The sequence below is a fragment of the Sarcophilus harrisii genome, chromosome 1, assembly GCF_902635505.1.
Source record: "Sarcophilus harrisii chromosome 1, mSarHar1.11, whole genome shotgun sequence".
Taxonomy (NCBI): domain Eukaryota; kingdom Metazoa; phylum Chordata; class Mammalia; order Dasyuromorphia; family Dasyuridae; genus Sarcophilus; species Sarcophilus harrisii.
The window spans coordinates 287,766,282-288,262,610 of record NC_045426.1 but is presented as its reverse complement, the minus strand read 5'-3'; the positions used below and the strand labels follow the sequence as shown (position 1 = coordinate 288,262,610).

Sequence of the window (496,329 nt, the reverse complement as noted above, 5' to 3'; positions counted from 1 at the left end):
ACTTGACCAATGAGTACATAGTTGCCCATATTTGACCGAAATAGGGAGGATAACAAGAAGGTTAGGGTTAGGATTAAGTATGCCCTTAGGGGATAGCAGGGAGGGGATTTAAGTATGCCCTTGACTTAATGCTTAAAATCCTTCAGGTCTATTCAAACTTTGAAATAGATGAAGCCTTACTCGATTTTCACAACTGTCTTGAGAGATCTCACTTTATCTTGTTCACCATTAACACTATTCTACCTGCATATGGGATCTTCATAAATTGTTAAAAAAGAAATTAAGAAATATTTCTTGAAACCTACCGACTAAATATACTGTGGGACATAAAAAAGGTATAACAGCTCACCAAAACAACAACTCAGCATTTATGACACTATATACAATGCTGATTTTGTATATTTAGCCAATGATCGTGTAGTATACAAAGGAATACCATAAACTATTAAAGGTAAATGTATAAATCTTAAAGCACTATCTATGTGTGAGTTATTGGTGATAGTGTTATTAAAACCAAATAAGAAGCAGAAATCTAGTACTAGAATCATGTACATACAATGAAACAGATCTTAAAGGCCATTCCTATACCACCAGAATTTTAGAGATTGTATTCTCTCAAAAATTCTCCATGCTGCAGTCTACTCTACAGAAATTTTCTAGTTCATCTTTAATAAGATTTCTTCAGAGCACCGTAGCAGAGCCAACAACCCAAGTCTCAACATTCTTGCACTGATATTTTCTTGCTCTAATTCCCAATGGAAGCTCCTGACCCAGCTGCCTCTGTAAGATAAAAGTGGATAATATATAGGCTACTACATCAATAGTCACATTTGTTATCCAAGATATCTAGAGAGCTGTCCACATGAAAAAAATTAATTACTATGTGGTAAATATACAGAATAGACATACAAAAACATATGTACATATGTATGTATGTATGTCTGTGTGTGTATATATATATATATTCATTTTTTTAAAGAAGCAATAAAATACAACTTTTTAAACCATTCTAGAGTTTCCTCTGAGATTTCTATAAAATTTCTATTTTCCCCCCAATTAAAAAGTATCCTTCTCTACAAAGAAAAATTTCCTGGACTTTTCATCAAGCATCACTGAATAGCTCATTTAAGGTTTTAAAAATATAAACATTTTAAATAAAAGATATGTTTATATAGTGATCAACAATGGAAAGGAATAAATGGAGATATTTAGAGAAAAGTTAAGAAGATGGTTTATAATTAAGTCAATAATCATTTATTAAACATTTTTATACTATTACTATGGTATTAAGCACTAAAGATATGAAGAAAAGGGCAGAAAAACACCTCAAAACACTATATCCTCAGATATTAGTGAATTATTAGAACCTTTAGTAAAAATATATTAAAAATACATTTAAATTACATTAACAGGATAGGAAAGGCAACATAGCATAATGATTACAGAACAGGCTTTACAGATAGGAAGATTTGGGTTCAAGACCTGATATACAGAAAGATGACAGATACATACATACTAGCTGTGTGGCCACAGATAAATCACTTCATTTCTAAAGGTTTAATTCACAATTTCTTAACTTCTCTGAGATTCAGTTTCTTTATATGTAATAAGAAGTTAAATAAAAAGATCTCTCAGGTCCCTTCTATCTAAATATATGATCCTATGATTTCCCAGACAACTCTGAAAAAAATCTTTTAAGTTACAAGTATATTGCATATCTGCTTTAGAGAAAGGAATTCCTAGACTAAGTTAGGAAAAATCTTGTCACAGAGAAAAAAGTAGTTTTAACAGAAAAATTTATTTACTTGTATCTCAATAAATATCCTTGTTCCTGTCTTCATTTCCCCTCCTCTCCTGAGAAACTCCCAAGATTAGATTTCCCCTATAAAAAATTTATTTATTTATATTTCCCCTATAAAAAATTCATAATCAAAATCTTTGCTAAATCCTGTTCATAACTAAGTCTGTTATGAAGTACTCTCTTTCTCTCTTTCCCTCTCTTTGGGGAATGTCTTCCCTTTAATGGCATCTTTCTTCTTACTATAGCTAATTCTGGTAACTTTGGTAAACTTCTACGAAGTTTTAACCTTCCAGTCAATGACATACTCAGGTCTCATGGCATATTTCTTTAATGGAATCTTTCAAACTCCTTTCTTTTGTAACCCTATTGCTCTTCCAAATTTATTTTATATTTAGCACTCCTGATGCCTATTTTACCTCTTCACTTTGTCTGTAACCTCTTCTCATAAATAAATGTGCCTTTTGAAAAAAAAAAATATATATATATATAGTTGCATACAGTTAAACTTTTCTTGAGAAAAGGAGGTTGATGCGCTTTGTGAAACTGCCTCATTTAAATCCAATTCATTTATAAGTCAAGTCAATCATATACATACATATGCTAATTGGGGTAATAATTCCCCAATTAGTCCTTGTTCTCAAGTCTGTCTCAATTTTTCTAATTATATTCCTCATACTTGGCACATAGTGTTCAATATATGCTTTTTTCATTCACAAAAGTTTTTGCTGTAATTGTTGCTATAATTTTGATTTTAAAGCCTGAAAATTAACAAATATCTAGGTCATAAATATCTTTTAATTAAATTTCTCCAAGATGCAAGTGTCTCAACTCAGCTGACAGATTTAGCTATTAAGGAATTTCTTTAGAGACTATACCTTAAGTCTCATCACTTGATTCTAATTCCAAATAGCTACATCTAATAATTCAATTGCACTTTATTAACTGCATTATAGACATCACTACTTTCTATATATTTCAATCTACTGCCAAGAAATATTCACTAGATATCCATATTCAGCCATCATTATGATAGCTACCCATTTATGCTTTGCCTATTGTGCTTACCCTGGGCGCTGCCACAGATTCACATGTCTGCGGCTCTCAGGAAGGAGTTCTCTCTTGTTAAGTGGGGTGATGCCAACCGCAGCTTCCAATAGTGTGATATATTTCTTATATCTCATGTCTTCTCTCTGTGTTGCTCTCTCAGTACATCAGCACAAGGATATATAAATTAAAAGTAGAGTTCACTGACAGAAATTTTAATATTTTTCTGTACTGTGAACTGCTGGATTTTTTGGAGTGTACTACATATTATAAGCTATAGTTATAAAAATAACTTTGCAAGGGGAAAATAGCCAAAAAAACCCAACAACAACAACAAAAGAAGCCCTGCTGGATTCTCCTGAAATGTCAAGTGTTATATAATTCTCTGGATCTTTGAATAAAGCACTAATGAAAATGATTTTCAGAACCATCAGTCTGTCTTAAGCCTAGTTATCTAATGCACACACTCCAATTTGTTAATCCTCAGATAAATCTTTGAGGCTGATAATCTTTCAAGTACTAATGGCACAGGAGGTGATTTATTTCTAAATAAGGGCTAGTAATAATTGAGTCAGAGAGTCTCCATGCTTCAAGAAGGAATATTTTCTCATTTAAAATCTCTTCTTTTCTCAAAGGCTATCTTTTGCTAAAAAGTGGCAGACAGTGTTTCAGATAGTTGGAATATAAATTTTTCTTAGTGGATTAAACACCTTACTTTAGCCAAAGATGTGACAAAGAAATAAGAGAAAATTTGACAATTCCTTCACTATCTTTTCAGAGTCCAATACATGCCCTGTTAACCAAATGCTACAAAGACCCACCACACATCTCAGTTTTATTTCTTTTATAGAAACTACATTGCCTGGTTGTCTGAATACCAGTAAGACTATAAATTAAACTATACATACATAGGTAAAATGAACTGAAGAAAGGAACTTTTAGTCATAAACCATTAGGTATCCAAATCAAAAGTTATCCAGTCTTCCTCCCCAATACTTTTCTAATTAAATAAGTTTAAAAAAAAATAAAAACAAAAGTAAACATACCAAAAAAAAAAAAAAATCCTTATTGAAGAAATCTACTCTTTCCTCAGTAACAAGTCTTCATTTTGTGCCTGAATTACTTATTAACAGTTTTGATAATCTTTCTGAGCATTCTTTTGCATATTCCTGATCAGTTAGTCAATCACACCATACTTAAGCAAGGGTTAAGATTCTATGTCTGCTACATTAACACGTCTTAATCAATCAAACATTCTAGTTTAAATCTTAAAGGAAAGTCATTGAAAGCCACTGTATTAATTGGATTATCTGGAGTGACAATATTTTGTATAGATTGAGAAAACTTAGTTGTGCAGTATGGGTCATTCTATAAAATAGCCAGTTCGGGACCTAAGAGAGTTAAGCAATCGGCAATTCGGGGTAAGGGAACTTCTAGTCAAGCCCTTGACGAATAATGACTAAGGGCAAGGGAAAAAAAGAATCTTGGCCTTCTTCTTCCCACTTTATCTGAAGAAAACCCTGAAGCTTAAGCTTTTAAGGGTCCAGAGAAATTTTGTACTTCCTATTAGAATCCTGCAATAGGATTCTACTGGGACAGCAGTAGTTGATGGCAGCATCTACATCAGAAACTAAGGACAGACTGGATGAAGAAAGATAAATTTAAGACTATCAGGAGTTCAGAAGAACAGCTACACTACATCCAAGGGGAAACACCCTGAGGACAAGCAAAAGTGATGTAATAAGGACTCTGTATATAGTTTATGTATATAGTTTATAGTTTACCTCATATATAATTTAAATAAATTAGGGGGAATGTTTATCCTAATTCTTACTCACACTGTCAAACTAGATCCCTAGAGTGCAGCTACAATCTCCCACTTGAAAAACTAGAGACATTCCTAAATTGTTGGAATATTTTTCTAATGCTGTTGGCTGGAGATCCTTTTTAGTGATTTTCCCCAATATTGTCAGTTATATTTAGGATCTCCCTATAGCATTGATTCAATTAATTTCTGGTTCAATAACATTTAACCAGTTAACAATTTGATTTTACCAAGGGATATTTACTGAGAAGACATAGAAAGAATATGTTAAAAAGCATTTTTTCCTGCTGGTGACACTTTTTTCCCTCTACCAATCTGTTTCCATAGGGCACAGCATCTTTTTAATTTGTTTTAAACTTAAAGCAATTGCTACAGTACCTTTGTCATCACCAACTCCACTTCCAAATGCAACATAGCCATTAAATAATCATTCTTCTTGAAGCAAGATACTTCATCCCAGCTACCAAGTTCCTTAAACCACACATGGACTTGGCTATAAGCTCTAGTAAAGACTCTAGTTCCTAAATCTATGGTGACTAGCCCCTTTCAAACTTTCAAAGATCACAAGACTACAATCCTTTCCAAAACTCCTTTATTTCTAGAATAGATACAACAGGGATAGAAAAACAGCTAAGCCATATGTTCATAGGTTACTATTAGTCCCTGTGGTGAAAAGATTTCTCTCCCCATCCAGAGGCCTACAGCATATAAACTTGAATTGCCCCCAGAAAAGAGGCAGCATGATGTGGCAGTCATTATTGTCTTATGTATACTTAGGTCCAACTCAAAAACTCTTCTTGATCATATAGAAAGTAACAAGAACCAGTTATAGTGCATATGAAGACCCAGGCTCTTCTATTAGTCATCATTATCATGAATTTTCAGGTCCAGCCTCACCAAATGTCCAGATTGGTACCATCAGGCAGAACATACTGTACATGCTTTGAAGAATGGAGCCCTTATTGGCCAGATCTCTGTTGGGTATATACCTATAATATAGAATATTAAACTAAAAGTTCTCCCAACTTTTAAATTGTACAATTTTATGAATTATTTCTCAATTAATATTTGTCAAAGACAGGACTATAGCTTCCTTGGCTTCCTGTAAGTCCCATCTAAAATCCCAACTTTTACAGAGTGCCTTTCCTAACCCGTCTTAATTCTAGCATCTTCCTTCTGTTAATTATTTCCTATTTATTCTATTAAAATACAATTATCTGCATGTTATTCCTCTTATTAGACTGTGATTTCCTCAAGAACAGGAATAGTCTTTTGCATTTCTTTGTATTCTTACAGAAGCCTTAAAAAAATGTATATGCCCATTGAGTAATGGAATAGTTAAACAAATTGATATATAAACATCATGAATTATTTCTCCTTAAGGAATAAATTATAGGGAGAATTCACAGAAATATAGTAAGATTTAGAACAAAAAAGAAGCAGAATTAGAATACGTCCACAAAGAATGTAATACTTTGAATGGAAACAAGACTTAAAAGACCAGGAGACAGCAGCATGATGGCTTGGCTTCAGACCCTACTACTTCTGTCATTACCAATGTAACATTGGAGAAATCACTTAAATTCTCTAAGTCTCAGTTTCCTCTGTAACACAAGGCAGGTGGATAAGGTCCTCTAAAAGCCCATTTTTGCTTTAAATCTATGATTTTATTAATTCAGATTAAGGACAATGACCAATGCTGATTCCAGTTTTGTGGAAAGATCATGAACTATGGCTGTAAAATGCTTTGCTGTATATTAGTCACATATTGAACAGTTAAAATTCATCAACAAAATATTTTAAGAGGTCATTAGAGACCATCAACAGTTTCAGTTCAGTGATAGAGGCCATTAAATACTCTTTGTTTTTTTTCTAGTTAATAATCTAATCTTGGCTCTGTTAACAAGAGCAACAACAACAACATATATTTACAAAGCAATTACTATGTGCCAGGGACTATGCTAAGTACTTTATAATTATTATCTCAATTGTCCTCACAAGAACTGTGGAGAAAGGTACTATCATTATTCCCACTTTACAGACAAGAAAATAGAGGCAAACAGTGGTTAAGTGACTTGTCCAATGTCAGAAAGAGAACAAGTGTCTATCTACTGCATTACCTAGCTGTCCCTAACAACAGTCATAATAGTGAAAGAGTCTTTTAATCCTGTGATAGTTCTGGTTACTGATAATATCTTGGAAAATTTCCTAATATTTGCCCTAGACAGTCTGTATTGCGTAATATTAATTGCTCCCATGGGCTCACCTATGTCAAATATAGCTATGCTTAAAAAATAATGTCCTTTGGTCTAACATATATAGTTTCCAAGGTTACACTATAAAGAACTACAATTAAATTTCCTCAAATTATGAAGTTATATAACACAACAAAAAATCTTTTTTGCTACTATTATAAGCAATTTGAGGGAATGTTTCAGATTTGTCTATATATGCCCAGCACCTAACATATTTAGGGACTTCATTTCCTTCTTCAGCTCATTTTACAGATGAAGGAACTAAGGCAATGAGAGTTAAGTGACTTTCCAGGATCCCACACAGTTATTAAGTGTCTGAGGCCAGATTTAAATTCAGAAAAAGGAGTCTGGACTTCAGGCCCTGTACTTTTATCCACTGCACTATCTAAAGTGCCATTTTATAACACCTACTAACATCAATTTAGGACTGTTCATTTTACAGATGAGGAAACTGAGAGCCAAAAAGGTTAAGTGATTTCCTCAAGTTCATACAAGTTATAGTGTTTTTGAACAAGGTCCTTGGAATGAAACAAGGATCCTTTCCACTTTATCATAATATGTCTCTCATTTTAAGTTGTTTTCATTTATGTGAAGATCAGACAATATTAAGGGACTTCTTTCTCAAAGATTCCAAATTTCAAAGATTTCCTATTCCAAATATTTTAAAGTAAAAAAATTGTCTTACAACAATCTATCTATTCTGTTGATGAGTTTGGTGGCAGTGCACAGAATAATGGGAATCCCTTTTTGGTCGGCGCAACATGAAAGAATTCACCAACCCGAAATATTAGACTGACAAAAGGAAGTTTATTGTTGGCACTACAGAAGCCTGCTTTTGCAGGTCAATCTTCCTAGATTGACTTCCAAATGACAAAGTCCTAGCAGAGAGATAAACAGGTGTTAACACTGAGAAGAGAATGTCTTCTCAGCCGGCAGGAGTCCTGACAGGCAGCTATGCTAAGGAGAGAGGTTCCTTGACAAGACATGGTCCTGCTTTTGGGCCTCTGAAAAGAAATGAATCTCAAGTTGCCCTTTAATAGGAAATCTGAGACTGAAGTTTCAATTGAATGAAATTCCTTCAATGTTGTCACTGCCCCTAGGCCTAGACTTCCAGATGAATAAGACCATTTAAGTTCAAACTAAGTAGGAGTAGTCCTGGACTACTTTTCAACTCAATAGAGTGTGCAGTTACTCAATAGAAATATCAGGTACAGATCTCCAGCTAAATAAGACTATTTAAGTATGAGCTAAATAGAGAGTGGTCCTGGGCTAATCTTTAATGAAACCACTTACTTGCTTGGAAGGGAGAGTTTCAGGGCTCATCCCAAAGAACAAGTTTAAGGGCTCTCCCCCATCAAAGTCAATGGCCCAATATTTGTAAACTAAGACTTCCATTAAGAATACTTTATTATTAAATATTGGAAAGAATTCACATAAGTAGAACTGTTCAGTTTATAAATTTATTTATTCTATTTTCTAAAGGTGTGCTCAATGTAAAAATTCCCTTATAAAAACATGTAAAGATAATAACACATTGAATAAAATAAATCTAGTCAAAATAACATTCAAGCTTATTTTTATTATGGCATTTTCTTCAGAGATTTAAGTTTGGGATATTTTTGTATAACTTCTTAGCTGCTAAAGATGTTTAAAAGATTGAATGTATACATTCATAGGTTACACTGAGTACTTAATTTATACTCCTCCCCCAACTATGTTAAGTCCTCCTAATTTTAAAAAAAACTTATTAACCATCTAGAAAATTAAAAATGGAAATAAATATCCCACAAAATTGGATTGAAAGGTAAAGTTCCTGATGCTAAAGGAAGAGAACATTATACACAGTAACAGCAAGATTATGTGATGAGCAACTGTGATAGATTTGGCTCTTCTCATCAATGTGGTGATTCAAGACAATTCCAATAGACTTGGGGTGAAAAATGTCATGTACATTCAGAAAGAGAATGTTGGAGACTGAATGTGGATCAAAGCATTGTAATGCTGGAGAAACTGAGCAACATAGAGATTAGAGAGCATTTAATAATTTATTATATGGTCAAGATTTACTGGGACCAGATGGATCCATGGTTTGGTCCCAGGGTTGAATGAGACTATAGTCTCAAAGAATCCAGAAGTGAATGTCAGATGCAAGATTTTTTTATAGGGTTATAAGAACGATGACAATAATGGGGGAGGTAGTTGGATGGGGATGACCTAATGGGGGGGAGGAACCTAGGATGAGGATAACATAATGAATAAAGACCTTTATCCCATCAAACATTAAGAGGGAATGATTATAGCCTAAGGTCTAAGATATAAGACCTTTATCCTAACATTAAGAGGGAATGGTTATAACCTGAGGCAGAGTAACTGAATAGGACAATTAGGGAAACTGGGTCAGTCATTAAAAGGGAACTGTGGCACAACAGCATAGTATTTTTACTTTTGTTTGCTTTTTCTTTGTCAAGGTTTTTTCCTTTCTGGTCTAATTTTTCTTGTACAACATGACAAATATGTAAATATACTTTAAAAGATTGCACATTTTAAACTTATATCAGATTGCCTGCACTCTTGGGGAGGGAAGAGGTAAAGGACAAAGAGAGAAAAATTTGGAACATAAAAATCTTACAAAAATGAATGTTGGAAAATATCTATGTATATTTGGAAAAATACAGTACTACTGAGAAAAAAAATAAAAATAAAAGTAAACTTCATCCTTGAGGGGGCTACCTGGTTTACAAATTCTAAATAATTTCAAATCTGACGCTGGTTCATGGGACATCTTGGCTGTCATAAAGGTAAGAAGAGACCAAGATTCTTAAGAGTCAGATGGCATCTGAACATAACCTGGCTAACACTGAAGTATTAACCAAGTCCTAGTCTGAAACATGATCCCTATTGCTCAATTTAAAGCACAGAAAAAAAATCAATGGAATTAGAAGAAATTATATTAAATTTTCTTCTCTCTGATACTAAAAGCTGTATGTCTTTGAGCAAATCACTTCATTTTTCTCATACTTAATTTTCTTACCAACAAAATATACAGATGGAGAAGATGGTAGAATGAGAGGTTACAAAGAATCTTAGGTCCCCATGTGCTGCCCTAAAAAATTAACAAAAGAAATGTCAAAAAGAAACAAAAAATTGCTAGTAGTCGTCACAGGAAAATCAGAATCATCAGAAAATGAATGAACAAGTCAAACAAATCCAAAGCGATACAATTTTTTGAGTAAAAGATTTAGTCAAGAGATCTGGGCTCAAATTCTGACTTTACTATTTACTTATTACCTTTGATAAGTCACTTTTCTTATCTATAAAATAAAGAGTATTGGCCTATCAGTCCTTTAAGGTCCCTCCTAATTCTAAATCTTATCTCAAGATTTTATGAGCTGGTTGATAAAAAAGCAGAAACTTAAAGTACCACATTTACAAATCATTTTGATGTAAACAATCAAATCTTCATCTTCAATTCAAAACTTCTTGCATGGAAATTCTATCTACTAAAACAGGCTATTGTTTGTAATTTATGTTTTTTTTTTTTTTTTTTTAATAGCCTTTTATTTACAGGATATATACATGGGTAACTTTACAGCATTAACAATTGCCAAACCTCTTGTTCCAATTTTTCACCTTTTACCCCACCCCCACCCCCTCCCCTAGATGGCAGGATGACCAGTAGATGTTAAATATATTAAAATATAACTTAGATACACAATAAGTATACATGACCAAACCTAAGGACACTAAAGGATTAAGTCAATCATTAAGTTTACCACTAAATAAATAGTGGTAAGTACAAGATAAGACAAATAAGAAATTAAATTAGCTAGATGTGGACTTCTATGTCCATAATCCCTGATACTAGGAATGCTAAAATTGGTAGATTATTTGAGCTAAGGAATTATGAGCTAAATCTGGCACCAATATGGTAAGCTTCAAGGCACCAGGTTGGAGAGGTGAATTAGACTGGTTGGTTGATCGGGTGATTGATTATTGTCTTTTGTCCTTAAAAAGGACCAAAATGATATCACTATGTTAAAGTAAAGTTACAGAGTGTCCAATTGTGGCTGATCAGAACAATACAAACTTGGAATACTCTACCACAGATTAAGCACAAATTGTTCATATGAACATTTGAGGTAGATTCTCTAAATCCACATCTTTTGAGCTGTTCAATTCTGCTTTGCTCACAGAGCACAGCACTTTCTCAGGTGAGAACATGTCATGCTGGGCAATCAATTAATTCCAAAGTTTTTCAGAGAGACCTTGAAAATGTCAGTGTATCACTTCTGACCACCACATGAGCACTTGTCATGTGTGAGTTCTCCATAAAATAGTCTTTTAGGCAAGTATACATCTGGCATTCAAACAATATGGCCAAGCCATCAGCGTTGTGCTCTCTGCAACAGAGTTTGAATGCTTGGAATCTTAGTTCAAAAAAGGACCTCAGTGTCCAGTACCTTATCCTGCCAGGTAATCTTCAAAATCTTCTTAAGATAATTCAAATGATATCAAGGTCAGCTACTGCACTGATTATTTCACACTTGAAAAGGCCACAAGCCAAGACTAAGTGGAAGGAGAGTTGATACATGATTTTTTGTTGTTGTTGTTCTCAAATTATGTACTCAAATACAGCCTCTGAAGGAGAGATCAATTCTCTCCTGCTTGGGCTAATTTTGGCCCAACAATTAGTATCAAGAAAACACAGGGGCTCCATCAGGCAGCATAACACCATTCATACATGAAACGATCTACTACAGCAAATAGTGAAGTTGTGAATACTATGGAGATGTTTAATTGCCTTGACTATATATCTTCCAGGGATATACACATAGAGAAGTTTGGCACACACATTACCAGAGCCAGCTCAGTATTAGAAGGCTTTAAAGGAAAATGGGAGAGAAGATATTAGACTGACTACCAAACTAAAGATTTGTAACCATTGTGCTGACCTCTTTATTGTAAGCCTGTGAAACCTGGACAGTATACCAGTGCCATGCCAGGCAAACTACATTGGAAACAGAGCAGAACAAAGCTTCAATGTCAATAAATAGTAGGATCAACCTATGAGTGGGCACTTCCATCCTTTATTCCTGGGCAAATTGAGGATATCCAGCATCAAAAAGAGAAGAGGAGGGGAACAATATTAAAGGAGTAGGGGAAGAGAAGAGATTCAGTTATTTCACAGGGAAGTAATAAGGCTCATTATAGATAAAATAAAGATGAAGATATGGGGAGTTAGAGATTACCTAAAACAATCAGAAGAGCTCAAGAAGGAAGGAAGGAAGACCATTTATTAAAGTTACTATATAATAAGGTGAATAGAATGTGGACTTGGAGTCAAGAAGAACAAAGTTTAAAATCAGAATCTGACACTTGTTAAATTGCGTGACTCTGGCCAAGTTACTTAACTTGTCACAGTTACCTCATCAAAAAAATGGAGGTAATGATAGTAACCACCTCCCAAGGTTGTTGTGAGGATAAAATGAGGTAACATTTTTAAAAAGTGGTTTTTAAACTTTAAAATGCTATATAAATTCTGCTGCTGAAAATGCTGCTGCTGCTGTTTCAAGCCATGTACTAAGCATTTGATATACAAAGAGAAAAACCAAAGCAGGCTCTGCTGTCAAGGAGCTTACAATCCTAATTGGGGAAGAAAACACATAGAAGAAAGTTCAGTTGGAGGGGAAATGGGAAAGCCTAAAAGTTCCATTAGGGGATGAGTAAATGGATGGTGAGATCCAGGTCTCCTTTGGTTGCAATAATAAATACAACAGTCAGATGACAGTGGGTCAAAGTAGCAAAGAAGATGGTAAGGCCTGGAATAATTGGTGAATCCCATTTTATCTAAGTAGTTTGAAAAACCAAGCAGTTTAGACAGGTCCTGGAATTGGAGACCATGAAGGAGAAAGGTAAAGGGAAACGAAAAAAAGCAAAGTAAGAGGAAGGGTATCTGCTCCACTGGGGTGATGAATGATAGACAAAAAGCTTCTCCTCTCTTTCCTAAGAGCATTCTGGACACTACTGGCTAAAGAAGAGGGCAAAGGGAAAGCAACAATTAAGAAGAAATGTATCTGATGTATCTGTCAAATGTATCTGATAAAAATGTGACATTCAGAAAGACACAAATAAATTTTTAAAAGTAACTAACATTCCCCAAAGAGAAAAAGACCAACAGATTAAATAATTTTTGAAAGAGAGTAATGTAAACATGAGAGTAAATATGAAAAGAGAGTAAACATGAGGATGACCATACCACTCCCCAGACAATACTACCTTGGAAGACCCAAAAACTTATAGAACTCCAGAACTAGCTCTGTAAATAGCAGCATGAAAAAACCTGAACCTTGGGACAATGCCTACCTGCCCCTAAATGAGCAGAGCCCAACTTTAACATAACATTTAAAGTCAAGAAATAGGCTGGAAAAATAAGCAAGCAACAATAATAACATCTAAAAAAAAGAATTGGACCATAAAAAGCTATATAGTGGCAGGGAAGACTCAGAAGATAATAATGTGAAAGCATCTGCAACCAAAGCCTCAAAGAACTGGACTCAAACTCAAAGTCTTTTAAAAGTTAAAGAAAGAGATAAAAGTGGTAGGGGAAAAATGATAGTGATACAAAATATTATGAAAAGAGAATTAGGGGCAGCTAGGTGGTACAGTAGATAGAGCACCAGCCCTGAAGTCAGGAGGACCTGAATTCAAATATGGCCTCTGACACTTAACACTAACTAGCTGTGTGACCCTGGGTAAGTCACTTAACCCTAGTTGCCTCAGCAAAAAGAGAGAGAGAGAGAGAGAGAATGAAAGCTCAGTTACTGAATATACCAAAAAAAAAAGAAGAAAAAAATACCTTAAAAAAACAAATTGACCCAATAAAAAAAGAGGCCCAAAATTTCACTGAAAAGAACTCCTTAAAAAGATTTGACCAAATTTTTTAAAAAGAATAACAAAAATTCACTGAAGAAAACAATTCCTTAAAAAGTAGAACTGGGGGGAGATTTCTGAGAAGGTGTTGGAGTAGGTTGGTAAATTTCAATTTCCCTCGATTTCCCCCACAAATGGAACAAATCTTCACCTCAGGGCAAAAAAGAGACAGGTGAAAAATCAAGACTTGGGGTAGAACAGGGATCCTCCAGATAGAATCCTGAGATGATCTGAAGAAAGACACCAGGCTGGGAATGAACCTATGTAAACTACAAACACCTCCCAAATTTCAAAACTAGCAGGTTAAAGAGAAAATTTTGCAAGAAAGAAGGAAAAAAGTATTCAAATACCCCAGAGCTACAATTAGAATTGTACAAGACTTATCAACAGCTACAATAAAGGACTGCAGATCTTGTAATCATATCTCCTGGCAATCAAAAGTAGGTCTGACACCAAAAATATCATATCTAGCAAAATTACCTATAATTTTGAATGAGAAAAAATAGATATTCAAAGAAATTATAGAGTTTTGGGACTTTCTATCAACCAAACCTAAACTTAAAAGAAAATTTAACATATAAGAACCAGTATCAAAGATTTTAAGGAACTCAGCATGGACAAACCATTTAAACAGGGACAAACTGTATGTTTATTTATTTTTTTAACAAGGAAATGTATACTGTAAGTTTAAGACTCACATCAACAGTAGCTCAAAAGAAAGATCGGCAGAGCTAAGGTAAAAATAGTAATCATGTTATACAAATGAGGTGCAGAGGAAGAATAGACAATAGAAGCACTAGAGGGGGAGGAGGGCTCAATAGTTCTGAAAATCTACTCATCTCAGGAATGGGTTTGATGGAGGCACCCCTGAAACTGTCCTCTGACTTTGGGGGGAAGCCATGGGTGAACTCTTGAAACTCTCCTTGAACTCTTGAGAAACACTCCTCTGGGAGAGGCTCCCCTCAGGGAATCAAGATAAAGTGGCTTCATTCTGTTATCTTGGTGGAGAGCTATACTCTCTATTGACTAGCTGCACCCTCTATTGAGTTGAAAATTAGTCCAGGGCCACCCCTGCTTAGCTGGAACTTAGGTGATCTTATTCAACTGTAAATCTAGGACTGGGGGCAGTGACAACATTGAAGGAATTTCGTTCAATTGATCTCATAAAAAAAGCACAATTTTAAACTCATAGTTTACAGAGACCCAAAGCAGGGCCATGCCTTGTCAAGGAACCTCTCTCTCTCTCCTTGGCATAGCTGCCTGTCAGGACCCTTGCCTGTCATGAAAACATTCTCTTCTCAGTGTTAACACCTCTGTTTATCTCTCTGCCAGGATTTTTCTGCTAGGATTTTTCCAGGACTTTGTCACTCAGAAGTCAGTCTTCCTAGCAAAAGCTGATTTCTGCAGTGCCAACAATAAACTTCCTTTTGCTAGTCTAATATTTCTGGTTCATGAATTCTTTCAAGTTGGACCTGAGCTGACCAGAAGGGGATTCTCACACCTCAACTCTCTGCACTGCCACTAGTGGTATTATTTTGGTTCCTTAACCACATCAGGTTCAATAGTCATCTTCCAAAATCTATACAATGGGAAGAGGGGAGGGAAGGGAAAACAAGGGAAAGATCCTAGAGTGGAGGGGAGTGTGTATGTATGTGTATATCTACATGAATGGGACTGATTGGATGAAGTTTTCTCAGTTTAAGACTAAGTCATATGATCCCCATTCCCAGGTCTTGGACCTTAGTCAGACCCTCAAGAAGTGACATGCCCACAGACAACACTGGTCAAAAAGCTATGATCAAAAAATAGTCTAAACATCATACTTCAAAAAATTACTAGCCATTCTGGTGTTTTTTCCCCCCTTTTTTGCAAGTTAATTGGAATTAAGTGACTTGCCCTCAAGAAATTATTGAGAAAACGGGACCTGTTATCTTAGATTCAGAGGACAAAACAGAAATTGAAAGAATTTACAAATCACCTCCTGAAAGATATTCCAAAATAAAAACTCCCAAGAATATTACAGCCAAATTTCAAAGCTCCCAGATCAAAGAGAAAGTACTCCAAGCAGCACAGAAAGAAACAATTCAAATATCAAGAAGCTACAGTTAGGATCACACAAGATTCAGCTACCTCCCCATTAAAGAACCTGAGGATATAAGATATATGAGAATATAATATTCAGGAAGGCAAAGGAACTAGGATTACAACCAAGAATAATCTACCCAGCAAAAATGATATAATAACTGAGGGGGAGATGTATAGATATTGAATGAAATAGAGGATTTTGAAATATTTCTGATGAAAAGACCAGAGCTAAAGAGAAAATGTGACATTCAAACAGAAGACTTAAACATAAAAAAGGCAAACATGAAATAACAATTACAAAGGACTAAATAACAAAACTGGATGGGAAGAGAATACATATTTCTCCTAAGAACTTTACCATTATTAGGGCAGTCAGAAGTACACATAGACACAGGATACAAAAAAGAATTTTTACAATGGAAGGGGAAATTGCAGGTGGGGGGGGGGGGGGGGGGGGCTGTGTGGAGATGAGCAGGCAATGCTTGAACCTCACTTGAATTGAAATTGACTACCAATACCAAACATTCAACCTTTTGTTATTTTGGCTTACCTCTCTCCAGCCTGGACATCTACAGTACTTTCTTGATTCTAATCTCTGTCGAACCTATTCTATCCAGTGACAGCCTAAGCACAAGTATAATGAACCGCATCCAATGTGTAAAATATCTACAGACACCCTCGTGAACAGAAAATAAAAGAAATCACCAGGCCACCCCAGCTGAACTGCTCCAAGTTTTTCAGAGCCTAACCTTTAATTTATACCAACTATTGTAGGCTGACTCATTGCTATGATACATTAGTCACAGAAAGAAAGAGCTAAAAGGGACCTAGTCAAAACCATTTTGTTTTAGAGAAGAAAAAACTGAGGTGAAGTATTTGGCCAAAATTGGTTAAATGGCACAGCCAGGACTCTGACCACTCCTACACCATACTATGAACAAAAGCTGAACCTATTGAACAACTGCTCACAAGTGATGCATGGAAAAAACAAACTGAGCTTACAGATTTCCCCATTTTCCTTTACCCAAGTACTGGGTCACTTAGCACAGTACCTAACACATAATAAGCATTGTATAAATGTTAGTTACTATTACTTAAGCATGAACTATTATTACTCTTTTTGACTCACGTAGCAATTTAAGTGAGAAGTGCCAGCATTCTTATCTTTGTCCTCCTTACTCTGCCTTCTACAATATCTAAAGAAAAATCTCTACTTCTAAAGGAAACTGATATGATGGTGAAAAGTATAAAGCCACAATGCCTCCACTCTCATCCATAGTCAAAAGAGGTTTAAAGGTCTAAGAGATGATGAAAAGAACCCATTAAATAATTAGCATTAAACTCTCTACAAGACAAGACATTACAAATAACTATTCCGAATGCACGGTCAGAGTGGCTAAAAAAGGTAATATGATATATATATTTTTTCCTTATCTTAGCAGAAATACAATGCAATTTTTTCCTTTAAAAAAAAATCAAGGGATATTGATTTTGATCTGTTGAGATTAAAAAGAAAGGAGAAAATATAACATCAGATTTAATTCCAAGGATCTTGTCTCTTTGACTTTCATCCAAAGATTTTCAAAATCTTCCATATGTGTCCACAGATTCTCAGAATCAACTTATATCACATTAACTTAAATAGAATCAGAGAAACAGTAATAGTCCAATTAATTGAATCTCTAAAGTTATTAGCACAGGAAACTACAGGTAAATAAAGAAAAAAAAAAAGATAACCTGAAAATTTGACAAAGAACCTCTCCTCTGATTTAAATGTTTGTGGCTTTTAAATAAATGGATGGAGATGGAAAAAGAACAGAAGGAGTCTAAGGTTGAGTCTGGTGATTTGGGGATAGTATTTGAACTATTAGAAATTTTAAGTATGAGCTTAGATACTTATCTTTCTTTGTAAATCTTTTTAAGTTTTAAAAAGTAAATACTTTAGTATTGATTGTTTATGCTTATTTTTATCTATTTATTTTAAATTATGGAATAAAACAAGCATTTACAATACCATAATAAAAATGACTTCACATGAAACTGCAAATCTATTATGTACAACTTACATTAATATGTTACCTAAATTTTGTTTTTCCTTTCCTTTCTGCATCTTACAGATGGCTTCCATTAGAACAAATAGGTATGTATGTGTGTACATATACATATATATATATAAAATATGTATATACATACATATGTAAAATAAAACTACACATTTTCCTATTTATCACTTCTCTCTCTGGATTCAGATAGAATCTTCCTTCACAGAACCTTTGTAGTTATTTTGGATATATATAATAGTCAAAATTACTTGTTCTCTCAAAGTTGTTCTGAAAACAATGATTATGTAAAATGTTCACTTCATTCTGTTCATTTCATGCAAGTTTAACCATGTTTTTCTAAGATCATCAAACATTCTTTCTTATAGCAAAGTATTAATTCCATCTCAACCATGTACAACAACTTGGTCAGCCACTTCCCAAGTGATAGCATCCATTCATTTTCCAGTTTTTGCCATTATCAGGAGAGCTGCTATGAATACTTTAGAATATATAGTTAACTTTGCTTTTTTCTCTAATCATCTTGGAAAAGAGATCAATTAATGGTTTTGTGATTCAAAAGATATAGGCAGTTTAATGACACTTTGGGTATAATTTCAGATTTCTCTCCAAAATGGTTAGATCAGTTCCCAGTTCTACCAACTGTGAATGTATCTCAATTTTCCCACATCCCCTCCAACATTTTCACTTGCCTCTTCAATCATATTGGCCACACTAAAAGGTGTAAAATATCTCAAGGTTGTTTTAATTTGCATCCCTCTCATCATTAATGATTTAAACATTTCTATATGACTAGAAACTATTTTGATTTCTTCAAGAAAACTTCTTATGGAGAATCACATTCTTGTCGATTTGACAATTCTTTATATATTTAAAATATGAGACCTTTGTCTGAGAAATTGTCTATAAAATACTTTCCCTATACTTTTTTGCTTTTCTTCCAACTTTGGTTAGTTTTGTTTTATTTGTATAAACTCCTTTTAATTTAATGTAACTGAATTATCGATTTTATACCTAATACTTTCATTCATAATTCGTATAATTCATAAATTGCCTTTCCCTAAGGCACATAGGCAATAAGTCCCATGTTCTTCAAAACTTCTTGTAATACCTTTTTAATAGATATTTTTATAGATATAAAAAGTAAATAGTTTGTGTTTCCCTATGTCTGATAGGCAATAAATTGCATGTTCTTCAAATATTCTTGTAATATATTTTTCTTTTTTTTAAGAGTGAAAATGCTATGATGTATGCTATTCATTTTTTTAAATGTTGACTTCCCAATACTCTCCCCTTCAGTCTTTTTCCCACTGATTAAGAAGGCAATCAATTATACATGAAATCATAGAAAGCATATTTACACATTAGCCATGGACAAGTTATTTTTAACTTGTTTGCCTCAATTTCTTTATCTTATAAAAATAGTGCTAATAATAGCATCAATATTCTAGAGTTTTTTGGTGTATAAAATGATATTTGTAAGACACTATGCAAAACTGAATAGATTACTGTTGTTGCTAATAATAATTATACGAGAATTCAGAGCCACATGAGAAACCTTCCATGAAATGGAGAACTAAGAAAATAGAACTAGAAAATATGCACAACAAAGTGAGAAAGCATTTATTAAGCACTCATGTGCCAAATAGTATATTAAGGACTGGGGATACAAATAAAAAGACAAGACAGTGGCTGACATTTTAATTAGGGGAAGCTACATATATGATGGCCAAGTAGATAAGCGTGTGCCAGATCTGGAATCAGGAAAACTCAGGTTTGTGAGTTCAAATCTCACAAACATGAGTCTAAATCTAGCCTCAGACATTTACTAGCTGTGTGACCCTGAGCAAGTCACTTAACCCTGTTTGCCTCAACTTCTTCATTGGTAAAATGAGCTGGATAGGGAAATGGCTAAATACTACCATATCTCTACCAACCCCCCCCAAAAAAAAAAACAAAAAAAACCAAAACAAATAGGATCATCAAAAGTGGGACACTACAAAAAACGAATGAACAACACACATATAAGGAGAATTCATCTGTAAGGTAGATGAAAAGGCCTTAGTAACCCTTATAGTTCAGATCACAAACTACCAGAGTCTTTAGAGGACAACAGCAAAACATAGATGGCAAAACCAGAGGATGTAGCAGCAAAGCACATGATAAAACTCGGGGAATATTTTTCTCTTGGTTCTCATTTTGCTATGGTCTAACATTCTCAACATTTGTCATATTTTTGCTAACAGGGTAACTAAGCAGCAGTAAGAGAAGGAAAAGTATCATGGTGCAAACAATAATCCTAAGGACAGCATCAGTTTCTATCCCACTAGGGTTTCCATGAGTTTTCATGTAGAAGATATGAAGTAACCCAGAGAACAAAATGAAGTTCCCAAAGGGGAGCACTGTCCTTTATGATGATGTAAATGAAAATGACATTACATAGAAGCCAAATTTTTATTAACTTCAATGGCATCTTTGTTTCATAGATGAAACCCTTGTCTCCTCTTGAGAAAGTAAAGTATCAATAGCACATACTGTCTCACATAGATCAGTTTGTCAGTTTTGTCTTTGTTTTTCTCTATCAAAAGTGAAATTTAAATGGTAGGAAGAGGAATAGGGAAAAATAAAAGGCATCTTTTATTTATTAAACTTAAAAATAAAAAAACTTCAATTCTGATTCTACTGTCTCTCCTACTTATCATCCCACCCTCTCTCCTTTTCACTGTCAAATTTTGGTTATAAAACTCACTGAATTTGTAGAGTTCTTGCTAATTGCAGTTTCTCAACTTCAAAACTTGGGCACATGAAATTTACTAAACTTTGGAATGCTAATATTTGGGTGTCTGTATTAAGAATGTATGAACTAATAATTATCCTTTATGTTTAACACAAAGGAATTCTTCCCTTGATCTTTTGTATATTCTGATTATTATGCATTTTAGACAGATGATTCATAGTATTTGTAGCCTGAAGCCTAATAAGTATTTTTTTTTCACAAGGAGACTGCTTGAATTAATACTATTATTCTGTTTCTTTAAACTGGGATGTTAAATTCTATGGCCATAATATTCAAGCAAAGCCAAAGAATGCATGATGTGGGGGAAGGGGGAAGGGAGGAAAGAAAGTGGGGAGACTGGAAACCTGCAGTATTAGTAGAGGAAACTTTTTTCCTTCAGACTATTCAAACTGAGAAAGGAATTCAGGAGATGGCCTTTAGAGAGCCTTTTTAAAAAGGCATTTTTAGTGATCCCTCTTCCATTGGAATTACTTCTTTGTACATGTCAAAATGTATTTCAAACAAAAAGAAGCCAGAAGTTCTTAGATATAAGATGAATAGCTCCAATCCAGGGGCAAGCAGTCACCAAAAGTCAGGTATCTCAGTGATATCTGGCAGAATATATCTCATTAACTGCTTAGTGAATTTTTGCATTATCCATGACTTTTTAATGTATTTTATTATTCAGTTGTTTCAGTCACGCCTGACTTTTTTTGACCCCATTTAGGCTTTTATTGGCAAAGATACCGGAGTGATTTGTTATTTCTTTCTCCAACTAAAATGAAATCATTTTAGTATGTTTGCTATTAGATAACTCGTTCATTCATGACTTAGCATGACTAAAGAACAAAATTAGTTTAGATGAGGAAACTGAGGCAAATAGGACCTTGCCCAGGGTCGCAAAGCTAGTAAATGTCTGAGGTCACATTTGAACTCAGGTCTCCTAACTCCAGGGCCAGTGCTATAAACACTGTGCTATCTATCTGCACCCTTTTTGTATATGGAATCATTTATATGACCTTGCTGAAAAGAGTATCACCAAAAATCAGAAACTTGACAAAACTGCAGTTAAATCAAATTTCATTGCTATGGGAGAGTTTCTAAAACATAAAAATGTTTATGTGCCTATGGATGCATAAAGGCTTAAAATATGTCCTTTGTGCTCTAGAAAAAACAAAAAATAAAAGGGTAGTGTCATGTTCTCATGCATCTGGAATGGGGGAATTTAAAACCTGCCTTAGAGACTTACATAGTGATAGGGCCTTGGACAAATCACTTTAACAATAAAATGAGGTATACCTATATATTGATGCTACCTTAATTTTTAAACTCAAAAAGTAGGTATTGCCCATTTCATCAGACACACTTATCCTTGGATATCATGCAGTTTTTATTCTCAAAGAATTTCTTACTATGGACAGCTAAGTAGTATAATGGGTAGAATTTGGGTCTGAAGTCAGGAAGATCTGAGTTCAAATGTTTCAAAAGGAAACATTTATTAACTGTGTTATCCTGGCAAAATCACTCAATGCATTTCCTCATCTGTAAAATGGAGCTAATAATAGCACTTATTAAGATCAAATGAAAAAATATTTGTAAAGTGTCTGGCACATAGTAGGTGCTATATAAATGTTAGTTATTATTTTTATGGGATAAGTTAGTAAAAACCACCCCTCCCCCCCCCAAAAAAAAAATAACTACAGACCAGAGGAAGAATCCAAATGTTAAATGATTAAAAAAAACCTTCCACTTTAAAATAGAGTGGTGAACTCTTGCAGCAGAATTTCTTTAAATGATTTCCAAACATTTAATGGTAGTGGTATGAAATAAGACTATTTTAAAAAATAATTATACATTTCCAGACCAATTCATTACAAATCTTTATTACATTTCAATATTATGAACAATAACTATAAAGTATAACTATTTAAATAACTATAAATATATAACAATAACTATAAATAGTTTGAGCTTCTCCCTTTTATTATTATAAGCTAAAATGAATAATAATAGTAAAGTGATCTGAAATCCTTGAATGATTGGAGTTCCCAAAGCACTACAGTTAATAGGCAGGATGTAGGGAAATAGCAAGGACTCAGTCATTCAACTAAGACCTAGTTCCAAATAGAGAACCCAGCTAGGACTTAAAACAATTCTGAAATTCCCTTCTCGGGTTAAAAAAAATCACCTGAAATTCAGCGGCCTTTAGCCAACAAAAAAAGAGAGGCAGCTCCTTACAGTGGATAGAACTTTGGATTTGTAGTCGAGGATTTAGGTCCATACGCCACCTCTGCTACTTGTGAGCTAGGGCAAATCAGCCCTCAGTTCCCTTAAAACTTAACCTAGTCAGCCTCTTAAGGTCTCTTCCATTCTATGTCTAAGATCCCATACTGTCTGACTCAAATGTGTCACAATTCTGAAAACTAACCAGCTTATTGCATTTTTTAAAACAAGTTCATTCCACTGTCTCCTTCACCCTCTCAAATGGGTTTATTTAAACTCTGGATTTCTCCAATGAGCTATGCACACACTAGGGGCTTAATAAATGTGGACATGGGGCTGGTTAAATGACATAGAAAGGAAGTTCGAAACTTCACTCAGCTCTCGTGGTGAGTACGAGACAGGCAACTACAATTTATTTCTATGTGTTCTTTATTAGCTAGTTCTTTCTCATTTTCCTCAAAATAATGCCCTTCCTTCCCGTCTTTCCCTGTAGGGTCTGCGCACACGTTAATTAAGAAGTAATTAAGAAGTCTGACCCCCGCCGTCACACGAAAACACTAGCTGGGCAAACAAAAAGAAACATTCCAAAGGGCCCTTCTAATCTCGCTAAAATGACTCTCAGGCAAAAGTGAAACAGTTTCAATCCAGGATGTCTGCAGCGCGATTCCAGGCCGGGGCTGGACGGGGTAACGGGAGCACCTGCACTAAGAAACGAAGGGGCTTCGAACGGAGACCTGGTCCAATTTGGATAGGAGAAGTGTGAAGCCCCCCACGCTCCCCGATCCAAGCAAGGAGTTTCCTCCCTCTAAGAGCAAAAAGCAAGAGCCAAGAAAAAAGCCCCGGCGACGCCCAGCCCCGGCGCCTCTGGCTCAGCTCGGCTCGGGCAGCCCTGCAGCCTCTCAGGGGAAGCCTACGCGTCACCAGGGACAGCCCAGGCTCCGGGCTCTCACCGGAGAGCGGGGAAGGCTAGCTCGGGGAGATTCTGTAAGGTACTTGCCTGGAGCCGTTGGCCTAGCCCGCGGGTGCGGCGCCACCACCGCCCGAGGTGGAGAAAGCGGAGAGATGGCTTTAGCTGCAGAGTCCCGATGCCCCTGCTATCGGTGCCCGGCTTGACTAGTTCGCTCTGCAACTTATGCGCTAGGTTCTGGGCTGCCTTCACTGCTGGCTGCCGACTCGCTGGAGCCAGATCGCGGGGCTCTTGACCCGGGATTGGGCGTGTGAGTCGCCGCAGCTCCTGTGTGTGTATTATTGTGACTCAGGCTATTTCCTGTTTGGAGGTTTGGGAGAAAGGAAAAAAAAAAAAAAAAAAAAAAGGAGCGGCAAGCCACCCAGAGTGGGGGAAGGGACAGTTGTTACGCCTCCTCTCGGTGCGTCTTCCCTGGTGGCAAGGTGAGCACCTTGGGGTACCGTCCCTAAAGTCCTAAGGGGGAAAAGGGAATGGGCGAGAGAGGAAGCAAGCGCCAGTGGTAGCAACTGCCTCCTCGACACCTGTTTCCCAGGGGAAGCAAGACTCGGGACCAGCCCGGCTCCTACTTTGGGGAATGGGGTAGGAAAAAGGTTGGCACTTGCCTAGTCACCGGGCCTGCGGCCTCTCCTGCCAGAGGGCTCTAGCATTGGCTTTATTAGGTCAGATAGGCGCTGAGAATCCCGACTGGGACCAAGGTTTACGCCGTGACTCCCAATAGCTCTGCATCCCCTTCTTCCCTCCCTCTTTTTTTCATGCCCTGGGTTCTTTCCTAACAAACTTCTCAGTGCTTCAGGACTGAAAGACTGCCCAGTCCTGGGGATTTCAGGAGCCACAGATGTACGCTCCTACATCAGAATGGCAAGGTGGCGCTTTGGGGGCGGCCCGCCCACGCTGACCTAGGCTGTGAATGAGCTGGGAAAAGTTATCGCTGCTCCCCACCCCCACCCCCACCCCCATCCTCGTCCGGACATCCCCAGATCCTGCTCTGCCGGAAATACCGGTTCCTTGCTCTGGGACAATAGGTGTAGCATGAGATTAAACTCTGCGCACGGTTTTTAGTCACAGTCACAGGAGCCAGAAACTGCATTAAGAAGATAAAAAGCATTACCTCCCAACCAGGTGTTTCTTCTTTTTTGCCCACGTGAGTACGTATGAAAAACCTCGAATCTTGAATAATAAAAATAATAACTATTTTTACAGGATAGCTCTTTAAAATTGCAAAGGGCTTTATACAATCTTATTTGAGCTTAGAGCGCTGTGCAATGGGTCCTACAGGTTTTATTGCCCCAATTTTAAAGTAGTGAAAACCGAGGCTCAGAGAGGTTAAATGATTTATTTACCAAGGATCATGCAGGATAACTGTATGATCGGACTGTGGACACAGGAGTGTGTTTAGGGCAGAGATTCAAAAAGTCGAAGAGTTTTTGAGTTATTCATATTTACAAATAATCAACCATATTTTATTTGCTTAACACATTAATAAAATACTGTTTATTTTAATTCATTTTCATAAGGCTATTTACCCTTTCCCATCCCACCCGCCCACCCACAGTAATAAATTGGCAGGTAACCAATAGGATTTTCGGCTTTCTCCCCTACCCCCAAGTTTTCAACTGACAAAAATAGTTTGAAAATCATTGCTAGAAGAGTAGTGATTTATTATTGTTTTTAATACTAATATTTCAATAAATCAAGCATTCATGATATCAGTGTGGGAACTCCTTGAGTGCAGATTCGAAATTCTTTAGCCTTTTAAAGTTTTTGTAAACTTAAAAAAAAAAAAAAAGCATAATCAATGGCTAATCTAGAGTAATTTAGCTACTGTGGTCCTCTAATAATTTGTAAGCTGTTTTTGGAAGTATCTGAAGCCTTTCTCTTTGGTAGGACTTTCACTAGGTGAAATAGTGTCACCTCTTCACTGTAATGAATCGCTGGAATAAGATTTTTATTGTCTGATTATTATAATTTTCATAAAAATAGGATTAATCCATATAATCTCTTGAATGTTTTTCTTCCAAATAAATATGTATATGTTATTTCCCTCCAGAATATTATCTTCTTGAAGGCAGGGGCTATTTTATTCTATCTTTGTATCCCCCTAAGATCAACTGTATTTGCCTCATGATAGTCACTTGATAAATGCCTGCTGATTCATTGATTGAACAATTCTGCAGGGTAGTTGTTTTTTGTTTTTTTAATATATAAAGTTTTTTTAACTTCACAGAAGAGAATAAGGGCTTAAAATCTCTCCTCAAAGTATTTTTTTATATTAAAATCACTCAAGATTTTGTCTGTAATTGATGCGATTATTTTGAGATGTATCTCAAGGACCTCTTTTCTGAGCCCAATTTTCTTCTGCCTGTATTCTGTATTACTTGGTGATCTCAACAGCTGCCATTAATCTTGTCCAACTAATCTTTGTATGTAGATGATTCTCAGGATCTATTTCTCTAGCTAGGTAGTGAATAGAGTGCTGAGCTTGGAGTTAGGAAGACGAATTCAAATATGGCCTCAGATAGCTGTGTGACTGCAAGCAACCTATTTAATCCAGTTCCTCATTTGTTAAATATTTTTGCCAAGAAAAATCTCAAATAAAGTCACATAGAGTCAGGCAGGACTAAAGAACAAACAATCTATTTTCTGATTTCCAGTCACAAACCGGATGTCCTGGTAGATTTCTTAATCTCAACATGCCCCCTTTTTTTCATTTACTGCTATCATCTTGGTGTAAATCCTCATCTTGCACCTGGACTTGAAATAGGCTTCTTTCAATTTCCCTGTCTCTTCCTCCTCCAGTCCAATTTCTTCTACTTATCCATCAAAATTCTCCTAATGAGCAGATCTGTCCATGTCCACATTCCCCTTAATAAATTCCAGTGTGTCCCTGACTCATAGTTAGACATGATTGAAAACTGAACAAAAAGCTCTTTCCAGGGACAGTTAGTACAGAAGCTAGAGTATCTGGCCTGCTATCAGGAAGACTCATATCCCTGAATTCAAACCTGTCCTCAAATTCTTACTAGCTGTATGACCCTGGACAAATCACTTAATGATGTTTGCCTCAGTTTCCTCATCTGTAAAATGAGCTACAGAAATGGCAAACCACTCCACTACCTCTGCCAAAAAAGGCCCCCAGTGGGGGGTTACCAAAAGTCAAGCATGGTTGAAAAATGGCAGAAAGCATCTACTCATATTGGAATGGCTGAGTAGAGCACTGAAGTCAGAAAGATCTGAGTTCAAATGAGGACACACTAAAGAAGAAAATAGCAAACTGCTCTACCTCCTGCCAGGAAAATCCGATAAATGAGTTCAGACAGAATTTAACAACAGACAAATGTGACAGGCACAATCCTGTGTAAAGGCAAAAAGAGGCAAAAATGATAGTCCCTGTGTGAAAGGAAGTTACAATCTAATGAGAAAAGCCACATACAAAAAAGAAGCTGAAAAGGGGGTGGAGGTAGAAAGCAGAATGGCTGATTGAAATGAGAGAGGAGAGGCTACAGAGAGGTTAAGAAAATATCAAAAACTGAGTCTAGTTGCATGGTGATGGAGATTTCTGAAGATCAGCTTATTCTGGGCAGGCAGTAATCCAAACCTTGGAGAACTATTGATGGAAGATAGAGTTCACCTGAATCCTGACCTGATTAAGAACCATCTCCAATTATCCTGACCTATAACTTGCCACTGGACCCAGACGGCTCTGGAGGAGAAAGCGAGGCTAGTCCTCTCCTTCACTTACATCCAATTCACTTGAATGTCATGTTATCACTTTCCTGATATCATAGTCCTCTTCAAGAAGAAAGAACAAACAATAACCTGACCTGACTTCCTTGAAGACCATGAGCAAATTATTTCACCTTTTTTAGATCTCAGTTTCTTAAAATAGGAATAATAACATCTAGCATCTACCTCACAGAATGTACTTGAAATACTAGGTAAGCTTAATCTTCTATGTATTCCTATTGCTATTTTCCCACTTCAAGGAACTTTTGCCAGGACTTTAATATAGTAATTTTTTTGTACTAACAGAATTAATAAGTTGGTTGGAGATGGTCACTTCTATCTGGGGCTTTGACCAGCACCAACACTTGGGGATTTATGATTTTCATATTAATCGATAACTATTTAGATTTATTGGAGCTTCCCTTATTTCACAGGGACCTGAAAGCCAGAACAGGCGGTGGTCTACAGCCTAAAGCCATCCACCACATCTCCTGACATGCTAATAATTGCTGAATAGCTCTGCTGCACTCTTATCCCTGACACACTGATTCTCTACCCCTCCTGAATAATTATAAGTCTCAACAACCCTAAAGACTTGAGACGATCAACCTGGAAACAACAAGATGATAGCATTTCGTAAATGAAAAAAAGGGGGCATGGTGAGATTAAGAAATCTACCAGGAAACCAGACAAAGGAATGTCTATCTTGCTCATGCTTGTGCCTGCTCTGAGAAGGACTACTCAAGACCTAAGAACGATTGTATTATGGTCCAGTCCTTATTTATATATAAAACACTGGCTTAATCCCAGAATGTTAAGTCCATCTTCAAGGTGCAAAGAGGGGAAGGACAAGGGACAAGGAGGAGGTTCAGTTTGCAAGTGTTTTCTTCACTTTGAAATTAATTAAATCGATACTTGATTCCTGACACACCTGCCTTGGTTCTGTTTTGTTCACCTCTGGTCATTCCCAAGTCAGAGACCAGTTCCATTGTGGTTGATACCCTCAAAATACCCCAGTTATGTTTACAGTCTTGTTTGCAAACTCTTTAGTAATTGTGTTTCTTTCAAGATTCAGTGCTCTAATATCACCTCTCATTGATGTTCTTGCTTTTTGAACTACCATTTTGACTCTTATTGGTAAAGAAAACAACTTTCTTATCATTCAGAGTTCCTATTTTAGAGTGTGATTTGACCCCTCCTACATGCTGTTATTCTAGGGTACAGGTGAATGGGACTGGCAAATATCAGTGTCAGCACCTCAGAAAACAGGAGCTGCCTTTCATCAGGAAGGCAATGAAATGGGACTTTGTCTCTCTGTGAGGGATAAATAGGGAAGGATGGTGGCTTCTCCTGGTGTCCTAGTTGCAATGGGAGTGTATGAAAACTGATCATTTTGTCTACAGTCATGGACTTGGCATCCTTTGCTATATGTGTGTCACAATAACACCTCTGTGACCAACTCTTCTTTCAATTCCTCTGGGTTTTCCATTGTTTGGTTTTAAAAATGGAAATGTCTCATAAAATGTTGCTTTACTGATTACATTAAAATTCTGGCCAATGAATATAGCATGTAACCAGAATTTTAAAAAGAGAGAGAGAGAGAGAGAGAGAGAGAGAGAGAGAGAGAGAGAGAGAGAAAGAGAGAGAGTGAGTGAGTGAGTTATTTGGGACAAACAGAAGAATACCAATTATACCCATATAATTAGTCCCTTTCTTTGAAATGATTTGTTAAAAAATGATTCAACTTTTGAGATTCAATTTCTATTTATGTCTTTTCAAATGTAATAGGAAAGAAAGGCATTTTTATATGCAAAATGAGATTGGTTGGGTACAGAGTAAACCAGAAAAAAAATATACAAAATTATTCCAATAAGATAAACAGAGAATTAAATCACTTAATTGAAATAACCTAAGTAATTTAAAATTTTTTTAAATTTTATTTTAAATTTATAGAATAAAACAAACATTTCTCTAACATTTTTTAAAAAGCTGATGGACATGAAATTGAAAATCTATTTTGTATGACCTGCTGTTTCTTTTAAATATATAATTTCCTCCTTTTTTTCCCTCCCCTTCTCTGCCCCAGAGATGGCTACCATTAGACACAAAGATGTACATATGTAAAATCAAATCATCATATATATATACTTCTGTTGCTCAGTTCTTTCTATGGGTGCAGATTTTCTTTCATATATCCTTTGTAGTTAATTTGGGCATTTATAAGTCAAAATGACTTATTTCTAAAAGTTGTTCTTAAGATAATATTGCTTTGTAGTTAATTTGGGGGCATGTTAACCATGTAGAACAATCTCTTGATTCTGTTTATTTTGTTCTTCATTTCATGCAAGTCTATCCGTGTTTTTCTAAGATCATGGAGCTCATCTTAAAACACAGTAGAATTCCATCACAACCATATACTACAATTTATTTTGCCATTCACCCAATTGACAAGCATCCCCAAAACTTCTAGTACACTACAATTACTGCTTTAAAAAAGGTAAGAACCTACATAATTTTATTAATGAATTTGGATGTAGGTTGAAATCTTGCCTCAGACACATAACTAGTTGTGGATCTTTGGAAAGCTACCAGACTTCTCAATACCCCAGGAAGCCCTCTAAGACTGCCTAATCTGTAGAAATAGAATAAAGGGGTGGGGTGGGGAGTGGGGAGGTCATGACCATAACATTTGGTTCTGTCATAAGTGTTCCCACTCTTACCCAGTCCATGAGAAGCAAAATTGCTTATGTGTAAATAATAATTTTTAAACTATAATTCCATTATTCAGTAGTTGTTGGACACACACAATCAATCAATAATTTTTGTATAGTATAGTACTGTGCCCTTATTTTTCACAATAACCTTTCTCATTCAGGCCTCTGAGCTAACTGGAAATGATGAGACAATTTTAGTTCTAGAGGAAATTGTGCCTTTTAATACCTGTGTATCTTTTATTAACTAAAGTAGAAGTTACAGGGTTCTTCAGTCCTAGCTTTAACTGTATGTGCATCCTGAGCCACTGAGAAGCATCTTGACTTTTGTCTTGCCACTGGACTTTGAAGATTACAGAAGAGAAAGTGAGGCTGACAACTCTGCCTCACTTAAATCCAATTAACTTGCAAGTAAAGGTATTACCCACATATATTGCATATCATGGAGCTTCTTCATGATATCACTGGGCTTCTTCAAAAATGAAAGTTGGAAAAAAAAAAAAAAGAAGAAGGCTGAACAGCCACTGTCTGATTCACATACACTGGGAATATTTGAACTGTGCAAATTATTATATTTTCTTACATGTTTTCTGCTGGGCAAAGTCTAAAATGTGAACTTGGTACCTCTCAGAAGTTGGGAAGGATGTCATGCAATTAGGTAGAGGTTTTCTAATCTATTTTTTGCAAAGCTTTGGTTAAAGACAAGATCTCGAAATGCCAACTATTAAAAATTTAAGAGCTCAGCACCTAACAATTGCTTGGTACATAGCAGGACATATAAATATTTGATCATTAGACAGTTGTAAAGAACTGATGACAAAAAATTCCATCTATCTTTAGAGAAAACTGTTGGAGTCTGAATGTAAATAAAAGTATACTTTTTAAACTTTATTTTTCTTGGTCTGGTTTTTTGTTTTTGTTTTTGATCTGTTTTCTTTCACAATATGACTAAGGTTTTGCTTGAGTGTGCCCTGTCTTTTCAATGAAGGGGGGAGGAAAAGATTTGGAACTCAAAATTTTTTTTTAATTGATGTTACATTATTTTTATATGTAATTTTAAAAACAACTGTTTAAAATATTTTTTAAAAGTTTGTTGATTAACTGATTAGATACCAAAGTTAAATGTTCTTTAAGATTACTTGAGAGTGTAATAAGTAAATTCCAATGCATCTCCCAAAAAGACATCAATATAATTTTTCTGAAAGTTTTCTTCTGCTATCCAGCAGAATAAAATATAAATACTGGCTTTTAAAGTTCTTCACAACTTTGGCTCTCTTTCTAGGTATATTTCACATTATTATCCTCCATAAACACTATAAATATAAATAGGTCAAGCTGACCTATTTACTTATCTCACATGTGATATTCTCATTCATCATTTTTAGAACTTCATTAATTAATTAATTAATGAGATATTACTAAAATGCCCTGAATTGAGTGGAAAATTATTAAATAAATAATAATTATAAGAATAGCTAACATTTCTATAGCACTTTAATGTTTATAAAGTATTCTATACATTTTAAAAGCATTTTATTTTCACAGCAACTCTGAGAGGTAGATCTTATTTTCCACTTTTTCTACAAATAAGGAAATTAAAGCAGAGATTAAGTGACTTTATATAGACTAAATCTATTTAATTTCTAATGTTCATAAGCATAGAATTTATTTCTTTTTGTATTGAATAAGGAAGATTTGCTGAAAACTAGGAAATATAGGGTCTGAAAAAGGTTGGGAACCCTTATTTCAAATTGTCACACATCTTTCCATATTTGTCTGTGTCTCTCCAGGGCCAAATACAGTGCCCAGCATATCATAGGAGCCTGATAAAGGCTTGTTTCTTAATCTGAATTTCTACAACATTTGCATCTATCGTGCATAATTTAGCCCTTAAATATACACTAATCTATGATTTTGTGTACAGTAATTTTCTCTCCCACTGAAATGGAAATTTCACAGAGACCAAAGAGATCTCTGGATTTTTTCTCCTTTCTAACAGTTACTCCTGATGAGAAAGAAATTTTTAAAAAATCATCCAAAATGCCAGGTTGGATGAATCAAAATCCAGGAGAAATATCAACAATCTCAGATATGTAGGTGATACCACTCCCATGGCAAAAAGTGAAGAGAAATTGAAAAGTCTCTTAGTGAAGTGTGAAAGCTGGCTTGAAAACTTAACATTAAAAAAAAAAAAAAAAACCACCAAGAAATATAGTGGCCAAATGCCAGAACCCTCAAACAAAGGAAAAAATACTCCAAGCGGCTAGAAAAACCCAATTCAAATATAAAAGAGCCACAATAAGGATCACCCAAGATCTAGCAGCATCCACATTAAAAGATCGAAGGGCCTGGAATATGATATTCCGAAAGGCTAAGGAACTAGGTATGCAACCAAAAATAACTTACCCAGCCAGAATGAGCATCTTTTTCCAGGGAAGAAGATGGTCATTCAACGAAATAAGTGAATTTCACCTATTTTTGGTGAAAAAACCAGAACTTAACAAGAAGTTTGATCTGCAAATATAGAACTCAAGAAAAACCTAAAAAGGTAAAAAGAAATCTTGGGAACTATATTTCTATTGTAAAGATGTATAAAAAAAATACATGTATACTTTGTTCTAGAAATTAGAGGTGGAAAGGACATTGTGTCAGAAAAAGGGTAAAGTGGGGGTACTATATCTCACAAAGAGGCAAAGGAAACCTATTATATCTGAGAGAAAGAATGGAGGGGGATGAATATAGTGGGTATTTTACTGCCATAAGAATTGACTTTAAGAGAAAAATTTTATTGTGTATCTAATTTATATTTTAATGTACTTAACATCTACTGGTCATCCTGCCATCTGGGGGAGGGGGTGGGGGGTAAGAGGTGAAAAATTGGAACAAGAGGTTTGGCAATTGTTAATGCTGTAAAGTTACCCATGCATATATCCTGTAAATAAAAGGCTATTAAATAAAATTTTAAAAAAAGAGAAAAATTTTAGACATATTCAATATATGGTGAAACTTCTCCCATCTCATTGAAAAGAGAGAAGGGAAAAGTGAAAAGGGAAGGAATAAGCTAAGCAGAAGGGAATACAGAAACCGAGAGGGAAAGGAGTAAGATAGGGGGAGGAACTCTAAGGTGGGGAGGAGGGATACTAAAAAGGGTGGGCTGTGAGAAGCAAGGGGCACTATATCTTGCTAAAGGGCAGCATAAATAATGAAGCAATATCAATATTAAACATATATGCACCAAGTGGTGTAGCAGCTAAATTCTTAAAAGAGAAATTAAGAGAGCTGCAAGAAGAAATAGATAGCAAAACTATAATAGTGGGAGATCTCAACCTTGCACTCTCAGAATTAGATAAATCAAATCACAAAATAAATAAGAAAGAAGTCAAAGAGGTAAATAGAATACTAGAAAAGTTAGATATGATAGAGCTCTGGAGAAAATGAAATGGAGACAGAAAGGAGTACACTTTCTTTTCAGCAGTTCATGGAACCTATACAAAAATAGACCATATATTAGGACATAAAAACCTCAAACTCAAATGCAGTAAGGCAGAAATAGTGAATGCATCCTTTTCAGACCACGATGCAATAAAAATTACACTCAACAAAAAGCCAGGGGAAAGTAGACCAAAAAATAATTGGAAACTTTAAAAAAAAAAAAAAGAAAAGAAAAAAGAAAATCTTGACAGCTGGTCCACCACTTCCTAGTAAATAGAGGGAAAAGAAATGGAGGCAGTATCAGATTTATATTCTTAGATTCAAAGATCACTGCACATGGTGACCCCAATCATAAAATTATTCTTGGAAGGAAACCTATGGCAAATCTGGACAGCATACACAAAAGCAGAGACATCATCTTGTCAACAAAAGTCTATATTTCTCAAAGGCATGTTTTGATGCTTTCAAATTATGGTGCTAGAGTAGACTTGAAATAGCTTGCTTGGACAGAAAGGAGATCATATCAGTCAATAGTTAAAGAAATTAATTCCGACTATTCATTGGAAGGTCAAATATTGGGCCTGAAGCTTATATTATTTGGACAAAAGAAGATGGTACTCAGAAAAGATCTTGATATTGGGAAAGATTAAAGGCAAAAGGGAAAGAAAATGAGATCAATAAATATTGTCAAGGAAACAATGAAGCTGAACTTGGACAGACTTCAAGAAATGGTGGAGCATAGAAAGGCCTTGAGTGAGCTGATGGAAGACTCCATGAAGTCATGAAGAGTTGGACACAACTGAGAAACAACAATATATGTACATATAGCGATATGATATATATATATATACATTGGTTAAGACTTATGATTTCTTTGCCTTCTCCCATGGCAAATCTACAGTTGTTCTGCAACTGTCTTCAAGTTGCCTGGGTGGAATGCAGAGCTGGTTCAATATTAGGAAAACTATTAGCATAATTTGAGTATGTCAATAACCACATTAACAAAAACCATATGATTATCTCAATAGATGCAGAAAAAGCATTTGATAAAGTCCAATACCAATTCCTATTAAAAACACTAGAGAGCATAGGAATAAATGGACTTTTCCTTAAAATAGTCAGTAGCATCTATTTAAAACCATGAGCAAGCCTCATATGTAATGAGGATAAACTAGTACCATTTCCAATAAGATCAGGGGTGAAATAAGGTTGCCCACTATCACCATTGCTATTCAGTATTGTATTAGAAATGCTAGCCTTGGGATATTTGAAAAGAAAAAGAGAGTAAAGGAATTAGAGTACATAATGAGGAAACCAAATTATCACTCTTTGCAGATGATATGATGGTACACTTAGAGAACCCCAGAGAATCAACTAAAAATCTATTAGAAATAATTCACAACTTTTGCAAAGTTGCAAAATGCAAAAGAAATCCACATAAATCATCAGCATTCTTATACATCACTAAAATTCAACAGCAAGAGCTACAAAGAGAAATTCTATTTAAAATAACTATTGATAATATAAAATATCTGGGAATTTTATCTGCCAAGGGAAAGCCAGGAACTATATAAGCAAAACTACAAAACACTTTCCACACAAAGTCAGAGCTAAACATTTGGAAAATTTTCACAAAATATTTGTGGATAAATCGAGCAAATATAATAAAGATGACAATATTCCCTAAACTAATCTATTTATTTAGTGCTATACCAATCAAACTCCCAAAAAACTATGTTACTGAACCAGAAAAAATAACAATTCATCTAGAAGAACAAAAGGTCAAGAATTTCAAAGGAATTAATGGAGAAAAGCAAATGAAGGTGGCCTAGATGTACCAAATCTAAATATGTGGTATATCATTATATTATAAAACAGCAATCACCAAAACCATTTGGTACTGGCTAAGAAAAAGAGAAGTAGATCAGTGGAATAGGTTAGGTTCGCTGAACAAAATAAGCCAATGACTATAGCAATCTAGTGTTTGACAAACCCGAAGATGCCAGCTTCTGAGATAAGAATTCACTATATGACAAAAACTGCTGGGAAAATTGGAAACTAGTATGGCAGAAAATAGGCATAGACCCACACCTAAACACCGTTTATCAAGATAAGATCAAAACAGGTTCATGATCTAGACATAAAGAATGATATTATAAACAAATTAGAAGAACATAGGATAGTTTACCTCTCAGATTTGTGGAGGAGGAAGGAATTTGTGACCAAAGAAGAACTAGAAACCATTATTGATCCCAAAATAGATAATTTTGATTATATTAAGTTAAAAAGTTTTTGTACAAACACAACTAATGCAGACAAGATTAGAAGGGAAACAATAAACTGGGAAAACATTGTTATATCCAAAGGATCTGATAAAGGCCTCATTTCTAAAACATAGAGAATTGACTCATTTATAATAGTTCAAAGCTATTCTTCAATTGACAAATGGTCAAAGGATATGAACAGATAATTTTCAGATGAAGAAATTGAAACTATTTGTAGCCACATGAAAAGGTGCTCCAAATCACTATTGATCAGAGAAATATAAATTAAAACAATTCTGAGATACCAGTATACACCTGTCAGATTGACTAAGATGACAGGAAAAGATAATGAGGGATGTTGGAGGGGATGTGGGAAAACTGGGACACTGATACATTGTTGGTGGAACTGTGAATGGATCTGACCATTCTGGAGAGCAATTTGGAACTATGCTCAAAAAGTTAACAAATTGTGCATATCCTCTGATCCAGCAGTGTTTCTACGGGAATTATATTTCAAAGAAATCTTAAAGAAGGGAAAGGGATCCACATGTGCAAAAATGTTTGTGGCAGCCCTCTTTGTAGTGGCAAGAAACTGGAAACTGAGTGGATGCCCATCAATTGGAGAATGGATTAATAAATTATGGTATATGAATGCTAATGGAATACTATTGTTCTGTAAGAAAGGACCAGAGGATGATTTTAGGGATGCTTGGAGAGACCTACATGAACTGATGCTAAGTGAAATGAGCAGAACTAGGAGATCATTATATATGGCAACAACAAGACTAAAGGATGATCAATTCTGATAAAAGTGGCTCTCTTCAATATTGAGATGATTCAAACCAGTTCTACTTTTGCAGTGATGAAAAGAGCCATCTACAGCCAGAGAAAGAACTGTGGGAAGAGAGTGTGGAACATAACATAGCATTCTCACTCTCTCTGTTATTATTTGCTTGCATTGTGTTTTCTTTCTCAGTTTTTCTTTTTCTTCTTGATCTGATTTTTCTTGTGCAACAAGACAATTGTACAAATATGTTTATATATATTGGATCTATTCAACATATTTAACATGTATTGGACTACCTGTCAGCTAGGGTCAGGAGGGGGGAAAGGAGGGGAAAATTTGCAACAAAAAGTTTTTCAAGGGTCAATGTTGAAAAAATTGCATGCTTTTGCTTTGTAAATAAAAAGCTTTAATTTAAAAAAAAAAAAGAGTTGCCTGGGGACACTGAGACATTAAGCAACTTGTCTAGGGTCAGGCAGCCATTATGGCCTGAACTTGAACTTGTGTATGGACTTGTACCCAAAATAACTTTACTGGAGTCAACAACATGCTCATTCTTATTTTTACTTAGATTTTTTATTTGATTTGGATTATTGTAATGTTGTAGTTGGTTTTCTGGATGTCATTGATCCAGACTTCATTTCAGCGGAGTAATCACCATGAGAATAGCGGAATAAAGTCCAAATTCTTTATTATCTCCTTTACTGTCTGTTCTCCTTGCCTGGGGCTCGGGCTAGTTTGTCTTTCAGAATGGACTTAGTTTCTTTGCAGAAATGAAGGAGGACAGGCCAGCAATCACAAAGGTGGGAGTGAACGGATGGATGACCGAGGGCTTGTTCTTCAGCCTCCAGCCACCAGAAAGGTGGACAATGGAATGAATCTGTCTTTCCTTGCCTCTGAGAGCTTGAGCTCCCATTTCAAGTCCACTTGTCTTCTCTGGCTCTAACTCTGGCTGAGTTTGTCCCAGCTTATATGCTCTCTTACGTTATCATTACATTATCATAGATGTGAATCTTGTAGAACTGTATTAAGTACTAAGTACATGTACTAGACTAGAGAACTATTAATCACCATGCTAAACTAGATAACCATTATCTTTATCAATTCCATTGAGTTAGCACCTTGTTAAGAATCCTTGTTTTAAGTACAGAATTCTGGTCCATAACAGATGATTATCTGAATATTCAGCATTTCAAATTGCTGGTGCCCAAATGTAGTTATAGATTCACTGATCTCACTTTTCACTGATGTGTTCAGATAAATCTATAAGTGATATATTATATTCTTCTACATTGACTTTCCTGAAAATAAATGTTCTAGCCAAAATTTACATTGGTTCTGCCTACATTTAATAAGGGTTGTGCCTAACTTTCACAAACTATCCTTTCTTCTCCTTCTCCTGTTTGGCATGTCATTGAAAATATTGCTAAAAGACAGCCAACAAGTTTATATGAAAACTAACTGATAGGAAAAACAATTTTTAAAATAGAAAAGCAGAATATATTCCCGTTCAGTTAGTGCTTGATTTGGCAATTGCTGCTACTTTAATGTATTAGTTTCCTATATATCAAAAGTCCATATGAACTTTAAGAATTGGATTTAGATCAGATTTAAAAAAAATTTTTTTTAATTAGGCAATTAATAAAGAAGCATTTATTAAATAAATTTTATACTTATGCTGGGGATAAGGCTAGGCATCGGGGATAGAAATAATAATAATAATAATAAACAGTTTCCACTCTTAAAGAGCTCAATTCTCTCAGAGAAAACAAAGTGAAAAGTACAGAGAGCAGAGGTGATAAAATGTGCAGATTACATAACTAAAGATTGCTTTGATATTGGGTTTAGGTCTCCCTTGTGACACATCTTAGCTTTGTAGACATATATTTAACTCTCTGAAAATGTTTTCTCAACTGCAAATGGAGATGATAATATTTTTACTGTCTATTTCACAAATCCATTGTGAGGATGTGCTTTGTAAACTTTGAAGAACTACTTACTTGTGAATTTTTAACATTAATTGCGTGAACCTAATAGGAAAAATACGGTCTTTCTCTCGTTCTCTCTATTTAGGAAAAATAAATGGATATTTACTTGAGGCACTTTTGAAGCATACTTATTCTGATAAATTGAGGGATTCAAAAAAAGCCCATGATTTTCTTATTGGAGGAAAACAGAGTTAAGTGATTTATACAAGGTCACACACCTAGTAAGTGTAGGCCAGATTTAAATTCAGATCCTCCCAAGTCCAGAGCCAGTGTTTTATCTACCATGGCACCTAACTGTCCCAAGCTTATGAGACTTGTTAAATTTTTTTATTTGATTTTACTTTTTTTAAATGTTATTTTATTAAAATATATATTATTTTTCCAATTACATTTAAAGATGGTTTTCAACATTCATTTTTGTAACGTTTTGAGTTCCAGATTTCTTTTTCTCCTTATCTTTTTAACCTTTCCCCTCCCCTAGAGAGCAAGCAACATGGTATAGGTTGTACATGTACAATAATTTTTAACGTTTTCATATAAGTTTTGTTGGGAAAGAAAAATCATAACAAAAGGGGAAAACCATGAGAAAGAAAAAACAAAACAAAAAAGTGAAAATAGTGTGCTTTGATCTGATTCAATCTCCATAGTTCTTTCTCTGGATGTGGAAGGCATTTTGCATTACAAGGCTATTGGACTTCTGGCCAAGATGGTAGAAAGGACATACACACCTACTTAAGCTCCATCTTTTCTCTCAGAATAAGTTATTTCATGACAACCCTCAGAATTACTGCCTGACTGAAAAAACCACAAATAATGACAAGGAGAAGATATCCTTGAAAATTCCCAGAAAAGGTCTGTTTTTGCTCGTGGGTGAGGATGGCTAGATTGAGCACAAACTGAAGGCAGGCAGTGGCAGCAGCACAGCAGACAGAGTAAGGCACGCAGCTCACAGTTGAGCAGACCGGAATGAGGTGAGGTGTGATCTCAGCCATTTCTGTGGGTAGAGCTTTACTAAAGTATTGGCTACGTTGCTCTGGCAGCATGCCAGGAGATAAGCAGAGAAGCTAAAAACACAGGGGGTAAAGACTATAACCCAGAAAAACTAGGGTCTCTTGGGACCTGGCCACACCTACCCAGAGTGTCTCAGCATACTCTCAGAGCGCAGACTCAGTGCAGCCATTGCTGTCCTGCTAGTGCCTCACTGCTGCCCCCTGCAGTCAGTAGAGGAAGCTTGGTAATACCATCCAGCACTCCCCCCCCCCCAAAAAAAAAAACGCAGATTGCATTGTTTATTCTTGTTAGTTTGTTTTCTTTTATTCTTCTTTGACAACATAAGCAAAAAATTAAAACAAACTCTTAACAATTGATATATTCTATATGGATAGAGAGCAGACTTTAAATCCTGAAGAGACTACAAACAGACTGTCTCCAGATGAATCCCCAAAGGAGGATATGATCTGGTCCTTAACACACAAGACTCATAGAAGAAATTAAAAAGGCTCTCACAAGAGAGTTAGAAGAGAAATGGGAAAAGGAAAGGGAAGCTTGGCAAGAGAGTCTGGAGAAGTCATCCCACTCATTTAAAGGTAGAGGGGATAAAGAAATCAAATCCTTGAAAAGCAGAATTAGTGAACTGGAAAAAGAAAATGGCTCTTTAAAAAATAAAATTGGCAAAATGGGAAAAAACTCCATAGAACAAAACAACTCACTTAAAAACTCAATTGGACAATTAGAAAAAGATATAAAAAAGTGAGTGAAGAAAATAATTCATTAAAAATCAGAATAGAACAAATTGAAATAAATGACTCAAGGAGACACCAAGAATCAGTCAAGCAAAACCAAAAAAATGAACCAATGGAAAAAATGTCAAATACCTTCTTAGGAAAACAAAAGAAAAATAGATCTAGGAGAGACAATCTGGGAATTATTGGACTTCCTGAAAAATATGAAAAAAAGAGCCTGGAGACTATTTTCCAGGAAATTATCGAAGAGAACTGCCCAGATGTTATAGAAACAGAGGATAAAATAGACATTGAAAGAATTCATCGATCACCTACTGAAAGGGACCCTAAAATCAAAACTCCAAGAAAAATAATGACCAAATTCCAGAACTATCAGATGAAGGAAAAAGTACTGCAAGCTGCTAGAAAAAAAATCAATTAAAATATGGAGCCACGATAAGGATCTAGAAGTGTAGGCCTGGGAATCTGATATTCCGAAAGGCTAAGGAATTTGGAATGCAGCCAAAAATAACTTACCCAGCCAAAATGAGCATCTTTTTCCAGGGAAGATGGACATTTAGTGAAATAAGTGAATTTTATCTATTTTTGATGAAAAAACTGGAACTAAACAAAAAGTTTCATCTCCAAATATAAAACTCAAGAGAAACCTAAAAATGTAAAAAGAAATCTTGAGAACTATATTTCTGCTATAAAGATGTATAAAGAACACATGTATACTCTGTTCTAGAAACTAGAGGTGGAAAGGAAATTGTACTGGGAAAAGGGTAAAGTGGGGATACTACATCTCACGAAGAGGCAAAGAAAACCTATTATATCTGAGAGAAAGAATGGAGGGGGATGAACATAGTGTGTAGCTTTACTGCCATCAGAATTGGCTTAAAGAGAAAAATATTAGACATATTCGATTTATAGTGAAACTTCTCCCACTTCATTGAAAAGTGGGAGGGGAAAAGTGAAAAGGGAAGGAGTAAGCTAATCGGAAGGGAATACAGAAATTGTGAGGAAAACGGGGAAGATAGGGGGAGGAATTCTAAGAGGGATACTAGGAAGGAGGGCTGTGAGAAGTAGGTGGTGCTCACAAGTTTAATGCTGGGGAGTGGGGCAAGGGGAAAGGAAAGGAGAAAAGCATAAGCAGGGGTTAACAAGATGGCAAGTAATACACAATTGGTAATTTTAACCATAAATGTGAATGGGGTATAAACTCCCCCATAAAGAGGAAGCAGTTAGCAGACTGGATTAAAAGCCAGAATCCTACAATATATTGTTTACAGGAAACACACTTGAAGCAGGGCAATATATACAGAGTAAAAGTAAAAGCTTGGAGCAGAATCTACTATGCTTCAGGTGAAGTCAAAAAAGCAGGGGTAGCCATCCTGATCTGAGATCAAGCACAAATAAAAACTGATCTAATTAAAAGAGATAAGGAAGGGCACTATATCTTGCTAAAGGGTAGCATAGATAATGAAGCAATATCAATATTAAACATATATGCACCAAGTGTTATAGCATCTAAATTCTTTATTATTATTATTATTATAACTTTTTATTGACAGAGCCCATGCCTGGGTACTTCTTTACAACATTATCCCTTGTACTCACTTCTGTTCCAACTTCTCCCCTCCCTCCTTTCACCCCCTCCCCCAGATGGCAAACAGTCCTATACGAGTTAAAAATGTCACAGTGTCTCCTAGATACAATATATGTGTGCAAAACCGAATAGTTCTCTTGTTGCACAGGAAGAATTGGACTCAGAAGGTAAAAATAACCTGAGAAGAAAGAAAAAAATGCAAGTAGTTTACATTCATTTCCCAGTGTTCTTTCTTTGGGTGTAATTGCTTCTGTCCATCCTTGATCAATTGAAACTGAGTTAGATCTCATTGTCAAAGATATCCACTTCCATCAGAATACATCCTCATACAGTATCGTTGTTGAGGTATATAATGATCTCCTGGTTCTGCTCATTTCACTTAGCATCAGTTCATGTAAGTCTCATCAATCTTCTCTGTTTTCATCCTACTGGTCATTTCTTACAGCACAATAATATTCCATAAAATTCATACACCACAGTTTATTCAACCATTCTCTAACTGATGGGCATCCATTCATTTTCCAGTTTCTAGCCACTACAAAGAGGGCTGCCACAAACATTTTGGCACATACAGGTCCCTTATCCTTCTTTAGTATCTCTTTGGGATATAAGCCCAGTAGAAACACTGCTGAATCAAAGGGTATGCACAGTTTGGTAACTTTTTGAGCATAGTTCCAAATTGCTCTCCAGAATGGCTGGATGTTTTCACAATTCCACCAACAATGTATCAGTGTCCCTGTTTTTCCAAATCCCCTCCAACATTCCACATTATCTTTCCCTGTCATTCTAGCCAATATGACAGATGTGTAGTGGTATCTCAGAGTTGTCTTAATTTTCATTTCTCTGATCAATAATGATTTGGAGCATATTTTCATATGCCTAAAATAGTTTCAATTTCTTTGTCTGAGAACTGTCTGTTCATATCCTTTGACCATTTATCAATTGGAGAATGGCTTGATTACTTATAAATTAGAGTTAATTCTCTATATATTTTGGAAATGAGGCCTTTATCAGAAACTTTGACTGTAAAAATGTTTTCCCAGTTTATTGTTTGCCTTCTAATCTTGCCTGCATTAGTTTTGTTTGTACAAAAACTTTTCAATTTGATATAATCAAAATTTTCTATTTTGTAGTCAATAGTTATCTCTAGTTCTTCTTTGGTCATAAATTCCTTCCTCTTCCACAGGTCTGAGAGGTAAACTATCCTATGCTCTTCCAATTTATTTATAATCTCATATTTTATGCCTAGGTCATGAACCCATTTTGCCATTATCTTGGTGTACGGTGTTAAGTGTGGTCCAATGCCTAGTTTCTGCCATACTAATTTCCAATTTTCCCAGCAATTTTTGTCAAATAATGTGTTCTTATCCCAAAAACTGGAGTCTTTGGGTTTGTCAAACACTAGATTATTAAAGTTATTTGCTATTTTGTCCTTTGAACCTAACCTATTCCACTGATCAACTAACCTATTTCTTAGCCAATACCAAATGGTTTTGGTGACTGCTGCTTTATAATATAATTTTAGATTTGGTACAGCTAGGCCACCTTCATTTGATTTTTTTTTTTTCATTAATTCCCTTGAAATTCTTGACCTTTTGTTTTTCCATATGAACTTTGTTGTTATTTTTTTCTAGGTCATTAAAATAGTTTTTTGGGAGTCTGATTGGTGGCATCTAAATTCTTAAAAGAGAAATTAAGAGAGCTGCAAGAAGAAATAGATAGCAAAATTATAATAGTGGGAGATCTCAACCGTGCACTCTCAGAATTAGATAAATCAAGCCACAAAATAAATAAGAAAGAAGTCAAAGAGGTAAATAGAATACTAGAAAAGTTAGATATGATAGCTCTTTGGAGAAAACTAAATGGAGACAGAAAGGAGTACACTTTCTTCTCAGCAGTTCATGGAAGCTATACAAAAATAGACCATATATTAGGACATAAAAATCTCAAACTCAAGTGCAGTAAGGCAGAAATAGTACATGCATCCTTTTCAGGCCACGATGCAATGAAAATTGCATTCAATCAAAAGCCAGGGGAAAATAGAACAAAAAATAATTGGAAACTAAATAATCTCATACTAAAGAATGATTGGATGAAACAGCAAATCATAGACATAATTAATAACTTTACCCAAGAAAATGACAATAATGAGACATCATACCAAAATGTGTGGGATGTAGCCAAAGTGGTAATAAGGGGAAATTTTATATCTCTATAGGCCTACTTGCATAAAATAGAGAAAGAGAAGGTCAATGAATTGGGCTTGCAACTAAAATACTAGAAAAGGAAAACCCCCAGTCAAACACTAAATTTGAAATTCTAAAAATAAAAGGAGAAATTAATAAAATTAAAAGTAAAAAAAAATTATTGAATTAAAAAAAATTATTTCTATTTATTATAATAACTTTTTTTATTGACAGAACCCATGCCAGGGTAATTTTTTACATTATCCCTTGCACTCACTTCTGTTCCGATTTTTCCCCTCCCTCCTTCCATCTCTTCCCCTAGATGGCAAGCAGTCCTGTATATGTTGAATATATCGTAGTATATCCTAGATACAATATATGTGTGCAGAACCAAACAGTTCTCTTGTTGCACAGGGAGACTTAGATTCAGAAGGTAAAAATAACCCGGGAAGAAAAACAAAAATGCAGACAGTTTACATTCATTTCCCAGTGTTGTTTTCTTTGGGTGTAGCTGCTTCTGTCCATCATTGATCAATTGAAACTGAATTAGATCTTCTCTTTGTAGAAGATAGCCACTTCCATCAGAATACATCCTCATATAATATTGTTGTTGAAGTTTATAATGATCTCCTGGTTCTGCTCATTTCACTTAGCATCAGTTCATGTAAGTCTCTCCAAGCCTCTCTGTATTCATCCTGCTGGTCATTTCTTACAGAACAATAGTATTCCATAACATTTATATACCACAATTTACCCAACCATTCTCCAATTGATGGGCATCCATTCATTTTCCAGTTTCTAGCCACTACAAACAGGGCTGCCACAAACATTTTGGCACATACAGGTCCCTTTCCCTTCTTTAGTATCTCCTTGGGGTATAAGCCCAGTAGTAGCACTGCTGGGTCAAAGGTATATGCACAGTTTGATGACTTTTTGGGCATAATTCCAGATTGCTCTCCAGAATGGCTGGATGTGTTCACAATTCCACCAACAATGTATCAGTGTCCCAGTTTTCCCGCATCCCCTCCAACAATCATCATTATTTTTTCCTGTCATCTTAGCCAATCTGACAGGTGTGTAGTGGTATCTCAGAGTTGTCTTAATTTGCATTTCTCTGATTAATAATGATTTGGAACACTCTTTCATATGAGTGGTAATAGTTTCAATTTCATTGTCTGAAAATTGTCTATTCATATCCTTTGACCATTTGTCAATTGGAGGATGGCTTGGTTTCTTATAAAGTAGAGTCAATTCTCTATATATTTTGGAAATGTGGCTTTTATCAGAACCTTTAACTGTGAAGATGAAAAACTATTGAATTAATAAAACTAAGATTTAGTTCTATAAAAAAACCAACAAAATACATAAACCCTTAGTAAATCTGATTAAAAAAAGAAAAGAGGAAAATCAAATTGTTAGTCTTAAAAATGAAAAAGGAGAACTGGCCACTCATGAAGAGGAAATTAGAGCAATAATTAGGAATTACTTTGCCCAGCTTTATACCAATAAATTCGATAACTTAAATCAAATGGAAGTATACCTTCAAAAATATAGCTTGCCCAGATTAACAGAGGAAGAAGTAAATTGGCTAAACAGTCCCATCTTAGAAAAAGAAATAGAACAAGCTATTAATCAACTCCCTAAGAAAAAATCCCCAGCACCAAATGGATTTACATGTGAATTCTACCAAACATTTAAAGAACAATTAACTCCAATAATAAACTATTTGAAAAAATGGGGATTGAAGGAGTCCTACCAAATTCTTTTTATGACACAGACATGGTACTGATACCTAAATCAGGTAGATTGAAAACAGAGAAAGGATATTATAGACCAATCTCCCTAATGAATATTGATGCTAAAATCTTAAATAAAATATTAGCAAAAAGATTACAGAAAATTATTCCCAGGATAATACACTATGACCAAGTAGGATTTATACCAGGAATGCAGGGCTGGTTTAACATTAGGAAAACTATTAGCATAAATGACTATATCAGTAACCAAATTGGCAAAAACCATATGATCATCTCAATAGATACAGAAAAAGCATTTGATAAAATACAACATCCATTACTAATAAAAACACTTGGCAGTATAGGAATAAATGGACTTTTCTTTAAAATAGTCAAGAGCAAAAAAAAAAAAAAAAAAAAAAAGTCAGGAGCACATATTTAAAACTGCCAGTAAGCATCATATGTAATGGGGATAAACTGGAACCAATCTCAGTAAGATGAGGAGTGAAACAAGGTTGCCCACTATCACCATTATTATTCAATATTTATTAGAAACAGTAGCCTCAGCAATAAGAGTTGAGAAAGAGATTAAATGAATTAGAGTAGGTAATGATTATCACTCTTTGCAGATGATATGATGGTATAATTAGAGAATCCCAGAGATTCTACTAAAAAGCTATTAGAAATAATTCACAACTTTAGCAAAGTTGCAGGATACAAAATAAATCCACATAAATTCTCAGTATTTTTATACATCACCAACAAAATCTAACAGAAACAGATACAAAAAGAAATTCCATTCAAAATAACTGTCAATAGCATAAAATATTTGGGAATCTATCTACCAAAGAAAAGTCAGGAATTAGATGAGCAAAATTACAAATCCACAGAAATGAAGTCATATTTAAATAATTTGGAAAATATTAAATGCTCTTGGATAGGCCACGTGAATGTAATAAAGACAATACTCGCTAAACTAATTTATTTATTTAGTGCTATACCAATCAGACTCCCAAGAAACTATTTTAATGACCTAGAAAAAATAACAAAATTCATATGGAAGAACAAAAGGTCGAGAATTTCAAGGGAATTAATGAAAAAAAAAATCAAATTAAGGTGGCCTAGCTATACCTGATCTAAAACTATATTATAAAGCAGCAGTCACCAAAACCATTTGGTATTGGCTAAGAAATAGATTAGTTGATCAGTGGAATAAGTTAGGTTCATAGGACAAAATAGTCAATAACTATAGCAGTCTACTGTTTGACAAACCCAAAGATCCCAACTTTTGGGATAAGAATTCATTATTTGACAAAAACTGCTGGGAAACCTGGAAATTAGTATGGTAAAAATTAGGCATGGACCCATACTTAATACTGTACACCAAGATAAGATCAAAATGGGTCCATGATTTAGGTATAAAAAATGAGATTATAAATAAATTAGAGGAACATAGGATAGTTCACCTCTCAGACTTGTGGAGGAAGAAGGAATTTGTGACCAAAGATGAACTAGAGATCATTATTAATCATAAAATATCAAATTTTGATTATATCAAATTAAAAAGCCTTTGTACAAACAAGTCTATTGGAATTGTCTTGGATTACCACATTACTAAGAAGAACTAAGTCTATCATAGTTGATTATCACATACTGTTGCTATGTGTTGCTGTGTACAATGTTCTCTTGTTCTTCCCCATTTAATTTGGTATTACTTCATGTTTTTCCATGCTTTTCTGTAATTAATCTGTTCATTATTTCTTATAGAACAATAGTATTCCATCACATTCATATACCATAAATTATTCAGCCATTCCCCATTTAATGAAACCCATGCGCAAACCCTATTTAAGGGTTTTGAGACAGCAAGGAAACACAGAAGGGTCCCTATCTGCATGCTTGTGAAGTCACAAGTAATTTCCCCCTCTTCCCCTTTTAAAAGGAAAGATAATGTGAAAAGCCCAGTTAGACTCTAACATGATTTAAAAAAAAAAAAACCAACTTATTGATACCTATAGAGGGCCAGCACTGAAGTGTTATTAACCTCTAAAACTATGCAGGGCTTAATAACACTCTGAGAGCTGAGCTTTGCTCTAAAATGCAAAGCATCACTTTTCCTTAAGCAAGGTAGAGAACAGGATGTCCTGACCTATTATTGAATCTGGAAAGATCAAAGAAGTGCCGTAAAGAACAAGAAAGCAATAAACAAGAAACTCATGCGTGAAAACACAGAGGCATCAGGAAATTACACAGTCCTATAGAAAAACAGCTCTTTCTTGTGTATATAGCTCGAACCCTCAGATTAATAAATAGACTTCTTTGCTGAAGCATCCACCTATCCTGCATCATACTTTCTTCTTTTTTTCTCTTGAGCAGGTCTCAGAGTCCTTTCATTCTTTATAGCTCCTTCATTTGTGAACATATCCTTACCTCTGCTCCCTCTCATTTCCAGGAAAACGTTCTTAGTGAAAAAGAATTTTTTAAAAGAGGAGGTTAGCAAAACTAACCAACGCAATCCTGGAATTTAACAGTATGTTTTTTACCTCCTTTCTTTTCTTTTCTCACTTTTTTCTTTATTTTTTTCTTTTCTTTCTTTCTTTCTTTTTTTTTTTTTTGAGAGAATTAGGGTTAAATGACTTGTCATTGGTCACAGAACTAGTAAGTGTTTGAGGACAGATTTGAACTCATTTCTTCCTCATTCCAGAACTAGTACTATATTTATTGTGCCACCTAGCTGCCCTGAGAGTGTAAGCATGGCTTTTCATGTTATTACTCTTCTCCTTTTATTATCATACATCTACACATAGATCATGGCATGGCTGGCCATATTTACTTAACTTCAAGTCAATTCAGTTTGATTCAAGTATTTCACAGAATCATGGAATGCGAGTTTGAAGAGATTTGGGACCATTTAATGCAGACCATACATGAAAAGAATCTTTAATTAACATATGATAGTCATCTAGTTTCTGCTTTTAGATTTCCAACAAGAATAATCCAGAATGGATAAATTATTAGACAGTTTTTCCTGAAGTTAAGCTTAAATTTGTCTCTTTTAAAAAATTTATCCCTTGTTTTTTTTTTTTTTTTTTTTTTCCCTTCTGGAGCCAAAGAGAAAGAAAAAATCTTAATACTCTTCTGAAATTTAACAGTCGTTCACATAGTTTGAGGCAGCTAGGTGGCACAGTGGTTAGAGAGGTAAGTTTGGAGTTAAGAAGACTTGAATTCAAATCTTAGTTATCTACTGGCTATGTGATTTTAGGCAAATCACTTAATCCTCAGTTTCCTCATGTCTAAAATGATCTGGAGAAGAAAATGGCAAACCACTTTAGTATTCTTGCCAAGAAAACCCCAGATGAAGTCACAAAGAGTTGGATGGGACTGAAATAACTGAACAACAATAAATACTTGAAAACAACTATCATGTTATCCCTCTGAGTTTTCTCTTTTCTAGTTCATACATCCCCAGTTACTTCAATCAATCCTCATAAAACTTGAATTCAGGACATTTTACCATTATGCTTTCCTTCCTCTGGACACCTCCAGCTCATCAATATCCTTCTTAATCTGTGATTTTCAAAACTGATCACAATGCTCCAAATGAGATTTGACCTGGATAGAGTACAATCCAATTGTATAGAGTGCTGAACTAGGTAGCTAAAAGATATGAATTCAAATCCCACTTGAGATATTACTAGTAAGCTGTGTGACTCTGGGCTAGTTGATCTCTGGAAATCTGGATCCTCACCTGCAAAATGAAGATATCAGATTATTGACATCTAAGATCCCTTCCTGCTTTAAATTTCTGATCCAATAATGTCTATTATCAAAGCTATGCCTCTTTTAATAAAGTCCAAGTATTCCAGTCATTTATTAAGTGTCTACCATAATACTAGGCACTGTAGTATATCAGGGAAAAAAAAATGGTCTTAGATGATCACATCACAACTCAGACACATACTAGTTGTATGACTCTGGGAAAACAAATTTAACTTCTTAGGATCCAGCAACCTTTTAAAATGATGATTGGAGGAAATTTTGTTGTTCTGCTTTGATAGAAGGACTATCTAATGAAATCACAAGTGTGGGCAAGAAAAAAAAATGTGCTAGATACAAGGACATCTCATTTTATTGTGCTTTGCTTTATTTTGCTTAAGAGATGTTACATTATTATGATTATTTTACATATTGAAGTTTTGTAGCAAGCAAAGTCTATCAGTACCAAATTTTTTCCAATTGTGTGTGTTCAAATCATGTCTCTGTATCACATTTTGGTAATTTTTGCAATATTTCAATTTTTTTCATTATTATATCTGTTAGGGTGATCTATGATCAGTGATCTTTGATGTTACTATTTTAATTGTTTGGGAGCACCATGAATGATGGCCATATAAGACCATGAACTTAATGGATAGATATTCTGACTGCTCCACAGACCAGCTATTCCCCCATCTCTCTCCCTCTCCTCAGGTTTTTTTGGCCTGATGTTGAAATCCTAGTGTTAACTCAACTTGAAACAAGGTACCAAGTGGAACTGAGAAACAATGCTTGTGTTCACACCTCTACTCACTGCAGTTCACACGTTTCGGAGATTTCAGGGTTTAGTATGAGATATCTGAATTCACACCTCCCTTGAAACTCTCAGGGCCAGAGAGCACTCTGGGAGAAACCCATAATCTCTCTCTCTCAGAAGAGATCCTATATAAGAAACAGACAGAGACTCTTTTGGGGAGTTGAGCTGAAAACACTGAGAAGAGTTCAGCTGAATTAGATTGGAGAAGAGAACATCAGTTCAGTTGAGGAGAAGCACTCTCTTGGAGGCACAACCAGATTCAGCACTCTGGGAGATTGAGAGCCAGAAGCCCTCTCTCGTAGGCAAGAGAGATTCATTCCATCTGGAGGCTGAAGAAAGCAAAGACAAAGGACAAAACTGCAAGAGTTCTTAGAACCAAGGAGAGAGAGCAGAGGTAGAAGCAAGGGACAATTTGCAAGAGCTCTTGGAACCAAGCAGAGAGATAGGCCTCTGAGCTAACCGGACCCAAGGAAAGAGACAAGACTTGGAAGGAGAAAATAAATGTTTGCATTTTATCAGCTGGTTGCATTTTGGGTAATTATTTACTTGTAACTAAAACTAAGGCCCCCTCCAGAAAACCTCCCCAAGAAACCCTCTCTCAGAGAGAACCTTCATATTATATTTTAAAGAAAGAAAAACCCCACAGCCTGAGATATTTGACTATTGACTATCTCAATTGACTATTGAGATACAATAATATTGAAATTACACCAATTAATAATCCTCCATTTCGGTGTCCAAATGAAAGGAAGAGTTACTCAAATGTCACAAATTTCATTGTTGTCTTATTTTAAGAAATTACCAGGGGCAGCTAGGTGGGTACATCAGGTTCACATCTGGTCTCAGACACTTAACCATCTTAGCTGGATGACCCTGGGCAAGTCAATTAACCCCAATTGCCTGAGCAAAAAAAAGAAATTGCCACAGCCACCCCATCCTTCAGCAACTACCGCACTGATCAGTCAGTAGCCACCAACATTGAGGAAATACCCTCTACCACCAAACAAGACTACAACTCACCAAAGGCTCAGATAATGGTTAGCAATTTTTTGATAACAATAAAGTTATTTTATACTATTTTGCACTTAATAAAGTATAGTTTAGTGTAAGCATAACTTTTTTATATACTGGGAAACCAAAAAATTAATGTAACCCACTTTATTGCAATAAAGTTTTCATCTTTCAAAAAAAAAATTTTTTTTTTTTACAGTGGTCTGGAATTGAACCCACAATATCTCTAAGGCATGGCAATACAACAAAACAGTACCTTCCCAGTAGGAGCTGACATTCTTGTAAGATAAGTCACCAGAGAATATTTATAAAATGAATACCAGAGATTCCAAATCTAATCCTTTTGGTAGGTGTATACTAGCTATATTTGAAGAGTAGATGGAAAGCAGTTTCAGAGAGAAGGCACTAAAAGTCTGAGTAGGGGTTCTCAATTTCAGATCTGTGCATGTGTGTGCTGGTAATTACAGTTAGATTGAGAAGAAGGGGGATTCCGAGATGTACTTTTAAGTTTAATCTATATTATTGAAATTTTATCCTTTTCTTGAAGTCTAGATAATCTTATAAAGCCAAACTGGCTTCAGCACACCACTGGATCCATAAATCTCAAGGAAGCTCATAAACTGAGATGGAGGAAAAAAATTTCCCTATTAATCTTGGTTTCTTTTGTAATTCTATGTATTTTATTTTATGCATTTAAAACCTTTATTCTGAAAAGTGTTCCATAGGCCTTACTAGGTTGCCAAAGGAATCCATGACAGAATTGGGAACTCCTGCATGGGAGGAACTGGGAAAGACTTCTACAAAAGGGAGGATTCTAGTTGAATTTTGAAGGAAATCAGGAAAGCTAAGTGCAGGTGAAAGAGAACATTTCAGGCATACTTGGGCACAAGAGTACTAGGGCTTTGATGTTGATTGTGCTGTCTTTCTTGTCCTGTGTTCCAAAGGGACATTACTCAATATGTATCTAGTCACTCCCAAGTCATATTACATCTTAATATTAGATGTGGGTCCTCATGGCTAAATCTTGGTACAGTTTAGCAAAACATGAAATACGCTGAAGAAGATGAAATTAAAGTCTGAGTAGATCAGGTGATATGCTAGAGATCATATTGTATAGTAAGAAAAATGGCAAGATAGGACATTCAGTTCCTTTGCCTCCAAACCCAGGAGTCAACATTGTAGAATGGTGCATCTACATTAAGTACATTAAGGCAATGTTTCCCCTTATGCAAGGATGTACCAGAGACAATTCATGCACAATTGTTAAAAATTTCACTGTGGATGACAACACTCCCTAAACTAATCTATTTAGAGCTATACCAATTAAACTCCCAAGAAACTATTTTACTGACCTAGAAAAAATGGCAAAATTCATGTGGAAGAACAAAAGGTCAAGAATTTCAAAGGAATTAATGAAGGTGGCCTAGCTGTACCAGATCTAAAACTATACTATAAAGAAGCAATCATCAAAACCATTTGGTACTGGCTAAGAAATAGATTAGTTGATCAGTAGAATAGGTTAGGTTCAAGAACAAAATAGTCAATGACTTATAGCAATCTAGTGTTTGACAAACCCGAAGATGCCAGCTTCTGGCTTAAGAATTCACTATATGACAAAAACTGCTGGGAAAATTGGAAACTAGTATGGCAGAAAACAGGCAGAGACCCACACCTAACACCGTTTATCAAGATAATGTCAAAACAGGTTCATGATCTAGACATAGAGAATGATATTATAAACAAATTAGAAGAACATAGGATAGTTTACCTCTCAGATTTGTGGAGGAGGAAGGAATTTGTGACCAAAGAAGAACTAGAGACCATTATTGATCCCAAAATAGATAATTTTGATTATATTAAGTTAAAAAGTTTTTGTACAAACACAACTAATGCAGACAAGATTAGAAGGGAAGCAATAAACTGGGAAAACATTGTTATATCCAAAGGATCTGATAAAGGTCTCATTTCTAAAATATATAGATAATGGACTCAAATTTATAATAGTTCAAGCCATTCTCCAATTGACAAATGGTCAAAGAATATGAACAGATAATTGTCAGATGAAGAAATTGAAACTATTTGTAGCCACATGAAAAGGTGCTCCAAATCACTATTGATCAGAGAAATGCAAATTAAGACAATTCTGAGATACCAGTACACACCTGTCAGATTGGCTAAGATGACAGGAAAAGATAATGAGGGATGTTGGAGGGGAAAACTGGGACACTGATACATTGTTGGTGGAACTGTGAATGGATCTGACCATTCTGGAGAGCAATTTGGAACTATGCTCAAAAAGTTATCAAACTGTGCATACCCTTTGATCCAGTAGGAATTTCTACTGGAAATTTAGCCCAAAGAGATCTTAAAGGAGGGAAAGAGACTCACGTGTGCAAAAATATTTGTGGTGGCAAGAAACTGGAAATTGAGTGGATGCCCATCAATTGGAGAATGGCTTAATAAATTATGGTATATGATTGCTATGGAATCTATTGTTCTATAAGAAACGACTAACAGGATGATTTCAGAGAGGCTTGCTAAGTGAAATGAGCAGAACCAGGAGATAATTATACATGCCAACAACAAGACTATATGATGATCAATTCTGATGGACATGGCTCTCTTCAACAATGAGAGGATTCAAACCAGTTCCACTTGTTCAGTGATTAATGAGCCATACCCAGAGAGAGAACTGTGGGAACAGAGTGTGAAACACAACATAAAACTCTCATTCTCCCTGATGTTATTTGCTTTCATTTTGTTTTCTTTCTCAATTTTTCTTTTCCCTCCTTCTTGATCTAATTTTTCTTGTGCAGCAAGATAATTTTATAAATATGTATACATATATTGGATTTAACATGTATTACAACATATTTAACATGTATTAGAGTCCTAATGCATGATATTGTATCAGGAATAGGAGAGAAAGGAGGGGAAAATTTGGAACAAAAGGTTTTTCAAGGGTCAATGTTGGAAAAATTATCCTTGCACATACTTTGTAAAAATAAATAAATAAAATTTTTTGAAAAGCTACCAAAAAAGTTGCAGTGTGAATATTTACATTGTGACTCACTATTTGACAAAAACTGCTGGGAAAATTAGAAATTAATATGGCAGAAACTAGTCATTGGTTGATACCTAACACTTTATACCAAGATAAGGTTGAAATGAGTTCATGATTTAGACATAAAGAGTGATATTATAAGCAAATTAGAAGAGCAAAGGATAATTTACCTCTCAGATCTGTGGAGAATGAAGGGCTTTGTGGCTAAAGAAGAATTGGCATAATTATTGAATATAAAAATAGATAATTTTGATTATATTAAATTAAAAAATTTTCTATACAAACAAAACCAATGCAGACAAGAAGCAATAAACTGGGGAAAAATTTTTAAATTCAGTGGTTCAGGAAAAGATCTCATTTCTAAAATATATATAGAATTGATTCAAATTTATAAGAATTCAAGCCATTGTTCAATGGTCAAGGTATATGGACAGATAATTTTCAGATGAAGAAACTGAAACCATTTCTAGACATATGAAAAGGTGTTCTAAATCACTATTGACCAGAGAAATGCAAATTAAGACAACTCTGAGGTACCACTACACACTTTTCAGGTTGGCTAAGATGACAGGAAAAGACAACAACAAATGTTGGAGGCGAAGTGGGAAAACTGGAACATGCATTGTTGGTGGAGTTGTGAATAAATTCAACCATTCTGGAGAGCAATTTGGAAGTATGCCTAAAGGACTATCAAACTGTGCATACCTTTTGATACAGCAGTGTTTTTAACTGGGCTTGTATCCCAAGGACATGATAAAGAAAGGAAAGGGGTCCACATGTGCAAAAATATTTGTGGCAGTCCTTTTTGTAGTGGCTAGAAACTGGAAACTGAATAGATGTCCGTTAATTGGAGAATAGCTGAATAAATTATGGTATATGAATGTTACAGGATATTATTGTTCTATAAGAAATGATCATCAGGATGATTTCAGAGAGGTTTGGAGAGACTTACATGAATTGATCCTAAACAAGATTATATGACTGTAACGTTCGGCCAACTTTCTGGAGGTCCTCCGGAAGGACCTTGGTCTCAGTAGGATAAACACCAAGAGAATGAATAAGAATGGAGTCTTTATTGTTTCTTACACAGTCTGTGTCTGTCATAGTCTAACCCAGTCTCTTCCAGCAGTCTGACAGTCTGACAGTCTGACTTTGTGCAGGAGGCCGGAGAGCCACCAGGAGGATGATCAAAGAGACTGTGGCTGACTTTTGTCCTCAGTTTAAATACCCTATTAGAATTTCATCAACTGTAGAACTTTTATATTACCTTGCTAAGTACTGATTATATGTAAATTAGATAATCATTGTCTCATCAATTCCACTGAGTTAACACCTTGTTTCAAGTATACTTCTTTCAAGTACACTTCTCCAAAGTTCTGGCTCTACATATGACGATCAATTCTTGTTCTGTAAGAAATGACCAGAAGAATGATTTCAGAGAGGCCTGAAGAGACTTATATGAACTGATGATAAGTGAAATGAGCAGAATCAGAAGATTATTATACATGGCAACAAGACTATATGATGATTAATTTTGATAGACTGGGCCCTCTTCAACAATGAGATGATTCAAATCAGTTCCAATTGTTCAATGATGAAGAGAGCCATATACACTTAGAGAGAGGACTGTGGAAACTGAATGGGGACCACAATATATCATCTTCACTTTTTCTGTTGTTTCCTTACATTTTGTTTTCTTTATAAGGTTTTTTTTTTCCTTCTTTACCCGATTTTTCTTGTGCAGCAAGATAACTGTATAAATATGTAGATGTAGATATTGGATTTAACATATGTTTTAACATATTTAACATGTATGAGACTACCTGTCATCTAGGGGAGGGAGTGGGGGGAAGGAAGGAAAAATTTGGAACAGAAAGTTTTGCAAGGATAAATGCTAAAAAATTACCCATGCATATGTTTTGTACGTAAAAAGCTTTAATAAAATAAAAAAAAGAAAGAAAGAATGTAAGACCCAGCCAATGAGGATGAGATTCAGAGGTGGAAGGGGTTTTTGCATTGGGGATTATTTAAACTGTTGATCAGTCTCTAAGATGCCTCCTCCCTTTGATTGCTTGCTTGACTGGAGTGAAGCTGACTTCTCATGAGAATGTATAATAAATCTTTGTTTTGCTTCTAGAAATAGCTCCAGTTTTTTTGTTTTTGTTTTTGTTTTTTGCTGAGACAATTGGGGTTAAGTGATCTGCCTAGGGTTACACACCTAAAAAGTGCTGTGTCTGAATCCAGATTTAAACTCAGGTCCTCCTGACTTCAGGGCTGGTGCTCTATGCACTGCACCACCTAGCTGCTCCATGAGCCACACATTCTTAACTATTAAGATAGAATAATTTGATTCAACAATAAGTTATTATAAGGACAATTGCCAAATCACATGGAGGCTCCATTATGAGTCAAGCTCTATACTCATGTGAAAAGAGCTGATCTTAGGTAGTCATTGTACTGATTTGTTTTATTTCTTATTTTATTTCTTATTCCCTATAAGGAGGGGATATATATGGGGGATGAGTGTAAGTAAATGTGTAGCAAAAGAGATAAAGAAAGAAAGGAAGTAAGGAAGGGAGAGACAAAGAGGGGAGGAGAGGAGGAGGGAAGGAGTGAGGAAAAGAGGAAGGAAAGAAAGAAGTTAGAAAGAAAGGGAGGAAGGAAGAAAGGAGAAAAAAGGAAAGGATTAACAATAAAATAGAAGAAAAATTTAGAAACAGTTCACAAAGGGACATGGATGGTATCATTTTGTTATTCAGTCATTTTCAGTTATGTCCATTTGGGGTTTTCTTGGTGGAGATACAGGAATGGTTTGCTGGTTCCTTCTCCAGCTCATTTTACAGATGAGGAAAATGAGGCAAACAGGGTTAAATGACTTTCCCAGGGTCTCACAGCTAATAAGTATCTGAAGCCAAATTTGAATTCAGGTCTTCCTCACCTTAGGTCCAGTATTTTATCTATTATACAATCTAGCTGTAATTTTGTTACTTTTAAAAATATGCATTTAAGTGAAACAACCCATGTGACAGAAGTTCCCAAATTCATTTCTCTCTTCTTTGTTCTTTCTATATTGAAATATATGTAGCAAGATATTATAATCCATGAATAAAAACTATAACTGGGAACAATTTTAAAAACCATACAGCTCAAATATTTCATTTTTACAGATAAGGAAACTGAGACATACAGTTAAGCAATTTTCCCAAAGTCACATAGCTAGTAAACATCTAAAACAGGATTTAAGTCCAGGATTTTCTCACTTAATGGTCTGGAAGCCTATCTATTCTGCATCAATAATAATGATTATTGCGTTCAAATTTCTATAAAGGTAAGTTTAAATAAAAAATATTTAAACTAAAAAGTTAAATTAAATAAAAAAGAATTTTTATGAAGAACTAAGGTGACTTATCACATGTTCTTTTGTGTAAAACTCAGAGGTTAACTAGAATGACCTGGAATGGATAATTTCAATTCCAGGGCAACCCTGAAAGCATGACTTGAAGATTCCCCATATACAATGTACAGAATATCTATATATACAAAGGTCATACTGTCTACTACATTATGCAGAATTGCTTTGGTAGTCTTCCGAGCAACTCTTCTTTGACCACATTATGAAATGATCTGCATATCCAGAAGAGGAACAAAAGGCAAAAGCTGAAGATTTTGGGGTGGATGGGAGGAAACTGTAAAAGAATGATCTGGAAGGACTTCATCATGTTAGGAATGACCAGGCAGTGGTGTAACCTTGCAGTCTGAATCTGAGCAACAAAGAATATTGAGATAATAAAGCCAGCATTCAATCTTCCCCAGTCCTCCTTGAAATTGGTAGAGGGAAGTCATAATTGGTATTTGAGTTCAAGAATCTTAGTAGGCATTGTACCTTGATTAAGTCACTGCCTCTATATACTCTTTTCTTTTCATCTGTAAAATGGGGTTAATAGCACTGTTTCACATCTTTCAGACTGACTAAGATGATAGGGAAAAATAAAGATAAATGTTGGAGGGGATGTGGGAAAACTGAGACTGATGGAGTGGTGAAAGGATCCAACCATTCTGGAGAGCAATTTGGAACTGTACCCAAAGAGCTACAAAACTATATATACCCTTTTGACATTACTGGTTCTGTACCCCCAAAGAAATCATATAAAAGGGAAAAGGACTCACATGTACAAAAATGTTTGTGGCAGTCCTTTTTCTAGTGACAATGAACTAGAAATTGAGTGGATGCCCATGTTGGGGAATGACTGAATAAGTTACGCTACATGAATGTAATGAATGTTATTGTTCTATAAGAAATAAGTAGGCTGATTTCAGAAAAGCTTAGAAAGACTTATATGAAATGATGCTAAGTGAAGTGAGCAGAACCAAGAGAATATTGTAACAGTAACAAAGTATGTGATGATCAACTGTGATGGACTTGGCTCTGAAAAGAATTGATTCAAAACACTTCCAGATTTGTGATGGAAAGTACTATCCACATTCAGAAAAAAGAACTATGGAGGCTGAATATAGATCAAAGCATAGTATGTTCACATTTTGTTGTTTTTGTTTGTTAATTTGCTTGAGTTTTTTCTCATTTTTTCCCTTTTTATATGATTTTTCTTATGCAGCATGATGAATATGGAAATATGTTTAGAAGACTTGCACATTTAACCTATATCAGATTGCTTACTGTCTAGGGGGAAGGAGGAAAAGGGAGTAGGGAGGGAAAGAATGAGAAAAATTTGGAACACAAACTATTCACCTTTGCAAAACTTGTGTTCCAAATTTTTCTCATTCTTTCCCTCCCTACTACATGTAAATTCTACTATAATTTAAAAAGAAAAAGAAAAGAAATGATGCTGCAGAAGCAGAATGCTCTCAAAAAACCTGGAAAGACTTCCACAAGCTAATACAAAGTAACAGCAAAGATGATCAGCTATGAATGATTTTGCTATTTTCAGCAATACAATGATCCAAGATCTCTGAAGGATTTATGATGAAAAAACCCCAAAAGCTCTCTCTTGAATCTCTCTGAATTTGTCCTCTCTGTTTCTGTCTCTGTCTCTTTTGTTGTCTTTGGGAAAGTCAATTTTCTTTTTTTCTTTCTTTTTTATTGTAACTTTTTATTGACAGAACATATGCCTGGATAATTTTTTATAACATTATCCCTTGCACTCACTTCTGTTCCTACTTTTCCCTTCCCTCCCTCCACCCCCTTCCCTAGATGGCAAGCAGTTTTATACATGTTAAATATGTTCTACAATATCCTAGATACAATACAACCCTAGACACAATTTTGTGTGCAGAAACAAAAAGTTCTCTTATTGCACAAGAAGAAATGGATTCAGAAGGTAAAAATAACCTGGGAAGAAAAACAAAAATGAAAACAGTTTACACTAATTTCCCAGTGTTCTTTCTTTGGGTGTAGTTGCTTCTGTCCATCATTGATCAACTGGAACTGAATTAGATCTTCTCTTTGTCAAAGAAATCCACTTCCATCAGAATACATCCTCATACAGTATTGTTGTTGAAGTATATAATGATCTCCTGGTTCTGCTCATTTCACTCAGCATCAGTTCATGTAAGTCTCTCCAAACCTCTCTGTATTCATCCTGCTGGTCATTTCTTACAGAACAATAATATTCCATAACATTCATATACCACAATTTACCTAACCATTCTCCAATTGATGGGCATCCATTCCTTTTCCAGTTTCTAGCCACTACAAACAGGGCCACCACAAACATTTTGGCACATACAGGTCCCTTTCCCTTCTTTAGTATTTCTTTGGGATATAAGCCCAGTAGTAACACTGCTGGATCAAAGGGTATGCACAGTTTGATAATTTTGGGGGCATAATTCCAGATTGCTTCCCAGAATGGTTGGATTCATTCACAATTCCTCTCACAATGCATCAATGTTCCAGTTTTCCCTCATCCCCTCCAACATTCATCATTATTTTTTCCTGTCATCTTAGCCAATCTGACAGGTGTATAGTGGCATCTCAGAGTTGTCTTAATTTGCATTTCTCTGATTAATAGTGATTTGGAACACTTTTTCATATGAATGGTAATAGTTTCAATTTCATCATCTGAAAATTGTCTGTTCATATCCTTTGACCATTTAGTCCTGATTCAATTTCTAAGGAAACATTCTATATATACAACATAATACAATTGGCCTTAAGGAATCTCACAAGTTTAAAAAAAAAAAAAAAAGTTTTAAGGAGAACAGCCAAACAAGAAAGCTTGAAGAGAAAGAGAAAGAGAAGGGAGATGGTAATAACAAGATCACTGAAAGGCATGGAGAGTTGAGTGAATTTAAAAAATGTAGTGATTCTCATTCTCACAGCTCAGCTTCACCTACACTCAAGCAGGTTCTTGACCCTCCCCGTCAATTTCACTTTCTTGGGTAGAGGGAAGAGGAGGAGTGGGAAGGGCAGTGACACACCAGCACCTCTTCCCCAGCAACTACCCCCCCTACCTCACGACTCCATTGCAAAAGGCATTACTTAAAGCCAAGGAGGAAGGACAGTATATAGCTGATTTGAGAATGAAACTTATCCCATGATTGAACAGCTTAACTCTTCAGGTCAAGACAAAAGAAGATACACTCCTTTTAATCTAGAAATTATCAAATATCTGAAAAAGGATTGCACTCTTTATGGGTCTACATCATCTTATGTTAAGATGTCATTAGAGAATTTGGCTTATGAAATTTTAACCCCTAGTGATTGGAAATCGATATCAAGGACATCTTTAGAAGTTGGAAAAAACTTATTGTGGCTTTCTGAGTGTAGTAAACTCTAAAGAATACAAGCCCAACAAAACAGGCAAACTGGAATTAATATACCAATCACCTGTGATCAACTAACAGGTGTAGGTCCTTATGCAGACATTTCAATGTCGGAATCTTTACAAACTGTTAAGCCATTGGAGTTGATAGAGACAATACTTATCTAATTTGGCATGGTTCAATATGATTGATTTTTTTTTTGAGCAAAATCAGTTTATTAATAGGGATGATGTTAGTGTTGTTTTTTTTTAAAATAACTTTTTATTGACAGAAACCATGCTAGGGTAATTTTTTACAACATTATCCCTTGCACTCACTTCTGTTCCGATTTTTCCCCTCCCTCCCTCCACCCCCTCCCCCAGATGGCAAGCAGTCCTATACATGTTAAATAGGTTACAGTAGATCTTGGATACAATATATGTGTGCAGAACCGAACAGTTCTCTTATTGCTCAGGGAGAGTTGGATTTAGAAGGTATAAATCACCAGGGAAGAAGAACAAAAATGTAAGCAGTTTACATTCATTTCCTAGTGTTCTTTCTTTGGGTGTAGCTGCTTCTGTCCATCCTTGATCAATTGAAACTAAGTTAGATCTTCTCTTTGTTGAAGAAATCCACTTCCATCAGAATACAAATATGATTGATTTGATCTTAGAAGGAGATATTTTGGGCCAGAACTTGAAACAAGGTACTAAGTACAACTGATAGAAACGATGCTTGTGTTCACACCTTGAGATATCCGAATTCACACCTCCCTTGAAGTTCTTAGGGCCAGAGAGCACTCTGGGAGATGACACAGAATCCCTCTCTCTCCAGAAGGAGGAGTTAACCTTTGGGAGATCATATATATATACAGGAAGCTCTTGGAGCTGGAGAGAGTTATTTTGGGAATATTCCCAGGGGTCAGAGAGGAGCACTCTGAGAGGAAGCCCAGAAGCCCTATCTTCATTGTATCGAAGATACAATGCCAAGAGAGATTCATTGTATCTTCTACCTTGGTGCTGGCTGGAGTCAGAAGGACAAACCTTTGGATTTGGAGACATTTGGGCAGAGCTCTTGGAACCAAGCAGAGAGATAGGCCTCTGAGCTAACCGGGCTATATTGAAGGACACAATAAAAGATCTGAACTTTTATCACCTGGCTGTGTTTTGGAAAAAGAACACCACACTTCAGCATAGATTAATTACCCTAGAGCAGCATATGAGCAAATTCTTCCGTTGCTATCAAAGCATGGGGCACCCTCCCAGAAAGGCAAAATATAGGGGAAGCCTTCATGAAAATAGAGCAAGATCCAAATGTACCCTTTGCTGATTTTGTGGGACTTCTCCAGAGAGCTGTCATATGAATTATTGGTGAAAATTCAGCAACAGAAATTATGATAAGACAACTTGCTAAAGAAAATACTAAAGAGGTTTATAGAACGATTATACTAGGACTACGCAAGGATGCTCCTTTAGAGGAGATCATAAGATGCTGTGCTTCAGTGGGCACAAATACCTTTTATAGCCAGGCTATGATGCAGACTTCCCAAGATCCAAACATGGGAAGACAGGGTCCCTTTTGGCAAAGGACTTCCAGAGAGACTCGTCAATGCTTTCAATGTGGTAAAGTAAAATATCTGAAAGCTCAATGTTGGCATAAAGACAGAGTGAGAAAACAGGATGGGAGAACAAGACCCAAAACCCCATGTCCAAAATGCAACAGAGGCTTCCATTGGGCATCAAAATGTAAATTGATTCAGGGATTATATAACCAATCAGCCAGGAAGCAACTTGATGGGAGAAAGGGATTACAATTGGGGAGAATAGAGTTGTATGCATCTGGGACTACTGAGATATCCCCTGGAGAGGTGAAATCTGTTCCTCTCCAGCCTATGGATCCCTTGCCTCCAGTCACAGTAAGACTGACCATTTCACCTCCTGAGAGTGCTTACAAAACAGTGTCCATACATACACTGATGTGGGAAACTGGGGAAACTACAGACCCCAGTCACTAACACAGGTAAACAATGTGTGACTTATCAACCAGGAGAAGTAGTAGCATCAAGTTTACTGATACAGATTCCTAATAGGCAATCTGGTTATAGTTGCTCAGATTCTAAGTCCCAACAGTAGAATCCAGGAATATTCTGGAGTGCATCTGTTACAGCTGACCAACCTAGCTCACTATCTATATAAATGGCATACAATTAGAAGGGTTGGTAGGCACAAGTGCAGATAATACAGTCATTATGATGAGGTTTAGATGTGGTGTTCTTTTTTAAAATATGATTGTTCTCTTTGGGAGCAGGTTTCTTGGGGAGGTTCTCTGGAGGCAGCCTTAGTTTCAGTTCAGATCAATAATCACCTCAAATGCAGCCAGGGATTAAAGTACAGTCTTTTATTGTCTCTTCCAAAATAGCCCAGTAAGCTTTCCTTGGTTCTGACAGATCTTGTTGTTAGTCTGCCAGCTTCTGCCTCCAGCTCTCTCTGAATCTTGGTTCTACTCCTCCGAATCCTTCGTTCTGCCCATCTGCAGTCTCTAGCTTGTCAATCTCCCAAACTGAACTCACTTCACCAACTCAGCTCTTTTTATGGTCTTTTAGAAATGTAAACTCAAAGGTTGACTCCTCCTCTGAGAGTGGGATTATGGGAGGTGTGAATTCACAAAGTTACAAAGTTAACTTTGTGTATCTCCTGTATTTGTGAACGCCAATGTGTGAGCTCTAATGTGTAAACTCTCTTAAAGGTGTGAGCTCTAATGTGTGACCGGTAATGTGTAAACTCTTAAAGATGTAAACACAAGCATTGTTTCTATCAACTCTAATGATTTAACACTTGGTAAGGATTCTAACATTTAGATTTAGGGAATCCAAATGAAATTAGGGTTTCTGTTGTTCAGGGAGTTAAATGATAAGGTCTAATGGCAGGTTCAGGGTTCAGGGACCCAAATGGAGAGGTTTGGCTCCCCTGCACCCCCTTTGGGTTTGGCACAAGGGTAGGGAGTTTTGGGGACTCCCTTCTGGCGATGCAGAGGTTCTCTGTAAGGGAATTTACAGACCCCAAACCCTAGATTGATAAAAGAGGTTTATTATGGGAATTGGAAGTAAGGTTAAAATCTGGTTAGGGAAATAGGTGAGGGTAAAGAGAGGATGGCACTGGAAAGAGTATTCCAGTGGACAGAGGCTCCTTAGGATGCCAAGCATGGTATAGCTGGCATGTTTGGAACCTCTGCCAAGAGAGGATTTTAGTTTGGCTCTTTTATAATAGGGGATTTTGGCTACAAGCTGAAGGGGGCTTGTGGATGAAGTTCCAAGTTGGCTCCTAGTTGGATTTCAACTTCAAGCTGGAATTTGAATTGAATTCAATGAGTTTAAGGACTGAGCCAATCCCACCCAAATGACAAGGAAATTGTTTGTCCCTGGGGCAAAGTCCCTCACTTTGAGTGGGGCAGAGTTGAAGGAGATTTTCTCCTTCAAGGATTTTCAGAATTGTGAGGTCCCCTCTTCAATTAGAAGTGCCAGCTGGCCCAGTCACTGGTCAAAACTAAGGCAAACACCTATATGTCTGGTATTGAAAGATCAATAGCAGCTGAAGTTAGTGCTACCCCTTTGAGATGGACATCTGAAAGTGAAACAGGAGTTTTTACTCCTTTTATAGTTGAAAAAATCCCCATCAATCTGTGGGAAAAAGACATCTTACAACAGTTAGGATTACAAATGAATACTTCGGTTTTTTAAGGCAGGGCTGCTATTGAAGGCCTGCCAGTGTGGATAGAACAATGACCCTTAACCAGTGATAGAATTCAGGCCTTATTAGATATAGTACAGGAGCAAGTTGACCAGGGACACTTAACAACCTTCTCTAAGTCCTTGGAATTCCCCTGTATTTGTTGTAAGAAAGAAATCTGGAAAATGGAGATGTTGACTGATTTTAAAAAAGTAAATGAACAAATGGAAACTATGGGAACTCTTAAGCCTGGGCTTCCATCTTCTACTAAATTACCTAGAGAATGGCCTCTCTGAGTTATAGATATAAGGAACTGTTTCTATTCTATCTCTCCTGATAAGGAGGATATTAAAAGATTTGCCTTTTCAGTGCCCAGCATTAATTTAGCTGAGCCTTATAAAAGATATGAATGAACAGTTTTGCCACAGGGAATGAAAAATACAAAAAATACAAAACAGGCACCCACAGCAGTTCTTCATCAAGGAGACAGTGTGATCGAGGGGGTGAACCTCCCAGCACAACCAGAACAAAGGCTTACTGGGTAAGCCCAGTGCTTGTGGCTAGAATTTTATGAAAGGCCATTAAGTAAGTAGTACAATTATCTGGGATAAGACTTGACAAGATATACACATTTTTATACCAATGCACAAATTAATTTTAGCTGTGAAACCATCCCAGAGTGGCAAATTTTATTGGCCACGACTCCAAATTTTACACATGGGTCTCCATTGCTGATAATCCAACTATTACATAATTGGTAATGGATTCTTGAAGAAAAGTTTTCTAAGATTCCTGTTAAAGGACCAATTATCTTTACAGATGCAGCCAAACATAACATTTGTGCTGTATACTCTCATGACTTAACTATAAAGAGAGTAGTCAGAACTCCTTTTCATTCCACTCAGCAGAATGAATTGTATGGGATCATTCTAGCTCTTACTTATTATCCAGGAGATATAAATATAATATTTGATTCAGCCTACTTAGTAGGTGTGGTAAAAATAATTGCCACAGCCCAAATAAAATTTGTAGCTTCCAATATATATCAGCTCTTTAAGGAACTTCAAGAGCAAGTGAGAAAGCACCCAGGTAAGATTTATATCTTGCATGTCCACTCATATAGTGGACTTCCAGGTCCTATTTTTGATGGAAATTCAAAAGCAGATAGCCTTCTAATCATGTTTCAGGCAGCTCAAGATTCAGAGCTTCAAGCTCTAAATATTATCAGGTGCTCAAGCTTTATGTTTGCAATTTGGGACAAAAGAAGAACAACAAAAGAAGAAGCTAGGAGCATAAAAAGCCTGTACAGCTTGCCTTTCTTTCCACGCTCCAACGCTCCCTCCAGGGTAGAACTCTCATGGTTTGAGACCCAGTGAAATTTTGCAAATGGATGTGATCCATTATAAATCTTTTGGTCATCTGTCTTTTATCCATGTTGTAGTAGACACCTTTTCAGGATTTATTTTTGCAATACCAGTAGCAAAATAGACAGCCCAAGTGGTCATTGAATTCCTTATACAAGCATTTGCAATTATGGGTGTGCCACAAGCAATAAAAACAGATAATGGACCTGCATATACTTCTAAACACTTTATACACTTTTGTGCACAGTATAAGATTTTATATACCACTGGCATTCCTTTTAATCCTCAAGGACAGGCAATAGTAGAAAGGAGAAACAGAAATATCAAGATGCTTCTCCAAAAACAAAAGAAAGGGGGAGCCACAGATAACTCTAGAGAACTTGTAAATTTAGCTCTTGATACAATTAACTTTTTGATTTTTGTTAAAGATGCACTGGGTCCAGCAGACAGGTTTTATAACTCCACTCTTTAGATAATCTCCAGGTGATGTGGAGAGATCCAGAAAGTGGTGAATGGAAGGTTAACTGCTTGGGGGAGAGGGTTTGCTTGTATCTCTACAGATGGAGAAGGAATCAGATGAGTGCCAATGAGCCGTATTCTCCTTGTCCATTGGAGAAAGACGGAGAAGACCCTTTAAATGATGGAGAAGAGCTAAGAAACATCGGGTATTTCCATCACTGACCGTGCCTACCACTGAAAGAGCATGGCAGTTATGTCAATTGACTCATGGACATCAAAAATTGTTAATGAGACTGATGAAGAACTTTAAAACACTCAAGAATCATTAGATTCCCTGAGACATGATAAGATTGTTGTAGGACTTCAAAATCTTCAGGAATCATTGAATTCCTTGACACATGATGCTATGGGCCAGAACTCTAAACTTGAAACAAGGATGCTTACAAGGTGCTAAATCAGTGGAATTGATAAAGACAATGGTTATCTAGTTTACCATGGTTCAGTATGATTGATTTAATCTTAGAACAAATAATGGTTTCCTAGTGATATAATGATTGGTTTATACTCAGTGTGGAGCATATAAGCAGGAACTGAGAACCACACAGGAGAAGCTTTCAGTGGGCAGAGAAGGTAGGCGGGAGCTCAAGCTCTTGGAACCAAGGACAAACATTCATTCGATCTTCAGTCAGGCCACTGGTGGCAGGCTTTCCTCCTGCATTTCTCCACTGAGACCAAAGCTGGTCTGAAAGGCTCTCCAGAAAGCTAATCGGGCCTCAGGAAAGGAGACAAGACTTTGAAAGAGATAATAAAGGATTTGGACTTTAACCCCTGGTTGTTCTTGTGGTGATTACTCTGAACTGAAAAGAATGCTGCTCCCAGAGACCCCAAGAAAACTGAACCAGAGAACATTACAACATGAAGTAATGGACAATAGATTGGTTTTGGATTATCTCTTGACGGCTGAAGGAGGCATATGTGTGATTGTTATTAGCATACCCTCCTTCTAGGACTTCTGGAAATCTTTTACAATACCATGTTGATTCTTATTGTTTGTTATATCACTACTTGAATGTACAATTCATGTTTGTTACACTACATTGAGCCTGCACTGGCTATGGGGAGAGTCATCACTAATAGCCTGTGCTTTATTGCTATATGCTGGTGTAATATCTCCCATGCTGATCGATTTATGTATACTTGTTTCTAGTAAGACCCTTCTGCCCAGAAACCTGCTAACAATATCTGGTTTGATTCCCCACTTCCTTTTGGTGTTTTTCATCTCTCTTCCTGAGAAGTCAGGGAGGATGTGATTATCTCCTTTTTAGTGTTTTCACCTCCCTTCCTGAGAAGTTGGGGGGGCAGTGAGCACCTCCTTTTTGGTGTTTTCACCCCCTTTCCCGAGAAGTCAGGGAGGGCTTGATCACCTCCTTTTTGGAGTTCTCACCTCCCTGAGAAGTCAGGGAGTGTGTAACCACCTATGTTCTGAAACAAAAGAAAGTCGGAGATATAGAGAGAAGAAACTCTGAAAAGGTGTACTTGAATCAGACAGCAGAGCACTTAAGGCTAATTACCTATTCAATGTGAGATAATGATTCTATATACATATTTTAGATGAGATGGTGATGTCTTGGCTCTCCTCACCATTGGTGCTTGCTGAATGTGTGGTGGTGAGGTAATCATAGACTGAGGGAGAAAGGTCAGAGTCACTCTGCCCCAGGACAAGGAGGAGAGAGATTTAAGGCTCTGGACTCCAGAGACCAGGAATTATTTTTGTCAATCAGCATGGCAGCTGCCTGTCTCCTTCACTTACAGACCTAAAGACCAATGACTTTGATTGATCCTGACTCTGACTGATCCTGAGGCCTTTGAGGGAGCTAGCCTGGACATTATAGGGCAATGGAAGGATATGGAAGAGAAGAGAATGAGAATAAAGAGAATAGAACAGTCAAGTTTCATTGGAAAATGGAATGTTTGGAGAAGATTAGTATTAGGTAAACATGGACAGTCAGGCAGGTGAGACTGTAAGGGGCTTTGAAAGCCAGGGACAGAAATTTATTTATTATTCAGTAGGTGACAGACACAGAAGTTTTACGTTAAGAAATAATATAATCAAAGTGGAATATTATAAAGATTACTGGAATCAAGTGGTGTAAGGGATAGATTAGAGATAGGATAAACTAGAGACCAATTTTTAAATTGCTATTCCAATAACCTAGATGAGGAGGGATGAACATTTGAATTAGATCAGTTGAAATTTAAATAGCTATTTGCATTGTTCTAAATAGTATTATTTTATTTTTCTGGACATTAGGTAATACAGAAAAAGAATCTAAAGGCATTTCAATCATCCTGCCATGCTTTTATTTGTTTGTTTTAAAATAGACCCATCTCTAAGCTTCTTAAAGAATACATATACAGCTATCATGAAAAGTGTTCCAATCACTCTGCTCGAAAAGTTATCAAAAAGTCCAACAGTGTTTCTATTGGGTTTATATCCCAAAGAGATCTTAAAGGAGGGAAAGGGATCCACATGTGCAAAAATGTTTGTGGCACCTCTTTCTGTAGTGGCAAGAAACTGGAAACTGAATGGATGCCCATCAATTGGAGAATGGCTTTATAAATTATGGTATATATGAATGTTATGGAATATTATTGTTCTGTAAAAAAACGACCAACAGGATGATTTCAGAAAGGCTTGGAGAGACTTATTTGAACTGATGCTATGTGAAATGAGCAGAACCAAGAGATCATTGTACATGGCAACAATAAGGTTATATGATGATCGATTCTGATGGATATGGCTCTCTTCAATAATGAGATAATTCAAACCAGTTCCAATTGTTCAGTGAAAAAGAGAGCCATCTACACCTAGAGAGAGGACTATGGGAACTGAGTGTGGTTCACAACACAGCATTTTCACTCTTTTTGTTGTTTGCTTGCGTTTTATTTTGCTTCACTTTTTCTCTTGTGCAGCACACAAATTGTATAAATATGTATGCATATATTTCTACCATGTTTAACATATATTGGACTGCTTGCCATCTAGGGGAGGGCATGGGGGAAGGAGGGGAGGAAATTCGAACACAGGGTTTTGCAAGGGCTAATGTTGAAAAATTGTCCATATGTATGTTTTGAAATAATAATTAAAAAACTATTTATCTAATAAAAAAATGAAAAAAAAAGTTCCAATCCAAAGATACATATATTACTATAATGTAATGCAATACACACAGGAAGGATAAAAGGAATTAGAGATAAAAGAAATGAAATAAACTCTTTTCACACGTAGGAAACTGAGATTTTAAGAAGTTGAAGGTAGAGTTTCTCTCGAAAACCACATGAAACCAAGTCTCTGAACACAGTCTGCCAGAATGAAACCATTCTAGTATCATTGGGATGAAAAGGTTGTTAAGCCCAGCTCAGACAGATTCTGGGAAAGCTGGTGAGAGATCTTAATCACAGCAAATCAGCAACTAAGACTCTCAGAACTGGCTCAATAGAGGAGCAGATCAGTGGAGCACCCCCCAGGACCTGCTCAGAAAACAAATTTTGGGAAACCAGGCTGTTTTCTGAAAAGAGCAGCAAAGCTACCCCCGATAAACCCAAGGGGCCTCTGTGCTTAAAGCCAAGAGTCAGAGCTTCACAGGAAGTTAGGGACAGCCCCATCTCTACCCCAGGTGCAGAGCTCAACCATAAAAGTAAAAAATTAGGAAATATCAAAAGAAAAGGAAAGAAAATGAGCAAATAACAGAAGAAAATCTTGGCCATAGAAAGCTACTATGGTGAGAGGGAAGATCAAAACACCAATCAAGGATAAAATGTCCACAGAAGAAATTTCAAAGAGTGATATGATTTGGTCTTAAGCCCAAAGAAACTTCTTAGAAGTGCTCATAAAAGACTTTAAAAAGGCAAATAAGAGAGGCAGAAGAAAAAATGAGAAAAGAAATGAGAAGTATGCAAGAAAGAACCAACAGCTTGGAAAAGGGGAAAAATTGACTGAAGAAAATAACTCCTTAAAAAATATAATAGGCCAAATGCAAAAAAAAAAAAAAAAAAAAAAAAAAAAAAAATCCATTGAAGATAATGCCTTCAAAAGTAGGATAAGCCAAATGGAAAAAGAGATACAAAAGCTAACTGAAGAAAATCACACATTAAACACTATACCGAGGCAAATGAAAGCTAATGATTTATGAGACAACAAGAATCAGTCAAACAAACTAAATAGAATGAAAAAATGGAAGAAAATGTGAAATAACTCATTGGAAAAACAACCCACCTGGAAAATAGATTCAAAAGAGACAATTTAAAAATTATTGGTCTACCTGAAGGTTATTACCAAAAAAAAGAGCCTGGGATATCATTCTTCAAGAGATCATTTAGGAAAACTGCCTTGATATTTCTAGAATATCAGAAGGGGAAATACTCATTGAAACAATCTATTGATCACCCCAGAAAGAGATCCCACAAGGAAAACCCCAAGAAACATTGTTGGAAAACTCCAGAAGTACAATCTCAAGGAAAAAATACTGCAAGCTGCCAGACAAAAACAATTCAAATATCAAGGAGCAACAGTCAGGATTATCTAATCCCTGGCAACTTCTACAATAATGCTTTAGAGGGTCTGGAATACTATATTCTGTAAGACAAGGCAAGGACCTAGGGTTACAACCAAGAATTAACTACCCTGCATCATCTATCAGGATCAAAGATGGATCTTCAATGAAGTAAGAGACTTTCAATCATTCCTATTAAAAAAACCAGAACTAAACAGAAAATTTCACCTGTAAACACAGGATTCAAGAGAACCAGAAAAAGATAAACGGGAAAATATATATATTACTTATAGGTTAAACTGTTTATATCCCTAAATGGGAAAACAATATCTGTAACTCTTGAGAACTGTATCTGTCACTGACAGAAAGGGGCATCACATCAACAGAGTGTGGTTGTGCATGGACTCTGATGTGTTGATATCAAAGAAAAAGACATTAAGGAGTGGGAAAAAAATCTGCACTGGAAAAAGAGGAAAAGGGAGGTTTAATGCAACAAATTAGATCACATAAAGAGGCACAGAAGAACTATTACAATGGAGGAAAAGAAGGGAGGGGAATGAACACTGTCTGAAGCTTGATGTCATCAGTTTTGGCTCTTAGAGGGAATAACTCAATTCATTTGGGTATAGAAATTTATCTAACCCTATAAAAAAATAGGAGGATAAAGAAGAAAGAAAAGAGAGATAGAAAAGAAAGCAGAAACACTAGAAAAAAAAAAGGCAAAAGAAAGGGGAAAGGAATAATAGAAGACAAGATAGTGGATGGAGTGGGTTAAAAAAACACTACTAAGAGAAAGGGAGGATGATTGATAGGAGATAAGGTAATGGGTGGGGTGGGTAAAAAAATCAACATTTCTAAGAATAGGGTGGAAAGAGAGAACAAAAGTTTATACAGGGAAGAAAATAATCTTAACTATGAACATGAATGGAATGAACTGTCTCATAAAACAGAAGTGAATAGCAGAGGGGATTAAGTAACAGAGTTCTATAATATGTTGCTTACAAGAAACATATTTGATATAGAGAAACACATACAGAGTAAGGTAAAACACTGGAACAGAATTTATTATGCTTCAGCTAAAGTTAAAAAAGCAAGGGTAGCAATTTTGATCTTAAATAGAACAAAAGTAAAAATAGATCTTACTAAAAAAGATAAAGAAGGAAAATACATCTTGAGGAAGGGTACCATAAACAATGAAGCAGTGAGGATATTAAATGTATATGCACCAAGTAGTAGAGCAGCCAAATTCCTAGAGAAGATTTAAAGGCAGTTACAGGAATAAATAAATAGCAAAATTACACTACTGGGGGACCTCAACCTTCCCCTATCAGAATCAGACAAATCTAACCACAAAATAAAAAAGAAACTAGGGAGGTTATTAGAATTCTAGAAAGCCTAGATATGATAGACTTCTGGAAAAAATTGAATAGAGACAGAAAAGAAGTTCAAGGTAATGAGTACTTAGAGCTAGAATATGAATATAGATTCCCCAATCCAGTACAATGTACATCATACCATGATAATGTACATTAGATATACTTGGGGATTTATGGATTAGATTTCTTTCTTGGGCCCTGATTGGGTCAGAGTGAATGTAATATAAACGGTTTCTCTTTTGGTCAGAAACTCTGAGGATCTTCCCTTCCTAGACTTACATAATTTCACACACACACACACACACACACACACAATCTATATAATATACATACATATATACATTTTTTTTTAATTGAGTAAAAGAGGCCATTCTTGTCTCATTTCTTACTTAGCCTTAATCACCTTAAGGCAATTGCCTGAATTAAACTGAAAACTATTATCCAGGACGGATGCAAGACCTCTTTTCCCAAATTAACTAATCAGAGACATCTTCAGGTACAAAGAGAAAGCATTTATTTAATCCCTACAGGGAGAGGCTTGGACATACTGAGGTGTTAGAATTCTTACAAGATGTTAGCATCAGTTACTAATTTAGCATGGTACTTAACAGTTCTCTAGTTCACTAATGTACTTAGTACTTATTAGAGTTCCACAAGATTCACACCTTTAAGAAAGAATATATAAGGAGGGGTCCACTAAAGGACAAGCTCACTAAAGGACAAGCCCACTCTCAGAGGAGGAGACAGATTCATTCCATTTTCCACCCCTGTGCTAGCTGGAGGCATTAGGAGGGAGCTAGAGGCAGAATCTGGAAGAGACAAAGAACTAGCAGCAAGAGCTCTTAGAACCAAGGAGAGAGATAGGCCTCTAAGAAAGCTAATGGGGCTATTTTGAAGGAAACAATAAAGGATCTGGACTTTAACTCCTGGCTGCATTTGAGGTGATTATTTTACTGAACTGAAATGAAGGCTGCCTCCAGAAGCCCCCTAAGAAACCTGCTTCCAGAGAACATTATATTTTAGAGAAGAACACTACACCTAGGAGCCATCCTAACTCTGCCTTGTGCTCCTGGAACCTAGTCAGCTTCCATCTTGTCCTTTTGAAAGAAAAAGACCTGAGCTTTCTCATTGGATCTTGAACAATTGGTCACCAATGTTGGCTACCTCCCACAGGTCACGGCACTTCCTGCAATTTCACTAACTTCCTGTATCCCAGGGTTCAAATTCAGAGATCATATACCCCTCCCACCCCTTCAGGGTTCCAGTTCTGGGAACAGGGATCATGTGACTCAATACTGAGAAATACTTAATTCACCATTCACTGGTCTATATCTAGCCACTGGGCCCAGATGGCTCTGGAAGAGAAAGTGTGGCTAGTGACTTTGCACAGCCTTCTCTCACTTAAATTCAGTTTCTTGCATATTATATAGCATCACTTCTATGATGTCATGGTCCTCTTTGAAAATGAAGGACAAACAACAACATTAGATATATAAATTTAGCAATAGACCTTCAAATATTTCTGACCTGATGTATTTTTCATTAATGGCTACTCAATCTATATGTCTACAGGAACTTTCTCTCTCTTATGCTTCATATGGGATTTCTCTCACTTCCTCTTGATATGATTAGATATGGGATTTTCCCTACTCATTCTTCTCTTTTTGATTTTTGATTTGAACAAATACATTCTTTTCACTTTCATCATTTCAACTCTAAACCATCCCTCTTTCTTCCATATTTCTTTCTACCTTTCAGGCAAGGTTTTCTCACTCCAAAGGCCCTCTCACTCTATATTTCTATGATGACATGCTCAGTATATCTCTTTGTAAAAAAAAAGTTAAAAAAAGTAACTTTTTGAAATACAGATGAATCTTACTTTTTTCCTTTGCATAGTCAATTCCCAACATTTACTCATTTAATCAATAAGTAGTTATTGAGTTGAGTTATTGAATTATTAAGATGAACATTGTACAATGTTCAGGTATTACATATTATCACATATAAAATTTTGCTTCTCCTTTCAAGATTTACATAAAAATGAAATTGAATTTAGTCTCTTTTAGGATTATTGAAATAAACAACCTTCTCTTATACTTAACAGAGTGCTCCATGCGTGATAGATATATAATAAAAGTTTGACTGATTTCAATTAGCTTCATTTTGCTAGTGAGAAAGCTGAAATCCTCAGAGAAGTGATGTGTTTTGGGTTACATTCCAAAAAAAATTTACTTTTTCCTCAATAGTATTTTATTTTTTCAAATAAATGTAAAGATAGTTTTCAGCATTCATTTCTGTAAAACTTTGTTACAAATTTATCTTCCTTCCTCCTTCCCTCCCTTTCCTCCCCCTTCCCCAAGATAGCAAGCAATCTTAAATAGTTCAAATATGTGCAATTCTTTTAAAATATTTCCATATTTGTCATGCTGTACAAGAAAAATCAGACTAAAAGGTAAAAAGTCACAAGAAAGAAAGAAAAAACAAATAAACAAAAAAGATGAAAATACTATGCTTCAATCCACATTCAATCTCCATAGTTGTCTTTCTGAATGCAGATGGTATTTTCCATCCCAAATCTATTGGAATTGCCTTGAATCACTGCATTTGCTTAGAAGAGCTGAGTCCTTCACAGCTGATCATCACAGCTGAAACCAGCCTGCTCATCATACTTTAAAGAATAATTTAATTCCAATTTAATTCCATTATATTCATATATCATAACTTATTCAGTTATTCTACAACTGAGGGGCATCCACTCAATTTCCAGTTTCTTGCCACTATAAAAAGAGTTTCTACAAATATTTTTGCAGATGTTCACCCTACATTTCTATTGTTAATGAGTAGTTGAAAACTTCAAAAAGACAACATGCTTGCTTCAGTAAAGTTGTCCTGGGAGTAAAGCAGAGAAAACTTGAGCAGAAGCAAGGAGTGATGATATGATCTCAGATAAGTCATAATTTCTCCAGTTTTCTGTTTCCTTTTCTTTAAAATGAAAGGAGTTGGACTCGATTATTTCCAAATTCCATTCCAACTCTAATCTGAGAGCCTATAGAATCATACTAAAAAAGGGATGAGAACCAGGTGGTTGTATCTCTTATTTTCTTCTGGGTGATGGAAACTGACCTAGGACCAAAGAGCAAACCTGAGGAAATATTATTCACTTCCCTTCCTGATGCTGATTCAACCATCTCGTCAAACAGCAAAGCATTTAAAAGCTACTACATTTTAGCACTTTGCTATAAACTTTGGGAATACAGACAAAAATGAAATAATTCTTGCCCTAAAGGAGTTTACACGCTAATAGAAGGGAGAAACATACATATATAATACATGTTTGTCCTTTGTTTTAGTTATGTGCTGATTCCCGAGTGAATTGTATTTAAATGAAGCAGAGTTGAACAGAGTCCTCAGCCTCACTCTTTCTTTCATCATCAAAGTCTAGTGACAAGACAAAAGCCAAGAAAACCTGTGATGACCTGAGATGCAGTGGGTGACCTTGGCTTCTTTTTTGTCTGACCAAGTTCTAAGTACTTTGCAACACCTGCTTCAGTTACCTTCATGGCCATTGGAACAGACTTTCCATCTGTCCATTCTGAGAGGAAAACCTTCCCATTCTTGAGATAGCACCCTTCTATCCTCCACACCAACAACTAACTGATGAGTTTGAACCAGTCAGTTACTTTTAAACTGGCTGAGTCTGTCTGCTGAGACTATTTACCAGGTTGTAGTCACTGTGCATGCTACAGCTTTCCCAGGTGAGAGCTGAGTGCTAGGTAAATAACAAAGGTGGATGAGCAGCCCTGAATGGGATAAATTGAATGAAGACTTCTCATAAGAATGTGCCCTTGACTAGGCCATAATGGTAACTTGAAACTTTGCAATAACAAGTTGAGCTATAGGGATATGTGCAAAATAAATTATATCTGAAAGATGTGTAATATGTCTAAGGATAAGGTATTGAAGAGATGTCCCTTACTCCAAAATATTCAAGTTAGGTTTTACTGAAATGACACCAATGGGAAAAATGAGATTTACTCATTATAGTGGACCATTTGATAGGATGGGTGGAAGTTTTCCCCTAAGCTCTGCTGCCTTAAGAGGGGTTAGTGGAATAGCATTGGAACAAATTGTACCTAAGTGTGGATTGGTAGGAGATGAATGATTCTGATAATGGAACATACTTTACTTCTAAGGTTTTATAAGAAATAATGGGGAGGGATTGAAAATTGAGTGGCAATATACATCTGAGCATTTGTCCTCATCAGGGAAAGAATCAATCAGGATCTTACAAATGGATTACTAAATTGGAGACTAGTTAGAGATTAGATTGCCTTAGGCCAAAGGTTTGCCTATTGCTTTGTTAAAGAATTAGAACTATCCCCAGAAGTGATCTGGGACTTTCTGTGAAGAGCGTGTATTTTTAAATCAGCAGGAGTCAGGAATTCAGGTTAGGGGAAAATCGTCAGTCTTTATTCTCAGTGAAGAAGGATCGGAGGTGGAAGAGAATCGGCGATAGCAATGTGTGTAGCTGAGTCAAGAAGCTAGCTAGACCAGCAGCCACACAATCAGCAGCTAGGAGTATGGAACCCAGGCCCAATCTCTCCCAGCTTCTCTTCCTGTCTCCCTCTCTGCCTCCACCCACCAAAATCGTAATTTCCTATACAACACATCAGGATTTGTAAGGAGAGTGGGCGGGGGGCCATTCTTTATCCAATCATGTATATTAATAGAGTATAGCCCAATTACTATTTAGCCTCACAGACTTGGGACCTCAGTGCATCAACTCAAACCTCAACCCATTACATCTCCCGCTTTCTTTTATTTTAGAACACAGGTGGTCATGACCCACTCCTCAATCAGCCCTCCAAGGAGGTGATCACAGCCTCCCTGACCTCAGGAAAGAAGGTAAACATCGAAAAGGAGGTGATCACAGCCCCCTGACTTCTCAGGAAAAGCGGTGAAAGCACTAAAGGAGATGATCGCCCTCCTGACATCTCAGGAAGGGAGATGAAAAGCACCAAAGGGAATGGGGGTTGCTGGGGTTTCTGGGCTGAAGGGTCTTTTATGCACAAACCCATCAGCATGGGAGGTATTACACAAGCACATAGCAATAACGCCGAGGCTATTAGGGATGACTCTTCCACAGTCAGTCAGGCTCAAGTGGTGTAACAAACATGTTTTACGCAAAATAGCGGAATAACAAACAATATAAATCAACATGGTGTTGGAAAAAATCCCAAGAAGTCCTAGAAGGATATGTAAAGAACAGTCACACATACACCTTCTTCAGCGAAAGATAGTCAAAACAATCTATTGTCCATTGCTTACATGTCAGGAATCAAGATCCCCCTGAGTTTTGGTCCTGCAAAAAGTCTTTTTATGTGTTAGGGGGAATCCAATATTCCAGCAGATTTTGAAGTCCTGTAACAGTCTTATCATTTCTCAAAAGAATCCAAGTTCCTGAGAGTTTTCAAGTCCTATGTCTCCAGAGAATCCAATGATTCCTGAGGGTTTTTCAATCCTAGCCTCAAAGGGAATCCAATGATTCCGAGGGTTTTCAAATCCTATGTCTCAGAGAATCAATGATTCCGGGGTTTTCAAGTCCTACAAAATCTTATCATGTCTCAAAATCCAATGATTCCTGAGGGTTTTGAGAATAACAATCTTTGATGTCCATGAGTCAAATGCCAAACTGCCGCTCTTTCAATGGTGAGCACAATAGCAACAGAACCACCCAATTTTTCTTGGGTCTTCTCCTTTCTTTCAAGGGTCTGCTCTTCCCTCGATGGACAATGCGAATATGGCCGTTACCTATCTGATTCCTTCTCCACCTGGAGAGATACAAGCAAACCCTCTCCCCAAAGCAGTTAGCCTATCGGTCCTTTCCATTCACCACTTTCTGGGTCTCTCCACATCACCTGGCGTTATCTAAAGATAGTGGGGCGCGCACTGGTGACCTTCTTGGGTTATAAAACCTGTCTGCGAACCAGTGCATCTTTGTCAAAATTTAGATTTAAAAGTTCTCTGGGTTACCTGTGGCTCCCCTTTCTTTTTGTTTTGGAGGCGTCTTAATATTCTGTTCTCCTCTCCACTATTGCCTGTCCGGGATTAAAAAGGTATGCCCGTTGTGTAAAATCTTTATTGCACAAAAGTGGCAAAAATGTTTGTATAAGCAGGACCATTATCTTTTTTTTTGCTTGTGGCACCCTTAAAAACTGAATACTCATTTTTAACCCTAATTGCTGTAAAATTTCCTTCCCCACAGATTGATGGGGATTTTTTCAACTATAAAAGGAGTAAAACTCTTGTTTGCCTTCAAAAGTCTAGCTCATAGGGGAGCACTCTTCAGCTCTTTAGTCCTCCGCCAGACATGTAGGTGTCTTCATTAATCTTTGGGGCTGGGCCAATTGGCACCCAAGCCGTCCAATTGCAAGTGTCGACCAATCCTTCCAATGGAAGGCCATTTATATAGATTGTGACATGGTGGTCAGTTTTACAGCTGCTTCCAATATATTGCTGGATTTTGTGATCTGAAATCAAATCTGGGTGACTATCACCAGGCTGCTTATTAGGATTCTGTATGAGTAAACCTGATGCTACTATTTCTCCTGGGTGATAAGTCACACATTGTCTGCCTGTATTGGTGACTGGGACACTGTTTTGTACATGCTCTCAGGAGGTAAAATGGTCAAGCCTACTGTGCCTGGAGGCAAGGGATCTATAGGCTGGAGAGGAACAGATTTCACCTCTCCAGGGGTTCTCAGGTTTTCCAGCTGCATAAACTCTATTCTCCCTAATTGTAATCCCCTCCCATCAGGTTGCTTCCTGGTTTGATTGATTGTGTAATCCCTTTTTCCCATCATATGGCTTCCTCGATTTCATTGGGGTATTGGCCATCTAGGACTCTCTGGGTGCACCATTGGCTGCCATCATGCCCCAATGTTTTTGCCTGGGGCCCTGGGGCTGGAGCCCCTCATCGTTTCCCTGAACCTGTCACATTCGAGGCCCAATGGAAGCCTCTGTTGCATTTTGGACATGGGGCACTGGGTCTTGTTCTCCCACCCTGCTTTCTCACTCTGCCTCTATATCAACATTGAGCTTTCAGATGCCCTACTTTACCACACTGAAAGCATTGACGAGTCTCTCTGGAAGTCCCTTGCCAGAAGGGACCCTGTCTTCCCATGTTGGGATCTTGGGAAGTCTGCATCATAGTCTGGCTATAAAAGGCATTTTTACCCACTGTGGCACAGCGTCTTATGAACTCCTCTAAAGGAGCATCCTTGCATGATCCTAGTATAATCCTTCTGCACACCTCATTAGCATTTTCCTTAGCAAGTTGCCTTATTAAAACATCTGTTGATGAATTTTCCCCATTAGTTCTTGTGATAGCAGTCTGCAAACATCCCACAAAGTCAGCAAAGGGTTCATCTGGCCCTTGTGTTATTTTTGTGAAGGCCTCACCTTTGTCATTTTTATTGTGAATCGAAGCCCACGCTTTGATAGCATTAGCAGCAAATTGCTCATATGCTGCTACTGAATAATTAATCTGTGCTGTGATGTCTACATAGGGACCTATACCTGTTAATAGGTCATAGGTGATCGCAGCATGAACAGCATTTTGACTATTTTGTTGGGCTTGTATCCTACAGAACTCACTATATTCAGAAAGCCACATGTAATTTTGTCCAGGTTCTAGGCATACCCTTGCTATAGATTTCCAGTCATTAGGAGTCAAGATTTCAAAAGCCAAATTCTGTAATAGCATCTTAACATAAGCTGATGTAGCCCCATAAAGAGTGCAAGCCTTTTTCAGGTCTTTGATGATTTCTATGTTAAAAGGGGCATATCTTCGACTTTCTTGACCAGAGGCATTAAACTGGGAAATTACAGGAAAGATATGTGGCTGGAGCTCCCTGATGTCCACACCCTTTTCTTTGGCCTTCATTAAGCCCTCTTGTAATCTACTCATAATTGGATACTGGGGGGGAGGTGCTGGTGCTGTCACTGCCCCCACTGCCCTCCTCCCTCCATCCTGGAAGGTGGAGTTGATGGAGGAGAGTCAATCACTTGCTCCTGAGGTGGGGCTGAAGCTGCCTCCTGAGGGGGAAGGTCACCACACCCTTACTCAGTTAAGTCTCCATGCCCTGTGGGGATATGGTCATTAATCTCTTCATTGCCTTCCTCCTTAATATCAGGCCTCCCTCTTTGGCTACTCCAAGTAGTTTCTTTCTTTCTTCTAGGGATAGGGTTTCTTAGTGCTAACTGAATTATATTGTATAAATAAAATCCCTCGATGGAAATTGAATGAGGACCATTTTCACTGTAATAAGTGGACATCTATTGTCCAACCAGGGACCAGTTATCTCGAGAGATCTGCTCCTGCTCTACGAACCAAGGGGAGATGCGGTTTAATGTACCCACAAGTCTAGCTACCTGTTCCCAAGTTATAAGTAGCCCTTGTCCTTCTATCAGCTTAAGCATGCTTTCTATAGCACCACTAGTGGGTGGGGGCGGGGATGGAGAGTCTTTAGCTAGCATTTGTCCCATTTTAGCCAAAAAAAAACGATTACTGGTTTCGTTTTTAAGAAAATAAGTTCCCACCAAAGGACTTCTTCAGTCCTTGGTTCCCACCGTTGGGCGCCAAATGTAAAGACCGTGTATTTTTAAATCAGCAGGAGTCAGGAATTCAGGTTAAGGGAAAATCGTCAGTCTTTATTCTCAGTGAAGAAGGATCGGAGGTGGAAGAGTATCAGTGATAGCAATGTGTGCAGCTGAATCAAGAAGCTAGCTAGACCAGCAGCCACACAATCAGCAGCTAGGAGTATGGAACCCAGGCCCACTCTCTCCCAGCTTCTCTTTCTGTCTCCCTCTCTGCCTCCACCCACTAAAATCGTAATTTCCTATACAACACATCAGGACTTGTACTGAGAGTGGGCGGGGGGCCATTCTTTATCCAATCATGTATATTAATAGAGTATAGCCCAATTACTATTTAGCCTCACAGACTTGGGACCTCAGTGCATCAACTCAAACCTCAGCCCATTACAACTTTCATTGTAAGAGATTGGTTTATTTTATTTGGGAGGAGAAAAGGAAAGACCCTCTTTTGAAACAAAGGGATAAGTTTTTAAAGAATTATATATTGTACTTCAACAACAATACTATATGATGACCAGTTCTGATGGATCAGGCCATCCTCAGCAATGAGATCAACCAAATCATTTCCAATGGAGCAGTAATGAACTGAACCAGCTACGCCCAGAGAAAGAACTCTGGGAGATGACTAAGAACCATTACATTGAATTCCCAATCCCTATATTTATGCACACCTGCATTTTTGATTTCCTTCACAAGCTAATTGTACAATATTTCAGTCTGATTCTTTTGTACAGCAAAATAACAGTTTGGTCATGTATACTTATTGTGTATCTAATTTATATTTTAATATATTTAACATCTACTGCGATCTGGGGGAGAGGGTGGGGAGGGGGTAAGAGGTGAAAAATTGGAACAAGAGGTTTGGCAATTGTTAATGCTGTAAAGTTACCCGTGCATATAACCTGTAAATAAAAGGCTATTAAATAAAAAAAAAAAAAAAAAAAAGAAAAAAAGAAAAAAAAAAAGAATTATATATTGGCAATATTCTTATCCCTTTCAGTCCTTAGGAAGCAAGGATTTCTGGCCCAGACAAAACCTTTGGAGTTTGCAGTTCCAGGAGAGTGGATGCTTACTAAGCCCTGGAAGAAGCAGAGTGGGAAGAATCTTACCAGACTTTACAGATGACTGAAACTGTAGTCTGGAAGTTGAGAACACTAGGATTAAAGGACTTGGGGAGGAGCCTCAGGAATGGACTGTGAAGGACAATTTATAAGCTCTAAAATTGACTTTGCAGCAGGGCAATTAGGAATGTTTTGGTGATGGAGCAGTAATGAACTGAACCAGCTACGCCCAGAGAAAGAACTCTGGGAGATGACTAAAAACCATTACATTGAATTCCCAATCCCTATATTTATGCCCACCTGCATTTTTGTTTTCCTTCACAAGGTAATTGTACAATATTTCAGAGTCTGATTCTTTTTATACAGCAAAATAATGTTTTGGTCATGTATACTTATTGTGTATCTAATTTATATTTTAATGTATTTAACATCTACCTGTCATCCTGCCATCTAGGGGAGGGGGTGGGGGGTAAGAGGTGAAAAATTGGAACAAGAGGTTTGGCAATTGTTAATGCTGTAAAGTTACCCATGCATATAACCTGTAAATAAAGGCTATTAAATAAAAAAAAAAAATTAAAAAAAAAAAAAAGGAATGTTTTGGTGGAAGGGGAGATTGTGTTTAGAGGAATTTTAACAATATCGGTGTTAACATATTATTTATATTTCCAGAAAAATCCATGGAGACTTTTTGATTGGAGGAAATTGAATTAACATTTTTTAGGATGAAGAAATTATAAATGTCAATTCTGATTTTTTTTATGTGAAATGAGAACAGTATATTCTGTATTTTATGTGAGTTTTAATTGGTTGTATTGAGCCATTTTAAAGCTATTCTATTGTTTAGGGAGATTCTGAGAATAGTGGTCCCTTTGAACATGGTTAATACCTAAACATGTTTTGATATAGATTGGTTATTGAGCATCTTAAAATAAAATGATTTGTGTGACACTGAACTTAAAACCATCTTCTTAGATATAAAAATAAGCAATGAACTTTCGAGAATTAATCTCTTACTGTTATCAATGTAAGATTATAGTCAATACTTATTTAGGACATGTGATCCTTGAGAACTAGATTCATCTGAAGCTTGATTGATGAGGCATGCTATTTGAGATAAAATCTCTTAGAACTGTAGCTGATATTATTTGGAGTTTTGAATTCAGGTATGATTTTCTGATGGATCATCAAATCAGTAACCAACCATCTGAAAGGAATATGCCACAAGTTATTCAGATTCTGAATTGTTACAGGTGGACAACCTTGGCCTCCATTTAAGGTGGGATCCTTCAGTTCAGTTTCCCAGTGGTGTTTCTTTGAATAAGAACCCACCTGATTATTTCTTAATCTGGCTATAAGGTGGAATGATTGGTTAAAAGCTGTAACAATTACCTAAAGTCAAACTGAGCTAAGGATGCTTTATCCAGTCATGTATGTGCTCTCAGGCTGAGATCTGAAGGGATGGTTTTTGATTATAATCATGTCTCTGCTTTTTCCTTATAGCAAATTTCTATAATAAGAGCAAGTGGTCAATAGAAGCTATGAGCACAATTTAAGTATGTAAGATCTTTCAGTTTCCTATCTGAAAATATGTAGTCATTATATCCCAAATAAGTAGTAGGTAAGTGAATATTTGGCCTGTCTGTTTCTTTTATTGCTGCTGCTGACCTTTGTGATAGGAAGCATTACTTACTCTAATTATTGGGGATGCAAATGGTTGGTGTGATAGCCCCAGAGTGGAATTGAGGGTTCAGAACCCCAATTTGTATGCTGATTAGGTTCATTAGACTCCAGGCCATGGTTGAAATACTTACTATAACAAAGTACTGGATTTGTTAGCAGATCAGGCCACTCAAACTAGAAAAGTAGTATTCAAGCACAGATTAGTATTAGACTACTTGGAGTTTGTGGGAAATTAAATCTACACATCTGCTCTGTGAAAATTGATAATGAACAGGTGGTGAAGGAAATTGCCAAAAACATCAGAAAATTGGTTCATATCCCATTACAGACCTGGTCCTCACTGTTTAATACCTCTTGGTGGTTTTGTTCTGGAGGCAGCTGGTAGAAACAGATTCTTTGATTCCTGCTAATAGCTTTAAGTGGAGTCATACTAAAGGCTGTGATACAGCTTTTCATCAGGGTAGTACAGACATCACTGATTAGGATGGTAAAAACTGACCAACCTGGAGGGGGAGGTCCAGTTAGACTTGGAGTATTAAAAAGATGAGGATGGACCTCAATGGAGAAAAAGGACAAACCTAGGCCCAGAGGGATTGGAGCCTGAGAAGATGGTTGAGGAATAGTGTGTGCTGACTTCAAAGGTTAATAACTACGAGGAGGGATTGAATGTTATAAACTGAGTGAAGATCTCTCATGAGGATGTGCCTTGACTGCCCTAATTGTGATTTGAGATCGTAATAACAAGTTGAGCTATACCTAAAAACTGAGGGTGTTCAATTATCTTTAGATAAACATTTCCCTCCTGTTGTCCCCTACACCCTCTTTTCACTTATTGACTAGTATTCTTTGTTTCTGGGATACATATTTAGTCTCTGGGTAAATTAGAACTTCCCAGCCAGTGGGGGAAAAAAGTCAGAAGATAGGGTGGAGGCTTCTGCATTAGGGTCTATATAATTCTGTGTTTACAGCATGTGCTTTGCAATCCTCTACTGATATCTTGTCCATTGGGAGTTGCCCTTTACTAAATCAGTAAAGTCTTTGCTATAAAAGTGTTTGTATAAATAACTCTTCAATTAATTAACATCTTAATCCTTCATGGCAGCTATGTGGCACAGTAGATAGAGTGCTAAGTCTGGTGTCAGGAACACTCATTGTCTTGAGTTCAAATACAGCCTCAGACTCTTACTAGCTGTGTGACTCCAGGTAAATTACTTAGTTCTTAGTTTCCTCAAATGTAAAAGAGAAGAAAATGTCAAAACTCCAGTATTTTTGCTAAGAAAGCCTTAAATGAAGTCAGAAATGCAAAAATAATACTTCTCAGTCATCTTGGAACTTCTGAACTGTGATTCTGAATGTTTATTAGACATTATGATCTAAAGAACTTGAGTCTCACATACACCAAAGGACCTATTTAATCAGGCCAAATAATAAAGAATGATGGTTTTTAGGATACAATCAATTATGTTAAATTAAGGATTCTATTCTTAGTCTGGTTGACTAAGAAAGTATCAATCTATACAGATGAGGTAATTATTATTATTATTTTTATGAACAGAATATACATTTTCTCTTTTTTAGTAGTATTTTATTTTTCCAAACACACATATAGTTTTCAACTTTTTTTATCATTAAAGCTTTATATTTTCAAAACATGCACAATTTTCAACGTTAATCCTTGCAAAACATTGTATTCCAAATTTTTTCCCTCCCTTTACCCACCTCCTCCCCTAGATGGCAAGTAATCCAATATATGTTAAACATTTTTCCATACATTTTTCCACAATTATTATGCTGCACAAGAAAAATCAGATCAAAAAGGAAAAAAATGAGAAAGAAAACAAAATGCAAGCAAACAATAACAAAAAGTGAAAATACTATGTGGTTCACAACTATGTTGTGAACCCCATTTAGTCCCTCTGGGTGCAGATGGCTCTTCAACATTTATTTCTGTAAGATTTTGTGTTTCAAAATTTTCTCCCTACCTCCCTTATTGCCTCTGACTCCAATATAGAAAGCAATATGATATAGGTTAAATACGTACAGTCCTTTTAAACATATTTCCATGTTTGTCATGTTATGCAAGAAAAATCAGATTGAAAGGGAAAAACCATGAGAAAAAAAAAAAACCAACCAACAAAAAAAGGAAAAAAGGTGTTGGTCTACACCCATAGTTCAGTCTCCATAGTTCTCTCTCTGGATGCAGATGGCATTTTCCATCCCAAGTCTATTGGAACCAACTCGAATTGCTGCACTGCTGAGAAGAGCCAAGTCAAAGAGGTAGTTATTAAATTACAATATATGGAGATCAAGGGAGCAGAGATCTGCACTAAAGAAAAGCTTTGTTTATTTAAGAAGTAAGGATAGCAGCATCAAATAGCTTCAGTTTCTTAATAAAAGGGACTGAAGGAACTGAGCATGGTTTGTCCAGAAGAGGAGGAGAGAGATGGGATCTGGAGGTGTGTGCTATTTTCAAGTATTTGAAGGGGCAATTATATAGAGGAGCCATTGTACTTTTTTATAGTTTTATTAGATTCTTAATGGGGGGGGGGGGATTTCTTTCAGATATGAGTCAGTGAGGTCTCAAGAATTAGGTAATTTTGTAAATTTGTACTTTTACTTCCTTCCTGACCATGCATTTTTTTTTTAAATCAATGAAAAATGTTTTTTGCCACTAAAAAAAAAAAATTAAAACCATTGTCTAAATTTCTTCTTGTCCTAATTTATCTCTAGTCTTGTAACCTGGAATTTCTCTCTTTTCTATCATGCACATTGACCATTCCTATTAGCACAAATGAACTTCTTTGTACATTTGTTGATTTAATAATAATAGCACTTAATTTTTGAAATGTGCTTTTGCATGTGGTCTCTCTCATTTGATCCTTGAACAACTCTGGGAAGGAGCTATAATCGTTTTACAGATAAGAAGATTGAGGCAGTGTTAGTGACTTGACCACCCATGAGTAGTCATGTAGTCTGTAACAGAGTTAACTGGGTTTTTTTTTTTTTTTTTTTTTTTGGACTCCAAGCCAAATACTCTATCTGCTGCACCACCTAGCTGCTCTTAATAATGATAATTAACAATTTTCTAGTGCTTACTATGTACCAGGCACTTTTGTGTCCTGCTTTCTAGAGCCCCCAAGTTGGGACGATTAAAACATTGTGTCCTCCTTTCGAAAGCCCCCTAGTTAGGGTGACAAAATGTACCGTGCTTTCTAAAGCCCTCATGCTGGGATGATTAAAATATACTGTCTTAGTGGAGAAGTGATAAGATGGGACTCCTGAGGATGGGGGAAATATGGATTCCATTTATTCCCAGTTCTTTCCTCTTTTTATACCCTCATATCCTTATGTAATCAAAACAACACTGGACATGCATTATATGCCATCCACGTGGGACCACATAAACAACTTGCTATTGTATGTACTTTATCCCCTAATATCACTCTGCCTCAATCACAACACAGGTTGTCACTGCTCCCTGACTTCTCAGGAAGGCCAAGAGCTCTTAGGGGAGATGGGAAGCTGAACCAGACATTGTTATCAGGTTCCTGTAAAGTTCCTGTTAGCTTTCTGGAGGTCTTTGGACCAGCTTTTATTTCAGCTGAGTAATCACCACGAGAATAGCCAGAGATAAAGTCCAAATTCTTTATTGTCTCTTTCACAGTCTATTTCCTTGCCTGGGGCCCAGGCTAGCTTTTTGGAGGCCCTTCAGATGGGCCTTGGTCTCAGTGGGGTTAGCAGGACAGGCCAGCCACCACGGGTGTTGGGAGATGTAGTAAATGTCTCTCATCCAGTCCTTGTTGGCTCTTATATACTCTATTATAATGACATCATCGTAGTTATGAATCTTGTAACTATATTAAATACTAAGTACATATACTGAACTAGAGAACTATTAATCACCATGCTAAACTAGATAACCATTGTATTAGCAATTCTTGAGTTAACATCTTGTTTCAAGTATGCTTCTCCAGAGTTCTGGCTCATTTCCTCTGGGCTGAAGGGTCTTATACCTCACCCAGAGTTCCCCCACTGTTTATGAACCTCTACAAGGCACTGTGTCTTAGTGCTTTAAAATTATCTCAATTCATCCTCAAACCTGGGAAGTAGCTTCTATAATTACCTCCATTTTACAAATGAGGAAATAGAAAAATAGAAGTGACCTATCCAAGGTCACTCAGCTGGTATCTGAATCCAGATAACTCAACTCTCCATCACTCCAAAACTTGTGCTCTATCCCCTAGCTTCTTAAAACTATGGATAGTGACCCTATATAGGTCTCACAATTGAGTGTGAGGGGATCACAAAATTGTTTTATAAACAGTAATTATTTGCTTGATATACCTATATAACCCTGATATACCCACATAACATATATATTCTTTATATACCTATATAGCCAGCTAACAGTTTTTCTGGTGAAAAGGAGTCATGAATGGAAAAAGTTTAAGAAACCCTGTCTGAATCCACTGTACAACCTAGCACTGTAGCAACATATAACTTGGGCTGCTGTTTCACATGTTTTCTTTGCCATATTTTAGATCAGAGGAATGGCATCTCCCAATCAAGATAATCATGCTGTGAAGCTGAGCAGGGATGGAAAGGTATTCCATGTTACTGGAATTATTGGAGACAAAGAAAAAGTTTGAGAATGGAATGAAATTGAGGATGGAGTTTTATATATGGAACACATTCGTGAAATAGTTTCATATTTAAAGAAACAGGATAAATAAGTGGATTTACTGGATGTAAAAAGATCTTTATTATATTCTTGCCCCTTTTGTGTTCCTATTCTTTCATAGCACATATTAAATCACATAATACTCAAAAAAGAACAAGTGCAAAAGTTATGTTATACACACACATACAAAGAAAAAATATTTTAGTCATGCCTAATTTCTTCATAACTCCATTTAGGGTTTTCTTGGTAGAGATACTGAAGAGGTTTGCCATTTTCTTCTTCAGCTTAAATGCACCAAAGATGAGGAAACAGAGGCAAACATGGCTTGCCTAGAGTCACACAGCTAGTAAATGTCAGTAGATTTGAATTCAGGAAGATTAGTCTTTCTGACTTTAGACTTGGCACTCTATCTACCATGTCACCTAGCTGTCCCAAACTGTTCTTTACAGACCAAAATGCTTATTTCAAGAAATTTAGATAAAGCATTTATTTTTTTAAAATGCATTGTCTACTTTACCTACTTTCTTAATCAGAATCTGTTTTAACTTTTTTCTTGATGATGGAGGTCAGGTCAACACTATGAAAATCCATAATCATTCTGTGCTATAAGAGAGTGATGACTGAAGGCTTATTGATGCGTACAAGGTTGCTTGTCCCTACTAAGTGACTCCACATTATTGACTTTTTAAAAAGTTGTGTCTGCTTTTTATTGATTTGTTGTCTTATTTTTTGCCATCAAGCTTTCACTGCTTGAAAAGTCTATGTGTAAAATAAGAATAAAGGTCAGAAAGAGGGCTTGAGAGATAGTCTATTCTATTTCTGTAGAGGTTATTTTTTGTTCTCTGTAGGTGAGATTGCTGGACAGCTGACTTCAAACTAAATAAGCTGTTATTAAATAGAACAGAAGGAAAAAAAACACCCAATTTTTATTAATTAATTCATTGGCACTGACTTAAGATGTTCAACCACAACCAATAAAAATAAAAGAAAATTACCTGAGGAACAACTTCGACAAAATTTCCAACCCAGTTAAAGTACTATTTCTTTTGTTTTAAGATTTTCCTTCTAAGAAACTGGAAACTGAATGGATGCCCATCAATTGGAGAATGGCTGAATAAATTATGTTATATGAATATTATGGAATATTATTGTTCTGTAAGAAACAACCAGCATTTCAGAGAGGCCTAGAGAGACTTACATGAACTGATGCTAAGTGAAATGAGCAGAACCAGATCATTATACATGACAACAAGAAGACTATATGACGATTAGTTCTGATGGACGTGGCTCTCTTCAACAATGAGATGATTCAAACCAGTTCCACTTGCTCATGATGAAGAGAATCATCTAAACACAGAGAGAGGACCATGGGAACTGAGTGTGGACCACAATATAGCATTCTCATTCTCTCTGTTGTTGTTTGCTTGCATTTTGTTTTCTTTTGCAGTTTTTTTTCTTCCTTGTTGATCCGATTTTTCTTGTGCAGCAAGATAATTGTATAAATATGTATACATATATTGGATTTAACATATATTTTAACATATTTAATGTATTGGACTTCCTGCCATCTAGGGAAGGGAATGGGTGGAGAAGGGGAAAATTTGGAACAGAAGGTTTTGCAAGGGTCAATGTTGAAAAATTACCCGTCATATATTTTATAAATAAAAAGCTTTAATTAAAAAAAATTTTTCCTTCTATAATGGAACATCTATTTAGTGCAAACAACACTTAAAAACATTTTATTTGCCCCAAACCTAAGCATCGTACCAGCAAAGATAGGGACTCTTCTCTTACCAATTTAGTATAAAAAGGGACTCTGTGCATTTTTAAGAATAAATAATTTCTGTAAAGATCAGGACTTAAACACATCAAATTCAGCAACAGGAATTCAATTAAAATTCCCAATATGTGGGCAACATAACATACCAAAATAACAATATCTTTATTATACAATTGCCCCTGAAGTCATTACTGACATTTTTTGATCTCCTTACTAGGGGCAAAGAATAATAGGCTGTCTAGCTATCTCTCCTCTAACCTCCAGAGCACATGGCCTTCACTGGAATCAAAAGAGTTATCGTTTGTTGGGAAATTCCCCTCTGCCTTTGATGGTGAAACACTAAAGAATTTCACAAGTACTGTTTTATTACTTTTTTGAGTGTGGGAACCTTTATGTTCTATTCAGTAAGGAGTCTCATTATGATAAAGTTTGGTGGGGCTGACAATCTGTTTATTACTTTGTTATTTTTATAGGGCATCCTTCATAGTAACTAGAGTGAAACCAATTCATCTTTTCTTGGGGTTTTTACTTTTAAAAAACAAACAAAGGTGCAGCTAGGTGGCTCAGTGGATAGAGCACCAGCTCTGAAGGCAGGAGGACCTGAGTTCAAATCTGTCCTCAGACACTTAAATAACACTTGCTAGCTGTGTGATCCTGGGCAAGTCACTTAACCACAATTCCTCAGCAAAAACAAACAAAAAAACCCAACCAAACAAAAAAACATTCATAGTTCTTCTTTGCTATAAGTTTATAAAAATGAGATACAATACAGAAATAGAACAAACAATTTCAAGAAATCCACAGCCAGAGTGGAAGTCAAAATATATGTTCTTATCACATAATCATGTAAAATGAAGCTAAATTGTTGGGGGGGGGGGGGGGGGAGGAGGTGGGACATAAGAGGACAAAAAAATTCATTTGTGGAGGAGAGGTACTTTTTGTTAACAGCTTTCAACATCTTTAAAAATTAGATTTTTGTCAAGTGTCTTTTCCAGAATAGACCAGGGAAGACATGTCTAATTGAGTTTTCAAGGCTTTAGAAAACTCCATTTCCAGCAGTTCGTGGAGGGACATTCCATCATGAGCATACACCCAATTCTTCCCTGTCCAGTCATAGCGTTTGGGACCACTAGAAGACAAAACAATTATATGATACATTTCATGTAGAAAGTAAGAAGCAAGAATTACCATTTAGAGAGATGCCCAGAAATGCTTCCCAAAGTAATCAGAAATATGATGATGCTTTGTTATAAGGTAACTGTCCCTACAGATATCTAGAAATACATGGGACCTTTTGTCCCATGTCAAGCAATCAATGAACATTTATTAAGAACTTAGTATGTTCCAGGAACTGTGCTAAACACTGGGGATACAGAGAAAAGCAAAAATACCATTTTTCTCCTCAAAAAGCTTATATTCTAGTGGGCGGATGGAGCATGACAAGAACTAGCTACATAAAAGAGAAAGCTAGGTAATCTAAGATTATTTTGTGGAGAGGCTTTCAAGGAAACTAGAGAAAGGCTTCTTTCAAGAAGGTATGGTTTTCATTGAAAGTTGGAAGCCAAAAGTTAAATACAAGGAGTGAAAGCATTTCAGATGTTGGGGAGAGCCAGTGAAAATGCTTGGAATTGGAAGATATATACAATGTCCAGACACAGTAGGTGTTTAGTAAATTTTGGTTATAATTTGGAACTGTAATTTCAGCAGTGTTGAAAGTAGGTAGAGTGAATCCCTTTAATCAATGAAGACTAGCAGATTCTTTGTAAATTGTTTTAATTTTATATAGTAATTTGCCTAGGGTTATACCAGCAATATATTTTAATATCAGGCAACTAGATGATAGAGTGGAGAGAGTGCTGGACCTGGAGTTAGGAAAACCTGAGTTCAAATATAACCTAAGATACTTACTAGGTAAGTGACCCTGGTCTAGTGATTTAACTTCTGTTTGCCCCAGTTTCTTCAATTTTAAAAAGGGGATAAAACTAGCAACTACTTTCCAAAGTTGTTGTGAGGCAAAGCGTCAGAAGTATGACTTGAACTCAGGTCTTTCTGACAGAGGCTGGCCCTTTGGAAGGCAAATTAAAAATGGTCCTTTTCCTAAATTAAATGGAAATATTAACTTGTGATGTATGAATTATGCTGAGATACCTGGGTGAGAGTTTCTCTTTAGATCAGAAAAGAAAAGAAGGGAGAATAAAGATATTACTCACTTAACTTTCCAAACAGAAGTGGGGGAAGAAAGAAAATAAAACACTGTATTTGTTCAGCTTTAGAGCTGAGATCTCAGAAGCCATATAGTTGAAACTCCTCTACTCCTAACCCTGATAGTTTATAAATGAAGAAACTAAGGTCTAAAGTGATGATGTGAGATGTCAAAGTCACAAAGACAGTAAAAGGGAAAAATCTGGATTTGAACCATGATCTTCCAGTTGTCTCTTTATTACACCAGAGAGCCTCTTGCTTTACTTTAATATTATCATACACAGTGAGTAAGATTAGCCCATATCCTACAGAAAGTTCATATAATAAGTAAAACTGCTACCAGAATGAGTGTTTCTGGCTTTTTCCCTTGAAAGAAAAAAAAGAAAGAAGATTAAAACAGTCAGAGGCTAGAGGCAGCTAGGTTGTGCAATGGATACAACACCAGCTCTGAAATCAAGAGAAAATGAGTTCAAATTTGGCCTCAGACACTTAACACTTCCTAGCTGTGTGATCCTGGGCAAGTCACTTAACCCCAATTGCCTCAGCCAAAAAGAAAAGTGATAATTTAAAAAAAAAAAAAAAAAAAAAACAGTCAAAGGCAGTCAACCTCTCATTTACTATCTTGCTCTGGGAACTGGATAGTATATGAGACATAGCAACTGAGGAGTTTCCTGAGTGTGAGAAGAGAACCTGTAAGGTCAGTAAGGGAAAAAAAAGAGAGAATTCAACTTAACATCCCAATGAATATTCTTCACAGTAAGAACAATATATGTAGGCACTTGTAAATAAGGATAAACCAAACTAATTATAAACTGTGGGGACATTGCCTTTTCTGCAGCTCTGAGCTGATGACTGGAGTTAGGATTATTTGCTCCAATTACTTTATGTATCTTCTTTTGTCACAAACAAAAAATCTGCAGCAAAAGATGACATTTAGATTCACTTATGAGGACTACTATTTTAGGGATGATATTTCATTAGTTGTTGCCATGAATATTGGGCATGAACAAAATGATTTAAGACTTAAAGGAAAAGAATCCTTACAAGCTGTGCTGAATTTTCTTCTTAATGATAGTAATTCATTGTACCCTAGTTTGCTGAGAAATTCTAGCAAGATGGTGGAGTAAATGGACTTTACTAAGGCCTCAAAAACAGCTACACATACATCAAATAAAAGAAAAAAGAAGAGATGGAAAATAACCCTTCCTATTGCCACAGTGACCACTATTAAATATCAACATACACAGGAAATTACTTGGCTCTCTCACCCAGAGCCAAATTTCCAATTCATCTCCCTTCCATTAGAATATGGCTCCTTAGCTTGTGGGTAGTGATACTGTAGTGTTTAATCATCTTCACTTATTTATGGCACTGGGTCCCACATGATTTTTTTTGGAGGGTAAGGTGAAATAAAATCAGTAGTTCCTTGCCCCCTTTGACTGAAGAATGGTTAAACAAATATAACATGATTATTATGCTGTAAAAAACAATGAAATCAGAGAAGCAGCAGAAAGCTATTGTGAACTGAGCAGCAGAATAAAGTAAGAAGAGCCATGAAATCAGTATATGTAATGACTACAAAATCAAATGGAAAGAACAGCCACCACAAAACCGTTAAAAATGGATGCTGTAAAATTACAACCCCTTAAAAAACTTATTTTGTCCCAAAGAAGAAATAATAAGGAACAATTCTCTCCTCATTGCTCTGTAAAAGAGGTGGTGGTGATAAGAGGGTAGTGGTCCATGGTTATGGAACCATTAAATATAGATTTTTTTTTAAATGGCTGATTGATTTTGCTTAATTTTTTCTCTTTTTCTTAAAAAATTTTTTTCTCTCTGGAAGAAGATAATGTAGAAAGAAATTTAGGCAATATAAAAACAAAAGATAAGAATTAAAAAATCGTCTAGTGAATGAAAACTCTCCCAGTTTAGAACAAAGGGGATTTTTTCTTTTAAAAAGAAATGGGGGGGGGGGGGGGGGACTGACACATGCTATATTGATTTTTTTTTTTTTTAAATCTCTCCAATGGTTTTTCCCTTTTGCTCTGATTTTTCTCTCCCAACATGATTCATAAAGCAACTTGTATTAAAAATAAATTTACTACAATTAAAAAAAAAGAAATTTGGGGGACACTAGATGACATAGTAGATATAGCATCAGTCTGTAAGTCAGGAGGACCTGATTAAATCTGACTTCAGACACTTAACTTCCTAACTGTGTGACCCTGGGCAAATCACTTAACTCCAACTGCCACACATACCTTACACTACACTACACTACACACACACACACACACACACACACACACACACAAACAATTAATTTTTTAAAAAGTGGGAAGCCCTGAGAAGGAATATTACTTTCCTCATCTTCAAAAAGAGGAAACTGAATTAAATGACTTCTAAGGTCTCTTTTCACTTTTAAAGTCATGAATCTATGACCAAGAGGATCCTATTTTGTTTACTTGTGATCTGTGAGTACTTTTTAATTAGGCTCCTCTCCTTTGTCCTCAGTTAAGGTTATCTCTGAACGCAGGAATTTGGTTCTCTGATGAATTAAGTCAATGAATCAGCCTCATTTTGTCCACATAAGCCATTTAGAATTCTCAGTGAAACTTCTCTTTATTGTCTATTTAAAACAATGATTCTATGGACATTATTAATCCTTAAGTGATCATTGGGAAAGAAGAATATGGCTCCATGAAATACTACCCAAACTTTCTTATGCAATATAATTAATAATAACAATAATAGTTAGCTTTCATATAGTACTTTAGGTACTTACTTAGTACTTAGTACCAGTACTTACTTATTTAGGTATTTACTCAGTACTTAGGTCCTTTACAAATATCTTAATTATCATCACAAGAATCCTGGGATGAAGGTGCTAGTATTAGCAACATTTTACTTATGAAGAAACTGAGGCAAGCAGTGGTTAAGTGGGAAGGGAACAAACATTTATTAAGCACCTACTATGTGCTAGGCATAATACTTAATATATTAAGCATTTTACAAATATTATCTCACTCTGTACAACAACCCTGGGAGATGTATGTAGTGCCATACTCTTCTTCATCCCCAGTGATCATCAAAAATTATGAAATTCTCTATCCATTGAGCTATACTTGTCTCTGCCTTAAGGGTTGTGGCATGCGTATTTTAAAAGAACAAAGGAACTAACTATTCTGGAGGATCAGGTTGGAATTATGCTGAGAAAGTAACTAAGATGATTTTACTTTTTTGGCCCAGAGATCCTTCTGCATATACCTCAAGGAAATGAATAAGAAAGTCACAAAAGATATTTACAGTAGTCCTTTTTGTAATAGCAAATAATTAGAAACAAAATAAAAGCCCAGCAATTAGAGAATGTTAACAAACTGTGATACATGAATATAATAAAATATGAATGTACTATAAGAAATGGATGAGTATGATGAACATGGAAAAACTTAGGACAATATATACAAAGCAAACAAGAAGAAAATATAGATGACTACAACATAAATGAAAACAGGTCTCGGATATACTTGCTGTTCAACAGTCTTTGGGTATTGTTACGGCCACAAAAACTAATCACCCTTTGGCCAACTTGGTAATGTGCTTCTCCAAAGTTAGTTAGGCTAGTCTTCAAACTAGCAGACCCATGTTAGTAAAGTCAAAGCATGTCACTTAAAAAACAACTCCATATAAAGTCTGCTGTTCATACTCTCATCCTATAATATAAATATTTCCCTTCTCCCTAACAAATGGAATTGTAAAGGAGTTCTATTGTATTTCTATCCCCTTTTCTGTTACACAGTTCCATTAATTCTCAAGGATCTGTCCCCCACTCTCTTTAGGAATAATTTAAGGAATAAGTTATTTTGGAATAAGAGATAATTTATGAGGCAAATATCTTCTTTTGAGGAGTTGTTTTCCTAATTTAGAAACTTCTTTTCTTCTTCATGCTATCTTATTCTGCTGCCCCTTTTTGGAAAACAAGTTGTTATTACCTTAACTTCCTATCTGGCTTGGGTAACAGTGTCAGTAACAATTAGGTTCAAGTACTGCCTCTTATTCATGCCAGCTGAAGGACCACAGGCAAGTTTCTTAACTTCTTAGTGGCCTGGGTAACTTTCAATCTGTAAGTCAAAACTGAATTTTTCGTCTATGTTGGTGAAGATAAATCCCAGGTCCCATGTAAATTTTTTTTTGGTTTGCTTTTTTGTTTGTTGCCTCTATGCCTTTAGGTCCTCATCTGTTTATAACAATAAGTTATGTGCACTATTTCTTGAATTTGAATTCTTCTTTTAGGTTAGCCATAATTGTTCATGCTTTTGGAAAATCTTTAGGTATCTTCTTATGTATCCCAATTAGTTTCCAGATCATAATGCTATCCTTTCTTTGTTTCTTATAGCTTTTTCATAAAGAATATAGATGGCAAACCTTCCTTCATGTTTGCATGAAAAATGATAATAATTCATTTATGGGTATAACTTGTTCAACAAGACAGTTTTTAGACATTTTTCTTTCTTTTTAAAAATACTATCAGTACTACATAAAGACTAAGCAAATGGTAATTAATATTCAACCATTTTCACTTTGATTGGAATATTTCCAAAGGCAATGCCTTTCAAACATTGATGTTTGCACAACTTTTTCCTTTCTTTCTTTCTGTTCATTCTCTAGCATATCACATAGAGGACCTGGTCAGCAGAGATAATGTGGCTACAAAAGATTATTGTGTTTCCATAGGTAAATCAGCCAATATCAGAGGAAGCACCTGGAAAGGTTTTTAACCAAATCAAATACTCTGAGAGATATATTTTGACTAAAGAGGGAAAAATAGAAAAACATATTTTTAAAAGAAAAGAAATAGTATTTGTAACTTCCCTTGTGTGGACTATCGGAAGTTTCTTTAAAAATGTTTTGGCATATATTGCAGATGAAAAATGCTACTTGGGCTTTCCACAAATTTATTACTCACTGAAATATACTTCTGAGCAAGACTGATATAGCATCATGTTATTGTCATGTGCATCCAAATAAAACATGAGCTTGCTTGGCCTTTTTCAGTTTTTACACATAGCTGTATTTTTTTTGGTAGTTGCTATGACTACTACTATTATCTTCTACAAATGGAGATTAAGCCACAGACACATACATTTTTGCTAGTCCAAGTGGGCAGTGAGGATGAATTTGCAGTGATCCAATCATATTTTTCTCCCTCAGTTCTTACTGTAAACAACAGCATGAATTTGTAGGACAGCTGGTCATGGGTAAGGAATGAGAGTCATAGCCATGGACTGAGATGAAACTATTTGATTCGCCTGAGAATCAAACTTCCATCCCCTGCTTCACTAGAACCGTGAGAACATATTTCTGAGGTGATATCCGTTAATTCTGTTCTCTTTAAAGGTTCCTTATTGACTACAAACAGGGAGTTGGGTGGTTAGTGAAAGGAGCCAGTATGGAGCCAGGGTGATGAGTTTGAATCTTGCCTCAGTCACTTACTAGTTGTGTGGCCTTCAGCAAGATATCTCTTAGTGCTTCATTTTACTCATCTGTGAAACAGAGATAATATTAGCACCTACAAAATAGGGTTACTGTGAAGCTCAAATGAGATAACAAAGGTAAAGTACTTTGCATACTTCAAGGTGCTAGAAAAATGCTAGTTGTCTGGATAACTCCCATATAGGGTATATCTCAAAGTCTTTTGAAAAAGTCAGAAGAATACTGGAATTAAAAAAGATGGATTTTAGTTTTTAGGAGAAGTCTGGAAATATTAAAGGAGCTAAGTAATTTTATTACCCTGTTTGTTCTGCTCCTCTTTAAGGCTAAGACCAGCTTGTTATCTATTTATATTGTCAGTCAGAAAAAATACAGATAAACAGATTCTACAGATTTTTCATCCAAATGCAATGTTAAAATCTAGGCAATCACCAGGGATAATATGAATATGAGACATCATTTATGGGCCTGAAGGAAGTGGGAGTACTAATATCTGACTGCTATTTAATTCACTTATAATCAAAAGTGATGAAGAGATCATTCATAAATTACCCCCCTGCTAAATATCTAAAAATTAATGTAAACACTAGAACAGTAAAAATATAGCACCACTGAAACATATACTTTCCTCCTATTTTATTTTTCCCCACTAAATGTGCATCTATAGATAATCTAGGCATGTACTCAGTAATCTGGAAAATTTGTGCCTAGCCTTTTAAAACTCTTGTGCATTTTAGTCAAACTCACTGCCCTATACTACAAATAGAAATCTGCTAACTTTTGGTTTCTAGATTTGAAGCAGCCAAAAGAGAATTGCAAAACAAATCCAATGGTCAAAGTATAACTTGTTTTGGTACCAAAATTGTATTATGTATAGGGAAAAACCCTGAAATTAAAAGCTATGTAATTTTAATGATTAACCTTGCCCTTGACAGAGAGAAAAAAAATACTCCTTTCTACTTTGCAGAAACTGGAAGGTATGTGTGATCAGGGAATCCTTTACCAATATCTTCAGACTGCTGATGTGATAGTGGTTGGTTTGGATGTACTGCTTTTTTCTCCTTCTCTTCTCTAATGTTCATTACAAGGACTGATTTGATGGATAGGAAAGAAGGATAAACTTGGACATAAAGATAATGTGGAAATAAAAGATATAAAAATAAAAAAATTATACAGTGTGAATGAAACAAGACTTTGACATAGACATGCCATTAATTTAGAGATGATGAAGACTGCCTATCTTAGTTCTTAAAAGGCACCATTTTTTTTTTTTTTTAGTTAAGTACCCCCATGTCTATTTACAAAAACCAAATTATCAGCAAGGAAAATGTGATTGTATGATCAGGGTAAATTTTCCTGCTTAGTACAAGAGATAAAGTATATAAACATACAAGAAAATTCACTTTTACAGCTGGTTACTAATATGGGACAGCGAAGGGAAGAAAAGGGAATCCGAAAGGACAACACAGGAAAATATTAAGGCCTATCGCAGTTCAATTTGTCCCTATGTAAATTTTTCCAGAACAAGATAATTTACATACCTGGATGGAGAAGACAACCAGATCTGCCTGTTGGGGGTCTGTTTGTTGATCACATAGGTTCCCAGGTCTCCACCCAGCTTTACTGTTAGAACACCACTCTAATGTTTGGGGAAGGGAGGAATTGAAAATTGGCATCATGTCATAATTGTTTTGAATTTCCCATATTCTCAATACTCTGCAATCATATTTGAAAACAAAAGATATCACAACAATCTTGATTTAGGATTTAGAAATAATATCTCACAAATTTCAAAGCACTTTTATCTTAATCTCATTTGATCCTTGCTAAGAACTCTGTATAAAGGCAAGTTAGGGTAGCTATGATGATCCTTACTTTTACAGATGTGGAAAATTTACCTAGTATTATACTCATACTAGTGTTCTTAAATCTCAATATCCACAGAGACTCAAAATGCATAATATAAACAAACAATAAAATGAGACATATAAAATTCATCATATAAATCTACTCACAAATTTCCTTTGTGAAAAACAGACCAGACTCACTTAACCATTTACTTTGTTTGGTGTGGGAGGATGACGGTAAAGACTTCTGAAGCTCCAGGGACCCCCTTGAATTTGCTCCAATCTCAGATCTTTTCACGTTACCAGAAAACTTTTTTTTTTTTTTAATGGTTAGATGACATTTCTTTCATGCTTCAAGTCACATGTGGAAACGGACTTGTTCACTCACCTTTGCACTCCAAATAAATTAAAATTAATCCAAATAACTGTAAAATGTAAAACACCCTTTCAATAATAGGATCTTTTATTTCCACATCTTTTGTGCCTCTTTAAATTTTTTTTTTTTTTTTTTTGCACAAATCAATTAGGGTTGGGTTTAAGTGACTTGGCCAGAGTCACACAGCTAAATGTTAAGTGTCTGAGGCTAGATTTGAACTCAGATCCTCCTGACTCATGGGCCAGTGCTCAGGAGGTACAGGATATGGGAGAAATAGATTAGAAAAATAAAATTCTTCTTAGATTGGCAATGAAAGATTTTTCTGGGTCTCCTTCACTATACATCAATTATGGCCTAAAGAAAGCATTTTTATAATATTGATGTGGATATAACCTATTCTTTTAGGTCAATTCCCAAATCCATAGTAACTTAACTGGTTATTAATAGTTCTTATAAAAATTTTTGCAAGTATGAAAACAAACTATCTAAATAACAATAATGATAGTAGCAATAATAGTACAATTATTAGATATGGAAAAGCAACACAAGCAGCTTGTTTTTCAGATGCAACTAATAATTTGATAATAACTATATAGTCACAATTAAAACTGAACACAATTATAATTCTAATATGTTATTAAATGGGTGTGTATGAGGTAAGCCATCATTAAATTTAGAACAGGAAACATGAGGATGCTTTACTATTTTGAAGGACTATATTGAAGGGGAAAAATATTGTTAAAAAATAATTTCTTGCCCTTGCACTAGAGATCCCACTGCTAGGCATATAACATAAAGAGGTTGAAGATAGAAAAAAGGTCCCAAATTCCACCAAAATATTTATAGCAACACTTTTTTTGTGGTGGCAAAGAACTAGAAACAAAGTAGATGCTAAAACAAATTGTAGTATTGTTATGCTGTTTGTAGTATATAGAATATAATGGAATATTATTATGCTGTAAGAACTAAGGAACATGAAAAAGATGAACTAATGCAGAATAAAAATAATCAGAACCAAGCAAATAAACAAAATTCTATAATATGATAAATTGAAAAAACCAAAAATCAAACTGAACATTACTATTATAATGATCAAAGGAGTTAAATAGTCTTAACTAAGGGTACTTAACTGGTTCAAGAGAATAGATGAGAAAAGTACTTCTTTGTAGAAGTGCGTGATGGACATGGAACATTGCATAAACTCTGAAACTTGGTTGATGTGTGTGTTGGTTAGTTTTGCTATGCTATGTTAAGAAATGAAAGTCATGTATAATAAAAAGTCAATTTTTTTTTTTTTTTTGGGAAAAGGATGTTCAATTAGTTTCCCACTAGTCCTCTGAAAAAAAGTATTTTAATAGATCACAGGTTAAAATCTTTCCATATCCATGGATTTCAGGTCTGGACATCTGGGGAAAAGGTAATAATTTGTGACAGTGACTGTATCAGGAAAACAAATCACCAGAACTGTGGTTTCTACCTTATGGGCCATGATTAATAAAAATTCACTTAAAGACATAATTGATTTTATGGTAACTGTCTTATAATTTTGTGTTTCATCAATCAACAGATATTACTATCATGTTGGAGGAGTCAGGGAAATTTTTTGACACTTGATATTAGAAAAGCTCAGGTAATCCAAGTAATGGATACATGCTCCTTGCTTCCAACTCTCTCAATTACAGTTCACACACTTCTTGCTGTTTGTGGTGAATGAATACAATTCTTCCCATTATATGTCTGTCTGTAATTTGAAGCTCTTCTAAAAGAAGCAGCAAAAAGGAGGGAAATGAAGAACATTCTTAGTCCACCAAAGCATTCTGATGTTTGAACTGCTTGCAAGGCAGAGTAACCAACATGAGGGCCAACTGGAAGAACTGTTTATGTGGGCACAGAAATAAAAACTATTGTTATAAATAAGTAATTTGTAGAAGTAGTCACACATGAGCCAGCATAGTCCACATGTAATTGCCTGGGACAAAACAAAAACAAAAACAACTACAAACATCCTCTAGACTCCAAAGAATACATCAATAATATTTAGACAATAGATAGACAATCTATTTAGTTAGATTTCTAACTTAGCGAACAGAGGATCATACCAACAGGCATATGTTCGTTCACTACCCCAATCTTATAGGAGTCTAGGTCATCTTTCAAAAAAAAAAAATCAAAAGAAAAATAGAGGTCCAATGGTCTAGTGATATTCTTTATGGATATGTCAGTGTTATTTGGCAAAATCTCTCATGGACAATTTAGTTAAGCAAAGCACAAAAAAGGGTTTTCAGTACATGGATTTTTGGCTCTATAGTGCCACAGCCAAGACTCAATTATTCACATCAATTAAAGAAAAAGCACTAGCATAGATAAATGGCCTCCTTTGATCAAAAGACCCAGTGTGAGGACAGGAAACAACTCAAATCAAATAATCTAGTACAAAACTGGAAGCTGCCTATAATCATTTTTAACCTGCTCAAGGATTTTTGCCTGATCTAACTGGATAACTGCCTCAATTTTAATTTCAGCCTAAGTTATTCTAGATAATTCTCTGCTTGATCAAGGGCAACCTGGCTAAGACATCAATAAAAATAGTTATTTTAAATATTTATAATATTTACAATGTTCAATTTATTATTAGCCCATTTATTTAAATACTTAAAAGATGAATCTCATAGGTCCTCAATAAGGCAAACCATAATTCCTACATAACTTAGTAAAAACTTACTAATGAGTCATCATGAATACTTCACACTACAATCAACTCATATTGTTTTCATATTCTTTATCCAGAGATTTGGCCATGTCATTTCTTCGCTCGAAAATGTTCAAGGGTTCTCAACTACCTAGCAAGTAAATTTAAAACTTCTTTTCTTGGCATTTAAGGCCTCTATAACCTGGTCCTATCTTTTTATCTTTATCTCATTCATTTTCCTCAATGTATTTTATCAACCAAACAGAACTATTCTATCTTATCTTCTACACATCACTACATGTAAAGGCTTTGCAGATAGATGCAAGTTACTCATACCTTCATAGGTATTCTTCATTTTTCTGTTCATTTGTCTATTAAAACTCTACTAAAAGATCATCCCTACTAAGCTTCCCCTCTGACTTCATGTAGCATTGTTTTTTTCATTTTTTCAATGTATTTACTGTGTATAAGAATTACCTGTTTTGGCACATTCTACTCCAGTGCTGTAAGCTTCAACAGGGAAGGAAGTATATTTTATCTAAACTTCTGAGTAAAGTAAGAGTTGCATAAATGGGCGGTGAAGCTAAATCTAATTAGGTTGGTTGTTAGATGATCTGTCCCTAGGCCCAGTTCTAAAGCTTTTTAAGCTTAGGTAAGAACTTCCAAATCTTCTAATTTGTTGTTTTAACTTTAAGAAATCATAATGAAGTTCTGAAGGTGAGCTTCAGGGAAAGATTATTATTATTAAGGCTCTACATACAGAGTGGTCATCATCATCACTGCCACCATTATCATTATCATCATCATCATCATCACAGCTAGCATTTCATAATGTCTACTCTGTGCCAGGGATTGTTTTAAACACTATACAAATATTATCCCATTTGATCCCCACATCTTATTAATATGTGTTATATATTATATAATATGTATTATATATATAATGTGTTAATAATGTCTTATTAATAGACAGCTGAGAAAATTGAGGCAAATGCAGGTTAAGTGACTTGGTTAAAGTCATAGAATTTGTAAGTATCTGAGGTCAAACTGAAACTCAGGTTTTCTTCACCATATCATTCTTTCTGATAGCTACTTAGTTGTCTTTAAGTGCAGTCTTAGAAACTAAAAGGGAGAAGGAGGCATGGCTAAACAAATTATGGTATGTGAATGTAATAGAATACTACTGTATAATAATCAATGGTCAAAGAGATGGTTTCAGAGAAACCAAGATTTTTATGAATTGATGCAGAGGTAAGTAAAGACAGGAAAACAAGTTATATAAATTAACAACAAAATTGTAAAGGCAAAAAACTTAGAATTCTGAAAAGTGAAGTGACCAACCAAGATTCTAGAGGATCAATGATAAAGCCTTCTACACATCTCTTGATGAGAATGGGATAGACTCGGGGTGCAGAATGAGACATATATTTTTGGATCCGACCAATAGAGAAATTAATTTTGCTTGACTATTCATATTTGTTACAATGGAAAAATAAAAAGATGATAAATAAACAAACAAATAAGTAAAGGCTTCCAGTGTGAGTCCACTAGTGGAAGAATACCTTACATAAAGGATTTGTGTTCCTTGACTATGCCTATTTGTTACTAGGATTCTGCTTTCTCCCTTCCACTGGAAAGGAGAACTAGGGATAGTGTTGTTTCAAAAAGGGGGACGAGGGGAGGCAGTTAGGTGGCACAGCTGATAGAGCATCAGCCCTGGAATTAGCAAGATCTGAATTAAAATCTGGCCTCCGACACTTAGAGCTGTGACCCTAGGCAAGTTACTTTACCCTGATTGCCTACAAAGAAAAAAGAAAAAGAAAAAAAAGCAGGTCATTGAAGCATTTTTTTTAAATGCACAAAAGAGAACAGAAAGAAATTCAGAAGATAACAGATAGGCAGGATTGCTTTGAAAGTAACAAATTAAATTTATTATATACTTTTGAAAAAAAGCAAGCTATAACAAAGAATTGTGGTTTATAAAACCACAAAATAAGTAATATTTCCTGTTCTACCTTGTATGTGGAAGCGTTCTTTTTTTGGGGGGAAGGGGGAGGAGGATGTTCATGGAGTTCAGAAAAAAAATTTTTAAAGGCCACAATAGATGCAATGTGGTACAATGAAAAGATCATTGAATTTAGAATCAGTGGACACACATTTATATACCAGCTCTGTCACTTACTACCTTTGTAACTTTAAGCAAGACTCTCCATGAGCCCTGATTTCCTTATCTGTAAAATGTAATTAGAGGAGCTGATCCCTTAATTCCCTTTCAGTTTTATATTTCTAATTCTATCAATCAAAAAATGAACATTTCTTAATGGCTTATTGTGTGCCAGGCACCATCTAAGTGCTGGGTTCACAAAGAAAAAGCAAAGATAATCCCTGCCCTCAAGAAGCTTACCTTAATGGGGAGATCTCATATATATTTATGTTATAGATAGAATATATAAATATAGAATATAATATAGAATGGTCCTCCAGCTTTATTTTATTAAGTCAGTTTCCTCTATGTTGATAAAATCTATTTCCTAAGCCTCTTCTTCAAAGATGCCTGACAAAAGATATATGCATTCTATTTCTATTTCTTTAATACTTAATGTGTTCCTGTGAAGTCATCATATAAATATTTGGATGCCGGTCAGTCTTCCTAGTTAGGCTGTGAAGCCTGGGGGCAGAGTTAACCATGTCTGACATTTTACAGTTATTCATTCTGTCCCCACAGATCCTAGATAGTTCCTGTGGGTAGGGATGGAGGAAGAGACACAATAGTGGAAGGTACTCTTTAAATGTTTTTTATGTACCTGAGATGATCTTCAAAAAGAACCTTATAAATAATTCCAGAGCTTAAACCAAACTGTCTGCTTCGTGATATTAATTAACTGGTCTCAAAAAAAATTAATCTTAACAGGGGATTTTCTCTTGCTCAATGGGGAGTTAGTACTAAACAATAATTAAAAAGATCAGAAGCCAGAAAATATCCCTTTCTAAGTATGACACCTACTGGTTATAACTATTAACTAAACATTCAAACACAAGGGGCTAACTTCATCCAATTTGAGGAATCTTAATTTAGTGCAAAGTACCTGCTTTATGCAGAGAACTATGAAAAGTGATGGCTAAAATAGGAATTTTAGATAAGGGACAGTTTGTGATCTCAAGGGCTTTATTGTCTAAGACAATGTTATTAAATGAGGTAAGGCAGTGAGAACTGAGTAGTTAGGAGATAAAGAGAAGTTGAGATAGAAGGTTTCCATGTCATTCAACAAGGATTCCCCTTTTTAGATTCAGAACTGTGATTTCATCAGTGTAGGAAATCCCAGAGAGAAAACACATTCTACAAATATGCATCTTGTAGTCTTGGAATAGAATTTTTTTTCTTAGTATTTGATAACTATTCTAATATACTGTATTTTTTTTTGCAATTCTACATATTTTATTTTCTGCATTAAAAATATCATTTTGAGAAATGGTCTACACGATTCACTAAACTACCAAGGGAATCCATGACATAAAAAAGGTTAGACATTCCTCTATTAGAGAATTCCTTGGAAGGCCCAAGGGTTTAAGTGATTTGCCAGGGTCACATAGTTAGATGTGTATGAGGTGTGCCTTGAATCCAGGTACTACCAGTTCTAAAGCTGACTCCTTATCCATGAAGAAGCAGATGCTGCCACACCAAATAGAGCCTAGATCTACAATTAATTCAGAAATAATTTCTATACTAGGTGGAGTGTGAAAGTGCAATTATTGTCAGTGTTAAGTCACATCTGACTTTTGATACTGTCTGTGGGGTTTTCTTAGAAAAGATACTGGAATGGATTGCCATTTCCTTCTCCAGTTTTATATAGGTAGGGGTTAAGTGACTTGCCTAGGGTCACATAATAAGTGTGTAGAATCAGATTTGATTTCTGGTCTTTCTGACTGTAGGCTCAGGGCTCTATCCACTACATCACCTAACTGCCTCACGTATAATAGAAAGGTAGAAAGTAATAGGGTAGTCCAAGAGGGAGAGATCACTTACATCTAGAAGTAGGAAATCAGGAAAGGCTTCTTAGAGGAGAGGACATCTGAATTATGACACAAGGAACCAGGAAGTTGTATAGGGTCAAGAGTGTAACATCAAAGTTTTTGAAAATCAATTTTAGTTTTTTAAGTGATTTGTTGGCTGCCTTTCTCCAAAGCTCCTAAGGGTGTTGGCCAAACTGTATTTGATTTAATTCACTTTTTTAGTCCTTCTCTAATGTTTCAATGTAGCATAAAGGTGATCTTGTATTCTTAAAGGTAATGCCAGTAAACACTTGCTGTCGGGTCCTATCAAGTTCCAAAGACTTTGCTTAGGGCTCTGGCCACACTTGGATATATTATTCAAGAATTAGCTTAGCTAATTAAAAAACAAAACAAAACAACCCAACAACTCATCGTCAAGTTGGTTCCTTGGTGTTTTCTGCCATTGCTCTAGACTAAGATGCTATATTAAGGTATAGAGGGATTGGGGAATGTATTGGCAGAAGTTCACATCAGGGGTCAGGAAATTAAGGTTTTAGGCCAGATGTAAACTGCCTCCTGTTTTTGCTTTGTTTTATTTTGTTTTTTGTTTTTTGAGGTAACTGGAGTTAAGTGACTTGCCCAAGTTCACACAGCTAATGTTATGTGTCTCAGGCCCGGCCTCCTGTTTTTGTATTGCCTATGAGCTAAGAATAGTTTTAGTATTAACTTTATACTAATGAAAAAAATCCTTCATGAATTTTTTTTTTTTAAAGTTCACCCTCTTTCATAGAAAGAGACTGATACACAAATACATAAGATTAATATTCTTTTCCACTCATCTAGTCCAGTTCTTATTTCTAAGGTTAGTTTAGTATTAAAGTTTACAAATTGGGCAAGATTGAAAACAAGCAAGAGAATTCAAACCATTAATCTGGGAAGCACTCCCAAAGGCTGCTTAATCAATCATAAGTTGAGAAAGTATTTCTAGACTCATTTAAAATTATTTCCCTTCAGGTACTCTGCCCATATTCTGACCAAATATTCTGTGCACAACGCTGAGTTAGTTCTAAACAACCATTTTAAAAGTCAATAGGTATCAAGAACACTTTCCCAAATTTTCCAAATTCCATCTCTTGCCTTTGGAAGAGGCTGTCCTACATACCTGGAATACTTTTTGCTTTCTTCTCTGTCTCTTAGAAGCCTGAGCAGCCTCTGAGGTCATTTCCTCCAGGAATTCTTTCCTGGGCTCTCTAGTTTTTTTGGCTCATTCTCTCCTCGAATAATTATGAATTCATTTATCTGTATCTATGTCGAAAACCGTACTAAAATATAAGCTTCTATGGAGCACACTGTTGTTGTTTTAGATTCCTTTGTACACAAAAGGCACTTAATGTTTGTTAGATTGGCTCACACGTACAAACTTAATTTTTAACAGGCAGACTTCTTTGAGTCTTATTTCTTGGATGTAGCAAAAAATAAAGGCTTGTTGACTTTGGTACTATTGCTTAGTAGGATTGTTATCTTATTGACAATTCCCTAGTTATAACATGAGAAGAACACCATCAAATTCTACCATGCAGAGAAGGCCTCTGATACCTTCTTAGAAGACCTCTCATTCTTTTTTTTCCGGGAGATGATTGTCTCTTTACAACCGTGGGCTAGTTTTATAAAAGGATTCCTGAGCTACTTTCCTTAAAGTGATTTACAAGTGGGAAGTTGGTGGAAAGAGTTGTGGATCAGTAGTCAGAGGGCTTGGGTTCAAAATTTGGTTCCGTACTTACTTCCTGTGTGACCTGGGTAAGTCATCTGATCTTTCTCTAACTCATCTGTAAAATGGGAAGGTAGGACTAGGATGACCTCTCAGAACATGTTGCAGCTCAAAATCTATGATCTTATGTCTTATTTACTGAAGAGGGAGATTTCTTTCCTTCAATGTACTGTTGTTTCAATGGATCAGAAAAATTAAAAGAAGAAGAGAAATACCCCGAATGAAACATCATATTCCTTGGATGTGTAAGGCTTGTCTCCAAGATCTTCAAAGAAATATGCTAAGGAGTCCAGTGTTTCTTCAGCAAGTTTTTCATACGTGGTTTCATCTAGTGAGCTGGAGATGTTAGAAAACAGAGTAGCATACAGTTAGCAAAAATCATTTTACTCAGTATCAAATTAATATAATTTTTTAAAACAATAAGAAAATGTTAAAAAACAAAAACAAAAACAACTTTCTTCTTCTCCCCAATAACAGGACCAGACTAGATAATCTCTGAAATTTCTTCCCATTCAGAAATTCTGTGATTTTAGAAACAGTTTTGAAGACCAAGAAGATTATGACAAAATTATTACTCTTTAAGATGGAATGTGCTTGAGGGGATTCATGCAAGAGATGGATAAGACATCCTCTGAGGTTTCTTCAAACTCTTAAGATTATGACTTTATGTTGGCACAATATTTTTCATTCTCAAAATAACTAGAAGCTGGAGAAGGAGGAGAGATTTTAGAAATTCTATAAATCTTCCTATTTCTTAAGAGGAACTAAAAATCACAAGTTCCAAATGGACAACTAAATATTAAAAGAATGGATTTGCACAGCTCAACTTAAAACTAACAGTCCAAAAGAGGCTATTGGAAGTAAACTGGCAAACATATGATATGGTCAGATCACTTAATTCACAAGTGTTTATTGAATGTATATAAAAGCATTTTCTTTTTTAAAATTTTTTCAAAGAAATAGGCATTTATTAAGTATTGGGATAAAAAGACAAAAATAAGACAATCCTTGTTCTCAAGAGTTTATAATCTGCTGAGGGATGGGGCAACAACTTGTACGTGGAAAAATACATAGACATGTAATTTTTAATTTTTTTAAAAGTATAGACCTGTAAAGGATTTCTAATGAGTAAACAAATTTCCTCTACTAGTACTAATCCACGTTACTTCTTTTTTTTAAATAAATAATATATAGATGTCAATTAAAAAAAAAAAGACTACCCAATGAAGGGAGGAGATGCCCAGGGAGTTGTTCACAGATCGTTACACATTGATCTTCCTTCTTAGCTTTATTTTACCAACCAGTAAAGAGGTGGGGACTTGATTCCCCCCAGAAAATCACTGACAAGCTGTTGAGAAACCATTTAATTAAGTGACACTCACACTGTGATCTTGCCAAATGCCTTCAGATAATTATTTTCTTTTGAACAAAGGTGCTAAGTTATCCTGACTTATAACACATAAGGCTTCTCAGAAATGGAAAAACCCTCCAGGGCCAGGTAGTCCAACCTAATGACTTTTGTTCTGTGAAATCTCTTTCAATAACAGCAACCCTGAAAATGCATTATGGACTCCCAGGGTAATTCAATATACCATTCAGAATATTATTTTAGATTTGCTCATTAAGTGCTTACCATAACTATAAGAATAACGTTTATTCCCATAAGCTCCAAATTATAATTACATATATGAATATAATTGCAAAATATTAAATTTTATTCTTCTGATACTTATGTAAATGCTAAATACTATTATGGAACATGTTTTGTGTGGAACATTCTGTAAGAATTGAAAAAAATCAATCTACAAAGACCTTGTATACTTACTATTTTCTGCAAGACTTCACATTTTACTTTTTTATTTTAAAATTTTTATAATTTAATTAACATTTTGTTGAAATAATGTTTAATGTAATGTGATAATCATATATAAACTTAACTCTGTTAGACTTTTATTTAAACAAAGATTTTTAATATTTAGCTCAACTCAAGACAGTCTTCAATTTAATCTTACATTGAGTTCATTTCTTTATTTTGATTTAAAACAAGAATAAACTGACGTTTGCCCCCAAAACACCCCCCCCCAATATATAGATGAAAACATTTTCTTATAGAAAACCTTTGAAAATAAAATACACATATGCTCCAAAGTTTGTACTTCAAGATGAGAAAATGAACCTTCCTCACTGCTTAGCTGGGAGGCAAAAGAGAATCTATTGGTGTCTGACATCATTGTATTCGTTACTTTGAATTCTTTTTTTTCTTTCTCTCTTTATTGTGAGAGATGGCTTTCTAGGGAGAGGGCAGGCCAGGATTATATTTTAAATATACCAATAAAATTTTAGTTCATTATAAATAAACTTTTTTGGGGACTATGTACTGATTTAGAAATTAATTCTTATTGATAGACAGTCTTTATATTACCTACCTACATCATCTCCCTGAGAATCATCCCTTATTACAAAGAGCCAATGATTCTTAAATTATCTTTCCTTATAGGGTCAGCTGTTTTTGATAGTAGATACCTCATATAGTCTTCTAATTTTTCAGTCTTTAGACTTCGTTTTTATATTTCATGTTGTCTCATTGAATCATTGAGCTTTAATTGTTCCATTTTATTTTTTCTGAGTGTCTACTACTTGGATCATTTTTCCACCTTTCTTTGTTCTATGTACTTTACTCTCCTTCCAATTTTTTTCCATAGGTGTTCTAATTTTATTAAAACAATAATAATAAAAACAAAAACTTCTTGCTTCATTTTTTCCATTCCTCTTTTTCTTTGAGGTTCTACATGTACTTATTTTGGGATTATTTCTTAGGCTTTACTTAATCCCCAAAGTACTGCTCTTCTGTGTCTGAAGTTCAATTTTTTTTTCACTCATGATTTCAGTCTTGGAATCCCAGGGGATTTGTGAAGAATCTTATTCTTAATGATAGTGGTGCTACCACAATGATGCCTGTGTAATGATATGTGACCAGTGAGTAATGACAAATGATAAACACTGGTAATGCAACTTACTTTTTGTCACCCAATGTTCCTGTTTTCCTCAAATTCATCAGATGAACACTCTGCTTTTTGATCTTTGGAATCTGGCCTTTGAAACCTTGGAACTGAGAACTCTGAATAACATAAATAATTATTACCTTTTTTTGTTATATATTTGAGTCAAACCAAACACCATTATAAAACTACTGTCATTCTACTTATGAAGATGATAGTGTTACAATGTATGAAAAATTTATTCTTATTTTTATCACCAAGTATTACTAAGAGGAAAGAGACAGCCTGGCATCGTGGATAAAGATGTAACTTCAGATCTGGGAAGACTTAGGGGAAAGTCCCAATTCTGACTCATAATACATGACTCTGAGCAAACCATTTAATCCTCTGCAATCCTCTAAGATAAGAAGTTGTACAGAAACTGACAACATGCATCGAAAGAAGGAATTTCCTTATTCGGAGTTTTCTATACTATTGAAATCACAGCTCCAGTCCCTATTACTTTAATAATGTTGAAAAAAAAATCCCTCTATAATTTAAGATGCAATGTGAAACAGTCATCAAGCAGTTAACAATTTAAGAAGATGAAGAGATTAGTTCCAGTTGGGGGAGAATCAGAGAATGCTTCATGGAGACGGAACTTCCTGTTCTAAAGCATGACATTTTGAGGAAGATATAACAAGTTAGACTGGATCTAGAAGAAGAGGATCACAATGTTGAGGGGATGGACCGAAGAATTAGGGATGTTTAGCCTGGAAAACAAGAGAGAATTTAGCATTTTCTCAAATATTTAAAGAGTTAGCTCATGTGGAAAATGAATTAGATTTGGCCTCCTTGGTCCCAAAGGGCAGAAAAAGGACCAATGGGTAAAACTCAAAGAGAGCTCAACAGAAGGGAAAACTTATTATTAGTGATGAGAGCTATAGGTTCTTTCAAGTATCCTGTCAGTCTTTAAGAAAAGATTAAATGACTAGTCAATGAAAAACAACGATAAACAAAAATAAAAAACAAAGCAAGAAATATGGTTATCTTGGGCAAGTCACTTAATTGGAAATGTTTCCTCATTTGGAAATATAGATATTATTAATAAATAGTATTTACATAGTGCTGTAAGGTTTGCAAATGTCTTTATATGAATTATCTCACTTGATCCTCACAAGAACTCTATGTTGTGCATACTATTATCATCTCCAATTTTACAGATGAAGAAACTGAAGTTGAGATTAGGTCACATAACTAAGTGTCTTGAAGCAGGATTTCTATTTGGGGTCTTCCTCACACCAAAGTCCATGGCTCTATGAATGTATTACTTACCTCTCTCTTAGCACTATCTTCCTCTAAAGACTTTCTGAAAAGCATGTTTTATAAACTACAAAACACTACATAGAACAATAAGCCATCTTTAATGTCATTCTGTGAGTATTAGAGACTTCTCTACTAAGATCCTAAGATTTTGTCTCTCTCAAGTCCCTAGCCTTAGATCTGTGACCTTGTTTAAAATTTTTTTTGATACCTACATTTCAATATAAATTGTTTCTTTTGTAATCCTATATATTTTATTTTGTGCATTTAAACATTATTCTGTGAAGGGCTTCATAGTGTTTGCCACATTGTCAGAGTAGTTCATGACTCAAAAGAGGGACCTTCCTTCCTTCCTTCCTTCCTTCCTTCCTTCCTTCCTTCCTTCCTTCCTTCCTTCCTTCCTTCCTTCCTTCCTTCCTTCCTTCTTTCCTTTCTCCTAAAAGATAGATTGAGGATGGGAAGGAAAGATACAGAATATGGGGAAGACAGCAGTGCAAATACATAACAGTCTCCAGTAGAGAAGTTATTTTGTTGCTGCTGCTACTGCTGTTGTGTAGTCATTCAGTCTTGTCCAACTCTTCATTAGCCCATTTGAGGTTTTCTTGGCAAATATACTGAAGTGGTTTGCCATTTCCCTCTTCAGTGGATTAAGACAAACAGGTTAAGTGACTTGCATACAGTCAGACAACTGATAAGTATCTGAGGTTAAATTTGAAGTCAGGTTTTCCTGATTTCAAGAACTGAGCCACCAAGCTGCCTCATGGAAGTTGTTTACCAACCCCATAATAATATTAAATAAAGAAGACAGTTCACTGGTTAGTTTTAGAAAGACAAGAATTTAAATCCTAACTTAAGCACATATTAATTGTGTGTCTGTATTCAAATCATTTATCTGCTAAGTTCACTATAATGTTCTAGGGCTCTAAATTTCCCAAAAGCTCCTACTCTGTATCAATGGAGGGAATATCTTCAAAAGTAAGTTATACAAATAAAATGGCAAGTTCCTACCACAAAAAAACCCAACAACCAAACAAAAAACCAACTTTTATTTGTGGGAAGTCCCTTTACAGAAAAAATCAGGATTCCTACCATGGCTCATTGGACTCCCAAAAGTTGTGTAGTGAGTATTCAAAGTTGTAATGATTAAAGATTTGTGAAATAAGACCTAGGAGGAAATGATCACAGAATTGTGATTAATTCAGCCAGAAGTAAAAAAGCTGAATTAATGATTTCATAACCACCCAATGAAGAATTTTATACTCATGAAATATTAGAGCTAAAAAGGGACTGGCTTTACAGATGATCTATTTTAATCTTCTGTACAGAAGAGGAAGCTAAATCCCAACCAATCAATTATCCAGAATTTATTAAAGATAGAACATGTAACAGGTTTTTTGAAGCAAAAAAAATATGCCCCTGCCCTCAAGGAGCTTACATTCCAGAGAAACCCAGAAGATAAGCATGCAAGATCTTAAGTCCAAAAGACTAGCCTCACTTAATTTGTAAAATGTGGATTACAATAGGATCTTACCATCCCTGTCCCCGTCCCCCCATCCCTTGTGAGGATCAAAGGACGTAATATAAAACGCTTAGAACAGTATCTGGCACACAGTAAGCACAATGTAAATTAATAATAATTTAATAAAATAATTTAATAAAATAATAATAATTAATATAAATTTGTAAGAGCTTTCGCAAACTTTAAAACGCCATATAAATATTGACTACATCACAAGATTAATTCAACAAACATAAACACATAAAAAAAAGTCAATTCTACACAATTCAAGCCTCACCAAGAGGCAAAAGGGAGGAAAACAGAGAACTCCAGAAATGGGGGTACAAGTACTGCAAAGTTACAGAGATACATGGAGGGAAGCGTTAGAAGTTATCGGAAAGACAGGGGTCGTAGGACACTAAGTGTCAGAGAGAGAGTATTCAGACTACTCTACTCAGGGCAGCTTAGAGCTAAATAATGCTCCAGACACTTTCTGGATCTCGCCGCCATTCAAGAAACTCCGCCCCTCCTGTTCCACAGTTTCTCCCCCCCCCCCCCCCCCCCCCCCCCCCCCCCCCCCCCCCCCCCCCCCCAACCTCTCTATGCTCAAGCCCCACCCTTCTCATTCGACCAGGCCCTCCCATTCCCCAGGTTTTCCCCTCCAACTCCCTAGATCCCACCCCTTCCATTTCCCCAGGCCCCGCCCCCGCCCTTCCCGTCACCTGATCCTGCAGACAGGGCCGCAGTCGCGGTGCACTCTGTTGTGCATACTCACCAACTGTCCCGGAGACCAAGAAGTCACAGTTCCAGCCCCTGCTTCCAGAACCAGGGGACCCAAGCGGGCCGGGAGGCTGCAGAGCCCAGCCTTCCTAGGCCTGAGCGCCAGTAGCTGCAGGGTACGCAGTTCGGCGCGACAGGCCCTCCGCGCTACTACTGCCTGCGCCAGCTCTCCCAGCCTGGGCCTCCACATGCTTCTGGCGCGCCGCCCAGCGCCGCAAGGGTGTGTGTGGGTAGGGGATGGGTGATCTGCGCCCGCCTCCTTTGTCTGCGCTCTATAAACCACGTAAACTCCGGCCTTCACGCGGCTGCCCCCTGGTGCTGCAAGTGCCACAAGTTACAAATTATTTCCCTTCTGTCCCCCCTTGCTAAGACAGCGAGCAATCTGATGATATACGTTATACAACTACAGTCATTTAAAAAATAGTTCCATATCAGAACAAAAGGGAAAAAAAGTTAGAAAGAAAAAGTACGCTCCCCAAAGTAAAAATAGGATGCTTCAATCTGTGTTTAGTCTCCTTAGTTCTCTCTCCAGATACAGATGGGCATTTTCCATCCTAACTTTATTGGAACTGTCTTGGATCACCACATTGCTGAGAAGATCTAAATCTGTCTTAGTTGATTATCTGTGGGAAACTTTCACTCTGGACCTTTTCCTCATTGATGACTCCCCTTTCATCTTTATTCCATCTCACTTAACTAGAACTTTCTCTGGACTCAACCTTTTTTCCCCCTTGACTGCCATGTTTCTTTGACTCCTCTATTCTCCCACCTCTCACTATGTTTCTCTGAGGGTAAAGACTATTTTGTTTGATTATGGTTGCATACCTATACTCTCAGCACAGTACTTGACTCATGTTAAGCCCTTAAAAATCCTCTATATTATTGATAAATGATTGTTGGGACAATGAATAAATTAAATCTCTAGTCAAACAAAGGAACTAGATGAAGGGAGCTAGAATGACTTATGCTGCATAATGAGCACATAATGAATGTTTGTTATCAACGTAAGGCAATTATAAGGTCTAGTATATAGAGAGATTTCTTGGAATCTTAAATGGTCAAAGTCAAGTGGGGGCAGCTAGGCAATAAGACCTCCTTATCCAGGAAATTTCTTGCTTCAGTGATTTGCATCCCCTCATAGCCTGGCAAAAACATGAAGCTCTGAGATGACTTAGTGTTTCTTTCTGTTTCTTATCTGACTCTTTCTCATCATTGCTGACTTTAATAGATAAGTTAGCCCCTCCCAGTCTAAGGGTTATGGAGGGAAGGCTGAGAGAAGTCCCAGGGAACAAAAGAAGAGCAAACAAGCTCAGAAAGAGGAGAAAGCTAAAGAGCAGAAGTCTCTAAGAAATTGATTTCAAGAGGAGGAGCATCATGAATTCAGGAGACAGACTGAAAGGCTGAATTCTGTGTCACTGAACTTCTTCCTTCCCCCCACTTAAACATTCCCACAAGACATTTCTCAAACGCTTTTATGTCCTCTCAACTTCAGCAGCAGCTCTGAGGGAGTAAAAAGGAATCATTCTGGGGTGATTTCTCCCTAGCTAGTCTCATCTCCTGCCTTTCTGACTTCTTCTTTAGGGCTAAGGCAGGGTTTCATAACAAAGATCTATTATATGTGGAGACCGCTTCTAAAGTAGTGGGGGAAGAGCCTTAGGGAACTTATTCATCTAGAGGATATATATGAAACAAATACACAATTGTAATACATAGTATGACATGGGAAGTATAGAAAGGTACAGCATGACTGTTATATCACTGATATCTGAGGAAAATCTGTTACTTATAAATCATATCAGGGAAGGCTTCACAGAGGAGAGGGATTTTTAAGAATAAGTAGTAATTTGGTCAGTAAAGAAAAGAGCATTCCAGGGTTGGGAATTGGAAAAAAAAAACAACACTGAAAGGAAGGGTTTTTTATTTTTTCTGTGTCATGGACTATTTTGGCAGCCTTAGTGAAGCTTGTGGACCCCTTCTCAGAAGAATTTTTTAAAAAACATAAAATGAAATACAAAAAATTACAAAGGAAATTAATTATATTAACTTACAATTATCAAAATATAAAAACAAAACCAAGTTCTCAAGCTCCAGGTTAAGAAATGCTGCTCTAGTTCTTTGTACTCTTTTCCTTTTGAAATGAATTTTTGAGTTATTTATATTTCTGACATGTACTCATCAGATGGCAGCTAAGTGGCCCAAAGACTTATCTTCCTGAATTCAAATCTGGCCTCAGACATTTACTTGTGTGATACTGGGCAACTCTTGTTTGTCTCAATTTCCTCATTTGTAAAATGAGCTAGAAAAAAAAATGGCAAGCTACTCCAGTGTCTTTGCCAAGAAAACCTCAAATGGGATCATGAAGAGTTGGGCAAACTGAACAAGTGCTCATTAGTAGGATATAAGGTTGTTGACAGCTTCTTGAAGGTAAAGAACCTATTGGTTTTTGACTTGTATCCTTCAGGATCTAGCATAGTACCTTGCCTTGCTTAATAAATGTTGGGTGGAGTTGAATTCAATATTTCCTCCCCAAACATAAATATATAGTTTAAACTTCATAGATGTTGGCTAATTTTTTGATTAGATAGGGTAGTGGGTCTGTCCCACAGAACTTGGCTCTCAGCCTAATGTTATCCACTTTGCAATGTGTTTCCTAAAATTGTCTGTGAAACCTGGATCCCAGCTATTAAGATGGGCAGATTGAATCCTGCTCATACCTAAGAGAGAGTTCTCTTTGTATGACACAAGTTCTGGCAGTTCGCCTCAATGCCTCACTGCAAGAATTCCATTGCCAGAGCTAGAGGGACAGATGGCTAGACAGATTGTCAGAGGTAAGTTGCTAGCAGGAGGTTTTGAAGGTGGAGTCATGCAGGGTGAAGTGGGGTGTGGAAGAAATAAAGCTGATAGCACCATTACATTGGATTCTGACTTGTGTGGAATTTAGGCTGGGTATAGAGTAGGTGAAGGTCCGGTGGAGTTTGGCAGGGATTCTACTGAAATAGGATTGACTGTTTGAGCAGGCCTGATATTATAGCCAGGGGTAAGGGAAAATAGTCTCACAGCCTTGGAGATGTAATGGACTGAAGCTCTTGAGTCGTTGCACTGAGGTCCCAAGCACTTGAGGCTAATTAGCAATTGGACAATACTCTATTAATATATGCTTGGAGAAAGAATGGCTCCGCCCACTCTCTGTGCAAGTTTGATGTGCTATAATAATAGATTACCTAGAGGATTTGGTGGGTGGAGTGTGAGAGCCAGAGGCACTGCTGGCCAGATTCCTGTCTCCATTGCTCTCACTTCTATCACCATTCCCCTTCACCTCCACAAAGAATAAAGATCAAGCATTTTCCCTTATTCTGACTCTGGCTGATTTTAATATACTCTGGGTGCTAAATGCAGTCATCACATTTGGCGCCCATCTTGGAACCAAGGACCTACTTTCAACTGAAGAAGTCTCCGGTGACCAGGAAATTAGGTGAGTATTTTAATAGACAAACAGGGAACTTACTTTGTTAAGGGCTAAACTAGTAACCATTTCTGGCTGAAATGGGGCAGATGTTAGGAAAAGATTCTCCTCCATCCCCACCCCTACCCCCGTCCTGAAGGGGCGCTAGAGAACATGCTTAAATTGGACGAGGGACAAGGCTTAATTATAACTTGGGAACAGATCGCTAGACTTCTGGGTACATTAAAACGCACCTCCCCTTGGTTCTTAGAGGAAGAGCAAATCTCTCCAGACAATTGGAGATTAATAGGACAACAACTCTGTGCATATTACAACAAAAAAGGTCCTCATTCAATTTCCATTGAAGCATTCTATGTATACAACATAATATAGTTGGCCTTAAAGAATTCTGTAAGTTATAGAAAAAAGAAAAGTTCTAGGAATAGCCAGATGAGGAAGTGTGAGGAAAATGAGGAAGACAATGAACAGATTAATGACCATATCCCCACAGGGCATGGAGATTTAAGTGAGGCTCAAGGGTGTGGTGACTTTCCATCCCAAGAGGCAGCTTCAACACAGCCTATGGAGCAGATAATTGACTCTCCTCCATCAATTCCACCTTCTGGGATGGAGAGAGGAGGAGTAGTGGAAGGGGCAGTGACACCACCAGCACCTCCCCCCACCCCCACCCCCCCCAGTATCCAACTGCTCCTATGAGTAGATTGCAAAAGGCACTACTCAAGCCACTGAGGAAGGGAAAGATGTAAATGAGTTATGACCACATGTTTTTCCTGTGATTCAACAGTTTAACTCTTCAGGTCAAGCAAGTAGAAAATACGCTCCTTTTGATATAGAAATCCTCAAAGACCTGAAAAAGGCTTGCATTCTTTATGGAGCTATATCGGCTTATGTTAAGATGTTATTACAGAATTTGGCTTATGAAATCTTAACCCCTAGGTACTGGAAATCTATAGCAAGGGTATGCTTAGAACCTGGACAAAACTTGTTGTGGCTTTCTGAATATAGTGAGCTCTGTAGGATACAAGCCCAATAGTCAAAGTGGAGTTCATACTCCAATCACCTATGACCAACTAACAGGTGAAGGTTCTTATGCAGACATCGCAGTACAGATTAATTACTCCATAGCAGCATATGAACAAATTGCTGCTGCTGCTATCAAAGCATGGCCTTTGTCCCCAATAAAAATGACAAGAGTGAGGCCTTCACAAAAATAACACAAGGGCCAAATGAATCCTTTGATGATTTTGTGGGATGTTTGCAGACAGCTGTCACACGAACTAATGGTGAAAATGCAGTAACAGACATTTTGATAAGGCAACTTGCTAAGGAAAATGCTAATGAGATTTGTAGAAGAATTATACTAGTATTGTGCAAGGATGCTCCTTTAAAGGAGATCATAATACATTGTGCCACAGTGGGCACAAATGCCTTTTATAGCCAGGCTGTCATGCAGACTTCTCAAGATCCCAAAATGGGAAGACAGGGTCCCTTTTGGCAAGGGACTTCCACAGATACTCATCAATGCTTTCAGTGTGGTAAAATAGGGCATCTGAAAGCTCAATGTTGGTATAGAGACAGAATGAGAAAACAGGGTGGGAGAACAGGACCCAATATACCATGTCCAAAATGCAACAGAGGCTTCTATTGGGCCTCAGAATGTAGACTGATTCAGGGAAATGGGATAAGGGGTCCAGCCCCAGGGCCCAAGGCAAAAAAATACTTGGGGCATGATGGCAGCCGATGGTGCACCCAGAGAGTGCCTAGAAGTCCAGTACCCAGACATGACCAATCAGCCAGGAAGCCATCTGATGGGAGAAAGGGATTACACAATCAGCCAGGAAGCAACCTGATGGGAGAAAGGGATTACAATTGGGGAGAATAGAGTTGTATGCAGCTGGGACAACTGAGATACTCCCTGGAGAAGTGAAATCTGTTCCTCTCCAGCCTATAGATCCCTTGCCTCCAGGCACAGTAGGCTTGACCATTTCACCTCCTGAGAGCACGTACAAAACAGTGTTCATCCACACACTGATGTGGGAAACTAGGGAATGTGTAGATAATATCCCAGTCACTAATACAGGTAGACAATGTGTGACTTATCACCCAGGAGAAGTAGTAGCATCAGGTTTACTGATACAGACTCCCTATAAGCAATCTGGTGATAGTCGCCCAGATTCTGACTCCAAGCCACAAAATCCAGGAATACACTGGACAGCAGCTGTGACAGCTGACCAACCTATGCTTATGATCTATATAAATGGCATACCATTGGGAGGATTGGTAGACACTGGTGCAGATCATACAGTCATTAGAGGTGCCAACTGGCCCAGTCACTGGCCAAAGATTAAAGCAAACACCTATATGTCTGGTGTAGGAGGATCAATAGCAGCTGAAGTTAGTGCTGCCCCTATGAGATGGACTTTTGAAGGCAAAACAGGAGTTTTTACTCCTTTTATAGTTGAAAATATCCCCATTAATCTGTGGGGAAGAGACGTTTTACAACAATCAGGGTTAAAAATGAGTACTTCCGTTTTTTAGGCAGGGCTGCTGTTGAAGGCCTGCCAACACTTTCACCTGTTCCTAGACAATGGAAAATTGAAATACCAGTGTGGATAGAACAGTGGCCCTTAGGTAGCAATAAAATTCAGGCCTTATTAGATATAATACAGGAGCAACTTGACCAAGGACACTTACAACCTTCTCTAAGTCCTTGGAATTCCCCAGTATTTGTTGTAAAAAAAAAGAAATCTGGAAAATGGAGGATGTTGACTGATTTAAGAAAGGTAAATAAACAGATGGAAACTATGGGAACTCTTCAGCCTGGACTTTAATCTCCTACTCAATTGCCTAGAAAATGGCCTCTTTGGGTTATAGACATTAAGGATTGTTTCTATTCTATCCCTCTGGATATGGAGGTTACAAAAAGATTTGCCTTTTCAGTGCGCAGCGTTAACTTAGCTGAGCCTTATAAAAGATATGGACAGTTTTGCCACAGGGAATGAAAAACAGCTCTACTATGTGTCAAATGTATGTTGCTGCTGCTTTTATTCCAGTAAGAAAAGCATTTCCAAAAGTAATGTTATTATTTCATTACATGGATGTTATTGGGATGTGCACGTGAGGAACAAATTTTAGAAGCATGTCTACAAAAGACCATAAAAACACTAAGGAACTACAAATTGTACACAGCTCCAGAAAAAATTCAAAGACATGCTCCTTTTCAATATTTAGGATATGAAGTATACCCTAAAGTGCTTACAGTACAAAAACTGTCCTTAAGAATAGAGAAGCTAAACACCTTAAATGATTTTCAGAAATTGATAGGAGATATCCAATGGGTGCGACCAGTATTAGCCTTGACTACCTATCAATTGCAACTGTTATACGATATTTTAAGGGGAGACAGTGCTTTAAACTCACCACTCCAGCTTATAAAAGAAACTCAAGAGGCTTTCAGAGAAGTTGAACTGGCTTTATCCAATGTGGTTGAAAGAGTCACTCAAAAACCCTTGGAAATATCAGTTTTTACTACACAAGAAGACCCCACAGCAGTCCTTCATCAAGGAGACAGTGTGATAGAGTGGGTGAACCTCCTGGCACAACCAGAACAAAGCCTTACTCATTACCCAGTGCTTGTGGCTAGAATTTTATTAAAGGCCATTAAGTGAGCAATACAATTATCTGGGACAAGACCTGACAAGATATATACCTTTTATATTAATACACAAATTAGTGTGTGCTGGGAGACCATCCCAGAGTGGCAAATTTTATTAGCCATGGCTTCCAAATTTTACACACGGGTCTCCATTAAAGATAACCAGACTGTTACATAATTGGCAATGGATTTTTGAAGAAAAGGTTTCTAAAGTTCCTCTTAAAGGACCAATTATCTTTACAGATGCATTCAAACATAATATTTGCACTGTATACTCTCGTGACTTAACTATAAAGAGAGTAGTCAGAACTCCTTTTCAGTCCACTCAGCAGAATGAATTGTATGGGATCATTCTAGCTCTTACTTATTATCCAGGAGATATAAATATAATATCTGATTCAGCCTATTCAGTAGGTGTGGAACAAAGAATTGCCACAGCCCAAATAAAATTTGTAGCCTCTAATATATATCAGCTCTTTAAAAAACTTCAAGAGCAAGTGAGAAAGCATCCAGGTAAGATTTATATTTTGCATGTCCATTCTCATAGTGGACTTCCAGGTCCTATTTTTGATGGTAATTCAAAGGCAGATAGCCTTTTAACTATGTTGGTCAATACTCCTTTATTTCAAGAAGCCCAGGAATCTCATTCTAAATATCATCAGGCTGCTTGAGCTTTACATTTACAATTTGGAATAACAAGAGAGGAAACATGGAGCATAGTAAAAGCCTGTATAGCTTGTCTTCCTTTCCATGCTCCTACACTGCCTCCAGGGAAGAATCCTCATGGTTTGAGACCCAACGAAATTTGGCAAATGGATGTGACCCATTATAAATCTTTTGGTCATCTGTCTTTTATCCATGTTGTGGTAGACACCTTTTCAGGATTCACTTTTGCAACACCAGCAGCAAAAGAGACAGCCCAAGTGGTCAATGAGTTCCTTATTCAAGCATTTGCAATTATGGGTATGCCACAAGCCATAAAAACAGATAATGGACCTGCATATACTTCTAAACATTTTGCACACTTTTGTGCACAGTATAAGATTTTACATACCACTGGCATATCTTTTAATCCTCAAGGTCAGGCAATAGTAGAGAGGAGAAACAGAGACATTAAGATGCTCCTCCAAAAACAAAAAGAAAAGGGGAGCCACAGGTAACCCTAGAGAACTTCTAAATCTAGCCCTTTATACTATTAACTTCTTGATTTTTGACAAAGATACACTGGCTCCAGCAGACAAGTTTTATAACCCACCGGAAGGGCAGTGTCCAGTGCGAGTGGCTCCACTATCTAAAGATAGATTATCTAAAGATAATCGCCAGGTGATGTGGAGAGATCCAGAAAGTGGTGAACGAAAGGGACCAGATAGGTTAACTGCTTGGGGGAGAGGGTTTGCTTGTATCTCTACAGGTGGAGAAGGGATCAGATGGGTGCTGAGCCGTATTCGCCTTGTCCATCACAGAGAGGTGGAGCAGACCCTTGAAACGAAGAAGCCAAGAAACATCGGTGGTTCCGTTGCTGATTGTGCCCACCACTGAAAGAGCATGGCAGTTATGGTGTTTGACTCATGGACATCAAAGATTGTTAGACTTCAAAACCCTCAGGAATCATTGGATTCTCTGAGACATAATAAGATTGTTGTAGGACTTGAAAACCCTCAGGAATCATTGGATTCTCTGAGACATAAGACTGTTGTAGCACTTGAAAGCCCTCAGGAATCACTGGATTTTCTGAGAAATGATAAGACTGTTGCAGGACTTCAAAATCTGCTGGAATCATTGGATTCCCTAACTCATAAAAAGACTGTTGCAGGATTTCAAAAACTTGGGGGGATCATTAGATTCCCTGACATGTGAAGCAATGGACAACAGATTGGTTTTGGATTATCTCATGGCTGCTGAAGAAAGCGTATGTGTGACTGTTGTTTACATACTCTTCTTCTAGGACTTCTGGAAATCTTTTACAACACTATGTTGATTTATATTGTTTGTTATACCACTACTTGTGTGTACAATTCATGTTTATTACACCACATCGAGCCTGCACTGACTGTGGGGAGGGTCATCACTAATAGCCTCTGTGTTATTACTATGTGCTTGTGTAATACCTCCCATGCTGATGGGTTTGTACATACCTGTTTCTAATAAGACACTTCAGCCCAAAAACTTGCTAGCAATCCCCACTTCCCTTTGGTGCTTTTAATCTCCCTTCCTGAGATGTCAGGGAGGGCATGATCATCTCCTTTTTAGTGCTTTCACTTCCCCTCTGGGTGCTAAACACGATCATCACATGGAAAACTGAAGATGGAGAGAATATAATAATAATTGGTAAGTAAGGCTTTTGAGGAGTTTTAATTTTGGCAAAACTAAATAGGGAAATAAGCAAACATTTATTTGAGCTGAAAAGAGTTTAGAGATTATAATGGAATAGGACTGTCCCTGGCCCAAGGAGGGAAGAAGGTGGAAAGCATTGGCTTTTTTCTGGCCTTTAGACTTTCTTTTTCTCACTCCCTCAGGGTTTCCTCTCTCCCTCTCTTTATTTTAGTATGCCTTCTTTTCATCTCTTTTTCTTGGATGTCCTTTCCTTGTTCTACATGGTGTTTTTTTTTTTTGGTCCTCCTGGCCTTGGCCTTAGATGGCCATTTCCTGCTTGGAATCAGAGAAATTTATTTCATCTAAAATAGTATATTATTCATTATTAATCTAACAAAATTTTCAAATCTTTGGAGGGAGGAGAGATAGATAAGGCCTAGAGTGGTCATTCAGTAATAACATAAGTATAAGAACATGAAGTGTATGCAATTTTATTTGTTGGACACAGTTGAATGGCTCCTGCTCTTTAAATTGAAAAAAACTTTAGATTTAATAACTATCAACAAAAACCATGGAAAAAGGGGTAAAGAAATAAAATCTTACATAAAATTCTTCGCATCCTCCAAAGTAGAACCAAATGAATCAACTGATAAGCTTCTTTCCATTTAAAATCCTTCCTAACTAAATTAATTTACTTTATTCCTCCCTTACCCCTTCTCAAGTCATCCCTTGGCTTGAGTCACATTCATTTTTTTTTTTTTTTCTACAGCAATAGAATTCTATTATAACAACAACATAAGTCATAGTGAGGGAACTTAACTCAATTCTAAGGAAGAACAGACTGGGGCAAGAGGGAGCTATTTTACTTATTGATAAGTGAAATACAATGGAACTTGCAATTTCTTTAGGATATTTTGATAGGGTTATACGATGGAGATTTTCTACAATGAGTCACAGCCTATTAGTAGTAACACTTTTCAGTATACTATCTGTGGAACTATGAATTCATTGTCACATATTCATAGTCAGAATCTCTGCTATGGAATGGAATTTGATGTGTGACTTTGAGGGAGATACTTTCTGAATCAGTTAACATAGAAATCAGAATGTTCATTATTATTGATGATAGGTGAATTAAATTTAACTAGTGTTTCCCGAGTTCTTTAGATGAAGATTAATAATGAGTAAAAGCTCTTTTGAAGAAGAAAAAAAAGGAACAAATATTGGTTGAAATATTAATCTCTAGCTTAATCAACATTGCCACACAGCTACTGGATAGGGCATGACTATCTGTTGCTCTATAAGTACACTCAGAACCCCAGTGACACAGAGTAGTGTTCTTTCTACTTTCAGGAAGGGAAGTGGAATTTTAGTTATTTGTAGGTTACTCAGTGGATAGATTTGGAGTAAGGAAGACCCATGTTCAAATCTTGTTTCTGATTCTTAGTTAATGTGTGACACTGGTCAAAGTAACTTTTCTTGACTTCCACCTCCTTATCGATAATAATGGCACCTGTCTCCCAGTATTATAGTGAAGCTCAAATGATACAATGTATGTGAAGTGCTTTGCAAACCTGAACTTCTTTCTAAATTCTAACTATTAGTACTGTTTCTATGACAACATAAGTTCTTTGTGGGCCCTTTCAAAGCTTATCAAGACTCCACATTATTTTTTTTTTAAATTATTAAAACTTTTTAATTTTCAAAAGATATGCATGGATAATTTTCAACATTAACCCTTGCAAAACCCTGTGTTCCAATTTCCCCCTCCCTTCTTCCCACCCTTCTCTTAGCTAGCAAGTAATCCAATATATATTAAACATGGTAAAAATATATGTTAAATCCAATATATATATATACATATTTATACAATTATCTTGCTTCACAAGAAAAATCAAATCAACAAGGAAAAAAAATGAGAAAGAAAATAAAATGCAAGCAACCAACAATAAAAAGAGTGATAATGTTATGTTGTAATCCACACTTAGTTCCCACAGTCATCTCTCTGGGTACAGATGGCTCTCTTACTACAAGGTAATTGGAGCTGGTCTGAATCGTCTTATTGTTGAGAAGTGCTATGTCCATTAGAATTGATCATTGTATAATCTTGCTGTTGACGAGTACCATGATCTCCTGGTTCTGCTAATTTCATTTACCATCAGTTCATGTAAGTCTCTCCAGGCCTCTCTGAAATCATCCTGCTGATTGTTTCTTATAGAACAATAATATTCTATAATATTCATATATCATAACTTATTCAGCCATTTTCCAGCTGATGGGCAGCCACTCAGTTTCCTCCACATTCTTAATACTGTCAGTTACAATAGCAACAAATTGGGAAGGCACTGATATATAATTGTTAAGGTCTTTGAAACTCAGACAAAGAAATTTATAGGTCTTAGGAACTTTAGAGGTCATTGAGCCAATACCCCTCATTTTAGAGATGAGGAAATTGAAGGTCAGTGATTTGCTAGAAATTTGTCGTACTTGCCACTCATATCGGCCTTGTAAAAACAACTTGAGCAAAATCAATCACAAATTTCAGCAGAAACACCATTAAATGTGCATCTTTCAAGGGAAGAGGATTCCATGTTTTTCCCGTGGGACTCATTTTGTCTCTGGGTCTCTAGCACCTAATACAGTTCCTTGTGTACAATAGGTGTTAATAAATTTGGATTGAATTCAACTGGGATTCAAGTTCTTTCCACTTCTTACTTCCACTTCTTACTCCAAATTTAGTGTTCAGTTTTGACCTCTATAATACACTATTTTATCTCACTTATGATTAAGGATGAAAATCAATATTTTAATCAATACTTGATAATGAAAATAATTTACGTATAGTATTTTATGCTTTGCAGAGTAATTTCACTCATATTTTTCACTTGATCCTTATAAGTACTTATAAGAAGATATGATATCTTCTGTATAAAGAAGGAAACTAATACTCATAGAGGTTAAATTAGAAGTTCAAATTCATTTATCTAGAAAGTGACAAATGTGGGACTCAAACACAAGTCTTCTGGCTAATTTGGCACAGAGTACTGGTATTCCCAGAAATTCTGCCCAACTCTTTAGTTAATCAAAAGAAATCAGATCAAAGTCTGGTTGTAAAACAAAACAAAACAAACAAAAACTGAATATTACCAAACCAGGTAAATTCAGTTTTGAACCAAATTCAGTTTTGAAAAAAAGTCATTGCAAACTAAAAGATGCCTTTATGTACGGGTATCTTAAATGAGATAAAGTTCAGATAATTACTCTTTCTGAAAGATAAGTCATTTATGCTATATTTGCATGAGATTTTTCTCACATTTTTGTCAAATATGTAATATTTGTAGGGACAAAGCTATGTTGGGAATTAGTAAAAAAGTACTCCTAAAAGATAATGATGTTTGAAAATAATCAGTTTCCCATTTTTTTCTGTTGTTCCCATTTCATGGAAAGAAGTTTAAGCTACTTGATAAGAACAGAAATAATTACTTCTAATTGGATCCATGCACCCATCTAGTTCAGGGCCAATGACTCCTTTTTAACGACTGACACCTAGTGGATAGAGAAGAGAGATGAATTTGACTTTTGGTCTGCATCAGAGTGAAATTCAAATTTTGGAAAAACAGCAAGAAAATCTCAGATCATAATTTTAGAGATGAAAGAGATCTTAGAAGTCATAAAGTACAATTCCTTTGTTTTTCAAATGAGGAAACTGATGCTCAGGTATGAAGTGACTTGTTCAGAGTCACACAGCTCATAAGAGTTTGAAACAGGTCTCAGATCCAGCTCTCTCTGCCATTTTACCTCTAAGTTTGAGTACCTAGATTGCTTTTGTGACACTCAGTGTTCCTCAAGTGATGTTATGGCTTTCTCTTTTTTTGAAATATTGTTTCATGACTATGCTCAAAAAGTTATCAAACTGTGCATACTCTTTGATCCAGCAGTGTTACTACTGGGATTATATCCCAAAGAGATTATAAAGAAGGGAAAAGGACCTGTATGTGCACGAATGTTTGTGGCAGCCCTTTTTGTAGTGGCTAAAAACTGGAAACTGAATGGATGTCCATCAGTTGGAGAATGGCTGAATAAATTGTGGTATATGAATATTATGGAATATTACTGTTCTGTAAGAAATGACCAACAGGATAATTTCAGAAAGGCCTGGAGAGACTTACACGAACTGATGCTGAGTGAAATGAGCAGGACCAGGAGATCATTATATACATCAACAACAATACTATATGATGACCAGTTCTGATGAACCAGGCCATCCTCAGCAACAAGATCAACCAAATCATTTCCAATGGAGCAGTAATGAACTGAACCAGCTATGCCCAGAAAAAGAACTCTGGGAGATGACTAAAAACCATTACATTGAATTCCCAATCCCTATATTTATGCACACCTGCATTTTTGATTTCCTTCACAAGCTAATTGTACAATATTTCAGAGTCTGATTCTTTTTGTACAGCAAAATAACGTTTTAGTCATGTATACTTATTGTGTATCTAATTTATATTTTAATATATTTAACATCTACTGGTCATCCTGCCATCTAGGGGAGGGGGTGGAGGGGTAAGAGGTGAAAAATTGGAACAAGAGGTTTGGCAATTGTTAATGCTGTAAAGTTACCCATGTATATATCCTGTAAATAAAAGGCTATTAAATAAAAAAAATTAAAAAAAAAAAAAGAAATATTGTTTCATGACAACATGACAATTATGGAGAAATGTTTAAAATGATTGTATATGTATAACCTATATCAGATTGCTTGTTGTCTTTGGGAGTGAGGAGGTAGGGAAGAGAGGAAAAAAATTGAATACAAAGTCTTACAAAAATGAATATTGAAAACTCTCTTTACATATATATGGAAAACCAAAATACTATTGATAAAAAAAAAAAGGAAATATAGTACAAGAAGTATCAAACATGCAGTTATCAGCCTACATGTAGACCATAATAATCCTGGGAATAGCCTGAATAAGATTAAAATGTAATTGGGGGATATTTAAAGAAGTAAATAAAAATACAACATAAATGATATTACATTTTAAAACTAAGTAAGTATGAGGTCTGCAACCCTATGGTTTAGTAAGTTTGATACCATTGATACAGTATGAAGCTTTTTAAACAGAGTCAGATAACTGAATGTTGAGGGAGTGTGTGTGTAAAAAAAAGTGGTAGTAGTAAAATGTTAAGGAACAGGTCAATTCTCTGAGGGCCTTTACAGCTGTGAATCATAACATCTGAAGGAGTTGAAAGGCAGCCTTTGCTGACACAGGTGTTGTAGACTGGGACTGAGATAAATTTGGGGAAGAGGGAAGAGGGAAGAGGAGAGAGGTCAGACAATGGAATGGCCTCTCAGTCAGAAAAGTCAGAGAACAGCAATTGCCTCTCAGCTGAGTTGGATCTCCAGCAGCCACTGTCAGGAGGTTCCCGTGTATTCCAACACCTCCTGTGCATTTCAACATATGGTGCCTGAACATGAGGTCTAAGAAGCATAAGAATTACCAGAGCTGTTTGTGAGAAGGTTTCTTCCAGAGTTCCTTTGGTAACCTGTGGGGAAGGAAAGGAAGAAGAGCCCCAGTAAGACTTTTTTAGTTGAGATAATTAAATGGACCAACACATCAAAGGGCAGAGCCAGGAGACGGATGAGAGACTTAAATGCCTGTTCTGACTACAATCCTCTTCTTTGAAAGTTTGCCTACATGATAAGATCAACACCTGCTACAGCCATCTAGAGGAGATAGTGTTGCTTGCATTCCTCAGTGTGCGGACTATGCTGTGGGGGGAAAATAATAGCAAAAACGAAAAACGGGGAATTGTTAAGGGACAGGTCACTTCTCTGAGAGCCTCCACAGCTGTGAATCATAACATCTGAAGGAGTTGCAAGGCAGCCTTTGCTGACACAAGTGTTGCAGACTGTAAATGAGATAAATTGGAGGCAGAGGGAAGAGGAGAGAGGTCAGACAATGCAACGGCCTCTGTCAGAGAAGTCAGAGAACAGCAACTGCCTCTCATTCTCCTTGTATCATCCTCTCACAAGGGGAGATTCATTCTGCAGGTCTGGGTTGGATCTTCAGCAGCCACTGTAAGGTGGCTCCTGTGTGTTCCAACAGTAAAAGATATCAAATGTTCCACCAAGATTTATGTAAAAATAAAAAAAGCACAGCAATTTCATTAGTATGCAAATTTGTTTTCATCTTTGATAAATGGTAAAATTGTATGTATACCAAAGAATTATTTTAAAATATATTTCTTTATGATTTATTATTAACAAATGTTTGATTTGTATCTCTATTATCTATCTACCCTGAGTCATATAAAAATTTCTTGAGTGAAAAGGGGTTGGGAGTAGAAAAAGTTTAAGAAGACCTGGTAGAGGACACTAATCTTGGAGTGAGAAAGATATGGCTTCATATACTATCTCACATATTTACTAATTGTGTGATCCTGGACAAGTCACTTAACTTCTTTTGGCCTTACTCACCTTAAAATAATCTCTTTCTCTCTGAAATAAAGAGGATATACATATATGTGTGTACACATATGTGGATATATTTATATATATGTACATATACATAATAGCTGAGGTGGAAGGGGTGTTCAGGGAGGACTAGCACCTCTGGTATGAGGGCTTGCAACCCTTTTCAGGGTTGCTCATCCACCTTTGGTGTCTACCTCTCATTCAACACTTACCCTTGCCTCCAAAAGCTGAAGCAAGCACAATGGCCACACTTTGGCAAACCATTTTGGGAGATGGGCTAAACAAGGTTGAGGATAAGACTTTCCCTTTCAAAATGGGCAGATGAAAACAATTTGTTTCAATGGCCATGAAGGTGCTGGAAGCAGATGCTGTGGAGTACTTAGAACTTAGTCAGACATGAAGTTAGACATCAAAGACACCAAGGTCACCTACTTCATCCTAGACTATCATCAGTTGGTCAAACTTTTGTCTTGCCACTGGACTTCAATAATTGGAAGAGAGAGTGAGGCTGATGACTTTGTGCAACTCTGCCTTACATAAATTCAATTCACACAGGAATCAAGACATTATCACTTCATGATGTCATTGGTCCTCTTTGAAAAAGAAGGCTGAACAATAATATGCTGGCTATTGGCATTATCTTTGTAATTCTGCTCTAGCTTTTTTGATGCATATGAGTATTATCATTTCTTTTGTGATTTTTCAACTTATGAAAATTTATTTTCTCTTCCCCCCCCCATTTTCTTCTTCCCCATCAGAGAAAAAAATTAAGAAAGAAAAGTCCTTATAACAAATAAGCAAAACAAATTCCTTCATTGGCCACAACCAAAAGTGTATATGTGAGTGCTATCCCTGCAATGCCATATGAAGGGTCTTTGGCTTTTCTGTTGCAATATTATTCCTTTGCAAGTCCCTAATCAATGTTCAGGACATTTGAATGCTGATCTGTTCTTTACTTCTGAAATTAAAAAAAAAAAAACAAAAAAACCAACATCCTAAAACTGCATTAGCAAACCAAAATGAAGACTTACAAAATGTTTCCTTCACAATAATTTCATTACTATCATGACTATTTTAGAAGTAAGGAAACTGAAGTCAGAGAAGTTAGCCATTAGTGTCACATTAGGCTATTTACTAAGAAAGGCTATATTCAAATTTAACTTCTAATTCCAACTCCAATTTTTTTTTTTTTAATGAGTCCACACTGAAACATGGAAGCTTGAGAAAATCTCCACTTCTTTTAGGAATTTTCATTCAGGAGAATGCCTCATTTGATGTATAAAGGTTTCTTTATCCATCTTTGACTCTGAGGCATTTTTTTCTCTCCCAGAAGCTGTAGACATACAGACTAGAAAGCTGCTTAGGAAGTACAAAATATTCCATGTTGGCTCAATTAGCAAGCAGATGCTTCATGTTGCATTGCCTAAAACACTCTTGGTATGTAGACATTATGTTATTCATTTTTTCTTAACATTTGTAATTTTTATTAAAATGTTTTCATGTTACTTAAAGCTGTAACATTGCTATAATAATTGGTTCTTGTCCAGTCCTTTTCTGTTATGTCCAACTCAATAATCCTTCTGGGGATTTTCTTAGCAAAGATACAGGAATAGTTTTCAATTTCTTTCTCTAGGTCAATTTACAGATAAGGAATTGAAGTAAGCAAGGTTAGGTGACTTTGTCCAGGGTCACATGGTTAATAAATATCTAAAGCTGGATTTGAACTTGGGAAGAGTTCCTGATTCCAAGACCAGTGCTTTATCCACTATGCCACCTAGATGCTCCAGTAATTTATTCTAGCCCAGTAGAAATATGATTCTCTAATTAATGACGATCTGTTTTGTTTACTTCTTTACTACTACACAAAAGTGTTGCTGTAAATATTTTGGTATTATCTAGAAGCCCATCTTATAAAATAGCACCATTCTCTGGGTGCTGCTAAGTGGTTACAAATCATGGAACATTGGTATATCAGAACTAAAATTGTAGATGACTTAAGGGGCATTGTAAAGATGCTTATTGGATAAGTAGATTGCATCATACAGAATTATCACAATGCTCTCACATAATATGAAGGGCCTAGTTACACTTAGGGAAATTTCCCCTCTGACTTTTTGGCCCTACCTAGAAAAGCTTGGAACCTTATCCTATGATACAATCCTTTATATTGTTACATTCTCATACTTGTAAGTACCCTAACTTTTGAATGTAAAGAAAACAAAGCAGTCTCATCATATCTTGTGAAAAATACTGACAGTCGTCACTGTATATAACTGTATATAACACGTCACATATAATCATGCTTTAGATATGGTTCTAACAAGTGTCCCCTCCCACAAATTGTCCTCTAGCACTCTGAGTCTCCCAGAAGGTGGTGATAGGCCTTTTTCCAAAGGAAAAGCTATTTCTCTGGTATAACTCTTAGTCCCCAAAGGGCATATGGGAAGTACTTCTGAGTTATTATGAGGCTTAATACAGGACCAAGCTTGTGCCCCTACTTTAAAGATAATTTTGAATTACTCCTCATAGTATGGTTGTGAATGATCCTTAGCCATATATGTTTCCCCAGCTATCAGGAATCCAACCCACCAATCCACTAAGTTGGATCAGGTAAAAATTCAGTCTGATGGCCTATTTTCCAGTTTCCAACAGATATGTTTTTGCTTGAACCTATATATATACTGTATACTTTACAATAACACATCAAATTCTGCTCTTTTCCCCACTCTTGGGGCTAGCTGGGTGGAGTTATTTAAATTGCTGGACTTCCTTCCTTGATAATTGTGTTGGAATGGGAGAAGCATAGATGGCCTAGCTATAATTAGGGTAGAATGATTAGAGTTTTGCCCCATATACTAAATTCAAAGGGTACTGACAGCATCTTCACTGCTTCAGCAAGGAAACAGTAGAGTTTTGTACCTAGATAATGAGAGTAAATGGTTGAAATGGGAACTAGGAGGAGGCTGGAGGAATTTCTTTTCTGCCTTGTCCCAGCAATAGCATGAAACTCCTTTTTATTATTATTATTATTATTTTTGGTGAGGAAATTGGAGTTAAATGACTTGCCTAGGGTCATAACTACTGTTAAGTGACTGAAGCAGGATTTGAATTCAGGTCCTCCTGACTTCAAGACTGGTGCTCTATCTACTATGCTATCTAGCTGCCCCCAAATTTATTATTATTATTATTATTTTGTGGAAGCGCACTTTGGAAGCGCACTTTTCCATGAGGGTAAATCGTATCTCTCTTGTCTTAGGCGTGGATACATGAGGTTATACAATCATAGACTAAGAACCTTAGAGACATTGTGTTTAATCCCCTTATTTTCTAGATGAAGAAAGTGTTCAATTACTTTCCAGGGTCACACAGCTAAGTAAGTGTCTGAGGTTGGATTTGAATTTTAGGTTTATTATATTGAGTGCCACTTCATTTTGGGGAGTTGCTCCAGATGTAAAAGTTCTTACTTATGATGGGGAGGGGAAGTGATTTTTCCCTTAGTCTTTCTGTGAACCAGCAAGAGAAAAATTTATAGCCCTCAGATGTTTAACTTAATCAGTTAATTTTAAAAATGTTTAAGACAACTATCTATGTCTGCTGGATTTTCTATCAAATATTTGCTGGGGGAGGAATAAAAACTCCTTCATACTCTCCATTTTGTCATGCCCCCTTCAATTATGCTGAATTGGGCTTCTTGCTATTCTTCACACAACAGTCTATTTAACATTTTTATATCCTTCTACAGACAATAAACCCCATGTCTGGAATACCCTTTGCAAGGGCTTTGCCTTGTATCATCTCTAGTTCTTCTACTTAACTCAAGTTCTCTTGTTATTCAGTTGTTTCAATCATGTCTAATTCTTTGTAATGCCAGTTTTTTGTTTTTGGCAAAGATATTGGAATAGTTTGTCATTTTTCTCTTTAGCTCATTTTACAAAATGAGAAAACTGAGACAAACAAAGTTGAATGATTTGCCCAGGGTCACATAGGGAATAAATATCTGAGGCCACATTTGAACTCAGGAAGATAAGCACTCCTGAGTTAAGGCCAGGAGCTTTATCCACTGTGCCACCTAGCTACCTTCCTAAGTGATCCAATCTAGTTTTTACTTCACTCTCCATCAGAGGTAATTTTGCTATGTGTTGCTAGTGTATACCTCAGAAATTACTTTGTTATAAATTCCTTTGTTGTATATCCTCCCCCTCTCTCCCAAAGCCATTTTGTAAATATTTTTTTCTGCTTACTTTGCATTTGTTTTGTATTTATCTATCTTCCCACATTTCTCTTGAGTAAACTATTTGCTTGAGTGCAGGTGCTATTTTTGCTGTTTTCTTTTTATACTTAATTTCTAGCACAATCCTCAACACATAACAATCACCTAATGCTTATTGGGTGAATGAATGACTCTAAATATGATAGCTAATTTTTTATATTCAGGACAAAGAGCTTGGCTTATTCTTTTTGTCCTCAATACTCCATGGTGTTTATACCTGGTTAAAATATTTGTTTTGTAAGTCTATTGCCATGGAGTTGCCTTTATGATATGTATGTGTAGTGTGCTCCCTCCTATAAACTTGGTCAAGAGGGAAGGAAATGTGTTACATTATTCTATGCCCAGCATAGGGTATGCAACTCATCCATTGCAATGCAATTTGGGTATAATATTACATTTAAAGTTCATTGGAAAGAGGCCATTCAAGATAGGCCATGTTTATGTGAGTCTAGAAATAACATCATGGAGCTCCCATGGGCACATCATGTTCTCCAGTGAAGATAGAAAATGATATGGTATGAAGGATTATTTTAGACTCAGATTCGTAGACTTCAAGTTCACAGTCTAACCTCCTATCTTTAGCAGGGATTAAAGGAGAGGTAGCTTGGTACTATGGAAAGATTACTAGAATCTAGGGACTAGGGTAAAATTCTGACTCTCCTAATTATTGTCTGAATGACATTGGGCAAGATTTTTAGCCTCCTGGTACTCAGTTGTAAAATGAAGAAATTGGACTAATGGAGGAGGCAGGGAGAGGGAAAGAGGGGGAACTTCTAAGGTCCCTTCTTGTTTCATTCTAAGATCCTGTGATCTCTTTGCATGTGATCTTGTTAGATAGTGTTATCACCAATTGTCAAATGAAATAATATTTGTGTGCATTATTCTTAATATTTTATATTTTCCCAATTACTTGTAAAAACAATTTTTCACATTTTTAGAAAAAAATTGAAATGCAACTCTCTCTTCTCCCTCCGTTTTGCTCTCCCTTGAAGGTAAACAGTTTGATATAGATTATACATGTACAGCTATGCAAAACATATATCCATATTAGTTAAGTTGTGAAAGAAACAGACAAAAAACAAATAAAAAAAACTCCAAACACTGAAGAAAAAATCAAGTAAAATAAAAGTGTGCTTTGATCTGCATTCTGACTTCATCAGTTCTTTAGATGTGGGGAGTATTTTTAACCATAAGTACTTCAAAATTATCTTGGACAAGTATATTGCCGAGAATAATTAACTCATTTACATTTGATCATTATACAATATTGTTATACAATGTTTTTCTGGTTCTTCTTACTTTAGTTTGCATCAATTCATGTAAGTCTTTCCAGGTTTTTCTGAAATCATCTTGCTCATCATTTTGTACAGCACAATAGTGTTCCAAGGGGATAATATTTTAAAAATATGTAGCACAATGCCTGACACATAATAGGTGCTTTATGTCCTATGATGTGGTTCAAAGGCTGGTAGAAGAATTTCTGGGTTCAAGTTATGATAGTCTGTGGACAAATCTTATCACCTCTTTCTTCCCTGATTTTCTCATCTGGAAAATAAAGAACTTACACTAGGTACAGCATGAGACAGTGGGGAGGATACTGAGTTTGTTACATCAGTATCTGGATTCAGTTTAACAATGGAATTTATTTCGTGCTATTTACATAGTGAAAAGGCAAATGTTGAAGTTAGTAAATTCTTGACATAATATTTTAACAAGCTATGTTATATAACACACTGAAAATTGAGGATAAAATCATGACTTCTGTTCAGAATTATATTTTGTTTTACTAACAAAATTCTCCCAACTTTCTGAATTTTCTAAAATTTGCTAAAACCATAATTATGTAGTATGATATTAATGACAAATTTCTTGGCATTATCTGTGTTGAGAATAATAGAATCTGAATTTCATCTGATTTTCTCATGTAGTTTAATGAAGTGGATTTTTTTGAACTCCTTCTTTTTGTTAAAACCAAAGAAATTTTTATACATCTTTCTTAGCTGGGAAACATTTTAAATTTATAGTATTCTTGGATATGAAGTATAGTGGTTAGGGTTAGGGTTGATTTTGAAAGTGTTGATTTTGCATGGTAGGGTTCATGTGCTAAATTATTTTATAATTTTCCTTGATCACTCACTAAGTACACTGGTAACATTGTGGGTCATATTGGAGATAAAATCACAGAGATAAAAAAAAATGATGCATTGTTATAGGGTTTATTTTTCTGTTTAAGAAATCTAGGTCAAATTTTATTTTTTCAATATTCAACAAACAATAGAAAAATTGAAAAGGACAACGTTGTTGAATACTTTGTTCTACTTAAAAAAAAAGTAATGTGAAAATTATAAAGTATTACTAGTACCACCACCATCACCATTATCATTGCTACGACTACTATGCTACTAATACTTCTATTCCTCCTCTTTCTACTACTACTACTACTATTACAATTTTATCTGCAAATGAAGGATTTCTTTTTAAAAAAGAAAAAGAGAAAGATTTTAAAAAATTTAACAAAATCAATGCATTAAAAAACTAACATTATCTAAAATATTCTACATCTATGGACACCCTTCATATTTTCGTATTTTCTTTCTCTTCTCATGAGCCGTTTGCTCTTTGTAACTGCAACATTGATTCTGATAGTTTTGTGGTTATTATTCTTTCCAGTTAACATTAATGTGGTCAGTGGGTATATTGTTTTCCTCATTCTCTGTGAATTAGTTCATGTAAGTCTTTCCATATTTCTATTTTTTATTGTGTTTGTTTCTTAAAACACAGCAATCTTTATTATTATTTCTCTATACTACAATTTCTATATACTATTCCCCAAACAATGGGCATCCACTTGATTTCCAGAACTAGATTTCTTCTTCTCCTTCTCCTTCCTTTTTTTGCTGAGGCAGTTGGGGTTAAGTGACTTGCCCAGGGTCACATAGCTAGGAAGCATTAAGTGTCTGAGGCCATATTTGAACTCGGGTCCTCCTGACTTCAGGGCTGGTGCTCTATCTATTGCTCCACCTAGCTGCCCCAGACTAGAAAACTTCTAAAGAATCGGTTAGCTTAAACATCCATGAATGTATGATGGGTCAAGCAGCAAGAAAGAAAATTGCCTAGAGCAGTGTTTCCCAAAGTGTGGTACGCATACCCCTAGGGGTACAGGAAGAGTTTGGTGGGGTATGGGTTGCACCAGAGTTTGGTGGAGATATGCACTGCACCATGCTTAGCTGCGCCTAATTCTACGTTTCTCATGAGTCAAGACAATCTTGTGAGACGTGAGATGATCCAGTGTGATACGGCATGAATATACCACACTTCATTAGAGGCAACTTACTTCATTAATAGTTAGTGGCTTCTCCAGGCACTTGTGTATTTTTAGCTTTTGTGTGATTTTTCTTATAGGAAAGGTTTGTTATGAGCTTTAGTAAGTCCCACTGATTTTGATTATTTTTATATTGAAGGATGAAATTGTTTGTGCTGAGATAACAGATCATCATAATTTGGTTCCCTGGTTGTTAATTTTAATCTAAGATGTGGCTCCATGTCCAATAGTCTGTTCCCTCTTTTCGACTTAATGTCTACAAATGCTGAAAAAGCAACTTCACATAAATATGAAGTTGGAAAAGGCAAGATGTATTTCAGAACTTTTTCCTTTAAAACAGGATACACATGTTGCATTTGTAACCAGAATGATGTTAAAGTACACTCCTTATGTTTATTTTTCAAGAATCTGTCTGAAGCCAATTCCAACAGTTCTTCTTCCGCATGTGATAAACCTTCTGGCATGGATTTATATTTTATTATAAATAATTTTATTTTTCATTTATTATTATTTTGTGTATGTACCATAAAAAGAAAAAATAAATATATTTTGATTGTTATTAAAATACATTTTATTTTTTGACGAGGGATACTCAGTAATATGAAAATTATAGAAGAGGTATACATATGTCAAAAGTTTGGGAAGCACTGGCCTAGAGGAATATTATAGTAGTTTGAAGCTAATGGGAAATAGATGGAGGATCAGTGAGGGGGCAAAACTGGCAGATTATAGAAATATTTATAAAAATAGTGCAAGGTAACAATTTAATTTAGGCCAGGTAGGTGGCATAGTGGATAGAATGCTGGATCTAGAATGAGAAAGACTTAGCTTTGTGATTTGAAATCTAACCTTATACACTAACTAACTAGCTGTCAAGTCTAGATGGGCAAGTCATTTAATACTATATCTCTCAGTTCCCTCAACTGTAAAATGGACTAGAAAAGGAAATGGTAAACCACTACAGGATCTTTGCCAAGAAACCCCAAAAAGATTTGGACATGTCTGAAACAAATGAACAGTAATAATAATTTAATGGTACAAAGGAAAGGACATTTTGATAAGAACATACAGGAAGTACAAGAGTGTGAGAGTGAATTTTAAATGTGGGTCACTATAGGGCAGAACAAACTTGGATATTGTGATAAAGTGAGGGTGGGAAAGGCAAGGGTGTATAGTCATTGAACTTCTGGGGAGGAAGGAAAAAGTGTAGAAGTGGGAGAATGTCCTAGAAAAGACTAATCCTATTCTTGCTTCCCTCTCACAGGTCAAAGTCATATGATTTTAGTTATTTACTCTGTCCCACATTGCCTTGCATACAACTTAATTCAATATTAATGATCCATCTATTGCATACTGAGCACTTCATATATAGAGATAAGATACCATACCTTCTCCCAAAGAGTTTTCAATGTATTTGGAAATATAAGGCACAAGAAACTGAAGTATATACATCAGAACCTAACTGCATAGGAATGTACAAAATTCTATCAAAGAGTTGAGGGAAAAAAGATTACTTTTAGCTGCGAAGTTAGGGAAGAATTCATCTAGTTGTTGATGTATGAACTGAGTTTTGACAGTAGGGGAATATTTTAACAGAAATGGGGCAATGCATTCCATGTTGGGGGGCCGGTTATGTAATAGGTATCTTGATATCTCTCATATATGACATATCAGTGCTTCCTTTGATCTGTGAGGTCCCAGCGGGTTATAATCTCACCTACCAATTTCTATAACCAGGACATCAATCATTGTTCCCTTTGCCCCCCACCCCCCTTACACACACACACACACACGCACACACACACACACACACACAAACACATCCCTCCATTTGGTAGATCCAGAATATTAATATCCACTTAGACCCCAAGTTCAGAGTTAAAAAGTTTAATTAGGATAGTGAAATTATGGTCAAAGCAGCATTTGATACACGTATCAGAATTTAACATTGCTGAACCTCTAGGATAAGAATCCTTTTCAGACTGGAGTCTGTTTTCTTGCTCTTTAGCTTCTTGAACTCCGGGAGAGTCAAGTTGTTAGGTTGTCTAGTTCATTCAAAACCTCTTGGTGCTACTCAGGGCCTGAGAAGGGTGGCATGAATTTCTGGTGGTTTTCTTGGCTGCAGCTATAATAGTGAAGAGAAAGTCAGGATTGTTGCCTTCAGGATGCCAGAAATTCTTCTCTTCATTGGTCACTTTTGTGCATCTGCCTATGCCTCAAATTTCAGTACTGAAAACAGATAGCCCCTGAGCATTCAGGGGCTGATGCTCATACTCTATAAGTATAGCACTGCCTGTCACAAATCTAAGGTTAACACAAAGCAGGGGATAGACATGACTGTTTTGTAAAATTCATCACAATTACATTCTTTTCCTGTGTGCCACTTGTCTCCAAATCAAACTAATATGAGCAGTACTGGCACCAAAGCAAATTGGGAAATGTTCCAATCATGGCATTTCTCAAGGAATATGGGGACACAGATATCCTTTACACATGGAAATTGGAAAGAATGGGACAGACCTAACTCCTCCAATTTGGCTGTAATGCATTATATATGTAGAGTAACAAAAACAGCTAATGGTAGAAACGCTTAGGTTGGCCTTAGATTATAGAGGAACTTTAAGGTATTAAAGTTAGGCTAAGGGATTTGAACTGTATAATGTGGGCAATAGGGGATAGAAGGTTTTCAAGTAGGGGAATGACATGAACAGATTTGTGCATTAGAAAGATTATCCTGGCAGCTGTATATAAAATGAATTATAGTTGGAGAAGAGATTGTAGTCAGGGAAACCATTTGGGAAGCTATGACAATAGTCCTGGTAACAGGTAATGAGGGCCTGAACTAGAGTGCTTGCAGGGGAAAAGGAAAGGAAGGGACCAATTTACTACATATTGCAGAGATAGCTTTAATAGACCATAGGATTAAACCTGAAACAGATCTGAGAACTATTATGTTAAATTAATTATATTAAGCAGAATGTTATATTAATTAGATCATTTTTCATATTTGGTATTTTCAAGTACTATCAAGTACTATTTTTGCCCTAAGGAAATTACTTTCTTAACATTTTCTTCCTATGAATGTACTTCCTGAAGCTGACTTAATTCTCTTGCTTCTTACTGTTTCAGCTCTAACATCCACTGGCAATGTGACTATGAACATACTATTTAACCTCTTTGAGCCCCAACCTCTTCATTTATAGGATGGGGATGGTACTTAACACTACCAGAGTTGTTTTGAGGAAAGTATTCTGTAATACTTAAAGCACTACAAAAATGGAAATTATTATTATCATTAAAGCAATGTCTTGCCTGTACCATTTATTCCATAGCTAGCTACTTATAATTATGCTACCAAAACTACTCATCATGGCATTTTGGGAAATAGCAAATTATCTGCCCATCATTTATTGAGACACTCCTTTTGGGAACTAATTTTTTTATTTCATTCTTTTATGCCTGCTGTATTTTCAATTTATTTTCAAGCAATATGTTATCATTTGTGGCCACCAAAATCATAAAAGAGGGAGGAGTTAAAGAATTGCAACGAAAAGATCACACAAAATCAATATATTGACAATTTTGAGAACAAAATATTTTTATTTCTGTCAACAAAACTATAGTTTACAGTAGTATTTACTAAATAAATTATATATTTTTCTTTTAACAAGCAATAAACTGAATCAAATATTTCAAAGACAACATATGTACACAACATAAGGCCTTCTTATAAACAGCTTTCTCTCATTTCACTAGTCAACAGTGAAAATATCTTTGATAGAAGTAAGTGTCCATAAAGTCGGTCCAGATAGGTTACACTAATCCATGTATGAAATCAGTTTAGACTTCTAACAATATGGAATTACGTGATTATAACTTTGAAAAAAGGAGCAGAATTTACATATTATTCATCATTTCATATTGATGAGTTTTTAAATAAATATTCAGATTACATGTTTGACTTGTGTATTATCACTGAATACATGCAAATGAAATAAATACAAGAGTCAATAGGAAAATATGACTTCCAAGTCCCAATAGTATAGAAAGTAGCTTAAATATAGTCTATGCAAGTTCTTCACAGTTCAACAAGCAACAGCAAATGAAAGGAACATGTGGCTTTTTTCACATAATTTCTGCAAAGTAAGCAGAGCTATCATTTCTATGGTTCAAGGCTCCCTTGACATCTTTCATGGATAAAGACAAGTTCAGTTGATTTCTTTGTGTGGCAAGGTTGAGCCAAGTTGTGCCCAACAATTCTGGAGTGGAGAACAGGATTTTCAGAAACTGTGGTCATTTCTACTTGTATACATAGATTTTCACTTTCTCTTACTGAAAAGAAAAAAAGAATACAGGTATGAATCTCACTTCTTTATTGTAAATGCAAATTCATCATTTGCCCAGGGATTCACAGCCAGATATATTCAAGCAATTTTCTTTCTCTATGTAAGAATTAGATTTCACAAATAAAAAGTATTATGAGCTCTTGTGGTTAATAACAAGTCCAAATATGTCAGTTTCCTGCCTGATAAAACTGGTGGGCTCCTATTTCCTCTAGGATCAAATACAAACTGTTCTCTTTGGTACTTAAAGTCCATTCTACACATATATTTTAGTAAAACCGATCTTCTTTTTGTTCTTTAGACATAATGTTCCATCTCTGACCCCCAGTTCCAGTTGGCCAATATTCCCTCCTTTCCCTTCCTTTTTTTCCATTCCCTCCCTCCTTCTTTCCTCCCTCCTTCCCTTCCTTTCTTTCCTTCCTCTTTCCCTCCTTCTATTCACATGGGTAATCATGTCTGTGCTCTGCCCAAAGGAATACAAGTTTTGATTGCTTAAACTTCATAAGATATTTTGGGGTTTGAAGGCTAGATTTCCCCCCCTCCCTACTTGTTTATTCTATCAATGGGAAAAACAAAAACAAAACCCTGGGACAATTAACTCTTTTGTTCCATGTAGTTTCATTTATGACTTCTTGAAATAGAGCTCTGGAAACCAGGCTTTGATAAAACCTATTGGGATTCAAATGGGGCTACTTCTCTAAGCCTTAAACCCAAATCACTGGTTTTCACAGCTTGGCAATAATAGTTTCCACTTCAAGCCTCACTTGATCTTTGGGGTTTGATGTCTCAGAATGAAAATAAATAGCAATTGTTTCTGTTCTAATCAGAAGCTTTGAGAATCCTTCCCTTCCAGATTGATACACACACACACACACACACACACACACACACACACACACTTATTTATTTTTTGAGTGGGCAAACTAGGCTATCTTTTGTCTCATTTCTTACCTAACCTTAAATCATTGAATAGGCATGGCTTCAGACAAATTGAGACCTGGAAGAAACCTTAGTCCCAAAAGGCCAAGCTATCAAGGCCACTGTATCTGGGACTATTTGCAGTTGTTCTAACCTACTTCTTGCCGTTCCAGAGTTACTTCCATGACTGGAGGAGAGAATAAAATTTATGACTTTCCACACCTTGTCTGCTTAAATGCAATTCACTTGCAAATCAAGTGATGTCAGGAGGGTTTGAGACCCTGAATCACCCTTCCCCCAATAGTTCCTTTCTGACCTTACCCCCACAGATTAAAGGGGACACTATTTATATCACAAAGAGAAGGTTGCTGTTCATCCTTCCTTCTCAAAGAGGACCAATTGATTTTAACCCTCCTTATATCTTTGGTGAGGAGATCTTCAAAATTAGGTGTGCTTAGCAATGGAATTGATAAAAATTAATTCCTTAGGCTAGCGGGAAGAAGGCTCTGATATTGGCGATCAGTTTGGTTCCAGGGTCCCACTGTCTAAAGATAATCCAGTCAGAAATCCAAGTTATGTCAAGACCCTGAGGCTAAATTTTTCTCTACAAAACAATTTACAGCCCATGGCTTTGCTGATGTCTTCCTTTGGGTCAGCCGGCCACAGCACTCTGCCTTGTGGTGTCTTTGACTTCCTTCCCCCATGCCACATGGTAACTTTCTGAACTCCACCATGCTTCTCAACCCCACTTCTTCTTCTTAACTCTTTTAGGTACTAAGTCCCTTTCAGGATTTAGCCTGACAGTTAAAGGCATGCTCCAACCTTATGGGGTGTTCTCTTTCTACTGAATAATTGTGAGTTCCAATGAGGAACTTGTCTTTCATATGCTCTCCCAATTCTTTTATATTTACCATTCCCCATTTCTACTGTATCCCTTCATTTTGTCTGTAACCTATTCCCCTAAATAAAGAGAATGGCCATTGTGAATTCTTCACACGACTGAACCCCAACTTTTAGTGTCTGCCATCGTTTGGTGACAAACCCCACATCATAGATCACATCAATTGGTCCTCTTTGAGAAGGATGAACAAGCAACCTTCTCTTTGTGATGTAAATGGTATCCCATTTAATCTCTGGGGGGAAGGTCAGAAAAGAACCATTGTGGGAAGGGTGATTCAGGATCTCAAAGCTCCTTACATCTAGGAGGGGCAGACCCTCCCTTCTATAAGGGAAACTCCCAAGATAAGTAATTTCATTCAGTTTTAAATTGAATTGAAAAATCAGTCTCTCAGATTCATCAGGAGATTGGCCCCTGGCTCAGGGCCAAAGATCAAGATCAAAGAAGCCCCAGACCTCAGAAGGCTAATAAAAGATGACTCTGAACCCCAAAGCTTTGCTAAATGCCCTACTGGACATAGCCCACTGATAAAGATATTTTCTTCTTAGTGTAAACCTATCTCTGCTAAATTTCTAATCAGGAATTTGTCTGCTAAGAAAGCTGTCTTCTTAGTGTACTGTTTTCTTACTGTAAATAAACCCATTCTTTGCCACAAACCTTGTGCCTATATTTATTGGGGTTTGCAAATTCTTTTGCAAAACCTGCTACCAGCCAAAGGGGATCCCATTGCTGTTAGGGGGCATCTTATCCTCAATTCTCACACCTCATCATTTGGTGGCTGGCTACAGGAATCCCTGAGAGTCCAGTTGAGATAAGCCTTTTCTTGCTGATTGTCTATTTTATAGCTAAGACACTCAAATACCCAGAAGATTTGAGTCGTTGGGAGCTTCAGGCTCCATCAGAATTCTTTGGCTGAGGACACTCAGATTGGGAATTCCTGTGCTCTAACAGAAGTCAGAGAACTTCTATCATTTCCCTTTCTAGGGATGCCTAAGAGAGGACGAGGCACTACAGAATCAGAGAAATCTAAGACTTGTGGCAAAATGGGACAATCTACCTCTGTCCCTAAGGATTCCTCCTTAAACAGTCTCTTAAACAACAGAGAGAAATTCAGCTTAAAAGATCTCAAAACTAAAAAAGCTTAGATTAAAACAGTACTGCAGGATGCTGCTTAAATTTGCTGGAGGGAAATTAAACTCCCTCCTTCCTGTTCCTGTAGTGACATATCTATTTTTGAAGATTTCCTTACCAAAAACCTCCAGATGGTCTTTTTGTGCTGGTCTCAAAACCTTGTCATATTCCCTCTGAAATATGGGAGAAAATACATTCCTCTGTTTGGCCCACTCCAGCCTTAGTCAGGATTGAGAAATTTCTTACGCATAAACTTTCAGCCAAAGAGTTAAGAGATTTGGAGCCACTTAACTGCAGTCTTATCTTGATCTACAGTCTTGAAAGGCAGGGCCAGGCCCTGGGAGATCCCAGACTGGCTGCCTATTTCTCAAAGGAATTGGACTCAGTTTCCCTAGAATGGCTCTTGTGCCTTAGAGAAGAAGCCACAAAATTTACCCTAGGGCACCAGAGCATTTTAGAAGCCAAAGGACATCAATGGCTTGCTAGTGGGAGGCTTTATCAGGCTCTCCTACTAGATACCCCGAACCTGTAGGGTTGCAACATCCTTAATCCTGCCACTTTGCTTCCTGATATTACTCAGTCAGGAGACATTATTCATAATTGTGAAGAAGCTTTAGATTCTGTCTACTCCAGCTAACTGACTTAAGGGACATTCCTTTTGATAACCCAGATGGTCAATGGTTTACAGATGAGTCCAGCTTTCTTGAAAATGGGGAAAGAAAGGTAGGTCATTTTGTGGTGACCCTCAAGGGCATCCTAGAGGCTAAAGCCACTGCCCCTGGGACTTCTGCCCAGAAAATTGAACTTATTGCCCTGATCACAGCTTTGGAACTGAGGAAGGGAATGAGAGTGAACATCTATACTGACACTAAATATGCTTTTCATATTTTGCATGCTCACAGACCTATATGGAAAGAAAGGGGTCTTTTGACAGTGAAGAATTCTCCTCTTAAATATGCAGGAGAAATTCTACAGCAACTACAAGATATGCACAAACCCAGAGAGGTTTCAATCATATTTTATAAAGAACACCAGAAGGAGATTCACTTCAAACCAAGGGAAATAAGGTTGCAGATTTAGCAACTAAACCTGCTGCCCATTCAACCCTGACTATGGCATTTTATATACTTTTATGTGTATATGTTATTTCTTTTGCTCCTTGGTGGCATGCATTTATATATGTATGTGTGAATAAAGTACCTACTACATATATAACCTGTGCTCAATGGTACTTGAAGGCTTAGAATCTACCTATGATAAACAGTGCTTCAATCAGAAATCTAGACATCAATGCTGGGAATATGCTAGGTAGTATATTTTATACATAGCATAAAATGGGATATATTGTTAAATTTATAGCCCCACAGAATATCAAATTAATCTGCAATAAATTAACCCAGTATTATTTATATATAGTAGCAAGAAGATTGGTGCTTATGCCTCTTAATCCTTCTATCTGTGTGACCTTGAGCAAGTAATTTCACTTTTCTGGGGCTTAATTTTCCCCATCTGAAAAGTTATGTGAGTTAGAATGGAAGGAGAGCTAGATTTTAGTGCTAGATCTGCCATCAAAATAGGGCACATTTATGTAATACTTTAAGGCTTATGAATTATTATTTCTGTTTTATGTGTAAGGAAACTGAGGTCATACACCTTGCTTTTAATCACATAGCTAGTCAGTGTCAAAATTGGAACGCAAATCCTGGTTTGCCATTTCTGAACCCAGTTTATTCTTAACTACTAGGCTATATCCCTTCTGTCTATCCATGTGATCTGAACAAATTAATTTAACTTCTCCGGGGCTTCAGTTTCTTTGTTTGTTAATTAAAGTCTCTTCCAACATCAGCATTCTATAATTCTATGAAGCTTTAAGATATTTTGTTCCTTCTAAGAGCCTTGATAGGCAAAAGAGTTTTAAAGTTTTATTTTGCCTATTTTTGTGTCAGGAAAATGGAATTCTCTTCCATGTTGAAGAACTGGATGGACTTTTATATTTACTGTCTTCTTGGATGTGAACATGATATGTTACCTTTCTTTTCTTTTAAAAAAAAATCTTTTTTTTTCCATTATACACAAAACAATTTTAAACATTCTTTTAAAAAAATTGAGTTGCAAATTCTCTTCTTTTCTCCTTTCCCCTTTTCTCCTCACTGAGAAGATAAGCAATTTGATATAGGTTATACATGTGCAGTAATGCAAAACATATTTACCTTTATTTTCAAAGTAAAGTTGAATTTCCAAATCTCAATTCAAGAAAGAATTATCTATGTAATGGTGATAATCTGGGACCATTCCCAATAAGATCAGGGGTAAAACAAGGTTGCCCACTTTCACCATTACTATTCAATATTGTATTAGAAATGCTAGCTTTAGCAATAAGAGAAGAAAAAGAGATTAAAGGAATTAGAGTAGATAATGAGGAAACCAAATTATCACTCTTTGCAAATGATATGATGGTATACTTACAGAACCCTAGAGAATCAACTAAAAAACTATTAGAAATAATCAAGAAAGAATGATCTAATTAAGCACAGTACCCTGAGTACTATAGCAGGTATTTAATAATAATTTGCTGAAGTAACTTGAAATTGCTATCTTGACCCCTACATATACTATAATTAATCTCCTTGTTTTTTCTTTATAATTATTTTGTGTGTATACACATACACACACACACATACACACACACACATTATATATACACATACATATAGATATACACAACTTTCTATTTCTCTTTCTCTCCACACACCTATCTATTTATTCATCTATTTATCATAGTCTTTTTATTAGTATAAAGGAACAGCCTATGAAGAAAAACCTTCTGCCAATGTAGCCATTGGTTCTTCCAGGATTACATAAGTCTTCCTAAATTCAAGACTTGCTCTCCACTGACTACATCTATCTCTTACAATCTAATTTCTCTCCTCGTGTCTAGTTTATTTATTTCAAGTTTCAGCTTAAATATAAATTTCCTACATAGAGTCTTTTAAAATATTTTCATTCATTTATTAAAGATGTCCAAATTATAAGTAAATTTAAACATCCATTCAAAAAAATTTTTGAGTTCTAAATGTTCTCTCTCTTCTCCTTGAGAAGGCAAGCAATTTGGGATTGATTATACATGTGAAGTTATATTTCCATATTAGTCATATTACAAAAGAAAAGACAGAAAACTCTTGCTCTGTCCCCAACCAAAGTTAAAAAAAAAAAAAAGGGGGACATCTCAATCTGCACTCAAGAGTTTTTTGTCTGAAGGGGGAAATAAGCATTTTTCATCATAGGTACTTAGGGTACTTTGGAATTGTCTGGACTAGAATAGCTGTCTTTCACTGTTGATAATTATACAATATTGTTGTTACAATACAGTGTTCTCCTGGTTCTGCTCATTTTAATTTGCATCAGTTCATATAAATCTGTAGAGGGCCAGAACTCTGAAAAGGTGTACAGCACTGATGAACTTAAGGGGTGTGGTGCTTCTTACTTTTACAGCTCAGTTACACCCGAGCAGGTGCTCTTAGGGCATTCCCCATCTCCTGACAGTCCTCACTCAATTTTGCCTTCATGGGTGGAGGAAGGAGGAGGAATGGGAAGGGCAGTGACACCATCAGTACCACCAGAGAAGCAGCTTTGTCCGTCCCTTATGACACAATTACAAAAGGCACTAATTAAAGCTAAAGAGTAAGGACAGGATACATCTGATTTGAGAATAGAAATGTACCCTGTAATGGAAGAATTTGATTCTTTAGATCAAGAAAAAAGAAGATATACTCCTTTTAATCTGGAAATTATCAAAGATCTGAAAAAGGCTGTACTCCTTATGGGTCTACATCATCTTATGTTAAGATGTTATTAGAGAATTTGGCTTTTGAAATTTTAACCCCGAATGATTGGAAATCTATAGCAAGGATATGTTTAGAACCCAGACAAAACTTGTGGCTTTCTGAGTATAGTGAACTCTGTAGAATACAAGCCCAATGAAATATGCAACCTGGAGTTAATATACCAGTCACTCTGACCAACTAACAGGTGTAGGTCCTTATGCAGATACTTTAGTGCAGATTAATTACCCTTTGACAGCATATGAACAAATTGTTCTTCTGCTATAAAAGCATGGGGCACCCTTCCAGGAAGACAAGATAGAGGGGAAGCCTTCACAAAAATAGTACAAGGTCCAAATGAACCCAATGTTAGAAGCATGTCTACAAAAAACTACAGAAACACTAAGGTACTACAAATTGCATATAGCTCCAGAAAAAATTCAAAGACACACTCCTTTTCAATATTTAGGATATGAAATATATCCTAAGATGCTTACAGTACAAAAATTTTCTTTAAGAACAGAAAAGTTGAACACCTTAAATGACTTTCAGAAACTGATAGGAGATATCCAATGGATGTGTCCAGTGTTAGACTTACCTACCATTATATGATATTTTAATGGGAGACACAGCTTTCAACTCACCACACCAGCTTACAAAAGAAGCTCAAGAGGCTTTGAGAGAAACTGACTGGCTTTATCCAAAGTGGTTGAAAGAGGCTACAAAAGAGGCAACCACAGCAGTCCTTCATCAAGGATACAGTGTGATCGAGTGGGTGAATCTTCCAGCACAATCAGAACAAAGCCTTACTCCTTATCCAGTGTTTCTGACTAGAATTTTATTAAAGGCTATTAAGTGAGCAGTACAATTATCTGGGATAAAATCTGAGAAGATATACACTTTTTATACCAATGCACAAATTAATGTATGCTGTGAAACCATCCCAGAACGGCAAATTTTATTGGCCACAGCTCCAAATTTTACACACGGGTCTTCATTAAAGATAACCTGGCTATTAAATAATTGGCAATGGATTTTTGAAGAAAAAGTTTCTAAGGTTCCTCTTAAAGGACCAACTATCTTTACAGTTGCATCCAAACATAACATTTGTGCTGTATACTCTCATGACTTAACTATAGAGTAGTCAGAACTTCTTTTCAGTCCACTCAGCAGAATGAATTGTATGCAATCATGCTAGCTCTTACTTATTATCCAGGAGATGTAAATACAATATCTGATTCAGCTTATTCAGTGGGTATAGTACAAACAATCGCCACAGTCCAAATAAAATTTGTAGCTTTTAATATATGTCAGCTCTTTAAGGAACTTCAAGAGCAAGTGAGAAAGCATCCAGGTAAGATTTATGTCTTTCATGTCCACTCTCATAGTGGACTTTCAGGTCCTATTTTTGATGGAAATTCAAAGGTAGATAGCCTTCTAACCACGTTAGCCAATACTCCTTTATTTCAGGCAGCCCAAGAATCTCATTTTAAATATCATCAGGCTGCTCAAGCTTTATGTTTGCAATTTGGGATAACAAAAGAGGAAGCTAGGAGCATAGTAAAAGCCTGTACAGCTTGTCTTCCTTTCCATGCTCCTATGCTTCCTCAGGGAAGAACTCTCATGGTTTGAGACCCAATGAAATTTGGCAAATGGATGTTTGCCCATTATAAATCTTTTGACCATCTGTCTTTTATCCATGTTGTAGTAGACACTTTTTCAGGATTTACTTTTGCAATACCAGCAGTAAAAGAGACAGCCTGAGTGGTCACTTCATTCCTTATACAAGCTTTTGCAAACATGGATGTGCCACAAGCAATAAAAACAGACAATGTACCTGCATTTACTTTTAAACATTTTGTACACTTTTGTGCACAGTATCAGATTTTACACACCACTGGCATAACTTTTAATCCTCAAGGACAAGCAATAGTAGAGAGGAGAAACAGAGACATTAAGGCGCACGGGTCTGCGAAAACAAAAGAAAGGCAGAGCCACAGGAAACCCTAGAGAACTTCTAAATTTATCTCTTTATACTATTAATTTTTTGATTTTTGATAAAGATGTACTGGCTCCTGCAGACACATTTTATAATCCACTGGAAGGACAGTGTCCAGTGTGAACAGCTCTACTATCTTTAGATAACTGCTAGGTGATGTGGAGAGATCCAGAAAATAGTGAATGGAAGGGACCAGATAGGTTAACTGCTTGGGGGAGAGAGTTTGCTTGTATCTCTACAGATGGAGAAGGAATAAAATGGGTGCTAATGAGCCGTATTTGTCTTGTCCATCAGAGAAAGAGGGAAAAGACCCTTGAAACAAAAGAAAAGACCCAAGAAACATCAGATGGTTTCATCTCTGATAATGTGTGCCATTGAAAGAGACTGTCAGTTAGCCCTATGTGTATGGTAATTGACTTATGAACATCAAAAATTGTTAATGAGACTGATGCAGTGCTTAAACTCCCTGGAATCATTGGATTCCCTGAGACATAATAAGAATCTTGCATAACACATAATAATACTGCTGCAGGACTTCAAAACTTGCAGGAATCATTGGATTCCCTGACACGTGAAATAATGGACAATAGATTGGTTTTGGTGTTGTCACCTCCCTTCCTGAGATGTCAGGGAGGGCATGATTACCTCCTTTTTGGAGTTTTCGCCTCCCTTCCTGAGAAATTAGGGAGGATGTGACCACCTGTGTTCTGAAAAGGTGTACTTGAATCAAGGGCAACAGGGTGCTTATAGTTAATCACCTACTCAGTGTGAGATAATGGTTCTTTAAACATATACTTAATGTAATATGGTGATGTAAAGGCTCTTCTAACAGTTGGTACATGCTCAGTGTGCAGTAATGATGTAATCATACTAATGTATTTAAGGGAGACACAGACACAGAAGAAGAATCACAGTCATAGACCCAGAGAAGACTTGAGACTCCAGATTCCAGATTTTAGACTCCATCTTTGACCAGCCTTGTGGTAGCCCTTGTGCCTTCATCATTTCTTCACCTAAAAACCAAGGCCCATCCAGAGATCCCCCAGAAAGCTAACCTGGACATCACATAAGTTTTCTCAGGTTTTTCTGTAAACATTTTGCTCATTCTTTTTTATAACATAGTAATATTATTCATGGAACCTTTTTTTTTTTTTTTTTTTTTTTTTTTTTTTTTTTAAGTAATAGCCTTTTATTTTCAAAATACATGCAAAGATAGTTTTCAACATTTACCCTTGCAAAACCTTGTGTTCCACATTTTTCTCCCTCCCTTCCTCCTATCCCTTGCCTTAGACAACAAGTAATCCAATGTATGTTAAATATGTGCAGTTCTTCTGTACATATTTCCACATTTATCATGCTGCACAAGAAAAAAATCAAATCAAAAAGAGAAAAAATGAGAATGAAAGCAAGCAAACAATAACCTAAAAGATGAAAACACTATATTGTGATCAACATTCCGTCCCCACAGTCCTCTTTCTGTATGCAGATATCTCTCTCCATCACAAGTCTATTGGAATTGGCCTGATTCTCATCATAGAAAAGAGTCACATCCCATCAGAGTTGATCATCACATAGTCAAAATATAGAACAATAATATTCCATAAAATTCATATACTATAACTTATTCAGTCATTCCCAACTGATTGGCAGCCACTCAGTTTCCAGTCCCTGGCGACTACAAAAAGATCTGCTGCAAACATTTTTGCACATATGGGTCCTTTTCCCTTTTTTATGATATTTTTGGTATATAGACTTAGTAGAGACATTGCTGGATCAAAGGGTACACACAGCTTGAAAGTCCTTTGGGCATAGTTCATGAAGCCTTTCTTAACACCTTACTGCTGGTGCTCTTCTTTCCTAAACCACTTTGTATTCATTTTGAATTTATTCTGTATGTACTTATATAACAGTATTTATATAGTGCTTTTAATTTTGCAAAGCATTTTATATATTATATTTTATTATACTAATTATGCTAATCAGATAAGTGCTATTCCCATTTTACAGGAAAAAGGTTACATGTTAAATGACTTTTCATGAGCTACAAAACTACTAATAGTCTGGGACAGGATTTGAATCCAGATGTTCTTGAGTTTTCTCATCATGGTACATGATGTCTCCTACAGTGATAGAAGTGCCCCTTGAGAGCAGGATTGCTTTGCTTTTGTTTTTCTATCTCTGGGATCTAGTGCAGTTTCTGTCCCATATTAGGTGTTTAATAAATACTTGACAAAATTTTTTTACATATGGAAAACAATGAAAGAATGATGAAATATTTATATGGTTCAAATTCAGCAGAATCAGAGCTATTGAATTTTTGAGGTAAATGGATTTCACAAATGTAGTTTAATTCCTTTTAATAAATGACGAAATAACCATAAGGCACTAAGTGATTCAAGAGTGCTAGGTAACACAGTAGGTAAAGTGCTGAGATGGGAGTGGAAGACATCTTCTTGAGTAAAGATCTGGCCTCAGATACTTACTAGCTGTGTGACCCTGGACAAATCACTTAATCCAGTATGCTGTCAGTTTCCTTGTCTGTAAAATGAGCTGGAGAAGGAAATGGCAAACCCCTGCAGTATCTTTGCCAAGAAAACTCCAAATGGAGTTATGAAAAGTCAGACATGATTGAAAAATGACTTAAAAACAACAAAATTAAGTGATTTGTCTCAAGTTCACACAGTCAATTAGTTGTAGAGTTCATGGAACTCATTCATTCATCAAATATTTATTAGTGCCTACTACATGCAAGATAGTGTATTGTTCATTTTTGAAAAGAAACAAAATGACATCACAATGTTAGAGGCAAGTTACTGTGTCCAACTGTGGCTGATCAGACCAAGATGAGTTCAGAATGTTGTGCTTCAGGTCAGACACAAATGGTCCCTATGAATATTTGGGGTGGATTCTTTAACTTTTTTCAACTCAAGTTTCTTCTAAGCTAATTCATTTCTGCTTTGTTCATCGATCACAGCACTTTCTCTGATGAAAGCACACCATTCTGGGCAGTACTGGGCCAGTGTTTCTATGTCATACAATCAATTCTAAAATTCTTAAGAGAGACGTTGAGAGTGTCTTTATATTACTTTTTCTGATCACTTTGTTGAGTGCTAATCCTGTGTGAATTCTCCATAAAATAATCTCTTTGGCAAACATACTTCTGGCATTTAAACAACATTGCAGTCAGCAGAGTTGCACTCTTTGCAATATGGAACTACTATAAATAATTCATGGAGGAAATGAGACTTGAGTTAGATCTGACAGGATAGGTAAAAATCTGGATTTTAATTAGCATACTATCTTACCCACTTAATAGTTTACTGTAGGCATGGCAGTAACTCATGAGAGACCAGATTTTCTGTCTATAGTTAAATATCCACAATAAATAACTGATATTCCTCAATGCATACGCTGGGGTCAATCTAGACCCAAGTGTCAAGTTTATTCTTCTCTAGACCCTCTTACATGATGGATTCAAGAGTTGATTCTATGCCCATCAATTGGAGAATGGCTAAGTAAATTGTGGTATATGAATGTTATGGAATATTATTGTTCTGTAAGAAATGACCAGCAGGATGAATATAGAGAGGTTTGGAGAAACTTACATGAATTGATGCTAAGTGAAATGAGCAGAACCAGGAGATCATTATACACTTTAACAACAATACTATATGAGGTTCAATTCTGATGGAAGTGGCTATCTTCAACAATGAGAGGATCCAAATCAGTTCCAATTGATCAGTAATGAACAGAACCAGCTAGACTCAGCGAAAGAACACTGGGAAACGAGTGTGGACCACAACATAGCATTTATACTCTTTCTGTTATTGTTTGCCTGCATTTTTGTTTTTCTTCTCAGGTTATTTTTATCTTCTTTCTAAATCCGATTTTTCTTGTGCAGCAAGATAACTGTATAAATATGTATACATATATTGTATTTAACATATACTTTAACATATTTAACATGTATAGGACTATCTGCCATCTAGGGGAGGGGATGGAGGGAAGAAGGGGAAAAGTTGTAATAGAAGTTTTTGCAAGAGTCAATGTTGAAAAATTGCCCATGCATATATTTTGTCAATAAAAAGCTATATTAAAAAAAAGAGTTGATCCTATTTAAAAACTGTTAGTGTGAAAGAAATTGTTTAATGCCATTTCCATCTTGGTGATTTGTTCCTTGAGAATGTCACATGATGCTTTGGTCACCAGAAATTTATCACTTCCTGACAGTTCTACAACAGGATTTTCAGAATCCAAGTTACTTTTGCTAATTATATAGTTAATTTGTTATCTTATTATCTAATTTATCACAGTTATCAAGATAAGAGACAAGCAAATTAATCTTTCCCCCAGCTGCTTCTTCTGGAAAACATGAAGAGGAAGAAAATCTATTATTGTTTTCATTTGAAAAGGAACACTGTCATCTGATAAGTACATTGGCTCATCTCTCATTGCTACAGAAGAGACTAATCAGACACTAATCAAATGTCCAGGATGGGTATGAGCATGAGATGTAGCCTTGGATTGTGTCTGAGGAAGACTGGAAATAGTATCCTCCTATCAGCCTCTCTCTGCTTAGAATCCCAAATTTAGAGTCAGGGGGATCTCAGTCTTCCTTACTTTACGGATGAGAAACTGAGGTCCAGGAAGTGTTTACTGACTGTGACCATAAGTAGTATAAGAAATGTTGACTATAAAGCCAAGGTTTTTCTCCATTATACCTTACTTATATCTTACTGGTATTTGATTGGGAAGACAGAAGAATAGTTCCAAGAGACCATTTAAAAATATTTATTGAGAAAAAAATAAAATATGTTCAATTGTTTAGTCATGTCCAACTTTTTGTGATTCCATTTGGGGTTTTCTTGGCAGAGATACTTGGAGTGTTTGCCATTTCCTTTCCAATTCAATTATCAGATGAGGAAACTGAGATAAACAGGGTTAAGTGACTTGTTTAGTGTCACACAACTATTAAGTGTCTCGGGCCAAATTTGAACTCAAGTCTTCAGGATTCCAGGCCCCAAACTCTATACGTTGAGCAATCTAATTGCCCCAATTACACACAATACATACTTCTATATTAATTTGTTGTTTTTGTTCAGTGATGTTGGGAAATAAGGGGAGGGTTTATATTTGAGACAAATCCCACATTAGGAATGGGATGTGATCCATCTTCTCATCTTTTAATTGTTTGATCACATAGTCTTTGGAGTCAGTCCATGGCCTTCATTTTGGAGACCACATTAAGAAACTATAGATGAAACCAAATGGAACTCTTCTCAGTTTTCCATTTGTGAATTTGATCTAGACTAAGCATTATCCTGGTTGGGTCTTTTTCAAAAAAATTTTTTTAAAAATATTTTCCAAACATTCCCCCTGGTCTTTCTTTGGAATCACGGAGCAAAGTCACAAACAGAAAGGGAGCTGGCCTACAAATCAAGAGATTGAGGTTCTGACAAGACTTGTGTGTATATGTCCTTGGACATATATAAAGTGATTTCACTTTACTTCCATCTTCAATTTCCTTAACTCTAAAATGAAGTCCACTTGTACACAGACTAGATGATTTCTGAGTTCCCTTCCAGTTCTGACATTTTCTTTGCAATTAAATGTCACCTAAGCATCTCTTAACTTGATAGGTCAAAATTCTATTCATTATTTTACCCTCCAGACCTTCCTGTTTTTGTCAAGTACTATCATCTTTCCAGTCATCTAGACTCAGAAACTTGGAGTTATCCTTGACTCCTCAAACTCCTTCCTTCTCTGTCTCTCCCTCCCTCACTTCTAATCCACTTAATTTCCAAGTCTTATCATTTCTATTTCTCCAACATTTCTGGCATTTATCTTGTTCTATCTAAGACACCTTCATTTCACTCTACTCACACAGAAACACAATCCCAGTTCAATTGCTTATCATCTCTGTTGGTTTTTTGCATAAGTTTGCATTATTATTCCTCAAGCTTGGAATGTGCTTGTTCATTTTTGGCTCTTAGGATGCCTACTTTTTTCTAAGGCTTCAACTCAAATGCTAGCTCCTCAAGAGGTTATTTTCTGATTTCTCTCCTTGTTAGGATCCTCCCCCCCCCCCCCCCCCCCCCATACTCTATTTACTCTGTGTATATATGTATGTAATTGACTTAGCTCTTTATACATGTTGTTTCCCTCCATTAGAATGTAAGGTCTTTGAAGATAAGAATCATTTCCTTTTTGTCTTTTTATTGCCATTATTTACTAAACTTCTAGGCATTCAAACTCTACTGCAAAGAGTGCAACTCTGCTGAATAGCCATGTTGTTTGAATGCCAGAAGTATGTTTGCCAAAGAGATTATTTTATGGAAAACCCACACAGGATTAGCACTCAACAAAGTGATCAGAAAAAGTGATACAAGGATACTCTCAAGGTCTCTCTTAAGAATTTTAGAATTGATTGTATGACATGGGAGACACTAGCATAGGACTGCCTAGAATGGTGTGCCTTCATCAGAGAAAGTACTGTGCTCTATGAACAAAGCAGAATTGAATTAGCTTAGAAGAAACTTGAGTTGAAAAAAGTTAAAGAATCCACCCCAAATATTCATAGGGACCATTTGTGTCTGACCTGAAGCACAGCATTCTGAGCTCATCTTGGTCTGATCAGCCACAGTTGGACACAGTAACTTGCCTCTAACATTGTGATGTCATTTTGTTCCTCTTCAAAAATAAAGGACAACAATACACTATCTTGCCTATAGTAGGCACTAATAAATAAATATCTGATGAATGAATGGGTTCCATAAACAAGCATGATTCTATCTTATGTACATGCATTCCTCTTATTGTATCATTTTCTATGTTAAATTAAATTAAAAAATTTTTTAAAAATGTTTTTGAGGACAAATAAAATAATATGCATTAAAGTACTTTTTAACATATTAAGTGCTATGGATATGTAAGTTGTTATTTTTCCAGTGAGAGTCAACATTAACCAATTCTTTTTTTTTTTTTTTTTCTGAGTTAATTGAGGTTAAGTGACTTGCCCAGGATTACACAGTTAGGAAGTGTTAAGTTTCTGAGACCAGATTTAACTCAGATCCTCCTGACTTCAGGGCTGGTGCTCTATCGACTATACCACCTAGCCGCCTCTATTGATCAATTCTTAAAGTAAAGAATCAAACTGTCCTGTGAGGGAAAAGGGAACCTTTTAGGGAACCTGTTTTGTATGTTGGAAATACACTTGTTACCATTCTTTAAATATTGTTTGCATTATGCAATTTGCAAAAAAATCAAAGAACCTTAGTGGATGTACTAGAGTTCTGTGTTCTTCAGATGCAGAAGGGAAGAACTTTGCTATTTGGTCCTTTTATTGGACACATTGCAATATAACTGTGGAAATAAAAAAAAATTGCACAAAATAAAGAATCAGAAGAAATTAGAATTTAAAAAGCTTTAGGAAGGAATTGGAAGATCTGGGGAATCACTGGCAATCTAGGAAGTTAAGAACTAAGAGCAAAAACTGGAGGATCAACTACACTCAGGTCTATGGGATAATTGGAAATGACTGCTGCAATGAAGTGGAAATCAGTATTGCCTGTGAAGATACAATGGAACTAGGGTTTTTATTTTAACTGTACAATTGGATTACTACAAAGAAAATACTCTGGTTCAACAAAGGTCTGACCAAGATGAGAACCTTTGCATTAATTTTATTTGAAATCCAATGTTCCTTTGCTGCTCCAATCATAACCATGCCAATGGGCTCAATATTACTATAGTTGACTCTCATGTATAGCAACATAATGAGATCAATATCTTGATTTCATTGATTTTAGAACCTAGGAATCAGGTGATTTGGTTTCTATTACAGTGAATGAGCTATGAGCCATAGGTGAGCTGTTTCCCCTCCTTGGTCATAAATACTTATGTTAAAAAAAATAAACTAGATGACTTATAAGGTCCTTTCCAACTCTGAAATTAAGTGATTCAGTGGGATCACTTTTTTGATCACAATAACATGCGCCATGTGGGAGATGTTACTAGCTGGTAAAGAAATAAAAATAAAAAAGGATTAATTTCAGCATTGATAGAAATCCATTACAAACCATTCTCCAAACAACCTATAGTTTCTTGTGCTATGGCACAGATTATTGAAAAGGTCTGGAAACTCCTATAGACAGAAATTTGAAAGTTATCTGTAACTTTTTACCATCTGCAGAGTTGTCTGGGGAACTGAGTGATTAAGTGATAGCTAGTTTGATTAAGTGATAGCTAGTATGTTTTGGGGGCAGGTCTGGAACTTAGAGCATCCTGACTCCATCAATGAGTATTCATCTTCCCAACAATTTTCAGAGTGGGAACCAAAGGACCACAGGGGTCCTTACAATCTTTTTGGGTAGGGGATCTGTGAATTAGAATTAGCAATTATTTTCACAGCAATACCAAGGTACTATTTACTTCTTTCTTTTCCAACTACATAATTGTAGAAAGCCAGATTTTTTCATATAGTTCAATCAAGATGACGTATTGCACCAGATTGAACATAGAAGCAGATATGAGAATCCAACTGTTTTCTATTAATCCAGACGTTAAGGGGATTTGCAAAATAAACAAAATTAAAAATTAAATGTAAAAAATATTTTGCATGACTGTACATTTATGATCTATGTCAAATTGCTTATCTTCTCAAGGAAGGAAAGGAAAGTGAGAAAATTTGAAGCTCAAAAATTTTAAAAAACAAATATTAAAATCATTTTCATGTAATTGAGAAAAAATTAAATGTAAAATGTAATTGGAAAGTGTTTAACAAAAGTGTTTAACAAAATAAGTAAAAATATAATAGAACCTAAATAATGTTAATGAATATTTTTCTAAGTCAAAGTACAGAGGCAGAGATTCCTTTAGAGTTTAAAACCATTAGACTAAATGACTTCTAAAGTCTCTTCCAATTCTAAATCTATGATCCATGATTTTAAATCTGTGTTTCTGTAATCCTAAATATCAATGGGAGCTTGAATTTCTGGATCCTCAACCCAGTGCACTTTTCTTTCTATCATGGCATTTCTGCCTTTACAGAACTCTCTCATATACAAAAATACCTCTCACCCTGCTCCACATGTAATCCCTTTTATCCAGCCTTCTTACCACAATTCTTCTCATCCTCCAACTCTACCCAGATCATTCTCTTTTCCCTTCTGCCCCTCATTTCCACGATTCATTGGGAAGAAATTCCTCTATTAATGTAGTTTTGCAATTTTTTAATCCTGGAAAATTGTCTCTTTACACTGAGACATTAAAAGATTTGCCTGCCTCTAAGGATCCCACTACCTTTCTATATTAGAGGCAGGATCTAACCAGACTTTAATAATAGATGGCTACATTACTTTTGGGGTAGGGATATAGTACACCAATTAGGGATGAAAATCATAGACTTTTAGGAAGAGCCGCTGCTGCGGCTTTCACTGCTCCAAAAATGACTTGGACTACCTACACACCAGTATGGGTGGAACAATAGCCCCTGACCAAAGAAAAAACAGCTGCTTTACATCAATTAGTACAAGAACAATTAGAATTAAGACACATTGAGGAAACAAACAGCCCATGGAACTCTCCTGTATTTGTTACAAAGAAAAAATCTGGTAAATGGAGAATGTTAATAGAGTTGAGACAAGTAAATTCAGTCCTGAAAGACATGGGTTCTTTACAGGCAGGTTTGCGATCCCCAAACATGATCCCTGGGAATGCCTTATGGATAATAGCTATTTAATCTATCCCTCTTCACCCCAAGGACAGGGATAAATTTGCTTTCTTAGTACCAACATATAATTTTCAAGGACGTGTGAGATTTCAGTGGAAAGTATTGCCACTAGCTATGAAAAACAGCCCTACCATATGCCAATGTTTTGTTGATAAAGCTATTAGCAAGATAAGGGAACATTGTCCCAAGCAGTCATTCTCCATTACATGGATATTTTGACTGGTCATCCACAATTTGGGATTTGTTTGGAGAATTTGGAAATGTTACAGATGAGAAAGAGAATTAAAATACTGAGGTTTGATGATATCAGAAAAATTCAAAGATACCCCCCTTTTAGTTATTTGGGTTTCACTGTTCAGCCAGACGGTGTATATCAAAAGCCACCTGAATTCTGGACTGATCGGGTATACACATTAAATCACGTCCAAAAATTGATTGGGGACATTCAGTGGCTTAGGACCTGAACTTGTATACCTAACACTCTGATGTTTCCTTTGTATAATTCGTATACACTAGCTAGCCATCCTTGGTTAGATTCCAGCAGGACATGGACTCCTGAAGCTCTTGACAGCATAAAGCAGATAATACAAATAATATAGCAAAAGCAAGCACTCAGAGAGTACTTCTATAAAAAAGGTTATATGGCTCTGTTATTTTAGCTCCTGTACAACCCATAGGAGTTATACATCAAAACAATGATATTTATGAATGGCTATATATTTCAAAGACAAAAAAAGTCATTAGAACCATACTTAGATATGACAGCTGAAATAGCAAGAAAAACATTGCTCAGAATTATCCAGTTAATAGGAGAAACAGGAATTGCATGGATTAACATAGACAAGGAGAGGTTATATTGCTTAATAGTTCCTTAGGAAACCTGGACCATTTTGTTAGGATTAAGAGAAGCAAGAGCAGGAAAAATCCTGCTATTCTATGAACAGTGGTAATAGATATTTCCCACAAAAATAAAAACACAACCACTTAAAGGCCCTAATGTGTTCACTGATGCCACCGAGTAAAATAAAGTGGCCATATATTCCCCACAATTGGGCATCTCTAATATATTTATTACACCTTACACCTCTACACAGCAAAATGAGTTGTATGTCATTATATAAGCATTGAAAACAGACAAACCCATCAATAGTCATTTCAGATAGTCATTATGCAGTTGATCCAGAGAATAGAGACAGCATATATAAAGGCTCAAACAGGACCTATCTTCTCATTGTTTCAGGAGGTGCAAGAGGTGATTTTAATCATTTTTAATATAACACACATAGCTCTTATATGGATGGGTTAGGACCTATATTTGAAAGAATAAAATAGTGGATGGTCTGCTTACACAATGTATTCTTCTCTGCCCTCTAGAACAAGCAATAAAGGCTCATGAACATTTGCAACTATCTGTCAGATCTCTTTGGAGATTGTATGGGGTGTCCCAGCAAGAAGCAGCAAGTATAGTAAAAAGATGTGTAGCTTTTGTACCATATTCTTAAAGACCTGTAGGGCTGGGGACTAACCTCAGAGGTGAGAGGCCAAATAATATATAGCAAATGGATGTCACACATATGGGAAGAACATGCATCCATGTTACAGTTGACACTTATTCAGATTTTGTATCTGCATCCTCTCAATAAGGGGAAGCTGCTTTACATGTAATAAATCACTTATTTCACTGTTTTGCCTCTATGGGTATCCCACACATCATCAAGACTGATAATGGACCCTCATATACCTCAAAAATATTAAAACAGTTCTTACAGGAATTCTCCATGCATATTTTTGGGATTCCTTACAACCCTACAGGACAGTAGAAGGGACTAATCAGACCCTCAAGAAATTTATCAAAAAACAAAAAGAGGGAGATCTGAGTGATCCTACTCAGAAAGATATAAAGTAGTATACACAATAAATTACTTAAAATTTGATTCAAATGATTTAAGAAATATTCTTTGGTGAACATAGAGAAATTAAATATAATGAAAAAGGGTGGGAAGGATCTTATAAGGTTCTAATGTGGGGGCTGGGATAGGCTTCCCTTCAGCAGTGGATTCCCACCAGACATCTCAAAGTTGTCCATAGAACTGAAGAAAAAAAGAAGGAAGAGGCAACTATCCAAAAGGAGGAAAAGACATGCTCCCAAGACCACTAGCAAGATGCTTTCCATAGATATGGGTTTGCGTTACACACAATGGGCTACCATGGAACCCATGGCCTAGGATTGCCTCGAGGTGGGGGGGGGGAAACACATACCTAATGTAGTGCTAACAGGAAATGCATCCCGAATAATTGAGGACAAATTTCACCTTAAGAAATACAATGGAACTATGGCAAAAGTAAAATACAACTTTGCTGGACTTGCGAATTGCCTTCCTTTGAGCTGGTCAGGAAGGAATAGTACCTATTGTTGTGCACAGGTAAAGAACATGACTTTACAAATGCCAATCTCAGGTATGGGGTATCATATTACACACATGCCAGGCATGCAGGGGATGCCCTATATAGTGACACCCTCATCCACATGGGAGGGTTACAGCGATATGTTTACATAAAGGGGCCATCAGGTTGGCCCCTCATATCTGTGTGTCATGCCCATACTCATACTTGTTATACGATTGCAAATTGGACATTATAATCATGGCATAAGGCTAAAAAGATGACTTATGACAATACCTGTTTGGGTACCTTACAAAGGCAATAACTGGAAAGGCACAAGCCTCCATGGGACATATTCTTGTCACTCAAGAATTGGATTGGCAGTTTGGCACATGGAAAAACATCTTAGGCCCTGGTTCTTGGACAAATTGCCAGAGAACTGAATACCAGTTCTATACTGAAGCCTATCTGGAACAGAAATATGCATTTATGTAGGGAGACTCTGTAATTGTTACCAAAGAAACATTAGATTTTTACAATGTTACTTGTTGGAATTGTAGTCGGTGATTACTTGGCTACTGAAATTGAAACTCAGAGTGTGTTTGTGATCACTAGAACTCATATATCAATGCTTCCTTTCAAAAGTGAGAAATGGTATCGTACTAAGACTGATCATATGTTCAATAATAGAAAAGAAGGAAACAGACCTTAGTCCTATTAGAAAAAAGAGATGTATCAGTTGTGTAATATTAGGTATTACTATGTTGGTTTCTGTTGGAATCTTTACAAATTGTTAAGCCATTAGAGTTGATAGAGACAATAATTATCTAATTTGGCATGGTTCAATATGAACGATTTGATCTTAGAATGAGATATTTTGGGCCAGAACTTGAAACAAGGTACTAAGTACAACTGATAGAAACAATGCTTGTGTTTACACCTTTAGAGAGCTCATAAGTATCTAAGTACTCAATGGAGTTCACATGTTTGGGAGATTTCAGGGCTTAGTATGAGATATCTGAATTCACACTTCCCTTGAAGTTCTTAGGGCCAGAGAGCACTCTGGGAGATAACCCAGAATCCCATTCTCTCCAGAAGGAGGAGTTAACCTTTGGGAGATCATAGCTTGAGGAACTTCTCCGGAACATTGACTGGGGTCGGAGAGGAGCACTCTGGGAGGAAAGCCACAAGCCCTATCTTTGAGGCAAGAGAGATTCATTGCATCTTCCAAGTTGGTGCTGGCTGGAAAGCTGAAGAAAGAAGAGGCAGAAGCCAAGGACAAAGCTGGAATCAAGCAGAGAGATAGGCCTGAGCTAACCGGGCTATATTGAAGGACACAATAAAAGATCTGAACTTTTATCAGCTGGTTGCGATTTGGGGTGATTATTTACTTGTAACTGAAACTAAAGCTGCCTCCAGAAAACCTCCCCAAGAAACCTGCTTTCTCCCAGAGAGAATCCTATTATTATATTTTAAAGAAGGAAAAAAAACACCAACAAGTTTCACTTATAGTTTCATCAGTCTCTTTTGCAATGTCCATATCTAATGTACAAAATAGTGCGATATATAAGCTAGATATATAGAACTTGTTAAGAATGTCTCAGTGGGTTTTGCCCGACAAGCTAAGATAGGTGAACAATAGTATGCAGATGATAAAAGATTTAAGAGAAGTATCATTGGAAATAGGAACAGAAATAATTATTGAAACTCCAGGCTCAATTACAATGTGATTACAGATATACAAAGGTTTGTGCAACCTTTTTGCTGTATAATCATACAAGTCAAGATTACAACTGGAACAGTATCAAGAGGCATTTGAATGGTTTATTTTTCAATAAGACAATTGAAGGTGACAGAAAGTTTATGTAAATTAGTATCTGACATAGAGAAAGCTTCTTATCAAGATTTGAATCCAGATAAAACTGCTGAAAAAAATCATACATTGGTTTGATAACACCTCTTCATGGTGGTTAAAATTAGAATCATGAATTGCCCTGTGTATTGTTATGTTGTTATTGCTTTGTTGTTGCCCTGTAACATTAGGATGCTTTTATAGATCTTTCTCCACCATCCTTTCAGAGGTTGCAGCTCAAGAAAGGACTTTTTATCTAAAAGATAAAAAAGAGGAATTGCTAAGCTATGGGATTCTACTGAGAGGGAGTACTAAGACCACCTCAACCTTTGGTGCATAATAAGCTTTCTGCCAGAAACGCTCTTGTTGAGCAAGGAACACTGATGCACAACATGGAAACAGGTGAGCCTGAGGGTCACAGCCAGTGGCTTGTGAACTGGGATGTCTTAACAGGGACTTTTGCCTGTGAGAGTTGCTGAATTGCTGGATTTACTTTCCTCCCATTAGCAGATACCATGCATATGAAAAGCTCACAAGCTGCTTCTCTGGAATGGTGACTGGGGATTCCTAATGTTCATGTGTTGATCATGCTTGCAAAAATGTATATCAACAAGGCTGTATGGCATAATAAATTGGAACTCCTTTCACACTCTCCTATCTCATTCACCTTGTCTCTGAGATCAAAGGGTTCACATACTTTGAGCTCCTAAGACAGCCACAACAGGAAACTTGTAACTTGTCAATAGTGATTTGCTCAGGGTCACACAGTTACTAAATGTCATAGGCCAGATTTGAACTCAGGTACATCAGTCTTCCTAACTCCAGGCTCAGCCCTCTATATACTGTGCCCCCTAGTTACCCCTGAATCAAAATGATTTAGATCATCTTAAATACTAGCAACTTTGAAGATCAAGTTCTCTTTTATGCAACAAACTTAAGATTCTGAGTTCACATGCTGACTATACTGTTTATTACCTGTGTTACTCTGTAAAAGTCACTTGGTTTACCTCTTGGAACATCAATTTCTTTGTCTTTAAAATAAGGAGTTCTGCAGGGCAGGTGCAAAAAGTTCTGGATTTGGAGGCAAATCCAGAACCGGAAGGCAATCTGAGGATCCTATCAGCTCTATTCTCCTTGGGGAAATCACTTAAGTCCTAAAAGACTCACTTTTCTCATCTAGTAAATGAGAGGGTTAGATTCAGTTACTTTTATTGTGTGAAGTAATTGGGTTTAAAGTGACTTGTACAGAGTATCCGAGACTGGATTTGAATTTAGAGCCTCCTGACTTCAGGGTCAGTGCTCTATTTATCCATTGTGCCATCTAGCTGCCCCAATTCAGGGACTTTTAAAAAATTCTTTGAGATCTAAATCTACAAATCCTAATTGGATTCTTTGAAACCTGGACCAAATGCTTTAGTAAGCATATTAGAACTCAGACCAACTTTCACTGGGTGCTGCAGTGGATAGATTGTAGGACTAGGAATCAGTAAGACCCGAGTTCAAATCCAGCCACAGACACTTACTATATGACTTTGGGTAAGTTATTCAACTCTTTGTCTCAGTTTCCTCATCTATAAAATGATAATAATAATACCTACTTCATAGGATTGTTATGAGAATCAAATGAATTTTAAAGTATCTTACATATATAAAGTATTTTAGAGACAAAAGTACTACATAATTATCATTATTATTCTATTTATTGTTGTTTTAAGTACGCTGGGGGAAAATATTCTAATTTAACACACAATTTGGCCACATAAAGGAGATTCCATTTATTATCATTTATATTTAAATCAACACTTTAAAAATGGTTTATTTGTTTATAATATTGCCCATGAACTTCAAAATAATGCCCATTCCCACTGTCACTGCTAATCTGCTGTAAATTTTTTAGTCACTAGAGAATAGATAGCTGATTTTCCACTATGATCTCCTGCTCAAGATCTCACTCAGCTCAAGAGAGACCACCCTGGAGTTTCTTTTCTTCTCCCTCTTTCTGATTCTAGGTACGTTCACTTCGTAAACCATGGGTTTCTTAGACTACCATACTTTAATCTGCTGTACTCACATATAATCTGAGAGGAGGAGCCAATATTTCCAAAATAAGTCCTCTTTTTCTGGCTCTTTCATAAACAAATATAAATACACGTATACTTATTATTCATAAGATCAATCCTCAGATTGTATACTTATATGCATGTATATTTATGTGTCTACACCTACTATGAATTATTTATTTAAAATTGATTAATAATGTTTGAATCTAACTTTATGTGATTAGAGGTTTCTTCCACCCAGATTGTTGTCTGACTTCAGTTGCTCTCTAGGTGTGGCAAAGATGATTATTAGGTACTGTGGGTTCCCCCAGGTCCTGGAACCAAAACATTCTTCTTTTATTTCTACACACCTATGACTTGCTTTGGGTTTTGGGTTTCTTTCCTCCCTCCTTCCTTCTTTCCTTTCCTCCTTCCTTCCCTCCCTTCCTCCCTTTCTTCCGTCTGTGAATCTATTCACATACATGAATTACATCCATGAATATAGATCAACAAAGCTACTTCCTCTAGCAGATCATCACCTTTAGGAATACCTTTATCCTCCACTCAACGAGAGATCAGCAACCCACCATCTGAAGATACATGATCCTTCAGAGCATCAAAACGAGAAGTTTCTTCCATAGAATTAACTACCATTAATATTGAATGACTCTACGGTTTTCTTCCCCCATATCATACATTTGAGCAACCCGTATTCATTAAATCTTAAAACAAGAAAGGAAGGAATCGAACCCCCAAAAAGTTGATTTCATCCTTCCTTCCTTCCTTACTTTTTATACCCCTTCTCTTTTTTCTCTCTTCTTCCTTTCTTTTTTTTCTCTCTCCTCCTCTCTTCCCTCTTCCTCTCTTTTCCTTTCCCCATCTAAGGAATAAGAAAACATTTAGCTTCTTCTTTTCCTTCATCAATTGGGAAGCTTTCTGGACACCATGCAGAATTCACTTAGTGAATGGTACCTTGAGATTACATAGGGTAAAATCAAATGAAATATGGGGAGAATGAATTTCAAGGAAGGTCCTTACTCAATTTTAGGAAAAAATTGGATAATCACAGAAGTCCGCTGCAGTTAGGATCAGATTATCTTGCTAATGTTCTTTAGCAAATTAATGTTCCATCTGTATTTTTTGATTGACCATTTTATGCTCTGAGTGAACACACTATGGGGAGAATGACTGTGAAGACTAATGTTGGACTCAAAATGATTTCACTTATTTAAGGCCAGCCTTGATATGTTATCATGTTCATTTAAAATTTTAACAACAAATAACAACAAACAAATGAGATCTGGACCTACTAAGTGATAAGACTGGAGTTAAAAAAAAAGAAAAAGAAAAAAAGAAAGACAAAAGGTAAATGAGCTTACTAAATAGACATCCAATACAGAGGCATTATCATCCTGTGTTTCCAATGTGCTCTGCTCAGAAGTCAAATAGATGGCACTGTCTTCTAATGTGAAAGTAGAACTTGAAGGTAATCCTTTACTGAAAACATAAGGAGAAAATACAGTTAGCATAACTCACCCCAAACAAGAAGAAAAAAAAGAAAGTTGTAATGAGGTTACTTCTCTAAAAGACAAAGAATCTGCACCCAATTAAGTGCAGAATCAAATATTAAAATCTGTTTGGTTTTTAAAACTTATTACCTGGACCAATTTCTACTTTTCTGGTATTCTTGTACATTACTCCCTTGTAATTCATCTAATTCATGATTCAGTGACTGGCTCCCTTGTTCTTCCTTGCATACAACACTCAATCTCCTGATTGCATTTTCATTGGCTGTCTCTTGTTTCTTCCACCAGGATTTGAAGTAATATAGCTTCTAGGGGAGACAGCAATAATTTTAAGGTCCCCTGACCATAGGGAACTTCTAACAGTCTGTCAGTGATTCTAAAGTCCTCTGGCTTTGGAATCTATGACCCTAAAAGTCCCCACTCCCAATCTAAGAATACTATTGGTCTAACAATCAGACCATCAACAAACATTACAGTCTGCTGGTCAGTGATAACCAAATTCTTGAGACTACTTGTTCTACCTCTAGTCATAAAATTAGCATATCAATGACATGAACAACTGGATAAAGGTGTCTCCTTCCTCCAGGTTCCTAGCTAAATTATCTTGGCATGTAGATGGGTTCAATTGGCATTACAATTACAATAAATTTTGCCCCTTGGATATGGGTTCAAGCCTGCAAATTCTTTTGAGATATCTCACCTCTGCACAACCTCAACAGATTCTTTGGCTTACTTCAAACTTAAATATCTTCTGCAAGTAGTCTTTCTTCCATTTCTTTAATTCTAGTATTTTCCTTTTGAGATTATCTCCAATTTATCTTATTCATAGTTGTTTCCATATTGTCTCCTGCAATTAGACTGTGGCCTTCTTGAAAGCAAAGACTTCAGCTGTTGCCCTTCTTTGTATTCTTATTGTAAAGCACAGTGTCTGCTTATGGACTTGACTTTACACACCCATCCATACATATTTTGCTTCACACATCTCAACCAGAAAAATTATACTAACTATCCAGTCTGTGAAATGGATAGACCCTCAAAAACATACTTTGCTCCTCCAAAGAACTTTCATGTAAAAGATATATTTTTATAACATTATCTTTTTCATACCAGGTCTTGCTTTTGGCTCCTGATTATATACTTTCACTTATTTTTCTTTGAGACTGCAATTGGAGAAGATTCATGGATAATTGGGAATGAATACTTTGGAAGTAATATATCTGTGTCTTTTGGGCTGTGATATAGGAAAACAAATTCCTTAAGGACAAAGGAATCATCTTTCAATTCAACAAACATTTCTTAGGCTCCCTACTGCCTGATACATATTTGCTGAATTGGATAGTTAACTCCTTTTCTTATTATAAATCTGTCACCAAGTCCTATCAATTCTTTTAGAATCTCTTTCAGATTCATCCTTTTTTTTCCCCACTGCTGTCAGCTTGGTCAACCTAATTGCTTTATATGTGATGTCATCCTTTTGCTTTCTATTTTTAGATACATACTGGAAATTTGTATCAAATTAGGCTTTCTGAGATAATTCTCCTCTCAAAAACCTTTGAGTTCCTTTGAAACAGAAGGATCTGTGTAATATAAATAGTACTACCATCATGTCATATATTTCTCTTTATTAGCTTAGCTTCAAGGTCCTTTGTTCCCCCAACCTTTTCAAATTTCTCTTTCACTAGTCCCCTTTGCAAAACTCTGCACTCCAGTTAATCTTTATAGCATATGCTCTAGAGAAATCTGGTATATTTGTATATCTTTTTTTCTCCCTGAGGCAATTGGGGTTAAGTGACTTGCTCAGGGTCACACAGTTAGGAAGTGTTAAGTGTCTGAGATCAAATTTGAACTCAGGTCCTCCTGACTTCAAGACTGGTGCTCTATCCACTGAGTCACCTAGCTGCCTTGATATCTTCTTTCTAATTAGGAAAAAAGGAAGCTCTTTCTCAATATTTAATCAGTTCAAACATCCATTCAAGTTCCTCAATTATTATTTAATAAATTTGTTTGAATTATTTCTTTAACAAAAAGTTGACTCCTTCCTCAGTAGAAATTACTTATACTTCTCTACATAATAAAATGTCTAACTTCTTGTTTAAATATTGAAATGATTGAAAAATTTATTAATAAATTAATTTGGTGATAATTGAGACTAAATAATTACATTTTGATGACAAATGTCACAGAGTTCTCATAAACTCTCACCATAACGGTGATTTCTCTTCACTTGTGAAAACATAGTTCCACACCATTCAATTTCTCAAGTTGTCAAAAATCCCCTTTATAAGATATAATTGTTAATAGCCTCATCAGAAAAAAACACGTCATCTCCTTTCTTTCTTTCTTTGGTTTTTCTCCAGTCATGACAGAAAAAACAGTTTCTTCAAAAGACACACTTTTCATAGATTTCTCTTTATGTTTTTTTTTTTTCTATTATATAACAGATTTCTACCATCTAATAGTAAATCTTCACAGTTCAAAAGTTAAAAATATATATTCTCATCTTGACTTCATATGGACAACCACCTCATAATAAGGCATTTTTAACCTGTAACTTCCAAATATCAGCTCAATCTCCCTTTTCCACTGGCTCTTAAAGATACTGGAAAAGTAGCTATAGTCTTGGTAATAGTACACATATTCCCCTCCTCCCTTACCCCCCAGTTAGGCCTTGTTTCAGGGCAGTTAGATGGCTCAGTAGATAAAACATCAGCCCTGGCATCAGGAGAACCAAAGTCAAAATTTAACTCTAGATACTTATTAGCTGTGTAATCCATGGCATGCCACTTAACCCTTTTTGCCTCAATTTCCTTATCTACAAAATGAACTGAAGAAGAAATTCTAGTATTTTTGTTAAAAAAAAATCCCAAACAGGGTCACAAAGAATCAGATGTGACATTTTCCAGTCATATCTGATTCTTTGTGATCTCTTTTGGTATTTTTTTTTGGACAAAAAATTGAAAAATGATTGAACAACAATGGTTTCTTGTTTATCTAAATTCTACACCCCAAGTGAGCCTATTATCAATTGTCTCCGATGAAAAACTAGCTTTAGCAATCTTCCTGTCTTATTTTTAAAAGCATCAGTTGGTTCAGATGAGAAATCTTTTGTTATAAGACTTCATAACTATCTTTTTTCCTGGATTTAGGTTATTCATGAATTTGCAGTGGACATTACTTTGTAAACTATTGTGCAATAGTCAGTATTGTTGAATTACCTATTGGATCAGAATTAAGACAATGCAGAAAATAAAGACTTATGCCTTTAAATTTGTGAGTCATCTTTTGTCTAAATCAAAATCTTATTCATACTTCCTCTCCTCCCATTTCTCTTTTATGTGATGTTCTCTTCCATTAGATATCAGTTTCCTGATGGCAGGGAGTGTCTTATATCTCTAGGATAGTGCCTAGCAAATAGTAAATTAATAAATGTTTTGTCATCCATGATACATTTGCCCATGTCTCATAGCTGTCTTAAATTCAACATATCCTAAACAGAAGCTCTTATCTTTCTTCCTAACCCTTCCTCTCTCCAAACTATGTGCAGGATACCACTTTCTATGTAGTTACCTAGGTTTGCAATCCTGGAATCAGTTTTGACTTGTTGTGCCATAGTTCCCTTTTAATGTCCTAACCTAGTTTCCCCATTGTCCTATTTAGTTACTCTGCCTCAGGTTATAACCTTTCTCTCTTAATGTTTGATGAGATAAAGGTCTACCTCAGTTGCTCTGCCCCAAAACCTCAGGCTATAATCATTCCCTCTTAAATGTTTGATGAGATAAAGGTTTTATATCTTTAGGCTATAATCATTCCTTCTTAATGTTTGACAGGATAAAAGTCTATCCATTTTAGACATCATTAGAATATCAGTAACCTCTCCAGTACCTCCTTCCATTGTGTCATCCTAGGTGCCTCCCCCCATGGGTTATCCCCCAGATTCCTCCCCCATTATGTCATTATTCTTGTTATCCTATAAAAAATCTTTCTGTCCTGATACTCAGTGCTGGATTCTTTGAGACAATAGTCTCATTCAGCCCTGGGACCAACCATGGATCCATTTGGTCCCAGTAAATCTTTCCATTTAATAAACTATTAAATTGTTCTCTAATATCTGTCTTGCTCGGTTTCTCTGGCATTACGGACTCTTTTCCTCATTTTTTTGAACCAATTGGTTGAAAAGTCTTGTCAATTCTGCTCTGATAGTATTTCTCACATCTATTTCTTTGCTGTAGTTCTGGCTCTTGCCTAAGATTATTTTAACATCCTCCCTTTTGGTCTCCCTTATTTAATCCTTTCTCTACATAGTTGCCCAAATAATTTTCCTGATTTTACCAAGTCATTCCCCTGTTCAAAATGGTTATAATGGCTATTTGTCTTCTAGGATAAATTATCAACTCTTCAGTTTAATATCTAAATCCTCCCACAATCTGGCTCCCAACTACCTTTCTGGGTTTGTCAAATTATTTCCTTTACTTTCAGTTAACATGGCCCAATAGAGATAATACTCAAATTTATCATCTCATCTCCTGCCTCCCACCTTTGTCTTTGCATAGGTCTCTCTCTAATACTGCATAGACTGCCACCTCCCCTCAGACTCTTAAAATCTTTATCTTCCTTCAAGGCTCAAGTCTACGCCATCCCTCCGTGAAATCTTTCTAGTTTTTCCTAATAATTCTATTCTAGCTCTCTCCCTCCTTTTATTGACTTATCTATATAAATGCTATATCCTTATTAGAGAATATAAGCTCCTTGAAGGTAAAGAATTTCTGTTGTCTTTGTATTGCTGTACTTACTGAAGTGCAGGCATTTAATTATAAAGAGAGCCAACATTTATATACTGTTTTAGGTTTGCAAAGTGGTTTTTTTTACAAGTATTTTCTAACTTGATGGCCATAAAACTCTGGGGTGGGTATTATTATAAGCGGGAATACTGAGGCTAAGAGAGATTATATGATTTGCCCAGGATTATACACCTCATAGGGGCAGCTAGGTAGTGCAGTGGATAGAGCATTGGGAATGAAATGAAGAAGATCCAAGTCTAAATCAGGCCTCAGACACTAGTTGTGTAGAACTTAGATTGATCTTAGATGAATCACTTAACCCCTATTTGCCTCAATTACTCATTTATAAAATAGGGACATACTAGAGAGAGAGATGGCAACTACTCCAGTTCTTTGTCAAGAAAACCTCATGGATAAATGGGGTCATGTAGAGTTGGGCAAATGAAGGACTGAATAACACAATAATAGCTAGTAAGCAAGATTCAAACTACAGCATTCCAGAAACAATTCTACTGTTTTATCTACAATAGCACCTGTTTATCTTTCAAAAAATATATGTTGAATCAAGAAAGAATTTCACTTTGGAGGTGCATGAAACTAAATTTATGAAATCCAGCTCTAATGTGAATGGATGGACTTACATATGTTCATTTCCTCTAAAATATTCTTATAAAATAGAAATAATTAAAATAAAAAAAGATCAAGGAAAAAATTATTAAATCTGACTAGGAATACATAGGAAACCAATTGCAAATTCTTTCTCTCTTATAACTATCCCCAGAAATGAGATGTAAACTGTTCTATAATGGGTTTCCATTTGTGTATCAATTTAGACTCCTTTTTCTCATTGGCTTTAGCATTTGGGAATCTTCTGGCTGCTACTCTGTTTTTTTCTTTAAGTGTTCAGCTTATTTCATGAGCACTGTGCCCATTTGGATTTAATATCTTTTTTTTTTGCCTAGTAATTCCAAGGTTTTCTTTTGGGGTAGTCATTTATAAGCCACCAAACCATCTCTCTCAAAGAAAGATTTTATCCTGAAAAATCAGTAACTCCACTGACAGTACTATGACATTTACTATTAAATTAAACATTTATAATAGCAAGATTACTTTTTAGAAATAATGCAATTGAATGCTGGATATTTCTAATTTTTTCTTTTATTGGTACTCTTTAAAAATTAGTATTTGTTAGTATTTAATATTACATTTAGCATTATTAGTGATTCTTTTACTTCATTTATCCTTCATTATACTAAATGCAGACAAGAAAAACAAATCAACATAATAATTTGTGTCATTGATTAGGCTATGTCCAAAAATGTATGCCCCATTATGCATCTATAATCAAATAATGCTTCTCTGCTGAGGAGAGGGAAATGTGCTTCTGTCTGAAAGTTGACTGCACTGGTTAGAGTTCTGAAATCTCTTGAGGTTACTTTTCTTTATGGTAGACATCATAATAAATGTTTCTCCTGGTTCTGTTCACTTTATTCTCCATCAGCACATATGGTTCTTCCCAAGTTTTTCTGAATTTTCTATATTCTTTATAATGTAATAATTTCCCAATATTTCCCAATATTTTCATGTACTTTTGATTTGTTCAGTCACTTTTCTTCTTCTTCTTCTTCTTTTTTTTTGTGCTACTTTTAGGAGGGTCACTATACTTTTTTTGTATATATGGAATTTTTCTCTCTATCTTTGAATTCCTTAGGTATAAACTTAGGATTGGTATATTTCAAAGTTTGTTGATTAAAAATCCAAATTCTTCCCTCCCACCCCAGAATGACTCAACCATTTACAGCTTCATCAGTAGTGCCTTAGAGTATCTGTCTTCCCAAAGACTCTCAAACATTTCCGTTTCCATCTTTTGTCAGTTTTGTGGATGTGATGTGAAATCTCAGAATTATTTTAATGTATATTTCTTTCTATTATTAGCGATTTGGAGTGCTTTTTTGTGGTTTTATTTTTTGAAAGCCGTCTATATCCTCTAACCATATATTCATTGAAGAAAGTCTTATTATTAAAAATTTTTTTATTGATGCCCTATGTTTTTACATTGCCAAAATTTCTCATTATCTTTCTCCCTCTCCCTTCCAAAAAAAATTACCTCAAATATTTTCTAAAGAAAAAGAGTGAGGAGAGGAAAAAAATAAGCAAACTGATCAATATATTGGGAAGGTCTAAAAATTTATGCAACCTTCTACCCTGTACCTCTCCAAAAGAATGGAGTGGGAATGTCTTTTCAGATTTTTTACTTGGGGACTTGTTGGTTCTTCACAATTTTGCAAAATTTTTGATTGTTTCATGGCTTAATATCTGTTTTCCATTTACATTGTTGTACTTTCTCTCCATATACATATATATGTTTATATATACATATATATATATATATATACATATATATATATACATATATATGTTTATATATATGTATATGTATGCATAAATACACACATGTGTGTGTGTGTTGTGTTTTCCCCTTTGGTTCTGCTTATTTTACTCTGTATCAGTTCATATAAGGAATGGCTTTTATTTTTATATTTTTCAAACCAATTTTCTATATAACTTGGACATCAGATTTTTAAGGGCTATAGTAAGTGCTTCCAATCTGCAGAGTTCAGTTTCCTCATGCCCATTAGCCCCATACTTCAGATTTAGTTTATCTAAAGCAAAAACAAATACAATTTGTTTCTGACTATTCCAGGTCCAGGTTATGATTCTCAGTCTTGAGGCTTGTGGATTTCACAGGCTCATCATTATAAGATTAGATATTCAGATCTAGAATGGATTTCAGAGATCAATTCATCTAGCACTCCTCACTTTACAGATGGTATGGTCCAGAGAACTGAAATGACTTGTCCAAGATCATTCTGGTTTTCAAGAAACAAAGACAGAACTCAAACCCGGGTCCTCTTATTCCATATCCAGCATGTTTTTCACCATTCCACACTGTCTCCCCTCCCAATAAGTAAAGAAATTACTGAAATTCTATCTACCCCCCCAATCTGCAGAAATCAGAAAAGTCTCTAGTTACACTGCTCCTTTGAAGGGCAGAATAAAATAATGTAAACTGTGGTGGTTATCAAGTTTTTTGTTTTTAAAATCCATCTGAATCAAAGCTCTCCCAGAAGCAGATATTAACGACTCTCTGATGTCACACCGGCTTTTCTGTCATTTATAAAAATGCTTATTTCTCTTACCAGCAACATTAGTCTAGTCTCATCAACTAACATAAGCCTTGTAGGAATGCTGAGAAGAATCATCAATAATCTTCCTAGGTTGGAACACTCAGATTTCCCCTTATAATCCATTAATTAATGGATGCTTTATGGCCTGTCTTATGCTGCATATGTTCAGGGAACATGCAATACTAAACTCAGTTCTTTTCTTCCCAATCATCCTGTTCTTTTCATCTCGTTAGAGTGGTTTTCTTTCCTTAAGTAAAATAGGATACATGTCCTGTTTCTTTGATCATCAGATGGTTAGTTGCTTGTTCCTGTTTGGGATTATGATTAGATCTGCTTGCACAGACACATTCATTAGAATATTACTTGATATTATCTAAGAAAATATTGAAGATTTTTTTACTTCTATAGGAAAAAAAGGACTCATAAATGTAGGCTAATTTCATCTTACATGCCTGTGGATGCTTTTTTATTCCTAAATCATCAAATTATAGTTGTAAGAGTGGGAGGAGCTCCACAGGTCATTTCCTGGAATCTTGTTTTTACAGACAGGAAGGTGAGGGGAAGTTCTTATTTGTACAAAGTCACAAGAATAGTTAAATGTTAGGACTGAAATCCTGTCCTCTGATTTTAGGCTCTGTGTTTCTCTGCTCTGCATTTCTCTACCATGCTGACTCTCAAGAGGAGGGAGGTTTAGAACCTTTACTGTGGATGCTGTGGTAAAGCCCCTTATCAGGAGAAAATAAAAGGATTCCTTCACTGCTCTTTGATTCAATTTCTCCTTTCAAATATAATATAGCAAACATTTTTAAAGCAGTTCAAGGGGCCAGAAAAGATATTTGCTTTTAAACCACAAAAAAGTGTGGGTTTTTCCTTACTCTCTTAATTCTGCTTAGGGATGGAATGTTATTTTTAAAACAGTGAAATCTGAAACTTCTAATAAGGAAAAAAAAATAGTGGCAGTCTCTTTTTAGTATTATTTGAGGAGTAGCATTTTGGTCCAAAGCATGGGTTTAATTTTCTTTCCATTCTTCTAGATAGCATAATCTAATATTTGAAAAGCTAAATCATCTACAACAGATTCTTATGAGACAAATGGCACTTTGAAGATATATATTGAGTAAAACAAACTATTGATTACCAACACTGTTATTTCCAAGGAAATGAAATTAAAGTTGATAATGGAATCAGCAGGGACTTGGGAAGAACCAGTGGTGGTCTCTGCACTAAATAAAGTAAACATTTTCCAAGAGCCTTTGTGTTAATTTTAGTCCTTGACACTATGCCCTAAGGAATAAGAGACCTTTCCATCTGATTTGCAACTAAGCCTTCCATATATGTAATGATTCTTAAATATATTTTTTTTCTTTTTCTTCCTTCCTTCCTTTCTTTCTTCCTTCCTTTCTTTCCCCCTCACTTCCTCCCTCCTTTCTTTCCTTCCTTTCTTCCTTTCTTTTTGAGACTTGCTTAGAATTATAAAACTAGTAAGTGTCTGAGGCCACATTTGAACTCAAGTCCTCTTGATTCCTAAGTGTCATTTCCAGTGATAAAATCATTAGTTTCTCATGTTGAACCACTGGACAGATATCAAGAATTTTTTTTCTGTAGCTGTGGCTATAGAACCTAAAGATTCAAGGTTGCATCTCTATAGGGACTGGAAATATCTTTATTCCAAAGGCCCTTTTTGGCTGTTTCCAGCTAAAGTTGAAATCAAAGCAGAGGCAGAGATTTCACTTATGTGGCATACACTGCCTTCTGTCTCTCTATCAGAGTGTCCTGGTGTTTGAGTCCAAATAATTATCCTTCCATATAACATCTCAATAATAGAATTTTTAGGCAAAAGCATCTGAATCAGGCATTTTCTTAACTGCAGTGGGACACATGTATTTGGTAGTTTCATACATTTAAATGGATCTCATCTACATGGGCAATCCTTCTAAAGAAACAGATTCTTTATCCTACCATTCTTATCCATCATTTGTTATTCTTGTCCAGATTTTCCTGAAGAGCCATCAGAGAATGACTACGTTTTTACCTCTTCTCAGCAATTCCTCATTAGAGACTTGCCCACCCAAAGTCACACATGTAGTGAGCATCAGATGTGCGATTTGAATCTAGGTCCTCTGACCTAACCCAATAGCCAATGCTATTGTTACACTTTTACTAATTTGGGAAAAACCACCATATCATTTTTTCATCTCTAATAATGAACTTATGAACAAGAAAACATTCATCCTTCAGATAGTGGCATAAATTTATATCCTGGACTCTAAAACAAAAATGTCAGAAATATCTGCAAGAATAATATTTTAGAAGACAGGTCCTGTTTTGCTAAGTACAAATATATTGAACTCTGTAGCAAAGTTCCTCCATTCTAAAGTAGGGCTATTTATTTAGAATTTGTGGCTTTGTCTTTAGGACACATCAGTTCAGCACTGATTTGACAAACTAGTGCAAAGTTGAAGGGACCATACTTAAAGATTTGCCACATACCAAATAAATTTTCAATCTCAAAAACCACCAGAGAAAATATTCAACTAGATTACAAGATTCCTGCTTTCATTATCATTTTGTATGTTTTTCAATTACTACCAAATAGCAAGCAAAACCATGGTTATTAGAAAACTTTAAGAATGATTGATTTTTTTTGTGGGTTTGCTACCTTTAAAATGGAATGGATTGACAAAAGGCTCTTCTAGCAGGACTAGAATGCTATCATTCTAGTGAGTGATCAGCAAATGTTATGTTAACTGGCTGTCTCTGCTAAAGAGACTAACAGTTCATTGACCAGTATCTTCAGTCATTAATAGCAGGATAATATGCAGTTGGGAAATAGGTAGCTGGAGTTCCCCCAATACCAACAGAGGCAGAGAAGCATACAAGTAAAAATCAATATACATTTTCAAGACTGTTTGAATGAATTGGGAAATTTAATAGTTTTACTATTTGCCTAGCTAACCAGATGAATCAGATTTCATTTCTATTCTCCCATCATGTTCATAGGATTCTAGATAAAAACACAAATCTAGAGCTAAATGGGGTAAAAAAAATCATCTAATAATCTAGCCATCTCATCTTACAGATGAAAAAACAGAGGCCCATAAAGTTCAAAAGATTTGATTAAGGTAGTATAGGTAGGAGAGGCAGAGTTGGGATTTGTACATCATCTTAATGCCAGGATAACTTCCACTCTCCTAGAGTTAGCTAGATAGTAAGTGGATAGGATGCTGGATGTGGAATCAGTAACAACTGAGTTCAAATACAACCAGAGACCCTCAATACCTGTGTGACCCTGGGTAACTAACTTAATCACTGCCTGTCTCAGTTTCCTTATCTGTAAAATAGAAATAACTATGGTGCCTATTTCCCAGCGTGTTGTGAGGATAAAAATAATATCTTTAAAGCATTATGTAAATTTATATTATTCCTTCTCCTATCATCACCACCTATACACATTCTGAATTAAGGATTAATATGGAATAGGTATGCATTTATTCCCCCTACCATAACCCTTCTTATAAGGAATAGAAACATTTTAAAAGTCAAAGATTATATTGCCCTGAAGGCAATTAGGTATGACCTGGGATTCTTTGATTATGGTAAGTTTAGCTTAATAGATGGCAAACAGGGCTCACTAGCATGTTTTTGATAGGAACAAGAAGCAAAGCATCACTATATTCAAAGTAGTAGGCAGAGAGACCCATAAATTTTATATGTATATAAATATACTGTAAAATCTTGTCAAGACTTTGGAGTGTACATTTAAATTGCCTTTAAGTGTTATCATTCTGTTGATTGAGCCCTTGTCTGGTATATAAGAACTATCTGAAGACTGAAGAAGTGACTTTGTGCAGACATGTGTATGTGTCAGATTATAGAATTCCAACTTTAAAGGAACATCAAAACGGACTTAATGATTAAACACTTTGGAAAATAGAATGCAATGTCACACAGAATGGTCAAATTCTACTATTGTTTCATCTGTTTTATTATTTATTTCACATGCATAAAAGGAGCTGTAAAAACTAGCATGGAATGGTGGATTAAGAGCTGGTCTTGAAGTCAGTAAGTTTGGGATTCAAATCCTGCCTTAAACATATATTGGCTGTGTGACTGCACAAATCACCTAATCTCAAGGTATTTGGCTACTTTTTTAATTGGCTGTGCAATTGCATCCCTGCATTTTTTTCCCTGAGGCAATTGAGGTTAAGTGACTTGCCCAGGATCACACAGCTAGGAATCATCCCTGCATTTTTTAAGGAAATTTCTTCACCAAGAGTTCCCTGAGCCAATGAAATCTCAAGTCTAGTAAAGAAAACAAGAAGAGATGGGTCCTAGACCAATGCCTCAGTGTAACATAGAAATGAATCTGTAGTCTTATTATAGGAATTATAGGAATATTATAGGAATGCAAGCACTAGTAATTCTTACTAAGCTAAAAAGCCAGAATGCCTTTAGGGAGCAATGTAGCTAAGGACAGAGATGTTCATCTTTCAAATATTGTTGGACTTGGATATGATAAGAAAAAAAATAACCAGTAGTTTATGAAGATTATCTCTCTAGGCATCAATGTAAACATTATAGGATATTAGGGCTGAAAAGGACATTGGGGGCCATTCAGCCCAATCCTGTAATCATTTAGATTATGGAATTGAACCCATGGAGGTTAAATTACTTAATGCCGTCACAGAGGCATGTGGCAAGTGAAAGCTGAAATGACTGAGGAGACAAAGGTTTGAGCTTCTGGATGGCATAATGGATAGCGTACTGGCCTGAGCCTGGAAAATTATTTCCTGAGTTCAAATCTGGTCACAGATACTTACTAGGCAAGTCACTTATTCCTATTTGCCTTAGTTCCTCATCTGTAAAAGAGCTACACTAGTTTGCTATACGATGTCATATTGACCCTGAAGTTTGGATTACAGTGAACTACTCATTCACTTTTAAGTAGAGTTGGTTTTGGGTATTTTTAGTCTTTGTTCCTTAAGCCTCCTTCCCATCCCAGTTAACTATCTAAGAACATTAAAGCTGGTTATGTTTAACATCACCACTAACTCCTGTGTTCACCTCTCTTCCCAATCTTCTACCCTCCAACTTTTACTCAAGGTTGATACAACACTGCAGAACTACAAAATTTGAGAGTTGGAATGGGGATCTTTTGATCGAGCATTTGGCACGTCCTCCATATAGTCCTGATTATTTATTAGCATAGATCTTTAAGCAGCGATAAGCATTTTGATAGATGGTTTGTGAAAAGAAAAAAATTTGTTTTTGTTTTTGTTTTGCTGAATCATCTTCCACATCATATACTCTCTTCTAATTGAAGGTGTCCCTATGGACACCTGTCCTGGGCCTCTTCTCTTCTTTTCTATCTCTTCCTCCCATTTCACTTGATGATCTCATCAGTTCCCATGGATTTAATTACTGTCTTTGTGTTGATGATAAGCAAATCTATTTTTCTTGCCCAAATTTCTTTTCCAATCTCCAGGCTCACATTTCCCCCTAATAGGACACCAAAAGAGGACAAGGAACTATAAGGAGTTAAATCTTGGTACAATTTTAGCACAATCTATTTAAAGTGCTGCTTCTGCCAGAATCATTCCTGTTATCAGCTTCACTCTATACAGATAGCTGAAAAAAGGTACATGCTTCCCCCATGAAGCATGCAAAGATCAGGAAATAGAAAATGAAATTTAGTTCCTAAGAGATAAAAAAATCCTGATAAATTTGAGTTAATTATGCATTAGCAAGAGGGTCTTTTTCCCTTAAGACATTAGATTTTACCTAGGATGTGATTCTTTTTCTTTTTTTTTTTTTTTTTGTTGTGTTATTATTATTAAAATTTTTTATTTACAAAGCATATGCATGGGTAATTTTTCTAATATTGACCCTTGCAAAACCTTTTTTTCCAAATTTTTCCTCTCCTTCCCTCACTTAGCTGTTAAGTAGTCCAATATATGTTAAATATGTTGAAATATATATTAAATCCAATATATGTATATGTATTTATACAGTTATACAGTTATTTTGCTGCACAAGAAAAATCAGATCAAGAAAGAAGAAAAAGAAAAATTGAGAAAGAATACAAAATGCGAGCAAACAACAACAGAAAGAATGAAAATGCTATGTTGTATTCCACACTCAGTTCCTATGGTCCTCTCTCTGGGTGTAGATGGCTCTCTTTGTCACTGAACAAGTAGAACTGGTTTGAATCATCTCATTGTTGAAGAGAGCCACATCCATAGGATGTGATTCTTAAAGAAAACCTTCAAACAGAGGGATAAAAGGATGCTTATGTTCCTGATAAACTCCAGAAAAGTGAGAAGCAATAGAAATAAAAAAGAAGAGAAACACACACACATACACACACACACACAAGGTGGCTCTTACAAAGGTAAAGATGTCCTGACTGCTTTTATTTATTCATTACAAATAAGCATCATCATCAGATGCCTCAATAAATCACAGAACTCTCATAACATTTTCAGTATTCTGTTTATGACTCAGAATTTGTTTGCATATACTTTTTCTTTGTGGTTCATGTTTCTTTCTCTTCTAGAACTTCCTTCTCCAAGCTGTTTACTGTTTCTCAATTGATTCCCCTGCCCTGTACATATGAAATGCTCTACAAATACATTCCAATTTGACAAAATTAGTTCTAGAAGAAGTCATTAGATTGAATTAGGTTTTGATTTTTGGCTATGGTAACATAGTGATGGTACCAATATAATTGGAGAGGTGTGGGTGGCTTTTTCATGCATGTCCATCCCTACTGCCGTCCCTCTCTTCTTCCCTTCTTCTCTTCCTTCTTTCCTCCTATCCCCTCTCCCTTCTTCCCTCCCTCTTTTCCTTTCCTTTTCTCCCCTTTGCTTTTTTTTACCCCTCTTTCTCCCTTGCTCCCTCCCTCTTTGTCAAACCTGTTGACTATTTCTTGATAAAGAGTTAAAATACTGCAATAGAGAATGTCAGAGACAAGAAGCTTCCTCTTAGGTAAAAACACATCGCCCTTCCCCTAACCCCAGTCCCAATACCCTTAAAGAAATTCAGACCATAGGTTGCAAATGAAAGTCTTGTGAGAGTGGTGATGATAATAAACTCAAATTTAGTAGAAATTAAAGCCTCACTTGCAATGCAGAACTCCTCCCTTTATGGAGGACTTTACTGCTTCTTTTTTTTTGTTTTTTAGGTTTTAAAAATTACATGATATTTTTTGTCATTAATAGGGATCTATTTTCTCCCCCTTTTATTTTTTGCCACATTGGAAAAAAAAAGAAAAAACAAATTTTTGGAAAAAATACACACAGTTAAACATATATTTAAAACAAATTCCTTCTAAATCTATAATCCTATAATCCTTAAAAAAATCTTAATTTTTTCTCCTTTGTAAAATGAAAGGGGTGGACTTGTTGATTACTGGTCCCTTTCTGTTCTAAATCCTAAGAGCTTAATTACAGTTGTGTTATATAGTTTTAGTTGCAGACTGATTTAATAAATTCGGGCCCTTACCAATTAACAACTCCAGAAGAAAGTTCTGAAAGTGGGGCTAGAGGAGCTTGATTAACAAATACTTTTCTTCTTTTAATGTATTGTTCACTTTTCCAGAACATTCTCAGTAGGAATACTCTCAGCACCTCAGAAACCATGATGCTAGAACTGCTTTGGCCCCCAGGGTTTGTAACATAGTGTAAGACAATGTCCTATGATTTGGCAGGAAAAAAGCCACCACCTATGGCTAACATCAAAGCTTAGGCAAATTTTGTTACCAGAAGATATTGATTAAGGGCCTAAAAGACTTGGCATGTTTCCCAGATTTGGAAACCTGTAATTAGCTATATCTGTAATTCTGGACAGTTCAATGAAAAATTTCATTAAAAACTCCAGAAAGGAAATGAAATGCCATGATGGAAAAGCCTTAAATTTTCTAAGCCATGGATTTTTATTAGTTTTCTAAAAACAAAGTAAGAAAGAGATGAATTAGAAACTTTTATATCTTGGAGGAGGGGGGAGATTTTTATTCTCTATGAATTTAAGGGGAAAATGTAGGATAGAGGAATGAAGATGCTAATTGTAATACTAATGCTCCTAGTCCTGGCTTTGGTACTACTTAGCTTTGTTACTCTGGAGAAATCCTTGAACCTTTGATTTCAGTTTCATTGCCTCTGAAACAAAGTGGTTGGATATAGGAGTAAAAATTACTTTCAATCTAATACTCTAAATCTTGGAATCTAAAGCTGAAAGTTAAGTTTAAACTGGCCACTATATGCCATAGAATTCCCAATTTCTTTTTTTTTTTTTTTGGGGGGGGGGAAGGGAGGTTGTGAGGAAGGGATGAAACTGGACTTGTGATTTCACTGGTATAGGGAATCCCAAAGGAAACTCTATCAATGCAGGCTGCCACATTTTCAGTAACTTATAGTTTCAAAATTGCCTAGCTATTAAGTGACATGTGCCCCAGAATCACATATAGGACAAAAGCGGGCCTTGAACCCAGCTCACATCTTTATTTTGAGATTAAATCCTCTATCTATTATACCAAACTGCCTTTGGAATGAATAAATTCAGCAGTATGCCCTTGACTTAGAAGGTTGAAGGAATGGTGGGAGCTGAGAGGGAAAGGAGAGAAAGATTCAGTACTCATTTGCCTTACTTACATGAAAAGCAGGAGAACACTGGGCTAAGTAATGGATTCTGTACAGCATTAATGAACTGTGCGATTTTACTGAATAGTGCCTGTCAGTACTTGTGAAATATGGATAACTGTTTCCCAGTAGGGCCAGATAGTATTATTGTAATGCCAAAGTACACTTTTAATGGGGTGATCAGTTCCTCCATTTGTCCTATTTCATAATTCTGCCTTAAGGTTATGACCGTCCCCTCTTAATGGTTGAGATAAAGGTGTTATAGACATTCCTTAATGTCATTAGAATATCGGTAACCTCCATCTATGAGGCTATCCCCCCCTAGGTCTCTGCATTATGTCATTGTTCTTGTTATTCCATAAAAGGCTTGCTGTCCCGATACTCGGGGCTAGACTCTTTGAGATGATTGTCTCGTCTAGCCCTGGGATCCATTGGTCCCAGTATTTCTCTCCATTTAATAAACTACTGAATTGGTCTCTAATCTCTGTCTTGCTCAGTTTCTTTTGGCATTACAAGGCCCCCCAGCGAGATAATTAGAAAATGAGCAGGATAAGAGATGAGACTTTGGGGTCTCTGCCTTGGGCGGGGTGACTGTGAATCTGAATTCTTGGCCTGGAGAGGTCGTGCCCTCCTGGATTTCTTTCCAGAGCCTCTGGGAAAGAGAGCAGTTTCCAGCCACAGTAGCCTGATGGTAGACAACCCCATTTCGGCCACAGGAGAGTAAGTTTGTCTGGGTACCTTTTGGGGTACCATGTGGTTTTGTTTGTTTGGTTTGGTTGATGGTTGTCACTTTTGGGGTGCCCTTTTCTTGGGGTACCGGTTGGTTTGGTTGATTAGTGAATAATCGGATGCGGGGTCACTTGGGGTGCTCTTTTTGGGGGTGCCATTTGCTTGGTTGATGAGTGGCCTACTGGACGCAGGGGGTCACTACTGGAGTGTGATGGAATTTTGGACAAGGTAAAAGGCTTTTTCTTTCCTTATCTTGTGGTGGACAGACTGCAGTTGTTTGGAGCTCTTGGGAGCTCTGGCACAATTCTTTAGGAATTGCTGCAGCTCTATCTCTAAAAAAAGGCTGCAAAGGTTGGGAAAACTAAGTTTTTACTTGTCTGCAATCTAGATACTTGGCCGCCTCAAAACTCTTTTCCTGGAGCAGATGCTTTGCTTGAGGAAACTCTTTCTGTCCAACTCTTTTCCAGAGACAAAGGCCCGTCCTTTGCATTTCTAAGAGAGGTCCTCCCACTTCTTCCATCAAGTGGGAAGTATATACATTTGAAAATGGGACTCAGTTTCCCTGTTTGGGTCATCCTGTGTTAGAGTAATGCCGGCCCCTCCTGCTTTTGCATGCTCAGGGGGATTATCTACAAAGACTGGGGGTTTTAAAAACGCCATTTGGTTTGGCTTTAATGTTAGTGTCCTACTGAATGGTGTAATTGTGCAGTCTAAGTGTGATCAGTGTTCTGTATGTCTTGTATGTTATTGGACAGTCTAGTTGTGCTCTGTGTTCTATGTGATTTTTGTGAACTTGTTTGTAATTTGTTTGTCTGTTTTGGTAACTTAAGAGCTCTGTTAAATTTAAGAACAATGATCAAATTTTGGAATTGGTTATTTCAGTACTGAACTCCAGCTGGTGAAAACATTTGATTAGGAATTTAAAGATGATTCTAAATTTGGGAAATGAATTGGTTTTCCTTAAGTATAAGATCTTAAAGGAACAATAACTTGTTAAAGAAGTTCTGTTAACTTGCCTCAAAGAAGTCATGTGCCTCTAATTTTACCTAAAGTATGTAACAAGGACTTTTCTGAAAGCTTCATCCCTGGCCAGGCTGGGCTTAGGAGAAGTCCATTGGGAATAATGGCCACATGGGGCCAGAAGGAGAGAAAGAAACTATGTTGTTTTATTATTTGAAATGAGATAGAAATGGATTATATGCTTTAAATCCAGCTCTGCTGGACATGTAGGTTTTATGGGATTCCCCCACCCACCCACTGATTTCTGCTACTTTAAATGTTGGGTGGGGTAGGGATCTTTTGTAAAGATTTAAACTCGCCCCCCTTTCCACTGCTGCTACTTCAGTTATAGGAGCCATTTAGTTAGCCTGGAGTGATTTCGCTCCCCACCCTTGTGGAGTTGGGGGAAAGGTAGTCACATGGAATTCTATTCTCCCCCCTTACTCTTAACTGTTCCAGACATTTTAAAAGCAGCAGACCGATAAGGTTATGGTAACTATTTGTTTAGGATTGTTACTAGAGGCAAAATATCTTGGGTTTGTAGTTAATATGCATTGCATTTTTTTCCCTCCTGTAACTGATTTCTATAATGGTCAATAAGAAATTGTTAATTCAATTATGTCATACCTTGCTGTTTCCAATCTGGTTATGTGTAATCACTATATCCTAAATACTTGAGCAAATAAGTATTTAGTCTGGTCATCTATTGGTTACCAGATATTGTGTCAGGATATTCAAGTTTTTTTTAAGGTTTTTAACTAATGAGAGGCCACATCTTGTAGCAGTCCTTGTGGACCGATCTTTCTATCTCAGACTGTTCTAACTTTTCTTTGTTAGATTTGTTTTTATTTCTAGATTTGGTCAAATTGCAGATATATTGACTTGCTTCTGGGACCCAGATCAAACCTTTGTTAGTCAGCTCGCCACACTACAGACCCATCCCCCTCATGGACTGAGCATCATCCCTGTTCAGCTTGAAGAAGAAAATGACAGCCATCGTCCACTTTTCCTGATGTAATTTGGACTGATGGGGGGAAGTGGGAAAGTGGTTGACTTGTTAAAATTTTCACTGTATTACTGTGTGTTTAAGATTTGGAATGGAAATTGTTAAACTTGTGTAACTATTGCTATTATGTTTGAGGGACTTTTAGTCTGTTATGTATATGCATATGGGTATGATTTGTATGTGGGATGGTCATTTGATAATTCCTTTCAAAAAAAAAAAAAAAGGGAGGAGAAGAAATAGGAAATTGGGAAAACTGTTACCTTGCTAGTTCAGATTTAATTGGAAGTCCTTTACTCCTTGCTTAAATTTACTAGACTACAATTTGCTGGTTGTGCTTTAACTTGGAAATCCCTTATTCTGTTGGAATTGCCCTGGCAGACTCAGTTTTGGGGATTATTTTTTAGAAACAACCAGAAATTGGATACCTGTCTTGGAACTGGCAGTCTCTCTGAGCTGTTTCTCCACTCCTGTTACCCCAGGTCCTTAATTAGTATTTCAGCGTACTTAAAAGGACCTTGTTGATATCGAGGCCTCTAAAAAGTTTGGGGTTTGCCTGCCTTGGTCTAACTGCATAATCTGCTCAGAAATCTGTATTCTAGTGGCAGCCCTGTTTGTTCCTCTGGGTGGGACAGGTGGGGCTACTCCAAGCCTCACCCTTCTCTCCTGGAGCCGGCTGCCCCTCTGAATGGGCAACACAACTGCCTTGAGCCTGCTGCTCTCTGTAAGCAGAGGCCGAGTCATGCACAAATGACCACAGCTGTCCATATGCTCCCCAACTGCAGAGGATCTGACAATTGATTGTCAGAAATAATTGAAATAAGGAACTTTGTGTATTGCTGATTAATTCTGGGGTTATCAGGGAGAGACTTGACCTTGCATTGGTCTAGCTTTATTTTGATTTTTATTTACTTCACATAGGGTTGTTCAAATTATAGTACTAAGGCCTTCTAGAGGAAGGTAATTCAAAGATTTGAATAGTTCCAAGAGAAAAAGGAGGGAATGTAATGCCTAAGTACACTTTTAATGGGGTGACCAGTTCCTCCATTTGTCCTGTTTCATAATTCTGCCTTAAGGTTATGACCGTCCCCTCTTAATGGTTGAGATAAAGGTGTTATAGACATTCCTTAATATCATTAGAATATCGGTAACCTCCATCTATGAGGCTATCCCCACCTAGGTCTCTGCATTATGTCATTGTTCTTGTTATTCCATAAAAGGCTTGCTGTCCCGATACTCGGGGCTAGACTCTTTGAGATGATTGTCTCGTCTAGCCCTGGGATCCATTGGTCCCAGTATTTCTCTCCATTTAATAAACTATTGAATTGGTCTCTAATCTCTGTCTTGCTTAGTTTCTTTTGGCATTACATTATGATGAAAAAATCTAAGTCATTTGGAAGAAGGCATGAAGAAAACATACATATACATGTCATGACTATAGATTATATAAACCTTATGCTGAAAAAACATTATTTTATCACTAGCAGTGAATTTTATCCATTTAAGAACAACCTCTGATAGAAGCTCATTCAAAACACTATTTGGTTTCCTGTAGAAGATAATTTCTCATATGCTACCTAAAAGGTCCTAAAAAGTCATGACTAGAGTAAATTGCTTACTCTTACAAAGTCCTAGTCAGGATCAGACTAATTTCTAAATATTTATCTAACTCTAAGATATGCAAATTAAATGAATGCCACAGTTATCTATATATAAGTATGTATATAGGTAACTATAATACAAGTATGTATATAGATAACTGCTATATTTTGGACAGAAAATCAGGGCTAAACATGCAAATTTTAGAGTAATTTCCATAAGAATAATTGAAACTCCTGGAGTAGATGAGATCATCACTGGAATGGGAGACAAGACAAGAAGACCAATGATTCAAGGACAAATCTATGAGGAATTATGTTTAGGAGGTGGGAAGAATATAGGGAGCTAAAAAGTTTGAGATGGAGTGGGCAGAGAAACAGGAGCAGGAACAGAAGAAAGCTGTCAGAAGTCAAATGAAGATAATCAGAGGATTAAGAAGAAAGTCCAAAGAAGTGGAGAGAGACCAAAGAATGAAATCCTACCCAAGATAGCAAAAATTAAACCTGAAAGAAAGCTACTAGATAGGGCATTAGAAGGCTAGTGTGATCTTGGAGAGAATATCAGCAAATAATCTTCATGTCATGATTTTAAAATATTGAAAGCATTAAAAAAAAACATATCTTTTTCTATGACCAAGATGCCTAATAGAATCAGTGGGCAGGTAATTTTTCTTTACCTGTAGCATATCATAATATGTAAAACTGTGTTATCTTTGTGAATAAGCTAGAGATATAGATTAAATGACATTAAAGTTAACTAGATTTGGAAATGGATGGATGAGTATATGCAAAATATTCTCTCTATATATATTTTATTAACCTTAGAGAGAAATCTGTAATGAAAGGCTTTAGGACTCTGTCTTTGGTCCTATGCTATTTTCAGAAGAAAGCAATCAGGATGATGAAGGGAGAGGAAATTAGTACATGAAGCCTGTTTAAAGGAATTTAGGGAAGTTAGTCTGGAAAGGAGAAGCCTTGGACTGGGGAGTGATGACAGCTATATTCTTTAAAGGGTTTTCAAATAAAAGTATTAGACCTGATCCATTTGGCCCCAGAAGAAAAGAACAATGGGCAGAAGTTGCAAAGGGATAAATTTAGGTTCAATGTGCCTGGTGAAATGATCTAAAAATGGAATGGTCTGCTTTCAGGAGTAGTCATTTCCCCATGGCTGGAGGTCTTCATGTGGTAGTTGGGTGATCACTTAATAGAGGTGTCCTAGCAAAGGTTCCTGCTCTGGTTTGGGTTAGATCAGATCACCTCCAAGGCATCTTTCAAACACTGGGAGTCTGTGATTTGCAAAATTTTCTTTGTTGCAACCCAAAATTTTGTGGGGAAATGAAATCCCAAATAATATGTTTTTGGTTTTGTGAGAATCAGGCAAAAATCATTTCACATTACAGTTTCCAAAAAGCAATAAGCTTAGTTAATAAGCTGTAACAGCCTGGTATAGGGCAAACCATACCCTTGTGTATATAGCATATTTCTGTCATGGTGACATAGCCTTATAATATGGATGTTATTCAGCATCACCATGGCTTTTGCTATTTTGTGATTATTGAGCTGTGGGTATTTTATGGCTATTTCTTTTCAGTTTTATTTTAAAGGAAGAGAAATGTGAATTTTTCTCCCACATGACAGCTTCACTTTTTTGTGATTGTACTATAGGAAATTATCAACTGAAATTGTGGATTTTCTTCTGAACTTTTGTAGAAAATAGAGAGAGCTGGTCATTGTGTGGCTTAAATGTATTTTTATTAGGAAAAGGTAAGCAGGAGTAGGAATAGAAGTGTCTAGTCTTCAGGAAATTAGGAACTGTTCCATTCTTCTAAAAAACACAAACCAGAACTTTAGGACCTTCTGAAATTGAAACCCAAATTTGGAATCAGTTTCTGAGTTGAATCTACTTTTTTGTAGTTTTCTGTACTAGAGATAGTAGAAGACTAGTTCAGGTCAGAAGTCTGATAGAGAAACAGATTGTTAAAGGCAGGATAGAGGCAGAAGTTATAAAACAAACTTTTCTATACCTCCCCCCCCCCCCCTTCCTGTTGACATCCTTTAGTCCAAATTTCCTCTTAGTCTTTGATTAGCACCAGAAATTAACTAGTCTCTGTTTCTGAAGGAGGAAGGAGATATTGTCATTGAGCTCAAGATATCCAGTGGTACCTCAAGTATTCAAGATATGTTTTTGTTCAACAACAATTTGTTTGGCATTTGCCAAAGGGCTGAGTGGCTCATTAAAGGCAATGCCTACTTCTTTATAGAGGTAAAACACCAGCTACCTACTTCTTCACTTTATAGAGGAGGAAATTAAGGCTAAGAGAAAGTAAATGATTGGCAAGAGGTCATAAAGGCAGTTAATTCACAGTTAAGATTGGAACCCGAGTCTTCTGTCATACATCAAATCCAATTTCCTATTACAGATTGCAATTACAGCTTCCTAAGAGAGATTATGTTTTATATTGGGAGAGGGGCAGGTCAAGGCCTTTCATTAGCATAAATCCATACACTTTCAATATTGATTTGGATCACTACCCAAGTGTCAGATGAAAACAGATATATATAAAAGGATACTGAAGACTATTTTTTCCCCTATAAAATTATTTTCCTTCTCCTGCTCAAATAACCACTTCTTGATAGCAAGACATTTTTCTAATCAGATATTGGACAGTGTTTTAAGTGAGAATAGTTTCTGAATCAGATACTGGTACTTTTGTGGGAAAGTAATTTTGTGGGAAAATAATTCATATTTTTACTTTGAGAGTTGTCAGGATATTTATCTTCTATGAATTAATATTTTTCCCTTAGACTTCTTCCCTATTTTAATGGTTCCATAATTAGTCCTATGTAAACACTTAAAATTGCAGTTAGCTGACTTAAAATGCCAAGCCCTCCTTTGATTCAAGGTATAATCAAACACACATAGTATAAGTAGCTACATTGTACAAAGTTTAAAATAAACAAGCCTTAGTGAAATCTTGACAATGTTTGAATATGAAAACCACCTCAAAACAAACTGAAGACTTACTGACAAAAGAGAAAGAAGTGTCTAAAGATTTCTGTTGGAAAGGAGGCATGCTATTGATTTCATTTCTTTTGAAAAGAATGTTGTGTTAGTCCCTCAGAATTTCTGAACTGAAAAAAGTGGGAAAGGAACAGAATAAGTATATAAATGGTCAAGAATTTGATAATAGAAGATTCATTTTCATCTATTTTCCCCCCTACCCCCTTTATGGATTAGGTCTCCAGTATTCATTTAATTTGGCTTGAAGAAACTAGACTCAAAGGAGGCCATTTTCAAGGAATAAGAATGAGAAGCACCTGAAAAATGACCATCAACAAATACTGAAGGCATGGCCGTAAAGAGAGGTCACTGTCAGCCATGGGATAGTTGGGCAATTTAACCCCAAGATGTACCCATTGAAAAGGGAAGCAAGTTCAGCAGAATGACTCTAGGCTGAGTATCTTAGATATATTTATATGAAAGATCATATAGTAAAGAAACAATCACACATGCATACAAATATAAGTTCCAGAATGATAAACTATATTATAACTGCAAGAGACTATAATTTTTCATCTTTGTACTCCCAATGTTCAGCACAATTCCGTGTGCATGTCAATATTTTATCTTGCAAATTATACAAATATATAAATATATTATATTATATAAATATATAAATATATCTCTAAGATATAGACAATGTCTACCAACGCACCACAGGCTCAATGTATATGCTACTTGGGTCTTCAATATGGTAGGGCAAATAATTTTTTCCTCTCACTCACCACAGAGGCTGTTTCAAATCAAATCACTATGCATTTATTATCTACTATGTGCCAAGCACTGTGCTTCCAAATTTTCTCATCTCTTTTCAGGTCTTCCATAATCCTGCTACCTCCTTTCCTTAACTGTTGATCCTGTCCCAAACTTCACTTAAAAAAGGAGGTAATTCACTGAGAGCTTCCCCATTTTCCCTCTTCTTCCTTAATAATATCTTTATTGCTGTTTTTTTTTTTTTTGCACATAAGTCATCTTTGGGAGAGAGCATGGGATAGTGAAGAGCTGAAATTAATTAATATATGAAGGACTTGAGTTTGAATCATGTGTCTTGAACAAGATAGAGTGAGATCTGTAAAAGATAGTTGTGAAAACTGAGTAAGGCTTCATCCACCCCAGGGTTGGAGTAGACCTAAAGGTCCTTGGGCATTGACCAAGAACATACCTACTTTCCCTTCCTGCTATTCTTCCATGACATCATTTTCTTCCTACATCAATCAAACATGGGCAGTTATGTACTTATTGGCCAAAGTTCAATTTCCTGGGTAGTTCCCGCTTTTAGAATGTAAAACTCTCGGCCAATGAGGATGAGGGTCAGTGGTGGGAGGGGTATTTGTGATAGGGACTATTTAAACTGTTAAATTTGTCTCTATTTGTGCGCACACAGTTTTGGAGGCTAGTCTGGATCACATGACAAGTAAGGAAGCAAACTCTTCGGTGCTAGCAGAATGGCACCCTACCCTATTTTAGGCAGCTCATGAGAGTCCAGGGGCTTCTCCTTGCTCTCCAAGGCACAGTGGCCCAAAATGGAAAGACTCAGGGCAAAAGTGAGAAACTCCATTGCAAAATTCCAACTGGTGAGGTATGAGGACAGATCAGTCAAGCAATTTGCTGTGCATGCATCCCAGAGGTAAGCCCCCTTGTGAGCTCCTTGAATAGTTATAGACTCTGGAGGGGTGCTCTGAACAGGATAGGACTTTTTGGATAACTGACATCAGGACAGCAATGCCCGACATGTTTGGGTATTTGGAATTTAAATTCCAGCCAATTAAATGGGATTGACTGCTTCCTCTCAGCTTTTCCTCTCAGAGAAAAATGATTAAAAAATACCAGTAGGTAGTCCTTTGGGAAATAAGAAATTGGAATAAGCTGCCAAAATATAAAGGGAAAAGCAAGAAAAAGATGATAAGGTATTATTTTGTCTGGAGCAACAAAGACATTGGTGGAGGCAGAAAAGCCGACAGGACAAAGCCCCTGGGAGAGGAGACAGGAATATTCAGGAAGGAATAGGAGCTTTTCAGATGTTGGGGATATAAAAAAGTAAGGCATATACAAAAAGACTGCCCCTAGGAGAGGATGGAACAGCAGATATGTTGAGCTTGATGAAGATTAGGGAAGTCAAGGTTCTTGAAAGACTCCCAGCTGGAATCCTTGATAAATTCAAGGGTGAGGCCCCACCAGAAAGCTATTGTGTTCTTAGTAGACTCAGGGGCATCAAGATCCTCAATGACCTTTTTGGCTGAGGGGGTGAAGTTGTGGAAAGAGACCCTGCTGACTTCTGGAGCTAAAGGAGAAAATTTCCTTGTACCTATGACCATGCCCTGTAAAATTTATAAGGGAAAAAGGGAAACATTGGGCAGATTTCTGCTCATCTCAGAAACAGGAATAAATTTGTTGGGGAGAGATTTAATAACTAAACTAGAAACTGTGTTGATTCCACATGGACCCAGAACATACCCCAGTAGAATGGCACTAATAAATGAGGAAGAGCAGAATAGGATAAACTCTGAGATTTGGGCAGAACCTGACAATCCAGGCAGGGCAGACATAGTTCAGATTAAGATCACATTGAAAGATCCTAAGAAGGTAGTAAGAGCCAGACAATACCCAATTTTCCTAGAAGAAAACAGGGGTTTGCAACCTGTGATACAAGGCTTACTGAAAAATGGATTAATAGAACCTTGTATTTCACCCTTTAATACACCCAATATATCCCATGTCAAGAAGAAGGATGTTCAGGTTAGTTCAGGATTTGAGGGAGATTAACAAGATTGTATTACCGTCCCACCAGAAGTTTCCAGACTGTATATCATTCTGAGCTGCATTCCCAGCTCTGTTAAATGGTTTAGTGTATTGGACCTGAATGATGAATAGTAGAAATCTTTTTGCTTTTGAATGGGAAGATCCAGAGACTGGAAGAAAGAAGCAATTGAGGTGGTGCATTTTACCCCAAGGCTATACTGAGTCCCTGAATTTGGTCAAATTCTTGAAAATTGCACTTGGGAAATGTTGCAGTAGGTAGATGGTCTGTTAGTAGTGGGAATACAAGAGAACATACCAGTAGTTGTACCATTGAGCTATTAAACTTGGGAGAATTGGGGCTTAGAATATCAAAAGAGAAATTGCAGTTTGTGGAGAGGGAATGAAATATTTAGGGCATTTGATTAGTGTAGGCAGCAAGAGATTAGATCCTGCCAGAATCAAGGGAATATTACACACACCCAAACCTAAAACAAAGAATGAACTACACAAATTCCTGGGGTTAGTAGGGTATTGCCAGACCTGGATGGATTCTTACACGGCTATCACTAAATCCTTGTATAAACATTTGCTTGAAGAAAGTCCAAGTTTTATTATGTGGGATCAAGAAAGTGATCAGAAGTTTGAGGACTTAGGATATTTGTTCATTTTACCACCTATATTGGCTCTCCCCACCTTGGAAAAACCTATCCACCTGTTTGTCAATGTTGAGGGAGGAGTGGCTCTGGGAATTCTTGTTCAAATAAGAGGGGAGCAGAAAAGACCAGTGGCTTTTCTTTTCAAAGTATTAGATTCTGTAGCCAAAGGATGGCCAAACTGTGTACAAGCAGTTGCTGCTACTGCCCTATTGGTAGAAGAGAGTAGGAAGCTTACTTTTGGAGGCAGTCTTATAGTAAGTGTCCCACATCAAGTAAGAACAATACTAAATCAGAAGGCTGGAGGATGGCTCACAGATTCCAGGATTTTAAAATATGAGGCAATATTATTAGAAAAGAATGATCACTCAAGATCATAATCTTAACTCTGCCTCCTTTTTGTCCCCTAGACCATTCCTCAGACAGGAATATTGTTGCTTAGAGTTAATTGATTATCAAATAGAATTAAGAGAGTATTTATAAGAATTCCCAATACCGGGGGGAGTAAATTTATTTATAAATGGCTCTTCTATAATGGTAGATGAGAAAAGGAAAAATGAATTTGCTATTGTTGATGGAGATAAAATTTCTATTGTTACTAAGAGCTTTCTACATGTCCATTGGTCAGGTCAAACTTGTGAACTGTATGCCTTAAATCAAGCGCTGAATTTATTGAGGGACCAGGATAGGAATACCAATTCTAACTATGCCTGGGGTGTGGCGCATGAATTTAGAAAAATTTGGGAAGAAAGTTTTTAAACAGTAAAGGTAAAAAGCTGATCCACCATATACTAGTCAGAGAAGTACTGGAAAATATTCTGGCTCCTAGGAATGTAGCAGTAATACATGTAAAGGGACAAAAGATAGGAAATTCTTTTGAGGCAAGGGGAAATAAATTAGCAGATGAGGAGGCCAAGGGAACTGGAGACCAGGAGCTTACTCATATAATGGCCTTTGATACCTGTACTTCTCCCTAGTTTTTCCTCTTCCAGTTTTAACAAGAAGGAAAAAAAGAAGGCCTCAACTCTCGGAACAGTTGAGGATCCAGAAGGATGATGGTTCCTACCTGATGGCAGAGAGGTACTACCCAAAGCAAGTATGAGGCAGGTCCTTCAGCAACTGCACCAAGGCAGTCATTGGGATGTCTAAAACCTGTGTGATGCTGTACTGATAAGGTATGTTTCCCCTGGCCTATACCACCTATGGCTTGACAACTGGTGGACCGCTGCCTCATTTGTTGAAGAACTAACAAAGTTGCTCAACACCAGGTCCCAAAAGGGGGACGACCTCTAAGAATCAGACTATTCTAAAGCATCCAGATGGACTTCACTGAGCTGCCACCAGTAGGTCGCCTCAAATATTTGCTGCTCATAATGGTCCATCTGACCTCATGGGTGGAGGCATTTCCCTCAACTTAAGCAACTGCCTTGACAGTAAGATCTTATTAAAACAAATTATTCCCAGATATGGAGTAGTGGAAAGGATAGATTCAGATCAGGGAACACATTTTTCCTGCCCAAGTATTGCAGAATCTGATTAGGGCCTTAGAAAATACTTAGGATCTCCACAAGAGAGCATCCTCTTCTGGAAAAGTAGAAAGAAATAAAACAGCAACTGACTAAATTATCTTTAGAGACCCAACTACCTTGGTCTAAGTGCCTTCCTCTTGCTCTGGTCAGAATCAGAACCAAACTATGTAGAGATATAGGACTTTCACCTTATGAATTATTACACAGTCATCCTTTCCAGGCTTATCATATGGGAAATTGGGACCCTATTTTAGAAACAAAGGATTTATTTCTTAAGCATTATATTAAATCATTGTTATAACATTTACAAGAACTAAAACAAAAAGGCTTGATAGCTCAGACTTCTCCTCTAGGTTTCCCTGTTCATAGAATTCAGATTGGAGATTGGGTCTTGATCCGATCCTGGAAGGAAAGAGAAGCTGATTCCATTCTGGGATGGACCCTACAAGGTGACACTGCAATTCAGACCCAGGAATGAGGCTGGACACTCTATACCAGAACTAAAGGAGCTGTGGCACCACCTTTATTGGATTGGACAACTGAAGATAAATTTGAAGAGGGGGTCCTCACTGAATGGGAGCACAATCTCTGAATCCAATGCATTGTAATTGTCTATGTATTCTTCTTCTTTCTTTCTTTTCTTATATTAACCTCGTTAGGCCTCTTTGGGAGCTGATATATTTTCTTCCAAGAATTCCACCTTAATCAATGGGGTTGGTACAGTGTCACTCCAGGGACACCTGGAGGACATGGAACTGTATTCCCCACACTTTGGAGTACCTCTAATTTAACAGATCAATGAACACTTGCCAATTGCAGTTGGAAGAAGGAGCAAGGATTATGAAAATATCAATATGCCACCTTTGTGGGGGAGGAGGTCCCCTAGAGATGAGAGATCAACAATATTACCCCTTTACAAGAAATAGCTCAAACATATTCTCAGGGGAACAACCTGGTCTAAATGACCACTACTGGATTTGTGGCTTTACCACCTATATTCACCTTCTTCTTAAGTCTTAAGTTAAGACTTAACCCTGTCTTAACAGACAGGGATCTGTTATATTGGATTAATAAGGCCAATTTTTTTCTTTCTTCCTGAACAGGCAGACAAATATTTAGGGATTCAGCTGTATGATGATCTGGAAAGAGGGAAATGGAGTTTAGATTCTTCCATTATCCAGACTAGAGATGCAAATGATTGGGGTGACACCTGGCCCCTCAGAAAGAATAGTTAAAGAATATGGGCCACAAAGAGATCTTAAAGGAAGGAAAGGGACCCACAAGTGAAAAAAGGTTTGTGGCTGCCCTTTTTGTAGTGGCAAGAAACTGCAAACTGAGTAGATGCCCATGAGTTGGAGCATGGCTGAATAAGTTAATATATGAATGTTATGGAATATTATTGTTCTATAAGAAATGATCAGGAGAATGACTTTAGAGAGGCCTGGAGAGACTTACATGAACTGATGCTAAGTGAGCAGGAGTAGATCATTGTACACAGCAACATCAATATTATATGACGATCAATTCTAATAAACATGTTCCAATGATCTTGTGATGAAGAGAGCCATCTACACCCAAAGAGAGGACTGTGGGAACTGAATCTGGATCACAACATAACTGTTTGGGCGCCAAAATGCGGAGGTTTTCTTGGAGGCAGCCTTAGTCTCAGTTGAAATAAATAATTACTCCAAAATCGCAGCCAGCTGGTAAAAATGCAAACGTTTATTTCTCCTTCCAAATTAGCTCGGTTAGTTGAGGCCTATCTCTCTGCCTGGCTCCAAGAGATCTTGCAGCTTTGTCCTTGGCTTCTGCCTCTGCTTTCTTCAGCCTCCAGCCAGCACCAAGTTGGAAGATGCAATGAATCTCTCTGTACCTCCAGTCAGTTCCACCAGAAGAAGCAACTTCAAGCTTCAAAAGCTCCCTACATTTATGTGATCTCCCAAAGGTTAACTCCACCTTCTGGAGGGAGAGGGATTCTGGGTTATCTCCCAGAGTGCACTCTGGTCCTAAGGAAGGTGTGAATTCAGACATCTCTTTCTAGACCCTGAATCTCCCAAACTGTGAACTCCATTGAGTTCTTAGAGCTCTCTAAAGGTGTAAACACAAGTATTGTTCAATCAGTTCCACTTAGTACTTTGTTTCAAGTTCTGGCCCAAAATATCTTTTTCTAAGATCAAATCAACTGCAATGGCTTAACACTTTGTAAAGATTCCAACACATAACATTCTCACTCTTTTTGTTGTTCGCTTGCATTTTGTTTTCTTACTCATTTACTTTTTTTTATCTTATTTTTCTTGTGCAGCAAGAGAATTGTATAAGTATGTATAAATATACATATTGGATTTAACATATATTTTAACATGTTTAACATATATTTCTTGCCATCTAGAGGAAGAAGTGGAGGGAAGAAGGAGAAAATCTGAAACACAAGGCTATGCAAAGGTCAGTGTTGTCAAATTATCCATGCATATGTTTTGAAAATAAAAAAAATTAAAATTGGAAAAAAAAGGATATAGACCAGCCACCTGGGCTCAAGATGGAAGTTGGATATAGAACCTCAAAATACATGTTGAACAGAATAATTAGACTTAAAGCAGTTGTAGAGATTATCACCAATCAGACATTTACTTAAGGCACTAGATCTTTTGGCTGACAAAGCTACTCAAACCAGAGAAGCTGTTTTATAGCATAGATCTGTGCTGGACTATTTGTTGGCTGAAGAAGGTGGGCTTTGTGTGAAACTAAATTTATCAACCTGTTATATAAGGATCAATGACAATGAAAATCTAGTGAAAGAAATTACTAAGAAAATTAGGAAACTTGCTCATATTCCTGTACAGACCTGATCCTCACAGTTTAATACTTCCTGGTGGTCCTGGTTTGGGGAAAGCTGGTGGAAGCAACTTCATTGATTTGGCCTTATAGTGTTTAGTGGTGTTATATACTCCCTACCTGCATACCTTGTTTAATCCAATTGGTAACTAGAATAGTCCAAAACTCATTATCTAGAATGATTAGGTTGGAAGGGAATGCTAAAGGGTTTATAAGACTGATGGTGTTAAAAGGACAAGGGTGGGAGCCAGTGGCCCAAGAAGACTGACAAGAGCCAAAAGGAGATGAGGAATTAGATACGGAGTGCAAAATTATGTTACAAAAATTTGAAGAGATGTCAGTGGACAAATAAGAGGGGGGACTGAAGGAGATGAAGAAGGGACTAAAATGCAGTTGTGAAAAATCGAGTAAAGCTTCATCTCCCTCAGAGTTGGAATAGACCTGAAGGTAGTCCTTGGGCATTGATCCTAGGGCATATTACTTCCCCTTCCTGCTATTCTTCTATGACATCATTTTCTTCCTACCTCAATCAAATATGGGCAGCTATGTACTTATTGGCCAATGGGTAGTTCTGGTTTTTAGAATGTAAAATCCTCAGCCAATAAGTGTGAGGGTCAGTGGTGTATTTGTATTAGGGACTATTTAAATTGTTAAACCAGTCTCTAAGATGTCTCCTCCTTTTAATTGCTTTTTCCACTTGAAGAATGCCTGCTTCTCGTGAGAACATATAAATAAACCTTCGTTTTGCTCCTAGAGATATCTCCAGCATTTTTTTTTTTAATTTTTTTTTTTTTATGCGGTGGTCACTCACCATTTCTGAGCCACACACTCTGATACCTATGAACTTATATCACCTCAAGCAAGTCACTTGACTTTGCTGAGTATCACTTTTTTCATTTGCAAGATAGGAAAAATAACAGAACCTACCTCAAAATGTTATTATGAACCTTAAGAGACAATACAAATAATAAGTACTTTGTAAACCTCAAAATACTATGTAAATGTTAATTATTATTATTGGTAATAAATTATTATTTCTTATAGACATCAAATGTGATTTAGATGCCTTTTAGTATTGCAATTTTAATTCTTCCGGTGCTGTACTATTTCATGATTTGTGTTTATTCAGAATTTCTGGGAAAATATTGGCATTTAAGACATGAGGTTTCATAATAATAAGCAGTCTAGGACAATTGTTAAGTACTTCTGAATTTCTCAAATGGTATTTGTTCTCTCTCTCTCTCTTTGTCCCTATATCTATATAGTGTCCCAAAAATCAAGGTGCAGGTTTAAGCTATTAAAGTTTAATTAACTATTTAAATAGTTTTAAGCTATTAAAATTGTTACATATGACTGAATAGATTCCTAAAGTATTTTGCTTTTATTAAAAAAAATAAAAGGTTGTATATCTATTTTCTTAAAGTAGTAGTTTAGAAGAAATTTCTGGATACTACATATTGAAATGTTTCTGACTAATATAAGAAAGTATATATGTGTTTGTGTGTGTGTGTATGTGTGTGTGTGTGTGTGTATTTATTTATTTATTTCATACTTAGGTTGACAATTAGAATTGTAAACTTATTTCACTTGTGAAGGTTATAATTTTCAAATAATCAAGAATAAAGATTATACATGATTTGTTGTTACATTTAAGTCAATATTGAGAATAATATGAATTTAGCTCTATCAAAAGCTTTGATTAGTCATTTTATTGCTCTAATAACTGTGCCAGAAATTTCTGAGTTAATGTTTTCACATCAATAACAATGATATGGTGTAGCAAGATCAGTAACAATTTTGACGTGGTGAGTTACAATAAAAGGAAAAAGCTAGAAATTCAGAAGGAAGCAAAGATCTCTTCCCCCATGGTGTCACTTCTTTATTTATTAAAATCAAGTAATAAAATGAAAATTTTGTAATACAAATGAAAATTTGTAAAAATCTAATGAAATCTTAATGGGATTTGTAAAGAGCCAAGGAATCCTGAAATTAGTTTGGATGGTGCTTAGATCTGTATAAAGGCTTGGTGAGACCATTTTTGGACAGGCTTAGCACAATAAAATAAGGGTTATCTGTTCTTTAGGTAGGTCCAATTGTTTCAGTAATGTTTGACGTTTAGTGATCTCATTTTCAATTTTCTTGGCAGAGATACTGGAGTTTGCCATTTCCTTCACTACCTTCATTTTACTGATGAGGAAATTGAGGCAAATAAGGTTAAATGACTTGACCAGACTCATACAGTTGGTGAATGTCTGAGCACAGATTTGAACTCAGGAAGGAGTCTTTTTAATTCCAGAGGCTGCACTCTATAATATCACCAAGCTGCTCAGACATATGCCTTTATTTTTTAGTTATCATACCCATGCTCCTATACTTGGTTTCCTGTTTTAAGTTCCCTTTTGGTTTCAAAATGATGGGGGTTAACCCCGAAACTGTCCCCCTTGATTTTTTCAGGGAAGCAATGGGGGTGAACTCTGAAACTCTCCTCTGACAGAGACTCACCCTTCAGGGCAGTTAAGTAGTTTCATTCTGTTGGAAATCTTGGCAGGGACTAGTTGCATCCTCTATTGAGTTGAAGATTAGCCCAGGATCACTCCCGGTAGCTAGAATTTAAATTCAGCTGGAGATTTGGGCCTGATATTCCTATTGAGTGGCTTGAAACTCTAACATAAGTACTCTCTTTTCAACTGGAAATCTAGGCCTGGGGGCAGTAAATAGAAGCACCAGCTTTAGACTTTTTATAAAAAGACAATTTTGAACTCCAAATCTCTGCAAAAGACTGAAGTAGGATTATGCTTTGCCAAGAAGCTTTCTTCTTGCCACAGCTGCCTGCCAGAACTCTTGCCTGCTCTGAAGATACTCTCTTCTCAGTGTTAACCTTTGCCATTTTCCCTGACAGGATCTTTTGCCACTAAGAAGTCTGTCTTTCTAGCAAAGCTGACTTCTCAGTGTCAATAAAAATCCCTTTTCTTGCCAATTCAGATTTTGGGTTTGTGAATTCTTTTACATGGGACCTGCACCCAGAGTGGATTCTCACACCCCAATTCTCTACCACTGGAATCACATCACTAACTCTTATCTTGCGGTAGAAAAATACCTGCTGAAGGGTATTATAGCAGAATCAGTATTATTGAAAGTTTAAAGAATTGAAATCTTTCATTCAGAAATCAGCCTGTTCTCTTTAATCTCCCCTTTTATTGGATAAGACAGAATAATTAGATTTCCCTAGGCAATAAAGAATTGCATGCCCTTGTCTAATCTTCTGATTTTAGTGTGGTTACAAAGTTAAGGTGGATTCTGATTTAATACTAAATATAGAATTGCTGGATGACTTAAAGTGTGAGGCTATGGAGGGCATTTACTATATTCCACATTTGATGAATCATGTTGACAATTCTTGACTGGAAAAGAATACATTGACATTTTATTCACAAATAGGAGTGCTTCCAAATGAAGCATTTTTAGAGCATCTTTGTGATTCTAGAATATTCATAAATTTCACAGGGGAAAGAAAGGTATCTTATTTGATACCTATAGTTCAATTTAGAGACTAAATTTTATGCCATATTTTGCATAGTTGATGTACTCTTATGTTTGTGTGCACAAATATCACCTGTAATTGATGTGGATGTGGTCCCTTTAAGATTCCTTTCTTTCTGATTCCCAACCCCCCTAGTTATGTAAATTACCTTTTGATTCACAAATCCTGGTCCCTTTGAATTCCAATAGAAAGAAGATCCGGACATGACCCAGCCACACCCCCACCCGGATCTGAGCCAATTCGGGCTACACCCAAAAGCCCCTCTAGCTAAATCTCCCATTATAAAAGGGCCATGCTGGGACCCCCTCTTTGCAGAGGTTCCAAACATGCCAGCCTTATGCCTGGCATGTCAGGACTTTCTGTCCACTGGACCCTCTGTCCAGTGCCTCCTTATCTCTGCCTTAACCTATTTCCTTAACTATGCTTTAACCTTGCTTCCAAACCCAATAATAAATCTCTTTTATCAATCTAGGTTTTTGGGCTGATAAATGCTTTTATTGGGGACTTGCACAGCTACTAGACCTCATTTAACGCCATATCCTTGCACCAATCCAAGGGGGTTGTAGGGGAACTCTATTTGACTCCCTGTACCCCAAACCTGCCACTAGACCTTAACTAAATCCTAATTTCATTTAGGTACCCCATATCTAGACTTCATCATAATCATTTACTTTTTATGATTCTAAAATATCTATGTATACTCAAGCAACAAATATGAAAATTTTTGCATATTTAGTAGTAATCATGAATTATATATGTAATATATATATATATAAAATAATATCATATTACTTAATCATTTAACAATACCTATTAAAAAGGAATTTTAAAGTAAAACATAAACATTATCATAAAATGAATATCATTAAAATCTAAAGATTCCACCAGGCAACAGTATAAATAAACCTCACAGATTTGCATATACTTCATAAAACTGTTTATTCCTCAGAGTAGCCAGATAAGGTAACTGTTGTATAAATATTGCTATAACATTTTACATATAAGGAAAATGAGGATCAAAATACATTTTTCAAATTGTTCAAAGTTAGATAGCTAGTATTTGAATTGGGATTCAAACCCAAATCTACTGGGTCCACATCTAGTGCTCTTTCCACCATATTAATCTGCTTTTCAATAACAGTTTCACTTTCAGTCAGCAACACAAGTGAAAAAAACAACTTCCCTTGTTATCTGCAGGTTTGATGATACAATGATTAGAGAGTTAGATGTCCTTCATCAAAAATGGCCTGGGTCTGTGATATAATTAATGCTTAATAGTGAATAAGTAGGAGCTTCATCCAATAAAGATTTATCATTTGGGACTTAAATGTTCCTAAGAGTTCAATTTTGTTGTCTCTAATTTATGGTGATTAATTTAATGCACAAATGTAGCTACATCTGGAAAAGCAAAAGAGATGAATTTTTGAGACAGTTGTTGACCAGATCTTTTTTTCCTTTATAGATCCACATCTCACATCAAATTATAATCCAGAGAAATTCAGAAGAATCTGCAACTCCTATACATAACAATAGCTTGTATTTATACAGTGCTCTAAAGTTTACAAAATATTTTATAAATATTATCCTCACAACCATGGGAGGTAAATACTATTATCAACCCCACTTTATGGATGAGGAAACTAAGGCAGACAGAGGTTAAGTAATTTGAATAGGATCTCGGAGTCAGTTAATGTCTGAACTATATCTGAATTTAGGATTTGAGGTCCAGGTCTCTCTGTCTATTGAACCATCTAAAATTTTTTTTAATGTGGATCATAACTGAGTGCTGGAAAAATGAGAGGTTCTGATGAAATAATATTGAATATAATATGAAATAATATGAACAAGATGAGAAAGGAGAAGCAACAAATAGATATCTTTCATTTTTTATACCTGTTTCTTCAATTAGTCTTTTGTTATTGTTTCATTATCACTTCTGAAAGTGACAACTGCTGTATTTAGTTGATTAATAAGCATTTAAGGGACACTTATTATGTATAAGGGGGCAATATATGGGCAAGAAATGACAATTTCTTGAGCAATATGACAAGAAAAACAGAGAAATAGCTTTTTAATAGAAATTTATATTTTATAGAAATTTAATTTTATTTATTAAATTTTATAGAAATTTAAGGCTAGTATCAGATCTGGATAAGACAAACATTTGTGATAGATGCTACTTCAATGTGTCTGTGATCTCATCCAAAGGTGTTTATTGTATATTTCTTGATCTGTGCCATCATTTTTTCTGTTTAAAAAACCTCGAGGTAGTATACATAGTTTACACAGATAGGGAGCTTCCTCTAGATCTCTTAGTCCGTAGAACATGAAAGCTGTCTAACAATTTATCTCTTTGTCTTGTTGCATGGCTATTCTATTGTGTTTTCTCATCATACAGCTTTCTGTATGATTTCCTTTAGGCTACTTCTCTTGTGCACAGTTCTATATTGCATCTTACTCACTTCTACTGTGTATCATTTCCATTGGCTTTTCGGTGACCTGAAATTTTAACTATATTAGAATGTAACTAGAAAAATACTGATATTAAAAATGTGGGCCTTTTTTCAGGGAGATGGTGGGGATCATTAAAAGAACTGTGGGGGCAACTAGGTTGTGCAGTGGATAGAGCACCAGCACTAAAATCAGGAGGACTTGGCTTCAAACCTGACCTCAGACACTTAACACTTCTTAGCTGTGTGACTCTGGGCAAGTCACTTAACCCCAATTGCCTCAGCAAAAAAAGAACTGTGCAATGCCCTTAACACAATCCAACCCACATTTCTCCATCCATTCAATTCTGAATGCAGGTCACTGTTCAATCTCGGTGTCTGTTTTACAAATGTGTTCTGATATATCAGCTCTATGAATTGGATAGTCAATATTAGACAGTGGTATAAACTATACATCACAGTCAGATAATATAATTTTTTCATCCACTTGGTTTTTAAATGTGTTTAGTTAGACCAGACTTTTATGAATGATTAATGGTCTCAGTAGATGGCAATATTTCAGCAGTTTTAATGGAAGCAACAAAATGTTTTTTCTATACAGAAACATCTGAAGAACTTAACTGTCTATGTGGAATATGACCTACAGTCCTCCAGGATAATGGCAAATGTCTTTGGTGAGCACATTATTTTGTTTCAGACTTTGCTTTGATATTAGTTATCAGAGGATCACTGAACAAAATTATCTCTGTATTTACAATTCGTATTCAATCTTAAAAGATTCTGATATATCCTTGGGAGACATCTTGTTAGAAAAGAGACTTTAAAAGAGTTTTTTTGTTTACTAAATCAAAACATTTTTCTTTAATAGTTAACAGGGTGAGATCTTATATTCTCTATATTTTTCAATCAACTGTGTGACTGTAAAATCTATTGTATAATATTATTTGTGAGAGTCTATCTGTTTCCTTCTTATATTTCAATCAAAGATGCTCTTAATAGTTGTATAATTATTCTCAAACATTTTGTAGGGATAGCAGTAGTTATTGATATTCTCTTAGGGATGCTTTCCATGAAAAAATGTTGACATAAAACCACAAAACAAAATATATGTCAAAGAATAAGACTGACAGGTTGGGAAGGAAAAATCAGAAAGAAAAATGCTTAGTCAAATTTTGAGACATATTTTTAAAAAAATTTAACCACTTTCTAAAACTTCTCACTAATTTTTGGCTTATCATAGTAAATTTTCTATGCAGAGCTGAAATGTGTGCAGAATAAATAACAGCATTTGTGCTGTAATTTTAGAGGCCCCAAATAATTAGCTAATGCCTGAAATTCTATCTTTAGAGCCTAATCATTTTTGTTCAAGGTTTTGTTTCTTGTTAAAATGAAAAAGTTACTGTGAAAAGTCTCTCTCTTTTTTTTTTTTCCTAAGGCAATTGGAGTTAAGTGATTTGCCCAGGATCACACAGCTAATTAAGCATCTGAGGTCAGATTTGAACTCAGGTTCTCCTAACTTCAGGGCTGATACTCTATCCACTGTGACACCTAGCTGCTCCAAGTCCCTCTTTTAAATCACTAAGTTACTCTTGGTGTCATCTTTAAGGAATCCTGTTGTCAATCTTAAGACAAGAATCTCTCCAAATTAGTTTCTAGATTTGCTATTGTAAGAGAGAGAGCTTGTCTTTTGCTTATTTCTACTCAGACCTGTTCCTTACCACTTAACAGAACTAGGTCCTCATTAGCAGAATAGAATACCATTGAGAAAGCAGAATTATTTCCACAACAGAATGTGTCACTGCAACAGAATTCTGGTAGAGTAAGCTTTTATTAAGTATTTATTATCTATGTAAAAGACAATGTATTGTAGGGAAGGATTGTTTTTCTTTCCTAGAAGCTTATTTATTTATTTAAAAAATCTCTGTATTTGCATTGGACCCTTCAAACATTTGAGCTAAAGCCAACTTATTTTGTAATTTTATTTTTCATTATGAATCTAATAAAACACAGAATTTTAAAGTACAAAGAACAAAAAAAGAATTACATATGAACTGGTGAACTTTTGTTACATACAATTTTTAAAGTGTTTTTTAAATTGAAAAAGATGGTAACAAAATTGCCTTATAAGACATCTTGTCAGATTAAGAAATATAGACATCCATGTTCCCACTCAGAAAATATCATGGTTTTTAGTTCTAAATTTTCCAACACTTTGTTCAGTTCTATATTTTTCCTTTTATGCTTCTACTAGATTTATCCAGGTCTGAAAGAAGAATATTAAGCTCTTCCACTATTGTAATATTATTTTATATATCTTTTAACAATTTGGTCAACTTTTTAATTTACAAATTTATCTACCATGCCAATTTATACATGTATGTTTTGCATTGCTATTGCTTTATCCTCTATGGTTCCTTAAAACAGTTTCCCTGTTTATCTCTATTAATCTTTATTCTCACATTCAAACTTAGTTTTTGTTTGACCTTTTAAGTTTATTTTCAAAATTTCATTATGTTTATTTCTTATTCTTTTTAAAAAAATATCTTTCATAAAAAACAATTTGTATTGCTTAATTTTAGTAAGACAAGTGATATTTGACTACCTAAAAATTTAGAGAAAATTTTTGTTAGATATTTTATTTTGTGATTCAGAGAATTCTTTCCTTTCTGTTTCTCTACTTAAGTCTAGCAAGTGTTTTTCTTACTATCTGACTGTTGCAAAAGGAAACATGAATAATCAGGATATCTGTGAAACTTTATTCTCTTAACTCTATCTCAACTAGGATATTAATATATTAATGGCAGCTTTATTTGTAATAACAAAGCATTAAAACAAAAATGTGTCCAGTGATTTAGGAATAAACAAATGTTGGTCAACGACTGAAATGGAATATTATTGTACAATAAGGAATAACAAATGTGGAGAATTCAGAAAAACAAGGAAGTAATAATAACAGAGACTGCAATAGTGTTTCAAGGTCTCCAGGGTGCTTTACGTATGCTATTGCATTTATTCCTCAAAAATAACACTGAGGGAAGTGTTGAGAAGCTTTTATTATTTTCAGTTTTACAGATAAAGACATTGAGGCCAAGAGAGTTTAACTAATTTGCTTTGGGTCACACAGCTATTGTCAGAGGTGAGCTTTGAATCTAAGTGTTCCTGATTCCATGTTTTTATGACATTCCACAGTTCCTAAGAATATGGAATTATATGGGATGATTTACAATGAAAAAAAAGCAGAATTGAAAAATAAAAAATGTACAATTGAAACATCGTCTAGACTTATGATATGTCTGTAATTCCTAGGCTACCTTTCAAACTACATTAAAAGTATCACTTAAATCATACTTTGCTCTAGAAGAAACAAATATATGACAAGATACATCAAGATAGTTTCTGGAGAAGATAATATGGAAATATCACATTTCTCAAGTCAAAAATTTTATTGTAGGTATGATGTGTCAACTGCCCTAAGGTCATAAGACTTAGTAAATGCTAGAGCTAAACTTGAAACTTGGAACTCCTAACTTCAGCTTTCATTTTTTTTTTTTTAATACTATGCTATGCTACCTTCCCAGGGAATCATACTTTATTCTCCTCTTACCTTCTCATTCTCAGTATTTTAAAAATAGTTTTTATTTCTACATGAAAAAACAAATGAATGGACCAATAATCAACTCTGCAAAGGTTATTCTATTGATCTCACTACTGACAGTATACCATCCAATACTTCCAAATTCCTTTTATGACACAAATGTGGTTTTAATACATAAAGCAGGGAAAGCAAAAACAGAAAGAAAATTATAGACCAATTTCTCTAATGATTATTAATGTTAAAATTTCAATTAAAATTCTAGCATGATTATAGCAACATATCACAAAGATCATATACCATGACTAGGTGTGATTTCTACCAGGAATGCATGTTTGATAGTAGTTTGATATTAGAAAAATTATAAGCATAGTCAATCATATCAATAATTAAAACCTTCAAAAATCATAAATAGAAAAAGCTTTTGACAAAATGCAATTCTTATTCCTATGAAAAATTCTAGAAAGCATAGTTATAAATGATTCTTTTCTTAAAATGATTAGTAGTATTTATCTAAAAACAAGAGTAAACATTATGTGTAATAGATATAAACTAGCCTTCCCAATAAGATCAGGGGTGAATTAAAAATGTCTAGTGTCACCATTATTATTCAATATTGTATTAGAAATGCTAGCTTTGGCAATAAGATAAGAAAAAAAAATTGAAGAGATAAGAATAGACAATGAGAAAAAAATGAATTTTTCAGATGATATGCTATGCTTAAAAAATCAGCTAAAAACTAGTTGAAACAATTAAAAATTTTAACAAAATTTCAGGATATAAAATAAACCCAAACAAATCATTGGAATTTTTTTATATTACCCACAAAACTCAACAGGAAGTGATAGAGAAATTCCATTTAACTGCAGACAGTATAAAATATTTTAGAGTCTACCTTTTAAATTACAAATTGGAAGTATCTGAATACAATTACAAAACACTTTTTATAGACGTAAAGAAAATAAACAATTTAAGAAATTAATTCCATAAATAGACTAGGTAAGTATAATAAAAATGACAATGCTAACTCAATTAATTTACTTATTCAGTGTACTTATTCAATACCATATATTAAGATAAGCTCAAAATGAGGATATGATTTAGACACAAAAAGCTATATAAGCACATTAGATGAGCATGGGAAAATTACCTCTTAGGTTTTTATATAAGGGAAGAGTTCATGACTAAATATGAGATATCGAGTATTATGACAAGATCATAGATCTACTCTGGAAGCCATTTAGTCTAGCTGCTTTCATTTTTCCAATGAGGAAACTGAGGGAAGTTAATTAACTGCCCAAAGTTATAGAGAAATAAGCATAAAAGTGGAAATGGAACTCAGGTCTTCCTGTTCCAAGGACAGTTTTCTTTCTGCTATACTACCTTGTCTTAAAAATTTCCTAACAGAAATATTTAACTTAGCTATCTAACCATTGCCTTATAGTATATTAATAAACATTCTGGAAAAGTTCAAAGTTATAAAAAGGTTCTGAGCACAACCACTGATTGTTTTGTTAGCTGGAGACCATTTAAGGATATGTACATATAACATGAAAGTGCCATGATAAAAATACTTCTTTTCAATAGAAAAGTGACTCATAACAAATAAAAAGCAGAATAATCTCTTATATGAAAGATAAAATTTGCATTTGATCCTTTCTTATTTCAAAGTATAATTAAGGTTAGTTTCCAGGCAGCAATGAACTGAACCAGCTACGCCCAGAGAAAGAATTCTGGGTGATGACTAAAAACCTTTACATTGAACTCCCAATCCCTATATTTATGCCCACCTGCATTTTTGATTTCCTTCATAAGCTAATTGTACAATATTTCAGAGTCTGATTCTTTTTGTACAGCAAAATAACGGTTTGGTCATGTATACTTATTGTGTATCTAATTTATATTTTAATATATTTAACATCTACTGGTCATCCTGCCATCTGGGGGAGGGGGTGGGGGGTAAGAGGTGAAAAATTGGAACAAGAGGTTTGGCAATTGTTAATGCTGTAAAGTTACCCATGCATATAACCGGTAAATAAAAGGCTATTAAATAAATAAAAAAAATGATAGAAATATATGTTAAATCCAATATATGTATACACATTTATACAATTATCATGTCACACAAGAAAAAAAAAAAGAGAAGCAAAATAAAATGCAAATAAACAACAACAACAACAACAACAAAAAAGATTAGTTTCCAGAACTCAATGTCAGAACACATGATGTCCGAAGATCTCACTCTCCAGCAGGGTTCAGGAGGCAAAAATGATGGCAATAAAAATGGTGACAATCCTTTCTAATTTTTTTAGTTTATTGATGATAATTCTTTGACATTACTTGAACTAGGACTAGGGGGTTGGAAGTACATGGATGGAGTGCTACTTGCCTTCCAGTTATAATTCATTTGCTGTTTCTTGCTTTTCCCATGTTAACTAAAGGGAATAATGGCAAAGATCAGAGTCTTCACATATTTCTCCAAATTTTGGTGGCCTTTTATAGTCTGTATCCACAAAGTTTGTACTTAATTTGAGAGCAATAGAAGAGAATGCAAAATAGTTCACAAATATTTCTCATAGTTTACATTGTTTCACATGTCTCATCTTCCCAGATTAATCCCTAGCTCCTACAAGGCAGGGATCACATATCCTCCCCTCACTTTCCTCCTTGCTCCAATTTTACTACTTCTTTTCTTTTCTACTTTTTAAAAAACCCTAATCATTTTATAATACAGGAAATCCAACTGCAGTTGTACTTTACAGAAGAATCCAAATTATAAGCTCAAGCAGACTGGAATTCTAATAGAAAATAAGCACCATTAATAACTTGGAAACATTCATTTTTAAATAAGGAGCTTTGGAGACATATTTTTAGCAATGTGACATTTTAAATAATGATGTGATTTTAAAATTCAGTCTATAAAAAATTTAAAATCATTTTAATTGTGGGTAATTGATAAAAAAAAAACATTAGCTATAGGAAAAATACCATTATAGCAAATACCATCACTGTAGAGATTCCTAAATAACAAAAGATTCATACATCTTAACCAAATTATTTTCATCAAAATTTGATTTAATTCAATTCAATAAGATACTTTTAAAATTCTTGCCATGTGCAAGGTAGTCTTGCAAGTGATTATGAAGGGAAGAGAAGTTACAAAGATGAAGAAGATAGCATTCCTACCTCTCAGGAAGCTGAAAAGAATCCCTTATAACAAAAGATCTGAAGTTCTGGGAATTTTGCTTCCATAAAATTAGCCCTTCATATGTATATTTTCCATATAGCAAGATTTTTAAAATATTTAAAAACTCTGGGTCCTAGAGGTCATTTACCCCTATCTTACAAGCAAGATCAGAATAGTTATATTGTCACTTTGAAAAACACAGAGGATGAAGAAAAGAACATGGTGTCCACAAAGTTCTGAATGTTTATGAAGTAACATGTGGGTACTGACATTAGACCTTGAGCTCCTTGAGAACACAGGATGTCTTTTACCTTTCTTTGTATCTTCACGGCTTACCACGGTGTCTAGCATATAGCAAGTACTTAATAAATGTTTATTGATTGACCCAGTCACAAGAAAATCACAATAACTGGAGACCCTAGATGACAGGGTACTTTTATTTTTGATATTTTAGCGGTACTTGTATAGCACTTAGGGCACCTAGATGGAGCAGTGGATAAAATACCAGGCCTTCAGTCGGAAGACTCAATTTCCTGAGCTCAAATCAGATTTTAGACACTTACTAGTGTATCAAGTCCTGGCCAAGTCATATAACTCTGTCTCGGAATGAGAGAAGAAAATGGCAAACCATTCTAGTATCTTTGCCAAGAAAACTCCAAGTGGGGTCATGAAGGGTTGGACATGACTGAAAAAAGACCAAATAACAACAAAAGTATAACCTTTAAGCCTTTAAGTTTCCCTTCTATTAATCCTCACTTATATATTTGCCTTTAACTTGAAAAGTACCATTATATAGAGGGATTATGATTTCATTGATATAAGGATACACCATTTTTTGAAATGCAAATGCATTTCTGTGTAAACCAATTTTTCTCCATTTAGAATATATTAAGGAAATTTCAATTTAGCTAGGGGTGAGGGGGGGGGTAGGAATAAACATTTTTTAGCAGCTGCTTTGTGCCAATGTTCTAAGTGATTTACAAATATCTCATTTGATAATCACAACAATGAATCTGATCTTGGGCCTTCCTGATTCTTGGTCTAGAATGCCACTTAGCTGCTTCTAATTTTGCCTACTAAATTAAGAGAGTTGAAGCACAACTGAATATCATGTATATCATTTCAAATTTCTCTAATCTTGAGAGACTAACCTAAGCAAATACCTTTTGTAGTTCTAAATAAGTAAATTATTTAAGATCTTAGAGCAATATTATCCAAATTGTATATGGAACATTGAAGAGCCTGTTATTTTTATGATCATTATTAAAAACAAAAATAAAACTCTCCTTTTTTTTGAAGCAATTAAAGTTAATTGACTTGCCCAGGGTCATACATGTAAAATGCATTAAGTATGCAAAGCAGTATTTGAATTCAGGTTTTCTTGACTTCAAGGCCAGTGGTCTATGCATCATCTAGCTTCCCCCAAAACTTAAACTCTTACATGACTCAGCAGCCATACTGCTGCAGAGCAGAGCAAAGTGAAATCTCAAAATGTTCTCCAAAAAGGTATAAAATAAAATAACTATACTGTATACTTTAACTTAGTTAATTCTAACAAGCCATGGAAAATATGAAAACCACATTAAATGCTTATAAAAATCACTTAGCTAATTGACATGAATATTAAAATAACTTAGGAATGGGCCATATAATATTAATGAATTGCTTGTTTAGGAAAAAAAAATCCGTTTGCAGAAAATGACAGATCAAAGACTTGGCTCCCTTCACATAGCTATATTATTAATCTCTAAACAGAGCTATCATAAAAGACAAACATATGCCTTATTTCTACTGATGAATTCTTCAGATCTATGACAACAGAATATGATAATCTTTCCAACTTTTACTTCCGAGAAGAGAAAATTGGGATAAAATGGCATTTTGATCAAACTATCAGGCAGAGACATTGTCCTAGGCATGATATCACTATGGTAACACTGTTTGATGGGTAATTAGATCATTTACTTGAAAGCTAATTATTACCTGGTTGAATAAAGTGTAGTCCCATCGTGTGGGTATTGTTCATTGACATACAGAGAAGAAGAAGAAATTGTTGTTGCTAAGGAAGTCGCTTCAAACAGAGATGGAGTACTTGGCACAAGGTCTGGTCGGTGTCTGGATCCCAGTGCTGTGAAACATGTAAACAGTGACAATAATAATAAATTGTAGTTAATACAGCATACTTTAGATTTAATAGTCATCTAATTGTGGCAAAAACACAAGGTGGATATGTTTGATTATGGATTAACTTTATTTTTTTACTTCTATAGAAACACAAGAGGCCTCATGAAAAGAGATAGTAAATAGAAATTAACTTAAAATAGTTTATAGAAATTACTTTAGGAATGTTCTTTTGAAGTTGTGAGTTTTGTTTTAGCTTTAAGAATTTTAAATTAGCAAGATATGCACAGGATAATAAATAAGCTAATTGCAACCAAAGCCTGTTCTAAGTAATGGATATTTTATTAACATTATCCAAGGATATTCCTGTAATTAGATTCTAAGAATAAAAGTCATCTCACTACTCAAATGAAACAGTAATTTCATTTAGATAAGTTGGATGTTCCTTTTAGTAGTACCAGTCATGAGCCAACTGAGCTTGTCTATCCTGTATGATTCTATTCCATGTGCTAGAAATATACCACAAAGGGTATTCAACATTTTGGAAGTCATTGCTTTCTCCTAACATCAAAAGAATAATATTAGAACAGTCTGGTTTTCTACCTTACATCTCTTACCCTCTTAACATGAGTATCTTCCCTTCTTTTTCTTTCTGACATTCTCCTCATGCTTTCTTTTACTCTTATTCTTCTTTGAAATTTATAATTTGTTATGTTTTTGTCTGCTCACACATACCAGGTGCTTCTCCACTGCTCTTCATGTGATATATATTTTAAATTATTCAGAGATTACTGTATTTCTAGAATGATTTTGATATATTAGATACCCTCTTGGGAGAGACTAATAGTTCAAAAACCAGGAAAATATGCTTGGTTCTCTCTTACTCTTTATGTAATTTTAGAATGAGACTTGCAGGTTCATTTTAGCATAAAGGAAAGGAAGATCATGTTGACATGTCTCTGATTCCCATTTACCACATATTTACCACACTCTCTGAAGTCAGCATGGACTCTTTTTAATCACCTTCATATATTCCTCCTAAAATAAAATCTAAAATTAAATATGAGTGATAGTGTGCCTAATGTTTATGTATGTAAGAAATAAGTGGTATCCAGGAATCTGAGGTACAATAAATAGAGGACTATACTTGGACTCAGGAACATCTCATTTTAAATTCCATTTCAAGCACTTAATAAGCTGTGTTAACTCCAGAAGAACAAACCCCAAAATCTTAGGTTATTTGGTAGAGAGAGGGAGTCAGAACCAGAAAGAAGGGGTAGGTTCCTCCAAAGAATGATAAAGTAATAATCCACTCAATAAGAGAGGTATGTATCATTCAGGATTGTAGTGAAGAGTAAATGAGATAATGTATATAAATAGTTTTTAAAATCTTAAATCACTCTATAAAATAAGCTATGTTGATTTATTAAAAATGGAATACTGATGGACAGCTTGACTAGTATTCACCCTGGTAACACAAAATGTAAAACGATTTAGAGAGCGGAAGTTCTTAACTTGGGAGGAAAGGGAGGAGGAGGGATCCAAATGAGTGTGTGTGTGTGTGTGTGTGTGTGTGTTTGTGTTTTAAATTTTACTAATTTTATGATGACATAATTAAATTCCTTTGTAACCTTATATATTATTTATATTATACCTTTATATTTTTGTGCATATATTTATAGGTATTTATACATAATTTACATATTTTAAATTATTATTACATTATACATTTATATATTATTTATATAATTTTACCTTATATATCATTATATCTTTATATTATAACATATTTATATCATTTATATTATAAATATTATATTTATGTTATATATTTTATGCTTTTAAAATAATATTCTGAAAAGGAATCCATAGGTTTCAGCATACTGCAAAAGGAGCTCATGACATAAAATAGATGGATAATCTCTAACCTAAATGAAGATCTTCATTAGGTGAGATCTGATATGGAGAATATCAGGGAGAACATGTTTAAGAATAGAACATGAAAAAAAGAAGAAAAGGAAGAAAAGCAGATCTATGAAATATTAAAAAATGCACAGAAGAAAAGTTCACAAGGGGGCAGAGACAGGCAGGACAAGATTCATCATTAAATTTAACGTATTTCAAAACAAGCTATACAAAATAGAGATTGATGTACATGTTTAACTTATGTTGAATTGCATGCTATTTTGGGGAGGGGAGAGAGTTGGAATGCAAAGTTTTGCAAAAGTGAATATTGACACTATCTTTGTATGTATTTGCAAAAATAAAATACTATTAAAATAAAACAAGAAATAAAATTTCTGGTTTTCACAATCTTCTTTTTTTTTGTTCTTTGTATAGGGTAATGTTTACATTTGCTAATTTTAAAAAATTCATTAAAAACTAGAAAACTAAAGAAAAGTATTGTGTGGGAGACATGGATGGATGGTGATATCTCTCTCTCTAGAAAATAAACATTCATACCCATGAAAGCATGGACCCATTGAAGTTTCAGTGTTTGAGTATTTAGTAGATTACCAAATATATTCTTCTAAGAAATGCACATTGAGACAATCAGAATATCAGAAATACAATATATATAACTGATATTGATTTCTGCAGATGGTGAATTAGTGGGGGGAGGGAAAGCAGTTGAACAGAGAGGCATTTTAATTTGGTATGATTTAATTTGTATCAAAGATCAATATTATGAGGTGTAATCTATGAAGACTAAACAACAACAAAAATCTAACACTAACAATTCTTACATGTGTGAATGAGTATATTTCCATAGCAACTAGATCTGAAGTTAGTCTATATTACCTTCTTCATCAAGGCTGCTATAGCTCTGCCCTTCAGTAAGCAAATCATATTTTTCATCTTTCCATTCCTGGCTCACAGAAGATATGATTTCCTGTGATGTAGCCTTTAAGGCAGCAATAGAATTACATCTTCTCTTAGAAGGTGAGGACTTCAAAGCTAGAAGAGAAAAAGAAAACAAAATACTTATATTATTTATTTTTAGTTTAATATTTTAGTCATCTCTGAGGAGTATCAAATCAGTATATTTATTTTATATATTACAGTGTTGAATACAGCATGATCAAGAGTCAAAGGATCTGGGTCCCAATGTTAGTTCTCCTATTTACCACATGAATGAGCTTGGATAAGGTAGCTAACCTCTCTGGGGTGGGGCTCAGTTTTCTACTCCATAAAATGAGGAATGAAGAGGTTGAAATAGTTGGCTTCTAAGGTTTTTTTCAGCTTTAATTTTGTAAGCTGTGAAAAGACAAAGTGATTTTCTGACATGCATATTTAATCAACCAATTCATCAATCAACATTTTTGAGCTACCCATTTTCAGCCAAGAATTTTGTTGGATGATGGGCATACAAAAACAAAACTTGACAGTTCTTTCTCTTAAGGAGCTTACATTTTATCAGTAAAAACATGCAGGTAAATATAAATATAAATATAAAGGAATATATAGAAACAGTAATTTTTTAAAGGAATGTACTAGCAGCTAAGGGGAAAACTAAGCTAAGGGGAAACTAAGAATTTTAAGTGGTAGGAAGGTAAATTCTAGACATGAGAGACATGAGAGGACAAAGGATGAAAGATACAGTGTCATATATAAAGAACAGCAAACAGGACAATGTAGCTAGAATATAGAATGTATATAGATAAGTAATTTGTAACAGGTTCTATTTATGGGGGAAATCAGGAAAGCCTGAAATTTAGCAACCTACTCCATCATCATCCCAAAATATATATATGCATTAACTTTGTTCTGTATCAGTTCATACAACTTCCAATTTTTTCCTCTGAAATCCTCAAATTCATAATTTCTTAAGGTACAATAATATGATTTTATTCATGAACCACAGTTTGCACAGCCATTTCCCAAGTGATTTGCATCCTCTTTGTTTTCAGTTCTATAGTACTACAAAACATAGTGTGGCTAATATGGGGCCTTAATTTCCTAGCTCAAACTTCTTAAGCTTGTGTTCTGTAGTGAGATCTTTGGGTCAAAGGGTATGAAGTTTGATTTGATTGAAATTTTGATTCTATGTAACTTTTTTTTGAAGCTAAAATCTTTATTTCCAGATATATGGAAAAATATATAGTTACATAGGCATTTCTCTTCAATGCATTATACTTCAATTACTTTCAAATATGTACACATTATAACTTGTGATATCTACATAACTTTTTAAAAAATTTATTTTATTTGAAAAATAGAGTAAATAAAAAGAAAAACAGTAAAAAAAAGAAAAACGGTAAAAAAAAGAAAAACAGAAAAGGAATACAAAAGGATTCAAAATATATAACAAATGACCAGATCAAGACATTGTATTCATGAATGTCCATTTTTTTACCTCCTTGTAAATTATTCTTAACTCTGTCACTCTCTTTTGAGCTACCATATTATTGATGTGAATCTTGAACCTATAGTATACATTTTATACATGAAAAAAAATCATAAACAATTTGTCCATGTTTAAATAGTTTGTCCATATTAAATTCTATAAAATTGATCTTTCATATTGGCTCTTATATATTAAATTTTCTATTGAGTTTGGATTTGGTTGATAGAAAGTCCTGAAAATCTGCAAGCTTGTTGAAGTCCATTTTTTTCTCATGCAAAATTACAGATAATTTTGCTGGATATGACATTTTTGGCCACAGGTCTAGTTCTTTTGATTGTTGGCAGATAGGATTCCAGGACCTGCAGTCCTTTATTGTGGCTGCTGATAAATCTTATACAATTGTAGCTCCAGGGTATTTGAATTGTTGTTTCTTGCAAAATTTTCTCTTTGATCTGGAGGTTTTGAAATTTGACAATAATATTTCTATGTGTTTTACTCAAAGGATCTCTTTGAGGTGGTGATTGGTGGATTTTTCCTATTTGTATTTACCCTTCATGTGCTTTCATTCTAGGACAATTTATTTGGATTATTTTCTGCATTGTTGGGTCAAAGTTTTCCTTTTGGTAACAACATTTCTAGCAGTCCAATTATTCTTACATTTTTTCTTCTTGATCTAGTCTCCAGATCTGTTACTTTTCTAATAAAATGTTTCACATTGTGTTCTATTTTCTCATTCTTTATAATGTGTTTTGTTATTTATTCTTCTCTCATAGCTTTACTAGCTTCCCCTTGCTTGATTTTAATTTTTAAAGCATTATTTTCATCTTTTAGACTTTGTACTTCCTTTTCTAGTTGGTTAACTTTTTTTTCATTATCTTGTTTTTCTTGGATTTTTAAAAAAAATTTTTCTCAATGTCTCTCATTTGATTTTCAAATTCTTTTTTTGAGTTCTTCTATAAATTCTCTTTGGGCATTTCATGTTACTCCTTAGGGTAGAAGGTTTTTACTTGTGGTCTTCCAAACCCTTTGTTCTCAAACAGTTTCAATGGTGGGGTTTTTTCAATTTTTTTTTTTTTTTTTTTTTTAATTTAATAGCCTTTTTATTTACAGGTTATATGTATGGGAATTTACAGCATTGACAATTGCTAAACCTCTTGTTCCATTTTTCCTCTTACCCCCCACCCCCCTTCCCCAGATGGCAGGATGACCAGTAGATGTTAAATATATTAAATATAAATTAGATACAAATAAGTATTCATGACAAAACCTTATTTTGTGTACAAATGAATCAGACCTGAAATATCGTGAAGGAAATCAAAATGAGGTGGGCAAAATATAGGGATTGGGAATTCAATGTAATGGTTTTTGTCATTCCCAGAGTTCTTTTGTGGGGTAGCTGGTTCAGTTCATTCTGTCCTTGGAAATGGGATTATTCTGGGATGGGGTCCTGAATGATTCCCTTTTTGTTGGTATATAAATGATTTTGGGTGTTTCTTTTCCTGATGTTTTGTGTTTTCCGGCCTTTTTGAAATATTCCCTGTTGGTCTTTTCAGAATAATATTTAATGTTATATACCAAATTTTTTAGTTTCCAATGATGGGATCCATGAGTTTAGTTTAGCCATAAAAAGGGTAAAAAATTGGAATACAGGTTTTTCCCTTTTATATTTTTGGGATATGCCCAGAGTAAACTGTGGATGGGGGTTGAAGTTTGAATTTTTTGAGATAGTTTTGCCCTTTCCGAATGGTTATGTTTCCCGTTTTAAACAATGATTAGTGTCCCTTGTTTTCCCAATTCCCTAAATTCCGATTATTTTCCCTGTTTTGCCAATTGAAGGTGTAAGTTCTAGAGTTGTTTTAATTTGATTTTAATTAATAATGATTGGAGATTTTTATTTAAAAGAATTTCTTATTGAGAATTGTTGTTTATCCCTTTACCTTTATCAAATTGGAGAATGGTTGATTTTTTATAAATTAGAATTTCTTTTTTTGGAAATGAGGTTTATGAACTTTTGATGTAAAAAATGTTTTTTCCCGTTTATTGCTTCCCTTTTAATTTGTTGATTAGTTTGTTTTGTACAAAAGCTTGAGTTTGATATATGTTTTTTTTTGTGATGTAAAGTTTGTTTTCTTGGTATAAATTTTCCCTTCCAAGGTTGAGAGGTAAATATCCTGTGTTCCTTTAATTTTTTATAATTTCTTTTGCCTAGGTAGAACCCATTTTGACCTTATTTTGTGTACGTGTTAAGTGTGGGATCAATGCCTGTTTTGCCTATTAGTTTCAATTTTCCCAGCAATTTTGTCAAAAGTAAGTTTTATCCCAAAAGTGGGGTTTTTGTTGTAAAACAGGTTGCAAGTTGTTGATGTTTTGTCCCTTGAACCCAATATTCCATGATAACTAATTGTTCCCCAGTTACTAAATGGTTTTGAATCTGATAATATAATTTTAGATTGGCAGTGTACCTTCATTTGATTTTTTTTTTCATTAATTCTTGAAATTTTTATTTTGTTTTTCCAATGAATTTTGTTTTTTTTTTCTAGGCATTAAAATAGTTTTTTGGGAGTTCGATTGGTATAGCCAAACAAATAGATTAGTTTGGGTAGTATTGTCATTTTATTATATTTGTCTTATCCAAGAAATTTTAATATTTTTCCAGTTGGTTGACTGACTTAATTTGTGTAAAAGTGGTTTGTAATTTTGCCTAAAGTTTTTTTCCTTGGCAGATAGATTTTAAATATTTTATACATGTGACTTTTAAATGGAATTTCTTTGTAATTTGAGTGTTGGATTTTGTTAGTGATGTTAAGAATGGATGACTTATGTGGGTTTATTTTATAACCAGAAATTTTGTTGTTGTGGAATTTCTAATAACTTTTTGTAGAATTCTGGGGTTTCAATATAATTTCATATACAAAGCAAAGAGTAAAATTTGGTTTCATTGCCTATTCTTATTCCTTTAACCCTTTTCCTTTTTATTGTCAAAGCTAGCATTTTAATACAAATTAAAAGTAAGGTGATAGTGGGCAACCTTTTTCACCCTGATCTTATTGGGAATGGTTGGTTTGTCCTTTTTAATGATGCTTATGATGGTTTTAAATAGATGCGTTGATTATTTTAAGAAAAGTCCATTTATTCCTATACCCTCAACTGTTTTAATAGAATGGATGTTGGATTTTGTCAAAGCTTTTTCTGCATCTATTGGGAGATGATTATAGCTTAATTTTGGTTATTAATATGGCCAATTATATTGATAGTTTTCCCTATTGAACCAGCCTTGCATTCCTGGTATAAACCACTTGATCACAGTGTATTATCCTGGGGATGATTTTTTGTAGTCTTTTGCTAATATCTTATTTAAGATTTTGGAAATCATTATTCATTAGAGATTGGTCTATAATTTTCTTTTCTGTTTTCAACCTACCAGGTTTAGGTATCAGTACCATGTCTGTGTCATAAAAGGAATTTGGTAGGACTCCTTCATTCCTATTTTATCAAATAATTTATATAGATTGGGACCAATTGTTCTTAAATTTTGGTAGAAACCCATGTAAACCATCTGGTCTTGGGGATTTTTTTCTTAGGGAGTTGATTAAAGCCTGTTCTATTTCTTTTCTGAAATGGGAATTTTCAACAAATTTCCTCCTCTGTTAGTCTGGGAAGCTATATTTTGGGAGGTGTATCCATTTCACTTGGTTATCAAATTTATTGGAAAAATTGGGCAAAATAACTCCTTATTATTTTCTAATTTCTCTTCCAAAAATTTCTCCCTTTTCATTTTTAAGACTACTAATTTCATTTTTCCTTCCTTTTCTTATGATTTATCAAAGGCTTATCCATTTTATTGGCTTTTTCTAGAACCAACTCTTTTTATTAATTAGTTCAAGTTTTTTTTTACTTTCAATTAAATTCTTTTTAATTTTAAATTTCAAATTTGATTTGATTGGGTAATGGGCTGAGGTTTGAGTTGATGGACTGAGGTCCCAAGTAATGAGGTAAAAGTAATTGACAACCCTTATACATGATTGGATAAAGAATGCCCTGCCCACTCTTGCAAGTCCTGATGTGTTGTACAGGAAATGGAATTTTGGTGGGTGGAGGGAGAGAGGAAAGGAAGAGAAATGGGGAGAGGGGTGGAGTCCATTCTCCTGGCTGTGGTCGTGGTGGTGGGATGGCTTTTGACTGCTGCAACATTGTACGCCATTCTTCCGCCCATCCCTTCACTGAGAATAAAGATACATTTTCCCTAACCTGAACCTGGACTTGTGATTTTTAGCACTTAAGATTGGGGGGGTTTTAATTTGGTTTTTTTAGTTGGCCCAATTAAATTTTTTTTCTGTTTTATTCAAGTGCCCTAGTGTTGATTTTTTCCAAACCTTTTTGGGAGACTGCAGATTTTCTTTGCGGGAGTTGTTATACTTTATTTTTTCATCTTTATGAATTTGTACCAAGACTATTTTGAGGCTCAATAATATTGAAAAGAGGGTAAGAGAAGAGCTTAGAAAGTCGGCCTTTCTCTGCCATCTTGGTCCGCCCCTTTTTAAAGGAGGTATTAAAACCACCATAACACATGGAGTGGGGGGGGACCGCTTCCCCTTCGTTTTTCCCCTGATTAGGGAACCCCAAACCAAGAGCTACATCATCCTCAAGTGCTTGTAGTCAACAGTGTTCCTGCCCCACTGCCTCTGCACTCACCGGGTGCTGGTTCTTTCTCACCCAGGGTCCAGTCTCAGCAGCACTCTTGGGCCTAGTGTTCCTAATCAGTAAAGGTTCACTCAGTCATCCTAGATTAAGATCCCAACTCAACAAAAGGTCTGGGAAGTGAAAGTCTTTTCCTTTCCAGAGGAGGTTCTAGCCACATCTAGCTAGCCTGAGGGGTTCTCACTTGACATTTCCCAAGAGCTAGCCTGAGGTGTTAATCCCTATAGAGGTTAATCCCTAGCCAGGGTCTTTTTTCAGATCTTCTCCACTTGTATTAGGAGGATCCCAGTTCTGTCCCAAGTCTTGATTTTTCACCAGTCTATGTTCTTTCTGAGGTGAAAATTCATTCTATTTATGGGGGAAATCAGGAGAGCCTGAAATTTAGCAACCTACTCTATCATCTTCCCAGAATCCTCCCCTCTATATAACTTTTTAAAGAATTGCTTTTTTGGGGGTTAGAGCACTTCATTGTTGTCATAAACATCTGTCTAATGGATTGCTAAATTCAGATGGTGAAGAATGTCACGTTTTCATGACCCCAGTGATCATATTAACCTGGCTCAGGAATTTTCAGAACATGTCAATATCCAATCTCACAGTAATACTATTAAACTTAAACCAAATTACTTTAAACTCTTGCTCTCTTTCAGTGACTTCCCATGGAAGTGGAGTCTCTTTGGTCTATGCTGAGTCAATTTTGTGAAAAACATAATTCACTTCTTGTAGTGTTCTTCTTCTTTTATAATATGATGCTCTCTGTGAGAGCAGGTTTCTTGGGGAGATTTTCTGCAGGCAGCCTTAGTTTCGGTTCAAATCAATCACCCCAAATACAGCCAGGAGTTAAAATCCAGTCCTTTATTGTGTCCTTCAAAGTCTTGAGCATTAGCCCCTAGTTCCCTCTGAATGTCTCCAGCCAGCACCAAGGTGGAATATGGAATGAATCTGTCTTTGCCTCCGAGAATGGGCTTCTGTCTCTGGCCCTGAGAGCTTCTTGCTTATATGCTGTACACTGAGTATACACTAATCATTATATCACTGGGAAACCATTATTTGTTGTAGGATTAAATCAATTCTAAACTAGATTTAAACATTGTCTCCTCAATTCCACTTAATACCTTGTTTCAAGTTCTGGCCTATAATATCTCCTTGTAGGATCAGATCAATCATACTGAACCATGCTAAATTAGATAATTATTGTCTCTATCAATTCTAATGACTTAACACTTTGTAAGGATTCCAATAACTTCTGATCTTTTTCTCTTTAACAATGTTGAACTTCAAAAAGTGTTGGAGAAATGAACTGACAAAAAAGTACTCAAACTACCATCTAGTGAATGGCATCGGATTCTATGAATTCACCTGGCAAAAAATCCTGTGCAAAAAAGATCCAGACTGGATCACACTGTATTTATACAGTCATTCTTAATTTTGGCATGATTTTGTTTAGTACATAATATTTTAAGATAATTTCCCTGGAGGAGAGGAATAAAGAAAGGAAGTTGAAGCTTCTTTAAGCTTCATCTGTATTAGTCTTCTGAAGAAGTTTTCACAAAGAACAACCTGATAATTATTTCATTTAGAACAATTGTGACCCTCTTGTCTTGTCTTGTGACCCTCACCGCTTAGATTATGCTGTCCACTGAGTTTCTTCAAAATATCAATTTGTAAGAGCTTAAATGAGGGAGTACTCTGGGGTATACAAAGTGAGAAAGGAGAGCAGTTTTCTAGTTTAAAGAAGAAAAAAAGCTTTCAAGTCTCTTAAGTAATCTTAATACAAAATCCTTATTGCAAAATATAGAAATGTACATATAGAATACATTGTGATCAACTGAGATTAATCCTTTCCCTTCCTCATTATGGCAAATTTTAAGCTGACAGGGCTCATCTTTCAATTTGTCTTCTCTAAAAAATAATACAACACACATTTATATGTTGTTTGGTTCATGAGTCCATATATATATATATATATATATATGTATTTGGTGGTATAGCTGAGTTAGTAATAATGGTTGCTTCTGGCTACCTGTTGCAGGGTAGGGTACCAAGAATGTAATAATAATAATAATAATTTTATATTATTTATATAGTGTTTTAAAGTTAGCAAATCTCTTTACAACTGTTTTTTTCATTTTGTTTTCACCACAACCTTGAGAGGAAAGCATTATTAACTCCATTTTAGAGATCAGTAAACTAAGGTAGACAGTGATTAAGAGACTTGCTCAGGGTCATACAGCTAGTAAGTATCTCAGGCTGAATTTCAACTCTTCCTGTGTATGAGTATATATGTATGGATGTATAACCTCTAAGAAGACAGGACATAACAAATAATAGCATTATCTACAATGATCTTCCTGACTTTAGGTCTAGCACTCTATTCTCAAAATATAAGAATTTTAGGGAGACAGACTGAACTTGGCACAGTCAAATTTTCTAACTTTTTGGTTTCTGATTTAGAAATTAATCTAATCTGACTCTGTGTATACTTGATTTTCCTGATTATTTCATCCCTTTGGGATTTTGGGTTTTGGGTTATATTTGCTCATATTTACATTTGAACTCTACCTCTGTATACCAGGCAGAGATTTTCCTAATCACTTAAATGAATTTGCTCACTTGGATGGTATAGGGCTTTACAGCTAAACATTATTTATAAATATAAATATATATAAATAAATATATAAAAATATATTTATAAATAAATAAAAATAAATATAAATATATAAATATAAATAAATTTATAAATACAGATAAGGGAAACTGAGGCTTAAGGAAACTGAAACTTGCCCAAGGTGATAATGCTATTGTTTTATCCTGTCTTCTTACAGGCTATACATCCATACATATAAAGTCCCCTCCTCCCCCTTTGTACTATGTTTATATACACATATATTTTATATTATAGATTCCTTATATGCTTTTCAATCATCTAGTTCTGTTTTTTACTTTCTGGACTTTGCTTTCTTGCCCTAAAATTTCCTCAATGTCTGGGGCTGCCTTATCCTGGAACATTCTTCCTTCATGCTAGCCTACCTTTTCTATTAATGAGCTCCCCTGAGGACTTCCATTTTGGACTAACTTTCATTATCCTTCTGACATTGATTCTGATTTTCTGAACTTTAAGAGACAGTTTGACATAGTAGAAACAAATCTTTCTGATACATAGAATGGTTTAATATTTTTCAGGTTTGGGGAACTCTCTGAGGCTTCAGAGAGTTCCCCAAACCTGAAAAAATTATCATAGAAAAGGAATTTTTTTCTTACCAGAACATGAAGACAAAGTTCCTCACTGGAAAGTTCTCTACACCAATGAAATCTCAGTTTGTTCTCTAACATTGTTTATAATTATACTTGCCTCAGTCTTCCTCAATCCCATTTCCTTAAATATACATAAGTTCTCTAATTTGATTTATAAATGTGGTACATTTACTCCCTTCCTACACATTTTATACTTAAAATCCCTCTGCTAGTTTGTGCAAATTCCCTAATCTTCCAATCTAGCACTTCCAAGGTTTCGAAATATAATGGTTAGCCAGGATCATATCAGCTTTCTCAAAAAGTGAGATAATAAGGAAGTAGCTGTGTAAAGTAAGTGATATCAGTTGAAAGAAAATAGAGACAGAGAGACTAATTAGTGGGGAGGTAGGAGAACAAGTTAAAAACTGGTAGCCTATTCTGCTGGTTATAGTGTAGGGAAAGGCAAGGCAAGGGATAAAAAGGAAGAAGGACAAATGGCTTCCTAGTAATAGTCATTATCAACACCCGTAATAAGGCAAGAAAATGAATTAATACTGAAACAAGATACTATGAAGAAGCAAGTCTTACTTTTATCTAGCTATTTGGCTTAAAGGCACTTAAGTCTCCTCATCTGAAAATTGGGACTACAATACTTGACACTACAAGATTATCACAAGGACAGCTCTTTGTAAACCAGAAAGTGCTTTAAAAATGTGATAAATCACACTATTATTTTTAAAACTAGACTAGTTTTCCCCTAAGAAGATTGTAAGTGTGGTGTAGAAACTTTAATAATCCACAGATTATTGATTGGCTGGCCTTAGACATCAGGCCATGCCCCATCTTTCACTACTCAGGCATCCATCCAAGACATTTATATTATAAAAGTTCTAATTGTGTGGATTCTTTTCCTCTTCCCAGAACAAAACTATTTCAGATCATCTCTTACTTTTCTATGTTGCCTTAGCCAGTAGAATATAGTAAATTCCTTGAATTCAGAGACTCTTCTCTTTAAATTGTCATTTTCAGTGTTGAAGACAGTGCCTAGTATATAATTAACTTTTTCATTCACTCCATTCATTATTCACTCATTTCATTCATTCATAACAAAGACTATACACAAAGCCCTAAAGATGTCTCGTTCATTTTTTTTAGGGCAATCTTAATAAAAACAACAAAATGCTAATAAAATACTAATAAGATACTTACCTTGGATTTTTTTAAAAACTCTGGAATCCATGAATTTTAAAAATCTATCTGCATAAAAACTTGGTCTGTGAACTGAAACAGTATCCTGGAAAGACAAGAGAGATATTGCAGAATTACTTGTCAGGTAATTCAATACCATTCTAAGGACAATCTAAGCACAGAAATATATAAAAAACAAGGGATGTGGGAAGAATCTTGAAAAAATTGTGATAACTATGTTTTCCATGATCCATGTTTCTGTCTACAAGGCTTGTCTACAAGCCAAGTAAGTCAGTAAATCAAATATTGCCTATGATAGTTTATGTTATTGCTAGATTTTGTTTGAAGATGATCTTATACATGCTTCCAAAGGATAGAAAGAGAAAATAAATGTCCTTTCACAAAAGGTCTTCTATTACTTAATAAGAACAAGTTTAATTGTTATTCATAATAGAAAAGACTTAAGAGGGTAGATGTTATCTTTTGAAGGAAGGTTATCATTTATGCATAAAAATATAACATTACAAACTTTATCATCACAAGCAATATCAGTGAAAGACAATTCTAGTTAGAAATGAACTGGATTTGAAATTGAGGAAAAATGTTACTCAAACAATAAAAATCCTAATTCCATAGTTACATGACTTATTTGGATTTAAATTTATCTGTATAACTCATTTGAGATAAGGGAAGATGGGTTCATAAGTCACTGTAGTCAATGATTAAACATTTCATTGTAACAATAGTTGACTTTGCCTCACATCTATCTACACTTGTGTGATGACATGATTAGCAGTTATGCTGTGGCTAGCTTTTCTGTGGTAGAAACAGTAGATTAAAATTTGTCTTTTGTCACCCTGAGACAATCTATATGGTAAAGAAGAAAGGGTCCTGTCCTGGGAGTCTGAATCTTTAGGTGTTAACCCATGGATGGATGGATTGGATTTAAGGCAGCATGGCAGCATAATAGATAAAGTGAAGAGCTTGAAGTGAGGAAGACTCCTCTTCCCAAGTTCAAATCTGGCCCCAAATAATGGTAACTAAGAATAAGATATGACTGAAAAATCCTGCCAGAAAACCAGCTTGAGGAAGAATCTTCATTTCTCTCTGGCCTTCAGTTTCTTCACTGGTTAAATAAGGAAATTTGAATAGACAACATTAAGTCTCTTTTTAGCTCTGATGTGCTATAAGGCTATAGTTATCCTAAGATTCTTTACTACTAATAATTGTTAAAGAATTAAAAAAACAAACAAACAATGGGGCATCTAGTGATACAGTGCATAGAGTACCAGTTCTGCAGTCAAGAGGACCTGAGTATTAATCTGGTTTCAGACACTTAATCCTGTTTGTTTTGTCATTTCCCCTCCTCACCTCCCCCCCCAAAAAGCACCAGATGCTCAATTTGCATGACCCATTTTCTGTTTCAAGCTCAAGATTGTGCTTAGCATAAATACTTCTGTGCTTAAAAGAAAGAAATGTCTGTTGTTTAGGGCCTTTTTGTAATAGGAAGTATGTTTGATATGGGAAAGTAGAATGTTAACTTATATTACTTAAAAGAATTTCATTTTTCCTATTCTTGTCTATAAATAAAATCTATTTTTTTCCTTTCTCTGTTTTAGGTTTTACTGACAATGTCCAACAGAGCCACAATTTCTTTAAACATTATTTGGTTGAAGAAAGGCCAGGTCCAGAGCTCAGAATTTTCAACCTACCATATTGAATATTGTGTATTTGACAATCTCAATTTCCTTTTGGCTATATTGTGTAGATTTAAATCTGTGATTTACCCATATAAAGTTTGTAGAAGCTTTCCTGTCTTCTTTCCATAGAAGCCAGTGACTCATGGTTTTAGCTCTCAGATTCTTATTATATAAAGTAAATTGGGAACACAGAGTAATCAAAAATTTAACAATATATACAAGTAGCTTACCCCATCATAAACAAGTGCTTTCCAGGAATGTTCTAACTTCTTCATTAACCTAAGCAACAAAAAATTTTAAAACATTAGAAATAATGACATTTCAGAAGAGTATATTGACTAATTTACAAATATTGCAAAGGTTTAAACAAACAAACAAAAAAAAACCCACCTCTCCTTACCTATATGATTGCAGAATATCAATAATGCCCATAAATAAAAGTAGCTTTTCTCCTTTATGACTTTTAGCTGGAATCCCTCCCATTCTGTTGATGAAAAGAGAAAATATTTCATTATGTATCATAGGCTAAAATGTTTTAAAATGATCATTATTGGCTTTTTTTTTTTTTTTTTTTTTTTTTTTTTTTTTTTTTTTTGCTTTTGTTTGGGGGGAGGGGCAAGGCAATTGGGGTTAAGTGACTTGTCCAGAGTAACATAGCTAAATTTAACATCGTTAAATGTCTGAAGCTAGATTTGAACTGAGGTCCTCCTGACTCTAGGAGTACTTGATCCACTGTGCCATCTAGCTGTCCCTAAAACTATCTGCAACTATTGAAAGTACAATAAATTTGGTAACCAGTTTAACAACCACCTGCTGTTTTCTGTTTCCAGTTTCTTCTCCTTTCAAACCCCTATCAGGTAAATACACTAAATGGATAGATCAGGTCATGTCACCCTTCAACAATCCTCTACTGGCTATTAAATTAAATTAAAATTCCTTATTTTTCCTATTCTAGAGTCTTCATAATTCAGTTCCCACCAAGATCTTATTGTATCTCCTCTCATGTATACTATTTTCTATTTTGTCCACCTTTCTATCTTGTTCAAGGTAAGAACACATTGTTTTATTTGTTGAAAGTGCACATGAATGTTTATTAAATAGAATTTTATAACCAATCTTTTAGAGTAATGAGAAGTAAATAGGATATGGTTTTTCCCTTGATCTTTTTAAAAGATATATTAAAATTTAAGGCTGCTCCATGGGTGATCCTGAATGAAGTATCTTAGTCAGTCCAGAGACTGATTCCAGCATAAATGATGTGGCCAACTATAAAGGGTCAGCTGGGAATGATAAATTAGATTTGTAGAATTTGTCTCTTTTCATCATTCTTCATGCTCTTTCAGCCCTCTATAGTTGACACTGTTAGTTACTACCCAATTCCTCTTATATATTATCTTCTCTTGTATTCTGTTGCAATTATCTTTTCTCATTCTCTCTTCAGCAAAGCAGACTGAATTCTCATCTATCTTCTATGTCCAACTGCCTTGTTTCATTCCACCTCCAACTACCTCCTTTCCTCATCCTTCCTTCTGGTTTGTTTCTCATCCTTCTTTTTCTTCTATCTTTAGACTCTCTCCTTTAGCAGTAGCACATCTACTTCCATAGATTTAATTATCATTTCCACACAGAACACTCAAATCTACATATCAGCTTTGATATTTCTCTGGTGCTTTGAACATAGTAAAGTTTGTTCATTTAAAAAGAAGTAAAAGGCTAGAAAAAATGATTTGGAATGTGGAAGAAAAATGATTTGAAATGTGGAACATTTTTAATAGCTGTATATATCTATGATCTGGTCAATAATCAATAAATCTAGAAGCTATACAGTTAAGGCCAGAGGAGACTGGTTTTTAAAATTATGAGTCCTCCCACGCTTAAATCATATATGTGTATAGAGGTATGCAACTGGTTTCAGATCTCTATTTTGTTTCTGTTAGCAAATACATATTTTATAGATGTAAGGAAATACCAAAGTTACTGTCATATCTGGCTGAGGCCAGAGACTCCATCTGCCATTTTAATATTACCAAAGAGAATTCCTAAAGTGTTGAAAAGAGATTCTGAATTACAACCATAATGACTGTCAGGCTTTTAGATGATAGATAACAAAGTTATCATTTTCTACTCTCAAGTGATCTTTGATGCAAACTTTGAATATTTGGTACTAAAGGACAACAATAAAACTCTTCAAAGACTTTGAGCTAATTCTTAGAAATTTTATTCTTCCACACAAAAAGCAGGTTGATAACTATAACCAGGAAAGCTTTAACTCATTTATTGTTAAGGAGAAAAGAATTATGACTGTATTAATTTTATTTCCTAGGTATTTTTATGATAGAGATTAGTCAGGTGTATAAATATAAATATTCATTTATATAATCAAAATCATAACAAATCTATTACAAGACTAAGAATAATGATTAGCATGTATGTCATGGTTTATGGCTTAAAAGGAGTTGACAAAAATTTATTATTTTATTTTAGTCTTAGAACAACCTTGGGAGTTAGGTGCAGTTATAACCATTTTACAGATAAGAAAACTGAGGCAGACAGAAACTAAGTGACTTGTTCATGATCATCCAGCTAATAAATGTCTGAGATCAGATTGTAAATGAAATCTTGACTCCAGGTCCAGTTCTCTACCTACTATGTCACCAGTTAGTTATATGTCTAAGAGGGATATTTGGGTTAATTTAATAATTATTTATCCTTTAAGTATGTCAAAGGTGGCTTTATGGGAAATGAATTTAACTTGTTCCCCCTGATCCCAGAAGGCACTGCTAGGAACTATGAGGAGAAATTTTAAAGAAGAAACTCAAGGCTTGATATGAAGAAAATTTCCTTATGATTAGAGCAATTCAAAGGAGGAAGACTTTACCTAGGGAGATACTGGGTTTCTTCACTGGAACAGTAGATTCATTGTCAAAGCAAAAGCTGGATGGCTTCCCATTGGGTGACCGTGTGGGAATTTTTTTTCCAGGTATGGGATGGACTGAGGTCACTTTCATTTCAAACTATGACTCTCTTAATATTCAAGCATTAATGCTTAAACACTTATACTTACGTATTAGTGCTCTGAGTGATTACAGAATCTCCAGATTTCCCTGGGCCTTGGATAGATTCCATTGCTGTTGAATAGAGGACTTTTTGTATTCCAGGCCGCTTAGCATCAGGTACATTCTGTGTGCTCTCCCCTTCTTTTTCTTTTAGTGAATGATCCAATATGTGGATTCCCAGCAAAAGACTATAGTCCATTATTTTGAAACTTTCCAATACCTGGGATTTAAAAAGAGTTAAATGTACAGTTATCTTTTCCACATCACGATGTTCCCCATCATGGATTCAATATATTGTGGGTTGGCATAAGAAATTAAATGGGAATTTTGGGAATATTTTGTAGAAGTCACAGATGACACACACTGAAGACCAGCAGATGACACAGCACTTATGACCAAATACTTAATCCAAATTTTATAATAAGGTACTGTAAATACCCCATTAAAGAAAAACAAAAAAAAATTAGACTTCTCTGATAGGAAGAGAGTGCCAGTTTTATGCAGATTTTCCAGATTGTGGGGTTCCACATCTTTAATCCCTGATATGGAAGGGATAACTACACTGTGAACTATAGAGTTCTGAGTACCTGCCAAAGTTAAATTCTCAGCAACCTAGAAGACTTTAAAATTACAGAGAAGTGCTATGCTATGGTCTAAGAATACTGTTTCAGATAGCAGTCAGTCAGGTAAAGGAGCTAAAATTAAAGATAAATGGAAAAAAACAAATGGCACATTGAGGTTATCAAGATATCATTAGTTCATACATGCTAAAATTTGTCTTATTAAACAATAACAACTGCAAGCTACAAATTTATGCAAACTAAAAATAATTACTACAAAATTTCAGAGATTTTGAGCTGGAAGAGAATTTAGAGATTATTTACTCCAACTCCATCATTTTGTAGATTAAGACTTGGAATGGTCAAGGGATTTGCTAAAGGTCACAAACCTTTAAAAAATTAAAACTAGGATGTGTACCCAGGTCCTTGACCCCAAATTTAGCAAGCTTCTGGCCATTTTTTTCCCCCTTTGTTTCCTCATCCTCAACCCAACAAGGGTGGGTTCTTAATAAATGAATCAAAATAAGTAGATTTCACTTGTTTCTTAAGGGCAAAGACTGAGGCCATTCAACAATAGCTTCAGGAAAAAAATTCATTCAAAATCTGGATTCTGCTAGAATCATCACACATCGTTAAGTTGGAGAGGTCTAGCAGTTATTCTTTTCAATATTTGTTATCAAAAATTACTTCTCTTCCAACCAGGTCTTCCTCTTAATGTAACCTAAAGAAGGATGGGAACTTAAAAGTACGTCATATACTCAACAGTCAGTAAAATAAGGGATTAGATGTAGTTTTTCTGTGCTGCACAAAGTAGATAGAGCTAGATGAAAGAGATCTAGTGTCAACTAAAGGAGTCATTCTTTGCAACAGAATTCAGACATAAATAATTTCCAGTGAATGCATCCTAAGTGTATATGGGATATTTCCATATTCATTATTCCTCCTAGATAGATTAGTCCAAAATACATTCTTTCATAGCTAACCACTTTTAAGATTTTTTTTTCATTTTTTCAATTCTTTTATTTAAAAAATAGTTCATCCTTCCTCACTTGTCCTGTATCCTTGAAAACCATTCCTTGTAATAAAGAATGAAAAAAAAAATAAAAAGAAATTAAAGGGACAGACTGGCAAAATTAACCAACAGAGCAACAAAGCCTCAGAGTAGATGCAATGTTTTATAACCCATTGCCCTTTACCTCTATGAAAAAGTGAGATGTGTTCTCTCAAATGTTCTTTGGGAAGCTGACATTTCTTTCTCTAGAGTAGAGAGTTTTAGTTTCTAATATTTTGGTATCCTTAAAATGAACTATTAAGATATCTTTTACTATCATATTTTTATGCAAAGCTATTCAAAAATGAAAAGGGTCCAGAAAGCAATGGGAATTTTCTTCTTAGGAGAGACTTTTTTTTTTTTTTGAAGAAGTATTTACTTGATTTTTCTCAATTATATATCTAACATCAATTTTTAGTATTTTAAAAATAATTTTTGAGATCCAAATTTCTTCTATCTCTCCCACCTTTTGTACTCTCCTTCATCAGAGTATCTTTTAATTTCCTATCACATATTAGGTCACATATTGACTGTATAGCTACTTCTCAGTTTTTTAGGGACTGATTACCTAGTTTATTAGTAATCTAGAACTCCTACATACTACCCATTTTTCCTTGTCAATTTCCTTTATATTCCTAACATCATTTATTCTCTGTTACAATTCTAGTAAAGAATAAGGGAGGTATTCTAGTCACAAATCTCTGTGGACTTTAATCCATCCTCTCCTTAGCTGTCAAATCTTCTTAAAGCACAGATCTTACCATTTTTTCCTATTTAATAAATTCCACTGACTTCCAATCCCCTCCAGGTTCAAATAAAAAATCCTCTGTTTTGTGTTCAAAGTCCTTTGTAACTGGTTCCTTTCTTTCCTTTCCAGTTTTTTAAAAATTTATTTTTATTTTTAATTTATGGAATAAAACAAACTTTTCCATAAAAAAGATGATTGCACATGGAACTACAAATCTATTATGTACAATTTATTATTCTTTTAAAATACACAACATGCACATTTTGTTTTTTCCTATTTTTTTCCCATTATTCTTCCCCAGAAATGGCCACCATTAGCCACAAATAGGTATATATTTGTAAAATTATTCGACACATACTTCTATTTATCAGTTTTATCTCCAGATGCAAGAAATGCTATCCTCCTTCCCTTGAATGTTTTCCTTCTTCATTTCTACTTTCTGTTTTTTTTCTGGCTTCCCTTAAGTCCCAGGTAAAATTTCACCTTCTTTGGGAGGCTCTTCCTGATTCCCTTAATTCAGGTACTTTCCTTCTGAGATGATCTCCAATTTAGTTGACACTCCTATTGGGCTACTCCTGGTTGACTAAGATAGATAGAATGAAAAGTTGTTAGAAGCACTTGACATGAAGTCAAAGGACCTGTGTTCAAATTATAACACAAACATTTATTACCTATATAACTTGAATTAAGTTCCGGAATCTCTCTGACCTTAATTTTCTTCAAATGAAGTAATTGTACTTACAGTCTTTCTGAGTTTTCTCTCAGTTTTTAATCTTGAAAGTATGAAATAGTTTCACTATTTGTTAGTGCTCTAGTGCAGCAGTTTCAAAATATTTTAATCACATATCCATCAGTAACAAGTTTCTGAGCATAGACCTTTACATATATATCTTTGTTTATAAATTATACTAGTTACTATTCTACTAACATGTATTAGAAAAATATACAAAATAGAGAAAATTTTTTCCAACTAAAAAATGTAGATATGACGTGCTATACTTAGTCACAAAGTAAAAAGAAACATTCAGGATGTTTCCATAGCACACAGCTAAATGAACTGATTTCAGATAATATAGACCTTGCATTAAAAAATGGAGTGTTCTTTGTCAGGAGACAAAATAAATATATTTTAAAAGGGTGACATAAAAATGAAATAAATGTCAACTTTTTTTATTTTACTTATTCATCATGCAAAAACCCACTGCATTTTGGCGTCATTGAAAATATTAATACTCACTGAGCAATATCTTGTGGTAGAAAGTTTGCTCTCTGAAGGTGAGTCTTTCTAAAGAGTAGTTATGAAGTGACTGGAAGTAAGATGTGGGCAGGCAGGGGATGGAAATTTCACTAACTGTAACTGCACAGTTGATGTTGAAGCTGTTCGGGTCCCTGTTAGGTTATAACTTTCTGAGAATCACAGGTTAAGGTTTGATCCCATAGGGATCAAAGTTTCCCCAGAAGTGAGATGAATTAAAGTAAGAGGGCTTTGAAGGGATAATAGTTGTTTTAGAAACAACCTTATATCTAGCTAATGTGGGCAGGGTGGAAAGAAGGCCCAACTCTCTTTTTCCATTGGTTGATTACATATTCTTTGGGGTTATGTTTTAGTCCCCTCATTCCTTTGTAAACCATTGTTCTTCTGCAAGGATTCTAAATGTTTATCAGTTCTATTTGTTACCAATATGTGGTAGAGCATTCCAAACTTGTATTGGTCTGATCAGTTACAGATGAACATACTGTAACTCTACTCTTAACATAGTGATATCATTTGGGTCCCCTTTGAGAATGAAGGATGACAATGACCCTGGGCATTTAAACTCAAATCTTTTACCTGTAATATGGAGATCATAATAGCATCTATTTCTTAGTTTGGTTGTTAAGATCAAATTAGATAATATTTCTAAAGGGCTTAAGATGACTAGCACATGGGGCAACTAGGTGGCGCAGTGGGTAGAGCACTGACTCTGAAGTCAGGAGGACCTGAGTTCAAATCCAATCTCAGATACTTAACACTTCCTAGCAGTGTGACCCTAGGCACTTAACCCCAATTGCCTTAGCAAAAAAAAAAAAAAAAAAAAAAAAAAAAAAAAAAAAAAAAAAAAAAAAGACTAGCACATTCAGACTACTATGACACACAGGCATCTAATAAATGTTTATTTCATACCATTCCATTATTATTCCATAGATTAAAGATAGTTCTCTTTCCATGTGCAAATTAAGATGAAGAGAAAGCATCAGGAATAAAGAAGCATTTAGCTCTATAACCTAGGTGAAGTATGCTCACAATGTTTATGGAATATAGCAATACTTTCATCCCTTAAAAACTATTTGCCATAAATGTGGGTCTCATTTTAAGAGAAAAAACAGGTGAAATCCAGTCTATGATTGGTTGTTTCACCCACTCATTCTTTAGGCTTAGATTATTTAGTTTCCAATTAATTTTTGTCTACTTTCCCCTTAGCCTTTTATTGCTTGTGATTTTTATTGCTTCATGATCTGAAAAAACTGTATTTACTATTCCTGCCTTTCTTCATTTGATTTTGAAGTCTGTATGCCCTAATATATAGGCAGTTTTTAATATAGGTTCCATGAACTGCTGAGAAAAATGTGCTCCTTTCAGTCTCCATTCAATTTTCTCTAAAGATCTATCTCGCTTTTCTAAAATTCTATTTATCTCTTTAACTTCTTTCTTATTTATTTTGTAGTTTGATTTATCTAGTTCTGAGAGAGCAAGGTTGAGATGTCCTACTATTAAAGTTTTGCTATCTATTTCTTCTTGAAGCTCTCAACTTCTCCTTTAGGAATTTAGATGCTATACTACTATACAATTGTATTATCTGTGGTACCCTTTAGCAAGACCCTTATCTCTTTTAATTAGATTTATTTTTGCTTTTGCTTGATCTAATATCAGGATCGCTACTGCTACTTTTTTTTTTTTTTTTTTTTTTTTTTTACTTCACTAGAAGCATAATAGATTATACTCCAGTCTTTTCTTTTACTCCAGATGTGTATCACTCTGCTTTAAATGTGTTTCTTGTAAACAACATACTGTAGGATTCTGACTTTTAATTCAGTTTGCAATCCACTTCCATTTTATGGGAGAGTCCATCCCATTCACATTCACGTTTAAATGACTAATTCTGTATTTTACCCCAAATTATACTTTTCTCTTTCCTTTACCCTTTTCCCTCCTCCCCAGAATTTTCCTTCTGACTACCACTTCCCTCAAACAGCCCTCTCCCTTTACAGCTTCTTTCCCTTTCTTATACCTTTTCACTACTACTTCTGTTTTCCCTTTTATTAACTTTCTCCTTTCCTTTTTTCTCCCACTTACCTATAAAGTGAGACAAGTTTCTCTGTGAAACCAAATATGTCTAACATTCTCTCTTTGAGCCAAATCTGATGAGAGTAAGATTCACACAGTGTTCTTTCCTCTCACTTCTTTCCCTCAATTATAATATGTCCTCTTTGCCTCTTCATGAGATTTAATCTCCCTCATTTTACCTGCATTTTCTACCTCTATTTTCTTTTTTATAATATCACAGTAAAATCATATTATATCTGCACTCTCTAAGTATACCTATATCAGAGATATAGTTCTCAAGAGTTCTTTCCTTTGTACTTTTTTATGCTTCTCTTGAGTTCTGTATTTGGAGGTCAAATTTTTTGTTCAGCTCTGGTCTTTTTATCATAAATAAATAAAATTCCCCTGTATCATTGAATATCCATCCCCTTCCCTGAAAGATAATGTTCATATTAGCTGTATAGTTTATTTGTGGCTGCATTCCAAATTCCTTTGCCTTTTGGAATATCAGATTCCAGGCCTTTTGATCCTTTAAGGTGGAAGCTTCTAGGTCCTGGATAATCATGATTGTGGCTCTTCTGTGAATTGTTTCTTTCTGGCTGCTTGCAACATTTCCCCCTTGATCTGATTGTTCTGAAATTTAGTTACAATATTCCTTGGAGTTTTCATTTCATTTTGGGATATCTTTCAGGAGGTGATTGGTGAATTCTTTCAATATCTATTTTATCTTTTGATTCTAGGACATTAGGGAAGTTATCCTTGATGATTTTTTGAAAGATAATCCTACACTCTTTTTTCAATCTTTAGTTCCTTTTGTATTTGGGCAACTGAATTTTTAAATGAATTGTTTTTTTCTATGGATTTTTTTCCCATTTCACAAAGTCTGTTTTTCAGGGAGTTGTTTTCTTTGTCCATTTTGTCAAATCTATTTTATAAGGAGTTATATGCTTTTCCCTCCCATTCTATAAGGAGATTTCTTCAGATAATTTCTGTTTCCTTTTCCAAACTCTTTTGCAAAGTTCTCTTCCTTTCTTCATTTTTCTTCTTACTTTCTTTTAAGATCCTTTTTGAATTCTTCCAAGAAAGCCTTGTAAAATTGGGGCCAATTCACATCACCCTTTGGGCTTCTTCTGGAGACAATCTGCTTTTAGTATCCTCAGGGTTTGAAAATTCTTCTCTTTCTCCAAAAAAACTATTTATGGTAAGAGTTCTTTTTACTTTTTTGCTCATTTTTTTTTTTAAAGTTGAGGCCTGCTTTTAGGGTAAAGGGGAGATTATCTAAACTTCTTCTACAAGTGACAGTGACCACATTGGATCAATGCTGACTAACTTTTTGGCATGGCCATATCCCATGATATTGTGGGATTTAGGGGCTCACTATTTGCCTTTTGTATTTGCATTGAATGTCTTACAGTTAATCTGCTGATCTATTGGCTTGCAATCAGGACAGAGTAGCCAATACTGCTATATTCCTCCCAGTTGATTCTCTGACACTATGGAGCCCATACCACCATGGGTCTGCGCACTGCCTGTGCCCAGCTGCCTATCTGCCTCCCTCTGTGTCCAATTGAAATAGAGGTTTTCTGGAGTTCTTCTAAATTATCTTCTGCTGGAAATTTTTTACATTCCAAATATTAATGATTTCTGTCACTCCAAAACCAGTTCACAGGCTAGGTTTACTGTTAATTTGAAGAACATGGGGAGAGCTCAGGAAAAGACGTGTTTCCTCTCTACCATCTTGGCTCCTCCCCTCACATATAATTTTTTAAAATGGAATAAGCCTCCAGTGATATATAGCCTATTAAAAGATATATTTTATATGCATGTAAAAATATAAAAAATCTCAATAGTCTATTAAAATATATACACTCTATATAAGATATAATACACAATATATTTGCATATTATATTATATACAACACTTAACATAATGTACATTTCAACACACAAATATCATTACATATATTGATAGCATGGCATTTTAGTGGCATATTACATAGGAGTTAGTGTCAGTATATATATATGTCATATTGTTATATAATATATTACATAGTTAAAATAATATGTAATATGTTTTTTTAAAAAATAGAAGTCTTTTGCATTGAGGAAAAAGAGCAGTTTAAAGCCCTCTATGACCTAACCCCAATCTCGCCTGAAACAGGGTATTCCACTTATGCTTAGCTCTATTAAGAAATTTTCCCAGGGCAGTTAGGTAATACAATGGACAAAGTGCCAGCCCTAGAGTCAGGAGGACCTGAGTTCAAATGTGGCCTCAGTCACGTATTAGCTGTGTGACCTTGAACAAATCACTTAATTCTGCTTGCCTCAAAAAAAGTTTAAATTTGCAACTTTTGAAACTTCTACCCTTTGTTCCTGGTTTTACCCTGTAGGTCCACAAAAAGCAATTTTAATTCCTCTTTTATGCAATAGTCCTTTAAAGATATAGAGTCTCCCCTTATACCACATACTCACATCTTTTTATCCAAACTTAGTATCATCAATTCCTTCAAACAAAACCTTCCTATTATGCCACAGACTCAATGAACTTTGCCATCATGATTCTCCTTTCTTAGGATATCTTCCACATTATCAATCAGAGAGTGAGAAGTCAAAAATGATACCTAGATTGTAACCTGGGGTAAATAGGGGGATGGTAGTGCCTTCAACAGTACTGAGAAAGTGAGAAAGAAGAGCAGGTTTTAGAGGAAGAATAATGAGATCAGTAGCCATATTGGCTAGAAAATACCCTTTACCATAAGTATTTTAGATTCATATAAGATTCTTTGATAGATAAAGCTATAGAGATGACCTTGTTGAATAATTTCCTGATTATCAATACAAAAAAGATTAGGGATCCTAATCTTAATACATATTTTCTAGCACTGTATTTTTCAGAATCAAAGCTTAGTTTAAACTGATATATAAAACCTTGAAGTGATCTTCTATCTCAACAGTATTTCTTTTAGCGAGAAAAATAAATGGAGTTGTGGGTGAGGAACTTTCAATCCACCATTTGCATTCTTCTTGGAAAAACTTTTGGTAACACATCATTTATTTTTGAAGTAATGGTCAAAAGTGATTGGATGAATATTTTTCTCTTTTCTAGAGCTAATGAGAATTTGAAAAAGCTGCTTACACTTGATCAGACTTCATGAAAGCATTTCTCCTTCCCCTCTAAAAATGACAAGATTTCAAAGTAATCACTGTCCTATAATAATCAACCTTCTCAAAGGAAAGTTTTTGCTTTCTTGTTCATAGGACTTTGTGTGCAAACATGTTATTAATAGCTGCCAGGTGCCAATGGTTTAGATGGTACTTTTGATTAGATTTTTCAGGTTAAAATATTTGGATTATATTTTACCTTTTGTTGTTTAGTTATTTGGTAGAATTTTTCACCTTCCTCTTTTTCACCCCTTTACCTCTTCTATCCTATTTTTTTTTCCTCTTGTGGTATGCTAATACCACAAGAATTTTGTGGGGAAATTAAGGCTTAAATATGGTTAACTGCTCTTTGGTGTTATATGATGGAAAGCAAACTGAATGCCTTCCTCCCTCTATCCCTGCTCTATACTTCTCTTTCAAGACCCAACTTTTCTATAGAGTCTTCCATATCTTTCCAATCCTTAGTGAATTCCAACAGAACTATATGCATCATTTGTTTGACATTTAATCTTAGACTGACTAATTTTTTCCCACAGTTTTCATACATTTTATCTCCCCCACACTGACAATATAGACTATTCCTTGAGATAAAAGCTATGTTTTGTTTTTGATGGTATTCTTCATGTTATTCACTTAGTCCCAGAGCCAGGTCAAGGGATGAATGTATTTCTCCTATATGTTATTTTTGTGCCATCAGTGAAACATATGATGATTTATGGTAAAAATAAATACCTACATACAAGTGAGGATGGGAGTTCTCAGGGTTTAAACATATCCATGTACAAAATGTAACATTAAAGAACTATCCCTTGCTTTGCTTATCTTGTCAACTCCCTAATTGTAGATTTTCTAGCTCAAAGATTCTCAATAAAAATTTTATTAAATTATCATAAATAAATTTATTATTAATTAATGACCATTAAGTTATTTAATCCCAAGTTTACTCTACAAAATAGTATGCCTCAAATTCATGACTCCTAAGTCTCTATCTTGGTAGCAACCATCTTGTCTCCTTTAGCAAAGTGGGCAGCTGGAAAAACTGGCTTTCTTGTCTGTCTTACAGTTAAATTGGAGTCATTGACACAGATCTGTGATGATCATAAGTTTGCTCTTCTCAGTGAACATAGTTTTAGTAAAGGAACAAAACAGCCATAAGCTCAACAAGCAGACCATTAGTTTGGAATCAAATCTGGCCTCAGATACTTACTAATGTGTGGCCTTGGGCAAGTCACTTAATTCTATTTGCCTCAGTTTTATCATCTGTAAAATGAGGAAAAGAAAAAAAATGGCAAGTCATTCTAATATCTCTGCCAAGAAGACCTTCGGAGAATTTTGACAATCAACTCAGGCTTGTTCTTCTTGAACCCAAGGATAGGATTTTGTAAACATCACTAAAATGGGTCAATTTTATCATCATCACAAAATGTTTCAGCTGGCTAACCACATTCAACCATCTAAAACTTCTTAGTATTTTGCAAGATGATTTTGAAGATTTATGGTTGGCTATTTGTTGTTCTTCAGTAAATAAAATTCAAGGATCTGGGTGTCCTTTAGGTAGGAATATAGATAACTTTAATAATGATCAGAATCTTTTCTTATTAAAGACTAAAAGAAGAGTATATAGTCTTTTTTAAAAAGCAAAGGACAGTAGTCAATACCAAGGACAATGGAACTAGTACTGGATTTTGAGTTGGGATCTTGAATTTGAATGATGACTTAATACCTATCTATCAGTGGGCAAATTTTTTAAACCTTCCAGACCTCAACTGTAAAATGGTGTGGAGGACCTGGACTTAAGGTCCCTTTTGTCTGTAAATTTGTATATTCTGTAATATATATAATCTGTATATTACCATCAGAAAATACTTATGACTCAGTAAGTTGAATTTATGGATACTAGTGTTTAAATTTTGTAATGTGGATTGGGCCAGAGACAGAGTAACTTTTCCTGAAAACATATCTTATGAAACATGGATGAAAGCCACTAAGAACATATGTATTGTCCCACAATGTTTGAATAGAATGATTAGAATTAGCATTTGCCATTTCTAAGATTTGACATCTTATAACATGAACAAACCAGCATTGTATTCTTCCAAATAGCTTTGCTGTTATCTTTTTCAAGAAAAACTCTAAATATGTTTTCTTTTTTTTAAGAGTAGGAGAGCTGTTTTTTTGGGGGGAGTGGGTGGGTGACTAAGAATTGGAAATTAAAGGAATGCTTGTCAATTAAGGAACAGTTAAACAAGCTGTGGTATATGACTGTGATGAAATATTATTATGGTAAGAAATGACAAGCAGAATGATTTCAGAAAAGCCTACAATTACTTACATAAACTGATACAAAGCAAAGTGAACAGAACCAGGAGAACACTGTACACAGTAATAGCAAAATTAAAGGATGAAGAATTGTGAATGATTTATAGCTATTCTCAATAATACAATGATTCAAGATAATCCCAAAGGACTAATGATGAAGTGCACTATCTGCATTCAGAGAAAGAACTAATATTGTTTGAATAAAGATTGAAGTATGCTATTTTTCTCTTTCTTTTTTGTTTTAATTTGAGCCTCTTTGACAAAAAGACTAATGCAAAACTGTTTTACATGACTGCAAACCCATGTACACCTATATCAGATTGGTTACTCTCTCAGAGAGGGGTGAAGGGAGTGGAAGGAAAGAGAATTTAGTTCTTAAAATTAAAAAAAATGTAAAGAGCTGAAACTCTTGAGATGATGCACTGAGGTCAGACAACCGAGCACTTAAGGCTAACTACTGATTGGACAATACTCTATTAGCATATGCTTGGAAAATGGCCCTTCCCACTATTCTGTGCTGGTTTAATCTTTTCGTGTATACAGAGAATTGGGGGAAGGATTAAGGGATGGAGTAAGACAAGCCAGAATCACTTGGGCGGTGGAGGTGGAAAAGGAAGGTCGTGGAGATCCTGTGTCTATTCCCTTCACTTCTACCACTAAAGACCAAGAATAAAGATCAAGGATTTTTGTTTATTCTGATTCCGGCTGATTCTAAGGTATCCAGAGTGCTAACTTGGTTTTCACAAAAAACCCCAAATCTTTAAAAATGATTTTAATATATAATGGAGTAAAATATATATGTATATACGCAAACACCACACATAAATATGCACACACACATATATACATTCATGGATACACACATATATATTATGAATACAATCTACGAAAGATTAAGAGAGCATTATTTTAACTTTTCTTTTTGGTTTTTTATTGTAAGTATTAAAGATTGCCCTTATATACACAGTAAAGTACTGGATTGACTTTTTTTTCCTCACTTCTTTGCTCTTAAATATTTCAGTATTCTCAGTGATTTGGTTTTGAAATTTGATTGATGGGTCTCTAGATAACTGTGTGTCTTGTGCTTTTTGGAACTTCATTTAAATAGTGGATTTTTGATAAAAGTTTACTTTGATGTTGGGTACTTAAAGATTGAGGGAATCCAAGATTTTACTGTGTATTTTCATTCTATTTTGAGTCTTTGGAGTAACAAAAACCATAAACTTTCTAACTGTGTAAAATGATAATTCCATTTATCTGACATTAATTAAGTACTTTTAAGTTTTCAGGGGAGCCTCTTAGTTCTAGCTACTATTCTAGCATTTAGGATAAATTTCAGATTTGTCAAATTAATGACCATTATAATATTATGTGCTTGTATATAATCTTCCCTCCTCCAAGTAATATTCTTTAGGTTGAAATATTTTCATTACTCTACTTATAACTCGAACATTTAAAAAAGTTGATCTTTAGCATTTTATTGTAATCAAATATGTTGAGTTGAACTGGATTCTGGTATTCAAAATAATAAGGATAGGGGATGTGCTTGGAATATTATTGTTATAAGGAATTATTAGATGAGGAAACTCTCCCAATGCAGTTGGCAAATTATCTATAACTTGAGAATTGCCTAGAGTACTAAGAAATTAAGTGGCTTGTCAACTGTCACACAACAATTAGGTAAAAAGCGGTGGAACTTGAATGCAGATTTTACTGGTTTTGGTTTCACTATGCCAGACTGCTGCTTAACCTATTACAAATTATATAGTCCACATTTAAACTTAATACCACCAAGCAATTTGATGATATCAAGAGATCATAATATTTCAAAAAACTATTTTTGAAAAATAATGGGTTTCTCTTTGCATACTTTTTGATTCATCAATATCATTACTGAGTCTGCATCTCAAGAGATCATAAAAAAGGGAAAAATGTGTAAAAATATTTGTCACAGCTCTTTATGTAGTGGCAAGGAATTGAAAATGAAGTGGATGCCCATCAGTTGGGGAATGGCTGAATAAGTAAGTCATGGTATAAGAATGTAATGGAATATTATTGTTCTATAAGAAATGATGACTAGGCAGATTTCAGAAAAGGCTGAAAAGACTTACATAAACTGATACTGAGTAAAGTGAGAAGAACTAAGAGAACATTGTACACAGCAACAGCAATATTACGTGATAATCAAAAGCGACAGACTTAGTTCTCAGTAATATATCGATCCAAGACAATTCCAATAGAGTTGGCAAAGTAAAATGCCATCTGCATTCAGAGAGGGAACTATGGAGATTGAATGCAGATGAAAGTATACTATTTTCACCTTTTTTGTTTGTTTGCTTTTTGGTGGTTTTTCCCTTTGGTTTTGATTTTTTCTTTTATGTTGGAATCCTTACAAAATGTTAAGTCATTAGAATTGATAGAGACAATAATTATCTAATTTAGCATGGTTTAGTATGATTGATCTTATCTTACAAGGAGATGTTATGGGCCAGAACTTGAAACAAGGTACTAAGTGGAATTGATAGAAACAATGCTTGTGTTCACATCTTTAGAAAGCTCACATAAGCAAGAAGAACTCTGGGATAGACACAGAGGCACTCTGGGACAGACACAGGAGCACTCTGGGAGACTGAGAGCCAGAAGCCCTCTTTTGTAGGCAAGACAGATTCATTCCAACTTTCACCTTGGTGCTGGCTGGAGATATCTGGAAGAAGAGAAGCTGAAGCTGACAGAGCACTCTGGGAGGAACCCCAAAAGCCCACTCTCGGAGGTAGAGTCAGATTTATTCCATCTTCCACTTTTGTGCTGGCTGGAGGCTGAAGAAAGCAGAGGGAGAAGCAAAGGACAAGCTGCAAGAGCTCTTAGAACCAAGGAGAGAGAGAGAGGGGCCTCTAAGAAAGCTAACCGGGCTTGGAAAGAGATAAGAAATAAACATTTGGATTTTATCAGCTGCCTGTATTTGAAGTGATTATTACTTGGAACCAAAACTAAGGCTGCCTCCAGAAAACCTCCCCAAGAAACCTGCTCCCAGAGAGAACCATTATATTTAAAGAAGAACACCACATTTTGGCACCCTGAATGTGGGGCTGATAGAACTCTGATTTCAGTGGAAAAACCTCTGATCCTGATCCAGTGGAAAAGTCTCCTCAACCCAGAAATTAGGGTGAGTACAACAAAGAAACTTTATTAAAAGAGTTAAAGTAGAATTTCAGCTAAGATGGGACAGATATTTAGAAAACAGCTTTCTGTTTCTGTTCAAGGAAAATGTTTAGAGAGCATTGTCAAAGTTATGAAAAACCAAGGTTTGATTATAATTTTGGAGCAGATCACTGAACTTTTAGAAATTGTAAAGCACATATGTCCTTGGTTCTCTACGGAAAAAGAATTGCATCTAGATGAGTGGAAATTAATAGGAGAAAAACTGGGTGAATACTGCAGATCTAATCCAAACTCAATGGAGTGGAAATTAGAAGGAGAGGATCTTTGTCAATTCTGCAATAAAAATGCAATTTTCAAAGACATACTTAATACATATAATTTAATACAACTAGCTTTAGGAAATTATATAAGTGTTAGAATAAGGAAAAAGAAGAAAGAGCAGGAGGGGGAGGTGCCAACTAAACTAGGTGAAAAGGAGGAAGAATCAGATAAGAATGGAGTTAAGTACAATTCTGAGTGTGATTTTAGATCATTCCACATCTCATGACCCTCCCCCCTCAGTTAACCTTTCATGGGTGGAAGAAGAAGGGGGAGGGAGAGAGGCAAAAACACAATTGGCATCTCCTGTGAAGCAGAATATGACAAGATTAAAAGAGGCATTAATTGAGGCAAAAAATGAAGGAGAAGATATATCTGATTTTATAAATGCATATCTTGTGATTGAAAAGCTTGACTCTTCACATCAAAAAGACAGAAAATATACTCTTTTTAATTTGGAGAAAATTAAAGATTTGAAAAAGGGTTGTACTCTTTATGGGGCTACATCCTCTTATGTTAAGCTGTTACTACATAATTTGTCTTATGAAATTTTAACCCTGAATGATTGCAAATCCATAGCAAGAACATGTTTGGAACCTGAACAAAATTTGTCATGGCTTTTGGAGTTTCATGAATTATGTAGGATTCAAACCCAATGCAATAGGCAAACAGGAGCTATTGGACAAATCACTTTTGACCAACTGAAGGTCAGTATGGAAAGAATTCAGAACAGATTTATTATCCCATACCAGTATATGAGCAAATTTCTAAAGCTGCAATAAAAGCTTGGAGTTCTCTCCCTGGACAGAAAGATGGATCCCTTCACAAAAATAGAGCAAGATCCCAATGAACCTTTTGCTGATTTTGTAGGACATTTGCAAAAAGCTGTAATAAGAACCATTAGAGAAAACACTGCCACAGAAATAATGACCAGACATCTGGCTAAGGAAAATGCCAATGAGGTTTGCAAAAGAATTATATGGGGACTAGGCAAAGATGCTCTTTTCATAAGGCACTGTGCCACAGTGGGCACAAATGCTTATTATGCCCAAACTATGATGAACATGCAAGACAAGGTCTCTCTCTTGGCAAGGGAAAGATATTAACTAACAATATTGTATCAGTTTTCTATATTTTCATTAATATACATGATTAAATTACCCATTAAAATCAGTCTATCTTCTTTAAACATCTCTTATGTTCTTCACTGGGCCTCGGAATGTAGATTGACCCAGAGAAATGAGAGGCAGAGCCCAGCTCCAAGATATCAATCAAAAAATAGGTGGGGCATGATGGCAGCTGAGGTTATACCCAGAGGGTCTTTAGAAGGTCAAGACTCTGATGTGATCAATCAGCCTAAAATTAATCACATGGCAGAAAGAGATTACAGTTGGGGAGAATACAGGCTTTTTAACCCAACAGGGCAGTGTCCAGTGCAAACAGCTCCAATGTAATTGTCAGATGATGATGAGAAATCCCCAAAGTGGTAAATAGAAGGGAATTAGATGGGTTAACTGCTTAGGGAAGAGGGTTTGCTTGTATATCCACAGGTGAAGAAGGAATCAGATGGGTGCCAACGAGCTGTATTCGCCTTGTCCATCAAAGAGAAACAAAAAGGGAAAAACCTCAAAACAAAAGAGAAGATTTAAGAAACATCTGACACTGAAAGAGCATGGCTGACAATGAAACTGTTAAAAGAACTTTTAAAATCTTCAGGAATCATTGGATTCCTTGAGATGAAAAATTGTTGATGAGACTATTGCAGTACTTCAGAGCTTACAAGAATTATTGGATTCCTGGCACATGAACTAATGGACAATGAATGCCTTTTGGACTATTTCTAGGACTTATGGACATGTGTAAATTCTCATGTTGATTCATGTTATTTGTTACATCACTACTAGCCTGTGTTATATTGCCATGTGTTTATGTAATCTATGTAATTATGTGTAATGCCTCCCATATTGATGAATTTATGTATACTGTTTCAAGTGAGCCCCTTCAGAAACCCGCTAATCTGATTTGATTTCCTATTTCCTTTGGTGTTTTCATCTCTCTTCCTGAGATGTCAGGGAGGGTGTGACCACCTTCTCTTTATGGTGTTTTCACTTCTTTTTTGAGCAGTCAGGGAAGACGTGATCACCTTCTTTTTTGGGGTTCTCACCTCCTTGAGAAGTCAGGGAGGTCATGACCACCTATATTCTAAATCAAAAGAAAGGGTAAGATGTTGGAAGCCTTACAAAGTATTAAGTCATTAGAATTGATAGAGACAATAATTATCTAATTTAGCATGGTTCAGTATGATTGATCTGATCTTACAAGGAGATGTTATGGGCCAGAACTTGAAACAAGGTACTAAGTGGAATTGATAGAAACAATGCTTTTGTGTTCACATCTTTAGAGAGCTCATATAAGCAAGAAGCTCTCGGGGCCAAGAGGCACTTTGGGATAGATACAGGAGCACCCTGGGAGATTGAGAGCCAGAAGCCCTCTTTTGTAGGCAAGACAGATTCATTCCAACTTTCACCTTGGTGCTGGCTGGAGATATTTGGAAGAAGAGAAGCTGAAGCTGACAGAGCACTCTGGGAGGAAGTCCACAAGCCCACTCTCAGAGGTGGAGTCAGATTCATTCAATCTTCCACCTTTGTGCTGGCTGGAGGCTGAAGAAAGCAAAGGGAGAAGCAAAGGACAAAGCTGCAAGAGCTCTTAGAACCAAGGACAGAGAGAGGCCTCTAAGAAAGCTAACTGGGCTTGGAAAGAGATAAAAAATAAACATTTGGATTTTATCAGCTGGCTGTATTTGAAGTGATTATTACTTGGAACCAAAACTCAAGGCTGCCTCCAGAAAACCTCCCCAAGAAACCTGCTCCCAAGAGAACCATTATATTTAAAGAAGAAGAACACCACACTTTTACAACATGACTAATATGGAAATATATTTAAAATGATTGTACACATATAACCATTATCAGATTTGTTTTCTGTCTTGGGGAGGGAGAAAAATTTGTAATTCAAAATCTTATAAAAATGAATTGATGAAAATTATCTTTACATGTAATTGGAAAAAATATTATTGAGTAGAATACCAGCAAAAAAAGGAGGGGGGCTTTTTTAAAACCTTTTTTTATTTGTAAAATGAAGAGTGTTGGACTAATAAGAAGTGGCATATTCTTTATATTGGCTTCATCCAGATTTTCATACTTACTAATTTTTTCCTGTACAACAAAAGAATTGACTTTCATATCAAGGCATAAATGGTAAGGAATAAATAAGTTCCCAATTTGATTGAAGTCCAGCTGCAATGACTCCAAATTTACTAACATTCATAGGAAAAAATAATTTAAACTTGGTTCCCATTAGGAGAACGACACCTTTTCAATTATATCTGAAAGGTTGTTTTATTCCTGCTCTTACAGCTCCTAGGATGATAACCAACATGATGAAGAAAATGTATTGTTTAAATGAAATGGGAATTATTATTTTTTTGTTCAACAGTATTTCAATTGATATTTAGCATACTGCTACAATGTTAAATTTAATACTATAAAAAGCATGATTTAACTTAGACTTAAACTTATTAAAACTGAGTGCTAGTACTTTTTGTATGGTAATAAAAATTTGGAAAACAAATAGGCACTCCCCAAATGGGGAATAGAAATATGAAGTAGATCTATGATTTCATTGGAATAAGGAACTCCTACATAAGGAAATTTCTTTACCAATACAGTTCAGCACTTTTTCTATAACTCATATTCTTGAAATTTGCCTAGGGCACTGAGAGGCTGAATTTCCCAGGTTCACAGATATTGAATCTAGGTCTTTCTGACTTCATAGTCAGCCACTCTCTATCTGCCATGTTGCATTGACTTACAGATATGAAGGAATAGTTGCACAAATTGCAGTATATAAATGTAATTGAATGTGATTATGCCTTATGAAAAAAATGAACATGAAGAATTTGGAAAAACTTGGAAAGATCTGGAAATACCTAACAGAAGAATTAAGAAAACAATTTACACTATGACTTAATGGAAAGAAAAGTAACACTGAAAGATGTCAGAACTCTACCAATCTTGACTTCAGAAGACTGATGATGAAATATACCTCCATCCTCTTGGCAGGAGCAAGATAATAACTATGAGGCAGATAATACTTTGTTATAAGTATATTCTTTCTTAAGTAGGTGTTATTAGAAAATAACAACAATGTAAAAATAATTAAACATTGCAGTAATATAAGAGATAAATAAAACATTTAATTTAAAAAAAAATAAAACATCTGGTTCTTACAGCAAGAATTTTCTGTGTTCAGTACCAAAATCCTTGGCTAAGATGTTCAAAGAGTTTCTGCATACTGCAGACTTTTCTCTTATAGATCTCAGTGCTTATTAATATTTATGGTGACAGTACATTTTACTGATAAAGAAAGACATTTCATATGATTGAAAAATTAATATCTTTAAAATAAAGTACAATAAAATTATAACTAAATGCAAAAAAGTAATTACCAAGCCCATCTCCAGCTAGGTTTCTACTTGAATGAACAAGTAATATTGCATTGTAAATATGAGTTCTTGCTAATGTATTTATCATAATGTGATTTCTCTGAATGATCTTAGTGGAGTATCAATGAATAATTCTGAATAATTAGTATAATTATCCAGATGAGTAATAACTAACAAACTAATTAAAATAGTGACAAGTTTAATATTTTTTCTCAGCTACATATAATACAGTGACATTCAATTTAGCAATGATCCATGCATAGGAACTTGAATCTTAACCCAATCTGGAACACCTGATGAATGAATAATCTTGAATTATTATTTCCCTTTCAGAGGAGACAGGGCGATTCTTCACTTTTTATTTGTCACGAACCTCTTTGATAGTCAGTGTATCCCCTTCTTAGAATAATGTCTTTAAATGTATAAAATATAGAGGATTAAAAGGAAACCAATTATAATGAAATACAGGGCTCTCTCTGTCTCCACCTTCCTGTCTCTGTATGTCTCCATACATACATACATATATATATATAAATATATATATATATGCACATATACACATACAGATATGTATATGTGTTCAAGTTCAAGTTAAGAATCTTTTTCTTATATAGAGGCATAGGATGTTGACATAGTAAGTTAAATTACAGCTATGCATTGCTGCATATCCTGAGTCCAATACTGCTGGAAAGTGGATGGGAGAGAGGCAGTTGGCAGGGATGGCGCCTGGATGGGTTATATATCCTTGGGATTTTTACCTCTGGCATGGCACTGGGATGGGTTGATTATGATTACCCTTCTTAAATGATAATTCAATTTTCAATGTCTAGATAAACTTGGTTTCCAGTGTTTGATTTTGTTATTGCAGAATAATGTTTTCTCTATGTGTTTTACAAATAGGGAAGATCTAGGTCTTCAATTCTTAAAATATATTCTGGGGATCTCTAGGTATGGCAGGCAGCCTTTCGGAGATCAAAACTATTTTCATAAATATATTAAGACAAGGATTTTACATGTTTTACCTATATTGGATTGCTTGCTATTTTGGAGAGGTAGGTTGGAACACAAAATCTTATGAAAATGAATGTTGAAAACTATCTTTACCTTATATTTGGAAAAATAAAGTACTACTGAGAAAGAAAAATAAATAAATATAGTAAGACATTTTAGTTTCTAAAATATCAATAGTTATAACCCATATAAACAAAAGCTCTCAATATTGGAGTCCTCAATTTTTAAGAACATAAAGGGAGTACTGAGACCAATAAAGTTTGAGCTGGCCTAAGGAGCTAAGATGAAATACTGCAGAGTGTCAATCTGCACAGGTGAAGGGTGTGTTCTCATCTGATAATTCCCTATGCCAATGAAGTTCAGACCCTAACCTTAAAGGCTACTTGATGTAGCTCAACAGTTTTTTTGTTATGCTTCTTCTTTTTTCAAATAAGTGCTAAGTTTCTTGGCAATAATGGACTTCTCCATTTAGCAACTGTAACTGTAACTCTGTAGCAACTAGCATGTAGTAGATCATAGGAGCATAGATTTAAAACTGGAAGGTACTTTTCAGATCATTTAATCCAAATCCCCCCTTTTATAGATTCAAAAAGGTTTAAATTACTTACCCTTTGTCACACTTTTCCTACTATACTCATCCTGCTATCCTACCTCTTATCAATATATCTTTAGAATCCAATTATATCATCCCTTTCATTTTACAGATGAGGAAACTAAGGCCTATAGAGGAAAAGTGACCAAAGAGTTAATAAATTATTAAGTTGGTATTTGTAATCGGGCCTTTCTGACTCCAAGCCTAGCACTCTATACCCTCTATCATATTGATCCTATTTAGGAAGTTCTTTCTACAGTAAAGTACACTCCTCAGAATCATATTTGTTCTCTAGTTCTTCTGCTATATATCTTTTCTCCCTAATTAGGTGGTAAGTTTCTTAGCAATAAGTGACTGTACTCCTACTAATTATTTTCAATCACCATATATGAAGTTGTTTCTATGTGAAAACACATACCTGTGGATTCAGTGGGAGACCTGTTTTATACCTACTGATTTATATTATGCTTTTCATCTTTATACTTCATCTTTCTTATACATAAAAACATCGTAACTATTAACTTCTTCCTGCCTCCTGCTCTTCTTACCATGTTTTGAAAGCTTCCATTATAACCAGAAAATATTTTGACAACAATCCCAAAGCACTAAGAATTCCTTGGATTTTCATCAGATAACACACTCTAGACATCATCAGGACTGGCTCGGAACCAAGAGCCTCTAGTTTAATTTCAAAAAACTACTTAAAAATACTGGGCCAGGAGTGCTAACTGACATTTTCAGGCCCCTTTCCCTAGCTGACATCAAAAACACATTCACCTTTGCTTCAGTCTCTCCCCCCATCTCTAACTTTCTATGTTCTTTCCTCACATACCATATGTATGTGTATGTGTGTGTTTATATATCTATATACACATACATATAACCTATATATATATATATATATATATATATATATATATATATATATATATGTAGATTTGGATATGTAGCTATAGATAGATAAATAGATTTTTTTTTTTTTAGGTAGTCAGGGTTAAGTAACTTGTCCAGGGTCACAGAACTAATAAATATCTGAGGCAGGATTTGAATTTAAGTCTTCCTGACTCTAGAGCCAGTGTTCTATCTACTATGCCACCTAAGTAAGTTTTATTTTAATCAAGCCAATTTATCTGCCATCTCCCTAAACATCCTGCCTCTGTTCTTTTCTTTGCTCAAGATCTTACCTATATTGTGTGTAACATTCTTTATCTGTTGGTTGGTTGTGTCCTTCATTCTTGAAGAGGGCTAGAATCAAATCACTATGTAAGAGTCAATTTACAATCTGTCTGATTGTGGCTAATCAGACCAACATGAGCTCAGAATACTTGGCTGAAGATCAGATACAAATAGTTGCTATGAACACTTGGGGTGAATTCTCTAACTTTGTGCATTTCATGTTTCTTCTGAGCTAACTCATAGCATCTTCTCTGATGAGAGCATTCTATGCTGGACAGTTCTGGGCCTGTGTCTCCCATGTCATGCAATTGATTCTAAAGTTCTTGAGAGATCGTGAGAGTGTTCTTGCATCGCTTTTTCTGACCACCTTGTGAGTGTTCGCTCTATGTGAGTTCTCCATGAAATAATCTTTTTTGGTATTATACTTCATTCCCCCAAGTCTAAATGCCTTCATTTTCTTATTATGACCTCTACAAGGATCTTCTATCTCATGTATTCCTGCCAAACTGTAAATTGCTGAATATCAAGGAACTCAAAAAAATAACTGGCCTTTATACAACATTTACAAAGTATTTTTCTTAAAATGCCCCAGTGAATTCTATAATACAAGCATCACCTCCATTTTATACAGGAATAAACTGGGACATGAGGAAATTTTAGTCATTTGTCCAAGGTCACAGAACTAGTAAGTAGCAGAGCCAAGATTAAGATCTAGACCTTCAGTCTCAAAGACCAATGCTCCTTGTACTAACCTACACTGCTTCACAAGAGTAGGCAATAACAACATGTTCAATAAATGAATAAATAAATGCAAAGTATTCCTTTGGCAGTAACAAAAATTTTTTCAGGTGAATCTTAGACCTGGTTCCTACTCTACTTTGTTCATTTATGGCTTCATCATTGTTCAATCCCATTTTGTCCTAGAAAGCATGAAAAATGTAGGATTTCAAAATTGGAGCCTTCTGGTTCAATTTATACATGGAAGATCCCTTTACAACATAAATGTTTATCCAGCTTTTAAAAGATGTCCACAGTGGGGAATCCCACTATTTTTTGAAATAACCCATTCCATTTTTAGACAATACAAATTATTGATTTGTAAAAGGAAGTTTCTCCTTACTTTATTCCCAAATTTGTCTCTTTGTAGCTTCAACCCTCTGAGACAAATCTATTCACTCACTATTCATATGCTAGTTCTTCAGATAATTGAAAACATTTACCACGGCTTTCTCTGTCCCTCTTCCTCCCCTAAGTCTTTTGTATTTTAGGTTCCTTCAACTAGTGTTCACATAGTATGAGCTTAAGGATCTTCACCCACCTTACTTTCTCTCTTTTAACTCCATCTAGAACTACCACTCAGGAGGGGAGATGAGGCTTTGCCCGATGGTGCTGAAATTTAGAGACAATTGATAGCAATTTTATGCCTTTATTAGATAGAAACAACTGATTTTATCACCTAATTTAGCAAGAATAATTAGTTAAAATGGGAAGATAGCTTATGGGATCCTCCTCTCTATCCTAGAATAGTCTCACATTTTTCCCCAGCCTGGCCTCATTTCATTTCCTCTTCAACAAGATTAAAAAAGGTGTCCTGGAATCTGTGTTCACTCTTCCCAATCCATCCACCAGATACTTCTTCCCCAATGGGACTTTATGTACTGATACCTCTCACTAAGGATTCCTATGCAAGAAAACTTATTTTAATGTTTGTGTTGAGTATGTTGCTTTTAGAACCACAATTGCTGGTTATACAGCTCTATGTCTAACTACGATACTACACTGTCATCTTCCTAGTCCTGAACATTATTCTTCCATTACTGAACATATGCATGGATTTGCATTAGCATTCTTGGCTGCCATATCATACTGTTGTTTTCTACTGAGCTTGCAGCATACTGAAGCCCTTAAATCTTTTTTAGGGTTTACTAATAATTCTAAAGTTGATTTCTTTTGAACTCAGGTATATGACTTTATCTTTATCTCTGCCAATTTAATCTTATTAGATTCAGCTCGCTGTTTTTAGTCTGTCAAGACTTTTTAGTCTCTTAGCCTTGTTATCTAATGAGTTATCTATCTCTTCCAGCTTGGTGTCATCTGCAAATTAAGTAAGAATGCAATCTATTCCTTTCCCCAAATCATTGATTAAAAAAGAGAAGTGAACATTACATAGCATTAGGTCTAGAACATATCCTTGGGACACATAACACCATATACTTCCTTCCTTCCAAAATAATAATGAACAATTAACTCTAGCTTCTGATCATTCAACCATTTTGGAAATTGACCTAATTGTATCATCACTAACTCACATTTTGCATTATTTGCACAAGAATAAGATGGGAAGATTCTCTAAAATCTAGGCACTCTCTTCCTAGATCAGTCTAGTTGGCAATCAAAAAAAGAAAAAAAAAAATCCAGTGAGTCTGTCATGTCTTCTTCTTGATAAAGCCATATTGACTCTGTGATCACATCTTTTTTTTTTTTTTTTTTTTTTAATAGTGGCTCATTAATTATTCTTTTAAAAATACTTCCCTCCTTTTTTTCTGTAGGCTTTATAAATATCATCTCATTTGATGCCAACTAACTATTTTGGGGAACAAAGGCCTATAGAATTATACCTCTATTAAATGGAAAGGATGCATCCAAAAGAATATACTTCATTGTCAGAAGCATTGTTACTTATAGTAGGATAGGTCAAGGGCCTGGAAATAATTTCCCTACTTATAATATTATAGTATGGTAGGGGCAACTCCATCCCTTCCAGTCAGACAAGATGGACTCAACCTATTTTTCATGAATTGTGTTGGAGGAGACATAATTTGCTCTTAGGATATCTCTCAGTGACCCAGAAGCCATGTGTAGTCATAGCTCAGATGCTACTCCCATGCTGAATATTCATGTAAAAATATTTACTCTTTGGTTCTAGCTTATTTTTTTCTAGACTTATTGCATATTACTTTCCGTCATATTTTCCCACCAAACTGGCCTACTTCAGTTTCCTGGAAAATAATAATAATGATAATAATAATAATAATGAGTAGAATTTATATAGCATCTTACTAAGTGTTCAGGCACTATGCTAAATGCTTTACAAATATTATTTCACTTGATCCTCACAACAACCCTGGGAGTTAGGTGTTGTTATAATCTCCATTTTATAGTTAAGGAAAATGAGGCAAACGGGGATCAAGTGATTTGTCCAGGGATACACAGTTAGTGAATATCTGAGCCCAAATTTGAATTCAGGTTCCTGACTCCAGGCCCAGAACTTTATTTACTTTGCTATCCAATTGCCTTTAAAAATCACATTTCCTCTTCTATTTTCTGGGTCAATATTCCTAACCTGAAAAGCACTCTCAACTCCTCACCATCTTTCAAAACTCTTACTTTTCTTTGCGACTGAGCTCAACATCCACTTCTTATATGGGGCCTATTTGGATAAGTCCATTTACTAATTCCTTCCTAGTTTTCCTTGAAATTACTTTGCATAAATTTTTGCATTTACTTTTCTATGGTCATCTTATTTCCTCTCAACAGATGATAAATTCTTTAAGGTATGTGGCTATGGCCCAGGGAGCTCTTCTCAAATTCGCATGTGACTGGACTGTATAGCAAATACAGCTCTCCCTTGGCCTGTTCTTCATAGTATTATATACTTTTTCAGCTAACAACTACTTCAGTTACTGTCCCAGCACTAAGAAGTCTGGAACTTTTCCCTATCCTGTACTTAGGCTCATTTTGTTAAAAGAGACTCTCTTAGAAGAGGATTTCTTCATCCAACTACCATTAAACTGGCAAAACCCAATGTAGGATGAATTTTAGAATTTTGCTACACATAGATTCCAATATACATTTTATGCAATTCCAACATGTAAAAATCTTCCCTGAGTATCACTTGGCCTTAGTTTAGAGTAGTTCCTTAGGCCAGATTTGCACATAATAAGCTTTTGTGCTTAAAACTCTTGAGTTCCAGCTCCTGAGAGATTCTCATCCATATAACAGAAAGCAATTTCAGTAAATGCTTTCCATAATTGGTTTGTGTCCAAACATGGATCTCCTGGTATACACTTATTTATCATGCAATCTGCCTCCAAAACTCTCTGCCTGTTAGGAAATCCCCTTCCTCCAAGAATTGCATATAGCTTATCTACGTTAGTCCCAAATATCTATTTTCTGTTAGTTTAACTAATTTCCCTACAGCAAAGGTAGAAGGAAAACAAAATTTCTGCCATTGTTTCTTTCTGTAGGGAGACAAGAATACTGAGATAGTATTCCTTCAGTAACAATAAATTAACACATTCTGGAACCATGATTAAATGAATTTTGATTGCTCCTGAAAGGGCTGTGTCAATCTGCTTTCCTATGACCATTTTTTGCCATGCTTGTAAGATTTTTCGACCAAAATACTCTCCTTCTGGGCTACCATTACTGTATGTGTGTAGTGTCCCCTTATTGGAATGTAAACTCCACGAAAGTACAAGCTATCTTTCTTTTCTTTCTTTATTTATATTCCCAACTCTTAGCAAAGACTTTTTAGCACATAATAAGCCTTTCCTTGGTGAATGCCTTATTCTTCATTAACTTATTCAGACAGTAATAAGTTTATTTCATTTAGGGCAAAGATCTCATTACTACTAATTCACTGGCACAAGGATGCCCTCCCATCCTCATGAGAGAGTTAGTAATTCAAGTTTTCCTCAGGGTATCTGACTTTCCAGCACAAATCAAAACAATGGCCTCTTCTTACCCGACAGTCTCGCTGAAGTGTCTTCATCAATGCGTTATATGTTTCTGTATCAAAATATAATCCTTCATGCATGTCTTGCAAGAAATCCAAGTCCTTGAATGTAGGGTTTAATTTTTCTCTCTCTTTCCTGGATGCTCGTCGCTTGTAGGTAGAACCTTTCAAGTCATATGTAAAGTGCATTTTCATTGAGCGAGGCAAAATGTTGTTCATCACCACAATCCTGATGTTAATGCCCCCTGACTGGACGCAGTAGAGTCCATAAAACTTTGGTAGAAGAGTCCTAGGATTCTGATTTAAATTCTAGAACAAAAAAAAATGGAAAGAAAAATAAAAAGAACCTTTTAAAAAATTGTGTCACTAAATCAAAGAGATTCTTTCTGATAAAGTTCTTTTTTAAAAAATTAACAAATATCTTATTTTCTCTCCCATTCTCCATCCAATTATAAAAAGAAACAAGGAACTTGTAACAAATATGCATAATCAAGGAAAAAAAATTCTCTCATTGACTGTGTTTGAAAAATAAGTCTAATTCTCAACCCTAAATCAGTTAGATGGTCCCAGGAATGTTGCATTTATCGTAAAGAAAACCAGAGTTCAAATCTGGCTTCAGACACTCAGTAATCGGGTGAGAGTAGGCAAGTCATTTAACTTGTCTATTTTAGTTTCCTCATATGTAAAATGAGGGTAGTAATAGTAATAAAAACAATAGCAGTTAGCTCTCAGGGCTGTCATGAAGTTAAAATGAAATAATATCTGTAAAGCACTTTGTAAATTGTAAAATAGAGACCCCCTGAGGTCTTTTCTAGCTCTGATGATTTCACGAAATTGGTTCTAAGTTAAACAAAAACTAAATTTGTAAATAAGGGAATGTCCTATTAAAAATTATGCAATTAATAATTTGAGGCAAGAAATTATGATTAGAAAAGAAAAAGAATTTATGGATTAATAAATATGACATTTACATTTCATTTGTTTAGAAACTATGTTCTTTCTTTTGAAAATACAATCACAAAATGAATTAGCTTATTTAAATAAACCATCAGCATAGGAGAAATCTCTCTAAAGGAGTTCAACAAAGAAGAAAAGCTAGATTTTAAACAGGTTGCTTTAATAAAGTTTATATATAATTATCATTAGAATATTTAGTCCGCCCGTTTTTTCTCATGATGGTGATAGAGATGATGTACAAAAGTTCATAGTCACATTTATTTGTAACCTTATTAGTGACTATAATGCAAGGAAATGCTTCTATAGGAAGATATTATAATAAAGATACTAGTAGCAATAATTGGACCTAGGCAAATCATAAAACCTTGCTAAGGTACAATTTCCTCATCTGTAAAATGGAGCACAATAATACCTCATCTAATTGATAAGAGTTTTTGTGAAGCTTAGGTGAGATAATTCATATAACATACTTTGCAAATCTGAAGAATTATATATTATTATAAAATTATTATTATAGAAATGATGAATGACCTTTATTCACTAAAACTGACATTTATTTAGCACTTTAAGTTTTGCAAATCTCTTTGAAAATACCTCATTTTATCTTTACAACAACTCTGGGAGTTAAATGTTATTATTATCCTCATTTTAGACATAAGGAACTTGAGGTTAAGTTAAGTGACTTGTCCAGTATCACACTGCCAATGAGGCTCCAATCTGAGATTGAATTTGAACTCTAGTCTTCCTGATTTCAGGTCCAGCACACTATATCCATGGTTCTACTTTGTTGCAGAGCTTTGTAAAGTGCTTTAAAGAATAACAATAATTATAATTTCCTCCTTTAGTCTTCATATCTCCCCCAAGTAGGCTATAGTTAAGCAAGGATATATAGCAATCTTCTATATAGTGCTTTAAAGTTTGCAAAGTAAAATACGTGCATTATCCCATTTAACCTTCATAATCACTTTGTAAAGTGAAAACTATAGACACTGTTATTTCTGTCTTCTAAATGAGGAAACCAGGATTCAGGGAATTGCTCCTTAACTTGCCTTGCTATTACTTAATCTCCCCCAATTCCTTTGGATCCCTCCCTTGTCTTCTTTCCCCTTCGTTCCACTTTGCTTCCCTCTTCTCCCACCCTCCCACTTATTTTGTGCTACACCCTGATTGCGGCTTTTAAAATGTTAATATATTTATTCTCAGCTCTTTCCCAAACTATAAAATGAAACTCTCCTGTTAGGTCTTGGTTTGCACTATCTCTTTCTCTCTCTCCTTTCTTCCTCCTTCCCTTCCCTCCCTTCCTTCCTTTCTTGACATTGAGTTTCAAGTTATCAGATTTTTTTTTTTTTTGTAGCCAAAGTAAAATAAGTGATTATGAAAACCAGCAGAAAGAAAAATGATTCAGAAAAGTCATATGATTAAGAGGGGGCATCTTTTTTCCAAATTTCTATACTTACCATGTAGTAACCTGGCAGCAACTTCTGAAGGAATTCGGCTTCTTTATGTTGTACTGTTTTGATTATAAATTCATCACCACTAGTTACAAAAAACAAGGATCCACTGGCCCCAGGGTTGGATAATTCGATTAAAGGCTCACTGCAGATGGAATACTAAAAGAAAGACAACAATATTATCACATCATGCTACATCCAAGAAAGAAAATCAAACTTGTTGAAGAGTCCCTTATTAAAGCTTTAATAAATATGCTGTCAAGGTAAAGATATTTGTGTAATTTCTGATTTTTTTCTTCATATCATTAGGAAGGAAGTATTGATAGGCAGAATGGAAGCACTAGTCTGTAACTACTTTATAAACTTGTTACCTCCAATAAAGAAAAGATACCTTCCACTTTTACTTTCTTTATAGTGAGATATAAAAGACATTTAAATGTTATAGCACTAGAAAATTCAAGAATTAATATAGATGAGCAAAATTCCATTTCCTAAGAATCTGAAAATAAGTATTAGCTAAGAACAGAATAGACCTTTTGAATTTGACATGCTAATGTTGACAGAACCAGTTTATTTGAATTATTAGATCTAAGTTTTAAAAAATATTTCCAATTTATCCTGTCTATAGCTTGTTTATACATAGTCATTTGTATGTTGCTTCCCCTGTTAGAATGGGAACTCCTTCAGAGTAGGGATTGTTTTCTTAAAATACTTTCTTTGTGGGGACTGTCCACTTAGGACAGGGTCTGGCACATATTTGGTTCTTAATAAACACTTATTGATTAGTTAACCAAAAATAATATGTACAAAATCATAGATCTTCTACTTAGAGCTGGAAGAGGGCATAGAGGCCTCTAATCCAATCTTATTATTTTAAAGGTAGAGAAAGAAGCTGAAACCCATAACAAGTCATACAGACAGTAATTAGCAGAACCACAATTAAAATACAAGTTCTTTATTTCCAGATTAAATACTCTTCCCATTGTATTATGTTTTTAAGTATAATGGTTTCTTTCACCCTGAATTAACTTTTTCAAATGTGTTATATCAATGGATTAATATAGTCAGAGCAAATATAGACAAAGCAACCATAATGTACTACCAAGCTAGATACTGTGGGAGATTGAAATAGCGTTAGATGACCATGATCTTCTAGTAGGGGAAAAAATGATGAGTAAACAAGAGAAATTAACTAAGATTTTTGAGGTATTATATAATAAACACTCAACAAAAATAATTTTACAAACATACATACACATATAGAGGAATTGCACATGTTCAACATATATTAGATCACTAGCTGACTGTGGGAGGGGGTGAGAAAAGGAAGAGGAAAAAATTAGAACACAGGATTTTGTAGGGGTAAATGTCAAAAATTATCCATATGAAACTAAAAAGCTTAAACAATCAAAACAAAACAAAACAAAATACATGCACAGATAATTTTCAACATTCACCTGTGCAAAACCTTGTGTTTCAAATTTTTTTCTCCCTCCCTTCCCCCCCACTGCTTCCCTTAGATAGGAATTCTTATATACATATTTCCACAATTATCATGCTGCATAAGAAAAATCAAGTCAAAAAGGAAAAAAAAATTGAGAAAGAAAACAAAAAGCAAGCAAACAAGAACAAAAATGATGAAAATACAATTTTGTGATTGACACTCAGTCCCCACAGTCCTCTCTCTGGATTCAAATGGCTCTCTTCAATGACAATCCATTGGAACTGGCCTAAACCAACTCACTATTGAAAAGAGCCATGTCCATCAGAACTGATCATCACATAATCTTGTTGCTGCCATATACAATCTTCTCTTCGTCATACTCACTTCATTTAGCATCAGTTCATTTAAGTCTTTCCAAGCCTTTCTGAAATCATCCTGCTGAACATTTCTTATAGAACAATAATATCCCATAACATTCATATATCATAACTTATTCAGCCAACTGATGGAAAGTCACTCAGTTTCTAGTTTTTTGCCACTACAAAAAGGACTGCTACAAACATTTTTGCATATGCGTGTCCTTTTCCCTTTTTTTGATCTCTTTAAGATACAAGACCAGTAGAAACATTATGTGGATCAAAGGGTATGTACAGTTTGACAGCCCTGTGGACTATTATATTATTCTCTGGAATAGTTGTATCAGTTCACAACTCCATCAACAATGTATTAGTGTCCCAGTTTTCCCACATCTTCTCCAACATTCATCAATATCTTTTCCTGTCCTCTTAACCAATCTGAGAGGTGTGTAGTGGTACCTCAGAGTTGTCTTAATTTTCATTTCTCTGATAAATAGTGATTTAGAACATATTTTCATATGGCTAGAATTGGTTTTAATTTCTTCATCTGAAAATTGTTCATATCTTTTGACCATTTATCAATTGGAGAATGGCTTGTATTCTTATAAATTTGAGCCAATTCTCTACATATTTTAGAAATGAGGCCTTTATCAGAACCTTTGAATGTAATATATTTTCCCCTTAATTTTCTGCTTCCCTTCTAATATTTTCTGCATTAGTTTTGTTTGTACAAAAGCTTTTTTAACTTAATATAATAAAAATTATCCATTTTGCATTTCATAATGTACTCTAATTCTTTTTTGGCCACAAATTCCTTCCTTCTCCACTGATCTGAGAGGTAAACTATTTTTTGTTCTTCTAATTTGCTTATACTATCACTCTCTTTATGTCTAAATTATGAATCTATTTTGACCTTATCTTGATATGGAGTATTAGGTGTGGGTTAATGCCTAGTTCTGCCATACTAATTTCTAATTTTCCCAGGAATTTTTGTCCCCAAAACTGGGTCTCTGGGTTTGTCAAACACTAGATTACTATAGTTCGTTGACTATTTTGTCCTGTGAACCTAATCTATTCCATTGACTGACTATTCTATTTCTTAGACAGTACTCAATGGTCTTGATGGCCTCTCCTTTATAATATAGTTTTAGATCTGGTATAGCTAGGCCACCTTCATTTGATTTTTTTTCATTAATTCTCTTGAAATTCTTGACCTTTTATTATTCCAGATGAACTTTGTTATTTTTTTTAGCTTTGTAATTTCTTGGCAGTTTGATTGGTATGGCACTGAATAAATAGATTAATTTGTACAATTGTCCTTCTTATTATATTAGCTTGGCCTACTTATCAGCACTTGATATTCTTCCAGTTGTTTAGATCTGACTTTATTTGTGTGTAAAATGTTTTGTAATTGTGTTCATAAAATTTCTGACTTTGTTTTGGCAGATAGACTTCCAAATATTTTGTATTATCTACAATTATTTTAAATGGAATTTTTCTAGGATTCTCTAAGTTTACCATAATATCATCTGCAAAGAAAAATAATTTTGTTTCCTCATTACCTATAAAATTCCTTTATTTTTTTTTTCTCTTATTGCTAAAGTTAACACTTCTAATACAATATTGAATAGTAATAGTGATAGTGGCCAATCTTGTTTAACTCCTGATTTTATTTGGAATGATTCTAATTTATTCTCATTATATATGATGCTTGCTGATGGTTTTAAACAGATGCTACTGATCATTTTAAGGAAAACTCCATTTATTCCTATGTTTTCTAGTATTTTTAATAGGAATGGGTGTTGGACTTTGTCAAATGCTTTTTTCTACATCTTTTGAGATAATCATATGACTTCTATTAGTTTGGCTATTAATACAGTCAATTATGCTAATAGGTTTTCTAACATTGAACCAGCCCTGAATCCCTGATATTATCCTGGTGACAACTTGCTGTAATCTCTTTGCTAACAGTTTAGTTAAGATTTTTGCATAAATATTCATTAGGGAAATTGCTCTATAATTTTCTTTCTCTGTTTTAACCCTATCTGGTTTAGGTATTAGCACCATATCTGTGTCATAAAAGGAATTTGGTAGGACTCCTTCTTTTCCTATTTTTCCAAATAGTTTGCATAGTATTGGAATTAATTGATCTTTAAATGTTTGGTAGATATTGTAAATCCATATGGCCCTGAAGATATTTTTTTCTTAGGGAGTTCAATTTCTTTTTTCTTTTCCTAAAATGGGACTATTTAAGTAATTTATTTCCTTCTCTGTTAATCTGGGCAATTTATATTTTTGTAAGTATTCATCCATTTCACTTAGATTATCAGATTTATTGGCATACAATTGGGCAAAATAGCTCCTAACTATAGCTCTAATTTCCTCTTCATTGGTGAAAGTTCACCCTTTTCATTCTTGATACTAGCAATTTGATTTTCTTCTTTCCTTTTTCTAATCAAATTAACTAAAGATTTTTTTTTCATAAAACCAACTTTTAGTTTTGTTTATTAGTTCAATAGTTTTCTTACTTTCAATTTTATTAATTTTCCCTTTTATTTTCAGAAATTCAAATGTTTAATTGGAGGGTTTTAATTTGTCCTTTTCCTAGCTTTTTTAGTTGCCTGCCCAATTCATTGATCTTCTCTTTCTCTATTTTATTCAAGTAAGCATCTAGAAATATAAAATTTTCCTTAAGAACTGCTTTGGCTGCATCCCATAAATTTTGGTATGTTGCCTCATTGTCATTCTCTTGGATGAAATTATCAGCTGTGTCTATGATTTGTTATTTCACCCACTCATTCTTTAGAATTAGATTATTTAGTTTCCAATTAATTTTTATTCTATTTTTCCCTGGCCCTTTTTTACATGCATTTTTATCATAATCTGAAAAAGATGCATTTAACATTATTTCTGCTTTTCTGACTTTTATTTTGAGGTTTTTAGTGCCCTAATACATGATCAATTTTTGTGTAGGTTTCATGTACCACCAAGAAAAAAAAAAGTACATTCTTTTTCTGTCCCCATTCAATTTTCTCCAAAGTTCCCTCATACCTAACTTTTCCAAAATTCTATTTACCTCTTTAATTTTTATTTATTTTGTGATTTGATTTATCTAGTTCTGAGAGAGCAAGGTCAAAATCCCCTATTAGTATAGTTTTCTATTTCTTCTTGTAGCTCTCTTAATTTGTCCTCTAGGAATTTGGAAGCTATCCCACTTAGTGCATACATGTTTTTAGTACTGATATTAATTCATTATCTATAGTACCCTTTAACAAAATGTAGTTTCCTTCCTTATTTCTTTTAATCACATCTATTTTTGCTTTTGCTTGATTTGACATCAGGATCACTATCCTTATTTTTTTTTTTTTTTGGCAGGGGTACTTCAGCTAAAGGCCAATAGATTGCTGTCCAAATTTTTATTTAAGATTTTTCTTAAGAATTTTAGAATTGGGGTGGAGCCAAGATGGGGGAGAGGACCAATGTCTTTCTGAGCTCTCCTACTATCCTCACACTAATTACAAAAATCAGTCTCTGAAATGGTGCTAGACTGGCAGTCGATGAACATTGGGAGTGCAGCAAATTACCAGCAGAAGATAATTTCAAAGAACACTAGAAAAGGGCTGTTTTGGTGAGGTGGGGGAAGAGGTGGCCAGGTACAGTCAAGGAGGCAGAGCACTGAGGCCAGCGTAGGCTGAGCAGACCCAGGGCGTGGTGTGGTCTCCACAGGGTGGAGAATCTGTGGGGAGTACTCTACCACAGTGTTGGATACTCTGCCCTGGATGCAAACTAGTAGAGCAGCAGAGAAGTTATAAAACATCCAACACAAACACAAAAGGTAAAGAATGTACCCCAAAGCACTGGAGTCTCATGGGACCTGCCCATGCCTACCCAGCACCAGGAGTGACTCAGTGTGATCCCAGCATAGCTGCTGCTGCTTCCTGATGTCTGTAAAGGAAGCTTGGGACTTCCTTGCCCTAAAAGCAGATCCCATCTTTTCTTAAAAAGGAGTAAAAAGACAAAGCAAACTCTAACTATAGATAGGTTCTACAATGAAAGAGAAGAACAGATTTCAAACCCTGAGGAGACTAAAAGCAAATTGTCTCCAGAGGAAGTTCCAAAGGGTAATATAACCTGGTCCCCACCACACAAGGTTCACCTAGAAGAAATTAAAAAGGATCTTAAAAGAGAGCTAGAAAAAGAATGGGGAAAGGAAAAGAAATCTTTGCAAGAGGGTTTGGAAAAGGCATATAACTCATTAAAAGATAGATTGGAAAAAGAAAACAACTCCCTGAAAAACAGAATATGTGAAATGGAAAAGATAAAGAACTCCCAGGAAAACAGAATTTGTGAATTGGAAAAGGTAAAGAACTCCCAGGAAAACTGAATTTGTGAATTGGAAAAAGAAAATAACTCCTTAAAAAAATTTGTGAAATGGAAAAAAATTCCAACCAAAAAATTCATGAAAAAAAACTCAATTGGATAAATATAAAAAGAAGTAAAAAAAAAAGTAAATGAAGAAAATAATTCATTAAAAATCAGAACTGAACAAAAGGAAATGAATCACTTGATGAGACTTCAAGGATCAGTCAAGCAAAACCAAAAAAAATGGAAAAAATAGAAAAAATGTTAAACACCTACTTGGGAAAACAGCAGATCTGGAAAATAGATCTAGGAGAGATAATCTAAGGATTATTAGACTTACTGAAAGCCATGATGAAAAAAAGAATCTAGACACTATTTTTCAGGAAATCATCAAAGAGAACTGCACATATGTCATAGAATCAGAAGGTAAAATAGCCATTGAAAGAATTCATCAAACACTTCCTGAAAGAAACCCTAAAATTAAAACTCCAAGGAATATTGTGGCTAAATTTCAGAACTATTAGATCCTAGAAAAAAATATTACAAGCAGACAGAAAAAACAATTCAAATACAGAGGAGCCACAATAAGGATTACTCAGGAACTAAAGCTTCCACATTAAAGGATCGAAGGGCCTGGAATCTGATATTCTAAAAGGCAAAGAAACTTGGAATGCAGCAAGAAGGGAAGAAGATGGGCATTCAGTGAAATGATGAATTCCATTTATTTCTTATGAAAAATCCAGAGCTAAACAAAAAAGTTGACCTTTAAATACAGGACTCAAGAGAAGCATAAAAAGGCAAAAAGAAATCTTGAGAACTATACTTCTGTTATGGGCATACATAGAGAGTGCATGTATAATTTGATTTTACTGTTATAATATAAAAAAGGAACTAGCAATGGAAAGGGGATTGTACCCAGAAAAGGGGAAAAGTGGAGGTAAAAATGAGGGAAAGTACATCTCATGAAGAGGCAAAGGAAACCTATTGTTTTTGAGGGAAAGAAAGGAGGGGGATGAACATTGTGTGACTCTTACTCTCATCAGATTTGGCTCAAGGAGAAAATATTAGACATAAATGGTTTACAAAGAACCTTCTCTCAACTTATTGAAAAGTGGTAGGGGAAAAGGTAAAAAAAGGGGATAGGCTAAATAGAAGGGAATACAGAAATAGTAGGAGAAAGATAAGAAAGGGGAGAGATTCTAAAGGCCGAGGAACTCTAAAGGGGGAAGGCTGCTAGAGGCAAGTGGTGCCCATAAGTTAAATACAGTGGAGGGGAATAAGGGGAAAAGAAAAGAGAAAAGTATAATCTGGGGAAAATAAGAGGGCAGGAAATAGAGAATTAGTAGTTTTAACCATAAATGTAAATGGGGTGAACTCTCCCATAAAGGGGAGGTGGACAGAAGACTGGTTTAAAATCCATTATCTTTATAATCTGCTGTTAACAGGAAACACATTCAATTAAAACATACAGAATAAAGGTAAAAGGCTGAAGCAGAATCTACTATGCTTCAAGTGAAGTAAAAAAAGCAGGGGTAGCCATCCTGATCTCAGATCAAGCAAAAGCAAAAATTGATTTAATTAAAAGAGATAAAGAAGGAAACTATATCTTGCTAAAGGGTACCATAGATAATGAAACAACATCAATACCAAACATATATGCACCAAGTGGTATAACATCTAAATTCCTAAAGGAGAAGTTAAGAGAGCTGCAAGAAGAAATAGACAATACAATAGTGGAAGATTGTAATGTTCTTCTCTAAAGTGTAATGTTCTCTGGGAGCAGGTTTCTTGGGGGTGCTTCTGAGAGCAGCCTTCATTTCAGTTCAGTATAATCACTCCAAACGCAGCAAGGTATTAAAGTTCAAATTCTTTATTGTCTCCTTCAAAGTCTTATCTCCTTCACTTGGGGCTTGGATAGTGTTTCTTAGAATCCTTCTGTTGCCTTGGTTCTGAGAGTTTAAGCTGCCTTCTCTGGCTTATGAATCTCCTTGACTGAATCCTGACTGAGGCTCCAAGAGCTTCTAGTGGGCTTCTGCTTTCTGGCCCTGAAAGCTCCTCCTTATATGTTCCACACTGAGTATACATACACCAATCATTATATCACTAGGAAACCATTATTTGTTGTAGGATTAAAACAAAGCTAAACTACATATAACCATTGTTTCCTCAATTCCACTTACTTAGCACCTTGTAAGACTCCTAACATCTCCCTCTTTCTTTTGTTTTTAGGACATAGGTGGTCATGACCTCCCTGACTTCTTAAGGAGGTGAGAACCCCCCAAAAGAAGGTGATCACACCTTCCCTGACTCAAAAAAGGGGTGAAAACACCACAAAAAAAGGTGATCATACCTTCCCTGACATCTCAGGAAGGGAGATGAAAACACCAAAGGAAATGGGAAATCAAATCAGATTAGCGGGTTTCTGAAGGGGCTCACTCTTAAAACAGGTATACATAAATCCACCAATATGGGAGGTATTACACAGAATTACATAAATTACATAAGCACATAGTAACACAGGCTAGTAGTGATGTGACAAATAATATGAATCAACATGAAGCAGTCATGATGTGAACACAAGCATTGTTTCTATCAATTCCACTTAGTACCTTGTTTCAAGTTCTGGCCCATAACATCTCCTTGTAAGATAAGATCAATCATACTAAACCATGCTCTTCAATCACAGGATATGCATTTATTAAATCAAATATATCCTGTTATTCATTTTTTGCTTTAACCAATGCTTTTTGTATTTTTGTTATAGGCTGTTGGAATCCTTACAAAGTGTTAACTCATTAGAGTTGATAGAGACAATAATTATCTTACTTAGCATGGTTCAGTATGATTGATCTGATCTTACAAGGAGATGTTATGGACTAGAACTTGAAACAAGGTACTAACTGGAATTGAGGAGACAATGTTTAAATCTAGTTTAGCATTGATTTAATTATATAACAAATAATGGTTTCCCAGTGATATAATGATTGGTGTGTACTCAGTGAACAGCATATAAGCAAGAAACTCTCAGGGCCAAAGAGCACTCTGGGAGATACAGAAGCCCACAAGCCCTCTCTCAGAGGCAAGACAGATTCATTCCAACTTTCACCTTGGTGCTGGCTGGAGATATTTGGAAGAAGAGAAGCCGAAGCTGGCAGAGGCAAACTATTAGCAGCAAGAGCTCTTAGAACTAAGGAAGGAGAGAGGCCTCTAAGAAAGCTAACCGGGCCCAAGGAAAGAGAAGGACTTGGAAGGAGAAAATAAACATTTGGATTTTATCAGCTGGCTGCATTACTCTGAACCGAAATTAAGGCTGCCTCCAGAAAACTTCCCCAAGAAACCTGCTCAGAAAGAACCATTATATTTTAAAGAAGAGAACACCACATTTTGGCATCCGAATGTGGGGCAAAATCTTGATTCCAGTGGAAAAGATCTGATCCTGATTCCAGTGAAAAAGCCTCTGATCCTGATCCAGTGGAAAAGTCTCCTCAATCCAGAAATTAGGTTGAGTACAACAAAGAAATTTTGTAAAAGAGTTAAAGTAGAATTTCAGCTAAGATGGGACAGATGTTTAGAAAACAGCCTTCTGTTTCTGTTCAAGGAAAATGTTTAGAGAACATTGTCAAGGTTATGAAAAGCCAAAGTTTGAATATAATTTTGCAGCAGATCATTGAACTTTTAGAAACTGTAAAGCACATATGTCCTTGTTTTTCTATGGAAAAAGAATTGGATCTAGATGAATGGAAATTAGTAGGAGAGGATCTTTGTCAACTGTACAATAAAAATGGACTTGACTCAATTTTCAAAGACATACTTAATACATATAATTTAATACAACTGGCTTTAGGAAATTGTATAAGTGTTAGAATAAGGAAAAAGAAGAAAGAGCAGGAGGGGGAGGTGCCAACTAAACTAGGTAAAAAGGAGGAAGAATCAGATAAGAATGGAGTTAAGTACAATTTTGAGTGTGATACTTCACAACAGGAGAAATTAGATCATTCCACATCTTATAACCCTCCCCCCTCAATTAACCCTTCATGGGTGGAGGACGAAGGGGGAGAGAAAGAGGCAAAAACACAATTGGCATCTCCTGTGAAGCAGAATATGACAAGATTAGAAGAGGCATTAATTAAGGCAAAAAATGAAGGAGAAGATATATCTGATTTTATAAATACATATCCTGTGACTGAAAAGCTTGATTCTTCAGGTCAAAAAGAGAGAAAATACACTCTTTTTAATTTGGAAAAAATTAAAGATTTGAAAAAGGGTTGTACTCTTTATGGGGCTACCTTCTCTTATGTTAAGCTGTTACTACATAATTTGTCTTATGAAATCTTAACCCCAAATGATTGGAAATCCATAGCTAGAACATGTTTAAAACCTGGACAAAATTTGTTGTGGCTTTCAGAGTTTCATGAATTATGTAGGATTCAAGCTCAATGCAATAGGCAAACAGGAGCTATTGTACAAGTTGCTTTTGAACAACTAACTAGTAAAGGTCAGTATGGAGAGAATTCAGAACAGATTTATTATCCCATACCAGTGTATGAGCAAATTTCTAAGGCTGCAATAAAAGCTTGGCGTTCCCTCCCAGGACAAAAAGATCGAGGGGAAGCCTTCACAAAAATAGAACAAGGCCCCAATGAACCTTTTGCAGATTTTGTGGGACGTTTGCAAACAGCTGTAATAAGAACCATTGGAGATAATGCAGCTACAGAAATAATGACCAGACATCTGGCTAAGAAAAATGCCAATGAGGTTTGCAATACAGGGACTAGACAAAGATGTTCCTTAGAGGAGATCATAAGGCGCTGTGCCACAGTGGGCACAAATGCTTATAATACCCAAATTATGATGAACATGGAAAGACAGGTTCCCTCTTAGCAAAGGAATTCTAGAGAAACTCGTGGATGTTTTCAGTGTGGAAAAGTTGGACATGTGAGAGCTCATTGTAGATATGGAGATAGAATGAAAAGACAGGGTGAGAGAAAACCCAAAACCCCATGTCCAAAATGCAATCGAGGTTTTCACTGGGCCTTGGGATGTAGATTGACCCAGAGAAATGAGAGGCAGGGCTCTGTTTCAAGATATCAATCAAAAGACAGGTGGGGTATGATAGCAGCTCAGGTTATACACAGAGAGTCTTTAGAAGTTCAGGGCTCTGATGTGATCAACCAACAGAAAAGCAATTAGGATTACAGTTGGGGAAAATACAGGCCTTTTAACCCAACAGGGCAGTGTCCAGTGCAAACAGCTCCAATGTAATTGCCAGATGATGAGAAGAAATCCCAAAAGTGGTAAATAGAAGGGAATTAGATAGGTTAACTGCTTGGGAGAGAGGATCTGCTTGTATTTTTTACAGAGAGAGAAGAATATAGATGGAGAAGGAATCAGATGGGTGCCAACAAGCTGTATTCGCCTTGTCCATGAGATAGACAGAAAGAGAGAAAAGCCTCAAAACAAAGGAGAAGATTTAAGAAACATCTGACACTGAAAGAGCATGGCTGACAATGAGACTGTCAAAAAACCTTTAAAATCTTCAGGAATCATTGGATTCCTTGAGATGAAAAATTGTTGATGAGATGACTGCAGTACTTCAAAGCTTACAGGAATTATTGGATTCCTGGCACATGAACTAATGGACAATGGATTCCTTTTGGACTATTTCTAGGACTTATGGGCATGTATAAATTCTCATGTTGATTCATGTTATTGGTTACATTACTATCCTGTGTTATATTGCTATGTGCTTATGTAATTATGTGTAATGCCTCCCATATTGATGGATTTATGTATACCTGTTTCAAATGAGTTCCTTCAGAAACCCATTAATCTGATTTGATTTCCTATTCCTTTGGTGTTTTCATCTCCCTTCCTGAGATGTCAGAGAGGGTCTGACCACCTTCTTTTTATGGTGTTTTCACTTCTTTTTTGAGCAGTCAGGGAAGGCGTGATCACCTTCTTTTTGGGGTTCTCACTGCCTTGAGAAATCAGGGAGGTCATGACCCACATTATGTTCTAAATCAAAAGAAAGCGGGAGATGTTGGAATCCTTACAAAGTGTTAACTCATTAGAGTTGATAGAGACAATAATTATTTAATTTAGCATGGTTTAGTATGATTGATCTGATCCTACAAGGAGATGTTATGGACCAGAACTTGAAACAAGGTACTAAGTGGAATTGGGGAGACAATGTTTAAATCTAGCTTAGCACTGATTTAATTATATAACAAATAATGGTTTCCCAGTGATATAATGATTAGTGTGTACTCAGTGAACAGCATATAAGCAAGAAACTTTCAGGGTCAAAGAGCACTCTGGGAGATACAGAAGCCCACAAGCCCTCTCTCAGAGGCAAGACAGATTCATTCCAACTTTCACCTTGGTGCTGGCTGGAGATATTTGGAAAAAGAGAAGCCAAAGCTGGCAGAGGCAAACTATTAGCAGCAAAAGCTCTTGGAACCAAGGAAGGAGAGAAGCTTCTAAGAAACCTAACCAGGCCCAAGGAAAGAGAAAGACCTGGAAGGAGAAAATAAACATTTGGATTTTATCAGCTGTCTGCATTACTTTGAACTGAAACTAAAGCTGCCTCCAGAAAATCTCCCCAAGAAACGTGCTCAGGGAGAACCATTATATTTTAAAGAAGAGAACACCACAATGCTTCATAGGAGGTCCTGAATGTGTTACTGCCTCTTCCTCTCCTCCTTCTCTCTCCACTCATGAAGGGTTAATTGAGGGAAGTAGGTCAAAGGATATGGAATGACCTAATTTCTCCTGCTGTCAAGTACCATACTTAGAATTGTACTTAACTCCATTATTATCTGATTCTTCATTCTTTTCATCTAGTTTATTTAGATCCTCCCCCTCCTGCTCTTTCTTCTTTTTCCTTATTCTAACACTTATATAATTTCTTAAAGCCAGTTGTACTAAATTATATGTATTAAGTGTGTCTTTGGAAATTGAGTCAGGTCCATTTTCCCTGTAGAATTTTTCCTTGACACATTTTCCTTGAAGAGGAAAAGAAGGCTGTTTTCTAAACATCTGTCCCATTTTAGTTGAATTACTATTTTAGCCCTTTAACAAAGTTTCCTTATTGTACTCACCCTAATTTCTGGATTACAGATGAAGGTTCTTGGTCCCACGTTCAGGCACCAAAATATGTTCTTTTCTGAAGTGTAATGTTCTTGGGAGCAGGTTTCTTGGGGGGCTTCTGGGAGCAGTCTTCATTTCAGTTCAGTGTAATCACCCCAAATGCAGAGAGGTATTAAGGTCCAAATCCTTTATTGTCTCCTTCACAGTCTTATCTCTTTCACTTGAGACTTTGCTAGTTTTTCTGAGAGGTCTTCTGTAGTCTGGGTTCTGAGAATTTAAGCTGCTTCTCTGGCTTGTGAATCTCCTCAACTGAATCCTGGCTAAGGTTCCAAGAGCTTCTAGTGGGCTTCTCCTTTCTGGCCCTTAGAGCTCCTCCTTATATGTTCCACACTGAGTATACACGAATCATTATAACACTAGGAAACCATTATTTGTTGTAGGATTAAATCAATGCTAAACTAGATTTAACCACTGTCTCAATTCCACTTAGCACCTTGTAAGAATCCTAAGAGGAGATCTCAACTTTGCACTCTCAGAACTAGGTAAATCAAACCACAAAATAAATAAGAAAGACATTAAAGAGGTAAATAGAATACTAGAAAAGTTAAATATGATAGATTTTTGGAGAAAATTGAATGGAGACAGAAAGGAGTACACTTTCTTCTTGGCAGTTCGTGGAACCTATCCATAAAGACATAAAGACCTCAAAATTAAATGCAGAAAGGCAGAAATAGTAAATGCATTCTTTTCAGATCACAATGCAATAAAAACTACATTCAATAAAAAGCCAGGGGAAAATAGACCAAAAAGTAATTGGAAACAAAATAATGTCATCCTAAAAAATGGATGGGTGGAACAGCAAATCACAGACACAATTAATAATTTCATCCAAGAGAATGACAATAATGAGACAACATACCAAATTTCATGGGATGCAGCCATAGTGGTAATAAGGGGAAATTTTATATCTCTAGAGGCTTATTTGCATAAAAGAAAGAGAAGATCAATGAATTGGGTTTGCAACTAAAAAAGCTAGAAAAAGAGCAAATTAAAACCCCCCAATCAAATCCTAAACTTGAAATTCTAAAAATAAAAGGAGACATTAATAAAACTGAAAGTTAAAAAACTATTGAATTAATAAATAAAATGAAGAGTTGGTTTTATGAAAAAAGCCCTACAAAATAGATTAACCTTTGGTAAATTTGATTACAAAAAGGAAAAAGGAAAATCAAATTGTTAGTCTTAAAAATGAAAATAGAGAACTTTCCACCAATGAAGACGAAATTAGAACAATAATTAGGAGTTACTTTGCCCAACTTTATGTCAATACATTTGATAACCTAAGTGAAAAGGAGGAATACCTACAAAAATATAGGTTACCCAGATTAACAGAGGAGCAAGTAAATTGTTTAAATAGTTCTATTTTAGAAAAAGAAATAGAACAAGATTATTAATCAACTCCCTAAGAAAAAATCCCAGGATCAGATGGATTTACATGTGAATTCTACCAAACATTTAAAGAACAATTAACTCCAATACTATATAAAGTATTTGAAAAAATAGAGAATGAAGTACTCCTACTAAATTCCTTTTATGACACAGACATGGTACTGATATCTAAACAAGATAGGTTGAAAAGAGAGGAAGAAAATTATAGACCAATCTCCCTAATGTATATTGATGCAAAATTCTTAAACAAAGTATTAACAAAGAGATTATAGAAAATCATCCCCAGGATAAGGCACCATGACCAAGTAGGATTTATACCAGGAATGCAGGGCTGGTTCAATATCAGGAAAACTATTAGCATAATCAGTAATCAAATTAACAAAAATTATATGATCATATCAACAGATGCAGAAAAAGCATTTGATTAAAATCCAACATCCATTCCTATTAAAAACACTTGAGAGTATAGGAATAAATAGACTTTTCCTTAAAATAGTCAGTAGCTCTATTTAAAACCAGCAGTAAGTATCATATGTAATGGGGATAAACTGCAACCATTCCCAATAAGATCAGGAGTGAAACAAGGTTGCCCACTATCACCATTACTATTCAATATTGTATTAGAAATGCTAGCTTTGTCAATAAGAGATGAGAAAAAGATCAAAGGAATTAGAGTAGGTAATGAGGAAACCATATTATCACTCTTTGCAGATGATATATTGGTAAACTTAGAGAACTCCAGAAAATGTACTAAAAAGCTATTAGAAATAATCCACAACTTTAGCAAAGTTGCAGCATACAAAATAAATCCACAGAAATAATCAGCATTTTTATACATCACTAACAAAATCCAACAGCATAGAGATTCCATTTAAAATAATTGCTGATAATATAAAATATTTGGGAATCAATCTACTAGGGAAAGTCAGAAATTATATGAGCAAAACTATAAAACACTTTCCACATGCAAATGGAAAAATATTAAGTGCTCTTGGATAAGTTGAATGAATATAATAAAGATGCCAATACTACCTAAGCTAATGTATTTACTTAGTGCTATACCAACCAAACTCCCAAGAAACCATTTTACTGACCTAGAAAAAAATAACAACAAAATTAATCTGGAAGAACAAAAGGTTAACAATTTCAAGGGAACTAATGAAAAAAGAAATCAAATGAAGGTGGCCTACCTGTACTAGATCTAAAACTATATCATAAAGCAGTGGTCATCAAAACCATTTGGTACTAGCTAAGAAATAGACTAGTTGATCAGTGGAAAAGGTTAGGTTCACAGGACAAAATAGACAATAACTATAGCAATCTCATGTTTGACAAACCCAAAGACCCCAGATTTTGTGATAAGAATTCACTATTTGACAAAAACTGCTGGGAAAATTGGAAACTATTATGGCAGAAACTAGGCATTGACCCAAACAACACCATATACCAAGATAAGGTCAAAATGGGTTTATGATCTAGACATAAAGAATGAGATTATAAATAAATTAGAAGAACACAGCATAGTTGTATCTCTCAGACCTCTCAGACCTGTGGAGGAGGAAGGAATTTGTGACCAAAGAAGTACTAGAGATCACTATTGATCATAAAATAGATAATTTTAATTATATTGTTAAAAAGTTTTTGTACAAATAAAACTAATGCAGACAAGATTAGAAGGGAAGCAATAAACTAGGAAAACATTTTTACATTCACAGGTTCTGATAAAGGTCTCATTTCCTAATTATATAGAGAACTGACTCAAATTTGCAAGAAATTAAGCCATTCTCCAATTGATAAATTGTCAAAGGATATTAACAGACAATTTTCAGATGAAGACATTGAAACTCTTTCTAGTCATATGAAGGAATATTCCCTATTCCTGAGTAAGTTCACTATATCCTTTAGTTGACTTCTCAAGGAATGTATCATGTATGCATTGGCTACTTATCTATGTTCCAGGAATTAGCCCCTCCTAGAACTCAAGGATAGTACTTGGGAGAAATGGCTAATCTCCCATGTATGTCATTAATTAATTACAACGCTATGGCCCTTCATGGTATCTCCTGGATGAGCTAACACATCTATATTCCCATTGCCAAAAGCCAAGAAAATAGGCCAAAGCCCCAAACCCCTGGCTCATCCACACCCCAGATTCTTGGCTCAAAGCCTTATTTGTCTATAACCCCATAAAAACCCCTGCTCTGAAACTGCTCATTGGAATGTCATCTATGGAAAGGATGTCCTGCCTGGGATCTTCCCATTCAGGACTCTAGGCTGTACTTCTGGGATTCCCCAGCCGCAGAGGATCAATTGGTGCTCCCCCGAATTGGTGATTTTTTCTCTCTGCTTTTCATCTATTCTGATTATTGTATTAATAACTGTAGTGTTATTATCCTTATATGCTGGTTTTGTTATTGCAAAAGGTCAATTCTTTGCTGTTTTTAGATATTATTAAAGTTCTTTTATATTTGGCTTCTGAAACACTTGAATCATTTGTGATAGCTAATTGGAACTTTAAAATTTTACCACATCATATGAAAACGTGCTCTAAATTCCTATTAATCAGAAGCAAATTAAGACAATTCTGAGATACCATTGCACACCTGTCAGATTGGCTAAGATGACAGGAAAAGATAATGGTGAATGTTGGAAGGGATGTGGGAAAACTGGGACACTGATACATTGTTGGTGGAATTGTGAATGAATCCAACCAGTCTGGAGAGCAATTTGGAACTATGCCCAAAAAGTTATCAAACTGTGCATACCCTTTGATCCAGCAGTGTTGCTACTGGACTTATATCCCAAAGAGATCTTAAAGAAGGGAAAGGGACCCACATGTGCAAAAATGTTTGTGGCAGCCCTTTTTGTAGTGGCTAGAAACTGGAAATTGAATGGATGCCTATCAATTGGAGAATGGCTGAATAGATTGTGGTGTATGAGTATTATGGAATATATTATTCTGTAAGAAATGACCACCAGGATGATTTCAGAGAGGCCTGGACTGCCTTACATGAATTGATGCTAAGTAAAATGAGCAGAACCACGAGATCATTATACATGGCAACAATAAAATTATATGATGATCAATTCTGATGGATGTGGCTCTCTTCAATAATGAGATGATTCAAACTAGTTCCACTTGTGCAGTGATGAAGAGAGCCATTTACACTCAGAAAGAGAACTAAAGGAAATGAGTGTGGACCACAACATAGCATTTCCACTCTTTCTGTTATTGTTTGCTTGTATTTTTGTTTTCCTTCTAAGGGTTTTTTCTTTCTTTCTAGATCCAATTTCTCTTGTGCAGCAAGATAACTGAATACATATATTGGATTTAACATATTTAACATGTTTTGGACTACCTGCCAGCTAGGGGAGGGAGTGGAAGGAAGGAGGGGAAAAGTTGGAATAGAAGGTTTTGCAAGGATCAATGTTGAAAAATTACCCATGCCTATGTTTTGTAGATAAAAAAGCTATAATAATAATAATAATAATGATAAAAGAATGAAAAAAATTAACTTTAGGATTGATTGTATGACATGGGAGAAACTGGCACAGCATCGCCCAGCATGGCATGTCCTCATCAGAGAAGGTGCTGTGCTCACTGAGGAAAGCAGAATTGAATTACGCCCAAAGAAATACAAGTTGTGCAAAATTTATAAATGCTGCTCCAAATGTGGCAGACATTTCATGCTTGTATTGGTCTGATTAGTAATAGTCAAGCACACCATAACTTGACTCTAACATAATAATGTCAATGTGTTCCTCTTTGAATACTATGGAAAACAACCTACCTAATCATCACAATCACACAAATAATTAGCTATTTCTTAACAATTATAATTAATAATGATTATATTTTCATTAATAAATAAAATGTGATTATTAATTATTTTGTACCTATATTCTATATTACACTTATTTGCATTCTATTGATAGACCCTCTAAGGATTAGGCATGAGAATCATGAAAAAATGAAAAAAAGAAGAAAAAAGTTATAGGAATAATTACATATTTAGAGGGAACATATACAAGTTGTACTTGTAGTTTCATGTGCAATAATTTTTTTTATTGTACTCTTATTGAAATGTTTATTTTGTTCCATGAATTGAAAAAAAATGTTACAATACCAAAAAAAAAAAAGAATATATACATACACACATACATAGGCAGATTTCCCTTGAGAGGTTTCATTTCATTCAGAGGAGGTTTCATTTAAAAAGTAGAATTGAAACTGTATTCTTGAAGGATAGGCTATGGAGGGAAGTAATCTTCCTAAAATATCATTTCGTATACATGGGGCAAATTTTCAGTGGTTCTCTAATGTCTACAGAATTAAGCCCAGATTCCTCACCTGCTATTTGAAGCCCTTCAAAAGCAGGCAGCTAAGTAAGTCTTCAACTTTATTTTGATCCAAAAAGCATTTATTGATGTCCTACTATATGTAAAGCACTGGTGATGATAATACTATTGCATATGTAATTAGAAAGTACAGACTAGTAACAAGTTCAGTTGGTTAACTAAAGGATCAAGAAGAAAAGTAATGTCAGAGAGCAAAACTGGAAAATGAGGGTGGATAGTGGAATGACTGGAGGCAAGAATGTAGAGGTTTAGGAGTAGAAAGATGCTGGGAGAAATTGAAGGATAGGAGGTTATGGTTAGAAGAATTTTAGAGTTCTAGATTATTAAGGTAGAATATTTGGGCATGATGATGACATTAAAGGGTAGGAATGGGTATGGGATTGAAGGTTTTAGGATTCTTTCTTTTGTATCCATGGAATTCTGAGATAAAATCTGCTTTCATATCTTTCCCCCACAAACCCCATCTCCCCCAAGAAAATTAACAACTTAAAACACAATAAATTATTTTTAAGCCTAAAAAACCTAAACTCTTGAAGAAAATCATTATACTCATTTCTCCAATTTTCCCCTATCTAGTCTATTACACATTTGCATTGCTGATTGTCAAGCTAAATAAGATATGAAAATGAAATGACAAATGAAACAAAATAGAGAAGGGAATCCAGTGAAGTGACAGGAAATTTTAAAGAACCTGTTCAGGAAATATGCCAGGTGAAGATCCTATATAATTAGTTAGGTGATAAAGTTGAAAGATGACCTCTGATGCATAAAGATCATCTTAAAATATGGATAAGCAGAGAATAGATAGTTGACTATATATGAGATGAAGTGTAAAGAAAATTAAGAAAATGTAGGAGGATAATTATCTTTTTCTTAATTTTAAAAAGAACAAAACCACCATTGAAAATCCTGGTTGAGGCAAAAGCAAATCTTGATTCCTTCATAGGGTTATCAAGTGGAAAAAACTGAAAAAATTGGGAAAATTAAATTGATTGATATAGGCTTTGAACCTCAGAAATCTTTATGGTCATTTTTATGTAATCCTACAAGGAACTAATCCTTCCTGAGAGAATGAAAAAAGATATAGAAGGATAAAGATAGCAAAGAATGTAGAAATCAAAGGTTATCAATAAAAAAATCAGGAAGGAGTATTTAGAGGAAAATATTTAAACTTTAATTTTTAAAAATTGAATTTATTCTTCTACATCAACAGTGATGTGAAATAATGAATTCCTTATAATGTATTTGGTCATTAACTAGTCAACTACTTTCTCAATATAACTAGTTCTTAAGACAATACAAAATAGTTTAATAACTAATGTTTAAAATTAACATTTAGCATAATGTTGTGTGATCCATAAATTTATCTTTATAGGGATATTCTTATTACTCCCTAGGATTCCCTGTCTTTTCACCCATAACTCTTTGGAGCAATTATCTGAAAACTGGTACTTTAGAATCTTACCTTTTAAGATCAAATGAAAAAGAAAGAGGAGAGTTCTTATTGGCTACAATTAACCAGCTCCTATGTTATGCATGTGGGCACATTTGTACATCTTCTGAACACTTCCACTCAAGCAAGCTGTTCAAATTTATTGTCTTGTTCCTGTTTCCTGAAATGCCTTCCTATTTTACCCAGTAGAGAAGACAAAGCTACAACAAAGTGTAAAGTTGCAAAGTGTTTTTCTGATACTTTGTGTGTCTACTTTTCTTTCCTTATACATTAATATAAAAGCCATTTTGCTGTTTAAAGCAAGCACTTACTGAAATTGAAAAGTCATCATTTAATGTACACTAGATTCTGGCATCACAGTGCACATTTTGGAGATGAGAGAAAATTGATAGTTTTCTGCTTTAAAATACTAATATTCAGCTTGGTAATGAATGAGAAAGAAAGGGCATTTGAATTGTTGCATTTCTCAGAGACATCTTCCCTGTCTCAACATCAACTAACATGCGTTAGTCTCATGAGACATGAGACTTATAATCAGTATGCTCAGGATGAATGCTAATGTGTTTTGGGAACCTAAATTGAAGAATTCAGTTCCCCCAAGTACCATGAAGTACCTCTAAGATTTTAAGTTGAAGAGCAATTGTCAATTTGCATTGGCAGAGGGAGTTATCCTCCTTGGGAATTCTCTACAATTGCGAAATTACAGATTTAGGTGGTTTAATTAATGCTATTCTTCATGTATATTATTGGTTGAATAGACTTTTGGGGACTGATAAGCATCATTACCAATGTTATCACAGTCTTATCATAAAGTGCATGCACACACATATGGCAATTTATAGAGAGTGACCTTGGAACCAAGAACTCCTAAGTTCACGTCCTATGTCTAAGATATGCTGGTTGTGTGACCCCAGAAAAATTGTTTTTATTTTCAGAATACAAAGCAATTTTTGAAGATTCTAAATTGCAGAGCAGTAGGTAATGAGACATATTGGCAGGGGGAGTTTCTGACTGGGAATTTCTTATGCCATTGAAATCAGAGATCTAGTCTGAATATTTTTGCTCAATGTCTAAAATACAAATACACATATATATGCATATCAATTACCATACACACATATCAACCGTCTATTGGCACTTGATTTCACATTGAGACAACCATAGTTCAAGTATAGCTTAGCAAATCACCACAAACTAATTTTTAATGGCTTGAATTTGACAGGAAGAAGATTGTATGTCTTAAGTTGTGAGTGTATTTTCCTTCAGTCATAATTTGCATATACATGTGAAGAGAAATTTAGCTTCAATATTTCTGTCCTACTTAGAACTCCCTCATTCAAGTGTCACTTTTTAATCTCAGAAGCTTTTGTTTGTTTCAAATAGATGGACCAATGTGATTGATTAGATAAGGAGTAATTGCCTTGAAAAGCATATTAAATGTGGAATTTGTGACTCAAAATCGGTTTAAAAAATGAGATCAGCACATTGATTTTTCAGTCTTTCAATAAAATTTTCATATTTCTAACTTACTAGGAAGTGCTCTTGAGTGCCACAGCCTTAATTGTGAGCTGTGGGCATGTCTGAGACAAACAAACAAAAGTTTTCAGAGAGTTCAGACATACCATGGCTAGAAAACTAGTTTTAGGACTTCTGAGATCAGTCAGGGAAGTCCATATTCAGCCAAAGGTACACAGCAATTATCCCTCAATTTCCAGTGAACCATAAACATTTGGATAAACATAATCTAGTCATATATACAGATCAACCCTTATAATTTACATCTCTTTGACTATAACACGCATAAGGACAGGTATCCTATCTTATCTAAAGTTTTTATTTCTCTTGTTGCCTATTATACTACTCTCAACACAGCAAGGCACGTCAACAGATTAACTAAAAAACAAAACAAAACAAAACAAAAAAAACCCCCCAAAACCAATAGATTAACTAAAAAAAAAGCACATTCACATTTTGTCTTATATCCTTTGTGCACTAACCACATTAATCTAGATACCTCCCCTCAAAAATGTCTTGAGCTTTCTCACTTTGGTTTACACAGTCCCTTCCACACCTGGAATGTCCTTCTCCTTCCTCTCTGCTCATCAGAATTGTTGCTTCAAGACAGCCTAACTCTACCTACTCCATGAAACCTTCCCTTATTAACACTTAATACAATTTTTGGGACATATTAAGTATGTAATAAACGACAACACTGCCTAGAAATGTTTATTTTTTCCTTACTCATTATAATACCAATTTGATACTGCCTTATATACCAAGTTTTATTATTATTTCTTTCTCAAGAGGACTTCACCTACAATTTAGTTCTTGCTCTTATGCAAGTGGATCTCCCAAATCTGACTCCTTTCCTAATTTTCCTAATAGTGAGGGTACCATCATTAAGACAGTCACCCAGGCTTATAAATTAGGTGTCATCCTCGACTCCTCACCTTCTTTCATTCCCTATATCCAATCTGTTCTCAAGATCTCTCAATTTGACCTCTGTAATATCTCTAGCATTGTGTTTGCCTTCTATCCACTACATAGGCACCCATTGACACCAGGTCTTCATTAATACCCTGTTGGTTGGTCTAATTGCCATAAGTCTCTTCTCATTCTAGTCCATTTTCCATTCAGAAATCAAAATGATTTTCCTAAAGCACAGGTCTGATCATGTCACACTAAACTACTCACTAAATTCTAGTGACTCTCTATAATCCATAATCTCCAAGATGGAGATCAAATACCCTTTTTTTGGTATTTAAAATACTTAATAATTTGGTCTTTCCTTTCCAGACTTCTTATATCTTAAAGTGTACCATGATCTAGTCTCAGTTGTTCTTTGCAACAAGACACTCCATCTCTTAACTTGGGTATTTTCACTGGCTGTCTTCAATATCTAGAATGCTCACCCTACTTATTTCTGCATACTGGCTTCTCAGATTTTCTTCCAATCCCAACTAAAAATCTCACCTTTTTCAGGAAGCTTTTAATTCTGCCTTCCCTCTTTTGACTACTTCTAATTTTCTGTTCTTGTTTTTTAGTCCCTATTTCCTTGCAATCTGGCTTTCAATCTAACTCAATTAAAATTTCTATATTCTTTCTAAGGTTATCCATGATCTCAAAACTGGCAAATTAGATGAATTCTTCTCACTCCTCATCCTTAAAATTAAAAAAAGAAGTTTTTCTTTTAGTTAGCAATCATTAATTGTTTGTCCCTCTCCTCTCCTATTTTTCAATGAAAAAAAAAGAAAAGAGAAACAAAATATTTATTAGTGTTTACCACCCTCTCCTCTTGGATATTTTCTCTGGGTTTTTAAAACATTACTCTCTTCTTCAATTCATCATAATTTGTCTCACCTACCTATCACAGTCGCATTTTCTGAATTCATCATGTTTTCTATGGTGGTTGAGTCATAAGGCTTTGTCCTAAGGCTCTCCTTTTTTACTTTGGTGATTTTACCAGCTTTCATGAGCTCACTTATCAGTTCTTACAGATGACTTCCAGATCTATACATATAGCTCAGTTTTCTCTAATCAGGTTCTACTTGCGCATTGACAACTCCCTAATAAATATTTTCGCCTGAATGCCCTGTAGGCACCTTAAACTTTACCTGTCTAAAACATAATTCTTTGTCTTCTCAAATTCTCACAGATTCCTACTTTTTCTGTTTAAGTTAAAAGTATCATTCTTCCAATAACTCAAGTTTACAATCTCAGAGTAATCTTCAACTTTCCTCTCTTCTTCAACAATCTCAGAGTAATCTTCAACTTTCCTCTCTTCTTCAATTTCCATAGCTAGTCAGTTTTTCAAATCTTGTCAGTGATACCTCTATAACATCTCTAGCATCTGTTCTTATCTTTCCAATCCACCACTCTGGTTAGGCCATTTCTATTTTTTTGTATTTTAGCTTTTTATTTACAAAACATATGCACGGGCAATTTTTCAACAATGACCCTTGCAAAACCTTCTATTCTATTTTTTCCCTTCCTTCCCCCCACACCCTCCCCTAGATGACAGGTAGTCTAATACATGTTAAATATGTTAAAGTATATGTTAAATTATATACACACATATATTTATACAGTTATCTTGCTGCACAAGAAAAATCGGATCTAGAAAGAAAGAAAGAAAAAACCTGAGAAGGAAAACAAAAATGCAAGCAAACAATAACATAAAGAGTGGAAATACTGTGCTGTGGTCCATACTGATTTCCCATAGTTCTCTCTCTGGGTGTAGTTGATTCTTTTCATTACTGAACAATTGGAACTGATTTGAATCATCTCATTGTTAAAGAGAGCCACATCCATCAGAGTTGATCATCATATTTTGTTGTTGTCATGTATAATGATCTTGTGGTTCTGCTCATTTCACTTAGCATCAATTCATGTAAGGCAGTCCAGGCCTCTCTGAAATCATCCTGTTGGTCATTTCTTACAGAACAATAATATTCTATAACACTCATATACCACAATCTAATCAGCCCTTCTCCAATTGATGGGCATCCATTCAATTTCCAGTTTCTAGCCACTACAAAAAGGGCTGCCACAAACATTTTTGCACATGTGGGTCCCTTTCCCTTCTTTTAGATCTCTTTGGGATATAAGCCCAGTAGCAACACTGCTGGATCAAAGAATATGCACAGTTTGATAACTTTTTGAGCATAGTCCAAAATGTTGAGGCCATTTCTAAGCTGGAATCTTTTGATAGTTTTCTAATTGGCATCTAGGATAAAATACAAATTCCTCCTTTTTTGGTATTTAAAATTCTTAAAATTCATCTCCAAACGATCTCCCCAGGTTTATTGCATACTACTCACTTTTCTGGGAATCTGGCTTCTTAGATCTACATGCTATTCTTTGAACAGAACATTCTATCTCCTGTCTCTGGGTTTTTGCTTAGCTAATTGTATGATTACCTTTTACTTCCAGCTCTAGGTATTCTGAGTTTCTTTTAAGCCTCAACTCAAGAATTATCTTTTACAGGGTCCTATTGTGATAACTGATAATTCAAATTGCTAGTATCTTCCCCCAAATTTTTGTATTTATTTTATGTTTAAGTATCTGTGCTCATGCTGTTTTCTTTCAATATGATATAAACTCTTTGGGGCATGAACTGCTTTTGTTTTTGTATCTCCAATACCTTCTTCACAGTTGGTGTTTAAACATTTGTTATATGAATGAAAGGGTTATAATGAATGTGGTTTGGATTTCCTAATCCAAGCAAACACTTTAGAGCTGAGTAGGATTACTCTTTTCTATAAAACTTGTCTTTTTGAGCAATTCACAGTAATGGTAGATATATGGCAAATTCTTGATCTCTTGGTCACCAGGTCAATACTATAATCTCCTTACTCCTCCTCCTCCAATTGTTAAGATCACATACTTCTGAACTTGGGATTCCCCTGAGGTAACCCTAAAACCTTGTGTTTAGTATGTCTTTTCCAATCTCCTTTAATTTTAGTGCCTTCTTTCTCTTGTTTATTTTAATTTTAATTTATAATTTGTTTGTATGAAGTTGTTTCTCTATCCTTTATCCAGTCATTAGACTGTAAATTACTTGAGAACAAGGACTATTTTTGAGTTATATCTCCAGCATTTGGCATAGTATCTGGAACATAGTAGACATTAAACAGTGTTGACCAACTGAAAAAGTTAGATTCCAAGACTCTGACACCTAAGAAATCTTTATTTCTCTGAAAGCGGGAGGTTAGGAATGACATTGTCTTTGGACTTATAGTTAGATACCTGTTCTCATTGTTATCTATCTTCAGGGTTAGTCCAAATCCAATGGCCACCCTCCTCCCCCCCAATCAATATTCTCTTTATACCTTTTTGGCATTTGGTATTACTATTTCATATTTCTTTAAATATTCTTTTCACTTGGCTTTCATGAAAATATACTTGAATCTATGACTACTGCTTCTCCATCTCCTCTCACATCTTTCTTCTGCCTGTGTAAAGGACTGAAACTATAAAAAGGTGTACTTGAATCAGATAACAGAGCACTTACGGTTAATTACCTATTTGATATGAGACAATGACTCTATTAGCATATGTTTGGATAAATGGCTCTTCTCACAGTTGATGCTGGCTCAATGTTAAGATAATCATAGGCAAGGATTCGATGGTGGGGTGAGACAGGCCAGAGTCACTTGGTGGCAGGAGAAGGAGGAGAAAGGTGGGGAGATTCTGGACTCCAGAATCGAGAAGAGATCTTTGGCAAAAGTCCTGGTAATTTGCCTGCTTCTTTCACTTTTCCTCCTAAAAACCAAGAACTTTTACTTATCCTGACTCTGGATGATTCTAAGGTCTCCAGGGAGCTAGCTTGGACTTAACATGCCTGGTATCTATGAATGAATCTCTAGAGGCTTAATCCTTGGCCCTCTATCTTTCATTCTATATTTTCTTCCCAAAGGGAGAGAAAGTAAATTCACTCTCATGAATGCAATTCTCATGCCATACCCCATGCCTAGGATAAACTTATGTCTTACCTTAGTCCCTATTATGGGCCTTACTTGATTTGTTCTTTATGCTTCCTTCTCTGATATTACCATTTCCTGCTCCAATGTAAAAACAAACTTTTCTTTCTTTATTTTCTCATAGCATTTGAGGATACTTCTTTGTATTTATCTCATACTTCTCCCTTGTATTTATTTCACTCTCCTTTTTATCATATGTCTTTTTGTATCTTTTTCTTCTCATTTAAATTGTAATTTCCTTGAAAGCCCAGACTGGATTTTATCTTTCTATCCCCAATGGGATTTCATTCCCCAAATGGAACATTTTAGACAAACTGAATTGTTAAAATTACAGAATGACACTCCCCTGCTCCTGAATTGTTGTCTAGTCTTGTAGATAAAAGGAACAGATCATTTTTGGACTATAGTGAAAAGAGTGCTGGACAGAGGATCTGGGCTTGAGTTCTGGGTAACTTTGGGTACCATTCGGTAAGTCATTCCTTCATGGGCTTCAGTTTCTCTTTCTATAGATTACTTCTGAGTAATCTTGATTTTGATCTATGACTATGGGATCTGCTCTATTCTCAATGGGGTTATTTTAGGATTGAAGAATTAGACAAGGTATCCTTTAATCAACCAACTCCAGGTTCCCAAGTTTTTTATATTCCTATGATCTCTAAGCATTCAGTAAATGCATGTTGATTGAGTGAACACAAAGTAGAATTCTGATTTCATGAGGTAATAGTTCAGTTCTTCAGTTCTAATAATAAAATAATATCTAGGATTTTTATAGCCTTAAGGCTGACAAAGTCCTTTACATGTGTTATTAATTTTATCTTCATAAAAATCCTGTCAGATAGATGGTACCCTTTTCCCCTTTTTACAAATGGGAAAACTGAGGCTAAGAGCATTTAAGTGACTCACACAAAGTCATCTAAATAGTAAAAATCTGAGACAGAATTCAAATTCACATTTTTCTGACTTCAGGTCCACCCAGATGTCAACTGTATATAGGTTCATTTCAAATATTCATCTGATTTGAAATAAATATCACAGCACTCTGATAAACAAATGACTGTCTTTTTAAATTGAATTCAAATAAGATAATCATTAATAATTTGATTGACTTTCTAAAATCACTTTTTAAGTTTTTAATTTGTTGCATTAATCAGATACCATAATTGACTTTCTTTTTTTTTTTTTTTTTTCATATCTCCCTGGAACAAGGTCTTCTCTTTGACCTGTTGAATTAATTTCAAAAGAAAAAGTTGGAGGGCCAGAACTCTGAACTTGAAACAAGGAGCTAAGTCAGTGGAATTAAGGAGATAATGTAACTATTTTAGCATGGTTCAGTATTATAGATTTAATCTTACAACAAATAATGGTTTCCTAATGATATTATTATTGGTTATACTCAGTGTAGAACATATAAGCTAGAAGCCTTAGTCAGGATTTAGTCGGAGAGAGCTAGAGGCAGAAGCAGAGAAGACAAAGGACTGGTGGAAGAAACTTAAGCTCTCAGAACCAAAGGGAAAAGTTCAATTCGTTCTTCAATCTTCCTGGTGTCTGGCCTGGGCTCCTGAACTTCCCCCACTGAGACCAAGGGCTGGTTTGAAAGGCTCTCCAGAAAGCTGCCCAGCCCCAGGAAAGAGATAATAAAGGATTTGGACTTGAACACCTGGCTGTCCTTGTGGTAATTACTGAATTGAAGGCTGCTGCCAGAGACCTGTAGGAAACTGAACCAAAGAGAACGTTACACAAAGTGAAGCTACAGATAGTGTGAAAAAGACACATGAATTTCAGGGGATTGTAGGCCCAACATAAGTCCATAGTATGAGAAGGAAATGCGAATAGAATCTTTTATTATAAGAAGCATGGTGGTCAGAAGAAGAAATGCATAGGAACACTGTATTCTGCCCTTAGTTCTGGCTGACATTTTAAGAAAGATATAGTTATTCAAAGGTAGACAGCCGGAGCAGGGAGAGGACTAAAGGCAATGTCATATAAAGATAGATTAAAATTTGGTTCTCAAATCTTTTGACGTTAGTAGCCCTTGATAATCTTTTAAAATACTGAAAACCTCAAAGAGCTTTTGCTTATGTGGGGTATGGCTATTGATATTTGCCACATTAAAAATTAAAATTGGCAAATTTTAAAATATTTATCTAGTGATTTATTTTAAATGATAATGTCTATTACATGTCAATATAATGTATTTTTACAAAGCATATTTTCCAAATAAAAAATCAATTAGAAATGTGTCATCATTTAATGTATATTTGCAAATCTCTTTAATGTCTGGGTGAAGAAAAGAAAACTGAAGTGTCATATCCACTTTTCTATTCATTCTGTTGAAATCTATTGTTTCGGTTGAACTATATGAAGAAAATTTGGCCTCACACAAATATATAATTGGAAAAGGGATGAGTATATAAATAAATAAATACTGTCTTAGTATTATTAAGAAAACAGTTTTACCTTAGAGGATTCCCTGAAAGGGTCTGAGGGACCTCTCAGGAATCCACAGACTATATTTTGAGAACCACCGAGTTAAAGGAACTAAGATTGTTTAGCTTGAAGAAAAGAAGTCTTTCTGGGCACATAATATTTATGTTCAAATATGGAAAGGGTTGTAACATGAAACAGGAATTATACTTGTTTAGATCAGCTTCAGAGGACAAAACTAGGAAAAAATAAATGGAAGTTGTAGAGAGGTGAATTTCAGTTCAAAACACAGAAAAACATCCAAATGGTTAGTCCAAAAATGGAATGGGCTCTTCCTTAAGGAATGCTGGGTGACTACTCATTAGAGATATGGTTGAGAGGATTCATTTTCAAATATAGTTTAGAGGAAAGGGCCCATTCCAACTCTGAGATTCTTTGATTTTGTATGATTATAATTCCCTATTATCCTTTAATTAATTCTTTCCTAATTTCCATGTCTACACGACCTTCCTCTTCAGACTCCTGATATATTATACTATAGGCCTGTAATATACTCATCATGAAGTAGTGAATAAGGGTGACAACACATTTATATAGTAGGCATGCAATACATATGTATCTAATCCCTTTATTAGATAATAAACCCTATGAAGTAAAAAATTATGTCCCAAATTAAATTCATGTCTCTTCTATTCAGTGCTTAATAGAACAGTGGTTTAATAAGTTTGTTGAAGGAGAAAAAATGAAATTCATGGTCTCTTGAAACATAAATGTTATGAATTGGGAAGCTAAATCAAGCCACCTTACAGCAAGTTTTGATTTCTTGTTTTCTGTACTCATGAAGTATATGGGGTGGGGATGGGATGTGAAAAAATACTTTTCTGAATACAAGTTAGTTATAAAATAGTGTTATAAGTTATAACTTAAAGACTTACAAAATTGAGTTGTAGTTACTGGAAGTCTATATCATCAGAATTAGTCAAGCATACAGTGTTTTAGTAAATATTATAAAATTTCAGATCAAGGTGAAAATTATTATGGGTCATGGCAGGTTTGAGATGAACTGCATAAGTAAGGCAATTAAGATAAGAAGGATTTCAAACAGAATTCCATCAGCTAAATTCATAGGAGTATTTACATCATAGAATAATTATCTGAAGTGCCAACCAATACCAAAGTTACTTAAATATCAATTAGCATAACAATTTTTGTGGATATCTGGTAAAAGCTATAAAATTTAAGACTATTTTCTAAAACTAAACTTATAGAAATTTTATCAACTAGTCTTTCTTTTTGAAAAGGGGAAGGCATAAATATTCATTTGTTATAAAACTTGAACCTTAAAACTTTCCTGAGTCTTCAATAAGACAAATAAGACAAATAGTAACCTCCCACATATTTCAGTACAAGGAAGGAAAATTACAAACTCTTACCAAGTAATCATCAGGCTTGATACCAAAAAGTTCTCTGAAATACCGAAATGCTACTGGAGCATATGTCTTAAATCTGAAGTCTGGGTAGTGATGAGCTGGGGTCAGATTGCTCCCTTCACTACAATTAAAATTAAAAGAAAAGAGAAAAAAAATGCACAGATGAGAAATGTCTACTTTAATATCAAATTGGAGGAAGTTTTCTTTTATCGTTCAGGCCAATTTCTCCTTCAGAAAATTTTAATCATTTATATTAAGTCTTTTGATGCATATGCAACCAACACCACATGTCCATTGATTGAGAACAGAACAGATACCATCTCAGCGAGAGTCACCTCCAAGCAAGCTTCCCTGCCAATCCACAGCATGTAGTCAGCTATGTCAGCGTATCACTGATTCAAAATTCTGTATGGCCTTCCTAAGGAATGGCCCCCAGTGATACTGAACATATAATGGGAAGTTAAAATTTGAGCTACTTTAAACAGAAGGATACTGTTCTATCATCTAACATCTACAAGAGTTGAACCATCATAAACACAGAAAGTTTGATATAACTGTATTTTAGACATATATCCAAAATAAACTATGAAGAAAAATATCAGTAGTGTATTACAATAATATACAGTATGTACACATGCTAATTGAGTAAAAATTTATTATCAGGAATACACATACTTTTTGTATATTAAAAAACAAACAAGAAGTGATCAGAAAAGAAAAAAGGAAAGAAACCAATACATATGACTAATTTTAGTGATGGTAATAGCAACATCTGTATGTCTCTGTAACTTATTTTGTTTAGAAGAATGCACTTTGTGTGGGTCTCTTGCGCTTGGTGAGCAAAGAAACACATAAATGAAAGTCTTGTCCATGATAGGAAAGTAAGTAACATTTGGTAAATTTGATGTAGGGTATTAAAAATATGGAATATTGTTGTTTTGGGCCATTAAACATAGAGGCCAAATAAAAGCTGTAATCAGCACCTACATTATTCTAATTTGCTCTCTGCAGTGAACAAAATTAATGGCTCCTGGGTATATTTATCTTGATTTATTATTTCTAGCATTCATTCTCCTTCTTAACTTACACTATTTAAAAATCCAGTCTCTGTTTAATCAAGAAATCAGTGGGGCAGTTAGGTGGCCCAGTGGATAGACCACCAGCTCTTAAGTCAGGAGGACCTGAGTTCAAATCTGAATTCAGAGACTTAATACTTCCTAGCTGTGTGACCTTGAGCAACTCACTGAAACCCAAGTGTCTCAGGGGGGAAAAAAAGAAACCACTAAGAGGAAGAATGAAGTGCAATTAAATGAATGAATGAATAAAGTAAAATAAGTTATGACCTTGTGATCCTATCAGAAATTGGACCCGGGCCAGTCATGACTACATATTATGGATGTTGTATCCTGTTTTCTGCTTTTTAGTAGAGAGGTAGTAAACTAGATGTGGAAGAAGCAACATAATTTTAGATTTGGCCAATGTATTGATTTGTTTTTCATGACTATACTTACCTGTTTCTTACAAGGGAGGGAATCTCTTAGAGGAAAGGGAAACAGTGAGAAATGACAATAATGTTTTAGAAAAAAAGCATCAATAAAACATTTTTTAGGTGGAAAAAGGGAATAAATATTTATTAAGTACCTACTATGTTTCAGGTACTATACTTAGTGCTCTACCAATATTATTTCGTTTGATCTTTTCAACAATACTGTGAGGTAGGTTTTGTTATTATTCTTATTTTACATTTGGGAAAACTGAAGCACTGGTTAAGTGATTTACCTAGGATTATACAAGCTCATTAAGTATATAAGATTGGATTTGAACTTAGTTTTCTAGTTGTTGGTTACTTTGAGCATATTACAATATTCTTTCTTCCATCCAGTTTTCATTAATTACAATGGTCTTCCTCTGTTTTGCTGCCTTATGTTTCTCTTTATTGAATGCTATGATGAGTTCATCTAATATTACAGAATAAAGTGTTAGGTTTCCCTGGTGATCTCTGTCTCTGTCTGTCTGACACACACACACACACACACACACACACACACACACACAGCATCTTTGGGTGTGTGTCTTCCTTTAGGCACATACCCTTTCAGCTAGTGGAGGAACCAGCAGAATGAAATAAGCCTATGAGGTCTTATTACTAAACATGCAGTTTTGTGAAAAAGAGCCTGATACAGTATCTTAGTGCCTTGCATAGAATAGAAAGAAATTCAATAAATATTTCTTGTATGAATAAATGAATGAATGAAGGGAAAAGAGATTGTAGGACAGACAGTTAAGAAATTAAGTACAACAGACACCTCTAAGTTGTAAATACTTAATAAATATTTGATCAAATAAAAATAAAAAGTGCCCAATGCTTACTACTTAATCAAAAGCCTTATTTTTTCATGGCATACATGGCATACATGGCAAGAGCTAAACTCCCAGGTTTTTACAGGTTACATGCTAGTGCGACCCAAACTTTGATTTGTCTTACCAGTCTAGAAAGATTTCCGGCATAGACCTGGCAACATAATGAGTCAGCCTTCCTAGCTTAGCTAAGTTAGCTAACTAGCTTTGCTAAGTTTGGAGAAGTTCAACTCTAGAAGACTAACCATTAAGTGGTAAAATTTATTGGTTTTGGCAATTCATGAAGACAGTCTACTAAGGTATAGATGAGCTGTGTGATGTTTGTCATGGGAGGAATTTTTATATTGCTGAAATCATAGATCTCTAAGACTATGGTTGAGTTTTATGTGCTGTCATAAGTGTCAATTAGTAATTATGGTGTTAAAATACTCACAAATCTGAATTACTAAAATAGTTTCAATTCATAGATAATCCAAGAGCCATTTCTTTGTAATGTATTATGCTCCCCCATGCCAAGAAGAATTTCTTTTCTTATTGAGTTTTACTTAGACTGACATAAAGACAAAATGCCATTTCCTGAAAATGTGCAGACCAGTTTATATTAGGATGTCGGGGAAATGGAGAAGAATTAACTGAATGCACACTTTAAATGTCTACTTAAAAAAAAAAAACCTATCATTTAAGAAGTCCACGCCTTTAATAGGCGTGTATATGTTCATACTTGCATTACACACATGGTTTGTCATTATTACAAAAAGTACTTGCGTAAAATAACATTTATTTACCTTGTGGTCTTTAAGTAGTTCTAGAGAATAAGTCTACCCTGAATGAAGTCCCCTGAGAGGATATGCAAATGACTGAGAAAGATGATCAGATGTGGCTAGTATTCAGGGAAGCTGAGTGGCACAGTGGATAGAGGGTGGAATCCAGAACACTAATCTTCATGAGTTCAAATCCAACCTCAGAATCTTATTAGCTTATCTGTCATTTAATCCTATTTGCCTCAGTTCTCAATCTATAAAGTGAATTGGAGAAGCAAATGGAAAAGTATTCCAATATTTTTGCCAAGAAAACTCAAATGGAGTCACAAAGAGTAAGAGATAATAAGAAGTACTCAGAGGCTGTACCACATGGCAGATTAACCACACATCATTCAGTTGACACAAACTTGGGGCATATTGTTGGAGGTATTGCATTCAAGATTTGCCTATATGTTCTATCTGAGGCCAGAATGGATTCTATTTTCAGATATGCTTATAAACATTACAAAATGCCTCCATTAACTGCATTACTGTTAATGAGAGAGAATAACTTTAACTGGTATTAAATTTAACTAAAGAAGGGAAAGGGACCTGTATGTGCCAAAATGTTTATGGTAGCCCTGTTTGTAGTGGCTAGAAACTGGAAAATGAATGGATGCCCATCAATTGGAGAATGGTTGGGTAAATTGTGGTATATGAATGTTATGGAATATTATTTTCTGTAAGAAATGACCAGCAGGATGAATACAGAGAGGCTTGGAGAGACTTACATGAACTGATGCTGAGTGAAATGAGCAGAACCACGAGATCATTATATACTTGAACTGGTATTAAATTTAATGGGTAATTAATCTGAAAGTGGGAAAGTTTCCTTTGGTCATATCAGATGAATATACCCGTTGTCATAACCTACCTGATTCTAGGCCTTGCTTGGGAAAAGTGACACTTTTTCAAAACACAGCCAGTTATGAAATGTATGATTGTTAACCTTAAGAGATATAATATATTCTTTTACTTTCTCCATGACTTTCTTTCATTTATGCATCTATTACCACATACTCTTTTTTCTCTTCAGATCATGTACATCTCTTTAGCCTATTAAGAAGTATTTTATATCAAGTATTAGATAAATGACAAAAGCTTAAAATTCCACCAAGACTTATGGGATACCCTATATTTTTAGAGAAAGACATGAATAAAATTAATTATGATATAAGAGAAAATGAAGTATGAAAATATATAAAGGTAAAACATTCTGAGAAGTCTGAGAAATAATTTTGTTTGGGTTACAATAGAAAATAATTTAATATAGCTATGAAATCAAAGATTTGGAAAGCATCTTAGTTATAATGTTTTGGGGGTGAGGGATGGGAAGATGGGAGAGTTCAAGTAGAGATGGGAGGGTGATATATATTTCTGAAGAGACCTGACTTTATAATGTTCTGGGCTGGTGCCCAGGGAAGTGAGAGTGGGAGGACAAGACTTCCTTTTGTGTGATCCCTACAATGGAGGACTAAGTTGGGTGATATTTATGCTTAAGATAGGTTTGAAAAATAGTTTGTGAATTTTACTTTAAAGCCTCTAGCTTGTCAGTTTTTGAATTTTGATAACAGAATAATTTTTAATAAGGCAAAGCTGAGCAACATGGTACTAATCCCTAGAGAAAAATCCGTTTTAACCTCTCAAAGAAATTCATGGGATTCAATTTGGATCCATAAATTTGGATCATAAAGAAGGAGTGTATTTGTATTTTTTTTCGCTTTTTTGGGGGGTAAATTGTACAAGTTGGTGGAGCAAATATTGCTTGCTTACAATTTTACTGGGTTAGCTCTTATGTTATCCTTATTTTGCTGCAGCACTTCTAAAACCTTTTTGGGCTCTTTTCTTGGGTAAAAAACCAGACTATTACTTTCAAGAAAGGTAAGAGAATTAACCCTTAAATTACATGTTTAGCTAATGGAGACACAAAAAAAAGTTGAGTGATGATGGTCAAACAATAACCTAATGTTACAGGGTCAGCTAGGTGGTACAGTGGCTACAGCGCCAGTCTTAAAGTCAGGAGGACCTGAATCCAAATCTGGCTTCAGACACTTAACACTTCTTAGCTGTGTGATCCTGGGCAAGCCACTTAACCTCAATTGCCTCAGCAAAAAACAAAACAAAACAAAACAAAAAAAAAGCCAACAAACCAAATTTTTATTACCTCCCTGAGATACTCCAAATTATTACTGATTTGCATATAGTAAGGATTTTCCTGAGTCCTGGTTTATTTATCAGCTTATCAGCTCTTAATTTCATGGTAGTTATAGAAATAGCTGGAAGGCACAGTGAATACACTATTGATTCAGAAGTCAGGAAGAGTTCAAAGCCACTTATTAGCTTTATAACTCTGGGACAAATCCCTTAATCTAAGTTACCTCCAAAACAAAATAAAACAAAAACAAACAAACAGAAGCCCCATCAAAAAATGATGGTTATAGGGGTTTTGAAAGCAGTAGTTCTGGATTTTTGAGAACAAAAGGATATTTAGGGCCAGCAAATAGGGTTTTTTCTACTCAGGAGAATTATATGACTCTTTTTTGAATACATTTTCTTTTTCCTGTGCTACATGAAAAGACCATCCCGTCAGGTCTAATTCTACAAAGTAAACACAAAATGTATTAAATAGCATCTTTCACCATTCCAAAGATGCATATGGGTAGTTATGTGTTAGATTCAATTTGAAACAGTCATTTTTGATCCCAACTTCTCTGTTTTAGAATCTAGCATGATTTTTACTACACTTCAGTTATTATAACTTTAAACAAAACCAAGTTATCTTTGGCCAGGTTGATTGATTTTCCAAATTCTATATGTCATTGAAACTATCTAAATAATATTTATTTAGGCATGGTTAATTTCTGTGGATTCTACACTTTTTAGTCATGTAATGAGAACAATGATTGACTAATGTGCACTCTATGGATATCCCCAAAATGTGGAAATAGCAAATGGTTTTGGACTAATAGCAACTGAACTCTAACACCTTTGACCCCTACTACCTATGTGACCTTAAACAAGTTATAAAAGCTCCTAGGTCTTCAGTTTTCTCATCTGTAAGATGGAGGGATTTAAATAGTTATGTCTAAATCCATGATACTAGAATTCAAAAAGGTCTTAGAAGAGGATTTCAGTAATTGGATAATCACTGTGTGAAAGATTTCCTAAAGAACACAAGCAAAAGTTACAAGTAACAAAAATGTATGGAGGATGGCAATAAAATCATTCCAAAATGGAGTGATCACAAATCCATCAAAGTACACTTGGGAAGTATGTGATTTGCACAGTTTTTCCCTTGAGAAAAGACCCTCCTGAATATTATGGAGAAGACAAAGGAAATACTGGTTGGATTCATCAAAACAGCTTCAATCATTTAGTCAAATAATAAATCAATTGAAATAGCATGTTTTTAAGACACATGATTTAATAACGAAAAGATGGAATCCATGTAAAGCAAAAGCCAACCAACTTAGTACCTCTTTATTTTAATAAATCATTTGCAAATTGAATAAGTTTTGACAGTCTTGACAATGTTTCCAATTTAATGAGGTTTATTTCTAGATCCACTAACAAAGGACTTTATAAATGACACCCCCAACCCCAAATAAGATAGAAAGAAAGTGCCATATTGTAATTTTTATAACTTTGCTAGTTAGAGATGAATGTCAAGATGGATGTCTTTTCTAAATACAGCTCATTGGGATAGAACCCAAGAAGAAGAAAGGATAAGTTGTTATGAAAATAAAGGTTGATTGATTCTGATTTGTGAACCACAAGTTCTCATCAAACTATTCTCCTTTCCAGACTTTTCTACTTCCATTTGCCATGACAAAGATTCTTATTATTTAGTCTGCTTTTGCCAGTACTAGGAGGCTAACACATTCTGTGCCTTAGGCTATATAGGTCACAAAGTGAGCAAAGGCTTTTGCAGGGTTGTTACATCTAGTTTCCCCTGTCAGAATGTAAGTTCCTTGAGGGCAGGGATAATTTCATTTTTTAAAAAAAATTTTCTATCATCAATATCTGCTACAGTTTACAATACATAGTAGTACTTAATAAAAGTCTGTTGAGTATTGCAAAGATTAAACAAGATAATATATTTAAAATCCTTTAAAGCTTTATATAAATATATCTGTTATAATGATAGTCTTATTAATATTACTACTAATATTATCAGAATGAAAATTATTTCAAATAACTTAAAAATAATATTCTTACCTAGGTAGAAACACACTTTCCACTACATAAAAGTCTTGCATAAGGACATCTCTGTCTGGTTTGGAAGTGAGGTTACCCACTGTGTATCCTATTCCCAGCTGAATAGCACCCTTAATAGCAGATGATGTGGTCTGTAAGGAAAACAAGTCTTGACATTAACAACCAAGGATTATATGCAATAAAGATTGTCATATTTAGTTTTGTTTTTCGATTTCTAGACAACCACAAAAGTTAAGATTTGTAGAGACTGAACAAATTAAAGATCAAATTTTTAAATCTTCCCTCGAAATTATTCTTTCTAATACAAATTGCTAAGATAAATATTGTCTATACTTGTGATGAGAAACAAATTGTTGAAGTGAATAGTAACTGGTGTTTGGAGCCAAAAGTCCTTAGGTCCAAGTCTTTGAAGTATATATAAAAGTATACACAATATTAATATAAACTTAATAAATACAAATGTATCCAAAGTAGTTGAAAAATAATAATTGAGAGAGAAGGGTTGTTACTGATTGAGGGCTGACAAATTACAATTGAACTGCTGATCTGAAAAGAACTTTCCACCTGAAATTTAGTGAAATTACAGATTCAAGAAAATCACAAAATAGATGTATGGGTTAATACATGGGGAAATGCTCATTTTAAAAGTAAGAGAATAATTTTAGAATGTAGGATAAAAGGTTTGCTATGTATCCAAATATAACTAGAACAAATATGTTAAAAAAAACAGATTTATTAAAACATAGTCAAGGAACAAAAACAATTTGTTTACCATAAAAATGAAACATTCAAAACCTTGATTCTCCCTCAGAAATCTTTTATACCATCTTTGTATGAACTCATACGTGACTTCTCTTTTACAAACCTACACTAAAGTCATCAAAACCACCTATAAAATCTTTTGAAGATTAGTAGACTTTAATCTAAAAATTAAATTTGCAGTTCTGGAATAAGAAAAATTCTAGGAATTTACTCCTTTAATATTAACCTACAATCAAGTAAATATTCTCTGTTAACCTAGAAAAAATTACCTGCATATATATTTCTTTGAGCATGTGAAAAATCAAAGAGAAAAGAATAGTTTCAAACATATACATTAAAGACAAGGAAGGTAGTTTTATACTTCTTTATATCCCCACAGTGCCTAACACCATTCTCTATAGAAAAGGGGAGTTTAATAATTACTTACCAAACAGAAGAATGAACAAATGAATTATCCAATAGTTAAAAATGTCAATTCACATTTACAATACTTTAAGAACATTTGTTAAGTAATATATGCATTTTTTACACATTTTATAGGTGAGGAGACTGAGGCCAAGAAAAGGGAAGAAACTTGTCAGGGTCACACACAAAGGTAACCTGACTCCAAATTTAATGCTTTCTTTGACTATACTATGTTGTCTTTCCAATGCTGATTATTTACTGGAAATTCAAGAGTAGCAGCAGCATAGTGCCTGACACATAGTAGGCACTTAATAAATATTGATTTATCTATCATCATCACCACCACCACTATCATCATTATCATCAGGCTCCTGAGTGCGCACACACACACTCACTCTCTCTCTCTCTCTCTCTCTCTCACACACACACACACACACACACACACACACACACACACTCCTGTTATGTAGAGGGCTGCAGATAGATGGGGAGCCAAACCAGACATTGTTAGCAGATTTCCTCTGGGCTGAAGGATCTTATACCTTACCCAGAGCAGCCCCACTATCTGCAGCCCTCTACATAAGGGGTCATTTTCCTATTCTTCTTCTGAGTTCAGTTAAATCCCATCCCTTTATTATTGTCTTATTATTTCTGACTTTATTGTCCTCAAATTTTATATAGTACTTACTATCTGTACTATTCAATAGTACTATAGCATGACATTGCTATTTAATTTCTTTCATGACTATATAACTCCCATTGATATTTAGACTGGAAATAATAATTTTCATTTTCATAGTGCTTTAAGGTAAACCCTTCTAGAGAAGGGGCTCTGTGTTCTACTTCTTTGGTTTTCTCTATATCATGCAGCAGAAAGCCAGCATTTGAGAGAATCTCACTTTTTAAAAATTAAATTTCATACTTATTTCAAACATAGATCAATCTTCTTTCTTTCTCTTCCCTGTTTCCCTTACTTTTACTTTGAGAATGCAAAAAACATAGAATCCTTGTAACAAGCATGTGTAATCAAACAAAATAATATCTCTCATTGTCCATGTTGCCAAAAAAAAAAAAAAAGTGTCAAGCTGGGATCTAAGCCCATTACCTTTCTGGACAGCATGTTTCATTATGTGTCTTCAGGAACTGTGATTGGTCATTGTATTAATCAGTTATATGTGTGTGTGTGTGTGTGTGTGTGTGTGTGTGTGTGTTTATTTGTTTTAATTAGCCTAGACCTGTCTCCTTATCGTCCTATTCCAACCTTCTCTGCACATGGAGAATACAAAAAAACAAAACTCATTACACATGTACAACCAATCAAAACAAATTTCCATATTGGCTATGTCCTAAGAACATTTATCTCATTGGTGTATTGAGTAATTCACCTTTCTATTGGGAATTGAATAGCATATATCACCCTTAGTTCTCTGGAATCCTGATTGGTCATTACATTAATAAGAATTCTGCATAATTATATTCCATCACATCATTTAATCTGTTTGCCTCCTTACAAAAATGATATTACATATCTTAGTCAAATTTCTCCTTAGGTTTGAAAGTGCCTCAGTATTTTTCATTTTCTATGAGTCCTTTTATTCAGGGGCCTAGAGAAGGAAGATGGCAGAATATCTAGCAGCAAATCTAGCCTTCAGTTGTTCTTTTGTATCTTAACTCTTCAATGTCTTAATTATATTTTACTTTTCCCTTTTTCTGACTCCATTATTATGTCATCAATAAGGCCCAGTGACCCTTTTAAACAATAATCAATTTCTGAGGATTGAAATTTATTTTTTCCTTTTAATCTCATGTAAAAACTCAAAGGGGATATTATATTTTGTCATTTATTACTAGGAGTCAAAGAAATTCTAGAACTGGATAAATTTTTTGAGATCATCTACTTCAATCTATCCTCCAGTGAAGAAGTAACAGAGACTGAAGGATGGAGAATGATTTGAGTGTGGTTACACAGAAATTATGGCAGAGCCAGAATCCATGTCTTCTAGTTTCAGTTCAGGACTCTTTCTTTTTAATCATATTGATTCTAACATCACAGCACACGATTCTAAGGGATCTAAAAGAAAAATGCCACAGAAGAACCATAGAATCATAGAGCTTGCTGAAAGCGATCGAAGGGTACCTGCTACAATGTTGCAATATTACAGTTGAGAAAATCCATAGGAAATATTGACTTGCCTAAAATAACATAATTTAAGTGGCAATTTGAATGCAGGTGTAATACTATTCCTATTGTGCCATGATGTCTCATTGGGTTTTTTGCATATTCATTTTCCCATCCTATGGGAGTAGGATTTGTATCTGGCACAATTGATTCTTTTTATGGTTCATTTAATCACTAGGACAATAATTAGTTAAGACTTTTTGAATGGTAATAACTTTCCTAATGCTAGGAACACAGCATGAGATATGGGACTTATCTCAGCAAAGGAGTTAGGAGTACTTGGAATCAGGAAGAACTGAACTTTATTTTCCTCTTTTTTTCTCCAGTTATTTTCTCCAGTTACATGTAAAACAATTTATTGTTTTTATGTTTTTAAAACTTTGAGATCCAGATTCTTCCTTTTCTCTCCATTGTTCCTCCATTGAGAAGGTATATGTGAAATTAAGCAAGACATTTTCATAAAAATCATGTTGCGTAACGAAAACAGAAATCTCTGACTCCCTTCAAAAAAACCCTCAAGAAAAACAAAGTTAAAAAAAATATGAGCATTGCTTTCTATGGGAAGCTTTTTCTTATCCCTTCAACCATTGGTGAGTTCTCATTATGATCACCATGAGATCCTTTAAAATAGAGAATATTTTGCATTCTTATTTGGATACCCAATCTTTGGCACAGTGTGGGGTCCTCAAACTACGGCCCGCAGGCCAGATGTGACAGCTGAGGACGTTTATCCCCCTCACCCAGGGCTATTAAGTTTCTTTATTTAAAGGCCCACAAAACAAAGTTTTTGTTTTTATTATAGTCCGGCCCTCCAGCAATCTGAGGGACAGTGAACTGGCCCCCTATTTAAAAAGTTTGAGGACCTCTGATAGCACATAAGAGGTTAAAGCTGTTAGAATCCTTATAGATCACCTAATTTAATCTTCATCATTTTAAATATAGGCTTTATCCCAACCCAGAGAGATTTATATTTGCTTTCAATTATATAAGTAGTGGATGAAAACAGACAATGATTTTAAGACTCATTAAGAAATAGAAGTATAGTATATTTGCTAACTTTTTAAAAAATAGCAACCAGAATATTTAGGTTCTATGATAGCAAAAAAAGTCTTAGATTTAAAAAAATACATAATTTCTAATGTGGAGATAAGTACATCCATATATTCATACACATCAGTTCCCCTACCCACCAGAAAAAAGTCTCCTCTTTTATGCAAATTTCTCTTTTACTGAGTCAGGCTGTTTTCTCCCTCAATAGTCAATACCAAAGGCTTAACATACAGGCTCTTTCCACATGGAATGTTTAAAGTTCTGCTGAACTTTCTGTTTTCTAACACAATAATCCTTGAATAAGATGTGTTTTTAAACTGTGAAAACACTTTGAAATATTATACTATGCATCTTTGATTAATAGATTAGTGAGTAATGACAACAACAATGAAGCTACTATGTGAAGGGATGTTGGTTGTTTTTCTAGAACCATCAGTTCTTTGAAAGCATAGTTACTTCATCCTGGATGGATTTGTAGAGACAGTTCAGGATTCTACATACACTGGATCATCCATTTTGTTTCATTAGCAGCTATCCATGGCTTTACAATCTCATCCATGTACATGAACATTTTCCCCTTCAATCAAGAAGGAACCCTTATATTTGTGGTGTATTACAGGATTGGGTTTTTGGATCTCTGAAAAATAAGTTATATAACTTTAATTTGTATGTGATGTAGGACTCCACATATCAGGGATTAGAACCAGAACTTTCATTGCTTGAATATAAGAAATGTATGCATCTATTTGTGATCTTAATTATTTAAATGAAAATTACATAAACAGATTCACATGTAAGGTAGTTTGGTGTAGTAGAGAGAAAATTGGGATCAATGTCAGGAAAAGAGTTTAAGTCCCAATATATTATTGACATGTATTGACTGTATGATTTTAGGGCAAATCACTCAATAAACAAATGGCTCCAGGAAATTGTCTAAGACAGTAAAATAATAGGTCCAATTAAAAAAACTCTCAAATCTTTTCATATTTCTGTATAAATAACGACAACAACAATAATAACTAAAACAACACATTTTAAGTTTATTGTCTTTGTGTTTTACCTATTCTGACTTCCCTGCCTAGGGGAAGAATGGTCTACTTTTTTCAAATTGTCAGGGTAGGATGTTACTGAAGTTAGAATTTCATTGAATTTTTAAAAAGTTCACTGTTTCCTTAATCCTCTTACTACTACTATTAATGGATAATATTGAATTGGAAAGTGCACTTGAAGTACATTTGAACACATACAATCATATCACATTTGAACATACAATCATAGGTGTGCTTCATAACTTGTGATTGATAGAAAAGCTACTTTTACCTCCCTCATTATTGCTAACACTTTAAAAATCTGGGCCTATAATTTCATTATAAACTAATTTCATTAGTTTAAGGAACTTCTAGTGAAGAAACTCCTTCCACCAAAATAACTTGATGTTCTTCTAGAGTTATCAGGGGATTTGAGGGACAGCATGGCAAGCTTTGTAGTTAGGAAAAACTGGATTGAAGGCTTGCCTCTGATACATATTCAGTAAAATGTATATCCTTGACCATACCTCCTCACCCCATCACTGTAAAGATGAGAAAAAAAAAAAAAAAGATGAGAAAATCAAAACTTCTCTTGCTAGAAGTCCTGCAGCTTATAAATAAGAGGACTGAGACAAGAACCCAGGGAGATATACTGAGAAGAACACTAACTTTGGAGTCAGAAGACCTGAACTTAATTTGTGATTTAGCTACTTATTACCTTTGTGACTTGTGGGCAAGTCCTCTCCCCTCTTCGGAGCTTGTTTCTTTATTTGTAAATTAAGATATCCAGATGATGTCTAAGGTTCCTTCAACTTCTAACCTATGATCCTTTTTTTCTAGGACTTTTCCAATAGAAAACAGACAGCTGAATGAATGGATATTTGGCTAGATAGATGGATAGATGAGGAGAATGAGTGAATGCATGAGGTCTTTATTAAGCTCTTTCTTATGTACTAGATATGTACATTATGTACACTCTCTTTCTATATGTATACACATACTATGTATCTATATGTATACACACACCACACACTATATATATAGATAGATAAATAGTATACTCATATAATTTTTTTTTTGCCTGAAGAGAACTCTGCTGGATCTGGTTTGTCTGTAAGAGATATAATTTTATAACAAATTGTTGGAATAAGAGGACAATGATAAGAAAGTCTTGAAATCTTTAGCAAACCTGGCATCAAGCTAGCACACAAATCTTGTTATGAGATTTTAATGACATTATACTGGTTCCAGAAACAGACTTTCTAAAGCAGACTCTGAAATTGGACCACTAAGCAAGTTGTTTTAAAAGAAAACATTGATTTTTTTTTTCATTTTAACTGTATTTTCTGCCCCCATCCATAATAAACTAATTAAGGGGGGAAAGATTAGTTCAATAATGAGGGGAAGAAAAAAAAAACAAATTACTGAACTATGGTTGACACAATGGCAAAACCATTAAATTTTAGGACTAAATAGTAGGACAGGAGATGTTTCTCCTGGTTATACATAAGCAACTAATATGATTGCAGGAGAGGTTGTGGTCTCAAGTGATAAAGATAAAAAGATAAATAAAATCATTTTTAGTACTACAGCTGAGTTTTCAGTTAAAAGTTTTAATACTAAGTGTAGTACCAAAGCTGCCACAGCACTTTTTACAATGAATGTTTCCCAGGAGAGAAACTGGCTTCTATCTATTCTTTTGGAGTTCGACATTCAGCTTCTATCAAAGTTATTATCTAGAACAAAACATAACCTCTTTGAAGGCAATGATGATTTTGTTACTGTCTTTGTAACCATAATGCCTTTCTCACTTCTTTTTTTTGAAATAAACTTATGATTTCATTGGTAGGGAAATTCTACCAAAATAGATCTCTTAATTGGTCTTTGATGTGTATTCTTAGAGAGCTGCGGGGGGCTATTGAGAAGTCAGTCACCAAGTCAGCATGCGTTTGAGGCAGTCAGGATTGAAATACAGATCTTATTGATAACAGGAAGCCAGTTCTTTATCCACAGCATCAGTGGTATCAAACTCAGATAGAAATGCAAGCCATTAATCCATACCCAAGGATCTTTGCTGGTTGAATATCAATGTAATTTTAAAATGTAATGTTATCTATGTTTTATTGTGTTTTTATATATTCTGTTAAATATTTCTCAATAATATTTTAATCTGGTTTGGGCAGCACTTGAGAATGATGGGGGCTATGTATTTGCTATCACCATGTTGCTTTGCACATGGTTGGGATTTAATAAATGTCTGATGAATGGAAGTCTAAGTTCACAATTTTCTTACACATTTTTTCACATGTTCAATATAAATCTTCAGTCAAGTTCAGAAGATTATGAATTAAAATTTAATTGAAAAACCACTATAAGAAAATCATGCAATATAATCCCAAAGTAACTTAAGTTATTTTATAAATTCATTTTTAAAAAATAAGTTTTTATCACTTTCATTTTTTACCTCATTATATTTTGCTTCAGTATCCCTCTCCTGCTCTCCTGAGAGCCATCTCACATTACAAATATTAAAAAAAGAAAGAAATTAGCATATTCTATTATATAAAAATGTTTGAAAATATATACATTAATTTTAAGAATTACCTTAAGATTGTCTAAGATTAACATAGCTTTTTGCATTTATTTTTTATTTGGAAAATGGATGCTAAAACCACTTTCATTTATTTGAAGATGCCTTGTTCTGCTAAACCTCCCAGCTTCATCTTTCTAGACCTTAAGCTATCTTGCATCCAGATCTATTTAACATTTCTGCTCATAGTACAAGGTTTTACTCAGTAGGCAATGCTTATTTAATACTATAAACAGAACACACTTATGTTAATTGTTCTGTTCAAATCCATCTTCTGTATCATGGTTAAGTTAATCTTCCTAAAACAATGCTTGATCATTATCACCCTCTTGTTTAATCCTTTTAAAAATCATTCCCTGTTGCTTATAGGGGGGTAAAATTCACATTCCTTATTTTGGCATGTAAAGATCTTAATCTGGTTTGAACCTACCTTTCCAGTTATATCTCATTCTATGACCCTACACAAATCCTCTACTCCAGTCATATAGTATACTCACTGTTCTCCGGAAATACTTTTTGCTTTCCATCCTTTGTTTATACCCTTTCTCCTACCTGAAATGCCCTCACTGCCATCTATCATAATTACATCTATCCTTAAAGGCCAAACTTAAATAATTATAAAATCTTGTATGATTTACTCACTTTGAAGTGATTCCTTCCTTGCTTGCCATCGAATGCAAAGGACTCTTTAAAAAATGATTAAAAAAAAAACCAAATCATACCCCAAATTCAATTTTGAATAAGAAGATGGGGAAAGAGATAATTTCCCTTATCTCCAAAATGACCTCCAAGTAGATATGGCATCTAAAGCACATGTTCCATTTAAGGCTGTAAAGGAAACTCCCATAGAAGAATTTCAAGGATATTCTAAACCATGGTGAAATAGTTGTAATAATAACTTTCCAGAGGGCTTAAGGGAATGTCTTAACATTTGTGAATGTGACAGCTATTTTTTATAGATCCCAGTCATGCTGCTCACCTCACTCCCATGTCAATTCCTATTTCATATTGATTTACCTTTCTACCAGATGCCCTTCTTGATAGTGATTTTAGCTTGATAGAACCTGCAGCTGCCATATATTTCAAGAACTAAGGCTCACCTATATGCCACCTTGAAGCATCAGAATAAGGTGCCAGGAAAGAACTTTTAATACCATGGATTTCACTATATATAATTTCATTAGATGGCAACTAGCTTTTTTCTACTATGATTTTTGTAGTATATTCACAATTACTGCAACTTTAGGGGAGCCTCATTAAAAGCCTCTAAGTTCTAACCAAAAAAATACTTCATTGGTAAAACTTCCTTTTATGGGAAATCATTTTTACATTTAAGGGTTCTGATAAAGTACTCACTTCTAAAATATATAGAGAATTGACTCAAATTTATAAGAATTCAAGCCATTGTCCAATTGATAAATGGTCAAAAGATATAAACAATTTTCAGATGAAGAAATTAAAACCATTTCTAATCACATGAGAAGGTGCTCTAAATCACTATAGATCAGAGAAATGCAAATTAAGACAACTCTGAATTACCACTATATACCTCTCAGATTGGCTAAGATGACAGGAAAAGACAAGGATGAATGTTGGAGGGGATGTGGGAAAACTGGGACACTAATACATTATTGGTGGAGTTGTGAATGGATCCAGCCATTCTGAAGAGCAATTTAGAACTATGTTCAAAAAGTAATCAAACTGGGCACACCCTTTTTCCCAATAGTGTTTCTATTGGGCCTATATCCCAAAGAGATCTTAAAGGAGGGAAAGGATCCCACATGTGCAACAATGTTTGAGGCAGTCCTTTTCGTAATGGCAAGAAACTGGAAACTGAGTGGATGCCCATCAGTTGGAGAATGGCTGAATAAGTTATGGTATATGGATGTTATGGAATATTATTGTTCTATAAAAAATGATCAGGGGATGATTTTAGGGAGGCCTGGAGAGAGTTACAGGAACTGATGCTAAGTGAAATGAGCAGAACTAGGAGATCATCATACATATTATACGATGATCAATTATTATGAATTTGACTCTTTACAGCAGTGAGATGACTGATACCAGTTCCAATGATCTTGAAATGAAGAGAACCAACTACACCCAGAGAGAGGATTGTGGGAACTGAATGTGGATTGCAACATAAAATTCTCTACTCTTTTTGTTGTTGTTCACTTGCATTTTGTTTTCTTACTCATTTACTTTCTTTTTTGGATCTGATTTTTCTTGTGCAGCAAGAGAACTGTATAAATATGTTCACACATATTGGATTTAACATATATTTTAACATGGTTAACATATACTGGATTGCTTGCCATCTAGGGGAGGGGGTAGGGGAAAGGAGGAGAAAATCTGAAACACAAGGCTATGCAAGGGTCAATATTGTCAAATTATCTGTGCATATGTTTTGAAAATAAAAAGCTTTATTTAAAAAAAGGGGGAAAAAGAAAACTTCCTTTCAAAATGATCCTTTTATCATTTCACTGTCTAAATTCCTTTGGAGAAGTCTATCAGACCCAAATTTAAAAAAAAATTCTTCTGCTAAAAGATTGTGTTCTACTGAAATGCTAATGGATTTATTTATTTGATTAAAAAATGCTTCTCAAAAATTTGGTAAGAAAAAGGAGTCAAGAAGATGTTTCACAGTTACACTTAAATTGTCTGTGTTCTACTTATATGACTGGTTAATGAAGCTAGATTCTTTCAGCATGGTACTTTCTATCAGCAGGATAATAGTATATTCTTAAAACATTCATTAAATAATGCAGCAGCAGTAAATTAGTACATTTAATAATCTCTACTAAAATTTTACCACCAACTGCAGATGAAAATCATAATTTAGAACAGCAACATCTTTTTTAAAATTATTTTTAAATAATTATAACTTTTTATTGACAGAACCTATGCCAGGGTAATTTTTTATAACATTATCCCTTGCGCTCACTTCTGGTCCAATTTTTCCCCTCCCTCCCTCCACCCCCTCCCCCAGATGGCAAGCAATCCTATACATGTTAAATATGTCACAATATATCCTAGATACAATATGTGTGTGCAGAACCAAACAAGAACAGCAACATCTTTTTTTTTTTTTCCCCCAAGATGGCAGGATGACCAGTAGATGTTAAATACATTAAAATATAAATTAGATACACAATAAGTATACATGACCAAACCGTTATTTTGCTGTACAAAAAGAATCAGACTCTGAAATATTGTACAATTAGCTTGTGAAGGAAATCAAAAATACAGGTGGGCATAAATATAGGGATTGGGAATTCAATGTAAAGGTTTTTAGTCATCATCCAGAGTTCTTTCTCTGGGCGTAGCGAACAGCAACATCTTAAATAACATTTATTCATTTAAATTATCATGATTTTTGAAGAAAATAACTTTAGAGTTTTAAAAAAATTATAATATAAAATAATTTCTTAGATGACAAATACAATTTGATTTCAGTCAACAAATATTTATTACACAGTTACTATGTGAAGAATACTGTGATTAGTTCTGAATAAGATACAAAGTTTGTAGATGATATGGTTCTATTTTCTCATGGAGTTTATAGTCTAATAGGGAAGGGGCACATATATATATGTATGTGTGTATATATATATATATACACACACATACACATGTATACACATTATATATATATATATGTATATATAATATAAATAATTATAATAAAAAGAAAGAAGCATATTAGAGAGGTGAAACAAAAGGATTATGCCCAAGGAGGAAAAAGAGATTACCAAGTTGGGGAAATGTAATGTTCTGGTTGGTTTTCTGGAGGTCTCTGGACCAGCTTTTGTTTCAGCAGGGTAATCACCATGAGAATAGCCAGGTGTTAAAGTCCAAATTCTTTATTATCTCCTTCAAAGTCTTGTCTCCTTGCCTGGGGCTTTGGCTAGCTTTCTTGTGACTTTCAGAGGGCCTTGATCTCAGTGGAAGAAATCAAGGAGGCTAGCAATCACGGTGGTGTGAGATGGAGTGAATCTGTCTCTGAGTCCGAGGGCTTGAGCTCCAGCCTCTAGCCACCACAAAGGTGGGCAATGAAATGAATCTATCTCTCAGTCCTCTGAGTCTGAACCAGTCTCTACCAAAGTTTAGGAAGAAGGAGAGCCACCAGGAGCCTGATCAAAAATGTAATGTCTCTGGCTGAGTTTGTCCCAGTTTATATACTCTATTTTAATTACATCATCGTAGGTATGAATCCTGTAGAACTATATTAAGTACTAAATATATATACTGAACTAGAGAACTATTAATCACCATGTTAAACTAGATAACCATTGTATTATCAATTTCACTGACTTAACACCTTGTAAGAATCCTGGTTTCAGAGTTCTGGCCCATAACAGGGAAAGATTCAATTTTAATGGTTTGCTATTCCCTCTGGAATGGAATGATAAACTTTTTTTGTTTAAATTTTTTTTTTTTTAAGGATCATAAGAGTAGTTTATTTTTTTATTTTTTTATTTAATAGCCTTTTATTTACAGGTTATATGCATGAGTAACTTTACAGCATTAACAATTGCCAAACCTCTTGTTCCAATTTTTCACCTCTTACTCCCTCACCCGCTCCCCTAGATGGCAGGATGACCAGTAGATGTTAAATACATTAAAATATAAATTAGATACACAAGTATACATGACCAAAACGTTATTTTGCTGTACTTTTGTTTAAATTTCAATGCCTACACAACATACTTCTAACATGTCTTTTCAGTCTCACTGGACATTATTCCCTTCCTCAAATCCCAACCAAACTGAACTCCTTTTTTATTCTTTACCCATGCTCCTCATCCATCTCTATCTCTTTACACTGAGCATCTTCCATGCCTGGAAGGGAGCATGTCTCCCTTCTTCATACTACTTTATATAGAGTTTCTTTCTTCCTTTACAATACATTTAAAGTACCACTTCTGCATGAAGCCTTTTCTGATCCTCACTGCTGTGATGCTCCCTCCCAAACTACCTTGTATTTAGCTAGTTTACATATTTATATATATATTCACTTTATATTTATGCTATATATATTTACATATGTACTTGCTTTCCTACCCATTATGCAAAATATAGTTTCTATTCTTTGCATTTTTATCTCTAGCATCTGGCACAGTGCCTGGCAATCGTAGCTACTTAAAAAATACTTCATTTTAGATTGATAGGAAGAGTAATTTAAAATGTCATATTCTATAAAAGATGTCAAGAAGGTTAAAACTGAAAAAAGACTTGAATAGGGTAATTTCCAGAGTAGTGGAAATATAAGAAACCAGGATATACTGTATAGAGTGGATATTGAGAAAACAGAGGTACTAGGTACAGATAATTTTAAGAGCTTTGACCATAAAGGGGAAGTTAGCCAGATGGTAAAGAGGAGTCAAAGGGAGAATTTTTTTTTTTAGAGTAGAGAGAACTGATTGTGCTTTTAAACTGGTAGAGATCAGGGGAAAGGAAGGCAGGGAAGACTCTTCATTGAAGGGAGCATTGTGAGATCAAGGCTAGAGAAGAAGGAGAGGATGGAATTAAGATTTAATTAGAGAGACTGGCCTTAGCAATATGTGTAGATAAGTGTGTATATATGTATACACACACACATACATATATATGCACATACACACATATATAAAATTTATATACATACACAAAAGAGCATCAATAAGAATGATGGATATTTTAAAACAGGGGTCCTCAAACTTTTTAAATAGGGGGCCAGTTCACTGTCTCTCAGACTGTTGGAGGGCTAGACTATAGTAAAAACAAAAACTTTGTTTTGTGGGCCTTTAAATAAAGAAACTCCATAGCCCTGGATGAGGGGGATAATCGTCCTCAGCTGCCACATCTGGCCCGTGGGCCATAGTTTGAGGATCCCTGTTTTAAAACATAAGGAGCAAAGGCATTTCTGAATCACTAGATGAAGTTATGTCTCATAATTTTCTGAAGGGTAAAATCAACTGGATTATTTGTTCATTTTCCATCAATGTTCAGTATCCTGGAAAGAGAAACAAGAGTAGGGTGTAGGGAATAAAAGAATCATTAGTGGTAATTAGTGACTATTCACTCAGACCTTGTGATCAAAGTTGGGTAGAAGAATATAATTACAATGGTGAGGATAGTCTGAAATAACAGAAAAGGGGTCAAGGGCTACCTATGAGACCTCTTCTATAACATGAAGTGTCTGAAATAAATTATTTCCTGTATCTCTTCCACCTCCAAATCTGTGAGCTCACACTGAAGAATAACTTATTTTTTATAGTGACAAAGAGGTAGAAATGAAGATGTTAATCAGGTGGGCAATAAGCAAATTATGGCATATGGCATATGAATGTAAGATAATGGAATAGTTTTGTGCTGCAATAAATGATGAGAGGGATGGTTTGGAGACATCTGGGAAGACTTGTATGAAGTGATGCACTGTGAAGTGAGCAGAACCATAAGAACAACATATGTAGTAACAACAACATTAAAGAAAAGTGAGTTTGACAGACTTAAAAATTCTGATCAATAAACTAAGCAGTCAATAAACATTTAGTGTCTGATATGTTCTAGGTACTGTACTAAGTTCTGAGAACACAAATACAAAAATATAGTCCCTGTTCTCAATGAGTACACAATCTAATGGAAGAGGATAATACACAAAAGGAAGCTATAAAGGGAAGAGATAAGAGAAGGTACCTGGTGTGGAGGGCAGGATGGAATCAAAAGGAATGAAGCTAGTGGGAAATGAACAACCACAACTCCAAAGGACCAAAGAACCATGGTACTCACCTCCTGACAAGAGGTAATGGACTAAAGATGCAGAATATGACATAACATTTTGGAACCTGAATAATGTGAGAATTTGTTTTGTTTAACTATGAATATTTATTAGGGCTTTTTTTTCTTTTATTGTTCTCAAAGGGAGAAGGAAGAAGGAAAGAGAGATTGAGATAAGATTTATCCAAAAATATTTTCCTTTTAGAAGATTGAAAAGTATCAAAGATAAACAGAACAGCTTTTAAAGTTTTTTGAAAGTGCTAGTAATGGAGATTTAGTTTCACATATAATTCTCCCCTTCTCTTCTACAGTCTGTATGGAATGTTTACTTTATTTGGTGCTAAGTTCAGAAAAAAATAAATTAAGTCTTAAAAAGAGTAGAAGAAAGTGTTGGAGGACCATAAAGTACATTTAGAAATTGGAATTTCCAACTCCCTTGTCTTAGGATTGGTGTAATTTCTTTTTACAAGACTATCAGTTCTAAAGTATAAATGTGGTCTCATGAAGATTAAATCCAAGAGAAGAGGAGGAAATTTGAATATAAGGACATTGGAAAGGTATCTGACATCTCCTGGAATGAAGATAAGGAATGTGTAAAGAGGAAGGTTGTAAACCTACTGCTAAACTTACTGAAGGCATGGAAATAATGATTTGGAGGTTCAGAAATGAAGGCAATAAGGATGACTTTAAAGGGGTGGGAAGGAGAAAAAATTAATTTAATTAAAAAAAATAGAGATAGGTAAGGCTATCAGTGTTAAATGTCACCTGTACTTTAAGTAGAGGTCACCACACAGTAAATTTCTATTTAACTTTTAAAAATTTTTTCATCACTTTGTTACAGGAGATCTCTTATGAATTAGGAGTAGTCAGTAAATGATTGTAATGTAAAAACAAAATATATCACTAAAACTAAAACAAAATGAAACCCAAGAATGAGGATGAAGGTAGTATAAACAGATTTCATGGATTTTTATAAGTCTCTAGATGAAACATGAAAATTACAATGCTTAAATTTTCCAATTATACTAAACTGAGATGTTCAGGGCAAGATTTTATGATACTAAATCCATGCTGAATGAAAGGATTTATGACCTCAACTTCATTGAGGCTGGTGACCTGCCCTCTTCAACTAAAAAATGATGTGGACCCAAAATCAAAACAAAAATACTCAAACTGATATTACTGTTCAGTCTGACTTTATGATTCTCATTTAATTTACAAATTAACTATGACTTAAACTGAAAACACCTCCACAGGTTTTAATGTTTAACTTTTGGAATCTTTATTCTTTATCATTTTCCTTTCTCCTCCATATTAGGATTTCATACATATTCACTAAGTAATTTAAAATATATCACCTTTGTGTAAATAATAGTAGCTAGAAATAGCATTATAATGCTCACAATAACCCCATGAGAAAGTACTATTATTACCTCCCTTGCCTCCATTTTATAGAAGAGGAAACAAGGCTAAGAGAAATAATACTTTTCCATGGTTCATACAGCTATGATAAGTGTCTGAGTTAAAGCTATTGAGTGCATATTTTTTAGAACTCTAGTCACTGTGTCACTTGGAGGCCATACCAATTTTTTCAAAAATATATCTTCTATGCACTTAAAAAAAGTTATTGGGGGCAGAGTAAGCTGGCAGAGAGTAGACAGGTCTTTATCTGAGCTTTTCTTGGTATTTGAACATAAAAGGGGAGATCAACAAAATTGAAAACAAAAAAACTACTGAATAAACAAAAACAAGAGTTGGTTTTATTTTTAAAAACCAACAAAATAGATAAACCTTTAATTAATTTGTTTAGAAAAAGGAAAGAAAAAAATCAAATAGTAAAAGGGTGAACTCTCACCAATGAAGAAGAAATTAGAGCAATAATTAGGAGCTATTTTGCCCAACTATATGCTAATAAATCTGATAATCTAAGTGAAATGGATGAATACTTACAAAAATATAGATTGCCCAGATTAAAAGCAGAGGAAATAAACTTTTAGAAAAAGAAAATGAACAAACTATTAATCAACTCCCTAAGGAAAAATCTCCAGGGCCAGATGAATTTACATGTAAATTCTACCAAACATTTAAAATACAATTAATTTCAATACTATGTAAAATATTTGGGAAAATAGGGGAAGAAGAAGTCCTATCAAATTCCTTTTATGACATAGATATGGTGCTGATACCTAAACCAGATAGAGTCAAAACAGAGAAAGAAAATTATAGACCAATTTCCCTAATGAATATTAGTGTCAAAATCTTAAATAAAATATTAGCAGAGATTACAAGTTATCTCCAGGATAAGACAAAATGATGAAGTAGGATTTATACCAGGAATGCTGAACTGGTTCAACACTAGAAAAACTATTAGCATAATTGACTATATCAATAACCAAACTAACAAAAATCATAAGCCCCCCAAGAAACCTCCTCCCAGAGAACCATTATATTTAGAAAAGAAGAACACTACAAAAAATAAATTCAAATGAAAATGGCCTAGGTGTATCAGATCTAAAACTATATTGTAAAGCAGTGGTCATCAAAATTATTTGGTACCGGCTAAGAAATAGAGTAGGTGATCAGTGGAATTGGTTAGGATCACAAGACACAATAGTCAGTGACTATAATAATCTAGTGTTTGATCAACCCAAAGACCCCAGCTTCTGAGATAAAGAACTCACTATTTGACAAAAATTACTGGGAAAATTGGAAAAATATGGTATTGTTAGGCATTGACCCAAACTTAACAACTTATACCAAGATAAGGTCAAAATGAGTTCATGATTTAGACATAGAGAGTGATATCATAAGCAATTTAGAAGAACAAAGGATAGTCTACCTCTCAGATCTGTGGGGAAGGAAGAAACTTGTAGCCAAAGAAGAGGTAGAATATATTATAGAATGCAAAATGGATAATTTGACTATATTAAGTTAAAAAGCTTTTATACAAACAAAACCAATGCAGACAAGATTAAAAGGGAAGCAATAAAATGAGAAAATAACTTTTACATTCAAAGGTTCTGATAAAGACCTCATTTCTAAAATATATAGAGAAATGACTCAGATTTATAAGAATTCAAGCCCTTTTCAAATTGAAAAATAGTCAAAGGATATGAACAATTTTCAGATGAAGAAATTGAAATAATTTCTAGTCATATGAAAAAATGTTCTAAATCACTATGATCGGAGAAATGCAAATTAACACAACTTTGAGGTATCACACACCTCTCAGATTGACTAAGGTGACAGGAAAAGATAATGACAAATGTTGGAGTGGATGTGGGAAAACTGAGACACTGATACATTCTTGGTGGAATTGTGAATGGATTCAAACATTCTGGAGAGCAATTTGAACTATGGCCAAAGAGCTATCAAACTGTACACTGTATACTCTTTGATCCAGCAGTATCTCTACTGGGCCTGTATCCAAAAAGATCATAAAGGAGTGAAAGGGATTCACATGTGCAAAAATGTTTGTGGCAACCCTTTTTTGCAGTGACAAGAAGCTAGAAACTGAGTAGCTGCCCATCAGATGGAGAATGGCTGAATAAGTTATGGTATATGTATGTAATGGTATATGTATGTAATGGAATATTACTGTTCTATAAGAAATGATCAGTAGGATGATTTCAGAGAGGCCTGGCCAGACATATATGAATTTATGCTAAGTGAACTGAATAGAACCAGGAGATCATTGTACATGACAAGAGCAAGATTATACAATGATCAATTCTGATGGACATGGCTCTTTTCTTTTTCTTTTCTTTTTTTTTTTTTAATATGTCTATGTTTGTCTGTCTGTTTCTTTCTCTCTCTCTCTCTCTCTTTCTCTCTCTCTCTCTCTCTCTCTCTCTCTCTCTCTCTCTCTTTTTTTAATAACTTTTTATTGCCAGAACCCATGCCAGGGTAATTTTTTATAGCATCATCCCTTGCACTCACTTCTGTTCCGATTTTTCCCCTCCCTCCCTCCACCCCCTCCCCCAGATGTCAAGCAGTCCTATACATGTTAAAGAGGTTACAGTATATCTTAGATACAATATATGTGTGCAGAACCGAACAGTTCTCTTGTTGCTCAGGGAGAATTGGATTCAGAAGGTATAAATAACCTGGGAGGAAAAACAAAAATGCAAGCAGTTTACATTCATTTCCTAGTGTTCTTTCTTTGGGTGTAGCTGCTTCTGTGGCATCCTTGATCAATTGAAACTGAATTAGATCTTCTCTTTGTTGAAGAAATCCACTTCCATCAGAATACATCCTCATACAATATCGTTGTTGAGGTATATAATGATCTCCTGGTTCTGCTTATTTCACTCAGCATCAGTTTGACATGGCTCTTTTCAATGGTGAGGTGATTTAAGCCATTTCCAATGTTCTTGTGAAGAAAAAAGCCATCTGCACCCAGAGAGAAGAATGTGGGGACTAAGTGTGGATCACAACATAGTATTTTCACTGTTTTTTTTGTTGTTTGCTTGAATTTTGTTTTCTTTCTCATTTTTTTCCCTTTTTAATTTGATTTTTGTGTGTGTGTGTGTGTGTGAAGCATGATAATTGTGTATAGAAGAATTGTAGATCTTTAACATATATTGGATTACTTTTCATCTAGTGGAGGGGTCAGAGGGAATGGAAGAAAAAATTGGAACACAAAGTTTTACAAGGGTGAATACTGAAAATTTTCTATGCATATGTTTTGAAGTTTTAATAATAAAGATTATAAATTTTAAAAAGTTATCTCATTCATTAGAATGGAAGCTTCTTGAAGAGAAGACTATTTTCCCTTTAAAAACAAATCATTAGTAATGAAGATAGTGCCTTGCATATGGTAAATATTTAACTAAATGTTTGTTAATTTGTTGACTAATTTTAAATAGAGTTTATATAACTTCCTCATTGTTATAAAATATAAATATCTGAAGTAGGATTGGAAACCAAGTACTCCTGATTCCAAGTCTAAGACTTTATACAGAAATGTCATATGTCAGCCTATTTCCATATAGTACTGATAAGATTAATTTTTCCTTTAACCAACAATTATGCATAGATTAGTGAACTGGAGACAAACCACCTATCTTTATCCTCATAGTTTTTACTAAGAAGCTTTTGGTAAGCTTATGTCAATTAAATTTATAAAAATATATTCTTCCATTAAAAAAATGTAGTCCAGATGATGACTACTAGATAAATATAATATATATAATAAAGATTTAGCAGATAAATCATTGCTTTGAAATTGTTACTCCTTGGTCTTGTGATAACCATACCTGTTTATCAAGAGTTTTCCCCCCTCTTTTAAAAAAATAAATGTCAAAATAAAACCATTTGGGTTGATTTTGTTTGAGGAAAAGTAAAGAAAGTGACAGTATAATAAACTTCTTCAGGGAAGCTGAGGTCAATGTACAACTTAACATATATCAGGAAATATAATTGGCTTCCAATTTCTTCTGCTATCTTTCAATCTTTTTCCTTAAGTGGCCTTTGCATTCTCTTTCCCCTACACTAGCTATCTATGTTAATTTGAAAAAGTGCTGGAAATGTTGGCAGGACATTTGGTTCCTATTCTGCAAGTCAATTAAAGAAGAGATAAATTCTAACTTTATGAAACAAGAATGCAAAAATCCACAAGTTACTTCAACAACAATTTAGAATTGAAATAGAAACAGAACCTTTAGATCCAACTTTACTTAAAAATTCACACGTAGCTTTATGCTGTCAGCTGGATATTTTGAGGTCAATCCCAAATGAGACAGTTGTTCCCCTAATATCAGCTACACAAGATCCCTTTAAATGTTACATGTGAAGTTGTAACACTGGAGATAATTACTAAATGCTACAAATCTTACAAAACCTACAAAAAAATGTACTTGTCACACATAAAAAATGCTGATATTCAGCAATCACATACTTTAATGTTGGAAAAACATTTGTTTGGAGAGAATGTTATAAACAGAAAATGATTCATATCAATATATCTATATATATCTATATGAATAAAAACCAATGACTATATGCTAGATCACAACATAATGCATGGATTATTGGAACCAAGAGATTTGGAGTCTAGTGTCTCCTTTACTAACTTGATAGTATCTTTGAGTAAATCACCCAAGCTCATTATTACTAGCTTCATGCATAGTGTATGTATATTTCATTTAGTGAGCTCATTAGCTCACATGAGATCAATCTCTATGCAGAGGATTCTGTCTACCCTGTTTCTCCTGAGTTCCCATCTTGCATCATCAACTGCTTTCTGGTCATCTTGAATTTGATAGTCTGTAGGTATCTAAAACTCAAATCAAAAATAGAACAGTACTTTATTCTCAAACTTTCCCCTCTTCCTAATTTCCCTATTATTGCTGAAGGAAGTCCCATTCTTCCAATCACAACCTTGATGTCACCTTCAACTCATCATTCAAATAACCTTATATATCTTGTGATGATCGCACTAGCATACCTTAGAATCAGCCGGAGTTAGGATAAGCAAAAGTCCTTAGTCTTTATTCTTGGTCTTTAAGGGTAGAAGTGAAGGGGATGGAAGTAGGATCTCCGCAACTGCATTCTTCCTCATCCACCACAAAAGTGACCCTCGATGGTCTTACTCCACCCACTAGTCCCTCCTACAATCCTCTGTATACACCAATCATCGAGCCAGCACAGAATAGTGGGAAGGGCCATTTTCCAAGCATATGCCCATAGAGTGCTCAGCTGTCCTGACCTAAGTGCATCAACTCAAGAGTTTCAGCCTTCTACAATATCTAATCTATTGCCTAGTCTTATGTCTACCTTTATGATAGTATTCTAAGATGTTTCCTTCTCGCTACTCACATAGCTGCCATTACGATGTAGGCCCTCATCATCTTACCCCTGGACTTTCTAATTGGTTTCTTTGCCTCTTTTCTTTTCAATCTATGTAGAGGGTCAGAACTATGAAAAAGTGTACTTGAATCAAGGACAGCAGAGTAGTTAAGCACCTACTCAGTGTGATTGATTTTCTAGTTAAGCACATACCTAGTGTAATATGGTGATGTAATGGCAACAATTGGCAAGTGCTCAGTGTGCTGTAGTGATATAATCAAACTGTGTGATTTAAGGGAATCTCAGACCCAGAAAACTCTCTCAGCCATAGACACACAGAAGACTTCAGGCTCCAGACTCCAGATTTTATCTTTGACCAGCCATGTGGTAGCTCTCCTGTCTCCTTCACTTTCCCACCTAAAGTCCAAGGCCCATACCATCCAGCCAGCTAGCCTGGACATTACAAATTTATCCTCCAGCCAGTGGCCAAAGTGATTTTCCTAAGTACAGGTCTCCCTATTACCACTAGGAAATATATAAAAGCTTCTGTTTCACATTTAAAGCACTTCATATCACAAACCCTTTTTATCTTGAGGCCTTATATTTTAGCTCTCTCTACAAACTCCACAATCCAGTTACCTTTAACTTCCTTCAAAACTTAGCTCAAATATAGTATTTTTCTTCCCACTTTATTAGCCCCTCATTCCTTCCTGAAATAGGATCTATCCTTACAAGTATGGAAAGTACTTTGAATTTTGGAAATGAAGGCAAGAGTAAGATTCAACATGAGACTCAGCGAAATGAATATTGGATTTAAAGGCTAAAGATATTAATTATAATCTTGGCTTTTGGCTGCTTAATTAGCCACATGCCCTTGGACAAGTCTCTATTTCTCAAATCTGTGTTGAAGAAAGTTGAGGGCCCATGACCTCTGAGGCCCCTTTTAGCACCTTCTTTCAGGTTGCATCACATTGCCTTGGAAGCAACCCTTTAATCTCAGTGAGAATGCCAAATACCCAGAATCTTACAACTTTTACCTAAACTGGGAAGATTTTGAGTACATGTTAGATAATGAGCTATGTTTAGGTTAGGAACTTTTTTCAGCTACATAAACTCATGAATTTATCTACTAAGACAAAGAGGGACTATGATCTGTGTTCATACAAGAAGTGCTCACACCAACAAAATTACGGATCTTTGAAGTATTGGGGAAAAAATATTCAAATATTTCTACCTACTTCTGCTGTAGGATGGAAATAAAAATATTTAAAATTAGTATCTTTTGATCACTTTCCATACAAGGACTCTATAAAATAGCCAGAAAATGCCATCATAAAGCATGTTTTAACTAGAAGAACCTAATCTAAGGATTTACAGAAATGGTTAAAATATATAATCTTCTTTTTTGGAAGCTTAAAAGAAAACAATATATTATTGATTTGGAAAAGAAAGTATTAAAGTTTCTGGCTATTTTTTCTCCCTAAGTATAACTGAAGGGCTCTCACTCTGGTTAAGTAACATAATTTCTCAGAATCTCAGGCAATTTTCCAAAATTCAGTTAAAGATAAAGTTTCTGATAGCCAGTAGTGGAGGGAATTTTCATGCTGAGTTTTTTATACTGACAAAATCTGATTAGAATTGAAAAAATTACAGAGTGAGAATATAAGTATAATATCTGGGTTAGCTCTCTGGAAGGTCTCAGGATCAGTCAGTCAGGATCAGTCAAAGTCCTTGGTCTTTAGGAGAAGAAGTGAAGGAGGTAGTCAAGCTGCCACACAGCTTTTGAAAGATGAATCCTGGACTCTGGAGCCTTAAGTCCTCTCTCCTCAGCATGCTGTCAGAGAGGGTCTGACCCTTTCCCTCAGTCCTCCAATCCTTGCCTCTGATTACCTCATCACAACACATTCAGTAAGTACCAATTGTGAGGAGAGCCATCACATCACCATATGTTTATAGAACCATTATCATACCTTGAATAGGTAATTAGCCTTAAGTGCTCTGCTGTCTTAGATTCAAATACACCTTCTCAAGAGTTCCAGCCCTCTACATCTTCTGCTTTCTTTTGTTTTAGAACACAGGTGGTTACACCCTCCCTGACTTCTCAGGGAGGTGTGAACCCCTAAAAGGAGGTGATCACATCTTCCCTAACTTCTCAGGAAGGAAGGTGAAAACACTAAAAAGGAAATGATCACACCCTCCCTGACTTCTCAAGAAGAGAAATGAAAAACACCAAAGGGAAGTGGGGAGTCAGATCAGATATTGTTAGCGGGTTTCTGGGCTGAAGGGTCTTACTTGAAATAGGTATATATAATCCATCAGCATGGGAGGTATTACACAAGCATATAGCAATACAGCGCAGACTAGCAGTGATGACTCTCCCCACAGCCAGTGCAGACTCAATGTAGTGTAATAAACATGAACTGTACATGCAAGTAGTGATATAACAAACAATATGAATCAACATGATATTGTAAAAGATTTCCAGAAGTCCTAGAAGGAGGGTATGTAAATAACAATCACACATATGTCTTCTTCAGCAGCCAAGAGATAGTCCAAAACCAGTCTATTGTCCATTACTTCACATGTGAGGGAATCCAAAGATTCCTGCAAGTTTTTAAAGTCCTGCAACAGTCTCATTCATGTGTCAGGGAATCCTATGATTCCTGCAGATTTTGAAGTCCTACAACAATCTTATCATGTCTCAAGGATTCCAAGGATTCCTAAGGGTTTTGAAGTCCTGCATCAGTCTCATTAACAATTTTTGATGTTTGTGAGTCAATTGCCATAACTGCCATGCTCTTTCAGTGGTAGGCACAGTCAGCGATGGAACCAATCGCTGTTTCTTGGGCCTTCTCCTTTGTTTCAAGGGTCTGCTCCATTTGTCTCCAAAGGACAAAGTGAGTACGGCTCGTTGGCACACATCTGATTCCTTTTCCATCTGTAGAGATACAAGCAAACCCTCTCCCCAAAGCAGTTAACCTATCTGGTTCCTTCCATTCACCACTTTCTGGATCTCTCCACATTACTGGCTATTATCTAAAGAAAGTAGAGCTGCTCATATTGGACACTGCCCTTCCAGTGGTTTATAAAACCTGTCTGCTGGAGCCAATGTTTCTTTGTCAAAAATCAAGAAGTTAATTGTATAAAGAGCTAAATTTAGAAGTTCTCTAGGCTTTCTTGTGGCTCCCCCTTTCTTTTGTTTTTGGAGGAGCATTTTGATGTCTTTGTTTTTTCTCTCTACTATTGCCTGTCTTTGAAAATTGAAAAGTATGCCAGTGGTATGTAAAATCTTATACTGTGCACAAAAGTATGCAAAATGTTTAGAAGTATATGCAGGTCCATTATCTGTTTTTATTGCTTGTGGCACACTCATGATTGCAAAAGCTTGTATAAGGAATTCAGTGACCACTCGGGCTGTCTCTTTTGCTGCTGGTATTGCAAAAGTAAATCCCGAAAAGGTATCTACTACAACATGGATAAAAGACAGATGGCCAAAAGATTTATAATAGGAAACATCCATTTGCCAAATTTCATTGGGTCTCAAACTACAAGGGTTCTTCCCTGGAGGAAGCATAGGAGCATAGAAAGGAAGGCAAGCTGTACAGGCTTTTACTATGCTCCTAGCTTCCTCTTTTGTTATCCCAAATTGCAAACATAAAGCTTGAGCAGCCTGATGATATTTAAAATGAGATTCTTGGGCTGCCTTTAATAAAGGAGTATTGGCTAGGACCTGAAAGTCCACTATGAGAGTGGGCATGAAAGATATAAAGCTTACCTGGATGCTTTCTCACTTGCTCTTAAGTTCCTTAAAGAGCCGATATATATTAGAAGGTACAAATTTTATTTGGGCTGTGGCAATTGTTTGTACTATACCTACTGAATAGGCTGAATCAGATACTGTATTTACATCTCCTGGATAATAAGTAAGAGCTAGCATGATTGTATACAATTCATTCTGCTGAGTTGACTGAAAAGGAGTTCTGAGTACTATTTTTATAGTTAAGTCATGAGAGTATACAACACAAATGTTAGGTTTGGATGCAAATCTGTAAAGATAGTTGGTCCTTTAAGAGGAACCTTAGAAACCTTTTCTTCAAAAATCCATTGCCAATTACTTAATCGCTATCTGCGGATGTTCCACAAAATCAGCAAAGGGCTCATTTAGACCTTAAGCTACTTTTGTGAAGGCTTCTCTTCTATCTTGCCTTCCTGGGAGGGTGCCCCATGGTTTGATAGCAGCAGCAATTTGCTCATATGCTGCAATGGCGTAATTAATCTGTGCTAAAGTGTCTGCATAAGGATCTACACCTGTTAGTTGGTCACAGGTGATTGGTATATTAACTCCAGGTTGTCTATTTCGTTGGGCTTATATCCTACGGAGTTAACTATACTCAGCCACAAGTTTTGTCCAGGTGCTAAACATGTCTTTGCAATAAATTTCCAATCATTAGGGGTTAAAACTTCAAAAGCCAAATTCTCTAATAACATCTTAACATAAGATGATGTAAACCCATAAAGAGTGCAATCCTTTTTCAGATCTTTGATAATTTCTAGATTAAAAGGAGTGTATCTTCTTTTTTCTTGACCTGAAGAGTTAAGCTCTTCAATCACAGGGTATGCTTCCATTTTTAAATCAGATATAAACTGTCCTCCTTGGAGTTTAAGTAGTGCCTTTTGTAATGGAGTCATGGTGGGGGGTTGCTGGGGAGGTGGTGCTGGTGGTATCACTGCCCTTCGCACTCCTCCTCCTCCCTCCACCCAGGAAGTTAAAATTGATGGGGGAGGGTCAAGAGCCTGCTGGGGTATAGGAGGAGATGAAATTGAGCTGTGAGAGGGAGGATCACCACACACCACACCACACACCACACCACACAGAGTTGACTCAACTCTCCATGCCTTTCATCAATTTTGTCATTACCATCCCCCTTTTCTTCTTCACTTCTCTTCACACTTCCTTGTCTGACTGGTTTCCTTAAAACTTCTTTTTTTTTTTTTTGAACTTGTGGCATTCTTTAAGGCCAATTGCATTATGTTGTATATATAGAATGTTTCCTTAGATATTGAATCAGGATTATTATCACTATAATATTCAATTAGTTGTTCTCCTATTAGTTTCTACTTATCTGCCTCTGATTCATCTTCCTTGGAGAACCAAGGAAATGTACATTCTTCTTTTTTTTTTTTTTAAGAGTGTAAATGCTATATTGTGGTCCACACTCGTTTCCCAGTGTTCTTTCACTGGGTGTAGCTGGCTCTGTTCATTACAGATCAAATGGAACTAATTTGGATCCTCTCATTGTTGAAGAGAGCCACATCCATCAGAATTGATCTTCATATAGTACTATTGTTGAAGTGTATAATGATCTCCTGATTCTACTCACTTCACCCAGCATCAGTTCTTGTAAGTCTCTCCAGGCCTCTCTTTATTCATCCTACTGGTCATTTTTTACAGAACCATAATATTCCATAACATTCATATACCACAATTTTCTCAGCCATTCTCTAATTGATGGCTATCCATTCAATTTCCAGTTTCTAGCCACTATGAAAAGGGCTGCCACAAACATTTTTACACATACATTTTCCTTCTTTAATATCTCTTTGGGATATAAGCCCAGTAAAACTAGCATTTTGAATACAATATTGAATAGCAATAGTGATAGTGGGGGACCTTATTTCATCCCGATCTTATTGGGAATGGTTCCAATTTAGGGGATGTGCATTCTAATGTTTCTAAGAATCCCACCAATCTGCTCCCAAGTTACAAGCAACCTTGCCTCTTTATTAGCCTAAGTATGCTTTTTATACACCTCCCTTGGGATTGGGTAGGGGATGGGGAAGGCTCTTTTCCTACTATCTGCCCCATTTCAGCTAGAAAATGAAAGTTACTACTTTAGCCCTTAACAAAGTTTCCAAATTGTCTATTTTAAAACTAACCCTATTTCCAGGTCACAGGAACTTCTTCACTGAAATTACAATTGAGTTGCATGCAGGTCCTTAGTCCACATTGGCACAAGCTGTGTACAGGTCCTTAGTCCACATTGGTGCCAATATATAATGTCCAGGCTAGCTCTCTGGAGAGCCTCAGGATCAAAGTCCTTGGTCTTTAGGAGAAGTGAAGGAGGTGGGTAAGCTGTCATGCGGCTTGCAAAAGATGAATACTGGACTTAAGAGCCTTAAGTCCTCTCTCTTCAGCATGCTGTCAGAGAGGCTCTGACCCTTTCCCTCAGCCCTCCAATCCTTGCCTCTGATTACCTCATCACACCATATTCAGTAAGCACCAATTGTGAGGAGAACCATCACATCACCATATGTTTATAGAACCATTATCACACCTTGAGTAGGTAATTAGCCTTAAGTGCTCTGCTGTCTTAAATTCAAATACACCTTTTCAGAGTTTCAGCCCTCTACATATAAGTTTCTTAAACTAGAAATTAAAATATGAGAGGAAAACTCGAATCACAGTTAACTCTATGAACTCTCAACATTATTTTTTATAATGAGGTGATCTCTAAGAAAACTTGTACTACTGGCTGTTATGTCACATAGACTATTTCCTTAACGAGAATATCTAGGATCCAGGATACATTTTTGGAATTTATACCTGTGGTAGTTCAGAACTAATGTTCTGAAGTCTATTTTTGAGTTCAAATTAGGCAGGCTAAACCCATCTAACATTTAAAACATTGTAGGGTTTTAGTAAAATTCAAGATTTTTTTCCCCCTCCTTCCTAAGACAGCAAGCAATGCAATATTGGTTAAATGTGCACAGTTCTTTTAAATATATTTCCATATTTATCATGTTGTACAATAAAAATCAGACTAAAAGGGGAAAAAACCATGAGAAACAAACAACCAAAAAGGTGAAAATATAATGCTTTGACCCACATTGTCTCCATAGTTCTCTTCCTGGGGATGGCATTTTCCATTCAAAGTTTACTTGAATTGCTTTGAATCATTGGATTGCTGAGAAAAACCAAGTCCATTGCAGTTGATCATCATATAATCTTGTTACTGTGTACAAAGTTTCCCTAGTTTTGCTCTCTTCACTCAAAAGATGCATTTTTTTTTCATTCAAAGTTTTACTTTCTAATATAGAGCAAAAGCATATAATTTTTTAAAATTCCATTTTGGAGTCATGCATGTATGAAACATCAAAGTGCTATATTTAAGAAATTTAGAGGCAAGTAGGTGATGCAGTGGATAAAACATTGTCCCTAGAATCAGGATGACTTGAGATCAAATATGGCTTCAGATTTCCAAGCAGTGCATTGCAGGGCAAATCACAACCCTAACAGAAGAAGTCTAGAATCTGTTCTTTTATTCTCCTCCTTTTAATCCCACTGGCTCTTAGCTTCTTTTTCTCTGATCCCTCCTCTCTTCCCTATGTAACCTTTGCCTTTCTTAGAAATCAAACTGTCCCCCCTCATGACTACATATTTGTTCAAATTTTAGAAAATGCTTTGAGCTTTCAGAAGTAAGGAATAGTTCTGATTTTCTGTCTCCTCTCCTAAAAGTACACAAAGCAGTAACAGAACAGAGAAGGAAATTGTTCTAAATTTTTCTAGAAGTAATTCTAATGACTTCAGGACTTATTGTCTAGAGGAGTTGTAGTAGTTGAACTTTCTTGCTCCTGTTGTAGAGATTACTTACTATCTAGCTATTCCAGAATCCTTCAAAGGATGAGCTTCTGATTGTAGCTGTAGTTAATTAAAGCAGTACCAACACAGCATGCCTCAGGGCTCTGGACCTGAATTGGTTGGAGACCTCAGAAGGAGAAATGGGGCTAATTCCTAGATAATTTACCCCTATAAGGAAAGAAGGCTGAGAGGCTAACCTTGGAATGGGGTAAGGAGAAAGATAATGAAGAATTCATGGTTCCCAGTTCCCAGAGCATGGAACATTTATGGCACATTTCCTGGACATGGACAAGAGAAAGTAAAATGTGTGGATGCTGAGATTTCTATGAATTAAAGGACCACAAATCTTTGGAAAGTTCTTGTATGTGGTCCAATTTCCCTTCTTATTTCTCCAGATCATCCTGGGAGTGACCCTAGGGCAATGATTCTCAAAGAAAAATTTTAAGATAAGTCATGATTTACAAGGATTATTTAGGATTTCTTAAGTGTGGGTCCATGAACTTGGCTTAAAAAAAAAAACACCCTGATAACTGCAATTTAATATAACTGCTTTGGTTTGTAATCTTAGGTTTTTATTTTATACATTTAAAAATATTGCTCTGAGAAGATTTATAGACTTAAGCAGCCTATAAAAAAGTTAAAATTCCTCCTTATGGTTGTTAATGGAGTAGTCTAAAATTCTAAGAAATGACCCATGCTGACTTTGCTTTGGTTGAAGAAGTATCTACTATCTCATTCCCTATAAGTTGTTGGTTTGGTCATATAAAAATAATTGTAAATTATGTCATTTGTGAACTAGTACTTATTTTTTCCTAATTATGACCCTATAATGGCAGCTAGGAATATCATCAGATATGGGCCATCTTAACATTATTTCAAGTTTTATCATTCAAATGACCAATCTATGTTAATAAATTCAACCTTTATAGTATTAACTTTTGCTCACATCTTATAAAAAATGGAAAAAACATCAAAAGCCTTATTTTAGTTAGATTGATTTAGTTTTAACATTAGTAAAATAGTATGCAACTTAACTACATGACTATGCATTTTCACAAACATACATACATATAGAAGAGAATTCACACCAAGGCAATGAATGCTAACAAGGATCATGAGTGCTTATATTTTGTTGTTAATGTTCCATTGTTTCAGTCATGTATGACTTTTTGTTACCCTATCTGAGGTTTTCTTGGCAAAGATAATGGAGTGGTTTGCCATTTTCTTCTCTAGCTGATTTTACAGATCAGGAAACTGAGGCAAACAGGGTTAAGTGATTTGTCCAGGGTCACACAGCTCATAAGTGTCTAAGGTTGGATTAGAACTCATGAAGACAAATCTCCCTGATTCCAAACCCCATGCTCTATCTACTGCATTATCTGGTTGCCCCCAGAAAACTTATATAGTTGTTCTCAGAGACAACATGGCTCCCCCAGATTGTTGATAGACTAGTTCAAAATTGAAAAGATGACAAGTATTAAAGAGATTTGGTTGATCTCTGTAGCTACCATTTCTCTTTCTAGAAAGAATGAAGCTTTTTTCCTGTGTCCTTTAATTCTTTTATTAAGAATATGTTAAAAGACATAGGGAAAGAATAAAAGTGTATCAAAGAGTTCCAGTCCTAAAAAGGAAAAATAGGTGGCACCACTGATTTCTAAGATTTTCCTGGTTGTGACTTGGCTCCCTTTTCCCCAGCTTGGTACTGGCTGTACAATACTGCTTCCCCACTACCACTGTGATGTTTAGAGAAACTAATCTTGATGGTAACACATGTTTCAAGTCAACAAACATTAATTATTCATGCATATGTCAGACACTATGCTAAATACTGGATTATAATATAAGCAAAAATAAACTTAAGCAAAAAGACAGTTTTATTCTTCAAGGAGCTTAAATTCTAATAGAGGAGACAGTACATAAAAGAAGACCTCTAAAAGAGAGGAGGCAGGGAGAATGACAAATTTTGGAGAAGGAGAACTGATATGGGCCCTTCTTCAAAATGAAGGCTCTTCGAAGGATAAATGAAAAGCTTCCCTTTTGACACTAATATCTAGGCAGAGTTTCCCATCCTGTCTCAACCATTCATTCACATTATAATGGACACCAATTATGCCAGCTTACAAAGAATTTAGAAATTATCTTAGAGTTTAAAAAAGAGGGGGTTGTACTCCCCACACCTTTATATATTGCATCTGAATATGGCAATGCTGTTCCCTTCTCTATTGGCTACTAACATAAGAAATAGTAACACTGTTCTTTCTTAGTCTCAATTTTATGGCTAGGATACAAAAAGTTTATGGAATACATATAAAAAAGGCAAAACATAGTTTCTCTTCATTTTTTGGTTTTCATTTGTTGTTGTTTTAAACATAAATTGACTGCTACTATTTTTTTTACCCAGCTCAACAGGTTTTATGGGGCTGTTTTTGTTTTGTAATCTTGGTTTTTTGTTTTTGTTTTTGTTTTTTTTTTTGAACCAAAACCTACAATTCCATTCGTATGGGAAACTCCTTGTGTCAGTACTGTTCTGCAACTTATGATCTCAAAAAATTGACAGCACTGAGAGGCTAAATGATTTATTTTATATGTTACATGGAATATTTTATAATAAATGCTAATTGACTGACTGACTTGCCCAGCTTCAGCTTTTGTAGCTTCAGCTACAAAATACAAATCCTAATTTAACTTGAAATTTTGAAGCTGGCTCCCTATCCAACATACCACACTGACTCTCAATTCCTCTATTAATATTTACAGAAGCTAAGCTTGTCTGTAAAATATGTAGAGGAGAAGAAAAGTATACACAGAACATGTAAACATTTATAAAAGAACTCACAGTTCCATAATAATTATGTTGTTAAATCATTTTAGCCGTATTTTACTCTTTGTGAAAATATTTGGGATTTTCTGACAAAGATACGATAGTGGTTTTTCATCTTTTCTTCACATCATTTTATAGAGGAGAAAATTGAGGTAGAATAAGTGATGGTCTCAAGGTCACACATTTAATGTATGAAGTTGGACTTGAACTTGGGTCTTCTTGACTCTGGGCCTATTGCTCTATGCACTATTTTTTTTAAAATTATAATAACTTTTTATTGACAGAACCCATGCCAGGGTAATTTTTTTACAACATTATCCCTTGCACTCACTTCTGTTCTGATTTTTCCCCTCTCTCCCTCCACCTCCTCCCCTAGGTGACAAACAGTCCTATATATGTTGAATATGTCCCAGTATATCCTAGATACAATATATTTGTGCAGAATCAAATAGTTCTCTTGTTGCACAGGGAGAATTGGATTCAGAAGGTAAAAATAATCTGGGAAGAAAAATAAAAACGCAGTTTCCATTCATTTCCCAGTGTTCTTTCTTTGGGTGTAGCTGCTTCTGTCCATGATTGATCAACTGAAACTGAATTAGGTCTCTTTGTCAAAGAAATCCACTTCTATCAGAATACATCTTCATACAATATTGTTGTTGAAGTATATAATGATCTCCTGGTTCTGCTCATTTCACTTAGCATCAGTTCATGTAAGTCTCTCTAAGCCTTTCTATATTCATCCTGCTGGTCATTTCTTACAGAACAATAATATTCCATAACATTCATATACCACAATTTACCCAACCATTCTCCAATTGATGGGCATCCATTCATTTTCCAGTTTCTAGCCACTACAAACAGGACTGCCACAAACATTTTGGCACATACAGATCCCTTTCCCTTCTTTAGTATCTCCTTGGGGTATAAGCCCAGTAGTAGCAGTGCTGGGTCAAAGGGTATCCACAGTTTGATAACTTTTTGGGCATAATTCCAGATTGCTCTCCAGAATGGTTGGATTTGTTCACAACTCCACCAACAATGCATCAGTGTCCCAGTTTTCCTGCATCCCCTCCGACATTCATCATTATTTTTTCAAGTCATCTTAGCCAATCTGACAGGTGTCTTAATTTTCATTTCTCTGATCAATAGTGATTTGGAACACTCTTTCATATGAGTGGAAATAGTTTCAATTTCATCATCTGAAAATTGTCTGTTCATATCCTTTGACCATTTATAATTTGGAGAATGGCTTAGTTTCTTATAAATTAGAGTCAATTTTCTATATATTTTGGAAATGAGGCCTTTATCAGAACCTTTAACTGTGAAGATGTTTTCCCAGTTTATTGCTTCCCTTCTAATCTTGTTTGCATTAGTTTTGTTTGTACAAAAGCTTTTTAATTTGATGTAATCAGAATTTTCTATTTTGTGATCAATAATGGTCTCTAGTTCATCTTTGGTCACAAATTTCTTCCTCCTCCACAGGTCTGAGAGATAAACTATCCTATGTTCCTCTAATTTATAATCTCGTTCTTTATGCATAAATCAAGGACCCATTTTGAACTTATCTTGGTATACGGTGTTAAGTATGGGTCCATGCCTAGTTTCTGCCATACTAATTTCCAGTTATCCCAGCAGTTTTTGTCAAATAATGAATTCTTATCCCAAAAGTTAGGATCTTTGGGTTTGTCAAACACTAGATTGCTATAGTTGACTATTCTGTCTTGTGAACCTAACCTGTTCCACTGTCTAATCACTGTTAAAACAGGAATAAATGATTTGCCCAGGGTCACAGTGGCAAGTCTGCTAAGTGTCTGAGAGTGGACCTGAACTCAGATCTTCTCCAGTCTAGGACTGGTGCTCTATCCCTGAATCATCTAGTTGTCCCTTAAAATAATGTCTTATATTTGTCAAACATAGTATACAGTAACAGTAATATTGTTTTAAGTAAAACTTTGAGTGACTAAGTAATTTTGATTATTACAAATACCCAAATTAATTGCAAAGAATATATGAAAGAAGATGCTATATGCATGTAAAGAAAAATTGATAAATACAAGTTTAAAGTGATTTTACATATATACATATTATATATGTGTATATAATATATATGTATATCTGCCCACATTTGTGTCTAATGGTAGCTATCTCTAGGGTATGGGGGAAGAAAAAATAATTTTACATAATTTTATTATATATTTAAAAGAATTAGCAAATTGTACACAATAGATTCTGAGTTTCCTGTGCATTTTTATTATACTATATTATGGAAATGCTTGTTTTATTCCATAAACTAAGAGCAAAGTAAATAAATTTTTTAAACTTAAAAATAAATAATTGTATTAAATCATAAACTAGTACCACATGACCTCAAGCTGCAAAAGAATTTTCAGGTCATTGAACTAAATACCCTAATTTTATACATGAAGAAACTAAAGTCAGAAGGAATTTCATAGGATCATAGGATCTCAGGTTTAGATTTGGGAGAGGCCTTAGAATGCCTTCTAGTTCATTTTCTTCATTTTCCAGATGATCACATTTTTTAATTGGTCTCCCTGTCATAAACCTTTCTCAATCCCATTCCATTCTCCACTCAATTGCTAAAAAACCTACATATGGCTATGATATCCCACTACTTATTAAACTCCAGTAGTCTCCTTTTACCTCCAAGATCAATCAAATAGAAAAACTTCTATTTGGTATTTAAAACTCTTTATAACACAATTCCTTCCTGTTTTCCCAGTAGTCCCCTTAAAGCAGTCCATAATCTAGTTACTCTGGCCTCTCATTCCATTTTTCCTATCTCCGTTCATTTACACTAGTGCCTATAATTCTTGCCTTCTTCACCTCTACTTTTTAGTTTCTTTGGCTTTTTTCAAGACTCGGCTCAAATCCCATCTTCAGCAGAAGGACTTTTCTGATGCTTTCATGTCTCAGCTTATCTTCATCTATTCTGTGTTCTTTTATGCACCCAATTATTTACATATTGTTCCTCCCATTAGAGGAAAAGAGAGACTATTGTTGCCATTCTTTGAAAATCTAGCACTTAGCACAATATCTGGAACCATGTTACTCAGTTGTTTTTAGTCATATTTGGCTCTTCATGACTCATTTGGGGTTTTCCTTGGCAAAGATACTGGGATAGTTTGCTATTTCCTTTTCCAACTTATTTTATATTCTGAGGCAGAATAAGTGACTTGTCTAGGGTTACACAAAGAGTAAACATCTGAGGCTAAATTTTGAATTCAAGAAGAGCCCACTGTACCCATCTAACTGCCCAGAAACTATGTCTGGCATTTATAAATGCTTGATGAATGAATAATTTATTAATGCCTACTATATGCTACATATAGTAGCATATGTTGAGAGAACCAACATATCCAGAGGTAAATTACTGCAACAAAGTAATGGAAATTTACTTCTATCAAGCAACAAATATTTACTAAGTGCTTACTATGTTCCAGGCAGTCACTGTACTAACTTCTTGGGAGTACAGGAACTTTTTAGGGGACTTACATTTTAATAGGAGAGACAATATGCATACATATGTACATGCATACATTTGTATATGTGTATATGTATATATGTATGTATGCATGTATTTGGGCACCTAGGTGGCACAGTAGATAGAATGATGGGCCTGGAATCAGGAAGACTCACTTCCTGAGTGCAAATTCAATTTCAGATTCTTACTAGCTATATGACTACCCTGATCAAGTCATTTAGCCCAATTTGCCTCAGTTTCTTCATCTGTAAAGTGAGGTGGAGAAGGAAATGTCAAACTGTTCTAGTATCTTTGCCAAGAAATCCCTAAATGGGATTATAAAGAGCTTTATATGAATGAAAAATCACTGAACAATAATAATATGCAATATGTATTTTAAAGATAGCTAAAGGGTATGTAAAATCTAACTAGAGAAGGCAGTAGCAGCCAAGGAAACTGAGAAATCCTCTTTACATAAGGTTGCATTTAAGTTTAGTCTTGAACGAAGTCAAGGATTCTTAACATTTGGAGGAAAGCAGGGAGACATATAGTCAGCCAGTTCAAAGGCATGCAGTCAGGATTACTGTATGAGACACATAGCAATTAGGTCAATATGATTAGACTGTAGAGTTTGTGGAGGGATATAATGAGCATGAAAATTGGAAATACAAACTGTGAGGAATTATAAATGCCAAACCAATGAGTTTTTATATATAATGCTAGAGATGATAGGAAACCACTAGAGCTTATTCAGTAGAAAATCATTTTTGTAGCTATTTGAAGAATAAAGTGAAGTATAATAGTCTAGACAAAGATAAAAAGAAGAGCTGTGCTGGAGTGTATGTAATTAGGCTGTTATACTGATTCAAAATGAAGTAAACAACGAGGAAAACCATATGCACATTAAGTACAATGTAAATGGAAAGAAGAACAAAACAATCAAAATTGAAAGCTACAAAATTATAATGACAAGGTATGGACTCAAAGGAAATATATATGACTTTCCTCCCACTATTTTCCCCTGTAAAGACAAAGGAGTATTGACATATAACACTGCATGTGGTGTCGATTTTTTTAAATATTTGGTTTAGTTTTGCTGAACTGTTTCCCTACTTAAAAAAAAAAAAACAAACAACTCTTTAGAATTTTAAAAATTAATCAGGATGCTAAAGAAGAGATATAAGAAGATGTTCTCAACCTACCCTTTCATGGATATGGGAGATACACAAGGTGTTATACTTTGCATAAGCTTTCAGACTTTTTTCAAAATATGATGTGATCAGTCTAATAGATATATTTTGCTTTCTTTTCAAAATGCTTACCATTGTGAGTATGCAAGAAGTCCAAGAATTCTCTACATTCCATATAAGGCAGAAGATATATGACAAGGAGTAAATGCCTATTTCCTTAAATTGTATTTATAAAGAAAACTTGTCCATGGGTGTAGATAACACAAGAGAGTAAGAGACAGCAGAAGAGAAGACAGTTTACTAGATTTAAATTGAGGTCATGTAGAATCTAGTAATAGTTGTAATAATATTAGCAACAGAAACAGCTGGTATTTACAGTACTTTAAGATTTATAAAACACTTTAGAAATATGATTTCATTTTATCCTCATAACAAACTGGGGAAGGAGTTGCTATTTTATCCCCTTTGCATTGATGAACTGAGGAATAGAGATTTACCCAAAGTCATACAATATCTGAGGCTGTATTTGAACTCGTCTTCATGACTTGAAGTCCTCTGCCATCTAGCTGCTCACCATTTGGTACTACATGGTATAAGGCTTAAAATAATCAATAGATCCAATCTCTTAGGTTGCAGCTGGCCCTAATTTAAGCTGAGAAGGAATCCTCTGCTCTAGAACAGATTTGGGACTAAATCAATTTGGAATATAATATCTATCCCTACCAGAAAGGCCATACCATGAGGTATAACCTCAGACTTAGGCTAGAACTCCATTACTTAAATCTATGTGTTAGTGAGACAAGGGATCATGTATTGAAATGAATGTATTTTCATTCATATTAGTTTTATAATATGATTTTTTTGACAATGTCAATGTTTATCTTCTCAATCTTATTAAAAGGAGACAAAAGCTCCTAATAACTTCCTTCTTTTAACAAATGATCATTTTTTAAAATAAATTTTTATAAATTAAGACTCAGTTTTCTTATCAATACATGAACAGGAATTCAAGCTGGTGTATATGACCATACACATACACACACACACACACACACACACACACTTACACACACATGTAACTTGAATATAGTTAGTTTCCTTTGCAATACCATGTATTTTATCTCAGGCATTGAAAAATGTTATTCTGAGAAGCCATTCACATGTTTCACCAGAATACTAAAGATGCTCATTCCATAACAAGAGGTTAAAAACTTCTGGACTAAAGAAGGCTGTGTAGAGTTCCTTTCAGCTTTAACATTTTATGTTTTAGGATCTTTTCTAGGCTCAAATATTATAATTTAATATCCTTTTTAACTTTCATAGTCTATGATTCTATGAATTTGTTGATATGTTAATTATAAGACCTTAAGGAAAAGAGGCAAAGCTTCACACTCAATTTATCTTACTATTTGCTGATTATATACAAACTGACTTAGTGGATATGCTCATAAAATGATACAAAAAGACATAAGCAGCTGTGCTATTCCTGGCTTTCTATCTACATTTGACTTAGTGAAATGAAGCTATTTGTGAAATTGCTCTCAATAAATAAAGTCTATCTAGATGAAACCAAACTATGCCAGGAATCTTGGATATAAAAGAACAGACAGTTTTACACTGAGGTTCAAAAAGACAGTTGGAGTCTTTTGCCTGTCTACAGTAAGCAGACTTCAAATATATTTTGAATAAGCCAATCATGTATAATAAGTCAGATACAGTGAAGTACAGTTGTTGGCAAAATTCTTTTGGAATCTGGACCTATATTCTTGGATGTACATCAGTTTCTCTCTCTATCTGAATCTCTATCTTTTCCTGGGGCTGACTTAGTCAGCCTGTTTCATCTAGGGAACAGCATTCCACCAATAAATAAATAAGTGAATTGCTCTTGAACTATATACTTTCTAAGTTTCTATTAAAACAGAAGAAAGAGCAAAATTTCTGTGCAATAACGTTCCCTCTTATCACCTTTACTAATAAACTAATAAATTTACTGTTAATAAACTGATTTGACAATGGTGTCATGACCTGTGACAAATCTGTTGCAGGATATGGATAATAGATATAGGTAGGTGTCGTCTGAAGGGAATATCCATATTGATGAGATCACAGAACCAATTAAATATCTGAGTTATGTCCAGGGAAATGATTATAAAATATCAAATTTATCAAATTAAATTGAGGTGAGGGTATCAGCATAGAATTTCAGAGAAATCCTTCATGTTTTGAAACTAACATTTTTTCAAGGAAGGTAATTACAATTTGCCCTTTTAAAAAATAATATATTATCCCCTCAATTACATGCAAAACAATTTTTAACATTCATTTTCTTTTTGAAGTTTTGAGTTCCAAATGCCCAATCTGAGATGAGAAGGGGTACCTCAGAATTGCTTTTTTTTTAAAAATTAAAACTTTTTATTTATAAGCATAGGCATGGATAATTTTTCCAACACTGTTCCATATTTTCCCCTTCTTTCCCCCACCCTGCCTCTAGCTGGCAGGTAGTCCATATGTTAAATATGTTGAAATACATGTTAGATTCAATATATGTACACATATTTATTCAGTTATCTTGTTGCACAAGAAAAATCAGATCAAGAAGGAAGAAAAAGAAAAACTGAGAAAGAAAACAAAATGCAAGCAAATAAAAACAGAGTCATGTTCCACAATCTGTTCTCATGGTTCTTTCTCTGGATGTAGATGGCTCTCTTTATCACTGCACAAGTAGAACTGGTTTGAATCATCTCATTGTTGAAGAGGACCAGGTCCATCAGAATTGATCATCATATAGTCTTGTTGCCATATATAATGATCTCCTGGTTCTTCTCATTTCACTTTGCATCAGTTCATATAGGTTTCTCTAAGCCTCTCTGAAATCATCCTACTGCTCGTTTCTTACAGAACAATAGTATCCCATAGCATTCATATATCATAACTTACTCAGCCATTTTCCAATTAATAGACATCCATTCAGTTTCTAGTTTCTTGCCACTACAAAGAGGGCTGCCACAAACATTTTTGCACATATAGGTCCCTTTCCCTCCTTTAAGATCTCTTTGGGATATAAGCCCAATATTGACACTGCTGGATTATGCATAGTTTGATAACTTTTTGAGCATAGTTCCAAATTGGTCTCCAGAATATTTGGATCCGTTCACAGTTCCATCAACAATGTATCAGTGTCTCAGTTTTCTCACAACCCCTCCAGCATTTGTCATTATCTCTTCCTGTCATCTTAGCCAATCTGAAAGGTGTGTAGTAGTATCTCAGAGTTGTCTTAATTTGCATTTCTCTGATCAATAGTGATTTGGAACACCTTTTCATGTGGCTATAGTTTCAATTTCTTCATCTGAAAATTGTCTGTTCATATCCTCTGATCATTTATCAATTGGAGAATGGCTTGATTTCTTATAAATTAGAGTCAGTTCTCTATATAATTTGGAAATGAGGCCTTTAACAGAAACTTTGAATATAAAAATATTTTCCTAGTTTATTTCTTTCCTTCTAATCTTGTCTGCATTAGTTTTATTTGTACAAAAACTTTTTAGCTTAATATAATCAAAATTATCTTTTTTATGATCAATAATGATCTCAAGTTCTTCTTTGGTCACAAATTCCTTCCTTCTCCACAAATCTGAGAGGTAAACTATCCTATGTTCTTTTGTTTATTTGTAGTATCATTCTTTATGTCTAGATCATGAACCTCTTTTGAACTTATCTTGGTATATGGTGGTAGGTGTGGGTCTATGCCTACTTTCTGCCATACTAGTTTCCAATTTTCCCAGCAGTTTTTTTTTTAATCAAATAGTGAATTCTTATCTCAAAAAGTGGGACCTTTGGGTTTGTCAAATACTAGATTGTTATACTCATTGGCTATTTTGTTCTATGAACCTAACCTATTCCACTGGTCAACTTCTCTATTTCCTAGTCAGTACCAAATAGTTTTGATCACCACTGCTTTATAATATAGTTTTAGATTTGGTATAGCTAGCCCACCTTCATTTGCTTTTCTCTTCATTAATTCCTTTGAAATTCTTGACCTTTTGTTCTTCCAGAAAAATTTCGTTGTTATTTTTTCTAGGTCAATAAAATAGTTTCTTGGGAGTTTGATTGATATAGCACTAAATAAATAGATTAGTTTAGGGAGTATTGTCATCTTTATTGTATTATATAATTATTATATTATTATATTCATCTATATATATATATTATAGTCGACCTATCCATGAGCACTTGGTATTTTTTCAATTGCTTAGATATGACTTTGTGTGGAAAGTGTTTTGTAGTTTTGCTTATATAGTTCCTGACTTTCTCTTGGCAGATAAATTCCCAAATATTTTATATTATCAACAGTTATTTTAAATGGAATTTCTCTTTGTATTTCTTGCTTTTAGATTTTGTTAGTGATGTATAAGAATGCTGATGGTTTCTGTGGATTTATTTTATATCCTGCAACTTTGCTAAAGTTGTGAATTATTTCTAATAGCTTTTTACTTGATTCTCTGGGGTTCTCTAAGTATACCATCATATCATCTGCAAAGAGTAATAATTTATTACTCTACCTACTCTAATTCATTTAATCTCTTTTTCTTCTCCTATTGCCAAGGCTAGCATTTCTAATACAATATTGAATAGCAATGGTGATAGTGGGCAACCTTGTTTCACCCCTGATCTAATTGGGAATGGTTCTAGTTTATCCCCATTACATATGATGCTTACTTATGGTTTTAAAAAGATGCTACTGACTATTTTAAGGAAAAGTCCATTTATTCCTATACTCTCTAGTATTTTAAAGAGAAATGGGTGTTGGATTTTATCAAATGCTTTTTCTGCATGTATTAAAATGATCATTTTTTTTGTTAATTTGATTATTGATATAATCAATTATGCTAATAGTTTTCCTAATATTGAACCAGCCCTGCATTCTTGGTATACATCCTACTTGGTCATGGTGTATTATCCTGGGAAAGATTATCTGTAATCTCTTTGCTAATATTTTGTTTAATATTTTTGCATCAATATACATTAGGGAGACTGGTCTATAATTTTCTTTCTCTGTTTTTGTCCTACCTGGTATCAGCAGGTATCAGTACCATGTCTGTGTCATAAAAGGAATTTGGTAGGGGTCCTTCATTCCCTATTTTTTCAAATAATTTATATAGTATTGGAGTTAATTGTTCTTTAAATGTTTGGTAGAATTCACAATGTAAATCTATCTGATCCTGAGGATTTTTTTTTTTTAGGGAGTTGATTAATAGCTTGTTCTATTTCTTTTTCTAAAATGGGATTATTTCAGTAATTTATTTCCTCTTCTGTTAATCTGGGCAATCTATATTTTTGTATGTATTCTTCCATTTAATTTAGGTTGTCAAATTTATTGGCATAAAGTTGGGCAAAGTAACTCCTGATAATTGCTCTAGTTTCCTCTTCATTTTCATTTTTGAGACTAACAATCTGATTTTCGTCTTTCCTTTTTCTAATCATATTAACTAAAGGTTTATCTATTTTGTTGGTTTTTTCATAAAAACAACTTATAGTTTCATTTGTTAATTCAATAGTTTTTTTTAGTTTCAATTATATTCATCTCTCCTGTTATTTTTGAAATTTCAGGTTCAGTATTTGATTGGGGAGTATTAATTTGTTCATTTTCTAGTTTTTTTAGTTGCAAGCCCAATTTATTGATCTTCCCTTTCTCTATTTTATGCGAGTAAGCATCTAGAGATATAAAATTTCCCTTTATCAGTGCTTTGGCTGTATCCCACAAATTTTGGCAAGTTGTCTCATTATTATCATTCTCTTGGATGAAATTATTGATTGTGTCTATAATTTGCTGTTGCACCCATTCATTCTTTAGAATGAGATTATTTAGTTTCCAATTTTTTTGATCTATTTTCCCCTGACCCTTTATTGAATGGTAATTTTTTTTTTGCATAGTTATCTGGAAAAAAATGCATTTACTATTTCTACCTTTCTGCATTTGATTTTGAGGTCTTTATGTCCTAATATATGGTCATTTTTTGTATAGGTTCCATGAATTGCTCAGAAGAAAGTACTCCTTTCTGTCTCCATTTCATTTTCTCCAAAGATCTATTATATCTAGTTTTTCTAGTATTCTATTTACCTCACTAATTTCTTTTAAAATTTATTTTGTGGTTTGATCTATCAAGTTCTGAGATTGCAAGGTTGAGATCTCCCACTATTATAGTTTTGCTGTCTTTCTTCTTGCAATTCTCTTAACTTCTCCTTTAGGAATTTAGATGTTACACCACTTGATGCACATATGTTTAATATTGATATTGTTTCATTATCTATGGTTCCCTTTAGCAAGATATAGTTTCCTTCCTTATCTCTTTCAATTAAATCAATTTCTGTTTTTGCTTGATCTGAGATCAGGATGGCTACCCCTGCTTTTTTTTTTTTTTTTAACTTCACCTGAAGCATAAAGGTAAAAGGCCTTTTACCTTTATGTATGTATGTATCACTCTGCTTTAAATGTGTTACTTGTAAACAACATATTGTAGGATTCTGGCTTTTATTCCAGTCTGCTATCCACTTACATTTTATGGGAGAGTTCACCCCATTTACACCTACAGTTAAAACTGTATTTCCTGCTATCTTATTAATTATATTTAAATATAAAATAAAATTTAAAAATAAATTATATTTTTCTCTTTCCTTTTCCCCTTTCCCTCCTCCCTAGTATTTTACTTATGAGCACTACTTGCCTCAAGCAGTACTCCCCTTTTCTCATACCTTTCCCCTACTATTTTTCTTTTCTCTTCTATTTAGCCTATCCCTTCTCTTTTCCCCTCCCACTTTTGTATAAGATGAGAGATACTTCTCGGTGAAACCAAATATATCTAATATTCTTTCTTTGGGCCAAATCTGATAAGAGTAAGACTCACACAATAATCGCCACACCTTCTTTCCCTTAATTATAATAATTTTTTCCCTCTTCCTGAGATGTAATTTTTCTCATTTTTGCTCCATTACCCCCCCTTTTTTCAATCCCTTTTCCATCTCTCATTTCTTTTTTATATTATAACAGTAAATCAGATTATACATGTATTCTCAAGGTATACTCATACTAGAAATACAGTTCTCAAGAGTATTTTTTTTCTTTTTACCTTTTTATGCTTCTTTTGAGTTCTATATTTGGAGGTCAATTTTTTTGTTTAACTCTAGTCTTTTCATCAAAAATAAATGGAATTCATCAGTTTCATTGAATGTCCATTTTCTTCCTTGAAGGAAAATGCTCAGTTTAGCAGGGTAATTTATTCTTGGTTGCACTCCAAGTTCCTTGGCTTTTTGGAATACCAGATTCCAGGCCGTTCAGTCCCTTAAAGTGGAAGCTGCTAAGTCCTGAGTAATCCTTATTGTGGCTCCTCGATATTTGAATTGTTTCTTTCTGGCTGCTTGTAATATTTTTTCCTTGGTCTGATAGTTCTCAAATTTAGCCACAATATTCCTTGGGGTTTTAATTTTAGGGTCTCTTTCAGGAGGCATTTGGTGAATTCTTTCAATGGTCATTTAACCTTCTGATTCTATGATATCCAGGCAATTCTCTTTGATGATTTCCTGAAAGATAGAGTCTAGACTCTTTTTTTCATCAGGGTTTTCAGGGAGTCCAATAATGGTTAGATTTTCTCTCTTAGATCTATTTTCCAGGTCGGTTGTTTTCCCAATTAGGTATTTTCTGGGTTTTTTTTTTTTTTTTTGGTTTTGCTTGATTGATTCTTGTCTCATTGAAGCATTCATTTCCATTTGTTCAATTCTGAATTTTAGTGAATTATTTTCTTCCTTTCCTTTTTTTTTTAAACTTCTTTTTGTATTTTTCCAATTGAATTTTTAAATGAGTTGTTTTGTTCTATGGAATATTTTTTTTTTCCATTTCACAAATTCTGTTTTTTAGGGAGTTGGTTTTTTTTTTTTTTTCTGTTTCACAAATTCTGTTTTTCTGGGAGTTGCTTTCTTTTTATTTTCCCCCCATTTATCAAATCTATCTTTTAATGAGTTATATGTTTTTTCCATTTCACTAAGTCTACTTTGTGGTGAATTTTCTTCAGATAGTTTCTGTGTTGCCTTTTCCAAACCCTCTTGCAAAATTTAATTTCCTTTCCCCATTTTTCTTCTAGGTTTCTTTTAAAAGCGTTTAGTCTCCTCAGGGTTTGAAATCTGTTCTTCTGTTTCACCATAAAAACTGTGTAATTGCTAAAAATTTTTTTTTCAATTTTTTACTGTTTTTCTTTTTTAAAGTTAAGGTCTGCCTTTAGGGAGGGGGTGATTTTCCAAGCAGCTGCAGCTGCGCTGGGTCAGTGCTGCTTCACTCCTGATGCTGGGTGGACATGGCCAGGGTCCCATGAGATTCTGGCATTTTGGGGTGCACTATTGATCTTTTGTGTTTGTGTTGGATGTTTTAAAACTTCTTTGCTGATCTATTGGCTTGCAACCAGGGCAGAGTGGCCACAACTGCTGTAGATTCCTGTAGATTCCTCCCCATAGATTCTCTGCCCCATGGAGTCTGCACTGCCCTAGGCCCATGGAGTCAGCAACATTGGCAGAGTCAGCAATGCCCTGGGACTGTGCTGTCTGTACTGTTGTTTGTGGTCAGCTCTTTGTGTTAGGCTGATTCCTTCCCATTTCTAATTGAAACTGACCTTTTCTATCTCTTTCCTCCCATAGATTCTCTGCTTCATAGTCTGTACCCCCACATGGAGACTGCACTGCCCTGGAACTCAGAGCTGTCTGAGCTGGTGTTTGTGATCAGCTGTTTGTGTTAGGCTGCCTCCCTCCCATTTCAGATTGAAACAGACCTTTTCTGGCAATCTTCAAAATTATCTTCTGCTGATAATTTGTTGTACTCCCAACATTTGTGGGTTCTGCCAGTCCAGAGTTAATTTAGAGGCTGGATTTTTTAATTAGTGTGAGGGTTGTAGAGAAAGTCAGAGAGAAACATGTGTTGTCTCCATCATCTTGGTTCTGTCCCTGGAAGAAGAGTCCTCAGAATTGTTTTAAGCAATTTACCCATTTTACAAAATTATGAAATTCTATAATAATTGCTATACAAGGTACCATATGGCTCTAAATACAAGCAACTGCCAAATAGAGAACAGGTTTCTTTGAAAGTTGAATGTATGTGTGTGTGTATACATGAAGATAAACAAGGAAAATTATAATATATAAGCATATTTGCTACAAAAAAAGATTTTAACAAATAAAATCATTGCTCTCTTACTTCTATCATTTTATTTCCCCTTTTTGTCCCTCACTCCTCAATAATCCTCAGAGTTTATATTTTATTTTAGGGGCAATAAGGTTAATGATGAGGGTGAAGAATGGAGACCTGTCAATGTTCTATATCTCCATTGACTAAAGGCTTGAAGCAGGGAGACCAAATAGCTGAATGTTGTAATAGTTCAGCTAAGAGGGAACTTGGACTATGATGTAAAAATATAATTTTCAATAATTATGTTTTTTAAAAATATTTTCTACTTCAGCCTTTTTACTATTCACAGTAGATTTAATGCTCTGTAAATATTTAAAATATCAGTAGTACAGTATATCAGTAATGCTGTATTATAAAAACATGAGCTATTAATAATATATCATCATGAATAAAATTCATATTTTTGAAAAGCAGCATTTTTGGAAAATATAATTAATATTTATAAAACAATTTCTTTTCACATAGTTAGTTGACTCATTTGCAGAATAGGTTGACTAAAGACTTCTTAATTTTTCTATCTTTTGAAGTTAATCTATGACAGGTTGGTATTTTTTAAGTATAGTTAAAAATTTCTTCCTTTAAAATTCTTGTCATAAATGCACATGAATCCTGAAGCTGCCACTCACTTTTTTATGATTTGAAAACTATGTGCCACTTTTAGACTTCTTTTTATAATAAAAAACTGATAGGGAAGCAAGTAAAACCTATTTAAAAAGGCAAGGTTTTACAAAATGTATACAATTATATGAAAGTTCATATATCTTTATACACATATACATCTATATTTGTTTTTTGTTATTACTGAAACATTCTGATCCCTTTGGGGGTTTTCTTGGCAAAGATAATCGAATGGTTTGTCATTCCTTCTCCAATTCATTTAACAAATGAGGAAATGGAGGCAAACAGACTTGCCAGGGTCATACAGCAACTAAGTATCTGAGATCAGAGTTGAACTCAGGAAGATAAATCTTCCTGACTCCTGAACTGTCATTCTACTGCACCACCTAATAGCTATAAATACAGATACACATATATTAATATATGAAAATATTGGGTAAAATGTCTGAACTAATGAAAGGAATTGTTATATAAAGCAAAGAAATAGAAAGGTTGAGTCTTGTTCCCTCTTAATTTTCTATAAATTTAAAAAGAAACTGACACACTTAAAGGTGGACATCTTCCCCACTTTTCTCTAACATGGACTCTTCCTGTATGATTTACCTTTAAAAAAATTACAAAATCTTTTTAGAGAGAATGAAATGAAATGTCATCTACCCCAGTGGAATTTCCCTGAACAAGGAAGAACTATTCTAAGGAGCAAAGAGGAAGAAAGATGAAGAGAAAATAATTATGAAATCCTAAAAATTTTTAGGATTAATTTAAATCAATTATTGGCAGATAATCCATCTACAACAGTTTCAGAGATATCTTTGAGTCTTCCCTCTGCCTTAGCAAAGCATTTTCAGGTCTACCTTGACATCTCCATCTAGCTACCTTTCTCCATATACTGTTACCATAGTAATTCATCTCACCTAGAATACTATATTAATTCCTACTTGATTTAATTATTATTCATTTTTCTCTCTCACAGAACTGCTAAGATAATTTTTCAAGCAGGAGAAATAATCAAATTCAATAAGTTCAAGAATATAAATTACGTGGTGAAAAATTCCCTAATTGGGATGAACTGCAAGGAAAAGAGGAAGACAGTTTTATATAAATTAAGTTCAAACGATCACCCAACATTAACCCACAGTAAGCTCCAAGTGAATATGTGACCTGAATATCAGAAAAATCAATTAGAGGAGAATGAGATCAAGTATGGCTAGTAGGAGAGTTTTTAATCAAACAAGAGATAGATCATATGTTAACACAAAAGATAAAATAGGTAATTTCAATTATATGAAATTAAAAAGCTTGTACAAATACAAAAATCAATGTAGTCAAGATAAAAAGGGAAGTTGTTAATTAGGGGAAAATCTTTACATCAAATATTTCTAAAAAGGTTCTGATATACAAGATATAGAATGTGTCAAAAAAAAGTCCTATTTCAGTTGTAGGTTTAAAACTGCACTAAAGCTTTTGAGGAAACTGGCATAAGAAACTGACATTAATATACAGGACCAAAAATCATTCCTCAATGAATAAATGGTCAAAGGTTATAAACAAATAATTATTGCAAAAAAGGCTATGAAATATTAACAATCATGTGAAAAATAGTTCTAATATGAATGAAATGAAATATCATCTGCCCCAGTGGAATTTCTTTGAACAAGGAAGAATATTCTAAGGAGCAAAGAGGATTTTATCCATACTGATAATTATCAATAATAGGAAAAAAATACAAATAAAAACAACTCTTGAGTTTTTATCTCACATCCAGAAAATCTGCAAAGATGACAAAATATGGAAATAGTACTAAAGGGGCTACATTCAAATGATTTTTGTGAAACTCAATATTGGTTTAAATATTCTGAAAAGCAATTTGGAAGCATGCTAAATGTGACTAAAAGGTTTATAAACTTTGATTTAGAGATCCTACTGCTATGCAGATACTCCAAAGAAGTCAAAACCAGTTAATATGTTTTGTGGTGGCAAAAGATAGAATCAAAGTAGAAATCAAATTTTAATTGATTGGGCAATGGTTAAAGTTGAGAATTATGAATGTAACAGAATATTGCCATAATATTCCTGAACTGCTACCTTGAGAAATGATAAATATGGAAAATTCAGAAACATGGGAAGATTTTTGCTGATATAGATTGATCTGCCTATATATAATCTAAGAAAATAATATACCCGATGACTATGAAAATGTAAAACAAAAGAAGGAAACACAAAATTGAATATTATTGAAATAAAGTGATCAAGTTTGGCTTGAAAGAAGAAATAAGTATATGCATTTAATCTTCTTGCTTTGTAGAAAATCCTTTTCAGAAATGCTTTGCATTATAAGTACCAAAAGAACACTGCAAATATTGTGGGACTGAATTGATTTTTTGGTTAATTTTACTGATTTGCTTTTAATACTCCCTCTCTTTAAAAAAAAAAAAAAAGTGGTGTTTTTGTTTGTTTGTTTGCTTTGTTAGAGAGGATAGCTCCACAGGTGAGGAAGGTGGGAGATATATTTGGAAACAAAGGTTACATAAAAACAAACAATATGAATAAAATTTTTTAAATCTTCAAAACGAATAGAATGACCATATCATTCCCTCACTCAAAAGCCATCAGTTGTTCCTTGTTTCTAATGTAATTTATATCACCCTAAATCCTGAATTAGCCCTCCCCTTGGTTGGCATGCTGTATAAGAGATTGGAATGGTAAAGGGACTTTAATGTCACTAAGTATTGGGATCAAGAGGCAATTTTTAATTTTAATTTTTTAAAATTTGTTGCTAATAAAATGTTTGGGTGCCCTGCATTCCTGTATAAGCAAGCATGGTTAAATTAATTTCCCAAAATAGTAGTGAGATAGCAAGGAATGGCGTGTACAACTTTGCCATTGGAAAAAAAAATTTACATTTCAAAGCATATCTGACAAAATAACAAAGGCATGATATGAAGAATAGGGGTTGCTAAAGAGCCAATGGATAAAGAGCCAGGCCTGGAGTGAAGAAGACTCTTCACGAATTAAAATCTGGCCTCAGACACTTACTAGGCAAGTCACTTAACCCTAATTGTCAGTTTCTTTATGTAAAATGATCTGGTAAAGGAAATGACAAAGTAATCCAGTAATTTTCCTAAGAAAACCCAAATGGGGCTAATAAATAGCTGAACAAAAACAAAAAATAGAAAGTCTGGACTTGGGAAGAGTTTGTTATATAGCTTGCTTATTTCCTTACTGTTTTTTTATTTCATACTAGGGGACAGGCACATCAGTACCTCTCAGAATTATGCAATCCAACCATCACCAGCAGAATTGTTTTGTTTCTTGAAACATATTATAAGTAAAGGGGTGGATGAATTGGATTGAACCTAGGAATAATTAAAAAGTTTCATTTTCTTGTAGCTGAGCAAATATAAAGGTGAGACATTTTCCATGTGGATGTCTTCAATGAAAAGCATAACCACCTCCTTTCTTGCTTCTCTCTTAGGGGATGCCAAGAATATCAGAGGAGTAAATTGGAAAACAAACACGAATTGAGTACTCCCATCTCCTCATGAATAGAGAACAGTTTTCTATAACTAGACCAAAAATATTTAGGAAACATAAAATTAAATTCTAAGAAAACAGAAACTTATTTTTCATGGCATCTTAATTACTAATTGATGAAATCAATTCTAAACAATTTCTATTTTTACATAGTACTGAATATATCTCACAATATCTGATCCTTTTGCTTTTCATATGTTCAGTAGATCAAATTAAAAAGGAAGTATTACTCCAACTTCATGCCTAAGGATGGTCAAGTAACCAAGATTTAAAAAACAAAAGAAAGAAAAAGCAAAAACCGCAAAGACCTCAAACTCTCATTCTTGCTTAAATTGCACATCCTATTCTGTTGCCTCAGGAATAGCTTTTCCTATTAATTATCAATCCTAGAATGAGGATTCAGAGTAGTCAACCCTGGCCCTCTTTGCTAAAGTCTAACCCAGAAGATTCTAGAAATATCATCTGTATTTCACATATAACTACTTAACCTCCTCTTGGAGAGTCTCCCAGCTGTACAGGACTGTCAGCTTCTCTGTGGGAGGCAGAGGTGGATACAGCACCTGCTTTAGAACAAATATAGTCTTCATGTTCAGGATTGAAATGTGTTGGCAGAATTGTGCATTGAAGCCTGCATAGTTTCTGCTTGTATTTTGCTTTTATTAGCAATAAATGTCATTGTGCCAAAGTGGCAATGAGAAGAAATCAAATACCTCAACAGAGTTCTGAAATGTTTTGGAAAATGTGAAAGGCAGCAAAATGAGATGGAAGAAACCAAAGAAGATAAATTCAAATCCCAGCTCTTTTACATTTTAATACTTGTATGAGTATAGGCAAGTCTTTTCTTCTCTTTCATCCTTTCCTTAATTGTGAAATGTAGTTAGACTAGATTATCTTTTAGGTAGATGGCTTAGTAGCTAGATGGCTAGAATGTTGGGTACAGAATCAGGGAGCCCCGAATTCAAACTTGGCCTCACATATTTACTAGCTTTGTGAATATGGACAAATCAGTTAACCTCTGCCTGTCTCAATTTCCTTATTTTTCACCTATTTCCCAGGATTGATTGGATAAGGATACTGGATAAATGAGGATAAAAGAAATGAGGATAAAATGAGATTTATAAAGTGCTTTGCATAACTTAAAGTGCTATATAAATGCTGCTGCTGCTGCTGCTACTACTACTACTACTTTTATTATTATATTCCACATTCTTAGGATCCTACAAAATATTGTTAGTGCCTCACCAGAATATAACTCATCAAAACATATGCTTAAGTAAGCATGCTTTTTTCCTTTCAAGGAAACCACATTATGATATGTGGGTTGAAAATGTGAATAATGCCTGAGAAGACTTATATGAACAGATACAAAGTAAATTAAGCATAATCAGGAGAACATTGTAGACAATAAAAAAATTATTACGGTGATCAACTATGATTGACAGCTATTTTTTTTAAATAACTTTTTATTGACAGAACCCATGCCAGGGTAATTTTTTACATTATCCCTTGCACTCACTTCTGTTCCGATTTTTCCCCTCCCTCCCTCCACCTCCTCCCCCAGATGGCAAGCAGTCCTATACATGTTAAATAGGTTATAGTAGATCTTAGACACAATATATGTGTGCAGAACAGAACAATTCTCTTGTTGCTCAGGGAAAATTGGATTTAGAAGGTATAAATAACCCGGGAAGAAGAACAAAAATGCAAGCAGTTTACATTCATTTCCTAGTGTTCTTTCTTTGGGTGTACTGCTTCTGGATTGGCAGCTATTCTGATTAATACAGTGATGCAATATATTGAATTTAACATATATTTTAACATATTTAAGATGTATTGGACTACCTGCCATCTAGGGAAGGGAGTTGGGGGAAGGAGGGAAAAATTTGGAACAGAAAGTTTTGCAAGACTCAATGTTGAAAAATTATCCATGCTTATGTTTTGTAAATAAAAAAGCTTTAATAAAAAAATTACAGTGATGCAAGACAATTCCAAAAGATAAAAAATGATAAAAAATGCCTTCAGAGAGACTAAAGATTGAAGCATAATTTTTTTCACTTTTATAATTTTTTGACAACATGGCTAATATGAAAATAAGTTTTACGTGATTTCAGTGTGTGGTTGATATAATATTTCTTGCTCTTTCAGTGTATAAGGGAAGGAGGGAAAGAATTTGAAATTTAAAATCATTGTTAAAAATAAATAATAATTTTTTAAAAAGAAAATAAAATATTATTTATATAAGCTAAGTAAGTAGTCCAGAAACAACAATTTGATTGAATGCTAAATGGATCCTGTCAACAAAAGTTACTTGGGGGGGGGAGGTATAGCAATCCATTGAAGAATGTCTATAAAAGCTGATACTGAAGAATAAACAGTCTTGAGGCATATGATAATAATGTAGAGTGAAGCAACCAGAACCAGGAGAATGTTGTACACAGTAACAGCAGTATCATAAGGATGATCCATTGGGAAAGATTTAAAACAATTCCAAAACACTCATAATGAAAAATACTATCCACATCCTGAGAAAGAATTAAGGTAGTCTGAATGAAGATCAAAGCATATTATTTTTCACTTTCTTTATTGTGTGTGTGAGTATGTGTGTGTGTATTTTGAGGGGTGTTTTCTTTCATTACATGACTAACATGGAAATGCACTTATATAACCTATATCAACTTGCTTATTTCTCAATGTGAGGGGAGAAGAAGGAAGGGAGAGAATTTGAATCTCAAAATTTAAAAAAATGAATGTTAAAATTGTTTTTACATGCAATTAGGAAAAATAAAATATTACTAAAAATGAACAATGAAGAGAAATTGATGATGATAGTAAGGTAGTTTCCTTGGTGCCTTTCATTCTAAATAAGTAGTTTTTCCTTAATTTGTGATAGACGGCTAAATATTTTGCTAAAAAAAAAAAAAAAAGTATCAATTTTTTTTAAAAGAAAAGAAAAAAAAAACACCTACTTTAGATAAACAGATAATAAATGAACTAATTTACATTAATGGGTGGCTAACTTTCCCATCTCACAATACCCCGTTCAAAAATACCTACTTCCTTATTTCATTAAGATGAAGAAAACTAATTTGTTAAATTAATGGGCAAGTTACTTGCACATGAATTACGTAAACTTTAGTTTTCTTCTCTGAAGTCATCTGGCCATTGGATTTCTAAAGCCCTTCTATCTAGATCCTACAATTTTATGAAATTAAAAGCTTAAACTCTCTGTAGGGAATCACATGCATAGTGAGGGTTATGCATGACCACATCATGTGCTTACCTTCCCAATAAATACTCTCAGCAGTAGTGAATGTCTATTTAAAACTCCTCTCCAAATGTCACAACTACATGGAGCTGGCTATAAGATGCCTTAGCATGCTAATTCTAAAATTTGATGGCATTCTAATGGCCCCATTTCCATTTTAGAGTCTTCTCAGCAGATCAAAGTCTCATTAACAGGAAGTAAAAGTAGTGCCAAACACTTCTCAGTTGTAGAAAACAAATTCTCATCCAGTTAAAATGGTTAGAATGCAGTTTTGACTAGTTAACCTTCCTTCCAAAAAGATGACATGGGAGACAGTCAGAGAGAAGGGACCTTTTACCTTTATGTACTAAACTGAAATCTGATAGAAATTCCACTAAAAATGGTTTCTTCATGGTGTCTCTGGGTTTGCTTTTAAGAAATATTCTCTTACTGTATTTCCAAGAAGAATTACAAATTCTCTGTTAACTGAATTGTGAAGTTTGTGGTAGACTACATGGGAGTTTGGTGGCACAATGGATAGAACACTGAGCTTGGAATCAGGAAGACTCATCGTTATGAGTCTAAATCTGACCTGACACAAGTTGTGACCTTGATCAAGTCACTCAACTCTGCTTGATTCAGTTTTCTCACCTGTAAAATGAACTGGAAAAGTATGGCAAACTACTTCAGTATCTTTTGCCAAGAAAAGCCCAAATGAGTCATAAATAATCAAACACAAATGCAAACAACTCAACAACAAAATGACAGACTAACATAAATCATATCTGGTTTGTTGGTTTTATAGAAGTCCTAGACTTAACAATTAAGTTAGATCAGGATACATATCATTATTCTTTGATGCTAAGGGAGGGGCTTGTATTTATTTAAGATCTCTCTAGGCAATTAAAGAAATTTTGAGACAATAGCTCATTCATTTTTCATATACTTAAAAAACAAAATTTAGATTTCCTCATCTATAAAGTGGGGATAATAAAAGAGTATATCTCACAGGGCTATTGTAAGGATGAAATGAAATAAAATTTGTGAAGTACCTGGCACTATTATTATTAGTACTCAGCTGTTATTATTGTTGATGTTGTTTTTAATATGATTTATGGAAAGCTTTGGTATTCTGATTTTTTAATTACTTATTCCTCATTTTACTGGAGGGATTAAAAACTGCATTAATACTAAAAGGCAAGGTGGAATAATGGTTGACCTTGGAGTCAAATAAAGACCTGAATTCTAGTCATTCCATTGCTTTGTTGCTATTTAGTCATTTTTCAGTCATGTCGGACTCCTTGTGACCCATTTAGCAAAGATTCTGGAGTGGTTTACCATTTCCTTCTCCATCTCCTTTCACAGATGAGAAAACTGAAGCAAACAGGGTTAACTGACTTGCCTAGGGTCACACAGCTAGTAGGTGTCTGAGGCTGGATTTGAACTCAGCAATAAACATCTTCTTGACTCTAGACCTAGCAACCAATTCACTATGCCACCTAGATGCCTCAACCATCCCATTGATACATACTAGTTATTTGATGATGAACAAGGAATGCCCCTGAGAAACTCTATCAAACTATAAATTACAGATAGATTCTTGATTTTATATTGGTAAAAATCCATACTTCCATACTAAGAAAATCACAGATCTGCACACATATGTTATATACATAGATCATAATACACTTACATATATATTTTGTTGGTTTTATGGTATACATAGGTCCAAAATAAATATAAAAATATACATATTAAATATATTATATATGGAATATAGACATAAATACAGACATAAATGTGCATATATATATATATACACTAAATCTATAAAGGTATATATAGCTATATAAACAAACATGTACATATATTTTGTGGGTCTGGACATTTCACAGATATGGAACTAAATGTGTATGTGTATGTGAGTTTATGTATGTGTGTGTATATTCATTTTGTTGTTGAGTCATTTGCAGTCATGTCTAACTCTTCAAGACCTCATTTGGAATTTTCTTGGCAAAGATACTAGTACACTTTGCCATTTCCTTCTTTAACTATTTTTGCAGATGGGAAAATTTGAGGCAATCAAGATTAAATGACTTGTCCAAAGTCACACAGTTAGGAAGTATTTTTACTTACGTCTTCCTGATTCTAGATTTGACACTCCATCCACTGCACTACCTAAATGTTCTATGTATACACATATACACCTTTTATGTGTATGTGTGTATATGTATATACACACACACACATTATATATATAAATAACAACTACTATGTGTTCTATGCTTATATATAATGTATGTCTATACCTATGTGTATATATATATGTATTACATGTATTTATCTGTGGGTATATGTGTATATATCACATACATCTGCATGTATATGTATATATATATATATATATATATATATATATATATATATACACACACACACACACATACAGTTGACATTTATATATAGCTTCAAGGTCATCATAGACAGACATCTGTCCTTGACAGATTGTGGGTGAGGGATCATGACCCATGAAGCATACTTTATATTACTGAGACTCATTAAATGCAAAGGAAGTAAAAAAATGTCCCCTGTTCTCAAGAAGTACACATTTTAATTTGGGAGAAATCGTGTAAATAACTAGGCATGTACAGAACATTTGAAGTTAATTTGGAAGGGAAAAGCCTTAGCTGTTGGGAATATTGAGAAAGACCTCCTAAAGGAGCTGAACTTTGAAGAAAGCTAGAGATACTAAGAGGTGAAGATGAGGAGGAAGGTGCCGGGGAGGGTACTGCCTTGTAGTTGGGACTCATTCAAAAAGAATTCACCAGATTCCTACAGGCTACACAGTACTACCCTAGATCTAAAAACATATCTAATTAATAATCTAAACCATTTTGAAAGTTAAGCAGAAACACAAAGCTAAGATAACTGGCTAGGAAGTCAGGGAGCACAAAAGATCCTTTATGACCTTAGGACAAGTTGTGCAGCTTGGAAACAATGAAATATAAAGGAGGCAAGAAAAGATGAAGAAACATGAAGGAGGAAGCTCTTATCAATTCTTCTATGGCAACCCAATTCTGTTGATTTCCCACTGTCACTTTTCTGGTCCATTATTTCAAGAACATACTGGGAAATCCTCCTTGTTGATCTTGATTATAGTTTCTCCCTCAAATCATTCGACCAAACCCATTTTCCTAAAATATTTAATCCACTATTAAGTCACTTATCTACTTAAAAATTTACAAGGATTCCTTATGTCATACAAGAAAGTCAAAACCCCTTAGTTTGATATTTAAAAGTTCTTTACAATCAAACTAAATAATTATAATCTTCAAAATGTCGATTGAAACCAGGCTTGAAAGGTATTCCAATTTCTGCTGAATCAGAAAAGGGGGCATTATAATCCTAAGAAGGAATTTATATAAAAGTCTAACCTAAAACTAGAGCTGGAAAAAGATCACTAAAAAAAAAACACAAAAAACCCCCCAAACAACCAAATAGAATTTGATGTCTTTCAATCTAACCATGCAATTGGAACCACCTGATAAATCCATTAGATAGAACTACCCTTCCCATCGATTTCTGAAACCATGTCTTTGCCAGTGGATATCCTTTGCATAAAATGCTCTTCTCTCTCTCTGCTTATTATCCAGTTATTCATCCTTTACGACCAGCCACTTATATGTTATAATATGCTGTCTCTCATTATTAAGATCCTGTCCCATTAGCTAAGTGAAGGACATGTGGGAAGGAGTAAAAATATTTACATCCTCCCTATGTAACAAAAATAGTTATTTAAAATTATATTTTTAAACACAGAAAAAAGAAATGAGCTCTTAATCTCACAAGATCTAAAACAAAAGCAAGCTTTTCTTTTAGCATCAAAGAATAACGATTTTGATGAAGTTTTCTTTAACATTTCGGTCCATATTGATTTTCACCTTTTCTGATCTCCTATAGGTTTCATTATGTGGACCAGTTTTATCCCTTAACCACTGAATTCTTGGTGCTGTTATTTAAGTGACTTATATCCCTTGTTTTCCCAACTAGATTATAAGTTCTTGGGATATGAACAGTCTGTCTCTGTTTCTCTGTCTCTGTATCTCTCCCTCTGCTATAGCTAGATGGAGCAATGGATAGAGGACTGACCTTGGAGTCAGGAGGATCTCTGGTTCAAATCCAGCCTCAGATGCTCACTAGCTAAATGACCTGGACAAGTCAGTTAATGTCTATCTACCTCATTTCCTCACATGTCAAATATAATAATAGAATCTTCCTCATAAATTGTTATAAGGATTAAAAGAGATAATGTTTGTAAAGCTCTTTGCCAGTATACGAATGCAAGTTATTATTATTGTTGTTGCTGAAAGAATTTATTCATTCTTTGCTAAGAAAACCCCAAATAGGATCATGAAAAGTCAAACAATTAAACGAATGGGTCAAAGGACATTATCTGTGCATGGGGGTGGGTGTTACAGTCATGCTTTAGCAGGATCAAATGATAGTACATTATTGATGGAACTTTGTATTGATGAAGGATTGTAGAAAGAATAGGAAATTAGCTATTGTTGGCCAGCACCAAGTGGTAAAGACTGAAGGATTAAGTGCCATTTAATTAAGTGGCATTTTGTATTGTTATTATATTTCATAAATGCATTATTTTCCTACACAATGAAAGCAGTGAAATCTGGACTGTCTCATTTTTCCTCCCTACCCCTCATTTTATTTGATTGATTTTGTTAAGGTTCATAGTTTAGTATGGGTTTTGTTAAAGACAAATAAAATAGCTGACTAGTCTATTCAGTTTAAACTAAAATAGAGATGTGTCACAAAATTATCTATATATGAAAAGGGAAATATGTAATGTTTTCATTGGTTTTTTGGAGGTCTTTGGACCAGCCTTTGTTTCAGTTCTATAATCAATGCAAGAATAGCCAGGAATAAAGTCCAAATTCTTTACTGTCTCTTTGCCTGGGCCTGGGCAGCTTTCTGTAGAGACTTTCAGACTGTCCTTGGTTATTGGAATCTTTTACAAAGTGTTAAGACATTTCTTTACAAAGTGTTAAAGACATTGGAGTTAATTTCATCTTAGAAAGAATTATTTTGGGCCAGAACTTGAAATAAGATACTAAGTGGAACTGATTGAACAATGCTTGTGTTCACACCTTTAGAGAGCTCAAGTATCTAAGTACTCAATGGAGTTCACAGGAGAGTTCAGGGCTAGTATGAGAGCTGAATTCACACCTTCCTTAGGACCAGAGAGCATTCTGGGGATAACCCAGAATCCCTCTCCCTCCAGAAGGTGGAGTTAACCTTTGGGAGATCACATAAATGAAGGAAGCTCTTGGAGCAAAAGAGGAATTTCTCCGGAACATCAACAGGGCTCTGAGAAAGAACATTCTGGAAGAAAAGACTACTCGCCACAGACTGGAGATTGAGAAGCCACAAGTCGGAGCTGACGAGACTGAAGAAAGCAGAGGCAAGAGCCAAGGACAAAACTACAAGATCTCTTGGAGCCAGGCAGTGAGATAGGCCTCAACTAACCGGGCAAATTTGTAAGGAGAAATAAACGTTTGCATTTTACCAGCTGGCTGAGATTTTGGAATAATTATTTATTGCAACTGAGACTAAAGCTGGCCCCCAAGAAAAACCACCAACACTTGGTCTCAGTGGAGGAAATGCAGGAGGCCAGCCACCACAGTGATGTGAGATGAAGTGAATCTGTCTCTCCCTGGCTCCAAGAGCTTGAGCTCCTGCTTCCAGTTCTCTTGTCTTCTCTGGCTCAGCCCTTGGCTGAGTTTGTCCCAGCTTATATGTTCTCTTCTAATTACATTATTATGGGTGTGAATCTTGTGGAACTATATTAAGTACTAAGTACATGTACTGAATTAGAGAACTATGAATTACCATGCTAAATTAGATAACCATTATCATTATCAATTCCACTGAGTGGAATTCCACCTTGTAAGAATCATTGTTTTAAATACAGAGTTCTGGCCCATAATAGAAATAGAAAAAGAAAAATTTCTTAGATTTCTTTTACATCACTTTTGAAGCACTAGCATTATGCATTTTTGTTGCTGATGTTGTTGTCAGCATGTTTTCCAGTAATGTCCAATTCTTTGTAATTCTATTTGGGGTTTGACAAAGATATTGGAGTGATTTGCTATTTCTTTCTTCAGCTCATTTTATAGATGAGGAAACTGAGGCAACCAAGATAAGGTGGCTTGCCCAGAGTCATACAGCTAATAACTTCTGAGACCACATTTGAACTCAGATCTACTTGACTCAGACCCACTACTCTATCCACTGTGCCACCTGGATGTACCAAATTTATTTATGCATGCCTCATCATAAGTTGATTTAGCTTAGTAGGTAAGAAGGTGAAGTCAGAGAAGTGTTTATGTTCTGTTTTACTGTTCAGATTTTTCAATTGTGCGTGACTTTTCATGATTCCATTTGGGGTTTTCTTGCCAAAGATATTGGAGTGGTTTGCTATTTCCTTTTCAAGCTATTTTATGGATGAGGAAACTGAAGCAAATAAGTTAAGTTACTTGCCCAGGGTCATACAGCTAGTAAGTGTCTAAGGCTGGATTTAAATTCACAAGAGATGAGTCCTCCTGATTTCAGGGCTAGCACTTTACCCACTGTAACACTTTCATGCCCCACTGCTCAGTAATGAATGGATAAAAGCAACACTGATTTCTATAAAGATGTCCAGGCCCACTCAATGAATGAATCAAATACTGTTTTTACTTGTTGATTAATTATACTGTACACTTGCCAAAAAGACCATTTTGTGGATAACTTACACAGGGTAAGGTCTCACAAGGTGATCAAAAAAAGCAATACAAGGACACTCTCAAGGTCTCTTTTAAGAACTTTAGAATCAATTGCATGACATGGGAGACAGTGGTATAGGACTGTCTGGCATAGCATGCTCTCATCAGAGAAGATACTGTGAATTAGCTCAGAAGAAACATGAGATGAGAAAAGTTGGAAAATCCACCCCAAATATTTAAAGGGACTATTTGTGCCCAACCTGTAGCAGAGCATTTTGAGCTCATACTGATCTGATTGGACACACTGTAACTTGACTCTAACATAGTGTCATTTTGTTCCTCATCAAGAAAGGACAACAACCAACCAACTATATGCCAGTTTGGCACTGAGCATAGAAAGATAAAAATGAAATAATCTTTGCATTCAAAGATAATCTGGGAAAAACTCATAATCTGGGAAGAAAATATATATATTTTAACAAGCCACATTTAAGTCATATGTACATACACACAAAATAAATATACAAGGATGTTTTGATGGCAAAGGCAGTACTAACTGGCTTGATCAGAAAAGTAATTCTACAGAGGGCAATGTTGAGTTTTGAAGGAAACCATGGACAGCCTCTACAAATGCATAGCGATTTGAGATGGAATGTCATGGGCAAATGGAATCAATAAATACCTTAAAATTCTCATTTTAGTCAATTGCTGGTACTTCCCTTTCCTATGAAACCAGAAATACCAGAAATAGTATTTCAAAATACCACTTGAAAGAATTATTTTTTTAAAGAACTTCTTTTACACATATATCCCTTGTCCTAATAAATCAAACAAATGACTAAAGTATGAGCAACAGGAACAAAGAAGAGAATCATTCAAGGATTTGAATAATCAGTCTTCAAATAATTCATGCTATACAAAACTGAAACAAAAATCCCACTAAACTTTAATATTTTCTTAAAAACAAGTAGTTATAAATGCTTATTCTCTTGGGTACTATTGGTACCATATATAGAAGTGAAGGCAGTCATAGGACTGGTTAATCAATTAAAAACAAACATTTTCTTTAGTCACTAAATGGAGCCAAATAGGCAGTAGCATTGGTTAGATTATGAGGGACCCTTTCTGACAGGACAGACGATCTAGGAGGAATGCTAAATAGCACAAATTAGAGACATAGGCAGGTACTGAGCATTTCCTAGGAGGGAAATAAGTAATTGGCATAATAGACATCATTACAATCATGACCCAATATCTTGGTCATGCAGTGAACTGATGCAGTATACAGAAAGGAACATTGTTCCAAGAGTAAAAAAAAATATGAACTTAAAACCTAGTCCCACCACTTAATAAAGAGATAAATGAATCTTATAATGTAAGAATAAGAATGTATTTCATAGCCCAAACTTCTCACTTTACAAATAAGGATGCTGAGCGCTCAGACAGTAAGTTCATGCAATTTCTCAAGTTGCAGACTCAGGGTGTTGGGCAAGTCATGTTTAGTTTTTCCATGCTTCAGTTTCCTAATCTTTAAAATGAGGATACTAAGGACAGTTAGGTGATGCAGTGGGGATAAAGCACCAGTCCTGAATTCAGGAGGACCTATATTCAAATCTGGTCTCAGACCATTTCCTTCTCCAGCTCAGTTTACAAATGAAGAAACTGAGGCCAACAGGTTAAAGTGATTTACTCAGGGTCACATAGCTACTAAGAATCTCAAATCAGATTTGAATTCACAAAGATGAGTCTTCCTGACTCCAGGACCAGCATTCTACTTACTGTGCACTTAGCTGCCCTACATGATGATTACCTATTTACTTGTTTGAGAATTTTTTTTAAAAGGAAGGGGAACAGAATGAAAGGTAAGTGATGTACACAGATATCAATAAAAATCTTATTTATGACATCTTGATTATCATGACCAAGTGGAATCAATAATCAAATTAATTAAAACATATTTCACTAAAATGTGCATTTATTTGTGGATCTATCATACGTGTTGGCATTGGAATATCCAAATTAGTATAAATTTTCATCTAATTGAGAAATCTTTCCTGGAGCATGATTATCCAGCTTTTGTTTGAATACTAACTACTATGGATAATTCACTGCTTTGAAACAGCCCACAAGATATACCTTCTTTTAACTTCTATCCATGTATGCAGTTTCTATCAACTGAAGGAAATATGTCCACTACTCCTACCAATATGTAGATAGCTCGTTTTTTTTTTTCTATATGTTAATCATCATCTCTTTCTTCAATTGCTACCCATATTACATGGCTTCCCTCTTTACTATTCCAAATGCTGTTCCCTGGAAGCTTTGTAATTTGTTCATAAACTATGATCCTTTAGAAACACTTTCCATTTAAGCTATATATTATCTTGTCATATATATATTATCATTCCCATTAGGATGAGAATACGAAGTGCTTAAGAGTAGGACATGTTTTTTCTCCCTTTATATTCTTAGCATAATGCCTGGTACATAATAAATATTTCATGAAAACTTGTCTAGATTGACTGGAATGGAACATGGTACTTAAAATATGTTTCAACTGCTATAATTTTTAGTAAAATTGTTAACACTCAATATGGAAATTCTATTTTTATGAATGCAGACTAAGACTGGGTTAACTTTTATCACAGCTACATCAAATTGCATTTATGTTTAATTAAAATCTTGAGATCTTTCTCAAATGAAGTACTATCAAGCTACTCTACATTTATGTGATTGATTTTTTTTTTTTATTCTCAACATAGGACTTTATGCTTACTCCTGCTATTTTTCATCTTGTATATTCTGGCCTATTATTCCAACTTGTTAAGAATATTTTGAATACTAACTCACTCATCCATAGGACTAGCTAAGCCTTCTAGCTTTGTGTCATTCACAAAATTTGAAAATGGTTCCTTTTATGTCTTTACTCTGATCATTCATTTAAATAGTGAAAATTGTTTCCCTCTTTTGATAACTAGAATAACCTTTTTCCACATCTGTGACGACCGCACTAGCACCCAGGATACCTCAGAATCAGCCGGAGTCAGGATAAGCAAAAGTCCTCAGTCTTTATTCTTGGTCCTTAGACACAGGATTGAACAGGATGGAAGCAGAATCTCTCCGATCGCCTTCATCTTCATCTACCGCCCAAATGTCTTACTCCACCCCCTAGTCCCTCCTACAATCCTCTGTATACACCAATCATTGAGCCAGCACAGGATAGTGGGAAGGACCATTTTCCAAGCATATTCCCATAGAGTACTGTCCAATTGGTAGTTAGCCTCAAGTGCTTAGCAGTCCTGACCTCAGTGCATCAACTCAATAGTTTCAGCTCTCTACACACATCTATTCTTTTGGAACTTAACCTGTTCTTCATGATTTCTCAATTAACAACTGACAATGATTTTGCTGTTTGATCTTGAACTTGCTTTCTTTCCAGGGGTCCTCAAACTTTTTAAATAGGGGGCCAGTTCACTGTCCCTCAGACTGCTGGAGGGCTGGACTAAAGTAAAAACAAAAACTTTCTTTTGTGGGTCTTTAAATAAAGAAACTTCATAGCCCTGGGTGAGGGGGATAAACGTCCTCAGCTACTGCATCTAGCCTGCGGGCCATAGTTTGAGGCCCCTGCTTTAAACCTTTAGGAAATCCTTCTGAGTTTTCTGCTGCATTTCTGAAAGCTTTATTCTGGGTTTCAGTCTTTCTGATATTATTCTTATAGGGGCATGTCACTCTTTTGAGTCTTCCCTGTTTATGTGTATTCCTCTCATCTTATACATTTGTCTGTCTTAAAATAGAGGTAATCAGATATCTCTCTTGTGTTTCTTGAACAGTTTCTCCTTTTCTATGTGATTTGGATTACTCAGAAATAGATTACTAGAATTTTCTACAACTTTCTTGGTGTTATTCAGTAATTTCAGTCTTGTCTTACTCTTTGTAACCTCATTTGGAATTTTCTTGGCAAATATTCTGGAGTGGTTTGCCATTTTCTTATCCAATTCATTTTACATATGAGAAAATGAAGGCAAGGAGTGGAACTAAGATGACACACGTGACATTCTAAACTCCTCTCATACCCTCACTACTAATTACCAAATTCAGCCTCAAAAATAATGTGTGACTGGCAAAATTCATGAAGACTGGAAGTACAACAACTTACCAGCCAAAGATAATCTGGAAGATTGCCAGAAAAGGTTTGTCCTGAGCCAAAGGAGCAGGCCACCACAAGCAGGGGATAGAACCAGAGGCTAGCATACAAAGCAGACTGGGGCGAGGGTGGTTTCCATGACTGGAAAATTTATAGAGAAGACTCTAGCACAGGTTGGTTGCTCTGCTTTGGTTGCAAAGTAGTAGACCAGCAGAGAAATTAAAGCCAAAGGTAGAGTGTACTCCAAAAATCTAACAGGACCTGGCTACACCCACATAGCACCAGAAGTGAGTGACTCAGCACAGACTACAGCACAGCTGTGCAACTGCATTCTGTAGCATGGAGCTTTTGCTCAGGGCAGTCACAAATCTACACTGTAGGGGGTCTCAGCCCAGGGCAGCCTCTCATCTGCACTGGGGAGGGGAGGTCGGCCTGGGGCAAGAGAAATTGCTCCCCAGGGCAGAGACTCTTTTGGTCCAGTTGGGGATCTTCCCAGGGCAACTGCTAATCCCCACAGCAGGTTCTGCCTGGGGCACTGACTTTCACTGTTCAGCCTCTAGCTCCAGGGCAGTTATTAATTTGCACTGCTGGGCATCTCCCCAACTTGGCCCCTGCAATGCAGGGCAGAGAAATTTCCAGTGCAGAGCTTTTCCTAGGGCATTTCCGGAGCTCCGCTCTGTGCAGCCTGTTTGCAGAACAGCTACTGTCCATATACCTATCCCTGCTCTGCAGAGGACGCTGGTAACCTCCTTGCCCTGAAGACAGACCATTAGGGCTTTAAAAAAAATGAGTAAAAAAGCCAAACGGACCATCAATAACTTCTATACAGAAAGAGAGCAGGTTTTCAACCCTGAGACTAATAGCAGAGAGTGTCCAAGCAAAAACCCAAAGGGGGATGTAACCTGGTCCTCATCACACAAGACTCCTAGAAGAACTTATAAAAAATCTTAAAAGAAATAAAATAAAAAAAAATAAAATCTTAAAAGAGCTAGAAGAAAAATGGGGAAAGGAAAGAGAAGCTATGCAAGAGAGTAACAACTTCCTGAAATGTAAATTATTAAACATAAAGAACTCCTAGGAACTGCAGGGAAACAGAATTTGTGAATTGGAAAAGGTAAAGAACTCCCAGGAAAGTAGGATTTGTGAATTGGAAAAGATAAAGAACTCCCAAGAAAGTAGGATTTGTGAATTGGAAAAAGAAAATACCTCAGTTAAAAAAAAAAATTAGTGAAATGGAAAAAAATTCCATAGAGCAAAACAACTCATTTAAAAACTCAACTGGACATATACAAAAAGAAGTAAAAAAAGCTAATGAAGAAAATAACTCAGTAAAAATCAGAAATGAACAATTAGAAATTAATGATTAACTGAGATATCAAGAATCAGTCAAGCAAAACCAAAAAAATGAAAAAAAAAATAGAAAAAATATTAAATATCTACTTGAAAAAACAACAGACCTGGAAAATAAATGTAGGAGAGATAATCTGAGGATTATTAGACTTCTTGAAAATTATGATGAAAAATATGAATAAATTGTGGTATATGAATATTATGGAATATTACTGTTCTGTAAGAAATGACCAACAGGATGATTTCAGAAAGGCCTGGAGAGACTTACATGAACTGATGCTGAGTGAAATGAGCAGGACCAGGAGATCATTATATACTTCAACAACAATACTATATGATGACCAGTTCTGATGGACCTGGCCATCCTCAGCAACAGATCAACCAAATCATTTCCAATGGAGCAGTAAAGACTGAACCAGCTACTCCCAGAGAAAGAACCTGGGAGATGACTAAAAACCATTACATTGAATTCCCAATCCCTATATTTATGCCCACCTGCATTTTTTGATTTCCTTCACAAGTTAATTGTACAATATTTCAGAGTCTGATTCTTTTTGTACAGCAAAATAACATTTTGGTCATGTATACTTATTGTGTATCTAATTTATATTTTAATGTACTTAACATCTACTGGTCATCCTGCCATCTGGGGGGGTGGGGAGTAAGAGGTGAAAATTGGAACAAGAGGTTTGGCAATTGTTAATGCTGTAAAGTTACCCATGCATATATCCTGTAAATAAAAGACTATTAAATAAAATTAAAAAAAAAAGAAAATTATGATGAAAAAAGGAGCCTAGATACGATTTTACAGGAAATCATTAAACAGCCCAGATGTAATACAATCAGAAGATAAAATAGGCATTGAAAGAATTCATTAAACACCTTCTGAAAAAGACTCTAAAATAAAAACTCCAAGAAATATTTTGGTTATATTTCAGAATTATCAGACTAAGGAAAAAAATATTACAAGCAGACAGAAAAAAAATTCAAATACCGAGGAACCACAAGAAGGATCACTCGAGATCTAGCTGCTTCCACATTAAAAGACTGAAGGGCCTGGAATCTGATATTCCGAAAGGCAATAGAACTTGGAATGCAGTCAAGAATAAACTACCCAGCTAAGCTAAGCATTTTCTTCCAGGGAAGAAGATGGACATTTAATGAAACAGATTAATTCCATTTGCTTCTAAGGAAAAAACCAGAACTAAACAAAAAATGTGACCTCCAACTATAGGACTGAAGAGAAGCAGAAAAAAGTAAAACAAAACAAAACAAAAATAAACCCTCTTGAGAACTGTATTTCTGTTATGGATATACATAAAAAGTACATCCATAATTTGATTCTACTGATATAACAGAAAAAAAAAGGAAGTAGAAATGGAACGGGGATAATATCAGAAAAAGGTAAAAAGAGGGAAACTACAACCCAAAAGAGGCAAAGAAAACCTATCATATCTGAGGGAATTTAGAGAGGGGGAGGAATACTGCATGACTCTAACTCTCATCAGAATTGGCTCAAAGAGAAAATAATTGACATATTTGGTTTTCACAGAAACTTCTCTCACCTCATTAAAAAGTGGGAGAGGAGAAGGGAAAAGTAAAAGAGTAATAAGGGAAAGGTACAAGAAAGGGGAAGGGATTCAATGGGGGTGGGAGGGATTCTGAAGAGGGAAAGCTGTATGAGGCAAGTAGTGCCCATAAGTTTAATACTGGGGAAGGGGGGATAAGAAAAAGAAAAGCATAATCTGGGGATAATAAGATGGCAAGAAATACAGAATTAGTAAATTTTAACTGTAAATATGAATGGGATGAATTCCCATAAAGCGAAGGCAGATAGAAGACTGGATCAAAAGCCAGAACCCTACAATATTTGTTTACAGGAAACACATTTAAAGAAGAGAGATACATACAGAGTAAAGGTAAAAGGCTAGAGCAAAATCTATTATGCTTTAGGGGGTAGCCATCCTTATCTCAGATCAAGCAAAAGCAAAAATTGATCTAATTAAAAGAGATAAGGTAGGAAACTATATCTTGCTAAAGGGTAGCACAGACAATGAAGCAATATCAATACTAAACATATATGCACCAAGTGGTATAGCATCAAACTTTCTGAAGGAGAAGTTAAGAGAGTTGCAAGAAGAAATAGAAAGCAAAACTATAATAGTGGGAGATCTTAACCTTGCATTCTCAGAATTAGATAAATCAAACCACAAAACAAATAAGAAAGAAATTAAAGAGGTAAATAGAATATTAGAAAAATTAGGTATGATAGATCTTTGGAGAAAACTGAATGGAGACAGAAAGGAGTATACTTTCTTCTCAGCCGTCCATGGAACATATACAAAAACTGACCATATATTAGGACATAAAGATCTCAAAATTAAATGCAGGAAGGCAGAAATAGTAAATGCATTCTTTTCAGATCACAATGAAATAAAATCTACATTTAACAAAAAGCTAGGGGTAAATAGACCAAAAAGTAATTGGAAACTAAATAATCTCATCTTAAAGAATGATTGGGTGAAATAGCAAATTATCAACACAATTAATAATTTCACCCAAGACAATGACAACAATGAGACATCATACCAAAATTTGTGGGATGCAGCCAAAGCAGTAATAAGGGGAAATTCTTTATATCTTTAGAGGCTTACTTGAATAAAATAGGGAAAGAGAAGATCAATGAATTGGGCTTACAACTTAAAAAGCTAGAAAAAAGACCAAATTAAAACCCGCCCAATCAAATACTAAACTTGAAATTATAAAATTAAAAGGAGAAATTAATAATATTGAAAGTAAAAAAAAACTATTGAATTAATAAATAAAACTAAGAGTTGGCTTTATGAAAAAAACAATAAAATAGATAAAGCTTTGGTAATCTGATTAGAAAAAGGAAAGAGGAAAATCAAATTGTTAGTCTTAAAAATGAAAAAGGAGAACTTTTACTTATAAGTACTTATAAAGAAACTTATACTTTAACATATTTTACATGTATTGGTCAACCTGCCATCTGGGAGAGGGGATGGAGGGAAGGAGGGGAAAAACTGGAACAAAAGGTTTTGCAATTATCAATGCTGAAAAATTACCTATGCATATATCTTGTAAATAAAAAGCTATAATAAAAAAAATTTTAAAAAGAAAAGAAAAAAGAAAAAAGGAAAGAGGAAAATCAAATTGTTAGTATTAAAAATGAAAAGGGAGAACTTTCTACCAATGAAGAGGAAATTAGAGAAATAATAATGAGCTACTTTGCCCAACTTTATACCAATAAATTTGATAACCTAAGTGAATGGATGACTACCTCCAAAAATATAGGCTTCCCAGATTAACACAGGAGGAAGTAAATTGCTTAAATAGTCCCATTTCAGAAAAAAAGAAATAGAACAAGCTATTAATCAGTTCCCTAAGAAAAAATCCCCAGGACCGGATGGATTTACATGTGAATTCTACCAAACATTTAAAGAACAATCAGCCCCAATGCTATATAAACTATTTGAAAAAATAGGGAATGAAGGCATCCTACCAAATTTCTTTTATGACACAGACATGGTACTGATACCTAAACCTAGGTTGAAAACAGAGAAAGAAAATTATAGACCAATCTCCCTAATGAATATTGATGTTAAAATCTTAAATAACATATTAGCAAAAAAACTACAGAAAATCATTCCCAAGATAATATACCATGACCAAGTAGGATTTATATGAGGAATACAGGGCTGGTTCAGTACTAGGAAAACTATTAGTATAATTGACTATATCAATAACCAAATTAACAAAAACCATATGATCATCTCAATAGATGCAGAAAAAGCTTTTGATAAAAATCCAAATCCTTCCTATTAAAAACACTGGAGTATAGGAATAAAAACTTTTCCTAAAATAATAAGTATCATTTAAAACCACGTAAGTATCTTTTAATGGGGATAAACGAACCATTCCCAATAAGATCAAGGAAACAAGGTTTCCTATCCATTACTATTCAATATTGTATTAGAAATGCTAATTTGGCTAAGAATCGAAAAGTTAAAGGAATTGATGGGTGAGAAATCAAATTTCACTCTTTGCTGATATTGATGGTATACTTAGAGAACCCCAAGATTCTATTAAAAGCTATTAGGAATAATCCATACCATTAACAAAGTTGCAGGATACAAAATAAACCCACATAAGTCATGGACATTCTTATATATCACTAACAAAATCCAACAGTTAGAGTTATAAAGAGAAATTCCATTTGTAAACTGACAATATAAAAAAGGAATCTATCTGCCAAGGAAAATAGAAACTTTATGAGCAAAATTACAGACCCTTTTCACAAAATTAAATTGATCTAACCCAATTGGAAAAATATTAAATTCCTTGGATAGGAGAGCAAAATAATAAAGATGAAATATTACCTAAACTAATCTATTTTTTAGCGCTATACCAATTAGACTCCCAAAAACTATTTTCTGACCTAAAATAAAACAAAGTTCATATGGAAAAAAAAGGCAAAATTTCAAGGGAACTAATGAAAAAAAAATCAAATGAAGGTGGCCTAGCTGTATCAGATTTAAAATTATATTATAAAGCAGTGATTACCAAAACCATTTGGTATTGGCTAAGAAATAGACTAGTTAATTAGTGGAATAGATTAGGTTCAAAGGACAAACAAGTCAATAACTTTAATTATTTAGTGTTTGACAAACTCAAAAACCCCAGATTTTGGGATAAATTACTATTTGAAAAAACTTGGGCTAGAAATTAGTATGGAGAAACTGGATGGACCCATACTTAACACCAACCCCCAAAATAAGAGAAAATGGGTTCAATTTAATAAAGGATGGATTTTAAATAAATTAGAGGAAATAAGATATTTACCTCTGACCTGTGGAAGAGGATGAATTTATGACCAAAGAAGAACTGGTCATTGATCCAAAAATAGAAAATTTTGTTATATCAAATTGAAAGTTTTTGAAAACAAAACCAATAGAAAGATTAGAAGAGAAGAATAAACTGGGAAAACATTTATTAAAATTTTTTATTATACTTTTATTTACAAAATATGATGGTAATTTTTCAGATTGACAGTTGCAAACCTTTTTTTCCAACTTTTCCCTCCTTCCCCCCCCTTGGGAAAACATTTTAACGGATCTGATAAAGGCCCATTTACAAAAATATATGAAATTGACTCTAATTTATAAAAAAATCAACCATTCTCCAATTAATAAATGGTCAAAGGATATGAACGACAATTCTCAGACAAAAGAAATTGAAACTGTTTCCTAGCTATATGAAAAAGATGCTCCAAGTTATTATTAATCAGAAATCAAATTAAGAAGCTCTGAGATAACTACACACCTGGTTGGCTGAATACAGGAAAGATAATTGGAATATTGGAGGGGATTGGGCAAATGGGGACACTTATATATTGGGAATTGTGAAACATCCAGCCATTCTGAAATTTGGAACTTCTTTTAAAAAGGTTTTTGGTGTTTATTTTTGGAAGGGGATTAAAATGTTTTTAGTTTTTTGGTGAAAATGGAAACAGTGGCTGCCCATCAATTGGAGAATAAATTATGTTATATGAATGTTATGGAATATTACTGTTCTGTAAGAAATGACTAGCAGGATGATTTCAGAAAGGCCTGGAGAGACTTACATGAATTGATGTTGAGTGAAATGAGCAGAACCAGGAGATCATTATATACATCAACAGTATATAATGATCAATTCTGACGGATGTGGCCATCTTCAATAATGAGATGAAACAAATCAGCTCCAATTGAACAGTAATGAATTGAATCAGCTACACCCAGTGAAAGAACTCAGGGAATTAAGTGTGAACCACTACATAGAACTCCCAATCCTTCTATTTTTGTCTGCCTGCATTTTTGATTTCCTTCACAGGTTAATTGTACACTATTTCAAAGTCCGATTCTTTTTGTGCAGCAAAATAACTATATGGACTTATATACATATATTGTATAACATATACTTTAACATATTTAACATGTACTGGTCTACCTTCCATTCTGGGGGAGGGGATGGAGGGAAGGAGGGGAAAAACTGGAACAAAAGGTTTTGCAACTGTCAATGCTGAAAAATTACCCATGCATATATCTTGTAAATAAAAAGATATAATTAAAAAAAGAGAGAAAATGGAGGCAACCAGAGTTAAGTAACTTGTCCAGAGTCAGATACTACTAAGTGTCTGAGGCCACATTTAAATTCATAAAGATGAGTCTTCCTGACTCCTGGCCTGGTATTCTATCCCCTGCAACACCTAGATGTTCTTTTCTTTAATTAACCACTACCCATCCACCAAATCAAACTCATCTTCAGAATATTTGACCATGTGATCATGTGTACCTTTTCTCCACCTTTTTTTCATATCTGTTTTTCTAAGGTAGAGGACACATTTTTTTTAGTTTAACCTAGCATTTCTTTTTTGTGCTCTTTTACTTTGAGAAGGCATAGTCACTTTCTCTTGTTGATACATGATTAACTATTTTATAGTTGTTAGAAATTAACTTCAGCAGCTTTATGTTTCTTTTGTTTTATTATATCTCTTATGTAAGAATTAGTCCTAATGAAGTAGACAGAATTAAAGTAGTTTGTCTCAATTTTCACTAATTCATATGCATTTTTAAACAGCCATATTAATGGCATAGTGCCAAATTAGATTCTTTGGATTCAAATGGACTACTTTTAATAAGGTAATACTACATAAAATAGATGGCATTTGATGTGAAGTGAAATGTAAAATGAGAATGAATTCCTTTGTCTAAGTGAATGTCATATTTTATAATAAATGATGAGATGAATTTTTGATTCCTTTCTCCTCTATGTCTAATCTATATTTCTGCTGTACTTATTTTGGGTTTGTGTGGCTGTCTGCAAGCTGGATGAGATATATATGGACAGGAGAGTGCTCGACCATATAAAAACCAAACTGGAATTACCTGCCAGGGCTATATTGTCATTTCCTGAATTTCATGTGGTAAGGATAGCACTGGATTTGTTATTTCAAATACCTGAAATTTCAGGTGGGTCCTCCATTGACAGTCTTTGTGAATTTCTGTGGCTGAGAAAAGTCATTCCCAAGTGACCAATGCTCTGATAAAGAATCTTGCTAAACTTGGATAGAATAATATTTGGATAATAGATATATATGACCAGACATTTGACAAATACCAAAAAAATTATTTTTTTAGGAAAATATAATTCATCTCTTTTTTTCACCTTCAGACATATCCCTAATCTTCTTCTCAGAGCATATTGAGAAAGGCTTGGAATGGCACTTTGGAAAGTTAAATAATATGGGCAATTTATAATGCCAAAGCATTAACATCTGAAATTCTTGGGAAATTTATTTTTCCCAATAGTGTTTGCATAAAGATTACTTTATGCAAGCAGAATTTGCTAAAATATGTGTGGAAAGGAAAAATCAATTTGGGTAAATTTGAAAAGATGATTTTTGTGGAATAAGGGTCAAGGCATAAAGCAAGAGGAAGGGCAAAGGAAGACCTAAAAGTCATTATTGTCTACATTTCTTACACAAGAAGTAAGGGGTTTTTTTGGGGGGGAGAGGGAGAACAAAGCTCATGTAACTCTCTAACAAAAGATAAGGTATTGTCTTTTTTATCTATGCCAGTGCTTAGAAGTATGTAGAAATAGTAGGACTGAATGAATGAACTAAGGAGTTTTGAGTACTTATGGAGGGGAATAAATATCCCCAAGAACTGCTTTGGAGAAAGAAAAAAAGTTTAAATTATGCTTCTGTTAAACTGGGATAATATTGGAAATAGGGATAGTGAAAGGGACTGGACCTGGGATTTCACTGGACCTGATAGAGATGATTAAACTCCTTCTACCTATTCAGATTAGTGCCTTCTCTGTGATAGTTTTAGAGAATCAATCAGATTACTGAGAAGTGACTTGCTTAGGGTCACAGAGTCAGGATATGTCAGAAGTGGACCGGCAAGGCAGATTTTTCTTGATTTTGAGGCCAGCTAACCATTATGACATACTGACACTCAGGAAAATAAAGACACTCTTTATCCCAAGGAAGGTACTGAGAGAAAATAAAATGAACATTTACCTTCTTATAGGTTTTTTCCTCATTTTGTTTTCCTGATATCACATCTCCATTTTCAGTGGCAGACATCTAAGATTTGTAAAATAAAATACATTATTATGGTTTATGGTTTCTTAGCTAAAATTTCCATTTTAATCAGTATTTCTTATTATAAACAACTGGATCAGATTACATGAAAATACTGAAAAATCTAATTCCTTTTAAAACTTTTTTTTGGTGAGTCATAATCAATGGGAAATAAAATATTTTAACTTTAATATTCTTTGAAATAAAGACACCATAAGTATTTATTATTATTGTATAATATTTCTAGAAAAATCCCTTCCTTTGTTAAAAAAAATAAGCTACAACAGCATTTCTGCTATGATAAAAATATGTATATATATTATATATTTATATATTATTTCTGCATATATACCTTCTTTACTAGATTACTTCTGTTGTGATTATATTATATATACACATACATATATGCAAAATGTCAGTGTATATATATTTTGAATCACAGCAGAAGTAATAAATGTATTATATATCATTATTAGCCATTCTGCATGACTATGTTCTACATTCTGTAGTTATTCGGCATGAACCAAAATTCAACAACACTTTATAAGCTTTTAAAATACTAAAATATGTTTTGTATTTTACACTTCTGTAACTTCTTAATTCAGTTCTGAGTCCTTCAATGTAGTCAAATAAAATAAGTAATAAATAAATTAAATAATAACACTATACAAATAATAAAATAAATAAAATGAACTGAGTAGGGTTGAATCATATCTCCATCACTGACTGGTAATATAATCATAAGCAAATCAAATAACTTCTCTGTTCATCAGTTTTATTATCTATAAAATGGGAATAATTACAATACCTCATTTGTGTGCTATAGAGGTTGTTGTGTGGGCCAAGTTTTGTGAATATCAAGAGCTTTAGTAGTAAAGCTCATTATTTATATGGAACTTCTGAGATCTGCAAAGTTCTCTCCTCTTAACAACTTTTGAGAAAGGTTGTTTGAATCTTATTATTCCTGTTTTATTGATAAGAAAACAGGCTCTGAAAAATTAAATGACTTCCCTATGATTACATAGCTAGTAAATGTCAAAGATGGGATTAGATACCAGGTCTCCTGAAGTCCAATATTCTATCCATCATGCCATCTGGATTGCCATAATTATTTGACTATGATCTTTCCAATCAGAATAAAGAGATGCAACACTGTAAACCAATATTTCTTCCTCTTTATCTGCTCAGAACAAAATCACTTTATACCTGCTCTTCCGGATTAGAAAAACAAAATATTCTTCATAAGTGTTTTAATTCTTCTATTTTATTTGTATACATTCAATTTACCTAAATGAAAGCATGCATTCTATACTTTCGAAGAGTCTAGGGCAATGCTAATTACTTAGTTCATTCATTTTTTCCAACTAATAATTTCTTTGGTATCTAAAAAAATTACCCTGGCAGATAGAATAGGGTCTTTAATGATGACAAAAATACCAACACTAAAATTTTATCTGTCTGTAGTAGAGCAATAGTTCAAAGACAGTTAGTTCACAGTTATAGGTAATATTTGTCATCTAGAGGAAATGTGGCAAACTTAAAGACCACAAAATATTTTAGAATCAATTCAATTCAGTTGAATGTAGACAATATAGGGCAACATGTTTTGAAGAAGAATTTGCTTATATGTTCTCTACCAAGTATGTTTAGCACAAGAGAGAGGTTTTTGGTATTTGGGGTAGATACTCTTTAGGGGACATATAGGGAAACACAGTTAAAACCTCATCAGAAGACAACTGATTCTAATTTATAAGAAATCAATCCATTCTCCAATTGATAAATGGTCAAAAGACAATTCTCAGATGAAGAAATTGAAACCATTTCTAGCCATATGAAAAGGTGCGCCAAGTCATTATTAATCAGAGAAATGCAAATTAAGACAATCCTGATATGCCACTACACACCTGTCAGATTGGCTAGAATGACAGGGAAAGATAATGCGGAATGTTAGAGGGGATGTGGGAAAAATGGAACACTGATGCATTGTTGGTGGAATTGTGAACACATCCAGCCATTCTGGAGAGCAATTTGGAACTATGCTGAAAAAGTTATCAAACTGTGCATACTCTTTGATCCACCAGTGTTACTACTGGATTTATATCCCAAAGAGATTTTAAAGAAGGGAAAGGGACCTGTATGTGCAAGAATGTTTATGGCAGCCCTCTTTGTAGTGGCCAGAAACTGGAAACAGAGTGGATGCCCATCACTTGAAGAATGGCTGAATAAATTGTGGTATATGAATATTATGGAATATTATTTTTCTATAAAAAATGACCAATGGGATGATTTCAGAAAGGCCTAGAGAGACTTGCATGAACTGATGCTGAGTGAAATGAGCAGGACCAGGAGATCATTATATATTTCAACAACAACATATATGATGACCAATTCTAATGGACATGGCCCTCTTCAACAATGAGATGAACCAAATCAATTCCAATAGAGCAGTAATGAATTGAACCAGCTACACCCAGGGAAAGAAATCTGGGAGATGACTATGAACCATTACATAGAATTCCCAATCCCTTTATTTTTGTCTGCCTGCATTTTTGATTTCCTTCACAGATTAATTGTATTTTTGTATGTTTGTATTTTTGTATATATTTTTTGTAATAAGTTTGTAATTTTGTATATATTGTAATATATATAATATAATATATATTCATATATATAATATATAATTGTAAGTTTGTAATTTTGTATATATTGTATGTTTCAAAGTCCTATTTTTTTTATACAGCAAAATAACTGTTAGGACATTTATACATATATTGTATCTAACTTATGCTCTAACATATTTTACATGTATTGGTCAACCTGCCATCTGGAAGAGGGGGTGGGAGGAAGGAGGGGAAAAATGGGAACAAAAGGTTTTGCAATTATCAATGCTGAAAAATTACTCATGCATATATCTCGTAAATAAAAAGCTATAATTAAAAAAAAAACACCTCATCAGAATACTACAGCATAGTAGAATTATATCATGTACTGTGGGAAAAAGAACCCATACAAACAGAATTACAGGTCAACCAAAATATTAAATCTTTACTTCAAGACTTGCCAAAGTTTATCAGAAACACTTTTTTAATCAGAAACTCATGAATAGTTTCTGAACTGCTGAGCTCATTGTAAAATGCTACTGTATATGGTTTGTTTTAATTTTCCTGATTTATATAGTCCTAAAATTGATTTGACTACTAAAAAAACAATGAATTTTGAAGAGAAGGCCCTAGAGATGTTATTTATTTCAATCACAGGGATCAATTTTATGCTTTCAATTTGAGAGGAGATTAATGGTTCCAATTAAAGAATAACACTTTTGTAATTTCATTTCCAAGCCTTTGCAGCTTATTAATTTATAAAATTACAAAGGGGAACTTGAATCTCATCAGAAGTGGCTAAGACTTAATAGAAGGTTGATTTTCAGTGTGAATCATGAAAAAAATCTGAGGTATTTTTCAATAATTTATGTTTCACCTCTGATTCCACAGTGAGGCAGTGAAGGGAATGAAAGAGTAAATAATAATCAAATTTCTCTATTGGCAGCATAGCATAGTAGAAATCATACCGATTAGTGATTAAAGGATCTGGGTTGGAATCCTGATTCTGTTACTTAATAGTACCTGTGTAACCTTGGAGAAGTCAATTCATACTCTCCATTTCAGTTTCCTTATTGAAAAAATGATGGTAGTGGACTAGATTGGTGACTTGCAAAGTATGATAGGAATACCTCTGGGGGTCCTTGAGGTTTTTTGAAGGGGTCCAAGAGGTCAAAGCCATCAAGATTCTATTGGTAGTTTAAAATGCTCCTCTTGGGAAGCTAGATGGCACAGGGTCTGGAGTCAGGAAGACCTGAGTTCTAATATGATCTTGGACAGTTAACACTTACTTAGCTGTATGGCCCAGGGCAAGGCACTTAATCCTGATGGCCTCACAAAAGAATAAATAATAAAATAAATTCAAAAATTTTTAAAATTAAAAATGAAATATTTCTTTCTTTTCTAACTACTTTTCTTATGTGAGGCTGGGTTTTCTTTATATATTTTAATTGAAACAACATATTGTAATAAATTGAAAACATAGACATAAGAGACATAAAGAGTATAAGTTGCTTTCTTTTAAGCCAGATAATAAAAAGATTTATAAACACATGTAAAATGATGTAATTTCTCCCCTATTTTGAGGAGAAATATTGTTATTTAATAACATTTTATTTATTCTAACATTTAATGGGTATGTTATTATACTTTTAAGTAAATAAATTAATTTTTAAAATCGATCAGTTTTAGTAACTAAACATGAAATGATCAAATCAAGATATCTAACACATAAACATAAAAAAGCTCTTTGGAGTTGTCAATGATTTTTAAGAGTGTAAAGGAGTTCTGAGATTAAAAGTTTGAACTGAAACATTTTAGACTTCAATAGATGAACTCTGATCCTCCTTCAGCTTTAATTCTGTGATCTAGTACTCAAGCATCATGATAAGGAAAATCACTAAATGTTTCTTTTGTGATTACTTCCTTAAGTGTACTGTATAACTTTAGAAGTCCTGTTTAATAAGGGAATATTTTGTAAATCTATGCTGAAAAGGCAATAATTGAGTCAAGTTATTAAGAGTTCCAAAAAGAGGTTTTTGAAACAAATCTATTGCCCCAACTTTCAAATCACATTAACATCTTGTATCTGGTAGATACATATACAATGATAGAAATGAGACATTCCTATGACTTGTAAGTTAATGAAAAATTTTGTTATCAATATACTATTGACAGATAATTATAGAAATGAGACATTCCTATGACTTGTAAGTTAATGAAAAATTTTGTTATGAATATACTATATCTATTAGATTCTATTCTTCTAGACAAGTCAACATCCGGGAATTTGCTAAGATTTCTTACTTCTTTTAAAAATTGGCTTTATGAAAAGTTAGGGGCTAAGAAATAAATTAGCATTTACATTTCAGAACATTTTCTATTAGACAAATCTCCCCCCCTCAATAAAAAAGTCTGTGTATATCTTTTCACTTTATAATAGACACCAAATGGTGCTTCTGAGATAGCAAAAGAATAGGAAAAAGGCATACGGTGATTTTGTTAGATTCTTTACAGAGAATTTTAGGGAAAAGAGACAAGAACTAAATAGAGTGGAAAGAACTTGGCAATGGTACCAAATCACACATTTACCAAACCAACTTGTCTTAATAAAGATGCTTCTAGAATTTATAAAAAATGTGAGACAAATTTTTCCTCACCTTTGAGGAGTTTATGTCAAGTCATCTGGAGCTCCTAGTAGCAGGTAGCCTAATCATTAGTGCACTTATTTACGTTTTCCCTTTCTAGTTCCTGTTAAAACAAAAATGATTTGTCAACATATAATCTGACAGATCATAATATTTTTATAGATTCATTTTAACATTAAGTAGAGCTAAAGTGTAGTCAAAGTATTGAGAATACCACAACTTTAGCAAAGTTGCAGGATACAAAATAAATCCTCATAAATCCTCAGCATTTTTATACATCACCAACAAAATCCAACAGCAAGAGATACAAAGAGAAATTCCATTCAAAATAACTGTCGACAGCATAAAATATTTGGGAATCTATCTATCAAAGGAAAGTCAGGAATTATATGAGCAAAATTACACAACACTTTCCACACAAATAAAGTCAGACTTAAATAATTGGAAAAACATTAAGTGCTCTTGGAAGGCCGAGCGAATATAATAAAGATGACAATAGTCCTTAAACTAATCTATTTATTTAGTGCTATACCAATCAAACTTCCAAGAAAATATTTTAATGATCTAGAAAAAAATAACAACAAAATTCATATGGAAGAACAAAAGATCGAGAATCTCAAGGGAATTAATGAAAAAAAAAAAATCAAATGAAGGTGGCCTAGCTGTACCTGATCTAAAACTACATTATAAAGCAGCAGTCACCAAAACCATTTGGTATTGGCTAAGAAATAGATTAGTTGATCAGTGAAATAGCTTAGGTTCACAAGACAAAATAGTCAACTATAGTAATCTAGTGTTTGACAAACCCAAAGATCCTAACTTTTGGCATAAGAATTCATTATTTGACAAAAACTGCTGGGATAACTGGAAATTAATATGGCAGAAATTAGACATGGACCCACACTTAACACCGTATACCAAGATAAGATCAAAATGGGTCCTTGATTTAGGCATAAAGAACGAGATTTTAAATAAATTAGAGGAACATAGGATAGTTTATCCTATCAGACTTGTGGAGGAGGAAGAAATTTGTGACCAAAGATGAACTAGAGACCATTACTGATCACAAAATAGAAAATTTTGATTACACCAAATTAAAAAGCCTTTGTACAAACAAAATTAATGCAAACAAGATTAGAAGGGAAGCAACAAACTGGGAAAACATCTTCACAGTTAAAGGTTCTGATAAAGGCCTCATTTTCCACAATATATAATTGACTTTAATTTTTAAGAAATCAAGCCATTCTCCATTTGATAAATGGTCAAAAAATATGAACAGACAATTTTCAAATGATGAAATTAAAACTATTTCCACTCATATGAAAGAGTGTTCCAAATCACCATTGATCAGAGAAATGCAAATTAAGACAATTCTGAGATACCACTACATACCTGTCAGATTGGCTAAGATGACAGGAAAAAATAATGATGAATGTTGGAGGGGATGCAGGAAAACTGGGACACTGATGCATTGTTGGTGGAGTTGTGAATGGATCCAACCATTCTGGAGATTATGTCCTAAATTTTATCAAACTGTGCATACCCTTTGATCTAGCAGTACTGCTACTGGGCTTATACCCCAAAGAGATACTAAAGAAGGGAAAGGGATCTGTATGTGTCAAAATGTTTGTGACAGCCCTGTTTGTAGTGGCTAGAAACTGGAAAATGAATGGATGCCCATCAATTGGAGAATGGTTGGATAAATTGTGGTATATGAATGTTATAGAATATTATTGTTCTGTAAGAAATGACCAGCAGGATGAATACAGAGAGGCTTGAAGAGACTTAAATGAACTGATGCTAAGTGAAATGAGCAGAACCAGGAGATCATTATATACTTCAACAACAATACTGTATGAGGATGTATTCTGATGGAAGTGGATTTCTTTGACAAAGAGATCTAATTCAGTTTCAATTGATCTATGATGGACAGAAGCAGCTACACCCAAAGAAAGAACACTGGGAAATGAATGTAAACTGTGTGCATTTTTGTTTTTCTTCCCGGGTTATTTCTACCTTCTGAATCCAATTCTCCCTGTGCAACAAGAGAACTGTTCGGTTCTGCACATATATATTGTGTCTAGAATATACTGTAACCTACTTAACATGTATAGGACTGCTTGCCATCTGGGGAAGGGGGTGGAGGGAGGGGAAAAATCGGAACAGAAGTGAGTGCAAGGGATAATGTTGTAAAAAATTACCCTGGCATGGGTTCTGTCAATAAAAAGTTATTTTTTTAAAAAGTACATGTTAAAATGTCTTCTGTAGTCATATATTTTCAAATACTTTTATCTACAGTTATTTTTGTACAGTTAATGTGCTCTCTATGCTAACTGTATGAAATAAATTATTTTGATCTTTAAAAAAAGTATTGAGAATACTCAGTTTATTATATCACAGTATAATAGTATGTCTCTCAAATAATCTGATTATTTGTACTTCATGGTACATGTTTTTGTGTTGTACCTAATAGTGTTATTATCCTTTTGTAATTGATACTGTCTTTTTTCTTTTATGTCATAATTAGAAGTTGGTCCAAATCAGTGTTATATAAAATACACAATTTTTTTTCTGACAAAAAAGAGATAAACTACAACTACTAGAGAAAAGGATATGGAATGAGCCTGAAATTTCATTGGTACAGGGAGCTCCCAGAAAAAATTTCTTTTAACTTAAGTCATAATTGATCTGAGCAGAGCAGAGGTGTCAAACAGTCACTGGAATTGCCCAAATCAGATTAAAGTGAAATTTACAAAATAAATAAAAATACAATAGAATACATTTAATGTTAATATGTCTAGTTATTATGCATATAGCTTGCTTACTTTGTATATATTTATTTACATGTTATCTCCCACATTTGATTATAACCTTGTTGAGGACAGGGACTGTCTTTTACCTCTTTTTGTATTCCCTATATTTAAATGTCTTTAAAATGTCATTTGCTTTTACATCACAGACATTTTTAAGACATTTTATGAACTCCTCTTTTTTATTCTTCTTCATGGAACTTCTCTTTTATCAATGATAAACAATCAAGTAAAAACATCCAAATATAATGACCCATATCTGAAGAAACACACAATATCCTTCCCTGCTAATCCCCCTCTGGAAGAGGAAACATTTCATTAACTATTCTCCAAGACTATAAACACCAATTCATACATATTTTGCCATGTCTTTATGAATTCTGTGTATACATCATTTCTTACTGGTCATTATTATTTCAAAAAATCCTATACCAAGCTTTTTTTTTTTTTTTAAACTGTTTTCTAAGCAATGGACCTTCACACTTTGATTCCAATTTATTTTGGTATATAATGGACTTTCATTTAGTTAGATCTCACTGGACTTGTAACTCTTTCAATCTTAATATTTGCATAATCTTTACCCATCTATTTCCTGTCAACTAGGTATTTCATACTTTGGAAATTTAACTTTATCATATTTGTATGTTCATTTTAATTGTTGCATAGAATCTATAAATTGAAAATTCTTTAAAATAGCATGAAATTGACCAATTTTGATCTAAAGAGATAAATGTTATTTTAATAATTCTACACTTTTAATTAAGTTAAATACTTGAACAAGTGATTTTTGAAGAAATTATCTTTCTCCCCAAAACACTTGTTACCATATGATCAAGTATTAAAGTAAGAAATTAATTCAAGATTCATATAATAAAATGATCATGTTTTATATATCTCAATAATGCTTTATGGTTGCAAATAATTTTTTTATTTATTTAATCTCATTTTAGTTCCAAAAGAATATTGTGAGCCACATATTAATAACCTTCATTTTATAGGTAAAGAAACTAAGGTATAGAGTAGTTAATTTAGTCATTTGCCCATGGTTTTACAATTAATAAGTGACTAGAACCAGACTGTAATTCCAGATCTTCTGGCTGCAAGTGCTCTTTTCATTATACTAAAGTATTAAAAATATATTTATTCCCTCTCATTACACAAAGGTAACTTTAGGCTAAGGTTAAACAGCTGGATCATATCTTAGAAAGTATATTCAGTCGATATTATTGTTTTTTAATATGCCTAGTCAGATCTTAGTAATATGCAAACTTCTCAATTCCATTCAACTCAACTGAAGTCAACACTGTTTTACATTATTCCGTTTGAGACACTGTCCTTGGTGCTGGAAATATAACAACAAAAATGAAAAATAGCCCCTGCTCTCAAGAAGCTTAAATTTTACATGAGATGATGTGTCAGTGCTCCAGCAATGGGTCAAAGAATGATAGAATTCATCTGATAATAATATGTGAAATTAAGGAGGTTAAACATTTAACAAAGAAATGAAGTTCTACATCACAATGAGAGCTAATTAACATTTTAAAAATGTAAGGTAAAAACAATATAGAACCTTTCATACTTTTTATCACATTTAAGAAGAATGGACTTTGTGCTTTTTTGTCAGAATACAAAACAAAACAAAAAAAAGAAAGACAAAATCTTTGATTTCTTTTCATACAAGTAAAATAAACTAAGAACTATCATGTAACAGTGATCAATAGCCAGTTTTTTTAATGTCTATTTTTGAGGGCATAAAAGGTTTTAACTGTATTAAATACATATTTTTATTTACACAATAAAACCCAGATTAGGTATGTATTACATTATCTAGACACATCATATGCTATTTCTTCATAATACCTTAAACTTAAAAGTCCTGCATATATATTCATATCTATTTATGCTCTTCAGTTGCCACCGACAAAAATAATTTAAAATCAGATCCATTTTAAGCATCACCTCTTTAAAAAAAGTCAAGTTAAACTTCTGAAACCAATTCTACCTTGAAATATATGGCACCTTTCAATATGAATTCAGAGGGAATACTAATCAAAACAAACTGCAAAATGCAAGGTTTATTCTTTCTCATAAAATACTTTAATCAGTTCTCATAAGAGTCATTATCTTTACAAATTGAACAAAATAGATAAGCTGGCATTATGTGCAGAGCATATTATGCACATAGTAGGCAGTATATAAATGTTTGTGAAATTGATTAGTTATAAATGGAAAGAAAAAGCTCTAAAATGTAGCAATTATATTTCATTTTCCCAATGAAGATTTGTACTAAAATTTTTTTAAACCTTTTTAAACAAAGGATTCACTGCACACATTAGATAATGAAAAGTATTCTCTAAAAACAACTGAGGAATTTATTGCTTTCAATATTCACATCTTTTCATGAAAATGTCATCATTGTACCACTCTCTCTTGGTTCAATTTTAATTTTAAACACACAATAGCAGAAATTGTGAATAGAAAAAAAGCTCATGGTCATGAAAAAAAGCACATACGTACAATTACACTACCCAGACTCCTCATTTGACACTTGTTAAAATATTTGTGCCAACTTAAAAAAAAATCACTGCTTTTTAATGTCTTCCCAATAAATCACTAAAATGTTCAGTCAAATGGTCAGCTATTTTGTCCACAGCCTACCAAAGACTCAAATGCTTGATTTAAGCCTTCAGCTTTTATCAAGATAGTTATTATTGTATAGATTAAATTATATTTTTATACTTTTTATTTAAAAAAACAGTTGGATTGTTTTGTTTCACTAGCACCTCAGGAAAATACATTAATTATTATAACATTTATTATAAGTATATGAAGACAGGGATGACTAATTGATCAAGTAACGCACTCTAAAATTCACAACTAAATTCTGTTTGGTTCTGCCATTACTATACTCAGCAGGATCTTGCTGTGCTTATTTATTTATTTATGGATATGAGCCCAAAAGTGCTAAAATAAAATTAACTAATTTTTTTTTAGATCTATAAGGTTTAAGAAATACTTCACAAATTTTAAAAGAATTACTTGATTCTCACAAAAACCCTTTGAAGTATGAGTAGTTTCTCCCATTTTACAGATTAAGAAATTGAAATTAAGTTAAGTGTCTTGCCCAGAATCATACAGCATTTCTCTTTTAAATTTTATTTTTTATTCAATTCATAAAAATTTCTTTCCTTTACATTCTCTCCACTGAATAAAATAAAACAAAACCCTTGCAAGAAATATACATTGTCAAGCAACACAACTTCTTGAATTGGCCTTGTCCAAAAATATTAGAGTTGTACCTCAAATTCACTTTTGTCAATAGATAGGTAGCATGTTTCATACCATAGTTCTTTTAGAATTGAAATTTTAAAATATACTTTGTATTTATTTATTTGTATATCTGTTCTATTCATCTCCCCTACACCAGTTAAATAGAATGAATGATACATGAGTTTGAACTAGTTTATAAAAATTTTATAAATACATATACATATATATCTCCCCAATGTCTAACATAGTGTCTCCATACAGTAGGTACTTATTAAACTTATGTTTAGTTGAAGCCAATGTGTCTTAACAATTGGGGTTAAGTGATTTGTCCAGGGTCACACAGCTAGGAAGTGTTAAGTGTCTGAGATCAGATTTGAACTCAGGTCCACCTGACTTCAGGGTTGGTGCTCTATCCACTGCACCATCTAGCTGCCCCTCTTTAATTATTCTTAAATGTCTAACTCATCAGTATAAAATATTAATTAGGTATCACCAGAGTTTTTACTTTTGATTATACTTTACACAAACATAGTAGCAAATGAACACTGTATTACATAGGGAAAGTATAAGAAAACATGGACTTGGGCCTTGAGGAATTTACAGTCTAGATGAGAAGCATAATTAACATGTGAAGTAATACTCGAGTACAAGATAATAAAGTAAGCGATTATTATATATGGTTCAGAAAAAGAGAGATGATAAAGATTGTTGAAAGATGCACTAGGAGGTGGAATTGAATTGCAATCTGACAAGATTTGTCTAAGAAGAGTTCTCCCTAATTATCCAAAGAGAAAAGATTTCCAGTGAGAATTAAGGATGGGAGGAAAGAACATCATAGATAATGCTATTAAGGGAAGCAATAGTAAAGTTTTGTTTTGTTTTGGTATACTGACCTAACTATATTGAGCAGGTAGGTGAGTATGAGGAAGATTTGGACAGATAGATGATGAGAAGAAGGGCATGGTTGCCAGGGTCAAAGAATATAACACATATCACCTACTGGTCGGGTTACTGACAATGTAGCATCCACATGAGGCCAGTATGTTTTTCAGTAAAAAAACAAAAAAAAAAAACAAAACAAAAAGCCCAACAAGTCTACCATAATATATGCCAACCATGTGCTGAACACTAGGAATATAACTATTAAAAAACCAATAGTATCCACTCTCAAGGAGCTTATATTTTTAATATGAGAAGAGAAAATATCATATAAAAAGGGCTGAAATGGATATGGGGTGGGGAAAGAAGGAGCTATGATAGAAAATCAAGAGCAAAATAGGAAGGGGAATGAAAGCATAAGTTGGCTGACTTGAGTATTTCCTCAAGATAGGTTCAGGGAACAACTCATCCATTCACTGAAGAAAGGGTAAGATAAATGGAGGCATCTCAAAAGAGAAAAAGGTTGCAGGGAAAGGGGCATCAGAAAGCAAAGTTTGTCAACAGAAGTATCCATAAAGCCTTCCCAACATGATAGAATATGCCAGAGTTTTTGCTCCATCACTAACCCTGGAGACTCCAAGAGCACTTCCCACATTACAATTAAAAATTGTAGTAGTAGTAGAAAGAAGAGAATAGCTTCTTTCTAAAACAAGGGTTCATTTTTTTTTAAACACCAACAATTTTTCTTTTTTCTTTTTAATAGCTTTTTATTTACAAGTTATATGTATGGGTAATTTTACAGCATTGATAATTACCAAACCTTTTTGTTCCAATTTTTCCCCTCCTCCCCACCCCCTCCCCTAGATGGCAGGATGACCAGTAGATGTTAAATATATTAAAGTATAAATTAGATACACAATAAGTATACATGACCAAACTATTATTTTGCTGTACAAAAAGAATCGGACTCTGAAATATTGTACAATTAGCCTGTGAAGGAAATTCAAAATGCAGGCAGGCAAGGATTGGGAATTCAATGTAATGGTTCTTAGTCATCTCCCAGAGTTCTTTCGCTGGGTGTAGCTGGTTCAGTTCATTACTGCTCCATTGGAACTGATTTGATTCATCTCATTGCTGAAGATGGCCAGGTCCATCAGAATTGATCATCACATAGTATTGTTGTTGAAGTATATAATGATCTGGCCCTGCCTGTTTCACTCAGCATCAGTTTGTGTAAGTCTCATGAGGCCTTTCTGAAATCATCCTCATCAACAATCTTTTAATGATGCTTGTTGTTTAGTTTGTTTTTAGTTATGTCTGATTCCCGTTAACACCAGTTGGATTTTCTTGGCAGATACTAGAGTGGTTTGCCATTTCCTTCCCCAGCTCATGTTACAGATAAGTAAATTGAGGCAAACAGGATTAAGTGACTTACTCAGCATCACATAGTGTATAAGGACAGATTTGAACTCAGGAAAATGCGTATTCCTCACTCTAAACCTGGTACTGTATCCATTTATGCTACCTAGATGCCTCAGTGATGTTCTATGACAGGAAATGGTGAAATACTGCAGCCTCTAAAGAATTAAAATGAAAACTCACCCATAGACAATGGAGAAACATGGTGGGGGTGAATATATTGCAATATATTGCCAATTAAGAATTACTCCCCAGAAGCCAAGTAGAAGATTTCAATGAGGTATATGATGAATTGTTAATTCATTCTCAAATACAAGTAAGCTACAATTTTCATAATTATATTAATAGTTCCCATTTGTGTAGCACTTTAGCTTGCATAGTACCTTCCACAAATGATTACTCTGAAGTGAGTTAAGAAAAAAGTTAGTGCAACTCATCTGAGCTAAATGCTTTACCATTAAGCCATACAGCACATAGTCCTCTCTCCTACTCCTCTCTTATTAAGCCTGCTCTCACACCTCTGTGCTATTCCATTTTCTGACTCCCTGACAATACACATGGCATTTATGTCCCACTAGTGTTACTCGTGTTACCAATCTTCTACCTTGGTAATCTTCAATTCTCACAGTCTCATCATAAGCATATTTTGGGATGTTGACTACATGCCCAGTTAAAATTGGAGTCTAAAAGCTATTTAGGGGCAGCTAGGTGGTGCAGTGGATATAGCACCAACTCTGAAGTCATGAGGACCTGAATTGAAATCCTAGCTGTGTGATACTGAGCAAGTCACTTAACTCCAATTGCCTCAGGGGAAAAAAAAAAAGCTATTCACATGTGAGAACTAAAGATAGTAAAAGACAAATTTCTGTTCTCAAGACCTGTGCTTGAGTGGGTCTTTTGGGGCAGCTAAATGGCTTGAGGGCTTTTCAAATTTAGCCTGAGACTGAGCAAGTTACTTAACTCTGATTGCCTTTAAAAAAACAGAGTAAGAGAGTGAGTTTTTTAAGACTGACTAATTATGTATAAACCCTTTAAGTGTTCAAGAGATGGTTATTCTTCTAATCTCCTAATGTCTGTAAGGAAGACAAACAAAGATCTGAACATATCAAGAATTCTGACTAGATATGCTGGAAAAGTGAACTCATTGGTGAAAGGAACAGCAAGTTGTACATAATAGTTTTACAGTTTCATATACAATCATCTTTTTATTATACTATATTATAGAAATGTTTATTTTTTATAAATTAAAAAAGAAAACAGGAAAATCTTATTGAATGAAATTTTATTTATTGATTTTCTTTTTCTGCTGCTGGAATCAAGTAAACAAATTTATCTTGGAATCAATATAACAACTTCTTACAATACACTAGAATGCAGTTTTTAATGGAAGAGAAAACCATTGTGTATTTAAAGTTGTATAATTTTGCAGTAGGAATCCCATATCACTTACCAGCATGTCTATTATACTTAATATAAACTAGAATAGGATTGATAAATACTAGTGATTTTCTGATAAAATTTTAGAAAAAAAATCCTCCATCAATAAGTGTTTACTAAATGCCTACAAAAGTACTCTCCTTATGTAATCTTCATATGTAGGTATGTTGACAATTCTTGATAATAAAAATAATAATAGTCATATTGATATGATAAGCTTGTTGGTGGATATGGATCTAAAACATGACCTAATTTGAGAGTTGGCACTAATTCTTATTTTAATTCTTCTCTCTGTATAGAAAGCATATGCTGAATTTGGAGACAAAAAGAAGCCACTTATTAGTTCTATGACTTTCAGCAAATCACTTCACTAGTCTTGGCCTTTCATCTGTAAATCAACAGATCATTAAGCATTGATTAACCTTCTGCTCCAGATACAGATAAAAATATTTGACTGCCCCTGTCTTCAAAGGACAACCAAGGAGGTCTTTAATAGTATCTAATGTTCTTTCTACTTCTTAATATTCTGTGAGTCTATGTGAGATAACTTGTCAACTCCCTACCCAGAGACATACCAAAAGCAAGGAAAAATAATGAAAATCATCATTGTTGAAATGAGAGACTCCTAATTGGAAAAATACGGGTTACAAGAATGGACATACAGTTCATTATTCCAAACAGAGGATGAAGATTTATTTGCCATTTCTGGAGCTTTCCAAATAGACTTCTTTCAATTTGTTTTCATGGCTGCTTATTCATTCTCATGATACTTTCTTCCTTCCCACTGACCCTGGAATGGTACAACACCCTGAAATCATCTCTGTCTCTGAAGCAAACATACATTATTCAATTTAAAGGAATTCAACACAGCTGCAGTTATAAGACAAACTAAGGGGGTCATTCTTATCGGAAAATCTGAAAAGCAAAGACTTCAGTGGAAGATCTATATTACCAACATAGCATGTGGCTTTCTCCTTGCTCCCTTCCCTCCCTTTCTTCCTTTGAAAAAGTGGCCTATAGAGACTACTGATAGGATTTCAATGCCAAAAAAAGAGAAAAAAGTTACTCTTCTGTCCATCTAATGCCTCTTGGCACTCTTTATTTCTCTGTTGGAAGAGGTTCAAACTAACTAACTTTAGGTTATATGTAAGGTTAAATTCATAATCATCAATTTTATAATCTCATTTAAAAAACTATTTTAATTGCTTTGTCTAAAGAGAAAAATATGAACTCTGGTCTCTCAGGATTAATCTTAATTCAATATGTTGATAGGTAATATCAGAAAGTCCATAACATTTCTGATATATCAATAGAATATTTTCTTCATACCCCCAGCTTCCCAGAAGATTATTAGGATCATGCCTTACAACAGATTTCAGAGGTTATCTAGCTCAAGAGATGTTTAGAATTTCCAGAAGTTAATCTTTTTTTAAAATTTAAAAACAAACAACTCAAAAATATAAGATCAGTCAGTCAATAAATAATGATTAAGGACCTAATGTGTTCCAGGCATTGTGCTAAACTGTGGATACAAATACAAATAAAAACAAAGACTCCCTGATTTCAAAGAACAATCTAAAGAGGGAAGGGAACATATAAAAGAAAGCTGAAGGTGGGGAGAGAATATAGGATCATTGTAATAATCTATCAGGAAAAATGTGTTTTTCAGTGTTAATCCAAGGAGATAATTAACTCCAGTTTCAGAAGAGTTGTCCAAATAAAGGATATTCTGAGTCTGCCACAGATGATCTGTTTCTATTTTCTGATTAGTGCTTGGTTTGGACATATGGTGATATTGGTTGTCTTTGAGGACACTTATTTGAGGACAGAGTACAAGGTTAGAAGCTACACAAATGTCTTACTTTGCCACTAACTAAGTAGTCTGATCTTGGCTACTATCATTCATTGGGCCTCTATTTTATCATCCGTAAAGTAGAATCACTGGATTGGAGAGAACTGGAAGGATCACACAGGACCACATATTTAGAGAGGAGGAATTCTCCAATATCACCTAGCCCAACTTTCTCATTTTACAGATGCAATAATTGAGGCCCAGAGACGTGAAGAGGCTTGCCCACAATCTATCAATATATCAAATAGCATTTGTTGAGTGTACCTACTGTGTAAAAGGCTGTGTGCCAGGCAGTGGTGAAACAAAGACAAAAAAGATAGATCCTGCCCTCATGGAGCTGATGGTCAACCAGAGGAAATATGAATATGTATTATAGTACATAGTATGCAGAAAAAAAAAACACAAGGTAATGCCAAGGAGTAGGCACAAGTAGCTGTGGAACCAGAAAAGTCCTCGTGTAAGATGACATTTGAGCTGAAATTAGAAGACAGCCAGAGATTCTTAGAAGGAGAAAGTGATGAGAGAGCATTCCAGACATGGGAAAGACTGTGTAAATGTATAAAGATGGAAAGATGGCACAGAGAATTCAAGGAAAAGCAAGGAGTTTGGCTAGCCATTGAGTGCATTCAGGGGAGTAATATGTGATAAGCCTAGAAAAGTGGGGTGAAGCCAATCATAAAAAGTTTTAAATGCCAAAGAGAAGAGATTATACTGATTCTACATAAAGTAAAGAGTTTTCTCTTTACTTGGTGTGACATGGTCAGATATTGGAGGTCTCCAAATCTCTGTCAATTCATTCTTTAAAATTCACTTATTATATAATTTTTAAGGCACATATTCACAAATCTCCCCTCTCTACATTTTCTTTTTTCTTGATATGAAAATAATGCTCACATAACCTCTCTGAAAGGTTTTTATAATATTTTATAAATATTATATTTTATATTATATGTTTATATTAAATTATATATTATGCTAATGTATAATTAATATTATAAAGTTTATATTAAAGAAATATTTATATAAAATATTATAATAGCATAATATTTTATAATATTAGTGAGTGAAACTGAAAACTTTTTAATCCTTTATTTTTCCATTAGTGGTTTAATATGCTGCCAGGTATTAGGAAATATGATCCATAATCTGGAAGACTGAAAGTTTTAATTGATTCATGTAAAAATCATTCCCTTTTATGGAAATAGAGTTTACATTTATGTTTAATGAAATTATTCAATTGAGCCTCAAAGTACTAATCACTTTCTATAATGGAAAACTTAATGTCATGGGTAACTAAAGTCATGTGCATTTTTTATGATTCATTCCAAGTTGGTTACAATGCTTTGCATATAATGTGCATTTAAAAGGTGACCATTGAATGCATTCACAGATACATAATAATAGCTTTCCTTACTGTTTAATGCTACCTTTCTCCTAGTCTCACAAGTACTTTTATAAATGGAGGTATTTCCTTGTGAGGAAACTCCCTCTTCCAGTGTAAGATCAGCAAATGTTCCTCAGAAATTTTTCATTAGACTTATATGAAGTGATGCTAAGTGAATTGAGCAGAACCAGGAGATCATTACTCATGGCAACAGCAAGATTATACAATGATCAATTCTGCCAGACATGGCTCTCTTCAACAATGAAATGATTAAGACCATTTCCAATGGTCTTGTGATAAAGAGATCCATTTGCATCTAGAGAAAGGACTGTGGGAACTGAATATGGATCACAGAATAGTATTTTCACTCTTTTTGTTGTTGTTTGCTTGTATTTTGTTTTCATTCTCATTTTTTTCCTTTTTAATCTGATTTTTCTTGTGCAGCTTGAAATTTGCAGAAAAATGAATGGAACAAATTGCACCTGTTTAACATATATTAGATTTCTTGCCATCTAGGGAAGGGGATGGGGGAAAAGGAGGGAAAAAAGTTAGTATACAAGATTTTATAAGGGTGAATGTTGAAAATTATTCATGTATACATTTTGAAAACAAAAAGCTTTAATTAAAAAAAAAAGAAATTTCTCATTAGACCCTGGTAATAAAGGAAAACAAAATGCATAGGTCCAAAAGAATGTTGTACATAGTAATAGCAATACTGTTTTAAGAACAACTTTGAGTAAGTCAAATATATATAATATTTATAATAAAATGTAATATTTGTAATATTCAAAATGACTATTATAAATACCCAAATTAACTTCAAGAGAAGATACTATCTGCATCCAGAGAAAGAACTGAATACATACATATACACACACACACATATGAAATATACACATTTATGTCTAATGGTAGCCATCTCTAAGTATAGAGGGAAAGGGAAAAAATTTACATGATAATGTAATATATATATAAATATATAATTATATATTAATATAATATAAATATATATATTTATAAAGAATAGCAAGTTATATATAACAAATTTGCAGTTTCATGTACAATCATTTTTTTTTCTATTCTACTATGTTATGGAAATACTTGTTTTATTTCTTAAGTTCTGAATAAAATAAAAAAAAAATTGAAGAAGCACAGAATAGTGCATGAAAACTGACTCAAAAGACCTTATTTCAAGCCCACCATTGAGATATATGAGACTCTGGGTAAATGGGCAAACCATTTAAACCTTTCAATGCCCTAGGTAACTCTCTAAGGCAGCAGGTGCTACATCTGCATTGGAAGAGGAAACTCCTTCACTAGGTATTTCAGTCAATATAATCACAGGTATGATTTCTAGAAAACATTCTCTCACTTAAATATTATGACAACCCAGGGAGATAGACACTAGCATGATAATATGAGAGATACACATTGGTATAATCATGCGCATTTTATGGACCAAATAATCATAGATCTTAAAGTTGGAAGGGACCTAAAACCTCAGCTAGTTCAATTCCTTCATTTAATAGATTAGAAAACTGAGAAATAAGATTAAATGAATTGATTAAAGTCAAATAGTAAAGAACCAAAGTCAGGATTCAAACCACCTTAATCTCCAGAGCCACTGTTCTTTCCAAAGTTTAAAGTTTGCAAAGCACTTTACAAATCTCTCACTTTTCCCCTCACAATGACCCTGGGAAGTAGGTACTATTATTATCCGTTTTACAGTTTCAGAAGTTGAGGCAGAGATTAAGTGACTTGTTCAGTGTTACCCAGCTAATTTGTGAAGCCACATTTGAACCCAAGTCTTCTTGACCCCAAGTCCAACACTATGCAATTTGACATCTGGCAACCTTCTCTCATGAGGGCAAAACCAGAAGCAGCAGACAGAGATTTGAAAAGCCTCTCTGTAGTATTCTTGTTTGGTTTTCTGGAGGTCTTGGAGCAGCCTTGGTTTCAGCCAAGTAATCACCACAAGAATAGCCAGGTGTTAAAAGTCCAAATCCTTTATTGCCTTCTTCACAGTTTAGTTTCCTTACATAAGACCTGGACTAACTTTCTTAGAGGCCTTCAGGAGTCTTGGTTTCAGTGGAGAAGCAAAGGAGTACAGCCTGACACCACGGTTGTGTGAGATGGAGTGAATGAATCTGTCTCTGAGTTCCCAGGCTTGTGCTTCAGCTTCCAGCCACCACAAAGGTGGATGATGGAATGAATCTTTCTCTCCTTGGCTCTGAGAGCTTGACCTCCTGCCTCCAGTCCGCTTGTCTTCTCTGGCTCTCACTCTGGCTGAATTTGCCCCAGTTTATATGCTCTCTTATAATTACATTTTCATAGGTGTGAATCTTATAGAACTATTAAGTACTAAGTACATGTACTGAACTAGAGAACTATTAATCACCATGCTAAACTAGATAACCATTGTATTTATCAATTCCACTGAGTTAGCACCTTGTAAGAATCCTTGTTTTAAGTACAGAGTTCTGCCCCATAACAGTTCCCAATAATGAGAACTATCCAAACAACAAACTAGCTGCTTGTATCCTCAGGCTGGTTAGCACTTGAGGTACACTACAGAAGTGATTCTGGATAGACACTGAAAGAATATCTACAAAGTGTTAGATTCCAAAGAACTCCACCTGTTGTTCTCTTCCAATCCTGACCCTCCTCTACCCCCAGGGTAACAATTAAATATTAACACTTTTTCAAAAAATCATAAAATGTGGGATAGCTAGATGGCACAGTGGATAGAGTGCTGGCCCTGGAGTCAGGAGGACCTAAGTTCAAATCCGACCTCAGACACTTAATACTTCCTAGCTGTGTGACCCTGGGCAAGTCACTTAACCCCAATTGCCTCAGCAAAAAAGCCAAAAAAACCAAACAAACCCCCAAAATAAATCATAAAATTCTTGGTAGTAGGAATCAAGTATTTTATTACATATTGCATTTTATTATGTATTGCCCCCAGAGAACAATAGTGGGTGCAGCAAACAGTATGGAACTTTGTCTATGAGACAGATATCATATGTATGCACTCTCATCTTTCTTCCAGGTGTAGCTTACTGGTAGTTAATTTTAGTTTCTATTTTAACCCTATAAGGATAGGCTCTATATGTCAGTAATGTTTTGTAGCTATATTCTGCCCAATATTTATTCTTTGAGCATATTAGATTTTCTAAAGAAACTCTGGTATGAAAAATGTTATGACAGACTTACTGAAATATTTTTTAACTTAGAAATTTATTTTGTTTAATCCACAAGCTTTATATGGCTTTATTAAAAAACAAAACAAAACAACAACAAAAAAACAACACGGGGCAGCTAGGTGGTGCTGTGGATAGAGCACCAGCCTTGAAGTCAGGAGGACCTGAGTTCAAATTTGACCTCAGACACTTAACATTTCCTAGCTGTGTGACCCTAGGCAAGTCACTTATCCCCAACTTCCTGGGCGGGGGGGGGGGGGGGGAGAGGGAACCACATCAAAATAAATGAACGAAATAAATGAAACAAAATAAAACAGTGAAAACATGACAACATCCAAATTTGAAATCCTTTCACTCTTGAAAAGCAAGAATTATGAAACTTCAGTCTACCAAATGGAATGCTAACAAGACAATAATAATGAATGAGGCAATGATGTCATTTTACAACAAATAAAGGAATAAACAAGTCAGGAAAAAATGGAATTCCAGTGTTGCAAATCAATGAGTTACATCAATGTAAGCCCAGTGTTCTGGCAAATAGTGCCTTGTTTTTAGGATATTCCCAAGAGCTCTAATTTGGAGCTCTTGGAGTGAATAATTTGGATTCACTTCAGCAGAGATGACAGCAACAGGAAAGTCACACCAAAATATTTCTAGCAGTATGTTTGGTAAAAGCAAAGGACTAGAAAGGAAGATGATTATCAACTGGAAAATGACTAAAAAACTGTGGAACAAGATTCTAATGAAATATTACTATGCTACAAGAAAAAATAGAATTCAAAGAAGAGGGAAGATCTATGTGGACTGATGCAAAATAAAGTAAATGAGATTAAGGAAAAAATGTAAATGATGACTACAATGATGTGTAATGTAAACAGAAATAACAAAAATGATTCCGGTGAGAAAATGCATCTCCTTTTCTCCCTGGTAGAAGTGGGAGAAAATGGATATGAATATTGTGTATAGTACCTGACTTGGTTGATATGTTGGTCAGTTTTGCTGAACTGCTTTCTCCTCCCCCAACTTGTTACCAGGGCTATCTCTCTATGGATTGGGAGATGACAGATGTATTAGGAATTAATATGATATAACATGAGGTTCAAAAGCATAATTTTTCTGCCTTGAAACTAATTTGAGATGATGATTGAATCACCTAGTGTTTCTTCAAAGTATAAATATTCCCTTTCCCCTAATTTGACTACTACAACAACTTGACTACTTTGTGATGTGGACTTATTCTCTTCCCCTGGAAGAAGAACCCTAACCAATTAGTAACAGATATAATCAATTCTCAGAGTATCCTGTTTGTACAGAATGAGTGGGAGGAAGGAACTCTTTATCAACCCACATTGTCTATCCTCCAACCTCTGTGCATCTTTAAACAATCTTTGAGATATTGATTAGCATACCTAAATCCCTGGTCTGCCAGATATTCCATCTGCCTCTTCTTTGATCCCTCCTCCCCTCTGAGCTCCCTGGCACTTTCCTTCCTCCTTTATCCATCCCTCTGAGTTTCTGCCTTTACTTCCTGGTTTCCCAGAGAAACTTCCAAGGCTGTATTTCCCCTAAAAAAGCTCTGCTCTTTGCTAAATCCTTTTCAGTACTAAGGCTACTATAAAATTACTCTCTCCCCTTCCTCACAGTGCTTTCCCTTTAATGCAAAAAATTATACATACATATATATATATGCTATATAATAGCTTATATAAGTGATTATATAAGCTATAGTTACTTATAGTTAACTCTGTAGCTATAATCCCCTACAGATCTAACCTGCTAGTCAATGGCTTGCTTAGATTCTTTGCCTCAGTTACTACCTAGCCTTAATCACTAAATAAATGGGTGTGCCTCAGTCAAACTGAGACCTATTGAAAACCTTAGCTTGAAAAGGTCAAGATCTTCAGTTGTCATCTTGCCACTGGATCCAGATGGCTCTGGAGGATAAAGTGAGGCAGGTGACCTTGCACAATCCTCCCTCACTTAAATTCAATTCATTTGCATGTCATGGCATCACCTTCCTGATGTAATGGTCCTCTTCCAGAAACAAAGGACAAAACAACAACCCATCTCATGGAGTTTTTCCTTTCTCCCAATTAACTGTAAATTCCTCTGGGGAACTTGTCTTTTCCTTGATAACTATATGCTCTCCCAACTCTATTTTATATTTGCTACTCCTGGTGCCTATTTTAGCTCTTATTTTATCTATAACCTCTTCCCCTAAATAAACAAAAAACATTCTTTTGGCAAAAAAAATGGCCATTGTGAATTTGTCACATGTTTATTTTGAACTAGGAATTGCTACACAGACCTTATCACTTTGAATATATTTCTATTTATCTGATAATTATATTGTGTGAATTTATTTTTCTATTTGTTGTTCCTCCTATTACAATAGGGAGCTCCTTGCAGACAGAGATAAGTTTTATTCTTTGTACATATATCCTATCATTTAGCACAGTACCTGGCACATAATAGGCATTTATATAAGTGCTTCTTTAGTAATTAGAAAACAGCATCTACTAAAAAAAAAATCAATGGATTTTTTTTAGGGGAAGATCAAGTTAAAAAAAAAAAGGGAGTAACTGGGTTCCCTTTCCAATGCCATGAGTCTCCCTAAGTTATAACAGAGTTGCACATGGTGGGAAGGAAGCCTAAGAGAGAAGGTCAAAGTAAAAGGAACATGTCAAAAGGCCACTGAAGGACCAAATCTATAAGATTAAGTTTTAAGTACAGGATATTGCTAAATTATTAAAAGCAAATATAATAGACAAGATTGACTTACAAAGCAGTAGTAGTCGGGGAAGTAGACAAAATTATGTTGGTACAAAGCTTTTAAAATTTTTTCCACTTACAACCCCTTTTTGCCCTATACATTTTTATGTGACCCCAGGTACATAGGTATATAAAATAGATATACAAATCCAATATTTACTAATAATAAATCATAATTTCATGACTCCTACATTCAGTTATGGGATCCTTTACAAGATCGCAAATCACAGTTTAAGTAGTTAGGTTCAACACATACATGCTCATCAAGATCAAGTCCAATTTAAACACAAAATTTTAATGTTATGATACCTGCCCCCATTTAAAAAATATTATATAATATAATGACACATTTAAGTACTTTGTAATATAAAAATTGTTAAGAAATTATTCATGAACCAGCTAAATGTTCCATAGCTGTATTACCCTTAACTCTAATAGCTTATCTTTAATCTTGCTCTAATTTTTTTATTCTCTTGGATGACATTTGCTTAAAAGGAATAATAAGTCCAAATAAACATTTCATGCTTGATTATAAAGTAAACTGAATATGAACAAAGACAACATTTTACTTGCACAAGAGAAACTGAATTAAAATCTTCAGTTTAGATTTGAATATCTAGCTAGCTGCAAGACAATTCTACTGGTATGGGTCACTAGTACCTCAAACTAAACATGTCCTAAACCACAATCATCAACATTTCTTTAACATGTTTGCCTTCTGACTTTACTGTTTCTGAAATCACCCTTCATTCAAGTAATCTACATCTTGGGATTATCCTGGACTTTTCTTCACCTCTTATAACCCTAACAAACGAACAGATCATAACAATTTTGTGATAAAGGTCTCATTTCTTAATCACACAGAGAACTGAGTCAAATTTGTAAAATATAAGAGCCATTCCCCAATTGATAAATGGTCAATGGATATGAACCAGAATTTTTCAGATTAAAAAAAAATTAAAGCTATCTATAGTCACATTTTAAAAAATGCTATAAAGGGCAGCTAGGTGGTACAGTGGATAGAGCACCCAACCTGGAGTCAGGAGGACCTGTGTTCAAATTTAGCCTCAGGTACTAGACACTAACTCTAGGACCCTGGAAAAGTCACTTAACCTGAATTGCCTCACCAAATTAAAGAAATGCAAGTTAAAACAACTCCCATTGTACCACCTCACATTCATCAGATTGGCTAAAATGACAAAAAAGAAAAATGATGAATATTGGAGGGGAAGTGAAAACAACTGGGACACGAGGACACTGTAGGTAAAGCTATGGACTCTGTTCCACTGTTTACACCTTCCTTCCAGTCTCCATTTCCTCTACCACTCTCCTTAGGATAGCTTCCTAATGTGTCCTCTCATCTCTTCTCCTTTACTTCTAATGCATTCTTCATAATGCTATAAGAATCAGAAGAAAAATGACTTAGAGCTACAAAGATCCCAAAGGATCATCTAATTTAATCCCCCATTTTAAGAATGAGGAAACTGAGACTTAGAAAAGTAATTTGCCCAAGGTCACACAGGTCATAAGGGGCAGAGCTTGGATTTTTTTGTTTGCTTGTTTTGTGTTGGCAAGGCAAGTGACTTGTCCAGGATCACAGAGATAATTAGTGTTGTGTCTGAGGCTAGATTTGAACCCAGGTCCTTTTGAATCAAGGACTGGTGTTCAATCCCCTGCATCATCTATAGTTGCCCCACAGAGTTGAGATTTGAGGCCAGGTTCTCTTTTCATTGAACCAGAACACCGCATGTCACTCTCCTCATAAGTCTTCAGTAGCACCTTATTGCATAGTAAGTAAAGTTCAAATTCCATGTTTAGCATTCGAGTTCCTATACAATCATTTGGTACAAGATGGAAAACATAATTTTGGATATGACCAATATGGGGATTTCTTTTGCTTGATGATGAACATTTTTAACAAGTAATTTGATCTTCCTCACACTAGTGACAGGGAGAAATACTAATTTTATTAATTAATTGATAAAAATCTTTTTCAAAAAATAATAAATAAATTGAGCTGATTAAAGTACAAATGATGAAATAATCTACTCCTTTCTTCATAGAGAAGTGATGGATGCAAAACGAGACATATTTTTTAGATATAACCAATGTGGAGTGGGATAGTGAGGTTATGGAAGATAAAGCAGAGGGGAAGATTAGGGATAGAATTTCTTTTCCCCCTTCTCTCTAAAACAGAACAGCAAGAAGGCCAGAAGGAGTCACAGGTGAGGCAGCTTTGAGAGTTGCATAATGAATTTTTTTTGTCTACTTTGACAGGAAGAGCAAGCTCAGTGCAGTGGAAATTTGTAGCTTCATGTACAATCTTCTATACTGTAATCCATTTTAATAAATGCTCATTTTATTTGGTATTTGTTGAGTTTAAAATATTTTTTAAATTAAAAATATTACTTTTGATTACATAAATATAGTACAGGTTAAAAAAGTTCAAATAGCTAAGGTCCTCAAGAGATTTCATATAACTCTCTAAACTCTGATGACAGAGACTCTGGCTATTTTGAGAGAAAAGTATCCTTCAAAACAGTCCCTGAAAATGAGGGACCGCCACTACATTTGGAATCAGGAGACCAAGGTCCATTTCCTGGTTTTATTACTTTTATACATGTAACATCTGACAAGTCAGTTTATCTCCCTGGGCCTCAGTGTGTATAATTAGGGATTTGAATTCCATGATATCTATAGTTCCTTTCAGGATCAGATAAATGACCTTCTGACAAATGTTTGTTGAAATGAATACCAGAGAGGTGTTTTAATGAACAAATTATAATAATTGAGAAGTAAATGGTTTATTCGTCTTGTATTCTCCCAAAGAGTTGAGCATAATACCTTCACATAGAAGAAGCTCAATTAATATTTCTTAAATGAATATGTAAGTAGCACGCTTTTTGTAAATTTTTAAGTTTTTTGTAAGAAAGGAAAGTTTTAAGCATTAAAGAGTATGAAAAATTCTCTTCCCTTAGTTCTTGCCCCACAGATTTCCTTTCTTAAAAACAAATAAACGTTAAATCAATATCAGTTCTTATTATAAAATGAAATTTTTAATTCATGTTTTCCAAATTAATTTTGATTTGGGAGATACAAAGCTTTAAAAAATATGTATAGAAAAAAAACAGCTCTTTCTATAAAATTGAATTATAAGGAAGTTTTAGAAATATTCCCAAATGCAATCAGAATATTGCATGAGTTCATAGGACTATAGATTTATAGCTGGAAGGAGCATCAGACCATCTAGTCTAAGTCCCTTATTTTATTAATGGGGAAATTGAGGCCCAGAGAGAACAGGCAATTTGCTCAAGGTAAAATTTAAAAGGAATGGGCAGAGAAAGGATTTGAACCCAGGTCCTCTGATATAAAATTAAATGCTCCTTTCACTCTACCATAACAATTTACTTTGGAAATTTTCAAAGTTACAAATATTCATAAATTGATCAAAATGAAAAATGCATTATAGTATGTGTATTTAATAACATATTTACATATACCAGTATGTATATACATGGTCCAAATACATGGAGTCCATGAAATCCAAACTATTTTCATAATAATTCTAAGACATTTAAAAATGTTAATATGGCAAATATTGATATAGCTTACATAAAAAAAACTCTTTGTGGGGTGGGTGGGCAGTCATTTTCAAGGCTTGAGCTACGAGATATAGCTTAAAGGATTTCCAGGAATTAAAAATAGTATGGGGAATGAGCAATATAGGAGGCAGGAAAAACATTAACAGAGGCACAAAATTATTAATTTAATATTTTCTAATTAATATTTCTAAGCAATATAAATGGTAGTGAAATAGTAGAAAGAGAGTCTGTTTGGAAGTCTGAAAACTTGAGAATAAGTCTCACCTTTTAATATATACCTTTGCAAATCTGCACAAATCATTTAATTTTCTTAGGACTAACTCTCTAACATCAGAAGTATCACACTCAAATCAAAATAAGGCCCTTAAACAGAATAAGTATTTTTTTAATTGATATAGAAAATCACATGTTTACATTATCTATGTTCTACTGTATTTTTATTTATTTCTCAATTACATTTAAATTAGACTGCACTAGGAAGTGTGATAGGCCCATGAGAAAATAATAGAACTTCCCTCACATGCCACCAGGAAATATGAATGCAAGCTTCAGAAAATTCTATATATCCTTATCTATTCCCTTTGCTTACCCTGGATCCCCAAAAGTTTGGCATTTATTGCAATAGATTACATAAGAGAACCTGTTCTTTAACAATAGAATTAAAGCAAAATATGAACTACTTTCAATAGGCTATACAAACATTCAAGGATGAATTGAAAATCTTTAGGTAAGGAAATTGGGTCACACTTACAGAAATAACTGTGTCATTGATATGTGTGGTGTTGTTCTTTTTTTAAAATATGATGGTTCTCTCTGTGGGAGTAGGTTTCTCAGGGGAGGTTTTCTGGAGGCAGCCTTAGTTTTGGTTCAAAGTAACAATCACTTCAAATGCAGCCAGGAGTTAAAATCCAGTCCTTTATTGTGTCCTTCAAAGTCTTGAGCTTCAGCCCCTAGCTCCCTCCGAATGTCTCCAGCCAGCACAAAGGTGGAATATGGAATGACTCTGTCTCCGCCTCCAAGAGTGGGCTTCTGTCCCTGGCCCTGAGAACTTCGTGCTTATATGCTGTACATTGAGTATACATCAATCATTATATCACTGGGAAACCATTATTTGTTGTAGGATTAAATTAATTCTAAACTAGATTTAAACATTGTCTCAATTCCACTTAGTACCTTGTTTCAAGTTCTGGCCCATAACATCTCCTTGTAGGATCAGCTCAATCATACTGAACCATGCTAAATTAGATAATTATTGTCTCTATTAATTCTAATGACTTAACACTTTGTAAGAAGGATCCCAACAGATATCGAACTAAAATTCAATTTATAAGTAGAAAAAGGTTATCAAGGGAGGTGTGTGAAGGGAAATTGCTTATACCGGGCAATTTCAGAGAAGTAAATAAATGAGCTTTAGCTTAGGGTTTACTCATGTAAACACATCTCTAATTTATAGCTTCCCCCATGCCCAAATCAAAATGCCAAAGTGGAAAAAAGAAAGGATGAATGAAACCAACCAAAGTTGAAACCTGAATTTGTTTTCTTTTTAATTGGTGATTCTCTGGCAATGTTGATGCTTAAATTGTGAACTTAAAATTGGTGAACTTCAAAAATAGAAAGCTTCCAAGAAAAATATCTGCCCTTACTAAATATCTAAAATAGCTCTGAACTTTGTAAAATGTCTGAACAATGTACAATTCTAATTCCCATGTGAAATCTCAGCATGAATTTTCTAAAGAAAAAGGTTTTAAGAATTTTCATTCATAAATAAAAAAGTAGGCAGTCACAATGATTTTGCCACTTTTCAGAGAGTTGACAAATGAGAATATCAAAGGAATAAGCCTCAATTCAAATTTAAATAAATAAATACACATCCTAACTTCAGAACCCAAATAAAAACTAAACAAAGGCTTCATAAATAACCAGGGTTGAAAAATGTGGTCAAAGTAATTCTTTGCTAAACACATAGTTAAAAGAATTACTGCTATTAATCAAGCAAAGAGTTGAGAAATTATCAGGTTAATTTCTATTTCTAGTTAATTTCATCATAAATATGACATGATGCCCTGAAAGGTATCCCCAGTACCTCGTATCATCCTCATGATGATCCTCAGATCATCATTTAAGTTCCTTTACAAGGTTGCTCTTAGAAACCCAAATAAGTTTCTAATTTTTCTAAGAAAATTTTGTTGATGCCTAAAAACAGCTTGAAATTTAGGTACAGTAGTTTCAGTCTCCCTCTTGATATTTCTTTTTTTTTAATTTTTAATTTCTTAATAACTTTTTATTGACAGAACCCATGCCAGGGTAATTTTTTTTTACAACATTATCACTTGCACTCACTTCTGTTCCGATTTTTCCCCTCCCTCCTTCCACCTCCTCCCCAAGATGGCAAGCAGTCCTATACATGTTAAATATGTCACAGTATATCCTAGATACAATATATGTGTGCAGAACCGAACAGTGCTCTTGCTGCACAGGGAGAATTGGATTCAGAAGGTATAAATAACCTGGGAAGAAAAACAAAAATGCAAACAGTTTACATTCATTTCCCAGTATTCTTTCTTTGGGTGTAGCTGCTTCTGTCCATGATTGATCAATTGAAACTAAGTTAGACCTTCTCTTTGTCGAAGAAATCCACTTCCATCAGAATACATCCTTATACAGTATCATTGTTGAAGTATATAATGATCTCCTGGTTCTGCTCATTTCACTTAGTTCATGTAAGTCTCTCCAAGCCTTTCTGTATTCATCCTGCTGGTCATTTCTTACAGAACAATAATATTCCATAACATTCATATACCACAATTTACCCAACCATTCTCCAATTGATGGGCATCCATTCATTTTCCAGTTTCTAGCCACTACAAACAGGGCTGCCACAAACATTTTGGTATATACAGGGCCCTTTCCCTTCTTTAGTATCTCTTTGGGGTATAAGCCCAGTAGTAGCACTGCTGGATCAAAGGGTATGCACAGTTTGATAACTTTTTGTGCATAATTCCAGATTGCTCTCCAGAATGGTTGGATCTGTTCACAATTCCACCAACAATGCATCAGTGTCTCAGTTTTCCTGAATCCCCTCCAACATTCATCATTATTTTTTCAAGTCATTTTAGCCAATCTGACAGGTGTGTAGTGGAATCTCAGAGTTGTCTTAATTTGCATTTCTCTGATCAATAGTGATTTGGAACACTTTCAGATGAGTGGAAATAGTTTCAATTTCATCATCTGAAAATTGTCTGTTCATATCCTTTGACCATTTATAAATTGGAGAATGGCTTGGTTTCTTATAAATTAAAGTCAATTCTTATATATTTTGGAAATGAGGCCTTTATCAGAACCTTTAACTGTGAAGATGTTTTTCCAGTTTGTTGCTTCCCTTCTAATCTTGTTTGCATTAGTTTTGTTTGTACAAAGGCTTTTTAATTTGATGTAATCAAAAATTTCTATTTTTTGATCAGTAATGGTCTCTAGTTCATCTTTGGTCACAAATTTCTTCCTCCTCCACAAGTCTGAGAGATAAACTATCCTATGTTCCTCTAATTTATTTAAAATCTCACTTTTTATGCCTAAATCAAGGACCCATTTTGATCTTATCTTGGTATACGGTGTTAAGTGTGGGTTCATGCCTAGTTTCTGCCATACTAATTTCCAGTTATCCCAGCAGTTTTTGTCAAATAATGAATTCTTATGCCAAAAGTTAGGATCTTTGGGTTTGTCAAACACTAGATTGCTACAGTTGACTATTCTGTCTTGTGAACCTAACCTGTTCCACTGTCTATCCAATGTTAAAACAGGAATAAATGATTTGCCCAGGGTCACAGAGGCAAGTCTGCAGTGTCTGAGATTGGACCTGAACTCAGATCTTCTCCAGTCTAGGACTAGTGCTCTATCCCTGAACCATCTAGTTGTCCCTTAAAATAATGTCTTATATTTGTCAAACATAGTATACAGTAACAGTAATATTGTTTTAAGTAAAACTTTGAGTGACTAAGTAATTTTGATTATTACAAATACCCAAATTAATTGCAAAGAGTATATGAAGGAAGATGCTATATGCATATAAAGAAAAAAATTGATAAATAAAAGTTTATATATGTTTACATATAAAAATTCCATAGAACAAAACAACTCAATTGGACAATAAAAAAAGATATAAAAAAGTGAGTGAAGAAAATACTTCATTGAAAATCAGAATTGAACAAATGGAATTGAATGACTCGAGGAGACAAGAATCAGTTAAGCAAAACCAAAAAAATCAAACAATGAGAAAAAATGTGAAATACCATCTCAAACCTCCACTTCATTTTGCTGGGACATGAAGGCTCTTTCCATAGTATCTTCTTTCACTCTATGCTTTGCTAGCAAACTCCTTAGAGTCAAACTTGCTTGTGAAACTTCTCTAGCCAGTTTTGCACAGCACCAGGGCTGAAATGCTTAGAACTGATCCAGGAGGAACAGACCTTCATAAGTGAAGTAAGAGAGGCAAAAACATCACTAGTCCTAATATTCCACACTTATATTTTTGGGCTTTTATGATTTATTATTGAATAGTTTCTACTGTAATTATAGAAGCATATACGATAACTTATCCTTTAAGGCATAACCACCTGTCTTCATTCTGGAAGCTGATGAATTAGAAATAAAAGTCAGTCACAAAGAAATCACTGGTATAGGATGATCAAAACTTTTTTTGTCATGACAGCCTGTGGAACTCAGAAAGCTGATCCCAACCAATAGGGCATAATACCCCTGTTTCCATCATATTAACAGTATAATTTTTAATTCCTCCAGTATTTCCTATGAATTTCAACCTACTTTATATAAGTCAGTGACAAAAAAGCTATGGACTGGAAAAGGATAAAAGTTAATGTGACTTTAAGTAAACACAGAACTGGGACAGGTGAAAGTAGTGGGTTAGAAACCTGGGACTTTATTTGTCATAAATTTCAATTTTTTTCTCCCTCTCTTTCCCCCACTCCCTCCCCTAGATGGCAAGCAATCCAATATATGTTATACATGTACAAGACTTCCATGCATACATTTCAATAGAATTATTTTTCTATGTAATCTTAGACATTTTGTTTTTATTCATCTAAAAACTGTTCTGAGAAAAAATCTAAGATGTCTTTATTATAGTGCCAAAAGCATGCATGACAGCAGAAAGGTTAAGAACCCTTGTCACAAAGAGTCCCTTGGACCATTATGAAATTAAATGATTTGCCCATGGTCATGAATCTAGTATGTGTCAAAAGTAAGATTTAAACCTAGCTTTTCCTGACTCTACCTTCATCTACCTACCCCTTCATCTACTATGCCAGTTTACAAGATCTCAAGAATTAGACTGAATTTTGGGGGGCATTTATTCATGTTCTGTACACTTGGTGACAACTGTCTGCTAAATCTCCTATCACTCTTAAAACTGATAAAAATTTCTTTTCACACAGAGGAAACAGCTGTGTACATGACCTCAAAATAATTTTGAAGAAATTTGTTGTTTTACTGAACTTCTAAGGATGGTACTCTATTATTTGTTGTACTTGTGGTTAGGAAGGCTTATTTCAGAAGCACTATTATAATGACTGGGAAAAATCAAGTCTAAGCATCATTTCTAAACTGATTTCAGAAATAAATTATCTTTTTTTTGGCCTTTGGACAACAGTAATTTTCTATGAAGTAAAACATGAGAATTTCTCATGGGTTATGGCATTTGAATGTAAATCTCTATCCTCAAGGGAAAGCTTCCTTTAGACAAGCAGGAACAGTTCACTATTATTTAGGTTAAAAAAAATTTTCTTTTAGAGCATTTGAATCTTCATGTTATTTTTTCCCCCTCTAAATCTGGGTGTATTTTTAACTTATGCTAACTTTTGGGTCAAAAAAGTTTCTGTCGTTGGTTCCCTAGGAATAAGAGAGAAGCAATTTCTAATTGTAATTTTGTAAATCTGCCTATAGTAACTTGACAACTGTTGCTTCTCTTACTAGATTGTAGAAAAGTTCTTTATCCCCCTATGAAAACTCCACAATCTTAAATATGTCACACAGAGACATCTTAGAATTACAGAGGGAAAATTTATAAGCAAACAAAAGACTTTCTCAAGATTTTAAGATGTCAGAATACAGTTTCATTCCATAGTGGACAGGCTATTACGAAAACATTGATTCTTTTCCCCCCATAGAATCATGACTCAAAATAGAAGATAACGGATCAATTCGCTTAATACATTCATTTATGGATGAGGTTTGGTCCCAAGGCTGAATGAGACTATTGTCTCCAAGAATCCAGCACCCATGTGAATTCTCAATGACACACACACACACACACACACACAAACATACATACACATACACACATGGATCAGCTACAGGGATAGACTGAGGCAGGAGCGGAGTCAGAGTGCTGAGAGTGGGAACAGAACTATTGATCCAGTTCTGACAGGATGGGGGGAAGCATGGGGGACATCTGATAAATTGGGATTACAGAATGGAAAGAGGCACCCAACATTCTGATGATGCTTAAGATAGGTCTTTTTTATCTGGATAATCATGATTAAGAGGGAAGGGTGATGTTGCAGAATTCACCAGAACAATTAGGAACTGAGGCAGAACAATTCAGGGAAACTGAGTCAGGACAAGTTAGGGAAACTGAGTCAGGACAACTAGGGAAACTGAGTCAGGACAATAAAAGAGAACTGTGGCACAATAATACCTAATTTATAAATACCTAAATTTTGTAGAAGAGGAAAATAAAAGGCAATAAGAATATTATGCAACTTTTTAGTCTGTCCTAGATTACTTGCATTTGTAAAGGGTCACATAAAGTGAATCACCATTTATCTGACCAACAAATACTTATTGTGTATTTATTACATAGAAAAGCATTTTTGTTAGAGGTTATAGAAAACAAAGTTGAATAATACACAGATTTTGACCAAAATGAAAATTAAAAAAAAAAAAAAAAGCTCTATCTTTGGAAAGCCGCCTTCTGGCACACTCCAAATACCATTCAAGTCAAAAAGCATTGTTGTTCAATTTCCTGGATCAATTAAGTTTGTTCCTTATTTGGAAAATAATCTTTTTTGTTTAATTAGTATTACTGGCAGTACCAAGTAGATATCAGTATTATCTTCCATTTTACAGATGAGGAAATTTGAAAAGATAAATTTCAATCAATTTTTCACCTCCAAAATGAATAATGAAAACATAGAATTGGATTGCTCAGTGGTGAAGCCTAGAAGTCATCTTTAGTTTATAAAATGTTACTGATAGTTCTCTACAGAATAAAGGGAATAATGGAAGAAAATGAGGGTGATAGAATTCTATTCTACTGTAAATAAATTTTATTGTAATTCTGTTCTATTCATTCTTTTGTAAATAAATAAGGTCTAGGTGAGAATCACAGAGATTTCTGAATCATAGAATAAGCAGTTTTTGATAAGGTAAAATTCTCTGTGATGAAAAATATTCAATTATTCTAATCAGTAAATGATTTTCCTCTAAAATGACAGATATTTTAAAATGATACGTTCAAGAATAATACAAAATAAATTATTTCCCCTATATTAACTTTATTTATTTTAGTATAAATGGCTGATTCTGAGATCTGCCAATTGTTGTCTTAAAATAACTAGAAAAAACATTATTATAGGGGAAAGACACATTCCTATGGTAAATCAACACTGTTCAATTTTTGGGAAGGGTTAAAAAGTTGTGGGGGTACATATGCTTTAAGAAAATTAATTTGCATGTTATAACTCTTTGTTCAAGCTCTATTCTAAGAGTGGAAAACTCCAAACATCGGCAAATAAATTTTAACTGGCAGATGGAGAAGAAGAGGTTGTATTTCTTTCTAAAAGTAAGAAAAAGTATCCACATCTGAGTGACACTTCAGTGCAATCTACTCAATAAATGGAGAGTAGAGCAGGTGCACAAGAAAATATAAGTTTCTACACTAGAGTATAGGTAGGTTAAGAAAGGAGAGATCGATCACACTGGAAATAGCAGAAACCAGGAACCACAATAAGCCTGGGACTCAAATGGCATAGGAAAACGTCAACTTGAACATATGGGGAAAATATGTATATAATGTAAAATGTCTTCAAGAAGACTAACTGAGAATAGAGAAATGAGATAAAGCAAGAAAGGGAGTGAATTTCCAGAGGACTAGAGCATAGAGATCTCCCATTTAACAGTGAGAAATGTACAGTACTAAAACCTGAAAGAGAAGACAGCTCAAGAGGAAATGGGGCAGAGACTGTAGTAAAAGGGAGTTTTTTACTCTGATACTACTACTACAAACTCTGAGCAGGGAAATCATCTTATCTTCTCTCACTAAAGTCAGTTTTCCCATCTTTGTTTTCCATGAGAATAAAGATAATTAAACTGCTTATCTCACAGATTTCTTGTGAGGGAAATGTGTTTTAAAACTTAAAGTGTGATACATTGTTGGTGGAACTAACAGATCCAACCATTCTGGAAAGCAATTTGGAACTATGCTCAAAAAGTTATCAAACTGCTTTGATCCAGCAGTGTTTCTACTGAGATTATATCCCAAAGAGATCTTAAAAATAAGGGGGAATCCATCATAGTTTAAAAAGGATATTAAGAACATTGCTAGCTAAGATGAAGTGTCTTAATGAAAGGTAACTGTAATACCTTGAAAAGAAAGGAAGAAGAAGAAAAGAAAAGAAAGGGGAGAAAAGAAGGAAGGAAGGGAAAGAGAAAAAGAAAAAAAAGAAAGAAAAAAGAAAGGCAAAGTATGAGTTCTAACTCTGTCAAGCACTCTACTAAGCACTAAAGATATAAACACAAATTGAGACAGTCTCTGCTCACAAAAAATTCACCCTCTAACTGGGGGAGCAAAGAAATTTTAGTTGCAAGGTAGATAGGAACCTAGGGACTGAAGCAAAATACATAATACAAAACTTTGATCTTGCAGAAAAAACAGCCAACAATGGCGACTAAAGGCATTTGGGAGAAAGGTACTTAAAAATATTGGTATGATAAATTTACTGATGTGTATCTCAACTATTTACATCTTAGTCTAAGTAACTAAGATCCAGTTTAATATATATTTGTCTCTATGGTCAATAAAATTTGAAGAGAATTCATATTGAATTCTCTCCACCTGGCCTTTAAAAGAGGTGGATTTCAACAGTGGTGACCAAACAGAGACAGAACTTCAAGCAAGGACAGAGCTTCTGTGGAAAAGTGCCCTCTTAGAAAAAAACACACGTGCACAATTCAGGTAAGAGGGGAATTAAACAATAAAAAGTGAGGATAAAATGGGAAAAAAGGTCAACACCAAAAGGCACTTTATCACTAGAAATAATATAGCATTAGAAATACTTTATCACCAGGCTGACACAAGGGGAAGATATCAGATATCAAATAAATATAGAATATAAGATATCAGATAACAACTAGAATAACAACTTCCTTATTATATAGGAATATATATAAGATAAAATTTATAAGATTGATTATTGTCCAGCTGATATCAATATAGTACACATTTTGAATTCAAAATAAGGCAAAATCAATTAGCAGGGATTGAAAATATTATCTGCAAGTATAAATTAGTTAAAGGAAAAGGACTGGGAGATCTTTCAATTTCTGTGTTCTTTATTTTGGAATATTTCTTCAACACTCAGAGACAGTTTCCTTAAACCCTTAAAGTAAATTCTTTACTTTTTTTAATTTAAATTTTAAAATTCTTATTTTAGGATGTAGTTTACAAGCATTGCCAAGGTTTAAGGTTATTCTAAATTTTTAAAAAAATATATATTCTTTGCTATGTCACTTCTCACCATGGTATTTTTTTCTTAAATAAATAGGAAAAAAATAGCACAGTATTAATAACACCTTACAAAAAATAGGAAAAGCATAAAAATAAAATTTAAAAATAAAAAATTTCAGGGTGGTGAAAGTTTTGAGGAGCACAGGAAAGGAGATATTCTGGATGCAATCTATCACTGATTTTAACCAATTCTAAAATGGAAATTGAAGGGTTTAATTTGGTTACCCTAAATGATTATCAGCAATTAGTGAGGGATACTGAATGGATAAAACTGTATTTGAAATTGGGAACACACAAATTGACAAGATTATTTCAAATTTTCCGAGGAGATCCTAATCCAAATTTAAAAAGAAATTTTACCAAGGAAGCTGGGATCAGTTGTAAACAATAAACGGAGCAATAAATTATTTAGCTAACCAGTCTCAGAAAGGACTTTCTGATTGCCCTCAGATGATGGCGTTATTGATTCAAAAACCTTTAAAAAGACTTTTGCAATTAACCAGAGACCTCCAACATATAGTTCATCAGCCAAACTCTAAAGATCTTTATTAGCTTCTGATAATGATTGGCAAGTTCTATTGACTAGGTACTAAGGTCCAATTGATAATATTTTTTAACTACTGATTTTGCAATTCATGACTAGGTATCAATGGATATTTCCAAGACTAACTAACAAAAGTTTGCTTCTTTATATATGTATTCCGCCTACTAATAGAACCTGGACTGTAGACATGCCTCAAATCCCCAAGAAAGCTGGGTTTGAGAGGTATGGTTTGAAAGAGGCCTATGCTTAAGATGACTCCAGAAATATAAAACCCCTTTTGCAAACCTAAAAAGACCCTTGTCTCTTTTCCTGTAAAAACCTTCCTTAGCATAAAAATAGCAATGAAAACCTTATTCAAGATCTCTGTCTCCTACACTACGCTTTAAACACTACTATTAAATATGTTTTTAATACCTTGCTTGAAGGTATTAAAGCAGGAGATATATGCAATTATTACTATACTGTATACTGAAAAATCTTAATATTTTTCAGATAGCAAAAGTGCCAGTCTTTGAAACAGCCCCAGTCCTGAACATCCTGCTGGTTAAAAGATTTCTTTAACAGTAAATTGTGTGTGTATGTGTGTGTGTAAAAGAATGGTTTGCTTATGCAAGTTATAATAACTGGATAAGATTATTTTTCCAAATTTATGGCATTAAATAAAGTTGGGACAATCCCCTTCTATGTCATTTTTGTCTGTGTCTATGTCTGTTTCTGCACAGATTATCTGTGTCATATTTGTTATGTAAGCTAGATTTTGTTGCCTGGAAAGAATCATAAGGCCACCAGCTAGAAAAAACAAAAACAAAAAGCCTCTATACTGTAGTTTGTATGCTGGAAAAATTTCCAAAAAGGTCTAACCTTTTTTTCTGTGAATTTAAAACCTCTGGCCAAAAGTTTAAAACATGCACAAAAATAAGGGTTAGAAAATAAAATTAAAATAACATCTTACAGATTCTCAAAAGTTTTGTTAGAAAAATGCCTTAGCAAAGTCTCAAAATTTTGAGAAAATTGATTATAGAATTAGGAAATAAGTCAAAAATAACAGCTGGGAAAATAGCAGTTTTTTATTAACTTTTCTTTGAATTCTATCTTGTCTGGAGTAATCTCCCGCTCCAGGTGGGAGTAAGAGTCAACTCTGAAAGGACTGCTTATGAGATTGTTATTACCCTTATCAACATTTCCTAACTTCTCTCATATGCTAAAGTATTGTAGGGAAAACTTCAATAGCAATGAACTCAAAGCCTTGCATAAAATTCCTGTCCAACAGAGTTTGGAGGTGGGAGTCAAACTCCACCATTCTCAGAATCCTGTCTCCAGACACCCCAGCATTCATAAAGATCTATCCAGCAATTGCTTGAGAAGAATCTGGGTACTCTTGGCAGCATCCAGCATGGCAGCATGGAATATGTAAGATACTCAACCTCTGTTTTTTGGCAAACTCACCATTCTTTATTTAAATTACCAAATCGTATTAGCTATGTAATTTATGGCAAATTAATTTATATCTGCCCAGTTTTCTGATTTGTAATATGGATTGTTGCTTAACAAAAAACAAATGCTATATGACGGCTAATTGCTTTATTGGATAAAAATTGTTTCATATTTTGATAACTCTATGGGTTTTTAGATGTAATCTATATACAATGCTAATGTTGAGATAATTTTTTGGGTGTGTAAATTAAATTAAGCAAATTCAATTAGGCCTCACTACTAAGACTAGGAAGATAGTGTAGAAGACCACAGATAGTGGAGGAACTCTGGGTGAGGTATAAGACCCTTCAGCCCAGAGGCAACTTGCTAACAATGTCTGGTTTGGCTCCCCAACTTCCCTAAGGGTTCTCAGCCTTCCTGAGAAATCAGGGGGTGGTGACAACCTGTGTTGTGATTGAAGCAGAGTAATATCAGGTGGCAAAGAGTGAGCTACATACAATAGCAAGTTGTTTATGTGGTCCCACATACACAGTATATACTTAGTGCATAAGCAGTGTTGCTTGGTTATATAAGGATATTAGGGTATATAAGGGTGAAAGAACTGGGAATAAATGGACTCCATATTTTAACCATTCATGGGAGTCTTACCTCTTCATTCCTCCACTAAGACAGTATGTTTTTTCACCCCAGTATGGGGGCTCTAGAAAGCACAATACATTTTGTCATTCCAACTTGGTGGCTCTAGAAAGCAGGACACAACAAGATAGTATATAGAATCTCTTTTTCTTTACTCCTCCTTCCCTACCCTGAAAAAGGGATAAGAGGGAGAGAAAGAAAATATACACAATGTAATGTAATTTATTTGAGATATGATGATAAAAGTAGTTTTAAAGGAACTTTAATGAAAGCCCATTAAAAGAATATACAAATTATAATCTATTTTCACTAAATTTAGGAAAATGGAAAAGCAGTTCACAGCTACTTAAAAACTGTCAAAAAATCAGCCCTTTTGAGTTATCTAGAATCAGACTTCTCAGGGCCCAGACACAAAAAAATTATATCTTAACTCTTTCTTAGCTCATCAAGGAAAAATGACTTGTGTAAAATTGGAAAATATTCAAATGGAAATTCAGTTTATCTGGAACATTTGATTGATATTCAGGAAATTTCATGGATTAAAATCAAATAAATCTCAAAAGTCTGTTTTAGTTCAACCAAAAAAAATGTGTGTAGATATCTACACACACACACACACACACAAACACACACACACACACACACACACACATCATCTTGTCTTCTCTCTAAACAAAAAAGTAAAATTATTTAAGGCAATGAAAATCATCTCTGAGAACTTCTCAGCTCAGCAGTTTGGAGCCAAAATAGATTTGACAACTATTAAGAAGGTGAAAAGCCTTGTTTATCCTGTTTCATATTATTTTGTAAATGTAAATTAAAGGTATGTTTCACTGCCACTAGAAAATTAATAGAAAAATTACTACAAAAACTATTGTGTTATTCTCAGGAAAAAATAAGAAATTGTTAACTAAGTTATTTGAAGCTATTGTCATCATGTTAAATCTAAATCTGATAATTAGCATATACAGCATAGCTCATCAAAATACTATGAAGGGTGGGGGTTGGGCAACAAAGAGCTCCGCTCCTTCCCTGGGGCCATTGTCCAATCTTTTAATTTTAAGCTTGTCAATTTTCTTAAACTTTCAGGATAAGTAAAGGCATCAGCCCTGAGAAAGAGGCCTGTTTAAGAGATATAGAAACATTATAAGAAGGAAAATATATACAAGAATTCCATAAGTGTGTTTAATGATCAATCCTTTGCACCAAGATAAGTTTAACATACAAAACAAGTTAAACAATTTTTATGTATCTAAGTTTTTAAAAAAGATAATTTATCTAGCCTTAAACGTGCAGTTAGTGGAATTTGATATTAGAAACAGAACCTCTTGGGACTGCAAATGATGTATTATTTTTGAGTTTTGAATTTGACTGCCTGATCATTAAGTCAGTAACCCATCACTTAAGAGAATTTTCATAAGCTACTCAGAGAAATGTGACCCTGAACAGATAAGAGTCTGTATTAAAAAGGAGTTGGGAGTTTTTGCTCAAAGAGAGATCCCTCTGACTCAGTTTCCCAGTTTTGTTTCTTTGTTTCCTACTTGGTCATTCCTAAGTCTGATTAAAGTAAAACCATTATAATTGGATATCAATCTAAACTAAGGAAGTTTTATTTTGTCATGTGGGTGCTCTCAGGCTAAGGCCTGAGGAATTGGTTTTGATGGTATTGTTATACCCCCATATTCTCCTTTTATGACAAATTCTTATGATAAGAGCAAATGATCGACACAAATTCAAATATATAATATCTTGTTTTCAATCTGAAAATATGTACTTGTTATATCTTAAATAACTTGGTGAATGAATATTTGGCCTAATCATCTATTTGTTATAGATATATGTAAATGTTTGGTGAAATAAATGCTTTATAAGTTTCCAAAATATTGTAAGAACAATTAACATCATTGACCATAAGAACGTACTGTTATCTTATTGTTCATTTGAAACTAAAACTGAAACATCTTTAAAATTGGTATATACTGTATTGTCCTGTGACACAAATATATTGCATTACCTGAAAAACTGCTGTCCAATCTACATTGGTCTCTTTGCATCTTACAGAATTCCTTGTGTACTTATCTTTCTATCTCAGATCATTCCTAACCTCTATTTGTTAGAATTATTTTGTATTCTAGATTTTGGTCATTTACAGCTGCAGTGGCCAACTTCAAGGAACTAAATCAACTACTGGATACTTCAATTAGCTCCAGCTAAAAGATGGGACTCTGCAAGTGTCATATCTATGCCCATTCTCAGCAAAAAGCAGTTTCAGGAGATGAAATCATCCCCATTGCCTTTGAGCCCTATTTGTTTAAAGGGAGGAATTGGAACTGAGTGGTGAATGGATCCCCAAATTACCCAGTGTCTGGATGGATCTCCTGTTATAATGTATTTGGAACTTAGAATGGCACAAATGTTCACATCTCAGATATGGAATTCCATGATGTTTTCAAGCCCCTCAGAGATATACTGTACAGCATATTTTAAAATAACCACAGATATTTCTAACTGCAGATAATGTTTTAAGGAATGGCACTAGAATTCAAATCATGAATATGTTAGAAGGATATATTGCAATGTCTTCTTATTCAAATGTTTTTCAAATTCTCTACTTATGGTGGTTATTATGGCACATCCATCCTATGTGATAATATCTAATAAATTTAATCACAGTTGATGCACGTCAGTAGGTAAACAGGTTTGAGACAACATCAAGGGAAATTAAAAAATAGTAGCAGTAAAAGAGATTTGTGGGATTACTCACTGTTGGAATTCTAGCAATTATTACAACTCTTGCTGTTTCAGTTACAGCTCTAACAAAATCTCTTTAGATTGCTCAATTCCCAGATAAATTAGCAAAAAATATATCAAACTTTTTAGAACAAATTAATATAGATTATGAGTTAAAACAAGAATTAAACAGTGGAACAATGATTAATATGGTTAGGGAATCACATAAACAAATTGGAGTCTCAATTACAGCTAACTTTTTAGCAAAAAACATGGCAAGAAGTAATGTCCATGGAATTGATCCTGGTAGTGTAGCTAACCAAATATGTGAGTGGTTAAAAAAGATAAAATCTGTAAATAATCTGACCTTTATGCCTTTGCATTTTGTTTCTCTTGCATGTTTTATTTTGCTACTGACTGACTTAGCCCCTTGTGCTTTTAAGCATGTTCTGGAACCATTCTCAATTATGAGAACTGAAGTCCATAGACTTCATCTTTTTAAATAAGAACCTGTAATTGTAGAGGGCCAGGAAGAAGAATCCATTCCAGGTCTTGAATCTTATAGTAACTTGGCTCATCAATCTCCTTTTTCTTATTGAATAACAAAGACATACTTATTAATGATCAGGAACCTAGGTACTGAAGCGAAATGCAAAAACTACTATACAATGGCTCAAAGGCTTACCTTTGATCTTAGAACAGGAAAAACAGCCCACAAAAGAGATATTTGGGAGAAAGGTACTTGAAGACATTGGTATGATAAGTTTACTCTGATATGTACCTCAACTATTTACATCTCTAAGTAACCAAGATCTGGGCTTAATCATTTACATCTCAGTAGATTGTGTTTGTTAGATTTTTATATCAACCCTATAAGCATTGGAGGCATGTATATTTGTCTCTTTGATCAATAAAATTTAAAGACTTCATACTGAATTCTCTCTGCCTGGCTCCTGCATATCATCATATCCTCAGATTCACTACTGGAGCTGCACTTCAACAAGCAAGATAAATAATTTAATGTACACTTTAAAATCACCTCATCTCTATCTGAAAGTGAAGCCCTACCTCTTCTCCCTTGACAATTATAAGGCCAGATAAATAACACTATATAAGGCCAGAAATAATACTATATATAATAAGTAGTAGTTTAAACACTAGATAAAAACCAAATTTCAAAGTTGTATCTCTAATGTATAGTAGGAGCTTCCTACAGATGAAATCAGAGGCCCAAATCTCTTCAAACTCCCTTACTCTCAATGCCCCCCATCCCGCAGATGTTACATATAGCGCTTTAAGGTTTTAAATAATCCCAAAATAAGTATCAGAGCTGGATTTTGAACCTCTTTTTCTTCTGATTCCAAGTCCATCAAACTGGGTTATATGTTTTTCCACTATGCCAAGTTACATCTATTTAGCTCCTATTATATGCAAAACTCCATGCTAGATGAAAGCAATAAAAAAAAAAAAAGATTAAGAAGATGTGATTTTTTTTATTCTCATAGATTTTGAAAACCTAGTGAATTCCAGGGTTATTTTAATATACAACTAGTGACAAAAACAAATTATAGTATATTTGTGATGTTCTTCTTTAAAATATAATGATTCTCTCTGGGAGTAGGTTTCTTGGGGAGGTTTTCTGGAGGCAGCCTTAGTTTTAGCTAAAAGTAATAATTACCCAAATGCAGACAGGTCCTAAAAGTTCAAATCTTTTATTGTGTCCTTCAATATAGCCCGATTAGCTTTCTTAGAGGCCTCTCTCTCCTTGGTTCTAAGAGCTCTTGCAACTTTGTCCTTTGCTTTTGCCTCTGCTTCCTTCAGCCTCCAGCCAGCACCAAGGTGGAAGATGGAATGAATCTCTCTTGCCTCCAAGAGAGGGCTTCTGGCTCTCAATCTCCCAGAGTGCTCCTTCCGAGTCTTGTCTCCTTGCCTGGGGCTGGGCAGCTTTCTGGAGAGCTTTTCAGACCAGCCTTGGTCTCAGTGGGAGAAGTGCAGGAGGCCAGCCACCATTCCAAATATCTCCAGCCAGCACCAACGTGAAAGTTGGAATGAATCTGGCTTGCCTCCAAGAGAGGGCTTCTGGCTCTCCCAGAGTCCTCTGTGTCTGTCCCAGAGTGCTCTCTGGCCCTAAGAGCTTCTTGCTTATATGAACTCTCTAAAGGTATGAACACAAGCATTTTTTCTACTAGTTCTACTTAGTACCTTGTTTCAAGTTCTGGCCCATAACACCTCCTTGTAAGATCAGATCAATCATACTGAACCATGCCAAATTAGATAATTATTGTCTCTATCAACTCTAATGAGTTAATACTTTGTAAGGATTCCAACATCTCCCGCTTTCTTTTGTTTTAGAACATAAGGTGGTCATGACCTCCCTGACTTCTCAAGGAGGTGAGAACCCCAAAAAGAAGGTGATCATGCCTTCCCTGACTGCTCAAAAGAAAAATTGAAAATACCAAAAAAAGAAGGTGGTCATGCTCTCCCTGACATCTCAGGAAAGGAGATGAAAACACCAAAGGAAATAGGAAATCAAATCAGATTAGCGGGTTTCTGAAGGGGCTCACTTGAAACAGGTACACATAAATCCATCACTTTGGGAGGCATTACACATAATTACATAAATACATAAGCACATAGCAATATAACACAGACTAGTAGTAATGTAACAAATAACATTAATCGATATGAGAATTTATACATGTCCATAAGTCCTAGAAGTAGTCCAAAAGAAATCCATTGTCCATTAGTTCGTGTGCCAGGAATCCAATAATTCTTGTAAGCTTTGGAATTCTGCAGTAGTCTCATCAACAATTTTTCATCTCAAGGGATCCAATGATTCCTGCTGGTTTTTGTTTATCTTGTGTTAGGGAATCCAATGATTCCTGAAGATTTCAAAGCTCCTTCAACAGTCTCACTGTCAGCCATGCTCTTTCAGTGTCAGATGTTACTTAAATCTTCTTTGTTTTGAAGTTTTTCTGCTTTTCTTTTTCTCTCTGATGGACAAGGCGAATATGGCTTATTGGAATCCATCTGATTTCTTCTCCACCTGTAGAGATACAAGCAAACCCCCTTTCCCCAAGCAGTTAACCTATCTGGTCCCTTCCATTCACCACTTTCTGGATCTCTCCACATCACCTGGTGATTATCTAAAGATACGGGAGCTGCTCGCACTAGACACTGACCTTCTGGTGGGTTATAAAACCTATCTGCTGGATTGGCTAAGATGACAGGAAAAAATGATGATGATTGTGGGAGGGGATGCGGGAAAACTGGGACATTGATGCATTGTTGGTGGAGTTGTGAACGAATCCAACCATTTTGGAGAGTAGTTTGGAACTATGCTCAAAAAGTTATCAAACTGTGCATACCCTTTGATCCAGCAGTGTCACTATTGGGCTTATATCCCAAAGAGATTATAAAGAAGGGAAAGGGACCTGTATGTGCACGAATGTTTGTGGCAGCCCTCTTTGTAGTGGCTAGAAACTGGAAACTGAATGGATGCCCATCAGTTGGAGAATGGCTGAATAAATTGTGGTATATGAATATTATGGAATATTATTGTTCTGTAAGAAATGACCAACAGATGATTTCAGAAAGGCCTGGAGAGACTTACACGAAATGATGCTGAGTGAAATGAGCAGGACCAGGAGATCATTATATACTTCAATAACAATACTAGATGATGACCAGTTCTGATGGACCTGGCCATCCTCAGCAAGGAGATCAACCAAATCATTCCCAATGGAGCAGTAATGAACTGAACCAGCTACGCCCAGAGAAAGAACTCTGGGTGATGACTAAAAACCATTACATTGAACTCCCCCCAATCCCTATCTTTATGCCCACTTGCATTTTTGATTTCCTTCACAAGCTAATTGTACAATATTTCAGAGTCTGATTCTTTTTGTACAGCAAAATAACAGTTTGGTCATGTATACTTATTGTGTATCTAATTTATATTTTAATATATTTAACATCTACTGGTCATCCTGCCATCTGGGGGAGAGGGTGGGAGGTAAGAGGTGAAAAATTGGAACAAGAGGTTTGGCAATTGTTAATGCTGTAAAGTTACCCATGCATATAACCTGTAAATAAAAGGCTATTAAAAAAAAAAAAAACTATCTGCTGGAGCCAGTGCATCTTTATCAAAAATTTAAAAATTAATGGTATAGAGAACTAAATTTAGAACTTCTCTAGGGTTACCCGTGGCTCCCCCTTTCTTTTGTTTTTGGAGGAGTGTCTTACTGTCTCTGTTTCTTCTTTCTACAACTGCTTGACCTTGAGGATTAAAGGGTATGCCAGTGGTGTGTAAAATCTTATACTGTGCGCAAAAGTGTTCAAAATGTTTGGAAGTATATGCAGGACCATTATCTTTTTTATTTCTTGTGGCACACCCATGCTTGGATGTGCTTGGATGAGGAATTCAGAGACCACTCGGGCTGTCTCTTTTGCTGTTGGTATTGCAAAAGTGAATCCTGAAAAGGTATCTACCACAACGTGGATGAAAGACAGATGATCAAAAGATTTATAATGGGTCACATCCATTTGCCACATTTTATTGGGTCTCAAACCATGAGGATTCTTCCATGGAGGGAGCGAGCGTAGGAAGGTGGAAAGGAAGGCAAGCTTTTTACTACGCTCCTAGCTTCCTCTTTTGTTATCCCAAATTGTAAACGTAAAGGTCAAGCAGCCTGATAGTATTTAAAATGGGATTCCTGGGCCTCCTGAAATAAAGGAGTACTAGCTAACATAGTTAAAAGGCTATCTGCCTTTCAATTTCCATCAAAAATAGGACCTGGAAGTCCACTATGTGAGTGGACATGTAAGATATAAATCTTACCTGGATACTTTCTCATTTGCTCTTGAAGTTCCTTAAAGAGCTGATATATATTAGAAGCTGCAAATTTTATTTGGGCTGTGGCAATTCTTTGTACCACACCTAATGAATAGGTTGAATCAGATATTATATTTACATCTCCTGAGAGCTAGCATGATTGCATATAATTCGTTCTGCTGAGTGGACTGAAACGGAGTTCTAACTACTCTCTTTATGGTTAAATCATGAAAGTATACAGCACAAATATTTTGTTTGGATGCATCTGTAAAGATAGTTGGTCCTTTAAGAGGAACGTTAGAAACCTTTTCCTCAAAAATCCATCGTCAATTATGTAATAGTCTGGTTATCTTTAATGGAGAATCATGTGCAAAATTTGGAGCCGTGGTCAATAAAATTTGCCACTCTGGGATGGTCTCACAGCATACATTAATTTGTGCGTTAGTATAAAATGTGGATATTTTGTCAGGTCTTATGCCAGATAATTGCACTGCTCGCTTAATAGCCTTTAATAAAATTTTACCATAAGCACCGGGTAAGGAGTAAGGCTTTGTTCTGGTTGTGCTGGGAAGTTCACCCACTCAATCACACTGTATGCTTGATGAAGGACTGCTGTGGGTGCCTCTTTCATAGCAAAAACGGATATTTCCAAGGGTTTTTGAGTTACTCTTTCAACCACATTGGATAAAGCCAGTTCAACTTCTCTCAAAGCCTCTCGCGCTTCTTTTGTAAGATGGCATGGTGAATTTAAAGCAGTGTCTCCCTTTAAAATGTCATACAGAGGTTGCAATTGATTGGTAGTTAAACCTAACACTGGATGCATCCTTTGGATATCTCCTATTCATTTTTGGAAATCATTTAAGGTGTTCAACTTCTCTGTTCTTAAAGAAAGCTTTTGTACTGTAAGTGCCTTAGGATATACTTCATATCCTAAATATTGAAAAGGAGCATGCCTTTGAATTTTTTCTGTAGCTATATGAAGTTTGTAGTTTCTTAGTGTATCTATGGTATTTTGTAGACATGCTTCTAACATTTGTTCCTCAGGTACCCACCCCAAAATATCACCCATATAATGTAACAATATTACTTTTGGAAATGCTTTTCTTACTGCAGTAAGAGCAGCAGCAACATCCATTTGGCACATAGTAGGGCTATTTTTCATTCCCTGTGGCAAAACTGTCCATTCTTATCTTTTATAAGGCTAAGCTAAATTAACACTGGGCACTGAAAAGGCAAATCTTTTCATATCCTTCTCATCTAGAGGGATAAAATAGAAACAATCCTTGATGTCTATAACCCAAAGAGGCCATTCTATAGGCAACTGAGTAGGAGATGGAAGTCCAGGCTGAAGAGTTCCCATAGTTTCCATCTGTTCATTTACCTTTCTTAAATCAGTCAACATCCTCCATTTTCCAGATTTCTTTTTTATAATAAATACTGGGGAATTCCAAGGATGTAGAGAAGGTTGTAAGTGTCTTTGGTCAAGTTGCTCTTACCCTATATCTACTAAGGCTTGAATTTTATCTCTTGTTAAGGGACACTGGTCTATCAGTTTTCCACTGAATAGGAACCAGTGAGAGTGCTGGCAGGCCTTCAACAGCAGTCCTGGCTAAAAAGCCTAAGTACTTAATTGCAATCCTATCTGCTGTAAAATGTCTCTTCCCCACAAATTGATGGGGATTTTTTCAACCACAAAAGGAGTAAAACTCCTGTTTCATTTTCAAATGTCCATCTCATAGGGGCAGCACTAACTTCTGCTGCTATTGATCCTCCTACACCAGACATGTAGGCGTCTGCTTTAATCTTTGGCCAGTGACTGGGCTAGCTGGCACCTCTAATGACAGTACGATCTGCACCCGTGTCTACCAATCCTTTTAATGGTATTCCGTTCACATAAATAGTGAGCATAGGTCGGTCATCTGTCACAGCTGCAGTCCAAAATATTCCTGGACTCTGCTGCTTGAAGTCAGAATCTGGGCAACTATCATCAGATTGTCTATTAGGGGTATGTAACAGTAAGCCTGATGCTACTGCTTCTCCTGGTTGATAAATCACAGGTTGTCTACATGTATTAGTGACTGGGATATTAGCTACAAATTCTCCAGTTTCCCACATCACTGTGTGGATAGCCACTGTTTTGTAAGCACTCTCAGGACGTGAAAAGGTCAAGCCTATTGTACCTGGAGGCAAGGGATCCATAGGCTGGACAGGAACAGATTTCACCTCTCCAGGGGATATTTCAGTAGTCTCTACAGCATACAACTCTGTTTTTCCTAACTGCAATCCCCTCTTTTCCTCTCTGATTGCCTTTTGGCTGATTGATCATATCTTACTATTGAATTTCTAAAGACTCTCTGGGTATAACCTCAGCTGCTCTCTTGCCCACCTGGGGTCCTGAAGCTGGGCCCTGCCTCTCATTTCCCTGAGTCATTCTACATTCTGAGGCCCAGTGAAAGCCTCGGTTGCATTTTGGACATGGGGTTTTGGGTTTTATTCCCTTACCCTATCCTCTCACTCTATCTCCATATCTACAATGAACTCTCAAATGTCCAACTTTTCCACATTGAAAACATCGACGAGTTTCTCTAGAAGTCCCTTGCCAAGAGGGACCCTGTCTTTGCATGTTCGTCATAGTTTGGGCATAATAAGCATTTGTGCCCACTGTGGCCCAGTGCCGTATGGTCTCCTCTAAAGGAGCATCTTTGTCTAGTCCCCATATAATTCTTTTGCAAACTTCATTGGCATTTTCCTTAGCCAAATGTCTGGTCATTATTTCTGTTGCTGTATTGTCTCCAATGGTTCTTATTACAGCTGTTTGCAAACATCCCACAAAATCAGCAAAAGGGTCATTGGGACCTTGCTCTATTTTTGTGAAGGCTTTACATCCATCTTTCTGTCCAGGGAGAGAACACCAAGCTTTTATTGCAGCCTTAGAAATTTGCTCATACACTGCTATGGGATAATAAATCTGTTCTGAATTCTCTCCATACTGACCTTCACCAGCTAGTTGGTCAAAAGTGACTTGTCCAATAGCTCCTGTTTGCCTATTGCGTTGGGCTTGAATCCTACATAATTCATGAAACTCCAAAAGCCACAATAAATTTTGTCTAGGTTCTAAACATGTCTTTGCTATGGATTTCCAATCATTCAGAGTTAAGATTTCATAAGACAAATTATCTAGTAACAGCTTGCCATAAGAAGATGTAGCCCCATAAAGAATGCAGCCCTTTTTCAAATCTTTAATTTTTTCCAAATTAAAAGGAGTGTATTTTCTTTCTTTTTGACCTGAAGAATCAAGCTTTTCAATCACAGGATATGCATTTATAAAATCAGATCTATCTTCTCCTTCATTTTTTGCCTGAATTAATGCTTTTTTTTAATCTTGTCATATTCTGCTTCACAGGAGAAGCTGATTGTGTTTTTTGCCTCTCTCCCTCCCTTTTCTTCCTCCACCCATGAAGGGTTAATTGAGGGGGGAGGGTCATGAGATGTGAAATGATCTAATTTCTCCTGCTGTGAAGTATCACACTCAGAATCGTATTTAACTCCATTCTTATCTGATTCTTCCTGCTTTTCACCTAGTTTAGTTGGCACCTACCCTTCTTGCCCTTTCTTCTTTTTCCTTATTTTAACACTTAAATAATTTCTTATAGCCAGTTGTATTAAATTGTATGTATTAAGTATATTTTGGAAATTGAGTTTGGATTAGATCTGTAGTATTCACCCAGTTTTTCTCCTATTAATTTCCACTCGTCTAGATCCAATTCTTTTTCCATAGAGAACCAAGGACATATGTGCTTTATAGTTTCTAAAAGTTCAGTGATCTGCTCCAAAATTATAATCAAACTTTGGCTTTCCATAACCTTGACAATGCTCCCTAAATATTTTCCTTGAATAGAAAGAGAAGGCTGTTTTCTAAATATCTGTCCCATATTAGCTGAATTCTACTTTAACTCTTTTAACAAACTTTCTTTGTTGTACTCACCCTAATTTCTGGGTCAAGAAGATTTTTCCACTGGATTCAAGATCAGAGGCTTTTCCACTGAAATCAGGATTGGAGGCTTTTCCACTGAAATCCACTGGGGGCCTGTCAGTCCCATGTTAAGGGCACCAAAATGTACTGTTCTTCTCTAAAATATAATGGTTCTCTCTGGGAGCAGGTTTCTCAGGGAGGTTTTTCTGAAGGCAGCCTTAGTTTCAGCTAAAAGTAATAATCACCCAAATGCAGCCAGGTGCTAAAAGTTCAAATCTTTTATTGTGTCCTTCAATATAGCCCAATTAGTTTTCTTAGAGGCCTCTTTCTCTTTGGTTCTAAGAGCTCTTGCAGCTTTGTCCTTTGCTTCTGCCTCTGCTTCCTTCAGCCTCCAGCCAACACCAAGGTGGAAGATGGAATGAATCTCTCTTGCCTCCAAAAGAGGGCTTCTGGCTCACAGTCTCCCAGAGTGCTCCTTCCAAGTCTTGTCTTCTTGCCTGGGGCTGGGCAGCTTTCTGGAGAGCCTTTCAGACCAGCCTTGGTCTCAATGGGGGAAGTGCAGAAGGCCAGTCACCATTCCAAATATCTCCAGCCAGCACCAAGGTGAACGTTGGAATGAATCTGTCTTGTCTCCGAGAGAGGGCTTCTGGCTCTCCCAGAGTGCTCCGTGTCTGTCCCAGAGTGCCTCTGTGTCTGTCCCAGAGTGACTCTGGCCCTAAGAGCTTCTTGCTTATATGAGCTCTCTAAAGGTGTGAGCACAAGCATTGCTTCTATCAGTTCTACTTAGTACCTTGTTTCAAGTTCTGGCCCATAACATCTCCTTGTAAGATCAGATCAATCATACTGAACCATGCTAAATTTAGATAATTATTGTCTCTATCAACTCTAATGAGTTAACATTTTGTAAAGATTCCAACATATATTATTTGAAGGGTTAGAATCAGAAGGGTTCAACTTCACTTGTTAATTTTATATTTTAAAGTAAAACAAAAATTGCTTAGTAGTTGATAGTCAAACAATTCTAAATAAAAATTAAATTGCACTTATTCTCATGACAACTATTATGCTTCATGTGCTTTCACTTAAGGCAACCAGTGAAAATAACAGAACTTTCATCTTATCCAAAAACAAAAAAAAAATGAATGTCTTCAGCCTTGAAAGTTTAGTAAATAGAGCTATCAGATATATGTGAATAGCTATGTATTCATACAAACATACATATTTCACAACTATGTAATAATATGTAAATGCTAATATTCATGTGTATATACATATATATGTATACATGCATATGCATACACATAACCACACATGTACACACACATGTGTGTGTTACTATAGAAGTGACAGTGCTACTCAGTTTATGAGCATCAAAATTGTTGCTATATTATAATGACCTTTCACTCCCTCCAACCTCATATTGATGTCCAATATTGCCTAACTGTGGTATGATTTCCACCAGGGCAGGGATAGTTCAAATCCTACCTTAGATACTTAATAGCTTTGTTATACTTGGAAAATCACTTATCCTTTCTCAACCTCAATCTTGTCATCCATAAAATAAGGGCAATAATTTACAGAGAAAATGTGAGGATCAAGTAAGAAAATATAGTTCAATTGTTTTGCAATCCTTAAAGTGCTTTGTAAGCAATAGCTATTATTATTATTATACTGTTTAAACAGTATAATAATTTCCAGTTCTCTGCATACAGTAGGCACTTATTAAATGTGTGCTATTATTGTTATTTCACTTTTGTTTTAGAAAAAGCAAAATTTACTTAATCTTAATCAGCCATTGTATTTTAAGTCCCTAGGATGTAAAGACTAATATAAAACAATTCAAGGAACTTACATAGGAATATACTGTGTATATACATGAATATAAATATTAAGTGACTTGAGAAGAATGAAACTAATTGCTAGCAAATATCAGAAAAGTTCCCTTTAGAAGGTAGTTCTTAAACTGAGCCTTGAAGGAAAATTGGTATTTCTTAGAAGCGTTAAAGAAATAAATTCAATTTTGCTAATATATCTATATCTATATCTATCTATCTATCTATTTATCTATAGAGAGAGAGAGAGAGAGAGAGAGAGAGAGAGAGAAAGAACACACTTAGTTGTAGAGTCAGAGGACTTGCATTTAAATCTTGCCTTTGATGCTTTCTATTTATATAATCTTGGTAAGCCAAGTAGCCATCCAGAACCTGCTTCCTCATCTGTAAAATGCAAAGGTTAGATTATATGGCCTCTAAGGTCTATTCTGGCTCTGGCTCTATGATTCTATGAAGTAAAGGGGAGGAGAATGAACCTTAATAACTCTGACAAAGAATTGAAAGCTGCCTCTCCCCCTCCCTGCCTAAGGGGAAAGGACTGAGTGAAAGGGAAAGAGAAATGAATGTTATATTAGTTATATTAAGCACTTTCCACATATTACATAGTTTCTTATTCTAGAGTATAGAAGCAAAGGAAAATATGCAACACAATTATTGTCCCCAGAAGTTATTGTACAATGGAAAAAAATCTTGAATTTAGAATTTAAAAAGAGCCTTGGCTCCACAACTAATTAACTGCTTGATCTTGGACAAATCACTTAATGTCTGAGTCTTTAGTTTCTATGACAGTTACACAGGGATGGCACTTGTCCTGTCTACCTTACAAAGTTGTTGAAAGGACAAAATAATATTGTATGCAATTTGCTTTGCAAACCCCAAAGTGTTATCTAGATATAAGAAGCATTCTAGTACAGTGGAGAACACTTAGTTGTAGAGTCAGAGGACTTGCATTTAAATCTTGCCTTTGATGCTTTCTATTTATATAATCTTGGTAAGCCAAGTAGCCATCCAGAACCTGTTTCCTCATCTGTAAAATGCAAAGGTTAGATTATATGGTCTCTAAGGTCTATTCTGGCTCTGGCTCTATGATTCTATGAAGTAAAGGGGAGGAGAATGAACCTTAATAACTCTGACAAAGAATTGAAAGCTGCCTCTCCCCCTCCCTGCCCAAGGGGAAAGGACTGAGTGAAAGGGAAGGAGAAATGAATGTTATATTAGTTATATTAAGCACTTTCCACATATTACATAGTTTCTTATTCTAGAGTATAGAAGCAAAGGAAAATATGTAACACAATTATTGTCCCCAGAAGTTCATTAGCATTTTACTAAAAAATGTTATTTTTACTGGGAAAAATCTTTACATGGTTGTGCAGTTGCATTATTTAAAACAATCCATTTTTTAAAAATGACAAATGGAGGAAATGGGAGATACATTTGTAGATTTAACTAAGTTGCACATTTTTAAAGACATTTTTAATAAAATATTGATTTCTTCCCCACAACTTATAGCCATACATACTGCGACATTTTTCTAGTGGAAAACTCATTTAGTTTTAGCACCTAACAAATTTATTATGACATTAGCAAGAATTTTCCATTTTCTGTACACCGTTATCTGAAAATCATAATTTCCTGATGCTTCTCACTTATTATATGCCTTTAGCCAATTCACTTTTGGGTCTTCATGTGCAAAATGAGAAAAATGAACTCAAAAGTTTGTCCTTCTTAGTCCTAACACACTTTCTTTAGGACCACTGTCCTAATGTTAATGATATTAAGTCCAAAAATTGAAAAAAGTAAAATATCAATGAATAAAAAGCTAGATGCAGCTATACAGCTGGAATATTCAAGCGAATGGGTTTTTATAGTGTCTGAAGACAATGTGAAATTTTAAAAGATCACACATATAAAGTAAATGTAATAATTAATGGAAACATCTTTTGCTAAAAAAAAAAAACAAAAACATTAAAGGAATATGTTAGGCTTATAAAAGATTCCCTTATGTTTAAGAATACTTGCTCTCAATAATGCTTGCATATTTTAATGAAAATAAATTTCCAAGTAATCCTATAATATTATCTCTATTTTATTTCTACTATTTAATGAAAGGTTGTTAACTAGTTAGTTAACTAGATCTGTTAACTCAGATATCAACAAATAGGTGGGAAAATTGAGGATATAGATAACAAAAGGATGTTAGGTGAAATCACTACCCATGGCCTCTTCTCATTCCCCTTGACATATCCACTATGTGCTAGTCTAGAGTTAGTTAATAAATATCTAACCTATGTCAAACTGTGTATACCCTTTGATCCAGCAGTGTTTATGGGTTTATATCCCAGAGATCTTAAAGAAGGGAAAGGGACCCATGTGTGCAAAAATGTATGTGGAAGACCTTTTTGTAGTAGCTAGAAATTGGAAACTGAATGGATGCCCATCAATTGGAGAATATGGCTGAACAAATTGTGGTATGTAAATGTTATGGAATATTATTGTTCTGTAAGAAATGACCAGCAGGATGATTTCAGAAAAGCCTGGAGAGATTTACATGAACTGATGCTAAATGAAATGAACAGAACCAGGAGATCATTATACACTTCAACAATAATACTATATGATGATCAATTCTGATGGACATGGCTCTCTTCAATAATGAGATGATTCAAACCAGTTCCAATTGTTCAATAATGAAGAGAATCAGCTACACCCAGAGAGAGAACTCTGGGAAATGAGTGTGGACCACAGCATAGCATTTCCACTCTCTGTTGTTTGCTTGCATTTTTGTTTTCCTTCTCAGTTTTTTTTTTTTTTTTTTTTTTTTTTTTTTTTTTTTACTTTCTTTCCAGATCTGATTTTTCTTGTGCAGCAACATAACTGTATAAATATGTAAACATGTTGTATTTAACATATACTTTAACATAAAAATAAATAGCTAACCTATTAACTGTTATGACAGAAGACTCTGGGTCCACACTTTTCTTTCCAAAAGTCCTACCAAGATTTCCAAGTACTAACTCTACCAGAGTAGAGATTTGCTCAATGAGTTTCCTCCTCCTAGATTCTTTTCCTGCCATTCTTATTCTTACCCCAAATCCTATTCTCTTTATTTTCCATAATTACTTGTTTTATGCAGTTTCTAGCACATGAAATGTTGTGCTAATCAATATTCAGTGTATCCATCACTTTGTGCCTGGTACATGGAAGGCCTAAATTAAAGTTTGTTGACTTAATTTAATGTTTTCTTAGAATAACTCATCAATTCTCAGGATCTAGAAGATCTGTGTTTACTATGTTATTTCTAGTCCTGTACAGTGTGTATACAATGTATAGTCCATGATTTTCTATAAAATTAAATCTCTTTTATATAAATGAATGATGAAAGAGATGCTACAAATGTATCAGCCTCTTATTTTTTTTCATTAATACAATTTTTCTCCTACTGCCCTTGTGCTACATTAGATGCTATGAGAAAATTGCTAAATTAATAATTTTTCACAATAATGATGCAAAATAGTGATTGTTCAAGGTCTGATGCTTTTAAGAAATTAGTCAATAGGAATTTGTCGATCAAATTCCAGTACTTGGAGGAAGAAAATACTAGTAATTCGGAAGTTGAAAGGATAAAGCAAAAATCACTTAGAAGGTGATATTTAAGTTGTTCAGTCAAGTCTGAGTCTCATGAAACTTCATGGAGTTTTCTTGGCAAAGATACTATAGCTGTTTGCCATTTCCTTCTCTAGCTCATTTGACAAATGAGGAAATTGAGGCAAACAAGCCTAAGAGATTTGCCCAGAATTACACAACTAGTGTCTGAGACCAAATTTGAATTTGGGAAGATGAATCTTCCCGACTTTAGGTTGAGTACTTTATCACTTTGCCACCTAGCTGGCCCTGAGACTTAAATAACAACAAAAAAGAATTCTTAAAGGCCTGCAAATAGAAGACAGGCAGCCATTCTAGTAATGGAGATAATTATTAAAAGACTTTTTTATCATTATTAAATAATAATATTAAATTATTGCTAAACTTATTAAAACAAATAATATTTTCTTTTTTACAAGTAGCTTTCTATTTTTTCTATTGTTTTATTTTTTCTGGTTATACATGTATATTAACTTTTTAAATATCCATACATTTCTTTATGAGTCATGTTGGGAAAGACAATTCAGAACAAAAGAGAAAAATCACAAGAGAAAAAAATAACAGAAAAAATTTGAACACAGCATATGCTGATTCACATTCAATTTCCATAGTTTTCTTTCTGGATGCAGATGGTTTTTTTTATCCAAAGTTCATTAGGATTGTCTTGGATCAATTCTTTCATAGTTGATAACTGTACAATTTTGCTTTTATTGTGTACTCTGTATTCCTGGTTCTGTTTATTTCGTTCAGCATCAGTTCATGTAAATCTTTCCAGGTCTTTCTAAAAATCAGCCTGTTGATCATTTCTTATAGAAACAATAATATTCCTACATTCATATTCCACAACTTATGGGCATCCACTCAGTTTCAGTTCCTTGCCAAAACACACACACACACACACACACACACACACACACACACAAAGCAGTTGCACTAAATCCTCAGCCTTACTTTTTCTTTCATCATCAAAGACCAGTGACAAGACAAAAGCCAAGAAAATTTGTGATGACCTGAGATACAGTGGGTGACCTTGACTTCTTTGATGTCTGACCAAGTTCTAAGTATTTCACAATACCTGCTTCAGGTACCTTCATGGCCATTGGAACAAACTGTTTCCATTTGTCCATTTTGAGAGGAAAACCTTCACATCTGTGGGATAGACAACCTTCTATCCTCCCCACCAACAACTAACTGATGACTTTGAACCAGTCAGTTACTCGTAAACTGGCTGAGTCTGTCTGCTGAGACTATTTACCAAGTTGTAGTCACTGTGCATGCTACAGCTTTCACAGGTCAGAGCTGAGTGCTAGATAGACAACAAAGGTGGATGAGCAGCTCAGAATGGGATAAACTGAATGAAGACCTCTCATAAGAATGTCCCCTTGAGACCTATATGTGCCAAAATGATTGTGGCAGCCCTTTTTTGTGGTGGCTAGAAACTGGAAAATGAATGGATGCCCATCACTTGAAGAATGGTTAGGTAAATTGTAGTATATGAATGTTATGGAATATTATTGTTCTGTAAGAAATGACCAGATGAATACAGAGAGGGTTAGAGAAACTTACATGAACTGATGCTAAGTGAAATGAGCAGATCCAGGAGATCATTATACACTTCAACAACAATACTGTATGAGGATGTATTTTGATAGAAGTGGATTTCTTTGACAAAGAGAAGATCTAACTCAGTTTCAATTGATTAATGATGGACAGAAGCAGCTACACCCAAAGAAAGAACACTGGGAAATGAATGTAAACTGTTTGCATTTTTGGTTTTTTTTCCCCTGGGGTTATTTTTACCTTCTGAATCCAATTCTTCCTGTGCAACAAGAGATCTGTTCAATTCTGCACACATATATTATATCTAGGATATACTATGACATATTTAATATGCACAGGACTGCTTGTCATCTGAGGGGGGTGGGGGGGGGTGAAGGAAGGGAGGGGAAAAGTCAGAACAGAAGTGAGTGCAAGGGGTAATGTTGTAAAAAATTACCCAGGCATGGGTTCTGTCAATAAAAAGTTATAATTATTCAAAAAAAAAAAAAAAGTGCCCTAATGGTGACTTGAGAGTTTGCAATAACAAATTGAGTTATAGGGATATGTAAAAAATAAATTATATCTGAAATATGTGTAATATGTTTAAGGATAAGGTATTGAGATGTCCCTGATTCCAAAATATTCAAGTTAGGTTTTACTGAAATGACACCAATGGGAAAAATGAGATTTACTCATTATAGTGGACCATTTGATAGGATGGGTGGAAGCTTTCCCCTGAGCTCTGCTGCCTCAAGAGGGGTTAATGGAATAACATTGGAACAAATTGTACCTAAGTGTGGATTGGTGGAGATGAATGATTCTGATAATGGAACATACTTTACTTATAAGGTTTTATAAGAAATAATGGGGAAGAACTGCAAATTGAGTGGCAATATACACCTGAGCATCTGTCTTCACCAGGGAAAGAATGAATCAGGGTCTTACAAATAGATTGCTAAATTGGAGACTAGTTGGAGACTAGATTGCCTTAGACCAAATGTTTGTCTATTGTTTTGTTAAAGAATAGAACTATCTCTAGAAGTGATCTGGGACTTTCATCTTAAGAGATTGGTTTATTTTATTTGGGAGGAGAAAAGGAAAGACCCTTTTTCAAAACAAAGGGATAAGGTTTTTAAGGAATTATATATTGGCAATATTCTCATCCCTTTCAGTCCTTAGTGAACGAGATGAGATCTTTCAAGACAGTTGTGAAAATTGAGTAAGGCTTCATCTATTTCAAAGTTTGAGTAGGCCTGAAGGACTTTAAGCATCAAGTCAAAGGCATACTTAAGTTCCCTCCCTTGCTATCCCCTAAGGGCATACTTAAATCCCCTTGTTATCCTCCTATGACATCAGTGTCTTTCTGTTAGGTCAAATATGGGCAACTATGTACTTATTAGTCAAGTTCAATTTCTTGGGTAATTCCCGAGTTTAGAATGTAAGATCCTCAGCCAATAAGGATGAGGGTCAGTGGTGGGAGGGGGTATTTGCGTTAGGGATAAAAAGTGTTGACCCTGCCCACTATGGTGCTTCCAACCTTCAATTGTCTGCTCGATGGGTGGGGCGCCCGATTCTCGAGAACGTATAATAAACTTCGCTTTGCTTCTAGATATCTCTCCAGCTTTTTTATTAAATGCTGTACCACACATTAGGAAGCAAGGATTTCTGGCCCAGATAAAACCTTTGGAGTTTGCAGTTCCAGGAGAGTGGATGCTTACTAAGTCCTGGAAGAAGCAGAGTGGGAAGGACCTTACCAGACTTTACAAATGACTGAAATTGTAATCTGGGGGTTGAGAACACTAGGGTTAAAGGACTTGGAGAGGAGCCTCAGGAATGGACTGTTAAGGACAATTTATAAGCTCTAAAATTGACTTTGTACCAGGGCAATTATGAATGTTTTGGTGGAAATGGAGATTAATTGTACTTAGAGGAATTTTAACAATATTGGTGTTACAGATATTATTTATATTTCCAGAAAAAGTTCATAGAGACTTTTTGATTGGAGAAAAATGAATTAACATTTTTTAGGATGAAGAAATTATTAATGTTAATTCTGATTGGGTTTTTAATGTGAAATGAGAACAGTATTATTCTGTATTTTATGTGAGTTTTAATTGGTTGTATTGAGCCATTTTAAAGCTCTCCCATTGTTTGGGGAGATTCTGAGAATAGTGGTCCTTTTGAACATGGTTTAATACCTAAACATGTTTTGATTTAGATTGGTTATTGAGCATATCTTAAAATAAAATGATTTGTGTGGTGTTGAATTTAAAATCATCTACTTAAATATAAAAATAAGCTGTGAACTTTCTAGAATTAATCTCTTACTATAAATGATGTGGGAAAGATTCCTATCTTTGATTACCACCCCCACCCCCACCCCCCAATTAATGTAATTACCCTTTAACTCACAAATCCTGGTCCTTTGAATTCCAATAGAAGATCCGTACCTGTCCCAGCCCCACCTGAATCTAAGCCAACTTTGGGGCTACATACAAAACCCCTTGAGCTAAATCTCCCATTATAAAAGGGAGATGCTGGGACCCCCTCTTTGCAGAGATTCCAAACATGCTAGCCATGTGAGGACACTCTGTCCACTGGACCCTCTGTCTGGTATCCTTCTTATCTCTACCTTTGCCTATACTTTAACCTTGCTTACACAATAATAAATCTCTTTTATCAATCTAGCTCTCAATCTAATAAATGCTTTTTTGGGGGACTCAAGCCGCTCCTAGACCTCATTTACGGCGGTATCCTTGCACCGAATCCAAGGGGGTTGCAGGGAAGCTCTGTTTGACTCCCTGTGCTCCAAACCTGCCACTAGACCTCAACTAAACTCTAATTTCATTTGGGTACCCCAAATCTAGACATCAACATTATCAATGTAAGATTATAGCCAATACTTATTTAGGATATGTGATCCTTGAGAGCTAGGTTCACCTGAAGCTTGATTGATGAGGCATGCTATCTGAGATAAAATCTCTTAGGACTGTAGCTGATATTATTTGGAGTTTTGAATTCAGGTATGATTGTCTGATGGATCATCAAATTAGAAACCAACCATCTGAAAGGAATATGCCACAAGTTATTCAGATGAATGTGATCCTGAATTGTTATAGGTGGACAATCTTGGCCTCCATTTAAGGTGGGATCCTTAAGTTTCAATTTCCCAGTGGTGTTTCTTTGAATAAGAACCCACCTGATTATTTCTTAATCTGGCTATAATGTGGAATGATTGGTTGAAAACTGTGACAATTACCTAAAGTCAAACTGAGCTACGGATGCTTTATCCTTGTGCTCTCAAGCTGAGATCTGAAGGAATAGTTTTTGATTATAATCATGTCTTTGCTTTTTCTTGTTATAGTAAATTTCTATAATAAGAGCAAGTGGTCAATAGAAGCTATGAGCACAATTTAGGTATGTAAGATCTTTCAGTTTCCTATCTGAAAATATGTAGTCATTATATCCTAAATAAGTAGTAGGTAAGTGAATATTTAGCCCAATAATCGATGCATATGTCTGTTTCTTTTAGTATTTCTGCTGCTGCTGACCTTTGTGATAGGAAGCATTACCTACTCTAATTATTGGGGATGCAAACAGCTGGGGTGATAGGCCCAGAGTGGAATTGAGGGTTTAGAACCCCAATATGTATGCAGATTAGGTTCATCAGACTTCAGATCATCGTTGAAATACTTACTATAACAAAGGTACTAGATTTGTTGGCAGATCAGGCCATTCAGACTAGAAAAGCAGTATTCAAGCACAGATTGGTATTAGACTACTTGTTGGAGTTTGTGGGAAATTAAATCTACACATCTGCTCTATGAAAATTGGTAATGGAGAGTCCTACCAAATTCCTTCTATGACACAGACATGGTACTGACACCTAAACCAGGTAGGTTGAAAACAGAGAAAGAAAATTATATACCAATCTCCCTAATGAATATTGATGCTAAAATTTTAAATAAGATATTAGCAAAAAGACTACAGAAAATCATCCCCAGGATAATACACTATGATCAAGTAGGATTTATACCAGGAATGCAGGGCTGGTTCAATATTAGGAAAACTATCAATACAATTGGCCATATTAATAACCAAATTAACAAAAACCATATGATTATCTCAATAGATGCAGAAAAAGCATTTGACAAAATCCAACATCCATTCCTATTAAAAACACTTGAGAGTATAGGAATAAATGGACTTTTCCTTAAAATAATCAGCAGCATCTATTTAAAACCATCAGTAAGCATCATATGTAATGGAGACAAACTACAACCATTCCCAATAAGATCTGGAGTGAAACAAGGTTGCCCACTATCACCGTTACTATTTAATATTGTATTAGAAACGCTAGCTTTGGCAATAAGAGCTGAAAAAGAGATTAAAGGAATAAGAATAGGCAATGAGGAAACCAAATTATCACTCTTTGCCGACGATATGATGGTATACTTAGAAAACCCCAGAGATTCTACTAAAAAGTTATTAGAAATAATCCACATCTTTAGCAAAGTTGCTGGTTATAAAATAAACTCACATAAGTCATCAGCATTCTTATATATCACTAACAAAATCCAACAGTCAGAGTTACAAAGAGAAATTCCATTTAAAGTAACTACTGATAATATAAAATATTTAGGAATCTATCTGCCACGGGAAAATCAGAAACTTTATGAGCAAAATTACAGACCACTTTTCACACAAATTAAGTCTGATCTAACCAATTGGAAAAATATTAAATGCTCTTGGATAGGGTGAGCAAATATAATAAAGATGACAATATTACCTAAACTAATCTATTTATTTAGCGCTATATCAATCAGACTCCCAAAATACTATTTTAATAACCTAGAAAAAAATAACAACAAAATTCATATGGAAAAACAAAAGGTCAAGAATTTCAAGGGAATTAATGAAAAAAAAAATCAAATGAAGGTGGCTTAGCTGTACCAGATTTGAAATTATATTATAGAGCAGCAGTTAGCAAAACCATTTGGTATTGGCTAAGGAATAGATTAGTTGATCAGTAGAATAGGTTAGGTTCAAGGGACAAAACAGTCAACAACTATAGCAACCTAGTCTTTGACAAACCCAAAGACCCCAGCTTTTGGGATAAGAACTTACTGTTTGACAAAAATTGCTGGGAAAATTGGAAACTAATATGGCAGAAACTAGGCATTGATCCACACTTAACACCGTACACCAAGATAAGGTCAAAATGGGTTCATGACCTAGGCATAAAGAATGAAATTATTAATAAATTAGAGGAACATAGGATAGTTTACCTCTCAGACCTGTGGAAGGGGAAGGAATTTATGACCAAAGAAGAACTAGAGATCATTACTGATCACAAAATAGAAAATTTCGACTATACCAAACTGAAAAGTTTTTGTACAAACAAAACTAATGCAGACAAGATTAGAAGGGAAGCAATAAACTGGGAAAATATTTTTACAGTCAAAGGTTCTGATAAAGGCCTCATTTCCAAAATATATAGAGAATTAACTCTAATTTATAAAAAATCAAGCCATTCTCCAGTTGAAAAATGGTCAAAGGATATGAACAGACAATTCTCAGATGAAAAAATTGAAACTATTTCTAGTCATATGAAAAGATGCTCCAAGTCATTATTAATCAAAGAAATGCAAATTAAGACAACTCTAAGATACCACTACACATCTGTCAGATTGGCTAAGATGACAGGAAAAAATAATGATGATTGTTGGAGGGGATGCGGGAAAACTGGGACATTGATGCATTGTTGGTGGAGTTGTGAACGAATCCAACCATTCTGGAGAGTAGTTTGGAACTATGCTCAAAAAGTTATCAAACTGTGCATACCCTTTGATCCAGCAGTGTTACTACTGGACTTACATCCCAAAGAGATTATAAAGAAGGGAAAGGGACCTGTATGTGCACGAATGTTTGTGGCAGCCCTCCTTGTAGTGGCTAGAAACTGGAAATTGAGTGGATGCCCATCAGTTGGAAAATGGCTGAATAAATTGTGGTATATGAATATTATGGAATATTATTGTTCTGTAAGAAATGACCAACAGGATGATTTCAGAAAGGCCTGGAGAGACTTACACGAAATGATGCTGAGTGAAATGAGCAGGACCAGGAGATCATTATATACTTCAATAACAATACTATATGATGACCAGTTCTCATGGACCTGGCCATCCTCAGCAATGAGATCAACCAAATCATTTCCAATGGAGCAGTAATGAACTGAACCAGCTACGCCCAGAGAAAGAACTCTGGGTGATGACTAAAAACCATTACATTGAATTCCCAATCCCTATATTTATGCCCACCTGCATTTCTGATTTGATTCACAAGCTAATTGTACAATATTTCAGAGTCTGATTCTTTTTGTACAGCAAAATAACGGTTTGATCATGTATACTTATTGTGTATCTAATTTATATTTTAATATATTTAACATCTACTGGTCATCCTACCATCTGGGGGAGGGGGTATGGGGTAAGAGGTAAAAAATTGGAACAAGAGGTTTGGCAATTGTTAATGCTGTAAAGCTACCCATACATATAACCTGTAAATAAAAGGCTATTAAATTAAAAAAAAATTGATAATGGACAGGTAGTGAAGGAAATTGCCAAAAACATCAGAAAATTGGTTCATATCCCATCACAGACCTGGTCCTCACTGTTTAATACCTCTTGGTGGTTTTGTTCTGGAGGCAGCTAGTAGAAACAGATTCTTTGATTCCTGCTAATAGCTTTAAGTGGAGTCATACTAAAGGCTGTGATACAGTTTTTCACAAGGGTAGTACAGACATCACTGATTAGGATGGTAAAAACTGACCAACCTGGAGGGGGAGATCCAGTTAGACTTGGAGTATTAAAAATATTAGGATGGACCTCAATGAAGAAAAAGGACAAACCCAGGCCCAGAGGGATTGGAGCTTGAGAAAAAGATGGTTGAGGAAATCTATCAAGAATGGTGTGTGCTGACTTCAAAAGTTAATAAATATGAGGAGGAATTGAATGTTATAAACTGAGTGAAGAACTGTCATGAGGATGTGCCTTGACCTATGCCCTAATTGTGATTTGAGATTGTAATAACAAGTTGAGCTATACCTAAAAACTGAGGGTGTTCAATTATCTTTAGATAAACATTTCCCTCCTGTTCTCCACTACACCCTCTTTTTGCTTATTAACTAGTATTCTTTGTTTCTGGGATACATATTTAGTCTCTGGGAAAATTAGAACTTCCCAGGCAGTGGGGAAAAAAAAGTCAGAAGGCAGGGTGGAGGCTTCTGCATTAGGGTCTATATAATTCTGTGTTTACAGCATGTGCTTTGCAATCCTCTACTGATATCTTGTCTGTTGGAAGTTGCCCTTTAAGAATAGAGAAGCTAAACACCTTAAATGACTTTCAGAAATTGATAGGAGATATCCCGTCCCCTCATAGGTTTGACTACCTATCAATTGCAACCATTATATGACATTTTAAGGAGAGACCCAGCTTTAAACTCATCATGCCAGCTTACAAAAGAAGCTCAAACTGGCTTTATACAATGTGGTTGAATGAGTCACTCAAAAATCCTTGGAAATATCTGTTTTTGCTACAAAAGAGGCACCCACAGCAGTCCTTCATCAAGGAGAGAGTGTGACTGAACTGATGAACCTCCCAGCACAATAAGACCAAAGCTTTACTCCTTACCCAGTGCTTGTGGCCAGAATTTTATTAAAGGCCTTTAAGTGAACAGTATAATTATCTGGGATAAGCCCTGACAAGATATACACCTTTTATATCAATGCACAAATTAATGTATGCTGTGAAACCATCCCAGAGTGGCAAATTTTATTGGCCACAGTTCCAAATTTTATACATGGGTCTCCATTAAAGATAACCAGACTATTACATAATTGACAATAGATTCTTGAAGAAAAGGTTTCTAAAGTTCCTCTTAAATGACCAACTATCTTTACAGATGCATCCAAATATAATATTTGTGCTATATGCATTCGTGACTTAACTATAAAAAGAGTAGTCAGAACTCCTTTTCAGTCCACTCAGCAAATGAATCATTTTAGCTCTTACTTATTATACAGGAGATATAAATATAATATGCAATCATTTTAGCTCTTATTATCCAGGAGATATAAATATAATATCTGATTCGGCCTATTCAGTAGGTGTGATACAAAGAATTGCCACAGCCCAAATAAAATTTGCAACTTCTAATATGTATCAGCTCTTTAAGGAACTTCAAGAATAAGTGACAAAGCATCCAGGACAGATTTCTATCTTGCATGTCTACTCTCATAGTGGACTTCCAGGTCCTATTTTTGATGGTAATTCAAAGGCAGATAGCCTTCTAACTATGTTGGCCATACTCCTTTATTTGAGAAAGCCCAAGAATCTCATTCTAAATATCATCAGGCTGCTCGAGCTTTACATTTACAATTTGGAATAACAAGAGAGGAAGCTAAGAGCACAGTAAAAGCCTATTCAGCTTGCCTTCCTTTCCACGCTCCTACGCTCCCTCTAGAGAAGAACCCTCGTGATTTGAGACCCAATGAAATTTGGCAAATGGATGTGACCCATTATAAATCTTTTGGGTTTGTTTTTTGTCCATGTTGTAGTAGGCACCTTTTCAGGATTCACTTTTGCAATACCAACCGCAAAAGAGACAGCCTGAGTAGTCACTGAATTCCTTATGCAAGCATTTGCAATTATGGGTGTGCCACAAGCAATAAAAACTGCATATACTTCTAAACATTTTGCACACTTTTGTGCACAACATAAGATTTTACCCACCACTGGCATACCCTTTAATCCTCAAGGACAGGCACTTATAGAAAGGAGAACAGAGACATCAAGATGTTCCTCCAAAAACAAAAGAAAGGGGGAGCCACAGGTAACCCTAGAGAACTTCTAAATCTAGCTCTTTATACAATTAGCTTCTTGATTTTTGACAAAGATGCACTGGCTCTGACAGGTTTTATAACCCATCAGAAAGGCAGTGTCCAGTGTGAGCAGCTCTGCTATCTTTAGATAATTGCCAGGTGATGTGGAGAGATCCAGAAAGTGGTGAATGGAAGGGACTAGATAAGTTAACTGCTTGGGGGAGAAGGTTTGCTTGTATCTCTACAGATGGAGAAGGAATCAGATGGGTGCCAATGAGCCACATTCACCTTGTCTACCAGAGAGAACGGAGCAGACCCTTGAAATGAAGGAGAAGGGCCAAGAAACATCGGCTTCCATCGCTGATTGTGCCTACCACTAAAAGAGCATGGCAGTTATGGCAATTGACATCAAAAATTGTTAATGAGACTGATGCAGGACTTCAAAACCCTCAGGAATCATTGGAATCCCTGAGACATGATAAGATTGTTGTAGGACTTGAAAAACCTTAGGAATCACTGGATCCCCTGACATATGATGAGAGTGTTGCAAGACTTCAAAATCTGCAGGAATCATTGGATTCCCAAACACATAAAAAGACTATTGCAGGACTTCAAAAATTTGCAGGGATCATTGGATTCCCTGAAACATGAAGTAATGGACAATAGATTGGTTTTGGACTATCTCTTGGTTGCGGAAGGAGACATATGTGTGATTGTTATTTACATACCCTCTTTCTGGGACTTCTGGAAATCTTTTACAATATCATGATCATTCATACTGTTTGTTATATTACTACTTGCATGTATAATTCATGTTTATTACACCACATTGAGCCTGCACTGGCTGTGGGGAGAGTCATCACTGCTAACCAGTGCTTTATTGCTATGTACATGTGTAAAACCTCCCACGCTGATGGGCTTGTGTATACCTGTTTCTAGTAAGACCCTTCAGCCCAGAAACCCGCTAACAATATCTGGCTTCACTCCCCACTTCCCTTTGATGTTTTTCATCTCTCTTCCTGAGAAGTCAGGAAGGATGTGATCATCTCCTTTTTAGTGCTTTCACCTCCCTTTCTGAGAAGTGGGGGAGGGGTGTGATTACCTCCTTTTTGGTGTTTTTTCCTCAGAAGTCAGGGAGGGTGCAATCACCTCCTTTTTGGGGTTCTTATTTCTCTGAGAAGTCAGGGAGGGCCTGACCACCTGTGTTCTAAAACAAAAGAAAGCGGGAGATGTAGAGGGCTGAAACTAAAAAGGTATATTTAAATCAAACAACCAAGCACTTAAGGCTAATTTTACCTAACCAATGTGAGACAATGACTCTATTAGCATATGTTTAGATAAATGACTCTTCTCACCATTGGTGCTTGCTGAGTGTTAAGATAATCATAGGCAAGGAGTAGAGGACAGAGGGAGAGAGGCCAGAGAGGCACTAGGCTACAGGATGAGGAGGAGAGAAGTTGGTGACTCTGGACTCCAAGATCCAGGAGACATTTTTGGTAAGCCTCATGGTAGTTTACCTGCCTCCTTTACTTCTCCCTCTAAAGACCAAGGGCTTTGATTTATTCTGACTCTGACTGACCCTGAAGCCCTTCAGGGAGCTAGCCCATATTCTACATCAGTGCCTACCAAAAACTATAATCTTTCACTAGAAATTGCTGAAAATACACTTTTGTGCATTTCTTTACAACAAAACATTAACTCTGGTAATATGCCCTTTTCCTAGCATAGTAACCTTGAAATATCTCATGAAATGCAGTACACAAAACAAAATTGGTAACATGCAAAACATTTTTTCTCACTATCAATTCCCTAAGACTGACCTTTTGTGCTAACATCTCAATTTTTAAAAATTATACACTTTTCATAATACATGAAATCCAAATACTATATAGCAAATAAAATTCCTAAAATTAAAACATTTAACCTATTCCACTGTATTAGATAGTGCAATAAGGAACACATAAGGCCTAGCTGCTATTACACTGAAGGACTGTAGATCTTAGAATATTTTATTTTGTAGAGCAAAAGAGAAGGGGTTATAACCAAGTCTAATTTACCCAACAAAGCTAAATATAATCCCAAATGTTTAAAAAAAATTTAAAACTAACTAAAAGACTTTTAGGTATTTGTGACAAAATAGCAGAATTTTAAAGGAAATTTTGATACATAATATCAATTATGTTTGATATTTAATTACATTGAAATACATTAAAAGGTGATTTTAAGGGACTTAATACTATCAAATTATTCACTTTGTATGTGGGAAATTTAATTTGTACTCTTATGACTGTCATTTGGGTAGTTTGAAAGAAAGGCTTGGATCAAGTATGATAGAGTGATTCTCAAAAAAAAAAAAACTGTATAGGGAGAAATAAAAAGGAATTATCTCAGGCAAAATGTTCATGTTCTGCTGTGTACATGATGATGTTTTCTTTCTTTTATTTTGTATTTAAGTTTAAATAAAAACATTTAGAACACACAATACCAAAAAAAAAAAACAAAAAACCCTACAAATTGTTTGATTCATCTTTATAATGAGAGAACCTAAGAGCCCTTAATCATCGTAAAATATATTAATGCATTATGAATGTTATCTTTTAAATGGGATAATTACCCCCACCTTCCCAATGTTTTAAATGTTTTTATATGTAGCTGGTTAGTACCAGAATGAAATCTGTTCTTACATGGGAGACCATTCACTATCTCCACAGAAGAACAACCTTTTTTGAAGAGTGACTCTATATTGTTTGGGTAAAACAAAGATTATTGATTTTTCAAGTTTTTTTTTTTTGGGGGGGGGGGAAATCACTGTACCTAATTTCCTTATTCTTCCATCTCAGAGCACAATCCCTAAAGTAAAAATCTTCCCTTTTAATAAATAAACATTATCAAGGAAAAATGAATCCAACATGATGGTCCTGTCCAACAATATTTATGTCTCATTTTGTACCTTGATTTGACCACTTCTCTAGCAAAAGGTGGGTAACAGCTTTTTTGGAATTATCATTTTAAAGCTGGAATGAATTTTAGAAATTATCTATTCCAAAGAGAGCCATCTACTTGCAGAGAGAGGACTGTGGGAACTGAGTGTGGAACACAACATAGCGTTTTCACGTTTTTTGTTGTTTGCTTGCATTTTGTTTTCTTTCTCATTTTTTTCCTTTTTGATCTGATTTTTCTTGTGCAGCAAGATTATTGTGTAAATAAGTGTATATATATATATATATATATATATATATATATATATATATATATATATGATTTAACATATATTGAATTACTTGCCATCTAGAGGAGGGGGTAGAGGGAAGGTGGGGAAATTTTGGAACACAAGGTTTTGTAAGGGTCAGTGTTGAAAAATTATCCATGCATATGTTTTGAAAAACATATGAAAAAATTATCTAGTCCACATCCTTCATTTTGTAAATCAAGAACAAGGGACAACAGAGTGACTTGCCCAACATCACATAGATATTAAGTAGCAATCAAATAGTTTCCTGGCTATTTTCTAACATTTTCTGAGAGCCACTTGTAATCAAAACTTTTCTAGGTTGTGGAACACTGTGTTGTCAACATTCAAGGACAATTTTTAAAATGTTCTGCTATCTATGGGATAACTCATATTTCATTCACTGTTTGTCCTGATAATTCTAATATATAGTAATCTAATAATCAAATAGTTTTACTCACTTATGATTTACTTGTTTCCCTAGTTAGAAGTTAAGCTCTATGGGGACAAAGACTGTTTCACTAAATGTCTGTACAATTGGTACCAAACACAGTAAGTACTTAACAAATCCTTGAGGCATTGATAGTGAAATATCACATAAATTTGACATTAATTAGCCATAGAAAGCTCAGATATTAGTAACTGATTGGATTAACAAGGGCAGAACTTTAAACAAGTTATCTTGATTCAATCAAATGCTCTATCCTCTCTCTATAAAATCATTTATCTGACTGTCTTCTTACCCTATACATTACTGTTTCATCATACATTACTGTTTCACTAATTTCATCCTCTGTTATAAAGGAATTTGGAATTATTTTAATTCAAATTTAAGGAAAATAATTGTTTTTATGTTATTAGTTCAAATATCACTTAGAACTCTTGAGATGTCATCTACTTTAGCCCTTTACTAGGAATTTATAGTTCTACTTTTGAAGATGAGGCTTTCCAGCAAATCAATATAAGATTTGGTGGAGAAGAAAGGAGCAAGACACGTCTCCTGCCCTCTAGTACAATACTCCTTCCGCATGATATGATACCGTTTTTTCCAATGTTCACTAATAATCAACATCCAACATCTGCTGTCTAATAACTGTGTATATTAAAGTCCTACAGTATTCACTGCAGGCATGCCCACATACATATAAAATGTTCACATATACTACAGGCCATACACTGCATCCTAGTTCTATCATAAACTAGTTCAGTAACCATGGTTGGGGGTGGAAATCACAACCTCTTTGGGCAAAACTTTTTCATTATTAGAATTTTCTCCCTAAATTATGTGAATAAATTTTCTCAAAACTCCTTTTTATTCTGCTTGAAGAAGGATTTTCACAGGATGCCCAAAATGTGATATATAACAATTCATTTGAAACAAGACACATATTTTTAAGGCCTAATGATTTCTTAGTTTTATCATCCACTGTAAGTGAGGATTAGATCATTAAAAACTTTATTTTTAGAATACCTTCAAGTCATATAGTTGGTTTCAATTCTGGAGTGAAACAATAGTTGGTATAATTCCTTCAAAAGCCATATGCCTTTTGCTTTAAGAAAAATATTAATCTTCACTACACCATTATTACAAACATAAATATGTTAGCAGTAATTAACTCTAAGGTAAGACTTTCTCAAAAAGGAATTTTCATTTCTCCCATGTTTCCTTACTGAAATATTGTTGGAATCTTTACAAAGTGTTAAGCCATTAGAGTTGATAGAGACAATAATTATCTAATTTAGCATGGTTCAATATGACTGATTTGATCTTAGAAGGAGATATTTTGGGCCAGAACTTGAAACAAGGTACTAAGTACAACTAATAGAAACTATGCTTGTGTTCACACCTTTAGAGAGCTCATAGAAGCAAGAAATATTTAAGTACTCATTGGAGTTCACACGTTTGGGAAATTTCAGGGTTTATTTAGTATGAGATATCCAAATTCACACCTCCCTTGAAGCTCTTAGGGCTAGAGAGCATGCTGGGAGATATCCCACAATCCCATTCTCTTAGAGGAGGAGTTAACCTTTGGGAGATCATATATATAGAGGAAGTTCTTAGAGCTTCAAAGAGTTACTTGGGAACATTGACTGGGGTCAGAGAGGAGCACTCTGGGAGGAAGCCCACAAGCCCTCTCTCTGAGATGAGAGATTCGTTGCATCTTCCACCTTGGTGCTGACTGGAGGCTGAAGAAAGCAGAGGTGAAGGACAAAGCTGTAAGAGCTCTTGGAACCAAGCAGAGAGATAGACTTCTAAGAAAACTAACCGGGCTATATTGGAGACAATAAAAGATCTGAACTTTTAGCACCTGGATGTATTTGGAGTGATTAACTGAAACTAAGGCTGTCTCCAGAAAACCTCCCCAAGAAACCTTCTCCCCCAGAGAGAAATATATATTAAATATATATTTTAAAGAAGAAAAAACACCCACAAAATATTATTTTGCTAATTTAAAGGTTCTAAAACTCTTACAAAGTATAGAGGAAGCAAAAGAGGCATCAATTTAAACAATGTCTTTACCTTTCTACTACCCTCTCTCCAAAACTCCAATACCCATAAATGGAGAAAAAACGAAAATCTTTGCACATTGGTGTTTTTGAGAAACTGAGATGATGTATGATACAGTAACTCTACCCCATACTTCAGTGTGGCATTGTCTTAGTGGAAACACTATATTCCTGCCTTTATTATTCTTCCACCTTCTCTTATAAGCTAATCCCAACCTCAAAGGTCATTTAGTTCAATCTCCTCAATTATCTTTCTGATTCTTATTTAAGAAGCACACTAGAGGGGCAGCTAGGTAGTGTAGTGGATAGAGTACTACCCCTGAAGTCAGGAGGACTTGAATTCAAATCTGGCCTCAGACACTTAACACTTCCTGGCTGTATGACCCTGGGCAAGTCAATTAACCCCAATTGCCTCCATTAAAAAAAAAAAAAAAAAAGCACACAAGTGCTACTCTAAGCCAGGGATTTAGCATGCTCCTCCTCTTCTTACAAAAATAGTAACATCAAAATTAGAGGAACCATTCATAGCCTTTTCTAATATACAACTTGGTAAATATTATTTATTGGAAAATGGAAGAAATAATCTATAGATAATTGAATCCAAAACTTATTCATGTAAGGCAAAAAGTACAATTATAAGGTGATAGAAATATTTTTGAGAGAATAAGGATCTTTACTTTTTGTTCTTAAGAATTCTCTCAACAATGCTAGCAGTATAACCCCAGAGTTGATCTGAATTATTTCATCTCTCCTTGGACAAAGTTGTTAAGATAATAAGTTTACTATGAGCATTCTTAGTTGACCATACATCTTCCCAGTTCTTCTTTGCAAAAGTATGGAATTATGGGTGTGGAACTCTGTGTATAATGCCAGACTTCTCTGATATACTAGATGGTTTGTATGAACTATTTTTTCCCTTTGTTTTTATTTTTAATTTTTTGTTATTGGGGATAGCTCTCTGGGAATTAAAGAGAGAAGAAATATGCTGGAAAATATAGGTGGTATAAAAACAAAATATATCAATAAAATTATTTTTAAAATACCAGTGGGCATAACCAAAAAAAAAAAAATCTTTTGATAAAGCCCTTATTTCTCAACTGTTCTAAATCAGTACTGATTAGAGATTAAAATAACTCTGAGGTACCAGTCCACCCACCCACCCACACACATATATAAGATTGGCTTAAATGATAGAAAAGGAAAATGACAAATGTTGGAGGGGATGTGCATAAACTGGGACATTAGTGCAGTGTTGGTATAATTAGGACCTGATTCTGGAGAATAATTTGGAACTATGCCCAAAGAGTTATAAAACCATATGCATTCCTTGTGATCCAGCAAGACCATCACTTAGTCTGTAACCCCAAAAGAGAAAAAACAAAACCAAAAAGGACCTATATCTATAGAAATATTTATAGCACTTTTTTTGTGGTGACAAAGAACTGGAAAATGAGGGGATATCCATCAATTGGGGAATGTTTGATTAAGTTATGCTATTATAAGAAATGATGAGACAGATGCTGTCAGAAAAACCTGGAGAGACTAGGCAAACTAATGCAAAGTGAAGTGAATAGAACCAGAAGAACAGTATACACAATAACAGCAATATTGTAATACAATGATCAGCTGTGAGTGAGTTAGCTATTCTCAACAATACAATGATCCAAGATTCAGAAGGTCTCATGAAGAAAAATGCTATCCATTTCCAGAAAAAAAAAAAAAAGAATTAATGGAGTCTGAATACAGAAACAAGCATACTTTTTTTCTTACTTTATTTTTCTTTATGAGGAAGGTCTGTGTCTTCTTTTGCAATATGTCTAATATGGAAATATACATGATTGCACATATATAACAACAACTTACTTATCTTCTCAAGGAGGGGAAGAAAAGGCTGGCAGAGAATCTGGAACTCAAAATTTAAAAGAAAATAAATGTTTAAAATTGTTTTTATGCATAATTGAGGGGAAATGAGATTAATTAAATAAGCATATGTTGGCCAAATTCATATTCCTGAACAGAAAAGGCAATAGAAAATGAAACACTATATCAAAATGCATTGGTAATATTACATGATTTAGTCATAGTTTTGACTGGTAATAGCTTTGTGATCAAGGAAGAGTAATTTACAAACTTCAACTGTTGTTGCAGTTTCTATTTGATAGCTAGATAGAACAGATCATAAGAATATTCAAGCAAAAGATAAGATTACTTCTCTTCATAAAACATTTTTCTTAGTACTGTGTTTTTCAAACTGTGTGCTATAACCCCAAAGAACGTTTGGAATGACTCAAAAAGGAATCACAAGGAATGCATTAAACTCTGTGTATACAGAGAGAAATAAATTATAAGTGTTTTGATCTTTTCTCAGGGTTTCATTTGTTTTCTGAAACAGCAAAGAAAATCCCAGGGTTCAATTTCCATTCCTCCAGAAAGACACAAAATATTCTGCCTAAAGTCAGGTGTAGAAGTGCTTCAGTGTCAATAAGAAGTTTATTCTGCTCTCTTAGATTTAGCAAGGGGCTGGAGAAGAAATTCCCATAGTACCTGGCAACATTGGGGAATAAAAATGCTTATGTTTATATAGGATTTGAAGAGACAAAGTACTATCTTAATAATAACACTGTGAGATGTAAGTTTATCATTCTTTTTTATTTGGCAAAAAAAAAATGAATCTCAGAAGATGATATGACAGTCCTAGCACCATATGAATAATAAAATTTTAATTGAATGTATGTGTTGAGCTAAGATTTTAATCCATATCTTTCATAAAATTCAATGTTTTTTCTATTAGACCATGACCTTGTTCACTCTTTCAAAGTAGGAACAATTAGGTTTGAAGGTTAAAGCTAAAAGATTCTATATGATCAAATGACATTGTGGAAAGAATTCTGGATTCCAAGTCAATCTGTAGCTCTCATCTATTTCCCAACCAAGCAGTTTACCCTTGTGTCTTTGTTTCCTCATTTGCCAAATAGTTATAAACTTTGCCCCATCTTAAGAATCAAGTGAGACAATGCAAATGAAAGTACTTTGAACAATTAAAAGTACTAATTAAATGTGAATTTTCTGGTGCAGAAGAATTGGTTGTAACCATTAACTTGTCACTACCAACACAGTTACCCTAGAACTTATATTTTTCCTTGTTTCCTTCATTGAACAAGCATTTATTAAACATCTTTTATGTGGCAGGTAGGTCAGCAAGATGGTATAGTGGATAAAGTGCTAGGTTTGAAGTTAGTTAGTTGATATCTGACACGAGACATTTATTATATGACCCTGGGCAAGTTCCTTAGCCCTGTTTGCCTCAGTTTCCTAATTTGTAAAAGGAGTTGGAGAAGGAAATGGCAAACTACTCCAGTATCTTTGCCAAGAAAATTCCAAATAAGGTCACAAAGAGTCAAATAAAACAGAACTAATTGAACAAATTGCTATGTACCATGTTAGGTAACGGGGACACAAAGGTCACAGTTCTCAAGGAACTTACCCTGGGGCCAGGGAGAAAGGAACTATCTATTTATAGCATACTAAATCCAAAATAGATGCAAAGTAATTTCTAAGTGGAGAACCCTTAGAATTGGAAAGGAACCAGAATAGGTTTTCTATATTTGAGTCAAGCTTTAAAGGCAAACATGGGTCATAAGATCATAGAATTAGAATTGGGAGGGCTTTAGAGATCATTGACTTTAGTCCCCTCATTTTACAGATAAGGAATGTGAAGTTAAGGAAGGTTAAATGACTTGGCTAGGGTCAAGTATTTAAGGCAGGATTTGAACTTCAAGATCTAGTGTTCCATCCACTATTCTACTTATCTTCCTAATATAACTAGGATTCTACAAGGCTGCTTGTTCTTTGTTACACCCACATGTTTATCATTTGGAACCTTCTTTTAGGCTGTTTCACCCAGACAGTCCAACTCTCCTCCTCCTCATCTAGGAAGCTATATCATTTAAAGAAAGGTTTACTGCCACAGATACACATGACAGTCAGAAAGCTGTGAATGGCTCAAAACTGGTTTCCTGACTTGGGAAACAAGGGGCTACATAGAATGTCAAACTTGAAAAACTAAATGTTAGAGCTGTAAGGGGTCATTATCCAGTCCCCTCATTTTTGCTGTGATTTTGCTCTTATTGAAATCCACTGGTAATGACAACGGGCTAGTATAGAGACTTTGGGACCTCCTGTTTCTTGCTCACTCTTCTGTGATTTTATTTACAGCTTCTAAGAAAAAAAAAACTGCATTAATATATTTGTAAAGTGCTTTGCAAACTGTAAAGTGTTGTAGATGTGTTATCTATTAAGTGTAATGATAAGAAATCCAAATGCATCTTTGCATTTAGCATGGCTTTCTACTTATAGCCTTGGGATTGGAAAGAGAGATCATCCACATCCAAAGAGAGAACTATGGAGACTGAATGTGGATGAAAGCATAGTATTTTTCACCTCTGTTTCTTTCTTTGTTTTTTTTTTTCTCATTTTTTCCCCTTTTGGTCTGATTGTTCTTGCACAGCATGACAAATATGGAATTATGTTTAAAAGAATTATCAAGTTAGAGAGAAAAAAAGAGAGACAGAGACAGAGAGAGACAGTGAGAGAGAAAGAGAATGAGAGAGAGAGTAAGAGAGAGAGAGTGTGTCCTAGGGTAGAGAAGGGAGTTACTCAACATACCTCAGCTGATAAGTGGTAGAGACAGGACTCAGAGGAACTCAGGTCCTTTGAGTAATTTTACTTCTAAGGTCATGGCTCTTTCCATTATACCATTAATTCCCCCAATCTGGAAGCTTTATTATTGTTCTCTCTGTATTTTAAAAAAATTAGTTTATTTTATTTTTAATTTGGAAGTAAAACAAGAATTTCCATAACACAGTAGAATAACTAAAAAAAGACAATTACACATGAAATTGCAAATCTATTTTTGTACAACTTGCTGTTCCTGTTAAACATACAATAAAGTTATCGTGCAAATTTCATTTTCCCCCTTTTATTCTTCCCTCCTCCACAAATCTATCTATCTATTATCATTCTTTACATGCTTCTATTTATCAGTTCTTTCTATGAATACAGATATAATCTTTCTTATTGCTAATTTGGGTATTTATAATAATCAAAATTACTTATTGCTTAAAGTTGTTCTTGAAACAATATTGCTATTATCACATACAGTGATCTCTTGATTCTGTTCATTTTGCTTTTCATTATTTTCTGCAAATCTATGTTTTTCAGGATCGTTGAACTTATCTTTTCTTTTATCATAATGATATGGTACAGTTCCTAGAGAGGATGTAGTAATAACCTCTAAAATCACTTGGTCTTGGGAGTGATCTAGTTAAAAATGATATACTTCTAGTTGACCAGGATGCTAAGATCTCAAATATTTCTGGCTGTCACAGTCTGCTGGTCTGTGATGATGGGGCTTCTGAAACTAATGAACAGCAATAATAAAGTGCTTAAAGTTGACTCAGATGCAGAACAAAATTGGATATCAACCACTTGACCTAGTGATGTTTCAGGCCTAAAAACATACCTCTGGGAGGTTCCCCCTCCCTCCCAGCTCTGCCCAGAGAAGTATGGGTACTGCATCTGCATACAAAGTCAGAATTAGACCAATCCTCTACTCTACCTCTAATTAGCATATCAGTAACATGTCCAACTTTTTCTTTATAAATTTACTTTCTTGCTCCTGGTTCTTTGCTAACTTCTTTTGGAATTGAGCCCATTCTACTTGGTGTTACAATTATAATAAACTTTGTCCCTTGACTTGAAGATGGGCCAAGTCTTCTTATCAGACACTTTGCAACAATGGTAGGGAACCCAAACATTTTGGAGGTCCCCTTGAACTCCAACAATAGTAGATTCCATCATAGTAATATACTAAAACTTGTTCAGTCATTCCCCAATTGATGGCAATTCCTGCAATTTCTAGATCTTTGCCACCACAAAGAAAGCTGCTACAAATATTTTAGAACATATAGGTTCTTTTCCTTTTTTTTAATGTCTATGAGAAAAGATCTAGTATGGTATTACTGCATCAAAGAATACAGGTAGTTTATAATTCCAGGTTGCTCTCCAAAATGTTTGGATGAATTCACAGTTTTACCAATAGTGGATTAGTAATTCCATTTTCTCATATCGTCTCCAATGTTTGTTGCTTTCCCCTTCAGTAACTTTAGCCCATCAATAGGTGTAAAGTGATATCTCAAGGTTTTAATTGGGATTTCTCTAATAGTAATTATTTTTTCATAGGACTATAAATTGTTTTGATTACTTCATCAAAAAATGCCTGTCAATTGGGAAATAACTCATATTCTTTCTTTATATATATATGAGGTCTCAAATATATAAAATTCTCTACATATTTGAGATAGAAGATAAGTGACATGTACAGGACCACAAAGTCAGAAGGTATTTGAGGTTGGATTTGAACACTCACTGTCTGTTTCTGTTTTCTTTGTCTGTCTTGTTTCTCCCCTTCCCCTACAATGTTAGAAGTAGTGGTATTGGCTATGTAATGTATTATCAACCATGGTAAATGTGTCTCTATGTTCTGTTTAATTACAAATAAAGTCTTTTTAAAAAAAGAGGAAATCTATTATGTCCAAATCTGAACTTTTCAAAAAGCTTTTAAGGGACCATTATTTATTTGCATTACAAAAGAATTTACCACAATTTCCTTTAAATAGCAAGGATGATTAGTACATTTAGAATTTTAAAACTTCAATTAACAAACAACTTTTCAAGAACGTGTTCATCACATTTACATAAGAAAAGATAATTTTAAACAAGGAAGTCCATAAACTATGATAGAGTTATATTCTAAAATAAATTTTTTGAAACTTGAAATGAACTTTAGCTATAGAATATGATAAAATTATACATTTAAACAAAATCTTTAAATTAAATTTAAATGAAATTTTTACATAAAAATTATAAAATCCTAAGAGTTAGGAAGGACCCAGGGAATCATTTAACCCAACTTCCCTCCAGATAACTAAAACTATTGCTCATGCCCCAACATCACTGAAAATCATTTAGAGGGAAGAATTTAGAGTGGAAGTGATGGGAGTCTTTAAATTTCCTACTTACATTTCTCACCCCCAAGCACAAGAGTATATCCAAAAGAAGACATAAGGGAGGACTAAGTAAGTTTTCATGCATGCTCTAAGCCAGACAAAATGGACAGGTCCTGTAGACAAATGCGATGAAATGTGAGGTCAGTAAACATATAAAAATAGGACAATAGATTTTGTGTATTTTTTAATCTTTTTTTTCTTTTGTGAGGCAATTGAAGTTAAGTGACTTGCCCAGGGTCATATAGCTAGGAAATCTTAAGTGTCTGGGGCTGGATTTGAACTCAGGTCCTCCTGACTCCAGGAATGGTGCTCTATCTACTATGCTATTTAGCTGCCCCATTAAAAAAAAATAATTTATTTTAACAGTATTTTATTTTTTCAAATTACATATAAAACAATTTTCAACATTTATTTTTTGTAAGATTTTCAGTTCTAATTTTTCCTCCTCTCTTTCCTCTGCCCCCTCCCCAAGATGGCAAGCAATCTGAAAGAGGCTATACATGAACAATAACAAAAAAACATATTTCTATATTAGTAACGCTGTGAAAGTAACAGAACAAAAGGGAAAAAAAATCACACACACACACACACACATATATATGAAAATAGTATGCTTTGATTTGCATTCAGACTCCATCAGTTCCCATCATGAGACTCTTAGAATTGTTTTGGTAATGTATAGATGTTTGCTATATTGCTGTATTGCTGAGAAGAGCTAAGTCAATTATAGTTGATAATTACTATAATTCTGTACAATATTCTGGTTCAGGACAGTAGATTTTGAGGCAACATTTGTGGATCTAGAGACTAGGCAGTCACTGTCCAAGAATCCCCTTTTATATGTGACAGGGACAAAGTCATAGTTTAGCCAGAGTTACCTTCTACTTCTACAATTCTACTTTGTTTTTCCATAATTCTGTAAGAGATATTATTGGGTCCTAGAGGACACAATATCCTGTTTCAATCTCTGTTAAGATACCATGAATGAAAAAAGTACCTGAGAAAAGCTTGATCTTGCTTCTTTTCTTTCAGTATTGGATGGTATAGTGGAAAGAGTCCTGGTCCTAGAGTCAGAGGTCTTGGGCTCAAATCTAGACTTTGATAATCGTTAGCTTTGTGACCCTGAGCAAATACTTTAATTTCTATAGTCTCAGTTTCTTCATATGTAAAATTAAAAGATTGGGATAGATGACCTCTGAGGTTTAATTCTAAGATTCTATGAATATATAGGGCAGCTAGTGCTGTAGTGGATGGCATATTGGGCTTGGAGTGAGGAATATGCATCTTCTGTTTAAATTCAACCTTAGATTACCTGTGTAAATCACTTGACCCTTTTTGACCTTCATTTCTTTATCTGTAAAGTGAACTAGAAAAGGAAATGTGAAACCACTCCAGTATCTTTGCCAAGAAAATCTCAAAAGGGGTCACAAAGAATCAAACATGTTTGAAAAAAGACTCAACAACATGAATATCTATACATTACCATTCAACACATTCATACACAGCCTGTCTTCACTTGTGATCACACTCCTATGCAACTTATATATAATTGTCTTCATGATAGCCAGTGGTCATCCAATGCACAATGAGAATGAAATAGCTTTAAGAATTATTTCTTAGTCTTTGAGGAAAGTCCCCTAGTCTGACCCCATCATAGCCTTGGTGAGTCTACACACAGGATATTAATGAATTAGGGTGTACCTGAATTTTTATTCAGCATGATGGGAATGGGGAGTTGGAAGGAGAACCATGGAGAGCAGATATCTTTAACTCAATTTGGGTTTCTTTTGAGAACTCCAAACATGATTTAAAACCAGAACTGGTTGGTAATAATTGATTAAGGACATACTCCCTAAGGATAGAACAGAAATCACTAAATAAATGTAGACTTTCCCTAAGAACTCAGAACATGATTTAAAACTAAAAAAAAAATTTAGTTGGTTATGAATTTCTTACGGAAATACTCCTGAAGGAAGGAATCAAACTTACTGTGAGGACACTCACTAAATAAATATTTGTCTAGAGTCGTACTAGTTTTATGACAAACAACTTATTCACTAAAGGAGCTTTCCTTAACTTTGTTATAACTACTGAACCAGTAGTTTTAAGTTCAATACAAACTTTTTAATATGTTGCTAAGAGCCCACTTTTGGATTCCAAACAAACCCAAAAATAGATTGCTAGATACTTTTCTCCCTGGGTTATTCTTTCATAAAACTAAAGAAGAAAAAGAAAAGGAGAAAAAAACCCCTACATTATTCTAGCTTTTACTCTATCATTAGCTACAAATATAATACCAACCTCTTGCCACTTTTACAGAAACATGATGTATCAGACCTTCTTAACATTTACCAAGTGCTAAAAATGCACCAGTGTATATACATTCAGTTTACCCAGTACCCTTCTTAAACATTTTAGATATTTGGTGTATAACTTCTAATTATACCTAGTAAGTACTGTTCTGAACAAGACTGTATATAGAATTGGGGAAAGATTTGCTAGGAGGAAGCATTCCAAAGAGGAAATATTCAGACACATATATCTGCCCTTTTGTTTGTATCTGAATAAATAAACACACACATATACATGAATATATACACACATTGTATGCATGCATATATATGTGCATGCATGTCTATGTATTGGATTTGTGTGTGTATAAAATATGTATAAATATAATATATATGTACATATATGTATACATAGGTGTATTGTCATTTATAAGTGTGTGTGTGTGTGTGTGTGTGTATACACACATACATAGGAAAGACTTTATTCCATATACCAACAGTTTCCTGTATAGCTTTTTTGGAGAAAAAGAGTTGGGAAGGGAGAACAGATGGAACACCAAGACAGCAGGAGCAAAATGCAACTACCACAGATGCAGGAGTCACAGACACTAGTATGATTTACCCAAGATCACACAATCCAGAAAAAGAAGTCAGGAGTCTACACTAGACTGCTCTTTTGATTCTTCCACTAAACTGCTATGCCTTCAATTGCTGTTCAATGTATGCTTGCAATCCAAGCAGAAAAGTAACATACAAAAATGATGGAGGGAAGAGAAATCACCTAGTACAGAGTTATGGTGAAATAATATTAGTTTCCCACATGACCCAAATGATAAGTACAGAGGAATGTGAAGGAGGAAGAGGATGAGTTCTTCATTTCATGTTGTTGCTGTTCAATTGTTTCAGTTGTGTCCTTCAATTAATTGTGACCCAATTTGGAATTTTCTTGACAAAGATACTGGAGTGTTTGCTATTTCCTTTTCCAGGTGAGAAAACTGAGATAAACAGGGATAAGTAACTTGCCCAGGGTCACACAGCTAGTAAGTATCAAAGGTTAGATTTAAACTTGAGTCTTACTGACTCTAAGGCCCAGAAGACATTAGGTTGCAGGATGGCAGGCAGATGATGAGACTGGATGGCTCTTCATCTTATTAGGAGGATTGTAGTTGATAACTCTTTGCTCATCTAAATGGTATGAACAACTATGAAAACTTTGTGAGGAATGAACTTCTGAAGGAGCTTAGACCATCACCTTTGGAAAGGAGGAAATGGGTTTGCAATTCCAAACAGAACAGGAATCCTGACTTACTCTCTCTAGTGGTGGGGGTGGTAATGGGAGTGAGAGGGGAAGAAGGCACTGGCAGGGAAAGCTGGGAAAAGTAGCACCTCAATATGCTTGCTGTGCTAGTTCCCCTGATTTCCCTAAGCAGTCCCTATGCAGCTGAACTTTACAACCAAATTCCAACCAGCACCTGAATAAAAAGGCATTTAATATATTCTGAAAAGAGAACATCATGAAATTTAAGCTATCTTAGTGGGTAAGGAAGATTATTTTATCAATCTCTAAAATTTTAACATTGAAAATCTAAAAGAATAACTTTATATCAATAATTTATGAAGTGGAATCTATTACTAACAGGTGTCAAGCAAGATGATCCATTAGGGTTCAGGAACAAAATATGAGAATTTCTGTTTCTATTTTTTAATATCAAAAAAAGAAATAAACATTTATAAATTAAACATGGATGACACAATGGATAGAATGTTGGGCCTGGAATCAGAAAGAATTATCTCTTTAGGAGTTCAAAGCTGAGCTCAGACATTTTTTAGCTGTGCAACTATGGACAAGTCACTTTAACCTTAACCTTAAACCTCAGTTTCCTGATCTGTAAAATGAGCTGGAGAAGGAAATGGCAAACCATTACAGTAGCTGCCATGAAAAGTCAGACATGCAATTTTCAGATGAAGAAATTAAAACTATTTCTACTTATATGAAAAAGTAGTCCGAATTATTATTGATCAGAAAAATGAGAATTAAGACAACTCTGAGATACCACTACACACTTCTCAGATTGGCTAAAATGACAGGAAAAGATAATGACGAATATTGGAGGGGATATGGGAAAACTGGGATGCTGATACATTGTTGATAGGATTGTGAACGGATCCTGTAAGCTCCCACCAAGGATTGCTAGGGCCATACATACCAATCTTCCCTGGATAGACATGGAAATGAGATGAATGTTAAGGTGCCAAACAGCCTTTCTTTAGTGGTAAACTCAGGAGGGGTTAGCAGGAAGCAAGAGCAAGTGTATATATGTCTCTGTGTCTCTCTTTCTGCTTCTCTGAATCTCTCTACATCTCTGCCTCTCTACTTTTCTCCACATCCTTCTCCTTACCTATGGCAAAGCTGGTCACTTATATTTACTCTCCTCTGGGATTACCTTGTGTCTAGCCTACTCAGCACTGCATAGATGGGTCCGCAGAAGGGAGACACCTGGAGTTAGTGCTGAGTCCTAAGAAAAGATCTAACACTTGTATGACACAACCTCCTTTCTCAGAGGCCAAGCCCCTTTTTACTTCCTGGGTCTATCCTACCAGCTGACATGGCATACATGGTAATTCTCAGAAGGAAAGTCTCTAACCGGATCCAACCATTCTGGAGAGCAATTTGGAACTATGCTCAAAAAGTTATCAAACTGTGAATACCCTTTGATCCAACAGTGTTACAACTGGGCTTATACCCCAAAGTGATCTTAAAAAAGGGAAAGGGGCCCGTATGTGCAAAAATGTTTGTGGCAGCCCTTTTTGTAAAGGCTAAAAACTGGAAATTGAATGGATGTCCATCAATTGGAGAATGGCTGAATAAATTGTGGTATATGAATGTTATGGAATATTATTGTTCTGTAAGAAATGACCAGCAGGATGATTTCAGAGAGGCCTGGAGAAACTTATATGAACTGATACTAAATGATTTCATACACTTCCACAACAATACTATATAATGATCAAATCTGATGGAAGTGGCTATCTTCAACAATGAGATACTCCAAATCAGTTCCAATTGTTAAGTAACAAAGAGAACCAGCTATACCCAGCAAAAGAACTATGGGAAATGAGTGTGGACCACAACATAGAATTTCCATTCTGTTATTATTTGCTTGCATTTTTATTTTCCTTCTCATGTTATTTTTACATTCTTTCTAAATCTGATTTTTCTTGTGCAGCAAGATAACTGTATAAATATGTATACCTGTATTTAACATATATTTTAACATATTTAACATGTATTGGACTGCCTACCATCTAGGGGAGGGGGTGGGAGGGAGGAAGGAAGGGAAAAGTTGGAACAGAAGGTTTTGTAAGGGTCAGTAATGAAAAATTACCCATGCATATGTTTTGTAAATAAAAAGCTATAATAAAAAAATAAAAGTCAGATATGATTGAAAACAATTGAAAAGAAAAAAATTATTAACATTTAATATGTAGATTGACATTTGTAATCTCCCTCAAAGTGAAGGTGTAGACCTGTATGCTAGGCAGTCATGTATCACATAATGGTATACAAGTTATATTGGGTGTAGAATGGTAGTTTCACAATATGAACATCTGACCAATAGTACTCTCATTTATTTCTTATCAGCATAGTGCAACATATTGCAGGCTTTTTTATATGTCCCCAGTTAAATGATTTCAGGTTATATTAATTATTAGATAAACTTAAAGATAAAATACATAAGTGGCTTAAAAATTTTTTTTGCAACTCTTTAAAAATGTAAGCTAACAAAGAAATAGAAGAAATGACACTTCTGCTCCTTAGAATAAGGTCTTTACCTGCCATGTTACCAGAGAAATAAAATGATAGTCTAGCCAGATATAACAAGAAGCTGACCTTCCCAAATTTGAAATGATCAACAATCTTATCTGAAATATGGGTTTATATTCACTGTCATTAACATTGAACCTCAACCTAAGTACACATTGTGTTTTGAGATATTATGACCTCATTATGGTTTATGAGTATATACAACATTTAAAATAAAAACTAAGTTTTTGTTGCTAAAAATGGTTTTATCTACAAAAAGTCTCTTATCAGTACACTTAAACTTGAAAATTTTCTAAACTGCTTTAAAGTTTTTGAAATGAAAAGCTTCAGTAGATTTTGAACTCATTTGTTAAAAATACAAAAGTCCAATATCTTGTAATTAGTTTTCAAGAACTATTGATTAATATCAGGGAAGATGAAACCTTAACAACCAAATTTCAACAAACTTGTAAAATTGGTAGAATGATTATCTTAAATTAGTAAGGATAATCAATAACAAATTCCTCCATTTGGATCTATGCATTTTTGTGAAGTATCCTTTTTCAAAAAAGTTTCGGAGAGAGTGTGGTATACTATAGTACAGAATTGGCCTCAGAATTAGAAAACCCTTGGACTTGAGTCCTATCTGATACACACTGGGTATGTGACCCTGAGCAAGTCCCATAACATCCCAATACCAAAAAAAATTTCTCTGAGACTCTAAAGTTGCAAAGAATGTGTTCATCTGCACTGGTAAAGGTGTTACTTTCCAGGAGTTTTCCATGCCACAAAAACTTCATTTGCTAAAAAACAATAGTATTTTTTTTCATTTATAATAGCCATTGAAACTAGATATTGAATTGAATTTAGAACCATAATTGCAAATTGCTGTTGTATTACAAAATGTCAAACCAAGATCTTAACAAGTAATGAAGTATATTCAATCATATTTCTCATTAACATTTATAATCTTTTATTAAATATTATTAATAAGTATTTTAGTGAAAGCAAAAAAGGTTTTGGACTATTAATAGAATATTATATTAAAACAGCATTCACCTTATTAACATCATTTAAACATTTTATTCATACTTTATAATGTTTGTAACAAAAATAATATACATTTATTAGAAAATGCTCAAAAATTTTACTGAAAAGAAAATGTGAACAAAGATGTTTATAGACCATTGTGTTAGAAATTTTGTTAAGAAATAACAACCAGGAAATTGAGGGGAAAAAGAGACATCCTTGAATCCAATTGTGACGTGGGTGTTGGGAAGAAATCAAGAATTTATGAAATGAAATCTCAAAAACAAATGAACCAAATGGAGGAAACAAAACTGTGCTTAAAGAAGCACAGATTTGCAATGTGGTTGACCACTTTTAATCTTATTTACTCTGGGAGGCTGAAGTTGATAGATCTCTTTAGGACTTCTAAGTTATAGTAGGGATAAAGCCCATTTAATGTCTACCCAGCATTTAGCATTCATAGAAGGAGTCTCTGGGACCAGGAGGCAACCAATTTGCCTAACAGTGTGGGAACAAGTAATGGTTAGAAATAGAACAAGTCAAAGTTTCTGTGTAGTGAAGTAGACAGGCAGTAGAAGGGCAGTAATTTTTCCAAAAGAAATGCCTAGCAGTTTATTAAGTAGTTAGATCCAAATAATTGAGTAATTATGTCCTATTAAGTTAGCAGTCATTTGAAAGAAAAAGAATTTATTTCATTCTCCAAAAAACTTCACGTAATTAAGTTATTAATGAGATGTGTGCACTTGATAAGCACTGCATAATTTCTCAAATCTTGGAAACAGATTGAATACCAACACCTTCCTTTCCTGTTTCATAATGACTTTCACAATCACCACCAAAATTTCCACTTCTCAGAGATATGATATCACAAATAAAAAAATCCAAGAAGTTATTGGCATAGCTAAAAGTAGAAGTAAAACAAAAACATATCTCAAACATCTGAGAATGTCATAAAAGGAGTATCATGTGATCAGTATTGCTCCGTTTCTCTTAAAAACTTAAAATATATTATTCCTGTGAGTTTGCTTCAAGGCATCAGAAACTGCAGCTCTCTTATCAAATGCAGCAAGTATAATTTCTCTGCCAGGTCATATATAAGCCTTCAAATACTTAAAGATGGCTATCATGTCCTTTTCCCATCAAAAATATTAATAGATTTTTTTATTTTTAGATCATCTACATTTCCAAATATATTCCTCTCTCACCCATTAAACTATCCTTTATAACAATAACAAAAAAGAATTCAGCAAAATCAACCAACATATCAAACATTCTCAGTTCCTTCAGCCTACCTTCACATGACATAATCTCAAGATTCCTCACCATGCTAGTTACCCTCCTTTGCATACTCTTTAGCTTACTGACATCCTTCTTAAATTAAGGTGTCTAGACCTGAATACCATATTACAGATGAGATACTATGAGAGCAGAATAAAGGATTATCGCCTCCTTATTGCTGGGAAAAAAGGCATATCCTTTCTTAATTTGGTTCAGAATTGAATTAGCCCTTTTGACAATATCTCACACAGCTGACATCTAACAAAAGCTTTTATAGACAAATTACTACGTAGCTGTGAATTGTGAAGTTGATTTTTTGTACCAAAGTATAAAACTTGAGAATACATGCAAGGTACTTTGAAAACTTTAATGCATTCTATAAAAGCCAGGAATTATTATTATTTAACCTTGTTGAATTTCATCTTATCATATTTAGATCCCAAAACCCCATGACAATCTTGAGCCCTGGGCTCAAAATTGTCATGGGGTTTTGGGATTCTTTCACCAATGTGTTTGTTAGCTATCCTTCCTTGTTTTAATAAATCAGGAAACTTGATAAGCATGCATATCATTTATACCTTTATCCAAGTCATTGATAAAAAATACTAAATAGCAGAGGATCAAGCACAGATGTATTCCTAGGTGCAATGCACTAGTGATATGCTGCCATGTTAACCCAAAATCATTTGTTGTGCCACAGTTCCCTTTTAATGTCCTGATCCAGTTTCCCTAATTGTCCTACCTCACTTACTCTGCCTCAGACTATAACCATTCCCTCAATCATTAGAATGTTTGATAGGATAAAGGTTTTATATCTTAGACATCATTAGAATATCAGGAGCCTCTCCCCATCTCCAGTACTTCCCTTCATCATATCATCTCCATCCTAGGTGTCTCCCCATATTAGGTCATCCCCATCCCAAGTGCCTCTCCCCATTGTTACCCTATAAAAGACTCTTCGTATCCGACATTTATTGCTGGATTCTTGGAGACAATAGTCTCATTCAGCCCTGGGACCAAATCAAATAAAATATTAAAAATTCTCTAATTTCTCCCTTTCAAATAAAATATTAAAAACTCTCTAATTTCTATCTTGCCTCACTTTTTCCAGCATTATACATTGACAATTTAGCTAACTTTGGTCTTATCATGCAACCATCTCTGAATTCATCAAATTGTGTTATCATCTAATTCATATCTTTACATGTTCTCCATAAAAATAGTATGAGATAGTTTTTTAGATGCTTCACTAAATCTCAGTAAAATATACTCATCTACCAAGTTTAGTGTTCCTGTCAAAATATGAAACTGAGTTGTATGTGGCATCATCTATTTATAGATTCTTTGTAAATATGGCATCCTTTTAAAGATGTTCATTAATTATTAATTGTAGAATTTTCTAGCAATCAAAATCAAGCACAATGGACTATAATTAGCAGGTTTTATTCTTTTTTATTTTTTGGAAATTAAAATATTTTTCTTTCTTAAATCTTGAGGTGGTTTTCTGCTTTTCCTATGATCTTTAAACATTACTGACCATGACATAGCAATTTTATCTGCCAATCTTGGGCTCCTAAAGTTGAAAAGAACTTTAAAGTCTACCTTGTCCTTAAAAAGATCTTAGCAGATCCAACCATAGAAGTTTCATTTAACTTAGGATCAGAGATTTAGAAAGAAAAGAAAGCTTATAGGTCATCTAATCGTATCTTCTCATTTTACAAATGAGGAAACTAAGACCTAGCCAAGAGAGAGTGGTGCAGTAAAAAGAAGGGCAGCTAGATGTAACAGTAGATAGGGTGCTGTGCCTAAAGTCAGGAAGATTCATCTTCCTGAGTTCAAGTCTGGCTTCAGATACTTATAGGTCCAACCCTGGGAAAGTCATTTAAGTCTATTTGCCTTAGTTTCCTCCTCTGTAAAATGAGCTGAAGAAAGAAGTAACAAACCACTTCAGTATCTTTGTCAGGAAAATCTCAAATGAGGTTATAAAGAGTCAGATAAGAATGGAAAAAATGACTCAACAATCAACAAGTGGGGAAAGGACTTAATTTAAAGAGTGACCTGAGTTTCAGTCCTGTCTCTTTTACTTAATACTTCACATTTCTGGGATTCAATTTCCGGTAAAATGAAAGGGTTGGGCTTGATGACGTCTCTTCCAGCTATAAATATTTGACCTTCAGATTCCATACAGAGGAACTTATCCGTTGTGACACAAATAAGTGGCAAAAGTGAGATTTGAACCTGGATCCTTTATTACTCTTCCTAGCATTGCACTAACCACGTCACCATTTATGTGCTTGTCATGCTTGCTTTGTCTTACTTTAGTCCATTTTCTATGTGCCATGCAGTGATACATGTTAAATGGGTATTCTATATTTCTTCTGAGAATCCTGATTAATCTCTCAAAGCAGAGAAAATGATGTAAGAATAGAAACTCAGGAAAGGTGGAGGTATACATAGTTGGAATTATTTGGCCAGAAGGATAACAGACACTCTCTGACCAATCCCTTTATAGGGAACAAAAGTTAATTTCTTAAATAAATTCTGAGAAAGGCATCTTTGAAGAAGAATTCATGATTATCTCTACAGAGTGGTAATAGAGATGAAGAATGAGATATGCATTCTTAGTTAGACCAAATAGGCTGATTTGTTTTCCTGGATTATACATATTTGTTAAAAGGGAAGGCAATAAGTGGGCAGTGACAGCTACATAAACAAAAGAACATTAATAAAACATTTAGAAATGCACAGAATAAAACTTGAAAGTGCATATGAGCCACCATACAATTTTGATACCACCTTAATTATTATGTATATAATACACACACATATAGTGTAATATATATGTATTACATGCAAATTTTGCTATGATTAAGTCATTTCATTCATATCCAACTCTTCATGATCGCATCTGGGGTTTTCTGGCAGAGATATTAGGGTGTTTTGGTATTTCTTTCTCCAGTTCTGAGGCTATTTTTGAATTTAGGAAGAGGTGTCTTGTTGATTCCTAGCCCAGTGCTCTTTCCAATGTGCCATCTCGCTGCTCACTATGTATATTTAGGATTTAAAACAAGTGACAAAGTTTCTGAAGTACCTTGTATAATTCAAACACCCCTCCCCCCAAAAACAAACCACATGTAACAGAAGCTCACTATTTCTTATTTTTAACCTCTTATTCTTGGTATATTGAAATTTTTGCATTTTTTTTCAATTTTCAATAGCATTTTATTTTTCCAGATACATGTAAAGATACACGTTTTCAACATTCATTTTTATAAGATTTTGCGTTCCAAATTTTTCTCCCTCCCTCTTTTACCTTCCTGCCCCAAAATAGTAAGTAATCTGATCTAGGTTAAATAAATATGTTGCATTTGTTAATGATTAAATTCACAATTAAAAAATAAGGAATTAATAATTGAGGTCATTGAATCTAATTCCCTCATTTTACAAATGAGAGAACTGAGACCCTAATAGCTTAAATGACCTGTCCAAGTCACTCAGCTAGTTTTAAAACCCCTAAGGAAAAATTCAGACGCATCTTCCCGAATCCAAGTCAACCTTTTGTTATTATATGTTTACACCAATATGGCTCTCTGAATAAAACTATGACAAACACTATCTCCAGCAGCTCTCTAAACATTTTTTCCCCCTCTGTGGATAGGGCATGATCCTATGTAGAGACCATATCTTCTGATACAAAACTTTGTAGACTCTATGATAAGACAGAATAAATAATTACTTTAAATTCTAGCTGTAAATCTTCCATAAACCTGACCTTGAACAAGTCTACTAGTCTCTTAGGATCACAGGATTGATAGCTGGAAAATACCTTAGAATTTTCTAGTCTAAAGTGATAATTAAATTAATAATTATAATTATAATATAATTATAATTATTAATTATATTATAATTATAATTATATTATAATTAATAATTATAATTATAATATAATTATAATTATAATATAATTAAAGTGATACTCAGTATTGAATGATTTACCCAGTACCACAAAGGTATCACAGAATTTGAGTTAGAATAGACCCGAGGCAATCCAGTTCAACCCGTACCTGAACAAAAATCTTTTCTATAATGTATCTATCTGAAAAAGTGGGTCAGCCTTGGCCTGAAGACCTCTGACTCATTTTTGGAGGCTACCAGAACATGGCACAGTTCTAATTTTTATTAGGTTACTCTCTGCATGAATGAATTTGAGAGATTAGGAGAAGAAATGATAAATGGGGAAAAGTCTTGGAGCAAATGAAACAAGTTAAAACCCAGGAGAAAGGTTGGCCTTGGTAAAGAAAAGTAACATCTTTCAGAGGCAAAAATAAAGAAGGAAAGGGTGAATGAAGAGTTATGGGTTTTTGAAGAGTGGACTCATGGCAGCATGATGAGATGTCCTTGAAAAAAATCTGATGGCTTTAAAGGCTGAAAATTTAAAATCATACAAAATATATGCAATAGCAGAATATGATAGCAAAAACTGAACAAAAAAGGTCAAAGGATATGAACAATTTTTAAATGAAGAAATTAAAGCCATTTACAGTCATACCAAAAAATGTCCTAAATCACTATTGACTAGAGAAATGCAAGCTGAAATAACTCTAAAGTATTGCTTATATCTGTCAGATTGACTAAGATGAATGTTAAAGGGGATGTGGGAAAATTGGGACACTAATACATTGCTGGTGGAATTGTGAGCTGATCCAGTCATTTTGGGTAGCAATTTGGAACTATGCCCCAAAACTGTGCATAGCCTTTAATCCAGCAGTGTCTCTACTGGGTCTGTATTCCAAAGAAATAATGAGAGAAAAAGATCCACATGTACAAAAATGTTTGTAGAAGCTCTTTTTATGGTGGCAAAGAATTGGAAAATGAGTGAATGCTCATCAATTGGGGAATGGCTGAATAAATTATGATATATAAATGTGAGAGAATATTATTGTTCTATAGTATGGTATCTATGAATGTAATGGAATATTATTATTCTATAAGAAAAGATGAACAGGCTGATTTCAGAAAAGCTTGGAAAAGACTTACATGTAATAATGCTGAGTGAAGTGAGCAGAACCAGGAGAACATTGTAGACAGTAACAAGATTATGTGGTGATTAATTATGATACATTGATACAAGATAATGCCAATAGACTTGGGACAGCAAATGCCATCTGTATCCAAAGAAAGAACTATGGAAAGTGAATGCACATTGAACCATATTATTTTCACCATTTGGGTTTTTTTGTTGTTGTTTTTCCTTTCTTGTGATTTTTTTTTCCCACAAAATGACTAATAGGGAAATTGCTTAAAATGATTGTACATATATAACCTATATCAGATTGCTTGCTGTCTGGGGGAAAGGCAAGCTTGTAAAGAGAGGGAGGAAGAAAAATTTAGAACACAAAGTTTTACAAAAATTAATATTGAAAACTATCTTTACATATATTTAGAAAAATAAAACCCTATTAAAAGTTTTTTAAAAGAATGAAAAAATAAATGTTCAAAACTATCTTTACATGTAATTGGAAAAATAATATACTATTGGATTCAGAAAAAAGATAATTAATTTTTTCTTGGGCTGCATTTAAAGAAGCATACTATACAAGACTAGACAGATGATGGTCCTGATGTTAATCTGTGTTGGCAATATGATACTCTATATGTGGTCTTGAGAAGGGCAAAAAATGGCAGGAAAATCACCTGAGTAGTACTAGACAATATGCTTCTCTAAAATCCTTGAGCCTTACTTTCATCATCTGCAAAATGAGGCAATATATTATGAGCCTATAAACAACTTATTCTATGTTTGAATGCATGACATTCCCTCCCCCCATGTAAAATCATTCATCACAATAAAAATGATGAATAGCCAGTCACCTTCTACTACAATGACCCTATATTTGAAAATAGTTCATAGTTAATCATCTCAGCCAGCACTATCAACAACCTTTCTTTTCTTAAAAACTAAATAGTTCAAATTCCATTTACCTTTTCCTCACACGACCTACTTTCTTTGCTTTATGTCATTTTTTTACTTTCTCTGCCCCAAATCCTTTCTAACTTTCACACAGGATTCTTCAGCCACCCCTGCATGTTATTACTAAGGAAAAAGCAAGGATAGAGACTGAATTGGTATAGAATCCTACAATTGAGGGGACTCCCTCCCTCTACTAATGCAAGTCATTCCCTTTGCTGTAACCCTTCCTAGGACACTGATAACTCACTCCCAAAAGGAAGGATATGAAACTGGGTTGTTTTGATTTTGAGGTGGGCTGCCAGTATGCCATGTTGTCTCTGAGAATAAAGAAAATGTGTAAGTGTGTATGTGTGTGGCAGAGATCAAGATTTATCTGTGAGATTAGACCATGCATTGAAATCCAAGAAAAATTATAGAAGCAAATCAACAGAAAAGGAATCTAATTTTGATGATCCTTTGTGATGTGTGTACTATACTTCTCTCTTCAGTGAGAATCTGTGTGATGAAAAGAAAAAAGAGGATAGGTAGAGTACAGAGAATTTCCTTGACCTAATCATAAAACTACATTGTGCATGTAGTACATGTTGATAATTTCAAAGAATTATATAATAACAGAGCCAGAAGGGACTTGAGAGAGCATTTAATACAATCTATACTCAAAGCACAAATCTCATTACAACATAACTCAACAAAATAATCCAGTCTTAGCTTGATGGCTTTCAAAGATGGAAACCCACACTACTCTCTCCCTATAAGGCAAAAATCAATTTTTTTTTGCTTATTTAAAATTTATTCTTTTTACTTTTTAATAGCATTTCATTTTTACAAATATATATATATTTCAACATTCATTTTTGTAAGACTGTGTTCTAAATTTTTCTTTCTTCTTCCCTTACTTATCCCCTCCCCAAAACAGCAATCTGATACAGAAAACCATTCCATTTTTAGACAGATCTAAATGTGAGGAAATTTTTTTTCTCTTGCGTTGGGTTTAAATCTGTCTCCCTACCCTTTGGTCTGGGTTCTATCCTCTAAGGCTCAGCTTCTTGGAGCAGGGACTGTTACCCTTCCCTTTCTTTGTATCACTAATACTTGAGGCATTTAAAGACTTGTTGACTAAGTCAAGAAGGTAAGCATTTAATAACCTGTCTTATACTATTTTCTAATTTTCTCCAATTAAACTGGGAAGTTTCTTCAGTAGAGGAGTTGGTTTTTTTCCCCTCACACTTCTTTTGTATCCTCCAAAGTACCCAGTACAGTTCTGGCCCATAGGAATTGCTCAATAAATACTTGAATGAATTGAATTCAAGTATTCTGGTGAGTTGTTAGAGATAGCTATTTAACTCTTCCCCTTACAAAACTACAGCTCATAATATCATTTTCAAGCCAGATTTCCTTTTTCAGCAGAATCTGATCTGAGTTGTTTATGGAACTAAGGATTTAGTCCCACCACCCCCATTGTCTAGCCCATCTACAATGCCCTATGACACATACTATCCAGCAGGGCTAGCTTGCTTTCTTTGGCTATGATTAGATTTTTTTGGTGTACTCTCTAGAATACTTAGATAGCCACCATACTTCAATTCATTTGTGTAGTGTATTCTTGATAAGTGACCACTGGAAAAGAGCTTCTTTTATGTCAAGAAAAGCATATTTCCTTTTCCTTTTCACACATGTTAACCCCCTCAGAATTCATTCTATGATAGAGTTGTAAATCAAAGATTTGATTTCAAAAGGACCCTAGAGATTATCTAATCCAACTCACATAAGCAAGGAGAAAACCTAGGATTTGAACCCAGATCCTCTAAACTTGAATTCAGAATTCTTTCTACTATACCATGATGGCTCCTCCAAAGTCAATTTCCATTTTGACATCTTCCAAAGAAAAGTCCAGATGCATTGGTAGTATAGAAGTTCTATTGTTTTAAATATTGCTTTAGTATATGGGTACTGAAAATCTGTTTTGCTCTAGAAAGATATTTACTATATTGAGATTGAACTCTGTACCTCAGATTTCACGACCAGAAAATATGTAATGGCCAAAAATACTCTCCAAGGTAAAGAGTTTTTACTCTAAAATTCCTTGGTTTTAACTTTAGTATTTTTAGATGCTATGTCTATTTCTTTGGGAAACTAGGTGCTGAATCTAGCATGTTTCTTTATTTAGCTATTCTAGAATTTCTAAAAATGTATTTCTAAAAAGCATACCAGAAGTACCAAGACATAGTGAATAAAATACATGACTGGAATCCCCAAAGTCTACCTTGTTTGGATTCCAGCTTTGACATATCCTAACTCTTTGATTTTGGATGTGTTACTGAACTAAATTCAATTTAAGATCCTTCCTCTGTAAAATGGGAATAATATCTGAAGTACAAACAAAGTTGTTCTAAGACTCAAAGGAAACCAACTTTTTTAAAGTCTAAAAACAAGTTAGTGAAAATGTTAAATAGCTTAAAATGTATTTTAAAAATATATCTTCAGATCACAGAGCTTGGAGGGTATAAACCCAAACTTTTCCTTTTTCATATGAGGAAACTTAAGTCCAGAGTTTAAGTAACTTGTTCAAGATGTCTCAGTAAATAGGAGAATCAGTATTTGAACTCAGCTCACTAATGCCAAATACAACATTCTTTTCACTATGTTCCCAGTACCTTTCTCTATGATTTCAAAACTTTATTTTGTATATTTCTGACACACTTATCAAGGTTTACTGAGTATAAATCTTATTTTCCTCGTATCCTCTAATAGGTTTTAAGTTCTAAGAGAGACAGAACTGAGTCTTACCTAAACTTTGCACATCCCCTTCAACTAATTCAGTGTGCTATATATATTAAGTGCTTATTAAAGTGGTTTAATGAATTGAACTTATATATGCTAATGAATGCTAATTCTTTCAAAGTAGACATCTCATGAAGCTATATTACTCATTTTGACTCATACATTTAAGAGCTGTCTTCAAAACATAATTCACATATCTTTAATGATGCCAAAATCTTCATATTTTGAAGACTGATTTGATTTTTAAAAATAGTCACAAATCATTTGGAAATAGTTTTAATGAATATCATTGGTAATTAAATTGTTAAAAATTAAATTGGAAGGAGACAAAAATAAGTAATAGTCTTCTCCCCGATTTTTCCATAAACTCACTCTGAATGCAATTTCAAAAGAAATTTGCAGAATGTTTTAAGAACAACAGCATTATTAGAATTACTATGAAACTTTTTAAGGCATCTACTTTGAAGCATAGCTTTTATTATATAATAAGATTATATTATATTTTATTATAGCTTGGAAAGGGACAGGGAAAGAGAGAGGCAAAAAGAGAGAGAGAGAAAGAGACATATTAATATCTCATTTGATCCTTACAACAACCCTGTGAAGTTGGTGTTTTTATTGGTCCCATTCTACAGATGAGAAGACCAAGGCTGACTGAAGTTAACAACAAATTGTTAATTACAAAAAACACCAATTGTTTGAGGTGGAATTTGTCCTCACATTTCATCTCTCCATCCAATGATCTATTTACTACACAGAAGGAAGTATATACCAACTTAAATCTGGATGTGATTCAACTTTCTTATCCCTCAAAAACATGGATCCTCAGGGCTGGAAGTCAAAGGTTTGACAAATCACTTTGTTCTAATCAAACTGGTGAGATTTCTATCACCCACTGAATTTCAGCTCCTTTACAAAGTAAAGATACTAATGGCTGCAGTAAGGTTCCCCTTTGATTCTGTCTTTTAAAAGATGATGCAGACTTCTGGAGTTCTATTGCTCTCACTGAACTGCTAATATTACTTTTGTACAAAATACCCACATCAAATCATTGCCTAAGTTCCATTGAGGAGTGAGTACACTGACATTTTATAGCACCACATATCCTATAGTTTTCCTATGTAACTTTTAGAAATGCATAATTTTCAATTAAGAACCATTCGCTATGTGCCACTGTGAAGGATAAAAGAGGGTCCTTATCCTCAAAGATGATGAAGAAAGGATATAAATGTCATACTATGATCCTATGGCTTCTGCTAATAAGACTGTTATCCAAAGAGGGAGGGGAAGAACGACCTATTCTGAAATAAGTGATGGTAGTGTTGTTGAGTCCTTGAAGCCATGTCTGATTTTCCATGATCCCATTTGGGGTTTTCTTGATAATGGAGTAGTTTGCTATTTCTTTCTCCAGCTTACTTTACAAATGAAGAAACTGAGTCAAACAGGGTTTTGTTTTTCTTCCTTTCCATGGGAGGGAATAAAAAAATCTCTCAATAATGATGACTGTTGGAGGAGATTTGAGAAAACTGGGACAATTTTGGACATACGTTGTTGGTGGAGAATGCTCTAGAGCAATTTGGAACTATGCCCAAAGGGCTATGAAACTGTGCATACCCTTTGATCCAGTAGTGTCTCCAGTGGGCCTGTATTCCAAAGAGATCATAACGGAGGAAAAGGGACCCACAAGTGCAAAAATGTTTTTGGCAGCCCTTTTTGTAGTGACAAGAAACTAGAAACTGAGTGGATCTTTGCTCATCATTTGAAGAGTAGGTGAAAAAGTTATGGTATGTGAATGTTATAGAATATTATTGTTCTATAAGAAATGGTCAGCAGGATGATTTCAGGTCAGTTTGGAGAGATTTACATGAACTGATGCTAAGTGAAGTGAACAGAATCAGGAGATCATTGTACACAGCAACAGCAAGATTATAGAGTGATATCTGCTATCTGATGAGTGATTATAGAGTGATATCTGATGGGCATGGTTCTCTTCAACAATAAGATGATTCAGGCCAATTCCAATGGTCTTGTGATAAAGAGAGCCAACTGCCCCAGAGAGAGAACTATGGGAACTGAGTGTGTATCACAACATAGTATTTTTACTTTTTGTTGCTGTTTGCTTGCATTTTGTTTTTCTCTTTTTTTCCTTTTTGATTTGATTTTTCTTGTGCAGCATGATAATTGTGAAGAATTGCACATGTTTAACATTAACAGAACTACCTGCCATCTAGGGGAGGGGGTGAGGAGAAGGGAGGGAAAAATTTGGAACACTAGGTTTTGCAAGGATGAATGTTGAAAATTATCTATGCATATTTTGAAAATAAAACTTTAATAATAATTTAAAAAATAAAATTCCACAGAAATAAAAAAAACAAATAAATCTTTGATAACTGAAAAGAATGTAAATGCTTTTTTAAAAGGGCAAACCCAGAAGATTGGTATCTCTACTTCCTGCAAATATATGAAAGAACTATATATGAGTAAATATGGATAGTTGGACAGTGAATGGAAAGGAATGTTAAAGGGAGAGGACAAATTAGAGATTGATATAATTAAAGTTGTCTAGTTCAATCAGAAATGATTATGTAATTTTTCTTCATTAGTGAAGACCATAAAATTAGCTATTAAAATTAAAAGGTAAAAATAAATGCTGTGATAATTCTCTGAACTGAAGTTTTCTTTAAGAATACTATCTTGTACTTAAAATAAGAGAAGTGGAGGGTCCCAAACTTGGTAACTGAATGATTATTATTTTGTGTCAGGTATTTCTAGTTGCATCCAAATCTTTGTGATCCCATTTGGGGTTTCCTTGGCGAAGATACTGGAGTGCTTTATTTCTTTCTCTAGCTCCTTTTATAGATGAGGAAACTGAGGCAGAGTGAAGTGACTTGCCCAGAATCACTATGTTAGAGTTTTGAATTCAGTAAGATGGGTCTTTCTGATTTCAGGCTCCTTGCTCTATTCATTGTGCCACCCAGCTGCTTCTAATGAATGATAAGCTCAATGCAAATCAATAATTTACACCTTAAATTTCTACCAAAACTTGCCAAATTACAACAGAGTTGTGGTATTTACTTTTGTGAATAACTTTGAGCTGTTTGGTAAAAGTGATCTAGAAAAATAAACAAAGCATAATAGATTTTAAAAAATTAGAGACTATTTTAATATAACCGAATCTCATATTATAATTATAACAGAAGCATCAAATGCTACTACTGAAGAATTATGAAATACACAATTGCCTTCACCAGGAGTTTACAGGGAAGTAGATTTTATAATTTATTTTCTTGGAAAAAAAATAACAAAAGCGACAGCAAACCAAAGGAACAGATGGCCTAGTTCACAAGTAGAACCAATATAGGCTGTTAATCAATCTGAACTGAAAGGGAGAATTAGAAAAGGCTGTTAATTTAAGCCTGTTTTTGTTTTTTTTTGTTTTGTTTTGTTTTTTTTGTTGTTTTGTTTTTTGGTAGCTGGATGACCAGATAAACCAACCCTGAAAGAGATCTGGGTTCAGATCAGATGGTGACATGATGTATAAATGAATTCTAACTGCTTCTGGTAGACTGAGAATAGCAGAAATAAAGGCCTTCCAAGTTTTGTTAAATCATTTGCTACAAAAACACCTTCAGGATTTTATATTTTAAATAGTAACATGAAACTGAGGCTATGCTGGAAAAATCTTCACAAGAGACAGAATTTTCAAGTTTTGTAAAAAATTGTAAAAAATACAAGTAGAAACAACATGGAAATGAGATTTAAAATGTAGATATTTTTATCACTTTCTCAGTTGCATGATGGGGCACCCTCTTACTAATAGTTTTATTTACAAGGAAAACAAGGTTGGGAAGCTGGCATATATTTGGCTTCTATTCAAATAGTTTCCTCACTTCCTTGTATATATGATGCTTGGTGCCTAATGTGATGAATAAACCAATCAATGCAGAATGGAGAGGTGAAAAATACACAAACATTTCCTCCTGAAAAGTACTTATTTAAGAAATTCTTTAAAATTCAACTTCCTGGATACTTTTTGTTGCTCAATTTCAGTCATGTCTGATTCTATGATGCCATTTGAGGTGTTTTTTAAAAATTTATTTAATATTTTCACTCAGTTATATTCAAAGCAGTTTTTTCATTTTTTAAAAAGATTTTTGAATTCAAGGTTCTCTCCCTTATGCCCACCTACAATTAAGAAACCACATGTGAAGTTAGATAAAACATTTTCATAAAAGTCAAGTTTTAAAGAAAATATAGATCTCCCACTCTGATGAAAATAAAAACCCTCAAAAAAATAAAGAGAGAGATAAATTTAAAAAATGCTTTGATCTGTATTTAGACTTGATTATTTCCCTTTCTGGGTATGGATAGACTTTTTTTTTTTTTTTTTTTTATCATAAGTCCTTCAGAGTAGTTGTGGATGATTGTACTACTGAGAATAACACAGTAATTCAATAGATTGATATCATCCCAGAACAATGCTATCAATTTGTAAACAGTATATTTCAATTTGTTCATGGTGGACTTTCCAGGTTTTTTTTTTGTTTTGTTTTGTTTTTTTTAAGCAAAGATAGTGGAGTGATTTACCAGTTCCTTCTTCAGCTCTTTTTATAGCTTAGGAAACAGAGGCAAACAGGTAAGTGACTGAATTTGAACTGAAGTATTCTTTCACTTACTCCATCCACTTTGCCACCAAGCTTTTCCTCTAGACCGTTTTTCAAAATGCCAAAGCTCAATTACCAAATAGTAGTATGTCTCTGGAAATTAATGAGGTCTTTACAAGACTAATTATAATAGGAGTTTATAAAAATGTTTCTTTGCCATAGAAACTGTTGCACAGAATTGAAACTGTCCATACTTTCTTTTGAAAAGAGTTAATAAGCCAGAGTGAGCAGAACAGCAAAGAAGTAATAGGGAGCCTGGCTTCTAGTTGAGGTTCTGCCATTAACTAGTTATATGTGACCTCGGAAAATTTCTTGCTTTCCTACTGTGACTTGCCAAGGGTCACACAGTTAGGAAGTGTTAAGTGTCTGAGGTCATATTTGAACTCAGTCCACCTAGCTGCCCCAGTTTTATCATTTTTAAAAACGCTGAGTTTGTAATAGTGAACTCTACATTTTCTTTCAGCTCCAATTTTTTAAGATTCTATCCTACAATAGTCAATAACTATTATAATATTTTTAATATTGGAATTAAAAAGAAACACTTTGCAAATGTTACTTGAAAAAACAAAAGCTCTGTTTTACTATCTACCAAGGAGAAAGAAATCAGCATTTATATAGCACCTACTAGGTGCCTGATACTGTGTTAAGTGCTTTTCACAGTTATCATCTCATTTGATCCTTACAACAATCTTGTGATATCAATTTTTTTTATCCCATTTACAGTTAAAGAAACTGAAATTAAAAGGGGTTGCCTAGGGTCACATATCAAGTACTTTCTGAGAATAAATTTGAATTCTGCTCTGACTCCAAGTTCACTGTTCTATTCATCAGTTGCAACCTGTGCGGAAGATGAAGCAGGGAGAAATGAGGGAAAGCTGGAAAGAGGAATCAGAAATTAGAATGGGTTTGGAAAATTTTAGGTGTTTCTTCTGTGTTGAAGAATAAGTATTAATATATTGGAAATAACTCCCCCTGTAAAATAATAATAGTGATAATGATATCAGTTCTTTTATTTGCATTTCTCACAAGTACTTCAAACATTAGTATCATCAGTTATTGGATAAGCAGTGGAGTAGGCAAATAGTTGCCTAAGACACATCATATAGAGATATGCAAATGAGACATTTAAAAATATTTTGAATACAAGAAAAATACAGATTCCATGGAATGGAATTCTTTCGCTACAACTCAAGTTGCATTTATAAGTTGTGTGATCCTGAAGTCACAGTGTCTTAGTTTTATCATATGTAAAAATCAAAGCACCCACTTTACAGATTGTTGTAGGGACCAAATGAGCCAACACATATAAGGCACTTTGAAAACCTTAAAATGATTTATAAATGCTAGCTATTCTTAATAGAAGTAGTACTAGCAATAAAACACTACCTATGATTTAAAGCATTTCCTTTGGGCTTGTAGTATCATAAAGAGGCAAAATGAAACAGTGGATAAAGAGCTTGCCTCAGAGCCAGTAAAACTTGGCTATATGATCCTGTATAAATCACTTAACCTCTTAATATCTGAGACAACAAAGATAGTAATTTATAGAGAAGGTGCCAATTTGCATGGATATAGGGAGTTTTCCCCTGAGAGTTTAATATGAACAGATCTTTTGAATATATTTATGGACTACTGAATATATACTGAATCTCTATATATGCATACAAACATCTACATAAAGAAAGAGGAGGACGGAGAAAAGAGATGGAAAGGAGGCAGAAATAGGGAGGGAGAAAGGGAGAGACAACTAATAGAAAAGAAAGAAGTGAGGAGAGAAAGAGAGAAAGAAAAAAGAGAAGAAAGTAGAGAAGGAGGAAAGGAGAAAATAAATGTCAATATAACTAGAACTAAAGGGAACCTTAAAGGTCATCTAATCCAACCTCTTTATTTTACAGATGAGAATTGAAGCCCAGGGAGGTTAATCTATTTGTCCAAAGTCATATAGATACCATATAGCAGAAAGTTGGAGAGAAAACAAAGGTTTAGAGCAAGCAGTTTATTGTGGAAGCCTGGTATTTTATAGAAAATCTCCTTTTGACACTCCAAACAAAAAACAAAAACAAAAACAAAACAAAAAACAAAAAACAAAAAAACCGCAAACCTTGTAAACCCAAAGAAAAACTTTATTATGCAGAAATTACAGGAGCAGATATTTTTGTACTAGAAATGGATTAAGTCAATACTCCTCTTTTGACAGATGAATAAACTGAGGCCTAGAGAATGTGACTTGTTTTATTTTCATGATTTAGAATAACTGAAACCATCCAGTTCTTTCATCTATATCTCCCTCTTCTCTCAAGTACTTCAAACATCACTATCATCAAAAACTGGATAAGCAACAGTTGACTAAGCAAACAGCTTCTTCCTAGGACATAGCATATAGAGTTATGCAAAAAAAAAAAAAAAAAAAAAAAAAGGCGGGGGGGGAACATTTAAAAATATTTTGAATATAAGTAAGTAAAATACAGGTTATGTGGAATGGAATTCTTTTGCTACAAATCACATTGCATGTTATACTAAAAGTTCAAATCCTTGACAATAATGCACAGGAGCACAATTTTAAAATCTTGCCTAAGGGTACACAAATATCTTGTCCCAGCTCTGCCTGAACTCAAAACTTTTCTGTGGAATAGTGGAAAGAAAACTGTGCCAGGAGTCAGAAGATTTGGGAATGTAGTAGAAAGAAGATTAGAATGGGAGCCAGTAGACCTGGGTTAAAATTTCAGTTTGATCAGTTAGTATCCATGAGATTTCAAGCAATTTACAATATCTCTGGGTCTTTGTTTCCTCATCTGTAAAATGAAGATAAAAAGCCTAAATGTGCGAACCCTACAATCACAGAGCTATATGGCAGTTAAATGAGACACTATTTAACAAAGTTGTAAAAGTACAACAAAAATATAAGGTAGCATTAGCATTTTTAAATTAAATACCATTAGAGTTTATCTCAAATTCCTAGCATTGTCATCAAACAATAAGTCTTTAAGCGCCAACTATATGCCACTACAAAACAAAATTAAATACAGCATGTACACATGAAAATATGCATGAATTAATTTCATGAAGCCTCTTTACTGTAAAGAAATAGTTTAAGAAATATAGAAAATTTAATAAGCTTTGAAGCTTAATAAATATTCATGAAATAGAACTCCCTAGATGAGAAAACTTCAGAAGAGAGAGGGTAAGTTACATTCTCAAAGAGCTAATAATAAGCATCAGGGTAGACTTAAAACCAATCTTTTGAACCCTAATCTGACATATATATTCCACTGTGCCACAATCTCCATCAAGTAAGACCTGTTATAATACTTAAGCCTTTTATTTGTTATTTCTTTTTCTCCCAATAAAGTTCATTGTAAATCATATGATATTACTTATACAGATTACAAATGGACCACCTCCTTCTTACAAGGACTCCTTCAGGTTAGGAAATATTCATATTCTCCCTCTCCCTCTCCCTCTCCTCTCTCTCCTCCCTCTCCCTCTCCCTCTCCTCTCTCTCCTCCCTCTCCCTCCTCTCCCTCTCCTTCTTCCTCTCCTCCCTCTCCCTCTCCCTCTCCCTCTCCCTCTTCCTCTCCTCCCTCTCCCTCTCCCTCTCCCTCTCTCTCCTGAGGCAATTAGGTTTAAGTGACTTGCACAGGGTCACACAACTAGGAAATGTTAAGTCTCTGAGGTAACATTTGAACTCAGTTCCTTCTGACTTCAGGGTTTGTTGCTCTATCCACTTCGCCACCTAGCTGCCTCAAGAAATTCTCTTAATAAAACATTGACAGCCTTCTATTTTATCAAATTAAAGTTACAAAGAAATTTGCTTTTCCAGCTAACTGTAGAAAAAACTTGTTCTCGAATCCAAAAAGGAAGAGAGTTCTTTAGATTACTGCTTCTCAAAGAACGCCCCCCCCCAAAACAAACAAACAAACACCTTGAAACTTGGCCTCTACCTAAGAGAAGGCACTTTGGTTTTGGTAGCAGACTGTCATTGAGGGTTGTTCCTCCCTGATAGGAACTCACCAAATTCCCTGGGCCTCCAAAAGGCTGGATTTGCTGGGTTGTTTTCGTTTGGCGTGCAATACAGACTCCCTGTATTTTTACAGACTCCCTGCATAATTAATAACCATTACCTTATTCGGGGGATTTGATTCCAGTAGGTTCATTGAAAGAATTAATTCACCTATTCAAGCAACTTCTTCGGACGAGCTTTTTAATCAACTATGCCCTGTTGGCCGGTAGGATGAGAACTGGCAAATCTCATTTGCGTGGATATCTCATTAAACAGACCTTGCAGTTTTCTCCAATCAGCCGGGACAATAATCTCAAAACCATTTTTAGATACATTCCCTTCCCTTCCCTCATCCAGAAACTTTAAAGTATCATCCGAAAAGACGTGGGGGAGAGGGGGACTGGAGGGAGACATTTAGTAGATTGCAGTATTCTCTGTCATAACAGCAACACTGCACCTGTTCAATCCAGCTCTGGCTCCAGTAATGACCAAAGGAAAGACTCGAAACCTCTCCTGACATCCAAATCCTTCTAGTAAATTTCCAGGACCAAAGCATCCTCTAATACCAAACCCCAACTATGCCCCTGTTTTACTTCTGGTGTCTCTAAGGGGTATCTTCCGTTAAATGCACTCCCTCAACTCAACTCAGGTGTCACTGTGGTCCTCCTGTGGAGTGAGGAGGACTCAGGAATCCCGAGCCAAGAAAGCAATTGTTAGTCGCCGGCTGGAAAGTCTGTCTTCAAAGCTCCACCACGCTTCTAGAATTCTATCAAAGCCTCTTTCCTAGGTTTCCTACCTACAAAGCCAAGAGCAAAGAGCCCTCGGCAGAATACAAATGGGCTGGAGTTGAAGAGAAAAGGGACCAGGTTTGGGGGGTGGGGATGGGGGTGGAACGAAGAAACCTTTATCCCCCGACAGCCCAGGGCCCTGAAAAAGGGAAGGAGAAGGAAGTAGAGAACAGCGCGGGCGGGAAGGAAAGAAAACTAGTCTCTTACCTTGGGGTAGGATCTCAGGGCCTGCGCTCCCCAGACCAGTTGCGCCACAGTCTGTTAGTTCCGGGGATGTTGCTGTTGTTGTTGCTGCTGCTGCTGCTGCGGTGGTGGCTCCTCTTGGACTGAGAAGCAGCTGGACTGATAAGAGGAAGTAGAGAGAGGAGAAGCTGACGAGCTGCAGGCTGGCCGGGACTGGAGGAAGTCGAGAAGAGGTGAGAAGGCGGATAGCAACGCCGACCGGAGCCTCAGAACAGCTGGGGCTGGAACTGGGAGTGAAGGGCTGAAGCTTTTCAGCTCTCTGTGCAAACTCTCTTAAAACTGTGTGTGTGTGCGTGCGTGCGTGTATGGAGGGAGTGGGGGGGGGGGGGGGGGGCGCGCGTCTCCAGTTCTTTTTCCTTCCTTTCCCAGTTGGTCACTGGGGCCAGAGAAGAGCCACCAATTGCCTGGTTTTGAAGCTGAGCAGCAAATACCATGCACCTCTCTTCCTAAGGCAATAAAGTCTCTTGTAACGTAGTCCTTTCCTCTTGTATTTCTTTCTCCACCTCCTCCTCCTAGTGCAGAGGGTTAGAGGAAGCGTGAAACAACTGACATCGCCCAGGAGTCGGAGGCTGAGGCTGAAGCTGAGGCTGAAGGCTCCGGCTCCGACTGCGGCTGCGGCTACGGCTGCCCGAGCGCAGTGCGCGAGAGCCGCAGAAAGACCAAACTAGCTGTTAGGCACTGGAGGCCCCGCCCGCTGGCGGCCAAGGCCCAGGCGCTTCCCCTTTTTTCTCCTCCCCCTTTCTCCATCTCTGCACACCCTGCAAGGAAGAGAGACCGGTTTGCAGCAACAACAGCAGTCTTGGGATCCGCCACTGTTGCTGCCTCCCAGAGTCAGTACGTGGGTGCTTAGACCACTTCACCCCTCCTCCCTGGCAGAGCGTAATCCTGAAAGATGAATAGGTTTCCACCTTCGGTGGCCTTAGATATTAACAGTGAGGGGGATAGGATGAAAATGAGTTAGAGGCTCTCTCCTGATTTAGGACACTTTTAAGAATCTAGGGTGGGTATACCAACCTCCTGGTTCCTCTTCCAGCTGTGTTTCTCCAACTCTTTAACACTAGGAATCCCCAGGCCGAAGCAATGCATTTTTTAGCCTGTAGTTATATCCGTCATCAGTGATTTCCTTCTCCAGCTCAGTTTACAGATGAAGAAATTTAGTCAAATACAATTAAGTAACTTGCCCAGGGTCACACAGTTAGTGTCTGAGACAAGATTTAAATTCAGGAAAATGAATCTTTCTGACTCCAAGCCCCATGGTCTGTTATACCAGTAGCTAAATACTTTTCATAACAAGAAAAGAGTCAGTTATTCCTGTGTCCATATTGGACATTTCTAAGTAGTTATCACGTAGGGAAATGATTTCAAAAATCCAAAAACTTCAGAACCTCTTTTGGTTGCTGATTAAAGCACTACCTACCTTCCAGTCACCTAGGTTTGCCATCTTGGGGCCATTTTTAACTCTTCATACTTGCTTATCCTACATATCAAAATAATGGTCAAATGCAAAGCAGATTTCAAAGTATCTCATATATGTCCCCTTTTTTCTGCTCACACAGCTATCATTCTAGTTCATTCCCTTATGACCTCTGACCTGGGCTAGTATAATGACCTAATAAATCTCCTTGCTCTCCCTATTCCAGTTTATCCTCAGACATAGCTGCTAAAGCAATTTTCCTATAACATAAGTCTAATCAATCATCCTCCCTTTTCAATAAATTCCAATGGCTTCCTATAACATCTAGGATCAAAAATAAACTCCTATTTGGGACATTTAAAGATATTCTCATCTGGACTTTTTTTTTTTACCTTTCCAGTCTTCTTACAAATTAGTCCCCTCTACATATGCTATAGCCATTCTGGCTTACTTGTTGTTCTTCCTGTCATTCAGTCTTGAGTCCATGCCTTTCCATTGTATATGTCCCATGTCTCAAATACTCTCCTTTTTTATCCTTGCCCTCTTAGTTTCCCTAGCTTCCCAATATCAGCTCAAACTCCATCTTCCACAAAGAGCTTTTTCCTGGCCCTCTCCTGGCTTTTTCCCTGCCTACCCCACCCTTGTTGCTAATACCTTCCATCTGAAATGATCTTTATTTTATAATTTTTCTACTGCTCATGTCTTGGGTACCAATTTTTTTTTCATGTTATCTTCCTCATTAAAATGTTGACTCTTTGGGGATAGGGACTAAGTTTTTTACTTAACACTTACATATCCGTAGCACTTAGCACCATGCCAGACGCATAGTAAGTTCTTTTTTTAATCTAGTTTCTTTTTAATTTATGGAATAAAACAAGCATTGCCTTAACAGTACAATAAAAAAGATGATTTTACATGAAACTGCAAATTTGATACTAAAACTTAACAAATGCTTGTTGAATGACAAATATGGAAATATTTTTAAAAGTTTGCAACTTATATCAGACTGCTTGCTGATTTGGGGAGAGAAGGGTAAGGGAGGGAGAGAGAAAAATTTAGAATACAAAGTCTTACCAAAAAAAATGTTGAAACCTATTTGGAAAAATAAGATGCTATTTTTAAAAAAGTGCTTGTTGACTGACTGCAGAGCTACAAAAAGGGTATAGAGTCCAAGGTTTTGTTCCAGAACTTTTTAGGGGACAAGCTATTCCCTCTCCTGTTATAACTACATTCACTTAGGATAGGCTGTCTGCATGTTACACTGCTGGCCCTTTGTACCTACCTTTCATAGGGGATATTAAAATCTGAAGCTCTGAATTAACGGAAGTGGGATTCATAACACAGGTGAGCTTGCTCCAACTCTGCTCCTCCCTCTTCCTCCTAGCGGCTTTCTCAGCATCAGCATTTGCAGTCTCTGCTCATAAGACTTTGACTTATAAGTCTCTCACCTCTAGTTCACAACTGAGTCTACCCCTAGGTGCCAGGATTTTTGGTGAGTGCTGTGGGACTTAGAATGAAACATGTTGAATGTTCTCCCCTGCTCTTTCTTTCTCTACTTTATCCACTAGTTACTGCTGATTCCTCAGTTACTTTCCTGAAGGACTTTTTTCTTGAAAGAGAACAACCAAAGTTATTGCAATAAAGTTACAATTAGATAATTTTTCTTTCCCCACATGTTGACAGTATCCAGGCCCCTTTCTACATTAGCTAGTTTGTTTATATTTTGTCAGAAACATTTTGATACTAATGCTTATTCTCAAAGGCCAAGTGTTTAATTTTTTACCAGATGTTAATAGACCATCTTGAAAATAGGTAACAAATCAAGTTCAAATTGGCAATATTTTGGGATATAAAAATGTTTGTTAAAGGAATTCAGACTATTTAGATTCATTTGCACTGGTTTGTTAAAGTCCCAGTCTCATATATGACTAATTGTCAGATCTGAAATCTATATTTCTCCTTTATTCTCCACTATATGTGTTGCTTATAATTAATAATCAACTAAACTTTAAGTACTTACTACTGTGTTAAATGCTTAAACACACACACAACACAGAACACACAACACACACAAATCCCTATCTTCTGGCAAATCTTCAGATTGTCAACAAGTCCATGATTTTTTTGAAAAGAGTGGAAAAGAAAAAAGAAAATAAAAGAGAAGGGAGGAAGTACAAGGAAATGGAAAGTATAAAAATTAATATGAAAAGGAGTACAATAATAGAGACATGCAGACATAGATCAAATTGGATCCCAAAAAAATCCTCCCAAAGGCATAGAAAATTATACTTAATATTTTCCATATCAAGCCTGAACTTGGTGTTTTGAGAAAACCTGCAAATATTGGTATTCATAAGGGAAAGGAGAATACCATTTTGACTAGAAAGGCTAATTTAAGAACACATTTGTCAAAAATATTCCTCCAAGAATCTAAGAAAATCTTTTGCAATTGTTATCCTCATTCTCCACTTATGAGCCAGAAAACAAAGAAAGCTTAAATATTTTACCTACTCACAAAATTTTTAAGGAAAAAGGAAATTAAATTCAGGACTACTCATTTTATCCACCAGGCCAGAAGGTGAACAAACTTCACTGAGTTTGCTGAGTCGTTTTCATGATTAAGCATAACTTTTTTGTGTGCCTAAAACTCAAAGATATATGTTGAAAATTCTCATCAAAGAGAATGTGTTTGTGAATTAATTGAATAAATAGTGTGGCACACATAGTTGAGGAGGATATGAAGGAATACTTAATAAGGTAGACTTGGATGGTTAAAGCTATACCAAAATCAAAAAGAAGCTACAGATTCCTGGATGCAATTGAGATGACAAAATGACTACCTTATGAGATCAGAGTAATTGGAATCTACTTAGGCCCATTTCCTGAAGATACATACAATATGCTTTTCTCCGCAATGCAAATGAGAAGTTTAACAATACATAGTATATTTAAATTCCCAGTAAGACAAATTATAATAATGATGATTTTGGTGCATGTTATGTGGATAAACATCTTTTTGTTCCTTTATGACCTCTGCTGCTTTTCTCAACATTAAAATATAGCACAATAGTCTATCTCTTTGATGACCTGCATGCCTACCTGCCATCTCTGACTATCGTATGATCAGATACAATATAAACCATAAACTGTTAATAAATCCAGAAACTTTTTTATATAGAGAATTCTCAGGTGTCAAGTCCCATGAGAATAGGAAATAAAAAATAATTTTCTATCTTCTTCTTTTGTTTTTGGTTTATTCCCTCATGATTTTTCATTTATGTTCTGATTTTTGTCTCCCAACATATATTTTAAAAAGCTAATATCCATAAATAAGCAGAATTTTTTTTTGAAAACCCCAATGATACAAGACAGTCTCTAAAGACTTGTGATGAAAAATGCGATCCACCTCCAGAGAAAGAACTGATGAATTTGAATATAGACTGACACATATTATTTTTCTTTTTCTTTCTTTCATTTTCTTTCTTTTTTTTTTTTGGTTTCATTTTTCTTCCATAAGATGACTAATATTTTACATGATAGCATATATATACTCTATAGGAAATTGCTTACTGTCTCAGGGAGAGGGAAGGGAAGAAGAAAGGGATAGATTTTACAATTCAACACTTAAAAATGTTAAAATGTTTTTAAATGTAATTGGAGGAAGCGAAATATTATTTTAAAAATGATTCTGTCTCTTTGTTCCCATATATCTCAGTTATTTATACTTTTTATGTGCTCCTTAACTATTTCTGGAGACCTTTAGGTACAAAGGTGTTTCTCTGGAATGTCTTCCATTCATCCTTCTCCCCTTTGAGCACTAATTGTTTGGATTATACATTTTGACATTTAAATGTAGCCTGTCTGATTATGCTCTATTAAACGGGCTTAAGACTTTCTCTTGGAATCTTATGCCTTAATCATGCTCGTGTCATTCCTAACTTAACTCACTTTCCAAACAGTTCCACTTACTTGCTAGCAGCCTTCCCTCTCCATTGATATGCCTCTGCTCTGCGCCTGGTCTTTTGGTTGTCACATAAAAAGCTGACCTGTCACATAAAAAGCAATTAATAACACATCTATGACAATTTAATGACTTGCATTTCTATAGCATATTGAATTTTGCAAATTGTTTTACAAATATTATCTTAGTTAATTTTCACTGAATTCAAATCTAATGTCAGACACTTAGTTGTAGGATCCTGGACAATTCACTTAACCCCGATTGCCTCTCCAAAAATGAAGAAGAAAGAAAAATGCTAAAATATTTGCCCAGGGTCACTCAGCTAGTAATTATCTGAGGCAGGATTTGAACTCAAGTCTTTCTGCCTTCAGGTTCAATGCTCTATTCACTGTATGCCACCCAGTTTTACAAAGTTATTTTATTTGAGATCGTATAAGTACTTCATGAACTGAATTAAAGTATATTAAATTAAATTAAGTAATATTAAAATAAATAACATGATTAAAGAATATTAATATTACATATATCAATAAAGTCCTACTTTGCTTCTTCATCATGGTGCTGAAGTCATTACAGATTCTCAATGATTGTGCCTGCATAATGTAAAATCTATTAGCTCCACCAAGTTGGAAAGGCATTGAATTCAGGTCTGCCTGGTAAGAACATATGTCTTTTATTCAGTGACAGTCTATTTTAGTTTGGAGCAGTTTGTCATGAGAGTGGCCACAGGATGATGGCTTTTTGGCCACAGAAACTTTTAAAATCCTTCTACTAAGCCACAGAGGCATTTTTATCATATGAAGTGGGATATACAAGGGTCAGGGATAAAGGCTGGTGGTGAGGAGGTTGAGCAATCCAGATTACAAATTGGACTAGAAGAGCATGTCTGGAGCTTTTCTTTCTTTCTTTTTTTCTCATAAAGTGTTTTGTGTTTTAATGTTTTACAAATCCACTTCCCAGGAAAATATAATGGAGGGATGAGTTACTATAGCATGTTTTATCTGTTTTTCTTTCTTTTTTTATTTTTTTCCAATAATTATAACTTTTTATTGACAGAACCCATGCCTGGGTAATTTTTTACAACATTATCCCTTGCACTCACTTCTGTTCTGACTTTTCCCCTCCTTCCCTCCACCCCCTCCCCCAGACGACAAGCAGTCCTATGCATGTTAAATATGTCACAGTATATCCTATATACAATATATGTATGCAGAACCGAACAGTTCTCTTGTTGCACAGGAAGAATTGGATTCAGAAGGTAAAAATAACCTGGGAAGAAAAACAAAACTGCAAACAGTTTACATTCATTTCCCAGTATTCTTTCTTTGGGTGTAATGTCTTCTGTCCATCATTGATCAATTGAAACTGAGTTAGATCTTCTTTTTGTCAAAGAAATCCAGTTACATCAGAATACATTCTCATACAGTATCATTGTTGAAGTATATAATGATCTCATGGTTCTGCTCATTTCACTTAGCATCAGATGTTCATGTAAGTCTCTTCAAGCCTCTCTGTATTCATCCTGCTGGTCATTTCTTACAGAACAATAATATTCCATAACATTCATATACAACAACCATTCTCCAATTGATGGGCATCTGTTGGAATCTTTACAAACTGTTAGGCCATTGGAGTTGATTTGATCTTAGAAAGAGATATTTTGGGCAGAACTTGAAACAAGGTACTAAATGGAACTGATAGAAACAATGCTTGTGTTCACACCTTTAGAGAGCTCATAAGTATCTAAGTACTCAATGGAGTTCACACGTTTGGGAGAGTTCAGGGCTTAGTATGAGAACCAAATTCACTCCTCCCTTAGGGCCAGAGAGCACTCTGGGAAATAACCCAGAATCCCTCTCCCTCCAGAAGGCATAATTAACCTTTGGGAGATCACATATATAGAGGGAGCTCTTGGAGCTTGGGGACTTACTTGAGTTAGTTACTTGAGGAGTTACTAGAAACTCTGGGAGCTCAAGAGAGTTTTACTAGGAGTCGGAGAGAGCTCTTGGAACCCACAAGCCCTATCTTCGAGGCAAGAGATTCATTGCATCTTCCAACTTGGTGCTGACTGGAGGCTGAAGAAAGCAGAGGCAGAAGCCAAGGACAAAGCTGCAAGATCTCTTGGAGCCAAATAGAGAGTTAGGTCTCAACTAACCGGGCTATTTTGGAAGGAGAAATAAACGTTTGCATTTTTACCAGTTGGCTGCATTTTGGAGTAATTATTGATTGTAACTGAAACTAAGGCTGCCTCCAGAAAACCTTCACAGGCATCCATTCATTTTCAGTTTCTAGCCATTACAAACAGGGCTGCCACAAACATTTTGGCACATACTGGTCCCTTTCCCTTATTTAGTATCTCTTTGGGGTATAAACCCAGTAGTAGCACTGCTGGATCAAAGGGTATGCACAGTTTGATAACTTTTGGAGCATAATTCCAGATTGCTCTCCATGTCTGGAGCTTTTCATGAAATAGTGGTCAGTTGGAGACTTGCCAATCAAAAAGGCAGGCCCAGGGTGGAAGTATATCAAGAAGGCAGAGGCATGATCACATTGCTAAAATTAGAGGTTGAAGTATTGAAATATTTTATTATTACTTAGACTAGTGTGGCTACCATTTCTATTAAGTCTTATATTTTAATGTATGAAGCATGCACAAAGGAAGATGACATATTAATAGAGACAATGTGGAGGAATAGAAACAGCACTAAATTCAAGACCAAGAAGACACAGATTCAAATCTTATTTGTGTGACTCTGAACAGGTTATATAATTTCTCTGAACTTTAGTTTCCTCAGTTGAAAATGAGGGAGTTGGACTCACTTCTTCTTTAACCCCATTATTCCATGAACTTAATTTTTTTCAGTGAGTTTTCTATATTTCTTATTTACTTCAATAATTACCCTCTCTTCCACTGACATTAATTTTAATATATTGTATTTCAGTGCTTTGCTATTATATGGGATAGTTCTCTGGGAGAAAGGGCAGGAGTGCAACAAAAGAAAATTTTAGGCGATATTAAAACAAATATCAGTAAATTTTATTTTTAAAAAATCCAGTGTTTTGTTAATAGCTAATGATTTCTAAGTTTAATATGCCTTTAAAGATGTCTGATATTAAAAAGTTATATTTAGAGAAGATATCTCACACTGCTTTGAAGAAGTCAGAGGTTCTGGGAATAGAAGACTGCATACAATGTAAGACTTCTAAGATAACTTAAATTTAATTAATTCATTTTCTCTTTCTTTTTCTATTTTACAAAGAATGGATATTTAGAAAGGGAAGAATGGTGGGATAAGTTGGGGAATGTGGGTGACATAAAAACAAAAGATGTAAAAAAATTAATATTTCAACATCTCACAATGTCTTTCTTTGCCAGAGTAGGTGTGTGAGATGGGTGCTAGACCCCCTTTCCCAAATTAACTAATCAGAGACTTCAGGTACAAAAAGAAAGCATTTATTTAATTCCTGCGGGGAGAGGCCCAGACACACCTGGGAGCTATCCCAACTCCCACCATGTGCTCCTGTACCGGGCCAGCCAGAAGTAACAGCAGTTAAATAGGAAAAGACCCAAGACTTTTCACTGGATAGAGTAAAAGGACTTAACCATTCTTAATCAATGGTCACCAATGCTGTCTGTCCCCCACAAATCATATCATTTTTGGTAACCTCCTGTCACTTCCTGTCTGACCTTTTAGAGATCATGTGACTTCCTAGGGTTCTTCTTGGACGCAGAATCCAAAATCCAGTCTCCTAGCTCTGGGAAAAGGGATCATGTGACTCAATACTGAGAAATACTTCATCCAGTCAGTCCCAATCATAGGTCATAATACCTCCATGCTTTTAATTTTCCACTGAGTTCTGGTTTTTCTATCATAAATACCTGAAAGTCTTTTAGTTTATCAAATGACCATTTTATTTTCATTCAGGATTGTACTCAACTTTGCTACATAAGTTATTCTTGGTCACAATTCCAGCTCTTTTGCTGATTGTATCTCTGCAGTATTTAAATTCCTGGGTTTTTTTTCTTGTTACTTGCAATATTTTTTCCTTAACCTGGGAGTTTTGAAACCTGGAATTCATATAAGGTTTCCTCCTGGAATTTCTTTTAGGTGGTGAATGGTCAATTCCACCCCCCCACCCCCCACCCCGATTTCTACTTTATATTCTTGTTTGTATAAAGATTGTTTTTTTGATCATAACCTTCAGGTAGTCTGATAATTCTCACATTGTCTCCCTTGATCTGTTCTCCAGATCAGTTGTAATGAATGCTACAAATTCTCTTCTTTTTTTCTAGTTTATTATTACTTGATGTTTTATATTGTCATTAAATTCCTCTTGCCCAATTCCAGTTTTCAAGGTATTATTTTCTTAAGATATTAGAGCTCTTTTTCTAATTGGTTAACTTTCTTTTTATAGTTTTCTTGGATTGCTTTTATTTTTGTCCTAATTTTTCTTTTATCTCATTTATTTGATTTTTGAATTTCTTTTAAAGTTCTTTTCCAAAGAACCTTTTTTAGGCTTCTGACCATTTGCTAGTCTATGGAGTAAACTTTTTACTTCTAATATAAGAAAATATTGTCAGTATTGTTTAAACTGTTATCACTACTAGGATAGTTTAAAGGAAAGATTGGGGCTGAATTATCTATGGTGGGAGTGATTCTAAAAAACAAAATTGGTTAGGAAAAGCTAAAAAGGAGCTACTATCTCACAAAAATGGGACATGAAAGGAAGAAATGATACAGAGGAAGGAGGTTGGAGTAGAAAGCTGGTAATGTTAGAACCTTACTCTAATTGGATGGGGTTGACTAGGAAACAATGTGAACATCTGGAGGGGTATAGGAGGGGAGAGAACTCTAGAAGGGTGTTTTAGTATTTAGTAAATTAGTATTTAAAAGAGTTGGGAATATAATAAGGGGAGAACTGTTAAAGGGGTGGGTAGAATAAAGAACTGTAAGAGGAGAAGATAAGACAATGAGAACAGAGTAAAAAGAAAAGCTAAAAAGTGTGATAGAGAATAAGAATAGGAGGGAGGGAAATTCACAAATAGTAATTATAACATTGAATGTGAATGGGATGAATTCACCCATATAACAGAACCAGATAGCAGAATAGATTAAAAATCAGAATCCCAAAATGTGTTATTTACAAGCAATACATTTAAAAATGAGAGATACATTTCAGTGATCTTATGATGATGAGAGCCATCTACACCCAGAGAGAGGATTGTGGGAACTGAGTGGGGATCACAACATGGCATTTTCACTTATTTTGTTGTTGTTTGCTTGAATTTTATTTTCTTTCTAATTTTTCTTCATTTTTTATCAGATTTTTCTTGTACAACAAGATAATTGTATAAATATGTATGCCTATATTGAATTTTCATATATTTTACCATGTTTAACATATACTTGCCATCTAGGGGAGGGAACAGAAGGAAGGGGGGCGATTAGAACACAAAGTTTTGCAAGGGTCAATGTTGAAAAATTATCCTTACCTAAGTTTTGAAAATAAAAAGCTTCAATAAAAAAGAGAGAAAGGAAAAAAAAGGAGAGAATGAGAAATTCACCCAGAGTTAAAATAGAAGGTTAGAGTATTATATATTATGCTTTTTAGCTGATACAAAAAAGGGCAGGGATAGCAAAATTAAGGCTAAAAAATACTTAATTAAAAGAGAAACAGGGTAACTACACTTTGGTAAAAGGTACCCTAGAAGCAAAACCCGTACTGAACTTAGAAGCATCAAATACTGTAACATCTAAATTTTTAAAAGAAAAGTTAAATGAATTACAGGTGGAGATATACTATCTCTACAGTACTACAATAGTGAGATACTTTTATCTTAACTTTCTCAAAACTAAATAAATCTAACGAGAAAGTAAATAAGAAAGAAATCAAGGAAGTAAATAGAATTTTAAATATGATAGATGTAATAAGATCTGGAGAGAATTGAATGGAAATAGAAAGGAATTTTTATCAGCAGTTCATGGTACTTTTACAAAGGACAGAAAAATTTTATACTTAAAAGCAGAAATATTAAAAAAAGAATACTTTTCAGGTCATAAAACACTAAAATATGTTTAACAAGGAGTCATGGAAATATATATATGCTATGTTTTATATATACATATATATCTGATATAGTTAAATTATAAATTTAAAGTAATTAGAGGTTAATCTTGAAGAATGAGTGGCTAAAAACAAATTATAGACACAATAATTTCATTAAAAGGAATGATAATAATGAAATTGTCAAAACAATAATAATAATAATTAAATAATAGATAATCAAAACAAAAGCAATGATCAGAGGAAAATGTATATGTCTAAATGTAATTTTATTGATGTAAGGATCAATAAAATAGAGAATGAGTAGCAGTTAATGAATTGAGTAATTTATTTAAAAAAACTAGGAAAATAACAAAGAAGTCCCCAATTGAAATCCTAATTGAAAATCCTAAAATTAAAGAGAAAGTAATAATTGAATGTAAAAAAAAACATGAATTAATGAATCAAAGTAGAAGTCAGTTTTATGGGGGAAACCCAAATAAAATAGATAAGCCATTGGTTAATTTGAATTAAAAAAGAGAAGAAAACCAAATTACTAGTATTAAAAATAAAAGGATAAATATTTCACCAGGAAAGAAATATCAATTTCTGAAAGTCATTTAAGGTGTTTAGCTTCTCTGTTCTTAAAGAAAGTTTTTGTACTATAAGCACCTTAAGACATACTTCATATCCTGAATATTGAAAAGGAGCATGCCTTTGAATTTTTTCTGGAGCTATATGCAATTTGTAGTTTCTTAGTGTTTCTATGGTCTTTTGTAGACATGCTTCTAACATTTGCTCCTCAGGTGCACATCCCAATATATCATCCATGTAGTGTAATAACAATACTTTTGGAAATGCTTTTCTTACTGCAGTAAGAGCAGCAGCAGCATACATTTGGCACATAGTAGGACTATTTTTTATTCCCTGTGGCAAAACTGTCCATTCATATCTTTTATAAGGCTCAGCTAACACTGGGCACTGAAAAGGCAAATCTTTTCATATTCTCCTTATCTAGAAGGATAGAATAGAAACAATCCTTAATTTCTATAACTCAAAGAGGCCATTCTCTAGGCAATTGAGTAGGAGATGGAAGTCTAGATTGAAGAGTTTCCATAGTTTCCATCTGTTCATTTACTTTTCTTAAATCAGTCAACATCATCCATTTTCCAGATTTCTTTTTTAAAAAAATACAGGGGAATTTCAAGGACTTAGAGAAGATTGTAAATGTCCTTGGTCAAGTTTCTCCTCTACTATATCTACTAAGGCCTGAATTTTATCACTTGTTAAGGGCTACTGTTCTATCCACACTGGTGTATCAGTTTTCTATTGAATAGGAACAGGTGAGAATATTGGCAAGCCTTCAACAGCAGCCCTGCCTAAAAAGTGAAGTACTCATTTGTAATCCTAATTGTTCTAAAATGTCTTTTCCCCACAGATTGATGGGGATTTTTTCAATTTATAAAAGGAGTAAAAACTCCTATTTCACCTTCAAATGTCCATCTCAAAGGGGCAACACTAACTTCAGCTGCTACTGATCCTCCTACCCCAGACATTTACCCTTGTAAATGATTTACATCCCCAGGTGTTTGCCTTAATTTTTGGCCAATGACTAGGTCAGCTGGCACCTCTGATGACTGTATGATCTGCACCCGTGTCTACCAATCCTTCCAATGGTTTGCCATTTACATAAATGGTGAGCATAGGCCAGTCAGCTTCTG

At 35.0% G+C, this 496,329-nt stretch overlaps 2 protein-coding genes across 4 annotated transcripts; both read right to left on the bottom strand.

The window, feature by feature from the left end:
• Window positions 1-91,813: 91,813 nt before the first annotated feature.
• FXN (frataxin) lies at window positions 91,814-116,067 on the bottom strand. Its single transcript, XM_012542918.3, has 5 exons — window positions 115,801-116,067; window positions 112,244-112,344; window positions 109,442-109,562; window positions 100,098-100,195; window positions 91,814-91,993 (listed from the first exon to the last, which is right to left on the bottom strand). Exons 1-5 carry the CDS (start codon window positions 115,993-115,995, stop codon window positions 91,843-91,845), a joined length of 666 nt encoding a protein of 221 aa, XP_012398372.1. The 5' UTR covers window positions 115,996-116,067; the 3' UTR covers window positions 91,814-91,842.
• A 26,819-nt stretch (window positions 116,068-142,886) lies between these two features.
• PIP5K1B (phosphatidylinositol-4-phosphate 5-kinase type 1 beta) lies at window positions 142,887-483,921 on the bottom strand. Of its 3 annotated transcripts, none has more exons than XM_031943518.1 (15): window positions 483,153-483,921; window positions 381,077-381,167; window positions 375,757-375,822; window positions 302,083-302,213; window positions 294,710-294,827; window positions 263,865-264,017; window positions 261,460-261,759; window positions 234,817-235,028; window positions 232,153-232,236; window positions 231,983-232,031; window positions 230,074-230,158; window positions 219,387-219,542; window positions 216,447-216,591; window positions 169,802-169,919; window positions 142,887-143,641 (listed from the first exon to the last, which is right to left on the bottom strand). In XM_031943518.1, exons 3-15 carry the CDS (start codon window positions 375,820-375,822, stop codon window positions 143,639-143,641), a joined length of 1,620 nt encoding a protein of 539 aa, XP_031799378.1. In that variant the 5' UTR covers window positions 381,077-381,167; window positions 483,153-483,921; the 3' UTR covers window positions 142,887-143,638. The 3 variants fall into 3 exon arrangements, with proteins under 3 accessions (XP_031799378.1, XP_031799381.1, XP_031799383.1); XM_031943521.1 differs by lacking the exon at window positions 483,153-483,921 and adding an exon at window positions 407,976-408,654; XM_031943523.1 differs by lacking the exons at window positions 375,757-375,822; window positions 381,077-381,167 and having other exon boundaries at window positions 483,153-483,919.
• Window positions 483,922-496,329: the final 12,408 nt, after the last annotated feature.

Bases quoted from the DNA above. Each gene is read 5' to 3' on its own strand.
- FXN (XM_012542918.3), bottom strand. From the start codon at position 115,995: ATGTGGAGGCCCAGGCTGGGAGAGCTGGCGCAGGCAGTAGTAGCGCGG. The intron at 100,196-109,441 runs GTATTTCTCTTC...CCCAAACATTAG, and splicing joins AATATGATGTTTCATTCGGG to AGTGGTGTTCTAACAGTAAA. The intron at 91,994-100,097 runs GTATGTAAATTA...TTTGTCTTCTAG, and splicing joins TGGTTGTCTTCTCCATCCAG to TGGTCCCAAACGCTATGACT.
- PIP5K1B (XM_031943518.1), bottom strand. From the start codon at position 375,822: ATGTCTGCCACTGAAAATGGAGATGTGATATCAGGAAAACAAAATGAG. The intron at 302,214-375,756 runs GTAAATGTTCAT...TTTTCCTTACAG, and splicing joins AGGAAAAAACCTATAAGAAG to ACCACATCATCTGCTATTAA. The intron at 232,237-234,816 runs GTAAGTATAAGT...TTTCATCAACAG, and splicing joins ATCACTCAGAGCACTAATAC to AATGGGAGGGATTCCAGCTA.